Consider the following 539,324-nt stretch of genomic DNA (forward strand, 5'->3'; position numbering starts at 1 on the left):
GGTTCAATGCGCCTGTAAATCATCACAATTAACTTTGACGTCTGGAAACTGTGTATCAGGATTTTGTGGCCATTTACACAGATGGTTCAAAAGAGGACAGGACCTACTGGGTCAGCATTTGTAGTGCAGGAATGTGGGGTGGAAGTCTGGAAACGTATTACAGATCATCTGGCTGGATATACGGCGGAGCTGATGGCCATACTGTGGGCCTTGCAGTGGGTGGAGGAAGTCAAACAAGACAGAGTAGTTATTTGCTCAGATTCATGTGCAGTGTTAATGAGTCCAGTCCTTTAGCTCACGTAGCAGACAAGACCTGCTTTATGAGGTGTTACAAACCCATGGCAGGATTAAACAGATGGGTATTCAGATAAGATTTACTTGGGTCCCAGCCCATGTGGGGGTGGAGGGGAACGAGGCAGTAGATGAACAGGCTAAACAAGCACTTAGTAGTGGGGATGTTGATGTTGAAGTTTCAATGAGCAAGGCAGAGGCAAAAAGACTGATAAATACAGTGATGGTGCAGAGATGGCAGGAGCAGTGGAATAGAGATAAAAAGGGAAGGCATTTCTTTCAGGTTTAGAGGAAAGTCAGGGAGGGGAGGATGGCCAGGAAGGGACAGAAGAGAGGAGGCTATTTTTACAAGATTAAGGGTGGGACACAGCCAGTTGAATAAGACATTAAATGTGATAGGAAAGCATCCAACAGGAAAGTGTGATTATTGTCAGGAAACAGAGACCGTGGAGCATGTAATGCTACAGTGTAGGCAGTATCAGAGCGAAAGCGAGAGGATGAGATCTAGTATGAGGGAGAAGGGGATACAGGAAATTAGTTTAAAGAGTATATTGAGTAGAACGTCATTAGATATAGTCGCAAATATTTTATATTTTTTTAAAGCAACAGGGCTGGCAGGTAGGATTTAGTTTCTCCCTGTCGCTGGCCTACACTCCAATACAGTAGGTGGCGGTAATGCACCATAATGTTGGATGCCAAGCGCCTTTAAACCCCACTGAAGAATAAGAAGAAAAAGAAGACAATCTACTTTTTCGTTTTTCAAATTGCCGCAGTCTTGGAGCTAGAATTTGGATCATGTATACTGTGCTAATGCCGATACAAAAAAACAGTAACAGAGAGCAATGTACAATATGGCGACCTTAGCAAACAAGTCATTTGTGGTAAGTATGGAGGGCGCCATCTTTATGTACCCTCGCCATTGAATACCAGATATTTCATTATGCAAACAGGCAGACTGATACAAGGACACAGTAATTGTTAAGGACCTTCATAGACTTCATACTGTTGATGCTGACAACTTCACACCAGTGAAGCTACTGAATGTGTCAAAGTCAATCAGTGAGTATCACAAGGTAGTCTAATCATCTAAAGTTGCGGCCAAATATATTTGCACCCTTGCACTTTTCTTAAATAATTTCCCATTTCTTCTAAAATAAGTCAAATAAATAAAAACATAAAAACATGGTCACCACACCTTATTGGATTGATCAAATCAAGCGTTATTTATACAGAACATATCAGACATAGAATGCAACGCAATGTGCTTTACAGGAAAAAACAAATAAAAAACCAATGAAAATACATAATGTAAAAAAACAAAAGAATAACACAAACTGAACGACTAAAAAGCACCCTAAGGAAAAGCAAAGCTAAAAATGTGTTTTAAGATCTCTTTTATATATGTCCACAGTTTCAGCCCTCCTCAGGTTCTCTGGCAGGCTATTCCAGAGGCTGGGGGCATAATAACTAAAGGCTGCCTCTCCATACCTCTTGGTCCTAGGCTTTGGGATAGTTAAAAGGCCAGCGCCAGAGGACCTGAGGTACATAACTTAAACGCATGTCTGACATGTATTGGGGTGCACAATCGTGGATTGATTTAAAAACCAATAGAATAATCTTAAAATGTATTCTAAAACTCACAGGCAGCCAGTGCAGAGACCTTAAAACTGATGTAATGTGTGCTCTACATCTGGTCTTGGTCAGTACCCGTGCTGCAGCATTCTGTATGTTCTGCAGTTGACCAATGGCTTTCTTGGGTAGACCAGACAGGAGAGCATTACAGTAGTCAAGCCTGCTTGTAATAAAAGCATGGATGAGACTCTCTGTATCAGCCTGAGAGAGAAACGGCCGCACCATGGAAATGTTACTCAGGTGGTAAAAAGCTATTTTGGTCACATTCCTAATGTGTGATTCGAAATTTAGTTCAGAATCTAAAATAACACCTAGGTTTTTTTACCTGGTGTTTTATCTTTATTGCCCATTAATTAAAATGTGCGGCTAGATTCTCTCTGTGCTTTGGCTCCAACAATAAGTACCTCTGTCTTGTCTTGATTTAGCTGAAGGAAGTTGTGAGCCATCCAAGTATTTAAATCACTAATACAGTCTAATAATTTATCAGTGGAGCTAAAATCCTATGGTGACACAGAAATGTAAAGTTGTGCATCGTCTGCATAGCAGTGAAAATCAATGCTGTGCTTTCTGATAACGCTGCCAAGGGGTAACATATATAAACTGAACAATACCGAACACAAAATCAAACCTTGTGGAACGCCACGTGAAATATATTTTCTCTGAGTTATGTTCACCAAGGGTGACAATAAAAACTCTTGACCAGTTAAATAGGTCCTAAACTAATTTAGAACCCACCTCTCCAGTCTATCCAGGAGGACATCATGGTCAACAGTGTCGAATGCAGCACTTAAATCTAAGAGTACAAGGACAGAGAGCTGTTTGGCATCTGTGTTGGCTCTAAGATAATTTACCACTTGAACTAAGGCTGTCTCTGTGCTGTAGTGGGCACGAAAGCCAGATTGGAATTTTTCAAAAAAACTGTTGGCACTTTAAAAATAATTTCTCCAGAATTTTGCATAAGAATGGAAGGTTGGAGATTGGCCAAAAATTACTAAGAGCTGAAGAATCTAGATTACTTCAGAAGGGTTTCACCATAGCAGTTTTTAGTGCAGTGGGGAAAGTGCCTGTGAACAGGGAGTGATTAACAATAGCTTGCACTTCTTCAGATATGCAATTAAAAACTGTTTTGAAGAATACTTGCGGGATCCTGACGACCAGTTCAAGCTGACCGAGGACACGCGGCAGCTGGGCCTTGTGGTTTGTAGAGGGACGTCCGTGGTGCTCATCTGTCCTCAGGACGGCATGGAAGCCATCCCCAACCCCTTCATCCAGCAGCAGGACGGATAGTCGGCCAGCCTCGTTCTCTAGGATGACCTCACAGTAGTCCAATTCCTGGTGTGTATGTCAATTGTATTTCCTTGATTCCTCGCTTCCTCTACTTGCCTCCTTCTCAAAATGCATTGGAGGAGAAGATCAGAGGAGAGGAACCTAAGATCTACTCCAATGTGCTTTGAGAAGGAGGGAGGATGTGAGGATTCAATTAAATATTATTGCGGTTAGTATGAAAAAATATATACACAAATAAATAAATAAAATGCACTCACTAACTGTAAGTCGCTCTGGATAAGAGCGTCTGCTAAATGACTAAAATGTAAATGTAAATGTAAGAAGGTGGTGGGGATAAGATCGAGAAGGCAGGTAGAAGGCATACGTTGTGATATCACTTTCCTGAGCATGTCTGTGTCAACCAGGGAACATAAATCCATAGTGCCTTTACGTGGTAGGCTAGGGCACATATCATCAAACTTCTCATCAGGTCTTGCTTGACTGATACCCAGCCTAATGTTGGTTATCTTACCTCTGAAATATGCTGCAAACTCATCACATTTAGATGTGCAGGAAAGTTCACATAGGGTTGCGGGAGTAGGATTTATCAGGCCATCAATGGTCGAGAAGAGCACTCTCAAATTATTCGGATTAATAGTGATCAAGTTAGAAAAATGAGCCCGTCTGGCATTTCTATATGCCAAGTTGCTCTCTCAGAATTACATAATGGACCTGCAACTTTGACTTTCTCCACTTCCGCTCTGCCTTTCTGCAATTTCTCTTTAATCGATTAGTTTCCTCACTCATCCAAAGTGCTCTCCTTTTGGATGTGGCCTTTTTCAACTTTACTGGAGCTATGGCAACAATGGTTGCCCTTATTTGCTGTTAAAGTTATCAACTAAATCATCATGAGGAAGGTAGAATAGGTGGTGGAGTATTGTTCATACACTCAATAAAACCTGTAGCAACTTCAGAGGTAAGATAGCATTTCTTAATAATGCGTTCAGTATTACCCTGTGCTATGGGCAACAAGGTAATAAAAAATACGCAGTGGTAATCAGATAAAGCAACATCAACAATAGGCGATATGTCAATAGAAAGCCCCTTTGTAATAACCAGGTCCAGAGTATGGCCGTGGTTATGGGTGGGCCCAGTAACATGTTGGATAAAGTCCATAGAGCTCAAAAGTTTAATACATTCAATGGCCTTGGAGTCAGTCTCTTTGTCAACATAAATATTAAAATCGCCCAACACAATGATTTTATCATAGTTCTCAAGGACAATAGTTCAGATAAATCAAGTAAAGAAAGTGGGGCAGTGCTTTGGTGGCCTATACAGGGTTATGGCCAGCACTGGTGGATGACATTTAAACATGATGCTCAAAAGACCCAAAGTCGCCAAACGAAATGTCCTTACAGCTGAGAGCATTAGTAAAAATAGAGACTGTCCCCCCATGCTTTTTCCCTTTTCTGATAGAGTAGGAAAAGCTGTAGTCCGGGGGGGAGGCTTCAAAAAGAGCAGCACTACAGTCTGATGACAGCCATGTTTCAGTGAGAAACATGCAATCAACTTTGCGCTCAGTAATGAGGTCATTCACGAGAAAGGTTTTACTTGAGATTGCTCTAACATTTAAAAGTGCCATATTCAATGAGTGTGGGCCACTCTGCCCCTGAGGCATCTGCCTCGAGGTAACCAATAACAACCAAATTATTAACGTTACAACCACGTTTTCTAACAGTCTCCAATCTATCAGAATGGTAGGAGATGACAGTTTATATAAACTCACTAGAAGGCGGAGTTAAAGGAACATAAATTAGGTTACTCACAATAATCATAGTGCCATTTCTACAGGAGTTGATATGCTTTCCAAGTCCTTTGTTGCTTATTCTGACAGGGAGAACTGGTGCACTACAACATTGCAGAACCAAATATATTTTTGTAAACTTAAGTTTATAATTTTAATTGAGAAAATAAAGATAAATGGCATGGACAAAATTATTGACAGCCCGGAGCTAGCACTTGGCCCTCCATCAACTAGTGTTTTTAGATGTCGCTATAGGGTTTGGATTTGATTCAGATCTGGACTCTTAGCTGGCCACTCCAGAACAGTCCAGCATCTCTTCTTGAACCATTCCTGGGTGCGTTTTGGCATCATTGTCCTGCTGGAAGGCCCAGGAAAGAGACCAATCAGCAGATTATCAAGCTGTTTTGGAGTGCAATGTTCAACCCAGTGTCCAAAAACTGTCTCTCTGTTGAAGGTTGTGGGTGTTCAATCAGGACAACAACCCCAAACACATCAAAAGCACCATGGAATGGTTCAAGAAGAAACTGTTCTGGAGTGGCCAGCGAAGAGTCCAGATCTTTACCACAACCATAACCTAAATCAAATCAAAGTTTATTGGTCACATACACAGTTTAGCAGATGTTATAGCGGGTGCAGTGAAAAGCTTATGTTACTAGGTCCTAACAATGCAGCAAAATGTCAAACAAGTACACAAATAAATCAAACACATAATAATCAAGAAATGACAACCGCTGAATACAGCAGTTGGTGGAGGGCATCCATTGAATAATTAGAGCTGTTTGCTGTTGAAGACTGGGCCAAATTGCCAGTAGAAAGGTGCCACAAGCTCATTGATGTCTACATCTTCAAGAAGCATTTGTCTGCAGTTATCTTGGCCAAAGGCTGTACAACAAAGTGCTAGCTCCAGGGTGTTCATTTTGTCCTTGCCATGTCTTTATTTTCTAAATTAAAATTGTAAACTTAAGTTTACAAAAATATATTTGGTTCTGCAATTTTGAAAAATCCAATAACAAGGTTTGGAGACAACAGTTTTTTCAATTTCAACTTATTTTAGAAGAAATAATGTAATTTAATTATGAAGAAAAGTGCAAGGGTGCCAATATATTTGGCCGCAACGGTTTGTGGATAGACAAATGTCACGGAAAATAATTGACTAAAGTCTCTAATTTATTCTCTTCTTATAGGTTAAAGATCTGCATGGTCATGGATCTGATTTCAAACCCTACAGGTCCCCTTTCAACCCAAAAAGCTAGACCGTGTGGAGAAAATGACAGTGTAAGTTATTGCAAATAATTATTGGAAACCTGGTGTTATCCGCAGAGACTGCTTTAAGTGATACATTTCCTCTTTTCCAAGTTGGAGAGGTGCAGGCCAAGATGTGTGTGCTCTTGCTCCATGTCAAGTCATATGTAGACGCATACTAGACAGTGAAGTAAACAGCCTATACATTGCAGTCTCAACTGGCCAAACCAAACTACAAATATGGGACAGACGAATATCTATCTCTGCATAAACGTACCCCAATTTCTCAACGCCGGTGTACAGTGGCCAGCGCTACCTCACCACCACCAAAGACACAACAATCTCTTAAATTGATGACATCCCTGTTCCTGGGATGAGCATGCCTACATAACTATGAAAGGGCTTGCTACTTGTCAACTTTAACTGTTAGCCTTGAAGTCAGGACAACAGAAGAATACCTTCATTCTCACCAATTCAGTACTGAAGTCCTACCTGACCCAAAGAAACCTGCTTCACCTTTTGGATGATGTAGAATATGTTGGACAAAAGAGGGGCCAGACATCTGGTTGAAACGGGGGCTTAACTTACTGATTTCGTCTCGTTTGTCCGGCTCCTCAAAGATATGCTAGAAGCCATGATTGAAACAAACACGTTTTTCTTGGGGGTGTGGTTTGATATGGGTGTTTCTTGGGTGTGTCCTTTCCACCACCAAGACACACCCGTCTGTCAGACCCTTGGCCACAGCAGTTTCCCCTGGGCTAGCCACTGGTCATGGTCCGGATGGGCACTGGCCCTGAGCCATATTACCTGGAAGCGGTGACCTAGAGACCCGGCCAGGACCCTGCCCATCTCTTGCTGTGGCTTTCAGGCTGCTGAAGAGCGGGGAGCCGAGGACAGATCTGTCAAACAACTGAGAAACAGCATATACTAGAACTTTTACCCCCATCATTAAGGTGTCAGTTCTCTAAAAAAGGTTGTCTTTCAGGCGTACCTCATTGCAGAGATCCCACGTTCCAGCCAAAAGAATGCTACACTTTTGCCCTGATTTAGTCTGTTGGTCTTCAGCCGGAATGTGAAAAGGCTGTTCCGTTGAGGGTTCTTTCAGCATACCACATAAAACATTTTAGCACTGAAAGTTGATTGTTTTTGGTTGTGGTAATATCACTATACTATGAGTCATTATAGATGAGCATTGCCTTGTATTGATGAAGCAGTTAGCCTCTTGGCCTAGACTTCGTGATAGAGGTCTCAGAACTTGTAAGCCAATGACCAATCAGAGAAAGAAACAAAGATACACAGGTTTCAGAGGTGGAGAACTGATCCACTTTATTGATTGGTCTGAACTCGTGTAATATACTACTAAGAGACATTGTGTGATGTCTTGCATTTCAACATCATGGGATACACGGGTTTTGAAGTCTGACATTTTTTTACAGACAAAAAAAAGTTACCACGATGTTTGACAGATTTGGTGCCTCCGAAATGGCACCCTATTCCCTATCCGAAATGGCACCCTATTCCCTATATAGTGCACCGACTCTGTTCAAAAGAAGTGCACTATATAGGGAATAAGGTGCAATTTTGGACACAGACAGAGCTGAAAAGTTGCACTTAGTCTTTTCCGGCTTCATTTCGATTTATTTTTTAAGATTCAAGTTTCGTAACCTTTTTGTCATTGCCGTTGTAAACACTTGACATCCCATCAAAAATAGGATGAATAAAACTGATGTTGAAAAGATAGAAAATAAAAATCTGAACATCAGCTTTAGGACTTTAAAGAATTCAAAAGCAAAATGAAACTGAAAAAAACAAGGAAATATCAGATTTAGAGCAGATTGGGATTATTTAAGCGAAGCAAAAGCTGAGAGAACCAAAAAACATGGTATGCTTTCACATATCCGAAAAAGGGTCTTGCAATGGAACATTACTGTCATGTTGACCTAGTCTTTTGACTAAACGGTTGATATTCATCTAGGATATTAATAGAGAATAGATTAAGAGGCAATGGACTTGAATAGTCACCATGACTGCAAAAAAGCAACTCTTCCTTAACAACTTGACCGTACCATACACAAAAGTACAACTGAATTGCATGTGTCACACTACAAAACCATGTACCAGCTACAAAAGAAGACAGGAACTCAGTCATAAACATCCAGGTTTCCATTAATGATGGGCAAAGTCAAAGCACATCTCAGTACAATCCTCTGCAGGAGCTTGAATAAGTTATATAACAGGTAGTATGCTTTTGTTGTCAAAGGTTACAAAGCAAAAAGTGCAACAATGGTGCAGACCATTCTTTATGTTTGGTTAGTTTTGTATTTTTTTTGTTGTCTAAAAACGTAAAAGACAAATCACACAGATCAGTTCACTGTCAGGACAGTATAAAAAAAAAAAAAAGATAAGAGGGACTACGGAAACAAAACAAATATAAACATTAAAAAAACAGTAACGTATTTCTCTGAGAAAATTATTTTTTCAAGCTGCCTCCTTTTTCTCCAGCCACAAGGCATGGGCGAACCTTGGGTGAAGGTTCCTGACACACTTTAGTTACCATGACAACATGGGTTGCAGAGTACTGTAAGTAGAACATTCTGCACTGGTTGGAAACCCTAGAGAGACAGCTACGGGTCAGACTGTGTGCCATACAGTACACCCACCTTGGTGGTGGTCAGCTTAATCCAAAAACAATTGGCTCAATGACAGAGTTCAGATCAACATGGGGGCCCAGAAGTAAAGTAGTCACAAGGAGAAGGAACAACAAGCTTATTAGTCTTCTTTCACCTTTCTGCTTGCTCCTACACCAGTGTTCTCAACTTGTTCCAAAGATATTGGTTTTGTTTTTCTCAATGGTGCGGTGACTGACTGACAAAAGCTTTCTTTAAGTTCTAGATCAGCAGAAATATTGTTACATCCATGCATCATCTTTCTCCACATTGTTGCAAAGACAGGCATCAAATTACAAATGCACAATTAAAATGTTAACATGTGTGTTTGTTTCATTCACTTATGTCAACAATGTTCAGGCTTTGGTGGTGCTTGGTGGTCAGGTGGATAGGGGGCCTCTGTGTCTCTCAGCTTCACTGTGGTGCAAATCAGGATGGGGGGTAAGAGATGGACAGGGAGAGTGACTGATATTCAAGATTAAACCCCGCTCCTCCCCCATTCATTCAAAAACAAAGTGGATCCATTTAAAAGCAACATTAAAATAAGAATGAAGTGAAGAAAAAATAAACTGCAAAAGGTTACTCTATTTACATACAATGATTTCTTATAGACAAAAGCATTTCTTTCCAGAAATCAAACAATTTCCCCCCAAAGAAATGTATTTTGTGTTGTTTTTTCATCTTTATACATTACAAGTTCTTCATCTTTATCTTTCATAATGTCCTCCACTCAGGCTTCCTCTGTCCTGACAGGCTGTCTGCCAAAGCTTCTGAACATAAAAGGAGTCAGTCAGTCTATCCTGAAGATTAAAGCCTGTCAGCAGTCACTCGCTGCCTTTCTTCCTGCTGGCAGTCAGAGGGCGCTGTTGCACCAAAAGGGACACCCCCCCCCCCACCTCCTGTTCTCCCCACACTCATTCAGCACCAGTGAGTGAGGCTTGTTTTGGGGGGAGGGGGTGGGCAGGCGGGCCTGTACTGAGAGGCCTGCCCTTCCTCTGAGGTGGGATGAGGGGCAGGTAGGGCTCTAGTGGCAGGGCTCAGTCGTCGCTGTCTGACAAGGTCTCATACTGCTCCGACAGTAGGGGCTCCCGCTCCCACACACGCTGCTGCTGCTGGCACCCCGGAGGGCCTCCTGGTGGGGGCTGCTGGGCCTGCATGGAGGGGGAGGCCATGGAGGTGGGGGGTGTGCTGCTCAGCATGCGCATGGTCAGGGGGTTATAGGGGAACTGCATAGAGCCTGGAGAGAGAAGTGAGACAGGATAGTCTTTAGAGGGATTTTTCTTATTTAGAAAATCCTGATTTCTGAATTCCTGTGTGGCTGTTAATGTGATATTGTGTACACAGACAAACAGAGACCCAGAGTTTAAATGGTTCTTGGGTCCTACCTGTGGACGAGGGCCGGTCCTCCCAGGCCCAGCCCGGGGCCTGTCGGTGGTAGTCTCCCTCTGAGTGGACGGAGGACACTGACGAGGGCCGCTCCCCTCCTGCTGCATATGCCTGGCCTGGGTTGGGCGACTTGGACTTCCGGCTGTTGGCTTTGCTCTGCAGTTTCTGCTTGCCTGTTGTGTTAGCAATAAGTTCAAGTTTTATTTGCACAAGTACAGTGAAATGCTTAACTTGCACCCTATCCAACAGTGCAGTATTCAATAACTAGAAGAGAAAGCTATATACAGGGTCAGTGCCAATACCACATTTACAATGTGCAGGGATACTGGCGTATTCGAGGTAGATATGTACATGTAGGCAGGGATTAGGAGAAAGTGACTGGTAGCAGGATAAATAATAATAATAGTACAATAACAGTATGGCAGCAGCATATGTGGTGGGTGTGTGTGTAAATGTGTTGAGTTGTGACTATTCTAGAGAGCTTGTTCCAAATCTCAAAATGGTGGGTGTCCACCCACTGCCCAGAGTTGGTGAAAACGTGCTTTGGTGATGAAATTTCACTTCCTTATGTTATAAAATACATTTTACCAATACAAATATGATTCTTCATGTTCTGCATCGTTCAGTGGCATCCTTCTCGAACATATCATGAACATTATATCCAAAAAGTAGGATTTCGTAACCTAACACATCCGACAACAACCACCGAGCGACTTTTGAGGATTTTACATGTTGCGATGGTCTTCTGCAGTTGTTTCCGCGGGTCGCAAAAAGCAAAATTAACATAACGAGCTGAATTAAATGTAAAAGGCTTTGAAAATAAAAAGCTTGCGGTACGCTCAGTGCTCCGTTGACATTTCACAGAGATACGCTTGTTTTTGAGAAATCCTAAAAAAAAATAACAAGAATTTCGCATTAATATGAAAAGCGTACACTAAAATATGAACATTCTATATATGTCATGTCTCAATCGATCTTACCTCTATATTGTTTTATGTCCTACGGATTCGAGAAGAAAGATAACGAGTTCAACGGTGAGCCTGTCAGTTTGCCTTAATTCTCTCACAGCATCCAGCCTAGCTGACGCAAATACTATTTTCCAGATATTTTACAACTTTTTTTCTCTGGCCTCCATTGATTTAAGCCCAATTCAGACAGGATACATTTTACTGGGGGAACTCAGGTAATGTAATTATGTGCACGAGCACAAATCACCACATCCATCATTTTAGTCCACAAATCACCACATCCATCATTTTAGTTCCGTCCGAATCTGCCATGTCAGTAATTTTCACTTGGCAGGAAGGTTATTATCCCAGCCCTAAAAACCTACTGTTTTTCGGCAAACGCAAAGGTCCTCTGATAATACAAATCCCGTGCGAATCGTCATCCCTGTGTTTTGAGGGATATTACGGAGTTGAACAGGTGCAGCACCCAGTTTGGGTAAGAACATGGGAACACATTGATGCTTAAAACAAAGTGCTATGCACGTAGCCTACATGTGAATGATCTGTTTTGTCATATCAACTTTCCTAGTGCCTTACTTATCCTTTAAAAAGATGAAGTGGACGATATTGTACCAATGAATTGATAAATTGCCAAATAGGTCAGGTAATTAAATGTCTGCATAGGTTACAGTTCATGGTTCTTATTGATTTGCATTATTATTTTGACATTCTCCGAATTTAAGGACATTTGAAATATCTTCACACCTAGAAGAGCCTCCAAGCTTCTGTCATAACGGTCAATTACAGGGGCAGTGTGGTAAAACTAATCTCCTCTGAATCATCCACTGGAAAAACAAACATGCTGGGGTAATAATTACATAACCGATGTTGTATAGTAATACTAGTCCCATGTGAATAGGGCTTTAGTCACCCTAATCTTGGCCACCCTACAAAGGGTAAGAAAAACTCCTCATAACCTTTGAACCGATTATGATAGAGACCATTGGTTTTCTGAGTATCTACACAATTAACATTATTTTACCCATTTGTCAAAATATTTTTGATTGGACACCCTACAAAGTACACTATTCCAATGGACCTTTAGAGACAGACAGGGTTAAAAGGAGTGTGTGAGTGTGGTGTGTGTATGTAAACACATAAATGTGTATGTTTACTCCTGTATAGTGGTTTCAGTCTGCTGTGTGTGGTTGTTTGCCACTGACCCATGCTAGGTGAGGGGTTGGCCTCCTGGCGGGCCTCATTGCTGGGGGTGTTAGAGCTGGGCTGAGGCCCTCCCTGGTGCTCCTCTGGCCTTTCTTCCAGGTTGCCCATCAGGGCCTTCCGGATTATGTCCTCCAGGCCCAGGTTACTGGCCGGGTCGCTGAAGGAGTGGTTCCTGGGGTTCACGCTGCCTGGAGGGCCAAACACGCACACAGGATGAGGGGGAAGACATGGAACAGCCATCACGGTCGTGTTCATTAGGGTATGCAATTTATTTCATGACATTTTTGGCTGGTTTAAATGATTCTAGTATGTTTGAATATGAGTATATGGTGATATAATAGGATCCTATGGTGTTAGATATGTTTATATTCACTTGAGCTGGTCACAGCGGGCAAATTGAAGATCTCTGTGCCTGGTTGTGCATTTCCTGAAAGGAGAAACAATAGCATAGTTCAGTTAGCAAACAAAATGTCTGACTGCAAACTAAAATGATGCTAAAAGACAGAGTTAGTCGTTTTACAGTATTTCTTCCTATTACAATGTTTTCCGTTGTTAAATAAGAAATGAGTGCAATGCACAGAAAATATCCTTGAAATGAATAAAATACAGTGTGAATTGAGTTCCATCAAATGTTATATTTTTTCCATCTTGGAATGCTTTCTTAAATGATGTTAGTGCAAGGAAGATAAGAAGAGAGGCGACTTACCAACATCAGAATCCCCGACACCAGAGGAGTTTAACTTGCGAAATATCTCCTGCTTCTTGGATTTCACCATAGGGGAGGTGTTCTCCAGCTTGGTGAAGAAGGAGGGCAGGTAGCTGACACTGCCAGGGGAGCGAGAGTCACCCCTGTAACCAGAGAAAGGCCACCACGAGGTTAAGAGTCAGGCAGCAGAGGGCTGATTAGGCTAGCGTGCCACTGGCACCTCTCCCCAGTTTCCACTCTGTTAGCATGCCAAACGGGTCGCAGCTGCCCACAAGGCACATTCTGTCCAATGGCACTGAATGTATCCAGTATCCACACGCACAAATGCACGTAGACATACAAAATAAATCGGTGTCATGCTTTTCGGTTTGTCAACTTAAAGACCGAAACATACAAATGTGTCTAGTGATATAATTGAAAGTTCCGTTAGGTCAGGGGTGTCATTCCATGGAGGGCCTAGTGTCAGCAGGTTTTTGTTTTTTATTTCCAATTAAGCCCTAGATAACCAGGTGTGGGGTGTTCCTTACTAATTAGAGATCTTAATTCATCGATCAAGTACAAGGGAGGAGCGAAAACCCGCAGACACTCGGCCCTCTGTAGAATGAGTTTGACAAGTGTGCGTTAGGTGAACATAAAGAAATGTGAGTGCGCCCACTACTTAAGAAGATATGCCAGTCCTACACACCTCATCTCAGGCTGGTCAGCCTCTCGTCTCTGGGGTTGTTGCTGCTGCTGCTCTCTGGTCTCCTGTTGTTTATCCTGATAGCTCTGGGGAGGGGAGATGGGCTCATAGCTCTCCACCGCCCCCCTGCCACCCCGATCAGGGGATTTACCAGGTCTGGGGGAGGGAAAGAGGAAGAGAGGGAAAAGTGAGAATTTGATGGAATGGACAGGGGTGCACCACCAGGTTTATGTTCATTAGGGAGAAAATGTTTTGCATGGAGGTACAACCTGAACTTGTCAAATAAGAACATAGGTTTTTGTTCACTGTTGCTGTACCTGGCTCTGGGCTTGTCAGGGGCGTTCTCCGGAGACACTCTGCTGGGTGTGGGTCTCTGGTGGTGTGATGGGGCTTGGGTCTGGTTCTCTGGGCTGTAGCGGCTGTGGCCCTTGGCACGGCCCGAGCTAGATACTGGCAGCTGGGCGCTCTGGAATGTGGTGGAGGACTGAGGAGGGTCCTGGTTCCTGGCAAAGTCCTGGGTGATGATATGCTATAAAGGAGAAAGAGGAGAGGACAAGGGGACAGACAGATCAGTGAGATGTTATTACTTGGAGGCATATATACATTTTCAGTCTCTACTCTTAAATGTTTGTATCTAAAGTTGTCTAGTAGAGGCTGTTGTCAGAGTTGTTGAGATCATCATTTGCAGTTCAGTCGATGGATCACTCAAGATATCATCACTCAACAAAAAGTGGTATAGGAGGCATACTGTACATTAATTGTTGGTAAAGGCATTTGTATTGGTTACACAGTACATGGATTGTTTGCCTTAGGAACCCAGTTAAAAAGGGCTATGAATGAACAAGTCATTGGGGTCTGCTTCAGTCAGTGGGTGTGTTCCAGGCTGACAACATTGCAGTTGCCTGCCAGAACTCACGCCTGGATAGATGTTTAATATCAGCTAACCACAAAATATGATATTGCAATCTGATGCCCGACTGCGCAGGCAATGACATGGCATGCAACCGTGGAAAGCTACCAGTGTGTCTTACCGAGATGTGGTCAGCCAGGGTCATGACCCGGTGGGTCTTGGGGACCTGCTGGGACTGGGAGTACCCGCCGTCAGCCTGGGAGGAGGGGGGCTGCTGTGACTCCGCTGACTGTCGGTAGCGGCTCATGTCGAAGGGACGCATGCCAGCTGCTGAGTGAGGATAACACACACACACAGTTAGCAGACTGAGTTGGGGAGGGGGGAGGGAGGAGGGAGGGTAGAGAAATGTCGGAGAGAGTAGAGGGTGATATATGGGAAGGGAGGAGAGGGTGATATATTGGGGAGGGTGGAAGGAGGGGTAGCACTGTACTATATGTCAACAGCAGCTGAGATACATTTGCCTCCAGTGGACAGAAATAGCTTGTGGAGCGGTCTGGTGACCAGATGGGAGCTTGTGGGGAATGGAATGGTGTCGTCTGCTCTATCTGTCGTACTTAGCTGACAAGGTTACTGGGCTGAGGAGTAATTCGGGACATGTTAGGTAACTTAAACATTGCATAAGGAAACCAGTACTTGAGAAAGAGAGAGCTTGAGAGCTTCAAGAGAATACTTCAAGTCTCCATATGACATCTATAGAGCTTTACCAGTCAGCAAGGGCCAGTTTCCAAGACATTACTGGGCTGAGGAGTCATTCGGGACATGTTAGGTAACTTAAACATTGCATAAGGAAACCAGTACTTGAGAAAGAGAGAGCTTGAGAGCTTCAAGAGAATACTTCAAGTCTCCATATGACATCTATAGAGCTTTACCAGTCAGCAAGGGCCAGTTTCCAAGACACATTACTGGGCTGAGGAGTCATTCGGGACATGTTAGGTAACTTAAACATTGCATAAGGAAACCAGTACTTGAGAAAGAGAGAGCTTGAGAGCTTCAAGAGAATACTTCAAGTCTCCATATGACATCTATAGAGCTTTACCAGTCAGCAAGGGCCAGTTTCCAAGACACATTAAGCCTGGTCCTTGACTAAAATGCACTTTCCATGGAGAATCGCCATTGAGTAAGCTTTTCAGTCCAGGTGCAGGCTTAATATTTGCCAAGTAGCTGAACTCCTCCGCGTAGGTTGAGCACAGACTATAGTTTTTTTAATGAACATCCGACTCGCTATGCGACGATACTTCAAAAATGTAAATTCTTAAACACTAACTGTGTACCCATGTTTGTCCTCTCTCAAATAAGAACACATGTTTTTGTTCTCCATTTGCTATGGTGTACCCTACTAAACAGGCTGGCTTGGTCAAGAGCTGTTTTTGTACCTAGCTCTGGGCTTGTCAGGGTCGTTCTCGGGAGACACACCACTGACTGTTTCCTCATTGCTGTTGCTCTAAGATGGCAACTCAGCGCGAATGTGCATGTGCCAATTGAATCTCAACAAGGAAACAGTCGGTGGTTGTATTTGATTAATGTTTTATTAAAAGTATGTCAGAGGTTAATTGAAAAAAACTGTAGTATGTGCTCCGTGGAGGAGTTGAGGTACTTGGCAAGCTTAATCTGCTATTTGGCAAGCTAAACCAGCACTGAGAAGACATCCTATTATTGAACGGCTCACGGTATATAATGCTTTCTTCTTACCTTGTGATGCTGCCTGTGCGGCCCTGTCCCTGTCGGCCCTCTCCCTGTCGTCCTGCTGCTGCTTCTCCTGCTGGGCCTGGGCTGGAGAGTTGGCTGGGCTAATCACCTCGATGGCTCCTCCACTGGGGACCTCATACCGACTGGATGACACTGCAGGGCCGGGGAGGGACACACACACACATTGAAAACAACCCTCTCACTGACATACGAGGAGATATTATCATTTTCTATTTTTTTGTTATTTGCTATGTTGTTAAGTCTTACATATTAGAAATGCTGGGAATTAAAACGCGAACCAAATCTATATCCAGGTGTCCACCCACCCTAGCAGTATTACAGTACTGGCTCCATCCTATTTGACTCTGTATATAGTGTTAATGTTCTATACTGTTCCCTGTTCTATGTTGTTCTATGTGGAAGACTCACAGCTGCTGGAGGAATCGGAGCTCTGGGAGCCTCTCTCCCGTGAGTCCTTGTCCGAGGCGATCTGACGCTTGATGATGACGTCGATGAAGTTGGCGGCCGTGATGGTGGTCTTTCCTCTGGTCCTCAGCTCCTCCTCGATGCGTGACTTGGTGGGGGGACCCTTGTCCTTGCTCCCCTGGGGACCACCGGGACCCTCAGCGTATCCTGGGTGGGGTTTCCCCCCTGGCAGAGACATGTAGGGAGACTGCATGGAGCGCCTGTCTGCCTCCTGCTGCTGCTCGTGCTGCCGCCTGGTCACCGCCACAGGGGATGATGATGATGAAGACATATCGTCGTCTTGATCGTGCTTGGAGGAGTCCTTGCCCTTGTTGACGTCCATCTGAGGGGCGGAGGCGGCAGCGTCCACCAGGGCAGCCAGGGCGTCGGCTGCAGTGCTGTAACGAGATCCTGCCTGGGCTGCTGCTGCTGACGGCCTGGACGGGGCAGAGAGAAGTTGAGGGTTAATATTATGTGTTTATATATATATATATATAACCAGTCAAAAGTTTGGAGACACCTACTCATTCAATGGTTTTTACTATTTTCTACATTGTAGAATAATAGTGAAGACATTAAAACTATGAAATAACACATATAGAATCATGTAGTAACCAAAAAAGTGTTAAACAAATCAACATATATTTTATATTTGAGATTCTTCAAATAGCCACCCTTTGCCTTGATGACAGCTTTGCACACTCTTGGCATTCTCTCAACCAGCTTCACCTGGAATGCTTTTCCTACAGTCTTAAGGAGTTGTATATATATCTGTATGTATGTGTGTACAGTTGAAGTCGGAAGTTTACATACACCTTAGCCAAATACATTTAAACTCAGTTTTTCACAATTCCTGACATTTAATCCTAGTAAAAATTCCCCTTTAATTACGCATCTGACCCTTTAATTGTGCATCTAGTGAGTGAGGAATGTGGCGTCTAATGTGCCTGTCTAGCGATGGTTCTGTACTGCTGCTGCTCAATTCATGGCAAAGTTTGCAAATAACAAATAATAGATACAAATTATATACTTCCTCATGATATATTTCTGCCAGGTAAGCCTACTTTGCAGTTAACATTTAATTGAGAACGTTTTGGGGAAAACATTTCTGTCCACCCACAAGACAGTTATCACATCAACTGGCTATACATGGAGTGATAGATAACCGCGCCAGACAGAATGGGGCAATCTTGCTTGAAATTAATTAGCAGATACTGTGTTAGGTTTGGCTTTTTAAGACAATAGTGGCTAAACAGGGGTGGGATAATGTCAATGTTGCGTTGATTAGATCAGGGGTTCCCAAACTTTTTCCACTCGGGGACCCCTTGCAGCATTGGGGAACATCCCTGGGCCCCCCCTGCGCGTGTGCGCCACATCTATTTTTATGGGAACAAGCACTGTTCATTACACAAACTGTTCACACCCCTCTTGTTGGTGGAGAGAATTTAGCAGGTTTAAAGCTTATTTCCTGCAATTCTACACAGCTTGTCATGGGGTGCAAATATTGTTTTGCAGTTTAAAGCACATTTTCTTGCAATTCTATACATTTTGGTATGCCTAATGTGTATTCATGTGATATTTGAGTGACAAAAATGACAATATCTATGGGCTAAAAAACCTAAATAAAAAAACGTTAGCTGACATGGGCTAGTTGTTCTGGACATTTCTGACAGTCATAAATAGCTCTCTAAGGTATGCAATGACTAACATGACAAGAGGAACTGTTGATGCACTACCCAATTTCGAAATGGCACCTTGTGCATTCTACCCTGTGTGCCCCCCCTGCTGACCCCTCGCGCTCCCCCTAGATACTTGTGAGATTTGTTTATGACAGTTTGTCTGTGTTCTTTTGCCCATCCTAATGTTTTCTTTTTATTGGCCAGTCTGAGATATGGCTTTCTCTTTGCAACTCTGCCTAGAAGGGCAGCAATTTCTCACATGGAATAGCCTTCATTTCTCAGAACAAGAATAGACTGACGAGTTTCAGAAGAAAGTTCTTTGTTTCTGGCCATTTTGAGCCTGTAATCGACACCCACAATTGCTGATGCTCCAGATACTCAACTAGTCTCAAGAAGGCCAGTTTTATTTCTTCTTTAATCAGCAGTTAAAGAATAGTTTTCAGCTGTGCTAACATAATTGCAAAAGGGTTTTCTAATGATCAATTAGCCTTTTAAAATGATAAACTTGGATTAGCAAACACAACGTGCCATTGGAACACAGGAATGATGGTTGCTGATAATGGGCCTCTGTACGCCTATGTAGATATTCCATAAAAAAATCAGTCGTTTCCAGCTACAATAGCCATTTACAACATTAACAATGTCTACACTGTATTTCGGATCAATCTGATGTTATTTTAATGGACAAAAAAATGGCTTTTCTTTCGAAAACAAGGACATTTCTAAGTGACCCCAAACTTTTGAACGGTAGTGTGTGTGTATTTACCACAAAATATATATATATTTTGTGGTAAAACAAGGCAGAGAGTAAAGAGTAGAAGGGCTGTTATGTGAGCTTGTACGGGGTTTTCATTGCAAACAGCATAGCATTCTAAAACATAGTGCAGGCCAGTAAGCTCCAGACATGTGGTGCGGATTGCAACTGAAAGTGTGCACATAAGAATGGCTTAACAGTACACGTACAGGTTTTTTTCTGGATCGAAAAGGGGCTTAGGTGGTGGGCATGGGACGTGGTGTGTCAGGGGGCGTTGCAATGGGTGTGGTCAGCCCGTCTGGATTTTATAGATCATTTTAGAGGCCCCCATCTTGGCGGTGTAGAGAAATGTTGAAATATTTAAGCCAATTTCCTGCAATTCTATAAATTTCTCCATGGAGCTGAGAGAAAATGTTGCAGTTTAAAAGCAAATCTTCTGCTATTCTATACTTTCCATGGCTAATGCTGTGTTCTTTTGCTCAAACATAATAATAAAATCAATACTGCTAAATTCATTGTTTTTGGAATAAAAAAATTATCCCAACTGTATAGCTTTTATTCTGGCAATTGTTAGTTCTCAAAGATTATATTTAAAAAAATATATATAAGCCCATTATTATTTTCTACATACAGTACTTTATATCTGGTTTACACTGAAAGCGTTTTTCCATTCCGAAAAAGAATTTAAAAAATATAATAATAATTACCCTGTTTGGACTTGGGCGTCCCGAAACAACGCTTTGGCAGCTCGCCCACGGATTTCAATAGTAGAAAAATCCCTGACGTACCCACGCACTCTCTGAGTGTACGTGGGGTGAGGGCTTACAAGGCCAGAGCGGAGCAGGCTTAGACTCACATGAGAGGGGTGATGACGCCCTTGCTGTTGGCTCCTTGGAAGATGCTGGGCCGCTGCTGCTGGGCTTCCTGTGACCTCATAGAGGGGGAGGGGCTACGCAGGTAACCACGGCTACCTGGTCTATCTGGCTGCCCTGGACCTGGGGGACAAACAAGAGCTGACTTCCATAACAGAAAAGAGCAATTCAAAGTTGGAAGCTTATAAATGGCTATTCCACCACTATCCCAAAAGACAGGCTACATTAAAAATCCCTTAACTCTGTGAGAGAATTTGTTCAGCCAGGTTATATCAAAATAAACTACTATGAACTAGTTGGCACTGTATTGTTGATGACATTGTACAGCACTATACAATATAATGGCATTGAGTCTCACCTCCACGCATGTAGTCATTGGCAACCGCTGCAGCCACCACTCGCTCACGCTCTCGTTGTCTGTGCTCCTGTTCCCTCTCTCTCTCCCTCTCCCTGTGCTCCCTTTCTCGCTCCTTTTCCCTCTCTTTCTCTCGATGCTCCCGATCGCGCTCCCTTTCTCTTTCGCGCTCCCTCTCTCGTTCTCGCTCCTGACAGGCCGCTGCTGTAGCTGCGAGGTGGGCTTGGTGGCCTGTGGACACAAAGAAACAGACAACACACACACACAGTAGGTTTACACACCGTCTCTACTTAGGGCACAGTCGCTGAGGGTTAGAAGGGTGGTTGGGCCGCCTTAAGCACACAGTGCTGTTGTGAATGCCTGACGACACAGAGAGGAGTGTCTTGCCTGATTGATTAGGATAGACAGCAGAGATGTTCTGGTTACTAACTTTGGCACTTTTTTACATTTCCCAATTAATGAGGCAAACTGAACGTCTGATTTTGGGTAGAGAAGTTACTGCAGTAGGTGTTTATTTAGATCTGGTCCATAGGTGTGTTCAGGTACGTTCAGAAGCACTCTGCAGCAGGGCAGTGCTTCAGGGGTTGAGGGTAGGAGGGGGGTATAAAGGAACAAGAGGGGTGTAAGGGAACAGGAAGGTCAGGTTGGGGTTGGGGCAGGGGGGTCCTCACCTGGAGATATGGAGGCTGGGTTGAAAGGCCTAGGAGGGAAAGGGGGTTGAGCTCCGGGGATGTAGGTGATGCGGTCCATAGTGGGAGGACCTGTTCCCCCAGGGTGAGGCAACAGGATAGTTGGAGGCATCTGGGCTAGATCAATAATCCCTTTTACAGACAGAAGCAAAGGGCCAAAGGTGAGCAACACAAACCAATTTGAAGAGGTCTGAATTAACAATTTATAAAATTGAGTCTTAGCTGTAGTCAGCTGCAGGCCCAGAATATACGTTAACAAATCAGCGATAATAAACTAAAAGAAAATTCAAAATCAATATGAGGCAATTTGTAAGGGTCATTTGCTTCTAGGCGTCTGGAAAAGGTAGCCACTAATTCACAAGCACACAGACTGCGTACTACCCCTCACCCCTCCCTCCCCTCCCTACCTCCCTCAGGTGAAAGAAGGACACACAGACAGCAGTCAGAGTCCAGTACCTCGTGCTCCGGGAGGATAAGAGATGGCAATCTGTTGCTGTTCCCGTGGCGACAGGCCCCTAGGAACGTCGGGCCGTGGGATAACCTGCATCTGCTGGGAGGTGATATAATCGTTGAGGATGGTCTGTCTCGTGTTCTCCATGGTGTACAGCTGGTAGGTGTTGTGGTAGCCCGTCGGGGACGGCTGCCTCGGGAACATGTACGCAGCTGCAGGGGGAAGAGGAGAGGAGAGGTACAAACAGAGACCAAAAATATGAACAGCAGGCGAACAGATGGTGATTACTCTCTACTGACGTCAATGAACTCAACCTGAGACTGGACAGGACACTCAGTGCCTACGAATGAAAAATGACAAAGCTACCCCAGTTTACCCAGTCTATCATTCCAGGATTCAGGTCTACTATTGTGTTGTTCATGGAGGTTGGCCCAGGTTCATATAGTATCCTTTTTTTCCTGAATACTTTTGAGCATTTGACTGAGCCTGTTTGCACTTTTGGGACTATTCCATCGGTTCCATTGCGCCAGGCTCACACAAAAAAAATTAAAATAAAAAGAATACTATTTGAACCCATGCTTGGTGGGTCAGGGTAACAGGGTGTGTGTGTGTGTCCTACCTGGGTCCAGGACGGCCCGGTGGAAGAGGGCAGGGTCTAGGTGTGGAGGCAGGTGGAAGCGGGGCTCTCCAGGGGCCATGGGGCGGTGGTGGGGGTCGAAGGGGCTGTGGGAGGCCATAGGGTGGTTGGGGTCACCCCCTGACACAGGGGACTTGGCTGGAACACTGTCCCTCTGATTGGGGGTCATGGCACTCTTCCTGTCGTGGGACGCAGGCTTCCCAGAGCCTGGATAGGGGAGGGAAATAACAATTACACAAATCTATAGAGTAAACATAACCATAAAACATAAATGTGTTCAACGCTTTCAATGTTTGCAAATTGTACTGATAAGATCTAAAGCCACACATCATTGCTTGTGAAGTGATTGCTGTACAATGAAATGGCCTCGTGCAAATACATCTGACAGAAAATCTATGAATTGAAAGTGAAGACTTTGAGAGAGAAGGTCAGACAAGACGTACCCTCCTGTCCTCGGCCCAGCATGGGCGAGCCTCTAGACATGGAGCTGGAGCTGTAGTTGACCGGGGTCCTGCGGGCATCTGTGTCTTGGTACATGCCCGGGCTGAGCTGGGACTTGCCTTGCTCCTGGTGCGTGGAACGCAGGACGGAGGTGGCTGAGTTGACCACAGAAGTGTGGCGCGCCCGCTGCTGCTGCTCCGCCGCCGCCTTGCTCTCCTCGTACTTGGCCCGCTCCATTGCCTCCAACTGGGGCATGGTGGGGCCCTGGGGCAGCCTAATGGGACTGGTGATCAGGGACTTGACGTTGTGCTTGATGGCCGACTGGCTCAGAGGATGGCCCTGGTAGAGAGGGAGAGGAGGCTGATACACGCACTAAACACACACACACCTATACACACACACACAAACATGCGCTCTCCCTCACACACGCACACAGATGCAGAACACACACACACACACTTACCTGGGATATGGAGCCCTCCATGGCGGCTCGGTTGTTGGCAGCCATGTCGGGGGTCTTGCGGGGGTCCTGTCCAGGCTGGTCCTGACGGGGGATCTCGTGGATGGAGCGGCCCATCTCCTTAATGGTGTTCACCCCCTCATAGGGCTTACCTTTACCTATCCCCCCCTCAAATGAGCGGATGGGTGGGCTCTCCCTCTTTATCTGCTTGCCGTACTTCATGCTCTCCTCATAGGCCTCTGCAGAGGTTCTGGGTGTACCTGGAGTGGGAAGAGAAAAATAAATAAAACTTTTTTTTAACTTGGCTTAATGTGGGTTACATTTGCAGAGTAAAAATCATATTTGCTGAATTTAATTTAATGATTTACATAGGAGCTGTCTGCAGTCTAATTCTCTGATCTGCCAGGTTCTGGCTCCAGTACATCTGAGCTTTGTAGCTGCGATGATGTCACCTGATAACTTCATTACCTTGCATGATGGATCCAGTCATCATTGGCCTCTCCTTAGACTCCCCATGGGGACTTTCTCTGGGCAGGGCTCGGATTATCAACCCTGACAAACACACACACACACACGCACACACAGTCAGTCACTATCACCTAGTGGCCTGAATATATGCAGAGATTAGGGTAGAAGACAAAATTCACTCTCTTACACACACACACACGCCTTACCCTCGAAGGGGGCTCCTTCTCTCCCGGTGTGGCCTCTGGCGGACTCCATCATATCGTGGGAGCGTTTGAGCTCATGGCCTGGCCTGGGGCTACACGTGGCCTCTCTTGGGTTCTTAATGGCTACGGAGACAGGAACACAATATATGCGTTCATTTAGGCAGATTTAGATATGCAGACCTAATTATTGCTACCAATAAATGCTGATGAATGCCTGACTTCAGATGCACACGGGTATCATTTTCACTGTCCCAATTGTCTAACTCCATGGGTAAACCAATGCCCAGGATAAAGTAATAGGCTCATACACAATGCAATGCAGCACATTTCCAGAAACTACTGTACTGTAGTATAAATCTGAAGTCCCATAAGTAACAGCCTACACTGAAACATCAGATTTACAAGAGGATCAAGTCATGGAGTGACCACTAACAGAGCTTTGTATTACCGTCATAGGAAAGGATGTGTCCACTCTTGCCCTCGTAGATGACGTGTCCCTTGGCCAGCTGTTCCCGGTCCTTCTCTGGGCTGCTCAGGTCCTCTGTGGCCAGCTTGGTGATGGTGCCCTTCAGCAGGTCAGCCGCAATGCTGGACCCAGACAGGGCTGGCGTGCCCTGGTCACACAGAAGAGGGGGAGAGAGAGAAAGGGAGAGAAAGAAAGGTAAAGACTGACAGAGAGAAATGGGTCCAATTAAGGTCAGAAACCAGAAACAACAACTTTTTTATAATAATGTTTATTTTAACTTTTCATTTAAAATAAATCTGCTCCAAAAATATTAGACTAATTCACAGTAAAACTGTGCTATTAGATGTCCATAGACAGGGTGGTGCTTGGATACACATACTGGTTAAGCAATGTTATTGTAATACAGTGCCTTGTAAAAGTATTCATCCCCCTTGGCGTTTTTCCTATTTAGAAGTACAGATCAGGGTTGGGTTATAAAAAAATATCTGAAACTTTGAACATCCCACGGAAAACCATTAAATCCATTATTAAAAAATTGAAAGAATATGGCACCACAATAAACCTGCCAAGAGAGGGCTGCCCACCAAAACTCACAGACCAGGCAAGGAGGGCATTAATCAGAGAGGCAACAAAGAGACCAAAGATAACCCTGAAGGAGCTGCAAAACTCCATAGCGGAGATTGGAGTATCTGTCCGTAGGACCACTTTAAGCCGTACACTCCACAGAGCTGGGCTTTACTGAAGAGTGGCCAGAAAAAGCCATTGCTTAAAAAATTAAATAAGCAAACACGTTTGGTTTTCGCCAAAAGGCATGTGGGAGACTCTCCAAACATATGGAAGAAGGTACTCTGGTCAGATGAGACTAAAATTGAGCTTTTTGGCCATCAAGGAAAACGCTATGTCTGGCGCAAACCAAACATCTCATCACCCCGAGAACACCATCCCCATAGTGAAGCATGGTGGTGGCAGGGACTGGGAAATTGGTCAGAATTGAAGGAATGATGGATGGCGCTAAATACAGGGAAATCCTTGAGGGAAACCTGTTTCAGTCTTCCAGAGATTTGAGACTGGGACGGAGGTTCACCTTCCAGCAGGACAATGACCCTAAGCATACTGCTAAAGCAACACTCGAGTGGTTTAAGGGGAAACATTTAAATGTCTTGGAATGGCCTAGTCAAAGCCCAGACCTCAATCCAATTGAAAATCTGTGGTATGACTTAAAGATTGCTGTACACCAGCGGAACCCATCCAACTTGAAGGAGCTGGAGCAGTTTTGCCTTGAAGAATGGGCAAAAATCCCAGTGGCTAGATGTGCCAAGCTTATAGAGCCATACCCCAAGAGACTTGCAGCTGTAATTGCTGTAAAAGGTGGCTCTACAAAGTATTGACTTTGGGGTGGTGAATAGTTATGCACGCTCAAGTTCTGTTTTTTTGTCTTATTTTTGTCTTATTTTTTTTTCAAAGTGATAGGCATGTTGTGTAAATCAAATGATACAAACCCACCCCAAAAAATCTATTTTAATTCCAGGTTGTAAGGCAACAAAATAGGAAAAATGCCAAGGGAGGTGAATACTTTCGCAAGCCACTGTACCTGTGTGATTGATCCTCTGGCTGGGTTGCCTCTGCTGATACCCCCATCCATTGGGCCTCCTAGAAGGAAGACAACAGTCAGAGAAGTTGGTACAGTTGAAGTCGGAAGTTTACATACACTTAGGTTGGAGTCATTAAAACTTGTTTTTCAACCACTCCACAAATTTCTTGTTAACAAACTAGAGTTTTGGCAAGTCGGTTAGGCCATCTACTTTGTGCATGACACAAGTAATTTTTCCAACAATTGTTTACAGACAGATTATTTCACTTATAATTCACTGTATCACAATTCCAGTGGGTCAGAAGTTTACATACACTAAGTTGACTGCCTTTAAACAGCTTGGAAAATTCCAGAAAATGATGTCATGGCTTTAGAAGCTTCTGATAGGCTAATTGACATTATTTGAGTCAATTGGAGGTGTACCTGTGGATGTATTTCAAGGCCTACCTTCAAACTCAGTGCCTCTTTGCTTGACATCATGGGAAAATCAAAAGAAATCATCCAAGACCTCAGAAAATTGTAGACCTCCACAAGTCAGGTTCATCCTTGGGAGCAATTTCCAAACGCCTGAAGGTACCACGTTCATCTGTACAAACAATAGTACGCAACTATAAACACCATGGGACCAAGCAGCCATCATACCTCTCAGGAAGGAGATGCGTTCTGTCTCCTAGAGATGAACGTACTTTGGTGCGAAAAGTGCAAATCAATCCCAGAACAACAGCAAAGGACCTTGTGAAGATGCTGGAGGAAACAGGTACAAAAGTATCTATATCCACAGTAAAATGGGTCCTATATTGACATAACCTGAAAGGCCACTCAGCAAGGAGAAGCCACTGCTCCAATACCGCCAAAAAAAAGCCAGAGTACGGTTTGCAACTGCACATGGGGACAAAGATCATACTTTTTGGAGAAATGTCCTCTGGTCTGATGAAACAAAAATAGAACTGTTTGGCCATAATGACCATCGTAATGTTTGAAGGAAAAAGGGGGGTGCTTGCAAGCCGAAGAACACCATCCCAACCGTGAAGCACGGGGGTGGCAGCATTATGCTGTGGGGGTGCTTTGCTGCAGGAGGGACTGGTGCACTTCACAAAATAGATGGCATCATGAGGAAGGAAAATTATGTGGATATATTGAAGCAACATCTCAAGACATCAGTCAGGAAGTTAAAGCTTGGTTGCAAATGGGTCTTCCAAATGGACAATGACCCCAAGCATACTTCCAAAGTTGTGGCAAAATGGCTTAAGGACAACAAAGTCAAGGTATTGGAGTGGCCATCACAAAGCCCTGACCTCAATCCTATAGAACATTTGTGGACAGAACTGAAAAAGCGTGTGCGAGCAAGGAGGTCTACAAACCTGACTCAGTTACACCAGCTCTGTCAGGAAGAATGGGCCAAAATTCACCCAACTTATTGTGGGAAGCTTGTGGAAGGCTACCCAAAACGTTTGACCCAAGTTAAACAATTTAAAAGCAATGCTACCAAATACTAATTGAGTGTATTATACATGCACTGTTGGTTAAGGGCTGTAAGTAAGCATTTCACTGTAATGTCTGCACCTGTTGTATTCGGCGCATGTGACCAATAAAATTTGATTTGATTTGATTTGTATGTAAACTTCTGACCCACTGGGAACGTGATAAAGAAATAAAAGCTGAAATAAATAATTCTCTCTACTATTATTCTGACATTTCACATTCTTAAAATAAAGTGGTGATCCTAACTGACCTAAGACAGGGAATTTTTACTAGGTTTAAATGTCAGAAATTGTGAAAAACTGAGTTTAAATGTATTTGGCTAAGGTGTATGTAAATTTCCGACTTCAACTGTATGTGATGAGGGCTGTACAGTTGTTGGCATTATATTCCTGGTCAGAATCATTCAAGTCTAATTTTGATTTTCCCTCATTCTCCCGGAAGTTTGCACTCGTTGACTCCATCTCAAGGATTTAAAGTAATTGGTGTAAGATGGTACACTCTGGCTACACTAATGCAATGCTTTTAAATCTTTGTGGGGGAGTGAACAAATACACACTTCAGGGAGAATAGTAGAGCAATGGGCTGCAGCCTGAAAGAGAGAGACAGAGGTTTCCACACCACACCCCCATGTCACACCAGAGGTCAGTTGTGAGAGAAGGTGCGAGGAGGACTGCTGGTGAGAGGAGGTACTTTTTGAACTGGGGCTTGTGAGGTCTCTCTCCATCTCCCTCCCTCCTGATCTCCCTCCCTCCCTCACCAGCGTGCCACATTCTGTCAGGTCTGTGCAAACAGAGGGCAGGAGGGAGGGAAGGAGGGTGGAGGCCAGACTCCTCCACTTCACTCTTCTCTTCTCGCTCTCTCCCACACTCAGCCTGCGATAAGGCTATTTTCTGGGTTCAAATAGTATTTCAAGTCTTTAGTCTCAGAAATGCAAACCCCACCCATCTGGCAAACATTGAGTATTTGAAATATTTGAAATATGATTTGAACACAGGTGTGGTTTCTGGGTATTCACTGTCGGTATCAGCACTGTTTTGGTGAGAGTGTGAAAGGAGAAACACTCGGGAGGCAAGGACAGACAGGATGACAGACAGACACCTTTGTGAGATGGACAAACAGACAGACACACACCTCTGACTACCCCCTCATACTGCATCTGGGAGAGGAGGCCCTCAGACTGCCCACGTGGAGAACACTCCTCCTGCTTAATGTAGGACACTGGGGAGAGGGAGGGAGGGAGGGAGGGAACAGGGGACAGTTAGGGAAGGCAAGTGAAGTGGGACATTTGGGACTGTGACATCAGGTCTGAATGTGCTCAAATGCTGACAATATGCCTATGTCTCTCTCTCATGCCAATCTAATAGCAGAGAGAGGAAATTAGATGATGATAGACAGTATCCACACTAGCATACCACTTAGTATGAATAAATGTATTGGGCATGTATTGAAAGTAGTATGCTAGTTTGGACAATGGAACGTGGGTAGGAGGTGTGTGTGTCGTCCAGACTGGCTTGTCTTACCAGGCTTGGTGGGGTCCTGCTGCCTGGGCAGGCCCAGGGATATGGAGCCCACTGAGCTCTTTGCACCCTCTGGGCCACCGTAGACAGCATGGGATGGCAGGTACGTACCAGGAGTACCCTGAAATGGCAGGAACAGACAAGTCAGAATCAGGTCAGGGTTGCAAAATTTCAGTTGGAGGATTCCCTCCCTGCTTGTTCTCTCCTGATTCCAGGAGTCCTTCAACTGGGATTTCTGAAAACCTTGAAACTTTTTCGAAATTATACTGCAGAGAAATACAGGGAAAGTGCAATGTACAAAAATAAAGGTGGATCCAACTGATGTGTACCAAAGTTTGCTCTTTGGCATATTGGCTAGTAAACATGACTAAATACAGACTACTGTCTGCTACAAAGGCAAATAGCCGTATAGGTTTCTTAGTAAATCATTATCACACAACAAATACTGTTATAGTATGACTGATTGAGAAAGAGACAATGGTGCCAAAAAAGAATGTGATCATTTCACCAAATAGAACATACCAAACACTTCAGCCACACCTACTACCCTGGGTGCCCACCTGTGTGGGCCTAACCAGGGGGCTGGCTGAATCTGAACCCTCACCTGAGGGATATGGGTCTTACCTGGGAGATGGAGCCTCCCTGGATAAAGGAAGGCTTGTCTGTGGGTTTGGAGGTTGGAATGAGTGGAGGTGGAGATGGAATGTTGGCGGGTCGGCTGTGTCTGGAGAAAGTCACACGGACTCCATCGGGCAGGCTCTGGACCACCTGGTTGGGAGCTGGGTGGAGCACTAGGAGAGGAGAGAAAAACAATCAAAGTTAGAAAGTGACACCATCGATCATATGATTATTTAGCATGAGACTTGTCTAGGATAGGGTGAAGAAGGGAAGAACACAAAAAAGTGTGTCAAGAATAGAAAATCCAGAGGCACTGAAAAGTTAAAGTATTTTTTTTTAAATTCAGCCCCCAGAAAAACTCAATTTATGTCTATTATGGATATTCTCAAAGAAACATTCTGGTGCCATTTTCTGCAGTTTCCACAGATCAGTCACTGTACAGTACTGCAACTAAATTCAGGCAAAATTGTTTATCATTCTCAGCCAGTGCATATTTCACTACTCTTACAAACAGGCTCCACCAGCAGCCCATCTCCCATCTATGAGTGCATGGTGATAACATTTTGAGGCAGATTTCCCAGACTGAAGTAAACCGTGAAGTAAACACAGAACAGTGAGTCTGGTAGCTAGAGTTAAAAGGCTGGCGCTGACCTAAACCTGATGTAACCTCCCTGCCGCTTGCCTGTCTGTACATCTGTGGGAGCAGCCTCAGGGAGAGATATCTGGCTTGTCTGCGTTCTACCCTGTTAGTGAGTCACGGTGACCGGGAGTGACCTGCCTTGAGGAAGCAACCCCCGCTCCCTTCCTCCCGACAGTCTGCCCGCCCTCAATGCCCCTGCACTTTAAATTTGTCTGGGAGAGTACCTACAGCAGGCACAGACGTCAGCATCCTGGCAGCTCACACTGAGAGATAAGGAAACAAGCTAGTCCATGACGGAATACTGATAAAGCCTTACTGCAGCCAGGCTCTGTGTGTGTAATATATACATTCATTCATGATAGGGACAGATAGATGTTTAAGGCCAGCTACAGTACAGCTTAAACTACTCACAGAGAAACGGGAAAGAGTAGGAGGGTGGGGGGTGAAAACATAAGGACAACTGTACTGTAAGAGCTTTAGCCAATTGAAAAAGAGTTGGCAACTGCACAAACAGTATGGGACCAGGCTAGCTGAAGGGTAGAGCTGAGGCCACATGGGGGAGGACAGATCAGAGGGCAGTTACCTGGAGGCACGCTGTAGCGGGAGGCGTTGGGGTCATTGGGCTGAGGAGAGGCCTTGCTCATGTCCCTGGGAGAGAGCCTGTAGGGAGAGCCTGGCCGACCAGACTGGGCCTCCTGCTCCAGAGCCATCTTCATTTCATAAGGCATGTAGGGGAAGGGCTTACCTGAACACAACACAGAACAGAGACATATGAATGAAAACACTGCCACAAGATAAATGACTCACACAAATAGACAAACAATCAGAAGATGAAATACAACCCGAGACGATTTTGATTATACATTTCAAATCAACAAAATAATACTTGACAAGTATCTTGGCACGGATTCGCAGTTTTCACACACAAAAAAAGCCCTCAGCCTGCCTTACTGCTCTAACACGAACTTCGATTTCCAAGCTTCTTCAAATATAGCATTGCGGGACTACCCAAAAACCTTTTTAGCTCTTAAAAAAGGTGATAAAAGCTTTGGGTGTCTAATCACGGACTTCCCCCCTTCACACAAAATACACCATTCAGACTTGGAAACAGGCTAGGCCAATGTGCCCTTTGTGGCTGAATGACTCTTCTACCTTTAAAAATAGGATCCACTTCTCTGTCTGCCTGGGGGGCACTAACTGTGTCCTGCTCTGACACACTCAAGTCATGCTCCTTCAAAAGTCGACCGCGGAATCCCTCCCTTCCCCCAGAGGCATTTCAGGAAAAACAAGCTTTCCCTATCAGAGCTTTTAGCTTTCATGTTCGCATCACGTGTAAAATGGGGTCAGCTAACATCTTGTTCTTGTTCTGGTTCAGTCTACAGCAGTCTGAACCGGCTCTCTCTCCTCTCATAATTCCTTTTTTGACGCTGAACGAAAGTGAATGGGACTGAAAAATGCATTGGCTATAAATAGGCTGCTGTTGGTTGAGAGGCTCAGGTAGGTAGGGGCTCAGAGGGGGGATACCAGTGCGTGTAGATGTGTATGTACTCTCTCTTACCCTCCCTGTCCAGTACAGTGGGGCTGCGGGTAGTGAAGCGCGGGCAGTGGGGAGGTTGTCTGCTGTGCTCGGGGTCGGCCTGGTCCTGTCTCTGTTTATCCTCCGCGTGGGCCGACTCGTGCACCGCCTTGATCTGGTGCTGGAACATGGCGAAGCCGCTGAGGGGGGCTCCCATTGTCATCCCACCAGTGCTGAAAGGACCCACCTACAGGAGGAGGGCGAGGAGAGACGCCCCTGTGAGGAGGACTGGAGGGGGACACAAGCTCTGTACAAGTAAAGCGAGCAGCTGATACATTGTCCTCTAACCCTGAATTGCTTCTATCTACAATCTAGAAGAAGTAGATGTTGATTGGACTTCAGAATTAAAAGAATAGTACTAACACCTGTCTTTAAACCATCCCAGAAGAAAGGGTAAAGTACATTATTAGATGAATGAAATGTAAAAAATGACCCAAACAGTTGTTAGATTGGACTGCTTTTGTGTTTTGCACGCAAATCTCGGCCCCAGTGCTTAAACAGGCAATCCAGTTTGTCTGACCTCATCCCATTATAAATGGAGAGACAGAAGCACCATAGAAGAAGCAATTGGAGGGAAAGAAAGGGACATCAGAAAACAATTTGACAGTGTCAGCACATTAGCATGATTAGATTACCGGTACACAACAGATGGGCACAAGTTCATTGATTTAGATCCCTGCTGACACATTGATCAACTGATTGATTGGACGTTTCAATGACAAAAGAAGAATCCATCAATTGGATTGATTGATTGATTGATTTACAGGTTGGTTGGAAAAGTGCGGGGGATGATGGACTCACTTGACGGGTAGGTTGGTCTAAATAAGACATGCTTTCACCCTCTTGCCTGCCTCCGTGTGCCTGCCTCTCCGAATGGGCATATCTGATCATAGAAAAGTGTGGGTTGCTATAGTGACTGACCATGGGCGGGATGGTAGCGGCGCGCTGCTGGTGCTGCTGCATGTTGAGGTGGGCCTGCTTGGCCGTGGACATCAGCACTGAGCCAGGAGGGCTGAGTAACGAAGGCTTGTCCATACTAGAGAACATCCTGAGGACACAGGAGAGAGGGGGAGACAGGAGAGGAGAGAGACATACTTATCAGACAGAGTCGAGGTAATGATCACAGGAGTTAGGAGAAAGGAGTCGATTCAATTACCACTAATAATATCAACCATTTACAACCTTAATAATTAATCAAAATACCTTTGTTTTTAAAGTCTGAAACAAGAGGTGTGAATCCCCATGATGACCACCCTGACCCACCTCTGTCTCTCGGGCTCAGTGTCCACATCCTCGTCTGCGCTGCAGGTGGCGCTGGAGTCATTGTCTGAGTGGTGCCCCTCCCTCTGCCTCTCTCTCTCCCCATGCTCCCCATTGTCCCCCTTCTCCTTGGCCGAGTCAGGCTCCACCTTCACCTGCACCTCAGCACCCCCAGGCTTCATGTCCAACTCCTGGGGCTCACTCTTGGGATGCACCTGGCCCTCGTAGGCCGCCCGGGCCCTCTCCCTGTCCTGGTCCTCCTGAGAGTCAGGGTCTCTGGCCTCTCCCTCAGGGCTCTTCTCCAGCTTGACCCTCAGCTCCCCGTATGGCGGATCCTGGCCCTTCCCATCGCTGGCCTGGTCCTGATCTGACCGCTGGTTCTCTGACCCTCCAGCAATGTCTCCCATCTGGGAGTCTCCTCTGGCCTTGGAGGGGTCCGCCTGGGACGGGGACGGGGCACTCTCTGTGTCTGAGCTGTTCTCTCCACCTGTATGGGCACACAGACCAGGAAAGGACATGGGTAAGACCCACTCAAATCACTCTGCATGGCATACACAGGAACTGACCCTGGGCAGAGGGCAACATACTGATCGAAGCAGACAGAAATGTAATGGATAAAAAGATGAAAAAGATGCGGTATAGATAAAAACAGACCATATAAAATGCATAAAGATGGAGACCATAAAACCAATGATGCAATGTTGTCTGTGTCTGGTGGCACTGTTGCCATGGAGAGAAGAAACCTGAACTGTGAATAATAAAAACCGTATCGATGCCAAGATAAATCTCTGACACAGGTGTCAGGTGACAAAAGACAAATATTTAATCCCCTCCCCCCAGCATTCCTGGCTATGCCCAACCAAGTGACCCTCTGCAATCTGCAGGCAGTTACACCAACCAACCAAGGCCTTGAGGACAGTTTGGGTTTCCTTGGGAGACAATGAGAGCTTCAGAAACATCAACACATAATATAGTGACCTCCTATAGTGTAGACACAACTTTACAACTATCTTGTACACTGGAACCAGATGATAAGGCAATCTCTCAAACTGACATGACCCAAGCATTATGACATTCAGTGACTCAGTGACACCACTAAACATAACAGATAGCAACACCCCCACACACACCAATCAACCAGCAACCTTTCCTCCACCATCATCCTCTGCCCACCCCAGCCCTACACCACCTGCCTTGGAGCATGTTGCATAGTTGGTCGTCCTCAGGAGGGGCAAAGAGAGAGAGAGAGAGAGGAGAGAGAGGAGAGAGGAGAGAGAGAGAGAGAGAGAGAGAGAGAGAGAGAGAGAGAGAGAGAGAGAGAGAGAGAGAGAGAGAGAGAGAGAGAGAGTAGGGAAAGCCTCTCCTACCTCCCTCCTCCCTGTCAGGTGAGGGGCTAAGCTCAATTAAATCACTTTGCTTTACCACAGACACAGACAAAACCTGGAGGGAGATGGACTCCACTCCAAAAGAGAGAGAGGGTGAGGGTTATAGAGAGAAGGGAGTCAAAAGAGTGGGAGAGAGAGAGATGGCCAAGAGCTAGAGTCAGTGAGTGATAGGTCTGTGACAAACCCGGGGAGAGAAGGCTCTCCTAAACAATGGAAGTCATGAGCACATTTACGGCCAGGACGAAATAGAAAGGTCCCACACTTAATCTGGATTCAAACTCCTTAACCTATCACCATACTTGGCAGAGCAAGGGATTTGAATATTCAAAACAGGCCCTTTCTGCCCTGTTACGACAACCAAGACAAGGGCATTTTAGGACTTTTAGGAGTGGAGAGAGTGATAGAGGAAGTGAAGAGAGGCAGAGGAGAGGGAGAAAGAGAGACAGGGTGATGGGAAGAGAGCAGATAGTTGGGGAGAGATGGAGTGGAGGGAGAGGGGATAGGAAGAGAGAGAGCGGGAGAGAGGTAAAGAGAAAGCGGAAGATAGCAAAGGAGAGAAAGAGAGAAAGACGGGAAGGCCCTGCAGATCAAAAGAGTGGAGCAGCACTCAGCGCTCCATGCAGCACACTTTCTTGATTCTTCAAAGCCAAGGAACAGTTACATAACCCAGGCCCAGCAGTCAGAATTAGTTCACATCTTTTATGTCTCACTTTTCTCCCTCCTCCTCCTTTTGATCCCTTTTTCTCTCTCATTAAAACTACAGACAGTAATGAGAAAATACTGGGTCTCCATTGCCATTAATTCTAATCTAATTCTCACAAGACAAAGTTCAAGAGGCTCTTTCTGAAGTGGACTCACTCTTACAGATCTCAACACTCTTCCAGAGAGAGACGTTTCTCTAACTTCCAGTCTCTTTTTCCCTTGCTCTTTCTCTCATTCACACACTCACTACTGCATTGTACATTCCCTCAGATCAAATTTAAATCAAAACTAATTCTTAACTATGCTTGTGTGTGTATTTGTGCTGTGCAGACAGTGTACGTGTGTCTGAATGTGAGGATTCACATGTTGTGGATAAACAGAGGGATGGTGTGTGACTCTGGTGTGTGTGTGTCAGTGTGTGTGTCATCTCTCTGACTGACCGTCACTATCCTCTGGGTTTTCGTCGTCGTCAGCTGAGGCCATGCTCTCGCTCTGAGACGGGTCCCGATCACCCCGTGCCCGCCGGGTGTCCTGAAGAAACACAAATCGTTATAGAACAGACTACATCAACTTCCCCGTTCGTTTGTAATACAGAAAATACATTAAAGATAGTTTAACATTTAAAGATGAAAGATAGTGACAGACATGCATGTTCTGATATAGAGATTACAGAAACCAAACCACTTCATATTGTACCTGAACACGGGTGTATTCTTTAGGCACTAAACTCCCTGGACTTATTTTTGCTTGCCATTGCAAATTGTTTTAAAATGTTTTCCGTTGTGTGCCCTTATGAACACAACCCTGATAATGAATTGTGTTGAGTATTGCTGTACCTGCTTGTGTTGCTGGAGCAGGTTGTCCAGGTTGTGCCGTCTCTTGTAGTTGAAGTAGAAGTTCTTGCACTGAGCCTCGCTCTTAGTGCCCACCATCTTGGCAATGGCTGACCAGTTACGCCCGTGCTCCACAAGGCCTGGCAGAGGAGAGAAGAGAGACTGGGTTGGGATCTGAACCTAAAACGGACCAAGATTTAGCTTATTCATTGAACATTAACCTACTACTGAGTGACACCACCTCACCTGGTAAAACCCTAAACTACTGATCTCTCTTGTTCACACGCCCAGTTGCACAGTCCCAATGATCCTTGCTGCCATGGCCTGCCAGTCTGCCCCACCTTGACCAGCACTAATCTAATCAAACAATCAGCTTTGATGAAGTCTTAATAAACTGTTTAAGACAGACAGACCGCGCTTTCAGAGAGGTGTATTGGACTGGAAGACCGACAGTGGATTGCCTTTGACATTCGGGTGTCTCTCCTCCCTCCCCCTTCCGCCACTGCACTGTTGAGCTAAAGGACACTGGCACTTTGACAAATCACCTCAGACTGGAGCCCAGTAGAGGACAAATACTAATTACAACACCATCTAAATGAATGAGGAGACAGAGGACACTCTTGACAGGACATTTATTGTCACGTTTGGAGTCACTTGTATAGAGACTTACACGTCGAAGTATCGGGTGAGGAGTCCTTCAGGCTCTTTGACTGTAAAACAGTCTCATGATTGGTATGATATTTAGTAATAGTTCCTCACAGTCTCCTCAGGAATAAACATGAACTACACTAGCTCATTGGGATTCCTGTTGCCCCATTTAGTTCCTCGCAAGAAAATGTACTGTATGATATACCTATACTACATGCGCATCATCCATCCACCCTAAAACACACATCTCTTCACATCCCTTACTTAGTTTTACAGTAGTCATCATAGCAAGTATCTTTCCTTAAAAGGCTTTCATTTTTTCCCATATTCTATGACTTAAGTTGTGTTGTTCACAAATATTACTTGTTGCAGTTGGATTGATCCCTAGTACTCATCATGTGGCCTACCACCACTACAGCACTACCACACACCAAGACAAATCATCCACCCCCCCTCCTCACATGTCCAAGCCCTGTAACAGCTTACAGGAAAATGGGGGGGAAAAAACATCTAAGAAAAAAATATAAGAATAAGAGGGGGAAGGCCCCTCTCTGACCCATCCAGCAGTAAACTCAACATAAACAAAGCTGAAGTAAAACAAAGCAGAACACTGTGCCAGCATCTAAAGACTTCATGTACACCATGTCTCCATCTCTCGACGTCAGGCAGCCCAATGAATAAAAGTGCTCCTTTCAAATATGTCAGCTTTTAAGAGCTCCCCCTCGGTCCTATACCCTGTGGACTTGACCTTCTTAATATGTTTGAGACAATCAGTTGTGTTGTGACAAGGTAGGTGTGATATACAGAAGATAGCCCTATTTGGTAAAAGACCAAGTCCATATTATGGCAAGAACAGCTCAAATAAGCAAAGAGAAACGACAGTCCATCATTACTTTAAGACATGAAGGTCAGTCATTCCGGAAAATGTCAAGAACTTTTAAAGTTTCTTCAAGTGCAGTCGCAAAGACCATCATGCGCTATGATGAAACTGGCTCTCATGAGGACCGCCACAGGAAAGGAAGACCCAGAGTTACCTCTGCTGCAGAGGATAAGTTCATTAGAGTTACCAGCCTTAGAAATTGCAGCCCAAATAAATGCGTCACAGAGTTCAAGTAACAGACACATCTCAACATCAACTGTTTAATATATATATATAATATATTTATTTGAATATATATTTAATATATGCCATTTAGCAGACGCTTTTATCAAAAGCGACTTACAGTCATGTGTGCATACATTTTTACGTATGGGTGGTCCTGGGGATTGAACCCACTACCCTGGCGTTACAAGCGCCATGCTCTACCAATTGAGCTACAGAGGACCACCCATACACTCCACTGTTCAGAGCAGACTGAGTGAATCAGCCCTTCATGGTCGAATTTCTGCAAAGAAACCACTACTAAAGGACACCAATAAGAAGAAGAGACTTGCTTGGGCCAAGAAACACGAGTAATGGACATTAGACCAGTGGAAAGCTGTCCTTTGGTCTGATGAGTCCAAATTTGAGATTTGTGGTTCCAACCGCCGTGTCTTTGTGAGACGCAGAGTAGGTGAACGGGTTATCTCTGCATGTGTGGTTCCCACCGTGAAGCATGGAGGAGGAGGTGTGATGGTGCTTTGCTGGTGACACTGTCTGTGATTTATTTAGAATTCAAGGCACACTTAACCAACATGGCTACCACAGCATTCTGCAGCGATACGCCATCCCATCTGGTTTGGGCTTAGTGGGACTATCATTTGTTTTTCAACAGGACAATGACCCAACACACCTCCAGGCTGTGTAAGGGCTATTTGACCAAGAAGGAGAGTGATGGAGTGCTGCATCAGATGACCTGGCCTCCACAATCCCCCGACCTCAACCCAATTGAGATGGTTTGGGATGAGTTGGACCGCAGAGTGAAGGAAAAGCAGCCAACAAGTGCTCAGCATATGTGGGAACTCCTTCAAGACTGTTGGAAAAGCATTCCAGATGAAGCTGGTTGAGAGAATGCCAAGAGTGTGCAAAGGGTGGCTACTTTAAATAATCTAAAATCTAATCACTTTTTTGGTTACTACTTGATTCCATATGTGTTATTTCATAGTTTTGATGTCTTCACTATTATTCTACAATGTCGAAAATAGTAAAAAATAAAGAAAAATCCTTGAATGAGTAGGTGTGTCCAAACTTTTGACTGGTACTGTACTTCCATTAATTTTTTTAACTGGTACCGGGTGACCTTCAGACTAGTCTTGTGAGGCTTGTGGGCGTGCTTTCATCTTTCCAGAGGTGGGTCATATTAGTGTGTAGCCCAAACTGTTCAGACACTACAGACAGAAGTTGGCAGATTAGCTGTACCCTTCAGAAGAGTCCCAAGACGCTTGTGGGGGTCGTAGAGCAAAATGGAGAACACCATCGTGAGAATGAGTCTCTCATCTATCCATAGTTTGTAGGCCAAACTGTTCGGACGCTACAGACAATTTAGAGAGAAGACGGATTTTCGGGATGTCTCATGGTCTGACAAACACTGTTCTAGCTCTGACACCTTTAACCGCAGATGCGGAAGTGCGACATTGGCGGATGCAGTGGATTGAGATGCATCCAATGCAACTGATATCTTTAGCTTAAATTGACGGTTTTATTATGCTAATTAGATGTCTTAGGGACCACGGAAATCGACTATAGGGGGTTAAGGGAGTATGTGAGCACACTCGTTCGGTACACCTAGCTGTGTTCAGCTAGGCGTGTTCATCACCAGCCAAACCAAAGCATGCGGAAGGCTTAAGTCTCTCTCTCCCTCTTTCTCTCCACCATAGTCTACACTGACAAAGCTAGAGTACTGGCCTGGCTGGGAGGTAGCTATGGGCCGATGGGGGTTGGGGTCATGGGTCAATCACTATTGGACGGAGTGTGTGACGCAACTGGCGAAAGCTGAAATGCTGTGCTGCGTCCACATTCAGTAACTGCATGAAATGAAACACTCAATCTCAAAAGGAGTTGTTTTAGATAAAAAAAGGTTTCAATGTAGAGCAACTTCAAAATAAGTCCTGATCCAGAGGCCTGACTGTGTTTTTGTGAATAATAGATATGATCTTTAGAGGAAGCCCAAACTGTCACGCTCTGTTACAGAGCAGAGCAACTGCAGTTAGATACCAGAAAGAATATCCTCGCACAAACCACTATGTCCTGCTTCCCCCTTAAAGCCTCCTCCAGCCAGGGGAGTGTCTGAGAGTGAGAGCTTGTGTGGGAGCAAATTATGAGGAGAGAGATCAAACTAGAGAGAGAGAGAGGGTTGAAGGTGGGGGTGAGAGAGAGTGAGGGAGGGAGAGAAACGGTAAATGGAGAAATAAAAACAAAACTCTACCTTTTTTGGCCACCTCCATCTCCTCCTCGGTCCAGCGAGAAGTCTCACCGGTTTCAGTGTTCGCGGTGGCAGCAGTTCCTAATGCTAAAGTCACAGAGAGAAAACAGAAAGCTCCATATTAGCCCACAGAGATAGTACAGTGTAGCTCGGTCCACTTCTCAGCAGTCTCCTTCTCACGGCTGCTAATAAAATAATCAGTTTACATTCAGAGGCTCGATGCCGAGGCCTGCACCTCGCACTCTCTCTCTCTTTCCTCTCTCTCTCTTTCCCTCTCCCTTTCTCTCGTGTTCTCTCGCCATCTCCCTCACAACTAGAACGACCTCCTCCTCCTGTTCCTCCCTCTTTCCCTTGCAAGGGGAGGGCCCAGTGTCAGCTGATCTGGCTCCAGACAGTGGAGAAGTAGAGAGACGCACCTCCCACCCTCCACCTCCTTGGGAAACGGCCTTGGACAGAGACAAACAGACAGATAGACGGAGAGAATATCCCGACAACAGAGACAGCCAGACTGACTAAGTAACCACTCCTCTCACTGCTACACTGCCACATAACTATTAACCACAAACACACGCCTCTCTCAGTATCAGCCTGTCCACACTGACCCCTACCTCCCCTTCACCCACAGCCAAATTCACAGAACAGGACAACACACTCAATATGGAAGGATGGGCTGATGGAGGCTGGGGCTGAGAGAGAGAGTGAACCCTGGCCCACTACTCCATGTGACCCATAGACATTGTGTAAACTTTTCCCACATTGTTGTGTTTGTTGTGTTACAGCCTGAATTTAAAATGGATTAAATTGAGATTTTCTGTCACTGGCCTACAGACAATACCCCATAATGTCAAAGTGGAATTATGTTTTTACACATTTTTACAAATTAATACAAAATGAAAAGCTGAAATGTCTTGAGTCAATAAGTATTCATCCCCTTTGTCATGGCAAGCCTAAATAAGTTCAAGAGTAAACATTTGCTTAACATGTCACATAAATTGCATGGACTCACTCCGTGTGCAATAATAGGGTTTAACATGATTTTTGAATGACTACTGTACCCCACACATACAATTATCTGTAAGGTCCCTCAGTCGAGCAGTGAATTTCAAACACAGATTCAACCACAAAGACCAGGGAGGTTTTTCAATGCCTCGCAAAGAAGGGCACCTATTGGTAGATGGGTAAACATTTTAAAAGCAGACATTGACTACCCCTTTGAGCATGGTGAAATTATTAATTACACTTTGGATGGTGTATCAATACACCCAGTCACTACAAAGATACAGGCGTCCTTCCTAACTCAGTTGCCGAAGAGGAAGGAAACTGTTCGCTGCTCTGGCACCCCAATGGTGGAACAAGCTCCCTCACGACGCCAGGACAGCGGAGTCACTCACCACCTTCCGGAGACATTTGAAACCCCACCTCTTTAAGGAATACCTGGGATAGGATAAAGTAATCCTCCTTTGACTTAAATCTACTAGAGAATCTATGGCAAAACCTGAAAATGGTTGTCTAGCAATGATCAACAACCAATTGAAAATAATTTTGAAAAGAATAATGGGCAAATGTTGCACAATCCAGGTGTGGAAAGCTCTTAGAGACTTACCCAGACAGACTCATAGCTGTAATCGCTGCTACCAAAGGTGATTCTAACATGTATTGACTCAGGGGGTTGAATACATATCTCATCAAGATATATTAGTGTTTTATTTTTCATAAATGTTTTACAAATGTTAGAATTTCTCTTCCACTTTGACAGAGTATTTTGTGTAGATCGTTGACCAAAAAAAAGACAATTAAATCCATTTTAATCACACTTTGTAACAACAAAATTTTGAAAAAGTCAAGGGGTGTGAATACTTTCAACAGGCACTTTAGCTGCAGTATGAACCCCTGACATTTATAGGAGTTTTTTTTCTTGAGGAGATCCATGTTTAGACGGCTGCTAGCGAATGGTCTAGGGCCATATATAGTCTGTTAAATCTACTCAACGAATATTAGTTGAATCGCTGCTTCCGTCCCATGACACACTCAACTCACATGTTCGCCTAATCCCACCGGCATTCCCCCATTCCCCCATCATGCCTGTTAAGATCCAGGGAGGTGGTCAGGTCATTAATCTTGCCCGGCTCTTTGAAGAGATATGGCGAGACCGAAATGGCCCCCTATTCCCTATATCATGGTCTGCTTTTGACCTGGCCCATAGGGCTCTGGTCAATAGTAGAACACTACATAGGGAATAGGGGCCCATAGGGCTCTGGTCAATAGTAGAACACTACATAGGGAATAGGGGCCCATAGGGCTCTGGTCAATAGTAGAACACTACATAGGGAATAGGGGCCCATAGGGCTCTGGTCAATAGTAGAACACTACATAGGGAATAGGGGCCCATAGGGCTCTGGTCAATAGTAGAACACTACATAGGGAATAGGGGCCCATAGGGCTCTGGTCAATAGTAGTGCACTATACAGAATAAGGGTGCCATTTCAGACGCAGACATAGATTTATAAATACAGAGTGGGAGGCTACAACAGACTGACACTCAGCACACAAACATCAAAAGAAGCTTTCAGAGCAGCACAAGGACTAGGCTGAGGTACAGCTGAGAGGAGCCATGTCAATGGGTCCACCCTAGACACCACACTATATTGCCATGGTGATGATGACTAGGGTATAGGCTTAACTCAGACTGAGCCCCTGGCTGGGTTACACAAGCGAGAGATCGAGGTCCCAGTTATCGCATTGTGTTGAGGAGCAAAAACAACAATAACAACAACCTGAACCTGGTGAACCAGGGATGTATTCAATGAGGTGAAATTGCAGATAGAAATGTAATGAACAGAGCTGAATCCTTATTCAACCAGACCATCTTAGTAGTTATAAACAATAAAATGTATATCTGAACAGACCCCAGGTTTTAACTGGCCACTGCCAAGCAAGCAAGTGCATATCCTATCACGTATGTGTGTAAAGGTAAATGGGGGTGTTTATGGTATATGGTGGGTTTTTTCTTGAAGCTAGAGGTGCTTCAGCTCAGCGGCATGACATTTACATTTTAGTCATTTAGCACAGGAGTTCCCAAACCTTTTCACTCAGGCCCGGCTTCCAGCATTAGGGAAGATCCTGCGCGCCCCCCACCCCCACGTCTATTTCTATGGGCACAAGGACTGTTCATGACACTAACTGTTTACACCCCTCTTGTTGGCGGAGAGAAAAGGTTTAAAGCTAATTTTCTTGCAATTCTATACATTTTGCCATGTCTAATGTGTATTCATGTGATATTAGAGTGACTCAAACATCACAACTAACCCTATGAGCAAAAAAAACTAACAAAAAAACATTAGCTGACATGGGCTAGTTGATCTGGACATTTCTTACAAGTTATAAATAGCTCTCTAAGGTATGCAATGACTGACATGACAAGAGGAAAATTTATGATGCACTACCAAATTTCTAAATTGTACCTTGTGCATTCTACTATTACAACTTTCAAGAGTAAGTTGAAAGCCGGACTGAGTTCCTTAAATTTTTTTTAAGTAAATGCCGAGTCCCCCCCCGGCCGACCCCTCACGCGCCCCACAGTTTGGGAACCACTGATTTAGCAGACGCTCTTATCCAGCGTGATTAGGGTTATGTGCCTTGCTCAAGGGCACAGACAGATTTAGTCGGCTTGGGGATTCGAACCAGCGACCTTTAGGTTAATGGCTCAATGCTCTTAACTGCTAGGATACCAGCCGGCTACATACCTAACCTTTGGGACTTGTTAGGCACTCAAGTTGTGCCGTCCTTTTCTACAGCTGGGACCTATAATGACATCCTCACTATGCTATTATATTTCAGGACCTTTCCAGGAAAAACACACAACAGTTGGTCTCTCACATAACATAACCATGAAGCCACAGTTCACACATCCCACTCCACACCAGGGGTCTCCAACCTTTTCTAGCATGAGAGCTACTTTGAAAAAAATGAAACGTCTCGAGCTACAATTTTTTTTCTAGCTTTCAAATAGGAAAATTTTTCTCTTCTCCTCTACCCCTGCAACTCTAAAGGGGGCCCTATACAATCTTAGATTCTTTCAAAAATTTGATGTAACATTTTCCCTAATTATGTACTCAGTTTAATTTTTCCTGGTATAAGATTTTAGTTTTTCACTATCAAAACTACAATTGTTCATAGAGAAACAATTAAATTGGATGTTCTGAGTCCATGTCAGTGCTTAAATCACATCAGAAGACAATTCTTTTTAGGGCTGAAAGGAAATTAAGAAATGTATAATTGATTGCAATTCCCCTTTAATTACGCATCTGACCCTTTAATTGTGCATCTAGTGAGTGAGGAATGTGGCGTCTAATGTGCCTGTCTAGCGATGGTTCTGTACTGCTGCTGCTCAATTCATGGCAAAGTTTGCAAATAACAAATAATAGATACAAATGATATACTTCCTCATGATACAGTGGGGGAAAAAAGTATTTAGTCAGCCACCAATTGTGCAAGTTCTCCCACTTAAAAAGATGAGAGGCCTGTAATTTTCATCATAGGTACACGTCAACTATGACAGACAAATTGAGAAAAGAAAATCCAGAAAATCACATTGTAGGATTTTTAATGAATTTATTTGCAAATTATGGTGGAAAATAAGTATGGTGTATTTCTTTCATCACATTCCCATACATTCACTCAATTAGTATTTGGTAGCATTGCCTTTAAATTGTTTAACTTGGGTCAAACATTTAAGGTAGCCTTCCACAAGCTTTCCACAATAAGTTGGGTGAATGTTGGCCCATTCCTCCTGACAGAGCTTGTGTAACTGAGTCAGGTTTGTAGGCCTCCTTGCTCGTACACGCTTTTTCAGTTCTGCCCACAAATGTTCTATAGGATTGAGGTCAGGGCTTTATGACGCCACTCCAGTACCTTGACTTTGTTGTCCTTAAGCCATTTTTCCACAACTTTGGAAGTATGCTTGGGGTCATTGTCCATTTGGAAGACCCATTTGCGACCAAGCTTTAACTTCCTGACTGATGTCTTGAGATGTTGCTTCAATATATCCACATAATTTTCCTTCCTCATGATGCCTTCTATTTTGTGAAGTGCATCAGTCCCTCCTGCAGCAAAGCACCCCCACAGCATGATGCTGCCACCCCCGTGCTTCACGGTTGGGATGGTGTTCTTCGGCTTGCAAGCTACCTCCTTTTTCCTCCAAACATAACGATGGTCATTATGGCCAAACAGTTCCATTTTTGTTTCATCAGACCAGAGGACATTTCTCCAAAAAGTACGATCTTTGTCCCCATGTGCAGTTGCAAACCGTAGTCTGGCTTTTTTATGGCGGTTTTGGAGCAGAGGCTTCTTCCTTGCTGAGCGGCCTTTCAGGTTATATCGATATAGGACTCGTTTTACTGTGGATATACAGTGAGGGAAAAAAAGTATTTGATCCCCTGCTGATTTTGTACGTTTGCCCACTGACAAAAAAATTATCAGTCTATAATTTTAATGGTAGGTTTATTTGAACAGTGAGAGACAGAAAAACAAAACAAAAATCCAGAAAAACGCATGTTAAAAATGTTATAAATTGATTTGCATTTTAATGAGGGAAATACGTATTTGACTCCCTCTCAATCAGAAAGATTTCTGGCTCCCAGGTGTCTTTTATACAGGTAACGAGTTGAGATTAGGAGCACACTCTTAAAGGGAGTGCTCCTAATCTCAGTTTGTTACCTGTATAAAAGACACCTGTCCACAGAAGCAATCAATCAATCAGATTCCAAACTCTCCACCATGGCCAAGACCAAAGAGCTCTCCAAGGATGTCAGGGACAAGATTGTAGACCTACACAAGGCTGGAATGGGCTACAAGACCATCGCCAAGCAGGTTGGTGAGAAGGTGACAACAGTTGGTGCGATTATTCGCAAATGGAAGAAACACAAAAGAACTGTCAATCTCCCTCAACCTGGGGCTCCATGCAAGATCTCACCTCATGGAGTTGCAATGATCATGAGAACGGTGAGGAATCAGCCCAGAACTACACGGGAGGATCTTGTCAATGATCTCAAGGCAGCTGGGACCATAGTCACCAAGAAAACAATTGGTAACACACTACGCCGTGAAGGACTGAAATCTTGCAGTGCCCGCAAGGTCCCCTGCTCAAGAAAGCACATATACATGCCCGTCTGAAGTTTGCCAATGAACATCTGAATGATTCAGAGGAGAACTGGGTGAAAGTGTTGTGGTCAGATGAGACCAAAATGGAGCTCTTTGGCATCAACTCAACTCGCTGTGTTTGGAGGAGGAGGAATGCGGCCTATGACCCCAAGAACACCATCCCCACCGTCAAACATGGAGGTGGAAACATTATGCTTTGGGGGTGTTTTTCTGCTAAGGAGACAGGACAACTTCACCGCATCAAAGGGACGATGGACGGGGCCATGTACCGTCAAATCTTGGGTGAGAACCTCCTTCCCTCAGCCAGGGCATTGAAAATGGGTCGTGGATGGGTATTCCAGCATGACAATGACCCAAAACACACGGCCAAGGCAACAAAGGAGTGGCTCAAGAAGAAGCACATTAAGGTCCTGGAGTGGCCTAGCCAGTCTCCAGACCTTAATCCCATAGAAAATCTGTGGAGGGAGCTGAAGGTTCGAGTTGCCAAACATCAGCCTCAAAACCTTAATGACTTGGAGAAGATCTGCAAAGAGGAGTGGGACAAAATCCCTCCTGAGATGTGTGCAAACCTGGTGGCCAACTACAAGAAACATCTGACCTCTGTGATTGCCAACAAGTGTTTTGCCACCAAGTATTAAGTCATGTTTTGCAGAGGGGTCAAATACTTATTTCCCTCATTAAAATGCAAATCAATTTATAACATTTTTGACATGCGTTTTCTGGATTTTTTTGTTGTTATTCTGTCTCTCACTGTTCAAATAAACCTACCATTAAAATTATAGACTGATCATTTCTTTGTCAGTGGGCAAACGTACAAAATCAGCAGGGGATCAAATAATTTTTTCCCTCACTGTAGATACTTTTGTACCTGTTTCCTCCAGCATCTTCACAAGGTCCTTTGCTGTTGTTCTGGGATTGATTTGCACATTTCGCACCAAAGTACGTTCATCTCTAGGAGACAGAACGCGTCTCCTTCCTGAGCGCTATGACGGCTTCGTGGTCCAATGGTGTTTATACTTGCGTACTATTGTTTGTACAGATGAACATGGTACCTTCAGGCGTTTGGAAATTGCTCCCAAGGATGAACCAGACTTGGAGGTTTTTTTTTCTTCTTCTTTTAATGTTCCCATGATGTCAAGCAAAGAGGCACTGAGTTTGAAGGTAGGCCTGGAAATACATCCACAGGTACACCTCCAAATGACTCAAATGATGTCAATTAGCCTATCAGAAGCTTCTAAAGCCATGATATCATTTTCTGGAATTTTCCAAGCTGTTTAAAGGCACAGTCAACTTAGTGTATGTAAACTTCTGACCCACTGGAATTGTGATACAGTGTATTATAAGTGAAATAATCTGTCTGTAAACCATTGTTGGAAAAATTACTTGTGACATGCACAAAGTAGATGTCCTAACCGACTTACATTTTATATTGACATTTTAGTCATTTAGCAGACGCTCTTATCCAGAGCGACTTACAGGAGCAATTAGGGTTAAGTGCCTTGCTTAAGGGCACATTGACAGATTTTTCACCTAGTCGGCTCGGGGATTAGAACCAGCGACCTTTCGGTTACTGGCACAACGCTCTTACCCACTAAGCTACCTGCCGCCCTACTTGCCAAAACTAGTTTGTTAACAAGAAATGTGTGGAGTGGTTGAAAAACGAGTTTTAATGACTCAAACCTAAATGTATGTAAACTTCCGACTTCAACTGTATATATAATTAGAGGGGATAAAAATAAAAATAAAACAGTGTTGAATGGCTGAGGTGCTTACCTCCTTTGTTATGGTCCATGGGGGGTCCACCTGGTGCAGATTTGGTGGGCTCTCTCACTGCCTTCTGTGTAGTAGGCTCAGGTTTGGGGGGCTGAGGAGGCTCTGGAGGCAGGGCAGGCTCAGGGGCGGAGGCCGGCGGCAGTGGTTCCTCGGCCGCCACGGAGGCAGCCTCGTTGGCCATGGAGCGCGTGGTGATCCTTCCCTTGCGCCGGCCCTGGCTGTTGGCGGTCTTTCTGCCGCGCGGCGTGTTCTGCTCCTTTCCGTCCTCGTCCTCCCCACCGTCACACTTGTCTTTGTCTTTGCCGATGTCCCTGAATGGGGGAGATGGGGGCAAAAGGTTTAACCTCAACATAGCATGGCTGGTAGCATAGCATCAATAACACATCATTAACATTGTGGGTCAAGGGGATTCTGCAGTTTAAAAGCATGAATGACAGTACTGTTATACATTTTTTGGTACATTTTGACATTCATTTGATTTATATTCTATTTAACTCCTACCCAATGAACATTTTCATAAACTGTACAAGCCTATTGTTTTGCACAGATGAATGCTTAGGAAAAAGCCATTTGCAGAGTCCCATCAACTGGATTTAAAAGTCAATTTTCATTAGCAGGTTTGTTTTACAGGCACTTGCGTTTCTCATTTGATGGTTGGTTAGGACACATGAGTCATGACTAACTGCTGCCCACGGATCCAGATGGGTAAACAGGCAGGAAGTCATCTGGCTACTGGCTTAGAGTTATGGGGCCAAGATGGCCGCCACGCTCTCCTCTCCTCCCCTCTCAGAGTCAGCTCTTTCTCAATTCGCAATTCCTTGATTCCTCACATCCTTTCTCCATCTCAAAATTCATTGGAGGAGAACGTCCAAGGGAGAGCGGGACACGAGTAATCAAGGAAAGATGAATTGAGAAAGAGCCAGAGAGTGTTTGTAAGCAAGAAGTAAACATAGGCCAGGTCTGAGAGGGAGGAGTACCTTCCTTCCCTGAAGAGCAGAGTCAGTAGACAAGGTCTGATTTCCATTTAGCCCTTGAGGGAGCATTTCAAATACCATTCTGCCTGGGTTTTTTAAACTACAGCATTCAGTCAGTGGGTGTTATGGTCAGCCTGGCCATCACGCCAGAGAACGGCAGTGGTTCGCTCCCTCTCGCTTTCTCTCAGTCTCTCACTCTCTGGCTCAGTCTCGCTCTGGCTTGATTTACAACACATCTAAGAGGGATGCTGATCCCTGCGACAAGGCTCCAGAAGTTCTGTTGCCTCAACTGAAAGCTACAATTTACTGAGAGGTACAGATTCTCCCTAAAAGTGTCAGAGGGGGGTCAGGACCAAGGCTGACTCTAGCTAGGGCTCTAACAGCAGTACCTGTGGGAAACCCATGTGCACGTGTATACGCAAGTGTATATGCACACACACACACACACACACACACACACACACACACACACGCTATTCAAAACTCACCTGGAGTCCTCCTTTTCATCTTTCTCTTCCTCTTCCTTATTCTGCTCGTCCTCTTTTTTCTCTGACTTCTCCGATTTCTCCTCTTCGATTTTGTCGTCTGACTTTTCTTCTTGTGAGGGTCGTGTTATTTGCTAGAAAAAAACAGCACAAGGATATACACATTTTAGCTGACTTTATTTTAAATTGGTAAACATATACCTGCCAACTCTTGAGTTGAGTTATCATATAGGGAGATTCTCTCAACTCTCATGATGTCAGACAGAGAGCAAACTCATCATGACGCATAGCACCTCACTTGGAGTTCAACCTGAGCCAGAAAGTTTACAACAAAACCTCAAGGCAGCCCACTGCTCATTCATGTCGTTTTGAAAGTCTGGCCGTGTTTGAATTCCTATTTAGTGACTGACTGAGTGGGGCTAATGAGGCACACAGCTAAAACTGCACGCCATGACCCACATCCCTTTAAGGCAACAACAACACAATAGTGGTGTGCTAGAATAATAAATACCCTTTAGGAAACGAAGGATTCAGAAGGAAAAATAACAGACACTGACAAGAAAATATCAAAGCAATACACTGACTGTCCTATAAATCACAACATCAACCTTAGAGCGACCTATGGTCTATTTCATGGCCTATTAATGCACTCTCCAGCCAAGGTAAGCTACAAATCACACAACAGTTAAGTCCATCTGTCCATCCACCTACATTTACTGTTGCAGCAAATGCCCAGCCTCACACTGTCTGACCCCTCATGCATACAGAAGAGTGCTACAGGACCACTGTAAAAGACGCTAAAGGTTCACTGTGAAAGATGCTAAAGGTTCACTGTGAAAGATGCTAAAGGTTCACTGTGAAAGATGCTAAAGGTTCACTGTGAAAGATGCTAAAGGTTCACTGTGAAAGATGCTAAAGGTTCACTGTGAAAGATGCTAAAGGTTCACTGTGAAAGATGCTAAAGGTTCACTGTGAAAGATGCAGGAGTGGTCTGCTGCTTAATTCTTCAGACTAAAAGAGAGAGCAGACGGACTGCCCCACTAAGTGAACAACAGTACAATGTCATAATGTGATAAGCCTAACTGCCCTAGGGTTATTCCCCCGCCATCAGGGCAGTCCAATTTCCTCAAAGCTAGCTAACCAGATAAGAGAAGAAAGGGAACCAGACAGAGGGAAAGTGGAGTGGAGTTTAACAGCCTGGTCATGCACCCAGTGTAGATAAGATTATGACTATGACCTCCTTTGATGATCTTCACATGAAGAGAGTGTCCATAGGATCATGACACACACACAAACAAAATAAGTACAATACAAGCCATTGTTCCCCCCGAAGTCAGCCTGTGTAGAATATCAAAAGCCTCACATGATGACTAAATGAAGAGAATTACAGTGAAATAGATGGGGTGAGTGAGAGGGTGTCCGGGTCCTGAACCCACAACCACCCCAACACGACCCGACTAAGAGAAAGCAGAGTTCATGTACTCAATCATTCAAGTCATTACGATTGCCCATGATAATTAGTAATCACATTAGCCTACAGCATGAATGCAGATACTGTACAAACCAAGCTTTTCTTTTGCAGACACCAATCAATATAACTTTTGGCTACAAAAGTCAACACTGATGAACTGATGATGCACCGATGAGAAGGATCTTAATGTTGTATTTCTGTTTATACTATACCAAACTTTGCCCTCACAACAGTCTCAATTCGTCGGGGCAAAAGCGTTCCACAGGGATGCTGGCCCATGATGACTCCAATGCTTCCCACAGTTGGCTGGATGTCCTTTGGGTGGCACCTACTACCATACCTCGTTCAAAAGGCACACGTCTTGCCCATTCACCCTCTGAATGGCACACATACAGAACCCATGTCTCAATTGTCTCAAGGCTTAAAAATCCCTCTTTAACCTGTCTCCTCCTCTTCATCTACACTTATTGAAGTGGATTTAACAAGTGACATCAATAAGGGAACTGTACTGAAAGAGCAGATGTTCTTAATGTTTTGTATACTCAGTGTGTGTGTGTGTATATTTCACATAGTGAATGTTCATAAAACATAAGCATACAAATTAAGTGGTAATCCTTTTCGATGCATTCACTAACAACAGTAGATACTAGATAATAGAACTCCTGGGTCAGACGCAGATCTGGGTCAGAAGCAAGTCCAGCAGAGTGATTGAGAATAGAGCAACATTCTTTATCATCATTACTGGCAAGGGATACCACCGACTCCCTCCCCCTCTGCCTGATCCACGAAAGTGCTGTGCTGGAACAAGTCTGGCTATGCCAAACCAAACATCCCATGCTGGTACCCAATGGTGAGCAGAGGAGAGAAGGAATGAGTCAGAGAAAAGAAAAGGAAGGAAGGAAAGAGAGAGAGCATTTAAAAAAAAGAGGGACAAGAAAAGGATGAGTTTGACTGCATGAAGATGGACATTGGGGGGTGGGCTCCCTCTACAGACAGAACATAATATAGAGACCACTTGGCCAAGTAGACGTGGGTTGTGTTCAGCAAAACAAAACACATTTGCAACAAGAAAAATTCAGGTTATAGGCTACCTCCCTGTTTCACTCTATTTAAAACGTTTCAGTTCACTATTACAGTTATTCCTATAATAGTCCTGCATTTGTTTTGGAGGCCGTCTGCGCACCACAATGGCATTCCTGCCTTCTCTCCCCATTCTGCTCAAGTGCTTCCAGTGCTGCCTTCCACACTACAGATGTTCTCCAAAACTCAATGGAGCCCTGTGGTTTGCCATGTTTTTAGATTTTTAGCTTTTTGAATATTTTCAGTCCCCCCCCCCCCTCTCTCCCTTGCTCTGTTTTAGCTGATTCACTAGCGCTGCTTGAGTTAAAATGACTGAACCCCAAGCCTTTTCCTACCCTGGAGTTTTTAATGGGGCATCAGAGGGATCACACACACACACACAGTCACTGTTATCAACAAACTGCAATAAGAAAAGGGAACAGGGATCTCCCGAGTGGCTCAGTGGTCTAAGGCGTCACAACAGATCCGTGTTCGATCCCTGGCTGTGTCGCAGCCGGCCGCGACCGGGAGACCCATGAGGCGGCGCACAAATGGCCCAGCGTTGTCCGGGTTAGGGGAGGGTTTGGCCGGCTGGCATGTCCTTGTCCCATCGCGCTCTAGCGACTCCTTGTGGCGGGCCGGGTGCATGCACGCTGACTACGGTCGCCAGCAGTACGGTGTTTCCTCCGACACATTGGTGCGGCTGGCTTCCGGGTTAAGCAAGCAGTGTGTCAAGAAGCAGTGCGGCTTGGCGAGGTTGTGTTTCGGAGGATGCATGGCTCTCGACCTTCGACTCTCCCGAATCCGTACGGGAGTTGCAGCGATGGGACAAGACTGTAACTACCAATTGGATATCACGAAATTGGGGAGAAAAAGGGGTAAAAAGTAACACTAAAATAAAATAGAATAGACTGTTCAAAAACACCCAACTACTTACTATCTACCGCTAGCTATAAAATCGTCTGCCTATAATTTAGTTTGGTATGACCTTGACTTCAATGGGGGGAAACAGAATAACCCTTTCAGAAAACACTCTCCATCTACAATTCAGTCTGATTTGGTTTCTTCGCCAAGAGAAAAAATACTTGACTACTATCTACAGCTAGCCATCTAACCCACTTAACTACAATTCAGTTTGGTTTGACCTTTTACAATCCTATGAGCCAATAGGCTAATCCAATTAGACATTTTACTAGAATGTCTGTCCTGCACTGCACTCCAGACCTGGGTTTAAATACTATTTGAAATAATGTATAATACTTTATCAGTGCTTTATTGAGCTTGCATGGTTTAATGGACAAAGAGAATAGTCCCAAAACTGCAAAACCCACCCATCTGGCACTCCTGGCAGGCTAGAGCAAATGCTCAAAGTATCTGAAAGAATAGTATTTGAACCTAGGTCTGACTCAAAAACAGTGGCTCATTCACTCTTAACCTGCATGCCATGATCCAGGATCCAGTTCACTGTGCCAAGTAGGCACCTGGACATTTAGGTTGAGGGCAAGGCTTGGCTCTCTTCGCATCAGTATCCAAAGCTAATGGGATCTGCTTGACTGCTGCCAAGCGATTAAGATGAAGAAAAAAACAAGGGAGAGAAACCACTTCTTCTTGCCATAGCATGTACAACAAAAGGAAGCATTATTGAGAGTAGTGTTAAAGACAGACGTGGGAATAGCACTGACTGATTTCCCTGAAATTAACATTTTCAACTGTCTGCAATGTATATTTCTCCACTTCTTCTCCTGACATCTGTGTGAGTGAGTGTAAAAGCCTGCCACTTGCTGTAGACGAGAGAGTAACATCCGTATGGCTTTTATTGAGGGTAGTAATTTCCATGTAAACTTCACAGGGATTTGGTTCCAGCTCGTTGAACTGAACTCCTGTCTAGGTCACCTTTACGACTCCATGACACACACACACACGCACACGAACCCTTTGGCCCTGGAGGACGTGGCTGGAGGAGAAGGTCAGCAGCCTCTGCCACCTCATGAAATAACAGCCATTCCAGTCAGAAGCCGCACAGCCATTTCAACATGCCGCATGGCCATGCAGGCAGCCAAGGAGAGAGACACACAACAGGTCTGGTGGCGAGACAGCCATTTTGGAAATACAAGTGTAATGTGGATACTTTTTTTGTATGCTTTTCTCCAATGTACAATTGGATGGCAATTACTTTTAACGCAATAACTATGAGCTACTACTATTTCAAAAACAGATCCATTCTACATCCATATTGTCTACTATGAAAATAAGAGATTTCAATAAAAAGGAATCGTCACACTACCACTTTAAAATGTTATTGAGTCTTGACTAGAGATAGAGTTAACTAAAGAGGGGAAAAGCATGCAGTCCCAGTGCTCTGGTTACTGGGTCAGTCCTGAACATGAGGAATGATAGAAAGGGAGAAAATGACTCACACAACCTCTAACAGGGGCTGCTGAAGTTCTTCTCCAACTCTATTTGTAGGCAGCGAGCACATTTGTGCAAGCAACTAACCTACCGTATATCATCAACAACAGCAAAAACCAGGCACCGTGCACTGCAGCCATGATTGTGCAACAGTACAGAAAAAACTGGAACTGTACTGAAATCCACACAGTGTTCCCTGTTGTAACTTTAAATGTGCGTTATAAGTAAGGTTAAATGCAAGCAACTGTGGCTGTCCAAGCAACTGAAAGAGAGCGGGAGGGAGAGCAAAAGAGCACGAGGAGAGAGAGAGAGAGAGAGAGAGAGAGACAGACAACACACCACAGTACTAGTTTCAAAGTCAGCAGCGACATACCTGCAAGCTCATTTGTCTGTCATAAGAACCCTGTTGCCCCTGAGCAAGCCACAGCCTATAGGCGTAGCGGGTGTGAGTTTGGCCGGACCCCCGGTAGCGGTAGTGGTACCTCCATAGCAGCGGTACAGATACAGCAGGACAGCAGCACCAAAGCAGAGCTCCTTAGAAGGGCTGCCTGGCCCCGGTACTGCCGCACATATTCCAGGAAAGCATGTCATCAGGCCGTTTAAGCCGCCTGAAAAATCGCCCATCTCACATGCACACTCTAATCTATGGGGGGTTACTCAAGGTAATCCCTGCTGAGCGCTTCTCTTTGATTGGCACTCGCAGCAGCATAGCAAGTTTTTTGGGCCTGTCATATCACTGGGGCGTACCACTCTGCTTTTACTGGGGGGGTTGGTTGTCTCTCTCGCTCACCGACCGGGCAAGAAAAATAAAAAGGAAACGGAAAGAGGGGGAAAACTTTAGCAAAAATGAGAGCTTATACAAGCTGGCTAGCCAGCCCCCAGTGCAGACTGTCAGTGTTTTTTCCTCTTTCTCCTTTTCTCTCTCTCTCACTCTTTTTCCATTGCTCTTGCGCTCTCACTCACTCTCTCCCTCTCTCGCAAGTCACACTACACACAGTCTCTGGGGAATTTCAGAGAATTTACAAAAGCTCCAGCCAACGGCTTGTTTGGATCAGCATAACGTCCGGCCTGGGCAGGCTGAGCTGCTTTCCACCCAATGATGAGGCCTTGGCATTTTCACTTCACTGTCAATGGGCAGTTTAAATGCATACCGTAATACATGACTGGATGTTTACTTTATCCAACTTTATTTAAACAGGCAAGTCCGTTAAGAACTAATTATTATTTACGAAGATGGCCTGTCAATAATCAATGATGCATTCAAACACATTGTGCCCTGTAACACAAAGTTCACACCGACGTTATATAAAGCCCTATTACAGAATAAATGACTGGCTAAATGCATTTGCATATAAGGTCATAGTGGCTCTGTGCTCTGGCAGAGCTAGGCTAACAGTTGTGATTATTGGACTGATTATGCTGAGGGCTGCTGGACAGTGGACACATCTTGCCTCCAGTGACCCCAAAGCCAAACTTGTGATCTGTCCTCCTGGCTCCCAGACAAACAGAGCCTTCTCTGTTGTTGTTCAAATACATATCAGATGATCCAGGGTTAGTGGAGGCTGCTGCTTGCATAGACTGAAATATAGTAACACAGTCGCTTCCTCCAACTATTTATTGAAGTTGTCAGAAGCCAGACAATCCTTCAATGAGCTCTCAAGTAGTAGCAGCAGGAATGTCCACTGACTTGACACACAAACACACTGGTTTATTCTTTGATCAAGTAGGAGAACTTCATAAACACACACACACACGATTCTAACCATCTACAGTGGTTCAGAAGTAGGGAAGTCCATTCGGGGTTCCACCCTGTAGTTGTACTCTGTTACCCTGCCAGGCAAGGTAAGACTGATGAAGGTCACCAGGAAGTGGGAAACACACTAGTGAAAGGAGCACGATGTCACTTATGAAATGTGAAGTAACGTCCTATAGCTATTAAGATACCGTTAATACAACTGCGCCACGCCAACAATTTCTGTGTAAACTGAGTGGGATTGTCAACATTTTACTAACGACGTTTTACCATACCGAGTAGTATCGTGATACAACAGAGTTTGCCACGCCCCTCCCAGGACGCCTGTTTCCCTTTTCTATACGTTCTGCACAAAAACCTGTCCCTGATAGTCACACCTCTACTCAATACAATACATGTACTGTACAATAGAACAGGCTACTGCAGAAAATAGCTGATTTGCTCATATCCAAAGGCCTACCTGTGATTGGAAAGAAGGACTGTAGTAAGGAATATAAATGCATAATGATCTGCATTTTCATTGTGGCAGTAAGAGTTAAAACACACTAGGCCTATATGAAACAACTTGACACACATAGCCCTCTTTCCCCCTCTCTCTCTCTCTGTTATCAAACCAACAACTTGTGGCCATGAGTAGTATAAAACGGCCCATGACATGGTTTATAAAATTATATAAAATGTGTGCCAAATCACAGTAGAAAGGGGAGAAGGTAGCTCCGGTAATATGGGGCATAACCTTTGAGTGGTTTTCACTGTGCTCTGTTTTTCCTCTATGCCAGGGGCACTCAGAGGCTGCTTGACAGTGAAGGCTAGTCAGACTGGCCTTGCTTGTTCTTACCGGTGAAATGAAAAGATAGGTATCCACTTAGCTCGCGCTGCGAGCCGCTCCAATAATTGAACAAATGTAACAACAGAAACCCCATCACTGCCTGCACACCCCAGCTCAGCATCACGGCTAAATAACATTTAAAACCTGATGGAGATGTGCAGAAAGAACAGACGGAGAGAAGCAGCTGAGTAGGCTAATGGCTGGTTGGGGATGCGGCTGGATGCTCACAGCTGTCACACATGATATCAGAATGCTTCATCCAATAAGACACATCTGACATCACACTCTGAACTCTATTTGATATTCTATTTGTAGGACACTTAGCATTCTGCGCTCAGTCATTAATTGAGAGAGAGAAGGTAGTGATCACACGGAGAGGATCTGTTCGCGCCTATCTTTTATAGCTCAATGGGTGATGCATTCTGCGTCTGAACACTTTTCATCAGACTCTATTTTAAGTTCAAAACTGTGAATTTCGCCGAAAAGTGACGTGTTTGCATCCCTGTGTTATGTCTGAGAGGGAGAAGATGAGAAGAGGTGGACTGGTGAATCAAACCCTGTTCTCCAGGTGGTGGGCGATATTTGGTCTGGAGGCGGCAGGCAGCACTACCGCTAGATCAACCGATTATGACGTCTCTGATGTGGTCCCCCTCCCTTTTGGTGCTCTGCGCTTCCATGACCAGATCTATGTGTTTGGTTGGCTGGGGCCATAATCCATACATAGACAGAATGTTCTGTACATACAGGGCCAGAGCCAAATGCATCAATGAGTTGCACATACAGGGGCCAGAGGAAGGGCCAGAGGCATTGATGAGGTAGAAAAGCCCCATAGGGAAAGCCGAGGCAGTCTATCCTCCTGGTACACAGCCATTGGAGAGAGGAGAGCTCAGACACCACACGAGCTGATAGGGAATGAATGATGTAATCAGCTGTTAGATCTATGCTGGGGATTTCATAACAAGGTTAAATGTTAGTCAGAAAAATCAGTCACAGGTGGTGATGAGTCATGGTGATGATCGATCATCGACTCACTCGGCATCCAAAAGGCATAGACACAGCGTTCAGCGTACAACAATTCACAACATTTTTTCCGCCTTTTCCTTATATCTGAAAGGTATTGCCGGTATCAAAGCCAAAACCTTTGTTTCCGCCTAACGACCTAGTAATTATTTCGGTAAACCTCTGCCTACGGCTTAGTATGAATCATAATGCTGAGGCGGCATTGGCACGCACTGTGCTCTTAGACTCCTGATGGTTGCTAGGCAGCGCCAGTTAACCATCCTCCTGCCAGTTCTAAACTTTGCGAGGCATGTCACTTCTCCCATCTCTTTGCATAGCGCGCCACTAAGCATGCAATTTTTTCTTAATCACAACTGGATGGATCCATAAAGAATTACTGTGGGAATAAATATTACTGAATAACGAAAATGCTAATGCTAATGCGATTGAAGGCATACAGTGGGGTATTTGATACACTGCCGATTTTGCAGGTTTTCCTACTTACAAAGCATGTAGAGGTCTGTAATTTTTATCATAGGTACACTTCAACTGTGAGAGATGGAATCTAACACAAAAATCCAGAAAATCACATGACAACGGCCCGAAACACACAGCCAGGGCAACTAAGGAGTGGCTCCGTAAGAAGCATCTCAAGGTCCTGGAGTAGCCTAGCCAGTCTCCAGACCTGAACCCAATAGAAAATCTTTGGAGGGAGCTGAAAGTCCGTATTGCCCAGCGACAGCCCCGAAACCTGAAGGATCTGGACAAGGTCTGTATGGAGGAGTGGGCCAAAATCCCTGCTGCAGTGTGTGCAAACCTGGTCAAGACCTACAGGAAACGTATGATCTCTGTAATTGCAAACAAAGGTTTCTGTACCAAATATTAAGTTCTGCTTTTCTGTTGTATCAAATACTTATGTCATGCAATAAAATGCAAATTAATTACTTAAAAATCATACAAAGTGATTTTCTGGATTTTTGTTTTAGATTCCGTCTCTCACAGTTGAAGTGTACCTATGATAAAAATTACAGACCTCTACATGCTTTGTAAGTAGGAAAACCTGCAAAATCGGCAGTGTATCAAATACTTGTTCTCCCCACTGTATATCAAATTGTTGCTTACTGAAACTCCCAAAGTCATCCAACCATTGTAATAAATTTGAAGCAATAGCCTACCCGTGTGTGGTCAACTACATTATAATTTCAGCACCACTTTGACTGGGACAGTGCCAACACGCTGCTTTGAGACAAGTGTGGGGACTCATCTTCATAAATCAATCAATGTCAGATTTTTGTTTTCACTGAATCTCTGTTTGTACATTGGTTAGGCTACAAGTAGGCTTGGAAATGTTAGCTAAGTTGAGGTGAGTGCTCCTCATGATACATTTTACATTTTACATTTTAGTCATTTAGCAGACGCTCTTATCCAGAGCGACTTACAGGAGCAATTAGGGTTAAGTGCCTTGCTTAAGGGCACATCGACAGATTTTTCACCTAGTCGGCTCGGGGATTAGAACCAGCGACCTTTCGGTTACTGGCACAACGCTCTTACCCACTAAGCTACCTGCCGCCCTCTAGTTGGCTCATTCATTAGAACATTTGACAGCATGTTATGTAGTTTAACAAGTGGATTATTTTGCTCTTCACTCACAGTCGCTTAGTAGCCTAGGCCTACTCCTGACCAAAAGCCTGTGAATTCCCTGACTCGTCTCAATCAATTGATTTTGTTTCACTGAATCTCCATCTGAATAGGCTATTTGGTTAATTGGTTTCTGGCTGGGCAAATAAGTGGAGGTGGTATAGCTCATCTATTCGTTTGCTCATCTATCACTGATCAGAAACATTTAGCATGCAAAAATGTAGCCCAAATCAAGTTTAGGCCTATTATTTAGCTTGATCACATACAGTTGAAGTTGGAAGTTTACATACACTTAGGTTGGAGTCATTAAAACTAATTTTTCAACCACTCCACAAATTTCTTGTTAACAAACTATAGTTTTGGCAAGTCGGTTAGGACATCTACTTTGTGCATGACAAGTAATTTTTCCAACAATTGTTTACAGATAGATTATTTTACTTATAATTCACTGTTTCACAATTCCAAAGGGTCAGAAGTTTACATACACTAAGTTGACTGCCTTTAAACAGCTTGGAAAATTCCAGAAAATTATGTCATGGCTTTAGAAGCTTCTGATAGGCTAATTGACATCCTTTGAGTCAATTGGAGGTGTACCTGTGGATGTATTTCAAGGCCTACCTTCAAACTCAGTGCCTCTTTGCTTGACATCATGGGAAAATCAAAAGAAATCAGCCAAGACCTCAGAAGAAATATTGTAGACCTCCCCAAGTCTGGTTCATCCTTGGGAGCAATTTCCAAACGCCTGAAGGTACCACGTTCATCTGTACAAACAATAGTACGCAAGTATAAACACCATGGGACCATGCAGCCGTCATACCGCTCAGGAAGGAGACGCGTTCTGTCTCCTAGAGATGAATGTACTTTGGTGTGAAAAGGGCAAATCAATCCCAGAACAACAGCAAAGGACCTTGTGAAGATGCTGGAGGAATCAGGTACAGAAGTATCTATATCCACAGTAAAACGAGTCCTATATCGACATAACCTGAAAGGCCGCTCAGCAAGGAAGAAGCCACTGCTCCAAAACCACCATAAAAAAGCCAGACTACGGTTTGCAACTGCACATGGGTACAAAGATCTTACTTTTTGGAGAAATGTCCTCTGGTCTGATGAAACAAAAATAGAACTGTTTGGCCATTATGACCATTGTTATGTTTGGAGGAAAAAGGGGGTGCTTGCAAGCCGAAGAACACCATCCCAACCGTGAAGCATGGGGGTGGCAGCATCATGCTGTGGGGGTGCTTTGCTGCAGGAGGGACTGGTGCACTTCACAAAATAGATGGCATCATGAGGAAGGAAAATTATGTGGATATATTGAAGCAACATCTCAAGACATCAGTCAGGAAGTTAAAGCTTGGTCGCAAATGGGTCTTCCAAATGGACAATGACCCCAAGCATACTTCCAAAGTTGTGGCAAAATGGCTTAAGGCCAACAAAGTCAAGGTATTGGAGTGGCCATCACAAAGCGCTGACCTCAATCCGATAGAAAATGTGTGGGCAGAACTGAAAAAGCGTATGCGAGCAAGGAGGCCTACAAACCTGACTCAGTTACACCAGCTCTGTCAGGAGGAATGGGCCAAAATTCACCCAACTTATTGTGGGAAGCTTGTGGAAGGCTACCCGAAACGTTTGACCCAAGTTAAACAATTTAAAGGCAATAATACCAAATACTAATTGAGTGTATGTAAACTTCTGACCCACTGGGAATATGATGAAATAAATAAAAGCTGAAATAAATCATTCCAAAAGCCCGCAGAGGTTGTGAGTCTCAGTTAGTAGAGCATGGCGCCTACAACGCCAGGGTTGTGGGTTCGATCCCGACAGGGAACCAGTACGGAGAAAAATGTTTATTAAATGTATGCACTCACTGTAAGTCTCTCTGGATAAGAGCGTCTGCTAAATGGCGTAAATGTAAAAATATGAACACGAGACTCACATGCTTTTGAAAATAGCAGTGCTTTTATTTCCTATCGGTATCATGATGAAGATACTCTCAATGTAAGACCCTATGCCTGGTCCCTAACAAAGTGGAGTGAGGGTAGGAAAGAGATGAAATGTGGATTAAAAAAGCATGGGCTTGGGCTCTGTTTCAAGATATCACTTTTTTATAAGACAGCAGTTCCACATGTTCCAGTGACAAGTTGTGTGGGAAAAATATTATTTGTAATTATTCTGTTATATTCCATTATATTCTTACTACAAAATATGTGTGTGTTGACTGTGATCGGGGCAGGTGTGTCTTGTCTGTTTAAATTAACTATTGATTTTCATTCATTTGGACCTAACATAATTAAAATATGGCATTCTATTGACTTGAAAATAAATTGTATTAGTCTTACAATGTTTGTTTCTTCGGACCTGCCTAAACAAATTTATTTTTGATGATGTATATTCAATGGATTTATAAAACATAGATGCCCACCCACATCTGCACACCAATACTACCACTCGTCACCGGCATGCACATGGGAGGTATAAAAGTTGTATGCATGCAAGAATGTGGTAAAAAATGGGCCTGTTTGTAAGCGGGTCATGTAAACATTGCCCAATTGCTTTTACAGGCAAAATACCGTAAACCCTATGTGAAAGCAGTATTGGTGTTCTGTCCTGAGACACAATACACACTAGTCCCTCTCACACACACACACAATCTTATCTAGGAGTAATGCCCCTGTGTGCCCTCCTTTGCCCTAGGCTGCCATGCCCCAGCCTGCCCTACACTCGCCTGGCCTCTGTTCACCTCTGAGAGGCTGGAACAGCCCCAGGGTGAAGGCTGGCTGCCTGTGTCAACAGCAGCCCTAGGGTATACCACTACCACACTTATGTAACGCTAAACCACATTCAGGCTACTGCTCAAATCCAATGGAAAATACTCAACTGCAGCCTCCAACTACGGCTTAATTTTTTTCTTCCCTCCAGGCAGTGAGCCTTGATGAATTTGAATGTGGGAGCACAATACCACCGAACCAGGCGATTACCAAACCAATTACAAAATGTGCAAAACCTACTTGATTAAAACTCCTCCAGTGTACTTGTGATTAGAGGGAAACAATATGAAACACATCTGGTGTAAAACAGCACGGGCACTCCGCTGGTAAGCAGAGCTCCATGGCAACAGATAACCTTCTTGTGTGAAGTCTGCAACTCACCCAATGTAAAAGCAACTCTCTCACTCCTTCAGCAGAAAGAAACGGTTCTGAAAAGTTTCTCACCATAACCAAATGAGTAAATTACCTTAAGCCCCCAGAAAAATAAAAAGTAAGACAAAAAGAGCCTACTGCTGTGCATCAACATATTTCAGCAGTTAGAAGGAAGTTGAAGAATAGAGGATAACTGGGTGAGTTCAGAGAGAGAGGGAGTATGACTTCCCTTTTTTCCCTCCCTCCCTCTCTCGCTCTTCCGTCAGGCCCTGGAAAGCAACACGGAGTCTCCCGACTATGGCAACCAGATAGAACAGATTCCTGGGAACATCTGCTGCTCCCCAGCCCTTGGATAAATCAGTCCCAGCCAGCTATGCTTCTTATTTACCCAGATAGCACATCAAGAGCCTCCGCTCACTCAGCTCCCAAATCTCACAAACCCCTGTGGTTCTACTGCTAGTCTGTTACACAGAGAGAGGGAGGGAGGAAAGAGGGAGGGAGGAAAGAGGGAGGGAGGAGATGGGGAGGCACTGTGGGCTAAAGAGGGGGGGACGGAGGAAGAGGTTGAATATTACAAGCCAAGATAAGGTTTGTACACTAGAGGGCCTCCTGCTCCAAAGCCCAACACAAACCGTGGCGTGGATGATAAACAAACGCTAAATCATTAACATGATATATAGAGCGAAAACAAAAAGGGTCTTCCCCTCTGACATGCCAAGCATTATTCATTGGTTAAATCCCACCCAGACAGCCTTTCTGTGTATTTCCAAAGCCCATTCATGAACACACAAATACATTTAGAGTCATTCCCTAGCGAAGATGCTTTCTAGAACTCACCTGGTTTCTCCCTCGCCGTCTCCCGTAGTTGCGTCTCACCAGTGTCTTGTAGTTCTGGTTCTTCTTGGTCAAGTAGTAGTACAGGACACAATCGGACACACACTGCAGAGAGAGAGGGTATGACAGACAGGGGGACATATGCACCCATTACATTTTTAATTAACAACAGACAACATAACAAATACAAACCATGTGCTTTTGGGTTTGGGGGAAAGTAGAGGATAGTACAGAGTAAAAACATCAGAGAATGAATTAAATCCACTGTAGCTCACCTTTCTCTCTAGATAGGAAGCAATGAGGCCAAAATTCTTTGGGTGCTGAACAAACCTGTGAGAAAAATACAGAAGAGAAAACAGTCACGGTTAAAGCTACATTCTGGGATTCAAAAAATAAAATGGCAGCCCAGCCACTTGTTTAGGTATACAGCCGAGGAATGTTGCTAAAGAAATGTATCGCCTCTCAAAATCATAGCCAAAGAGCTTCTGCAAAGTCAAAGAATACAATGTTGACTAAGGATGCCACTGAGCTCCATAATTTTTTTTTGCAGCCTACAGTCGCTAAACGCTTTTCCATACTCGGCAGGCATTTAATACATTTTACATTCTAGAATTCCAAGTGAACCTGATTTGTGGTGGGAAACAAAATGAAAATCATTATGAGGGACTAATATGTTTTGAATTTCCCTTTTCCACAAAGCACTAGTCAAGAGGTCAGAGAAGTATCTGTGGATCTTGGGGTCATAGGCAGCATTCTTCCTCCTCCAAACACGGCGAGTTGAGTTGATGCCAAAGAGCTCGATTTTGGTCTCATCTGACCACAACACTTTCACCCAGTTCTACTCTGAATCATTCAGATGTTCATTGGCAAACTTCAGACGGGCCTGTATATGTGCTTTCTTGAGCAGGGGGACCTTGCGGGCGCTGCAGGATTTCAGTCCTTCACGGCGTAGTGTGTTACCAATTGTTTTCTTGGTGACTATGGTCCCAGCTGCCTTGAGATCATTGACAAGATCCTCCCGTGTAGTTCTGGGCTGATTCCTTACCGTTCTCATGATCATTGCAACTCCACGAGGTGAGATCTTGCATGGAGCCCCAGGCCGAGGGAGATTGACAGTTATTTTGTGTTTCTTCCATTTGCGAATAATCGCACCAACTGTTGTCACCTTCTCACCAAGCTGCTTGGCGATGGTCTTGTAGCCCATTCCAGCCTTGTGTAGGTCTACAATCTTGTCCCTGACATCCTTGGAGAGCTCTTTGGTCTTGGTCATGGTGGAGAGTTTGATTGATTGATTGCTTCTGTGGACAGGTGTCTTTTATACAGATAACAAACTGAGATTAGGAGCACTCCCTTTAAGAGTGTGCTCCTAATCTCAGCTCGATACCTGTATAAAAGACACCTGGGAGCCAGAAATCTTTCTGATTGAGAGGGGGTCAAATACTTATTTCCCTCATTAAAATGCAAATCAATTTATAACATTTTTGACATTTGTTTTTCTGGATTTTGTTGTTGTTATTCTGTCTCTCACTGTTCAAATAAACCTACCATTAAAATTATAGACTGATCATTTCTTTGTCAGTGGGCAAACGTACAAAATCAGCAGGGGATCAAATACTTTTTTCCCCTCACTGTACACCTATCATCTCAACATGGTGATTTTTGTTTTATTGCGACAGGTAGACCTACATTTGCTGCAGAATAGCCTATGCTAAAGTAAAATAAAGACAGAATGCACGTCTAATTTACACATCTCCATCTGGCTTCGGGGGTCACATAATTGTTTAATTGTAAAGATTTGTATTTATTTATTAATTGCAGCTGCAGAGTTTTAAAACACCTATATCGTTGCTTTAAATCAGTGCACTAGCGAGCACTCTCTAGCAGTCTTTTTCTCTCTCCATCAATTCCATTAAAATTGCATCCAAAATAGATAATCCTGTACAAGATTGATATAAAGGCCTATAAATAAATGTTTTTCCTCATCAATCTACACACAATACCCCATAATGACAAGCGAAAACAGGTTTTTAGAAATGTTTGCAAATGTATTAAAAATACAAAACAGAAATACCTTATTTACATAACTATTCAGACCCTTTGCTATGAGACTCGAAATTGAGCTCAGGTGCATCCTGTTTCCATTGATCATCCTTGAGATGTTTCTACAACTTGATTGGAGTCCACCTGTGGTAAATTCAACTGATTGGACATGATTTGGAAAGGCACACAACTGTCTATATAAGGTCCCACAGTTGACAGTGCATGTCAGAGCAAAAACCAAGCCATGAGGTCGAATGAATTGTCCGTAGATCTTGGAAAGGGTACCAAAACATTTCTGCAGCATTGAAGGTCCCCAAGAAGACAGTGGCCTCCATCATTCTTAAATGGAAGAAGCTTGGAACAACCAAGACTGTTCCTAGAGCTGGCCGCCTGGCCAAACTGAACAATCGGGGGAGAAGGGCTTTGGTCAGGGAGGTGACCAAAAACCCAATGGTCACTCTGACAGAGCTCCAGAGTTTCGTTGTGGAGATGGGAGAACCTTCCAGAAGGACAACCATCTGTGCAGCACTCCACCAATCAGGCCTTTATAGTAGAGTGGCCAGACAGAAGCCTCAGTAAAAAACACATGACAGCCCGCTTGAAGTTTGCCAGAAGGCACCTAAAGAATCTCAGATTATGAGAAACAAGACTCTCTGGTCTGATGAAACCTAGATTGAACTCTTTGGCCTGAATGCCAAGCGTCACGTCTGGAGGAAACCTGGCACCATCCCTACGGTGAAGCATGGTTGTGGCAGCATCATGCTGTGGGGATGTTTTTAGCGGCAGGGACTGGGAGACTAGTCAGGATCGAGGGAAAGATGAAAGGAGCAAAGTACAGAGAGATCCTTGATGAAAACCTGCTCCAGAGCGCTCAGGACCTCAGACTGGGGCGAATGTTCAACGACCCTAAGCACACAGCCAAGACAACGCAGGAGTGGCTTCGGTACAATTCTCTGAATGTCCTTGAGTGGCCCAGCCAGAGCCCAGACTTTAACCCGATCGAATTTCTCTGGAGAGACCTGAAAATATCTGTGCAGCGATGCTTCCCATCCAACCTGACAGAGCTTGAGCGGATCTGCAGAGAAGAATGGGAGAAACTCCCCAAATACAGGTGTGCCAAGCTCGTAGCGTCATACCCAAGAACACTCAAGGCTGTAATCGCTGCCAAAGGTGCTTCGACAAAGTACTGAATAAAGGGCCTGAATACTTACAGTTGAAGTCGTAAGTTTACATACACTTAGGTTGGAGTCATTAAAACTTGTTTTTCAACCACTACACACATTTCTTGTTAACAAACTATAGTTTTGGCAAGTCAGTTAGGACATCTACTTCGTGCATGACACAAGTAATTTTTCCAACAATTGTTTACAGACAGATTATTTCACTTATAATTCACTATATCACAATTCCAGTGGGTCAGAAGTTTACATACACTAAGTTGACTGTGCCTTTAAACAGCTCGGAAAATTCCAGAAAATGATATCATGGCTTTAGAAGCTTCTGATAGGCTAATTGACATCATTTCAGTCAATTGGAGGAGTACCTGTGGATGTATTTCAAGGCCTACCTTCAAACTCAGTGCCTCTTTGCTTGACATCATGGGACAATCTAAAGAAATCAGCCAAGACCTCAGAAAAAGAATTGTAGACCTCCAAAAGTCTGGTTCAACCTTGGGAGCAATTTCCAAATGCCTAAAGGTACCACGTTCATCTGTACAAACAATAGTACCCAAGTATAAACACCATGGGACCACGCAGCCGTCATACCGCTCAGGAAGGAGACACGTTCTGTCTCCTAGAGATGAACGTACTTTGGTGCGAAAAGTGCAAATCAATCCCAGAACAACAGCAAAGGCCCTTGTGAAGATGCTGGAGGAAACAGGTACAAAAGTATCTATATCCACAGTAAAACAAGTCCTATATCGACATAACCTGAAAGGCAGCTCAGAAAGGAAGAAGCCACTGCTCCAAAACCGCCATAAAAAAGCCAGACTACGGTTTGCAACTGCACATGGGGACAAAGACCATACTTTTTGGAGAAATGTCCTCTGGTCTGATGAAACAAAAATAAAACTGTTTGCCCATAATGACCATCGTTATGTCTGTAGGAAAAAGAGGGAAGCTTGCAAGCCGAAGAACACCATCCCAACCGTGAAGCACGGGGGTGGCAGCATCATGCTGTGTGAGTGCTTTGCTGCAGGAGGGACTGGTGCAATTCACAAAATAGATGGCATCATGAGGAAGGAAAATGATGTGGATATTGTGATGTCACGAGAGGCTGTGTCCTGGAGGGACGTTACATCCCCCTGAGATGGCTGCAAACCCAGACAGCTATGGCTCCATCTGCTGGTATGGTCGGGAACTCCAACCCTCTATGGCCAATCTTCCCACGCAGCTGAAACCAATCAGGAGCTGATGAGCTGAAGGTTTGTTGAAGGGAAGAGACACAGTCTCCAAGCTGGGCTCTCTGGAGGACAAGAGTGCTGCACGTCCACTTCCATGAGGAATATAAGGATTTGGAGATACTTACCTTTGGGAAATACTCACCTTTGGATATATGCACCTGTGGAAATACGTGTGGGACATTTGGAAGGACGTTTTGCTGGGTTGGCCACTAGCTGCAACGTGGAATACAGTAAGACTGGGGAAAAGTTATTTGAGCGAGGGAGAGTTATGATTTTGGATGTGGAAGAGACATCCCTGAACTGTTAACCCTTAAGAGCCACCAGAGAACAGAATTGTGTTATACTTTCGTTAGTTTCCCAAGACCTTTAATAAAATCCTTGTTTTGGTTGAACCTGATCTCCTTGCACTACTTGAGCAATCCCGCTGAAAGCTGTGTAGCCTCTCGTGACGTCACAGATGGTGGAGAATACAGGCACGCTCAAGCGTTAATAGTGCATGTCAGAGGAGGATACCGAAGGTTTGATCACCCAGTTTTCCAAGTTGGCCGTAGGCTCCCCGCCCGACTGAAATGGAGGACATATTGAAAGCCCTTGTTGCTGGCCAGCAAGCCCAGATGCAAGCAAACGTGGCTCTCTTGGAGGAGCAAAAGAAAGCCAACCTTCTGAAGGCAGAGGAATTGCAGTTGCAGAGACAGAGGGTTGTCCAAAATACCCGCCCAATAAAGGCAAGTGACTTTATATCTAAGATGGGAGCTACCGATGACATTGAGGCATACCTGCATGCATTTGAGGCCACGGCCACTAGGGAAGCCTGGCCCAAGCCACAGTGGGTTGGTCTGTTAGCCCCCCTTTCTAACCGGGGAATCGCTGAATGCTGTCCGGGACCTGGGCCCTGACCAGGTTACTGACTATGATGCCCTGAAGTCTGAGATCCTCAGCAGATATGGACTCACAAAGTTTGGTATGGCCCAGCGCTTTCACAGCTGGACCTTCCAACCAGACCAACCTCCTCGGGCGCAGATGCATGAACTTGTCCGAATCGCAAGGAAATGGCTGGATCCGCAGAGGAATACAGCAGCGGCGGTGGTGGAGGCCGTTGTGGTGGATCGTTACCTACGCGCCCTGCCTTATGAGGCAAAACGGTTCATCAGTCAACAGGCCTTGACCACGGCTGATCTGACCGTGGAAGCTGTGGAAAAGTACCAGGCCACAGCGGAGATGCTGAATGCTTCCCGAAAAGACCCCAGGAGTGCGGCCCCACCACAAATGGGAAGAACCCGTCCAAAAGGACCCCAAGGTCTCGAACCCAGCCACGTCAGGACTTATCCCGGCTCCAGGGGGAGCCAGAAACCAGGCGGGTCCAAGAAGAGTACACCAGGAGGGGGGAAACTCGACAGTGTTACCGGTGTGGGGAGATGGGACATATCTCCTGGCAGTGTGGGAAACCAGCCGATGAACCTATGCCCACTGCGGAGTCCTCCAGCTCAGCACCCACACACCGTTTTGCCTCGCTCTTGGGAGTCGTAGATGGCGGCCCAGATCGACCCCCCACCTGCCCGGTAACTGTGAATCACCATGATGTGGAGGCCTTACTGGATTCTGGTAGCCGGGCCACCCTGGTGCGTAAGGATTTGGTGGGCCCAACGTGTCTGACCCCCGGGAAAGTCCTCCCAGTTTCCTGTGTCCATGGGGACACCAGAGAATACCCCATTACTGAACTTACAATGACCAGCACACGGGGAACCATACACACGACGGCGGGGGTGGTTGATTCCCTCCCCGTCCCTGTCCTAATTGGACGAGACTGCCCAGCCTTTTACCCACTCTGGAGAGAGTCTCAGGAGAGGATAACCCGAGTACCTCGGAAACGGAGAGGCAAGACTCATCCTGGGAAGGCTCCGGTGCAATCCTCCGAATTACTCACTCCCGCCCGGGCTCTGATAGGGATGGCAGGTGCCCAGACCGACACAGAGACGGAGCTACAGAATCTGGACAAAGAACTGTCTGGTCTGAAGGGGACCGCGGAGAGGTATCGTTTGTTAAAGCAACAGTTAGACATGAAGACAGAAGAGTTAGATATCCTCCAGGCTAAACTCCAACAGAGCTCCTTCCCTAAGCAACAGGAGGAGCTGGAGAGGCTGCGCAGGACCATCGAGGAGTGTGAGGAGACCCTGCGCAGTAGTAAGGAGGTCCAGAAGAAGGCAGAGGAGAAGTACAAGGTGTTGGAGAACAAGATGAAGAATGCGGAGGCAGAGAGAGAGAAGGAACTGAAAGCTGCTCAACAGAAGCTAAACTCTGCTAAAACCAAGGCTGATGCGTTCAGTAAGAAACTCAAGGAGAGACAACAGGAGGCTGAGTCCCTGGTCCTAGAGGTGGAGGAGTTGAAGAGAGAGCAGGCTGGCAAGCACCACGGCAATGCGGACGCCCTCTCCCGGCGTGATGCCTTCTTCGCTGCCTTTACCCCGACGAGGACGTCGGTCCCGAGGAGGGGGATGTGTGATGTCACGAGAGGCTGTGTCCTGGAGGGACGTTACATCCCCTGAGATGGCTGCAAACCCAGACAGCTATGGCTCCATCTGCTGGTATGGTCGGGAACTCCAACCCTCTATGGCCAATCTTCCCACGCAGCTGAAACCAATCAGGAGCTGATGAGCTGAAGGTTTGTTGAAGGGAAGAGACACAGTCTCCAAGCTGGGCTCTCTGGAGGACAAGAGTGCTGCACGTCCACTTCCATGAGGAATATAAGGATTTGGAGATACTTACCTTTGGGAAATACTCACCTTTGGATATATGCACCTGTGGAAATACGTGTGGGACATTTGGAAGGACGTTTTGCTGGGTTGGCCACTAGCTGCAACGTGGAATACAGTAAGACTGGGGAAAAGTTATTTGAGCGAGGGAGAGTTATGATTTTGGATGTGGAAGAGACATCCCTGAACTGTTAACCCTTAAGAGCCACCAGAGAACAGAATTGTGTTATACTTTCGTTAGTTTCCCAAGACCTTTAATAAAATCCTTGTTTTGGTTGAACCTGATCTCCTTGCACTACTTGAGCAATCCCGCTGAAAGCTGTGTAGCCTCTCGTGACGTCACAATATATTGAAGCAACATCTCAAGACATCAGCCAGGAAGTTAAAGCTTGGTCGCAAATGGGTCTTCCATAGGCAATGCTACCAAATACTAATTGAGTGTATGTAAACTTCTGACCCACTGGGAATGTGATGAAAGAAATAAAAGCTGAAATAAATAATTCTCTCTACTATTAGTCTGACATTTCACATTCTTAAAATAAAGTAGTGATCCTAACTGACCTAAGACAGGGAATTTTTACTAGGATTAAATGTCAGGAATTGTGAAAAACTGAGTTTAAATGTATTTGGCTAAGGTGTATGTAAACTTCCGACTTCAACTGTATGTAAATGTGATATTTCAGTTTTTTAAAATCACGTAACTAAAAGGACAACTCTATAGACAACCTATTAAGGACAACCAAATAACAGGTACTCACTTTTCCTTGAAAATCTCCTTCTCGTGTTCGGTCCACACATTCATGAACTGCCGAGCCTTGTACACCTTCATTGGGTCGTCCATCAGGCCGTTCATGTTGAGGAACCTGACTCGCCTCTGCTCTGTGTCATACATCATGGGCGGGATGACGGACAGCTGTCTCATCTGCTTCTCGTTGTTCTATTGGACGAGAGGGGGTGGAGGGGAGGGGTTTAGAGATTACATTTGTTAACCTTGTTACAACTTGAACTTGATTCAATGGCTGCATCCCGATTCTCCACCCTTCTCCCCGAGTGTGCACTTGCACACTTCCCGTTAATAATTTAAAAGCATTGGATTGAGAGTTTCAACCCTTGTGAAATCCATTACAGGAAGTGTGCAAGTGCACACTTCAGGAGAAGGGTGTAGAACAGGACGTAGCCAATGACACTGCTACACTTCCTGAGAACTAGGGGAAGTGGTGATGTGTTTAGCATTGTATTGTAACTATTCACCATCAGTAGAGTGTCTTGACCATCATGACATCAGTGTGGGCTATGCCTTGAGGGGATTTTTGGGCAGTTGGTGGTGACTGAACCTCTTTGGTCATAATAATACTCAAACTTGGCAATGGTTCAGTGAAGAATGTTCATATTTGTGAAGTGTGTTCATTTCCACAAGAGCTATAACAGACAAACAGATGTTTAAAAGTTAACAGCACTCACCTCCTGTTCAGAAAGGCCGTCGATGATTTCAGAAATCTCATGCTCGCTTCTGGCGATGGTCGCAGACATTCCAGTTCCTCTCTGACCAACCCTAATGGGAGAACAAAAGACAAGGAAATTAAGAAACTACAGGAAATATAATGACCGTTTAAAAATACCAGATGAAATCTTCTTCAAAACCCCTATTATCCCCTCTTGCGCATCCTCCACATAATACTGGGTAGGTGCCATCACATCATCACATAGGGTGCCCCTCCCTTCCTCATGACCCTTCTGTCACCTCTTCACTTCAAGGAAAAAAGGCTAAATCGAGCTGTATCAAACCAGTTTTCTGAGAAATCTGCAAACAATGCTGGGAAAACATTAGGTCTGCTGACAAATTAAGTTGCTTTAGCATTCAGGAAGTTAACTTCCCTCTCCACCACCTACTATCGACAATGCATTCAGAAAGTATTTATACCACTCGACTTAGTCCACATTTTGTTGTATTACAGACAGAATTCAAAATGAATTAAATCGTTTTTTTCCCCCTCACCCATCTACACACAATACCTCATAATGACAAAGTGAAAACATGTTTTTAGAAATGTTTGCAAATATATTAGACATTTCTCATTTGCATAAGTATTCACACCCATGAGTCAATACATGTTAGAATCACCTTTGGCAGCGATTACAGCTGTGAGTCTTTCTGGGTAAATCTCTAAAGCCTTGTTCACGTTACAGGCCTTAATGTTCAAATCAGTTTAGTTTTTCAAATCCGTTTTAGTCTACCGACTAAACAGCCAGTTACAAGTGACCAAATCGGATTTGGGTGTGTTTAGACAGCAGTAATTTGCTGACAAGACTACGCTAGTTGTCATAGTAACGACGGGTGTGTGTGCAGTGGTGTAGGCTGAGTGGTGGTGATGCTTGTGCTTCCTATCATTCAGAAGTTATGTAGCAAGCTAAGGGGACAACAATGCCTGCCATGGATGTTTCCTAGTTGCTTAAAATGTTCAAAATCATAGGGTAAGCCTCGAAGGATAACATGAATCAACTTTCACAAACGAGTCCTTTTTGGCTAGCAAATATTTAGCTGTTTAGCTTTCTAGCACATTCACTAATTTGTTTGTAAACAATTAACAAGCACATGTTCTTGTCAAAATGTCAAGAGAGTAGCTAGCAAGCAACAAGATATGTGGAATAACAATCTAAAATCAACTTGAGGGCAAATAAATCAGATTTGAATATTCAGACAAGTCACATGGCCAGGAATCATATTTGTATCCGACTTCAAACCACCTACGAAGGTGGCTTGAAATGTGGATTGAACTATTTTGAGTCCATGTGCTTTTTGCCTGTTCAGACTGCTGGAAAATGAACAGATTCGAATAAGATATGCAAATAAATAGGATTTGAGTCACTCCAAACTGCCAATGTGAACAAGGCTTAAGAGCATTGCACACCTGGATTGTACAATATTTGCACATTATTCCTGTAAATATTATTCAAGCACTGTCAAGTTGGTTGTTGATCATTGCTAGACAGCCATTTTCAAGTGTTGCCATAGATTTTCAAGCCGATTAAAGTCAAAACTGTAACTAGGCCACTCGGGAACATTCTATGTCGTCTTGGTAAGCAACTCCAGTGTATATTTGGCCTTGTGTTTTAGGTTTTATGTTGTTGTTCTGCTGAAAGGTGAATGCATCTCCCAGTGTCTGGTGAAAAGCAGACTGAACCAGGTTTTCCTCTAGGTTTCTTTTTTTATCTTGAAAAACTTCCCAGTCCTTAATGATTACAAGCATACCCATAACATGATGCAGCCACCAATATGCTTGAAAATATGGAGAGTGGTACTCAGTAATGTGTTGTATTTGATTTGCCCCAAACATAACTCTTTGTATTCAGGACAAGAAGTGAATTGCTTTGCCACATTTTTTGCAGTATTACTCTAGTGCCTTGTTCCAAACAGGATGCATGTTTTGATATATTTTTATTCTGTACAGGCTTCCTTTTCACTCTCTCAATTAGGTTAGTATTGTGGAGTAACTACAATGTTGTTGAACCATCCTCAGTTTTCTCCTATCACAGCCATTAAACTAACTGTTTGAAAGTCACCATTTGCCTCATGGTGAAATTAGGAAGGACGCCTGTATCTTTGTAGTGACTGGGTGGATCGATACACCTTCTAAAGTGTAATGAATAACTTCACCATGCTCAAAGGGATATTCAATGTCTGCTTTTATTTTATTTTAATAATCTACTAATAGGTTCCCTTCTTTGTATTGTTAAACCTCCCTGGTCTCTGTGTTTGAAATTCACTGCTCAACTGAGGGACCTTACAGATAATTGTATGTGTGGGGTACAGAGATGAGGTAGTCATTCAAACTCATGTTAAACAGTGTTATTGCACACAGAGTGAGTCCATGCAACTTATTATGTGACTTGTTAAGCAAGCTTGTCATAACAAAGGGGTTGAATACTTATTGTCTCAAGACATTTCAGCTTTTCATTTTCAATTAATTTGTAAAGACTTCTAAAAAACATAATTCCACTTTGAAATTATGGGGTATTGTGTGTAGGCCAGTGACACAAAATCTCAATTTAATCCATTTTTAATTCAGGCTGTACCACAGCAAAGTGTGGAAAAAGTAAAGGGGTGTGAATACTTTATGAAGGCACTGTAAAATAAGTAATAATTTTTAAAAAAGTTAAATTTAAGAAGAGTTTCACAAAAGCCTTTGAAGTGGAAAACATAAAATCACAAGGACCCAAAATGAGTACAGTTACTACCTTAATGTTCTGAAGGACTTGCAAGGGTGGTTTATTACTTAATGTGCAACTGTGCTGTTTGGGCAACAATGGCCCCCTTTTTTTTTTTTCACTGTAAACAAAAGTACAAAAGGCAAAGAGCGATCATGAATCAAATTAAACAGCCAACATGTTGTGACTAAAGTCGACTAAAATCATTCAAACTTGAGGGAAATTACTTTATAGTTGACTATCAGTTTCTCTTTTCTCTCCTGTAGAATAATACTTCTAAAAAGGATACAATGAACTTTTCAATCTGGAATGTTAGCATCATGAATCAACCTTCCATGACACATCCTGACCCTAATGTTGACTCTTTAAAGCTACAATGATAGCATCCAAAATATGAGAACAATCCTCAAAAGGAAATAGTCTAAAATACACAACAGGGACATTGGTGTACAAAACAATGGGGAAGAAATCGGCTGTACCTTTTTGGCTAATCATTGCTTTTGCTCTTTCACTGCCTGGTCTAGTACTATCAGTCTGAACAAACAGCCCTGACCTGCTTAGCTAGGAGATTTCAGAGAAAGACCCAAGCCTGTGTGCCAGGAACAGCCAGACGCTGGCTGGACTCTGACCCCCGACACAGACAGCTGATAGGCCCACTGCAGACTGCCTGCAGCACACCACCTAGGATGCATCTCAATAGTGAAAAGAGGCCTCCTCTCCTTGTTACCTCTCCATCATTCTGCACTGATCTGAAAGAAACAGGACAAGTGATAGCAATTTCTTATAATATGAGGCATTGATTGTATTGCTTTCACCTGTCCTGTATTTTCAGTAGAAGGGGATCCTTGCCAATGCATTTTGAGAAGTAGGCGAGGAGAGAAGACGCAAGCAATCGAGGGAAGACTTTTGAGATTCATCACAGCTCTACTGCTGCATCGTAGCTTCCAGGCTGCATAAGAGAAAAGTTTAATTCCAGTTACCCGTTCCCTCAGTTTACCTCTGGAAGCGCTCCTGTTGCTCTCTCTGCTTGCGTATCTCAGGGAACTGTCTCTCGTAGTACTCCCTGGTGCGGCTATCCTTGGCCTTGCGACGCGGGTTGTTCTCCATCCGCTCAACCTTCTTCTCCCACGCCTCCATCAGCTGGTCGTAGCGCTGGCAGATGTTCTGTTCCTGAACAACACAATAATACACGTTTCTAAAAAGGGGATTTGGATGTTGAGGTACAACATGATGACAATGACCTAAAGCAAACCTTACCCATGGCTCTCCTGACCTACACCTACATCTGAAAGCAAATGGCTAAGTAGAATGTATCCAAAATCACAAATATTCTGCTGATGATACCCTGTCCTATTTGTCATATTTCAACACGCCTCTCAAAAATTATTCTGGCCACAACTGTGAAATCCAGAGTTCCAACAGCCATCTTGGACTTAAAATGTGAGATGTTTGAGATGGAACATTACAACATTTACAAATTATTGACATTAACAAGGGTAAGAGTTAAATGTTACAAAAAAGAGAGAGAAAAAAAGAGAGGACTAGAAGAGATGGAGAGTCCCATACAGAGAGGACAATACAGCCTTGTTTCCACTCTCAACCAGCAAGGGCCAAACAATCCACCTTCCTCTTGGCAGGTGGCCATGCTGCACACTCTGCTGCCATTGTTATTGAGTCCACTGAACCATAACTAGCTACCTTCATCATTTACAAAAATTAATAACGTTTACACATAGGGTGATTAGACTAGACTATATTTAGCATGCTAGTTGATCCCAAAGACTACCCGTCTTTGCGCAAACGCTAGTTAGCAGTGGCTCGCAAAACTAACTCGAACTTCCGTCATACTGGACACAGAGACATAAAAATGGTATCCACGAGACACAGACATTATTTTACTGTAATAGAGGAGAAGTTAACCTTTTTAACGATACCCTTTTTATGTCTCAACTCCTTAAATAGCGTGCAGAGCAGACACTACTAAAACAGGAGTAGCCTATCAATTAACATTGATTCTGGAAAAAATAATGATCCGTTTGTCACTCAAGCGCGGCATTGCGGTACCGCTAGCAGCATATTAGCCACGGAAGCTGTCTAGTCTGTTTTTTATAAATGTACAATAAGCACAAAACACAACTATATAAGGAATTGGCCACTAGTTTTCATTCTGAGAAATAAGGTAGGCCACTTAATTTCAACATCTGAACAAAGTGGACAGGCTAGCACCCTGATCAAACAGTTGGAGAGAGACAGAAGGGTGTGTTCATAACAACTAAACTGTTCTGCCTTATTAGCTAGCAGATCAAAGTTGGCTAAACTTGAAATATAAAGATTAGCTGGCTACTCACTAGCACGTGGGCTTGTGCTTGAGAGATTGTTTATGAGACCTGCGTTCATTTTCTGTAATGCCTGCTACAAGAAGTTAGTCATTATTAGTAAATGTGAATTATGCATGGTTCTAGTTAAATTTGTAACAAAAAGGGCATTTTCATAGACAGACTTGAAAGCCAGATCAGTTAATGCAAAAAAGCAGGTTCAACTATTTTGATAAAATAATGAAATAATTAGTGGGGCTTATATTTAGCCTAATTTCACATCCTGAATTCATTAGATTATTGCTGACTGTTTGGCTGTTTGAAATGCTGTGTATTTGACCTTTAATTGTACAACAAAGCTTATTTAGAGAGAACATTAAACATTTTTAGACACTGTATATATTGTAAATCGCCCATAAGTTAAAAAAATAAATGGAGATATGATTTGTAGGCCATATCGCCCAGCCCTAGGAGATAGCCTGTTCAAACAGTTTTAGTGTTACTAGGGCTGATCCCAATTAGTCGACTGGCTGTTGGTGGACTAAGAATATATATTTTTTGTAGTAATAAATATACACTGCTCAAAAAAGATTAAGGGAACACTAAAATAACACATCCTAGATCTGAATGAATGAAATAATCTTATTAAATACTTTTTTCTTTACATAGTTGAATGTGCTGACAACAAAATCACACAAAAATTATCAATGGAAATCAAATTTATCAATCCATGGAGGTCTGGATTTGGAGTCACCCTCAAAATTAAAGTGGAAAACCACACTACAGGCTGATCCAACTTTGATGTAATGTCCTTAAAACAAGTCAAAATGAGGCTCAGTAGTGTGTGTGGCCTCCACGTGCCTGTATGACCTCCCTACGCCTGGGCATGCTCCTGATGAGGTGGCGGATGGTCTCCTGAGGGATCTCCTCCCAGACCTGGACTAAAGCATCCGCCAACTCCTGGACAGTCTGTGTCAGTGACTGTGACAGTCTGTCTCCTGGACAGTGTGAACCTGCTTTCATCTGTGAAGAGCACAGGGCACCAGTGGCGAATTTGCCAAATTTGGTGTTCTCTGGCAAATGCCAAACGTCCTGCACGGTGTTGGGCTGTAAGCACAACCCCCACCTGTGGACGTCGGGCCCTCATACCACCCTCACGGAGTCTGTTTCTGACCGTTTGAGCAGACACATGCACATTTGTGGCCTGCTGGAGGTCATTTTGCAGGGCTCTGGCAGTGCTCCTCCTGCTCCTCCTTGCACAAAGGCGGAGGTAGCAGTCCTGCTGCTGGGTTGTTGCCCTCCTACGGCCTCCTCCACGTCTCCTGATGTACTGGCCTGTCTCCTGGTAGCGCCTCCATGCTCTGGACACTACGCTGGTCCTCTGTAGCTCAGCTGGTAGAGCACGGCGCTTGTAACGCCAAGGTAGCGGGTTCGATCCCCGGCACCACCCATACACAAAAAATGTATGCACGCATGACTGTAAGTCGCTTTGGATAAAAGCGTCTGCTAAATGGCATATATATATATATATATATATATATATACGCTGACAGACACAGCAAACCTTCTTGCCACAGCTCGCATTGATGTGCCATCCTGGATGAGCTGCACTACCTGAGCCACTTGTGTGGGTTGTGGACTCCGTCTCATGCTACCACTAGAGTGAAAGCACCACCAGCATTCAAAAGTGACCAAAACATCAGCCAGGAAGCATAGGAACTGAGAAGTGGTCTGTGGTCACCACCTGCAAAACCAGTCCTTTATTGGGGGTGTCTTGCTAATTGCCTATAATTTCCACCTGTTGTCTATTCCATTTGCACAACAGCATGTGAAATGTATTGTCAATCAGTGTTGCTTCTTAAGTGGACAGTTTGATTTCACAGAAGTGTGATTGACTTGGAGTTACATTGTGTTGTTTAAGTGTTCCCTTTATTTTTTTGAGCAGTGTATATATACATACATACATACACTACCGTTCAAAAGTTTGGGGTCACTTAGAAATGTCCTTGTTTTCGAAAGAAAATCAATTTTTTGTCCATTAAAATAACATAAAATTGATCAGAAATACTGTGTAGACATTGTTAATGTTGTAAATGGCTATTGTAGCTGGAAACGGCTGATTTTTAATGGAATATCTACATAGGCATACAGAGGCCCATTATCAGCAACCATCAGTCCTGTGTTCCAATGGCACGTTGTGTTTGCTAATCCAAGTTTATCATTTTAAAAGGATGATTGATCATTAGAAAACCCTTTTGCAATTATGTTAGCAGCGCTGAAAACTGTTGTGCTGATTAAAGAAGCAATACAACTGACCTTCTTGAGACTAGTTGAGTATCTAGAGCATCAGCAATTGTGGGTTCGATTACAGGCTCAAGAAGGTCAGTTTTATTGCTTCTTTAATCAGCACAACAGTTTTCAGCTGTGCTAACATAATTGCAAAAGGGTTTTCTAATGATCAATTAGCCTTTTAAAATGATAAACTTGGATTAGCAAACACAACGTACCATTGGAACACAGGACTGATGGTTGCTGATAATGGGCCTCTGTACACCTATGTAGATATTCCATAAAGAATCAGCCATTTCCAGCTACAATAGCCATTTAAAACATTAACAATGTCTACACTGTATTTCTGATCAATTGATGTTATCTTAAATGGACAAAAAAATTGCTTTTCTTTCGAAAACAAGGACATTTCTAAGTGACCCCAAACTTCTGAACGGTAGTGTGTGTGTATATATATATATATATATATATATACACACATATACACAGTGGAGAGAACAAGTATTTGATACACTGCCGATTTTGCAGGTTTTCCTACTTACAAAGCATGTAGAGGTCTGTAATTTTTATCATAGGTACACTTCAACTGTGAGAGATGGAATCTAAAACAAAAATCCAGAAAATCACATTGTATGATTTTTAAGTAATTAATTTGCATTTTATTGCATGACATAAGTATTTGATACATCAGAAAAGCAGAACTTAATATTTGGTACAGAAACCTTTGTTTGCAATTACAGAGATCATACGTTTCCTGTAGGTCTTGACCAGGTTTGCACACACTGCAGCAGGGATTTTGTCCCACTCCTCCATACAGACCTTGTCCAGATCCTTCAGGTTTCGGGGCTGTCGCTGGGCAATACGGACTTTCAGCTCCCTCCAAAGATTTTCTATTGGATTCAGGTCTGGAGACTGGCTAGGCCACTCCAGGACCTTGAGATGCTTCTTACGGAGCCACTCCTTAGTTGCCCTAGCTGTGTGTTTTGGGTCGTTGTCATGCTGGAAGACCCAGCCACGACCCATGTTCAATGCTCTTACTGAGGGAAGGAGGTTGTTGGCCAAGATCTCGCGATACATGGCCCCATCCATCCTCCCCTCAATACGGTGCAGTCGTCCTGTCCCCTTTGCAGAAAAGCATCCCCAAAGAATGATGTTTCCACCTCCATGCTACACGGTTGGGATGGTGTTCTTGGGGTTGTACTCATCCTTCTTCTTCCTCCAAACACGGCGAGTGGAGTTTAGACCAAAAAACTCTATTTTTGTCTCATCAGACCACATGACCTTCTCCCATTCCTCCTCTGGATCATCCAGATGGTCATTGGCAAACTTCAGACGGGCCTGGACATGCGCTGGCTTGAGCAGGGGGACCTTGCGTGCGCTGCAGGATTTTAATCCATGACGGCGTAGTGTGTTACTAATGGTTTTCTTTGAGACTGTGGTCCCAGCTCTCTTCAGGTCATTGACCAGGTCCTGCCGTGTAGTTCTGGGCTGATCCCTCACCTTCCTCATGATCATTGATGCCCCACGAGGTGAGATCTTGCATGGAGCCCCAGACCGAGGGTGATTGACCGACATCTTGAACTTCTTCCATTTTCTAATAATTGCGCCAACAGTTGTTGCCTTCTCACCAAGCTGCTTGCCTATTGTCCTGTAGCCCATCCCAGCCTTGTGCAGGTCTACAATTTTATCCCTGATGTCCTTACACAGCTCTCTGGTCTGGCCATTGTGGAGAGGTTGGAGTCTGTTTGATTGACTGTGTGGACGGGTGTCTTTTATACAGGTAACGAGTTTAAACAGGTGCAGTTAATACAGGTAATGAGTGGAGAACAGGAGGGCTTCTTAAAGAAAAACTAACAGGTCTGTGAGAGCCGGAATTCTTACTGGTTGGTAGGTGATCAAATACTTATTTCATGCAATAAAATGCAAATTAATTACTTAAAAATCATACAATGTGATATTCTGGAGTTTTGTTTTAGATTCCGTTTCTCACAGTTGAAGTGTACCTATGATAAAATTACAGACCTCTACATGCTTTGTAAGTAGGAAAACCTGCAAAATCGGCAGTGTATCAAATACTTGTTCTCCCCACTGTAGATGGCAATGGCAATAGAAGTTCATTTTTCAATTTGTATCATTTTCATTTAGATTTGGGTAGAATTTTGATAAGCCACATGACAATGATTTTGAGATACCAAGACGTTATTATAAATGAAATGAAACTGTTCCACGAAAATGTGCATACGAAAACCATAACTGGCACACATATCGGTAGAAATGGTAAGATACACTTGCATTCCACATGAGAAAGGTTGCCGGCTCCTCGTGTAGCCAATTACCGGCAACTTCAGGAGAGTAACAGCAGAGTCTAAGAAAGCGAGTAGGAGTAGGATGGTTGGGTCAGGTGAAGTTATTTTTCTCATGGTTATCTTAATCTTTGGCTCCCTCGAGTCATTTGTGTCATATTTCATCAAGCAGAGCACTTAAAGCATCAGACAAGCTCAATGCATATACAGTGCATTCGGAAAGTATTATGGGGTATTGTGTGTAGATTTTATTTAATCCATTTTAGAATAAGGCTGTAATGTAACAAAATGTGGAAAAAGTCAAGGGGTCTGAATACTTTCCGAATGCACTGTATAGTTGATTTTATTAAAACGCATAAGGTGTGTGTCTATATATGGAAAAATATACGTTTATATGGTCGAAAGAACAGACTACTTTCGGTCAACCATGTTTTTATTTTGTCGGGCACAGCTGTAAGTGTTACAAACATGTCAACCATGAAATTATAAAACCAATAAGAGGGCATATAAGTTCAAGCTAGTGTGCGTGGTTAACACTTATTGCTTTCAAATTCAGTTGGTGCCAGAAGACACTAAATTGCCACCAATTTGAGGAATGCTATGCAGTTTAACATACTGTACATGCATAAAGTAAAAGAGCTTGCCAATGGGGTAAACAATCAAAGTATTATTGCCCATGGTCAGTTTGGGTCATCTCTATGAGAGCACAGCTTGTGTGTGGTGGAGATTTACGACCATGTCAGTCAGTCTGTCCGTGAGGCTGTGTGTGTGTGTATGTGTGTGTGTGTGTGTGTGTGTGTGTGTGTGTGTGTGTGTGTGTGTGTGTGTGTGCGTGTGCACGTTCGTTCATGTGTGCATGAGTCTTTGTGTTTTGGTCAAAGCATCCAGCACATTCCTTGAAGTTTCCTTCCCTTGCAGCCCTCAAGAGCAGGGAGAGAGACTTACCCTTTGTTTACGAGCATGGTTCCTTCTCTTGAAAAACAGAATCAGCTTCTTCCTCATCACTTGATTACTGGGAGAGGGAGAAAAACGGTTTGTTCAGTGAGGTGTGCGCCAATCTAGGTCCTATAGGGACACTACTATTACTGTTAACACTACAACAACAACATTATCCTGTAGGAAATACCAAGGAAGCACTAAACAGATACACAAGATAATATGCACACAACATTGCCTATTTAACTCTACAAAAATAATCAACATAACAATCTGCCTTCCACCTCTCCGTTGATATTAGGAATTAGAGAAGGAGGGTCCTTTATCAACAACACAACCCCCATCCATCATTGGTCAACAAGATCATCTGGAGGTCTGAGGTATTTCAGCTAATGAGTTTGCAGACTGGTTCTTTTTATATTGTATTTACTTGCCATCTGAGAAAAATAACAGCAGTGTGATAGGTTTGTGACTTGGGAAATGTGTGTACAACAAGTGCAACAGGTACATTACACACACGCCTGGACTCAATGACTTTCTCCATGCCTTGACCCTGAGAGTTTTACTTTTACATTTGAGTCATTCAGCAGACGCTCTTATCCAGAGCGACTTACAGGAGCAATTAGGGTTAAGTGCCTTGCTCAAGGGTACGTCGACAGATTTTCGGTTACTGGCACAACGCTCTTAACCGCTAGACTACCTGCCGCCCCCAGTACAGTGTATTCTCCCAGAAGTAAAGTCCTTCATAAAAGACCACAACCCGAGGCCAGTTTCTTATGGTACAGGGCGATAGACCCAGACAGCCTGGCCTTCAGCCCTACCAGCCACACCCCAATAGTAACCTAGATATGTTTCCTTTCACTTTACACTGAGGGATTGTCTTTGTCACTGGTGTCAATGGAGCAAACACAGAATTGAGGACTCAGCTAACATTGCAGACGACACTAAACCATTAGTTCAGGTTAGAGGTCAAAGGTTCACACACACACCAGGGTTTCCGTTAGGAAAATGTGGCGCCGGACATTTGACCGGCAGCATTTGAATTTACTGTATATTTAAGACATTTGGGTAACCTGATTAGGGCGTCCACCCACGGTGCTCAGAATGACAGAAATCACATTTAGATTTTGGTAGTTCATCTTAACAGAACATGCAACTCGAGGATGCAACGGCGTGAGTCCTTCTTACCGAATTCTGATGCGCAATTTGAAGATGTTAGAATAACTGTCCACATTTACTTTTCCTCAGCCAACAAGACGAGTAACGAACAGCATAATCACTAGCCTATGTCAATCTACTATCCTCCATAGTTGTAAAGTGTACCTATTCTATTGGTCAGCTTGTCGTTCTGTGCGAGAAAGAAATAGCCTATTGTGGGACGATAGATCCAAAATGATATATAACCGTTCATCCAACCAGTAGGTCTAGGCTACATCCCAAAAACCTTAAATAGCAATGAGGCTCATGCAACAGATCAGAACGTTTAGCTTAAAATGTTGAACTATTATTTCTTTACATTATAAGTGCAGCAATGATCACAAGGCAGTAGGCTACGCACGAATACAATTAACAGGAAAACACCGTCGTCAAAAGCGCACCGCACATGCGAGCGGTTTCATGAGACACAGATAAAAATATCAGTTAAATATTAAGAAAGAGGGGAGATAAAGATGCAACAACTAGCATGGGTTGCTAATATGACTAGGATTGTGCCTTTGGCTACAGGACAATGAAATACATTTGAAAATCAATAGAACATGAGAGAAATAGGCTACTGGTTTCAATGGTATATGAAAGTCTTTATAAAAGAATTGCCTGCACGTTTGGTTGGATTTTGGCTAGGCTACTTTGAAGCAAGGTAAGATATATATATATATTTTTTTTTTGTCATTTAGCAGACGCTCTTATCCAGATCGACTTACAGTTAAGTGAGTGCATACATTTTTCATACTGGTTCTAATATATGCATCATAATATGTAGTAAAATGTTCAGATTTCAAATAACTAAGTAGCCTATATGTTTTAAAAATGCATACTGCCTCCAGCTCAATGCAAAGTGGTGTGTGACGCACAGAAGCCTGCCTAGTTGCCTATGCACTTGAATGGCGAATGGGAAGCAAGCTTCAATTAGCAGTTGAGAAATTGTAGCTCTTTTTAAATCGTGGCCATCGAAAATGTTTTTAAAACGCGATTGCATTTAGAATTGTATTGCGCAACAAATGGGCTTATAAAAGTACACATTTCACTCCAGCAGCAACGAAAGAGCCGTTTGATGAGCTGTAGCAGCAGCTCTCGCGCTACATCGACTGGTATTGTAATTCATGAATAGGCTAAAATGCATTTTGCAATGGGATTTTTTTTTCCTTCTTCCGAACAATTGTATTTATTCATTATTATTTTGGAGGGCCAAAAGCCAGCTATCGGAAACCCTGACACAAACACAATTTTATATATACCGTACACGCAAGAAACAAAGTGCATACTCACGTCTTTATGTTGTCATGGTATACTTTAGTATCCGACGGCTGGTTATAAAGGGGCTAAGAAAAAAAGGGAGGAAGAAATCAGTCTATAAGTAATTATTAATCATTAGCTACCAGCATTGTAATAGCTCAACTCATAGCTACTATATGAAGTTTCCGAAGAACCTTACAGTGCATTAGGAAAGTATTCAGAATCCCTTCACTTTTTCCACACTTTGTTACGTTACAGCCCTATTCTAAAATGGATTTAATCGTTTCCCCACCCTCATCAATCTACATACAATACCCCATAATGGCAAAGCAAAAACAGGTTTTTAGAAATTTTTGCAAATGTGTTAAAAATAAAAAAAAACAGAAATATTACATTTACATTAGTATTCAGACCCTTTACTCAGTACTTTGTTGAAGCACCTTTGGCAGCGATTACAGCCTTGAGTCGTCTTGGGTATGACGCTACAAGCGTTTCTTCCATTCTACTCTGCAGATCCTCTCAAGCTCTGTCAGGTTGGATGGGGAGCATCGCCGCACAGCTATTTTCAGGTCTCTCCAGAGATGTTTGATCGGGTTCAAGTCCGGGCTCTGACTGGGCCACTCAAGGACATTCAGAGACTTGTCCCGAAGCCACTCCTGCATTGTCTTGGCTGTGTGCTTAGGATCGGTGTCCTGTTGGAAGGTGAACCTTCACCCCAGTCTGAGGTCCTGAGCGCTCTGGAGCAGGTTGTCATCAAGGATCTCTCTGTACTTTGCTTCATTCATCTTTCCCTCAATCCGGACTAGTCTCCCAGTCCCTGCCGCTGAAAAACATCCCCAGAGCATGATGCTGCTACCACCATGCTTCACCGTAGGGATGGTATTGGCCAGGTGATGAGCAGTGCCAGGTTTCCTCCAGACGTGACGCTTGGCATTCAGGCCAGAGTTCAATATTGGTTTCATCAGACCAGAGAATCTTGTTTCCTTTTGGCAAACTCCAAGCGGGCTCTCATGTGCCTTTTACTGAGGAGTGGCTTCCGTCTGGCCACTCTACCATAAGGCCTGATTGTTGTAGTGCTGCAGAGATGTTTGTCCTTCTGGAAGGTTATCCCATCTCAACAGAGGAACTCTGGAGCTCTGTCAGAGTGACCATCGGGTTCTTTGTCACCTCCCTGACCAAGGCGCAATCCTGTCTCGAAGCTATACGGACAATTCCTTCGACCTCATGGCTTGGTTTCTTCTCTGTCAACTGTGGGACCTTATATAGACAGCTGTGTGCCTTTCCAAATCATGTCCAATCAATTGAATTTACCACAGGTGGACTCCAATAAAGTTGTAGAAACATCTCAAGGATGATCAATGGAAACAGGATGCACCTGAGCTCAATTTCAAGTCTTATAGCAAAGGGTCTGAATACTTACGTAAATAAGGTATTTCTGTTTTATATTTTTTATAAATTGGGGCACCCCGAGTGGCGCAGCAGTCTAAGGCACTGCATCCCAGTGCTTGAGGCGTCACTACAGACCTGGGTTCGATCCCAGGCTGTGTCACAACCGGCCGTGACCGGGAGACCCATGAGGCGGCGCACAATTGGCCCAGCGTTGTCCGGGTTAGGGGAGGGTTTGGCCGGCCGGGATTTCCTTGTCCCATTGAGCTCTAGCGACTCCTTGTGGCGGGCCGGGCGCCTGCAAGCTGACTTCGGTCGCCAGCGGGACGGTGTTTCCTTCGACACATTGGTGTGGCTGGCTTCCGGGTTAAGCGAGCAGTGTGTCAAGAAGCAGTGCGGCTTGGCAGGGTCGTGTTTCGGACGACGCATGGCTCTCGACCTTCGCCTCTCCCGAGTCCGTAGGGGAGTTGCAGCGATGGGTCAAGACTAACTGCCAATTGGATATCACAAAATTGGGAAGAAAAAGGGGTAAAAGTACAAAAAATACAAAAAGCAATTTTAATTAGCAAAAAAATGTTTTCGGGAAAAATAATGTAATCAATTTTAGAATGAGGCTGTAACGTAACAGAATGTTGTAAAAGTCAAGGGGTCTAAATACTGTCCCAATGCACTGTATCTAGGAAACAATAATCATTCAACCATTCAGAATACCCTCAACCACCTACCAGTTCAACCTTGGGACCAAGACCTTCGAATATCTTATGGGCCTCTTCAGCTTTTTTCTGGCAAAAAAAAACAGACAATATAATGATAGTTAGTAGAGATAAAAATAAAATAAACCTTTTACTCAAAGTAGTAGTCCTTGGTGACTGAACACACAATGTGGCCTGCAGGCTCTGTGGTTCCATGTGTTCAATTACAGCTGAAAATTCTCTTGACAGCGTAGGACAATAACTATTTGGATACACTAATTTGCAAAATACATTTTCCCCACTCAACCACACACAATTGTATAAAGATAAATCCTCCAAAAAAATTATCCCTTTTCTTTTTCCTCAGCACGCACACACAAACATAAAAAAGCGGCATATGTATATCCAAAGTAGGAAGTCTGAAGTCTGCAAATACAGAGTCTATTTCCCAGGCAGCATTGTGTGGTGAATCTCCCTGTCCAAAAGAGGAAAGCCAAGGGAGATTTTTGTCGGGCGAGGTTATTACATGTACATGTTTGTCATTCAGCAGACGCTTTTATCCAGAGTGACTTACAGGAGCAATTGGGGTTAAGTGCCTTGTTCAGGGGCACAGACAGATTTTTCACCTAGTCGGCTTGGGGATTCGAACCAGCAACCGGTTACTGGCCCAACGATCTTAACTGCTATGCTACCTACCCAACAAGAGTTTCAATAAGAAGCTCGAACAGATGAGGGAGAGCGACCAAATAAAGGCTCTGGAGCATGTTATCTTCCAAGTATTTCAAAACTATTTTACATAACTAATAGTAATGTGTCCGTCTGAATTCTACCCAGACACTGCTGTGGCATATATACAGTGGGGAGAACAAGTATTTGATACACTGCCGATTTTGCAGGTTTTCCTACTTACAAAGCATGAAGAGGTCTGTAATTTGTATCATAGGTACACTTCAACTGTGAGAGACGGAATCTAAAACAAAAATCCAGAAAATCACATTGTATGATTTTTAAGTAATTAATTTGCATTTTATTGCATGACATAAGTATTTGATACGTCAGAAAAGCAGAACTTAATATTTGGTACAGAAACCTTTGTTTGCAATTACAGAGATCATACGTTTCCTGTAGGTCTTGACCAGGTTTGCACACACTGCAGCAGGGATTTTGTCCCACTCCTCCATACAGACCTTCTCCAGATCCTTCAGGTTTTGGGGCTGTCGCTGGGCAATACGGACTTTCAGCTCCCTCCAAAGATGTTCTATTGGGTTCAGGTCTGGAGACTGGCTAGGCCACTCCAGGACCTTGAGATGCTTCTTACGGAGCCACTCCTTAGTTGCCCTGGCTGTGTGTTCTGGTCGTTGTCATGCTGGAAGACCCAGCCTCGACCCATCTTCAATGCTCTTACTGAAGGAAGGAGGTTGTTGGCCAAGATCTCGCGATACATGGCCCCATCCATCCTCCCCTCAATACGGTGCAGTCGTCCTGTCCCCTTTGCAGAAAAGCATCCCCAAAGAATGATGTTTCCACCTCCATGCTTCACAGTTGGGATGGTGTTCTTGGGGTTGTACTCACCTTCTTCTTCCTCCAAACACAGCGAGTGGAGTTTAGACCAAAAAGCTCTATTTTTGTCTCATCAGACCACATTACCTTCTCCCATTCCTCCTCTGGATCATCCAGATGGTCATTGGCAAACTTCAGACGGGCCTGGACATGCGCTGGCTTGAGCAGGGGGACCTTGCATGCGCTGCAGGATTTTAATCCATGACGGCGTAGTGTGTTACTAATGGTTTTCTTTGAGACTGTGGTCCCAGCTCTCTTCAGGTCATTGACCAGGTCCTGCCGTGTAGTTCTGGGCTGATCCCTCACCTTCCTCATGATCATTGATGCCCCACGAGGTGAGATCTTGCATGGAGCCCCAGACCGAGGGTGATTGACCGTCATCTTGAATTTCTTCCATTTTCTAATAATTGCGCCAACAGTTGTTGCCTTCTCACCAAGCTGCTTGCCTATTGTCCTGTAGCCCATCCCAACCTTGTGCAGGTCTACAATTTTATCCCTGATGTCCTTACACAGCTCTCTGGTCTTGGCCATTGTGGAGAGGTTGGAGTCTGTTTGATTGAGTGTGTGGACAGGTGTCTTTTATACAGGTAACGAGTTCAAACAGGTGCAGTTAATACAGGTAATGAGTGGAGAACAGGAGGGCTTCTTAAAGAAAAACTAACAGGTCTGTGAGAGCCGGAATTCTTACTGGTTGGTAGGTGATCAAATACTTATGGTCATGCAATAAAACGCAAATGAATTACTTAAAAATCATACAATGTGATTTTCTGGATTTTTGTTTTAGATTCCATCTCTCACAGTTGAAGTGTACCCATGATAAAAATTACAGACCTCTACATGCTTTGTAAGTAGGAAAACCTGCAAAATCGGCAGTGTATCAAATACTTGTTCTCCCCACTGTATAGGCCACAGGGGGAATGTTCTACGTGGCGCGTGGCTCTGCTCTCAAAGGCTGGGCTGAAGAGAGAGGCTTTCCAGCTAAAAGGGTTAATGGCTGCCTGAGAAGGATGCAGGCGGACCTACCAGAACGTAGACATTAACTAGTTACACACACACACACACACAGTCCCTCCCTCCCCTTTCCCTCTGCTACAACACACATACAGTACCAGTCAAAAGTTTGGACACACCTACTCATTCAAGGGTTTTTCTTTATTTTTACAATTTTCTACATTGTAGAATAATAGTGAAGACATCAAAACGATGAAATAAAACATATGGAATAATCTAGTAACCAAAAAAGTGTTGAACAAATCAAAATATATTTTATATTTGAGATTCTTCAAATAGCCACCCCATGCCTTGATGACAGCTTTGCACACTCTAGGCTTTCTCTCAACCAGCTTCACCTGGAATGCTTTTCCAACAGTCTTGAAGGAGTTCCCACATATGCTGAGCACTTGTTGGCTGCTTTTCCTTCACTCTGCCCAAACCATCTCAATTGGGTTGAGATCGGTGGATTGTGGAGGCCAGGTCATCTGATGCAGCAGTCCATCACTCTCCTTCTTGGTAAAATAGCTCTTACACAGCCTGGAGGTGTGTTGGGTCATTGTCCTGTTGAAAAACAAATGACAGTCCCACTAAGCCCAAACCAGATGGGATGGCATATCGCTGCAGAATGCTGTGGTAGCCATGCTGGTTAAGTGTGCCTTGAATTCTAAATAAATCACTGACAGTGTCACCAGCAAAGCACCCCCACACCCTAACACCTCCTCCTCCATGCTTTACGGTGGGAACTACACATGCGAGATCATGCGTTCACCCACACCGCGTCTCACAAAGACACGGTGGTTGGAACCAAAAATCTCAAATTTGGACTCCAGAACAAAGGACAGATGTCCACTGGTCTAATGTCCATTGCTCGTGTTTCTTGGCCCAAGCAGGTCTCTTCTTATTATTGGTGTCCTTTAGTAGTAGTTTCTTTGCAGCAATTCGACAATGAAGGCATGATTCACACAGTCCCTCTGAACAGTTGAAGTTGAGATGTGTCTGTGACTTGAACTCTGTGAATAATTTATTTGGGCTGAAATTTCTGAGGTGCAGTTAACTCTAATTAACTTATCATCTGCAGCAGAGGTAACTCTGGGTCTTCCATTCCTGTGGTGGTCCTCATGAGAGCCAGTTTCATCATAGCGCTTGATGGTTTTTGCTACTGCACTTGAAGAAACTTTCAAAGTTCTTGACATTTTCTGTATGAACTGTCCTTCATGTCTTAAAGTAATGATGGGCTGTCGTTTCTCTTTGCTTATTTGAGCTGTTCTTGGCATAATATGGACTTGGTCTTTTACCAAATAGGGCTATCTTCTGTATACCACACCTACCTTGTCACAACACAACTGATTGGCTGAAACGCATTAAGAAGGAAATAAATTCCACAAATTAACTTTTAAGAAGGCACACCTGTTAATTGAAATGCATTCCAGGTGACTACCTCATGAAGCTGGTTGAGAGAATGCCAAGAGTGTGCAAAGCTGTCATCAAGGCAAAGGGTGGTTACTTTGAAGAATCTCAAAAATAAAATATATTTTGATTTGTTCAACACTTTCTTTGTTACTACATGATTCCATATGTGTTATTTCATAGTTTTGATGTCTTCACTATTATTGCAATGTAAAAAAAGAACAGTGCACACATACAAACACTCACAGAATGAATTCACACACACACACTCTCCACTGGGACTGACTTGAAAACATATCAATGGTGCATGAAGAACAAGACTTCATGGAATCCTGGATGGCATTCGATCCCTTCCAGCTCCTGAAATGTATACACAAGTGTTCTAAAAGCTCAGACACACCGGTAGGATTGTCAAACGTTTGCCTGCCAACACTACTTAGCACCTCTGAACAGAGTGTCGGCAGTCAATCTCTTTTTGTGTTCACACAGCAAAGACCTTTGAAGTCGTTAACCACTTAGCCTTGTTAAAATACTCCAAACGAAAAGTTGGCTATAGCGTTGTTTGGCAATGCATGTCAGTGTGTGTTGCTTATGGTCTAGATTCCTAGCTAGCTGTGCTAATGTTGCTATTTTGTAGAAAGCCCTTGTTGATACTAGCCAGATGGCCACAACTAGATAACTACCTAGCAAGATGACGAAGAAACGATTTAATTTACTCTCCATAATCCCATAATGCCAGTGCCAACCCATAGCCAAATGTTTAGCTAGCTAGCTAATGTTAGCATATTCGTTAGCTAGCATATTCATGCTCTTTGATTCACTCAAAGTCAAGTAAGTACCTATCGGCAGTGGGATTCTTGGTGTGTTTCATGCTTAAGATTAAAGTACTGTTATTCATTGCCCTAGTCCTAATCTTTAACCTCCAGTTTCATAAATTTTAGCATGTATGGTGTAGATAAAAGTAGTGTGGTTAGGGCCAGGCAACATAGAGTTAATACGATTAATTCGAATTGATCTTATAGCGCAAAATTCCAAATGCCTGTATAGCAAGTATCAAGTATTTTTGTATTTTTTTTATGAGAGTTTATGTCCGCTTGTTGTCATGTTGTCTTTCTGGTCTTGTCTCCTTCACTCCTTCTGTGCTGAGCACCTTCCCCCACAACAACAAAAGATGAAAGATCGCTTCCTCTCTGAAAACAATCAGTTTCAAATCACTATTTGCATTTAAGGTTTGGTCCAACAGAAATCGGTCATATGGACACCTAAACACATTATTTTACTGTAATCTAGAACTTTACCTTTCTAACGATACCCTTATGTCTCAATTCAGAAAATTTTGCGCAAAGCAGACCTTACTAAAATGGGAGTATCAGAAAACATTGATTCTGGAAAATGTATGCTCAGTTTGTCGCGCACGGCATTGCGGTACAACGTACTCACCACTGGTGTCCCCCAGGGCTCAGTTCTAGGCCCTCTCCTATTCTCTCTATACACCAAGTCACTTGGCTCCGTCATATCCTCACATGGTCTCTCCTATCATTGCTACGCAGACGACACACAATTAATTTTCTCCTTTCCCCCTTCTGATAACTAGGTGGCGAATCACATCTCTGCATGTCTGGCAGACACATCAGTGTGGATGTCGGATCACCACCTCAAGCTGAACCTCGGCAAGACGGAGCTGCTCTTCCTCCCGGGGAAGGACTGCCCGCTCCATGATCTCGCCATCACGGTTGACAACTCCATTGTGTCCTCCTCCCAGAGTGCAAAGAACCTTGGTGTGACCCTGAACAACACCCTGTCGTTCTCCGCTAACATCAAAGCGGTGACCCGATCCTGCAGGTTCATGATCTACAACATTCGCAGAGTACGACCCTACCTTACACAGAAAGCGGCACAGGTCCTAATCCAGGCACTTGTCATCTCCCGTCTGGATTACTGCAACTCGCTGTTGGCTGGGCTCCCTGCCTGTGCCATTAAACCCCTACAACTTATCCAGAACGCTGCAGCCCGTCTGGTGTTCAACCTTCCCAAGTTCTCTCATGTCACCCCGCTCCTCCGCACACTCCACTGGCTTCCAGTTGAGGCTTGCATCTACTACAAGACCATGGTGCTTGCCTACGGAGCTGTGAGGGGAACGGCACCTCCTTACCTTCAGGCTCTGATCAGACCCTACACCCAAACGAGGGCACTACGTTCATCCACCTCTGGCCTGCTAGCTCCCCTACCTCTCCGGAAGCACAGTTCCCGATCAGCCCAGTCAAAGCTATTCGCTGCTCTGGCACCCCAATGGTGGAACAAGCTCCCCCACGACGCCAGGACAGCGGAGTCACTGACCACCTTCCGGAGACACTTGAAACCCCACCTCTTTAAGGAATACCTGGAATAGTATAAAGTAATCCTTCTTCCCCCACCCCCCATATTATAATTGTTTTTTTAAAGGTGGTTGTCCCATTGGCTATCATAAGTTGAATGCACCAATTTGTAAGTCGCTCTGGATAAGAACGTCTGCTAAATGATGTAAATGTAAATGTAGCAGCATTTTATCCACAGTGTGTTATGTGCTAGCTGTCTGGTCTGTGTTTTATAAATTTGCAATGAGCATAAAAATACACATTTATATAAGGAATTGGTAACTCGTTCTCATTCTGAGAAATAAGCATCTCCTTATCCAGGTAGGCCACTTGATTTCAACATCTAAACAAAGTGGACAGGCTAGCTTGCTGTTCAAACAGGTGGAGACGGACAGGAAGATATGTTCATAACTACCTTGTTGCTACCTTGTTAACTAGCAAAATGATCCAAGTTGGCTAGACTTGAAATAAAGATTAGCTGGCTACTCACTGGCACGTGGGCTTGTGCTTGAGAGATTGTTTATGAGACCTGTGTCTCAAAAAGTTAGTCATTTATTAGTGCTGCTACAATACGTTAGTCATTAATTAGTGCTGCTACAATACGTTAGTCATTTATTAGTGCTGCTACAATACGTTAGTCATTTATTAGTGCTGCTACAATACGTTAGTCATTAATTAGTGCTGCTACAATACGTTAGTCATTTATTAGTGCTGCTACAATACGTTAGTCATTTATTAGTGCTGCTACAATACGTTAGTCATTAATTAGTGCTGCTACAATACGTTAGTCATTTATTAGTGCTGCTACAATACGTTAGTCATTTATTAGTGCTGCTACAATACGTTAGTCATTTATTAGTGCTGCTACAATAAGTTAGTCATTTATTAGTGCTGCTACAATAAGTTGGTCATTATTAGTGGATGTGCATGGTTCTGGTTACATTTGTAACAAAAAGGGCAGTTTCATAGACAGACTGGAAAGTCATTATTGTAAAAGGGCAGGTTAAACTATTTTGAGAATATAATTGAATTATTAGTGGGTCTTATGGTTGTGGAAGGCTTTATATTTATAATTTTAAAAGCCCTGAATTCATTAGATTATTGCTGACTGTTTGAAATGCAGTGTATTGACCTTTAATTGTGCAGCAAAGCTTATTTAGAGAAAACATTTAAAGAATCAAGATATATCGTGAATCGCCCATACATTTGAAAACATCAAGATGTGATTTTTGTGGCCATATCACCCAGCCCTAAGCGTGGTAAGACCACCAGACACATTGAAAGAGCTGTCTTGTGTAGTAGTGGCAGGTGTAGTAGAGGTGAGTGAGTGTGTACAGTAGGAGTACAGTAGGTGTACAGGATTCCCTGGTAAACCCACCCTGTTCTCGTCATAGATGATCTGGACGATGCTGCGGTGTTTGTTGTGTTCCTGTGGTATGGGGGGAGGGGTCACCGGCTTTTCTGGCTCCACTGGCTTCGCCGCTTCCTCCTCCAGTTGTTGCTAAAAGACAACACATAACATGTCAGTTTACAAATGAGTGTGCGCACACACACAGAAAATATTATATGGGAAACTTCCTCTCCTCCATAAATCATACAGTTAAAGAATAAGACATGAGTTTCATGCTGCGTGTTTTAAAACAAAATGTTCATGTTGTTTACTAATTCCACCTCCATACAGCTCATGGTGGTGGCTGGGCAGGAGAACAAGGCTCCATTTTAATTCAACGGTGCTAATCTGATTCCGGTCTCTGATATGCGAGGCTCATGCTTGTTTTAGGGCATTTTTTAAAGAGCTCTGTAATTTAACTGATATGCCGTTCTCTCCACTTTCTGAGACTCACTCTGTTGACTGATAGTTGAACTTGTTGTGTGTGTGTGTGTACGTGTGGTAGTTGAACTGGTGTCCGTGTGATTTTACATGTTAAAGGTTATGTAAACAACTAGGTTACAAAAGGCCACCTGAGATTAGGAGCTCCTGGAATACCTTGAATACATGAATAAAATCCCAGAAAATCCTGGGAAAAGCCCTAGGAAAACACAAAAACAGACTTTCTCCCAAAGCCAAGCACAGTTTACATTCCTGTCTAATGAGTAGGGATTCCAAAAAGATAGCAACTGTTTTTAGCTCTCCAACTCAAATCACCACAAAAAAGTGAGTTAATTATCCCTTCACCAGGCGGTCAGGACAGGAAGAGAGCTTGATATAGCGAATATTCCCACAGCTCCAGAAATTCAGTCTTCTGGGAGCAAGTAAATCGAAGCAGACATATGTGTGCAACAAGCTAGCTGAGCTGTACTCCTCCTGTGGTAAGCATCTTAGAGACCCAGAGATTTGCCTTCAAACGCAGCGGTGAAGGCAGGGGGGCAACCTGTAGCGCTGCCTGGAGGAGGGTCGCCCTCTCTGGGACGACTAGCTAACCTGTTGGCTTAGCTGGAGGCCCTTTCACCCTGCCTGGCTCACTTCCACAATGGACTGGCTCAGTTCCACCTCCTTGTCACTGAGACAAGAGGCTTTTAACTTGTTTATAACATCTTGTGAAATATGTTGGTATTAGGGGGTAGATGTATGAGTGACAAAAATAGATTTGTCTGGTTCAATCAACATTCAATTAGATGTAATGTTGCTGCATTTGGTTAATGGGCAGTGTTTAGATCTACTCTAATATTATGTTATTAGCTAGAGATCCAAGGTTCATTAGATTATTGCTGACTGTTTGAAATGCAGTAATTTCAGGCCTAACCCACCTGCTTCTTCTTCAGCTTGAAGATCTGCTGCTCCACTTTAGCGATCTCTCTGTCCACACGGTCCATGCTCTGGATTAGTTCCTCCTTGGACAGTTTGGAGGGCGAGCCGTCCTGCTCCTCCCCCACACGGTGCAGCCCTCCTGGGGACTGGGACTCGGCTTTCATGCCACTGAACTGGTTCTCCTGGAACACAGACACAGAGAAAGTGAGTCCACTGCAGTCAATGAGGGTTCAATAGATTGTGCATGTTTGAGATTGACTACATTGCAGTTGGACTGCACAGAATCACTGTCGGACTGTACAGAATCTACAAATCAACTTGTATCCCAAATAAATCCTCATTATGTGATCAAGATTAGCCCTTCTGTACCTCGCCTTGCTCAAAGTGATGCCCTCAAACATACTGAAAGTCACTGAGGGTTTAATACATTGCTTTAGCAATAGTTCTCCATGTCTTTATTAGAACTAGGTAGATAGGCGACGTCTACCTTCTTGACCTCCCCTCCGGAGGCTCTGAGGCTGTCCTGGACCTGGTGGGACTGCAGGGGCAGAACGATGCCTCCGGGCAGTGCACCGTGGGAAAAGTGGGCCTCGGAGACGGTCTCCATGCGGGGCCGCTTGGCCTCCAGGGCCTCGTGTGCGTCGGTCTGCTGCTGGGAGGTGACGCTGTGGAACTGCTGCTCGTAGCCATGACGTCTCTCTGGAGGCCTGGGGGTGGTGGGGGGGACGATACCATTATCGCAATTCTCGTTAGTATCGTGGCAAGGAAACAAAACATGAAGCGGATTTAACTTCTTTAGGAAAACATCCCTAAATGTTAGAAACAAACATCATTAGTTCAAGTTTTACTGTCACATGCACAAGTACAGTGAAATGCTTAACTTGCAAGCTCTACCCAACAGTGCAGTTATCAATGTCAAAATAGTATAATTGACATATATGTACATGTACACATATATGTACATACATACATACATACATACAGTGAGGGAAAAAAGTATTTGATCCCCTGCTGATTTTGTACGTTTGCCCACTGACAAAGAAATGATCAGTCTATAATTTTAATGGTAGGTTTATTTGAACAGTGAGAGACAGAATAACAACAACAAAATCCAGAAAAACGCATGTCAAAAATGTTATAAATTGATTTGCATTTTAATGAGGGAAAAAAGTATTTGACCCCCTCTCAATCAGAAAGATTTCTGGCTCCCAGGTGTCTTTTATACAGGTAACGAGCTGAGATTAGGAGCACACTCTTAAAGGGATTGCTCCTAATCTCAGTTTGTTACCTGTATAAAAGACACCTGTCCACAGAAGCAATCTATCAATCAGATTCCAAACTCTCCACCATGGCCAAGACCAAAGAGCTCTCCAAGGATGTCAGGGACAAGATTGTAGACCTACACAAGGCTGGAATGGGCTACAAGACCATCGCCAAGCAGCTTGGTGAGAAGGTGACAACAGTTGGTGCGATTATTTGCAAATGGAAGAAACACAAAAGACCTGTCAATCTCCCTCGGCCTGGGGCTCCATGCAAGATCTCACCTCGTGGAGTTGCAATGATCATGAGAACAGTAAGGAATCAGCCCAGAACTACACGGGAGGATCTTGTCAATGATCTCAAGGCAGCTGGGACCATAGTCAGCAAGAAAACAATTGGTAACACACTACGCCGTGGACTGAAATCCTGCAGCGCCCGCAAGGTCCCCCTGCTCAAGAAAGCACATATACAGGCCTGTCTGAAGTTTGCCAATTAACATCTGAATGATTCAGAGGAGAACTGGGTGAAAGTGTTGTGGTGAGCCAGGGCATTGAAAATGGGTCGTGGATGGGTATTCCAGCATGACAATGACCCAAAACACACGGCCAAGGCAACAAAGGAGTGGCTCAAGAAGAAGCCCATTAAGGTCCTGGAGTGGCCTAGCCAGTCTCCAGATCTTAATCCCATAGAAAATCTGTGGAGGGAGCTCGAAACCTTAATGACTTGGAGAAGATCTGCAAAGAGGAGTGGGACAAAATCCCTCCTGAGATGTGTGCAAACTTGGTGGCCAACTACAAGAAACGTCTAACCTCTGTGATTGCCAACAAGAGTTTTGCCACCAAGTACTAAATCATGTTTTGTAGAGGGGTCAAATACTTATTTACCTCATTAAAATGCAAATCAATTTATAAAAATTTTGACATGCGTCTTTCTGGATTTTGTTGTTGTTATTCTGTCTCTCACTGTTCAAATAAACCTACCATTAAAATTATAGACTGATCATGTCATTGTCAGTGGGCAAACGTACAAAATCAGCAGGGGATCAAATACTTTTTTTCCCCTCACTGTGTGTATATATATATATATATATATATATATATATATATATATATATATATATATATATATATATATATATATATATATATATCATACATACAGTGGGGGAAAAAAGTATTTAGTCAGCCACCAATTGTGCAAGTTCTCCCACTTAAAAAGATGAGAGAGGCCTGTAATTTTCATCATAGGTACACGTCAACAATGACAGACAAAATGAGAAAAATAAATCCATGTACTGGCTTAAGCAGGGGGACACGTCTGGCACTGCAGGATTTGAGTCCCTGGGGGCGTAGCGTGTTACTGATGGTAGGCTTTGTTACTTTGGTCCCAGCTCTCTGCAGGTCATTCACTAGGTCCCCCTGTGTGGTTCTGGGATTTTTGCTGACCGTTCTTGTGATCATTTTGACCCCACGGGGTGAGATCTTGCATGGAGCCCCAGATCGAGGGAGATTATCAGTGGTCTTGTATGTCTTCCATTCCCTAATAATTGCTCCCACAGTTGATTTCTTCAAACCAAGCTGCTTACCTATTGCAGATTCAGTCTTCCCAGCCTGGTGCAGGTCTACAATTTTGTTTCTGGTGTCCTTTGACAGCTCTTTGGTCTTGGCCATAGTGGAGTTTGGAGTGTGACTGTTTGAGGTTGTGGACAGGTGTCTTTTATACTGATAACAAGTTCAAACAGGTGCCATTAATACAGGTAACGCATGGAGGACAGAGGAGCCTCTTAAAGAAGAAGTTACAGGTCTGTGAGAGCCAGAAATCTTGCTTGTTTGTAGGTGACCAAATACTTATTTTCCACCATAATTTGCAAATAAATTCATTAAAAATCCTACAATGTGATTTTCTGGATTTTTTTTTCTCAATTTGTCTGTCATAGTTGACGTGTACCTATGATGAAAATTACAGGCCTCTCTCATCTTTTTAAGTGGGAGAACTTGCACAATTGGTGGCTGACTAAATACTTTTTTTCCCCACTGTGTGTGTGTGTGTGTGTGTGTGTGTGTGTGTGTGTGTGTGTGTGTGTGTGTGTGTGTGTGTGTGTGTGTGTATATATATATATATATATATATATATATATATATATATATATACAGTGGGGAAAAAAAGTATTTAGTCAGCCACCAATTGTGCAAGTTCTCCCACTTAAAAAGATGAGAGAGGCCTGTAATTTTCATCATAGGTACACGTCAACTATGACAGACAAATTGAGGGAAAAAAATCCAGAAAATCACATTGTAGGATTTTTTATGAATTTATTTGCAAACTATGGTGGAAAATAAGTATTTGGTCAACTACAAACAAGCACGATTTCTGGCTCTCACAGACCTGTAACTTCTTCTTTAAGAGGCTCCTCTGTCCTCCACTCGTTACCTGTATTAATGGCACCTGTTTGAACTTGTTATCAGTATAAAAGACACCTGTCCACAACCTCAAACAGTCACACTCCAAACTCCACTATGGCCAAGACCAAAGAGCTGTCAAAAGACACCAGAAACAAAATTGTAGACCTGCACCAGGCTGGGAAGACTGAATCTGCAATAGGTAAGCAGCTTGGTTTGAAGAAATCACCTGTGGGAGCAATTATTAGGAAATGGAAGACATACAAGACCACTGATAATCTCCCTCGATCTGGGGCTCCACGCAAGATCTCACCCCGTGGGGTCAAAATGATCACAAGAACGGTGAGCAAAATCCCAGAACCACACGGGGGGACCTAGTGAATGACCTGCAGAGAGCTGGGACCAAAGTAACAAAGCCTACCATCAGTAACACACTACGCCGCCAGGGACTCAAATCCTGCAGTGCCAGACGTGTCCCCCTGCTTAAGCCAGTACATGTCCAGGCCCATCTGAAGTTTGCTAGAGTGCATTTGGATGATCCAGAAGAGGATTGGGAGAATGTCATATGGTCAGATGAAACCAAAATATAACTTTTTGGTAAAAACTAAACTCGTCGTGTTTGGAGGACAAAGAATGCTGAGTTGCATCCAAAGAACACCATACCTACTGTGAAGCATGGGGTGGAAACATCATGCTTTGGGGCTGTTTTTCTGCAAAGGGACCAGGACGACTGATCCGTGTAAAGGAAAGAATGAATGGGGCCATGTATCGTGAGATTTTGAGTGAAAACCTCCTTCCATCAGCAAGGGCATTGAAGATGAAACGTGGCTGGGTCTTTCAGCATGACAATGATCCCAAACACACCGCCCAGGCAACGAAGGAGTGGCTTCGTAAGAAGCATTTCAAGGTCCTGGAGTGGCCTAGCCAGTCTCCAGATCTCAACCCCATAGAAAATCTTTGGAGGGAGTTGAAAGTCCGTGTTGCCCAGCGACAGCCCCAAAACATCACTGCTCTAGAGGAGATCTGCATGGAGGAATGGGCCAAAATACCAGCAACCGTGTGTGAAAACCTTGTGAAGACTTACAGAAAACGTTTGACCTGTGTCATTGCCAACAAAAGGTATATAACAAAGTATTGAGAAACTTTTGTTATTGACCAAATAATTATTTTCCACCATAATTTCCAAATATATTCATTAAAAATCCTACAATGTGATTTTCAGGATTTCTTTTTCTCAATTTGTCTGTCATAGTTGACGTGTACCTATGATGAAAATTACAGGCCTCTCTCATCTTTTTAAGTGGGAGAACTTGCACAATTGGTGGCTGACTAAATACTTTTTTTCCCCACTGTATATATACACACACACACACACACACACACATATATATATATATATACACACACACATACACACACACACACACAGTGGGTGTAGAAAGTCACCACCCCCTTTCAAAACTGTTATTTACACACAGTAACCCACAATATCCAAATGGGGAGGGGGGATCTAAAAAGCTCTGAACATTTATTACAATCAAAACAGTAAAATGGATTGGATATGTGAACACCTCCCTGAGTTAATACTTGGTGGAACCACCTTTTACTCAGCCATGAGTCTCTTTGAATACGTCTCTACTAACTTCCTTCCTTGCATAATTGTTCAAGCTCAGTCAAATTGCATGGTGACCGCTCATGACTCTTCACGTCATTCTACAGATTCTTATTTAGATTTAGGTCGGGGTTCTGACTAGGCCACTCAAGTACAATCACCTTCTAGTCCTTCAGCCACTGTACGGTTGCTTTGGCAATGTGCTTTGGGTCATTGTCATGTTGAAACGTGAACCATCTTCCCATTTTCAACTTCCTGGCAGAGGGCTGCAGGTTCTCCTCAAGAATCTGTCGGTATTTTGCACTGTCCATTTTCCCTTCTATCCTGACAAGTGCTCCAGTACCTGCTGAAGAGAAACACCCCCACAACAGGATGCTGCCACCGCCGTGCTTTACTGTAGGCATGGTGTTCTTTGGGTCCTTTGGGGGGAAAGATGTATTGGGTTTTCGCCAGACATATCGTTTTGCGTTCATGCCAAAAAGTTCAATTTTGGTCTCATCTGACCACAGCACCTTTTGTCACTTGGCCTCGGAATCTACAATGTGCTTTTTGGCAAAGCTCAAACGAGACTTGATGTGGCTTTTTTTGAGGAGTGTTATTTTTTTCTTGCCACCCTCCTAGAGGCCAGATTTGTGGAGCGCTTGTGATATTGTGGTCACATGCACACATTGACCAGTCTTTGCCATAAAGCTCCTTCAAAGTCGGCATTGACTTCTTGGTAGCCGCTCTGATCAGTCTCCTCCTTGCCCAGTCATCTACTTTGTAGGGAAGGCCTGATCTATGCAGGGTCTGGGTGGTGTCATACACCATCCACTTCTTAATAATGGTCTTAACTGTGCTCCGAGGGATAGACAAAGCCTTTGAAATATTTGTATATCTATCCCCTGACTTGTGCCTTTCCACAACTTTATCTCGTAGATCTTTTGAAAGTACCTTTCCGCCCATAGTGGATTCTTTGCTTTGAATTGCACTACTGAGCAGTGAGTCCTCTATGAACAACTGCTTTTATTCTGAACTAATCAAAGTCACTACAATTGATCACAGATGGAAGCCAATTAGATTGATTTGTGATCTGGAAGGTGGTTGGTTATACCTCAGCAAGTTTGCAATTGCAATTATAAGTGGGGGTGTTCACTTATCCAAATCGGGCATTTTACAGTTTTTTCAGAATGTTTAGATTTTTTTCCCCACTTGGATATTGTGGTTTACTGTGTGTAAATAAAGCTGGAAAAAGTCTAATTTTATGTGTTTTCATTTCAGGCTGTAAGGCAACAAAATGTGAACATTTTGAAAGGGGGTGGTGACTTTCTATACCAACTGTATATAAAGAAAACACGAGAAATAAGAAATAAGAGAGGAAGCTATATACAGCGTCAGTGCTGATAACAAATGTATAATGTGCAGGCATACTGGAGTATGAGAGGTAGATATGTACAGTACATGTAGGCGAGGAGAAAGTGACTGGTAGCAGGATAAATAATAAAATTGTAAACAGTAATAGGCAGATATATATGTAAACACAGCTGAAAAGTGACAAGTAGCAGAAATATATACATACTATAGTAATATACTAGTGGTAATATATACATATAAACAGGAGTAATAGTGACCAGTAGCAGGATAAAATAGATAGGTACTAATGTACTAATGGTAATCAATAATCAATGAACAGCAGCGTACGGGTAGTAATACATCTAATTAACAATCATTTTAGCAGCATTATGTTGTCATACAGAGTCACATTTATTTATTTTCCAAGCCATAGCACACAATATTTCACATAAAGCAGGTTTTTAAAGGACCAAAGAGTTTAGTCTGCTTCGTGTTTTACTTTGTGCCATGGAAAGAAATAATCGCAATACTGGTATCATCACAGCCCTAGTACAATCCACAGCCATGTATATACACTGAACAAAAATATAAACGCCACATGTAAAGTGTTTCATGAGCTGAAATAAAAGATCCCAGAAATGTTCCATATGCACAAAAAGCTTCTTTCTTGCAAATGTTGTGCACAAATTTGTTTACATCCCTGTTAGTGAGCATTTCTCCTTTGCCAATATAATCCATCCACCTGACCGGTGTGGCATATCAATAAGCTGATTAAACAGCATGAGCATTACACAGGTGCACCTTGTGCTGTAGACAATAAAAGGCCACTCTAAAATGTGCAGTTTTGTCACACAACACAATGGCACAGATGTCTGTGTGTGCAATTGGCATGCTGACAGCAGGAATGTCCACCAGAGCTGTTGCCAGATCATTTCATTTTCATTTCTCTACCATAAGCCGCTGGCAACATTGTTTTAGAGAATTTGGCAACCGGCCTCACAACCGCAGACCACGTGTAACAACGCCAGCACAGGTCCTCCACATCCAGCTTCTTCACCTGCGGGATCGTCTGAGACCAACCACCCGGACAGCTGATGAAATTGAGGAGTATTTCTGTCTGTAATAAAGCCCTTTTGTGGGGAAAATCTCATTCTGATTGGCTGGGCCTGGCTCCCCAGTGGGTGGGCCTGGCTCCGAAGTGGGTGAGCCTATGCCCAGTTATGTGAAATCCATAGATTAGGGGCTAATTTATTTATTTCAATTGACTGATTTCCTTATATGAACTGTTAGTCAGTAAAATCATTTAAATTGTTGCATGTTACGTTTATATTTTTGTAAAGTATATATTGGTGGCTGTTGGTATGGTTACGTACCTCTCAGTTCCAGGGTGGAATTCAGAAAGCAAGGAAGGCCTTCGTCGACCCTGCTGGTCCTGCAGGTGACCTCGGTAGTCTGGGACAGTGAACTCCTACACGCACACACAAACGAGGTCATGACATGGGAAACAAACTATAATGACATGGTGGTTGAGAGCCAGTCTGGGCACAGTGAACAGGGCAGGTCTGCACAGCCGCTAAAGACAACCTGTTGATAACGCATGGCAAGTCAGAGCAAGAACACATCTCACCAAAACAAAGCTTTTGCCAAAACATTTTTGTTTAATGTTTAAGATAATAAAACGACTTTTAGGGCCCTATACTTTCCATAATGCAAAAAAAAACCGGGCAGAATTGCAGAATCCAGCATGTTAGAATGCAAGGTAATGCGTTTGCTGTATGGGAGGGAGTATGCCGTCTTTTCTCTTTGATCTGTTTAGAAGAGAACAGTAAAGCTATCGGTGTCCTTGCACCAAAGGCATATTCAGGCAGACATTTATGCCTATGATACATCGACACTATCAAAGGGGAAACTGCTCTACTTGATGATTATTAACGATGTAAACAAAAAACTATTTGTACAGTCACCTCAATGGCTGCATTTACACAGGCAGCCCAATTCTGATCTTATTTCCACTAATTGCTCTTTTGACCAATCAGATCAGCTCTGAAAAATATCTGATGTGAAAAGATCTGATGTGATTGGTCAAAAGACCAATTACTGGGAAAAATATCAGAATTGGGCTGCCTGTGTAAACGCAGCCAGAGAAGCACCAATACACTTGAGAGGTTATGGTGGAGCTTCACTGCAGTTATTGGCACAACCACTTCATCAAGTACCTTATTACCTCGGTCAAACGTGACACTAACATCTAATTAATCTATCACAATAGAATAAAAAAAATGGGCTTCTATCAGGGAGTTATAAACAAAAGGGCATGAAACGCTATCAGCGCACTGTGACCTACAAACAAAACTAGACATGTCAATGCACTTAACAGAAAGTTCAGGCCTACCTAGAGGAAAACAACAACCCTCATTTTGTCCATAGACGGTTTGTAAATAATAACCAGAAATGTACCACTGACTGCATTCGGTGTAAGTCAGCGTCTGAGAATTGTGCAATCAAATCCTAACAAACATGAAATTACCTTCATGGATTGTGTGTTTTGGGATAATTTTCATGTTTCTACAACTGCAAGGAAAACCTAAGGTCTGTCTCTCTCTCTCAAACTTTATCAGACCAACTGCTAACTAATTAATCTCAAAACAGTTAGAATCACTGGCAAATGTGAAATTCAAAACATAGGCCTTTTACTGTACTCTCCAATTACTCAAACCCAACACTTAGGCCTACACACATACGGAGAGTTAATTTCCATGTAAAACTATCAAGCATTGATGATTATGTTATGATGATTATGATTACGCGCAGACCAGTTGGCTGGAGTGTTTACGGACATATTCAATCTCTCCCTATCCCAGTCTGCTGTCCCACTTGCTTCAAGATGTCCACCATTGTTCCAGTACCCAAAAAAGCAAAGGTAACTGAACTAAATAACTATCGCCCCGTAGCACTCACTTCTGTCATCATGAAGTGCTTTGAGAGGCTAGTTAAGGATCATATCACCTCCACCTTACCTGACACCCTAGACCCACTTCAATTTGCATACCGCCCCAATAGATCGACAGACGATGCAATCGCCATCGCACTGCCCCATCCCATCTGGACAAGAGGAATACCTATGTAAGAATGCTGTTCATTGACAACACTACAGCTCAGCCTTCAACACCATAGTACTCATGACTAAGCGCATGATTAAGCTTGGGGCACTAGGTCTGAACCCCGCCCTGTGCAACTGGGTCCTGGAGATCCTGACGGGCCGCCCCCAGGTGGTGAAGGTAGGAAACAACACCTCCACTACGCTTATCCTCAACACAAGGGCCCCACAAGGGTGCGTGCTCAGCCCCCTCCTGTACTCCCTGTTCACCCATGACTCCAACTCAATCATAAAGTTTGCAGACAACAACAGTAGTAGGACTGATTACCAACAATAACCAGACAGCCTAAAGGGAGGTGAGTGGCGGCAGGAAAATAACCTCTCCCTAAATAATTCAGGGCTCTCCAGAGGGTGGTGCGGTCTGCCCAATGCATCACCGGGGGCACACTGCCTGCCCTCCAGGACACCTACAGCCCCCTATGTCACAGGAAGGCCAAAATGATCATCAAGAACATCAACCACCCGAGCCACGGCCTGTTCACCCCACTATCATCCAGAAGGCGAGGTCAGTACAGCTGGGACCGAGAGACTGAAAAACAGCTTCTACTTCAAGGCAATCGGCCTAGCCGCCTCCCCTGAACTTAGTCACTGTCATTAGCCGGCTACCACCCGGTTACTAAACCCTGCACCTTAGAGGCTGCTGCCCTATATACATAGACATGGAATTACTGGTCACTTTACTAATGGAACACTGGCCACTTATAATGTTTACATACTGTTTTACTCATTTCATACAGAATGCATCCAGAAAGTATTCAGACCCCTTCACTTTTTCCACATTGTGTTACGTTACAGCCTTATTCTAAAATTGATTAAATAGTTTTTTCCCCTCATCACTCTACACACAATACCCCATAATGACAAAGCAAAAACTGGTTTTCAGAAATGTTTGCAAACGTATTAAAAATAAAAAGCTGAAATATCACATTTACATAAGTATTCAGACCCTTTACTCAGTACTTTGTTGAAGCACCTTTGGCAGCGATTACAGCCTCGAGTGTTCTTGGGTATGACGCTACAAGCTTGGCACACCTGTATTTGGGGAGTTTCTTCCATTCTTCTCTGCAGATCCTCTCAAGCTCTGTCAGGTTGGATGGGGAGCATCGCTGCACATCTATTTTCAGGTCTCTTCAGAGATTTTAGATCAGGTTCAAGTCTGGGCTCTGGCTGGGCCACTCAAGGACATTCAGAAACTTGTCCCGAAGCCACTCCTGCGTTGTCTTGGCTGTGTGCTTAGGGTCGTTGTCCTGTTGGAAGGTGAACCGTCGCCCCAGTCTGAGGTCCTGAGCACTCTGGAGCAGGTTGTCATCAAGGATCTCTCTGTACTTTGCTCCGTTCATCTTTCCCTCAATCCTGACTAGTCTCCCAGTCCCTGCCGCTGAAAAACATCACCACAGCATGATGCTGCCACCACCATGCTTCACCGTAGGGATGGTGTCATGTGAATCTTGTTTCTCATGGTCTGAGAATCCTTTTGGCAAACTCCAAGCAGGCTGTCATGTGCCTTGTACTGAAGAGTGGCTTCCGTCTGGCCACCCTACCATAAAGGCCTGATTGCTGGAGTGCTACAGAGATGGTTGTCCTTCTGGAAGGTTCTCCCATCTCCACAGAGGATCTCTGGAGCTCTGTCAGCGTGACCATCGGGTTCTTGGTCACCTCCCTGACCAAGGCCCTTCTCCCCTGATTGCTCAGTTTGGCCAGGCGAGTTTGGGTGGAACCAAACTTCTTCCATTTAAGAATGATAGAGGCCACTATGTTATTGAGGACCTTCAATGCTGCAGAAATGGTTTGGTACCCTTCCCCAGATCTGTGCCTTCGACACAATCATGTCTCGGAGCTCTACGGGCAATTCCTTCGACCTCATGGCTTGGTTTTTGCTCTGACATGCACTGTCAACTGTGGGATCTTATATATGCCTTTCCAAATCATGTCCAATCAATTGAATTTACCACAACCAATCAGGTTGTAGAAACATCTCAAGGATGATCAATGGAAACAGGATGCACCTGAGCTCAATTTCAAGTCTCATAGCAAAGGGTCTGAATAATTATGTAAATAAGGTATTTAATGTTTTTGCTTTGTCATTATGGGGTATTGTGTGTAGATTGCTGAGAATTATATATTTTTAATCAATTTTAGAATACGGCTGTAACGTAACAAAATGTGGAAAAAGTCAAGGGGTCTGAATACGTTCCAAATGAGGATTTATAAAGCCAGGCACATTTAACAGTTAGGCTATTGATTATAGACTTAATTGTGGTCCTCTGTAGCTCAGCTGGTAGAGCGCGGCGCTTGTAACGCCAGGGTAGTGGGTTCGAACCCCGGGACCACCCATACAGAAAAATGTATGCACACATGACTAAGTCGCTTTGGATAAAAGCGTCTGCTAAATGGCATATTATTATTATATTATTATTAATTCAGTTGGGGTTTCCTCTCTCCTCACTTTTCTTAGACAATAAGGCAAGGGCTGTTTTCTCATCTCCTCATTCTGCTGCTGCCTCCGCGCATTGTTCTCAACACCAATATGCTGGTTAACTTTGCTATTATGCACATAGCAACATTGTCTAGGAAAACGCGCCAATTGAACAGTGCACTGATGTGTTTCCGAACCGCAGACAGCGACCACTATCCAACGCGGGAGAAAGCGCATTTGTTGTAAAGTAATATAATTTTTATTAGTGTTGCACCATTGTTCTTATGTAAAATAACCACATACAACTTCAGTAGCACGTCTTAGAATGATGGACTGTGCCATCCCCACTGCCTCCACAATGGATCAGTCCACTCAGACAGGCGCGAATCAGACAGGTGTCTTCAACACCATGATTTTTAGATTTTCTGCTACTGCTTGACTAAATACATCTCAGTCGACCAACAGCCTATCGACCAAACAATCGACTAAATGGGGTCAGCCCTAATCTATCTTTATTAGGCTTGGGAGATAGCCCCCGGTATACTTATAAATGGTATATGTGCTACTTATAAGAAATCTAAGATGTGTCACATAAATTATATCCAGCTCAGGGCTCCAGGAATGCATTTGGTTTGCTAACTAAGTGGCTAGATGTCAAGATCAAGTTTCTTGGTTACTAGCCCGAGTACCAGTCTCCTTTGCTAACATTCCACTCTTTGTCATTGCCAAAGAGACTGGCCTTTCTGCCATCTGCAAATATGAACATTCTATCATTAATGAGCTTGAATAGAACAGAGGAGTTTATCCTGATTCAATAACCATCACAGCTATCCTCCAACCACAACTATTACACAATATTGGAATGCTATCACTTTTTTTTCTCTACACAGAACATGTTTGTATCCGGTTGCTAAGAAACAATTTTTTGTTAGTCCAGACGAAACCAGTCTGTCAAAAGTTGCTAGCTTACATCGAAATTCTCAAACTAAATACATACTGCAATTCCAAAGCCTCAAAATACAACAACTTGCCTAATTCTATTTGAGGCTCCACTTGTTGTCATGGAAATTATTAATGTCATTTCCAACAACCAATAAGCAACTCCACTGTAAATCCAGCTGCATAACAAACGTTGAGATTGCAGAAAGGCCAGTCTCTTTGGCAAAGACATGTAGTGGAAAGGTGTCGAATGTTAGCTAAAAAGACTAGTACCTAGAGAATCCATTTTTATTTTTAAATCGCCCCAAAAAATAATAATAATACTGTTTTCTTATTTATCAGGATGCATACACCTCTGGGTTACTACAGTAGGTGGCAGCATAGTCCTCTCAAACCCAGCTCCTCTTTAAATGTTACATTTATATATTTTTTAATGTAACTCTTATAAAAATAAAACATCTGCTGACAATCTCTTTAGGTGTTCGAGAACCATATGCCTCCACCCCCCATCAGTGAGCTCATGGACATTCCATGTGATAAGTTGGATTTTGTTGGTATTTACTTGTATAGAATCAAACTTAACCATATCTGTTCCGTCTATCATTGAAGAACCAAGCAAAACATTTTAGCAGATATGACATGAGGGCGGTGGGCATTCCATAGAATGGAAGGATCATCGTATAAATACATAGTTATTGTATACATTACATGTATAGAGCATGTGGGCTGAGCAGACAGTTTAACAAAAAAACACACAAAAACTAAGCAAAGTAAGTATTTGTACTTGAGGCACTATTCATTTTTAAAGCTTTTTAGCTCCGACTCCTCTCCTAATGTACCCCCTCAAAAAATTGGATACATACATACAGAGGAGGAAAAAAGTATTTAGTCAGCCACCAATTGTGCAAGTTCTCCCACTTAAAAAGATGAGAGAGGCCTGTAATTTTCATCATAGGTACACGTCAACTATGACAGACAAATTGAGATTTTTTTCTCTCCAGAAAATCACATTGTAGGATTTTTTATGAATTTATTTGCAAATTATGGTGGAAAATAAGTATTTGGTCACCTACAAACAAGCAAGATTTCTGGCTCTCACAGACCTGTAACTTCTTCTTTAAGAGGCTCCTCTGTCCTCCACTCGTTACCTGTATTAATGGCACCTGTTTGAACTTGTTATCAGTATAAAAGACACCTGTCCACAACCTCAAACGGTCACACTCCAAACTCCACTATGGCCAAGACCAAAGAGCTGTCAAAGGACACCAGAAACAAAATTGTAGACCTGCACCAGGCTCGGAAGACTGAATCTGCAATAGGTAAGCAGCTTGGTTTGAAGAAATCAACTGTGGGAGCAATTATTAGGAAATGGAAGACATACAAGACCACTGATAATCTCCCTCGATCTGGGGCTCCACGCAAGATCTCACCCCGTGGGGTCAAAATGATCACAAGAACGGTGAGCAAAAATCCCAGAACCACACGGGGGGACCTAGTGAATGACCTGCAGAGAGCTGGGACCAAAGTAACAAAGCCTACCATCAGTAACACACTACGCCGCCAGGGACTCAAATCCTGCAGTGCCAGACGTGTCCCCCCTGCTTAAGCCAGTACATGTCCAGGCCCGTCTGAAGTTTGCTAGAGTGCATTTGGATGATCCAGAAGAGGATTGGGAGAATGTCATATGGTCAGATGAAACCAAAATAGAACTTTTTGGTAAAAACTCAACTCGTCGTGTTTGGAGGACAAAGAATGCTGAGTTGCATCCAAAGAACACCATACCTACTGTGAAGCATGGGGGTGGAAACATCATGCTTTGGGGCTGTTTTTCTGCAAAGGGACCAGGACGACTGATCCGTGTAAAGGAAAGAATGAATGGGGCCATGTATCGTGAGATTTTGAGTGAAAACCTCCTTCCATCAGCAAGGGCATTGAAGATGAAACGTGGCTGGGTCTTTCAGCAGGAGTGGCTTCGTAAGAAGCATTTCAAGGTCCTGGAGTGGCCTAGCCAGTCTCCAGATCTCAAACCCATAGAAAATCTTTGGAGGGAGTTGAAAGTCCGTGTTGCCCAGCGACAGCCCCAAAACATCACTGCTCTAGAGGAGATCTGCATGGAGGAATGGGCCAAAATACCAGCAACAGTGTGTGAAAACCTTGTGAAGACTTACAGAAAACGTTTGACCTGTGTCATTGCCAACAAAGGGTATATAACAAAGTATTGAGAAACTTTTGTTATTGACCAAATACGTATTTTCCACCATAATTTGCAAATAAATTCATTAAAAATCCTACAATGTGATTTTCTGGATTAGTTTTTCTCATTTTGTCTGTCATAGTTGACGTGTACCTATGATGAAAATTACAGGCCTCTCTCATCTTTTTAAAGAGGGAGAACTTGCACAATTGGTGGCTGACTAAATACTTTTTTCCCCCACTGTACATACATACATACATACATACATACATACAATGTACAAACATTGAACATACTTTTGAAGAAGGACTGCCACTTAAGTACAGTGGTTGATTTGTATTACCTTATAAATTAAGTAAAGTATAGCGGCTGGTGGGGGTGTACTTGGGGAGAGTGGGTCCTCCGAGAGACTGAAATGGGCTGAGTGGAGGCCCCACACAAACCTCAGAACCGCCCAACCCTAACATACAGTGCCTTCTGAAAGTATTCAGACCCCTTTACTTGTTCCACTTTGTTACGCTAAAGCCTTTATTCTAAAATGGATTAAATAAAAAAAATCCTCAGCAATCTACACACAATACCCCATAATGACAAAGCGAAAACAGGTTTAGATATTTTTGCAAATGTAAAAAAAATAAGAAAGTATTCAGACCCTTTCCTATGAGACACGAAATTGAGCTCAGATGTCCTGTTTGAATTGATTATCGTTGACAGTGCATGTCAGAGCAAAAACCAAGCCATCATGTCAAAGGAATTGTCCGTAGAGCTCCGAGACAGGATTGTGTCGAGGCACAGATCTGGGGAATTGTACCAAAAAATATCTGCAGCATTGAAGGTCCCCAAGAACACAGTGGCCTACATAATTCTTAAAAGGAAGAAGTTTGGAACCACCAAGACTCTTCCTAGAGCTGGCCGCCTGGCCAAACCGAGCAATCGAGGTAGAAGGGCTTTGGTCAGGGAGGTGACCAAGAACCTGATGGTCACTCTGACAGAGCTCTAGAGTTCCTCTGTGGAGATGGGAGAACCTTCCAGAAGGACAACCATCTCTGCAGCACTCCACCAATCAGGCCTTTATGGTAGAGTGGCCAGACAGAAGCCACTCCTCAGTAAAAGGCACGACAGCCCACTTGGAGTTTGCCAAAAGGTACGTAAAGACTCTCAGACCATGAGAAACAAGACTCTGTGGTCTTATGAAACCAAAATTGAACTCTTTGGCCTGAATGCCAAGCATCACGTCTGGAGGAAACCTGGCACCATCCCAACAGTGAAGCATGGTGATTGCAGCATCATGCTGTGGGGATGTTTTCCGGGGCAGTGACTGGGAGACTAGTCAGGATAGAGGGAAAGATGAACGGAGAAAAGTACAGAGAGATCCTGGATGAAAACCTACTCCAGAGCGCTCAGGACCTCAGACTGGGGTGGAGGTTCACCTTCCAACAGGACAACGACCCTAAGCACACAGCCAAGGCAAAGCAGGAGTGGCTTCGGGATAAGTATCTGAATGTCCTTGAGTGGCCCAGCCAGAGCCCGGACTAAAGTATAGCGGCTGGTGGGGGTGTACTTGGGGAGAGTGGTTCCACCGAGAGACTGAAATGAGAGACCTGAAAATAGCTGTGCAGTGACGCTCCCCATCCAACCTGACAGGGCTTGAGAGGATCTGCAGAGAGGAATGGGAGAAACTACCCAAATACAGGTGTGCCAAGCTTGTAGCGTCCTATTCAAGAAGACTCAAGGCTGTAATTGCTTTAACAAAGTACTGAGTAAAGGGTCTGAATACTTACGTAAATATGATATTTCAGGTAGTTTTATTGAGCCATTTGCACACATTTCTAAAAACCTGGCTTTGCTTTTTTTACTGACAGCCAAGGGCACACTCCTAGCCTGCTCGCTGTCCCTGTTCAGCTATTACTGTACAGTCGTGGTCAAATGTTTTGAGAATGACACAAATATTAATTTTCACAAAGTCTGCTGCCTCAGTTTTTATGATGGCAATTTGCATATACTCCAGAATGTTATGAAGAGTGATCAGATGAATTGCAATGAATTGCAAAGTCCCTCTTTGCCATGAAAATGAACTTAATCCCCCAAAAACATTTCCACTGCATTTCAGCCCTGCCACAAAAGGACCTGCTGACATCATGTCAGTGATTCTCTCGTTAACACAGGTGAGAGGGTTGACGAGGACAAGGCTGGAGATCACGCCGTCATGCTGGTTGAGTTAGAATAACAGACTGGAAGCTTTAAAAGGAGGGTGGTGCTTGAAACGATTGTTCTTCCTCTGTTAACCATGGTTACCTGCAAGGAAACACGTGCCGTCATCACTGCTTTACACAAAAAGGGCTTCACAGGCAAGGATATTGCTGCTAGTAAGATTGCACCTAAATCAACCATTTATCAGATTATCAAGAACTTCAAGGAGAGAGGTTCAATTGTTGTGAAGAAGGCTTCAGGGCGCCCAAGAAAATCCAGCAAGCGCCAAGACCGTCTCCTAAAGTTGATTCAGCTGCGGGATCGGGGCACCACCAGTGCAGAGCTTGCTCAGGAACGGCAGCAGGCAGGTGTGAGTGCATCTGCATGCACAGTGAGGTGAAGACTTTTGGAGGATGGCCTGGTGTCAAGAAGGGCAGCGAGGAAGCCACTTCTCTCCAGGAAAAACATCAGGGACAGACTGATATTCTGCAAAAGGTACAGGGATTGGACTGCTGAGGGCTGGGGTAAAGTCATTTTCTCTGATGAATCCCCTTTCTGATTGTTTGGGGCATCCGGAAAAAAGCTTGTCCGGAGAAGACAAGGTGAGCGCTACCATCAGTCCTGTGTCATGCCAACAGTAAAGCATCCTGAGACCATTCATGTGTGGGGTTGCTTCTCAGCCAAGGGAGTGGGCTCACTCACAATTTTGCCTAAGTACACACCAATAAATAAAGAATGGTACCAACACATCCTCCGAGAGCAACTTCTCCCAACCATCCAAGAACAGTTTGGTGACAACCAATGCCTTTTCCAGCATGATGGAGCACCTTGCCATAAGGCAAAAGTGATAACCAAGTGGCTCGGGGAACAAAACATCAACATTTTGGGTCCATGGCCAGGAAAGTCCCCAGACCTTAATCCCATTGTGAACTTGTGGTCAATCCTCAAGAGGCGGGTGGACAAACAAAAACCCACAAATTCTGACAAACTCCAAGCATTGACTATGCAAGAATGGGCTGCCATCAGTCAGGATGTGGCCCAGAAGTTAATTGACAGCATGCCAGGGCGGATTGCAGAGGTCTTGAAAAAGAAGGTTCAACACTGCAAATATTGACTCTTTGCATAAACTTAATGTAATTGTCAATAAAAGCCTTTGACACTTATGGAATGCTTGTAATTATACTTCAGTATACCATAGTAACATCTGACAAAAATATCTAAAAACACTAGGGGTGTAACGATCCATCTACTACATCGATGTATCGATTTATATTCCTATGATCCAACTACATCGATCTGTGCTCGGCGAGTTGGCCTTTTGGACAACATATATCAATCTAACATCGTTTTAAAATGTAATAAATCGATTGTATCGATACTAGGAAATAACCCATTGGATTTAAGCACGTCAGACTTTATATGGATGTTTTTTCTTAGCACTTTTAATGATAAAGGCTTTAAACATTACTCGATTCAGTCTGCCTATCCGTGACATCATCGCCCGCGCCAGCAGCTAGCGCAAAGGCGCAAAGACAACAAAACATAGCATGGCGGACGACAGAGGAGAAGCCGACGAGCGAGAAATTATCAAGCCACCATTGCGGTCCAGTGTGTGGAAACACTTTGGCTTTTGCAAAGACGGAGATGTTCTAAATAAGTCGCTCGCTGTTTGTAGGATATGTAAAGGTCAAGTAAAGTACAACGGCAACACGACAAATCTCTCCAACCACCTACTAATGCGCCATGGGATTTCACACAACACCGACCGTCCAGGCACCTCTTGCAGCGTTCCCGCTACTACAGCAGCGAAAGGTAAAGTCAACTCTGCAGAAGCCTCAGGTCTCGCCTGCATGTTTAGTCAGAGACTAGGCCAAAACTCAGCTCGGGCGAAAAACATCACCGCAACAATTGCCAAGTTTATCTGCAAAGACATGCGACCCTACAGTGTGGTTGAAAATCCGGGATTCCGTGAAATGATTCAAACATTGGAGCCAAGGTACACAATACCAAGCCGACCACACTTCTCAGAAAAGGTTATTCCTGCATTGTACGAAAGTACTAAGAATGATGTGAAGCTGTCGCTTTCTCAAGCTGAACGAGTAGCGATAACGACAGATGGCTGGACGTCATGCTCAAATCAAGGGTATGTGACAATTACCTCTCATCACATTGATCCGGAGTGGAAAATGAAGACCTTTGTTCTGCTAACCAGAGTTTTAAATGAAGCCCATACTGGTAAAAATATTGGCGCGTTACTGCGTGAAGCCTGCATGGAGTGGAAAATCTACGACAAGAATCCTGCCATCGTCACAGATAATGCCAGGAATATGATTGTGGCCGGTGCAGAAGCCCAGTTCAGTCCACACATTACCTGCTTCGCACATACACTCAACCTTGCCTCGCAGAAGGGTTTGGGGGTGGACCGTGCTTCCAGGTTGTTGGGGAAAGTGCGAAAAATTGTTGGATATTTTCACCGCAGCCCGATTGCATGTCACGCCCTACAGGAAAAACAAACTCTGATGGATTTACCAAAACATAAACTGATCCAAGACATAATCACCAGATGGAACAGTTCATTCGAAATGCTTGAACGTTTTTTGGAACAACAGCCAGCTATAATGGCAACTCTGATGTCCAAGGATCTACGAAAGGGGGTCACAGATGTAGGCACGCTGAGTGAGAGTGATATTGCCAACATGGATGACATTGTTCAGTTGATGGGTCCTGTCAAAATGGCAACCACTGTGATGTGTGAAGAAGACCAGCCAACTCTCTCTGTAATTGCTCCTCTTCAAGCAAAACTGCTGAAACACCTACAGCCATGCGAAGACGACTCAACCCTGGTTGCAGAGATTAAGAGGGTGATGGCCAGTGACCTCTCCACACGCTACAGAGGCACCCAAGATGCTCTCAACATAGGTAATTAATTTGGAGTCTTAATTAAAATCAACTTGGTTAATATTTTAGGTTATTAGACTGTATTAATTTGTAAAATGCCACACCTTTGCGTTTTCAAGTTTGAATTTGAGTTGTTTTTTTCATATGGAAAAGTAAACAAGATATCTGCAATACAATTCTTAGTTCATGGTGGCTTTACATCATCACTGTGCCACATTTCTTTTAAACATACTAAAGTTTAATCTTCTGATTATGTTGTGTATGAGGAGGTGGTCATCACTTGCAATTTCAGGTCAACTTAATTTAATAATGCAATGAATGCAATATTCTTGTTCTTTAAACAGCATCAGCGTTGGACCCACGATTTAAAGAACTGCCCTACCTGGAAAAAGAGGACAGAGAACAGGTCTACACAAAACTGGTTTTTGAGGCAGAAGTGTCCCACCAGGTAACTCTTCTCTCCTCTTTCCTCTGCTCTTTTCTCTTCTCCCCTTTCATTTGTCCTCTCTCAAATCTCATCTGTTCTTTATCTTCCTCTAAATTTATGTGTGCAGTATTACAGAGCAGAAATTTGAACAGTTCACACATTCTTACATCAATAGATGCAAGCAATGGGAAATCAGGAGGAAGACGAGGGAAGCTCAAGCACAAAGCTGTCAGGATTCAATGAAGAGACCACAGGTGTGTTTCATGTGATGCCAATAAAAGATTGTTGTTGTTTTGTATTAATGAGAAACATGACTATATTTTGAAATATATTTCTTATATTGTAGCTCCAAATGAGTCACCTCCTTGTAAGAAGAAAGCCTTAGATGCGCTGTTTGGCGATTCCTTCACCCAAAGAGAAAGAAAATCCACAAGCGAGACAGCCAGAGCAGAGGTGTTAAGGTACCGAGCAAAAGATGCGTTGCCTTTGACTGAAAATGCCATGAAGTGGTGGAGATCTCAGGAGAAAGAGCTACCTGTACTTTCCACCCTTGCTAAACGGTACCTGTGCATTCCAGGCACCAGTGTGCCAGCAGAACGAGTTTTTAGTACTGCTGGCGACATAGTGAACGCACAGAGAAGTGTTCTGCGGCCAGATCATGTTGATCAGTTGATATTTTTGAAAAAAAATCTGTAGTCATTGAAGAGTAGCCTAGTAGGTTACACTTGATCTTTTGTTGAATATTGTTTGTTTATTAAAATGAGAGTAGTAGCAGGTTCATCCACTGCTCATTCAACCTGAAGAAATGTTGGTTGCACTTTATTTTTTATATTAATACTGTATTTGTATTGTAATGTTGAAAAACAAAAGCAGAAGTAGCAGGTAAACCTACTGTTAATTCAACCTGAAGAGATGTTGGTTGCACTTTATTTATGATATTAATATTGAATATTTTCATGTTGAAAAACAAAAGCAGAAGTAGCAGGTAAACCTACTGTTAATTCAACCTGAAGAGATGTTGGTTGCACTTTATTTTTGATATTAATATTGAATATTTTCATGTTGAAAAACAAAAGCAGAAGTAGCAGGTAAACCTACTGTTAATTCAACCTGAAGAGATGTTGGTTGCACTTTATTTTTGATATTAATATTGTAATATTTTTATGTTGAAAAACAAAAGCAGAAGTAGCAGGTAAACCTACTGTTGAAATGTTGGTTGCACTTACTGTACTTTTATTGAAAATGTATTGAATATTGAAAATGAGATCAGACAATTTTAACTTCCTGTTAATTCAACCTAAAGTGTTGTTTGCACTTTATTCAAATAAAATGTGAATGCATTTGCCATTCATTGTTGTTTACTTGTTTATTTATATTCATAATTAATTGATACCTGATTCCATTACAAGAAACAGGAATCTAGGAAACTTCACCTGCACTGTCCAGTATCTAGGTATTTATTTCAGTCACACTGGTTGAATTTTTGGCTAAAAGGTTACTGAATCGATTTCAAGTCACTGAATCGTTTCGGATCGTATCGTTCTAAATGAACCAATATCGTCCTTGAATCGTATCGACAACCACGAATCGTGATACAAATCGAATCGTTGTTAAAACGAATCGTTACACCCCTAAAAAACACTGAAGCAGCAAACTTTGTGAAGACCAATACTTGTGTCATTCTCAAAACGTTTCACCACGACTGTAGATTGATGAGGAAAATAAACAATTCAATCAATTTTAGAATAAGGCTGTAACATAACAAAATGTGGAAAAAGTAAAGGGGTCTGAATACTTTCCGATACAGTACCAGTCAACATTTTTGGACACGCCTACTCATTCAAGGGTTTTTCTTTATTTTTACTATTTTCTACATTGTAGAATAATAGTGAAGAGATCAAAACTATGAAATAACACAGAATCATGTAGTAACCAAAAAAAGTGTTAAACAAATCAAAATATATGTTTTATATTTTAGATTCTTCAAAGTAGGCACCCTTTGCCTTGATGAAAACTTTGAACACTCTTGGCATTCTCTCAACCAGCTTTATGAGGAATGCTTTTCCAACAGTCTTGAAGGAGTTCCCACAAATGCTGAGCACTCGTTGGCTGCATTTCCTTCACTCTGCGGTCCAACTCATCCCAAAACATTTAAATTGTGTTGAGGTTGGGTGATTATTGAGGCCAGGTCATCTGATGCAGAACTCACTTACTCTCCTTCTTGGTCAAATAGCCCTTACACAGCCTGGAGGTGTGTTTTGGGTCATTGTCCTGTTGAAAAACAAATAACAGTCACACTAAGCCCAAACCAGATGGGATGGCATATGACTGCAGAATGCTGTGGTAGCCATGCTGGTTAACTGTGCCTTGAATTCGAAATAAATCACTGACAGTGTCACCAGCAAAGCACCCCCACACCTCCTCCTCCATGCTTTACGGTGGGAACGACACAAATGCGGAGATCATCCGTTCACTTACTCTGCGTATCACAAAGACATGGCAGTTGGAACCAAAAGTCTCAAATTTGGAGTCATCAGACCAAAAGACAGATGTCCAAGGGTCTAATGTCTATTGCTCATGTTTCTTGGCGCAAGAAAGTCTCTTCTTCTTATTGGTGTCCTTTAGTAGTGGTTTCTTTGCAGCAATTCGACCATGAAGTCCTGATTCACGCAGTCTCCTCTGTGAAGCATTTATTTGGGCTGCAATTTCTGAGGTGCAGTTAACTCTAATGAACTTATCCTCTGCAGCAGAGGTAACTCTGGGTTTTCCTTTCCTGTGGCGGTCCTCATGAGAGCCAGTTTCATCATAGCGCTTGATGGTTTTTGTGACTACACTTGAAGAAACTTTCAAAGTTCTTGACATTTTCCGGATTGACTGATCTTCATGTCTTAAAGTAATGATGGACTTTCGTTTCTCTTTGTTATTTGAGCTGTTCTTGCCATAATATGGATTTGGTCTTTTACCAAATAGGGCTATCTTCTGTATACCATACCTACCTTGTCACAACACAACTGATTGGCTCAAATGCATTAAGAAGGAAAGAAATTCCACAATTTAACTTTAACAAGGGCGGCAGGTAGCTTAGTGGGTAAGCGCGTTGTGCCAGTAACCGAAAGGTCGCTGGTTCTAATCCCCGAGCCGACTAGGTGAAAAATCAGTCGATGTGCCCTTAAGCAAGGCACTTAACCCTAATTGCTCCTGTAAGTCGCTCTGGATAAGAGCGTCTGCTAAATGACTAAAATGTAAATGTAAAAAAACAAGGCACACCTGTTAATTGAAATGCATTCCAGGTGACTACCTCATGAAGCTGGTTGAGAGAATGCCAAGAGTGTGCAAAGCTGTCATCAAGGCAAAGGGTGGCTACTTTGAAGAATCTCAAATATAAAATATATTTTGATTTGTTTAACACTTTTTTGGTTACTACATGATTCCATATGTGTTATTTCATAGTTTTGATGTCTTCAATATTATTCTACAATGTAAAAAATAGTAAAAATTAAGAAAAACCCTAGAATGAGTAGGTGTGTCCAAACGTTTGACTGATCCTGTAAATATTTAGAAAACTTGGGGGGGGGGGGGGCAAATAAAAATCGTCCGTGTGCCAAATTCAGCCTGAGGGCCGCCATTTGGGGAAGCCTGTAATAGTGAATAATTTGCATGAAGAGAGAGAAAGTCATTCTTGCTGGTAGTAGGTGTAAGTAAAAAAGTAACAATAGATGCAGTGCAGTGCCACTGTAGTCATTAAAAGAGGTTATGATGCTTCTTCAAGATCAGTTTCTTACCTGTTGGTGACGTGTGGTGCTGAAGGTGTACTGGACAGAGTGTGGTGGGTAGCGGCTCTGCTCGCTGCTGAAGCTCCCCTGGGTAGGGGGGTAGCCCGAGCTACTGGACATCCTGGCTCAGGGTTGAGCCGGGCGGGCTTTTGCTGCACGGATTAGGGGCTCAGCTCGAGCATGGCTGGAGGCCTAAACCACCTGAGGAAGGACAGATAGATGGACACAGAGATATGAAATCATCCTTCTCACACAAGGAAAGGAAGGAGACCCAAGGTGATTCAGTGCTTTTGAGGGATTGTGGCAGCTGCAGTATTTCTGTCTGAAGGGTAAGCTGAGCTGCATCTCAACTCCAAATGGGGGAGGACGATTTATTGTGCACCATATTAGTAGTTATGTTAGTGTCAGTCAGGAGCTTGGTAATGGATTAGGTTAAGTATTATCGTTGGCCAAGATTACAGTCTCCCCCTGCTATATCGTTGGCTCCACTCCCCCCCGAAAGAAACAGACAGACAGACAGACAGACAGACAGACAGACAAAAAATATATACACACATATACATACACACACACACACACACACACACACAAATAATATACACACACATACAGTACCAGTCAAAAGTTTGGACACACCTACTCATTCAAGGGTTTTTCTTTAGTTTTACATTGTAGAATAATAGTGAAGACATCAAAACTATGACATAACACATATGGAATCATGTAGTAACCAAAAAAGTGTTAAACAAATCAAAATATATTTGAGATTTGAGATTCTTCAAATAGCCACCCTTTGCCTTGATGGCAGCTTTGCACACTCTTGGCATTCTCTCAGCCAGCTTCACCTGGAATGCGTTTCCAACAATCTTGAAGGAGTTCCCACATATGCTGAGCACTTGTTGGCTGCTTTTCCTTCACTATGCCGTCCGACTCATCCCAAACCATCTCAGTTGGGTTGAGGTCAGGGGATTGTGGAGGCCAGGTCATCTGATGCAGCACTCCATCACTCTCCTTCTTGGTAAAATAGCCCTTACGCAGCCTGGAGGTGTGTTGGGTCATTGTCCTATTGAAAATCTAATGATAGTCCCACTAAGCCCAAACCAGATGGGATGGCGTATCACTGCAGAATGCTGTGGTAGCCATGCTGGTTAAGTGTGCCTTGAATTCTAAATAAATCACAGAGAGTGTCACCAGCAAAGCACCCCCACACCATAAAACCTCCTCCTCCATGATTTACGGTGGGCGATCATCCGTTCACCCAAAAATCTCAAATTTGGACTCCAGACCAGAGGACACATTTCCACCGGTCTAATGTCCATTGCTCTTGTTTCTTGGCCCAAGCAAGTCTCTTCTTCTTATTGGTGTCCTTTAGTAGTGGTTTCTTTGCAGCAATTCGACCATGAAGGCCTGATTCACACAGTCCCCTCTGAACAGTTGATGTTGAGATGTGTCTGATACTTGAACTCTGAAGGATTTATTTGGGCTGCAATTTCTGAGGTGCAGTTAACTCTATTGAATTTATCCTCTGCAGCAGAGGTAACTCCGGGTCTTCCATTCCTGTGGCGGTCCTCATGAGAGACAGTTTCATCATAGCACTTGATGGTTTTTGCGACTGCACTTAAAGAAACTTTCAAAAGTTGTTGACATTTTCTGTAAGGACTGACCTTCATGTCATGTCATTTCTCTTTACTTATTTGAGCTGTTCTTGCCATAATATGGACTTGGTCTTTTACCAAATAGGTATATCTTCTGTATACCACCTCTACCTAAAATCTAAAATATATTTTCATTTGTTTAACCTTTTTTTGGTTAGTACATGATTCCATAAGAGTTATTTCATAGTTCTGATGTCTTCACTATTATTCTATAATGTTAAAAAAAGAAAAAAGAAAGAAAAACCCTTGAATGAGTACATGTGTCCAAACTTTTGACTGGTACTGTATATATATATATATATATATATATATATATATATATATATATTAGGTGTAACGATCCATCTACTACATCGATGTATCGATTTATATTCCTATGATCCAACAACATCGATCTGTGCTCGCGAGTTGGCCTTTTGGACAACATATATCGATCTAACATCGTTTTAAAATGTAATAAATCGATTGTATCGATACTAGGAAATAACCCATTGGATTTAAGCACGTCAGACTTTATATGGATGTTTTTTCTTAGCACTTTTAATGATAAAGGCTTTAAACATTACTCGATTCAGTCTGCCTATCCGTGACGTCATCGCGCCAGCAGCAGCGCAAAGGCGCCAAGACAACAAAACAAAGCATGGCGGACAACAGAGGAGAAGCGGACAACAGAGGAGAAGCCGACAACAGAGGAGAAGCCGACGAGCGAGAAATTATCAAGCCACCATTGCGGTCCTTACAAGAAACAGGAATCTAGGAAACTTCACCTGCACTGTCCAGTATCCAGGTATTTATTTCAGTCACACTGGTTGAATTTTTGGCTAAAAGGTTACTGAATCGATTTCAAGTCACTGAATCGTTTCGGATCGTATCGTTCTAAATGAACCAATATCGTCCTTGAATCGTATCGACAACCACGAATCGTGATACAAATCGAATCGTTGTTAAAACGAATCGTTACACCCCTAATATATATATATAATGTTCGGGATGGTAAAACGTTGTCAGTGTAAACGTAAATGACTGTGATGGAAATTGTTATGTTTGTGCTTTTCTAATAACCAATTTCTGTGTTCTGTTTGTGCTTTTCTAATGACCAATTTCTGTATTCATGCAAGTAACTGATTGAACGCCTAGGAGAAATCCTCACTGTAGTATCTGCAATTTGGCAGTACGCCCAGACCCTTGTTTTGAGAACGATATCTCAGTTTCAAGGTCTCAGCTTGGAGAGAAGAAGACTTGTGAGGTATTGGTCTGCCACATGCATGAACCAGTTTTGGCCGGTCACATGAATGATAGCAAACGAATAATGAATAAGCTAAATAATGCAAATGTTATTTTCTGTGTAAGTATTTAAGAGAACTAACGGTACTGCTCTGTTGGAGCTCCTGATAGACGTTCACTATGGTGCATCAAGTTTGTTGGAACCTCTCCAGTTAACGGTTAATAAACAATTATTCATTTAAGATTGACTTTGAGTATCCCTGTGTAAGAATTTCCACAACACAACTAAAACCATAAAGTATGTAGAATAGATAATGGACCAATGTATTTGTTTATAACATAATCTAAGAACTAACAACCCCCCCCAAAAAAAAACACAGTCCGGGAGAATCTTAAATTGCAAAAATGTCATGGCATGGGTCCCCCATTGATTTTGTTATAATGTTTGAGTCACTCAGATTGCATAAGAACACGGCATAAGCCATGGCAAAATTTGTAGAATTGCAGAAAACTAGCCCCCATGAAGTCTTTTTATTAATGTTGTTTTTAAATCATCACTGTAAATCTAATAAATTACTGTGTTTATTTAATGAAAATAAATATATATTTTTTATCATTTCTTTCCCTGAGCCTCTTTTGGCCATTGAAATGCTCAGTCTGATCATGTGGGCGTTAGGGAAGAAAAGTGAAGATATTTACATACACAGCCCTGATTGGCTGATAGGATGGTCTAGAGCAGGGATGGGCAACTTTGATGGGGGTGGGGGCCACAAAAATCGGAACTCATGAGGGGCCGCAGTGGCTCACAAGTCTGCATACCCACATCCATAACCACACATGCAGTCAGAGCCGGCCCTAGCCTTTTGGGGGCCCTCAAATGTTTCAGTTTCAAAGCAAGTTTGCGGCAATTCTACATATTTTGCTATGGGGTGGAGAGAAGAATTTGCTGTTTTATAACTAATTTTATGCAATTATACTCATTTTACCATAGGGTGGAGAGAATGTGATATCTGAGTGAGAGTGATCAACAAAATCTAATGGGGGCCCCCCGTGGTTGAACATTTTACCATGATTACTACAAGTTTAGATAGCTGGCTAGACTAATTTACCAATCTAAAAGGATTTTGACGACATGGGCTAATTTAGTGACCATCAGTAACTGCAGAGGAAAACTGTTGATCCACAACCAAGTTTCGAAAATAGCACCTTGTGTATTCTACTATTCTAACTCTGAACATTAAGTTGAGACCCCGACAGAGTTCGCCAAAAAAACAACGAGGGGGAGGGGAATTGATCCACAGGCATACAAAAGGGGCGGAACGCAAGTTGCCTATCCCTAGTCTAGAGCCCACCCCCTTACCCAGATGAACATCGGTCTATTATAATCAGATCAGATTGTGACGTCATGATCTGGGCCAAAAACTCGATCCCACCTGAACAGGCTAAAATTCCAGATAATAACCCCATACTTAATGTAAAATATGGTGTTGGATCTTTGATGTTATGGGGCTATTTTGTTCCCACTGGTCCTTTGGGCATTCTTAAGGTCAAAGCATCATGAACGTTACCCATTACCAGAACATTTTAGCCAAAAACCTGGTTGCCTCTGCCAGGAGGCTGAAACTTGGCCCCAAAACCCACAAAAATCTACATTTTGCAATGGCCATCTCAGTCTCCGGAATTGAACCCCATTGAAATCCTGTGGTTTGAATTGAAGAGGGCAGTCCATAAGAGCAGGCGAAGGATATCAAGAATCTGGATAGATTCTGTATGGAGGAATGGTCTAAGACCCCTCCCAATGTGTTCTACAATCTCATAAAAAAAGTAAGAAAAAAGGCTCAGTGCCGCTATCCTCGCAAGGTGAGGTCTTGAAAACATGGGTGCCAATCATTTTGACCCCTATCTTTGAGAAATAAATGTGTTGTTAAAAATCTACTTCTCTGAGCAATTGTATTAGCTTAGTATAAAATAATATATTTGTATTATTTATTTTATAAAGTCTATTTTGCTCATCTTTATCAAGGGTGCAAATTATTTTGGACCTAACTGTATATACTGTCTGCCAGTAAGCAGCATAGATCAGCGGTTCCAACCTTTTCCATTCCGGGGACCACCAAATCACTGTCAAAAGCTCGAGGACCACCATTCGTAGAGTCGCAGATATTTTTTTTACATAAGATATCTTGACGGTCAAATTCATAGTCAATTCTATCAAGGAATGTAACAGATTAAAACGTCAACACCAGTAGAAATCTACTTTTTCGAGCTGAAAGACGATGGCCAGATGTTACCCAATGCAACATCACAACCACCAATAAAAATATTGAATGAGTCTCTTCCACTTCCCTCATTCATATCAATAAGTCATCGTTTTAGTCAAAGTATGATATATTTGGGCTTGAAGTAACAAAACCGAACTGCCCGCTTCGTGGCAAATTCGTGCCAATGATGTGTCTTTTCCTATGCAATGGCATGTAAATTTTTAGCATACATTTCGCTTCAGGGCTGGGTTTTATTTGAATGGTACCACCCACCAGCATGGCATTGTTTATTAATCAAAAAGACTTGCAAAGTTCATGAGTCACAACTGAGCTGAGCAAAATAATAGATCATCTTTGGCTACAGCAAATATGGTGTATAAATGACAATAGCTCACTCAGGCCATTTACCATTGGAAAAAATGGTCAGTTCTAGTCTACTTAACGGGGTGGCTCTCCCATAGACACCAATGCAATAGCAGCTGGGTCTGGTTTACTTAGTTCATTGACTTTCATTGAAGCTTTTCGCTGTAGTCTACACTTGGCTGCCTGAGCCATGGAGCAAATTAAAATAAGTGGTGCAAACGTATGTTTTTGCACCTCCACTTTTCTACCAGCAAATTATCATAGCCCATTGGATAATTTGTCAAGTTTCACTTATTTTTGCACTAGTCCCAAAAAAAAAAGACAATTTTCTTAATGGTAAAATTGCGTGATATGATTGCATTTTAGAACCCCGCTCCCCGTTGCCCCAAAATGAATGGTTTTGACCACTAACGTTTTAACCAAATTCGTTTTTATGGCCCGGTGCCCAGGGTTTGCTCATTTTCGACCATTCCATTAATCCTAAAGAGAAATCTCGACCCACTCTAGGGAACCGGTCCATGCAAAACGAACTTGCCCATTGTTTCATCAGTTAGAACATAAGCTCCAGTAACATGGATAGCCTTTCCATTTCTATGGCGGATTCACAGCTGCAATTTTGATAATGCATTGATATATAGCTAGCAATCTTGGTGAAACGATAACAGAGAGAACAAAGAATATAGCTATTTGATCATGTCTGTGTGCATATTCAAATATTAACTATGTTTCACTGGAATTATAAAAACGGCAACAGTAAGACAAATGTCAACCCTCAACATGTCAACAGCTCGTATAGGCATGGTTTAGCTGAGACTCATTCCTTGACAGGTAGGCTGCTAGTCTTTTTCTGAAATAATTATTTTCACTTGACTTGTCTGAACTGAAATGGTGCTCACATAACTTTATAGCGCTGTCCCCCGAACAAAATAAATTGGTTGACCGAAAGTAGTCTGTTCTTTCGACCAAAAAAAAGTATGTGTATTTTTTCATATATAGACACACCTTATGTGTTTTAATAAAATCAGCTATATATGCATTGAGCTTGTCTGATGCTTTAAGCGCTTTGTTTGATGAAATAAGACAAATGACTCAAAAGGGAGCCAGAGATCAAGATAAACACCTTAACCTAACCCAACCATTCTCCTCCCGCTCCTGCTGGCTTCCACAGAGTCTGCCGTTACTCTCCTGAAGTTGCCGGTAATCGGCTACATAAGGAGTCAGCAAACTTTCTCATGTGGAATGCCAATTTATCTAACCATTTCTACCCATCTGTGTGTCAGTTATAGTTTTCATATGCACATTTTCATGTCATTGATAATAATGTCTTCATATCTCAAAATCATTGTCATGTGGTTACTCAAAATTATACAAACCTAAAAAGTAACTTCTATTGCCAACTATGTAAAAAATAACCTACATAAAGCCAACAAATATAAACATTGCAGCCTGCAGGTAGACAATATCCTGATAAAAATAAATATCCCATAAATCACATTGGCTACGCATGGCCTGTCTGCAACGAACTTATATCAACTATTAACTTGGGTCCAGCCTGAAGCCGGTGCTAGCAAACTTGCAACATTTTATAAAATATTCTGGGCTTTCAGAGTTTCCTGTGCCAGTGAGCTCGGGACAGACACAGCTGTAGGCTATTTGCGCAAGGGATAAGAAGTAATCAGGTAGGCCTATTTTATGACGTTTCCACTGGATCAAAGCATGACATTTTTTCCTTTCACGCTGAGGGGTTATCTAAAGGGAGAGAGCTGGAAAGATTTTTCAAATACATTGAGGAAATATTGTAATTCTCAATGGCTGTACAAACAGACTTTGTTTGCTTGCTGTTTGAGGAGAAGAAAACATTACTTTGAGAAGCTCCACAGCTCATTAAGCCAATCAAAAATACTATCAGATCCCCAAATAGGCACATTTATATGCCTACATTTCCGCGCAGGCCAGGTAGCCTATAGGCCTACTTCTATGCGTAAATCAGGTGCACGTCCTTCCTCAACATTGACAGGAGCAAGCCAAACAAAAGACAATGACTAAATTGAAAAAAACGTGTCAATGCAATGAAATAAACCAAAACTTGTTTCTCACAAGTGTAACATAGGTTGTGCGCTCTGCAAATAACGTGTTCACTCCGACAATGAGAATGGTAAAAGACAGGAATAATATATTGAATGCATTAACAGAAATTACTGTAACCAAACAAACATTGTGGATTAGAAATGATAGGAATTAACGGAAAATGTACTACTGGTGATATACGTAATGGGGAATTGATAGACACTAACAATCAAACGCAAACAATTCACACAATGATGTTATGAAACAATGAAAGTGCACAAAATGGCGGGAGAGAGTGCATTCTGTTGAGAGAAGTGCATTGTGCATTTTAGCCACACTCCCCTTCTTCTTGGACTGTGCCATCCCCGTGGCCTCCGCAATGGATTAGTTCACTGAGACGGGCACGAATAAGACAGTTGTCTCGTGTGCCATAAAAATATTTTTGCTACTGCTCAAAAAAAAAAAAAAAACAGCCTATCGGCCAAACAATCGACTAATTGGGGTCAGCACTTTCATTAGCTAGATAAGGTTAGCATGCTAGCTAGTTACACTGGCAGCTGTCAGTCAGTGCCCTATTTGTTGTTATTTCTCTGCTACATGTGGAAATCACGACAATGTTCCCACATCCAATTTCTGAATATGTATTAGCAGCCTGTGTCAGTCTTCGATTTATAACCTAAATGAGAATTTCCGCTCTAGGACCGGAATTACTTGAAATAGGGTTGGCAACTTCTGAGGTGGGCCTTTAAAGGCTTATTATTCTTAAACAATATGCACTTAAGTAAAATGTATTACAATACCAGTAATACAGCCAACTTTTATAATATAAAAAAATTAACAAAAATGTTGCAGACCACCTGCAGTACCACCGCGGACCACAGCTTGAAAATCACTGGCATAGACACAAGCATCCATCAATGGCCTACATCATGTCTGGAAGGGAGGGTAGCAGTTTTGTAATAATATAATAATATGCCATTTAGCAGACGCTTTTATCCAAAGCGACTTACAGTCATGCGTGCATACATGTTTGTGTATGGGTGGTCCCGGGTATCGAACCCACTACCTTGGCGTTACAAGCGCCGTGCTCTACCAGCTAAGCTACAGAGGACCTGTAAGGGTTGAGTAAGGGTTGAGTCCAACGGAAGTGTAAACAGAGGGGCTCTCTGGAGCAAACCTCATTGTGGAGGGAAAACCACCTCCTCGTCCAATTAAAAAAGAGCACACTACACACAAACCATTTTGAATTGCAATGCTTTAATTAATGTAATTTAGAAAAACTGCTTACGCTCAAGGTCCCTATTGTCATGACTTGCCCTCATGGGCTGAGGATCAAAGATTCCTGCTAGGCAAAGGTTTGAACACCCCCTTTCCTGGGGGCCAGTTTTATGACCGGTCGTAAATTCCTTGTTAACAAAGGAAGTCTTCCCACCAAAACTCCAACATCCAAAAGTGGATAATGAAACAACATTCCTACTTAAAAGTATGTGGGAAATGGTTGGTGGGGACTTAAAGAACAATCATGTCAAATTCGTTACTATGTTGTGATGTCATTAAAGACAGTGGAACAACATAACTGTATCTCTGGGGGGGTACACTTCCCAGTTATGAGGTTTGCATCTATTTGTTGTATAAAAACGAATGATTAAGTATAATAATAATTTTGTGAAGATAACAATGTGATTTTAGCATTCTAGATGAGATCATTGTTTTCCATATTGATTTGTTCTCTGTCAGTGGCCACGCCCAGATGACCACAAACATGATGGAACGGCCCTTTTACCCCGAGTGCATAAAAAGCCTTGTGACAAAATTCACCTCAGACCAGCAGATGTGAAGCATGAGCCAAACGTTGCAAATGGTTGAATTTCTACCAGACAAGTAAGCCCCACGGCTTAAAATGGTTGACACTCCACAAGACCAAGAAGCATGAAGCTGAAGCTACACGTTACAAAATGGTTAGACTAGAAAGACCAGAAAACGTGAGACATTAGTCCACACGTTTGAAATGGAGAAACTCTGAAACTCTCAACCTCTACACGAGGTGAAGAAGACGACAATGCACTAGACCTTATCATTTCAGTCTGCAGCTGGCATGCATAGTCGTCTAGAGAACTTTAACTAAAGACACGAGTTGGAAAGGACACCACTACAACCAGAAACTCTACCAAGGACATTGAGATCTTTGGTGGGCAAACCAGAGTTCTACATCATCAACTCAACTATCGAAGACAGCAACACGTAAATACATGTTGCATTTCTAATCCGAATGAGCATTATTAGGGTGCATAAGTATTATGATTACTGTGAGCATAGTCTCCAAAGTAACCACGATAGTTTGAATCTCTCTCTCTCCCTTCCATTCTGACCTTACATTAGTAATCAATAACCTGTGTGTGTGTGTTTGTATTGTGTTATTATTTATTTAGTTAGTAAATAAATAATTAAGCCAATTTGTGTATTGCTGACTCATCAATAAGGTTAAGGTTCTTGCAGGTTCAAGGATTATGCTACGTTCAGAATGAGACTGATAAGAGGTAATTATTTCATAAGTGACTGTTATCGATATACACTACCGTTCAAAAGTTTGGGGTTACTTAGAAATGTCCTTGTTTTCGAAAGAAAAGCAATTTTTTTACCATTAAAATAACATCAAATTGATCAGAAATACAGTGTAGACATGGTTAATGTTGTAAATGGCTATTTTAGCTGGAAACGGCTGATTTTTAACGGAATATCTACATACAGTAAGGGAAAAAAGTATTTGATTTTGTATGTTTGCCCACTGACAAAGAAATGATCAGTCTATAATTTTAATGGTAGGTTTATTTGAACAGTGAGAGACAGAACAACAAAAATGTTTTGCGGGTACTATTTAATGAAGCTGCCAGTTGAAGACCTGTGAGGCGCCTGTTTCTCAAACTAGATACTCTAATGTATTTGTCCTCTTGCTCAATTGTGCACCGGGGCCTCCCACTCCTCTTTCTATTCTGGTTAGAGCCGGTTTGCACTGTTCTGTGAATGATGTAGTACACAGCATTGTACAAGATTGTACAATTTCTCGCATGGAATAGCCTTCATTTCTCAGAACAAGAATAGACTGACGAGTTTCAGAAGAAAGTTCTTTGTTTCTGGCCATTTTGAGCCTGTAATCGAACCCACAATTGCTGATGCTCCAGATACTCAACTAGTCTCAAGAAGGTCAGTTTTATTGCTTCTTTAATCAGCACAACAGTTTTCAGCTGTGCTAACATAATTGCAAAAGGGTTTTCTAATGATCAATTAGCCTTTTAAAATGATAAACTTGGATTAGCAAACACAACGTGCCATTGGAACACAGGACTGATGGTTGCTGATAATGGGCCTCTGTACGCCTATGTAGACATTCCATTAAAAATCAGCCATTTCCAGCTACAGTAGCCATTTACAACATTAACAATGTCTACAATGTATTTCTGACCAATTTGATGTTATTTTAATTGACAAAAAAATGCTTTTCTTTCGAAAACAAGGACATTTCTAAGTGACCCCAAACTTTTGAACGGTAGTGTACATATATACTGAACAAAAATATAACATATATCTAAGAGTTTAATTCGGGAGATGGTAACTCGTTAAACAACTTATTCCATGGTGCCCCAAATTCCTAATGAGTTAATTGTTACATGATTAATTGAATCGAGTGACAATTAAACATAGTTAGGTGATTCGATAAATAACAGTCATACATTAAAGTCACGTCACAACACTATCTTCCGTTTTAGAGTTCCACTAACACAAATGGCAGCCTGTACAGATTATGTTTGAGAGGGAATGCCTGAATGTTGATCTGATGCACACCCTGTCCTCTGAAATCTAGGATTTGTCAAAAACATCTGTTACACGGGTGTCATCCAGACAGACATGGCGAAGACAAGATTGAGGATGGGAATCCCAAACAAGGCACATTTTGTTGTCAGGATGAATCTGTCAGACAAATCATGAACTGCTGTGCTTCTCTAATGTCATGCTGCTTTCCAAAAAAAGAGAAGACGTGATTCTTGAAGGGAACCAAATCTGCATTTGCCTTTGAGCTTTTCCTTCAAATGCATAAACAATAAATTGGCATAAAATATCCTGCTGAAATGCTGAATTCATACTTGGAATGACACACTACACACCACCTAGCCTTGTCCCTGTGCCCAAGAACACTAAGGTAACCTGCCTAAATGACTACCGACCCGTAGCACTCACATCTGTAGCCATGAATGGTTTGAAAGGCTGGTCATGGCTCACATCAACACCATTATCCCAGAAATCCTAGACCCACTCCAATTGTCATACTACCCCAACAGATCCACAGATGATGCAATCTCTATTGCGCTCCACACTGCTCTTTCACACCTGGACAAAAGGAACACCTATGTGAGAATGCTATTCATTGACTACAGCTCAGCATTCAACACCATAGTGCCCTCAAAGCTCTTCACTAAGCTAAGGACCCTGGGACTAAACACCTCCCTCTGGATCCTGGACTTCCTGACGGGCCGCCCCCAGGTGGTATGGGTAGGTAACAACACATCCGCCACGCTGATCCTCAACACGGGGGCCCCTCAGGGGTGCATGCTCAGTCCCCTCCTGTACTCCCTGGTCACTCATGACTGCATGGCCAGGCACGACTCCAACACCATCATTACGTTTACCGATGACACAACAGTGGTAGGCCTGATCACCGACAACGATGAGACAGCCTATAGGGAGGAGGTCAGGGACCTGGCCGTGTGGTGCCAGGACAACAACCTCTCCCTCAACGTGATCAAGACAAAGGAGACGATCGTGGACTACAGGAAAAAGAAGAGGACCGAGTACGCCCCATTCTCATCGGCTGTAGTGGAGCAGGTTGAGAGCTTCAAGTTCCTTGGTGTCCACATCACCAACAAACTAACATGGTCCAAGCACACCAAGACAGTCGTGAAGAGGGCACGACAAAACATATTCCCCCTAAGGAGACTGAAAAGATTTGGCATGGGTCCTCAAATCCTCAAAAGGTTCTACAGCTGCACCATCGAGAGCATCCTGACTGGTTGCATCACTGCCTGGTATGGCAACTGCTCGGCCTCCGAACGCTAGGCACGACAGAGGGTAGTGCGTACGGCCCAGTACATCACTGGGGCCAAGCTTCCTGCCATCCAGGACCTCTATACCAGGCGGTGTCAGAGGAAGGCCCTAAAAATTGTCAAAGACTCCAGCCCCCCTAGTCATAGACTGTTCTCTCTGCTACCGCACGGCAAGCGGTACCGGAGCGCCAAGTCTAGGTCCAAGAGGCTTCTAAACAGCTTCTACCCCCAAGCCATAAGACTCCTGAACATCTAATCAAATGGCTACCCAGACTATTTGCATTGCCCCCCCCTTTACGCTGCTGCTACTCTGTTTATTATCTATGCATAGTCACTTTAATAACTCTACCTACATGTACATGACTTGGTACCGGTACCCCCTGTATATAGCCTTGCTATTGTTATTTTTACTGCTGCTCTTTCATTATTTGTTACTTTTATTTCATTTTTTTTTTTTTTTTGGTATTCTTTCTTAAAACTGCATTGTTGGTTAAGGGCTCGTAAGTAAGCATTTCACTGTAAGGTCTACACCGGTTGTATTCGGCGCATGTGACAAATACAATTTGATTTGGATTTTGATCAAACTGGGAGCCTCAAATCCAGTCCTCTCATGATTGTGAACCATCTCTGATACAATTTGGATATAGGCTACAGAAAACAAAATGCACTAGCGGCTGGGCACAAGGTAACGTGGCAGCTTGCCCCAGTGCGTTTCTGATGCTTGTTCTGCATGCCCTCAAGGATGGCACAATTATCTTCCATCAGGCTATGCCATCTTCCTGCCAAGAAATGTAGCAACATCCCAACCACCAATAAGAATATTTAAAGTCTCTTCCACTTCCCTCATTCATATCATTTTTTACATAAAATGTGACGATAAAATAGTAACAAACTCACAACCAATGAAGACATATTATAGGAGACGAAACAGGTTAAGTGTGCACTTTGTAAATAAACTGGATGATTTGAGTCTGCATCTTTAGGCCAGCTGACATTAGTGAACTTGGTTTACATGCTCATCAATACAGAACATAATATCGTTTAGTACCAGTTTGTTGACACGCAGGACCTGATGTTGAATTATAGTTGCAAGAACAAAACGTATTGTTGAGGCTGAATAAATAACAAGCACTGATTGCAACAAACCACACTAAAGATGATATTAGAGCAATGTATTGACTAAACATGGGATCTCCGTGAAAGATTCAAATTGTTACTTTTGGGTTTGTTCGTAATGGTGGTTATACAGATGTTTACAATAACTAGCTAGTTTGTAATCATGTTAGCTAACTTACATGACATGATTACCTAGCTAGTTTGCGCATAACGTTACTAGCTAGAAATGTAACCTTTTTACATAAGCTCTGAAAATCAATCATTAACTACGATTGTCTAAAACGAATGATCTAGTTGATATTCAACACAAGATTACAGCTGCAAACATTAGTAGCAACTTGGCAAAGGCAATGTTCGCTGCAGTCTACTCCTTCCTCTCTGCCTGGTGCTGTTTGCCTTGTTAGTTTGCATGCTAGCTAACTGGGTATGCTAGCTAGCTTACCATATCGATAGCTTGTTGCTGAATCTAAGGATATGTGCGTTTCATCCTAGTTGAAATGAACGAATTAACAGTAGCGTTCATTTCACATAAATATGTAAACACAGCGTACTTGAACCCGTAATAAAGTACATAAAAACATTGCATACCGCAAAACGACATTATGTTGTTGGATACAATATTTCACCTATCAATTCTCAACCAAGCCGCCATCTTGCAAAGGGTGATTCGCACCCTCTAGTACAGTACGCTAAAGTGGCTGCCTAAACGTAACCCAAAGTTCTGCTCTATTTTAAAAACATGTAACTTCTATGCACATATAAAGAGATAGACACTCACCTCACATTCGGATAAATACCCTGTAAGATGTCAAATGTGTTCTTAATGGTCTTATTGGGCAGATGCTTGTAAATCCGCTGTTGACAGACTGTGGAAGAGTGTAGTAGACAGAAGGCTGAACCACAGAGTTTGGCTGCACCACATTTGATTTGTCTAGTATCGATGTCCTGGCAGGATTGTGTAAATTCTTACATAAAAAAATACAGGACTTTCATGTAGCATCTTTTTTTGTGTGTGTTAAAGATAGATTAAAACAGTGATTAGCCTTCAAGTAATCGTTTTCCAAACTACGCGATTTTAAAAAAAAGTTTTTATTTTTATTATACCAAAGAGGACAATGTTGTGTAACGTTCAAACCATCCCCACAAGCGAACCAAAGTTCCATAGTGGCTCCCTCCTGAAACAAAAACTGTTTGTTGATCCGAATCTATCGTGATTTATCCAACCCCAAAAATATAAGTAATCATGTGTCCATAGTTTAGATAAAACAAAATACATGATTTGAATAAGATCAATTACCGGTTGGTTGTTTAACATCACCTTACATGCACCTTTAACGGAGTTGCCAACAACCGGATGCATCCAACTGAAATGCATACAACAGAAAAGGAGCAACTTTCAGATGCCTATTTAACGTTATCATTAGAACATTGGATATTCGTTTGATTACGCCAATTTCCTGTGAGTTTTTTTGTAGATAGGTATGATATATGGTCGGGGTATTCAAATGTTACGTTACATTCCAGAAACAGGAAATATAGCAGAATATTTTACTTTTGTAGCGGAACCTTTCGTACAGGAAACATTGTGAAAATACGGAATGTTTATAAGAACGGTAAAAAAAAAAATATGCATGATTTACTTGTAATTTTCGTAGCAATTTTGTCCTACTTTGTTTGGATACAATGCATTTACTACTGGCAGAATTCAGCAAAGTTACGTAAACATTTGTTGCGATTTATGTTATGTAGAGACAAACAATTAAAATCGTCTCAAACAAGCGATTTAACTGGCGATGTTCGAGCACTCTTTTTAACAGCTCATCCAGATGATGAATGCATGTTCTTTGCACCAGCAATTTTGAGACTCGTGGAACTAAATGCCTCTGTTCATCTATTGTGTTTATCTCAAGGTGGGTTTACAATGAATAACAGATTTTGCTTTTCATTGGTCCTTTGAGTAGCCTATGTATTCCGTCCTACAATCAGGGCTAGCTTTTACATAATTTTTCATGGAAAATAGTAGCAGATTAAACTCAACGATTTACGATGGAGGAGCGGAGACTGTTGTGGGCGGACTGGAGCTCCGACGTCACATAAAAGTAAAACTACATTTTTACCAAAAACTACTGATTTCAGCACCCAGAGAATGGCCCGCAATTACACACGACATTGTGAAGTTGAGTTTAGTCGTCTAGGAAAATAGCAATACGCTGCAGCACCAACTTGTCAGTATAGCTAGGTCTCCCATATTCTATTCTGATCATTTGTTCAATAACAATGGTTTGTACTGCACTATAATTTAATTAATGCCTGACACAAGAAGAGAGACACGGCTTACTAGAGCCAAGTATTGTAATAGTTATACAACTAAGTATTAATTCCTTCTTTATGTTGTTTTATAGCCATGTGGCAATTCCTTTACATGACAACATATAAAGTAATAACTTTTCGCCAAATAATCACCTAGGCAATTACTACAATCAAGGGTTCCAGCGTCGAGAAGAGCTTCTAGACAGCTGTGCAGTTTTGGGAATACCAGCTTCCCGAGTCACTATACACGACTGCAAGTAAGTAGTCTCTGTCAGCAAGGCTAGTAAGTAAGCAATCTTCGGCACAATTGTAATTCTGCAGCAGAACATACAGGCCAACCAATCCCACACATTCCTTTTAAAAACAGCCAGATGGGGCTTACTATGCTTGTTAGGTGCTACTAGGTTGTACCAGTAGCAATGATGCCCTTATCATTTATTTTCTTTAACTATTGATGGCATGGATATACATTACTCATGTTGTGTTTGGGATCTAGGTTTAGAAAGTAATCTGCTGTTTTAAATAAGAAGTGCCTGCTTAGCATAAAATTGTATACCAAACAGAAATATCAACGCAACATGTAAGGTGTTGGTTTCATGCGCTGAAAATAAAGATCCCAGACATTTTCCATACACACAAAAAGCTTATTTCTCTAAAATTGTGTTCACAAATTTGTTTACGTCTCTGTTAGTGAGCATTTCTCCTTTGCCAAGATAATCCATCCACCTGACAGGTGTGGCATATCAAGAAACTGATTAAACAGCATGATCATTACACAGGTGCACCTGTGGACAATAAAATGCCACTCTAAAATGTACAGTTTTGTCACACAACACAATGCCACAGATGTTTTGAGGGAGTGTGCAATTTGCATGCTGACTGCATGAATGTCCACCAGAGCTTTTGCCAGAGACTTTCATGTTAATTTCTCTACCATAAGCCACCTCCAACGTCATTTTAGAGAATTTTGCAGTACGTCCAGCCGGCCTCACAATTGCAGACCACATGTAACCACACAAGCCCAGGATCTCCACATCCGGCTTCTTCACCTGCAGGATCGTCTGAGACCAGCCACCCGGACAGCTGATGAAACTGTGGGTTTGCACAACCGAATAATTTCTGCACAAACTGTCAAAAACCGTCTCAGGGAAACTCATTTGCGTGCTCGTCGTCCTCACCAGGGTCTTGACCTGACTGTAGTTCGGGTCGTAACCGACTTCAGTGAGCAAATGCTCACCTTCAATGGCCACTGGCACGCTGGAGAAGTGTGCTCTTTACGGATGAATCCCGGTTTCAACTGTACCGGGCAGATGGCAGCGTGTATGGCGTCATGTGGGTGAGCGGTTTGCTGACTTCAATGTTGTGAACAGAGTGCCCCATGGTGGGGTTAGGGTATGGGAAGGCATAAGCTACGGACAACAAACACAATTGCATTTTATTGATGGCAAATTGAATGCACAAAGATACTGTGATGAGATCCTGAGGCCCGTTGTCGTACCATTCATCTGTCGCAATCACCTCATGTTTCAGCATGATAATGCACAGCCCATGTCGCAAGGATCTGTACACAATTCCAGGAAGCTGAAAATGTCCCAGTTCTTGCATGGCCTGCATACTCACCAGACTTATCACCCATTGAGCATGTTTGGGATGTTCTGGATCGTCGTGTACGACAGCGTGCTTTAAAAAAAAGGTATATGTGACCAACAGATGCATATCTGTATTCCCAGTCATGTGAAATCCATATTAAAAAAGGTATATGTGACCAACAGATGCATATCTGTATTCCCAGTCATGTGAAATCCATATAATTTATTTCAATTGACTGATTTCCTTATATGAACTGTAACTCAGTAAAATCTTTGAAATTGTTGCATGTTGTGTTTATATTTTTGTTCGGTGTAGTTGTAGACGGGTTAGCTGACAACGTCACTAAAACAATGTACACGCTTCAATGGGGCAGAAGGCCATTTGATTCTGGATGGCCAGATGGCAAGCAACCATGAGAAGAAGCTGCCATGTGGGCCATGCTAGTTTTATCTTGTTCTTGATACCATGTCTTATAGAGGTGTATCAGTACAAATATGGGGACCTCGGTTCGGTCCAACTATTGCCTATGTGCACGTTGTAATGAAAATTATAATCTTAATTGGCACATTTCAAACTGTCCTTTTGTGAGGCGCAGCTAGGAACTACTTCTGTACGATGGCAAGTGGTGGGGTCGACAAACCAGGAGAATTCTCCATCATTGTTTAAATATCCAGTTTGGGAACGTTTTGGCTTCCCGGAAGATTACAACAGTGATGGACAGAGTTAACAGTACAATGTAGCCACTGCACAACGAGAATAGCCTATGCAGCTGTCAACACCTCAAACATGTTGACACATTTACGCCGACATCAACCCAGTAAGAAAACATAGCATAGGCCTATACAATGTCTGAGCCATGTTTACATATTGATTTCACATGCATATTGCACTTTCATTTAGTGTTGTTGTTGCTTCTTCTTCATTTAAGGAAATACAAAAGGTTGGTATTCCTGATTGTGCGCTCGTCAGGCATTATATGACTCATGATCATGGAATGAATACCAACACTTTGTATTTTCTTAAATAAACAAAAAATGACTACAGTAACTGTTGGCATTTAATTTTCCTGCTGTACCGAAACCGAACCCAACTGTGACCCCAAAACCGCAATACGTACCGAAGCGTGGGTTTGGTGAACTGTTACACCCCTAATGTTTTGAGGTGTTTTGACTGATGTGAAGTCTATGCTAATATGGCAAGAATTCGCTAGCCAACTAACCAACAACTGTAATGATGTATTTGAGAGACAAGTGCTCATTGTACAAATGTATTTGTTTTCAATAAACATTGGAGACTAAATATAGTTTATTGTCAACAATCTAAGCCAACCCTGTCTTTTTTGCCCCATAGTTGCGCACATGTCGGTTTTGTTGCTGAACAACCAACCCGTCTATAAGCAACCTTGTCAGAATAGTCAACCGATGGTCAATTTATTAAGCCTAACCAATAATGTGATTTTTGAAATGAGGGGCTGATGGTGAAAACAAACATGAAGAAGCAGTGTGTGGTGCAGTGCACTACCTCCAGCCAGCCCAGGACCCTGAACCCAGCATGCCTGCCCATTAGCAGCACATCAAGCTGGGCCTGGCCCCTCCCCCTCCCCCAGTGTCTGTCAGAACATCAGTGAACCAGCCACAAATCAAACTCCTCCTTTCTTACCACAACAGAGCCTAGTTAGCCTGGCCTGATGTATTGGCCTACTCTGTCACTAGGGGCCATAAATGATTAGGCCCCAGAGGCATTGAGAGGTTGGCCCCTGTTGGACATACTCTCTCTCTGCCCTCTGAAATCGCACAAGGCCTGCAACATATGAGATTTGGGCCACCATTTCTTTTCAGGAATTAGTTATGTGACCAATTGGTGAATATTAGGACTTACGTTGTGACTTAGACCTAAGTGATAAACAAAGCTTACTGTTTAGTGCTCATTAAAAGTCAGTGCTTCTTCATATGAAAATGTCATGAGGATTTGAGATGTAGTCGCTGCTAGATTCTTATCAATTATGTCATATACAGTGTATTCAGAAAATATTCAGACCCCTTGACTTTTTCCACGTTGTGTTACGTTACAGCCTTATTCAAAAATGGATTAAATTGTTTTTTTTCTTTACATCAATCTACACACTGTACCCCATAATGACAAAGCAAAAACAGGTTTTTAGACATTTTTGCAAATGTATAAAAAATTGAAATATCACATTTACATATGTGTTCAGACCCTTTACTCAGTACTTTGTTGAAGCACCTTTGGCAGCGATTACAGCCTTGAGTCTTCTTGGGTATGACGCTACAAGCTTGGCACACCTGCATTTGGGGAGTTTCTCCAATTCTTCACTGAAGATCCTTTCAAGCTCTGTCAGGTTGGATGGGGAGAGTCGCTGCACAGCTATTTTCAGGTCTCTCCAGAGATGTTCGATCGGGTTCAAGTCCGGGCTCTGGCTGGGCCACTCAAGGACATTCAGAGACTTGTCCCGAAGCAACTCCTGTATTGATTTGTGTGTGTGCTTAGGGTCGTTGTCCTGTTGGAAGGTGAACCTTCGCCCCAGTCTGAGGTCCTGAGTGCTCTAGAGCAGATTTTCATCAAGGATCTCTCTGTACTTTGCTCTGTTCATCTTTCCCTCGATCCTGACTAGTCTCCCAGTCCCTGCCGCTGAAAAACATCCCCACAGCATGATGCTGCCACCACCATGCTTCACCGTAAGGATGGTTCCAGGTTTTCTCCAGACATGACGCTTGGTATTCAGGCCAAAGAGAATTTTGTTTCTCATGATCTGAGAGTCTCCAAGCGGAGTGTCGTGTGCCTTTTACTGAGGAGTGGCTTCAGTCTGGCCACTCTACCATAAAGGCCTGATTGGTAGAGTGCTGCAGAGATGGTTGTCCTTCTGGAAGGTTCTCCCATCTCCACAGAGGAACTCTGTAGCTTTGTCAGAGTGACCATCGGGTTCTTGGTCACCTCCCTGACCAAGGCCCTTCTCCCCAAATTGCTCAGTTTGGCCGGGCGGCCAGCTCTAGGAAGAGTATTGGTGGTTCCAAACTTCTTCCATTTAAGAATGATGGAGGCCACTGTGTTCTTGGGGACCTTCGATGCTACATAAATGTTTTTGTACCCTTCCCCAGATCTGTGCCTCGACACAATCCTGTCTCGGAGTTCTACGGACAATTCTGTCGACCCCATGGCTTGGTTTTTGCTCTGACTTGCACTGTCAACTATGGGACCTGATATAGACAGGTGTGTGTCTTTCCAAATCATGTCCAATCAATTGAATTTACCACAGGCTGACTCCAATCAAGTTGTAGAAACATCTCAAGGATGATCAATGGAAACAGGATGCACCTGAGCTCAATTTCGAGTCTCATAGCAAAGGGTCTGTATACTTATGTAAATTTAGAAAAACCTGTTTTAGTTTTGACATTATGGAGTGTTGTGTGTTGATTGATGAAGAGAGAAATTAATTTAATCAATTTTAGAATAAGGCTGTAACATAACAAAATGTGGAAAAGGTAAAGGGGTCTGAATACTTTCCGAATGCACTGTATATTAAAGCTCATGAATTAGCTTTATAACTTTGAAGTACTAATTACTCTCTAATTACTCTGTGATAATCAATAATAGTAATGTAAGCCTCCCATTGTATATCAGTAGGAATCCCTTTTCTGTTACTAGAATGGACAATTGCTAATGTCCATAGACCTTTAACCAGCAGACTTATAGCTAGTAGACTGACTAGCTGCACATATCCAGACATGCATCCAAAGGTTGCGTATCTGAAAAATATTTTACCTCAGATAAATTGTATTCACTGGTAATGAACAAGAAATGGGCTTAAGCAGGCCAGATCATTTATTTTTCCCCAATAGTGGTCATTTCGATGAATACTCCTGTGCCATGATGTCCAGTAATTGGTAGACGAGGAGTTCATTGGACAAATCCTCTGGTGGTTCAGAGAGAATGAGAACATCAATGGCGTCATGGCTGGGGTTCAATGGGAAGAAAGAGAAGACGGGCTGAATTAGAAGGCTGTGTTTTTTTCCTTAAGAGAAAAAAAAAAGCCTCCATCATCCTCCTAATAAAGGAGGCCATGGTTGTGTCCCTAATGGCACCATATTCTCTATTTAGTGCACTACTTTTGACCATACAGCTCTGGTCAAAACTCAAAGTAGTGCACGGTATAGGGAATATGGTGACATTTGGGACACAGCCCAAGGCTGGTATTGGTCCAGAGTCCAGACCACCCCTGGGCTCAGCATATACCACTGGACACCCCCTTTCAGACACAAACAAGAGGGACTGGCCAGGTCTCAGCTTCATTGGCTAGAGCCAAAGCTGAGTCTGCATAGATTATTCACTGTGTGATGGAAATACTTCCTGGAAACTTGGAAAGGGAAAAATCCCATTGTAGGAAATGTTGTGTAAAGCTGTGAGAGAGAATTGAATTCTGATTGCTAGATACTTTTTAACTAGGAGGGTTTGTGTTTAAATTAAATTTGACCCCTATCCCTAATGACTTTGAACCGTGTCTTTTTCAGATATGTACTGTACAGCTCTGTAAAATCTTCTGTGTTTTGCTATCTCATGTTTTTACAAGTATTGTTGATGCATCTGCAAGGTTTACAATCCTCTGGAACAGACCGCTGGCTATAATCACTGACTTCTCAGCCCAGACAGCGGGTAGGTGTTGTGTTCAAAAGTGCTCACATTACGGGGAAAAAGTTGAGGGTGGAAATAAATAGTAGGAGACCTTTCTGTGGACAAACCCCAGTGGCTGTACCAGGAAATTGTGGAGGTTCTCAGAACAGAACAGAACAGGTCTGTATGCCGCGTGAGATTACGCACCGCAGTTCGCCAGGACAGGAGTGGCATGCGAGCTCGACCTGGAACTGGCAGTATTAAGATGGCAGCATGCCCAGATTGTCTGCCCTGCAGTACATTGTTGACATTTCATAACCTCAACCTCTCACTTCCTCACTCTCCATTTTATAATCTTGTGCACACTGATAGATGGATGAACTTTGATCTGAGTCAGCGCTGTAAGTGTGTGTGTGTTAGTGTGCGCTGAACTCTACACTACACCCCTTATGCTATGACCCTCACCTTGTACTAGTGGCTGACAGCCCACTTTCCCTCCTGTTTTTTTGGTGTTTGCCAAAAAGACACACCCCCTAAACTACTCTGTAAGATCACTACCCCTACCCCCACATTCTCTCACTCTCTTTCTCTCTCACACATTTTCTTTCTCTCTCTCTCTCTCACACTTTTTTTCTCTCTTCCCCTCCTCCCTTGTCTGCTGAAGCCAACTGCTAAGGACCATGGGATTTTGGCACAGCTCTGAGCCCTTCACATTTCAGCCTCCCAATCTAGGTCACTGTGATATGTTTTTATTTTTTCTGTAAATGTTTGGCCTCAGCTTGGCTACAGTACATTGTCAGTATCTTGAGACAAGTGTGTGCAGATGTACATGTACTTCCTCTGGGTCGTCTCAGTTTTCATGTTGATGTGAACTAATAAAGTGATACGTCATTCCAGAGGAGCTGGTCTGTTAGCTGACTAACAGAGAGAGGTAGAACAATGGTGTCACTGAGGGAGGCTTGTGTACACACAGCAGTGCCCTGCCCTAAATTAACCCTAAAACCCTCTTACTACGTGCGTGTGCCTTTGTCCACCTCAGATTCAGAATGAGGTGACTGTTGGATTAGTAACTGCCGTCCAACCAATGATGCCATCACTAATGCTTTAGGCTCAGTGCCACACCTCCAACCTCCATCCTTCCCATCCCTTCTTATAACACTGAGTTCACACATTCACCATAAAATAGGGTTTCATCATTGTCTTTATGCTGGATCTCTTACTTGTTTAGTCCGTTTGTTGTAACATTTTGCTCTGTTGTAGGCTTTATTCAATTGAGTAGCTCCTCCTTTTAGTCTTCCTGTTGTTGTTTTATTGCCTCAGTGCAGCCATAAAGGCCAATTCTCCTTTTGCAGGCAGCCATGAAATGGGAAGGCTTTTGCCAAGGTGTAAAATAGCCCATGCATCTGAATCAAGAGTGTCCTGTTTGTTTGATATGTTGATATGTGGACATTGATAACAAATCTACAAAGTCTAGCAAAAATTCATAAATGCATTATCCCAAAAAAATCAGATTTTATTCTGCACCATCATGTGAGGCATGTGTATCCTAAATGGAGCATGCTGTCCTCTCTCTCTTTCTCCTCCCTCCCCCCCAGTCAGTCAGTGTTCTGCCTCTCTTCTAGTCAGTCATTCAGTGGTACTGTGATATGATCAGATGTCTGGCTGACTGGCTGGCCCTCATCCTCATCAGACCTTAATGAATAGGACAGCTGTGTTGACAGTCTCTGGGCTGGGCCCTAGTGCATCATGGGGCATGGCTTTTGTTGATCAGCCCTGATCTGAGCCCGATCCTCTGCACTGGCGCGACCTCCATTCACTCTGTCCACTCCCTGCACAACGTGAGAGAGAGAGCGCTTGTCGGTCCCAGCAGAAGTTCATCCACTCCCACACAACCCATTATTCCATTATTCATTGGCCTTGAGCACACTGTACTGTAGTCTTCCCTCTGGCTGACTACAGCAGTGACTCTATAGATGCATCCCAAATGGTACCCTATTCCCAATAAAGTGCACTACTTTTGACAAGATACCAATGGGCCTCGGTCAAAAGTAGTGCACTTTATAGGGAATAGGGAGCCATTTGAGACAGACAACTCACTGTTTTCTAACTTCTGCAGATGTGACTAACTTCAGTGACCTGCTTCATTTGCTCCTGAGGCGTCCCTCCACCAAGTAGATACTGTATTTCCTAAGGAAGATGACCCTGACCCTGATAGTTGGGTAGGATATAAACTTTAAAGTGACCTAGCCAACTTGTTGTTTTGGTATCCAGTAAGAGTTAAGAGAGTGCAGGAGTCATGTCAGAGTAGAGTCGGAGCATCATCCTCCCCCACTGTGTTTAATTATACATCGATCTGGTGGTGAAAATAGCTCTGGCTGATTTACTGGCTGCTGGCACAGCAGAGCCGAGGACTAAGAGAAACACACACACCACCACACGCGCACACACATGCACATACATGTACACACACACACACTGAGGACTGACAGAGAATCTAGTGGTGAGTGGTGCCAGCCCTGGCACTGACCCCTCACTGTGTTCCCATGTCAGCCACTCAGCACACTGCCCTGTCCTGGCCTACTGTCAATGCAATCACAGTCACCACATATGGGGGAGAATAGTAGTCCAAAATAGTCTGTTGATGGTTGAAACACTCCATCGTCTTAAGGGCACACTTGTCTATTTTGGATGGGGGCGATAAAGTGATATAATGGAGCTTATAGTAAATAATGTGTGTGTATATTGAGATGTTTTTTGTTGTTGCGTAGCAGCCCTTATCTGACTGAACACTGTATTTGCTAGAGCTGTTTTAAGCTTAAATACATATAAGCCTATCAAATCAAATCAAATTGTATTTGCCACATGCGCCGAATACAACCAGTGTAGACCTTACAGTGAAATGCTTACTTACAAGCCCTTAACCAACAATGCAGTTTTAAGAAAGTGTTAAGTAAAAACAGAGAAGTTAAAAATTGCAAATAATTAAAGAGCAGCAATAAAAGAACAGTAGGGAGGCTATATAAAGGGGGTGCCGGTACAGAGTCAATGTGCAGGGGCACCGGTTAGTTGAGGTAATTGAGGTAATATGTACATGTGGGTAAAGTTAAAGTGACTATGCATAGAAAATAAACAGAGAGTAGCAGCAGCGTAAAAGAGGGTGGGGGGGACAATGCAAATAGTCTGGGTAGCCATGATTAGCTGTTCAGGAGTCTTATGGCTTGGGGGTAGAAGCTGTTAAGAAGCCTTTTGGACCTAGACTTGGTGCTCCAGTATAAGAGTACAAATAAACATTTGTAGACATATTGAAAGTAAAATCACAGCCTATCATCCTCTCTGTAAAATATACAATTTAACAAAACACATAGGCCTATTGTGTAACAGTCAATTTAGAATATGCTAGACTTCCCATGGTTCCTAAGTAAATTAAATATTGCAGTGTGTTTTCTTTTATAGAAGACATTTTGTGTTCATGTAAGGTCAGTGTGCCGTGAAGGAGTTAACCAGTCAGTGGTGTGTCTCAGCGTTTTCCCAGCATGCCCTATAAACCTGACAGTGGGGACAGGAGCCTGAGCTTGCCTGGCAGTATCCTAGGCCTCTGGCTGGCCCATGTGACCAGACTAAACAAGGAAAGTGCTGTCTGTCAGTCTGTCCCACAGCCCCTCTAGTCTACTGGGCCAAAGTTCAACCACTGCATCCAGATGCCTGCAAGCAATTATACATCCACATGCAAAGCTGCAGGAGTGGGGCTAGGAACGGGGAAGGGGAGGTTACTCTAGGGCGTTTGGCACTGTTGCCATAGCGAAGCTCACTGCATCCCGCTTGAGGAAAGGTCAGGTAGATCATCTGTCTTTTGTTAATTTTTCTTCTCTTTTTTCTTCTTTTGCTTAGCTACGGTTGCCAGGGTAAAAACTGAATCTTCTTTTCTTTTCAACCAGGCTTATGGAAGAAGAACAATAAGTTACAGTTGCACTTCAAAGCTAAATTTGACAACAAATAAACAATAGCTGTTCGCTGTGAAGGGTATGTGAGGTTTAAAGTTGATGATGTGTTTTGGTGTTGTTTACATGTCTTGTTAATGGAGATGTAGTTATGAAGCCGAATATTATTTTTTGACGTCTCACGCCTTTGCAACCAGAGAATATGACCATAATTAGAAATCCTACTAATGCAGTAGGAGTGCAGACTACTTCAACCCTAATATTCCCCATGCCCCCCCACCCCTGTGATACAGCACCCTTCAGGCCTGACCCCCATAGCCCTGGCAGGCGTTTGATTTGTGTCCTGATCCATCACGTCCCTCCACAGGCACAACTGTCCTGCCCCATTGTTATGAACCAAGGGGGAGGTGGGACGACCTCTATTCACCCTCTACCCCATAACCTCCGCCACCCACCCCAATCTCAAAATGTGCAAGACATCAGGTCATTGCTCTTTGTCCAGTGTCTACCCCCCCGTCTCTCTCTCATTCATCTACTTGCCAGACGTTGCGCTGTGGTGTTGTTTTTTAACCAAGTCAAATGTCATCATGCCTTCTATTAGCCATATGCATCCATTTTGCACCAGTCAAACCTCTTATTCTTGTTGTGGGTCAGATCAACATGTAACTAGCAGAGAAATGGTTAACCTCTGTGTGAGAGGGAGAGCACTACTGCTTCAGCCCGCCTTTCTAATGAAGCCCTCAGGACTTTGTTTTCATCTGAACTGCCCCGACCCAAGTGTGTCTGAATCACTCTCAACATGCTCCACTGCCTCGCTCTCTCTCCCTCTCTCTCTCACTTTTTAATGTTTGATGTCTCTGGAGGGAAAGAGAGGGGGGAGAGAGGGAATGAAAGAGGAATGAGAGTAACCGAGAGAGAATGAAAGAGGGAGCAAGAGAGAGAGGGAAAGAGTGTGCGAAAGAGAGCGGTGAAGAAAGCTGTGAGAGTGATCAGCATGAGTGACCCCTCCATAGATAGTTGGTGTGTTGAGTGATCAGGTTGTCTAATGGACACACTTGAGTAGCTCAGGGAGTGTGGGATGCAGACCTGGATCCAAATAGTATTTTAAATATTTTAAATACTATGACCATTTGATTGTCTGCCTCCAGTACCAGATGGGCGGCATTTGCACTTCCATTGGTTTCATTGTGCCAGGAAAGCTCAATCAATCACAGATAATGTATTTGAAAGATGTTGAATACTTTTTGAACCCAAGGGGGTGTGTGTGTGTGTGTCATACATGTTCTTTGTTTTCCCTGTGCTGTAGTAGATTCAGTTGAACAGGGTACTAAGGCCCCACTGACCCCTAACCTCCAGCCACAGTGTACCCTGGCTGGCATACATTCTAAAATAAATAACCTTTTCAAAGGTTGGGTCCAGTGTGCTCAGTGTGTGAATCTTTTGCATTGTAAGTAGTAGGCTACATATTCTAAATGCAGCAGTGTGGTTCACAGGCAAAAACTGTTTTTTCAATCTAAAACTGGCCCACCATTTTGTTGAATTGAAGTCAGGCTACTGTTTTGGTTGGTTGGTGTGCTGCAGTAGTCTAGCCAGGCAGAGAAGGGTGACGTACCTACATAGGCCTCAGGCAGTTTTAACATTGTCCCAAATGGCACCCTATTCCCGATATAGTGCACTACTTTCAACCAGAGCCCCACTGTAACTCTGTCTTCCCCTCTTCATCTTTCAGAGAACTGCCAGACGACCCCAACGTAGAATGGAGCATCTCAATGACCTCCTCTCTAATCCTGAAGCACATCAGAGCACACTCCATCAACCTGGTATGATGATCAACTAATCACTGAATCTCACTATTATTTATCAAGTAGCCAATTCTATACTGTTCTGTATCTGATTGATTGAATCACTTTTTTCTCCTGTGAGTGTTTTTCTAACGAAACCATACTGAAAATACTAGATTATTTGTATAGACAGTTTTGGCACCACAGTCTTCTGGCCATTGTCAATAGTATTTTGTATCTGTGTATGTCTCTCACAGGCTTCCCAAGCTCCACTGATAATGAACTGAAAGAGGGTCACCTCTTCCTTTCTTTGTATTTACGGCCTTACATGTAAACTAGCCTGATCCCAGATCAGTTTGTGCTGTCTGTCTTGCCAACTCCTATAGTCATTGTCATGCCAAATAATGGCAATGAGCATAGGAGTTGGCAAGACGGCACAAACAGATCTAGGACCAGGCCACATGTTATCTCTTAGAAACAACATGGCTGCTGTCTGCAGCAGCAGAATATGATTGTGGCGGTTGGAGCTCTGGTCACTGTCGGCATGTTTACTCCCAGATTTCTATCATCCGCACAAAGACGTTCCAGGAAATTTACAAAAAGGAATTTGGGAATTGAGATCTTAACTTTTTTTTTCTTCTTTCATGTCCGTCCGCAACCATTAGTATTTTGACAAAAGCTGAACCCAGTCTGTCTGCTTTCTCAGATTAACAATTAAGCAGGAGAGTGCACAGCAGGATGCTAGCAATTTCCCTCAAAACCAAACAGCTCACTGTAGGCTATCCCACTGATCTGTTTTTTATTTTGATCAGACTACAAAACAGTTGGATAGATATTTCTAACCCATCAAATTGTATTTGTCACATGCGCCGAATACAACAGGTGTAGTAGACCTTACTGTGAAATGCTTACTTACGAGCCCTTAACCAACAATGCAACGTTTTCAAAGGTAAGTAAGAACATTTAGCTAAATAAACGAAAGGAAAAATACTATCACAATAAAATAACAATAGCGAGGCTATAAACAACGGTTACCGGTACCGAGTCAATGTGCAGGGGTACGGGTTAGTTGAGGTAATATGTACATGTAGGTAGGGGGAAAAGTGACTATGCATATATAATAAACAGAGTAGCAGCAGTGTGTGTGTGTTGGAGTGTCAGTGTAGTATGTGTGAGTGTATGGTTAGAGTCCAGTGAGTGTACATTGAGCCTGTGCAAGAGAGACAGTGCAAAATAATAAGAATACAATAATAGTCTGGGTAGCCATTTGATTATCTGTTCAGCAGTCTTATGGCTTAGGGGTAGAAGCTGTTAAGGAGCCTTTTGGTCCCAGACTTGGCGCTCCGGTGCCGCTTGCTGTGCGGTAGCAGAGAGAACAGTCTATGACTTGGGTGGCTGGAGTCTTTGACCATTTTTTGGGCCTTCCTCTGACACCGCCTGGTATACACTCTTAGAAAAAAAGGTGCTATCTAGAAACAAAAAGGGTTCTTCAGCTGTCCCCATAGGAGAACCCTTTGAATAACTTATTTTGGTTCCAGGTAGAACCCTTCCCAAAAAGGGTTCTCCTATGGGGACAGCCGCATAACTTTTTGAGGATCTGAGGACCCAGGCCAAATCTTTTCAGCCTCCTGAAGGGGAATAGACGTTTTCGTGCTCTCTTCATGACTGTCTTGGTGTGTTTGGACCATGATAGGTCCACCATGATAGGTCCTTAGTATGTGGACACCAAGGAACTTGAAGCTCTCGACCTGTTCCACTACAGCCCCTTTGATGTGAATTGGGGCGTGCTCTGCCCTTTGTCTTGCTCACGTTGAGGGAGAGGTTGTTGTCCTGGCACCACACTGCCAGGTCTCTGACCTCCTCCCTGTAGGCTGTCTCATCGTCGTCGGTGATCCAGCCTACCACCACTGTGTCATCGGCAAACGTAATGATGGTGTTTGAGTTGTGCGTGGCCATGCTGTCGTGGTGAACAGAGAGGACAGGAGGGGACTAAGCACGCACCACTGAGGGGCCCCTGTGTTGAGGGTCAGTGTGGCGGATATATTGTTGCCTACGTACTTTGGTGCGAAAAGTGCAAATAAATCCCAGAACAACAGCAAAGGACCTTGTGAAGATGCTGGAGGAAACAGGTACAAAAGTATCTATATCCACAGTAAAACGAGTCCTATATCGACATAACCTGAAAGGCCGCTCAACAAGGAAGAAGCCACTGCTCCAAAACCGCCATAAAAAAGCCAGACTACGGTTTGCAACTGCACATGGGGACAAAGATCATACTTTTTGGACAAATGTCCTCTGGTCTGATGAAATAAAAATAGAACTGTTTGGCCATAATGACCATCGTTATGTTTGGAGGAAAAAGGGCGATGCTTGCAAGCCGAAGAACACCATCCCAACCGTAAAGCACAGGGGTGGCAGCATCATGCTGTGTGGGTGCTTTACTGCAGGAGGGACTGGTGCACTTCACAAAATAGATGGCATCATGAGGAAGGAAAATTATGTGGATATATTGAAGCAACATCTCAAGACATCAGTCAGGAAGTTAAAGCTTGGTCGCTAATGGGTCTTCCAAATGGACAATGACCCCAAGCATACTTCAACATTTGTGGCAAAATGGCTTAAGGACAACAAAGTCAAGGTATTGGAGTGGCCATCACAAAGCCCTGACCTCAATCCTATAGTAAATGTGTGGGCAGAACTGAAAAGCGTGTGCGAGCAAGGAGGCCTACAAACCTGACTCAGTTACACCAGGAATGGGCCAAAATTCACCAAATTTATTGTGGGAATCTTGTGGAAGGCTACACGAGTTTGACCCAAGTTAAACAATTTAAAGGCAATGCTACCGAATACTAATTGAGTGTATGTAAACTTCTGACCCACTGGGAATGTGATGAAAGAAATAAAAGCTGAAATAAATCATTCTCTCTACTATTATTCTGACATTTCACATTCTTAAAATAAAGTGGTGATTCTAACTGACCTAATACAGGGAATGTTTACTAGGATTAAATGTCAGGAATTGTGAAAAACTGAGTTTAAATGTATTTGGCTAAGGTGTATGTAAACTTCCGACTTCAACTATAGGTATTACAGACTCGGTCAGGGAGAGGTTGAAAATGTCAGTGAAGACACTTGCCAGCTGTTCGGGATTATGCACAAAGATTAACTAAATCAGAAAAGAGACTACAGAAATTTAAAGTTTTCCACCTTTCCCATAATATAACATATTCCTATTGTTTTACTGCTGTTAGTTTTTATCATGTAAGTCTAAGCCTAGAACAAGCAAAGAAAGAGTTAAAGCAGATATCCACCTCTCGCCCCTCTTGGAAGCCATTTTTATTATCTGTTCGGTTTGGCAACAACTAATATTTCCAGAAACTGGTGTTTGTACATGTAATTATATTTTGGCTCTTCCAAGTCAACTCTGGCAGATGTAAAATGTCTCCCTCAGGCCAGTAAATGGCAAGGGATGACCCTGCTCTGGGTTAGAAGGTGTGTGGTGGCCTCCTTTATGTTAGGTTTCAGGGGCATAATAATGGTACATTTATCCTCTGCCTCACTCAAAAACTGCTGCGTCTTTAGTCATGTTATTTTTCTTTCCCTTTGACCTGCTTTCTCCCCTGGTTCTCTGGTGAACAGGCATGCAGGCAGAAAAGGGCTCTTAAATATCAGTTGTCTCCTGCCAAGCTGCATTCTGCTGTCAGTTTGAGTCCCAGATGGCACCCTATTCTAGTGCACGACTTTTGACCAGGGCCCATAGGGCTCTGGTCAAAAGGACTGCACTATATAGGAAATAGTGTGCCATTTGGGAGGCAGGCAGAGACAGACATTCAAGACAACCTCCATTAACCAGACAGAGAGAACATTTATCTCTTTATTTTGCATGTAGCCAACATTTCACATTGATATTTGATAGCTGTCTTATGTTATGGCATAAAGTATCTTCAAATGAATATTGTTGTTGTTTCAGGTGCTGACCTTCGATGGAAGGGGAGTGAGTGGCCATAGCAATCACACTGCCATCTACAAGGCTGTCAGGTACGAGCTAGACTATGTCCTTTAAACACTGTCCGTCATTGTAAGGCTGACACGTGTGTCCTTTAGATTTTATTGTATATGCCGTTTTTGATCCGTTTGTGGAAAGCACATGCCGTCCCAAGGGATGTACTCTAGGAAACACATATTGTCCACAGATCCAGGCCAGAACCTGGACAATAAACCAGCCCTGTAGGCTACATTCCTATACTGCATAATTATAAAACATACATGCTAAACATCCCAGCACACATCAACCTCCCCTCCCCCCACTCCCCTACAAACAAACACACACACACACACACACATTCAAAAACACACACACTGTTTTGCATGATTCCTCTGTTGCATATTTGAGAGGTCATCCAAACCCACACTCCACCACTGGATCTGCAGATGGCCCTGCTCTCAGAAACCCACAGGAAATCACGTCCTGAAGAGAGGAGGGAGGAGAACTAGATGAGAAGAGTAGGGAGGAGAGAGGAGGATCGCTGTGGTCTGGAGAACTGAAGAGGACACCAGTCCAACAGTTGCATCAGACTGTTGTGAAATCAAATGAAATGAATGTTTTTGTGTTTGGTCATATCACAGTCTCTCATGATAGACTGGAATAAATGTTACAAATCGAGGAGCTGGCCAGTGCGCACAAGAGATTTGGTTCTGAGTTCCTTCCGAGATTATTGTGATGTGTAGCTACACTACAGTGTAGTACAGTGAGTGAACAGAACATATGTGTTCATTGACTAGTGCTGCCTGCTTGGTCTCTTCCTCTCTGAGCTGAGCCTCGCTGGCTCTCCTCCAACACCCAGACTTCATCTCGTGTCTGAGAGGATGAGTGTGTTGTGTTGTCCAGATCATATCCCATGATTCGCATTCGACTTAAACTCACAAGTGATGGGCACAATTTTATTTTAAAAAACGTTGTGCAAGTGAATTTAGAAAGCCATCGGTATTTTGTTAACTTGGTTTAATTCTCCAGTGAGAGCTTAGACTGAACAGGAAAGAGGAGAAGTGAAATGTTCTCTAGCTTTCAGACCGTGATGACAGTGTGAGAGGAGAGGGAGGGTTACTGTAGCGAGTGTGGAATGTGACATTGAACATCCAGAGACCGTTATCATGAACCACATGACAATTCATTAGAACACATCAGCAGGTTGTTACTGCTGCTATTACCATCTCAATTCCCTCACCATCATCAATAATTGAGGAGACAACCATTCCCAATTGCATATTATCCTCTTCCTAACATTTGACAGGCTACTTTGCTGCCTTGCTGCTGTGGCCAGAGAAACTGAACCTTTGGGTCTAATATGGCTGGAAGGGCCCTACTGTGTCCTGAAAATGATTGTCTATGGTTCACACCCACAAACTTTTTCACTGCCCTGAACTGGCAGTGTAATTAGTTCACTTTCCAAATTGTAAGTAACTATTTGTCTCATAGGAAAACCTGGGGGAAAAGCAAGTAGGCCTATCTGTAGGATTTTCTTGCAAGTCAAAGTTTGTGTGTGCTTAGACCTCCAATAACTACTGTATTTTTGTTGTTGTTGCTTGTCTCTACCAACAGCTATCTGGCTTCCATTGGGAACATACCAGATGGCAAGTATTTTAACCTTTTACATTTTTATTTGACCAAGCACTTCTCAAATACATGTATTCGGATAATCATTATCAGCCTGGTAAGGTATTTAGCCTATTATAAACTATACACCTAAAAACATTTGCATCAGTTACATGACATGATGGTAAATGGAGTCCAAACTGGGACACTTATAAACTCATAAGGACAAGAAGAGAGAAGTGATCCTAAAGCAGTGTAACTGGAGCCTTGGCAAAGACCGCCATCTAGTGTTGAGATTAGTGTGTGTCACTTGCACTTCTCAGTCAGCTGGTGGCTGTAGGGACACAACAAACTATCACCCAGTGCTTTAACTGAAAATCACTCCCCTTTATCACTGCCACCATTTGTCCCTTTCTCCCGGCTGGATGTGAATCTATTCCCATTAACAACACCCTCCCTCCTCTGTTACACTTGTTTCCTCCAACTCATCATGGCTTTGGCCTTTGTAAGATAGTGGAGCCACATCGTCACAGCCCCTCCTAAAGTGTTGCACCGCTCAGGCCAGGCCAGGGTCAAACTTTTAAATCCCTCTTAATGTAGCAGCTGGGCAGATCTCTCTCACTCTCTCTTCATCATCTCATGTTTTTTCCCCCTAGTTAACTCCCTCTTGGCCAAGATGAATCTGCCTCCCTCCCTGAAGTCTGCTCTAAACCTTCCTCTTACATATCATTCCGACCCTTGACCCCCGCTGTCTAGATCTTGTAAATGAAGAAGTTGTACTGTATTACTGTGCCACATCATGGCTCACACTAGAAAATATAGCATGTTTTAAGTGACGTTCTGAGACCTTTAGAGTGGCACTGTCCTGATCAAAAGGAGGACACAAACAAGACCATTTAACACTCTGTACCATGTCCTCCTTTCCCATCATCTACAGCAGACGAGACAGAACACCTTTCCATTACAATAGGATGTGAGATCAACCTATTGATTACATTTCAGCCAGGACCATTTCATCCAGTGATGAGCATTGTTGAGAGAGGGATGGTTTCTATTGCAATAGTTGATTAGATGTGAACATGCCACACCCAGACCTTACCGTACATGAGTGTGCTATCACATTGGTACTCTGTATTCAGTGTTGAGAGGGGGAGAGAGAAAGAAATCTCAATGTGATTCTAAAGCCTGTTCACACAGTTGCATACTATAATCCCCTCTCGTTTTCACCAGTTTACCCAAAGCCTCTTTTGCCCCATGAACCATTTACTGTAGATATCCAAGTCTCCCAAAAACATCGGACAATATGACTGTACAAACCCACAGTAACTCTTTGCTAGTAGCTTAATTTCCTGTCTGGTCATATTTGCCTCCACTCGAAATATGGCTTGTCTTTCCATATTATACCTATCTTTGTCTCCAAGACTTCAACACACTAATTATTCTACATTTATGTTATGTAAACCCTGTAAATTATCTGTGTTTTTCCATTGACTTTCTGGGTGAGATGTAAATTGCAAAAAAAGTACACTAACTAGGCTAGGATTCTCCATTCTCCCACAGACTGCAGTCTCCTCTCTCTGTCGACCATTGGTGTCCTCAGGAAGTACCTATCCTTCCTGGAGCTGCCTATCAGCTGGCTCCTCCCATCAGATCTCTGCTGCATCATAGGCTCAAAGGGCTACGGCCAAGCTAAGGTGAGCCTGTCATCAGCCTATACTATCAGGCATGAAATAGACAAATGTTACACCAGTTCCACTATCATCTATTTTCCTGTTATTATGGGACCAACGTCATTAATACATGTAATAGCCTACTAGATGTATAGTTAGAGTGAGACGTATAAAAAAAGCATTGGGATTTACATCCGCAAGTGTATAAGACGATCCCTAAGCTCGGTGTACAAACAGTGAAAGTCCTCGCTCTCTCTTTCTCTATGAAAGTGAAATTAGGTCTCAACATCTGACTTGACTGGTACTGGCACTGCGTACATGTAGCGTATTTCACTATAAATATTGATCTATCAGCGTTAGAGAAAATTGTCAGACACCCCTCGCTGGACATCAGTCATTACAGACATACAAATTGATTATAACTGCTGGAGAACTTCATGTTTTTACCTTGCATCAGTATTTATAGGGAAATACATTACATGTACGCAGTGCCAGTACCAGTCAATTCAGGTGTTGAGAACTAATTTCACTTTCAGAGAGGGAGCGAGGACTTTCACTGTATGTACACAAGCTTAGGGATCGTCTTACACAATTGCGGTTGGAAATCCCAATGCTGTTTATATACATGCCTCACTCTATGTCTGTAATGACTGATGTCCAGCGAGGGTTGTCTGACAATCTTCTCTAACTCTGATAGATCTTTCTCTACTCTAATAAACTCCTCTCCTTTCTATTCACCAGAGGGCCATGCTCTGTCACCGTACTCAACTCCTGTGGTTTCGTTACCTGTACATTTGGTTTTCACGCTACATGATTATCAACACATTCCAAGTTATTAATCAAGGACCAAAGAATCTGAAGATATATTAGTCAAAAATGAGGTTCCTGATTAATCTTCTGAGAACACTGTTACTTGGGTTTGTTAATCTTACTGTAATCAGTTTGCACATCTTTTTATATGTTTTGCCTCTTCTGACATATTCAAATTATTGATCTCATAGCACTGATATATTCAGACCTACCTATTGATTGAATGTAGATATTGTATTTTTCTAACTTTTTGTTGTTGAAGGAAATACATTATTAAAGTTGATCTTCCTGTCATTGCCAACATTGTTAGTTGGGAACAGTTTACTTATGATTCTTAATACACTATTATTCTCCGTTTGCTGTAAGAATGTTGACATATACTGACACTGTAAATGAATAGTGAATTTGACAAATGTAAGAAAAATGTGAATACATAGACATTGATTGTATCCAAACAGGGTAGGTTTGGTATTTTTATTTTTGGAAATGATGTACAAAAGTTAGAACAAATGTTCAAATTGTTGATGAACCAATAAAGTTAATTTGATTTAGAAAAAGTTGTCTCAGTTATAACACAATAAGGGACTGTGTTTGATCTCAGCTGTGTGTGTGTGCTACAGGCTTGGACAAGTCTCTGATATTCGGGTGGTTCTTCATGGTCTCCTCATACTTCTGCCCACAGAACTTCTCTACTGTCACACTGCGTACAGTACCTGGGTCCAAACAGTGTGGAGCTATGCCTGGGGTGGGAACAAACACACACACACACAAACCTTTTGGTTCAGTTTCATGCATGCGAGACACTCTAATCCAATGCTATCCTCACCGTTTTACCACAAACAACAATACAGGGCATATTTCAGGTTTTAATAATAAGCAAAGGCAAACATGACTGCTACTGTGTTTGCTACTGGTTGTCCTTACCATATCCATCTGGATTGGAACGTGGGGTGAAGAAACTCTGGACTCCACAAATACTACAAAATGTGTGCTTGCCAATGTGTGTATTAAATGTGTATGTGTTAATATTCTCCAAACCCTAAAACAAGAAATTAACCAAATTAACATCAAATTGACTAATCTGGTAGAGTTATTACCAAACTTCACCCTGTAAAAATGTTGTATTACCTGTAATAGGGTAAACTGATTTTCTGGCACAATGAAATGATGGTTTTGCTTCTTGGTGCAGATGCTACAGCTAGATAAAGAAACCAGAATGAGTCATATTGTGATGAACATGGTCAGTAAGTTATAATTCCGTAATAGCAATATGATTGTAAAAGAATCAAGACAGTTCATCTATAGAGGTTTTGTAATTTGATCAGTAAGTAAGTAAGCCTTGTCCAAGCCAAACCAGCACAGTTTCCTTTTTTTTTGCTCATTCTCAAACCTGTATCTCCAATTCTCCATCACTATAAATTGGGGCTCCAGATTTGCAATGTTTATCCTCCTAAGACCCAGCAATTCATTTTTTCCTCTCTAGTGGACATCAGTTCTTGGTCCGTATCTCTGAGGCCATACAAGCCACTGTATTAAGTCCTGTTGTCCATTTGAGAGGACATTCTGGGCTTTTCAATGATATCATGTGTGGGGGTGTGACCTTGACAACTTTATCTTCCTGGTTCATTTTATGGACATTTGAAAAGAAGTGTGTGTAATTATGAATTGTATTTTTGTGAGTTTGATATTCAAATTGTTTCTAGTAAATTTATATCTCAGGAATAGTGAAGTGAGTCGTCAGGACTGTGTAATAATGTTTTCACATTAAATAAGAGCTAAATATGAGTTTATCAAGAAATGTCCTCTAGTGGACACCCAGATGCCACAACTATGTATTTCACCTACTGTACCCATTGACTCCATGTAAATTTGTTCATATTTACGTCCTAATGACCACTACAGAGGACAATTTTGCACATAAAATAAAATATACATTATATTTTGTAACATCTTTTCTTGGTAACATTTTTCTTTCACCCCAAACAAAAAATAATAATCCAACACTTTTTTTTCAGGTCTCAGGATTATAGCCTGCCCTTTCTATTGCTGTAGCAGTTAACCGTATCTGTAATGGATCACTGTTGAAATGTTGCAGACCATACTCGCAGTCGAAAACCAGAAGGTCTGGGGAATTCCAGACTTGGAATCTGACAGCCCCACAATGGCATCCGCCTGTGTGCTTCACTCGTTCCACCCTGTGTACAGCAACACAACACATTTTGACTGTTCATGAGGCATGGCATAACTTCAATAACAGTTTAATGATGTTCATAGATCGACAAGACATTGTGCTACGCACCGTTTTTCCATTGCAACATTTAATGAAATTGAATACGAATTCCAGTGTATTCCATTAAATATTTTTGAAATCGATGATCAGAAATGTCAGCAAGTTAAAATCCCTCAAGCACTACCGTAGTTTGTAGGTTGATATTGCAAGAGAAAGTCCCTTATTGCTTGTGAGCAATATGAGATGTCTCTAAATATGGCTCTGCATTACATTGCCAACTTCTGCTGGAACCATGTCCGACTCCACTCCTGCATGCTCTTCTCTCTTCTTTCTTGTCACCGTAGGCCCATTCAACTACTGTGGTTTCGTTGCCTCTATCAAAGAGTACCAATATAAAAAAGCTTTTGCATAATCAACACTTGAAATTAATTGTGAACTTGCAGAAATAAATATACAAACACTTAGAGATTGGTTGTGACCAAACAGAGTAGGTTTGGTCTTTTTATTTCAGACACTTTTTGATTTGTTTGAAGAAACAGTTGGCTCAGTAATAGGGGACTGTCTGTTTCTATCTCAGCTGTGTGTGTCTGCTACAGGCTTGGACATGCCTTTGATAGTCTGGTGGTTCTGCATGCTCTCCTCCCACTTCTTTCCACAGAACTTCTCTACTGTCACACTGCGTACCGTACCTGGGTCCAGACAGTGAGGAGCTATGCCTGGGGAAAAACAAACACACACATACACAAACCAGTCTGTTCACATTCATGCATGGGACACACTCCAACAGCCCATCCTCCCTGTTTTACCACAAATATGACATGGTGCGTCAGCATAAAGAAAAAGTCAACATGAGTGATTGATACTGGTCGTCCTTACCATATCCATCAGGATTGGAGCGTGGGGTGTAGAAACTCTGGACTCCACAGATCCTACAGAATGTGTGCTTGGCAGCGTGTGTATTGAATGTATATGTGGTCAGATGATCCCAACCCTTTAAAACAAGAAAATCAACTAAGTTAAATATTCATTCATTGCAGGATTCACTAGCAATAGCTGTTAGAAACCTCTATACATTGTCCTACCTGTAAAAGGGTAAACTGATTCTTTGCCACAATGAAATGATGGTTCTGCTTCTTGGTGCAAATACTACAACTAGATAAAGAAACATGAGTGAGTCATTTTGTCATACTGCATTTCTCCTCATTAATTACAGAGTATAATGATATTATGTCCAGTTAATAGCAATATAACATAAATTAGTCATGTCAGTTCCCCATCTTTGTGATTTGAACCGATTTTTCTCATTATCAGTCAGACCTGTCCCACTGGGCACAGACTTCAGTTCAACGTCTAGTTTTTATTGACATTTAGTTGAGTTATCAATTCCTGTGAATGCAACGTGAAATCAACCAAAAAGGTCACCCTTTCATTGGATTTAGGTTTAAAGGTTGGGTGAAAAAATTACAAAATTCCCTTACTTTATTATTTTTTGCAAATCCCCTTGCCGCGTTCATATACTAGCTGGAACTAAGACATTTCCGACTTGCTATTCGTTGAACACAGCAAGTGTTAACTACAACCAGATAGCAAGTCGGACATTTCAGAGTTTCCTAGTTCCGACTGGCACGTGAACGCGGCAACTCAGTTTTCCACGTTGATTCAACGTCATCAAATTGAATTATTTGGTTGCAATGACTTGGAAACAACGTTGATTTAAACCGTTTTTGCCCAGTGGGGTATCTATTCCATATATAATAAAAGGGAGGCCTAGATGTCCAGTGTTTATTAAACCATTCTGTAGTGGATCCATGTGAAAAGATTAGATTATCTTTGTGTTAGGTATGTCAGGTATTAGGCTACTGTAATATGGTAAAGAACCGGCATACTCGCAATCGAAAACAAGAAGGTCTGGGGAATTCCAGACTTCGAATCTGACAGCCCCACAATGGCATGTGCCTGTGTGCTTCACGTGATCCATTCCCAGTACCACCCTGTATAAAGACAACACAACCAATTTAGACTGTTCGTGATGCATTACTTCATGCTTCTTTTCAAAACTGACAGAGGCTTTTTTTCGGGAGATACGCACCGTTTTCCCGTGCAACGTTTCAATGGTATGGAAAGCGTATTGTGTTCCAGTGTATTGTATTCAATGAAATATTCCACCATCCAAGATACTGACGTGTCACTTAACAAGGTTATGCCGCGTTCAAAACAACTGGGAACTCGGAAAAACTCGAGGTCAAATCACGACGTCAGTGATTTTCAGGTCGGAAAGTCGGAGCTCTAGAAAGAGGCCCGAGTTCACAAGTTGGAATTCCGAGTTGGATGACCGTTCAAATAGATTTTTCCCAGTCGGAGCTCGTTTTTACCGAGTTACCAGTTGTTTTGAACGCACTAAAATCGGAAGTCGGAGATTTCCGAGTTACCAGTTCCGAGCCCCCAGTTGTTTGCGAAACAACTTCCCTTGCTTACGTGGAATCACGTGGAGTCTGCCACTGTTGCCACCTTCTGTAACCATGTCCCTCCCACCTTTCATGCTGAATCATGCTGTCCCAAAACACTGATACTGTATCCAAAGCTCATGAATAGCTTGGTAACAGTTGACAAACAAATACTCAAGTTTAATTTAATTATCCTTTATGCTATTCACCACTACATTTGATTGGATTATCTGATGAATAAAGAACAATACATTTCAAATTAATAGGGATGATCACATCATTGAGTAGAGAGTTATAAGAGCTTTATCCAAAAAGGGCTGTGGTTACTGTAGGACACAATAAACATATATCCACATCTGTCTGTCTGTTGTGAGATCCCTATTCAATCGCTTCTCATATTTTGTAAAACAATCATTTACATTTTCTCAAATCACATCAACACTGCTGAAGCAGCTCTTTATATACATTACTCAACATAGACTTATGGAACATGTTTTGCATGAAAAGTTGTCCTCCCTCCCATAATTACAAACAGTCAGCCTGGGTTGCAAAGTACAGCAGGCTTGCACAAACACATTCCAGTTAAGCTCAACCAGTCTTGAGGAAAGAGTGACGTGGCGATCACGCGTTGGGATTGAGTCACATGAAGAACCAACAGTCCACAGTGCTGCTGTGTCTCCGTATGGGAATACTGTGACTGACCTAAATGACAGACCAGACCAACAAGACCACTCCTTACCCTCAATATACAGCTGGCCAGTTATTGATTCCCTGGAAGGCTGAAGAATATCAAACTTGGCCCTCAGCAGCTCAAAACACTGACTGTTCACTGTTCATCAAACTTAAATGAAAATGCTTGAATTTGATAATGTCACAAATATTATAACTTAACATGTACTGTATATTCCATCTCAAGTCTCTGGACAGTGCTCTGTATGGACATGCCACAGATACCTTCATACTGCCAAATCAGTGTGCCTAAAAATAAGTGATGATAACTGCTTGGTCATTATGACCACCAGTCTGTGCCTCTTCTTGAAATAAAACAGGAGGACTATAGCAACAGGAACAACATGTGTTAAATAATGTATGAAAAGAAAAGACTGTGACGGTTATTGAAAATGTCAGCTTTGTGTTTTAGTAGTTGCTTCTGTTCCAGGACCCAAATGGTTTACAGGGTTAACTGGATAATCTGCTGTCAGGCTGCTGTTGGTCCTGCCTGTGGAATTCATCTCAAAGCCCTGCCCCTGACCCAACAATGTTAATCTTTGCACAGTGCAGTGGATCCAGATCAGCAGAGCACAGTTTCAGAATGGCTGCCTTGTTCATTTTGAATAAACAAATGTATAACTTTGGACCTGACCTCCAATGGTGCAATAATTCACAAATAGAATCAAGAGTGTAATTTCAATCCAAACCAGATTGCTATTGGGTCAGGATGGTAAAGGTTACAACTGGGTTGATATGTATCTCATCCTGAATCAGGAGTCAAAGGAGTCGTTCAAAGATTAAACAATGTAATTAATTTTGATGAGTGGTACAGTATATATATATTTTTTGTACATTTATTTGGCAGCACTTACTTGTGTTGTCTTACCAAGCAACCTGTATTTACTATGAGGGTTGTTCAGCCAGTTTGTATGACACTATGAATAGCCTATACATTACAATCCTGAAGTTGTTTAGTCTGAAAATAGTTAGGCCCTTTTTTTTTTTACTCATTCTGCTTTGTCTCTAAATATCTCTTTCATTTCTCTCGGTAGCGCTCTGCAGAGCAGGAAAGGTAGAGAGCCGTACTGGCAGTTAGTCCATGAGCCAGGGGGGTTGGTTGGGCTCACTTGGGCTGATGATGTCTCATTGTGATTTTCTTGAAGGTCTACAGTATGTCCCTAGAGTTGGGACATGTTTGAAAGCAGTGCAGCAATGGCAGCTTTCTCTGTTATCACTCTTTCTTTCATCCCTCCATCCCATTCATTTTTCCAATAGGGATCTTACCCTATTACAAACAATGTCAGTATACAACAAGTTATTACTCACATATCGTAACAGCCCCTCCTAAAGTGTTGCACCGCTCAGGCCAGGCCAGGGTCAAACTTTTAAATCCCTCTTAATGTAGCAGCTGGGCAGATCTCTCTCACTCTCTCTTCATCATCTCATGTTTTTTTTCCCTAGTTAACTCCCTCTTGGCCATATGTGAATTGATTGCCCCCCATTTATCCTCTGAGTTTGTACTGCTTGGTGACCTAAATTGGGATATGCTTAATACCCCAGCCATCCTACAATCCAAGCTAGATGCCCTCAACCTCACGCAAATTATCAACGAACCTACCAGGTACAACCCTAAATCCTTAAACATGGGTACCCTCATAGATATCATCCTGACTAACATACCCTCTAAATACACCTCAGCTGTCTTCAACCAGGATCTCAGCGATCACTGCCTTATTGCCTGCGTCCGTAACGGGTCCGCGGTCAAACAACCACCCCTCATCACTGTCAAACGCTCCTAAAACACTTTAGCGAGGAGGCCTTCCTAATTGACCTGGCCCAGGTATCCTGGATGGATATAGATCTCATTCCGTCAGTAGAGGATGCCTGGTTGTTCCTTAAAAGTAATTTCCTCTCAATCTTAAATAAACATGCCCCATTCAAAAAATACAGAACTAAGAACCGATATAGCCCCTGGTTCTCCTCAGACTTGACTGCCCTTGACCAGCACAAAAACATCCTGTGGCGTACAGCATTAGCATCAAAAAGCCCCCGCGATATGCAACTTTTCAGGGAAGTTAGGAACCAATATACACAAGCAGTCAGGAAAGCAAAGGCTAACTTTTTTCAAACAGAAATTTGCATCCTGTAGCACTAACTCCAAAAAGTTTTGGGACACTGTAAAGTCCATGGAGAATAAGAGCACTTCCTCCCAGCTGCCCACTGCACTGAGGCTAGGAAACACTATCTCCACCGATAAATCTACAATAATCGAGAATTTCAACAAGCATTTTGCTACAGCTGGCCATGCTTTCCATCTGGCTACCACTAACCCGGCCACCAACTCTGCACCCTCTGCTGCAACTTGCCCATGCCCCCCGCTTCTCCTTCACACAAATTCAGACAGCTGATGTTTTGAAAGCGCTGCAAAATCTGGACCCCTACAAATCAGCTGGGCTAGACAATCTGGACCCTTTCTTCCTAAAACTAGCCGCCGAAATTGTCGCAACCCCTATTACTAGTCTGTTCAACCTCTCTTTCATAACGTCTGAGATCCCCAGAGATTGGAAAGCTGCCGCGGTCATCCCCCTCTTCAAAGGGGGTGACACTCTAGATCCAAACTGCTACAGACCTATATCCATCCTGCCCTGCCTTTCGAAAGTATTCGAAAGCCAAGTTAATAAACAGATCATCGACCATTTCGAATACCACCGTACCTTCTCCGCTATGCAATCCGGTTTCCGAGCTGGTCACGGGTGCACTTCAGCCACGCTCAAGGTCCTAAACGATATTATAACCGCGATTGATAATAGACAGTACTGTGCAGCCGTCTTCATCGACCTGGCCAAGGCTTTCGACTCTGTCAACCACCGCATTCTTATTGGCAGACTAAATAGCCTTGGTTTCTCAAATGACTGCCTCGCCTGGTTCACCAACTACTTCTCAGATAGAGTTCAGTGTGTCAAATCGGAGGGCCTGTTGTCTGGACCTATGGCAGTCTCTATGGGGGTGCCACAGGGTTCAATTCTTGGGCCGACACTTTTCTCCGTGTATATCAATGATGTCGCTCTTGCTGCTGGTGACTCTCAGATCCACCTCTACGCAGACGACACCATTTTGTATACATCTGGCCCTTCATTGGACACTGTGTTAACAAACCTCCAAACGAGCTTCAATGCCATACAACAATCCTTCAGTAGCCTTCAACTGCTCTTAAACACTAGTAAAACTAAATGCATGCTTTTCAATCGAACGCTGCTAGCACCCGCCCACCCGACTAGAATCACCACTCTCGACGGGTCTGACCTAGAGTATGTGGACAACTACAAATATCTAGGTGTCTGGTTAGACTGTAAACTCAACTTCCAGACTCACATAAAGAATCTCCAATCCAAAGTTAAATCTAGAATCGGCTTCCTATTTCGCAACAAAGCCTCCTTCACTCATGCTGCCAAACATGCCCTCGTAAAACTGACTATCCTACCGATCCTTGAATTCGGCGATGTCATTTATAAAATAGCCTCCAACACTCTACTCAGCAAATTGGATGTAGTCTATCACAGTGCCATCCGTTTTGTCTCCAAAGCCCCATACACTACCCACCACTGTGACCTGTACGCTCTTGTTGGCTGGTCCTCACTACATGTTCGTCGTCAAACCCACTGGCTCCAGGCCATCTATAAATCACTGCTAGGCAAATCCCCGCCTTATCTTAGCTCATTGGTCACCATAGCAGCACCCACCCGTAGTCTGCGCTCCAGCAGGTATATCTCACTGGTCATTCCCAAAGCCAACACCTCCTTTGGCCGCCATTCCTTCCAGTTCTCTGCTGCCAATGACTGGAACGAATTGCAAAAATCTCTGAAGCTGGAGACTCTTATCTCCCTCAATAACTTTAAGCATCAGTTGTCAGAGCACCTTACCGATCACTGCACCTGTACACAGCCCATCTGAAATTAGCCCACCCAACTACCTCATCCCTATATTGTTATTTAATTTGCTCTTTTGCACCCCAGTATCTCTATTTGCACATAATCTCTTGCACATCTAGCATTCCAGTGTTAATACTATTGTAATTATTCTGCACTATAGCCTATTTATTGCCTTACCTCCATAACTTGCTACATTTGCACACACTGTATATATATTTTCTGTTGTATTTCTGACTTTATGTTTTTTTTTTCCCCATATGTAACTCTGTGTTGTTTTTGTTGCACTACTTTGCTTTGTCTTGGCCAGGTCGCAGTTGTAAATGAGAACCTGTTCTCAACTGGCTTACCTGGTTAAATAAAGGTGAAATAAAAAAAATAAAAAATAAAAATGAATCTGCCTCCCTCCCTGAAGTCTGCTCTAAACCTTCCTCTTACATATCATTCCGACCCTTGACCCCCGCTGTCTAGATCTTGTAAATGAAGAAGTTTTACTGTATTACTGTGCCACATCATGGCTCACACTAGAAAATATAGCATGTTTTAAGTGACGTTCTGAGACCTTTAGAGTGGCACTGTCCTGATCAAAAGGAGGACACAAACAAGACCATTTAACACTCTGTACCATGTCCTCCTTTCCCATCATCTACAGCAGACGAGACAGAACACCTTTCCATTACAATAGGATGTGAGATCAACCTATTGATTACATTTCAGCCAGGACCATTTCATCCAGTGATGAGCATTGTTGAGAGAGGGATGGTTTCTATTGCAATAGTTGATTAGATGTGAACATGCCACACCCAGACCTTACCGTACATGAGTGTGCTATCACATTGGTACTCTGTATTCAGTGTTGAGAGGGGGAGAGAGAATAAATCTCAATGTGATTCTAAAGCCTGTTCACACAGTTGCATACTATAATCCCCTCTCGTTTTCACCAGTTTACCCAAAGCCTCTTTTGCCCCATGAACCATTTACTGTAGATATCCAAGTCTCCCAAAAACATCGGACAATATGACTGTACAAACCCACAGTAACTCTTTGCTAGTAGCTTAATTTCCTGTCTGGTCATATTTGCCTCCACTCGAAATATGGCTTGTCTTTCCATATTATACCTATCTTTGTCTCCAAGACTTCAACACACTAATTATTCTACATTTATGTTATGTAAACCCTGTAAATTATCTGTGTTTTTCCATTGACTTTCTGGGTGAGATGTAAATTGCAAAAAAAGTACACTAACTAGGCTAGGATTCTCCATTCTCCCACAGACTGCAGTCTCCTCTCTCTGTCGACCATTGGTGTCCTCAGGAAGTACCTATCCTTCCTGGAGCTGCCTATCAGCTGGCTCCTCCCATCAGATCTCTGCTGCATCATAGGCTCAAAGGGCTACGGCCAAGCTAAGGTGAGCCTGTCATCAGCCTATACTATCAGGCATGAAATAGACAAATGTTACACCAGTTCCACTATCATCTATTTTCCTGTTATTATGGGACAAACGTCATTAATACATGTAATAGCCTACTAGATGTATAGTTAGAGTGAGACGTATAAAAAAAGCATTGGGATTTACATCCGCAAGTGTATAAGACGATCCCTAAGCTCGGTGTACAAACAGTGAAAGTCCTCGCTCTCTCTTTCTCTATGAAAGTGAAATTAGGTCTCAACATCTGAATTGACTGGTACTGGCACTGCGTACATGTAGCGTATTTCACTATAAATATTGATCTATCAGCGTTAGAGAAAATTGTCAGACACCCCTCGCTGGACATCAGTCATTACAGACATACAAATTGATTATAACTGCTGGAGAACTTCATGTTTTTACCTTGCATCAGTATTTATAGGGAAATACATTACATGTACGCAGTGCCAGTACCAGTCAATTCAGGTGTTGAGAACTAATTTCACTTTCGAGAGGGAGCGAGGACTTTCACTGTATGTACACAAGCTTAGGGATCGTCTTACACAATTGCGGTTGGAAATCCCAATGCTGTTTATATACATGCCTCACTCTATGTCTGTAATGACTGATGTCCAGCGAGGGTTGTCTGACAATCTTCTCTAACTCTGATAGATCTTTCTCTACTCTAATAAACTCCTCTCCTTTCTATTCACCAGAGGGCCATGCTCTGTCACCGTACTCAACTCCTGTGGTTTCGTTACCTGTACATTTGGTTTTCACGCTACATGATTATCAACACATTCCAAGTTATTAATCAAGGACCAAAGAATCTGAAGATATATTAGTCAAAAATGAGGTTCCTGATTAATCTTCTGAGAACACTGTTACTTGGGTTTGTTAATCTTACTGTAATCAGTTTGCACATCTTTTTATATGTTTTGCCTCTTCTGACATATTCAAATTATTGATCTCATAGCACTGATATATTCAGACCTACCTATTGATTGAATGTAGATATTGTATTTTTCTAACTTTTTGTTGTTGAAGGAAATACATTATTAAAGTTGATCTTCCTGTCATTGCCAACATTGTTAGTTGGGAACAGTTTACTTATGATTCTTAATACACTATTATTCTCCGTTTGCTGTAAGAATGTTGACATATACTGACACTGTAAATGAATAGTGAATTTGACAAATGTAAGAAAAATGTGAATACATAGACATTGATTGTATCCAAACAGGGTAGGTTTGGTATTTTTATTTTTGGAAATGATGTACAAAAGTTAGAACAAATGTTCAAATTGTTGATGAACCAATAAAGTTAATTTGATTTAGAAAAAGTTGTCTCAGTTATAACACAATAAGGGACTGTGTTTGATCTCAGCTGTGTGTGTGTGCTACAGGCTTGGACAAGTCTCTGATATTCGGGTGGTTCTTCATGGTCTCCTCATACTTCTGCCCACAGAACTTCTCTACTGTCACACTGCGTACAGTACCTGGGTCCAAACAGTGTGGAGCTATGCCTGGGGTGGGAACAAACACACACACACACAAACCTTTTGGTTCAGTTTCATGCATGCGAGACACTCTAATCCAATGCTATCCTCACCGTTTTACCACAAACAACAATACAGGGCATATTTCAGGTTTTAATAATAAGCAAAGGCAAACATGACTGCTACTGTGTTTGCTACTGGTTGTCCTTACCATATCCATCTGGATTGGAACGTGGGGTGAAGAAACTCTGGACTCCACAAATACTACAAAATGTGTGCTTGCCAATGTGTGTATTAAATGTGTATGTGTTAATATTCTCCAAACCCTAAAACAAGAAATTAACCAAATTAACATCAAATTGACTAATCTGGTAGAGTTATTACCAAACTTCACCCTGTAAAAATTTTGTATTACCTGTAATAGGGTAAACTGATTTTCTGGCACAATGAAATGATGGTTTTGCTTCTTGGTGCAGATGCTACAGCTAGATAAAGAAACCAGAATGAGTCATATTGTGATGAACATGGTCAGTAAGTTATAATTCCGTAATAGCAATATGATTGTAAAAGAATCAAGACAGTTCATCTACAGAGGTTTTGTAATTTGATCAGTAAGTAAGTTAGCCTTGTCCAAGCCAAACCAGCACAGTTTCCTTTTTTTTTGCTCATTCTCAAACCTGTATCTTCAATTCTCCATCACTATAAATTGGGGCTCCAGATTTGCAATGTTTATCCTCCTAAGACCCAGCAATTCATTTTTTCCTCTCTAGTGGACATCAGTTCTTGGTCCGTATCTCTGAGGCCATACAAGCCACTGTATTAAGTCCTGTTGTCCATTTGAGAGGACATTCTGGGCTTTTCAATGATATCATGTGTGGGGGTGTGACCTTGACAACTTTATCTTCCTGGTTCATTTTATGGACATTTGAAAAGAAGTGTGTGTAATTATGAATTGTATTTTTGTGAGTTTGATATTCAAATTGTTTCTAGTAAATTTATATCTCAGGAATAGTGAAGTGAGTCGTCAGGACTGTGTAATAATGTTTTCACATTAAATAAGAGCTAAATATGAGTTTATCAAGAAATGTCCTCTAGTGGACACCCAGATGCCACAACTATGTATTTCACCTACTGTACCCATTGACTCCATGTAAATTTGTTCATATTTACGTCCTAATGACCACTACAGAGGACAATTTTGCACATAAAATAAAATATACATTATATTTTGTAACATCTTTTCTTGGTAACATTTTTCTTTCACCCCAAACAAAAAATAATAATCCAACACTTTTTTTTTCAGGTCTCAGGATTATAGCCTGCCCTTTCTATTGCTGTAGCAGTTAACCGTATCTGTAATGGATCACTGTTGAAATGTTGCAGACCATACTCGCAGTCGAAAACCAGAAGGTCTGGGGAATTCCAGACTTGGAATCTGACAGCCCCACAATGGCATCCGCCTGTGTGCTTCACTCGTTCCACCCTGTGTACAGCAACACAACACATTTTGACTGTTCATGAGGCATGGCATAACTTCAATAACAGTTTAATGATGTTCATAGATCGACAAGACATTGTGCTACGCACCGTTTTTCCATTGCAACATTTAATGAAATTGAATACGAATTCCAGTGTATTCCATTAAATATTTTTGAAATCGATGATCAGAAATGTCAGCAAGTTAAAATCCCTCAAGCACTACCGTAGTTTGTAGGTTGATATTGCAAGAGAAAGTCCCTTATTGCTTGTGAGCAATATGAGATGTCTCTAAATATGGCTCTGCATTACATTGCCAACTTCTGCTGGAACCATGTCCGACTCCACTCCTGCATGCTCTTCTCTCTTCTTTCTTGTCACCGTAGGCCCATTCAACTACTGTGGTTTCGTTGCCTCTATCAAAGAGTACCAATATAAAAAAGCTTTTGCATAATCAACACTTGAAATTAATTGTGAACTTGCAGAAAGAAATATACAAACACTTAGAGATTGGTTGTGACCAAACAGAGTAGGTTTGGTCTTTTTATTTCAGACACTTTTTGATTTGTTTGAAGAAACAGTTGGCTCAGTAATAGGGGACTGTCTGTTTCTATCTCAGCTGTGTGTGTCTGCTACAGGCTTGGACCTATAGCTTGGACATGCCTTTGATAGTCTGGTGGTTCTGCATGCTCTCCTCCCACTTCTTTCCACAGAACTTCTCTACTGTCACACTGCGTACCGTACCTGGGTCCAGACAGTGAGGAGCTATGCCTGGGGAAAAACAAACACACACATACACAAACCAGTCTGTTCACATTCATGCATGGGACACACTCCAACAGCCCATCCTCCCTGTTTTACCACAAATATTACATGGTGCGTCAGCATAAAGAAAAAAGTCAACATGAGTGATTGATACTGGTCGTCCTTACCATATCCATCAGGATTGGAGCGTGGGGTGTAGAAACTCTGGACTCCACAGATCCTACAGAATGTGTGCTTGGCAGCGTGTGTATTGAATGTATATGTGGTCAGATGATCCCAACCCTTTAAAACAAGAAAATCAACTAAGTTAAATATTCATTCATTGCAGGATTCACTAGCAATAGCTGTTAGAAACCTCTATACATTGTCCTACCTGTAAAAGGGTAAACTGATTCTTTGCCACAATGAAATGATGGTTCTGCTTCTTGGTGCAAATACTACAACTAGATAAAGAAACATGAGTGAGTCATTTTGTCATACTGCAGTTCTCCTCATTAATTACAGAGTATAATGATATTATGTCCAGTTAATAGCAATATAACATAAATTAGTCATGTCAGTTCCCCATCTTTGTGATTTGAACCGATTTTTCTCATTATCAGTCAGACCTGTCCCACTGGGCACAGACTTCAGTTCAACGTCTAGTTTTTATTTACATTTAGTTGAGTTATCAACTCCTGTGAATGCAACGTGAAATCAACCAAAAAGGTCACCCTTTCATTGGATTTAGGTTTAAAGGTTGGGTGAAAAAATTACGAAATTCCCTTACTTTATTATTTTTTGCAAATCCCCTTGCCGCGTTCATATACTAGCTGGAACTAAGACATTTCCGACTTGCTATTCGTTGAACACAGCAAGTGTTAACTACAACCAGTTAGCAAGTCGGACATTTCAGAGTTTCCTAGTTCCGACTAGCACGTGAACGCGGCAACTCAGTTTTCCACGTTGATTCAACTTCATCAAATTGAATTATTTGGTTGCAATGACTTGGAAACAACGTTGATTTAAACCGTTTTTGCCCAGTGGGGTATCTATTCCATATATAATAAAAGGGAGGCCTAGATGTCCAGTGTTTATTAAACCATTCTGTAGTGGATCCATGTGAAAAGATTAGATTATCTTTGTGTTAGGTATGTCGGTATTAGGCTACTGTAATATGGTAAAGAACCGGCATACTCGCAATCGAAAACAAGAAGGTCTGGGGAATTCCAGACTTCGAATCTGACAGCCCCACAATGGCATGTGCCTGTGTGCTTCACGTGATCCATTCCCAGTACCACCCTGTATAAAGACAACACAACCAATTTAGACTGTTCGTGATGCATTACTTCATGCTTCTTTTCAAAACTGACAGAGGCTTTTTTCCGGGAGATACGCACCGTTTTCCCGTGCAACGTTTCAATGGTATGGAAAGCGTATTGTGTTCCAGTGTATTGTATTCAATGAAATATTCCACCAACCAAGATACTGACGTGTCACTTAACAAGGTTATGCCGCGTTCAAAACAACTGGGAACTCGGAAAAACTCGAGGTCAAATCACGACGTCAGTGATTTTCAGGTCGGAAAGTCAGAGCTCTAGAAAGAGGCCCGAGTTCACAAGTTGGAATTCCGAGTTGGATGACCGTTCAAATAGATTTTTCCCAGTCGGAGCTCGTTTTTACCGAGTTACCAGTTGTTTTGAACGCACTAAAATCGGAAGTCGGAGATTTCTGAGTTACCAGTTCCCGAGCCCCCCAGTTGTTTGCGAAACAACTTCCCCCCTTGCTTACGTGGAATCACGTGGAGTCTGCCACTGTTGCCACCTTCTGTAACCATGTCCCTCCCACCTTTCATGCTGAATCATGCTGTCCCAAAACACTGATACTGTATCCAAAGCTCATGAGTAGCTTGGTAACAGTTGACAAACAAATACTCAAGTTTAATTTAATTATCCTTTATGCTATTCACCACTACAATTGATTGGATTATCTGATGAATAAAGAACAATACATTTCAAATTAATAGGGATGATCACATCATTGAGTAGAGAGTTATAAGAGCTTTATCCAAAAAGGGCTGTGGTTACTGTAGGACACAATAAACATATATCCACATCTGTCTGTCTGTTGTGAGATCCCTATTCAATCGCTTCTCATATTTTGTAAAACAATAATTTACATTTTCTCAAATCACATCAACACTGCTGAAGCAGCTCTTTATATACATTACTCAACATAGACTTATGGAACATGTTTTGCATGAAAAGTTGTCCTCCCTCCCATAATTACAAACAGTCAGCCTGGGTTGCAAAGTACAGCAGGCTTGCACAAACACATTCCAGTTAAGCTCAACCAGTCTTGAGGAAAGAGTGACGTGGCGATCACGCGTTGGGATTGAGTCACATGAAGAACCAACAGTCCACAGTGCTGCTGTGTCTCCGTATGGGAATACTGTGACTGACCTAAATGACAGACCAGACCAACAAGACCACTCCTTACCCTCAATATACAGCTGGCCAGTTATTGATTCCCTGGAAGGCTGAAGAATATCAAACTTGGCCCTCAGCAGCTCAAAACACTGACTGTTCACTGTTCATCAAACTTAAATGAAAATGCTTGAATTTGATAATGTCACAAATATTATAACTTAACATGTACTGTATATTCCATCTCAAGTCTCTGGACAGTGCTCTGTATGGACATGCCACAGATACCTTCATACTGCCAAATCAGTGTGCCTAAAAATAAGTGATGATAACTGCTTGGTCATTATGACCACCAGTCTGTGCCTCTTCTTGAAATAAAACAGGAGGACTATAGCAACAGGAACAACATGTGTTAAATAATGTATGAAAAGAAAAGGCTGTGACCGGTTATTGAAAATGTCAGCTTTGTGTTTTAGTAGTTGCTTCTGTTCCAGGACCCAAATGGTTTACAGGGTTAACTGGATAATCTGCTGTCAGGCTGCTGTTGGTCCTGCCTGTGGAATTCATCTCAAAGCCCTGCCCCTGACCCAACAATGTTAATCTTTGCACAGTGCAGTGGATCCAGATCAGCAGAGCACAGTTTCAGAATGGCTGCCTTGTTCATTTTGAATAAACAAATGTATAACTTTGGACCTGACCTCCAATGGTGCAATAATTCACAAATAGAATCAAGAGTGTAATTTCAATCCAAACCAGATTGCTATTGGGTCAGGATGGTAAAGGTTACAACTGGGTTGATATGTATCTCATCCTGAATCAGGAGTCAAAGGAGTCGTTCAAAGATTAAACAATGTAATTAATTTTGATGAGTGGTACAGTATATATGTTTTTTTGTACATTTATTTGGCAGCACTTACTTGTGTTGTCTTACCAAGCAACCTGTATTTACCATGAGGGTTGTTCAGCCAGTTTGTATGACACTATGAATAGCCTATACATTACAATCCTGAAGTTGTTTAGTCTGAAAATAGTTAGGCCCTTTTTTTTTTTACTCATTCTGCTTTGTCTCTAAATATCTCTTTCATTTCTCTCGGTAGCGCTCTGCAGAGCAGGAAAGGTAGAGAGCCGTACTGGCAGTTAGTCCATGAGCCAGGGGGGTTGGTTGGGCTCACTTGGGCTGATGATGTCTCATTGTGATTTTCTTGAAGGTCTACAGTATGTCCCTAGAGTTGGGAAATGTTTGAAAGCAGTGCAGCAATGGCAGCTTTCTCTGTTATCACTCTTTCTTTCATCCCTCCATCCCATTCATTTTTCCAATAGGGATCTTACCCTATTACAAACAATGTCAGTATACAACAAGTTATTACTCACATATAGCCTTTAATCATATATCATTGGAAAGCTTAGATTCACAGCTATCAACCAGACACATTTCTGGAATGTTCAGGTGGTCAACAGAACCTTTAACCTCTAGGGTACATATCAGAATTACCTGTATAGATCGTTTAAAAAAGGAAACCCTGATACATTTTCATCTTTGTTTGACAAGTGGTTCTGAAAGGTCATGAAATGACCTTTCAAATGATATATAATATAGCCAACTTAGAAAACACCAGCTACAACTATTGTTTCAAAATAGCCCATATTGTGCCATTGACATTAGAATATTGGAAGCTTAGCCATAGAATCCCATGTAGTGGGGCAGCTATGTTTTTGGATTGTAACTTTAGTGATAGAGGCACCACATTTCACACACACAGCTAGAACAGTGTTTTAAAAATATTTGGAGATATCGGGCCATCACAAGATTCACGTATTAATCCCACAGAAGCCTTTTTCCAATCTGATATGGCCCCATACAGTGGCGGCTCCTGAAAAAATTCTCAGGAGGGGCAATTTTTCTGATGATTTAGGTGACCTACACACATTTTAAAAAAGATATGTCCAGCAACAACATGAAGACAGGGGCAGCATATAAGTCAATACCAGAAGCATTTATTGACTGATCTGGGGAGATGGATTCCAGTTTCTGTGACAGATTATAAATAATCTCTGATGCCTTTGTTATATTAGCTTTTGGTTGAATGTACTGTCGTAGTAAATATATAATGTTATAGCTTGGTCTGACTAAAATCTTGTGCATGACCCATTTTGTGTTGGGCCTTTGTATTCAATACAATGAACAAGAGTCCTATCTTGTCAGCCTTGTCAGCAGGTGGCTAAGGATAACACCCACGCCATAGGTCTCTCAGTTCTTCCAACTCACGAGTTCTTGCCCTGAGGACACACACACACACACCCACACACACACACACACACACACACACACACACATCATCACTGATAAACACACACACACACACACACACATCATCACTGATAACAAACACACACACACACACACACACACAAATCCTCTTCTCTTAGGCTGAACATCTGAAGACAGAGAACCCGACTCAGAGCCAATGCAACAGTGACACTAGCCTGGAGGTGACCTCGCCCAACTCATCAGGACCAATCAGAAGATCAGAACTACTAGATTCAACCTACTTCATTTTATTGTATAAAATGTCAGCACACAATGTTTAGGGGCTCTTCTGATAAACTCCCTACGAGTTTGACGAACGGGTCCGTGCACGCGATTCCAGATATCTTTACCTCTGAATAAACTGCCTTATATTATACAATTATCCACCTTGTCCAAAAGTCTCTACTTGGTCTCCGTTCTCCAGTAAACTTGTTTTATCAACAATAGTAAGGTTCAATGACACAGAAAGCAGTTCAATGTCGGGGTACAGAGTCGCTCTCTTACCAGGATCGCGGTCCGCTCTGACCAGGGTGAAGCCGGCCGGCTCCACCTCTCTGTCCGGGACTCTGTCATCCAGCCAAGTCTCCCAGCTGTATTGGGATTCCGCTGCCAGCAGCGTTTTCATTATTTAGTCCGTTCGTAGCGGGTATGTACACGATCAACAAGATCAGTCCAAAACCGAAGATCAGTCCAAAGCAGAATGTTTGCAGAATGTTTGTAAACTAAGTCTACAAATTAAAAACATAAAATAACGCCACACTGCAGGTCGCAACATAGACGCTGCTAGCCGCCATTGTCTTAGTTACGTTCAACGTTACGTCACGTATGACGAAAGCGCGTAAGTGCATGCCCACAGACACCCATAGAGAATGTATTGAAAGCTTTGAAATGTGAAAAAAATAGATTTTACATGACAGGCTATGAGAGACTTCTGGGCGATTTTCAACCTGACTGAAATCGCCCAAAAAACGGGCGGGGCCATTTGAAGCACGACTTTAGCCTGATTTGACATTTAGTGGCTGGCAGATCAGACGTGAACACTGATAACTGCTGTTGCCGTGATATAATTGATTAGAAAAAAAATCCCTTCCTTTTCCCGTTTGGCAGTGCGTCGCCCATATCGCCCTATTGAACAAGCCGTCCCTGGCCCCATAGTAAGAATACATCTTAATTATGACTAACTATGTATAATAGTTTGCTGCTCTCATCATCAAAATATTTGTTTAAAATGTATTGGGATTCTTATGGAGTTTTACACGTTTCTAGTCCTCTGTTTTATGAAAACCGTTAACAGGATAACAATGTATACACTTTTTATCAGTTCACATCCATGACTATTCACTTGTAAATATCCATTCTACATGTTTGAAAATGAAATATAGCTATTATTGATCATGACATCTTCAGAAATCAGAGATTCAGACAACTTTTTTGGGAACATTACCACAATTCTGTGAATAATTTAACATCTTTATATCTGGCACACATGCATACTACAATTATGTTTCATACAGGTATGGTCATGCAAAATGTATCCAATGAGACTCCATTGAGTTGTTTGCCGACCATATTTTAAAAAGGCTTCTGTAGGGTTAATACGTGAATCCTGTGATGGCCCTGTATCTACAAATCTTTTTCAAACCCTTCTTAGCTGTGTGTGTGAAATATGGTGCCTCTATCACCAAAGTTACAATCCAAAAACATAGCTGCCCCACTACATGGAATTATATGGCTAAGCTTCCAATATTCTAATGTCTAATGGCACAATATGGGCTATTTTGAAACAATAGTTGTAGCTGGTGTTTTCTAAGTTGGCAATATTATATATAATTTGAAAGGTCATTTCATGACCTTTCAGAACCACTTGTCAAACAAATACTAAAATGTATCAGGGTGTCCTTTTTTAAGCGATTTATACAGGTCATTCTGACATGTACCCTAGAGGGTCTGTTGACCTGAACATTCCAAAAAGGTGTCTGATGGATAGCTGTGAATCTAAACTTTCCAATGATATATGATTAAAGGCTATATGTGAGTAATAACATGTTGTATACTGACATTGTTTGTAATAGGGTAAGATCCTTATTGGGAAAATGAATGGGATGGAGGGATGAAAGAAAGAGTGATAACAGAGAAAGCTGCCATTGCTGCACTGCTTTCAAACATTTCCCAACTCTAGGGACATACTGTAGACCTTCAAAAAAATCACTATGAAACATCGTCGGCCCAAGTGAGCCCGACTGCCCAAATTTTGGGAACTGGCTCATGGACTAAGCAGTGTCAGCTTTTTCAGCCTGGCCTACTTTACATGTGCAGACAAAGCAGCTGGTAGCATATGTTGGGAAACACGTTCCCATCTGCTGGAGGCTGGACCTCATGCTGCACGTTTCTGCTCTATATTAAGAAGTATGTTGGATGAAATGTTCTGCTGTGGATCAACTGGTTGCTTTTTTAGGATTGGGAAATGTCATGACATTTGCAGAAACAAACGTGACAACTGACAAATAATTGTATTGGACAGGTTGAGCCATATCGCTTGAATGAAGGGATTGTCTTGGTATTGATACAGTATGAGTAGGCCTATATCAATAGGAGGATATGAGAAAGACAGTACATATTGTCTAAAAAGTTTCCATTGTTTCAAGAATAATCTCCCAACACTGAACAAGGCAAATAATAATTTGAGCCTAAAACTGTTTTTACAGTTGATCGGAACATTTTGGTTTGTTATGTAGTTGTCTTTTTTAACATCATATCAGTGTTGTTGGGAAAGTTCATCGTACTGTCAGACAAGTTTGAAAACATTCACGTTCCAACAAAGCGATACATTGGTATCCACCAATCGTTGTTCAGACAAACAAGCATCCAATCACAGATTTGGAGGGTAGGTTCTTCATGTGGACCGTTCTAGCAATTTCTAGAGACATCTCAGCACACAGCAGATAAATGTGACTCTGCCGCGAGTAATGTTTTTAAATCACCTTGTCCTAATCGAGAATTTGTATATGTGTTATAATATGTATATTTATTGCAATCGAAATTGATTAATGCAATGTAAAATCGTAAGTTTACAGGTTACAGAACGGACTATGTTTTCAATAGCGGATGGATATTGTCACATGACGCTTTTCTACGTCACAACGTTTGCTTTGTATAAATACAGTAAGCTCTTCCGCCGTGAAATATATTGACGACAGAAGCAAGAAGAAATTATTAAAGACTGTTTCGTGAAATTTACTTCGAGGTCAATCGTAAGTACACTGATTTGATATTTCTGTTAGTTTAACGTTTGTTTTTTAAAGATAGTATTTTGTTAGCTAACTACTGTACTGGGCTGGAGTTACTTGCTGACGTTAGAATTCGACATGACAGTGTAACTTACTTAGCTAGTACTGGCATGGTGTTGACCAACCGTTGTTTTTCGCTCTTCCCTCACAAAATATTTTGATTTTGTGCCTTATTAATTTTTTTAAAAGCCTCAATGGTACAAGTAAAATATTACCCACAAAAAACGATCTCCCTGAAAGTTTGTTACCTGTAGCGACGTTTGTCAGTTTTTCTCCCCCATTTTTATGCTGATTCACTAGCCAGTTGAACAAAGGACGCATAAAGGTAACAAAAAATGGCGTCGGTACGGAAGCAAAACTGTTGACGTTACGCAACAGATAGACCAATGAGACGATGTTTCACCGGAAGTATAAATGTGAATCATCCACGCCCAGTGGGAGAAGATGGAAGGAGATGGATTTTGCCGAGATTCTACACATTTTCTCATCGACGAAACATTTGATCTCAATAAAGTTCTGGTCCTAAGAATAAAACCTGTTATGAACCGAGTTGACTACGTTTAATGTTTTTTTTTTTACCCTTTGCTAAAGTTTTTTAAAAATAGCGTTGTTTAGGAGTGCGAATTGAGTTACTACACGGAAATATGCAAATACATATTACGCCCAATAGGTTCTAACTAGCTCGTGCTTGGCTCTGCCCACTTGACTAATTTGTTGCCATTTGGAAACTACAGGCTGTGGTATATCTTGGTTTAGTTATAAAAAATATTTAGTTATGCAATTCAACAAATTTTTGCAATGTATGCTTTTGGACTGACTTCAGCTTGTATAATGGTAAATGCGTGAAATTGCTTTAAATGATTGGCATCAGAATAACAAGTTTGAGGTGTTAATTTACCACAGTAATATTTCCACCTTGCAGTAACAATGCACGTTACAATTGTGTGGTACATTTATTCAATAGGGACATATAATTTGGCTACTTGGTATGATTTTAATTGATTTTAACTTTGTATTTTCAGGTGCAAAGATGCAGATCTTCGTGAAGACCCTGACAGGCAAGACCATCACCCTCGAGGTTGAGCCAAGCGACACCATTGAGAACGTGAAGGCCAAGATCCAGGACAAGGAGGGCATCCCCCCAGACCAGCAGAGGCTGATCTTCGCGGCAAGCAGCTGGAAGATGGCCGAACCCTCTCAGACTACAACATCCAGAAAGAATCCACCCTCCATCTTGTGCTGCGTCTCAGGGGGGGCATGCAAATCTTCGTCAAGACCCTCACAGGCAAGACCATCACCCTCGAGGTTGAGCCAAGCGACACCATTGAGAACGTGAAGGCCAAGATCCAGGACAAGGAGGGCATCCCCCCAGACCAGCAGAGGCTGATCTTCGCCGGCAAGCAGCTGGAAGATGGCCGAACCCTCTCAGACTACAACATCCAGAAAGAATCCACCCTCCATCTTGTGCTGCGTCTCAGGGGGGGCATGCAAATCTTCGTCAAGACCCTCACAGGCAAGACCATCACCCTCGAGGTTGAGCCAAGCGACACCATTGAGAACGTGAAGGCCAAGATCCAGGACAAGGAGGGCATCCCCCCAGACCAGCAGAGGCTGATCTTCGCCGGCAAGCAGCTGGAAGATGGAAGAACCCTCTCAGACTACAACATCCAGAAAGAATCCACCCTCCATCTTGTGCTGCGTCTCAGGGGGGGCATGCAAATCTTCGTCAAGACCCTCACAGGCAAGACCATCACCCTCGAGGTTGAGCCAAGCGACACCATTGAGAACGTGAAGGCCAAGATCCAGGACAAGGAGGGCATCCCCCCAGACCAGCAGAGGCTGATCTTCGCCGGCAAGCAGCTGGAAGATGGCCGAACCCTCTCAGACTACAACATCCAGAAAGAATCCACCCTCCATCTTGTGCTGCGTCTCAGGGGGGGCATGCAAATCTTCGTCAAGACCCTCACAGGCAAGACCATCACCCTCGAGGTTGAGCCAAGCGACACCATTGAGAACGTGAAGGCCAAGATCCAGGACAAGGAGGGCATCCCCCAGACCAGCAGAGGCTGATCTTCGCCGGCAAGCAGCTGGAAGATGGCCGAACCCTCTCAGACTACAACATCCAGAAAGAATCCACCCTCCATCTTGTGCTGCGTCTCAGGGGGGCATGCAAATCTTCGTCCAAGACCCTCACAGGCAAGACCATCACCCTCGAGGTTGAGCCAAGCGACACCATTGAGAACGTGAAGGCCAAGATCCAGGACAAGGAGGGCATCCCCCCAGACCAGCAGAGGCTGATCTTCGCCGGCAAGCAGCTGGAAGATGGCCGAACCCTCTCAGACTACAACATCCAGAAAGAATCCACCCTCCATCTTGTGCTGCGTCTCAGGGGGGGCATGCAAATCTTCGTCAAGACCCTCACAGGCAAGACCATCACCCTCGAGGTTGAGCCAAGCGACACCATTGAGAACGTGAAGGCCAAGATCCAGGACAAGGAGGGCATCCCCCAGACCAGCAGAGGCTGATCTTCGCCGCAAGCAGCTGGAAGATGGCCGAACCCTCTCAGACTACAACATCCAGAAAGAATCCACCCTCCATCTTGTGCTGCGTCTCAGGGGGGCATGCAAATCTTCGTCAAGACCCTCACAGGCAAGACCATCACCCTCGAGGTTGAGCCAAGCGACACCATTGAGAACGTGAAGGCCAAGATCCAGGACAAGGAGGGCATCCCCCCAGACCAGCAGAGGCTGATCTTCGCCGGCAAGCAGCTGGAAGATGGCCGAACCCTCTCAGACTACAACATCCAGAAAGAATCCACCCTCCATCTTGTGCTGCGTCTCAGGGGGGGCATGCAAATCTTCGTCAAGACCCTCACAGGCAAGACCATCACCCTCGAGGTTGAGCCAAGCGACACCATTGAGAACGTGAAGGCCAAGATCCAGGACAAGGAGGGCATCCCCCCAGACCAGCAGAGGCTGATCTTCGCCGGCAAGCAGCTGGAAGATGGCCGAACCTCTCAGACTACAACATCCAGAAAGAATCCACCCTCCATCTTGTGCTGCGTCTCAGGGGGCATGCAAATCTTCGTCAAGACCCTCACAGGCAAGACCATCACCCTCGAGGTTGAGCCAAGCGACACCATTGAGAACGTGAAGGCCAAGATCCAGGACAAGGAGGGCATCCCCCCAGACCAGCAGAGGCTGATCTTCGCCGGCAAGCAGCTGGAAGATGGCCGAACCCTCTCAGACTACAACATCCAGAAAGAATCCACCCTCCATCTTGTGCTGCGTCTCAGGGGAGGACGTTAAGTTTCCCTTGCTTCTGACATATATAATTTTTTAAAAAGTTACTAAAGATTTGTTTTTTTATTCTTGAAGCCATAAAGGCAAAATAAAGGCATTTAATTTATTTAGTCTTCGGAGTTTCCTTTCATAGCTTTCTGAAAAATGTTCTTATACAATAATGCAACCTGTATATTATCTTAAATTGATTGCATGAGGTGTTATTAATGACATATAAGAAACATGGAATGTCTTCACACTTTTAATGAAAATGTGCTGTAAGACATGCAGTATATACTCACCCATGTTGGCGGGGCAGGAACACATCACTCTTAGTACTTGGCAATGCCTTTTGAGGCAGATCACTGGGAGGACATATTAATTTAGTGAAAAAATATGAAGTATTAATTCCTGCTGGTTTAAAGCTAGTGATTCAATAGGTTTTATTATTATTTAAAAAAATACACTTGAATATTGGGTGTCTTGGTTACTGACAATTGATCGATTACTTAGCCCACCGAAGGGCAAAATGGGGCTAATTACTACAATAAGATACTGTGCATAGACTTACCTGATCTACTTGAAATGGCTGGGGATGTATTTGGGAATGTAGCTGCCGTATTCCTAGCCTCCCGTTTTCCAAATTGACCTCTACAACTAGCAAGGGGAATTGCCTCCTGTCAGATGAGCTCCAGTACCCTAGGGGTGAGTTTTGAATGGTAAACTATAATGAAATGCAGTGTTGGAAGCTACTCTGAAAATATAGTTTACCTATCACTTCACACTGGAAGAAGTTAAGCTTCCCTTAAAAAAATACATAGAAAAAGTAGTTTAATACATACAAACTATTTAGTGGAAATTATGTTAAATCTGAAATGTCTGACTACAAATGGCAAGACCGATCATTTTGGGGTCATACGCTATCTGTGTGTAATTTGGCCTATTTAACACGGTTTCAAGTGAGAATTGGGCAGAAAATTATTGTTTACAACTGTTTAGTTTTTTATACAAAAGTAGTGTGTAGGTCCAGTACTTAGCTATTGAAAACTACTTAGATTTTAATTTAGTTCAACTACCACCAAGCTACTGCAAAATGTAGTTCAATTACTATTTACTCCCAAACACAACGGTTAAAGGACGCATAAGCAGTTTTGTACCTGAATTCCTATTAATGAGCCTTTGCCGCCCCCTGTTGACAAAATATAAAAACAAGAAACTAGCAAAAACAAAGCTGTACGAAAAAAAAATATGCCCACTGATTGAACAAGTAAAAGTAAAGATACCTTAATAGAAAATGACTCAAGTGAAAGTCACCCAGTAAAATACTACTTGAGTAAAAGTCTAAAAGTATCTGAATTTGAATGTACTAAAGTAGCCTAACAGTGGTGGAAAAAGTAGTAAATTGTCATACTTGAGTAAAAGTAAAGGCTATACACATAATTCCCAGACAGCACTTTCTTGTTTTTTTTTACTGACACCCAGGGGCACACTCCTAGCCTGCTCGCTGTCTCTGTTCAGCTATTACTGTATAGTCGTGGTCAAATGTTTTGAGAATGACACAAATATTAATTTTCACAAAGTCTGCTGCCTCAGTTTTTATGATGGCAATTTGCATATACTCCAGAATGTTATGAAGAGTGATCAGTTGAATTGTAATTAATTGCAAAGTCCCTCTTTGCCATGAAAATGAACTTAATCCCAAAAAAACATGTCCACTGCATTTCAGCCCTGCCACAAAAGGACCAGCTGACATCATGTCAGTGATTATCTCGTTAACACAGGTGAGAGTTTTGACGAGGACAAGGCTGGAGATCACTCTGTCATGCTGATTGAGTTAGAATAACAGACTGGAAGCTTTAAAAGGAGGGTGGTGCTTGAAATCATTGTTCTTCCTCTGTTAACCATGGTTACCTGCAAGGAAAGATGTGCCGTCATCATTGCTTTGCACAAAATGGGCTTCATAGGCAAGGATATTGCTGCTAGTAAGATTGCACCTAAATCAACTATTTATCGGATCATCAAGAACTTCAAGGAGAGAGGTTCAATTGTTGTGAAGAAGGCTTCAGGGCGCCCAAGAAAATCCAGCAAGCGCCAAGACCGTCTCCTAAAGTTGATTCAGCTGCGGGATCGGGGCACCACCAGTGCAGAGCTTGCTCAGGAATGGCAGCAGGCAGGTGTGAGTGCATCTGCACGCACAGTGAAGTGAATACTTTTGGAGGATGGCCTGGTGTCAAGAAGGGCAGCGAGGAAGCCACTTCTCTCCAGGAAAAACATCAGGGACAGACTGATATTCTGCAAAAGGTACAGGGATTGGACTGCTGAGGACTGGGGTAAAGTCATTTTCTCTGATGAATCCCCTTTCCGATTGTTTGGGGCTTCCGGAAAACACCTTGTCCGGAGAAGACAAGGTGAGCGCTACCATCAGTCCTGTGTCATGCCAACAGTAAAGCATCCTGAGGCCATTCATGTGTGGGGTTGCTTCTCAGCCAAGGGAGTGGGCTCACTCACAATTTTGCCTAAGAACACAGCCATGAATAAAGAATGGTACCAACACATCCTCCGAGAGCAACTTCTCCCAACCATCCGAGAACAGTTTGGTGACGAACAATGCCTTTTCCAGTATGATGCCAGATTACCCCGGTAGAAGATTATGGCATAGTGTTTCACACAAGTGTGTTAAAATCCATTTTTAATCAGTTTTATTTTGAAATTCTTTAGGAAGTAATACTTAAAAGCTTTGTCTAGTTCTCTTATTTTAATTATTTTAATAAAATATGGGGGGTAAATGGTGTTGCACATGTCACCATTAATATCCGCACTATGAGGAGATTTGATGTAAAGTCCCTCTTTTCCATACAATCCATTATGTACAATTGCACTAAATATTATTTGAATAATGCACGATGTTAAATCCCAGTAGTCTTTAAAATGACATTCAGGAGCAAAGGGTTTTCAGTAGTTGTTTATAATTCATAACAAATATTCATTGGAATATAATATTGGAATGGAATATAACTAATAACATTAAATAACATTGGAATATAACATTTAATAACAATAACGTAACTATTTAACTCAGTGTAACATTGATGTGGCAACTCTCTTATGCTCTGCTAGGATTCTAATTTGTACATAGGTCACAAATAAAGCTATCCCCAGTAAGATTGGAGCACAACTCATGAGCCCACCTCCTGCACTGCTCACAACTAATCCAGCCCCCACCTGTGACTGAAAACAGGGGAGAGATGCCAACTGAAAAGCTCTCTCTTACAGTGCATTCGGAACGTTTTCAGACCCTTTGACTTTTTCCACATTTTGTTACGTTACAGCCTTATTCTAAAATTGATTAAATTGTTTTTTCCCCTCATCAATCTACATACAATACCCCATAATGACAAAGCAAAAACAGATTTTAGAAATCTTTACAAATGTATGAAAAAAAAACTGCTGAAATATCACATTTACATAAGTATTCAGACCCTTTACTCAGTACTTTGTTGAAGCACCTTTGGCAGCGATTACAGCCTTGAGTCTTCTTGGGTATGACGCTACAAGCTTGGCACACCTGTATTTGGGGAGTTTATACCATACTTCTCTGCAGATCTTCTCAAGCTCTGCCAGGTTGGATGGGGAGCGTCGCGGAACAGCTTTTTTCAGGTCTCTCCAGAGATGTTAAACCGGGTTCAAGTCCAGACTCTGGCTGGGCCAATCAAGGACATTCAGAAACTTGTCCTGAAGCCACTCCTGCGTTGTCTTGGCTGTGTGCTTAGGGTCGTTGTCCTTCTGGAAGGTGAACCGTCGCCCCAGTCTGAGGTCCTGAGCACTCTGGAGCAGGTTTTCATTACGGATCTCTCTGTACTTTGCTCCGTTCATCTTTCCCTCGATCCTGACTAGTCTCCTAGTCCCTGCCGCTGAAAAACATCCCCACAGCATGATGCTGCCACCACCATGCTTCACCGTAGGGATGGTGCCTGGTTTCCTCCAGACGTGACGCTTGGCATTCAGGCCAAAGAGTTCAATCTTGGTTTCATCAGACCAGAGAATCTTGTTTCTCATGGTCTGAGAGTCCTTTAGGTGCCTTTTGGCAAACTCCAAGAGGGCTGTCGTGTGCCTTTTACTGAGGAGTGGCTTCCGTCTGGCCACTCTATCCTAAAGGCCTAATTGGTGGAGTGCTGCAGAGATGGTTGTCCTTCTGGAAGGTTCTCCCATCTCCACAGAGGAACTCTGGAGCTCTGTCAGAGTGACCATCAGGTTTTTGGTCACCTCCCAGACCAAGGCCCTTCTCCCCTGATTGCTCAGTTTGGCCGGACGGCCAGCTCTAGTAAGAGTCTTGGTGGTTCCAAACTTCTTTAATTTAAGAATGATGTAGGCCACTGTGTTCTTGGGGACCTTCAATGCTGCAGAATTTTTTTGGTACCCTTCCCCAGATCTGTACCTCGACATAATCCTGTCTCTGAGCTCTACGGACAATTCCTTCTACCTCATGGCTTGGTTTATGCCCTGACATGCACTCTCAATTGTGGGACCTTATATGGACAGGTGTGTGCCTTTCCAAATCATGTCCAATCAATTGAATTTACCACAGGTGGACTCCAATCAAGTTGCAGAAACATCTCAAGGATGATCAATGGAAACAGGATGCACCTGAGCTCAATTTCGAGTCTCATAGCAAAGGGTCTGAATACTTATTAGAATAAGGCTGTAATGTAACAAAATTTTGAAAAAGTCAAGGGGTCTGAATACTTTCCAAATGCACTGTAAAAATGTAGCTAGCTATCTAGCTATATGACATAAAATGCTGTGTAAAATAGCTAAAAGGCTATAAAGTAACATTAACTGTAAAGCTATCAGTCCCTAGAGGAAATATTTACAACTGCAATTAAGTTACGTTATCTTTTTAATGTATTTTACCTCAGACGATCTGGTGATAAGGTTGCTAGCTAGCACTCCTAGCAGCTTATGCTAACTAGCTAGCTGGGTAGCATTTACTGCTAGTGAAGTTGCTAGCTAGCAAGTTAGCATAAACTAGCGCTAACTGGGCTAGTCATTGTCTAAATGACAGGTAGAGTTGTCCCCAACACACTCATCCAACATATTACTACTTTACAAAAAAATTATCCAAATTTTTCTCTCTAAACAAGTGGATTATTTCTCTTAAGGCTTACCTACTTGTATATATAAAAACATTATTATAGATCTAACTTCATTGGAATAAATCTAAAACTTGTTCCAATTTTTTTTTTTTGGGGGGGGGGGATCAACTTACCACAAAATCGATTTGTTGAAGTATCTCCAAAAGTTGTGATGACACAGAGGACATTTTTTGTTGAACAAGAGCAGTAGCAGCCAGGAAAAGTGTTGGGGAAATAATTTGGTGAAATCTTGTGGTCCTAAATAGCCTGTAAATAGCCTGTAAATAGCCTGTAAATAGCCTGTAAATACCCAGTTTTTTGTATTTTTCGTACATATTTCCCTATCAGACTTTTCATCCTTCTACAAAATATACTTTCCTGCAACCTGCCTCACTCAATGTGGAACGGATTCTATTATTGACTTACCTTTTATCCAGAATCTAGAATCTCCAGTTGAAACTAGCTAGCCAGCTAACTAGCTACTTGCTATTAGCCACGGCTAGCGGTGTTTCACCCAGAACATAGGATTTTTTTTCCCAGGATTAATTTTAATCACTGGACATTGATCACCGGATATTCGGCCAGTCTGCACAGCGCGTTATCGACCCAGAACATATCAGTTCTTCCGCCCGGAATCACTGATTCACTGGACCTTTAACTCCGGATTCATCGCCACCAGCTGGCTACAACAAAACGGACGCTGTGGTCTGGCTAATCAACCTGAGCTAGGCCCATCTCCCGGCTATCTACCTCTCTATCAACTGGACGGGACCACCTAGGATTGACGCGAGCCCCGCCGATCCTACACGACTGGTCTGCCGGCGAAATCGTCTGATGTGGTTACGACGTAACCACGAAGATTCCATCCATCTGCTAGCCCTGGCCCGTTAGCACACGCTTACTCACTAAACTGAACTAGCTACTGAACTAGCTACTTGCTATTGGCCACAGCTGGCGGTGTTTCACCCAGAACATTTGATTGTTTTCCGCGGGATTGGTTTTAATCACTGGACATTGATCGCCGGATATTCGGACAGTCAGCACTGCGCGTTGTCGACCCAGAACATATCAGTTTTTCCGTCGCTACCAGCTGGCTACAACAAAACGGACGTAGCACACGCTAGCCGTGGCCTCTTGCTCACTGGCGCTTCACCACCGGACCTTGTGATAACTCAGCTATACAGCTGATATCTGCTGGACTGTTCCTTTTTACGGTACTACATCCTGTTTATGTTTAGCCTCAGCCCAAACATGGTTAGTTTATTGTTGTTTCGGTTATTTCTAATTGTACTATATCACTGTAGACCCCCCAGCCTAGCTGAACCTGCCTTGGTTAGCCCCTTTGTCCCTCCACCCATACACTCAGAGACCGACTCAATTGATGCCTCTAGAGATACTATCTCTTTCGGTGTTACCCAACGCTTAGGTTTGCCTCCACTTTACTCATGTCCTTCCATATCCTTGTCTGTTCATAATGCCCTGAATCTTTTCTATAACACCCGGAAATCTGCCCCCCTTTATTCTATGTACCCAACGCACTAGAAGACCAGTTCTTAAAGCCTTTAGCCGTATCCTTATTCTAGTCCTCCTCTGTTCCTCTGGTGATGTAGAGGCTAACCCAGGCCCTGTAGCCCCCCAGTATCACTCCTACTCCCCAGGAGCTATCATTTGTTGACTTCTGTAATCGCAAAAGTCTTGGTTTCTTGCACATAAATATCAGAAGTCTACTTCCTAAGTTTGAGTTATTCACTGCGTTAGCACACTCTGCCAACCCTGATGTTCTAGCAGTGTCTGAATCCTGGCTCAGGAAGGCCACCAAAAATTCTGAAATTTCCATCCCCAACTATAACATTTTCCGTCTAGATAGAACTGCCAAAGGGGGTGGAGTTGCAATCTACTGTAGAGATAGCCTGCAGAGCTCTATCATACTATCCAGGTCTGTGCCCAAACAGTTTGAGCTTCTACTTCTAAAAATCCACCTTTCCAGAAATAAGTCTCTCACTGTTGCCGCTTGCTACAGACCCCCCTCAGCCCCCAGCTGTGCCCTGGACACCATATGTGAATTGATTGCCCCCCATTTATCCTCTGAGTTTGTACTGCTTGGTGACCTAAATTGGGATATGCTTAATACCCCAGCCATCCTACAATCCAAGCTAGATGCCCTCAACCTCACGCAAATTATCAACGAACCTACCAGGTACAACCCTAAATCCTTAAACATGGGTACCCTCATAGATATCATCCTGACTAATATACCCTCTAAATACACCTCAGCTGTCTTCAACCAGGATCTCAGCGATCACTGCCTTATTGCCTGCGTCCGTAACGGGTCCGCGGTCAAACGACCACCCCTCATCACTGTCAAACGCTCCCTAAAACACTTTAGCGAGGAGGCCTTCCTAATTGACCTGGCCCAGGTATCCTGGATGGATATAGATCTCATTCCGTCAGTAGAGGATGCCTGGTTGTTCCTTAAAAGTAATTTCCTCTCAATCTTAAATAAACATGCCCCATTCAAAAAATACAGAACTAAGAACCGATATAGCCCCTGGTTCTCCTCAGACTTGACTGCCCTTGATCAGCACAAAAACATCCTGTGGCGTACAGCATTAGCATCAAATAGCCCCCGCGATATGCAACTTTTCAGGGAAGTTAGGAACCAATATACACAAGCAGTCAGGAAAGCAAAGGCTAACTTTTTTCAAACAGAAATTTGCATCCTGTAGCACTAACTCCAAAAAGTTTTGGGACACTGTAAAGTCCATGGAGAATAAGAGCACTTCCTCCCAGCTGCCCACTGCACTGAGGCTAGGAAACACTATCACCACCGATAAATCTACAATAATCGAGAATTTCAACAAGCATTTTGCTACAGCTGGCCATGCTTTCCATCTGGCTACCACTAACCCGGCCACCAACTCTGCACCCTCTGCTGCAACTTGCCCATGCCCCCCCCCGCTTCTCCTTCACACAAATTCAGACAGTTGATGTTTTGAAAGCGCTGCAAAATCTGGACCCCAACAAATCAGCTGGGCTAGACAATCTGGACCCTTTCTTCCTAAAACTAGCCGCAGAAATTGTCGCAACCCCTATTACTAGTCTGTTCAACCTCTCTTTCATAACGTCTGAGATCCCCAGAGATTGGAAAGCTGCCGCGGTCATCCCCCTCTTCAAAGGGGGTGACACTCTAGATCCAAACTGCTACAGACCTATATCCATCCTGCCCTGCCTTTCGAAAGTATTCGAAAGCCAAGTTAACAAACAGATCATCGACCATTTCGAATACCACCGTACCTTCTCCGCTATGCAATCCGGTTTCCGAGCTGGTCACGGGTGCACTTCAGCCACGCTCAAGGTCCTAAACGATATTATAACCGCGATTGATAATAGACAGTACTGTGCAGCCGTCTTCATCGACCTGGCCAAGGCTTTCGACTCTGTCAACCACCGCATTCTTATTGGCAGACTAAATAGCCTTGGTTTCTCAAATGACTGCCTCGCCTGGTTCACCAACTACTTCTCAGATAGAGTTCAGTGTGTCAAATCGGAGGGCCTGTTGTCTGGACCTATGGCAGTCTCTATGGGGGTGCCACAGGGTTCAATTCTTGGGCCGACACTTTTCTCCGTGTATATCAATGATGTCGCTCTTGCTGCTGGTGACTCTCAGATCCACCTCTACGCAGACGACACCATTTTGTATACATCTGGCCCTTCATTGGACACTGTGTTAACAAACCTCCAAACGAGCTTCAATGCCATACAACAATCCTTCAGTAGCCTTCAACTGCTCTTAAACACTAGTAAAACTAAATGCATGCTTTTCAATCGAACGCTGCTAGCACCCGCCCACCCGACTAGAATCACCACTCTCGACGGGTCTGACCTAGAGTATGTGGACAACTACAAATATCTAGGTGTCTGGTTAGACTGTAAACTCAACTTCCAGACTCACATAAAGAATCTCCAATCCAAAGTTAAATCTAGAATCGGCTTCCTATTTCGCAACAAAGCCTCCTTCACTCATGCTGCCAAACATGCCCTCGTAAAACTGACTATCCTACCGATCCTTGACTTCGGCGATGTCATTTACAAAATATTCTCCAACACTCTACTCAGCAAATTGGATGTAGTCTATCACAGTGCCATCCGTTTTGTCTCCAAAGCCCCATACACTACCCACCACTGTGACCTGTACGCTCTTGTTGGCTGGTCCTCACTACATGTTCGTCGTCAAACCCACTGGCTCCAGGCCATCTATAAATCACTGCTAGGCAAATCCCCGCCCTATCTTAGCTCATTGGTCACCATAGCAGCACCCACCCGTAGTCTGCGCTCCAGCAGGTATATCTCACTGGTCATTCCCAAAGCCAACACCTCCTTTGGCCGCCATTCCTTCCAGTTCTCTGCTGCCAATGACTGGAACGAATTGCAAAAATCTCTGAAGCTGGAGACTCTTATCTCCCCCAATAACTTTAAGCATCAGTTGTCAGAGCACCTTACCGATCACTGCACCTGTACACAGCCCATCTGAAATTAGCCCACCCAACTACCTCATCCCTATATTGTTATTTAATTTGCTCTTTTGCACCCCAGTATCTCTATTTGCACATAATCTCTTGCACATCTAGCATTCCAGTGTTAATACTATTGTAATTATTCTGCACTATAGCCCATTTATTGCCTTACCTCCATAACTTGCTACATTTGCACACACTGTATATATATTTTCTGTTGTATTTTCTGACTTTATGTTTTTTTTCTTTACCCCATATGTAACTCTGTGTTGTTTTTATTGCACTACTTTGCTTTATCTTGGCCAGGTCGCAGTTGTAAATGAGAACCTGTTCTCAACTGGCTTACCTGGTTAAATAAAGGTGAAATAAAAAAATAAAAAAAATCACAGGGGGGTGGGCAGTTACCACAGGGGGCTAGTTACCCCCTAGTACCCTAACTGAAATGAGCATAACAAAATTGTAAAAATGTAGGCTAAGCAAGTGATGATGATCAGCATATGTGCGTGGAATGATGACAGGTGCCAGTTTTGCATTGATTTCCTCTCATTAATGGGATGCAACAGAAGCAAGTTGAAACTTGTAGGCTAATATTTTACTATTATTATTTATCTTTCAGAGTCTGCTCTAGCCATTTTGAACAACATGATCTTGCATTGACACTGCCTTCCCACTGGGTATAGACGTCAATTCAACGTTTGTTCCATGTTGGTTTAACATAATTTAATTGGGGGAAAAAAAGAAACCCGCACACTGCTATTGATAGTATAACTGCTTTTAAATAAGCTTTACGTATCGGCCTCAAGGCCTTCGTCAGAGCTTTTGTGAGTAAAAAAAAAAAAAAAGTGCACCCCTATGTAGAAATAGCTCCACCACATCCGTTCCATGCATCGAATGGGGTTGGAGTCGAGGGAAGATAAGTAAGTATTACCAAATATAACAATGTGCATTTCATAAATATTCTAATAAAGTGTGTACATAAAACGTATTAAACACGTCTGTTAAACCACAATGAGGACATCGACCCACTAAGCAAGTTTTCATAAATCATTGTGTACAGCGCAAGAAAAACGTTAGCGTAATCTGAAATGGGGCCATTAATTCATGGCCACATCTACAACATAACATACATAGGTATTTCATCATTAAGACCTTTAGGAAATAATGTCTGGAGGGTGAAAATCCAAAAACATTATATTTTGCTCAGAGTATTATTTATATCCCCTGTAAGATATTTTAACTTTCTCTATACCACAAAATCTAAAAGTAGAAATGTCATGTTTTTTTGGTCATTAAAATGTACGGCGACTGGATCATCCCTGTCGTTTCTTCCGATTGAATTTTTATGTTCACTAATTCTCTGTTTGAGAGAACGAGAGGTTTTACCTACATAACACAGCCCACATGGACATTTAATCATGTAGATAACATGGGTGGTGGAGCACATAATAACCTCATTTATTTGGAACCGTTTTCCTGTATGTGGGTGGAAGAAATATTCACACTTCATCATATTGTTGCACTGAGCGCAACCTCTGCATTTATAGCTACCATTCGGAAGAGGGCGTAAAAGAGCCTGGCTGATTTTATTTTGTGGCTGGCAGTTGGCATGGACCAATTTATCGCGTAAATTGCGACCTCTCCTATATAAAATAAGTGGTGGATTCTTCAATTCAGCTGGCAAAGCTGGGTCCGATGATAAAACATGCCAGTGTTTCTTGACAGCATCTTCCACTTTGCGCGAGTTCGAAGTATATGTGGTGGTGAACATTACAGAGTGTTCTTTAGCTCTAGTGGGTCTTTTTTGTAGCAGGGGTCATTTTTGTAGCAGTAATTCAATTAAATGACTTGGAAACAACGTTGATTCAATCAGTGTGTGCCCAGTGGGTTCCCACAAGGGAATGACCATAGCAGGTTGTAACGGTATTGTTTCAAATTCAAATTCTATATGGAAAATATTAATGTTGTTTCCAACTACCAATCAGCAACTGCACCGTAAATCCGGATGCATATTGAACGTTGAGATTGCTGGAAGGCCAGTCTCTTTGGCAAATGACAGAAGTGGCAAGGAATGGAATGTTAGCTAAAAAGACTGGTTCTCAGACTAGCACACTCCAACACTCAGACACAATGTACAAATGCAATATTTGTGTTTAGTGAGTCAGCCAGATCAGAGGCAATGCTTTATATTAATAGGTTTGGAATTGGCACATATTGTTGTCCTGCCTGAGCATTCTAAATGTAATGAGTAGCCTACTTTTGGGTGTCAGGAAAAATTTATGGTAAAAGTATATATTTTCTTTAGGAATGTACACTCTTATAAAAAAGGGTTCCAAAGTGTTCTTCGGATGAAGAACCCTTTTAGGTTCTAGATAGCACCTTTTTTTCTAAGAGTGTAGTGGAGTAAAAGTAAAAGATACCATATTTTTACTTTGTCACTGTACACCAGACTAGGCTATGTGGTGTTATTTGAAATACACTACATGACCAAAAGTATGTTGACACCTGCTCGTCGAACATCTCATTCCAAAATCATGGGCATTAATATGGGAGAATATGGAGTTCCCCCTTTGCTGCTTTAACAGACTCCATTCTTCTGGGAAGGCTTTCCACTAGATGTTGGAACATTGCTGCTGGGACTTGCATCCATTCAGCCACAAGAGCATTAGTGAGGTCGTGCACTGATATTGGGCGATAGGCCTGTCTTACAGTCGGCGTTCCAATTCATCCCAAAGGTGTTCGATGGGGTTGAGGTCAGGGCTCTGTGCAGACCAGTCAAGTTCTTCCACACCGATCTCAACAAACCATATCTGAATGGACCTCGCTTTGTGCACGGGGGCATTGTCATGCTGAAACAGGAAAGGGTCTTTCCCAAACTGTTGCCACAAAGTTGGAAGCACAGAATAATCTAGAATGTAATTGTATGCTGTAGCGTTAAGATTTCCCTTCACTGGAACTAAGGGGCCTAGCCCACCATGAAAAACAGCCCCAGACCATTATTCCTCCTCCATCAAACTTTACAGTTGGCACTATGCATTGGGGCAGGTAGCGTTCTCCTGGCATCCGCCAAACACAGATTTGTCCGTCGGACTGCCGGATGGTCCTCTGTAGCTCAGCTGGTAGAGCACGGCACTTGTAACGTCAGGGTAGTGGGTTCGATCCCCGGGACCACCCATACACAAAAATGTATACACGCATGACTGTAAGTCGCTTTGGATAAAATGCTTCTGTTAAGTGGCATATTATTATTATGGTGAAGCGTGATTCATCACTCCAGAGAACGCGTGTCCACTGCTCCAGAGTCCAATGGCGGTGAGCTTTACACCACTCCAGTCGACGCTTGGCTTTGCGCATGGTGATCTTAGACTTGTGTGCGGCTGCTCGGCAATGGAAACCCATTTCATGAAGCTCCCTACGAACAGTTCTTGTGCTGATGTTGCTTCCAGAGGCAGTTTGGAACTCGGTAGTGAGTGTTGTAACCGAGGACAGATGATTTTGACGTGCTACGTGCTTCAGCACTCAGCGGTCGTTTTCTGTGAGCTTGTGTGGCCTATCACTTCGCGGCTGAGCCGTTGTTGCTCCTAGACATTTCCACTTCACAATAACAGCACTTACAGTTGACTGGGCATAAATTTGACGAACTGACTTGTTGGAAAGGTGGCATCCTATGATGGTGCCACGTTGAAAGTCACTGAGCTCTTCAGTATGGGCCATTCTACTGCCAATGTTTGTCTATGGAGATTGCATGGCTGTGTGCTCGATTTTATGCACCTATCAGCAACGGGTGTGGCTGTAATAGCTGAATCCACTAATTTGAAGGGGTGTCCACATACTTTTGGCCATGTAGTGTAGGACTGTATTATCTTACACTTTAGTCATTTAGCATATGCTCTTATACAGAGCGACTTACAGTTAGTGAGTGCATACATTTTTCATACTGGCCTCCCGTGGGAAACGAACCCACAACCCTGGCGTTGCAAATGCCATGCTCTACCAACTGAGCTACACTTGAATCTGAAATAGGATTAGCTAAACTTCCATTCCCCTCATAAAACAGGATTACTACCACACAGAAATTAGCTGACACAAGCAGCCTGAATAAAAGCTTTTCAACATATGCAGTGACCTTTCCAGCTTAAGTAATCAATACAGTGTTGGCAACCTGAGGAGGAGCCCACATAGTACATGCATACTATAGAATGAGAATTTAACTCCCTAAATGTCTACAGTACACTCATGAACTGAACCTGACCCCAGAACTGTTGAAGAGCTAGACACGCCCTGTCGCCCACAGAGCGTGAGAAGAGCAGCCTGTGACCCCTAACGTCTCCAACAGTCTACAGTATCTTTCAACCCCCGTCTGTGGAAGTAGTTGATTCTGAATTTAGATAAGGACTGTCTGGGAGTTTTACCATAGTATTTTTTGTGAGAAATATTGTTGTGAAAAGGATTATAGCCTATAAATAAAATGTGACTAATTGAAATGGGGATGGTACTGCAATTCAGGTGACACCATCCAGCAGTCTGCAATATCATATTTCACACACACACACACACACACACACACACACACACACACACACACACACACACACACACACACACACACACACACACACACACACACACACACACACACACACACAGAGGGGCTAGGCCTAATGAGCACCATGTGTTTGTATTCATTAACCTCATATTACTTGTTAGAATGTACATAATTTAGGTTATTACCCAGACTGAGCCAGCCCTGTCCTGGCCCACATTTCAATTCAAGGTGTGAGGAAATAATTCTCACAACCCCATTCCCCTCTAACCAGTGTCGGGTAAGCTACCCAGGATCTATTTTTACTTTCGCTCTTATTAGCTACTCCACTGAACAATTTTATTTTACCAGCCCAGACCAGCAGGGTGCTGCTCTTGCTAATATTTGATAGCTTGTACGAATTAATGTTGTTTTAGTCTATGCCTAGAATTATTCTACATGCTTATTGACATAAATAAAGTGCATTAAAACAACACTGTTTTAGTGATGTAGTCTAGAGATGGTAGAGGGTGAAGGACATGTTTGAGATTGGCAGTCATGGGAATAAATAGATTCATTGCTAGAATAACCTGTTAATGATTAGCTGATCTGAGATCAGACCTAAGAATTATAATTATAAATTATTATTGTGTTTTATTATAGTCTCCGTCTCATTATCAATTTAAAGCAGAAACTTAAACAGCTTTCATGGTAGGTTAGCCTAGGGCTAGGTCATTGGAATGGCAGTAACCTAATTTATAAATGTACTAATGGTAGCCCATGTAATTGCCACTGACTTCAATTCTGTCAGTCTCACACGCGCGGTCACCCGGCTGTCGAAGTCTGGTCACAGGAATATGGGCGAATTGACTTGGGGAACCTTTTTCCTCGGTTTCCTTAATTTTAAAACAGAAAAATATGTCATCGCCGAAAACAGAAAATTGGGAATCTCATTTAGAGTTTTTCAGATCTGTGTGCTGCTATACGTAATCGGGTGAGGTGCATGTTTGTTGTTTTTTATTGCATGCTCGCGACGTAAAAATAATCAATACTGCAGCGAGAATAATGTATTAAAAGTGTCAATAATTATTTAGATACAAAGTTGCAATTACAGTAGATTTAATTGTCAATTGTGGGTGTATTTGAGTTCGTTCAAACTGTCATCATGGAACATAGGGCTAAGGAGTTGATGACTGACGGATGTTGCCTCGGTGAATAACAGAGGAAAAATTCGATTTATATTGGATATTAGGTGGATATTCGGGTATTCTCTCGCCAATAGCTATTGAACCAAGCATGCCATGACTATAAAGACTGTATATTCTGAATCAGATTTCGGATTTAAATCTTCAATAGCTCTTACCCAAAGCGTGCCATGACTATGAAAATGATATATTCAGAATCAGTGGATTGAAAGCAACAACAGCAACAACAACAAAAAACGGTGGATTTTTTCCATCCTCCCCCGATTCAGAATATATCATTTTCATAGTCATGGCATGCGTTGCGTAAGGGCTATCGAAAATTGAAAGCAAAAACTAAAAATATGAAATAAACGTTCAAATTTTCGTAAGGGCTATCGAAAATTGAAAGCAAAAACTAAAAATATGAAATAAACGTTCAACAAAAAAAGCTGTGGATTTTTGTCAATCCTTCCCCGATTCAGAATATATCATTTTCATGTAAGAGCTATTCAAGATAAAGAGTATATATTATAAAATAATAATTCCATAGACCTAGAATTCCAGTAGGCTATATCTCCTCTTCACCATCGAGGCTACTGTGATAAACTTTTAACATCATGCACCTTTGTAAAATGTGTGTAGTTGGCCTAGGCTAGTAGGCTACCAGGTGTAGGCTACTTGTCAATCTGCTCCTACAGTGCATTCGGAAAATATTCAGACCCCTTGACTTTTTTCACATTTTGTTACGTTACAGCCTTATTATAAAATGGATGAAATAAAAACAAAATCCTCATCAATGTCACGAACGTCGGATATAGAGGACCAAGGCGCAGCGTGGAAGGTGAACATACTTATTTATTAAATGATACACGAACAAAACAACAAATCGATACGTGACGTCCACAGGTGCAAAACACAAACCAACACGGAACAAGATCCCACAAACACTGTGGGAAAACCACCTGACTAAATATGGTTCCCAATCAGAGACAACCAGCAACAGCTGATACTCGTTGCCTCTGATTGAGAACCACTCTGGCCAACATAGAATACAAAACTAGACTAGACACAACGAGCACAAAACATAAACTCTACACACCCTGGCTCAACTTAAAATAGTCCCTAGAGCCAGGGCGTGACAATCAATCTACACACAATACCCCATAATGACAAAGCGAAAATAGGTTTTTAGATTTTTTTTCAAATGTATTAAAGATATAAAACAGAAATACCTTCTTTACATAAGTATTCAGACCCTTTGCTATGAGACACGAAATTGAGCTCATATGCATCCTGTTTCTATTGATCATCCTTCTACAACTTGATTGGAGTCCGCCTGTGGTAAATTCAATTGATTGGATATGATTTGGAAAGGCACACACCTGTCTATATAAGGTCCCACAGTTGACAGAGCATGTCAGAGCAAAAACCAAGCCATGAGGTAGAGGGAATTGTCCGTAGAGCTCCGAGACAGGATTGTGTCGAGGCACAGGTCTGGGGAAGGGTACCAAAACATTTCTGCAGCATTGAAGGTCCCCAAGAACACAGTGGCCTCCATCATTCTTAAATGGAAAAAGTTTGGAACCATCAAGACTCTTCCTAGAGCTGGCCGTCCGGCCAAACTAGCAATCGGGGGAGAAGGGCCTTGGTCAGGGAGGTGACCAAGAACCCGATGGTCAATCTGACAGAGCTCCAGAGTTCCTCTGTGGAGATGGGAGAACCTTCCAGAATGACAACCATCTCTGCAGCACTCCACCAATCAGGCCTTTATGGTAGAGTGGCCAGACGGAAGCCACTCCTCAGTAAAAGGTACATGACAGCCCGCTTAGAGTTTGCCAAAAGGCACCTAAAGGATTCTCAGACCATGAGAAACAAGATTCTCTGGTCTGATAAAACCAAGATTGAATTATTTGGTCTGAATGCCAAGCGTCACGTCTGAAGGAGAACTGGCACCATCCCTACGGTGAAGCATGGTGGTGGCAGCATCATGCTGTGGGGATGTTTTTCAGCGGCAGGCACTGGGAGACTAGTCAGGATCAAGGGAAAGATGAACGGAGCAAAGTACAGAGAGATCCTTGATGAAAACCTGCTCCAGAGCGCTCAGGACCTCAGACTGGGGCGACGGTTCACCTTCCAACAGGACAACGACCCTAAGCACACAGCCAAGACAACGCAGGAGTGGCTTCGTATTGCGTGTAGATTGCTGAGGGTAAAAAACGATTGAATCCATTTTAGAATAAGGCTGTAACGTAACAAAATGTGGAAAAAGTCAAGGGGTCTGAATACAATTTTATACAGATATCAAAATAATTGCAATTTGGATAAATTGAAATAGTTCACAGTAAGGATGAGGTATTTTCTGCATATCCATTGTTCTTTCGAAGGCAAACCCCACCATTGGTGTGCCTGGACGAAAAGCAAAACAAAAATTAATGTCATCTGACCATAGCACCGCCTGGAGTTTGCAAAATGACATTGGCACAGTGGCGATTTTAGCATGTCAGCAAAGCCACTATACAACACTAAACAATACATTAATTGCACTATAACTGTGACAAACGATGCCCACAAACTGTTAGGGCCTTCATAAAGCTGTCCCAACAGCAGAGCTTTCTTTTCAGCACCATGGAGTGAATCCTTACCACCACTACACCTGCCTGTCAGCGGAGCCTTACCTGGCAGCGAAACAGTTCATTCAGCCTCATTTACTGCCTTTTAAAAAAACATAGCTGATATGGCTGACTTGCTTAAACAAATGTGATTTCTACCTACAATTGAGATGTACAAACTATGGCATAAGGGAACGATGAGCGGGTAAGAGGCAATCCGTAATTTAGATTAAGACATTCATGAGCGAGCTAAGACGGACACAGTCAATATATATATATTTGTTCAGCACTTTTGAAATGTACAGCGACAGAATTCAGAACATGGGCTGATGTGGTCCTCTGTAGCTCAATTGGTAGAGCATGGCACTTGTAACGCCAGGGTAGTGGGTTCGATCCCCGGGACCACCCATACGTAAAAAATTTATGCACACATGACTGTAAGTCGCTTTGGATAAATGCGTCTGCTAAATGGCATATTATTCTTACAGTATTCTCCCTGTACACCAAGTCAGAACCGTAGGATAAATAAAGGGGGTATATAAGCAGACAATGAAAGCTCTTACAATATTCTATGATAACATTTCTCTAAAACAGGCTATAGGCTACATGTGCACCACCAAGTCAGAACAGTAGGCTAAGTTATGAGGGGGAAAGGGACCAAATTATTAGGGTGAGGCACATGGGCTACTACACAACATACACTTAGTATTACTTTCATAGCTACAGTATACATATCTCCCTGGCATATTACATCATTTATGCAGCAGCATACAATACGTTTTTGGACTCACCTTGTTGTGCTGTGCTCACTTGAACAGTACGGTGGCATGGCGGTCCTTCTTACATTTTTACATTTACATTTTAGTAATTTAGCAGACGCTCTTATCCAGAGCGACTGAAAGTTAGAGAGTGCATACATTTTTTTTCTTCTTCCAAGCGATCCTTGTGGGCAAATTTTGTCATCAAACTTTGTCATCAAAGTCTGGCATTCTTTGGATTTATGGTGCTTTCAAGACAACTGGGAACAAAAAAAAAACAAGGTCGAATCATGACGTCAGTGATCTTCATTTCGGAGCTCTAGAAAGAGGCCAGAGTTCCCGACTTGGAATTCTGAGTTGGATTACCGCTCAAAACGTTTTTTCCCAGTTGTCTTGAACTCACTGACGTCTGAGATTTGCCAGTTCCGAGTTTCCAGTTGTTTTGAACACGGCAGAAGTCATGCTGGATTGACAGCATGGCCAATGTACTCAACATTTTCTGACCCATGATGTTGCATGTGAATTTGTATCCTTTTAAGCTTGGAAAAGATACCCTTAAACCCAGACATGGACCACACACCCTCTCCACTGAATAGCAGGCTAGTGATTGCTTTGCAATGCTTGCAGTTAGCCACTGATTCCTTCCAAATCACTAATTGTTGAATTTGCGATTTCCAACTTGTTGTGTAATGTTTATGTCCAATGGTCGATGAGCACCGATACGTTTTATCTATAATTTCTCTTCATATGACAAGGATTGAAAAGGATTTGCCAGTATATTGTTGACTTGATTCATGATGATGACTGCTTGTCTAGCTTGCTAGCTAATATTTTGAAAGTATGATGTTGACATGATCAGTCCAATCAAAGCTACGGTAGATTTAATGTGATTTGACGTCATTTTATCAGTGGCCAATGACCTTGAGCCTTCTTGGATGGGCACTTCTAATGTAAATCTATGGCAGCACCCAAGGGGCTTGATTTCTCGAGCTCTATCCTTAGATGCAGTGACATAGTGTCCCCATGAGTGACAGAACACTGAGCCAATCACGGCGCAACTAGAAAACATTACCAACCCCTACACTCCGTATTTTCTGCTGGCTGCCCCACCACCACAGAAAGCACTGAGCTAGGCTGAAACACCTGCATTTTGGAGCTGCCTTACTCAAGAAAGCAAAAAGAGACCATGTTTGTATGCAGCTTAAAATAAATAAATAATAAGATTTGAGTTGATACATTGTTTGCAAACATTTTTTATTTTTTTTGCTAAACAGGTGGGGCTCAAAACCCCCTGAATGACAGGTCGCCACTGCATTGGCACTTGGGTTGGAACCGGTGCTATGGTCATATGACATGAAAATAGAGGTCCTTGGCCACGCTTAACAGTGGTGGGTTTTTGCACACACCAAAATCCACAAAAACATACAGTTGAAGTCGGAAGTTTACATACACTTAGGTTGGAGTCATTAAAACTTGTTTTTCAACCACTCCACAATTTTCTTGTTAACAAACTATCATTTTGGCAAGTCGGTTAGGACATCTACTTAATGCATGACACAAGTAAGTTTTCCAACAATTGTTTACAGACAGATTATTTCACTTATAATTCAATGTATCACAATTCCAGTGGGTCAGAAGTTTACATACACTAAGTTGACTGTGCCTTTAAACAGCTTGGAAAATTACGGAAAATGATGTCATGGCTTTAGAAGCTTCTGATAGACTAATTGACATCATTTGAGTCAATTGGAGGTGTTCCTGTGGATGTTTTCTAGGCCTACCTTCAAACTTAGTGACTTTCTGCTTGACATCATGGGAAAATCAAAAGAAATCAGCCAAGACTTCAGAAAAAAATGGTAGATCTCCAGAGGTCTGGTTCATCCTTGGGAGCAATTTCCAAACGCCTGAAGGTACCACGTTCATCTGTACAAACAATAGTACGCAGGTATAAACACCATGGGACCACGCAGCCGTCATACCGCTCAGGAAGGAGACGCGTTCTGTCGCCTAGAGATTAACGTACTTTGGTGCGAAAATTGCAAATCAATCCCAGAACAACAGCAAAGGACCTTGTGAAGATGCTGGAGGAAACAGGTACAAAAGTATCTATATCCACACTAAAACTAGTCCTATATCGACATAACCTGAAAGGCCGCTCAGCAAGGAAGAAGCCACTGCTCCAAAACCGCCATAAAAAAGCCAGACTACGGTTTGCAACTGCACATGGGGACAAAGATCGTACTTTTTGGAGAAATGTCCTCTGGTCTGATGAAACAAAAATAGAACTGTTTGGCCATAATGACCATCGTTATGTTTGGAGGAAAAAGGGGGTCACTTGCAAGCCGAAGAACACCATCCCAACCGTGAAGCACAGGGGGTGGCAGCATCATGCTGTGAGGGTGCTTTGTTGCAGGAGGGACTGCTGCACTTCACAAAATAGATGCCATCATGAGGAAGGAAAATTATGTGGATTATTTGAAGCAACATCTCAGACATCAGTCAGGAAGTTAAAGCTTGGTCGCAAATGGGTCTTCCAAATGGACAATGACCCCAAGCATACTTCCAAAGTTGTGTCAAAATGGCTTAAGGACAACAAAGTTAAGGTGGAGTGGCCATCATAAAGCCCTGACCTCAATCCTATAGAACATTTTTGGGCAGAACTGAAAAAGCATGTGCGAGCAAGGAGGCCTACAAACCTGACTCAGTTACACCAGCTCTGTCAGGAGGAATGGGCCAAAATTCACCCAACTTATTGTGGGAAGCTTGTGGAAGGCTACCTGAAACGTTTGATCCATGTTAAACAATTTAAAGGCAATGCTACCAAATACTAATTGAGTGTATGTAAACTTCTGACCCACTGGGAATGTGATGAAAGAAATAAAAGCTGAAATAAATCATTCTCTCTACAGTTATTCTGACATTTCACATTCATAAAATAAAGTGGTGATCCTAACTGACCTAAGACAGGGAATTTTTACTAGGATTAAATGTCAGGAATTGTGAAAAACTGAGTTTAAATGTATTTGTCTAAGGTGTATGTAAATCTCCGACTTCAACTGTAGTTAATTACCCACAAAATCAACATTTTACAATGATCATCTCAGTCTCCCCAGCTAGCACATTTGGTTCCTTGGAAGTTGTCAGAAGGTACGTTTATGGTTTCCCGTTGGTTCTGGGAACGAAGCCATAAGTTTCCTAAACTGTAAAACTGAACGTTTTTTAAACGGAAGTGAACATTTCACCTCTTCTGGGAATTAAAATTTTTAGGTTGCAGGGAGGTTCTGAGAATGTTTTACTATGGTTTCCTGAAAGTTTTCCTGGGAGGCTTAGGTTAACTGTTTTGACCAGATAGGACACATGTAAATTCATTTGCTTAGCCATTAATCATGCAAACACATTTCTTTTTTTTTGTGGCACAGCATCAGGGAGATTTGAATCTTCTGTTTTCTATCCATGGAATTCGTCCACTGCGCCACCAGGATGGAGCTAGCATGCCATGTTTTTTTAACTCATACAAAGCTGTTTATTTTAGTCTATTCAAATGGGCACTTCAAAGGAAACAAGCACTCATTAAGATCAGGTGTGGCCAATTAGTGGTCGCGACCAACACACCTGAACACACTTAACAAGATAGAGCAGTGGTTCCCAAACTGTGGGGCGTGCCCCCTAGTTGTTTTTTTAAATGTATTTTTAAGGAACTCAGTCCGGCTTTCAACTTACTCTTGAAAGTTGTAATAGTAGAATGCACAAGGTGCAATTTCGAAATTGGGTAGTTCATCATCAGTTTTCCTCTTGAAATGTCAGTCATTGCATACCTTAGAGAGCTATTTATAACTTGTCAGAAATGTCCAGATCAACTAGCCCATGTCAGCTAATGAGTTTTAGTTAGGTTTTTTACCCCATAGATTTTGTTGTAATGTTTGAGTCACTCAAATATCACATGAATACACATTAGACATGGCAAAATGTATAGAATTGCAAGAAAATTAGCTTTAAACCTGCAGAATTGTCTCTGCACCCCATAACAAAATGTGTAGAATTGCAGGAAATACAGTGGGGGAAAAAAGTATTTAGTCAGCCACCAATTGTGCAAGTTCTCCCACTTAAAAAGATGAGAGAGGCCTGTAATTTTCATCATAGGTACACGTCAACTATGACAGACAAATTGAGAAAAAAAATCCAGAAAATCACATTGTAGGACTTTTAATGAATTTATTTGCAAATTATGGTGGAAAATAAGTATTTGGTCACCTACAAACAAGCAAGATTTCTGGCTCTCACAGACCTGTAACTTCTTCTTTAAGAGGCTCCTCTGTCCTCCACTCGTTACCTGTTTTAATTTTTAATTTTTTTATTTCACCTTTATTTAACCAGGTAAGCCAGTTGAGAACAAGTTCTCATTTACAACTGCGACCTGGCCAAGATAAAGCAAAGCAGTGCGATAAAAACAACACAGAGTTACATATGGGGTAAAAAACATAAAGTCAAAAATACAACAGAAAATATATATACAGTGTGTGCAAATGTAGCAAGTTATGGAGGTAAGGCAATAAATAGGCTATAGTGCAAAATAATTACAATAGTATTAACACTGGAATGCTAGATGTGCAAGAGATTATGTGCAAATAGAGATACTGGGGTGCAAAAGAGCAAAATAAATAACAATATAGGGATGAGGTAGTTGGGTGGGCTAATTTCAGATGGGCTGTGTACAGGTGCAGTGATCGGTAAGGTGCTCTGACAACTGATGCTTAAAGTTAGTGAGGGAGATAAGAGTCTCCAGCTTCAGAGATTTTTGCAATTCGTTCCAGTCATTGGCAGCAGAGAACTGGAAGGAATGGCGGCCAAAGGAGGTGTTGGCTTTGGGAATGACCAGTGAGATATACCTGCTGGAGCGCAGACTACGGGTGGGTGCTGCTATGGTGACCAATGAGCTAAGATAAGGCGGGGATTTGCCTAGCAGTGATTTATAGATGGCCTGGAGCCAGTGGGTTTGACGACGAACATGTAGTGAGGACCAGCCAACAAGAGCGTACAGGTCACAGTGGTGGGTAGCGTATGGGGCTTTGGAGACAAAACGGATGGCACTGTGATAGACTACATCCAATTTGCTGAGTAGAGTGTTGGAGGCTATTTTGTAAATTACATCGCCGAAGTCAAGGATCGGTAGGATAGTCAGTTTTACGAGGGCATGTTTGGCAGCATGAGTGAAGGAGGCTTTGTTGCGAAATAGGAAGCCGATTCTAGATTTAACTTTGGATTGGAGATTCTTTATGTGAGTCTGGAAGGAGAGTTTACAGTCTAACTAGACACCTAGGTATTTGTAGTTGTCCACATACTCTAGGTCAGACCCGTCAAGAGTGGTGATTCTAGTCGGGTGGGCGGGTGCCAGCAGCGTTCGATTGAAAAGCATGCATTTAGTTTTACTAGTGTTTAAGAGCAGTTGGAGGCTACTGAAGGAGTGTTGTATGGCATTGAAGCTCGTTTGGAGGTTTGTTAACACAGTGTCCAATGAAGGGCCAGATGTATACAAAATGGTGTCGTCTGCGTAGAGGTGGATCTGAGAGTCACCAGCAGCAAGAGCGACATCATTGATATACACGGAGAAAAGTGTCGGCCCAAGAATTGAACCCTGTGGCACCCCCATAGAGACTGCCATAGTTCCAGACAACAGGCCCTCCGATTTGACACACTGAACTCTGTCTGAGAAGTAGTTGGTGAACCAGGCGAGGCAGTCATTTGAGAAACCAAGGCTATTTAGTCTGCCAATTAATGGCACCTGTTTGAACTTGTTATCAGTATAAAAGACACCTGTCCACAACCTCAAACAGTCACACTCCAAACTCCACTATGGCCAAGACCAAAGAGCTGTCAAAGGACACCAGAAACAAAATTGTAGACCTGCACCAGGCTGGGAAGACTGAATCTGCAATAGGTAAGCAGCTTGGTTTGAAGAAATCAACTGTGGGAGCAATTATTAGGAAATGGAAGACATACAAGACCACTGATAATCTCCCTCGATCTGGGGCTCCACGCAAGATCTCACCCCGTGGGGTCAAAATGATCACAAGAACGGTGAGCAAAAATCCCAGAACCACACGGGGGGACCTAGTGAATGACCTGCAGAGAGCTGGGACCAAAGTAACAAAGCCTACCATCAGTAACACACTACGCCGCCAGGGACTCAAATCCTGCAGTGCCAGACGTGTCCCCCTGCTTAAGCCAGTACATGTCCAGGCCCGTCTGAAGTTTGCTAGAGTGCATTTGGATGATCCAGAAGAGGATTGGGAGAATGTCATATGGTCAGATGAAACCAAAATAGATCTTTTTGGTAAAAACTCAACTCGTCGTGTTTGGAGGACAAAGAATGCTGAGTTGCATCCAAAGAACACCATACCTACTGTGAAGCATGGGGGTGGAAACATCATGCTTTGGGGCTGTTTTTCTGCAAAGGGACCAGGACGACTGATCCGTGTAAAGGAAAGAATGAATGGGGCCATGTATCGTGAGATTTTGAGTGAAAACCTCCTTCCATCAGCAAGGGCATTGAAGATGAAACGTGGCTGGGTCTTTCAGCATGACAATGATCCCAAACACACCGCCCGGGCAACGAAGGAGTGGCTTCGTAAGAAGCATTTCAAGGTCCTGGAGTGGCCTAGCCAGTCTCCAGATCTCAACCCCATAGAAAATCTTTGGAGGGAGTTGAAAGTCTGTGTTGCCCAGCGACAGCCCCAAAACATCACTGCTCTAGAGGAGATCTGCATGGAGGAATGGGCCAAAATACCAGCAACAGTGTGTGAAAACCTTGTGAAGACTTACAGAAAACGTTTGACCTGTGTCATTGCCAACAAAGGGTATATAACAAAGTATTGAGAAACTTTTGTTATTGATCAAATACTTATTTTCCACCATAATTTGCAAATAAATTCATAAAAAATCCTACAATGTGATTTTCTGGAATTTTTTTCCTCATTTTGTCTGTCATAGTTGACGTGTACATATTATGAAAATTACAGGCCTCTCTCATCTTTTTAAGTGGGAGAACTTGCACAATTGGTGGCTGACTAAATACTTTTTTTCCCCACTGTAAGCTTTAAACCTGATGATTCCCAATTCTGAAAGGGGGGGCTGAGTGAAGAAGTTTGGGAACCCCTGAGATAGAGGATAGAGAGAGTTTTGTTGACGCTGAGAACGGAATGTATACGTTTTTAAATAACATTCTTAGAACGTTCTTTGAACATTACTAATGTTTTCTTGTTGTTTTTATGGAACATTTTCTTAATGTTCTGAGAACATTACTTTAAATAGAACCATGAGGAAACCTGCAGAAAAGGTTATGCGGACGTACTGAAAATCCCACAGAAGAACGTTGTTTCTTAATGTTCTCTGAATATTCTGGGAATGTGACTTTAAATAGAACCATGAGGAAACATGCAGAAAACATTACCCACTGGGCACAGATGTCAATTCGACGTCTATTCCACATTGGTACAATGTAATTTCATTGAAATTACGTGGATGTAATGTTGATTCAATCAGTATGTTCCCCGCGGGTATGCCGAAGTGCTGAAATTCCCACATTGTTTCTTAACGTTCTCTGAACATTCTGAGAACATAACTTTAAATAGAACCATGAGGGAACCTACAGAAAACGTTATGCTGAAGTACTGAAATTCCCACAGAAGAACGTTGTTTCTTAACGTTCTGAGAACATTACTTTAAATAGAACCATGAGGAAACCTACAGAAAACGTTATGCTAAAGTAATGAAATTGTGGAAAGGTTGTATGCAAAATAACCACGCTCTCGCCATGCGCTAAGAAACATATGGTTCTCAGAACGTTATGTGCTAGCTGGGTCTGGACTTGAACCCCATTGAAAACCTGTGGTTTGAATTGAAGAGGGCAGTCCACAAGGCTTAAGCGCAGACCAAGGATTTCAAGGATCTGGAAATATTCTGTATGGTGGAATGGTCTAAGATCCCTCCCAATGTGTTCTTCAATCTCATAAAACATTTTAGGAAAAGGCTCAGTGTCCTTATCCTCTCAAGGGCCCTGCTGGAGTATTTCAAACAGGGGATCCTATCTTTTTGAGACTTTTTAAAATATTATTTGTTAAACAAAATCTATTTTCTCTGAGCAATTGTATTAGTATAAAATAATATAATTTGTCCTTATTTTTTTATCATACAATATAAACAGTGTAATAGAGTGCACTTGACATTTCTATGTCTTATGACTCAGCACATGAATGAAAACTTTAATATATCCAGGGCACTAGACCCGTACTGTAATAAGTTTGTTCAAATAACCATCAATGTCATTTCCATATGTGACTGACAACTGCTCTACATTTTCAAATGAGTGTTAGAACGAACAAAAAAATATTACGGAAAAAAGTTGTGAGGCTGTAAAATAAACGTAAGAAATCAACCAATCAACCAACCAATCAATCAAACAATCAATAACCGGTGCATTTAAATTCTCAGGTGGGTCTTAGTGTATAAGAAGGGGTACCAATCAAGGGAAGAGACCGTCCAGAGCTCTGTCATCACCAAGCTGAAAGGAGTGGTCATGACCAACAACACAGAATCTGGACTTTACCTATGGGGGGCTGAGGATTATGTCATACCTTCAACGGTGAGATCCTGGATCTTTTTGGGAGGTTTTATGTACACAGGTAGAGCTGACATACAGTACAGAGCCTACTGCTAGATTATTCATTCAAGTCTAATTGAGTTGAAGCTGAAGCTCAGTCAGTGATACAGCAAGTCATTGATTGTATATTTTCAAGTACAATGAGTCACATTTTTATGGGGTCTCTCCATAAACTCACTTTCATCAGTTTCCAATCACACCCAAATATGTTGAACATCTATTTGATACGGTTTTAGAATATGATAAGTTGACATGTATTTATAGTGCTCTTCAATTATTTTTAAGAACATGTCTGATGTCTTTAAATAATGTTTATCTTGTAAGGTCATGGAAAAGGCAATGATTGGGGTCATTGGACATTATACCGTACAGGCTATAGAGCAATAGGACAGTCACACTTTTCGCTATATACATTTTAGCTATAAACCTACTGAGTCTTTTTTTTCCTGAAGGGACACACCATTTCATCTGTTCGGTTAAATAAAAGATAGAGGGTTGTTCCCCAACTGTAATTGCTATAATTAATTTTAATTAATTCTAATTTTAATAATTCACTTAACCTTTGCGTGACTCAATGATAAACAGATTAAATAGAAAGGTCTGCTCTTGTCCACATGATGAGCCCAGTCAGCCACCACTGGATCTCCTTCATTTTGTAAGGCTATATTAATATGTGGTGAGAAGCTGTGCTATTTACATTTAAGCTTACGATATTAAAAGCTTTGACAAATGAAATATATTTATTTAGGGCTTTGATTTTGTACAGTTAATACACAGTCCCCTGACTGACCTGACTGGGAAAAGTACAGTGTCCAACATTTTAGCGTCCTGTTGTTTTTCAGGGTGAACAAGTCTTCTTCATTGTTACAAACTACCTCGAGACCCCAAATCAGAGGCTTGGGTTCTGTGCTGAGGTGAGTGAAAAGCAATATTGTACTACCATAATCGAGACAAAAATCTTGTTAATTGACTTTATTTTAAAAGATCCCCCAATTCTGAGATAGAGATTGGATGACTGTGCAGCTGAGATAGAAATACTTTAATGATCCAATCAAACAAGGAAATTAAACTCCGCATTGATGATGCAATGATTCTCACCATATATGGCAAAGCAAACAGAAAATCGACTAGTAATTTGGGGCGGATGTCAGAATCCAAACTGCCTAGAGCAGGTAATTATGATGCCTCAGGCCCAACAGTTCTTTCCTCAGAGAAAGATGGCTTGACCTTGCCATTGTCTTCCAGTACTTGCTTATTTGATGTTATAGTAGGCTTTCGGTGCCGTTATGATGATTTTCAGAAAAGTTATGAAACATGCATTAATTATTTTTAATAATGATAAAATCTTCATAGTATAAAGGGGTCAGTATGTCACTGTTCACTTGTCCAATAACATTGTGTATTCCTTTGCATTTTTAACTACAGCAATGTGTCATATTTTCTCCAGAGCCCTAAGGTGCCAGATGGCCTATGTGTAAACAATGAGGATTGTGCCGAGGGTGAGGCGGTGGTAGCTGGCCATGGTAAGGGCTAATATGGTCAACTGGGGCAGTCTATCTCATTTCTATTTACATTTCCAAGATTAACATTTATTTACAGATTAACACTGGTTATGGTCACATTTCTCTTAAATGCACATGTACACCACTAATGTGTAGGAAACTTATGAGAATCACCAGGGTTGGAATTGGACAAATGTCTCTCTTGGAAATTCCTTGGAATTGACCTTAAAAAAGTAGAGTATTATGTCTTTCCAGGATGTTGACAGGGTTCTTTGCTTTTCCCTGCAGGGGTAAAGACTGGACTGTGTTTAAACTCTACAGGGACCTGTAGCATACATGGCTGGTGTCCCGTCGAGACGGGCCGGAAACCCTCGTGAGAATTCATCCTCTTTTGCTGTGAAAATAATAAAATACTAACTTTTGCATTGACACTCCACTAAATACACTACAGATTGAGGATCTTAATTTGAGCCAATTTGCTACAGCAGGATTATAATCCTGCAGCAACAGGAAATGTGAATTATTATGTGGATTATAATTCATGGACATTTTTGTAGGGGATGATACATTTTTTGTTAGGGCAAATCAAGTCTGAAATTTCAAAGTAGAAATGACAAACTTTTGAAGCCCCAATTTCAATCTTGTCTCATTGCTGCGACTCCCCAACGGGCTCAGGAGAGGCGAAGGTCGAGTCATGCATCCTCTGAAACATGACCCGCCAAACCACACTTCTTGACACCCACCCACTTAACCCGGAAGCCAGCTGCACCAACGTGTCAGAGGAAACACCATTCAACTGATGACTGAAGTCAGCCTGCAGGCACCTGGCCCGCCACAAGGAGTCACTAGAGCGCAATGAGCCAAGTAAAGTACCCCCGGACAAACCAATTGGACGCCTCCCTATGGGACTCCCGGTCACGGCTGGTTGTGACACAGCCTGGGATCGAACCCGGGTCTGTAGTGACGCCTCAAGCACTGCGATGCAGTGCCTTAGACCGCTGCACCACTTAGGAGGCCAGAAGCCTTTTTAAAACTCAACTACACTACAAGTTTGCATTTCCTGCTTTGGAGGAAAATTCTCAGCAACAAAAGATTAAGATCCTACATCTGCACATTATGTACTACGGTATGAAGTACCTTGTCCTAATCCTCTACCATTATGTAGCAGTCACTCTGGTTTAACACTTTTCCCCTTCATTTCCAGGGAGGCTTTATTAAGCAAGGTAGAAAACTTCACAATTTACATCAAGAACTTTGTCAGGTTTCCGAAGTTTGAATTCTCCAAGTAAGTGGTTATGAGAGGTGCTAAGTGGTGCTTGTTCATACAGACCTCAGAGTAGTTCCTAGAGACTGTCTGTCTCTAGGGACACAGTCAGTGTCCGTGACATAGATCAGTAAGTATGTGTGAGTAGGGCAGTTGGGGATACATGTCCTAGCACTGCTTTGAATAGCTATGAGGGTGCACAGTCCCTTCTATTTATATACCCCCATAGCCATATAGCCCAGGGCTGTGTGTGTGTGTGTGTGTGTGTGTGTGTGTGTGTGTGTGTGTGTGTGTGTGTGTGTGTGTGTGTGTGTGTGTGTGTGTGTGTGTGTGTGTGTGTGTGTGTGTGTGTGTGTGTGTGTGTGTGTGTGTGTGTGTGTGTGTGTGTGTGTGTGTGTGTGTGTGTGGGTGTGTGTGTGGGTGTGTGTGTGTGTGTAGTGAGACAGTGGAGCGGTTATCTGAGACGTCCTTGACAGCAGAGCAGGCCCAGCCCTAGACAGGTGTCAGAACAGATCTGATTGGCTCACTGTGCTCTCATGCCAATAAGGCTGTTGTTGTAGAAGGTTTAATCAGCCAGAACATTGGTATTGTCTTTCCAAGCCTAACCCGGAAAGCACAGAGACGTCAGACCTCTGTCAATTCATGATTTCAGTTGTAGATCTTTTGATTATGTTGTGTGTATTGAATGGAAAGTGTCTAAACTATGAAGTAATAATATAAAGTTACTTGTACGAGCAGAGTGAATAAAATATGATATGTAGCTCTGTGCTATTCCTTATCTAAGGGTCAAAGAGAAAGCGTGTTTTCTGAAGCTGATAAGATTTATTATGTTTTAGGCCTATGACCTTTTGTGGATTTAGCCAAGGAAAAGTATGATACTGGACTACTAAGCACGTAGCTAAAAGCTACATGTCCTGTTCTGTCTTCTTTCCCCTCAGGTCAAATGTCCTGGACACCGGTAATGACTCCTATCTAAAGAGATGTTCCTATGACAACGTCTTCCAACCCTACTGCCCCATCTTTCGTCTGGGAGACCTGGTCAGCAGGACTGGACACAACTTTCAGGACATGGCTGTAGTGGTACATATTTAGAATATTTTTGTTTTGAAATGTACCCTTTATTTAACCAGGTAGTCCCATTGAGGTTAGGTGACCTCTTTCCCTGGCAGAGAAGGACCTGGCACAAAGGGGCAGCAATGTTGTATAAAAACGAAGGTTTATCAGCATACAGTACGTTACTACCCAGGAAGGACACTCAATACAATAAATTAAACAGTCAGTAATCAGGGTTGGGTTTCTAGTTTAACACTGAGTCCAAATTAGGCTTTTCAGGCCTTCGTCATGCTATCCAAGTAGTGTGGGAGTGATGTAGTTTTCTCTTCCTCCAGTCCATTTGATAGTGATGCTTGTTTTCAGGCAGTTAGGTAATTAGCATTATTTTGATTACATTTAATTTGACTTTTGCCATGTAGGATGCAGTCATTAGGCATGAAATTGAAATGAATAACAACTATGGTTTCATAATAACAACAACATTATGAAACATAGCAGTTGTTAGATCTCTATTAAGTGGCTTGACACAGAGCCCTGCATAAAGTGCCCTCACTTTAAACACTACCTCTGGTTGTTAGTGTAGCAGAACACCCAGCATAGAAGAAAACAATGGTTAACCACAGCCATTCCTACCATATATGGCAAAGATGATCAGCAGTGTGTTAGCTACTGTGTTATTGTTAGAGTTGCCAGTTTGTACTTGAGGTTTTAACATTTTAAAGTACAGTATAATTATGTTCCTAGTTGTTAATGTTTAATGAGGAGTTGATGTAAATGTGACCACAGTTCATAGTCAAGGTTAAGAAAGTACATCTTGAATAGCACGGCAATAGAGTCATCGTCCATATTTAGAGCACCGTTCATCTCTCTCTCTCTCTCTCTCTCTCTCTCTCTCTCTCTCTCTCTCAGGGTGGGTCAGTTGGAATTCTGATTGAGTGGAACTGTGATTTGGATAAGGACTACTCACAATGTAACCCAGAGTACAGCTTCACTCGTTTGGATATCAACTTAAACAGCACTGTCACGTCAGGCTACAACTTCAGGTATATGTTGACATGCATTAATAAGCAGATTGTACTTCAAGTATATATAATAATCCATGCCCTCATTCTGAAAAGGTATTAGCTTCAGCTAAGAAGGCTTGAGCGCTCTCCAACTACTGCATTTAATCTCAGATCTATCTCTACCAAGCAGTTATTGACATTTCTGTTCAAAACAGTTGATTTGTTTGTTTTCCAGATATGCCCGGTATTACAAAGATGAAGCTGGAGAGAGCTACCGGACTTTATATAAAGTCTATGGAATTCGCTTTGATATCATGGTGAATGGACGGGTATGACAGTGATTCTTGCTACACTTACTTGAATGTGTTGGTAGTATTCATATTACAGTCTGTGTCAGATCAAATGTTCTTTGTTCTTTATTGTGTTTTTCAGGCTGGAAAATTCAACATCATTCCCACAGTAATAGCTATTGGGTCTGGTTTCGCTATTATGGGCATGGTATGTAATTTAATAGATTTGTGTATTCATTTGTTTCCAATACACATACTGGTCCCCCAAAATATATTCCTCTGTGATTCTGTGTCATGTAGCATGGCCAGATTGGTTGCTATCAAATTATTTTGATATATCACCACAAGAGGGCGATCCCCTATCATTGTTCAATTATATAAGTTACTCATCTTCTTCATTCCAAATCGATCCCTAGCCCCTATCCCCTTGCTTAGGCACTCCTGTAGATCTGAAACAATTGGGTCGGTCTAAACAATATGCAGTGTTGGGGAGTGGTGAACTACATGTTATTCAACTAGTAATTTAACTACATTTTGCAGTAGCTTGGTGGTAGTTGAACTAAATCAAAGATTTTCTATTTTATTGACAAGATATTCGCGTGACTGCTCTAACAATGGAAATACTCCTCAAAGATAGAAGGCAGGCGGGAGGACGCGAGATCAGGTGGGACCATTCTATTCAATGAGAGGGCAGATACTCGTGAACAACAGGCCATACAGCTAGATAGAGGACTCATCTTTGTATCTGTGCCATTATAGTGTGACAGCATGGGCAGTGCCATTGAGGCTTTCTCCATTTTAAAGTAGTCAATTTTCTTCTTCATTGGCTGATTGCTCCCAACTCATAGGAATCCCCACCCAGTTAACTACTTTAAAATGGTGGAAGGCCTCAATGTCCATGCTAAAATGGGTTATATCCATGATGAGTCCTCTTATTTCTATAACAGGCACAACTCCGATATAGTCATTTTTTTCAAAGTTGCCGAAATGCCATGTGCGTCCACTTATATTAGTGCATTCGTAACAACCTAACCATTACGAAACTTCTATTCAATCAAATGAGCCTCACATAGCAAATTAGCAATACATTTTTTGTTGCCCAAATTCGACACTCTTTCATTGACCTCCATTTTTTTTTTTAAGACAGACTTTGGGCAGAGTAAAACCTCTCGCTTCGCCTTTTCCTCTCTGACTAAATTCAAATCTAAGTAGTGTTTTCAGTAGTTAATTACTTTTTTTTATTGGAACTACACACAACAAAATGGGTGAAGTAGGGAATAATTTCCTTTCTTTTTCGGCATTAGACCTGCCTAATTCTCACTTGAAATTGTTTTTTTGTTAAATAGGCTAAATAACACATTCCGTTAACAAAGTGATCTGTTCTTGCAATTTGTAGTCTATGAAATTTCAGATTTATATGAACATTTTTCATCAAGTAGTCTGGATGAAGTGAACTACTTTTTTAAATTATCTTAGTTAAGTAAACTAAAGTAGCTTAACTTCATCCAGTGTGAAGTAATTGGTAGTTTATTAGTTTTTAAAATATATTTTCAGAGTAGCTTCCCCGACACTGGCAAGATGGCTACATTTTCTTTTGCCTATCTAATGCTGTCAGATCTACAGGAGTACCTTGGGTGTATAGGGGTCAATTTGGGATTCAGAAACCCTCTGCTCCCTGGTATAAGGTTTTAGTGCCCTATTTTAGTCATATTATTTATTTGAGAAGACAGCTCTTTGAAGTCTGCTGTTTACATCCACAGGACACTTAGTGTTTTTTTGTTTTTGCTATGGCCTAAGAAGTTCCCTCAAGCTTTATTGGGGGTATTGGTTTTATTTATATCATGCTGATTACTGTGATATATTGTATGTCTTGATCTAAACCTGGGCTTTGTGTTTATTTCGTTTCAGGGGAAATTTGCCTGTGATATGATATTCATCTATATGTTGAGCACGAGTTCCTACTTCCGAGACAGGAAATTTGAGATTCTCAAGTAAGACACTATGACATGGTATTACTACTAACTACAGAATTTACACTTTGTAGTTTCATCAATTAAAGTATTAATTTGAAGTCTGGGATTGCTTGCCTTGCTTCCTCTCTCTGTAAAACAAGTAAAACATCCCTTTAACAGGAAAGAACGGATTAAGAAGCACAAAGAGAGTGCGAAGACAGTGGTGAACCGAGACACAAGAAAACACAGGAAACATGCTGGGGAACAACACGAGCTCACCACACTCTCTACGGAAACCGAGGAGAAACCAGAGCCCACCACTCAGGACGCGGAGAAACAGGACCTTATAACCGTGGAGAAAAAGGAGGTTCAAATTCTCTCTCCGCGAACTGTGGGGCAACGGTATAATACTCACCCTCTACGACCACGACACTAACCAATTAATTCGGAGTGACACATTTTTATTTACCCTTTATTAACACAGGTTGGCAGATTGAGGTCAGAAGACCTGTTTTTCAAGAAAGACCTGAGACAAAGAAAGAGGTGCTGCTATCGTCAAGATGGCTAGACTGGGTCCTGTAGCAGGTGGAAAGTGAAACGACGGCGGGTGAGGTGGTGACCCTGATGCCCACCATCCTTCTTCTCTACCAGCGGAGGTTGCTGATGCTGACACATGGCTCTGGTTTTCCAATGTCTCTCAGGAGTGATGTGTGTCCTGATTGGAGATGGTGGTGACTGATGGGCTGGCAAAGACAAATGGCTATGCAGACGCTCTACAAAGCCAGATATTTATCAAAGAGAAAAAGCACCATTACATTTCTGAAGTGTCATATTTATTTGTTTAAGATGGAAGCATAATGCATCTGGTGTCAATTAGGCCATGCAATCAAACCATGGCAGAGGGCTGAACTAGGTTATGCTGGCTGTGGTTTCTTCACACCCAGAGACAGCTTGTAGTAGAATTAAATCCTTGTGAGTCATATTATGGAATGCCACATATCAAGAGTAGGCCTACAATTGCTTTCTCACACCATTGGAAAATACACTGGGTGTGAGGTTGTCTATCATAAATACTTCTCATTTAATGTGATTACTTGTCATTTCCATCATGTATTGACTGGGGACTTATTTGTGAAGGAATGTAACTGTTTTTCTGGGTGATTTGTGATGTTTTATTTGTGCTTGCCATGACTGTGTTTTTGTATTTTAATATATATATATATATATATATATATATATATATAGTGCAAATCTATGTTGTATTATACAGGGCACATTTGAAAAAGAGACCTAGGTCTCCATATGTCTTCCCTGTTAAAATAAAGGTCAAATAAAATAAAAATGTCCTGTTCAATGTTTATGTAACATCATGACTAAAGGAGTAGAGGCAAGTGGTTTGTAATGTATTGGCTTGATATTCAAAACATTATTGTATTGGTAATGCATTTTTATGGCTAATAGCCATTAAAAGATTTAGCATCAGGCACATCACCCTGTAGCCTACTACCTATTACTATGTTTATAACCTAGATATGTTTATCTATGCTTATTATAAAATGTATCAACTGCTAGACAAGAAAACTTGGCAAATTCAGTTATCCTATAGATGAAATTGAGCAGAGATAAACAATAACATAATGCAGCAGTTCACAGTTCAGTGCATGAAAACAGGAAATATTTTATTAATGTATAGCGTTGCTGACGTAGACATACACTACATGACCAAACGTATGGACACCTGCTCGTCGAATTTCTCATTCCAAAATCACGGGCATTAATATGGAGTTGGTCCCCGCTTTGCTGCGATAACAGCCTCCACTCTTCTGGGAAGGCTTTCCACTAGATGTTGGAACATTGCTGCAGGGACTTGCTTCCATTCAGCCACGAGCATTAGTGAGGTCAGGCACTGATGTTGGGCGATTAGGTCTGGCTCGCAGTCGGCGTTCCAATTCATCCCAAAGGTGTTCGATGAGGTTGAGGTTAGGGCTCTGTGCAGGCCAGTCAAGTTCTTCCATACCGATCTCGACAAACCATTTCTATATGGACCTCGCTTTATTCAATTTATGCATTATCATGTTGAAACAGGAAAGGGCCTTCCCCAAACTGTTGCCACAAAGTTGGAAGCACAGAACCGTCTAGAATGTCCTTATATGCTGTAGCGTTAAGATTTCCTTACACTGGAACTAAGGGGCCTAGCCCGAACCATGAAAAATAACCCCAGACCATTATTCCTCCTCCACAAAACGTTACAGTTGGCACTATGCTTGTGTGTGGCTGCTCGGCCATGGAAACCCATTTCATGAAGCTCCCGACGAAGTTATTGTGCTGATGTTGCTTCCAGAGGCAGTTTGGAACTCGGTAGTGAGTGTTGCAACCGAGGACAGACGATTTTTACGCGCTACAGCACTCGGCGGTCCCGTTCTGTGAGCTTGTGTGGCCTACCACTTCGCAGCTGAGTCGTTGTTGCTCCTAGACGTTTCCACTTCACAATAACAGCACTTACAGTTGACCGGGGCAGAAAAGCCGAATCCACTAATTTGAAGGGGTGTCCACATACTTTTGTATATACAGTGTACTTCACATAGCTGTATAAACAGTTCATCTAACATCTTTCATCAATCGCCTATATCTACAAACAGTTGTATGGGCAGTTAAACAATATTCATTTATATGACATTGGGGTTAAAACTAAAATCATTCTGGTCAATTCTATTAGTACACGTGCACCATTCCGTAGAGGAAGGTCCAGAACAGGACGTAGGTAAAAAGACCTCCAACGAGCCCTCCTGTGAAGAGCATCCTCAGAGACTTGAAGCACTTGTTCCACCTGCGACTGGCCTTGAGGATGAGAAGAAGGGAGAGGAGAAACGAGGCGAGGAAATAGAAGATAAATCCGTACAGTCCTGTAAGCCCAAGGATGCCCGCTGTCGCCCCGGACAGAGCCGACACAGACGTCCGACAGTAGTCCAGCATGGCGGCGTTGCCCCTCACAGCGACCTCGCTGATGAACTGTGGTCCCTCTCGTTTTGCTATAATGACTGAGGACATGTCTGCACTTGATTTGATTTCCAACGATGACAGCTGCTGCAAACAAGCGGTCAAACGAAATACATTATTGATTACATGTTGCCTAATACATTCATGATATCGAACAAATTCTGAATCATTTGTAAATCTAGCCTATTTTGTTACTAGCGAACGTGCTAGTAGCTAAGTTGACATCTGGACTGCAGCTAGCGGTTAACTCACCGAATGAAAAAATAATATACAGCACTTCGTTTACTTCACAAACACATCAAAGGGACATAGTTTGTGACACGTAATATTCCGTAACAATGTATGTACTAACTGCTTCGCTCTGGACTGTAATTATAGAAAGAAAGCAAATTCAACCTAACTAGTAACGCAGGAGATGCGACCCGTCATTCTGAATCGGCCATTTTCTTGTTAAATGCATTCTGGGACATTTATTTTTGTATCAACTGCTCGCTTTTTATGAAGTCAGTGGATGAATCTGTTCATTTATTCACTTTTAATCACCCATATTTTTTTATTTATTAAATTACTTTCACATTTTGTGATATCTTTAAGACCTATTTGTTGTGACCTGTGACCTCCTTTGAAATGAACTTTGGTATCTACGGTGTCTGCCTGAGATCAAAATAGTAGAGCCTTATGTTTACAAACACTGGGCTTTGGATAAAACGTACAATTATTAATTGGTTAAGGAGACTAATGCTATCCGAGGAGCAACCATGGCGAACTATGTACTGGGCATAGACATAGGAACTACTTCAATCAAGGTCGTGTTACTTGATATTAACTCAAAAGGAGTAACGGATAGCGTCTCTTTGCCAACCAAGGCAGATATCATCAGCGACGAAACGCATGTATGTGACAGGCACCTCTCTCTGAATCGCCGTGCATAATGAGCTTTCAGTCTTTCAAATGTACAGCCGTTTAAGCCTTTCAAGCTGCTGTGCATTTGATCTCAAATTGTGCATAATCCTGTTGATTTATAGACCTCTTCTAAACTATATATTATATGATTGCTTTTCCTTTGTAGGCCAAAGAGCAGGACTCTGTACAAATCATAAAGACTCTGAATGAGTGCGTTGCCTCTCTGCCCATAGACAAGCTCCAGAATGTCAGTAGAATTGGGGTGTCTGGACAAATGCATGGGGTTGTTTTCTGGAAAGCGCAAACAGGTAAAACAACAAAATGTGTGTCACCCACTATTATGTGGTATACATTTTTTTATGTAGAAATCACAATGCTCTTTATTCAAACAAGTCCTGTACCATCACTGTCTACCCTCAGGCTGTGATTGGTTAGGTGGAGACAGCGGTCACCTCTTCAGGCCTAGAGACACCAGTCATCTAATAACCTGGCAGGATGGGCGCTGCAACAGTGATTTCCTGTCTACACTTCCAAACCCAGACTCACATCTCAGCATAGCCACAGGCTTTGGTTGTGCCACTATCTTCTGGTACATGAAACACAGGTACATAGGGCTATATCATGCCTACATGACTGGGCTGATTTTGATGAATAGGTTTACTTCATATACAGCCAGTCGACTCCTAATAAGTACAGATGTAGGATAAGTGCATGTCTATTACACCCAGTTTACACTTATCCTATGTGCTCTTATCAGGAGTTTACTCTATAGACTAATAGATTCAGAAAGCTTGTCATTATTATTTTCACTGTGTGTTTGAATGCAGGCCGGGGTTCCTGTCTGATTTCATGGTGGCAGGAACCATTCATGACTATGTGGTGTCCATGCTGTGTGGCTTGGAGAGCTGTGTCATGACTGGCCAGAATGCAGCCAGCTGGGGCTACTTCAACACTGCCACCAACCAGTGGAACATAGACATGTGAGCACAATATCCTCTTCTTCTTCTTCTTCTTCTTCATCTAGCACCAATTCTATGCTTTTTAGTACAAAGGATGTTATTACTAACATACTACATACTGAACATAATATGAATGCATGTGTTGTGTTATGTTGTGTTGTGTGTAAGCTAACATGTACAGGTAACTGCCAAAATAAAGGAAACACCAGCATAAAGTGTCTTAATAGGGCGTTAGGCCACCACAAGCCAGAACAGCTTCAAAGCACCTTGGCATAGATCGGGGGGGGGGGGCGGCAAAGTATCCGGCCCGCCAGGCACTTCAATCCGGCCCGCTAGACATTTTGTAAATGTATTCAATATTATTATATTTCAGTTACGATTTTTGGCCTAAAATTACTTATTCCATGATATACAAACAACCTTCAATAGATGTCGCTGTAGCCTGGCAGCGCGCTCTGTATTTGGGCCTACATTCAGATTCAGAATGCGCTCAGTCATCATAGCCACTTCATTGCTTGACGACTTTTGACGTGAAAAATGAGTGCTGTGAAAATGAGAAAAGTGGACTCTGAATGTTGTGTGTTTAAAGAAGAATGGACAGCAAAATACTTTTTTACTAATATTGGACATACAGTGGGGAGAACAAGTATTTGATACACTGCCGATTTTGCAGGTTTTCCTACTTACAAAGCATGTAGAGGTCTGTAATTTTTTTTACAAAAATCCAGAAAATCACATTGTATGATTTTTAAGTTATTAATTTGCATTTTATTGCATGACATAAGTATTTGATCACATTTTTTACATTTACATTTTAGTCATTTAGCAGACGCTCTTATCCAGAGCGACTTACAGTTAGTGAATACATATCTTTTTATACTGGCCCCCCGTGGGAATCGAACCCACAACCCTGGCGTTGCAAACGCCATGCTCTATCAACTGAGCTACAACCCTGCCGGCCATTCCCTCCCCTACCCTGGACGACGCTGGGCCAATTGTGCGCCGCCCATGAGTCTCCCGGTCGCGGCCTGCTGCGACAGAGCCTGGATTCGAACCAGGATCTCTAGTGGCACAGTTAGCACTGCGATGCAGTGCCTTAGACCACTGCGCCACTCAGGAGCTCGCCTACCAACCAGTAAGAATTCCGGCTCTCATAGACCTGTTAGTTTTTCTTTAAGAAGCCCTCCTGTTCTCCACTCATTACCTGTATTAACTGCACCTGCTTGAACTCGTTACCTGTATAAAAGACACCTGTCCACACACTCAATCAAACAGACTCCAACCTCTCCAGAATGGCCAAGACCAGAGAGCTGTGTAAGGACATCAGGGATAAAATTGTAGACCTGCACAAGGCTGGGATGGGCTACAGGACAATAGGCAAGCAGCTTGGTGAGAAGGCAACAACTGTTGGCGCAATTATTAGAAAATGGAAGAAGTTCAAGATGACGGTCATTCACCCTCGGTCTGGGACTCCATGCAAGATCTCACCTCGTGGGGCATCAATGATCATGAGGAAGGTGAGGGATCAGCCCAGAACTACACGGCAGGACCTGGTCAATGACCTGAAGAGAGCTGGGACCACAGTCTCAAAGTAAACCATTAGTAACACACTACGCCGTCATGGATTAAAATCCTGCAGCGCACACAAGGTCCCCCTGCTCAAGCCAGCGCATGTCCAGGCCCGTCTGAAGTTTGCCAATGACCATCTGGATGATCCAGAGGAGGAATGGGAGAAGGTCATGTGGTCTGATGAGACAAAAATAGAGCTTTTTGGTCTAAACTCCACTCGCCGTGTTTGGAGGAAGAAGAAGGATGAGTACAACCCCAAGAACACCATCCCAACCGTGAAGCATGGAGGTGGAAACATCATTCTTTGGGGATGCTTTTCTGCAAAGGGGACAGGACGACTGCACCGTATTGAGGGGAGGATGGATGGGGCCATGTATCGCGAGATCTTGGCCAACAACCTCCTTCCCTCAGTATGAGCAGTGAAGATGGGTCGTGGCTGGGTCTTCCAGCATGACAACGACCCGAAACACACAGCCAGGGCAACTAAGGAGTGGCTCCGTAAGAAGCATCTCAAGGTCCTGGAGTGGCCTAGCCAGTCTCCAGACCTGAACCAAATAGAAAATCTTTGGAGGGAGCTGAAAGTCCGTATTGCCCAGTGACAGCCCCGAAACCTGAAGGATCTGGAGAAGGTCTGTATGGAGGAGTGGGCCAAAAAATCTGCTGCAGTGTGTGCAAACCTGGTCAAGACTTACAGGAAACGTATGATCTCTGTAATTGCAAACAAAGGTTTCTGTACCAAATATTAAGTTCTGCTTTTCTGATGTATCAAATACTTATGTCATGCAATAAAATGCAAATTAATTACTTAAAAATCATACAATGTGATTTTTTGGATTTTTGTTTTAGATTCCGTCTCTCACAGTTGAAGTGTACCTATGATAAAAAATTACAGACCTCTACATGCTTTGTAAGTAGGAAAACCTGCAAAATCGGCAGTGTATCAAATACTTGTTCTCCCCACTGTAAGTCTGATATGTCAAGAAAGTGTTGCTGTTTTAATATAATCTCAATCGTCATTTTTCAAGCAAGCATGTTAAAAGTGTGTTAAAGCTGGAAAATGTTGTCAAAGTGCTTGTAAAACTTGTCAACTTTATACGGGCAAGTGGGCTTAACCATCGTCAGTTCATTCAGCTGCTCAATGACACAGAAGCAGAGCACCAGGACTTGTTGTACCATTCAAATGTGCGCTGGCTAAGCCTGGGAAAAGTATTTCGCTGTGTGTGGGAACTGAGAGGGGAGATGAGTATGTTCCTTGATACGGTTGGTAAAGCTGACGAATTCTCTGAATTGAAAGACATAGACTGGCTGGGCGACTTTGCTTTCGGTGTGGACATACAGTGGGGGAAAAAAAGTATTTAGTCAGCCACCAATTGTGCAAGTTCTCCCACTTAAAAAGATGAGAGAGGCCTGTAATTTTCATCATAGGTACACGTCAACTATGACAGACAAAATGAGAATTTTTTTTCCAGAAAATCACATTGTAGGATTTTTAATGAATTTATTTGCAAATTATGGTGGAAAATAAGTATTTGGTCAATAACAAAAGTTTCTCAATACTTTGTTATATACCCTTTGTTGGCAATGACACAGGTCAAACGTTTTCTGTAAGTCTTCACAAGGTTTTCACACACTGTTGCTGGTATTTTGGCCCATTCCTCCATGCAGATCTCCTCTAGAGCAGTGATGTTTTGGGGCTGTTGCTGGGCAACACGGACTTTCAACTCCCCTCCAAAGATTTTCTATGGGGTTGAGATCTGGAGACTGGCTAGGCCACTCCAGGACCATGAAATGCTTCTTACGAAGCCACTCCTTCGTTGCCCGGGCGGTGTGTTTGGGATCATTGTCATGCTGAAAGACCCAGCCACGTTTCATCTTCAATGCCCTTGCTGATGGAAGGAGGTTTTCACTCAAAATCTCACGATACATGGCCCCATTCATTCTTTCCAAAACACGGATCAGTCGTCCTGGTCCCTTTGCAGAAAAACAGCCCCAAAGCATGATGTTTCCACCCCCATGCTTCACAGTAGGTATGGTGTTCTTTGGATGCAACTCAGCATTCTTTGTCCTCCAAACACGACAAGTTGAGTTTTTACCAAAAAGTTATATTTTGGTTTCATCTGACCATATGACATTCTCCCAATCCTCTTCTGGATTATCCAAATGCACTCTAGCAAACTTCAGACGGGCCTGGACATGTACTGGCTTAAGCAGGGGGACACGTCTTGCACTGCAGGATTTGAGTCCCTGGCGGCGTAGTGTGTTACTGATGGTAGGCTTGGTTACGTTGGTCCCAGCTCTCTGCAGGTCATTCACTAGGTGTGGTTCTGGGATTTTTGCTCACCGTTCTTATGATCATTTTGACCCCACGGGGTGAGATCTTGCGTGGAGCCCCAGATCGAGGGAGATTATCAGTGGTCTTGTATGTCTTCCATTTCCTAATAATTGCTCCCACAGTTGATTTCTTCAAACCAAGCTGCTTACCTATTGCAGATTCAGTCTTCCCAGCCTGGTGCAGGTCTACAATTTTGTTTCTGGTGTCCTTTGACAGCTCTTTGGTCTTGGCCATAGTGGAGTTTGGAGTGTGACTGTTTGAGGTTGTGGACAGGTGTCTTTTATACTGATAACAAGTTCAAACAGGTGCCATTAATACAGGTAACGAGTGGAGGACAGAGGAGCCTCTTAAAGAAGAAGTTACAGGTCTGTGAGAGCCAGAAATCTTGCTTGTTTGTAGGTGACCAAATACTTATTTTCCACCATAATTTGCAAATAAATTCATTAAAAATCCTATAATGTGATTTTCTGGAAAAAAAATTCTCAATTTGTCTGTCATAGTTGACGTGTACCTATGATGAAAATTACAGGCCTCTCTCATCTTTTTAAGTGGGATAACTTGCACAATTGGTGGCTGACTAAATACTTTTTCCCCCCACTGTATTGTGAAACTGCAGGGAAATTGTGTTTTTGTGCATGAACTGTATTCCAACGTGAAAGCTGGTCTCTCGCTCATTTCCCGACACTGGCGGCACTGAACGCGCCCACATCGCAGTGCCGCACTGAGACATACAGGAGCACTTTGATCGACCTGCATCCGCCGCTTCTCAGACTTCACCAAGATTGAGACTGAGCTGGAGTTTGTATCATGCCCTGTCTTTCGACAGTGAGAAAGCACCACCAGACACACAGTTGGAGCTCATCGACATCCAATGTGACAGTGCTTTGAAGGAGAAGTACAAAACAGCAACAATAGACCAGTTCTATGGCTCACTGAATGAAACAAAGTTTCCAAACATTACAAAGTACGCCCAAAGGATGCTTGTTTTATTCGGGTCCAAATATGTGTGTGAACAAACGTTCTCAGTCATGAATTACAACAAATCCTGTCACAGGTCAAATTTAACAAATTACCACTTGTCAGCTGTTCTGAGAATCTCTACATCAAAGATGACACCAGACTTTGATGCCCTTGCCAAGAGAGGTGACCAGACCTATTGTTCACATTAAGACTCGAATAACCGTGACTGGGGTAGGCAAGGTTTATGCTTTTTCATGGTGATGGTTATGCAGTGAGAATTATCCAGCAATGCACTTGGATACAGGTAATAACTAATCAGTCAGATTTGGGCTGAGGTGATTGGATAACTGTAAATATGTCTCACAATGGAGATGAGAATTGTTCCTTAATATTCTTTAAAAAACAGACCATTCCAAATGAAACGGATGCTCTTACCATATGTTTCACTCAAATTTGAGAATAGTTTTTTTTACACATCTGCTGTTACATTTTGCATGTGTTCATATAATATATATATATTTTTAAGTTTGCATATTGTAACTGTAAGTTTGATTGTACTTTACAAGGGTAGAGATGCAGGATCCGTGTGCGTGTTTGACTGTGTCTGTGATGTTATAAATTATATCAATTTTGTGAAAATGTTGTGGAAAATGTGTTCACAAAAAACAAGGGTAGAGATGGTACAAGGGTAGACTGTTCTGCAAGCATATGTACACCTACAGTACACTAGTGGTTGCGTGTCAATGTGAAAATGAATGAAGGCTTCACATGTTTTGTCACGCAAATAGTATGTGGCCCTTCACTTGGTTTCAAAAACTCAGTGTGGCCCTTGAGACAAAAGGTTTGCCCACCCCTGGCATAGATTCTACAAGTGTCTGGAACTCTATTGGCGAGGACACCATTCTTCCACGACAAATCCATAATTTGCTGTTTTGTTGATGGTGGTGGAAAACCTTGTCTTAGGCGCCGCTCCAGAATCTCCCATAAGTGTTCAGTTGGATTTACATCGTTTTCATGCTCATCAAACCATTCAGTGACCACTCGTGCCCTGTGGATGGGTGCATTGTCGCCGTATGGGGTCATAGCTATGGTAGCCAAAATAATGGCTTGCCCAGCATTTTTATACATGACCTAAAGCATGATGAGATGTTAATTGCTTAAAGGCCCAGTGCAATCAAAAACGTGATTTTCCTGTGTTTTATATATACCTCCACACTGAGGTTGGAAAAATACTTTGAAATTGTGAAAAGTATGATAATGCCCTTTTAGTGTAAGAGCTGTTTGAAAAGACAGCCAGAAATGTCAGCCTGTTTTGGTGGGGTGGAGTTTTGGCCTGCCTGGTGACATCACCATGCGGTAAATTAGTTAATAGAACAAAAAGAATAGAGAGTTCCAAACCTCTCTGCCAATAACAGCTAGTTTTCAGTTTTCCCCTCCCTACTCAGACCACTACCAGACAGTCATAGCAAAATTCTTGCTTGAGGAATTGCTCTTGCTAAGAAGCTATTTTAGTTTATTTTTGACCATTTTGATCGAAAACAATCACAGGAAATGATTTATTGTTACCTAGAAATGATTTGATATTGAGATAAAAACAGCTGCATTGGGCCTTTAATCAACTCAATAACCACATCTGTGTGGAAGCACCTGCTTTCAATATACTTTGTATCCCTCATTTACTCAAGTGTTTCCTTTATTTTCACAGTTACCTGTATCTTTGTGTGTGTGTGTGTGTGCATGCTCTAGTCTGAAGGATGCTGGCTTTCCCGTGCACCTGCTCCCTGAGTGTGTGCCGTCTGGCTGCATGGCTGGTCAGACATGCTGTGAGTGGCATGGCGTCCCTGCCAACACACCTGTAGGGGCAGCCCTGGGGGACTTCCAGTGTTCTGTCTACTCCTGCATGACTGACAGGACGGACGCAGGTGAAGTTGGGTGAAGAGGGGCAGTTCGACCTTTGAATGTCAGTAGTAATGCTGAAAGAGGATTGGATAGGTGTAAGCTATATATGGTAATAGCTCCACCTTAAACCTTCCGATAGGCTAGGTGGAAAATTCAGAATTCTGTGCGTACACCTATCCATCTTTCAGATCTACATGAGTGCCTAAATGCTAATGATAGGAGCTAGGGGTTGATTAAGAATTAACTTTTTCAATTCAACCTTATCATTGATTATACTAAGGTAACCGTTTCTGTGCCTCTTTGCAGTTCTCAATATAAGCACCTCAGCCCAGCTGACCTATGCCATGCCACTTGACTTCACTCCGCCAAATATCCCTGATCCCACCTCCTCCATCTCCTACTTCCCCTACTTCGATGGCTCCTACTTGGCGGTGGCAGCATCGCTCAATGGAGGGAATGTGATGGCCACTCTTGTAGGCATGCTGAGTGGCTGGATGAACGAGCTAGGTAAATTTATCCATAAACTTTCACATACTGTCATTGACTTAGTCACAAACCCTGTAAGTTTATGTCACTTACAGATGGCATGTTAAGTCCAAGAGAGCTACTTAGTCATTACACCTATTTAATCTTTTTACCTATAGAGGTGGAAGTGAGCGACTCCAGCTTGTATGAGAAGCTGATCAGATGTGCCCTTGGAGTGGACAGTAGTGACCTGAGGGTTAGTCCTACCATTCTGGGGGAAAGACATGACCTGCTCAGCCTGGGCCAGGTGTCCAACATACACCCTTCCAACCTCTCCCTGGGCCACATGACCAGAGCGGTGTGCCGTGGTGTTCTGGACAATATCACCTCCATGATGCACCCTGTCTTCCTGCTGGAGGCTGGAGTGCAAAGGATCATGGGCAGTGGGAGTGCCTTATCCCGTAACGCGGTGCTCAGACAGGAAGCAGAAAGGGCGTTTCCTCTGCCTGTGGAATACGGACAGGATGTGGACTCAGCTGTGGGCGTGGCGATAGTCTTTCATGACAGAATGTGAGTTATGATTCACACAGAGGGATTGTTTGTTTACTTGCATATTTGAATACTTGAATTGTATTTTTTCTGCATGGCTAACAGTGACTATTAAAATCAACATCATGCTTATTTTACATTCCAGTGATATCCTCAGACATGTTTATGAATTAATACTATTGGAAATTAATTGTGCAATCTCCAATCAAAATGATGTCTCACATTTATAGTATGAACTTAAAAGTTCAATTAGGCCTATAGTAAGTGGTAATTGGTAATGTATAGTTAACTACAGTAAAATAATGTACTGTATTCATGTTTGCATTAGTGCACTTGACATTTTAACTAAAACATTGTTCTGCTACTGCTAGCTTACATATCAGTGTTATTAGCAATAATTCCTTTGTAAGATTTTAGTATTGATGATGATTACAACTGTTTTTACTTAATGATTCAATTGTTATGTTATAATGGCATGTAAAATAAATCCTAAATCTTGTTGATTCCTCTAACTATATATCAGTCTATTCTCACCAGCAGAGGTTTTCTGACCAAAATGTTAGTCACAGGAACAGAGACTCACCAACAACAAAGCATGTTGGTAGATCTGAGAGAAGGCAGACACTCAGGAAGCTCTGCAAAGTGGTTCTGAAAGAAAGAAGAACTGAATGTTATATGTTATATGAAAGGAGAAGGAAACTCCCTGTGACGAGACATTCAAAACAATAAGTAAGTAATTAATCATCTGATAATATGTAATTAGGTACAATTACACTGAACAAAAATATAAATGCAACATGCAACAATTTCAAAGATTTTACTGAGGTACAGTTCATATAAGGAAATCAGTCAATGGAAATACATTTATTAGGCCCTAATCTATGGATTTCACGACTAGGAATACAGATATGCAGCTGTTGGTCACAGTACCTTAAAAAAAAGGTAGGGTTGTGGATCAGAAAACCAGTCAGTATCTGGTGTGACCAACACTTACCTAATGCAGCGCGACAAATCCCCATTCGTATAGAGTTGATCAGGCTGTTGATTGTAGCCTGTGGAATGTTGGTAGATATTGATCCAGACATGGTTGACATGTCTGGTGAGTATGCAGGCCATGGAAGAACTGGGACATTTTCAGCTTGTGTACAGATCCTTGCAACATGGGGCTGTGCATTATCATGCTGAAACACGAGATGATGGTGGTGGATGAATGGCACGACAATGGGCCTCAGGATCTCGTCACGGTGTCTTTGTGCATTAATATTGCCATCGATAAAAATAAATTGTGTTCGTTGGCCGTAGCTTATGCATGCCCATACCGTAACCCCACCACCACCATGGGGCACTCATCAGCAAACCTCTCGACCACACGACGCAATACATGCTGTCTGCCATCTGTCCGGTACAGTTGAAACCAGGATTCATCCGTGAAGAGCACACTTCTCCAGCGTGCCAGGGGCCATTGAAGGTGAGCATTTTCCCACTGAAGTCGGTTACTCAGCCGAACTGCAGTCAGGTCAAGACCCTGGTGAGGAGAACGAGCACGCAGATGAGCTTCCCTGAGACGGTTTCTGACAGTTTGTGCAGAAATTATTCGGTTGTTGGTCTCAGACGATCACGCAGGTGAAGAAGCCGGATGTGGAGGTCCTGGGCTGGTGTGGTTACATGTGGTCTGCGGTTGTGAGGCCAGTTGGACGTACTGCCAAATTCTCTAAAACGACGTTGGAGGCGACTTATGGTAAATTAACATTAAATTATCTGGCAACAGCTCTGATGGACATTCCTGCAGTCAGCATGTCAATTGCACGCTCCCTCGACTTGAGACATCTGTGGCATTGTTTTGTGTGACAAAACTGCACATTTTAGAGTGGCCTTTTATTGTCCCCAGCACAAGGTGCACCTGTGCAATGATCATACTGTTTAATCAGCTTCTTGATATGCCACACCTGTCAGGTGGATGGATTATCTTTGAAAAGATGAAATGCTCACTAACAGGGATGTAAACACATTTGTGCACAACATTTGAGAGGAATAAGCTTTTTGTGCGTATGGAAAATTTCTGGGATCTTTTATTTCAGCTCATGAAATATGGAAACAACACTTTACGTGTTGCGTTTATATTTTTTGGTTCAGTGTAGATTAATCATATACTTTTGTGTTATTACATTGTTATGACATGTACAAAGTATTCAAGAAGATAGATGCCTGTGTCTCTAACTAACTAGACAGTACCATTAGGTATTATAGGGATATTAGAAAACCTCTGGTCAGCTGTGCAAAATGTTGTAGGCTACTAAATGTGTGAAGTAATGAGAAGGGGATGATATTTTGGCTAAGCATTTGCAACATAATGTTGTACAACAAGAGGTGAATCAGGACACTGGAATTTACTTTTGAAGCAGAGATTGTGAAATGCTGGTTTGCTAATTTTACCTTACCATCCAATTTTGAGGATTTACTAACAATGTTGGTCCAACACCTTATCTCAAATCAAATCAAATCAAATTTTATTGGTCACATGCGCCGAATACAACAAGTGCAGACATTACAGTGAAATGCTTACTTACAGCCCTTAACCAACAGTGCGTTTATTTTAAACAAAAAAAGTAAGAATAAAACAACAACAAAAAAAGTGTTGAGAAAAACAAAGAGCAGAAGTAAAATAAAGTGACAGTAGGGAGGCTATATATACAGGGGGTACCGGTGCAGAGTCAATGTGCGGGGGGCACCGGCTAGTTGAGGTAGTTGAGGTAATATGTACATGTGGGTAGAGTTAAAGTGACTATGCATAAATACTTAACAGAGTAGCAGCAGCGTAAAAAGGATGGGGTGGGGGGGGCAGTGCAAATAGTCCGGGTAGCCATGATTAGCTGTTCAGGAGTCTTATGGCTTGTGGGTAGAAGCTGTTGAGAAGCCTTTGGACCTAGACTTGGCACTCCGGTACCGCTTGCCGTGCGGTAGCAGAGAGAGAACAGTCTATGACTAGGGTGGCTGGAGTCTTTGACAATTTTGAGGGCCTTCCTCTGACACCGCCTGGTATAGAGGTCTTGGATGGCAGGGAGCTTTGCCCCAGTGATGTACTGGGCCGTACGCACTACCCTCTGTAGTGCCTTGCGGTCAGAGGCCAAGCAGTTGCCATACCAGGCGGTGATGCAACCAGTCAGGATGCTCTCGATGGTGCAGCTGTAGAATTTTTTGAGGATCTGAGGACCCATGCCAAATCTTTTTAGTCTCCTGAGGGGGAATAGGCTTTGTCGTGCCCTCTTCACGACTGTCTTGGTGTGCTTGGACCATGATAGTTCGTTGGTGATGTGGACACCAAGGAACTTGAAGCTCTCAACCTGTTCCACTACAGCCCCGTCGATGAGAATGGGGGGCGTGCTCAGTCCTCTTTTTTTTCCTGTAGTCCACAATCATCTCCTTTGTCTTGGTCACGTTGAGGGAGAGGTTGTTGTCCTGGCACCACACGGCCAGATCTCTGACCTCCTCCCTATAGGCTGTCTCATCGTTGTCGGTGATCAGGCCTACCACTGTTGTGTCGTCGGCAAACTTAATGATGGTGTTGGAGTCGTGCCTGGCCATGCAGTCATGGGTGAACAGAGAGTACAGGAGGGGACTGAGCACGCACCCCCTGAGGGGCCCCCGTGTTGAGGATCAGTGTGGCAGATGTGTTGTTACCTACCCTTACCACCTGGGGGCGGCCCGTCAGGAAGTCCAGGATCCAGTTGCAGAGGGAGGTGTTTAGTCCCAGGATCCTTAGCTTAGTGATGAGCTTAGAGGGCACTATGGTGTTGAATGCTGAGCTGTAGTCAATGAATAGCATTCTCACGTAGGTGTTCCTCTTGTCCAGGTGGGAAAGGGCAGTGTGGAGTGCGATAGAGATTGCATCATCTGTGGATCTGTTGGGGCGGTATGCAAATTGGAGTGGGTCTAGGGTTTCTGGGATTATGCTGTTGATGTGAGCCATGACCAGTCTTTCAAAGCACTTCATGGCTACAGACGTCAGTGCTACGGGTCGGTAGTCATTTAGGCAGGTTATCTTAGAGTTCTTGGGCACGGGGACTATGGTGGTCTGCTTGAAACATGTTGGTATTACAGACTCGGTCAGGGACATGTTGAAAATGTCAGTGAAGACACTTGCCAGTTGGTCAGCACATGCTCGGAGTACACGCCCTGGTAATCCGTCTGGCCCAGCGGCCTTGTGAATGTTGACTTGCTTAAAAGTCTTACTCACATCGGCTACGGAGAGCGTGATCACATAGTCGTCCGGAACAGCTGGTGCTCTCATGCATGCTTCAGTGTTGCTTGCCTCGAGCGAGCATAGAAGTGGTTTAGCTCGTCTGGTAGGCTTGTGTCACTGGGCAGCTCGCGGCTGTGCTTCCCTTTGTAGTCTGTAATAGTTTTCAAGCCCTGCCACATCCGACGAGCGTCAGAGCCAGTGTAGTATGATTCAATCTTAGACCTGTATTGACTCTTTGCCTGTTTGATGGTTCGTCGGAGGTCATAGCGGGATTTCTTATAAGCTTCCGGGTTAGAGTCCCGTTCCTTGAAAGCGGCAGCTCTACCCTTTAGCTCAGTGCGGATGTTGCCTGTAATCCATGGCTTCTGGTTGGGGTATGTACGTACGGTCACTGTGGGGGACGACATCATCGATGCACTTATTGATGAAGCCAGTGACTGATGTGGTGTACTCCTCAATGCTGTCTGAAGAATCCCGGAACATGTTCCAGTCTGTGCTAGCAAAACAGTCCTGTAGCTTGGCATCTGCGTCATCTGACCACTTTTTTATTAACCGAATCACTGGTGCTTCCTGCTTCAGTTTTTGCTTATAAGCAGGAATCAGGAGGATAGAGTTATGGTCAGATTTGCCAAATGGAGGGCGAGGGAGAGCTTTGTATGCGTCTCTGTGTGTGGAGTAAAGGTGGTCTAGAGTTTTTTTCCCCTCTGGTTGCACATTTGACATGCTGGTAGAAATTAGGTAGAACGGATTTAAGTTTCCCTGCATTAAAGTCCCCGGCCACTAGGAGCGCTGCATCTGGATGAGCGTTTTCCTGTTGATTAATGGCCTTGTACAACTCATTCAGTGCAATCTTAATGCCAGCATTGGTTTGTGGTGGTAAATAGACAGCTATGAAAATATAGCTGAAAACTCTCTTGGTAAATAGTGTGGTCTACAGCTTATCATAAGATACTCTACCTCAGGCGAGCAAAACCTCGAGACTTCCTTAGTATTTGATTTTGTACACCAGCTGTTGTTTACAAATATACAGAGACCGCCACCCTTTGTCTTACCGGAGCCAGCCGTTCTGTCCTGCCGATGTAGCGTGTAGCCTGCTAGCTGAATGGTATCATTGTTGTCGTTCAGCCACGACTCCGTGAAACATAAGATATTACAGTTTTTAATGTCCCGTTGGTAGGATAACCGTAATCTTAAATCGTCAATTTTATTCTCAAAAGATTGAACGTTGGCTAATAGTATTGATGGGAGAGGCAGTTTACTCGCTCGCCGTCGGATCCTTACAAGGCACCCCCGACCTACGTCCACGATATCTCCGTCTCTTCCTCAGGCGAATGACGGGGATCTGGGCCTTGCCGGGTGTCTGTAGAATATCCTTCGCGTCCGACTCGTTGAAGAAAAAGTCTTCGTCCAATGCGAGGTGAGTAATCGCTGTCCTGATATCCAGAAGCTCTTTTTGGTTATAAGAGACGATGGCATAAACATTATGTACAAAATAAATTACAAATAACGCGGAAAAACACACATAATAGTACAATTGGTTAGAGGGCTGTAAAACGGCAGCCATCTTCTCCGGCGCTATGTTTATATCAATAGGGATACAGTATGTATACATATGGTGCTTATGCATTAACAAGAGCCAATGGCTAAACTGATGTCCATTTACTTTTGAATATAATATTAACAACATACCTTTACAATAAATCAGTTATTTGTCAACATTCATAACAATTAGCTAAGATCCTTTGTGCATCTCCTGGTCACTATCATTGCTGTTGCAGCAGTGCTACAGATGCCGGGTCAATAACACCAAGGGTCAGCCATGTAGCCTTTTAAGCTTTCAGAGCAGAGCTCTCTCTGGTGGTAATGTACTCTTATACTCTCTGATACTCCCTGCATGTGTGTATGAATCTTACTCACTACTACTCACAGTTGTAGTGAGTAAGATTCATACACCCAGGCACACCCTCTGTTTGTAGAGGTTGAATTGTCTTGCGGTTGTGGATTTAGACCTTTATTTAATATAAAGATTATATGATGGACACAGACATAAGAGAAAATGTGATCCAACAGACCACTCAGTGAAATGCTCTTCGTACTGGCACGGAAGGAATTAATTAATTTCTGTGTAAGTACACAGTTATCTGTATGTTAGATCCCAGATGGTTTCATGTCCTTGTTTGAATGATTGAATCATAAGTAGGTGTTGATGATGGCTTTGCATTTGCTTTGTTTATGTGAGAAGCTTTCAGTTCTTCTATTGCTTTAACTGAATTGTAGGAGAGTTTTTAAAACTTGTAAACATTCACTCCAGTCAACATGTTGTGCATGAGATCACTGAGAGAAACTACTGTGCAGGCTATCAGTAGACACCATGAAGATAACCAAATCACAATTTCTCACTGTTTGGCTTTGCATGTTTGCATGCAAGTTATTAGTTACATGTGTCTGAAACTGCGATTCTAAAATTAATTGTTTCCATGATGATATATGATGTCATTGTCTACAAATCTAGTAGTTTCTAAACAAGATCTGCACAGGAGGACAATTCAAGTGTACAGTTACAGACAGTCTGTTTCAGAGCAGATTAAAACAAGCACAACAACTAGATTATTTAGCCTGAGTTTCAGCTATACTGCGGTTAATGTGATGTCTATTAGAATGAGAAAAACAATAATGTTTTCAAATGAGAAACATAATATACATTGTGGTGAGAGAGATCTCATCGTTGACAAGCAACAGTTGGTAGAAGCTGTAGTTTTGTTTTTGTGCATATTTTTATCAGTATGTAGGGGTTGGTAATCATATGACACCGCATCAGAAAATAGCATTTTTTTTTGTCTGAGAGGAAGCCATCTTGAGCCCCAATGGGTCCAGCAGCATTATGAGCCAAGTAGATGAGGATCCATAAAGTAGATCAAGTGACAGCAAAATGGCCACATCAATTATGCATACAGACATGATCTCATAGAGTGGATAAGAGTCTTTGTTCATATGCACACTGTTTTACGCTGAGCGTGTGTGGTGCCATGCAAATGGACACAAGGGACACATTTGTTTTACAGTAATGGATCAGCAGAATAACAATATGTTGCTAAAAAAACAAACGTGATTAATGTTAAGCATTATATTATTTGTTTTCAGAATGCTGTAGCCCCTAATAACACAGTTATGTATTATTTCATTAATTTGTCTCTGATGTGGTTTAATCAAGGGTATCAAACTGAAATATTTGATGAGACTGAGATGGATCTATATGTGTTGGTTATAAATGGGGATGGACACATGGTTGAATCATGGTCCTGACTTCTCTCTTTCTGCTCTTCCACATGTGATGTTCCCCTCATTGTGGGCAGAGAAGACTTTACAGTTTCACTCTGAGTCATTGTCAACCCCTTCCTCTTTTCTAGGGCATCTACAGGGAAATACTAACAAAACAAGTAGTTTTTCAACCATCCTCCCTGGGAGAAATAATTTAAATCCCCATAATAATTATTAATTCTGATCAGTTTAATTTGGAGAGGTATGAGATTATTAACTATCTGTCCTAATTTTCAACTGAACTGTCTGGGAATATTTTTTCTGTCATTTCAGTAAAGAAAGGATTTAAGGCCTGGATAAAGTTGTGTATTACAGTTAAAGATAAACTGAATAAATTATTTTTGGTCATATGTTAAGTCAATGTCAAGTTATTAAAATGTGTTCAAACAATATTTGATCATGCCAAAACTTAGGAAGAGAACCATGAATGCAGTCCCTCACTGCATTAAAATTGAAGAGAAGATACAATGATAACACATCACATTCATGTATCTTCTCTTCCAGACCATCAGTGTGAGGAGTCATTATCAGCAAGGCAATGGACCTAGTGTACCCTACCTTCTCTCTAGAGATGGACAGGAAGAATGATGAGAGTGCACAGAGCAGACAGGTGAAGAAGCCTGACCGGATGGTCTGCCCTGGGCATGGGCAGACCAAAGCCCCCATGGACTCAGACTACCAGGAGGAGCTAGAGAAGGCCACGCCCAAGATCAGATTCAATCTCAACTTTGACAAGTGAGACGGCACATTCACTGAACATAATAACGCATACTGTCCTGTATGGGGACAATTGGTGTTTATAGCCTGATTGTAGTAACACTAATAAGAGTTTTCAAACTGTTTGAGAGGACACAGCTGTCTTCCTCAGGGGGAAGGTTTTGTTAATCAGAAGTTCATTTACAATATCATTAGAATAAGGTCTTTGGGCAAGACCATGTGTATTTTGTTTTCCAATTGAAAAATAAATGCTTTCCCAATACTAAAGTCTAACATGTTTCTTTGTAGGAAAATATGAGGTTTTGAGGAGAACAAAGAGGAGGGGGCAGCAAGAGGTTTGACATCAAGAGGCTGTTTGAGGCCTGGGAATGTGATGAAGCTGGAGGGTCTTGTTCAGTACCTGCATCAGTCCATGAAGAAGCTCTCCAACACTGAGTGTGAGGGAGACTGTGTATTATATTCTGTAGTATTGTATAATTTTTGCATTTTAGGATACCACTTTACATCAGTACTTTACAGCTTCATGTCCACACCCCGGCTACACTATAACCTTAACAATTAACCCTAGCCATTAACCCTAACTTCATGTCCACATCCCAGTTCAACCCTAACCTCAACCCTAACCCTAGAGTGGTTATAAATTGTACTTATTGCTGTAACCGTAGCCTTAACCCTATCCCTAACCCAAGTACAGTGTAAGTACAATGTAACAATTAGTTATTACAATACTTGTAACGCTGTGATTACACAGTTATAAGGGCCCTGTAATGTAACACAGGTAGTCTAGCGGTTAAGAGTGTTGGGCCAGTAACCGAAAGATCGCTGGTTCGAATCCCTGAACCGACTAGGTGAACAATCTGTCGATGTGCCCCTGAGCAAGGCACTTAACCCTAATTGCTCCTGTATGTCGCTCTGGATAACGGCGTCTGGTAAATGACAAAAAAACGAACCTAAATGGATAATATTTTTAGTCCAAGTGTATTCCTTTATACTCCATTCTTTCACCTCCTGCTGTCCTAGATCAATCGTATAGTAAAAACGCCCTGGTGAAGGCTCTACTGAATCTGAGAGACGGCATATAACACAATTCAATTTCTCCTTGACATCTCAGAGAAGATGGGGGACATCAAATAATTTATAAATGTAGCATACACAGACAGCTATTACAAAGGTGAACTTTCATATAACCAGAATTATCATTACTTGATGTTGTTCATCTATTCTACACCATGCTTCTGACAACTCAGTTGTATGTACACAGCCCTCAACCAATGTAATATACAAATAGTCATGTTAGTGTATATGTAAGGCCATGCACTTTCTGATAGTCTATCCTTTCTTTCAAACAGCCCTTCATATTGCCATTGAGAGAAGGAGCACCTATTTTGTTCAGCTATTGATCAAGAAAGGAGAAGTCCATACCAAAGCCTGTGGGAAATTCTTCCAGCCTCATGATGTACCCATCTTCTACTGTAGTTTGGGGAGTGTGTCAGTATCACTGAGCCTTGAACAGTGCCCACCTCTGGTAGGTTTGTAACAGACTCTGCTGCTTGTCAGACATTTAGTCATCCCTCTGAGTGAATAATAATTCCCTTGTTTATGACTTAGGGAATTGTATGAAAGTGTTTTATGAAACCTTACAGAAAGTGTGTTTACATATCCAGAAAATATTTCCAACACAATCGTCACTGTTGTGGTGGGTAGGGTGATAGAAATACATTAAATTGAGGGAAAATGTGTTTTCAGGTGAGTTGCCTCTGCCTCTGGCTGTGTGCACCAACCAGCCTGAGGTAGATTACTTCCTGCTGGAGAACTTCTACCATTGGGTGGAGGGACTCCCTGGGTAACATGGTGCTGCATGCCCTGGTGGTGGTGTCGACTGATAACGCACCAGAGAACACTGACTTCATCACCTCCATGTACGACTACATCCTCACCACGGCTGCCTGCCTGCACCCCAGGTGGAGGCTGGAGGACTTGGAGAACAACTGTGCCTGATGCCTATAAAACTGGCCGCCAAGACTGGCAAGATCGGGGTACGGAAGGAGTCTGATATGGACGAATGTTGTATGGTTGTTCAGCCCACTACTGTATGTAGACCTACTGGAGAACAGATCATTTTGTTGTTTACAAATTAAGCCATCTCATCTTCAAAATGTTGTTCCTGTTATTCGACGTCGGAAGAAAATACATTGTTCCTCCATATGTGTTTATGATAATGTGCTACATCCTTCCATTACACGTTAACCAATTGTTGTATTCCTCCTCTAGCTGTTTGAGAACATGATGCATCGTGAGTTCCAGGAGAGGGAGACCAGACACCTGTCCCGTAAATTCACTGAGTGGGTGTACGGACCTGTCCATTCCTCCCTGTATGACTTGACCTCTCTGGACTCCTACGAGAAGAACTCTGTCCTGGAGATTGTCTACAGCATTTATATAATAAGGATTAAATCATAAGTCCCATTTGGTGCTATAATGCATCTACACATGGTATTAAAATGTGTCTCTCATCCATCCACTGTGTCTGCAGATTTCCTGATCCCTCCCTGTATGCAAATTATTTGAGAGATATTCTTTCAAAATAATATGTATTTATTTAAATACACATATTGATGGCGTGAGTCAATGGTGCTTCCTGTCAATGATTTATGAGTGGCTGGATAACGATTATTTAAATGGTTTCACTGTTCAGCTCCATCTACACACGTGTGCCTGACGACCTCCGGAGGTGGTCAGGAAGATCAGATCACAATGCATCTTTTAATCGTCTAAACCTGTCAAGAAAAGTGGGCACAATCAGAATGTGGACAAGATTAAGGACTCATGTTAGCACCAGGTATAAATGGGGCTCTAAATGCCATCTCCTGTCGTTGTGCCCTTGAGAAAGGCACTTACCCCTATACTGCTCCAGGGGTGCTGCACGGTGGTTGACCCTGTGCAGCTGTGCTCCAACCTCTCTGTTGGTGTGTGTACTGTAAGAAAATGTATTTCAAGAGAGACCAAAAGTAAGATCTACTAGCATCAAAGTGTGATTCGACCCACTGGCCACAGACGTCAATTCAACGTCTATTCCACATTGGTTCAATGTAATTTCATTGAAATGAGGCGGAAAAAACTTTGATTCAACCAGTGTGTGCCCAGTGGGTAGTAGTTACATTTTATTTTAGAATTGCCTTGCGATGCTCCAGATTGAGCCTCTGAACTGGCTACTGGAGGAGTGGGACAGGTTCACTCCACAGATGTTTTTCTTCAACTTCCTGGTCTACCTCTCCGTCTTCACCGCCTACAAGAGGAAGAAGGGAACGGTGAGGTCTTTCTGCATGATCACAATGAGCTACATTATTCTAGCTGGGATCCAAACTAAATTGTGAAAGTGAGCAATTCAGTTTGGATCCAGGCTAACATCAAATCAGTGTTGCCAAAATGCTTTCCATAGAAACAATATTTAAAACATATTTATAGTAGGTATAGTAATTTATAAAGGGATAAGACAGTATTAAAAGAAAAGATAACAAGCTAAATAAATCTTCAAATACAACTAAATTAGAACACAAGTACTCAATCAACATAGTGGAGATAAAAACATAGCAAACAGAAGACATAGAAGGCACAGTGTGGGGATATGTGTGGATGAATTGTGATGGAAGGCGTGGTGTGCGTTTTGGTGTTTGAATAAGTGTGGCCTTAAGTGAGTGAGAAAGGAAATGGTTGCATATCCCAGAACCAACATGTGTCTGTGAGCAGGGGTTGTGAGAGAGAGCTTTCAATTTTGTGCAGATGAAGGATATACAGTGGGGAGAACAAGTACACAGTATGTGCATGGAGGAATGGGCCAAAATACCAGCAACAGTGTGTGAAAACCTTGTGAAGACTTACAGAAAACATTTGACCTGTGTCATTGCCAACAAAGGGTATATAACAAAGTATTGAGAAACTTTTGTTATTGACCAAATACTTATTTTCCACCATAATTTGCAAATAAATTCATTAAAAATCCTACAATGTGATTTTCTGGATTTATTTTTCTCAATTTGTCTGTCATAGTTGACGTGTACCTATGATGAAAATTACAGGCCTCTCTCATATTTTTAAGTGGGAGAACTTGCACAATTGGTGGCTGACTAAATACTTTTTTCCCCCACTGTATATATATTGAGGTGACAGCATTGGAAATGCTTTTGGTGGTTAACCTGCTTCTGTTTTGTGGGTGGCACTGTGTGCTGTTTTCGATGGATGGGTCCTGGCCTCTCGGGGCCCTAGGGATCCGGAGGGACGGGGGTGGGATGCCGATCACTGGGATGACGGCTCAACTTGGGATGGGGAGGGGCTTTAGCGGGGGAATTAGTGGAGAACAATTGGAGGGTTACTTAGTAGCAATGCAAATATCATGGTACAGCTATATGGACACTCAATCATTACGGTATTTTTTATTGGTAAATTTACAAACATATATAATGATAAATAGACTTTAAACTTGTATCTCATTATGGTGTATGGTGAAATAAGTGTAGCCAGTTATAATTGTAATGGCTTAGCAGATAATAACAAAAGAAGAACAATATTTACATGTCTCAAAGAGAAGGAATATAATATCTATTGTTTACAGGAAACTCATTCAACAATTCTAGATGAAGTTGTGTGGAAAAAGGACTGGGGGGGGGCGAAATATACTTCTCCCATGGGCAAAGAAACTCAAAAGCGGTGATGATATTAATTAATAGTAATTTCGATCCGAATGTGCAAATTGTCCAAGGTAGATTGATTATTTTAAATATGTTATTGGACCATAAACAGATATGGCTCATTAACCTTTATGGACCAAATAATGATGATCCACAGCTGGTAGAGCACGGACGGCACTTGTAACGCCAAGGTAGTGGGTTCGATCCCAGGGACCACCCGTACACAAAAAAATGTATGCACGCATGACTGTAAGTCGCTTTGGATAAAAGCGTCTGCTAAATGGCATATTATTATTATTATTCTTTGACAATATATAATAAATTATCAACCCTGCAAGCAATTCAAGACAATATTATTATGGTGGGGGATGATAATACTGTTTTAAATAGCTCAATGGACCGTAAAGGAAATCACACCACAAACAATCACCCTCATGCTCTTAAGGAAATCGTGAATGTCATGGATACATTAGAACTAGTAGATATATGGAGGCTTAAATATCCTGATCTAGTGAGATATACATGGCGGAGACTCAATCAAGCTAGTCGTCTTGACTTCTTTCTTATGTCATTCTCGTGGGCACCAAAAGTTTAAAAAGTGTTGATAGGGGACAGAATGCGGTCGGACCATCATATAATTGGCATATACATTACTCTTACTGAATTTCCACGTGGGCGAGGATATTGGACATTTAATCAAAGCCTATTGGATAATAATTTATTTTTAACTAGGACAAAGGAATTTATAACTGATTTTTTCCAACATAACATAGGTACAGCAAACCCTCTTATTGTATGGGACGCCTTTAAATGTGCCTTTAGAGGCCATGCAATTCAGTACTCATCTCGAAAACAAAAGTAATTTAGGTCAAAAGAGTTTATACTAACAAAGGAAATAGAAGGTCTAACAGAACAGATAGATGGCAATAAAAACTGTAACATAGAGGCTCAGAATAAATTAGAGGAAAAACAAAAAGAAATGGAGAAACGTATTCAAGAAAGATCAAGTGTAATATATTATAAAAATAAAGCAAACTGGATGGAATATGGGGAAAAATGCACCAATTTTTTTTTTAAATCTTCAACATAGGAATGCTACCAAAAATAATTTAATGAAACTGGTTACAATTGACGGAGTCACCCATGATTTACCAAATTATATTTTGAAGGAGGAAACAAAGTACTTTAAGCATTTGTTTTCGTTTCAGTCGCCTCCATCTCCTCTAACTGAAGCTAATTGTAGAGATTTTTTTCTATTGATAATGTAAAATTAACAGCCATACAGAAAGACTCATGTGAAGGTGAAATTACAGAGGAAGAACTTCTGGATGCAATTAAAGACTTTAAGTCCGGGAAAACTCCAAGATTGGATGGCATACCAGTCGAGGTATACCAAACCTTTTTTGATATACTAAGAGGACCGTTATTAGCATGTTTTAACCACTCCTATGTAAATGGTAGATTATCAGACACTCAAGAAGAAGGTCTGATTTAATTATTACTGAAACAGGATACAAGTGGAAAATATAAAGGTCCAGTCCATTAAAGAAATTGGAGGCCCCTTACACTTCAGAGTTGTGATGCAAAAATTCTAGCAAAATGTATAGCGCATAGAATTAAAAAGGTATTGTCGGAAATTATTCATTCTAATCAGACAGGTTTTTTTACATGGAAGATACATTGGAGATAATATAAGGCAAGTACTGGAAACAATAGAACACTATGGAAAATCTGGGAAACCAGGCTTGCTATTCATAGCAGACTTCGAAAAGGGATTTGATAAAGTACGACTGGGGTTTATATATAAATGCCTGGAGCATTTCAATTTTGGAGAATCTCTTATAAAATGGGTCAAAATCATGTATAGTAACCCTAGGTGTAAAATAGTAAATAATGGTTTAAAGTTTAAAGTTTTAAACTGTCAAGAGGAGTGAAACAAGGTTGTCCACTATCGGCATATCTATTTATTATGGCCATCGAGATGTTAGCTATTAAAATCAGATCCAACAATAATATCAAGGGATTAGAAATCCAGGGTTTAAAAACAAAGGTGTCATTGTATGCTGATTCATGTTTTCTCTTAAATCCACAACCTGGTTCCCTCCACAGCCTCATAGAGGATCTAGATACATTTTCTAACCTCTCTGGATTACAACCAAATTATGACAAATGTACTATATTACGTATTGGATCACAAAAAAATACAATATTTACATTACCATGTAGTTTACCAATAAAATGGTCTGATGGTGATGTGGATATACTTGGAATACATATCCCAAAGGAAATAAATGATCTCACTCCAATACATTTTAATAGAAAGTTAGCAAAAATAGATAAGATCTTGCTACCATGGAAAGGTAAACACCTGTCAATTTGTGGAAAAATCACCCTGATTAACTCTTTAGTATTATCCCAGTTTACCTATTTGCTTATGGTCTTGCCTACGCCTAGCGAACAGTTTTTTAAATTATATGAGAAAAATATATTCCATTTTATTTGGAACGGCAAGCCAGACAAAATTAAACAGGCCTATTTATATAATGAATATGAATTCGGAGGACAGAAATTATTAAATATTAAAGCATTAGACCTATCACTAAAAGCTTCAGTCATACAAAAGTTATACTTAAATCCGAACTGGTTCTCTAGCAAATTAGTAAGATTGTCTCACCCAATGTTCAAGAATGGCCTTTTTCCCTTTATTCAGATTACAACCTCTCACTTTCAGTTATTTGAAAAGGAAATCATCTCCCAAATATCACTATTTCTAAAACAAGACATAGAAAGTTGGTTGCAATTTCAATTTAATCCTCCAGAAATGACAGAACAAATAATGTAATAAATATTGTGGTTAAACTCAAATATACTAATTGACAAAAAACCTATTTTTTTTGACAAAATGTTTAAAAAAGGTATAATCTTCGTAAATGATATCATCGGTAGGACTGGTGGAGTTATGTCGCACATGCAGCTAACAAAAACATATGGAAATGTCTGCTCTACCCAAATTTACAACCAAATAATTGCAGCTTTATCGCAAAAATGGAAGAGGAAAGTGGAAGGGGGAGAAAGTAAGGAAATTGTCTGTCGGCCTTGCATTAAAGAACATAATTGGTTAAAGAAAACTGTGATAAATAAAAAAGCATACCAGTTTCATTTAAGGACCAAAGGATTGACAGCCGTCCCATATAGATTGCAAAAGAGTTGGGAAGAGATTTTTGACGTACCGATCCCATGGCATAGTGTTTATGAACTGATACACAAAACGACACCGGATTCAAAACTTAGAATCTTTCAATTTAAATTATTATATAAAATTCTTGCTATCAATAGAATGTTATTTATATGGGGGATACAATCTTCCCAGCTCTGCAGATTTTGCTGCGAAGAGACAGAATCATTAGATCATTTGTTTTGGTACTGTCCATTTGTAGCTTGTTTTTGGACACAGGTCTAGGAATGGCTAAAGGATTGCAATATTTACCTGGAGCTAACCTTGCAGATAGCATTACTGGGTGATCTGAAAAGTCATAGTCAATCAATCAATAATATAATAATACTTTTAGCAAAATTGTTTATTTTCAATTTATCTGTAGAAACAATGACAATAGAAAGGCTCAGAACTTTTGTAAAACATCACAGTACAGTTGAAAAATATATGGCAAATAGAAATCCTATATGGATGGTGTTAAGAGATAGATGGATGGTGTTGGAGTTGAAGGATGGGACTAATAACAACTAACAACAACTAATAACAAGATAACTAATAATGTAAGCATTTACTGTGTCCATAATAAGTATATAGGTTGTAGGTTGGGAGCTTTGTGAAAGAGCACAGTTAGAAAGATATGGCAAACCGGATGGACATCATGAAAATGATCGGAGAGGTTGAGTGTAGAAGAAGTTCAGGAGAAAAAACAAACAAAATATAATTATTGTAAAATTGACTGTGTCCATAAAATGTATATAGTAAGTATAAGCTGGAAGTAGAGGCCTAAGCATTGTTGCTCACTAGTTTACTCCAATTAGGGAAAGGGTGGTGGGGTTGGAAAGTAATAAAGGGGAATATATAAAAAAAAAGGATATGTACAGTGGGGGAAAAAAGTATATAGTCAGGGGATCATACTTAGGCAGCCTATTGGCACTCGTTAGTTGTGGGATCTTGTTCCGTGAGTAGGCTTGTTTTGTGTTTAGCCTTAGGACTTCATGTTTCGTTTGTTTTATCAGTTTAATAAACATGTACGCATTTCACGCTGCGCCTTGGTCTGACCCGTCCTTAAACGAACGTGACAGTGTATATATATATATATAAAAACATGGGGGATTGGAAGTGATGCAGACAATTACATTGATGGAAGTTACAATCTATTTGCAATATTAAGCTGATCTACCCCTAAAAAAAATTACAATAAAATAAAATAAAATAAAATTTTCACCTCAGCTCAATTTCTCTCACTCTCTGATATCCAGCCACCTTTTACTCTGGAGCATACCAGACAGTAATTCCTGCGTCTAGTGGGTTAGAATTTTACAGCAGTGGGAGCCTGCCATTTCTTCACAGGAGGGATGTGAGCATGTGTGATGTGCTTTTTAATTAAATTAGGATTAAATGTCAACAAAACCGTATTCAAAAGTCTGGTTTATCAAATGTTTTCTTTTTCTATCCCAAGATATTAGACTTGAAGAGAAAACGTCCAAGCCTGGACACTTTGCTGATTGATGGATTAAGTGAAACAAAATCACTCTCCATACACACAAATTATTTGATAAGATTATGTATCAGCTGCCTCTGCATCGACTGTAATAACATAAGATAATTTAGCAATAATTAAGAGATGGCCATTGGAAGAGGTTCTGATTAGGATGACACCACATCTTCCAGAATGCCTTGCAAGATTGTGGGCTACACACACACACCCCTCTACTGATACAGAATGTATAATAACATGCTCAAGTCAGAACGGTGCAACACAGTACTAGGCTATATTTGATCCTAAAATCTCAGGATATATTTTACATGCTTTATGTGTGAAAGCCATCCTAAGCCATGCCATGTTGCTCATGTACATTTATTGGCCTACACCGAGTCTCTGGAATACATGTCCTAGTCACACTCCTATAGGGAAGCTATAGGATTCATTGCCACAGGGTATTTACAATAAATGTATGATTGGCACATCATTGGTGTCATGACCGAGCTGTAGTTATAATCCACAGTTCCTTTGATACTCTGTCTATTTTTCCCTTTGTAGATGATCCTAAGCGATAACTTGCGCTTTCTCTTTGTCTACGTTGTCTTCCGCTTTGGGTTTTCAGCAGGTATTTCATTTCTCTTCTGTCACTTTTGCACACAGGGACACATAAACACAGCCCGTCATTGGCTCATGATTTCAAAATTAATCTGTTTATTCTTCCAACACCATCAAAGGACCTATCAAAATTGCAGATGACAGTACCCTCGTACAATGACACTTCTAAACCACTGAAAACAATTGAGACAGTATAAACAAACAATATGATTTATATTAAAAAACAACTGTCAATGGACCCGAGTAAAGCATTCTCGGTCCCTCCACAGCAGTGGTGTTACAGACTTTGGTTTTTCATTTATATTTTGAGGTTGGACTTATTTGACACCTACAGAGTTGACAGAAACTGGTTGCAGTGTCAGCTCTTGCGCACCTTCTCCCAAGAATAGGCAGATAAGAGATGTCACAAAAATGTATTGTGGTGCACAAATGCCGTGCACCTAGCACACACCACAGTACAAAATAAAACACACAAATGACAGTTATATTTCAACATACATGCAGAGAATCGACAAAAAACTGGTTGCAGTGTCAGCGTTTACGCACCTGTCAGGGCACAGCAAACCACTAAGTACATGGAAACAATACACCATCATAAGCCACAGGCTGCGTAGTTAACCTAGCTAGCGAGCTAAATAAAACTTAAAACGCCTCCTGCATGGCAAATATAATGATATACAATGAGAATTGCAGCAAAATATATTAATACAAATTACAACTTTTCTTCCACTTTAATAACATATTTACAGGTTTTTAACGCTTAACAGTAGAGTAGCAGATGAAAACATACCTTCTCCCAAGGATAGGCAGACGAGAGAAGACGATAAAAGGGTTACCAAGCCAATGGTCCAAACCAACCAACGATGCATTATCAAACCTGACATTACACACTTTTTTAAACATGAGATGATACAGTTTAGTGCTTTTACATAAAATAAAATGACAGCAACCCAGCTGTGCTAAAATAATACACATACAATTAATGTAAATTCATCAAAAAATAAATGTATCACCTCTTGAGGTGACCCATTGACCCAGTCCTCTCTACTATATCAAAATAAGAGTCCTTTGTACATCTCCTTCAAAATAAAATGCCTGTGCATAATCTAGGGCAACAACATCACTCTGCTACATTCACCCCCACTGTTTTACGATAGATTATGGACACTAACTAAACCATTACCTTGAAGGTAACAAAGCAAAGAAAGAAAAACAATTATACACCCACTCAAGGCAACTGTGCAACTCTGTGTAGTCCCTTAATTCTAAACCCAAAAAAAGTCAACCAGCTCAAAAGCTATCCAATAATGGATTAGGAAAGACGAGGTAGCTAATCTCTCATCCAACCATAGAAAACATGCCATATACATTGTCATACATATGGATTACACCCAAAGTTACAAATAATATCTGAAATAGCAGACAATCACAATCATAAAATATTTCAATAGTCTCAGAACAATTCTAGAGAGGTCAAGAACAACAAATAATAATAATGAGGAACTATCCCACTGTTACTGCGAAACCATGAAATGTTTTACCCTCTGTGTGGACATATACAAAAGTATGTGGATACCCCTTCAAATTAGTGGATTCGGCTATTTCAGCCACACACCCGTTGCTGTATAAAGTCGCGCACACAGCCATGCAATCTCCATAGACAAACATTGGCAGTAGAATGGCCTTAATGAAGAGCTCAGTTACTTTCAATCTGGCACTGTCATAGGACACCACCTTTCCAACAAGTCAGTCCGTCAAATTTCTGCCCTGCTAGAGCTGCCCCGGTCAACTGTAAGTGCTGTTATTGTGAAGTGGAAACGTCTAGGAGCAACAACAGCTCAGCCGCGACGTGGTAGGCCACACAAGCTCACAAACCCGGACCACGAGTGCTGAAGCAAGTAGCGTTTAAAAATGTTTTGTCCTCTGTTGCAACACTCACTACCGAGTTCCAAACTGCCTCTGGAAGCAACGTCAGCACAAGAGCTGTTCGTTGAGAGCTTCATGAAATGGGTTTCCATGGCCGAGCAGCCGCACACAAGCCTAAGATCACCATGCGCAATGCCAAGTGTCGGCTGGAGTGGTGTAAAGCTTGCCGCCATTGGACTCTGGAGCAGTGGAAATGCGTTATATGGAGTGATGAATCACGCTTCACCATCTGGCAGTCTGACTGACTAATCTGGGTTTGGCGGATGCAAGGAGAACGCTACCTGCCTGAATGCATAGTGTCATCTGTAAAGTTTGGTGGAGGAGGATTAATGGTCTGGGGCTGTTTTTCATGGTTTAGGCTACGCCCCTTAGTTCCTGTGAAGGGAAATCTTAACGCTACAGCTTACAATGACATTCTAGACGATTCTGTGCTTCCAGCTTTGTGGCAACAGTTTGGGGAAGGCCCTTTCCTGTTTCAGCATTACAATGCCCCCGTGCAGAAGGCGAGGTCCATACAGAAATTGTTTGTTAAGATCGGTGTGGAAGAACTTTACTGGCCTGCACAGAGCCCTGACCTCAACCCCATCGAACACCTTTGAGATGAATTGGAACGCCAAGTGCGAGCCAGGCCTAGTCATCCAACAGCAGTGCCCGACCTCACTAATGTTTGTGGCTGAATGGAAATCCCCGCAGCAATGTTCCAAAATCTAGTTGAAAGCCTTCCCAGAAGAGTTGAGGCTGTTATAGCAGCAAAGGGGGGACCAACTCCATATTAATGCCCATGATTTTGGAATGAGATGTTCGATGAGCAGGTGTCCACATACCTTTGGTCATGTAGTGTAGTTTGAATAAGCATATTCACTGGCTTAATAAGCCTACCCAGTCTAGTACGAACAACCTCACCTAAAAATGTGGCAGGAATACTAGGCATTGTGCTCAGAGGTCTAACCTCAGGTTGGGAACCACTACAGGAAGACACCTCAGGAACCATCACTCTCTCAGTGACAGACTCAACACTAGTATCGTCAGATGACTGATCAGAATCCTGGCAGATTGTTCCGGAATCCTGGCAGATTGTTCCGGACCACACAGATGATTCATCCACATCTTCCTTTTCTGTTCTCATGTCATCCTCACTCGTCAGTGTCTTGCCACTGATACTCCTACAGTCTTCAGAGACATCTCTCTGGTTGGATTCCACTTCACACACACATAACTTAAGGGAACATCAGCTAGCTGTGCCATCTCACTCTTGACAACTCGGTCTCCAACATCACCTTGGTGTGGCCCGTCAGAGGACTCAGGAAGGCTCGCAACCCAGTGGACAGTCCTGGCATCACTCACACTATCCTGACTGGACTCTTTCGTCATCTCATGACTCAGTTCACCACTGGAGACGGACATCCGAGGCTCAGGCCCCTCCCATGTAGGCAAAGGCAGAAAGTTGACATGCATTATCAAGTTTCTGTGCACACTTTTGATTTGACCCTTGGTAGGATGTTGGATACGATGTGTGTTTAGGAAGCTGTTTTTAGCAACCACTATGTACACAGCACTTTCTCAGCAATCAGCTAGTTTCTTCTTGCCCCTCTCTCCTTTGTTAGCAAGTAAAACTCTGTCTCCACTGAGTGACCCTTAGACTGTCTGTTATATACAGTGCAATCGGAAAGTATTCAGACCCCTTGACTTTTTCCAAAATAAATTACGTTACAGCCTTATTCTAAAATTGATTAAATTGTTTTTTTCCCCTCATCAATCTATACATAATACCCCATAATGACAAAGCAAAAACAGGTTTTTAGACATTTCTGCAAATGTATTAAAAATAAAAAACGGATATATTACATTTACATAAGTATTCAGACCCTTTACTCAGTACTTTGTAAAGAAACACCTTTGGCAGCGATTACAGCCTCAAGGCTTCTTGGGTATGACGTTACAAGCTTGGCACACCTGTATTTGGGGAGTTTCTCCCATTCTTCTCTGCAGATCCTCTCAAGATCTGTCAGGTTGGATGGGGAGAGTCGCTGCACAGCTATTTTCAGGTCACTCCAGACATGTTCGATCGGGTTGAAGTCCAGGCTCTGGCTGGGGCACTCAAGGACATTCAAAGACTTGTCCCGAAGCCACTCCTGCGTTGTCTTGGCTGTGTGCTTAGGGTCGTTGTCCTGTTGGAAGGAGAACCTTCGCCCCAGTCTGAGGTCCTGAGCGCTCTGGAGTAGGTTTAAATCAAGGATCTCTCTGTACTTTGTTCCGTTCATCTTTCCCTCGATCCTGACTAGTCTCCCAGTCCCTGTCGCTGAAAAACATTCCCACAGCATGATGCTGCCACCTCCGTGCTTCACCGTAGGGATGGTGCCAGGTTTCCTCCAGACTTGATGCTTGGCATTCAGGCCAAAGAGTTCAATCTTGGTTTCATCAGACCAGAGAATCTTGTTTCTCATGGTCTGAGAGTCCTTTAGGTGCCTTTTGGCAAACTCCAAGAGGGCTGTTTGGCCACTCTACCATAAAGGACTGATTGGTGGAGTGCTGCAGAGATGGTTGTCCTTCTGGAAGGTTCTCCCATCTCCACAGAGGAACTCTGGAGCTCTGTCAGAGTGACCATAAGGTTCTTGGTCACCCCCCTGCCCAAGGTCCTTCTCCCCCGATTGCTCAGTTTGGCCGGGTGGCCAGCTCTAGGAAGAGTCTTGGTGGTTCAAACTTCTTCCATTTAAGAATGATGGAGGCTCCTGTGGTCTTGGGGACCTTCAATGCTGCAGAAATGTTTTGGTACCCTTCCCCAGATCTGTGCCTCGATACAATCCTGTCTCAGAGCTCTACCGACAATTGCTTTGACCTCATGGCTTGGTTTTTGCTCTGACATGCGCTGTCAAATGTGGGACCTTATATAGACAGGTGTGTGCCTTTCCAAATCATGTCCAATCAATAGAATTTACCACAGGTGGACTCCAATCAAGTTGTAGAAACATCTCAAGGATGATCAATGGAAACAGGATGCACCTGAGCTCAATTTTGAGTCTCATAGCAAAGGGTCTGAATACTTATGTAAATAAGGTATATCTGTTTTAATTTTTTATAAATGTGCAGAACAATCTAAAAACCTGTTTTCACTTTGTCATTATGGGGTATTGTGTATAATAGATTGATGAGGGAAAAAAATAATTTGATCAATTTTAGAATAAGGCTGTAACATAACAAAATGTGGGAAGGGGTCTGAATACTTTCCGAATGCACTGTATCTCAGCTTACCTCTACTGTTGTTTTGTTGCGTGCTGCTGGGCCAGAGTCACGGCCACTCTCAGATCCTCACCAAGAGATTGGACATACTTATCCACATCTACTGTCTCTCCATCTAAGAGAACACTTCCAAACATGACATCAACGGGTAACCTAGGTGTGCGACCAAACATCAAGAAAAAAGGTGGAAACCCATTGGTCTCATGATCAGTGCAGTTATATGAGAACGTCAGTGTGTTCAACATCTGTGGCCATTTAGCTTTTGACCTAGTTGGCAGAGCTCGAATCCTACTACCCAGCATGCGGTTCAGATGTTCTGCTTGACCATTTCCCATGGGATGGTAAGGTATGGTGTGTGACTTGTCAACACCAGCTAACTGGAGCAACTCTGCAATAAGTGAACTCTCAAAATTAACATGAATGGATAGAAATCAGGAAATCCATAAACGCTGAAGAAGTTATTCCAAAGCACATGGGTAACTGTTTTGGCAGACTGATTTGGACATCAATATGCACAGGCCAGTTTAGTAAAGTGATCGGTCACCACTAGCACATCGGTAGACTTGTTGTTTGAGTCCTCAGCTGTCCAGAAATCAATACACACAAGTTCTAGGGGTGTGGTAGTCACTATAGAGACGAGAGGAGCTCTTGGTTCAGGCTCAGGTGCTTTGCTCAGCACACATACAGTTGAAGTGGCGCCGGAGAAGATGGCTGCCGTTTTACAGCCCTCTAACCAATTGTACTATTATGTGTGTTTTTTCGCGTTATTTGTAATTTATTCTGTATGTAATGTTTCTGCCACCGTCTCTTATGACCAAAAAGAGCTTCTGGATATCAGGACAGCGATTACTCACCTCGTATTGGACAAATATTTTTTCTTCAACGAGTCGGACGCAAAGGATATCCTACAGACGCCCAACAAGGCCCAAATCCCTGTAATTCGCATGAGAAAGAGACAGAGATATCGTGGACGTAGGTCGGGGTGCCTTGCAAGGATCCGACGGCGAGCGAGTAAACTGCCTCTTCCATCAATCCTATTAGCCAATGTTCAATCATTTGAAAACAAATTGGGCGACCTAAGATTAAGGTTATCCTACCAACGGGACATTAAAAACTGTAATATCTCATGTTTCACCGAGTCGTGGCTGAACGACGACATGGACAACATACAGCTGACGGGATATATGCTACATCGGCAGGATAGAACGGCTGACTCCGGTAAGACAAGGGGTGGCGGTCTGTGTATATTTGTAAACAACAGCTGGTGCATAAATTCTAATACTAAGGAAGTCTCAAGGTTTTGCTCACCTGAGGTAGAGTATCTCATGATAAGCTGTAGACCACACTATTTACCAAGAGACTTTTCATCAATATTTTTCGTAGCTGTCTATCTACCACCACAAACCGATGCTGGCATTAAGATTGCACTCAATGAGCTGTATAAGGCCATAAGTAAACAGGAAAATGCTCATCCAGAGGCAGCGCTCCTAGTGGCCGGGGACTTTAATGCAGGGATACTTAAATCCGTTCTACCTAATTTCTACCAGCATGTTAAATGTGCAACCAGAGGAAAAAAAACTCTAGACCACCTTTACTTCACACACAGAGACGCATACAAAGCTCTCCCTCGCCCTCCATTTGGCAAATCTGACCATAACTCTATCCTCCTGATTCCTGCTTATAAGCAAAAACTAAAGCAGGAAGCACCAGTGACTCGGTTAATAAAAAAAGTGGTCAGATGACGCAGATGCTAAGCTACAGGACTGTTTTGCTGGCACAGACTGGAACATGTTCCGGGATTCTTCAGATAGCATTGAGGAGTACACCACATCAGTCACTGGCTTCATCAATAAGTGCATCGATTATGTTGTCCCCATAGTGACCGTACGTACATACCAACCAGAAGCCATGGATTACAGGCAACATCCGCACTGAGCTAAAGGGTAGAGCTGCCGCTTTCAAGGAGCGGGACTCTAACCCAGACGCTTATAAGAAATCCCGCTATGCATTCCGACGAACCATCAAACGGGCAAAGAGTCAATACAGGACTAAGATTGAATTGAATCTGACGCTCGTCGGATGTGGCAGGGATTGAAAACTATTACAGACTACAAAGGGAAGCACAGCCGCGAGCTGCCCAGTGACACAAGCCTACCAGACGAGCTAAATCACTTCTATGCTCGCTTCGAGGCAAGCAACACTGAAGCATGCATGAGAGCACCAGCTGTTCCGGATGACTATGTGATCACGCTCTCCGTAGCCGATGTGAGTAAGACTTTTAAGCAGGTCAACATTCATAAGGCCGCAGGGCTTGTGCTGACCAACTGGCAAGTGTCTTCACTGACATTTTCAACATGTCCCTGTCTGAGTCTGTAATACCAACATGTTTCAAGCAGACCACCATAGTCCCTGTGCCCAAGGACACTAAGATAACCTACCTAAATGACTACCGACCCATAGCACTCACGTCTGTAGCCATGAAGTGCTTTGAAAGGTTGGTCATGGCTCACATCAACACCATTATCCCAGAAACCCTAGACTCACTCCAATTTGGCAACTGCTCGGCCTCCGACCGCAAGGCACTACAGAGGGTAGTGTGTACGGCCCAGTACATCACTGCGGCCAAGCATCCAGGACCTCTATAACAGGCGGTGTCAGAGGAAGGCCCTCAAAATTGTCAAAGACTCCAGCCACCCTAGTCATAGACTGTTCTCTCTGCTACCGCACAGCAAGCGGTACCGGAGTGCCAAGTCTAGGTACAAAAGGCTTCTCAACAGCTTCTACCCCCAAGCCATAAGACTATTGAACAGCTAATCATGGCTACCTGTCAGGAATAGCTGAATGTGGATGTGGTGCAGGAATCAGGCGCAGGACACAGAAGCTTCGTCCAACACACTTTAGTAGACGATCAAGCAAATACAAACGGGCCTCAAAAGAGCCCGGAGGCGAGCGATTACGCACACCGTGCGTAAACACCAAAAATACAAATAAGTGCGCACACAAGTGCGAAACTCTCCAAAACAATGGAGCAAAACAATAGGGCACCTGCTGACAGGCGGACAATTACACACAACACACGACTAACAAAACGAGAACTTATAGGACACATAATTAACACTAAACGGAAACAGGTGTACAACTAAGACAAAACCAAACAAACATCGATAACATACAACGGTGGCAGCTAGTACTCCGGGGACGACGACCGCCGAAGCCTGCCCGAACAAGGAGGAGGAGCAGCCTCGGCCGAAACCGTGACAGTACCCCCCCCTTGAGCCGTGCGCCGACCCCGGCCTCTGGGACGACCAGGAGGACGCGGAGCAGGGCGCGTGGAATGACCACGGTGGAACACAGTCAGGAGAGACGGGTCCAAGATGTCCCTCCTCGGCACCCAGCACCGTTCCTCCGGGCCGTACCCCTCCCACTCCACGAGATATTGGAGACCCCCCATCCGATGTCTCGAATCCAAGATGGACCGAACTGTGTACGCCGGAGCCCCCTCGATGTCCAATGGGGGCGGAGGAGTCTCTCCTATCTCACAGTCCTGGAGTGGACCAGCTACCACCGGCCTGAGAAGAGACACATGGAACGAGGGGTTAACATGATAATCAATAGGCAGTTGTAACCTGTAACACACCTCGTTCAATCTCCTCAGGACTTTAAAAGGCCCCACAAACCGCCGACCCAGCTTCCGGCAGGGCAGGTGGAGAGGTAGGTTTCTGGTCGAGAGCCAGACTCGATCTCCAGGTGCGTACACCGGCCCCTCACTGCGGTGGAGATCGGCGCTCGCCTTTTGTCGACGGATGGCCCGCTGCAGATGGACGTGTGCAGCGTTCCACGTCTCCTCCGAGCACCGCACCCACTCATCCACCGCAGGGCCCTCGATCTGGCTCTGATGCCATGGTGCCAGAACCGGCTGGTACCCTAACACACATTGGAAAGGGGTTAGGTTGGTGGAGGAGTGGCGGAGAGAGTTCTGTGCCATCTCTGCCCAGGGAATATACCTCATACGACCTCAGAAACCTACCCACATCCTGGTTCACTCGTTCTACCTGCCCATTGCTCTCCGGGTGGTACCCCGAGGTAAGGCTCACCAAGACCCCCAAGCGCTCCATGAACGCTCTCCAGACTCGGGAGGTGAACTGGGGACCTCGATCAGACACTATATCCTCGGGTACCCCGTAATGCCGGAAGACGTGGGTGAATAGTGCCTCAGCGGTCTGTAGGGCAGTAGGAAGACCCGGCATTGGGAGGAGACGACAGGCCTTAGAGAACCGATCCACAACGACCAGTATGGTGGTATTCCCCTGAGAGGGGGGAAGGTCTGTAACAAAATCCACCGAGAGGTGAGACCAGGGTCGTTGTGGAACGGGCAGGGATTGTAACTTCCCCCTGGGCAGGTGTCTGGGCGCCTTACACTGGGCGCACACCGAGCAGGAGGAGACATAAACCCTCACATCCCTGGCTAACGTTGGCCACCAGTACTTAGTGCTAAGGCAGTGCACTGTCCGGCCAATACCTGGATGTCCAGAGGAGGGTGGCGTGTGAGCCCAATATATAAGTCGATCCCGAACCTCGAACGGAACGTACGTCCGACCCACAGGACACTGTGGAGGGCTAGGGTCGGTACGCAACGCCCGCTCGATTTCAGCATCGACCTCCCACACCACCGGTGCCACCAGACAAGACTCCGGTAGTATGGGAGTGGGCTCAACGGACCTCTCCTCTGTGTCATACCCCTGGGACAGGGCGTCTGCCTTACCGTTCTGGGACCCAGGGATGTACGTGATTTTAAATACGAACCGGGCTAGAAACATGTTCCACCGAGCCTGGCGAGGGTTCAGTCTCCTAGCTGCCCGGATGTACTCCAGGTTACGGTGGTCAGTCAAAATGAGGAAAGGGTGTTGAGCCCCCTCAAGCCAATGCCTCCACACCTTTAGGGCCTGTACCACGGCTAACAGCTCCCTGTCCCCTACGTCATAATTTCGCTCCGCCGGGCTGAGCTTCTTGGAGTAAAAAGCACAGGGGCGGAGTTTAGGTGGCGTGCCGGACCGTTGCGATAGCACGGCCCCTATACCGGCCTCAGACGCGTCCACCTCTACCTGAAATGGTAAAGCGGGATCCGGATGCGCCAGCACAGGAGCCGAAGTAAACAGGCCCTTCAGTCTCCCAAACGCCCTGTCCGCCTCAGCTGACCACTGCAAGCGCACCGGACCCCCCTTCAGAAGAGACGTTATGGGAGCTGCCACCTGTCCAAAACCCCGGATAAACCTCCGTTAGTAATTCGCAAAACCCAAGAACTGCTGCACCTCTTTAACCGTGGTTGGGGTTTGCCAATTACGCACGGCTGACACACGGTCAACCTCCATCTTCACCCCTGACGCGGACAACTGATAACCCAAAAAGGAGATAGACTCCTGGAAAAACAGACATTTCTCTGCCTTGACATACAGGTCGTGCTCCAGCAGCCTCCTCAACACTCGGCGCACCAGCGCTACATGCTCGGCTCGGGTAGACGAGTACACTAGAATGTTGTCTATGTACACGACCACACCTTGCCCCTGCATGTCCCGGAAGATCTCATCCACAAAGGATTGGAAGACTGAAGGAGCATTCATCAACCCGTATGGCATGATGAGATACTCGTAATGACCCGAGGTGGTACTAAATGCTGTCTTCCATTCATCACCCTCCCTAATGCGCACCAAGTTGTAGGCGCTCCTGAGATCCAGTTTTGTGAAGAAACGCGCTCCGTGTAATGATTCCGTCATAGCCGCAATCAGAGGGAGTGAATAACTGTACTTCACAGTGATCTGATTGAGACTACGGTAATCAATACACGGGCGCAATCCTCCATCCTTTTTCTTCACAAAAAAGAAGCTCGAGGACGCAGGGGAAGTGGAGGGCCATATGTATCCTTGTCTCAGAGACTCGGCTATGTATGTCTCCATAGCCCCCTTCTCCTCGAGACATAGGATACACATGGCTCCGCGGAAGCGCTGCTCCTGCCTGGAGGTCTATCGCACAATCCCCCTGTCTATGAGGTGGCAATCGCGTCGCCCTCGCCTTGCTAAACACGAGTGCTACCTCCTCATACTCAGGGGGAATGTGCATTGCGGGCACTTGGTTCGGACTCTCCACCGAGGTCGCCCCCACGGAAACACCCAGACATCGCCCCACACACTGGGCAGACCACTCCTTAAGAGCCCTCTGTTGCCACGAAATAGAGGGGTTATGGGTAATCAACCAGGGAAGCCCCAGCACCACTGGATACGCAGGAGAGTTGATCAGATATAACTGAATAGTTTCCTCATGACCCCCCTGCGTACTCATCCTAAGTGGCGCTGTGACCTCCCTAATCAACCCCGATCCCAACGGGCGGCTATCTAGTGCATGTACAGGGAAGGGAGCATTGACAGGAAGGAGGGGAATCCCTAACTTAACACAACAATTCCGATCAACAAAATTCCCAGCTGCGCCTGAATCTACTAGCGCCTTATGCTGGGAATGAGGTGCAACCTGTGGAAAACTGACAGGTATACATAGGTGCACAACAGAGAGCTCTGGGTAAGTGGGGCACCTACTCACCTGGAAGGACTCCCCAGTGCGTGGCCTGCTGTCTCGTCCCTCCTGGAGACCCTCCCCAGCACCTAGCCGCAGTGTGCCCTCCACGGCCACAGTTGGTGCAGGGGACGGCCCCCCTCGGGCTCCCTCTCCTCCTCTCTCTAGCGCCAGCACCTCCGAGCTCCATAGGGCTCGGCTCGGAGGTGCTGGAGGATGGAATGGACGGCCCCCACTCGGGACGTCCGCGGGTGACCAGCAGGGTGTCGAGACGGATGGACATGTCCACCAACTGGTCGAACGAGAGATTGGTGTCCCTGCAGGCCAGCTCTCGGCGGATGTCCTCCCGCAAACTGCATCGATAGTGGTCGATGAGGGCCCGCTCATTCCACCCTGCATCCGCCGCTAGAGTCCGGAATTCCAAGGCGAACTCCTGGGCGCTCCTCTTCCCCTGTCGGGGGTAGAATAGACGCTCCCCCGCCGCTTTCCCCTCAGGTGGATGGTCGAACACGTCCCGGAAGCGGCGGGAGAACTCCGCGTAGGTGATAGTGGCAGCGTCTATTCCCCTCCATTCGGCGTTGGCCCACTCCAACGCTTTGCCGGTGAGACAGGAGATGAGGGCGGAAACGCTCTCGTGTCCCGAGTGCGCCGGGTGTACGGTGGCCAGGTAGAGTTCCACCTGCAGGAGGAACCCCTGACACCCGGCAGCGGTGCCATCATACGCCCCCGGGAGCGAGAGCCGAATCCCACTGGGTTCCGGAGCTTGGATGGGCGGACTGGCCGATGGGGGTGGTGAGGTAGGTGGAGGTGTGGGTACCCCTCTGTTCTCCCATCGGTGCAGAGTATTTATTACGTCCTGCAGGGCGGTCCCGATCTGATTGATCCTGTCGTCCTGCCCGCGGACGCGCTCCTCCCACGACTCGGGCGCTGCTGCTGCTCCTGCTGATTCCATCGGTGGTGTGTAATTCTGTCAGGAATAGCTGAATGTGGATGTGGTGCAGGAATCAGGCGCAGGACACAGAAGCTTCGTCCAACACACTTTAGTAGACGATCAAGCAAATACAAACGGGCCTCAAAAGAGCCCGGAGGCGAGCGATTACGCACACCGTGCGTAAACACCGAAAATACAAATAAGTGCGCACACAAGTGCGAAACTCTCCAAAACAATGGAGCAAAACAATAGGGCACCTGCTGACAGGCGGACAATTACACACAACACACGACTAACAAAACGAGAACTTATAGGACACATAATTAACATTAAACGGAAACAGGTGTACAACTAAGACAAAACCAAACAAACATCGATAACATACAACGGTGGCAGCTAGTACTCCGGGGACGACGACCGCCGAAGCCTGCCCGAACAAGGAGGAGGAGCAGCCTCGGCCGAAACCGTGACAGTACCCGGACTATTTGCACTGCCCCCCCACCCCATCCCCCTCTTTTACGTTGCTGCTACTCTGTTTATTATTTATGCATAGTCACTTTAACTCTACCCACATGTACATATTACCTCAATTACCTCGACTAGCCGGTGCCCCCGCACATTGACTCTGCACCGGTACCCCCCTTTATATAGCCTCCCGACTGTTATTTTATTTTACTGCTGCTCTTTAGTTATTTGCTTTTATTTTTATAACTAAAAAAATGCATAGTTGGTTAAGGGCTTGTAAGTAAGCATTTCACTGTAATGTCTACACCTGTTGTATTCGGCGCATGTGGCAAATACAATTTGATTTGATTTGATTTACATACACTTAGGTTGGAGTCATTAAAACTAGTTTTTCAACCACTCCACAAATGTCTTGTTAACAAACTATAGTTTTGGCAAGTCGGTTAGGACATCTACTGTTGTCGTTGACTACGCTGCCACTGACTGAACTCTTAGCTGTCAGACTGCCAAGTGAGCTGTCACACTTCACCTTTCCCACGTTTTGGTAAGCCGTATGTTTTTTTTCATTATCAAAATCCTCCGAAGCAATGCACGAATATAAATCTGCCACTTTCGCATTCCTTCTCAGGGTAACTTCAGACGTAGTCGGATTCACAATCTTCACAGGGAGCCATCCTTCACCCCACAGAGGCATAACCACTCTACCTACTAGTATGTTTCGATGCACACAGCGGGATGTGCTGGACTCAACAACCACAGTTCTGCCTACAGAGAGTTTAGTCTTCGGTGGTAGACGACCCCACACCAGGTGCTCACTCATTGGTTGGAGTGTGACTGCACTCGTCAACGTCACAGTGCCCACTTTATCAGGGATAGGGTCCCCCCTCCATCTCTCCAGATTGGATAGAAGACGCAGGAAATGGTTGTCATCACACTGGCTGGATGGGCCTTGCGTACCCACCACCTTCCAGTAGCTGTCATTGGACTTGAATTGTATAATCAGAGACTTCAAAACATTAGTGCCTACAATGATCTCGTCAACCTGCCCGTCTACAATCAGCACTGGGACTACATAGCTGAACCCATAAAGCTGTAACTTCAAATCACAGATACCCACTGGACTAGTTTGCTTCCCACCACAACCCACCAGGATGATGTCTGAAGGAGCTAGAAAGTTTCCCTCTACCACTCCCGCCTCCCTCAGCCGAGGTACAATATCTGCACGCAGAGTAGTAGCTATGGACCTACTATCTAACATCCCCTTTATCTAAACCTTATCCTGTACTAGCATGGCAGTGTAAAACAAACTGCCGTTCTGAGTTGTTCTCATTGTGTTCTAAAAAATGACTGTGTTGTTCTTTGGCACCGACTCACAAAAATAAGAATAAACAGACTGGATATCATCAGAGGAGGAGGAAAAACAAGATTGCCCCACATTGCCCTCCTCAGAATGGAGGCTCTCTAGTTTTCCTGAGATCAACCGGTCTGTCCTTGTTCAGAGATCCGCTGCTGTCCATTTTTATCACAGTTAAAACTGACATGGCCAGGAGAGAATCATTTGAAGCACAGCTGGTGCACCTGGCAGTGCACCTTGGTCCAATGGTCGGTGCTCCCACAGACTGCACACTCCCATTGACATTTGGAGGATTGTTTAAGAGGCTCTATGCTCACAGACTGAGTGTTACTGATGAGTGCTTTCTCTAACATGCTCAAAACTCTATCCAGTGAGTTACTTCCCGACGCAGACAGAACTGTTCTGGCTCTTGACCACACCCATAGTATGAAGACACATTAGGCCTGCTCTCAGTAACCATGCTTCATGCTCTCTAGAAGGCGGTCCACAACAACAGCCGCATGTTGTGACAGTTGGTGTCTACATGCCTTACGTTCCCTCAAGAATTCATCCAAACGATCCTGCACTCCACTTGCTGTCCAGTCACAGAGGGATTTGCTCTTGAACACCTAGGCCAGCTCCTTATCAGGGCAGTTACGTACAAACATGATGGCTAGCTCTGAGCTCTGATTGGTCATAGACCTACCCTCACTCATAAGACTCTGCTCAGCTGCCTCGGCGGCTTTATTAAGCCTAATCCAGCAGTCTAGTGGACCCTCATTAGCATATGGCTTGATTTAATAAAAGTCAGCTAATGGCATACCAGAATAGACTGTATCACTAAAGTGTTGCCTATGAACAGTGAACACTTCACTAACATCTGTAACATCAGGATTGTTACGCATCCATACCTTGGTCACATCCCGTGCCCTCCCCAAAAGCCTTGACAGCACCTCCCCAACCTGCTCAGAGCTAGTGTAAACCCTTTTCCCAAGGTATACTCCCATTAGCTCCTCCCACTCGAGGACAGAGTAGTAGTCTGAGCCTTCACCCCTAAAGAAAGGCGGGGCACTCACATCGGACTTAATGACCAGATTCAATGTCTAGCCACATTGATCAGACAAGGAAAACTGCTGAGGTTGGTCAGGAGAATGGACAGAAAGACCTGAAACACTAGACTGCATTAGACTTGCTCTGATAGACTCCCCTATCTCTGACTTAGGGATGACCCATCACTCTCATGAACAGGGGACGAGGGGATATCCGGGGGCACCCTTGTCAAGTGGAGTGAACAGCCTACCCCTCCCAGTGCTTGTTAACTCAGGAATAGCGAACACCTGACTTCTCACGGATGACTGCACCAGTTTGCAGTGTGCTTAATTCTGCTGTTGTGTCTGAAATAATGTCACTGAGAACTGGATAGATTTGTGGGGATTTATTTGCCACCTGCAGAGAGATGACAATAACTGATTGCAGTGTCAGCTCTTGCGCACATGCTCTCGCACACCTTCTCCCAAGGATAAGCAGAGGAGTGAGAGGTCACAAAAATGTATTGTGGTGCACACATGCTGTGCACCTTACACACCACAACACATACACCACAGTACAAAATAAAACACACAAACGACTATTTGCAATTCTCATTATAAATTATATTACAGCATACCTGCAGAGAATCGACAAAAACAGGTTGCACTGTCAGCTCTCGCGCACCTGTCAGGGCACAGCAAACCACTAAGTACATGGAAACAATACACCATCATACTCCACAGGCTGCGCGGCTAACCTAGCTAGCAAACTAAATAAAACTTTTTAAAACACGCTCGTGCATGCCAAATATAATTATATACAATGAGAATTGCAGAAAGCTATATTTATACAACTGACAAAACTTTTCTCCCACTTAAAGAACATATCTACATAAAAAAAGGCTGTCCTGCTCCTTTCCTCTCTACCTAACTTCCCCTCACAGTCCCTTCAGTTTCCCTTAAGTCCCGTTCGTTTGGCTGCTCAGCCTACCCAAGTTATCCCTCACCCATCATAGCCCTGCCATTCCCAACCAATCAGAGCTCTTGGAAATGCACATCTTGACACTGCACCTGCCCACTTAGGTCAGAGTGTTATCGTCGTCCGAAGGGAGAAGGACTTTTTGTTGACAGTAACACGAATGTCTGAATGTTGTGCGTTCATTGAAATGTAAGTTGCAGGGGGGTTTATTGGGGTTTACATGCTGTGTAATAATAGGTCATTGGTATAGAACAAGAAGGCCCGGACACTGATAAAGCTCCCAATTCACCGCTTTATTGACAACGTTTCGATCCGAAACTGATCTTCGTCAGGTGACGTTTCGGATCGAAACGTTGTCAATAAAGCGGTGAAATGGGAGCTTTAACAGTGTGCGGGCCTTCTTGTTCTAAACAAGTATTCTTTATTAGCCCAGCACCTATGTTTTTAAGGATGTGCGTATGACCTCAAACTTTTTTAATAATAGGTAATTACCACTAATTACTTACTGTTACTTTGATAACTTTCAGACATATGTTCTACTGTATGGCTGTTACTATTCTTTAATGTTAGAGTTGCCAATACTGCTTTTCCTTGTTGTTTATCGTATGTGGTATTATTCAGTACTGCCATAAGTGTTATTGCATTGGTTGCACAAGTACTTTTGCAGAAGTGGTTTAATTGTTGTATTGGTCTTTTGCATGCACACGCTACCACAGCGTTTTCCATAGTGGCCTTTATTAAGGTGTTTTATTGCGCTGCCATGGGCGAGCTTCTAGAGTCATCCCAGACAGTTCTTGGAGCTTGCTCATGCGCAGAGTAATTTACGACCCTGTGGTGCCAGGGCAGATCTGGCAGATTCACAGCCTGGCAGATCTGGCAGGTCAAAGCCTGGCAGATTCTCACACAAGGCTGGAGAGAGAGGGTGCCATAAATCTTGACCCTTTGTCAATCCAAGTAATTGGTTTCTCTCTCTCTCCAAGAGGTGAATGTTTAAGTTTATGTTTATATTGAGGCTGTGTTTATAGCCCTTTATAGACATGTTGTAAGTGTAATGCCATTTGCCATTTATTCATGTACATATATGTATATTGTATAGTTATAACCCTTAACTAATACTGTTTACATGTGTTCATATCTTTGTCTTACAGAACCACAATAATAAGATTCCAAGTCATTCAGATTACCAAAATCATATAAACATCTTCAAAGGAAACAGCTGTGTCTGTGTGTGTGTGGTGGTGACTATCAAGAGTACAGTCGTGGTCAAAAGTTTTGAGAATAACACAAATACTAATTTTCACAAAGTCTGCTGCCTCAGTTTTGATGATGGCAATTTGCATATACTCCAGAATGTCATGAAGAGTGATCAGATGAATTGCAATTAATTGCAAAGTCCCTCTTTGCCATGAAAATGAACATAATCCCAGAAAAACATTTCCACTGCATTTCAACCCTGCCACAAAAGGACCAACTGCCATCATGTCATTGATTCTCTCGTCAACACAGGTGAGAGTTTTGACGAGGACATGGCTGGAGATCACTCTGTCATGCTGATTGAGTTAGAATAACAAACTGGAAGCTTTAAAAGGAGGGTGGTGCTTGGAAACACGTGCCGTCATCATTGCTTTGCACAAAAAGGGCTTCACAGGCAAGGATATTGCTACTAGTAAGATTGTACCTAAATCAACCATTTATCGGATCATCAAGAACTTCAAGGAGAGAGGTTCAATTGTTGTGAAGAAGGCGTCAGGGCGCCCAAGAAAGTCCAGCAAGCGCCAGGACCGTCTCCTAAAGTTGATTCAGCTGCGGGATCGGGGCACCACCAGTGCAGAGCTTGCTTAGGAATGACAGCAGGCAGGTGTGAGTGCATCTGCACGCACAGTGAGGCAAAGACTTTTGGAGGATGGCCTGGTGTCAAGAAGGGCAGCAAAGAAGCCACTTCTCTCCAGGAAAAACATCAGGGACAGACTGATATTCTGCAAAAGGTACAGGGATTGGACAGCTGAGGACTGGGGTAAAGTCATTTTCTCTGATGAATCCCCTTTCCGATTGTTTGGGGCATCCGGAAAACACCTTGTCCGGAGAAGACAAGGTGAGCGCTACCATCAGTCCTGTGTCATGCCAACAGTAAAGCATCCTGAGACCATGCATGTGCAGGGTTGCTTCTCAGCCAAGGGAGTGGGCTCACTCACAATTTTGCCTAAGAACACATCCATGAATAAAGAATGGTACCAACACATCCTCCGAGAGCAACTTCTCCCAACCATCCAAGAACAGTTTGGTGATGACCAATACCTTTGCATTGGTTGCCATAAGGCAAAAGTGATAACTAAGTGGCTCGGGGAACATAACATCGACATTTTGGGTCCATGGCCAGGAAACTCCCCAGACCTTAATCCCATTGAGAACTTGTGGTCGATCCTCAAGAGGCGGGTGGACAAACAAAAACCCACAAATTCTGACAAACTCCAAGCATTGATTATGCAAGAATGGGCTGCCATCAGTCAGGATGTGGCCCAGAAGTTAATTGACAGCATGCCAGGGCGGATTGCAGAGGTCTTGAAAAAGACTCTTTGCATAAACTTAATGTAATTGTCAATCAAAGCCTTTGACACTTATGGAATGCTTGTAATTATACTTCAGTATACCATAGTAACATCTGACAAAAACACTGAAGCAGCGAACTTTGTCGTCCCCTGTAGCTCAGTTGGTAGAGCATGGCGCTTGCAAGGTCAGGGTTGTGGGTTCGTTTCCCACGGGGGGCCAGTATGAAAATGTATGCACTCACTAGCTGTAAGTCACTCTGGATAAGAGTGTCTGCTAAATGACTAAAATGTAAAATGTAAGACCAAAACTTTTGACCACGACTGTACAGTGATGGGCCTCAACATCATGTTCTAACCGGACAGCACTATAGAGGACAGAACCAAACCAATCAGTTATAAGTATATAGCGGGTGAGGGCCGACCGCTCAGACGGGTGAGGGCATACCAGCCAACTGTTTTTACGTGGTCATTCTAGCCGGATTTAGTGACCAACAGTTTTTTACATGGTCCTTCATTTCTCCGGATTTAGCGGCCAATTGTTTTTACACGTCCTCCGAGATGGATTCTGATCAGCTATAGTACGCAGAAGAGGAGTTGTTTCCACGCCCCAGGATGCAGACGAGTTAGCCTGAATCCCTAAGACGTATGGGGCTGCGGTCACCACCCACCTCAGCCCACACTGCCACACGAAGCCGTCATGCACCTGAAGAAGATGGGTTGCGAGGCCCTATACACCTCTCTTATCTAAGAGACTACCAGCCCTGCTCCAGGCCTCCTCAGTAGTCAGGGAGTGACCACACCCTCACCAGTTGGGAGCTGATAAGGGAATACGAGCAACTGCGTCACGAGCAGCAAGAGATCAGGAAGGCGTACTCTAGGCCCTCCCGGCCTGAGTCACCGGCGCAGGTGCACCGGTACTGCCACTACTCTCCTGACCACCACCGCTCTAGGCCTCCCCGGCTAGAGCCATCGTCACCGCCACAGGAGCGCCATCACTGCCGGTACTCCCTGAGTCGGCCCGGCTACTCCCCTGAGAGACACTACTCCCTCCCGGCCTGAGTGTTCGCCACCTCCACGGGACCATTGGGACCCCCACTACGGCCAGAGGTGACCCAGCTATTCAACAGATCTTCGTTGCTCCAGGCCCCCCCGGCTGGAGCCTACGTCATATCTGCCAGAGCGTCGGGAGCGGCACCTCCCCCCGGGGTGGTCCATCCACTCTCCCGACCGACGTCCCTCTAGGCCCCCCTGGGTAGAGACACGGGAGCGTCGGGTCCATTTCTGCTCCCCAGAGCAGCCTAGCTCCCAAGCAGATGAAGACAACTCCAGAGTGCACAGTCCACGACACCAAGGTCTGCACCTTCCTCAGCCAGCTCCTCGACTAGCCACATTTAAGGAGACTTCCGCTCCAGTCGTTGAGCCTGCCAGACATCACCCCGGGTGACCAACCAGAAGTCACCCCTGATGTTTCCCCTGACCTAGGGGTGATGTGTGAGTCCAGTAGATCAGACGATCATGGATAAGAGCAGGCACGTACTGCAGCCCAGCTGGACACTGAGGTGGAGATGGCTCTGTGCGTAACGCCTACTCTATATCCGCGTCCATCGCCCATACTACCGGCGCCACAATGCAGGAGGCCTGGAGTATGGGGGTGTTGTCTCTGGGCCTCTCCTCTGTGTCATACAGCCGTGACAATGCATCTGCCGTCACGTTCTTAGTACCCGGGATGTATGACAGTGTAAAATCAAACCGGGTGAAGAAGAGGGCCCATCTGGCCTGGCGAGGATTCAGCCTCCTCACTGGCCGGATGTACTCCAGGTTACGGTGGTCCGTCCAGACGAGGAAAGGGTGTTTCGCCCCTTTGAGCCAATGCCTCCACATGGTCAGGGCTCGGACAACAGCCAACAGCTCCCGATCACCAACGTCGTAGTTCTGCTCCGCCGGGCTGAGCTTCTTAGAGAAGAAGGCACGGGGCGGAGCTTGGGTGGCTTGCCCGAGTGTTGAGATAGGAAAGCGCCTATCCCTACCTCAGATGCATCCACCTCCACTACGAACGGTAGTGATGGATCGGGGTGGGCCAGTACCGGGGCTGAGGTGAACAGACCCCTCAGGTTACTGAAGGCCCAATCAGCCTCAGCAGACCAGCGGAGCTGGGACGGCCCACCCTTCAACAGAGATGTAATGGGAGCTGCAACCTTGCCAAAGTCCCGGATAAACCTCCTATAGTAGTTGGCAAAGCCAAGAAAGCGCTGCACCTCCTTAACCGTGGTGGTAGTCGGCCAATTACGCACAGCTGAAATGCGATCTCCCTCCATCTCCATACCTGAGGTGGTAATGCGGTATCCGAGGAAGGAGACGGACTGCTGGAAAAAAACATACACTTCTCTGCCTTGGCATAAAGGTCATTTTCCAACAGTCGGTCCAGCACTTTGCGAACCAGGGACACATGCTCGGCGCACGTAGCAGAATACACCAGAATGTCATCTATGTAGACCACTACACCGCGACCAAGCATGTCCCGAAACACCTTGTTCACAAAGGACTGGAAATGGATGGAGCATTCATCAAACCATAGGGCATCACCAGTTATTCATAATGCCCCGTGGTTGTGCTGAATGCTGTCTTCCACTCATCCCCCTCTCGGACACGCACCATGTTGTACGCACTCCTGAGATCTAATTTGGTGAAGAAGTGCACCCCATGCATTGACTCGATCACTGAAGGAATGAGCGGGAGAGGATAACTAAATCTTATCGTCTCCTTGTTCAGTGGTCGATAATCAATGCAAGGGCGCAGACCGGCGTCTTTCTTCTTCACAAAAAAAGAAACTAGAGGAGGCGGGTGAAGTGGAGGGACGTATATACCCCTGGCGCAGGGACTCGGTGACGTATGTTTCCATAGCCTCTGTTTCAGCCTGTGACAGGGGATACACATGACTCCTGGGAGGCACAGCGTCGACCCGGAGGTTTATCGTGCAATCCCCCGCCCGATAAGGTGGTAACTTGGTCGCCTGCGTTTTAGAAAACGCATGCGCCAAATCGAGGTATTCGGGGGGAATGCTCACGGTAGAGGTACTGTCTAGGCTTTCCACCGTGGTTGCACCAACGGAAACACCTAGACACCTACCCTGACACTCTCTCGACCACCCCGTGAGAACCCTCTGCGGTCATGAGAAGGTGGGGTTGTGGAGTGCTAACCAAGGGACACCTAATACCACAGGGAAAGCAGGAGACTCAATAATAAAAAAAAGTGACTTGCTCGCAATGAGTCTCGTGGGTAATCATGGTGACTGGTGCTGTAACTTCCTTAACAAACCCGGACCCTAATGGTCGACTATCAAGTGCTCTGATGGGGAGTGGAATGGATAGGGGAACCAATGAAATGCCTAGACTGTGTGAGAATGCCCTGTCCATAAAGTTCCCAGCTGCGCCTGAATCGACTAGCGCCTTACACTGGGGAACTACCATGTGATCAGGAAAGTAGATGGGTAGGGTACAGTGCGCAGCAGAGGGATCTGAACGAGTGTGGGTGTTCGATACCTGGGGTGATGCGAGAGTGCCCTGCCTGCCGCCTCCAGACCCAAAAGAACGCTGACGACAACGTGCGGTGTAATGTACCTTCGTGCCACCAGAGTGCCACTGGCGCTGTCGTCCTCCGCTCTCTCGGAATACGGTTCCACCCAGCTCCATCAGCTTGGGATCCGAGTCGGCCGGGGTGGGAACGGGCAGACCCCCTCCAGGACGTCCTCTGGCTGCCAGCAGGTTGTCCAAACGGATGGCCATGTCCACCAGTTGCGTGAAGGACAACATGGTGTCCCGGCAGTCTAGCTCCCTTCGGACGTCCTCCCGCAGATGGCACCGGAAGTGGTCGATAAGGGCCCGCTATAAAGTCAATCTGATTAACTATTAAGGTGTCCTTTCACACGACACATTTGTGAGAGTAAGATTTCTGAACAGGTCTCGAATCCGTGTCTGGACCAACATAAGCAACATTTCCTACAGTAGGTCCACTTATTCCAGGAGTAACCCTATTATCTCCATCATTCTGCTTAATAGTTCCACCAAACTGCCTTGCAGCCTCTGCATAAGAGACATTATGAGTGATTTTATATCTTTGGGCCTCTCTAGCCTCTTTCTGCACCTGGCATCCACCAAATGCTGCACTGTGTCCCCCCCACAATTACATGAGTTAACCTTGACATTGTTCCCACATTCACCTTAATCATGTTCAACTCCACACTTGGCACATATTTTCTTTCCTTTGCACAGAGCCGCTACATGTCCCATTCTTTGGCATTTAAAACACCTTAATGGAGTTGGGACAAACTCTCTAACAGTGAAAGCCAGGAAGTGCATCTGTACATTCGTAGGTAAAACCTTCTCAAACATTAATAGTAATGACAGGCTTTCACTTCTCTGCCCCTCTTTCTTACTGAACAGCCTTTTGGCTTCAACCACTATGCCCCCCTCTACATTTTATTTTATATAATCTATGGACATAGATAGTGGAACCCCAGAAATGACCCCCCTCAGCTTAGTCGAAGCTCCAGGGACATGACTTTGAGAGTTTTCATTTTCAGAATCTTCCCTTGCTGAACATGGTCAGCACAGAATATTAACAGTATACCATTACCAATGAACTGGGCTAATGTGACTTCACCTATCTCTTTCTTAACGGCATTAGTTAATCGAATAGGGTGTAGATGAGACCCCGTGGTCGCATCAAACACGATTACAACTTTTCACTCCGACACTTCATTACTTTTCTTTTTCACTACCTTCACTCTCTTCACGTTCTCAACACTAGAAGTGCCACTGTTGTGAGCAGCACTTATAGCAGGGCCATTATTTTTAATTTTTAATTTTTTTAGTCATTTTAGCTGACGCTCTTATCCAGAGCGACTTACATGAGCAATTAGGGTTAAGTGCCTTGCTCAAGGGCACATCGACAGATTTTTCACCTAGTCGGCTCGGGGATTAGAACCAGCGACCTTTCAGTTACTGGCACAACGCTCTTAACCACTAAGCTACCTGCCGCCCTATTTCCTTTTCCTTTTCACCACAGACCATCCAGGTCCATGACTTTCATCATCCCCACCCATACCATCAGAACTATCATCCATGTCGACCACAATCCAGCACAGCTGTTGCTAAAACCGTCTACCACAATATAGAACGATGGATTCTATTTCGCTTCCTAGTTTGAAGTCGAACCCTCGAATCAGTTCACAGGGTCTGCACAAAAACAACAGGTGCCTTACAACTGAAATAGGTTGTGATGGGACGATTGATACCGGAGCTCCGATGCAGTTTTCAAAGCGCTACTGTACAGATATAACCTCCTCTCTGCCCTTACTTACAAGCCCTTAACCAACAATGCAGTTTAAAGAAAAATAGATAAGTAAAAAAATAATAAAAAATAAAATAAAATAATTGAAGAGCAGCAGTAAAATAACAGTAGCGAGGCTATATACAGGGGGTACCGGTACAGAGTCAATGTGCGGGGGCACAGGTTAGTCGAGGTAATTGAGGTAATATGTACATGTGGGTAGAGGTAAAGTTGTTGTTGCTAGTCAACTTTCAGTGGACACCCCCGTGAGTGTCTTTCAGAAGCCCTCCTAAAACCCCACCTGTTTTGTTTTGGTTGTTATCAGTGACTCTTTGTTAGTTCCCCCTTCTGTTTGGGTGACAATTTTTGGTTTTCTTGCTCGGGAACGTAACAAAATTGGGGCACGTCCGGGATGTTGTTTCCCATGAGTATGGCAACCGCCTACTCTGAATCTCTGCTGTGCCCAGATATTTGAGTGTTTTGTGGTAGCGTTTCTGTCACTGACATCCACACTGAGGGGTTACAAGATTGGTGGAATCATTTTGAAAGTTGCATAAACACGGAGGCTTATAAAATATAAAAGAAAGCCATGGACTTTAAGTTGGAAGCATTTGTGGAAAACCCTACTGTCAAGGTCGAGGTAAGGAGTAGACCAAGGCGCAGCGTGATGAACAAACATGACTTTAATTAGTGTCAAGTTATGCGTGATTTCTGGCTGACCACAGCTCTGCCCCAACTTGAAAACGGCTTTATCCTTGATGAACGCAAAGGACAACTCAAAACTGTTCACTTTATGATTTTTATTGTCATAAAGATGGAACAGAATAGGTTGATAACCTTCAAAACACACAAACAAAAAACCATGGATTAGTTACAAATAACTCTCAATTCCACTTTCTCAAAAATAAGCATAAACTAATGTTACTGAATCCTCAAACCTAACCAAACAATCATTTCATCATTTAGATTAACCTAGGATCATTGCAAGTTAATAATTAAATATCAATATCATAATTAAACATTTAACAATACACATGATTATAGTAACGTTACTGTCAAGTTCTACGTTCACATAATGAAGTCTTCACTATTTAATTTAATTAATAATTGTATTGTATGTTACAACCAAACAAGGGCATATAGAAGCATGAATTCACAACACATTCTGTCCTACCAGTTGCGTCTTTGGATGATCAGGAGCTGTGGTCATTGGTATCTCTTCTCAGGAATGAGTGAGAGCCAAGTAAGCTTTTACCAAACATTTCGATGCCATGCACATGCACTGCTTGTGGGTGCGCAGGTTAATATGGTCCCCAGAGCACTTCCTGGTGGTTGGTTTCAACAGCTCCGCCTGCATGGTTGCCCCCTGCAGGTTGGGAGTGCTTTGAGCACCCTGGGTGGATTTAGGCTTGAGTGCTCGGTATAGCTTGTAGTCAGGAATTGACACAACACCTCCCACTTGACCTCCTGGTTCTTCAACCCAAGGAGGTCACACAGAACTGTGATGTGTTGGATTCAGTTACTCTATTTTTGATCCTGTTGCTGCTGCTCTTCAACTGGAAGCAAGACAACTATCCGTCTGACATCTCTGTGAAGAACTGTTGCTGGTATCTTGATTGAATGGTTTTCCATCTTTGACCACAGCAAGCCTGCTGAGTGTGGTGTCTGGCCAGGTTACATCCTTTTGGGCTGCAAGGAAGAGATCCCTGAGTGCATCTTCACACTCCATGATGGTAAGTGTAGCTTTCTTGATTCTGGACTTGATCTCAAGAGCTGAAGGAATTTCCTTTTTCTTTGGCTTGCTTGTGGTGGTGGTCTTGGCTAGCATTTCTTTCCACCTTGTGGCAGCTCTCCACACCCAGGCAATGACTCTTGTCAACCTGGTTAAACTGCTGAACTTGCTGATGTTAAGGATATTCCCCACTGAATAACCAGAAGGTGGTCTTTGGACTTGGATTTGGTGCCCTCTTCCATTAGGGCTGCTTTGCAGGTCTTTACCTTTATCAGAGGTTGGAGATATTGGTATACGTGGAGCATGTTGGATTTTTTTTCCCCACCTGCGCTCGGGTCAGTGCTGCTGTAAAACATTTCCTTTGGAGCTTGTTTATGCCTTCTTTGGCATCTGCAGCGACTTCTTTGGCTGATTTTGTCGGCCAATCCTCTACAGGTCGTTTCAGAAACTCTGGGCCGTTCTGCCACACAGAGTTCTCTTTGAGGTCCTCTGGGGTTGCTCCTCTTGTCATGAGGTCAGCAATGTTTTGCTCACCTGGAATCCATCTCCAGTCCTCAACTGATGTGGACTTCTGGATCTCTCCCACTCTGTTTGCAAAAAGGTCTGGTACCCATAACTGTCCCTTTGGATTGCACCCAGCACAGTTTGACTATCTAACAGATGGATCCAACGTCCTACTTGCATCCGACTGTGCTTTTCAATGTATTTCCTGAGTCTTGCAGCGAACACAGCACCACAGACTTCAGCCTTCACTGGTTCTCCCTTTTGGTCAAGTGGTGTAAGCTTGGCTTTGGACTCAACAAGTCGGACCAGGATGCCTTGCTCGGTCTCCCACCTGAAGTATGCCACTGCTCCATAACTCTGGTCGCTCCCATCTGAGAATGTTATTCCCCAGGGTTCTCCAATCCTTTTGACTGGAGTCAGGCTTCTATGGAAGGTAATTTGGTTGAGGCGTGTGTACTCCTCAAACAGGTGGATTGCTTCTCCTCTAAGTTTCTCAGACAGAGGTGTGTCCCATGTGTCTCTTGTTAGAGCTTTGCCTCCAGTTTCTTGGAATGCTTTTCTGACTAAAATGGCTCCTTTCTGTTTGGCAGGTGTTGCAAGGCCTATTGGGTCATACAAACTAGCTACTTGGCTAAGCAGTTGCCTTCTGGTCAGTGGGTTTGGAGTTTTCATTCTCACTTCCTCTCCAATGAGATCTTGACTGATCCTCATCTTCTTTTGTCTCTTTGAGAAGTTTATCGAGGTCATGAGGTACAGTTTGTCTGATTCGACTAAATAACCAACTCCAAGGGCTCTGTTGTCTCCTTCTCTCACTTGGTTGGGGAGGATGAAGACTTCATCTGATGATGTTGGATGTTCTGATGTAGATGTTTGCCTCCCACTTTGGCCTGATCGGGACCCACGGCTTGAGGAAGAATCCACCTGCCTTTAGGATTTCCGACTTTTTTGGTGGTTCCGTCTAGCTTTTTTCAGGTCATTATGGGATGTCAGGATGTCATCTACGTAGGAATCCTCTTCAAGGACCCTCCGTTCCTCTTTCAGATGTGTGAACATGGGCAACTTCGCTGTTTCTCTCATGGCTAGTTGTGCGATACACCCTGCTGGTCGATCGCCCATGTTGACCCTGGTGATGGCATATTCCTCAATGTCCCCATCGTCACCGTCTCTCCAGAGGAATCTATGGAGGTGCATCTCCAGGTCTTCGAGCCACACTGAATTGTACATCTTTTTGATGTCGCCGAGAGCAGCATGGATTCCTCTCCTGAACCTTAGCAGTACCGCTCGAATAGGATTAAGTACATCAGGCCCTTCCAGAAGAAGGTCATTCATGCTGCTTCCTCTAAACCTCTGGCTGCTGTTCCATACCAGTCGGACAGGTGTAGTTATAGAGTGTGGGTTTGGTGCTATCAAGTGACTGACGTACCATACTGGACCTTTCCAGTCGGCAATGGTCTTTCTAGTGAGTTTCTTTGCTGCCTTCCTTTCCACCATCTCATGAACCTGAGTTGTGTATGCTGCACGCCAATCTGGTTCTCTCTTGAGTTGTTTCTCCGTCCTCAGAAACGTGGCTTCCACTGCGCTTCTGTTGTTGGGCAGGGAACTTGGATCTTCAATCCAAGGGTATTTTGTGTCCCAGTGAGGCTCCTGACTATGCACATCTGACTCCACGTAACTGAGACCTTGCCTGATTATCTCAAGCTCTCTTTCTTCACTAAGAGTCATGTCTTTGCCTCCTGGTTGACAGTTACCACAACGACATCCTCCACACATGGGTTCACAGGCCGCACCAATGCTGTCCCACTTCCACCAGTCCAAGAACTCTTTGCCAATAACAGTGGTTTTAGTTTCAGCTCTAGATTCTTGCATCTCAGCAATTTCTTGATACTTTACTGCTGTGATTCTCATAGATCGTGCAAAATGAGTTTCAGAATTGTGCAGGGCCATGTCCACTACTTCACAGAGGTCTGGATGTGCTCCTCCAACGGTCTTTCCTAAAGGGCTCTCCCACAGGACAAGATCTCCTACTACCTTTACTCTCTGTGGAGCAAGTCTTCCTTCCCGGTGGCTTATGAGAAGCTCAACATGTTCTGGTCTGTGAAGGTCTTCCAGGTTGGTATCGGGGAAGAACTTCTTGAGGTGTTGTGCTTTGATTGCCCTGTGAACTTTTGCAATCTCATCCAACCCATAACAGATCAGCTCATGAGCTTTCTCCGTGCCTCTTGGTGTCTTGACTCTCACCTTGAGTAAGTATCTTTTGGTCTTCACCTTCATGGCCATGCCTCCAACTCCATGGACGACTAGTGTGATCCTTTCACTTCGAAGCTTCAGTCTCCTGGCGGCTGTGTGAGTGATGTAGTTGGTGTCTGATGCTCAATGAGAGTTCCAATTTTCTGCCCTGCGTTAGTAGTTACTTCGAGAAGCATAAGAATAACTGGTAATTCACGTGTGCTTGAGTCCATTACCCCAGGAAGGCTTCCTCCAGTGCAGTGTGATTTTGCCATGTTGGTGAAAGCATTCCTGAATTTTTCTGCCACGTCCGGTGAGCTCACGTATTAATCTCTCTTGCTCCTCTGTGAATGTTTGCCTCCTGGTGCTGGGTTTTTCCACTTTCACGTATTCTTTCCTCTTAGCCCCTCCTTTAAGGCAGAGAAAGAAATGGTGATCCGAGGAGCTTCCTCTTTTGCAGTCTCTGTTTCTGCAAAGGTAAGTGTCCGTACATTCCTCATCCTCTCCATGACATCTGAGGCATCTTCTGCATGCTCCCAGTCTTTCGACAGCATTCAGCTTCTCACTAGGCTTTAGTTCTTTGAACTGCTTACAAAAGAAAATCTTCTCACGGTGCTTTTCATCTCCACACACAACGCATCCTCCCTTTCTCGTGGACCTTGTGGAAGCATACCGCTTCTCCGGGTACGTAGCTTTCTTTTCAGGTTTTTCACTTACACCCAACTGGTCTAGTTTCTCCAGTATGTCTTCTTGTGTCTTTAAAAATCTTAGAAGGCTGTCAAGTGATTGTCAGGTGTGACTCCATTTCTTGGGTTGACCATGAATGTCAGCCAGTCCCTCTTCATGTTATCCGGCAGCTTGCTCTCTATGGATCTGATGACAAGGGGATTCCTTATGGCTCCACTGCTTTCGAGCTCCGTGAGGTCATTCAGGGCCTTTTCCACAGCTTGAATCAGGTCAATAACCTTCCTTGGTTGGTGTGACTTTAAAGGAGGGATCCTCTCCAGGTCCTCAATTATCTCCAAAGCAATTGTTGGCTTGTTTCCATACCGGTTTTGGAGTACTCTAAACATGTCTTCAGCACTGTTATATGATGACAGGCGCAGGTCTCTACATATTCTCTCGTCCACACTGTCAAGAAGTTGAAACTTCTTCACCTCCACTGAACCAGTCGGCTCTCCCTGCTTTTGCAGGCTCTCCCAGTCTTTCCTCCATCTGTGGAAATTCCTCCTAAGCCCAGTGAATTTAGGTAGACTGGTTGGTTTTATTCTCACCACTGGTTGTGGGACTGCTCTTGGTTGAAGCTCTGTAGGTCTTCGGTCCTCTTCTGCAATTCTCTGTGCGATGAGGAATTCTGTTCTTTTGGCCTCGAGGTTACTGCCGAATATTCTCAGATCTTTTACTCTGCCTTTCAGATCTGCAGTCTCATCGTGTGGGACCCATTTTTCCCAGTCTTTCAGGCTTTCACTTGCATCATGGATTAGCTTCCTCGCTCTTTCCAGCTGTAGTTCATAGCCGTCCCTGTTAATAGCAGTGACGGGGGTTTATTTGGCTCTGTCACAGGCTTTCTCCGCTTCTTGGATTGCAAAGTCTACCTCCTCTTTACCGTATCTTGGCCAGAGGTTGAATTGGACTGCCTCTCGGATCTCCTCCAATTTCATGTCGCACTCTTCAATCGTCCTTTCAAGATCAGCCTGCTGGTCCTTGTCGAGCTTGACCTCTTCATCTCCCTTAGTTCCCGCTTCAGCCAGTAGGCCAGCCGCGTAGTCATCATTTGAATCACCGACACTTCTAGCCAGGGAACTGAGCTTGCTGAACTCCTCTTGTAGTTCATGCTTAATCATACCAGCTGCAGCTTTACTCAGGTAGTTCGCTTGTCTGGTGAAAGCAGATTTGGCTAAGGTCCGCTCTTGCTTCAGTTGCTTGACTGTTTTCCCAAAAGTTTCCTTGGCCATGGTGTAGAGTTTTACAGGCAATTCTTCCTTTGCGTCGACAGCTTGACTTCAGCCCTTTGATCCTCGTCCTCACTGCCACGCTGGTTATCAACTGTCAAGTTATGCGTGATTTCTGGCTGACCACAGCTCTGCCCCAACTTGAAAACGGCTTTATCCTTGATGAACGCAAAGGACAACTCAAAACTGTTCACTTTATGATTTTTATTGTCATAAAGATGGAACAGAATAGGTTGATAACCTTCAAAACACACAAACAAAAAACCATGGATTAGTTACAAATAACTCTCAATTCCACTTTCTCAAAAATAAGCATAAACTAATGTTACTGAATCCTCAAACCTAACCAAACAATCATTTCATCATTTAGATTAACCTAGGATCATTGCAAGTTAATAATTAAATATCAATATCATAATTAAACATTTAACAATACACATGATTATAGTAACGTTACTGTCAAGTTCTACGTTCACATAATGAAGTCTTCACTATTTAATTTAATTAATAATTGTATTGTATGTTACAACCAAACAAGGGCATATAGAAGCATGAATTCACAACACATTCTGTCCTACCAGTTGCGTCTTTGGATGATCAGGAGCTGTGGTCATTGGTATCTCTTCTCAGGAATGAGTGAGAGCCAAGTAAGCTTTTACCAAACATTTCGATGCCATGCACATGCACTGCTTGTGGGTGCGCAGGTTAATATGGTCCCCAGAGCACTTCCTGGTGGTTGGTTTCAACAGCTCCGCCTGCATGGTTGCCCCCTGCAGGTTGGGAGTGCTTTGAGCACCCTGGGTGGATTTAGGCTTGAGTGCTCGGTATAGCTTGTAGTCAGGAATTGACACAACAATTAGTTAAAGCACGAAACAAAACAAGAAACGACTCGTGACGTCCACGGTATCAATGACCGAACACGGAACAAAAACCCACAAACCCAAAGGGAAAAACATACAGTTTAAATATGGCTCCCAATCAGAGACAACCAGCCAACAGCTGACACTCGTTGCCTCTGATTGGGAGTCACACAGGCAAACATAGAAATCAACAAACTAGAACCCCCAACATAGAAATACACACATAGAAATGAACACACCCTGGCTCAACATAATGAGTCCCAGAGCCAGGGTGTGACAGTACCCCCCCCTAAAGGCGCGGACTGCGACCGCGCCTCAACTAAACAAACCAAGGGAGGGCTGGGCGGGCATACCTCCTCGGCGGCGGTTCTGGCTCCGGCCTTGACCACCACCCTCCAATACACCCCCCATAGTACCCCTGGTCCAGTCTGGCCCCGCCGGCTGGAGCAGGACTGGACTTAACAGGAGCGATCCTTACCAGGCTGTCGACTCGCACCCCTGGCTTGATGCGTGGAGGAGGAACGGGCCTTACCAGGCTGACGACTCGCACCCCTGGCTTGGTGCGTGGAGAAGGAACGGGCCTTACCAGGCTGACTACTCGCACCCCTGGCTTGGTGCGTGGAAGAGGGACGGGCCTTACCAGGCTGACTTCTCGCACCCCTGGCTTAGTGCGAGTGGCAGGAACAGGCCGGACCGGGCTGGCGACGCGCACCGTAGGTTTGGTGCGAGTGGCAGGAACAGGCCGGGTCGGGCTGGCGACGCGCACCGTAGACTTGGTGCGGGTGGCAGGAACAGGCCGGACCGGGCTGGCGACGCGCACCGTAGGTTTGGTGCGAGTGGCAGGAACAGGCCGGGTCGGGCTGGCGACGCGCACCGTAGACTTGGTGCGGGTGGCAGGAACAGGCCGGGTCGGGCTGGCGACGCGCACCGTAGACTTGGTGCGGGTGGCAGGAACAGGCCGGACCGGGCTGGCGACGCGCACCGTAGGTTTAGTGCGTGGAGCAGGATCAGGCCGGGCTGGGCTGTCGACGCACACCGTAGGCTTGGTGCGTGGAGCAGGGACAGGCCGGGCTGGGCTGTCGACGCACACCGTAGGCTTGGTGCGTGGAGCAGGGACAGGCCGGGCTGGGCTGTCGACGCACACCGTAGGCTTGGTGCGTGGAGCAGGGACAGGCCGGACTGGGCTGGCGACGCACACCGTAGGCTTGGTGCGTGGAGCAGGGACAGGCCGAACCGGGCTGTGGAGACGGATAGGAGGCCTGGAGTGAAGAGCGGCCACCACCCGTCCTGGCTGAATGCCTACCCTCACACACTCTGTGTGAGGCATCCGCACAGGACGTACAGGGCGGTGTACCCTGGCCTGGTGGCCTTCTGGATCCGCCCCCTTTTTCTCCTCCGTCAGCCCCATCGTCCATGCCGTGTGCCCCCCCCCTAAAAAAATTCTGGGGTTGCCTCACGACCGTCCGACGACGACCCTGATCACGCCGTAGCTCCTCTCTACGGCGCGCCTCCACCGTCTCTTCTCCCGGGCGCTTCCTCCCATGTCCAGCCCAAGAGCTGCCCCTGGACACGCTGCTTGGTCGTTGCATGGTGGGTTTTTCTGTCAAGGTCGAGGTAAGGAGTAGACCAAGGCGCAGCGTGATGAACAAACATGACTTTAATTAGTTAAAGCACGAAACAAAACAAGAAACGACTCGTGACGTCCACGGTATCAATGACCGAACACGGAACAAAAACCCACAAACCCAAAGGGAAAAACATACAGTTTAAATATGGCTCCCAATCAGAGACAACCAGCCAACAGCTGACACTCGTTGCCTCTGATTGGGAGTCACACAGGCAAACATAGAAATCAACAAACTAGAACCCCCAACATAGAAATACACACATAGAAATGAACACACCCTGGCTCAACATAATGAGTCCCAGAGCCAGGGTGTGACACCTACATGGGAGGTGCTACATAAATGTATGAAGGTGAATCTGCTAGTCATTGCAAAGGATTATTACATCAAAAGTTGCACATGCCGATTCAAAAGTAGTAGTCAAAGAGTTAGTCTATACTGCTTTGGTGGTGGAGGATATCCTTCTGGAGAGGGAGGATGATGAAAAGGGTCCTACAGGTGGTAGAGTACAGCCCGTAGACGTGTAACTGAAGGAGTTAGAACTCAAGGCAAAGTTAGTACAGCCTGTAGACGTGTAACTGAAGGAGTTAGAACTCAAGGCAAAGTTGGAGCAACAGAAATTAGAGAGAGCACAGGGAAAGACATGAGGAGCTTGCAGTCAAACATCAAGAACGAGAGCATGCCAGTCGATTAAGAGAGATAGATCTGGAAGCACTCCGAATCCAGTCAGGCCATCCTGCACCCTCAACAGAGTTTGATCTTGGTAGGAACAGCCAACTTGTACTGCCTTTCAACGAAAATGAGATGGACATAAGGTACCAGTCAAAAGTTTGGACACACCTACTCATTCAAGGGTTTTTCTTTATTTGTACTATTTTCTACATTGTAGAATAATAGTGAAGACATCAAAATTATGAAATAACACATGGAATCATGTAGTAACCAAAAAAGTGTTAAACAAATCAAAATATATTTTATATTTGAGATTCTTCAAATAGCCACCATTTGCCTTGATGACAGCTTTGCACACTCTTGGCATTCTCTCAATCAGCTTCACATGGAATACTTTTCCAACAGTCTTGAAGGAGTTCCCACATAAGCTGAGCACTTGTTGGCTACTTTTCCTTCACTCTGCCATCTGACTCATCCCAAACCATCTCAATTGGGTTGAGGTCGGGGGATTGTGGAGACTAGGTCATCTGATGCAGCACTCCATCACTCTCCTTCTTGGTAAAATAGCCCTTACACAGCCTGGAGGTGTGTTGGGTCATTGTCCTGTTGAAAAACAAAGGACAGTCCCTCTAAGCCCAAACCAGATGGGATGGCGTATCGCTGCAGAATGCTGTGGTAGCCATGCTGGCTAAGTGTGCCTTCTAAATTCTAAATAAATCACAGACAGTGTCACCAGCAAAGCACCACCACACCATAACACCTCCTCCTCCTCCATGCTTTACGGTGGGAACTACACATGCAGAGATCATCCGTTCACCCACACCACGTCTCACAAAGACACGGCGGTAGGAACCAAAAATCTCACATTTGGACTCCAGAGCAAAGGACAAATTTCCACCGGTGTCCATTGCTTGTGTTTCTTGGCCCAAGCAGGTCTCTTCTTCTTATTGGTGTCCTTTAGTACTGGTTTCTTTGCAGCAATTCGACCATGAAGGCCTGATTCACCCAGTCCCCTCTGAACAGTTGATGTTGAGATGTGTCTGTGACTTGATTTGGGCTGCAATTTCTGAGGCTGGTAACTCTAATGAACTTATCCTCTGCAGCAGGGGTAACTCTGGGTCTTCCATTCCTGTGGCGGTCCTCATGAGAGCCAGTTTCATCATAGCGCTTGATGGTTTTTGCGACTGTACTTGAAGAAACTTTCAAAGTTCTTGAAATTTTCCGAATTAACTGACCTTCATGTCTTAAAGTAATGATGGACTGTCGTTTCTCTTTGCTTATTTGAGCTGTTCTTGACATAATATGGACTTGGTCTTTTACCAAATAGGGCTATCTTCTGTATACCCCCCCTACTTTGTCACAACACAACTGATTGGCTGAAACTCATTAAGAAGGAAAGAAATTCCACAAGTTAACTTTTAAGAAAGCACACCTGTTAATTGAAATGCATTCCAGGTGACTACCTCATGAAGCTGGTTGAGAGAATGCCAAGAGTGTGCAAAGCTGTCATCAAGGCAAAGAGTGGCTATTTGAAGAATCTCAAATATGAAATATATTTTGATTTGTTTCACTTTTTTGGTTACTACATGATTCCATATGTGTTATTTCATAGTTTTGATGTCTTCACTATTATTCTACAATGTAAAAAATAGTAAAAATAAAGAAAAACCCTTGAATGAGTAGGTGTGTCCAAACTTTTGACTGGTAGTGTATATTTTACTCTGTTGGAGTGGATTGCCAAATCCCTAAAATGGTCGCGCTAAATCTGCTCACTGCTCCTACTGTCACGACTTCCACCGAGGCTGCCTCCCCTCCTTGTTCGGGAAGGTTTTGGCGTTTGTCATCACCGGCTTACTAGCTGCTGCCGATCCATTTACCATCACTCCACTAGTCTTGTCTAATTAATCACACACACCTGGTCCTTATCCCCAACTAGTCATTGTATAAGTGTTCCCTCTGCTTCCTTGTCTGTGTGGGTGATTGTTTGTAGTGAGCTGTGTGTAGCTCGGTTGAGCTACCCTTACCTTGTTGTTGCCAGGGTAGATATTTCCCCTGTGCCTGAGTTTTGTTGTCGCATGCTTGCGCAACTGTTTATCGACGGAATAAACTTTTTGGATGCATATTACTCTCCTGCGCCTGACTCCTTCTACGAAAGACAGAATCACAAAGCCATGTTGAATTCGCAAGGGAACAAGCATGTCTTTTTGATCGGTGGTTTGGTTGTCAAGAGGTTGTTGTGTCGAGAAAACGTTGCTAATTATGCTGTGAGACCAAGGAGAACCGCTGATGCTGTATTTTCATCATAAAGGTTTATTCATAACAAAGGGTTACAGCGTCGATTTACAGATACCTGCAGATATCTGGAGAATAATCGCCCCATCTCAAATATGATTATTCTGTCTTCCTTTGTCTTAACTGTGGTATATATCCTATGTAATCTGATATGGGTGGTTCTTCCTACCAACCAATCCCCTGTCTCCACACAACAGACTTCCTCTGTTCTATGGGGTGTCCCCCTAAAACTACTCCCCAGATGCTCCCTCTAAGCTGAATAAACCTCCTCTCAGGTTCCATTTGAAAATGTTAGCAAAGTCATAATTCCTCAGATACTACAAGGTCAAGGACCATTAGGAGTTAAAGACACATACTTCTTGAGCAGTTCAAGAATTGCCTTCACGAAAGGGTTGCTACCTAGATTTAAGGATCTCACTCTTGAGAAAGCTGCAGTTCTTGCAGATGAGTTTGTGTTGACACATAAAACTACCTTCACAAAAAAGCACCCAGTAGTTATCCCTATGCAAAAAGGAGGTTTCAGTCTTTTTCTACAGTGCCCAAAGATAAGGATTGGCAGAAAACAGTTTTTTTGTATCCGCCAGTTTGTCATCACTGCCGTGAGAAAGGACACATTGTCTCTCAGTGTCCTAAGTTGAAAAACAAAAATGAGAGAGAGAAAAAGCAGTTTCTTCTTGTGGGAGCATTCCAGCCAATTAAGTCCCTGGTTGGGACTGGTGTATCTCCTAAACAAGATTTTGGATCAGATGTGTATGAACCCTTTGTTTCAGACGGGTTCGTGTCTCTGCAGAGTGGCGATGCTGTTAAGCAGCCGGTGAAGATACTGCCAGACACTGGAGCCCAGTCCTTCATTTTGGAGGGTGTTTTGCCTTTGTCTGACACTTCAGCAACTGATTATGGTGTGTTAGTACAATGCGTGGAGATGGGCTGCATGGAAGTTCCTTTGTATAATGTGGAACTCGAGTCTGATCTTATTTCTGGTTCTGTTGTCGTTGGAATGAGGCCTAGTGAAGGGGGTCTCAATCATTTTGGGAAACGATTTGGCTGGAGGGAAGGTCGTGACAAATCCTGTCGTTTGTAAGGAACCCAGAATAGAGAAACCTGATCGGTTATCAGAAAAGTACCCTAAAGTGTTCCCAGCGTGTGCCATTATATATGCTATGTCTAAGAAAGTCACCGGGAGCAAGTCTAGTGTTGAGGAGGATGTCAGCGATCCCACCATGGTTGATCTGTCTGAGATGTTTATTGGTGACCCTGATTTTGGTAAACCTGAGTTGACCTCTCCTTTGAAAACCCCAAAGGTGAGCGAATTTGTAGGTCCGCTGAAGAGATGCAAGGTGATTGCTGTACAGAGTAAAGATGCCCAAAACAAAGAGTGGTAGCCAGTTTCTCTTGACCATCATGTGTGCTGCCACTCATTTCCCTGAGGACATTCCACTGAGGGAAATCACTGCTCCCAGTATTGTTAAGGCCCTGGTAAAAAAAATATCAACATTTGGACTTCCGCAGGACCAAAGTTTGAATTTCATGTCAAAGGTCTTCCAGCAAATGCTACAGCAGTTGGGTGTTACCCATTGCCCCTCTAGTGCATACCACCCAGAGTTTCAAGGTGCTCTTGAGAGATTTCATCAGACTTTGAAGTCTATGTTGAGATCTTACTGCTTTAGTTTGGGAAAAACTGGAATGAAGAGGTCCCTTTTGTGCTGTTTACAGCGTGGGAGGTTGTTCAGGAATCTCTTGGTTTTAGTCCGAATGAGCTCGTGTTTGGACATCATGTCAGAGGTCCTTTGAGCTTGCTGAGAGAGAGGTTGTTGCAGGAAGACACCTTAAACACAAAAACAAATCTGTTGGAACAGATACAGTTTGCCAGTGAGAATCTGGAGAAGGCACAAACGAAAATGAAAGTTTGGTAGGATTGAAAGGCCTTTTTGTTGGTGACCAAGTCCTTGTTTTGTTGCCCGTTCTGGTGTCACCGTTGCAAGCTCGTTTCTTTCAGGCCTTTACTCCATAGTGAAAAAAAATTGTAATCTGGATTACATCATCATTTTCCACTACAAGACCATGGTGCTTACCTACGAAACAGCAAGAGGATTTGCCCCTCCCTACCTCCAGGCTATGCTCAAACCCTACACCCCAACCCGAGCACTCCGTCATGCCACCTCAGGTCTCTTGGCCCTCCCACCCCTACGGGAGGGCAGCTCCCTCTCAGCCCAGTCCAAGCTCCTCTCTGTCCTGGCACCCCAATGGTGGAAGCAGCTTCCCCCTGAAGCTAGGACAGCAGAGTCCCTTCCCATCTTCCGAAAACATCTGAAACCCTACCTCTTCAAACACTTGCACTTGCACTTGACCCCCCCTTCTAGCTCGGACTCTACTGATAGCTACATTATTATTCTATGCCTGTGATATGTGGTTGTCCCACGTAGCTATCTTAAGATGAATGCACTAACTGTAAGTCGCTCTGGATAAGAGTGTCTGCTAAATGACAAAAATGCAGTGGTGGAAAAAGTACCCAATTGTTGTACTTGAGTAAAAGTAAAGATACCTTAATAGAAAATGACTCAAGTAAAAGTGAAAGTCACCCAGTAAAATCCTACTTGAGTAAAAGTCTAAAAGTATTTGGTTTTAAATATACTTAAGTATCAAAAGTAAACGTAAAAGTATAAATTATATTAAGCAAACCAGACATCACCATTTTCTTGTTTTTTATTTATTTACGGATAGTTAGGGACACGCCCCAACACTCAGACATTATTTACATATGAAGCATGTGTTTAGTGAGTCGCCAGATCATAGGCAGTAGGGATGACCAGGGATGTTCCCTTGATAAGTGTGTGAATTAGACCATTTTCCTGTCCTGCTAAGCATTCAAAATGTAATGAGTACTTTTGGGTGTCAGGGAAAATGTATTGAGTAAAAAGTACATAATCTTCTTTAGGAATGTAGTGAAGTAAAAGTAGTCAAAAATATAAATAGCAAAATAAAGTACAGATACCCCAAAAAACTACTTAAGTAGTACTTTCAAGTATTTTACACCACTGCTAAAATGTAAATGTAAATCATCGCCACACTGGAGCGCAGGAAAAACCCCTTGCTGTGTCATGTCAACATGTTGAAATCATACTTCACCCGCTACGATTGGGAGGAGAAGTCGGTGGAAACTGGTAGTGATGTTCTGCTGGTGGCCACTGCTGTCACATTTGACTATAGTCTTCCTCAAGAGCACGAGGAAAGCCCAATATACCCTGTGCCTGTGGGATGGCTGAGTAACTCAGAGATTCTAGAAAACCTTGCTGTCTTTTTGGCACACTTGTCTCCGGAGGAAAAAGGTGTCATTGTTGCACTGCTTTTAGAATATCAGTGTTAATTCTCAATGTGCCAACTCAGACAAATGTACTAGGGCATGACATTGACGTTGGGGACTCTGCCCCAACCAAACAACATGCCTATCGAGTGAATCCTGAAAAGAGAGAGAAGCTCTGCAGTGAGGTGGAGTTCATGCTTGAGCATGGCAACAGTTCATGGAGTTCGCCCTGTATATTAGTACCTAAGGCGAATGGGTCTCTGTGGTTTTGTTCCAATTTTTGGAAACTCAATGCCGTTACTAAGTTGGACTTGTACCCTTTGCCCCGGGTCGACGATTGTGTGGACCGTGTTGGCGCTGCTAAGTACGTTAGTAAGTTCGATCTCCTGAAGGGATATTGGCAGGTCTCTCTAACTGAGCGCGCCAGAGTTGTCTGCTTTTGTCACTCCTGATGGTGTGTTTTCCTACCTTCGTCCCCCATTGCTGATTGCCTTTCAAGGGTGGACAGTCAATACGTTTTGTGTTTTGTGTTTAGCCAGTGTGTATCCCTGCCTCACAATTTATTTTGACTGCACGTTTTTACGTTTTGGAAATTCGTTTTGTTTTGGTTGCGCTCGTTCCAAGGGGATGAGAGTTATAGAAACCTACGTGATTTTACCTCTGTTTCTCAAAAACGTCAGAGTTTTAGGCAGAGAATAAAAAGAGAAAAAAGGTGACTTTGTCTTGTATTTAATTGTTGACAGCCAGTAGACACAATGTTTATATTGGAAAAGGTGATGCATTTAAGTAGCGATGCATTTAAGTGTATCATATTGTGAGATGGAAGTTATTTTCTGTTGGTTGTGAGCAAACGTGTCCAACAAAAGTATTGTATATATTTGTTGCCTTAAAGGGGAAGGTGTTACAGGTGTCGTATCGGGTGAATGGTGGCCATTATTGCTGTCAACAAAGAGTCTGTCTATGCTGCATCGTGTTAGAGGCTTTTATTAAAATCACGAGGTTACAGCATAAATGACAGGTGACATGACACCCGGAGAACGACGCCTCCGAATGGCTGCTCGTTCTGACTTCTTCTTTGTTTAACCCCCCTATTTATAAACAATGAAGCTCCCTCTTCTGGCCAATCCCCAGTCTCCCCTGTCTACAAGACACTTCCGGTCTGTTGGATATGGCGTCACACCCAAAACATTCCCTCTTGATACTAACACAAACACCATTCCATTTCTTCATGAAAAACATTTAACAAAGGCATAATCTTCAGATACGATACAGGCTTTGGTTTTTCCATTTATATTATAAGGTTGGATGTCACCACGTTAGTCAGTAGGTGTTACACCTGTACTGGTTTGTCCATCTCGTTAGTTGGAAGGTTTTTCACCTGTGCTGGCCCAGGTGATATTTAATTTCTAGGATCTTTCCTGGTTTTGTTTTGCGCCACCTTTTGGTTTGCTTCCTGCCTTTAAGATTGATATGTTTGCCTCTTCCTGGGCAAATTTAGTGGGTGCTCATGGTGGGTGTCTTTTAGGTCCCAGTTGATGTTGCTAGTCAACTTTTAGTGGACACCCCCATGAGTGTCTTTCAGAACCCCTCCTAAAACCCCACCTGTTAGATTTTTGTTGTTGTCAGTGACTCTTTGTTAGTTCCCCCTTCTGTTTGAGCGCCAAGTTTTGGTTTTCTTGCTGATGAAACCTGAATCGCCGGCCAATAATACAGCACATCCAATAAACAGCTCAGCTGAAAAAGGTCTTACCTTTTTCCCTCCCATTGAGGAGGATTCGTTTAGGAAACCCACCTTCAAGAACATCTCTCACAACACCATGGAGCTGTTCAAGTTCACCATTGGCATGGGAGACCACTGGAGTTCACAGAGGGGTTATAATTGATTTTATTTTCCAGATGGCTCTTTAGATAGAAAGGAGGGGCACTCTCCTTGACCTCATCCACTAATGTCTAGCACCCACCTAGGTGACGCCAAAGCAGCCATTTACTTTCGCCAGAAAGCTCACCACACATCCGCAAAAAAATTGCATATTCTAGCTATCACGGTGGAGAAGTGGTGAGTTATTTATGGCAATAAGGAATGTGTTTTTCTAGATACCATTACAAGGAGGTGTTCTGATGCTAATCTCCTACATCGTGCTCACCTACATCGTGCTGTTCAACATGCTGATCGCCGTCATGAGCCGCACTGTGGAGAAGATGTCCCTGGAGAGCACCAGCATCTGGAAACTACAGGTGATCCACCACGGACTGACGGAGAGACGGCCGGACTGACTGACGCAAGGAAACAGCACTGTGTTGCTTGTTTTGGTGGATAGTTTGATCATAGCTCATTCATCGTTATAAACGTGTGTGCCTACATTGGTCAGTCACCATCCTGGACCTGGAGAGGAGAATGAGGAGGCAGCTTCGTTCTGGGGTGGACAAGAACCTGAGAACCAGGGCTGGAGATGAGGACTGCCGATGGTGTTTCAGGTGGCCATTCGGAAAGTATTCAGACCCCTTCCCTTTTCCCACATTTTGTTATGTTACAGCCTTATTCTAAAATTGATTAAATACATTTTCCTTATCAATCTACACACAATACCCCATAATGACGAAGCAAAAACAGTTTTTTTGACATTTCTGCACATTATTTAAAAAATATCTCAAGGATCCTTGATGAAAACCTGCTCCAGAGCGCTCAGGACCTCAGGCTAGGGCGAAAGTTCACCTTCCAACAGGACAACGACACTAAGCACACAGCCAAGACAACGCAGGAGTGGCTTCGGGACAAGTCTCTGAATGTCCTTGAGTGGCCCAGCCAGAGCCCGGATTTGAACCCGATCTAACATCTCTGGAGAGATCTGAAAATAGCTGTGCAGCGACGCTCCCCATTCAACCTGACAGAGCTTGAGAGGATCTGCATAGAAGAATGGGAGAAACTCCCCAAATACAGGTGTGCCAAGCTTGTAGCGTCACACCCAAGACTCGAGGCTGTAATCACTGCCAAAGGTGCTTCAACAAAGTACTGAGTAAAGGGTCTGAATACTTATGTAAATGTTATATTTCCGTTTTTTTAATTTTTAATACATTTCCAAAAATTTGCAAAAACGGTTTTTGCTTTGTCATTATGGGCTATTGTGTGTAGATTGATGAGGATAAAAAAAATATCCATTGTAGAATAAGGCTGTAACGTAACAAAAGGGGTCTCAATACTTTCTGAATGCACCGTATTGACATATTTTTCTATAGAAGTTGAATCAATGATGAGAGAATATTCATTATCTCAGACATCACAACCTTGTTTTACCAGACAAACATACATGTGAACATACCTGTACACTCCTATTGGATAACATACAAAATAAATAATGAACTCTATAGATTTCATTGCATCCAATATCAATAAAAGGACAATCATTCCCAACACAAACCCATTTCAACAAGAACCCATCATATCTGGGAAATATAATATAAAGCCCCTCATACAACCACAGCTGTGTGAGTGTGTCTAGAATTGAATGACTGACTGCACTGCTGTCGTGCACAGCAGCAGCTGGTACACGGTGTGCTGCATCATTGATCTGCTTTCTGTGACAGCTGATGGATGTCATACACTCAGGGACAGTAATTGGAGCATGTGTCCTCTGTCTATCTGTCGTCTCAGAGTGGAGGAAGTCAACTGGAACAAATGGAACACCAACCTGGGCATAATCAATGTGGATCCAGGGAGCGGAGATACGTCCAGGCGGTCCCACACACACCACAGCAGAGGTAGGCCTAGTAGTGCAGGGGGGCTGGAGAGAAACAATTTGAGATTATTGTTTGGAGGCATTTCTACCCCTATTGGATCACATTCTAATATTCTTCTGTCCAAATTAGTACTATTCAAATGCTATGAGCAGTATCTATCGACATTAATATACTGTATCAGTAATCTTGGAGTGCATTCAGCTGAAACTTTGAATCTCCTTTTTCTCTACAGAGAGGAGCTGGAGGGGGTTCCTGGGGACTGTCAGTCGTAAACAACGTACACAGCCTTGGCATCGCCAACAAGCACAAGTAGAGAGCACAGAGATGTCCACTGTCCCCTCTCAGCCATGTCTGAAGATAGTCTGCTGCTTACTCGTCCTTCTGACCTAGATGGTTCTGTCTTCCTTGCAATGATTGTGCTATATAGTTGTTTTACCCACCTTATGCATTGATTGCATCTGTTAAATGACTAAAATGTACTCTGGTTTAGGCCTATCATTGGGCTTAGAGGGCAGGTTTAAACTCCCAAAGAAACACATTCACTCCACTGTTATTGTGATTGACGATATTGATTTTTTTTATACTTCAAGCTGATTGTTATACTGTATCTACAGTGGGGAAAAAATGTATTTAGTCAGCCACCAATTGTGCCTCCCACTTAAAAAGATGAGAGAGGCCTGTAATTTTCATCATAGGTACACGTCAACTATGACAGACAAATTGAGAAAAAAAAATCCAGAAAATCACATTGTACGATTTTTAATGAATTTATTTGCAAATTATGGTGGAAAATAAGTATTTGGTCAATAACAAAAGTTTCTCAATACTTTGTTATATACCCTTTGTTGGCAATGATACAGGTCAAACGTTTTCTGTAAGTCTTCACAAGGTTTTCACACACTGTTGCTGGTATTTTGGCCCATTCCTCCATGCAGATCTCCTCTAGAGCAGTGATGTTTTGGGGCTGTCGCTGGGCAACACGGACTTTCAACTCCCTCCAAAGATTTTCTATGGGGTTGAGATCTGGAGACTGGCTAGGCCACTCCAGGACCTTGAAATGCTGACTAAATACTTTTTTCCCCCACTGTATGTGCACTAAGATGAATGCAAAATATCTTAACCATACCAACCAGAGCATAAGCAACATAAGCAGTCGCTTAGACCCAAATTATTGGGAGTAAGAATAGTAGAATACACCAGGTGCCATTTAGAAATGTGGTTGTGCATCAGCAGTTTTTATCTTGTTATGTCAGTCACTCAATTAGCTGACAATTAGCCATGTCAATTTTTTGATTGGTAGTTAGTCTAGCCAGCTATCTAAACCTTTTGTAATCATGGCAGAATAGCGACCGGGCAGGCAGGGCAAATCAAATCAAATCAAATGTTATTTGCCACATGCGCCGAATACAACAGGTGTAGACATTACAGTGAAATGCTTACTTACAAGCCCTTAACCAACAATGCAGTTTTTAAGAAAAGAAAAAAAGTGTTAAGTAAAAAATAGATAATTAAAAAATAGCAAATAATTAAAGAGCAGCAGTAAAATAAAATAACAGTAGGGAGGCTATATACAGGGGGTACCGGTACAGAGTCAATGTGTGGGGGCACCGGTTAGTCGAGGTAATTGAGGTAATATGTACATATGGGTAGAGTTAAAGTGACTATGCAGAAATAATAAACAGAGTAGCAGCAGCGTAAAAGAGGGGGGTGGGGTGGGGTGGGGGGGCAATGCAAATAGTCTGGGTAGCCATGATTAGCTGTTCAGGAGTCTTATGGCTTGGGGGAAGAAGCTGATAAGAAGCCTTTTGAACCTAGACTTGGCGCTCTGGTACCGCTTGCCGTGCGGTAGCAGAGAGAACAGTCTTTGATCATTTTTAAGGCCTTCCTCTGACACAGCCTGGTATAGAGGTCCTGGATGGCAGGAAGCTTGGCCCCAGTGATGTACTGGGCCGTACGCACTACCCTCTGTAGTGCCTTGCGGTCGGAGGCCGAGCAGTTGCCATACCAGGCGGTGATGCAACCAGTCAGGATGCTCTCGATGGTGCAGCTGTATAACTTTTTGAGGATCTGAGGACCCATGCCAAATCTTTTCAGTCTCCTGAGGGGGAATAGGCTTTGTTGTGCCCTCTTCACGACTGTCTTGGTGTGTTTGGACCAGTGCCCAGGGGCCCTGACCTCCAGGGCACCCCCATAGATTTTTTAAATTCTCACTCAGATATCATATTAACATGGCATAAGTCATGGCAAAATGGGTAGAATTTTAGGAAATTAGCTGTAAAACTGCCTACATTTCTCTCCAACATAAGGCAAAATGGGTAGGATTTAGAGAATCTGTCCACAACAACCATAATAGTAGTGAAACCCTCAGAAGAGGGGAGATCAGTGACAAAATCAATGGACAGATGAGACCAAGGCCGCTGAGGCATGGGAAGGGGAAGGAGTTTCCTTGCTGGAGCGTGCTGGGGAGATTTAGTTTGGTCACAAACGGAGCAAGAGTTGACATAGCGAGCGACGTCCTGTGCCAAGGTGGGCCACCAGTACTTTCCGGAGATTGAATATTGCGGGTGATCCCTGGGTGTACAGCCGATCACCGTGGGAACGTAGGTGCGCTCTGGAGGACAGGTAGCAGGCGCGGGTTCCCTCTCCAGAGCCTGGTGAATGTCCACATCTACGTCCCAAAGCACGGGGGCAACGACTCGGGAGGGCGGAATGATGGGTGCACTCAAGACAGGAACCTCTCCCGAATCGTAGAGACGGGACAGGGCATTGGCTTTGATGTTCTTTGAACCTGGGCGATATGATAAGGTGAAGTCGAATCTAGTGAAGAAAAGGGCCCACCTTGCTTGGCGCGGGTTCAGCCGCCTCACTGTCCGTATGAACACCAGGTTCTGATGGTCGGTGAGGATGAGAAATGGGTCCTTGACGCCCTCCAGCCAGTGTCTCCACTCCTCTAATGCCAACTTCATAAGGCATCACCAAGTACTTGTAGTGGCCAGACATCGTGCTGAATGCCATTTTCCATTCATCCTCCTCCCGGATGCAGATCAGATTGTAGGCACTCCGCAGGTCCAATTTGGTTAAAAAAACGGGCCGGCACCAACGGGAGAGGGTAGCGGTACTTTTTGGTGATGGAATTGAGGCCTCTGTAATCGATGCATGGGCGTAGACCTCCGTCCTTCTTGGCCACGAAGAAGAAGCCTGCCGACACAAGAGAGGTACTCCCCCATAGCCTTGGTTTCAGCTACCGACAGAGGGTAGATGCAGCTGCGAGGAGGCGCAGAGCCTGCAAGCAGGTCGATGGCACAGTCCCAGGGGCGATGAGGAGGGAGACAGGTGGTGCGGGTCTTGGAGAAAACCTCCTGGAGATCCTGGTATACCTCCAGGTTTTTGTGCTGGAGGGCAACCACAGGACTCTCAACTGACGTGGAACCACAGGGGAAGGGAAAGCAGGTCCTCCGGCATTTGGGTGCTCATTCGGTGATTCTCATCCTCAACCATGAGATGGTGGGGTCATGACGTTGGCGGCACGGGAGGCCGAGGATGACTTTGTGTACCGGTGCATTGATGATGAGGAAGGGAAGGCTTTCTTGATGCATGGGTTCCACTGTGAGGGTGAGTGGTGCTGTGATGTGCGTTGTTGTGCTGGTTCCCAATGGTCGACTATCCAGTGCTTGGACCGGAAAAGGAGAGCGGGTATGAGGTGATGTTCATGGAGGAGGCGAGTGCCTGGTCGATGAAATTCCCGACGGCGCCGGAGTACACTAGAGCTGTAGAGACAACACATGAGGGACAGCCAGCCAGTGAAATGGAAACCAGAAAAGGTTTGGCGGAAAGTGATGATGATGGAATACTCACGCCTACCCCGGGAGACGGATAATCACGGGGCCGCCCCTCTGCTCTCGTGGACTCCACGTTGGAATGCACCGGACACAGCTGAAGCTGGTGCCCCTCTTGGCCACAATAGGAACAGAGCCCCAGCTGTCTCCGGCGACGCCGGTCTGCCGCGGGGAGGTGTGTGGCCCCTACCTCCATGGGTTCAGACTCTGTTTCAGGACAGCCAAGGAGTTGGGTAACCTCCTAAAAAAAAAAATGTATGCATGCCAGCAAAGCCACTACACAGCACTAAACAATATAATAATTGCACTATAACGGTGACAAATGGTGCCCACAAACTGTTAGGGCCTACATAAGGCTGTCCCAAAAGCAGAGCTTTCTTTTCAGCACCATGGAGTGAATCCTTACCACTGCTACACCTGGCTATCAGCGGAGCCTTGTCTAGCAGAGAAACAGTTCATTCAGCTTAATTTACTGCCTTTAAAAAAACATAGCTGATACAGCTGACTTGCTTCAACAAATGTGGTTTCTACTGACAATCGAGAAGTACAAACTATGGCATAATGGGACGACAAGCGGATAAGAGGCAATCCGTAATTTTGTTTAAGACATTAATGACCGAGCTAGGACGGACGTAGTCAATATAACTATTTGTTCAGCACTTTTGAAATGTACAGTGACAGAATTCAGAACATGGGCCGTTCTTACTCTATGCTCCCTGCACACCAAGTCAGAACCGTTGGATAATTAAAGGGGGCATATAAGCAGACAATGAAAGCTTACAATATTCGATGATTACATTTCTCTAAAACAGGCTATAGGCTGCATGTGAACCACCAAGTCAGAACAGTAGGCTAAGTTATGAGTGGGAAAGGGACCAAATTATTAGGGTCAGGCACATGGGCTACTGACAGCTTACTACACAACATACACTTAGTATTACTTTCTTAGCTACAGTATACATATCTCCCTGGCACATTACATCATCTATGCAGCAGCATACAATAAATGTTTTGACTCGTTGTGCTCACTTGAACAGGAAGGTGGCACGGTGGTCCGTCTTGTGGGCAAATTTTGTCATCAAACTTAGTCATCAAAGTCTGGCATTCTCTGGATTTATGGTGCTTTCAAGACAACTGGGAACTCGATAAAAAATAAGGTCGAATCATGACGTCAGTGATCTTCAGGTTGGTGCTCTAGAAAGAGGCCAGAATTCCCGACTTGGAATTCCAAGTTGGATGACCGTTCAAAACATATTTTCCCAGTCGGAGCTCATTTTTTTCAGTTTCCAGTTGTTTTGAACGCGGCAGAAGTCATGCTGGATTGACAGCATGGCCAATGTATTCAACCTTTTAGGCTAATAATAGCCTAAACAAACAGTTATAGCTCCGTTATTGTCTTTACATGCTTGCACCAACATTATCTTAGCCTATATTGTTGAGCATTTGACTCTAGAAAACACACTACAATGCAAAACCCAAACTCACCTCTTTTACCGAACTAATTTGATCCAAATCAACCCCCGCCGCAGTGCTGACCTCCTCTGTCCTGCATTTTGCCCGGTGTTGAAATGGCCAGCTATCTTATTCCCTGTCCTCGAGCTGACATAATAACTGCAGCGCTCACCGGCGGTGCATCAAAAGAGTTTACCCTTTCAAACAGGGAGCCCGTCCACACTGAATAAAAACGGTTTTACTGTAAATTAACAAAGATGTAAACAACTCATTCACTCGTAATGTATTTCTGGCCCATGGTGCTGCATGTGAATGTTTATCATTTTAAGCTTGGAAAAGAGACACTTAAACCCAGACTTGGACCACACACCCTCTCCACTGAATAGCAGGCTAGTGATTGCTTTGCAACGCTTGCAGTTAGCCACTCATTGTTGAATTTGCGATTTCCAACTTGTTGTGTTATGTTTATGTCCAATGGCCGATGAGCCCCGATACGTTTTATCTATAATTTCTCTTCATATGACAAGAATTAAAATAATTTGCCAGTAGATTGTCGACGTGATTCATGATGATGACTGCTTGTCTAGCTTGCTAGCTAAGATTTTGAAAGTATGATGTTGACATAATCAGTCCAATCAAAGCTACGGTAGATATAACATGATTTGACATAATTTTATCTGTGGCCAATGACCTTGAGCCTTCTTGGATGACCAATTATAATGTAACTCTATGGCAGCACCCAAGGGGCTTGAATTCAAATCAAATCAAATTGTATTGGTCACATACACATATTTAGCAGATGTTTTTGCGGGTGTAGCGAAATGCTTGTGTTCCTAGCTCCAACAATGCAGTAGTATCTAACAATTCACAACAATACACACAAATCTAAAAGTAAAATAATGGAATTAAGAAATATATAAATATCAGGACGAGCAATGTCGGAGTGGCATTGACTAAAATACAGTAGAATAGAATACAGTATATACATATGAGATGAGTAAAGCAGTATGTAAACATTACTAAAGTGGCCAGTGATTCCATGTCTATGTATATAGGGCAGCAGCCTCTAAGGTGCAGGGTTGAGTAACCGGGTGGTAGCCGGCTAGTGATGGCTATTTAACAGTCTGATGCCCTTGAGATATAAGCTCTCGGTCCCAGCTTTGATGCACCTGTACTGACCTCACCTTCTGGATGATAGCGGGGTGAACAGGCCGTGGCTCGGGTGGTTGATGTCCTTGATTATCTTTTTGGCCTTCCTGTGACATTGGGTGCTCTAGGTGTCCTGGAGGGCAGGCAGTGTGCCCCCGGAGATGCGTTGGGCAGACCGCACCACCCTCTGGAGAGCCCTGCGGTTGCGGGCAGTGCAGTTGTGCATCTGTAAAAGTTTGTGAGGGTCTTAGGGGCCAAGCCAAATTTCTTCAGCCTCCTGAGGTTGAAGAGGCGCTGTTACACCTTCTTCACCAAACTGTCTGTGTGGGTGGACCATTTCAGATTGTCAGGGATGTGTACAGTGGCTTGCAAAAGTATTCACCCCCTTTGGCATTTTTCCTATTTTGTTGCCTTACAACCTGGAATTAAAATGGATTTTTTGGGGGGTTTGTATCATTTGATTTACACAACATGCCTACCACTTTGAAGATGCAACATATTTTTTATTGTGAAACAAACTAGAAATAACAGAAAAAACAGAAAACGTGAGTGTGCATAACTATTCCCCCCCCCCCCTACTTTGTAGAGCCACCTTTTGCAGCAATTACAGCTGCAAGTCTCTTGGGGTATGTCTCTATAAGCTTGGCATCTAGCCACTGGGAATTTTGCCCATTCTTCAAGGCAAAACTGCTCCAGCTCCTTCAAGTTGGATGGGTTCCGCTGGTGTACAGCAATCTTTAAGTCATACCACAGATTCTCAATTGGATTGAGGTCTGGGCTTTGACTAGGCCATTCCAAGACATTTAAATGTTTCCCCTTAAACCACTTGAGTGTTGCTTTAGCAGTATGCTTAGGGTCATTGTCCTGCTGGAAGGTGAACCTCCGTCCCAGTCTCAAGTCTCTGGAAGACTGAAACAGGTTTCCCTCAAGAATCTCCCTGTATTTAGCGCCATCCATCATTCCTTCAATTCTGACCAGTTTCCCAGTCCCTGCCAATGAAAAACATGGATGGTGTTCTTGGGGTGATGAGAGGTGTTGGGTTTGCGCCAGACATAGCGTTTTCCTTGATGGCCTAAAAGCTCAATTTTAGTCTCATCTGACCAGAGTACCTTCTTCCATATGTTTGGGGAGTCTCCCACATGCCTTTTTGTGAACACCAAACGTGTTTGCTTCTTTTTTTCTTTAAGCAATGGCTTTTTTCTGGCCACTCTTCCGTAAAGCCTAGCTCTGTGGAGTGTACGGCTTAAAGTGGTCCTATGGACAGATACTCCAATCTCAGCTGTGGAGCTTTGCAGCTCCTTCAGGGTTATCTTTGGTCTCTTTGTTGCCTCTCTGATTATTGCCCTCCTTGCCTGGTCCTTAGGTTTTGGTGGGCGCCCCTCTCTTGGCAGGTTTGTTGTGGTGCCATATTCGTTCCATTTTTTAATAATGGATTTAATGGTGCTCCGTGGGATGTTCAAAGTTTCTGATATTTTTTTATAACCCAACCCTGATCTGTACTTCTCCACAACTTTGTCCCTGACCTGTTTGGAGAGCTCCTTGGTCTTCATGGTGCTGCTTGCTTGGTGGTGCCCTTTGCTTAGTGGTGTTGCAGACTCTGGGGCCTTTCAGAATAGGTGTATCATGTGACAGATCATGTGACACTTAAATAAAGTCCACCAGTGTGCAATCTAACTAACTATGTAACTTCTGATGGTAATAGGTGGCACCATATCTTATTTAGGGGCTTCATAGCAAAGGGGTGAATACATATGCACACACCACTTTTCCGTTATTAATTTTTTAGAGTTTTTTGAAACAAGGTCTTTTTTAAATTCCACTTCACCAATTTGGACTATTTTGTGTATGTCCGTTACATGAAATCCAAATAAAAATCCATTTAAATTACAGGTTGTAATGCAACAAAATAGGAAAAAATGCCAAGGGGGATGAATGCTTTTGCAAGGCACTGTATGCTGAGGAACTTGAAGCTTTCAACCTTCTCCACTGTGGTCCCGTCGATGTGGATAGAAGCGTGCTGTTTCCTGAAGTTCACGATCAGCTCCTTCGTTTTGTTGATGTTGAGGGAGAGGTTATTTTCCTGGCACCACTCCACCAGGACCCTCACCTCCTCCCTGTAGGTTGTCTCATCATTGTTGGTAATCAGGCTTACTACTGTTGTGTCGTCTGCAAACCTGATGATTGAGTTGGAGGCGTGCGTGGCCACGCAGTCATGGGTGAACAGGGAGTACAGGATGGGGCTGAGCACGCACCCTTGTGGGGCCCCTGTGTTGAGGATCAGCGAAGTGGAGGTGTTGTTTCCTACCTTCACCACCTGGGGGCGACCCAGGGCCCCGAGCTTAATCATGAGCATAGTCATAAGTACTATGGTGTTGAAGACTGAGCTGTAGTCAATGAACAGCATTCTGACGTAGGTAATCCTCTTGTCCAGATGGGATAGGGCAGTTTGCAGTGCGACGGCAATTGCATCGTCTGAAGTGGGTCTAGGGTGTCAGGTAAGGTAGAGGTGATATGATCCTTAACTAGCCTGTACTGACGTTTTGCCTGTTTGATTGCCTTACGGAGGGAATAACTAAACTGTTTGTATTCAACCATATTCCCAGTCACCTTGCCATGGTTAAATGCGGTGGTTCGCGCTTTCAGTTTTGCACGAATGCTGCCATCTATCCACCGTTTCTGGTTTGGGTAGGTTTTAATAGTCACAGTGGGAACAACATCCCCTATACACTTCCTGATAAACTCAGTCACCGTGTCCGTGTATACGTCAATGTTATTCTCAGAGGCTACCCGGAACATATCCCAGTCCGCGTGATCAAAACAATCTTGAAGCATGGATTACGATTGGTCAGACCAGCGTTGAATAGACCTTAGCACGGGTGCTTCCTGTTTGAGTCTCTGCCTATAGGAAGGGAGGAGCAAAACGGAGTCGTGATCTGATTTGCCGAAGGAGGGTGGGGGAGGGCCTTGTAGGCATCTCGAAAGGGGGAGTAGCAGTGGTTGAAGGTTTTTCCAGAGTGAGTACTACAGTCAATGCGTTGATAGAACTTCGGTTGCGTTTTCCACAATTTTGCTTTGTTAAAATCCCCAGCTACAATAAATGCGGCCTCAGGATATATGGTTTCCAGTTTGCATAAAGTCCAGTGTAGTTCCTTGAGGGCTGTCGTGGTATCGGCTTGAGGGGGAATATACATGGCTGTGATTATAACCGAAGAAACCATCTTGACTGGCTGCATCACTGCTTGGTATGGGAAACGCACCACCCTCGACCGCAAAGCGCTACAGAGGGTGGTGCTGACAGGCCAGTACATCACTGGGGCCAAGCTCCATGCCATCCAGGACCTTTATATCAGGCGATGTCAGAGGAAGGCCTGAAAAATTGACAAAGACTCCAGCCACCAAAGCCATAGACTGTTCAATCTTCTACCGTCCGGCAAACGGTACCAACAGGCTCCGAGACTGCGTCTACCCCAAGCCGTAAGACTGCTAAATAGTTAATTAATGGTTACCCGGACTATCTGCACTGACCTTATCTTGCACTGACTCTATGCACACTCACAAGGCTATATATACATACTGTATACACACTCACACACTACACTGACACTCTCACACAAAACCCACTCACATACACTACATACGCACACACACACTTTTACACTCATCATATCCTGCTGCTACTCTGTTCTTTTACTTATTATCTATTCTGATGCCTTGTTACTTTACCCTGCCTTCATGTACATTTCTACCTCAAATGCCTTATACCCCTGCACATTAATCTGGTACCGGTACTCCCTGTATGTAGCGCCATTCGAATATTATATTCCTCGTGTTACTATTTTTAAACTCTGCATAGTTGGGAAGGGCTCGTAAGTATTTCACGGTTAAGTCTACACCCGTTGTATTCGGCGCATGTGACAAATAACATTTGATTTGATATCAGCTGCGTGCGCATCTATCCAATCATAGGGTGCAACTGCAGCCCGCAATTCAGAGCGTTCCTGCATGTGGGCATTCCTGCATCTGCAGGAACCCCTCATTATATTTCTATTGGTCCATTTTTAAGCTATGACTCCAGTACATAGGTGGGAGGCAGGGGCGCTCCAGTACAGAAGATGGCGGTAATGCACCATAACATTGGATTCCAACAATGGTAGCTAGCTATAGCTAATACACACCGGTAGTGTCCTTCGCCACCCACCTGTCGGGCACGGTTTTCTCTGGTACAGAGCAGGCGGGAGGCAGGGCGACACTGTGTGCTAGCTAGCCAACTAGCAAGCTAGCACACGGTGTCGCTCCCGCCTGCTGTGCTAGTAGGAGGCAGGGTCGACCGGTAGACAGGGGGTTTCATGAAGGAACCAATGGGATGCTCAAGGGGGGTGGGGCGTTCCTGCGGGCTGCAGTTGCACACTATTGATCATAGCAGCCAGAACCTCCAGAGAGTGAGACAGACCTGCCCATTGCGCAGTCCCTCAGACTTGTTTACATGAGACAATACGTTGCCAATGTTATGTTGAAACAACCATTGGCCCTAAGCCCTTTATGGAGAGGCCACATACTGATGTGTTTGATAGTGTCTGCTAGCTACTACTTGCTAGCTTCATTGACAAACAGAGTTAGAAGCGTTACAGATTCCGCGATAGAAATGTAAAGGTAATTTCCCATTGAGCCGACATATGCAGCGTTTACCGTGAAAACAGTCTCAGCTAAAGCAGGACCATTGCCTTTCAAATTTCAATCATGCTGTAAAGCTGAACTTACACAATGCGGATTGAATAGAGCCCTTAGCTAGCTAGCAAGTGATTTTGGGCACTGATAAACAGCTTGGAGCTTGTGCTTTATGATAGTTTGACAGCTTGCAGATGATGAAGTTGTAGATATGTTATTGTATGCACTGTGCACTGACTAGTTTTTCATACATTTTTTAACTTGAGAAATAATACATCAAACACCTTAGCTAAGACCTCCTCTGCAAAAATGTCAAAATTAATTACAGATTTCTTGATCTATCTTAGATTAATTCTCACTATTTTAAGGAAGTGGCTATGTTGTTGCTACGGTGCCTCAGGAGGGACAAACAACAGTACCTGCCAGGGTACGATATGTGAACATAACACACATCCACATCAAACCACACCCCCAAGACAACTCATGGCTTCAGTCATGGCCGCTAGCATTTCTAAATGAGCAATCTTCAAAACGAGGTCAAATCAGGGAAGTGCAGTTGCCCTTTAAATTTCAATAGAGCTATAATACCAATCTTCAGCGATATGAAGGAATATAGCCCTTGGCGATGCTTTATCCATAGCATTTCACACCTGAATCTAGAATTCTGTGAGAAAGCATAACTTAATATTTTAACAGCATACTACTTGCTTATGATCATTGTAAATCATTGACTCATTCTGACTGGTTTGGTGGATTGTCGGTCTCCATGAAAATTGTACATAAATACCCATTTACAAAGTTCTTTGAAAGGTCATAGAATAATATCCCTTTGCCGCTGTTGATGATTCAACCCCTGCATTGCTCAAATGTCTCTTGATAGAGCGATACTGAACTGAACCCAGACCTCGGTCGGCCAGCCCCCACCCACCACCGTGCGGTCTTTATATAACTTCCAATTTCCATCCCTGCCAGACGGATCAAATCTAGCCAGTCCTGCAGATTTCACAGCTTGCTCTGGCTGTGTGACTTCCTGTCACTATTTTGCAGTGGATTACTTTGATACAATCAAAAGCACTGAATGTAATTGGTGCAATCACTGTACACCAGATGTCGCAATTAAACGACAATGTGAGGCACAAGGGATGTATACTACATGACCAAAAGTATATGGACACCTGCACAGGGGTATTGTCAAACTGTCGCCACAAAGTTGGAAGCACAGAATCGTCTAGAATGTCATTGTATGCTGTAGCGTTAAGATTTCCCTTCACTGGAACTAAGGGACTTAGCCCGAACCATGAAAAACAGCCCCAGACCATTATTCCTCCTCCACCAATCTTTACAGTTGACTCTATGCATTCGGGCAGGTAGCGTTCTCCTGGCATCTGCCAAACCCAGATTAGTCCGCCGGACTGCCAGATGGTGAAGCATGATTCATCACTCCAGAGAACGCGTTTCCACTGTTCCAGAGTCCAATGGCGTCTGCAGGAGACATCTTTTATGCTTAAAAGAAAACGGTAAGGAAGGCCAGATCTGAAGTAAAAATAACTTTGTATCCTTAGATACAGGCACACTGATAGACAGGTAGGATGGGAAAAACGGTAGGCGAGCTATACGCCACTCCAGCTGACACTTGGCATTGCGCATGGTGATCTTAGGCTTGTGTGCGGCTGCCCGGCCATGGAAACCAATTTCATGAAGTTCCCGACGAACAGTTCTTGTGCTGACATTGCTTCCAGAGGAGGTTTGGAACTCGGTAGTGAGTGTTGCAACTGAGGACAGACGCGCTACGTGCTTCAGCGGTCCTGTTCTTTGAGCTTGTGTGGCCTACCACTTCGTGGTAGAGCCGTTGTTGCTCCTAGACGTTTCCACTTCACAATAACAGCACTTACAGTTGACCGGGGCAGCTCTAGCAGGGTAGACATTTCACAAACTGACTTGTTGGAAAGGTGGCATCCTATGACGGGGCCATGTTGAAAGTCACTGAGCTCTTCAGTAAGGCCATTCTACTTCCAATGTTTGTCTATGGAGATTGTATGGCGGTGTGCTCGATTTTATACACCTGTCTGCAACAGGTGTGGCTGAAATAGCCAAATCCACTAATTTGAAGGGGTGTCCACATACACTATATATACACACAAAAGTATGTTTAGCCAGCCTCTTCAACCATTCATCGATTGTTGACTTCCTAACTGGGTCCAAATGCAGCAACTGTTGTAATGAGGTTTCTGTACCTGATTGATATCTAAAAATCAATGACTATGTGATGATGATGCAGGTAAATCTTTATTTCACAGTAACCTACTATTGAAATGAAATCTGAGGGACTAAAATAAATAAAAAACATGGAATACAGTCTTATCTAAGGAAATCATTCAAGCAATCAGGGGGTAACGCTATAAACCTCAATGGGGGTAACCCTTGCAGATTTGCTGGGCAGTGAGCAGACAGGTATATGGTCTGGACACAAACATAAGGTTAAAAAGCCTTGAATTTGTTCCATCTGTTCTCATTGAATGAAGGGTAGTAAACGTATATATTACAAATAGGCCTACTCATATTTGCAAGTTCTGTACGACTCATCAAATAGGAGAACAGGCATATGGGCATCAAAAGAACATGACATCCATAGAACACTAATTTCAAAGCATAAATTAGAGCTTTATTTTATTATTACAATATTACAAAAAGAGTAGCACAACTCACACGCTCTCGCGTCTTATCTGTCGTACAGCCAGAGTGACACGTAAAAGAAAGGCTTATTGGGCCTTCCTCATTTCACAGCAATAGTAAAGGAAACAAAGAGGAAAAATAAGATTTAAATAACAAGAAAATCAAGTATTATAGTCACAACTGAAGCTTAGATTATTTTTTTTTACAACCCAGTAACTACACATAGCTTTAAAATATAATTACAAAATCTTACTCAATTTCTTGTTCTCATAATAAAAAAGAATCTGTAAGGAATTGCTTTTTCTATTCAACAAAAAATAAACAGAAATTGCTGTTCCTCTGTATGTATCCTTGCAATCTTCATTCTCAACCATAATTTTGAATTTTCGTTATAACCATGCTTGTTTTCAAAGGAAAGTCCAAGGACCAAATACTTAAGGCTTTTTAAGGGCTGTTAGGGAGGGAGGTGAACAGAATGTGGATGTCAGTGTCCACCCACTCTCACATACAGACACACGCGCACATCTGCATACATACAAAACACATGTTTATACTCAACCAACGTCAGCAGGTATCATTCACACACACAATCATTACACTTTAAAGTTAGAGTAGTATAGTATTTAAGCCAGTGTACAATAAAATAAACAATGCATTTGCTGTTTAACTTAAGTCATTTTCGTTTACCTCCAAGTGATCTTGCAAGTGATCAATTTGGTCTCTTCAAGCACACTTCATATCAGAATCAGTAGCAACTACACCTAACTTAAGTTACCCTAATGATAAAAAATAATACAAATGTTTTAACAATCAGGATCAAAACTCTGATTTGGTTCATCATTAGTTTCTAAAATAATATTATAAAAGTAACAATTCTATTTCTTCCACTCCAGTTGTAAGGTTAAGTCCTGCTAACTAGCCCACTTCCTTCACTAAACAACTGCCAAACAGAACGTTGCATCTCAACAATTCAAGTAATCGGTTTCACCAAAATTATAGGGAAAAAATTAAACGAACATAAAATGGCACATTTTAAAAGCAGTTTTTCCTTGTCGATTATGTGACTTTGGCCATTTAAGGCTTCAGACAGAATGAACAGATTTTTTTTCTTTTTTCACTCCATTGAAATAAAAACATGTTATTCCACAATCATGTTGCCAACCTCAATTGGCATTGGTGACAAAATGGTTTGTAACAGACACCTGAATTCATTGCAGCATTTTGAGCAAGAGAGCGTCGGTCAGTTGGCTCCCCCAGTCAGTCCCCACGTTACGTTGCTCCCTGCAGGATCTAGATGTCTACACAGTATATATCTATACTCTGTACAAACATCAACCTGATTAGATACTTTGATGATAGAGAGGAATCAACCTTGAACAGTGAGTGACCTGATTCATAAAACAGTCCTATTTCACAAATAAATTAATACATTTCAAAAGAAAGAAAAAAAAGCCTCTTTGTACATGTGCATATGGCAAGTGTCTCCGTCTGTACTTTGTAGTGTCCAGTGACTGACAGTTCCATACTGAACCATTCACTAATTATCTCATCTCTGTGGTGATTTCAAGAGGAAAATATATATGCTTGTGTTTTTAATCTCGATGTCACTATGAGATTCACATGTAAACGTAATAAGGGAAAATTAGCCACTTGTCCAATAAAACTAGTTGGAGCTGAGAAATCCCCACTCGACCCTGTAAAAACATCAAGATCCTTATGAGAATGTTTTCTCTTTCCTCCAATGATCAGTGAGTTTTCATCCATCGTCTGCAGGAGACATCTTTTATGCTTAAAAGAAAACTCTAAGGAAGGCCAGATCTGAAGTAAAAATAACTCTGTATCCTTAGATCCAGGCACACTGACAGACATGTAGGATGGGGAAAAGGTAGGGAATGATGACAATCACACACATTAGAAACGTTCCCTAAAGGGTGCCTAGTGAAAGCACTCATTTACAAAATCAATTGATCACTTGCAAGATTGACTACAAAAAAAGAAAAAGAAAACACTGCTCTTTATTAAATATATTTGTCCTCTTTTTAATGTCAGCATTCATTTTTACTTAATTTATTAATTTAATTGTATTTCATGTTTTTACTTTCTTAAGACTAAAAGAAGAAGGTTCTTGTTTTTGATAACTGCTGTGTAGACAAGGCCGGCCATAGCTTATCTTATCTGTACCCTGGGTGCTGGATGTGAGCGGTTCTGCCGTCCCCTGGGCCAACCTCGGGCCCCACCCTGTTCATTGGAGGCCTGTGCATCTTGCCCATCAGCCCCAGATTCTGATCTCGGAAGCAGGGCGTCTGGAAGTCCCCGCCCACGTAATCTGATGTTTTCATCAGACTAGTCTGGCTGGAGGAGGAGGAGGAGGAGGTGGAGCCGCCGCCCCCGGTCCTGTAATGGCCTCCCCCAGGGGGCCCGCCGCAGTCTAGCGTGGTGGTGACCCCTGAGGCCCCCACATGGAACGGCATGGCCAGGTCCTGAGACCCGGAGCTGTCGCTGTTGGGCGTGGGCAGGATGCTGCTGTTCCACACAGTGTGTGGCTGGAAGTAGTGGCCACCGTTGGTGTAATGGGCCAGTGGACCCCCAGGCATGCCGTTGTTGTTGACGGGGGGAGAGGGGGTGGGCTTCTCTATAGGAGGCTTCAGGCTGTATGGCTGGCCCACACACAGCTCCGGGGGGTAGCCCATGCGGGAGGGGTGCTTGCAGGGGTGGCCCCCACCATCCTGCTGCATGTGCTGTAGGTAAGCCAACTGGTGCTGGTTCCAGCGCATCTGCTGCTGCTGTTGGTGATTATGTTGTTGTTGTTGTTGTTGTTGATGCTGCTGCAAATGCTGTTGGTGCTGCTGTTGTAAATGCTGTTGATGCTGCTGTTGTAAATGCTGTTGGTGCTGCTGCTGTTTGATATCATTGTGGTAAACAGGCATCCTGTTCATGGCAGCCATGTTGTTTTGGGGGTTTGCGGGGGCAGCAGCCTTGTCTGCGGGACACATGATGCAGTTGGGGTGTGGGGGCAGGCCGGGGGGGCAGGCGTTGGGGTGCGGGTTGCTGTGCATGGACACCCTGGAGCAGGCGTTGTTAAAGAGGTTGCGGCTGGGGTTGGCAATCTGGCCTTCGCACATGGAGGTGGCTCCAGCCCCCTGGGCCCGGGCTTGGCAGAACTGGTTGATCTGGTGCACGATGCTGCTCAGGTCTGGCTGGCGGCCCTGGTTCAGGCCAGCAGCCATGGTGAGCGGAATGGTTGAGGTAGAGACGGTCACGTTAGGCGGTGCGTCGGCGTCGGACAGCTTCCGGCCACCCTGCAGTCCAGGAGGAGGCTGCCCCTGCTGCTGAAGGTGCTGTTGCTGCTGCTGTTGGAGCAAAAGGGTGAGACCAGGAGGAGGTTGGGGGTGGCCCAGTGCTTGGGGGTGGGACAAAGTCTGGGGCCTGAGCAGATCCGGTTGCGGGTGCTGCTGCATGCAGGGTGGGTGTCTGAGGCCCTGCTGCTGCTGGGGGTGAGTCTGTTGTAGAGGCTGGGGGTGAGTCTGGCTCCCAAGTTGAGGGTTCACGCTCTGCTGAGACTGGGACCCGCCCTGGCCTTGGGAAGGGGGGTGGTGGAGGTTTAAAGTGCTGGCCGAAGCGGCTGCTGTGAAGGGCCCCCCGGGGCCAGGGGGGTTCATGATGACCCCAGAGGGGTGCAGGCGCGCCCGGCTGCCGTCAAAGTCTTTGAGGATGCCCTTGACGACGGGCACCTTGACGATGGCAAGGAGGCCGGACTTGGCGTTGGCCTGAGATGGGGGGTAGGGGCTGTAGCGCTGGCCTGAAGTATCCAGCCCGTTGACTGTGCGGCGCACGTGGTTCCTCTGGGGGACCTTGACGCTGTTGGGGAAGATCTTGATGGTCAGGGGGTTGTTGGCAATCTTCTTAGCATAAGCATCCAATTCCGCAGGGGTTGGATACGGAGCGGATCTCATCCTCTGTGTAGTGTCCCCTGGGGTGACAGAGAGAGAAAGAGAGAGGTGGGCGGAGGGAGAGAGAGCACAGGGGGGGGAAGGACAAAGGGGGAGAGAGAGGGAGAGAAACGCAAAATGTCAGGTTTCCCGTCAGAAGAGCAGATGTGTGGTAATCTGACTTGAGGTTCTACGGTTCTCCTCTGAGATGAACGGAACCGGACTGACTTCAACAACATTCTCACATTCCAAATCTCAGCCCTTCCCCTAATATCAAAAACAGCACAGTGCTCTCATCTCATGGGGACGCAATAGAACCTGAACCCCAAATGGCACCCTATTCCCTTTATAGTGCACTTTTGGTCAAAAGTAGTGCAGTATATAGGGAATAATGTGACATTTTGGACGCATACAGAGAGTTTGATCTTGACTCGATTCCCCCGAAGCAAGCAACACATTCCAATCTCTATTCCTATTCTGAATTGCCGTAGTTGGGGTTTACAGTCAGTCAGTAACATTGAGGTCAGTAGCTTCAGGCCACTATGAGTTGTAGCTAACAATAACTGTGTGTGAAATGTGAATCAGAGAGCGACAAGAAAGAAAGGGCTTACTTATCCTGCTACTGATTCCCAGACTAAACAAGGCAACAGTAAACATGTCGTCCCCCACGAATGATGCAGCCCCCCCCCCCCCACGACCTTGCATGTGACTAACATATGAACGAACGGAGACAGATCCACAGTCCCCTCCCCGATTTCACCGTGGGGGACAACAAAGAGGAGTGAGGCAGAAAGGCAGAGAAGGCAGTGTTGGACCTCTGTGGCTGCCAGGGGGATAGTTCTCCTCTGTGTCAAAGAGGGAGGGAGGGGGGTAGGGAGGGAATGAGGGAGCACAAGAGAGACAGAGAGAGAGAGAGAGACAGAGACCGAGAGAGAGAGAGAAAGAGTGGAGCAGCTCCATGACAGCAGACAGTAATCACACAGCGTCTCTCTGATCTCTGGAACACCACTGAGCCCTCAACCCTCTGACAGACATTTGTTACAGCTGCTAAGCACCTCACTGGCTATATTTAACAATGCCCCAGTGTGTCTGAAGATGCTGTAGTTTGAGTGTGTGTGTGCGCGTTTGTGTGTTTGGGGGAGTGTAAGACTGATAAGGTGTGTGTTTGACATGTGCATCCAGGAGCTCGTGAGTGTGTTGTGTGTGTGTTCAGCATGTGCTAAGGTGATGGCGTGTTTCTGTCTAAAACTGTCACTCATTTTCTTTCCCCAACTGTAAAAGTCAGTTATAATGTAATATGAGAGAGAGAGGCCTGCCTCCAGCCATTGTGATCTGGGTTGAGGAGAGGTTCTGTATGCAACCTCACCAAGCCTCCCCTCCCCGGGCTGAGCCCTGGGCCTCAAACCCTGTCACCCTCCCTGCCCCAGCCAGCCAGCCTGACCTACATACAGTGCGTTCGGAAAGTATTCATAACCCTTGACCTCCTCAATCTACAAACAATACCCCATAATGACAAATCGAAAACAGGTTTTTAGAATTTGCAAATGTATTATAAATAAAAACTGAAATAGCTTATTTACATAAGAATTCAGACACTTTGCTACGAGACTCCAAATTGAGCTCAGGTGCATCCTGTTTCCATTGATCATCCTTGAGATGTTTCTACAACTTGATTGGAGTCCACCTGTGGTAAATTCAATTGATTGGACATGATTTGGAAAGGCACACACCTGTCTATATAAGGTCCCACAATTGACACAGCATGTCAGAGCAAAAACTAAGCCATGACGTCGAAGGAATTGTCCGCAGAGCTCCGAGACAGGATTGTGTTAAGTCACAGATCAGGGGAAGGGTACCAAAAAAATGTCTGTTACATTGAAGGTCCCCAAGAACACAGTGGCCTCCATCATTCTTAAAAAGGAAGAAGTTTGGAACCACTAAGACTCTTCCTAGAGTTGGCTGCCCGGCCAAACTGAGCAATCGGGGGAGAAGGGCCTTGGTCAGGGAAGTGACCAAGAATCCGATGGTCACTCTGACAGAGCTCTAGAGTTCATCTGTGGAGATGGGAGAACCTTCCAGAAGGACAACAATCTCTGCAGTACTCCACCAATCAGGCCTTTATGGTAGAGTGGTCAGACGGAAGCCACTCCTGCGTTGTTCTGTTGGAAGGTGAACCTTCGCCCCCAGTCGGAGGTCCTGAGCGCTCTGGAGCATGTTTTCATCAAGGATCTCATTACTTTGCTCCGTTCATCCTTGCCTCGATCCTGACTAGTCTCCCAGAAACTACCACTAAAAAACATCCTCACAGCATGATGCTGTCACCACCATGCTTCACCGTAGGGATGGTGCCAGGTTTCTTCCAGACGTGACGCTTGGCATTCAGGCCAAAGAGTTCAATCTTGGTTTCATCAGACCAGAGAATCTTGTTTCTCATGCTCAGAGTATTTAGGTGCCTTTTGGCAAACTCCAAGCAGGCTGTCATGTGCCTTTTACTGAGGAGTGGCTTCCGTCTGGCCACTACCATAAAGGCCTGATTTGGAAGGTTCTCCCATCTCCACAGAGAAACTCTAGAGCTCTGTCAGAGTGACCATCGGGTTCTTGGTCACCTCCCTGACCAAGGCCCTTCTCCCCCGATTGCTCAGTTTGGCCGGGTGGCCAGTTCTAGGAAGAGTCTTGGTGGTTCCAAACTTCTTCCATTTAAGAATGATGGAGGCCACTGTGTTCTTGGGGACCTTCAATGCTGCAGAAATGTTTTGGTACCCTTCCCCAGATCTGTGCCTCGACACAATCCTGTCTCGGAGCTCTACGGACAATTCCTTCGACATCATGGCTTGGGTTTTGCTGTGACATGCACTGTCAATTGTGGGACATATAGACAGGTGTGTGCCTTTCCAAATCATGTCCAATCAATTGAATTTACCACGTGGACTCCAATCAAGTTGTAGAAACATCAAGGATAATCAATGCAAACAGGATGCACCGGAGCTCAATTTCGAGTCTCATAGCAAAGGGTCTGAATACTTATATAATTAAGATATTTCAGTTTATTTTGAATACATTTGCAAAAATGTCTAAAAACCTGTTTTCGCATCGTCATTATGGGGTATTGTGTGTTGATTGAGGATTATTATTTTTAAATCCATTTTAGAATAAGGCTGTAACGTAACAAAATGTAGAAAAGGTCAAGGGGTCTGAATACTTTCCGAAGGCACTATATAGGGAATATGGTGCCATTTTGGATACACCAACAGATAGTGAGACACACAGGCAGTCCCACAGTGATGACCTTTGAAAACACTGTCTGAACCAAAGTGAACCCTTATCTTTTAACATCCAAACCATATATCCGTATATATTTAGTTATTCTATTCAATAATTCTATCATCTAGTACAACATTCTTCTATTAAATACGTGGGTAAAAAAACAAAAAACTAGAGTGTTTATTAGAGGGTGGCTAGTTCTGTCTTTTACTGGGGGAGAAATGTCTAAAATGTCAAGCAATGCTACTGGGTTCCCTCGCAGACTCATCTCCTAATGTGGATGTGACTGGGATTCAGTCTTTCCACTCTAGCTGTAAGTCTCTCTGCAGCTGTAGAACTTTGAGGATCTGAGGGCCCATGCCAAATCTTTTCAGCCTCCTGAAGTGGAAGAGGCATTGTTGTGCGTTCTTCACAACTGTGTTGGTGTGTGGACCATGTTAATTCCTTAGTGATGTGGACATCAAGGAACTTGAAGCTCTCGACTCACTCCACTACAGCCCCGTCGATGTGGATGGGGACGTGCTCGGCCCTCCTTCTCCTGTAGTCCACGATCAGCTCCTTCGTCTTGCTGACGTTGAGGGAGAGGTTGTTGTCCTGGCACCACACTGCCAGGTCACTGACCTCTTCCCTATAGGCTGGGCTGTCTCATCATCGTCGGTGATCAGGCCTACCACCGTCGTGTCGTTAGCAAACTTAATGATGGTGTAGTCAATGAACAGCATTCTCACATAGGTGTTCCTCTTGTCCAGGTGGGAGAGGGCAGTGTTGAGTGCAATAGAGATTGAGTCATTTGTGGATCTGTTGGGGCAGTACGCAAATTGGAGTGGGTCCAGGGTGTCTGGGATGATGGTGTTGATGTGAGCCATGACCAGCCTTTCAAAGCATTTGATTGCTACAGATGTGAGTGATGGCAGGCTCATTAATGAAGGGGTCTGGGCCAGGCATTTGAGCTCAACACTCTCAATCTCTGGCTGCTTAATTCCTGCCTCGGACTTAATGCCTGGGTAAGCAAACATAACACAGACACAGAATCGCAGCAGTGCCCAGCCCGCCAGTCACTTTTGCAGAGATAACTAATGACATCCAAGAGCCATCTATCCCTTCAATGACAGGAAGATTTTAAAAAAAGCTATTCAGATGTCCAATTTTGCTAAACTGGACAATACTGTGCATGAGTATGCGTGCGCACTGTGCACGTGGCTACGCGGAACAGATCCACACGGGAGCGAGAGAGAGTAAAGAGGCCAGCCTGGCCCTGAGTTGTTAATGAATTACCCCAATCAGTCCCTCCATTCAGTCCCTCCAGGATTTTGCAATTGCAAAACATTTAGCAAAATCAACTATTCCCTGCATATTATATGAGGGCTTGCAAATCAAATCAAATCAAGTTTATTGGTCCCATACAGAGTTTAGCAAGTGTTATAGCAGGTGCAGCGAAATGCTTATGTTACTAGCTCCTAACAATTCAGTAAAATTACAAACAATTCAAATGTAAGGGGGAAACAAAGACAAGAAATCAAGAACGGCAGGACAAATCTGATTGACCTCTAAAAGTATGGAATTGTTTAAGATGGTCATACCATGGCTCATTTAGCTATTTGATTTTGAATTTTAGGACCCCTTTAGGTATATAAAAATTACATTAAAAGATAAATATTGAATTTGGAATTCATGAGTCACCCCTTTCCACAGTGGGGTCATATTAGTTTGTAGCCCAAACGGGACGTCTTATGGTCTGACAAACACAGCTGTAGCTCGGCCACCTTCCACCGCAGATGCGGAAGGCCGACATGGGCGGATTTAGTGGATTGATTCGCAGCCCATGCAAAAAACTGATCTCTAGCTTAAACTGATGGATTTTGATGGGGATTTTTTTATTATGTTACTTAGATAGACTCTTAAGGATTATCAACCCAAATAGCACTGTAGCAGTAATCAATGCAATCTATACGGCTGCCCGCACCACCCTCTGGAGAGCCATGCGGTTGATGGCGGAGCAGTTGCCATACCAGGTGGTGATGCAGGCTGATGGAAGTTGAAGCTTTTGACCCCATCCACTGCGGCCCCATCGATGAAGATGGGGGCGTGCTCTCTCTTCTGTCTCCTGTAGTCCATGATAAGATCCTTTTTGTTGACGTTGAGGGAAAAGTTATTTTCTTGGCACTTCCCTCTAACCTCCTCCCTCTAGTTTCGTTGCTGTTAGTAATCAGGCCTACCACTGTCGCGTCGTCAGTAAACTTGATGATTGAGTTGGAGTTGTGCGTGGCCACGCAGTAATGGGTGAACAGGGAGTACAGGAGGGGGCTGAGCACACCCCTGGGGGCCCCAGTGTTGAGGATCAGTGTGGCGGAAGTGTTGTTGCCTACCCTCACCACCTGGGGTCGGCCCGTCAGGAAATCTAGAATCTAGTTACACAGGGAGCAGTTCAGACCCAAGGCCCGAGCTTAGTGACGAGCTTGGAGTGCACTATGGTGTTAAAATCTGAGCTGTCGTCGATGAACAGCATTTCAGATAGGTATTCCTCTTGTCCAGGTGGGATAGGGCGGTGTGCTGTGCAATGGCGAGTGAGCCGTTGAATTGCGACTCCACTTGGTCCCTGTACTGTCTTTTTGCCTCTTTGATTGTCTTGCGGAGTCATGTTTCCAGTTACAGTCATGTCTATCCACGGTTTCTGGTTTGGGTATGTTCTAATCGTCACTGTGGGAACAACATCCCCTATGCACTTCCTGATGAACCCAGAGACAGTCAGTGTATTCGTCGATGTTATTTCAATCGAACGCTGCTGTCACCCGCCCACCCGACTAGAATCACTACTCTCGACGGGTCTGACAACTACAAATACCTAGGTGTCTGGTTAGACTGTAAACTCTCCTTCCAGACTCACATTAAGCATCTCCGATCCAAAGTTAAATCTAGAATCGGCTTCCTATTTCGCAACAAAGCCTCCTTCACATGCCCTCGTAAAACTGACTATCCTACCGATCCTTGACTTCGGCGATGTCATTTACAAAATAGCCTCCAACACTCTACTCAGCAAATTGGATGTAGTCTATCACAGTGCCATCCGTTGTGTCACCAAAGCCCCATATACTACCCACCACTGTGACCTGTACGCTCTTGTTGGCTGGTCCTCACTACATATTCGTCACCAAACCCACTGGCTCCAGGCCATCTAAAAATCACTGCTAGGCAAATTCCCGCCTTATCTTAGCTCATTGGTCACCATAGCAACACCCACCCGTAGTATGCGCTCCAGCAGGTATATCTCACTGGTCATCCCCAAAGCCAACACCTCCTTTGGCCACCATTCCTTCCAGTTCTCTGCTGCCAATGACTGGAACGAATTGCAAAAATCTCTGAAGCTGGAGACACTTATCTCCCTCACTAACTTTAAGCATCAGTTGTCAGAGCACCTTACCGATCACTGCACCTGTACACAGCCCATCTGAAATTAGCCCACCCAACTACCTCATCCCCATATTGTTATTTATTTTGCTCTTTTGCACCCCAGTATCTCTGTTTGCACATCATCTCTTGCACATCTATCATTCCAGTGTTAATACTAATTGTAATTATTTTGCACTATGGCCTATTTATTGCCTTACCTCCATAACCTGCTACATTTGAACACACTGTATATATATTTTCTGTTGTATTTTTGACTTCATGTTTTGTTTTACCCCATATGTATCATCTCTGTGTTGTTGTTTTTATCGCACTGCTTTGCTTTATCTTGGCCAGGTCGCAGTTGTAAATGAGAACTTGTTCTCAACTGGCTTACCTGGTTAAATAAAGGTTAAAAAAAAAGGCGGGGAGCAGCAGAATGGAGGTGTGGTCAGATTTGCACAATTGACGCACTATTTCCGCATAAAACAGTCAAATGATCGCAATATTATAGCTTAAAGCTGACCCATCACCACGGTAGAAAAAGAGGGCTCACAATATCCACCAATCACCGCTCATTTACCGCATAATATGATTAAATCAATCCACACGTCAAACCTTTTCCCTCGTCAGCACATTTTCGCAACAAATTGGACAAACTCATTGCATATTGCCATGCAAAATGTCAGAATTGCCGCAGAAAAAACAAGAATTTTCGCCTGCAAATATCACAAAAAATCCTAACGAAATCCTGAAGTGGCTGCCCAATGGAGGAACAGATAGAAAAAGTACTTCACAGTCAGTAACACACGCACTTATCTTATTCAAACAACTGTTTTTAACCAAACAAGATTTAAACAGTAGGGGGGCCAAAGGCTCACACCGTTTTAAATTAAACATGTTTCACACGCTAGCAGGAAAATGGATCTGAGACGACAGTGTCATACATAGGGCAAGGTGGAAAATTCTGCCATTCTACCCTTGAGCAAGGCAGTTAACCCCCAACAACAACTTCTCCCCAGGCGCGGGATGACGTCAATTAAGGCAGCCCCCTCCGCACCACTCTGATTCAGAGGGGTTGGGCTGAATGCATTCAGTTGTGCAACTGACTAGGTATCCCCTATCCTAATGATCTCTCTCTCAGTGTCTGCGTGCGTCTCTATCCGTGTCTGTGCGCGTCTCTCTCCATGTGTGCGCGCGTGTCTCTCTCTCTGTGCGTCTCTCATAAGACAAGAGTGACTTAATTTTAACAGTAAGAGACTTGTTATGCGGACATAGGGAATGTAGTCATGATCTACTTCAGATCTCAGTATCTTCTCATGTAGCCCCTTCGGTAAAGTTGCTGCTGTACAGTACAATTGTTCTCCCTGCTCCATTTGTTGTACTTCTCTCTTATCTATACATGCTTCCTTCTCCATGCTGTGGAGGAATTGGGGGGCATTTTCCACTTTACAAGCTGCTGAGGTTAACGAGCTCTCTCCCAACAGCATCAGACACAGTCTGAGGACAAGCTGTTACTGTGTTTTCCATGGTGTACTTGACCCACTCCTCTTCTCTCCTTAGATAGCCCTCAACATTTCACAGGTTTCGTGTGCGTTCTCATCTATTTAACATCTCTCTTCAGTATTGTATTAATCAAATGTGTTTTTGTGTGTTAAAAAATAGTAATGGTCAAATGCCTATCACATTACACATTTAGAAATGACAAATGCATTTGAAACTTCACGCACAGTAAATCTTTTGTATGACTTAATACAATTATTTTATCGCTATGAGTGGGGAAAAAAGGTGCTTGTGCATTGATAAACAAAACTTTTACTTTCAGCCCCTACTGCTTTGATGTGCATTACAGAACACAGCAGCAGTGCAGCAAGTGACAGACATTATTACAGAGTGGACCTTTTTAGAAACAAGCTTGTTCCACTGTACTCTGTCACATGCCTGCCAGAGGAAAGGAGGAGGAACAGAACAACATGGCGGACGTTGGCACTTAGTGAGACTCCCCCTCGCTTGGCACTGTGCTCCTGGTGGTAGGCTGATTACAGTGATTCTGAAATTACAGTCTTGATGAGCCATAGATGGAGAGAGACAGAGCGTTTTATAACACACAAAACCGCTGCAGACACTAGGTAGAGAGAGAGAGATTCCTCCAAGTATGAGGGGACATTCTCTAGAAATCTCTGTGCCTCAGGGAGAGGGGGGAAAGGGGAAAGAGGGGGGAGATCTAAATCAAGCTGGTGTGTTGGGGTATGCCCTGGTCTCGGTCTGATCAATAATGCACAGAGAATAAAATCTAAAAGCTTTCCCACACTGATCGTCGGATTCAGTCTTTTACGGTAATTACACGTCACACTGTGCGATGTTACCAAATGAAAATGTTGATATCAACCTAGACAGATTGTACGATATGCTTGTTCTGTAGTTACATTATGCGATTGGCTTGCGAGGCTATGTAATCCGACGTAGGCTACATCAAGTGCAGCGGTGTATTTGATCTGCGCATGTGCCAGCACCAGCAGCCCAAGCCTCCCTCTATGCTGATGCGCGAGTATAAGTATGCATCTTATAGTTTTCACATACAAACTTTATGTCCGAACTCAGAATTAAATAAGCTTCCCAAAAATAACATGGTCGCTGTGGTAAAATGTTTATTTTGATTGGCGATTGTCCATTTATCAAAATCCCATCAGGTGGCCTGATTTCAGATATGTTTTGTAAACTAGATTGATTTCCCTATTATTCTTGCAAAGCATGTAAACGTTTACATCAAACTATTATATTAATCTGACTATTCACAATAATCGTATTATTGTGTGCATCCTCCGTGCAGGTCGTGGTCCTATTGATCAGTCACCAGGATAGGCTCGTAACACCAGCCATACTGCATGATAAAGGTTCAACATTTCTGACACTGCCAGAACTTTGTCGGAGCCTACTTAAAATCGGCAGACCTCGACCCTGTAACAATGAACGAGACAAGACATACGACAATCATTTACGACCTAAGAATTTGCCCATGACGTGAGCATTTTGTCTGGGACTGCAAAATCGTGGCATAAGATGGCCTTAAGAGGGCATGGATAGGAGATTTGAGAAGATCTCTACAGGACTTTGCACCAGTTCTAAGGGACCAAAAAGACTGGAGAATACATGCATGGGTGTCCATTGTTCAAAACAGCATGCATCTCCTGTTACTCCTGTTTGGTTGTACATTTTGGGCAATGTAACCATCATGTGATCGTAAACCATAGGAATCTCAGAAATGAATCCAATAACAGCAAATACCGAAAAGATTTAGGACAATTGCCTGAAATCTGAAGAATCCATAAAGTGTGTGTGTGAGGCATGTCACCTGTTCAGCACCTGACCCCAGGGGAAGAGGGGGAGGAAGTGAGGGGGTATCACACGCTGAGACAGGTGAGACTGTGCGAGAAGGGTGTGTTGTTCACAGATGGGGAGAGGATGTTCACAGCTTTCTGTAAGCTTTCTCAACTCTCAATTTTGCAACTATTTTACAAACAAGATATTTGATATGACTGACATACGGAAAGCACGAAATGCACATTGGCCAATGCAATTGCATAGGCCTCATTGGGTGCTAGGCTACAACTGCAACTTTTTTTTGTACATTACATGTACTGTTAGATTAATACATGGCTACTAGCAGTGGGTATTATCTTTAGAGTTAGTGATCTAGCTAATGTGCTTTGAGTTTTCCCAAAAGTTAGCCCCAAATAAATGAGCCTATGATATTAGAGCACAAAGATTTAGATTGTAGTGGACAAAGATGAGAAGAACGTTGGCGGGGCCAAATGCATCATCATCATCATTCTCCTCCTCCTCATTGTAAATCATTATTATTGTAGGCCTATTTATTCATCTAAACCAGTTCTTTAAATATGGAAAACGTGTTTGGTTTCATTTTTGTTTCATTTACGTTGGCTAAATCAAGTTCGATCTGTCTTTTTTAAATTGTGTGCTCCATATTTACACTGAATGAAAACATAAACGCGACAATTTCAAAGGTTTTACTGAGTTACAGTTCAAATAAGGAAATCAGTCAATTTAAATAAATTCATTAGGCCCTAGTCTATGGACTTTACATGACTGGGAATACAGATATGCATCTGTTGGTCACAGATACCTTAAAAAAAAGGTAAGGGCATGGATCAGAAAACCAGTCAGTATCTGGTGTGACCACCATTTACCTCATGCAGCTCTACATCTCCTTCGCATAGAGTTGATCAGGCTGTTGATTGTGGCCTGTGGAATGTTGTCACACTCTTCTTCAATTGCTGTGCGAAGTCGCTGGATATTAGCGGGAACTGGAACACGCTGTTGTACGCGTTGATCCAGAGCATCCCAAACATGCTCAATGGGTGACATGTCTGGTGAGTATGCAGGCCATGGAAGAACTGGGACACAACTTCCAGAAATTGTGTACAGATCCTGGCGACATGGGGCCATTCATTATCATGCTGAAACATGAGGTGATGGCGGCGGATGAATGGCACGACAATGGGCTTCAGGATCTCGTCACGGCATCTCTGTGCATTGAAATTGCAATTGATAAACTGCAATCGTGTTTGTTGTCCGTAGCTTATGCCTGCCCATACCATAACCCCATCGCCACCATGGGGGCACTCTGTTCACAACATTGACATCAGCAAACCGCTTGCCCACACGACGCCATACACGCTACGCTGTCCGCCCGGTACAGCTGAAACCGGGATTGATCCGTGAAGAGCACACTTCTCCAGCGTGCCAGTGGCCATCAAGGTGAGCATTTGCCCACTGAAGCCGGTTACGACTGCAGTCAGGTCAAGATCCTGGTGAGGATGCAGATGAGCTTCCCTGAGATGGTTTCTGACATCTTGTGCAGAAATTATTCAGTTGTGCAAACCCACAGTTTCATCAGCTGTCCGAGTGGCTGGTCTCAGACTATCCCGCAGGTGAAGAAGCCGGATGTGGCGGAAAGGGAAAGGGGTCCTAGGCTGGCGTGGTTACACGTGGTCTGCGGTTGTGAGGCCGGTTGGACGTACTGCCAAATTCTCTAAAATGACGTCAGACTCTGCTTATGGTAGAGAAATTAACATTCAATTATCTGGCAACAGCTCTGGTGGACATTCCTGCAGTCAGCATGCCAATTGCACGCTCCCTCAAAACTTGAGACATCTGTGGCATTGTGTTGTGTGACCTTTTATTGTCCCCAGCACAAGGTGCACCTGTGTAATGATCATGCGGTTTTATCAACTTCTTGATATGCCACACCTGTCAGGTGGATGGATTATCTTGGCAAAGGAGAAATGCTCACTAACAGGGATGTAAACAAATGTGTGCACAACATTTGAGAGAAATAAGCTTTTTGTGCATATGGAACATTTCTGGGATCTTTTATTTCAGCTCATGAAACATGGGACCAACACTTTACATGTTGCGTTTATATTTTTTGTTCAGTATAGTTTATAAGCAGGCCTGTTGTAAAATAAATATAATTAGCCTATTGCTGTCATTTGTTGGGTATGGTAGGCACTAACCTTTCTTGGTAATTGCTGCAATATAATCTGTTCAAAACTTTTGTGAAGGTTTAAACCAGTTCGCAAGTGTTTTGTTTAATTCTGTTGAGCCATTTTCTTGCACCAAATTAAGTTCCAACTGCAATGTTGTGTTTGCCGCAACCTAATATCCTGCTCGTATTTTCCCTATAAACAATGGTTTGACCTACTTTTATATATTAACCTAATAAAGTTTAGAAACCTTTGTGAAAGTTTGGTGTGGTGTGGCTTTTATACTGCAGGCTTATGATATGAAGGCAGTGAGCATCGGCGCTCCAACTGACTCCGACAGTTGAACTTGAGGTGAGGAAGAATGTTTTAGGCCTACCAGAGTTACTCCTATAATCTAACAATATAATGCTTATCTTTATTCAAAATATTAGGATCGAAAATTAACGAATTAGCCTCCTTCCGTACACCAATATCTGTATAACGTATACGCAGCCTATCTGACAAGGATGTCTGCCATCATATCTCGCTCTGGGGCTAGGCCTAAGCTTCTCTTCCTTTACATATATTTTTTATATTAATAATCATAGTGGACTCCTAAGCCTATAGGCCTATGCATGAAATGCCCTGATGCATGTGTTTAGTGCTCAAATCTCCGACAGCTGAGCTGTGAGGTGGACAATTGTTTCAGGAAAATAAAAAAAACAATAAAACAAAAAGGCTATAAAGCTTTGCATATGCTACACATCGAAACACAAGGGATAGTGTTTCTGTAATTTATTATAGGCTGTTTAAGGAAACCTACACCATCAGTCAAAAGTTTGGAAACAACTACTCATTCAAGGGTTTTACATTATTTTTACAATTTTCTACATTGTTGAATAATAGTGAAGACATCAGAACTATGAAATAACACATATGGAATCATGTAGTAACCAAAAAAAGTGTTAAACAAATCAAAATATATTTTATATTTGAGATTCTTCAAATAGCCACCCTTTGCCTTGATGACAGCTTTGCACACTCTTGGCATTCTCTCAACCAGCTTCATGAGGTAGTCACCTGGAATGCATTTCAATTAACAGGTGTGCCTTCTTAAAAGTTAATTTGTGCAATTTCTTTCCTTCTTAATGCGTTTGAGCATATCAGTTGTATTGTGACAAGGTATACAGAAGATAGCCCTATTTGGTAAAAGACCAAATCCATATTATGGCAAGAACAGCTCAAATAAGCAAAGAGAAACGACAGTCCATCATTAATTTAAGACATGAAGGTCAGTCAATACGGAACATTTCAAGAACTTTGAACGTTTCTTCAAGTGCAGTCGCAAAAACCATCAAGCGCTATGATGAAACTGGCTCTCATAAGGACCGCCACAGGAATGGAAGACCCAGAGTTACCTCTGCTGCAGAGGATAAGTTCATTAGAGTTACCAGCCTCAGAAATTGCAGCCCAAATAAATGCTTTAGAGTTCAAGTAACAGACACATCAACATCAACTGTTCAGAGGAGACTATGTGAATCAGGCCTTCATGGTCGAATTGCTGCAAAAGAAACCACTACTAAAAGGACACCAATAAGAAGAGACTTGCTTGGGCCAAGAAACACGAGCAATGGACACTAGACCGGTAGAAATGTCCAAATTGTCCAAATTGTCTTTGTGAGACGCGGTGTGGGTGAACGGATGATCTCCGCATGTGTATTTCCCACCGTAAAGCATGGAGGAGGTGGTGTTATGGTGTGCTTTGCTGGTGACACGGTCTGTGATTTATTTAGAATTCAAGGCATACTTAACCAGCATGGCTACCACAGCATTCTGCAGTGATACGCCATCGCATCTGGTTTGGGCTTAGTGGGGCTATCATTTGTTTTTCAACAGGACAATGACCCAACACCCCTCCAGGCTGTGTAAGGGCTATTTTACCAAGATGGAGAGTGATGAGTGCTTGGCCTCCACAATCCCCCGACCTCAACCCAATTGAGATGGTTTGGGATGAGTTGGACCGCAGAGTGAAGGAAAAGCAGACAACATGTGCTCAGCATATGTGGGAACTCCTTCAAGACTATTGGAAAAACATTCCAGGTGAAGCTGGTTGAGAGAATGCCAAGAGTGTGCAAAGCTGTCATCAAGGCAAAGGGTGGCTATTTGAAGAATCTCAAATATAAAATATATTTTGATTTGTTTAACACTTCTTTGGTTACTACATGATTCCATATGTGTTATTTCATAGTTTGTACAATGTAGAAAATAGTAAAACATTAAGAAAAACCCTTGAATGAGTAGGTGTGTCCAAACTTTTGACTGGTAGTGTAAATGTGGCTCATTTGGCCAATATCCCTTGGTGCTGGCTGCGTGGGTGGACGCCCTAATGGTTTATGCACCCAAAGCATATGGATGACCGGTAAATTTCTCAAATGTCCGTTAAATTAAAATGTTCCCGGTCTCTTGGCCGGTGCCAGATTTTCCTAACGGAAACCCTGGCGCACACGCACACACACTGCTCAGTGTGTGTGTGTGTGTGCGGTGGCTGGCTGTTGACTGGCTGCCTGGTCCATCTCGTTTCTCATCCTAACGAGAGAGAGAGAGGACAGAACTCAGACGTAACCGCAGGGCCACATATGCTACATAGAGATACTATAGTAATAGTATAGAGCAGAGAGCTGGCTAATAGAACTCTGTCCCCCGAGTTCAGTTCAGTTCAGTGGACACCTTTCGATTAGAAAGTGTTTCACGGCTGGAGCACCAGGGAAAGGTGACAGTTGATGTGAATAACAATTTCAATTAAAACATCAAACAGCTGAGGTAAAATGTGGGTCACACCTTACTTACACCCCCCGGGTATAAGTAAGGTGGTATGACCCTGTTGCTACCTGTGCACTGCCTTTAAAAGACCTTGGGTCTTGTAAAGGGAATGAATGACTTGGTGTGTGAGAGGGAATGAATGAATAGTAAGTGTGAGTGAGTGACTGAGTGAGTGATTGATTGAGAGTAAGTGAGTGAGTGTGTGAGTGTAAGAGAGTAGAGTAGAGACCCTTACATTTCTGAAGTCCAGTGTTCATCTGCGTGTGGGAAAGAAGCTGGAGGGAGAGGTCACCTGGCCCTGGCAGGCAGGCCAGCATTTCACACAGACACTAATGCAACATGGGACACTTGTTGCTACTCACACTGCAGAGAGAGAGGAGGAGAGGGAGGAAGAGAGAGGACAGGAGAGAGGTCAGAACTCAGACATAACCGCAGGGCCACATATGCTACATAGAGATACTATAGTAATAGTATAGAGCAGAGAGCTGGCTAATAGAACTATGTCCCCCGAGTTCAGTTCAGAGGACACATAGTTACCTTTCGATTAGAAAGTGTTTCACACCTGGAGCGCCAGATAAAAAAGGTGAAATTTTATGTGAATAACAATTTAAATTAAAACATAAAACAGCCAAGTTAAAACGTGGGGCAGACTCTACCCCCATGTCAGAGTCAACCCCGCACCCCCCTCAAAACAAGTAAAATCGCAACAAAAGCATCAGCACCCTTCTATAACATTCTATTTACATAATTGTTTTAGATTTGGTTGTAAAAAAGCAAACTTCTCCTTTAATTACTCTTGTGTGCATATGAAGTCCACTCACAAAGAACCCACTCCAGAGAGCAATAGTAGGAACATGGCAGTAAGTACAGTGAGGGAAGAAAGTATTTGATCCCCTGCTGATTTTGTACGTTTGCCCACTGACAAAGACATGATCAGTCTATAATTTTAAATGGTAGGTTTATTTGAACAGTGAGAGACAGAATAACAACAAATAAATCCAGAAAAACACATGTCAAAAATGTTATAAATTGATTTGCATTTTAATGAGGGAAATAAGTATTTGACCCCTCTGCAAAACATGACTTAGTACTTGGTGGCAAAACCCTTGCAGGCAATCACAGAGGTCAGACGTTTCTTGTAGTTGGCCACCAGGTTTGCACACATCTCAGGAGGGATTTTGTCCCACTCCTCTTTGCAGATCTTCTCCAAGTCATTAAGGTTTCGAGCCTGACGTTTGGCAACTCGAACCTTCAGCTCCCTCCACAGATTTTCTATGGGATTAAGGTCTGGAGACTGGCTAGGCCACTCCAGGACCTTAATGTGCTCCTTCTTGAGCCACTCCTTTGTTGCCTTGGCCGTGTGTTTTGGGTCATTGTCATGCTGGAATACCCATCCACGACCCATTTTCAATGCCCTGGCTGAGGGAAGGAGGTTCTCACCCAAGATTTGACGGTACATGGCCCCGTCCATTGTCCCTTTGATGCGGTGAAGTTGTCCTGTCCACTTAGCAGAAAAACACCCCCAAAGCATAATGTTTCCACCTCCATGTTTGACGGTGGGGATGGTGTTCTTGGGGTCATAGGCAGCATTCCTCCTCCTCCAAACATGGCGAGTTGAGTTGATGCCAAAGAGCTCCATTTTGGTCTCATCTGACCACAACACTTTCACCCAGTTCTCCTCTGAATCATTCAGATGTTCATTGGCAAACTTCAGACGGGCCTGTATATGTGCTTTCTTGAGCAGGGGGAACTTGCGGGCGCTGCAGGATTTCAGTCCTTCACGGCGTAGTGTATTACCAATTGTTTTCTTGGTGACTATGGTCCCAGCTGCCTTGAGATCATTGACAAGATCCTCCCGTGTAGTTCTGGGCTGATTCCTCACCGTTCTCATGATCATTGCAACTCCACAAGGTGAGATCTTGCATGGAGCCCCAGGCCGAGGGAGATTGACAGTTCTTTTGTGTTTCTTCCATTTGCGAATAATCGCACCAACTGTTGTCACCTTCTCACCAAGCTGCTTGGCGATGGTCTTGTAGCCCATTCCAGCCTTGTGTAGGTCTACAATCTTGTCCCTGACATCCTTGGAGAGCTCTTTGGTCTTGGCCATGGTGGAGAGTTTGGAATCTGATTGATTGATTGCTTCTGTGGACAGGTGTCTTTTATACAGGTAACAAACTGAGATTAGGAGCAATCCCTTTAAGAGTGTGCTCCTAATCTCAGCTCGTTACCTGTATAAAAAGACACCTGGGAGCCAGAAATCTTTCTGTTTGAGAGGGGGTCAAATACTTATTTCCCTCATTAAAATGCAAATCAATTTATATCATTTTTGACATGCGTTTTTCTGGATTTATTTGTTGTTATTCTGTCTCAGTGTTCAAATAAACCTACCATTAAAATTATAGACTGATCATTTCTTTGTCAGTGGGCAAACGTACAAAATCAGCAGGGGATCAAATACTTTTTTCCCCTCACTGTAACAGATCAATACTTTGGTCCCCAACAAGGCCTCAAGAGGCAACAGCCACAACATGACTACATTTAGGGGATATCAAACAATGGAGTAGAGAGACTGTATTAAATGAAATAAATAACAAGGTACTTTAATAAATGAGAGGCTGTGTGTGTGTGCGTGTGTGAGAGAGGTTGCCACTGAGTAGCATAAGAGGTAACAGCAGCAGCAGAGAGAGAACAGCTTTAATTGCAGTCTGCTTCACTTAGTTACAGTATTCAAAACACCACAGATGCTTGCACTGAAGAACAGTCAGGGAGCAAATGAAGTCGACAGTGTGTTGCCCCGTGCCCTTCTCCTTTGCTGCCATGTGGCATCAGAACTAACACCAGAGCACAGACAAACACACACACACCGCGTTGTTATGAGGAAGGAAATTACCCACAAACAACCTTGGCATGTCCGTCTGCCGCAGGGTGGCGGCTTAAAAAGTGCCTGTCCCCCGTAGAAGGGGGAGAGAGGGGAGGGGGGGTGAGATGAACTCCCTTTAAAAACACAGGAGCTGAAAAAGGTCAGGATGACAGCTCATTTAAATCCTCCCAGCAAGGGGAAAGAAAACAAGCCTTAATGAAGCTGGCAGTTACAGAGACACAGAGAGAGAGATACCGGAGACTGAGCTGTCTGTGCTGCACCTTGGGGTCTCGGGGGGTTTGTGGCCGGGGAGGGAGGCTAGAGGTAACATGGCGGGTGGCTGGAGGGGGCGGCTTGGGGAGGACAGGTAGGGGCTGTGGAAGGGCAGTTAGGGCTGGGGAAAGCTTGACGGGGGGAGTGGGCGGTAGAGGGAGTGCACTTTTCACACCACCAGACAGATCTGAGGATTTGCTGCTGTTCCGTTCTGTGTGGCCAGGGGTGATGCTGCGTCATCCTCCCCCCTCCTCCTCCTCCTCCTTCAGTCCTGCACTCTGCTTCCTGATTTACAGCCTGACCAATGGTCAGCCATATGGCAGCAATCCCTGCCCTCGATTCAACGTGTCTCCACGCATTAACTTTAATTGGCCTGATAGGTTGGTTTTTCCTCCCTGTAAGGATTTGAGGAATAGAAGGATTTCAGCACCGGTCTTAAATGCTGCAAGGTACATTTTCCCGCCTTTGTGCCGGTAAAAAAAAGTATGTATTTTTCGCTTTTCATTCATTCATCTTAGTGACAACGTTTCTTTACAAGGATAACATTAATATTTTCAAGAACACAAAAGGCATTGGGATGGAGGTAGTCAACCTCACATCAAATGTAGACGTGTGGTTGCGGAGGTGTTTCAAGACGAATATAGATAGACGAGGATGGGAGGGTTCTCAGTCAATGCAAGATCCCAATTTTCTACTGGTTTGTTGCATACACACCCCGTACATTTACATTTTAGTAATTTAGCAGACGCTCTTATCCAGAGCGACTTACAGTTAGTGAGTGCATACATTTCCATACTGGCCCCCCGTGGGAATCGAACCCACAACTCTGGCGTTGCAAACGCCATGCTCTACCAACTGAGCTACACGGGACTATAGGCTTGACATTAACTTTTTTGCCACTTGTTCAGACAAGTAGGACAGATTTTTTACTCAAATCACTTTTTTACTCAAGTCGCAAAAAAAAAGTCTAACACCATGGGCCAAAAACGTGACTGAACATTTTGCTGTATGATGCAAGGAACCACTTCACAAAATAAAATGCACTTCATATGTATATTTTGTATTCTACTCAAGGCCTATCCTATTTAACTATTGCGGTACATATACTATTCTATCCTACGTGTACACACACACACACAGCTCCTCCTAATATTTCTATATTTCTTAATTCCATTCTTTAACTTTTTAGATTTGCGTGTATTGTTTGATATTATTGCACTGTTGGAGCTAGGAACACAAGCATTTCACTACACCCGCAATAACTTCTGCTAAATATGTGTATGCGACCAATATAATTAGATTTGTACCACCAGAGGGCATCTTTGAGCACATCTACTGAATTTTTCTTTATTTTTTAAATATTTTTTTTAGAGGGTAGATCAGCTTTAATATTGCAGATATGTTGTAACTTCCATCAATGTAATTGTCTGCATCATTTCCAATCCCACATGTTTTTTTCCCCACATATATACACTTGTCCTTGTTTTTGAAAGAAAAGCAATTTTTTGGTCATTAAAATAACATCACATTGATCCGAAATACAGTGTAGACATCGTTAATGTTGTAAATGGCTATTGTAGCTGGAAAAGGCTGACTTTTAATGGAATATCTACATAGGGGTACAGAGGCCCATTATCAGCAACCATCAGTCCTGTGTTCCAATGGCACGTTGTGTTTGCTAATCCAAGTTTATAATTTTAAAAGGCTAATTGATCATTAGAAAACCCTTTTGCAATGATTTTAGCACAGCTGAAAACTGTTGTGCTGATTAAAGAAGCAATAAAACTGGCCTTCTTGAGACTAGTTGAGTATCTGGAGCATCAGCAATTGTGGGTTCGATTAGAGCAGTGGTCACCAAACTACGGCCCGCGGGCCGGATACGGCCCGTCAGCACATTTGGCCCGGCCCTCTGAACAATACCAGAGACGCTATCGGATTTTTTTCCTATTTGGCCTCCAGAAAAAAAATCCTAGGCCCGGCCCTGTCAAAGAGAGAACGGAATAATGGCGAAAAGGTTAGGTAAGAGAAAAATTGATTCAGAATGCAGGGTATTTAACCTGCAGTGGACAAACGATTATTTTTTTGTTCAATGCAAAGAAAAGGCTGTTTGTCTCATCTGTCAAGAGACGGTGGCGGTATTCAAAGAATACAATCTTCGCCGACACTATGAATCCCGTCACAAAGACAAGTACGATAGCTTGCAAGGCCAAATACGAGCAGACAAACTCTCAAAGCTAAAAAGTGGACTACTATCTCAGCAGAATACATTTGTACGCCAAGCTCAGCTGAACCAGGCATCCGTTCGGGCCAGCTTTCGGGTTGCTAAACTGATAGCAAGCAGCGGTAAGCCTTTCACTGACGGAGAGTTTGTTAAGAAATGTATGGATGCTGTCGCGGAGGAGGTGTGTCCCGAGAAGAAAGATGCATTTAATGCCGTAAGTCTGTCGGCGAGTACAATCACCAGACGCGTTGAAGAAATCGGGAGTAATGTATATGCCCAGCTGCAGCAGAAGACGAAAGAATTTGACTTTTTTCATTAGCACTGGATGAGAGCACGGACGTGCAAGACACAGCGCAACTGCTCATTTTTATTCGTGGAGTTAGCGCAAACTTTGAGATATGCGAGAGCTGGCAGCCCTCCAAAGTCTCAAAGGGACTACAACGGGAGAGGATATTTTTGACAAAGTGTGCCAAACCATGGAGAAGTTGGACCTGGACTGGTCAAAGCTAGCTAGCATCACGACTGACGGGGCTCCTAGCATGGTAGGCGAAACTCGCGGTCTAATAGGACGCATGAACCGGGAGTTGGAAAAAGGGGTCTCACCGCCCCGCTCACGAGTCCACTGCCTAATTCACCAGCAAGCACTGTGCTGCAAAGTGTTGACGTGGGATTCTGTAATGAAGGTTGTGGTGTCGTGCATAAACTTCATCAGAGCAAAGGGACTTAAACACAGGCAGTTCCAAGAATTCCTGTCTGAACTGGAGTCTACGCACGGAGATGTGCTGTACTACACAGAGGTCCGATGGCTGAGCCGGGGCAGAGTTTTGAGGCGTTTTTACGAGCTGCTACCCGAAATTAACGCATTTCTTCATTTAAAAGACAAAACGGTCCCAGAGCTGATCGACCCAGAATGGAAATGGCACCTCGCATTTTTAACAGACGTGACAGAAATACTTAACAGCCTTAACTTGCAGCTACAAGGCGAGGGGAAACTCATTTGCGACATGTATTCACACATAAAAGCATTTGAGGTGAAATTAGCGCTGCTTTTGGAACAAGTGAAAAGCGCAACTTCGTCCATCTTCCTGCTACCCAAAACCTGTCGACAGAGAACCCAGCGGTCCCGTTCCCAGCTGAAAAGTGCGTGGAAGCACTGGAAATGCTGAAGGCGGAGTTCGGTGTGCGATTCAGTGAACTACATGTTCATGCAAAAGAAATCCGTCTTTTTCAGAACCCCTTTGTTGCCGACATTGATGAAGCCCAGCCTTCATATCAGTTTGAGTTGGCTGAGTTACAGAACTGTGATGTTCTGAAAGACGCATTCAAGCCCAACAGTCTCATTGACTTCTATGCCGCCCTCCCAAACGACACATATCCAAACATCAAAAAACACGCAATGAAAATGTCCACAGTTTTTGGCAGCACGTATATCTGCGAGAGAACCTTTTCTCGCATGAAACTGCTGAAAACTCCGATGAGATCAAGATTGACAGATGAACATTTGCATCAGTGCTTGAGACTGGCTGTAACTAGAATGGAACCTGATATTCAACTTCTCACCAGCCAGATGCAGGCCCACAGTTCACACTGATGAACATACATAGGTAAGCTCACTTTTCTGACTTGAATGAGTCATTCTGAGCATAAACAAATATAATCATAATAAAATCTACTGGGATAAAATCCATCTTTACAACCATACTGGTAGTGAAATGTATTGTGCTGTGTAGGTGCTGTATCACTTAGTTCAGTTTCTCAACCTGCTTCCTTTGTGGTTTTCACAGGGAAGTTGATGAGAGAGAGCTGCAAACAGCGGTGTCTACAAGCCTACTGGAACCTACAAAAGGATTATAAGGAAGGAACACAAGAACTTTAAGAGACTGCTCATATGTGTCAGAGAGATTCTGCTCTGACAACTGAGCTGAACTTTTATCTGTTAAGATTGTGCATGGCACAACAGAAAGTTAATGTTCCATGGCTTTTTTTTCTATGAAGAACCCAGAGAGAGTTATTTAGTTATTATTTATTTCATAAATAGTGTTATTTATTTCCTGTTTTTTCTGTGAAGAACTCAGAGGGTTATTTAGTTATTATTTATTTCATTAATAGTGTTATTATTTGTTTCCTGACTTTTTTTCTGTAAAGAACCTGGAAAGGGTTATTTGGTTATGTGTGGCTTTCTGGAAAACAATAAATTTTTTAAGCTCCCCTACGATCGTCACACTTTTTCTGTTACAAACTGACACCGGCCCCCCATCAGAGAAGGGAAAAGTTGTGGCCCTCACAGGAAAAAGTTTGGGGACCCCTGGATTAGAGGATCAAAATGGCCAGAAACAAATAACTTTCTTCTGAAACTCGTCAGTCTATTCTTGTTCTGAGAAATGAAGGCTTTTCCATGTGAGAAATTGCCAAGAAACTTAAGATCTCGTACAACGCTGTGTGCTACTCCCTTCACAGAACAGCGCAAACTGGCTCTAACCAGAATAGAAAGAGGAGTGGGAGGCCAAGGTGCACAACTGAGCAAGAGGACAAATACATTACAGTGTCTAGTTTGAGAAACAGACGCCTCACAGGTCCTCAACTGGCAGTTTCATTAAATAGTACCCGCAAAATACCAGTCTCAACGTCAACAGTGAAGAGGCGACTCCGGGATGCTGACCTTCTAGGCAGAGTTGCAAAGAAAAAGCCATATCTCAGACTGGCCAATAAAAATAAAAGATTAAGATGGGCAGTCAGATATGGCTTTTCCTTTGCAACTCTGCCTAGAAGGTCAGCATCCCAGAGTCGCCTCTTCACTGCGCCATCAACGTGCGTATATTCAGTCAACATACATACTTTACAGTAAGAATATAACATAACATTTTAGTTTCTTACAATAAAAACATTAGTGTAACTACAGTTGTAGTAAGTAATAGGCTACAGTCCAGTTTCAGCTTCATCTGACGAAGTAGAAACAAAATAATTGGTATTTTTCCAGGTGTGCGCGGGACACAGAGGAAGAGCAATTCTTACACCATTGTTCTAAATTCAATTACCCTCTTCTTCATCCTCATTATTCAGTTAATTCAAATTCAATCGTGAAGTCAAGTGCACAATTATCAGTTTGTCTGGTTTCTATCACCCATTCATCAATTGCCGTCATTTATTTAGTGAGGAGAGAGACACACATTAGCGCCTGGGTACGAAGGCTTTACACCGAACCCAAATTACGGTACCAAGATGGCGTAGTAGTGCGGTCGTGTATTCTGTTGTGTCCTCGTGTAAATAGCCTGTTTTTTTGTTTTTTTGTCTCGTATATATTTCTCTCTCACTTTCCATCCTTTAACTAAATATACTTTCCTGCAACCCGCCTCACCTAATGTGGAACGGATTCTATTATTTCTTTATTTTTATCAAGAACCTATGGCTGAAACTAGCCAGCTACTTGCTATTAGCCAGCGTTAGCGGTCTTCACCACTGTCCGTGGACCTTAACACCGGACCATCGCAACTAGCTAGCTGCAACCGAATGGCTGTTGTTGGCTAATCACCACTGTCCCGACGTACCAGTTAACCTTGAGCTAGCCTCGAGCCAGGCCAATCTCCCGGCTATCTACCCCCCTCTGTCAACCGGACGGGACCTCCTAGTGTCGACACGGAGCCCCGCCGATCCATCCCGACTGGTCTGCCGATGTAGTCGTCTGATGTGGTTTCAACAGGCTTCCTGTTGCGACGACCACGAAGATCCATCTGCTAGCTCCGGCCCGCTAGCACGCGCAATCAACAGCCGTGCCTCCTGCTCGCCTGTGCTGTAGCAGCCTACGAACTGCTCCCGGACTTACTTATTGCTGTTCACTGGACCTTACGATCACTCAGCTATACAGCTAATGCCTGCTGGACTGTTCCTTTACACGGTACCCCATCCTGTTTATCTGTTAAGCCTCAGCCCAAACTTTCGTCGCCATTACCAGCTGTTGTCTTAGCCCTCTCGAATAACACCTGTGATTGCGTTATGCCTCTATCCCATGTCAATATGCCTAGCCTATTGCTGTTTGGGTTAGTTCCTATTATACAATTTCACTGTAGACCCCCCAGTCCCGCTCAACCAGCCTCAGCGAGCTCCTTTGTCCCACCCCCCATACACGCTGAGACCGGCTCAATCGGTACCTCCAGTGAAGTGATCTCTTTATAGTTACCCAATGCTTAGGTGTACCTCCACTGTACTCATATCCTTCCATATCCTTGTCTGTACATAATGCCCTGAATCTATTCTACAACGCCCGGAAATCTGCCCCTTTTATTCTCTGTACCCAACGCACTTGAAGACCAGTTCTTAAAGCCTTTAGCCGTATCCTTATTCTATTCCTCCTCTGTTCCTCTGGTGATGTAGATGTTAACCCAGGCCCTGTAGCCCCCAGTATCACTCCTACCCCCCAGGCGCTATCATTTGTTGACTTCTGTAACCGTAAAAACCTTGGTTTTTTCCCCCATCTAGATAGAACTGCCAAAGGGGGCGGAGTTGCAATTTACTGCAGAGCTCTATCATACTATCCAGATCTGTGCCCAAACAGTTTGAGCTTCTACTTCTAAAAATCCACCTTTCCAGAAATAAGTCTCTCACAGTTGTGCCCTGGACACCATATGTGAATTGGTTGCCCCCAATCTATCCTCAGAGTTCGTACTGCTTGGTGACCTAAACAGGGATATGCTTAACACCCCGGCCGTCCTACAATCTAAACTAGATGCCCTCAATCTCACACAAATTATCAAGGAACCTACCAGGTACAACCCTAATTCCGTAAACATGGACACCCTCATAGACATCATCCTGACTAATTTACCTTCTAAATACACCTCCGCTGTCTTCAACCAGGATCTCAGCGATCACTGCCTTATTGCCTGCGTCCGTAACGGGTCCGCGGTCAAACGACCACCCCTCATTACTGTCAAACGCTCCCTAAAACACTTCAGCGAGCAGGCCTTTCTAATTGATCTGGCCCGGGTATCCTGGATGGATATTGACCTCATTCCATCAGTAGAGGATGCCTGGATGTTCTTCAAAAGTGCTTTCCTCTCCATCTTAAATAAGCATACCCCATTCAAAAAATTCAGAACTAAGAACAGATATAGCTCCTGGTTCACCCCAGACTTGACTGCCCTTGACCAGCACAAAAACATCCTGTGGCGTACTGCATTAGCATCGAACAGCCCCCGCAATATGCAACTTTTCAGGGAAGTCAGGAACCAATATACACAATCAGTTAGGAAACCAAAGGCTAGCTTTTTCAAACAGAAATTTGCATCCTGTAGCATTAACTCCAAAAAGTTTTGGGACACTGTAAAGTCCATGGAGAATAAGCGCACCTCCTCCCAGCTACCCACTGCACCGAGGCTAGGAAACACTGTCACCACCGATAAATCTACAATAAATCGAGAATTTCAGTAAGCATTTTGCTACGGCTGGCCATGCTTTCCACCTGGCTACCCCTACCCCGGCCACCAGCTCTGCAACTTGCCCACGATGTCATTTACAAAATAGCTTCCAACACTCTACTCAGCAAATTGGATGTCGTTTATCACAGTGCCATCTTTTTTGTCACCAAAGCCCCAAATACTACCCACCATTGTGACCTGTATGCTCTCGTTGGCTGGCCCTCACTACATATTCGTCGCCAAACCCACTGGCTCCAGGTCATCTATAAATCACTTCTAGGCAAATCCCTGCCTTATCTTAGATCATTGGTCACCATAGCAACTCCCACCCGTAGTATGCGTTCCAGCAGGTATATCTCACTGGTCATCCCCAAAGCCAACACCTCCTTTGGCCGCCATTCCTTCCAGTTCTCTGCTGCAAATGACTGGAACGAACTGCAAAAATCTCTGAAGCTGGAGACTCTTATCTCCCTCATTAACTTTAAGCGTCAGTTGTCAGAGCAGCTTACCGATCACTGCACCTGTACACAGCCCATCTGTAATTAGCCCACGCGTAATTAGCCAACCCAACTACCTCATCCCCATATTGTTATTTTGCTCACTTGCACCCCAGTATCTCTATTTGCACATCATCTTCTGCACATCATTCACTCCAGCGTTAATACTAAAATTGTAATTATTTTGCACTATGGCCTATTTATTGCTTTACCTCCATAACTTACTACTGTATATAGATTTTCAAATTGTGTTTTTTGACTGTACGTTTTGTTTATTCCATATGTAACTCTGTTGTTGATTTTATTGCACTGCTTTGCTTTATCTTGGCCAGGTCGCAGTTGTAAATGAGAACTTGTTCTCAACTGGCTTACCTGGTTAAGTAAAAAATAAAATATAAGAAATTATAAATCGGCATTCTAACTCCCCCTTCCGGTGACGCAATGTACCGTACTATACCATAATGCACCTCAATGCGCCACAGCATAACCTCAAATTTCTTATTTAGGAACCACTGTAGGTAACAGACATTTTTATTAGATGTTCTTTCATTTTAGTCACTTAGCGAACGCTCTTATCCAGAGCGACATACAGTTAGTGCATTCATCTTAAGATAGCTAGGTGGGACAAGCACAGATCACAATCAAAGTAAATACATTTTTCCTCAATAGAGTAGCTACACTACATGACCAAAAGTATGTGGACACCTGCTTGTCGAACATCTCATTCCAAAATCATGGGCATTAATATGGAGTTGGCCCCCCCTTTGCTGCTATAACAGCCTCCACTCTTCTGGGAAGGCTTTCCACTAGATGTTGGAACATTGCTGCGGGGACTTCATTCCATTCAGCCACAAGAGCATTAGTGTGGTCGGCACTGATGTTGGGCGATTAGGCCTGGCTCGCAGTCGGGATTCCAATTAATCCCAAAGCTGTTCAATAGGGTTGAGGTCAGGGCTCTGTGCAGGCTAGTCAAGTTCTTCCACACCGATCTCGACAAACCATTTCTGTATGGACATCGCTTTGTGCACGGGGGGGATTGTCATGCTGAAACAGGAAAGGTTGCCACAAAGTTGGAAGCACAGAATAGTCTAGAAGTCATTGTATGCTGTAGCGTTAAGATTTCCCTTCAATGGAACTGAGGGGCCTAGCCCGAACCATGAAAAACAGCCCCAGATCATTATTCCTACTCCAGCAAACTTCACAGTTGGCACTATGCATTGGGGCAGGTAGCGTTCTCCTGGCATCCGCCAAACCCAGATTAGTCCGTTGGACTGCCAGAGGGTGAAGCGGGATTCATCACTCCAGAGAACGCGTTTCCCCTGCTCCAGAGTCCAATGGCGGTGAGCGTTAACCCACTCCAGCCGATGCTTGGCATTGCGCATGGTGATCTTAGGCTTGTGTGCGGCTGCTCGGCCGGTCAAGTGCGAGTGTTAGGTCCTCCGGGAGTGGGGGGTGCTGTGGGATTATTTAAATACTATTAAGAGGTATGGTTTCAGATGTTTTCGGAAAATGGGCAGGGACTCTTTGGGGTGCCAGGACAGAGAAGAGCTTGTGCTGGGCTGAGCAGGAGCTGTCCTCCCATAGGGGTGGGAGGGCCAAGAGGTGGCAGAACAGAGTACTCAGGTTGGGGTGTAGGGTTTGAGCATAGCCTGAAGGTAGGGAGGGGCAGCTCCTCTTGCTGCTCTGTAGGCAAGTACCATGGTCTTGTAGTGGATGAGAGCTTTCGACTGGAAGCCAGTGGAGTGTGCGGAGGAGTGGGGTGACATGGGAGAATTAGTGAAGGTTGAACACCAGGCAGGCTGCAGCGTTTTCTAGATACGTTGCAGGGGTTTGATGGTACAAGCGGGAGCCCAGCCAACAGCGAGTTGCAGTAGTCCAGACGGGAGATGACAAGTGCCTGGATTAGGACCTGCACAGCTTCCAGTGTGAAGAAGGGTCGTACTCTACAGATGTTGTAGAGCATGAACCTGCAGGAGCGAAGGTCTCCAGAGATGTTCTGGAGGAGGGGATGGGGACGAGTGGGCAGGTTGCCGGCCAGACCTCACTAGTTACAGGTTTTCATCTGGAGAAAGAGGTCAAGGCGTAGGGTAGTTCTGTGTGAGTGGGACCAGTGGACTCAATAGGCTGAGTGAATGAGGAGCGGATGTTGTCGACCTTCTTTTCAAAGTGGTTGACAAAGTCGTCCGCTGAAGAGGGAGGAGGGAGGGGGTGGAGGATTAAGTAGGGAGGAGAAGGTTGAAAAGAGTTTCCTTGGGTTAGAGGCAGAAGCTTGAAATTCAGTGATAGAAATTGGCTTTAGCAGCAGATGGAGGAAGAGAAGGTAGAGATGAGGGAGTGAAAGGATGTTTTGGTATTTGGTATTTTATTAGGATCTCCATTAGCTGTTGCAAAAGCAGCAGCTACTCTTCCTGGGGTCCACACAAAACATGACATAATACATAACATTAATAGACAAGAACAGCTCAAGGAGAGAACTACTTACATAAAAAAAAGGCACACATAGCCTACATGTCAATACATACACACAAACTAACTAGGTCAAATAGGGGAGAGGTGTTGTGCCGTGAGGTGTTGCTTTATCTGTTTTTTGAAACCAGGTTTGCTGTTTATTTTAGCAATATGAGATGGAACGGAGTTCCATGCAATAGTGGCTCTACATAATACTGTACGCTTTCTTAAATTTGTTCTGGATTTGGGGACCGTGAAAAGACCCCTGGTGGCATGTCTGGTGGGGTAAGTGTGTGTGTCAGAGGTGTGTGTAAGTTGACTACACAAACAATTTGGGATTTTCAACACAATGTTTCTTATAAAAATAAGAAGTGACACAGTCAGTCTCTCCTCAACTCTTAGCCAAGAGAGACTGGCATGCACAGTATTTATATCAGCCCTCTGATTACAATGAAGAGCAAGACATGCTGCTCTGTTTTGGGCCAGCTGCAGCTTAACTAGGTCTTTCCTTGCAGCACTGGACCACACGACTGGACAATAATCAAGATTAGACAAAACTAGAACCTGCAGAACTTGCTGTTTGGAGTGTGGTGTCAAAAACGCAGAGCATCTCTTTATTACGGACAGACCTCTCCCCATCTTTACAACCATTGAATCTATATGTTTTGACCATGATAGTTTACAATCTAAAAAGTAACGGCAAGTAATTTAGTCTCCTCAACTTGTTCCACAGCCACACCATTCATTACCAGATTCAGCTGAGGTCTAGAACTTAGGGAATGATTTGTACCAAATACAATGCTCTTTTAGAGATGTTCAGGACCAGTTTATTAGTGGCCACCCATTCCAAAACAGACTGCAACTCTTTATTAAGGGTTTCAGTGACTTCATTAGCTGTGGTTGCTGATGGTATATGGTTGAATCATCAGCATACATGGACACACATGCTTTGTTTAACGCCAGTGGCAGGTCATTGGTAAAAATAGAAAAGAGTAGAGGGCCTAGAGAGCTGCCCTGTGGTAGGCCACACTTTACATGTTTGACATTAGAGAAGCTTCCATTAAAGAAAACCATTTGAGTTCTATTAGATAGATAGCTCTGAATCCACTATATGGCAGAGGTTGAAAAGCCATAACATATACGTTTTTTCAACAACAGGTTATGGTCCATAATATCGAAGGCTGCACTGAAATCTAACAGTACAGCTCCCACAATATTCTTATTATACATTTCTTTCAACCAATCATCAGTCATTTGTGTCAGTGCAGTACATGTTGATTGCCCTTCCTTATAAGCATGCTGAAAGTCTGATGTTAGGTCCTCCGGAAGTTTAGTTTTCCTCCATTTACGCTCAGCTGCCCGCAGCCCTGTTCTTTAAGCTAGCAATGAGTCACTTAGCCACGGAGCAGCAGGGAAGGACCGGGAGGAAAGGGGACAGTGTGAGTCGTTGGATGCGGAAAGGGAGGATAATAGGGTCGAAGAGGCAGAATGAGGAAACAGGAGGGAGAAGGATTTAGCAGAAGGGAGAGATGATAGGATAGAAGAGGAGAAAGTCGTGGGAGTGAGAGGGCGAAGATTGCAACGACGCATGATAATCTGGGTAGGGGCTGAGTGGCTAGGATTTGAGGATAGGGAGACAGAAAAGGAAATAAAAGTAGTGATCCAAGTCCTGGAGGTGGGTTGCCGTGAGATTAGTAGGCAAACAGCCTCCAGTAAAGATGAGGTCAAACGTATTGCCTGCCTTGTGAGTGGGAGGGGACTGGGAAAGGGTGAAGTCATAAGAAGCAAGGAGGGGAAAGAAAGAGTTGGAAATAAATTAATCGAAGGCAGACGTCGGGATGTTGAAGTCGCCCAGTACAAAGAGGTGTGAGCCATCGTCAGGAAATGAGCTTATCAAGGTGTCAAGCTCATTGATGAACTCTAAGGGCACCTGGTGGGCGATAGATGACAACAATGTTAAGCTTGAGTCGACAAGTGACAAGTGACAGCATAGAATTCAAAGGAGATGGACAGGTGAGTGAGAAAAAAAAAGAGAAAATCTCCACTTAGGAGAAATGAGCAGCCCTGTGCCACCACCGTGATGACCAGATGCTCTCGGACTATGCGAGAACACGTAGTCAGATGAAGAGAGAGCAGCTGGAGTAGCAGTGTTCTCTGGGGTGATCCATGTCTCAGTCATGGCCAAAAAGTCAAGGGACTGAAGGGTAGCATAGGCTGAGATCAACTCTGCATTCTTGACCGCAGATCGGCATTTCCAAACACTGCCGGAGACCAGGAATTCTTAAGGCTAAAATATTCCATTTTCAGAGGAGCTTGACAGCATAGGAGTTACTTGTCATTTAGGCTATTCTAAGAATATCTTTGAGAGGGGGGAACGTTGTCAGAAGTACTGAATAGAGGAGAATACCAGCGTTCCAACGGTGTCAGAATTATTTCTCAACACCTGAGCATTTGAGAGACGGTTTTACAACCGGAGTATGCAACATTGGTTTCATCAACTGTGCACCAGTGTCAACTGCATGTCAGCCATTTGCGGTTATACACGAGAGCTGGTGGAAAGTTTTTTAGTACAACGGAATGACAATTAAATTAATACATGCAACTAGCTACAGTGCCTTCAGAAAGTATTCAGAACCCTTGACCTTTTCCACTTTGTTACGTTACAGCCATATTCTAAAATTGACTAAATAAAACAATTTCCTCAGCAATCTACACACAATACCACATAATGACGAAGCAAAAACAGGTTAGACTTTTGCAAATGCATTAAACAAAAAACAGAAATACCATATTTACATAAGTATTCAGACCCTTTGCTATGAGACTCGACATTGAGCTCCGGTGCATCCTGTTTCCATTGATCATCCTTGAGATGTTTCTACAACTTCATTGGAGTCCACCTGTGGTAAATTCAATTGATTGGACATGATTTGGAAAGGCACACTGTCTATATAAGGTCCCACAGTTGACAGTGCATGTCAGAGCAAAAACCAAGCCATGAGGTCGAAGGAATTGTCCGAAGAGCTCCGAGACAGGATTGTGTCGAGGCACAGATCTGGGGAAGGGTACAAAAACATTTCTGCAGCATTGAAGGTCCCCAAGAACACAGCGGCCACAATAATTCTTAAATGGAAGAATTTTGAAACAAGCAAGACTCTTCCTACAGCTGGCCGCCTGGCCAAACTGAGCAATCGAGAGAGAAGGGCTTTGGTCAGGGAGGTGACCAAGAACCCGATGGTCAAGCTGACAGACCTCTGTGGAGATGGGAGAATCTTCCAGAAGGACAACCATCTCTGCATCATTCCACCAATCAGGCCTTTATGGTAGAGTGGCCAGATGGAAGCCACTCCTCAGTAAAAGGCACATGACAGCCCACTTTGAGTTTGCCAAAAGGCACCTGAAGACTCTCAGACCATGAGAAACAAGATTCTCTTGTCTGATGAAACCAAGATTGAACTCTTTGGCCTAAATGCCAAGCGTCACGTCTGGAGGAAACCTGGCACCATCCCTACGGTGAAGCATGGTGGTGGCAGCATCATGCTGTGGGGATGTTTTTCAGCGGCAGGGACTGGGAGACTAGTCAGGATCGAGGGAAAGATGAACGGAGCAAAGTAGAGAGAGATCCTTGATGAAAACCTGCTCCAGAGCTCCCAAGACCTCAGACTGGGGCGACGGTTCACCTTCCAACAGGACAACGACCCTAAGCACACAGCAAAGACAACGCAGGAGTGGCTTCGGGACAAGTCTCTCAATGTCCTTGAGTGGCCCAGCCAGAGCCCGGACTTCAACCCGACCCAACATCTCTGGAGAGACCTGAAAATAGCTGTGCAGCAACGCTCCCCATCCAACCTGACAGAGCTTGAGGATCTGCAGAGAAGAATGAGAGAAACTCCCCAAATACAGGTGTGCCAAGCTTGTAGCGTCATACCCAAGACGACTCAAGGCTGTAATCGCTGCCAAAGGTACTTCAAAGTACTGTTTAACGGGTCTGAATACTTATGGAATGTGATATTTCATTTTTCATCAAAAAACCTATTTGTTTGTCATTATGGGGTATTGTGTGTAGATTGATAAGGGGTGGTAAAAACAATTTAATCCGTTTTAGAAGAAGGCTGTAACGTAACAAAATGTGGAAAAAGTAAAAGGGGTCTGAATACTTTCTGAAGGCACTGTAAATAGTTAACTAGCGAGATTTTAAGCATAGTGTCGTTTTGCTGGTTATCTAGTTAGTCTGTTGTAGTCTTGGGCGGTATACCGTATTATACCGCATACCGGTGTATTTGGATATAGCCACGGGATGGTTTTACAACACCATTTAAACTATTTTTTTGATTATTAATTTTTTTGAATATTTGTAGCTACTTTTAAGTAAATACCTGCAGGGAACTTGTGCAATTCGTTAGAAGATAAAGAAGTGTGTTCTTCATTCCACGTCACAATTTTTCATTATGAAGTCTACCCTTAGTCCCCAGTCACTTGGTGTTTGTTTATAAGTACACAACGTCGAGAGACTGGAGCCTTTAGTAGCTAGTTAGCTAGATGGCTAAGTGGTTAGCTTCTTCCAAAATCAAGCTTTGCAAGGTAACAGCAGATAATCCCCCCCTTGATCAAGAGCCTTGATGTCTAATATTTGTTTTCTGCGTGCAGCAAAAGGAGTATAATTTTTTGTTACTTGTATAACGTTATGAGCTGGAATGTCTGTCCTGCAAATACTTTAGGTCAGATACTTTTTCAAAATGTTCGCAATGCGCTCATTAGCATGTAGTTAGCATTCTCTATTGGATTTTACATGCATCTGTTAGCATTGCTAACCTTTAGATTACAGAGGATCAGTGAGGTTTGATAATAGTGCCCCTTGTGTTCAGTGCAGGTATTACCTAATATCCCTGTATGGCACAAGGTCGTTATGAAGGTATGACAATCTGGAGACAGCCCAAGCGCGCACGCAGGTGATGCACATGCACACACACGCCCTTTTCAGGATTTTCATGACCAAAAATTAGCTATAACTGGGCAAATAACTCACTAACTAGCAATGAATATCAACACGTGCACACTAGGCTCACTTTGATCAAAAAAATGCATTGTGACTGCGGTATTGAAAGACTTGTGCCTGTCAATGCAGGCCTACAATAATTCTACTTCGATGCGCTCTACAGAGATTGGTAGGACATTGCACAACACATGGCATCTGGAGGACACTTTGAACCCATTTTGATTGGAGTAGCCTAATTGTTTGACATTGTGATTTTTGCGGGAATTGTTTTTACTTGTCCATTCGGACAACTTCAATCTATAATCTGCTTGACTGACAATTCTTTATTTTTTTACTTGCTTAGTCCACACACACACACACACACACACACACTCCCTTGAATGTCAGAAAACTGGGGAGCGCAGCAGCAAAGGTCAGCCTATGGTAATGCTCCAGCTGACACTCTGCTTTATAGTGGTAGAGACTACAGCAAGAGATGATGAAACCAGACAGACAGAAAGACAGGGCACTGGCCTGACATCCACCCTGTCTCCTACCCAGTCACTATGCCACATCAACTTCAAATACACACCAGACAGAAACAAAAGTATCTTTCAACAACACAAACACTCAGACAGCCTCACGGTCAGGAACGGTCTTACTGCACTCTCTCTAGCACAGCTTTGAGATATCTGATGCTGCAGCTTCATAAAGGTCAGTGCTCCTCCTCACCACACCCCTGTTCCCCATGTGCGTGTGTGGCCTCTGCTACTCCAACTGATTCCTAATTGCCCACACGGTATAACCCAGGAGGGTTAGATTGGTATGTGGACATTACTCTGCAATGACCCAGGCAGGCACCTGTATCCAGCTGGATTACAAGCCTCCCTCACTGCAAACCATATTGAATACCATTTTATGCAAAAGTTACATTATTGTGGGCATTACAATGCAGTTAGCTAGCTTACTAACCTTGTTTGCTGTTAGCTAGCTTGCTGGCTAACACAGTACGATCCGATGCCCATGTCAAAACTACTGTAATGTTTAACACAGCTAGACCTTGCTCGCTGAATGAACACAAAAACATGTGCAAGTGGGTTTTTGACTGGACTACACAAGCTTATTTCGATGCCAGCTACCTGATTTGTTATTGTGGACATCAGGCATTTAGCTAGCTAACTAATGTTAATGTCGGGTAACAGTAGATCTGATGCCCCTGCCAATGTGAAAATCACTGTAACGTAGCCTAAAGCTGAATGAGCTCAAAAACGTATGCAAGTGGATGTTTGCCCAGACTACACAGCTTGTTAATATGATTGTTAGTATTTTATTGTTTTTCCCCCTCTCAAATTGGTAGTTTAGCTTTTAGTTTATTCACTTCTTGATCAGGATCAAAAAGTAATGAATAAAGCAGGTGCGCTCTATCCTTCCCATTACATTGTTTTCATCTCTCTAATCTTGTGCTAGGAACTCGAAAAACGTCTAATATGTACTAAAAGCATTTTCATAACATCAACTTTCAACAAGGTTACCGAACAACGACATGCGTTAGAGACCCCATGACATGATGACTCAGCAAGTGACTCTTCAGTCTCCACCACAACTCATACATCTATAATAGTAGTCCATTTGGGTGAGCCTCTTTTTATAAGAGTGAAGTGATGAGACAATGATGTACTTAAAAACTGATGCATGCAAGGTCACACACACAACTTCAAGGCTTGTGTCAAGTCAAATTGCTCCCATAAAAGCTGACCTATAGCTTTCCTCCATTTCTCAGGGGCGTTAGAATGACAGGCAAAACAACTTTCCCATCTTAGAAAACAGTGTGAGAGGAGCGGGCCATTTAGAAAATTACACCAGCCAGCTATAATTGCTTTGGTCAATATCTCCCCACATCAGGGCAATCTGCATTGGTTACACATTCAGGAGGAAGTGTAGGAAATGTATTACAGGGCTAATTGCAGAGAAAAACAACCCAACGCTTTAGGGGCAGGAAGAGACCGGGGTTCAGCTGTAGTGTAGCCTATGTAAGGGGAAAACTAGTGCATGTAAGTGTGTGTGTGTGTGTGTGTGTGTGTGTAAACTAAGAGTGCAGCATCAAAATAAGCAGCATTAGAAAAAATGCCTCCTTGCTATAAAAAGGTAAGAAGAAAACCCTGTTTGGTTGGTTGCGAGTATTAACCACTAGTTCTTAGCAGCCTTTCCCAAATGAAGGGGAAAGTAATTAACAGAGCTAAGCCTCTGTGTTGTGATAATGACAGAGGGAGAAGGAGAGGAGAGGAGAAAGCAGAACAGGCTGTGGTGCTGCTGTTATTTAATTGCATGTTCACCCTGAGGTTATAGGGTCCGTAATAGAGCCAAGGAAAAATCTTGTTGGGAGAAATTAATTGTATCCTAGCGTGTGTGTGTGTGTGTGTGCGTGTGCATGCATTCTTCCAGGTACAGAACGAAATTACATATATTTTGCAAGTGAGGAGAAATGAATGCCGGGGTAAAAGAAAGAAACAGAAAGAAAATAGCTTTTTATCCTTGAATTCTGAACCGGAGCATTCTAAATTTAAAAAGCCCACGCCTGCTCTTGTGCGTACTGTTCACATCACTGTGTCCTTCATTAGCCCATCTGGGCTGTACAAACAGCAGAGGCGGAACAGGATTTGCTAAAACAGTGCTGTTGCTAACCCGGGGCCCACAGGCATGTAAGCTGTCCTGTTCCACTGTGTGTGTGCGTACATGGCGTGTGTGTTCGACATTCTCTCACACACACACACGAGATCCTGATGACTGTAGCAGATCCTGGAGGTGTGTAGTCCTAGGCTGGGCTGGCTGGCATTTTTATTTTTCAACCTTAGCGATGCCAGCCCTCATCAACACGGAAAGTTATTTACAACAAACAATAATGTGTGTGTAATACTGTGTACAGTGTGTGTGTGTTTAAATGAGTGAGGGAGGGGAGAGAGACGGTGAGAGAATGGAAAGAGGAGAAACGGAGACAAAGAGTCAGTATGGCACTGTTTCCAAACAGGCAAGACAAAAGTTGTCAGAAATCAAACAAAGAAATTGCAGCTTTGGTGATGAGGGAGAGCGAAAGGAGACATTTTTACATTGACATTTTAGTCATTTAGCAGACGCTCTTATCCAGAGCGACTTACAGTTATAGTGAGTGCATACATTATTTATATTTTTTTCATACTAGCCCCCCGTGGAAATCGAACCCACAACCCTGGCGTTGCAAACGCCATGCTCTACCAACTGAGCTACATCCCTGCCGGCCATACCCTCCCCTACCCTGGACGACGCTAGGCCAATTGTGCGCCGCCCCATGGGTCTCCCGGTCGCGGTCGGCTACGACAGAGCCTGGAGACGAGAGCTACTCAGAGCTGGTGAAGACACTAAGAGCCTCTTCACACACATATTACTCAAATGTAAACTTGCGTACTTGCTACGTCTCGACTGCTACCTCCGGAGGTAGTGCACGACACACGCCAAACAGTTGCCCCCCTTGAAGCAGGGCAGTGTCAACAGAACTGTCTCGTTGAGCCAACACTCCTACAGTATAAATGGTAATAGCAAAGCAATGTTTTTGTAACAGCTGAAATGTAAAGACATTGTCCTAATATTTGACTTGTTTTTATTGAGTTTTTACCTGAAATTGCAGTAACAGCCTGTTACATTCTGAAATTGTTGCAGTAGCTGCCGTCTGCACTGAGCCAGGTAAAACTATGGAAGCCCATCCCCACCACCAAAAACAGGTAAAATGTAGATCATACAAATAGGAAATGTTTTTTCATTTTTAACATTGGTGGTGATTTCAGAGGTGGCACCACAGGTCCTAGAGTGGTGGTGGGGGGGGGGGGGGTTGTTTTCCTGGCGCCCAGAGTTTTTCCCGATCTGGTAGTAAGCTAACCTAACCAATTCCGGACCCTAGTTGCAGCATATGACATAGTAATAAATCAGCTGTAAAAAACGGTTTTACATGGGCTATGATGGGAGCAGATTATTTATCTAATCAGGCCATATGTTTAAAAAAATAAAAATCCTGGAAAAACTATTGACCCTAGGGAGGATGAAAACTTTAAAACCCTTTACACAGACAAAAGAGCCAACAACTGTGAATGGATAATAACGAACAAAAACAAACAAACAAACAAAAAAATATATATATATATATATATATATATATATACACACACATACATATACACACATATACATATACACACACACACACACACAGTGGGGAAAAAAAGTATTTAGTAAGCCACCAATTGTGCAAGTTCTCCCACTTAAAAAGATGAGAGGCCTGTAATTTTCATCATAGGTACACGTCAACTATGACAGACAAATTGAGAAGAAAAAAAATCAAGAAAATCACATTGTAGGATTTTTAATGAATTTATTTGCAAATTATGGTGGAAAATAAGTATTTTGTCAACTACAAACAAGCAAGATTTCTGGCTCTCACAGACCTGTAACAACTTCTTTAAGAGGCTCCTCTGTCCTCCACTCGTTACATGTATTAATGGCACCTGTTTGAACTTGTTATCAGTATAAAAGACACCTGTCCACAACCTCAAACAGTCACACTCCAAACTCCACTATGGCCAAGACCAAAGAGCTGTCAAATGACACCAGAAACAAAATTGTAGACCTGCACCAGGCTGGGAAGACTGAATCTGCAATAGGTAAGCAGCTTGGTTTGAAGAAATCAACTGTGGGAGCAATTATTAGGAAATGGAAGACATACAAGACCACTGATAATCTCCCTCGATCTGGGGCTCCACGCAAGATCTCACCCCGTGGGGTCAAAATGATCACAAGAACGGTGAGCAAAAATCCCAGAACCACACAGGGGGACCTAGTGAATGACCTGCAGAGAGCTGGGACCAAAGTAACAAAGCCTACCATCAGTAACACACTACACCGCCAGGGACTCAAATCCTGCAGTGCCAGACGTGTCCCCCTGCTTAAGCCAGTACATGTCCAGGCCCGTCTGAAGTTTGCTAGAGTGCATTTGGATGATCCAGAAGAGGATTGGGGGAATGTCATATGGTCAGATGAAAACAAAATAGAACTTTTTGGTAAAAACTCAACTCGTCGTGTTTGGAGGACAAATAATGCTGAGTTGCATCCAAAGAACACCATACCTACTGTGAAGCATGGGGGTGGAAACATCATGCTTTGGGGCTGTTTTTCTGCAAAGGGACCAGGACGACTGATCCGTGTAAAGGAAAGAATGAATGGGGCCATGTATCATGAGATTTTGAGTGAAAACCTCCTTCCATCAGCAAGGGCATTGAAGATGAAACGTGGCTGGGTCTTTCAGCATGACAATGATCCCAAACACACTGCCCGGGCAACGAAGGAGTGGCTTCGTAAGAAGCATTTCAAGGTCCTGGAGTGGCCTAGCCAGTCTCCAGATCTCAACCCCATAGAAAATCTTTGGAGGGAGTTGAAAGTCCGTGTTGCCCAGCGACAGCCCCAAAACATCACTGCTCTAGAGGAGATCTGCATGGAGGAATGGGCCAAAATACCAGCAACAGTGTGTTAAAACCTTGTGAAGACTTACAGAAAACGTTTGACCTGTGTCATTGCCAACAAAGGGTATATAACATACTTATTTTCCACCATAATTTGCAAATAAATTCATAAAAAAATCCTACAATGTGATTTTCTGGATTTTTTTCCCCCTCATTTTGTCTGTCATAGTTGACGTGTACCTATGATGAAAATTACAGGCCTCTCATCTTTTTAAGTGGGAGAACTTGCACAATTGGTGGCTGACTAAATACTTTTTCCCCCCACTGTATATATACACACACACACACACAGTGTGTGTATATACACAGTATTTTATATTTGAGATTCTTCAAATAGCCACCCTTTGCCTTGACAGCTTTGTCCACTCTTGGAATTCTCTCAACCAGCTTAACCTGAAATGCTTTTCCAACAGTCTTGAAGGAGTCCCCACATATGCTGAGCACTTGTTGGCTGCTTTTCCTTCACTCTGCCGTCCGACTCATCCCAAACCATCTCAATTGGTTTGAGGTCGGGGGATTGTGGAGGCTAGGTCATCTGATGCAGCACTCCATCACTCTCCTTCTTGGTTAAATAGCACTTACACATCCTGGAGGTGTGTTGGGTCATTGTCCTGAAAAACAAATGATAGTCCCACTAAGCCCAAACCAGATGGGATGGCGTATCGCTGCAGAATGCTGTGGTAGCCATGGTGGTTAAGTGTGCTTTGAATTTTTTATAAATCACACAGACAGTGTCACCAGCAAAGCACCCCCACACCATAACACCTCCTCCTCCATGCTTTACGGTGAGAACTACACAGATCATCCGTTCATCCACCGGTCTAATGTCCATTGCACGTGTTTCTTGGCCCAAGCAGGTCTCTTCTTATTGCTGTCCTTTAGTAGTGGTTTCTTTGCAGCAATTCAACCATGAAGGCCTGATTCACACAGTCCCCTCTGAACAGTTGATGTTGAGATGTGTCTGTGACTTGAACTCTATGAAGCATTTATTTGGGCTGCAATTTCTAAGGCTGGTAACACTAATGAACTTATCCTCTGCAGCAGAGGTAACTCTGGGTCTTCCATTCCTGTGGCGGTCCTCATGAGAGCCAGTTTCATCATAGCGCTTGATGGTTTCTGCGACTGCACTTGAAGAAACTTTAAAAGTTCTTGAATTGTTCTGTATTGACTGACCTTCATGTCTTAAAGTAATGATGGACTGTCATTTCTCTTTGCTTATTTGAGCTGTTCTTGCCATAATATGGACTTGGTCTTTTACCAGATAGGGCTATCTTCTGTATACCCCCCCACCTCGTCACAACACACCTGATTGGCTCAAACGCATTAAGGAAAGAAATTCCACTAATTAACTTTTAAGAAGGCACACCTGTTCATTGAAATGCATTCCAGGTGACTACCTCATGAAGCTGGTTGAGAGAATGCCAAGAGTGTGCAAAGCTGTCATCAAGGCAAAGGGTGGCTATTTGAAGAATCTCAAATATTTGTTTAACACTTTTTTGGTTACTACATGATTACATATGTGTTACTTTATAGTTTTTATGTCTTCACTATTATTCTACAATGTAAAAAATAGTAAAAATAAAGAAAAACCCTTGAATGAGTAGGTGTGTCCAAACTTTTGACTGGTAGTGTATATACAGCTGTGGAAAAAATTAAGAGACCACTGCACATCTTTCTTAAAATCTGCATCTCTACATGTATGACAGCCATTCCATTCCAGTGTCTGTTGAATTCCAACACAGGCACACCTCATTCTACTGAATTAGGTACTGATTAGGTGATCACCTGAACCAAATCTTATTTAACGAGGAAAAGTATAAAAACCACTGCTGTGGTCATCACTATCCTCTTGCAAAAGGACCAGCTGGATGGCAAAAACAGTGCTAATAGTACCTAAAAAGTAATATTAATAAAAAAATAACTATTGACCATGCCAAAAGAGTTGAAAAGGAAAGTTCTGAGTGAGGAAAAGAAGGGTTCAATTCTGGCTTTACTGGCAGAGGGATACAGTGAGCGTCAGGTTGCTTCCATCCTTAACATTTCAAAGACGGCGGTTCATAAGAACAAGGTCAAGCAGCAAACATTGGGGACAACAAAGCTACAGACCGGCAGAGGGCGAAAATGACTCTACTGACCGGGATGACCGCCAACTCATTCGAATGTCACTCAACTGTAGGATGACAAGTGACCTACAAAAAGAATGGCAAATGGCAACCGGGGTGAAGTGCACGGCGAGGACGGTTCGAAACAGGCTCCTAGGGGCATGGCTGAAGTCGTGCAAAGCTAGAAAAAAGCCCTTCATCAATGAGAAGCAAAGAAGAGCCAGGCTCAGGTTTGCAAAAGACCATAAGGATTGGACCGTAGAGGACTGGAGTAAGGTCATCTTCTCTGATGAGTCCAATTTTCAGCTTTGCCCAACACCTGGTCGTCTAAATGGTTAGAAGGAGACCTGGAGAGGCCTACAAGCCACAGTGTCTCGCACCGACTGTGAAATTTGGTGGAGGATCGGTGATGATCTGGGGGTGCTTCAGCAAGGCTGGAATCGGGCAGATTTGTCTTTGTGAAGGACGCATGAAATCAAGCCACGTACAAAGGTTGTCCTGGAAGAAAACTTGCATCCTTTTGCTCTGACATTGTTCCCCAACTCTGAGGATTGGTTTTTCCAGCAGGACAATGCACCATGCCACACAGCCAGGTCAATCAAGGTGTGGATGGAGGACCACCAGATCAAGACCTTGTCATGACCAGCCCAATCTCCAGACCTGAACCCCATTGAAAACTTCTGGAATGTGATCAAGAGGAAGATGGATGGTCACAAGCCATCAAACAAAGCCGAGCTGCTTGAATTTTTGCGCCAGGAGTGGCATAAAGTCACCCAACATCAATGTGAAAGACTGGTGGAGAGCATGCCAAGACGCATGAAAGCTGTGATTGAAAATCAGGGTTATTCCACCAAATATTGATTTCTGAACTCTTCCAAAGTTAAAACATTAGTATTGTGTTGTTTAAAAATGAACATGAACTTATTTTCTTTGCATTATTCGAGGTCTGACAACACCATCTTTTTTGTTATTTTGATCAGTTGTCATTTTCTGCAAATAAATGCTCTAAATTACAATATTTTTATTTGAAATTTGGGAGAAATGTTGCCAGTAGTTTATAGAATAAAACAAAAATGTAATTTTTACCCAAACACATATCTATAAATAGTAAAACCAGAGAAACTGATAATTTTGCAGTAGTCTCTTACTTTTTTCCAGAGCTGTGTGGCTGTGTGTGTGTGTGTGTGTGTGTGTGTGTGTGTGTGTGTGTGTGTGTGTGTGTGTGTGTGTGTGTGTGTGTGTGTGTGTGTGTGTGTGTGTGTGTGTGTGGGGATATGTATATATATATATATATATATATATATATATATATATATATATATATATATATATATTTATATTTATTAGGGTGTAACGATCCATCTACTACATCGATGTATCGATTTATATTCCTATGATCCAACTACATCGATCTGTGCTCGGCGAGTTGGCCTTTTGGACAACATATATCAATCTAACATCGTTTTAAAATGTAATAAATCGATTGTATCGATACTAGGAAATAACCCATTGGATTTAAGCACGTCAGACTTTATATGGATGTTTTTTCTTAGCACTTTTAATGATAAAGGCTTTAAACATTACTCGATTCAGTCTGCCTATCCGTGACGTCATCGCCCAGCGCCAGCAGCAGCGCAAAGGCGCAAAGACAACAAAACATAGCATGGCGGACGACAGAGGAGAAGCCGACGAGCGAGAAATTATCAAGCCACCATTGCGGTCCTTACAAGAAACAGGAATCTAGGAAACTTCACCTGCACTGTCCAGTATCCAGGTATTTATTTCAGTCACACTGGTTGAATTTTTGGCTAAAAGGTTACTGAATCGATTTCAAGTCACTGAATCGTTTCGGATCGTATCGTTCTAAATGAACCAATATCGTCCTTGAATCGTATCGACAACCACGAATCGTGATACAAATCGAATCGTTGTTAAAACGAATCGTTACACCCCTAATATATATATATATATATTTTTTTTGGTGTCGGGTATGGACTTCATGTAAAAACAACTCGTCGCTGTGAATTCACTTATACCCATGTTTTCATGAGAGAGTTAATTATTCATCTTTGATAGGCTAACGTTAGTCTATGACGACATGCTGTTATAGCAACTCTGTGCTTTTGTCTTGAAGCTAAAATGTAATTAGTGTAGCCTACAGACAAGAAAACAAACCCTTTAATTGTCTGCACAAATGCATTATTCAAGAGTGTAATATGGTTTGTTTGCATTATGTTTTAGAAAATAGGTTTCTGTCATTGTTGAATAGTTTGCGCTTACCTGCTAGTGGCTATGGTGCTCACTTATCACCCCATTGTCCTCATCCCTAACCCGTTGCGTTCTGTCGGTCATTAAGCATCAGTGGCTCTCCTCTTAAAAAGGCGTCGCTCAGCTAGGCGAACCGAACGAGTGTGCTCGCATACTCCCTTAAAACAGGGTTTCCCAAACACGGCACCCCTTGGGTGCATGTTTAGCTTTTTTCTCGTTTTTCAAGTGAATGTCTTTTAAGGCAGGGTTTTCCAAATTTGTTCCTGGGGCCCCACTTTGGTGCACATTTTGGTTTTTGCCCTAGCACTACACAGCGGAGTCAAATAACCAATTCATCATCAAGCTTTGATTATTTGATTCAGCTGTGTAGTGCTAGGGCAAAAACCAAAATGTGCACCAAGGTGGGGCCCCAGGAACGAATTTGGAAAACTCTGCCTTAAAAGACCGCTTGAAAAACGAGAAAAAAAGCGGCAATAGTACTGGTTTGCCCATCGTATCAGAATAACTAAAGACATCGGTCATTAATTTTGACGTTTTTGCAGATATCTTAGTTAGATGTAAAGTTGCGCGACTAAGATTCTAGGTGCAGTATTTATTACATTTTAGTCATTTAGCAGACGCTCTTATCCAGAGTGACTTACAGTTAGTGAGTGCATACATTATTTTATGTTTCATACTGGCCCCCCGTGGGAATCGAACCCACAACCTTGGCGTTGCAAATGCCATGCTCTACCAACTGAGCTACATCCCTGCCGGCCATTCCCCTCCCCTACCCTGGACGACGCTGGGCCAAATGTGCGCCGCCCCATGGGTCTCCCGGTCGCGGCCGGCTACGACAGAGCCTGGATTCCAACCAGGATCTCTAGTGGCACAGCTAGTACTGCGATGCAGTGCCTTAGACCACTGCGCCACTCGTAAAGACATTTGCATTAAAACTATTTGTCTCATTGAATGACAAACACTTCATTGAAGAATCCCTCCCTAATGACCAATCACCGACGATCGGGCGCAGACTTCGGCTAGCCTCGAGAAAAAATTGTGCACACACACCCACTAATGACCACTCACCCACTTGGCTCATTAATGTGTGAGGTGCGAGACGGGTGTGTGTGTGGCGCTACTTATTGACTTCTCCAACTTTCCACTCTACATCCATCCACAGTGCAGACAGTCAGAGGGCTGGAGAGGACATGCCTCAGTGAGGGAAAAACCAACTGCTTTCAGAGATGTGACAGTCTAAAAACCAACCAACCAAAGACCGAGACCGAGACCGAGACCGAGACAGAGAGAGAAACCTCAATGGTTGACATGCATTAAAATCCACATTGAGATCTCTGGGCAGCGCTCCAGAGCTGTAGGTTTTTAACCACACCATTTAAAAGTCCTACATTTGATTTAGTCACACTCTAAATACACCTAGCACTAAATCTGATTAAACACAGTCGCTAGCCTTTCATATTAAAATCAGCCAGGGGATTTTGCAAGGATGCAAGGATCTGTGGTGGCCATTACTCTTCCTGCTCTGCAATTCACAGAGTGACACTTCGCAGTTAGGTTTGGAACAGCCCTGGCCTGAAACTGTTCAAATACAGATTGGCACATGGCGGATGACAGATACCGATGAGGGAGAGGGACTTCCACACCACATGAGAGGAGAGACCCTACTCTGCAGTATACCTTCAGAGGTAGGCTAACCACACTACAGCCCTGAGACGGGCCTTATCGTCTTAATACGAGAGCAACATTGTCCTTTTTGTCTTTCTAAATCCCACATCAATTATATCTAAGAGTTTTGCTCTTTATCAAAAGGAGACAACAATGCAGCCAGGCAGTCACATTGAGATGCCTGACACAAACACCAAGCTATGTAGTGTTTGTAAAAGGGCAATTCCACGATAATGGAATTGCGCTGAGAAATAATGTAAACAAAAACCAATGATTTCAAAGTTTAACAAACCATACAACTCTATGCACAAGGACTACTTTTAAGAATTTACACTGAACATTTTACAAAAACACATTTACTGGCAGAATTGTGCAGATGCCAAGTTTGGTAACGGAATTTCTGTAAAATCTCCCTCAGTTTTTTATGTGTCCACGTTTTCCAAAAACTCAAATATCTGGTCCAAATTAAGATTAAACGATGTCTGCAGAAAGAATGGGGTGTCAGCTATGACATGACACATTGACTTTGAAAAAATCTATTTTGGTTATTGAACTACAGTAAGTGAAGTGGATTTACACCCAGTAACATAATTTCATCATGGGTCTCTGATCTGTACTACAAAGAAATGCATAATTAGGGATATTAATGTCTTTATGGTGATGTATCCCAAATAGGTACACAACATTTACAAATATGCAATATCCTCTTTTGCATTTTTGGGCATATTTGGGTATTATTTTACACACTGGCAATTATTCTAATGAGCTCTGCCCCAACAAGACAACATTTGGCTGGTCCGGACCAAATCTGAACCAATCATAGACGTCTGTTTTGACATCAAAAGTACAGCACAGTAGAGCTCCGTAAAGTACAGTACTGCACAGCACAGAACAGTAGAGTAGAGTTCAGTTCAGTACTGGGATGTTAACGGTTAAGCATTGATCGGTTAGCCGCATAAAATACATTTAAAAACAGGTCATGTTTATCAGTCTATAGGTTAATTTGCATAATTTAGAGGAATTAAATTGGCGCAGGCGTATTTTTGTTAGTCGTCATGTATCTATCTTATTTATCGCACAGCATACTGAGCCTAGTTTGAGGAGTGGAATGGCCTATCACCTGTCAGACAGCGCGAGAGCAGCTCCTCAAAAATATGGTATAATCCCAGTTATTGCGCAACAAATCATTCTAAATGCAATCGCGTGTTAAAAACTGTTTTGATGGCCACGATTAAAAATAGATACTATTTTTATTTCTCAATCTCAACTCGTAATTAAAGAGAGCCTCCCATTCACCATTCGAGTGCATAGGCTTTAGACAATGGTTGGCAGGCTATTAGCACGTCACCCACCACTTTACAATGTGAGCATGAGGCAGTATAATTGTTTGAAACTTGAACGTTTTAAAAAGTTACTTTAATGAGGAATATCTTACCTTTCTTCAAAAGTAACCTATCCCAAAATCCAACCATAGAAATGTGGAAGCAATTATTTTATAGACTTCCTCATGCCATTAATAACCAGCATTTCTCTCCTGTTGGTTTGCATATGAACTTTCTTTCGTGGTCCAGAAGCCAAAGGGCACAATCCTAGTCATATTAGCAACCCATCCTAGTTACTGCTATTAGATTCCCCCCTTTTCTAAGTTTCTAACAGAGATTTTAATCTCTGTCACATACGGAACCGCTCACATTAGGTACGCTGTTTAGAACAGTGTTTTCCCGCTAATTGCTTTTTGGCAAATGTTTGAAAATGACGTTGTATTTGCCACTTCATTACAGCAGTTGCATGTTCAATAATAGGATATAGCCTTTTGCCTAAGACGCTAGGCTTGCTATTGTTGCATGTTTTCATTAAGCTGTTAATGAAAAATGTGCATTCCTTGTATGCATGCATAGAAATGTGCATCCCTATTCAGTACAGTAGAGTTCAGTACAATAGTGTACTCAACTCTAGTGTGCTCTACTGCAGTGGTTCTCAAAATGTAGCTAGCTAGCAAGCCCTCCTCGGCGACAATGTTATTGGGGCGCGGGAATGTCAGATTCGTTTCGAGGCGAGAGAAATTGTCCGCCATGTTTTGGTAAGGGCTCAGAGTGACGTCATGCACTCAAGAAGGCTCAACCGAATCACCCGATGGCGTCTATGTTGAGATGCATGAATATTCATGAAATTGCCCACCACCTTCCATAGGTTGATCATTGTAACCTACTCTTCATTTAGCCAACTTAATTCTGTAATTGTTTTCCATTTTGCATTGATTAGAAATCTCTCACTTCACTTGCTACACATGGAGACTGACTGTAGCGTCACTTTGATTGACCGACAACAACAACATTGTACACTTGTGGAACGCGTGTAGGCTACCGGTGCATGTTTTATGGGGCACACTCAAAAACTCATAAAACTGTTGTTTTATTAAAATGTTGAATAAAACGGTCTATCATTGTAAACTATATTTTTTCTTTCAAAAATGAAAACTCTCAAGTAATCGAATACTAACATCAGTTCGGATAATCAATTAACTGTGCCCATCCCTAGTACTGTGCTGTCCAAACTTGTGAACCCAACTGTGGTTTTTGACTATGATTTCCCATTGTAGCCAATTCAATTGCAGAAACTTTGTTGGTGATTTTTTTTGAAATTCCGTTACCGGTTTGGTAACGGAATTTCCAGTCTTAATCACTTAATAATTCATAAACAACATTTATATCAGTAAAAACACTAATTGAATAGGCCTACATTTACTTGTTACTTCTGTGAACCTTCACTATTCTCCCTCCTCATGAGGGAGAGAAATTAGAAAATATCTTAAAGACGTGTGTTTTTGGTAACGGAATTTCAAGGCACAAAGCAATGTTTCTTCAATTTCTCCAAACTAAATATAAGTGTTGATATTAGTTGGCAGGGGTCTTTACTTCAGCATGATTGTGTTTTGATGAATTTCTAATACCTTTTAAGACGTTTTCTGGTAGATGTTTTCTAAGACCCCTCTTCCACCTGTTTGACCAGAAATCAAAGCCTATGCTTATTCCACATTTTTTACGATGGAAAAAGGTTTAAAAATGTATATGCTTTAATTCTCTAAAATAGACACAGCTTTCATTTGACACCCAATTTAACATGCTCTATGAACTTCACGTTGGCGCTCATGGGTCCTTTTTTATGGAAATGACCAAAAGCACTACTGCAGATAGACAGATAGCACCTTCCACATGTACAAGCCAGACCACAGGAGTAGGGTTGTAAAAGTCAGGTCAAATTCCCAGATTTTCCAGAAATACCAGTTGGAGGATTCACAGACTTCCTGCTTAATCTCTCCTGATTCCATGAATCTCAAAACTGGGATTTCTGGAAAACCTGGGAAGTTTGGGGAAGTTACTGTAATTTTTTAACCCTATACATTTATAAGCCATACCACAGGAGAGAGGGAGGGAGAGAGTGTGCAGGGTAGGTTTAATGTGAGAATCCTGTTGGTTGTAAAGCAGCAGGAAGCTGTGATGCCCCCCGAAGGGACATTAGGGTTTCAGAAGCACTAATATTTCACAAAGCTGTGGTGTGGACCTGCATCAGAGAAACCTACCACACAGCCACTTAGGTACAGTGGGGGAAAAAAAGTATTTAGTCAGCCACCAATTGTGCAAGTTCTCCCACTTAAAAAGATGAGAGGCCTGTAATTTTCATCATAGGTACACGTCAACTATGACAGACAAATTGAGGAGAAAAAAATCAAGAAAATCACATTGTAGGATTTTTAATGAATTTATTTGCAAATTATGGTGGAAAATAAGTATTTGGTCACCTACAAACAAGCAAGATTTCTGGCTCTCACAGACCTGTAACTTCTTCTTTAAGAGTCTCCTCTGTCCTCCACTCGTTACCTGTATTAATGGCACCTGTTTGAACTTATCAGTATAAAAGACACCTGTCCACAACCTCAAACAGTCACACTCCAAACTCCACTATGGCCAAGACCAAAGAGCTGTCAAAGGACACCAGAAACCAAATTGTAGACCTGCACCAGGCTGGGAAGACTGAATCTGCAATAGGTAAGCAGCTTGGTTTGAAGAAATCAACTGTGGGAGCAATTATTAGGAAATGGAAGACATACAAGACCACTGATAATCTCCCTCGATCTGGGGCTCCACGCAAGATCTCACCCCGTGGGGTCAAAATGATCACAAGAACGGTGAGCTCAACTCGTCGTGTTTGGAGGACAAAGAATGCTGAGTTGCATCCAAAGAACACCATACCTACTGTGAAGCATGGGGGTGGAAACATCATGCTTTGGGGCTGTTTTTCTGCAAAGGGACCAGGACGACTGATCCGTGTAAAGGAAAGAATGAATGGGGCCATGTATCATGAGATTTTGAGTGAAAACCTCCTTCCATCAGCAAGGGCATTGAAGATGAAACGTGGCTGGGTCTTTCAGCATGACAATGATCCCAAACACACCGCCCGGGCAACGAAGGAGTGGCTTCGTAAGAAGCATTTCAAGGTCCTGGAGTGGCCTAGCCAGTCTCCAGATCTCAACCCCATAGAAAATCTTTGGAGGGAGTTGAAAGTCCGTGTTGCCCAGCGACAGCCCCAAAACATCACTGCTCTAGAGGAGATCTGCATGGAGGAATGGGCCAAAATACCAGCAACAGTGTGTGAAAACCTTGTGAAGACTTACAGAAAACGTTTGACCTGTGTCATTGCCAACAAAGGGTATATAACAAAGTATTGAGAAACTTTTGTTATTGACCAAATACTTATTTTCCACCATCATTTGCAAATAAATTCATTAAAAATCCTACAATGTGATTTTCTGGAATTTTTTTCCTCATTTTGTCTGTCATAGTTGACGTGTACCTATGATGAAAATTACAGGCCTCATCTTTTTAAGTGGGAGAACTTGCACAATTGGTGGCTGACTAAATACTTTTTTTCCCCACTGTATGGAATTACAGGTATGCCCAAGGTAAAATTCCCAGCAATACCATCTAACTCATCTAAAAAATGTGTGTATGAGCTGTGAGTGCTTCGAAATGTGTGCGTGTGAGATAGGAGCGAGTCAAAATGTGATTTAAAAGGAGTGCATACTGTGTAGCGTGATTCAAAATGTGTACGTGTGCTTCGAAATGTGTGTGATTGAGTGCATACTGCAAAAGCAGGCTGGCAGAGAGAGGAGAGAGGGCCAGACACCAGTGTTCTGTGTTTTCTGACCTGTCAGACCAGTGAAAAAACAGTTTAATGCCTGCCAGCAGCCCAAACGCATGACTGCGCACTCCAGCCTCTCCATTTTGGTTTAGTCTCAAATGGGCTTGATTCAGTGTCTGTCGAAATGGCACCCTATTCCCTATATAGTGCACTATATAGGCCCCAATGGGCCCTGGTCAAATGTAGTGCACTATTTATGGAATAGGGCGCCATTTCAGACCCAGCCTGAGTGTGGAGAGAGCCGAGCTAATGCGCAACAGCATTGTTCCAGGCGGGCTAGCGTAGCAGCATAGGGAAATGAAGATGGAGTGGCTTGATTTCATTTATGAGCAGGTGCATCCATTTTGTGCTGCTCTTCCCCTGCCTCGCTCGCTCTCAGTCAAGTGCTTATCAGAAATTGGACACTCCGGTGAGAAATTGAGCCTGCGATTAAAGGGAGAAAGAGGAAAGCTTTTAAAGTGCTGCTGATTGGGATCCCAGGCTGTCCTCACATAGGAATCAGAGGTGGGGTTGTGTGTGTGTGTGTACGCATGTGGGACAGTGGTTACTGACACCCCCCTCTCTCTCCAGGTGTTCCAACGTCTAGCATTTCTGCTCCGAGTGCTCAGCAAACAGATCCAAATCAATGCAGCTGTTCCTTGCTCTGAGGACAGACACACTCACTTAACACACATACACACACTCGTGAGAGGAGACTCAGGCATAGGTCAGCAGCAGCACCAGGGTGTCAGGCGGCTTGATTTAGGAGGAGGGTCACTGCAGCTCCAGTAGTCTGAGCTGTGGGAGCGCCAAGGCCATTAAATCATCCTAAAAGGGCTTAACACAACCAGCCACAGAACTGAGCAGAGCACCACCGCCCTCAGTCTGGCTTGGAACATTTATCCACAGCGCCATTAAACTATCCTGGTCTCTTACACATATAGCCTAAATACACACAGACACACACCAAAATGTGGTGAGAGACCTGGCCTACCCTGCCCTGCCCTCCCTGTATACCAGGCCCCTTTTCCCTCCATGTACTGGATTTCCTGGTCGATACAACCAGAAAGCCCAAACAATTATATTTTCTGTCCATGTACAGCAGCAGGTAAGGTCAGCTCAATGGCAACGCTGACATTCAGTCTGGGCCCCACAGAGAGCCAGAACCCCTCACATCAATACAGGGCCTGTCTGGGATAAAAGAGATCATTCTCTCTGGGACAGGGTGTCTAAAGGTGTGTAGCCAGGGGCAGAGAGAGCGGTGGACATTTGGGATGCCTTCATGTCCTCTGTGTGTGTGTGTGTGCGCGCATGCGTGTCCCACTTCAGTGTGAGCCAGCCCCCAGCCAGCTAACCGTTCTCTCAGAGGGGAGCCAGGCAAACACAGCGCCGGCACGGCAAACATCTCACCCCTGTGTCTGCATGGGAATATCTGGCCCTCCCAGGCTCACACAGCAGCAGCCCTGGCCAAAGCACACCGCACTGCCCATCCATCTGTCTGTCTAAAGCCAAAGCATACCACACTCTGTGTCTCCCAAATACAGTCAGCACGTCTCTGCCCTTGCCACTCACTGGGAGAGGGAGGGGAGGAAGCATGGTCTGCATGGCAAATACCCGATTGTCAAAAATATTCATATTTATTGAGATATTATTCCCAAAGAACTAGGAATACACCAGTTATGGTTAAATTGAGCAACACACACTCTTGCATCATGCCTTCTCGAACTACTTAACTCACACAGCCATCTTTCCCCTAGCTGTCCAATGGTTAAAGACTGATGAGGCCCGCTCAAAGGTTTATGCAATTGAACGCAACATTAATGCACCCGGCAGCACATTTTTTGCCAGTGACCCTCTTTCCCCTGCAAAAAGGCCGGAGGCATCAGTCAGGCTGAGATAGCAGACTTGAGCTGATGAAGGGAGGGGACTTTGGATGGAGCAGCCTAATGATAAATGGATCTCTCAGTTATGGCTTGGCTAGAACAGCCCAGACCCGACCAGGGCAGCTCAGAGAACAAATGACCTTTAACAAAGCCGACATGAACTGAACACCACCTCAATATCAACACTACACAAACAATATCATATCAACTCGGCTTATATAGGCCTACAGGACAGTGTGTACTAGGCCTATTTAAAGTAAATCTGCTGTTGATGTGCACAAGTGGTTATTTCATGTGAACTATTTAGCAGAAATGAGAGACATGGCTTGCACTAACCATCCCATCACTATTCCAGCTGCCATGACATGGCTGCACTCCCTCTCCACCTTCAGGAGATCTGCTAGTCAGGGCTAATTGGGGTCTCTAAAGAGCAGACCCATCGGCCCCCCACACACTGCACTGAGGGAGAGAGTATGGAGGTGAGAGCGGAAGAGGTGGGGGGGGGGAGAGAGACGGATGGTACTGGGTAAAGTAATCCTCAGGGCAGGGTGTGGATGGCTGAGCTGTTATACCCTGTTTTGCTCCCTCTCTGTCACATGGGAGAGGCAGGCAGCAGGCAGTGATACAGGTGATGTTGTGAGGAGTCAGGAAGGGTGCAGGGTGGCTTACAACAGCCTGCTGGCCTTAGCAACAGACTAGACATCCATATGGAGTGCCACTGATAAGGCCTAGCTAGTATTTTCATTCAGCTGGAGCACTGAATAATGGGAAAAGGAAAAAACATTGGTGCCAGGGAAAGGGCACAGTCAAATACACTCCACATAAAAAAACAACTTATACCATGTGTAGGTGGAGGTACGAGTTAGAAGATGTTAGTAAAAACATCAAAGCGTGCGTATTACAGATGCAGGGAATGAGACTGAATGACAAATTAGTTTGCGGGGGTTTATAGAGAGGGGTCTGCAATTAATTTGCTAATCCATCAATCTAACTGTGTGTGCCTCATCTTACAAGTAGAGAGATGAGTGGACTGCTGCTGCTAATTTTTTTTTTTTTTAAAGAGTGCTGTTCTGGGTGCGTGTGATTCTCTTAGGAAGCAGTGAGGCCACGGCCCTTTGCCCTAAAAGCCTGGCCCAGGCTGTTGAATGGTTCAGCCCTTCACACAATTTAAAACTACGTTTGATTAACCCCAGAACTCAAATTATGCATTTAAGCTATTAGTTCATTGTGCTGCAGTATGTGGGTGGTGATATGGTGATACAGAGCGTGTGTGTGCGAGTTCGAGAGAGAGCTGTAATTTTTTTTTTTTTTACAAAAAACAAAAAACAGTCCATTCAGGGGAATTATAGAAGCTAAAAGGACAGGTTTGTTGTTCTTTCAAAACCAGCTGTCGCTAGCAATCAAAGGTCATTAGTTCAGAGAAGAAGAGAAGAGCAACAGACAGTAGCAATAGATAGTCAATCAGCAGTACCTTCATGTATTAGCGCCTACATACCACAGTGGTATGATGGTTCCTGCCAGCTTCATGGGAGTAGTACGGAACTTAAGGCAGGTACTCCTCCCTGAGTGGAAAGAAGATTGCCAGAAAGATTAACCTAGCTTCCTTTTATAGCCCCTAACAAGAGGTAAAAATCACACATTACAGGCAGCTACGCTAAACTGCCTCCTCACAGTAATTAGATGAGGAATATGACTGTCTTTTTCCCCTCTGTGTTCACACTACTGTTGATCAAAGCCCTAATTATGGCATCAGTGGTGTGTGTTGGCAAAATCGAGATCTCCCTATAGGACAGGAGCCTGTGAGGCCCAATTCCTCTCTCTATACAAAAGGAAAAACAGACACAGTGGAGTGGGACTATCAATGCTTGACACCAAGTAGGCTTAACAACAGACAAAATAAAACATTCAGGAGAAAAAGTTATCCATCAACTGCACATTGTGAAAATAAACTGTTACAAGAGTAAGACAGACAACTGTTTGGACACCTACACATTATAGGTTTTTCTTTATTTTTACTATTTTCTACATTGTAGAATAATAGTGAAGACATCAAAACTATGGAATAACACATATGGAATCATGTAGTAACCAAAAAGAAAAAGTGTTAAACAAATCAAAATATATTTTATATTTGAGATTCTTCAAATAGCCACCCTTTGCCTTGATGACAGCTTTGCACACTCTTGGCATTCTCTCAACCAGCTTCACCTGGAATGCTTTTCCAACAGTCTTGAGGGAGTTCTCGCATATGCTGACCACTTGTTGGTTGCTTTTCCTTCACTCTGCCATCCGACTCATCCCAAACCATCTCAATTGGGTTGAGGTCGGGGGATTGTGGAGGCCAGGTCATCTGATGCGGCACTCCATCACTCTCCTTCTTGGTAAAATAGCCCTTATACAGCCTGGAGGTGTATTGGGTCATTGTCCTGTTGAAAAACTAATGATAGTGGGACTACGCCCAAACCAGATGGGATGGCGTATCGCTGCAGAATGCGGTGGTAGCCATGCTGGTTAAGTGTGCCTTGAATTCTAAATAAATCACTGACAGTGTCACCAGCAAAGCACCCCCACACCTACTCCATGCTTCATGGTGGGAACCACACATGCAGAGATCATCCGCTCACCTACTCTGCGTCTCACAAAGACACGGCGGTTGGAACCAAAAATCTCAAATTTTACACATTTCCACCGGTCTAATGTCCATTGCTCGTGTTTCTTGGCCCAAGCTAGTCTCTTCTTATTATTGGTGTCCTTTAGTAGTGGTTTCTTTGCAGCAATTCGACCATGAAGGCCTGATTCACGCAGACTCCTCTGAACAGTTGATGTGTCTGTTACTTGAACTCTGTGAAGCATTTATTTGGGCTGCAATTTCTGAGGCTGGTAACTTATCCTCCGGAGCAGAGGTAACTCTGGGTCTTCCTTTCCTGTGGCGGTCCTCATGAGAGCCAGTTTCATCATAGCGCTTGTAGGGGTGGGCGGTATACCGGTATGAACGTAAATACCGGTATGACGTTGTGCCATGATATGGATTTTGCCATCTCGTGCATATCATGATAAATTAATGTATGAAATAGGGCGTTTTTGTTTCGTTCAACATTTCTGTAGAGTGATACAGCCTAGTGAGCTAGTTCAAATTGTTTATTTTACTAGAAACATAACCTTTTTTAGCAAAGAAAAAAACTAGAAGCATGGACGTTACGCGCGATCTACCTGCCAATCAAAGTCAACAAACAAGCATGCACAACTGCAGAGTATGCGAACATTTAGTGAAGTAAACTCCTTTCGTTGGCAAAAGTGTCTGAAAAATCAAGCATTGAGGATGACTGAAGACAAGGAAAATAACGCTATTGAGGTTGATTTGCAGGACGACAAACAATTGGTAAAAAAATACAATAAAAGGGGGCCTCCTCTGTCGTTTGGAACTGACAAGAAGAGCAAGAAGTGGAATGAGATCACGAGTGCAATTACGTATCACATAGAGAAAGACATGGAATCAATTCAAACTGTGGAGATAGACGGTTTCAGAAAGTTGATTCGAACTCTAGATACGAGATCCCGAGCCGTAAATACTTCAGCAAAACATGTCTGCCAGAACTCTACACAGAATGTCGGGACAGAGTTGCCAACGAAATCCGTAACACTGCATTCTCTACCACCACTGTCAACTTATGGTCAAGCGGGACCACAGAGCTATACATTATCCTCACGATTCATTACATTGACGACAACTGGAAGCTGCGCTGCAAATGCCTTCAGACCTCTTATTTCCCAGACGACCATAACAGAGAAATAATTGCAGCTGGGCTGAGGGAGGCACTTTCATCCTGGGGCTTGAAAGAGTCGCGTCAAGTATGTATGACTACCGACAAAGCATTGGAGCGGAACAAAATGGACAAGTCTAGGGTGTTTCAGACACAGGCTACACATTGCTATTGGTAAGTTTCAACGTCCAAAACACAGAGCTAGGTAGAAAAATAACATCACTTAAAAACAACAATATAAAATGCAGAATAACTATTGTATTCCTCATCTCCTCTGTTTAAAGTTAGAGCTGACTACACTGCCTGATCCTTCTTATACATTAAGCCGGATATATACAGCTATGCAAATCTAGAATATCTGTAATTTGTAAATGTGTGCAATATCCAAACATTACATTGCTTTTATTTATAATTGATACATTAGCCAATGGTTTCAATATATGAATCTATCCTCTCCCTTTCAATAATAAATAGCCTACTCAAATGATCCCGTTTTCTAAAGCAACATAGCTCTCTTAATCACAACAGTTGTTTGTAAATCTATAGATGGATTAAATTTGTAATCATGTCCAGTGTCCATGCTGTAAATTGTTGTAATTACAGCAGATGCTATGTTATTTCTATTTAATAATTGTGATTCATATGTAATTATTTTTCACTTTTTTATTTTGCAGAGAGGAGTGTCCAAAACGACCCTCGGGTTTCCCGGGCCACAGGAGTGTGCAAGAAAGTGGTCAGCACATTTTCCTATAGTTGGAGGAAGCAGAAGGCCCTGACAAGTGCACAGGATAAACTGAGCCTGCCCCTCTCCACAAGCTCATCACGGAATCCCCAACAAGGTGGGGATCTCGACTGCAGATGATGGAAAGAGTCCTGGAGCAGGAAAAGGCCACCACACAAGTCCATCACACAAGTCCTGGCAGCAGACAAAAAACACAGCACCTTGCACCCTCCTGGCAAGACATTGAGATCTTTGAATCTATCATGGCAGCACTTAAGCCCATCCAGGATTTCACAGATGCCCTGTCAGGAGAGACATACGTGAGTTTGTCCTATCTGAAGCCGGTCCTCCATTTGTTCAAGACTGAGGTTCTGAAATCAAATGAGGGCGAAGCCAAACTGACCGGAGAGATTAAAGATGAGGGCCCTCAATTACCTGAATGACAAATACACCGACCCTGAAACAGATGAGCTGCTCACCATGGCTACCTTTCTGGACCCAAGGTTCAAGACCACCTACATGACCACTGAGAAGCTGATGGAGGTGAAGGTGAGAGCTGCCTCCGAGACAGAAGCCCTCCTGGTAGGGAACACAGCCGTGGGAGACTTCTCTTTTGAAGAGGACCAGAGTGAGAGAGAGAAAGAAGCTGCCACTGCTCCACAATCAGCAAAGAAGTCCAAGAAGAGCCTTGGGAGCTTCTTTAAGAAAACCAGTAGTGCACCTGCCTTAAGAACCCAGAGACAGGTCATCGAGCAAGAGCTGGACAGCTACACTCTGAGGATGGCAGCAGACAGTGAGGCTGATCCTTTGGCGTGGTGGCGAGTTCACGCATCCAACTTCCCACAATTTAGTTGTCTGACAAATAAATACTTATGCATCCCTGCCACAAGTTCACCCTCTGGGAGAGCATTTAGCCTTGGGGGCAATGTGGTCACATGCCACAGGGCAACTTTAAAGCCAGAAACTGTCAATAGGCTGGTGTTCCTGGCACGGAACTTGTGAAGAGGGAGGCAGTGAATTGTCACATGAACTGAGAAACATACAGACTGTCTGGTTAATGCTTGAAGTTAATTTGAAAAGGTTTACAACTTGAATTCATAATGACCGGTGTTATGCTGAAAAAAGACCACTTCTTATATTTGGCAGGAAAAAGTTTACATCCTGAGTACTTTAAATATTTTAATAAAATGTTACTGCATATTTATTTAACTCATATACCTTTGTGGTAAACCTGTGCAAACATGAAACAAACAGAAGTAAAACTAATAATAATTTAAAAAATGTGCAATGCCCCCTTTTTGTTTCTAAAAGGTTAAAAGCAATATTTAGCCATTTATTAACTTTGAAGGGCTCATATTATTTATTTTTTTACAGTATATCGTGATATATCGTTATCGTCCGGACAGTGAAAAATATCGTGATATGAATTTTCTCATATAGCCCACCCCTAAGCGCTTGATGGTTTTTGCGACTGCAGTTGAAGAAACTTTCAAAAAGTTCTTGAAATTTTCCAGATTGACTGACCTTCATGTCTTAAAGAAATGGACTGTCATTTCTATTTGCTTATTTGAGCTGTTCTTGCCATAATATGGACTTGGTCTTTTACCAAATAGGGCTATCTTCTGTATACCACCCCTACCTTGTTACAACACGACTGATTGGCTCAAACGCATTAAGGAGGAAAGAAATTCCACAAATTAACTTTTAACAAGGCGCACCTGTTAGGACTGAGCACGCCCCCATTCTCATCGACGGGGCTGTAGTGGAACAGGTTGAGAGCTTCAGGTTCATTTGTGTCCACATCACCAACAAACTATCATGGTCCAAACACACCAAGACAGTCGTGAAGAGGGCACGACAAAGCCTATACCCCCGCAGGAGACTGAAAAGATTTGGTATGGGTCCTCAAAAGGTTATACAGCTGCACCAGCAAGAGCATCCTGACTGGTTGCATCACTGCCTGGTATGGCAACTGCTCGGCCTCCGACCGCAAGGCACTATAGAGGGTAGTGCGTACGGCCCAGTACATCACTGGGGCCAAGCTTCCTGCCATCCAGGACCTCTATAGCAGGCGGTGTCAGAGGAAGGCCCTCAAAATTGTCAAAAGACTCCAACCATCCTAGTCAGAGTGTTCTCTCTGCTACCGCATGGCAAGCGGTACCGGAGCGCCTAGTCCAGGTCCAAAAGGCTTCTTAACAGCTTCTACTCCCAAGCCATAAGACTCCTGAACAGCTAATCATGGCTACCCGGACTATTTGCATTGTCCCCCCCACCCCACCCCCTCTTTTACGCTGCTGCTACTATTTATTATCTATGCATAGTCACTTTAACTCTACCCACATGTACATATTACCTCAACTAACCGGTGCCCCCGCACATTGACTCTGTACCGGTACCCCTTGTATATAACCTCCCTACTGTTATTTTATTTTACTGCTGCTCTTTAATAATTTTTTATTTAACACTTGTTATTCTTAAAACTGCATTGTTGGTTAAGGGCTTGTTGTATTTGGCATATGTGGCAAATAACATTTGATTTGAATTTAAATGCATTCCAGGTGACTACCTCATGAAGCTGGTTGAGAGAATGCCAAGAGTGTGCAAAGCTGTCATCAAGGCAAAGGGTGGCTACTTTGAAGAATCTCAAATATAAAATATATTTTGATTTGTTTAACACTTTTTTGGTTACTACATGATTCCATGTGTTATTTCATAGTTTTGATGTCTTCACTATTATTCTACATTGTAGAAAATAGTAAAAATAAAGAAAAACCCTGGAATGAGTAGGGGTGTCCAAATTTTTGACTGGTCCGGTGTGCACACACAGCAAAAAAAAGAAACGTCCTCTCACTGTCAACTGCGTTTATTTTCAGCAAACTTAACATGTGTCAATATACACTGCTCAAAAAAATAAAGGGAAGACTTAAACAACACAATGTAACTCCAAGTCAATCACACTTCTGTGAAATCAAACTGTCCACTTAGGAAGCAACACTGATTGACAATAAATTTCACATGCTGTTGTGCAAATGGAATAGACAACAGGTGGAAATTATAGGCAATTAGCAAGACACCCCCAATAAAGGACTGGTTTTGCAGGTGGTGACCACAGACCACTTCTCAGTTCCTATGCTTCCTGGCTGATGTTCTGGTCACTTTTGAATGCTGGCGGTGCTTTCACTCTAGTGGTAGCATGAGACGGAGTCTACAACCCACACAAGTGGCTCAGGTAGTGCAGCTCATCCAGGATGGCACATCAATGCGAGCTGTGGCAAGAAGGTTTGCTGTGTCTGTCAGCGTAGTGTCCAGAGCATGGAGGCGCTACCAGGAGACAGGCCAGTACATCAGGAGACGTGGAGGAGGCCGTAGGAGGGCAACAACCCAGCAGCAGGACCGCTACCTCCGCCTTTGTGCAAGGAGGAGCAGGAGGAGCACTGCCAGAGCCCTGCAAAATGACCTCCAGCAGGCCACAAATGTGCATGTGTCTGCTCAAACGGTCAGAAACAGACTCCTTGAGGGTGGTATGAGGGCCCGACGTCCACAGGTGGGGGTTGTGCTTACAGCCCAACACCGTGCAGGACGTTTGGCAAATTCGCCACTGGCGCCCTGTGCTCTTCACAGATGAAAGCAGGTTCACACTGAGCACATGTGACAGACGTGACAGAGTCTGGAGACGCCGTGGAGAACGTTCTGCTGCCTGCAACATCCTCCAGCATGACCGGTTTGGCGGTGGGTCAGTCATGGTGTGGGGTGGCATTTCTTTGGCGAGCACATGGAGGGCTGTGCGGCCCCCCAGAGGTAGCCTGACTGCCATTAGGTACCGAGATGAGATCCTCAGACCCCTCGTGAGACCATATGCTGGTGCGGTTGGCCCTGGGTTCCTCCTAATGCAAGACAATGCTAGACCTCATGTGGCTGGAGTGTGTCAGCAGTTCCTGCAAGAGGAAGGCGTTGATGCTATGGACTGGCCCGCCCGTTCCCCAGACCTGAATCCAATTGAGCACATCTGGGACATCATGTCTCGCTCCATCCACCAACGCCACTTTGCACCACAGACTGTCCAGGAGTTGGCGGATGCTTTAGTCCAGGTCTGGGAGGAGATCCCTCAGGAGACCATCCGCCACCTCATCAGGAGCATGCCCAGGCGTTGTAGGGAGGTCATACAGGCACGTGGAGGCCACACACACTACTGAGCCTCATTTTGACTTGTTTTAAGGACATTACATCAAAGTTGGATCAGCCTGTAGTGTGGTTTTTCACTTTAATTTTGAGGGTGACTCCAAATCCAGACCTCCATGGGTTGATACATTTGATTTCCATTGATCATTTGTGTGTGATTTTGTTGTCAGCACATTCAACGATGTAAAGAAAAAAGTATTTAATAAGATTATTTCATTCATTCAGATCTAGGATGTGTTGTTTAAGTGTTCCCTTAATTTTTTTGAGCAGTGTATATAAGATTCAACAACTGAGACATAAACTGAACAAGTTCCACAGACATGTGACTAACAGAAATTGAATAATGTGTCCCTGAACAAAAGGGGGGGTCAAAATCAAAGAACAGTCAGTATCTGGTGTGGCCACCAGCTGCATTAAGTACTGCAGTGCATCTCCTCCTCATGGACTGCACCAGATTTGCCAGTTCTTGCTGTGAGAGGTTACCCCACTCTTCCACCAAGGCACCTGCAAGTTCCCTGACATTACTGGGGGGAATGGCCCTAGCCCTCACCCTCCGATCCAACAGGTCCCAGACGTGCTCAATGGGATTGAGATCCGGGCTCTTCGCTGACCATGGCAGAACACTGACATTCCTGTCTTGCAGGAAATCACGCACAGAACGAGCAGTATGGCTGGTGGCATTGTCATGCTGGAGGGTCATGTCAGGATGAGCCTGCAGGAAGGGTACCACATGAGGGAGGAGGATGTCTTCCCTGTAACGCACAGCGTTGAGATTGCCTGCAATGACAAAAAGCTCAGTCCGATGATGCTGTGACACACCGCCCAAGACCATGACGGACCCTCCACCTCCAAATCGTTCCCGCTCCAGAGTACAGGCCTCGTGTAATGCTCATTCCTTCGACGATAAACGCGAATCCGACCACCAACCCTGGTGAGACAAAACTGCGACTCGTCAGTGAAGAGCACTTTTTGCCAGTCCTGTCTGGTCCAGCGACGGTGAGTTTGTGGCCATAGGCGTCGTTGTTGCCGGTGATGTCTGGTGAGGACCTGCCTTACAACAGGCCTACAAGCCCTCAGTCCAGCATCTCTCAGCCTATTGCTGACAGTCTGAGCATTGATGGAGGGATTGTGTGTTTAACTCGGGCAGTTGTTGTTGCCATCCTGTACCTGTCCCGCAGGTGTGATGTTCGGATGTAACGATCCTGTGCAGGTGTTGTTACACGTGGTCTGCCACTGCGAGGACGATCAGCTGTCCGTCCCGTCTCCCTGTAGCGCTGTCTTAGGCGTCTCACAGTACGGACATTGCAATTTATTTCCCTGGCCACATCTGCAGTCCTCATGCTTCCTTGCAGCATGCTTAAGGCACGTTCACGCAGATGAGCAGGGACCCTGGGCATCTTTCTTTTGGTGTTTTTCAGAGTCAGTTGAAAGGCCTCTTTAGTGTCCTAAGTTTTCATAACTGTGACCTTAATTGCCTACTGTCTGTAAGCTGTTAGTGTCTTAACGACCGTTCCACAGGTGCATGTTCATTAATTGTTTATGGTTCATTGAACAAGCATGGGAAACAGTGTTTAAACCCTTTACAATGAAGATCTGTGAAGTTATTTTTACAAATTATCTTTGAAAGACAGGGTCCTGAAAAAGGGACATTTCTTTTTTTGCTGACACACACACACAGCCAGCCTACACAGTAATGGAGATGGGTGAGAGAGAGGAGACAGCAATTCCTTCGAGAGCATCCTGACTGGTTGCATCACCGCCTGGTATGGCAACTGCTTGGCCTCCGACCGTAAGGCACTACAGAGGGTAGTGTGTACGGCCCAGTACATCACTGGGGCCAAGCTTCCTGCCATCCAGGACCTCTATACCAGGCGGTGTCAGAGGAAGGCCCTCAAAATTGTCAAAGACTCCAGCCACCCTAGTCATAGACAGTTCTCTCTGCTACCGCACGGCAAGCGGTACCGGAGTGCCAAGTCTAGGTCCAAAAGACTTCAACAGCTTCTACCCCCAAGCCATAAGACTCCTGAACAGCTAATCATGGCTACCTGGACTATTTGCACTGCCCCCCCCACCCCATCTTTTTACGCTGCTGCTACTCTGTTCATTATTTATGCAGTGTCACTAACTCTACCCACATGTACATATTACTTCAACTACCTCAACTAGCCGGTGCCCCCGCACATTGACTCTGCACCGGTACCCCCCTGTATATATAGCCTCCCTACTGTTATTTTATTTTACTTCTGCTCTTTTTTTCCCCTCAACACTTTGTTTTATTCTACTTTTTTATTAAAAATAAATGCACTGTTGGTTAAGGGCTGTAAGTAAGCATTTCACTGTAATGTCTGCACCTGTTGTATTCGGCGCATGTGGCCAATTTTTTATTTTTTTGATTTGATTGACATTTTGAATGTTCTCCAGTATAGCTGTGAAACATCCCTGTGGAGTGAGACTGCCTATCCACTCTCCTCGATCCCTCCATCCCTTGTCAGCTGGTGGTGTTGATGTAGCTAGACCTTAACAGGGGCCTCTGTAGCTCAGCTGGTAGAGCACGGCGCTTGTAACGCCAAGGTAGTGGGTTCGATCCCCGGGACCACCCATACACAAAAATGTATGCACGAATGACTGTAAGTCGCTTTGGATAAAAGCGTCTGCTAAATGGCATATTATTATTATAATTATTTATCAACCGTGCATAAACGTCTTACTAAATTCTGGCGTATGTGGAGATTCTAGGATTTGAGTGCGCACACAACGTATACGCATGTTTCATTGATAAAATCAGAGCCTTATTATATTTGTGCGGTCGTGAACGAGCGCGACAACCCCGCCTGGAAAACACCCTCCATTCACCTTTTATTGGTAACAAAAACACCCTCATTTGCTGTATGATTTGGAGATGTTGGAACTGGGCCAAGATAGTTCCTAAAAGAAAGTGCAATGGCAAATTTGATCACACATTTCTGTAGAGGTGTGGGCAGAATTTTGCAGTGGATTTTCCAAACAAAAAATGCATGCCGCCTAGCGAGTGCCAAACACTGGCCGCGCATTCAGCAAGATTGGTTGTCATTTCGAACAACTTAAAAGTAAATGCTACAGCCCACACTTCAGTGCAAAATACTAATTGTTGTCCAATATTTTGTTTATCATTATTGTGCTTCCATCTCTTGCCTTGGTATAGGCTCTGAAATTAAGTAGGATATGATGTCGCGCTCCTAATACGCACAGCAATAGGCTACTGTAGCTTACCCATACTGTCAAATTTGCTACCTACCGGTCTATTTACTTTAGAGCATGCTTGGCTATTGAATGAGCGATTGATAAATGGTAGCCTACAATTTGTTGTGTAGCGGTAATAATTTAAAGCAGTTATGTCAGAAATTGATATTTCTTTAAATATGATTATGATTTAAGCCTATATAATAAAAGTAAAATATACATATTAAACGACATGCTGCTATGCGATTTCCTTACCAACGGCAAATGCATCCATTTTATCATTAGGCCTAAGTTTATGTTTTTATTAACTTACCATTATTATCATTCCTGTGCATCAAACACCTGCCATTTCCCTCAAAGTAAAAATAAGCCTATTTGCTTGCAATACAGTTGATCAACCTACTAGAAGTTGTGTGCACGCATGGTTTGAGATTTGATGGAGATACACACTTTCTAGTCAAGTTAAAAGTGGATAAATACTAACCTTAGCAGGGAAAACTGGCGCACGCAATGTTTTAAAGTATTTTTTGTGCGCACGCACCTTGATAAATGAGGGCCAGGCCTCTGGTCCCTGATGTGGTGAGAGCAGAGGGAAATGTACTATTAAGTACAGAAAGCTGACGCCGGCCTGGCCAACCCGTGCAATGAAATCCTGGATTGTCAAATACAGGAAGACTGATGATTCCCTGTGACTGAGCACACACACACACTGAGCACACTTTACACTCAGACAAGCACTTTAAAATGTGGCCCCGGACTTTCAAATTCCAGCCCCAGCAAGCCTCCATCTCAATCCACGGCATTCTGCTGCTGAATGAAGTGAAAGTACTTACTTCTGTAATGGGGCCATTTTTCTAAATGTGAGTAATACAAAAAGGATGTGCAGCAGCCGCTATACAACTACATGATAAAAGTTTACATTCTTGCTCTAATTCAATGCTTCCTTTGTAAACAACCCCCTCTTTTATGGGAGTACATGTAGGCTACACACACACACACAGTAGCCGGACGTAATGGACAATTTCATAATTCGCTCCAGAGCTCGACAAACGCAGACAAAGGAGGGAAATGGCAAGAGATACGCCAATCATTGATCACTGAAAGATTTCAGACAAAGGGAGTCCAAACAAAATGAGGCTGCTGCTTTTCTTCCCTGTGGCATGTTCCGTGTCACGCCACAGCTCCAGTACAACCAAATCCTCACAATAAAGGAAATCACTGACAAGACTCTCTCACAAGAGGTCTGACCCCATTTTAACGCCATACAGGTGGCATTGTGCTGCTAAAACAGGAAGCAAAAGCCCTTTTCAAAAGGATGTAGGACCAAGCTAGGAGGTTAAAACAGTGCTCTTTATAGTCCTATGGTGGTTAGTAACCGTGGTGGTTAGTGAGGAAAATGCAGCCTTACCTTCTCACAAGCAAAACAAGACTAAAATAGCGTGGCAGATTGAGATTGCACATCACATAATGCATTTTTATGCCCAGCTCCTCATGGGAAGAGAAAGCGTATGACCTAAAACTATTTCTAATATGGAAATGACACTACTTGAACACATCCGATTGCTTGCCGCGACTCGATTCAGAATAAATTGAACACCGATTGCCGTAGTTTTCTGGGTGATTTCCCTGGCTGGATTCTCTGGTATTCATGTCATACTGCTGCTGCTTAGCCTAGCGGACTACATCAACACTGACGACCTATGAACTATGTTTACAGCCAGCCAAACTCCCTCCCACAGAAACACCATCATCAGCCCTGCACTGCACTGCACACACACTCCAGGAAATGCAGCCAGCTGAAGAGGACAAAAACATGGGACTAGAGGAGACAAACATAAGCTAAGGTGGTTTGAGAAGTACCCTTGTTTACTACCTCTTTAGCAGGGGTGTCAAACTCATCCCATGGCGGGCCGAGGGTTTTTCCTTTAAATTAAGACCTTTCAAAACTTTTTCACCTCTTCCAGCATTGGGGAACATCCCGCACCCCACACGTCTATTTCTATGGGCACAAACTGTTCACACTCACATTTACATTTTAGTCATTTAGCAGACGCTCTTATCCAGAGCGACTTACAGTTAGTGAGTGCATACATATTATTTTTATTTTTATTTTTTATTTTTTTCATCGAACCCACAACCCTGGCGTTGCAAACGCCATGCTCTACCAACTGAGCTACATCCCTGCTGGCCATTCCCTCCCCTACCCTCCCCTACCCTGGGCCAATTGTGCGCCGCCCCATGGGTCTCCCGGTCGCGGCCGGCTACGACAGAGCCTGGATTCGAACCAGGATCTCTAGTGGCACAGCTAGCACTGCGATGCAGTGCCTTATACCACTGTGCCACTCGGGAGTCTACTGCACTGTTGGAGCTTGGAACACAAGTATTTCACTACACCCACAATAACATCTGCTAAATATGTGTATGTGACCAATTCAATTTGATTTTAAATGTAGCAGTTTTAAAGCTAATTTCCTTGCAATTCTATACACGTGTATTCATGTGATATTTGAGTGACAAAAAAATTACAACAATATCTATGGGCTAAAAAACCTAAATAAAATAACGTTAGCTGACATGGGCTAGTTGATCTGGACATTTCTGACAAGTTATAAATAGCTCTCTAAGGTATGCAATGACTAACATGACAAGAGGAACTGATGATGCACTACCCAATTTCGAAACTGCATTCTACTATTAAAACTTTCAAGGGTAAGTTTAAAGCCAGACTAAGTTCCTTTAAAAAAATTAAACCCGCACCCCCCAGTTTGGGAACCACTGACCTAGACAACCAGGTGAGGGGAGTTCCTTACTAATTAGTGACCTTAATTAATCAATCAAGTACAAGGGTGGAGTGAAAACCAGCAGACACTCGGCCCTCCATGGAATGAGTTTGACACACGCTCTATAGGGTATTAAAACTAGTGCAGTGCATTTCACCCCAGTGCTGATTTCAGGCAGTATTTCAGGCAGTAGCCCAATTCAGCATGCAGTGCAGAGCTCAGTCTCTGACTGGTTACTGGCGTTTGGACAATGCAGGTGTCAGACAGAACACAACGCCTGTCTGGAATAGCAATTCAGCTGAGTGAATCTGCGGAGGGACTTGTTTAAAGTGGAGGTCGAACAAGAAGTGACAGTTGGATTTTACTGCTCTGACTGCGTGACAACCGTTGCTAATACTGCACGTTTTATATGGCTGTATTTCCTCCAGTCTGGCTCCTATGGCTGCTGTCCTCAAGCCTCTCTGACCATCGCCATCAGCAAAAAAAGAGAATCTGTCACTTTTTCTGAGTTGGAAACAAACAGCCATTGAATGACATGCACGAGATTACCCTGTGAAGGTCACAATTTACTCTAGCCTTTCAGCCCCCTTTCACAACAAAACACCAAGCCTTTTTTACGACAGAAAGAATGTCATCTGGCCATTTCCAAATCTCAAGGCATGGTGATACCGTTCACTATCAGCAACAATTGTCTCTAACAGGACCAGTGGGTTAGGCTGTATAAAGGCCTATATTCTGATTGGTTCTCTCTAACACAAGAACATACATTTTTTTGTCATTTAACTCTTATCCAGAGCGACTTACAGAAGTGAGTGCATAGATGTTCGTACTTTTTTGTACTGCTCCCCCATGGGAATTGAACCCACAATCCTGGCGTTGCAAGCACCATGCTCTACCAACTGAGCCACACGGGACACACACACGCCTTGAGAGGTGCTGCTGATGATAAACTAAGCAGGTTACGGCAAAGTGCCATAGCACCGACCACCACTCACCTCACTAGCTCTCTCTCGCTCTCTCCGCCCGGTCTGCCTCTGCTGCACCCTCACCCTCACCCAGCCCAGCACTCAGTGCTTGGTCAGCACTGATCTGAGGCTCAGGCTGAGCCCATGACTGCTCAATCAGGCCCACAGAAACACTACCGCCTTGTCGGCTCAGATAACCAACCGCTTCATCACTTGAGAAAACACGACAGCCATGATCCACTAAACTCTTTCATACCTCTCATTACATCCAGGGCTAAGATTACAAAGGGCAAAAAATAACTAAAACATTTTTAAAGTCGTCTTTCTTCTCATGCAAAACTTTCCACAGACAGCGCCTTATCTTCAAACAAGAGAAACAAAAACTTTGACCTTGAAAAACCAGAAGAATGTTGTTTTGGTCACGCTCAGTTTATGTTCTTGTTTAGAAATGATAGTGGATAGGATATAGCTCAATAGTGGAACAGTACTTCAGTCTCTCACCCCGGGAGTGATGACCAATGGACATGGCGTATTTGATATTTGGCACACCAAAATTAGCATACCACACTGTCCAGGATGTGGATTTGAGACCAGGAAAGTAAAAGGCTGGTGAAATTCAACTAAAGACACCATTTGACCCAACCACATCCAAGCGAATGTCACGTTTCAGTAACTAAGCAGGGCCTACAACAAATCACCTGCCATTTTTCTCAGAATTTCATGGTTGTCAGAAAACGAACTCACAGACACTGAACTCAAGACCAAGATCACAGCCAGCCAGTCTTTTGTGATTAATTAGAAAAGAAAATACTAAATTAATAATCAATATTATAATATATCCATCTCGTGTCTCAACCCCGCCAGCTTGATGTTCATGCCAAGTATCACACTTTCTCCCAGCTCATTCCCCTTCCTTCCCCGTCATCACTTGATCTCCACCTCAGCTTTACTGTCCTAGCTGGCATGATTATGTATGACCTAGGGCTGGGAGATATGGCCTAAAAATAATCTTGATTTTTTCAAACTTATGGGTGATTCACAACATACATACATACATACATACATACATACTGAACAAAAATATAAATGCAACATGTAAAGTGTTGGTCCCATGTTTCATGAGCTGAAATATTAACGTTAGGTGGTTGGTAGCTGCTGTACTTAATTACGGCTACTGATTGCAGTCTGCCAGTTTGGCTTTATACATAGCTTGAGCTTTGTCGAGTAAGGCTTAAACTATGTATTTAGATTGTAGTTAGGTAGTATAGGTAGGCATCGTGGGCTGTTGTGGGTAGTTGTTGTGTAGTTATTGTAGGTTACTTTTGTATTCGGCGGTGCCGGGTGTAGCACGAAGCTAGCTAGCTAACTCACCTCCTGGATTAGCTGGCGAGTAGCTATTAGCAACGGTAGCAACTAAAAACAATATCCTTTTAGCCAGCTACATTCGTTCGCAGCGACGCCGTTTTTCAAACAAAGTCAACACAGCAGCCATTGCTAGCTAGCCAACACTACCAGCTGGCTGTACTGTAGTAGCTAAATACAATATCTTTGTCCTAGCTACCCAACGTTTAATCATTGCTGCGTTATGAAAGGTAAGCTTGGCTTCTCATATGGTGTTGAGTAAAGCTTAAACCATGTATTTAGATTGTAGGTAGGTATTGTAGTTAGGTATTATAGGTAGCTTACTCAGGTAGTTATTGTAGGTTATTGTAGGTAATTATTGTAGGTAAGTATTGTATTCGGCGGACCCCGGCGAAGCACGAGGCTAGCTTACCCACTACTTGGACCAACAAAGCTAGCTAGCTAGCTAGCGGGTAGCTACTGGTAACTTTTAGCAACTGTGGTTAGTTGTTTCCAATGTTATTTCATGCTTAAGAGTACCTGTGATTGAGCCAGCTAGCTGCCACCATTCAGCTGTTTTTCTAACCTCATTATCCGAGGCATTAACGTTAGGTGGTTGGTAGCTGCTGTACTTAATTACAGCTACTGATAACAGTCTGCTGTAGTTTACAACAATTCTAATTTCTAAAGTGGAAGTTGGGAGAGTTTTATTCGGGTGGTTCAGTGAAACAATTATAGTTTCTGAGCCCATTTAAGCTTAATATCCTTGTAATCTATCGCCCTCCAGGTTCCCTTGGAGAGTTCATCAATGAGCTTGACAAGTTCCTTTCCTGAGGATGGCTCACCCTTCACAGTTTTGGGGGATTTCAACCTCCCTACGTCTACATTTGACTCATTTCTCTCTGCCTCCTTTCCACTCCTCTCCTCTTTTGACCTCACCCTCTCACCGTCCCCCCCTACTCACAAGGCAGGCAATACGCTTGACTTCATCTTTACTAGATGTTGCTCTTCTACTAATCTCACTGCAACTCCCTCCATGTCTCCGACCACTACTTTGTATCCTTTTCTCTCTCGCTCTCCTCCAACACTACTCACTCTGCCCCTACACAGATGGTAACGCGCCGCCGCAACCTTCGCTCTCTCTCTCCCACTACTCTCTCCTCTTCCATCCTATCATCTCTTCCCTCTGCTCAAACCTTCTCCCTCCAATCTCCTGATTCTGCCTCCTCAACCCTCCTCTCCTCCCTTTCTGCATCCTTTGACTCCCTGTGTCCCCTATCCTCCCGGCCGGCTCGGTCCTCCCCTCCAGCTCCGTGGCTTGATGACTCATTGCGAGCTCACAGAACAGAGCTCCGGGCAGCTGAGCGGAAATGGAAGAAAACTAAACTCCCTGCCGACCTGGCATCTTTTCACTCCCTCCTCTCTACATTTTCTTCATCTGTTTCTGCTGCTAAGGCCACTTTCTACCACTCTAAATTCCAAGCATCTGCCTCTAACCCTAGGAAGCTCTTTGCCACATTCTCCTCACTGCTGGCCATGTCCCTTCCGTCTTCAAGAGAGCGAGAGTTGCACCCTTCTCAAAAAACCAACACTCGATCCCACTGATGTCAACAACTACAGACCAGTATCCCTTCTTTCTTTTCTTTCCAAAACTATTGAGCGTGCCGTCTTTAGCCAACTCTCTTGCTATCTCTCTCAGAATGACCTTCTTGATCCAAACCAGTCAGGTTTCAGGACTGGTCATTCAACTGAGACTGCTCTTCTCTGTGTCACGGAGGCTCTCCGCACTGCTAAAGCTAACCCTCTCTCCTCTGCTCTTGTCCTTCTAGACCTGTCTGCTGCCTTTGATACTGTGAACCATCAGATCCTCCCTCTCCACCCTCTCCGAGCTGGGCATCTCCGGCGCGGCTCACTCCTGGATTGCGTCCTACCTGACCGGTCGCTCCTACCAAGTGGCGTGGCGAGAAGCTGTCTCCGCACCACGTGCTCTCACCACTGGTGTCCCCCAGGGCTCAGTTCTAGGCCCTCTCCTTTTCTCCCTATACACCAAGTCACTTGGCTCTGTCATATCCTCACATGGCCTCTCCTATCATTGCTACGCTGACGATACACAACTAATCTTCTCCTTTCCCCCTTCTGATAACCAGGTGGCGAATCGCATCTCTGCATGTCTGGCCGACATATCAGTATGGATGACGGATCACCACCTCAAGCTGAACCCTGGCAAGACGGAGCTGCTCTTCCTCCCGGGGAAGGACTGCCCGTTCCATGATCTCGCCATCACGGTTGACAACTCTGTTGTGTCCTCCTCCCAGAGTGCGAAGAGCCTTGGCATGACCCTGGACAACACCGTCGTTCTCCGCTAACATCAAGGCGGTGACCCGATCCTGCAGGTTCATGCTCTACAACATTCGGAGAGTATGACCCTGCCTTACACAGGAAGCGGCACAGGTCCTAATCCAGGCACTTGTCATCTCCCGTCTGGATTACTGCAACTCGCTGTTGGCTGGGCTCCCTGCCTGTGCCATTAAACCCCTACAACTCATCCAGAATGCCGCAGCCCGTCTGGTGTTCAACCTTCCCAAGTTCTCTCACGTCACCCCCCTCCTCCGCACACTCCACTGGCTTCCAGTTGAAGCTCGCATCCGTTACAAGACCATGGTGCTTGCCTATGGAGCAGTGAGGGGAACGGCACCTCCGTACCTTCAGGCTCTGATCAGTCCCTACACCCAAACGAGGGCATTGCGTTCATCCACCTCTGGCCTGCTGGCTCCCCTTCCTCTGCGGAAGCATAGTTCCCGCTCAGCCCAGTCAAAACTGTTCGCTGCTCTGGCACCCCAATGGTGGAACAAGCTCCCTCACGACGCCAGGACAGCGGAGTCACTCACCACCTTCCGGAGACATTTGAAACCCCACCTCTTTAAGGAATACCTGGGATAGGATGAAGTAATCCGTCTAGCCCCCCCCCCCAAAAAAATAAATAAATAATAATAATAAAATAAAAAAAATAAAAAATTGTTGTAAAGTGGTTAACCCACTGGCTATAGGGTGAATGCACCAATTTGTAAGTTGCTCTGGATAAGAGCGTCTGCTAAATGACTTAAATGTAAATGAAATAAAAGATCCCAGAAATTGTCCATATGCACAAAAAGCATATTTCTCTCCAATTTGTTCACAAATTTGTTAACATCCCTGTTAGTGAGCATTTCTCCTTTGCCAAGATAATCCATCCACCTGACAGGTGTGGCATATCAAGAAGCTGATAAAACAGCATGATCATTACACTGGTGGACCTTCTGCTTGGGACAATAAAAAGTATGCAGTTTTGTCACACAACAATGCCACAGATGTCTCAAATTGAAGGAGCGTGCAATTGGCATGGTGACTGCAGGAATGTCCACCAGAGCTGTTGCCAGAGAATTTAATGTTTATTTCTCTACCATAAGCAGCCTCCAACGTCGTTTTAGAGAATTTAGCAGTAAAACCAACCAGCCTCACAACCACAGACTACGTGTAACCACGCCAGCCCAGGACCTCCACATTCGCCTTCATCACCTGCGGGATCGTCTGAGACCAACCACCCGGAAAGCTGATGAAACTGAGAAGTATTTGTATGTAAGTAATAAAGCCCTTTTTTTGGCGCCGGAGAAGATGGCTGCCGTTTTACAGCCCTCTAACCAATTGTACTATTATGTGTGTTTTTCCGCGTTGTGTAATTTATTTTGTAAATAAATGTTTCTGCCATCGTCTCTTATAACCAAAAAGAGCTTCTGGATATCAGGACAGCGATTACTCACCTCCTATTGGACGAAGATTTTTTCTTCAACGAGGCGGCCGCAAAGGATATCCTATAGACACCCGACAAGGCCCAAATCCCCATCATTCACATGAGGAAGAGACTGAGATTTCGTGGACGTAGGTCGGGGTGCCTTGTAAGGATCCGACGGCGAGCGAGTAAACTGCCGCTCCCATCAATCCTATTAGCCAATCCTCAATCATTTGAGAATAAATTGGATGACCTAAGATTACGGTTATCCTACCAACTGGACATTAAAAACTGTAATATCTTATGTTTCACCGAGTCGTGGCTGAACGACGACATGGACAACATACAGCTAGGATAGGATAGAACGGCTGACTCCGGTAAGACAAGGGGTGGCGGTCTGTGTATATTTGTAAACAACAGCTGGTGCACAAAATCAAATACTAAGGAAGTCTCGAGGTTTTGCTCGCCTGAGGTAGAGTATCTTATGATAAGCTGTAGACCACACTATTTACCAAGAGAGTTTTCATCTATATTTTTCATAGCTGTCTATTTACCACTACAAACCAATGCTGGCATTAAGATTGCACTGAATGAGCTGTATAAGGCCATAAGTAAACAGGAAAACGCTCATCCAGAGGCAGCGCTCCTAGTGGCCTGGGACTTTAATGCAGGGAAACTTAAATCCATTCTACCTAATTTCTACCAGCATGTTAAATGTGCAACCAGAGGAAAATAAAAACTCTAGACCACCTTTACTCCACACACAGAGACGCATACAAAGCTCTTCCTCGCCCTCCATTTGGCAAATCTGACCATAACTCTATCCTCCTGATTCCTGCTTATAAGCAAAAACTAAAGCAGGAAGCACCAGTGACTCGGTTAATAAAAAAAGTGGTCAGATGACGCAGATGCTAAGCTACAGGACTGTTTTGCTGGCACAGACTGGAACATGTTCCGGGATTCTTCAGATAGCATTGAGGAGTACACCACATCAGTCACTGGCTTCATCAATAAGTGAATCGATCATGTTGTCCCCACAGTGACCGTACGTACGTACGTACCAACCAGAAGCCATGGATTACAGGAAACATCCGCACTGAGCTAAAGGGTAGAGCTGCCGCTTTCAAGGAGCGGGACTCTAACCCGGACGCTTATAAGAAATCCCGCTATGCCCTCAGACGAACCATCAAACAGGCAAAGAGTCAATACAGGACTAAGATTGAATCGTACTACACCGGCTCTGACGCTCGTCGGATGTGGCAGGGCTTGAAAACTATTACAGACTACAAAAGGGAAGCACAGCCGCGAGCTGCCCAGTGACACAAGACTTCCAGACGAGCTAAACCACTTCTATGCTCACTTTGAGGCAAGCAACACTGAAGCATGCATGAGAGCACCAGCTGTTCTGGATGACTATGTGATCACGCTCTCCGTAGCCGATGTGAGTAAGACTTTTAAGCAGGTAAACATTCACAAGGCCGCAGGGCCAGACGGATTACCAGGACGTGTACTCCGAGCATGTGATGACCAACTGGCAAGTGTCTTCACTGACATTTTCATGTCCCTGACTGAGTCTGTAATACCAACATGTTTCAAACAGACCACCATAGTCCCCGTGCCCAAGGACACTAAGATAACCTGCCTAAATGACTACCGACCCGTAGCACTGACGTCTGTAGCCATGAAGTGCTTTGAAAGGCTGGTCATGGCTCACATCAACACCATTATCCCAGAAACCCTAGACCCACTCCAATTTGCATACCGCCCCAACAGATCCACAGATGATGCAATCTCTATTGCACTCCACACCGCCCTTTCCCACCTGGACAAGAGGAACACCTACATGAAAATGCTATTCATTGACTACAGCTCAGCATTCAACACCATAGTGCCCTCATCACTAAGCTAAGGATCCTGGGACTAAACACCTCCCTCTGCAACTGGATCCTGGACTTCCTGACGGGCCGCCCCCAGGTGGTAAGGGTAGGTAACAACACATCTGCCACACTGATCCTCAACACGGGGGCCCCTCAGGGGTGCGTGCTCAGTCCCCTTTGTACTCTCTGTTCACCCATGACTGCATGGCCAGGCACGACTCCAACACCATCATTAAGTTTGCCGACGACACAACAGTGGTAGGCATGATCACCGACAACGATGAGACGGCCTATAGGGAGGAGGTCAGAGACCTGGCCGTGTGGTGCCAGGATAACAACCTCTCCCTCAACGTGATCAAGAAAAAGGAGATGATTGTGGACTACAGGAAAAAAAAAGAGGACTGAGCACGCCCCCATTCTCATCGACGGGGCTGTAGTGGAACAGGTTGAGAGCTTCAAGTTCCTTGGTGTACACATAACCAAAAACTATCATGGTCCAAACACACCAAGACAGTTGTGAAGAGGGCACGACAAAGCCTATTCCCCCTCAGGAGACTGAAAAGATTTGGCATGGGTCCTCAGATCCTCAATAAATTCTACAGCTGCACCATCGAGAGCATCCTGACTGGTTGCATCACCACCTGGTATGGCAACTGCTTGGCATCCGACCGCAAGGCACTACAGAGGGTAGTGCGTACGGCCCAGTACATCACTGGGGCCAAGCTTCCTGCCATCCAGGACCTCTATACCAGGCGGTGTCAGAGGAAGGCCCTCAAAATTGTCAGACTCCAGCCACCCTAGTCATAGACAGTTCTCTCTGCTACCGCACGGCAAGCGGTACCGGAGTGCCAAGTCTAGGTCCAAAACACTTCTCAACAGCTTCTACCAGCCATAAGACTCCTGAACAGCTAATCATGGCTACTCTGACTATTTGCACTGCCCCCCCCCCCCCCCCATATTTTTACGCTGCGCTACTCTGTTAATTATTTATGCATAGTCACTTTAACTCTACCCACATGTACATATTACTTCAACTAGCCGGTGCCCCCGCACATTGACTCTGCACCGGTACCCCCATGTATATATAGCCTCCCTACTGTTATTTTATTTTACTTCCGCTCTTTTTTTCCCCTCAACGCTTTTGTTGTTTTATTCTACTTTTTTATTAAAAATAAATGCACTGTTGGTTAAGGGCTGTAAGTAAGCATTTACATTTCACTGTAATGTCTGCACCTGTTGTATTCGGCACATGTTGCCAATAAAATTTGATATGATTTGATTTTGTGGGGGAAACCTAATTCTGATTGGCTGGGCCTGGCTCCCCAGTGGGTGGGCCTATGCCCTCCCAAGCCCACCCATGGCTGCGCCCCTGCCCAGTCATGTGAAATCCATAGATTAGGGCCTAATTTATTTATTTCAAATTGACTTATTTCCTTATATGAACTCATTAAAATCGTTGAAATTTTTGTCCATTAAAATAACATCAAATTGATCAGAAATACAGTGTAGACATTGTTAATGTTGTAAATGGCTATTGTAGCTGGAAACTGCTGATTTTTAATGGAATATCTACATAGGCGTACAGACCCCTCACAGGTCCTCAACTGGCAGCTTCATTAAATAGTACCCGCAAATCACCAGTCTCAACGTCAACAGTGAAGAGGCGACTCCGGGATGCTGACCTAGGCAGAGTTGCAAAGAAAAAATCCAGTGTCCGTGTTCTTTTGCCCATCTTAATCTTTTATTTTTATTGGCCAGTCTGAGATATGGCTTTTTCTTTGCTACTCTGCCTAGAAGGTCAGCATCCCGGAGTCACCTCTTCACTGTTGACGTTGAGACTGGTGTTTTGCGGGTACTATTTAATGAAGCTGCCAGTTGAGGACCTGTGAGGCGTCTGTTTCTCAAACTAGACACGCTAATGTATTTGTACTCTTGCTCAGTTGTGCACCGGGGCCTCCCACTCCTCTTTCTATTCTGGTTAGAGCCAGTTTGCGCTGTTCTGTGAAGGGAGTAGTACACAGCGTTGTACGAGATCTGCAGTTTCTTGGCAATTTCTCGCATGAACTAGCCTTCATTTCTCAGAACAAGAATAGACTGACGAGTTTAAGAAAGTTATTTGTTTTTGGCCATTTTGATCCTGTAATCGAACCCACAATTGCTGATGCGCCAGATACTCAACTAGTCTCAAGAAGGCCAATTTTATTGCTTCTTTAAAATCAGCACAACAGTTTTCAGCTGTGCTAACATAATTGCAAAAGGGTTTACTAATGATCAATTAGCCTTTTAAAATGATCAACTTAAAGCAAACACAACATGCCATTGGAACACAGGACTGATGGTTGCTGATAATGGGCCTCTGTACGCCTATGTAGATATTCCATTAAAAGTCAGCCGTTTCCAGCTACAATAGCCATTTACAACATTAACAATGTATACACTGTATTTGTGATCAATTTGATGTTATTTTAATGGACAAAACAATTGCTTTACTTTCAAAAACAAGGACATTTCTAAGTGACTCCAAACTTTTGAACGGTAGTGTATGTTTTTTTATTTTATTCTCTAAATAAGCTTTGTTGTACAATTAAAGGTAAAATACACCGCATTTCAAACAGTCGTCAATAATCGAATGAATTCAGAGCTTGTGTAATGATACATAGGCTAAATATGAGCTTTCCACAATCATAAGACCCACTAATAATTAAATTAATTCATTGCTTTTTTTGCAATAATCACTGATCTGGCTTTCAAGTCAGTCTATCAAAATGCCCTTTTTGTTACAAATTTAACCAGAACCATGCATAATGCAACAAAGATGACCAACTTCTTGTAGCAGGCATGGAAATTAACACAGCTAGGTCTCAAACAATTTCACGTGCTAGTGAGTAGCCAGCAAATTGTTATATTGGATCTATTTGCTAGCTAACAAGGTAGAAAAGTTGAATTGTTATGAAACCATTGGCTAAATATTACTTTTTCCTTGTTATATGTACATATCTACCTCAATTACTTCGTACCCCCGCACATCGACTTGGTACTGGTACCCCTTGTATATACCCAAGTTATCATTACTCATTGTGTATCTATTTCTACTTTTATTATTACGTGTTTTACTTTTCTATTATTTCTCTGTTTTCTTTCTCTCTGCATTGTTGGGAAGGACCCGTAAGTAAGCATTTCACTGTTGGTCCACTCCTATTGTTTACAAAGCATGTGACAAATAAAATTGTATTTGAACACACCCTTCTGTCTCAAACTGTTTGAACAGCATGCTAGCCTGTCCACTTTGTTCAATGTTGAAATCAAGTGGCCTACCTTATTTCTCATAATGAGAACGAGTTGCCTATTCCTTATATAATCGTTTTTATGCTCAATGCATATTTATAAAACACAGACTAGACAGTTCGTATAACAGTCTGTGGCTAAAATGCTGCTAGCGGTACATGGTACCGCAATGCCGCGCACGACAAACTGCGCATTCATTTTACAGAACCAATTAAATTGATACTCTCATTTTAGTAGGGTCTGCTCTTTGCGCAATTTGAGGAGTTGAGACATAAAAAAGGTGTAGTTATAAAAGGTTAACTTCTCCTCTATTACAGTAAAATAATGTCTCAATGTGTTTCAGTGTCCATATATGCGATTCTGTTGGACCAAACCTCAAATGCAAATAGCGAGTTGAAACCGCTTGTTGTCAGAGAGGAAGAAGTGATCTTTCATCTTTGTTGTTCTGAGTGGCAGGGACTGGGAGGAGCTTGGTGTGTAAATAGAAAGGTGCACAGTCACTGCAGAAGGAGCGAAGGAGACGTGAGAACAAGCGGACAAACACTCAAAAAATACAAATAAAAACTTGATTAGAGCGATACAGGCATTTGGAATATTGTTCTAAAACATATTCGAATTAATCAAATTAATTATACGAACCAGATCACAGTAAAAAACATTTCTGGGTTGCAATAAATTGCCAGATTTGTTCTTACTTTGTACAGATGCTGGAAAACCTGTGTTGCAGAAATGCAGACCTGCTAATGGCATCTTTCAGGATTACTCAGAATGATGTGACTGGCCTGGCAGCCTCTTGTTAGGAGGAGGGCCTGTTGTGGGTGAGGAGAGCGAGAGGCGGGTCAGTGATCCGATTCGGGCAGCCTTATCTCGTGACATAAAACAGATAGCCGTATCAGACTGGCCTCATCCACTAACTGTTCCTGTCAGATAGAGGAAGGGGCACAAACAACCTTCATGTCCCCAGTGCCTCTACTGGGAAACCTACCCAGGCCAGATCAGCCACTCTGATCAAGTCGCGTCGCCCTGCGCCAGTTTAGTAAGGACCGTCCCGCCTGTTACTGCGTTGGTGTTGTTGTTGAACAAATAGGTAGGAGGCAATGAAGTGTAGTGTGGCTGTGTGGGTCTAGATTCCTAAGTGATTGCCCTGAAGCTGAAGACAAAACAACTTCATAGTACAAAGTTGTGGTGATGTTATGTAACTGGAGGCCATTGGGTCTGGTGTGGGGTGGAGTGGGGCTGATTCTGCAGGCTTTACCAGCTAGGTGAGGAGGGCTTTTTGACCTAATTTCACCTGCTGGCTAACATGCAAATCCCCATGAAAAACAGAACACTCTACGAAGATATAGCCTGGTCCCAGATCTGTTTGTGTGGTCTTGCCAACTCCTATGGTCAGATCTGGGACCAGACTAACTACGATATTGAAACTGTAAGAGTTCTAATCAGGCTCATTCCCTCTGCTGTCCTAATGGGACAACAACAACATGACACCGTCCATGTGAATTACCAAACTAAACACCACGTAACAGCAGACGCACAACCTTGGCCCTGTAAACCAATCACAACAGCCCTGCAAGCTAATCACCTGCTCTGAAAACCATGTCATATCACCACGGGCACCAGCGTTCTGACTGGGATTTAAAGGAGCTGATTGGGATGTTTCACTTATAAAACCAACCATATTATTTCTTCAGCCCCAACCAGACCGCTGTTGTTGATTGGGATGTTTCATAAAACCACATTCTTCCTTTACCCCCTACCGAACCCCTGTTCTTGTTCCTAAGCCCTTCCATGTAATATAATAATAATATGCCATTTAGCAGACGCTTTTATCCAAAGCGACTTACAGTCATGCGTGCATACATTTTTGTGTATGGGTGGTCCCGGGGATCGAACCCACTACCTTGGCGTTACAAGCGCCGTGCTCTACCAGCTGAGCTACAGAGGCCCCTGTTAAGGTCTAGCTACATCAACACCACCAGCTGACAAGGGATGGAGGGATCGAGGAGAGTGGATAGGCAGTCTCACTCCACAGGGATGTTTCACAGCTATACTGGAGAACATTCAAAATGTCAATCAAATCAAAAAAATAAAAAATTGGCCACATGCGCCGAATATGTGACTCACTGCCCAGTAACAGACAACCAAACACCTACCCCAACCTTTCATAAAGTATGGGTCTCGACGGGACATGTTAATGGTGGGTCACGACATGTATAAAAAATAAAATAAAATAAAAACACTTGGGATGGGTAAGTTGAGACCCCGAACTCAGTCGGGGTCTCAACTTACTGTTAAGAGTTAGAATATCCAAATACAATTTCGACATTTGTTTGTGCCTCTGCAGTTTCTCTCTTATGTTATGTTATGTTATGTCAGTCACTCAAGAATTAGCCATGTCAGCTAAAAATACTTAGCTGGCTAGACTAATTTACCAGTCATCTAAACTTGAACTAATCATGGCGAATACCGACCGGGCATGCAGGGCACGTGCCCAGGGGCCCTGACTTCCAGGGGGCCCCCATTGATTTTGTTAGTCAATCTTACTCAGATATCATTAACATGGCATAGGTCATGGCAAAATGTGTAGAATTGCAGAAAATTAGCTGCAAAACTGAATATTTTTCTCTCTCTGCCCCATGGCAAAATAAGTAGAATTGCATAATTTATTGTATAAAATTGCACCATTTTGTCTCTGCCCCATCGCAGAAAACTTGCTTTAAAATAGCTATATTTTCTCTACATCCCATGGCAAAATGGGTAGAATTGCAGGAAATTAAAGGGATACTTCGGGATTTTGGCAATGAAGGACGTTAGAGGTAGTTGCGCTAACGCTAGTTAGCATTGGCTCCCAGAACTACAGTGCATTCAGAGCCCTTGACTTTTTCCACATTTTGTTACATCACAGCCTTATTCTAAAATTGATTAAATTAAATGTCTTCATCAATCTACACACAATAACCCATAATGACAAAGCGAACACAGGTTTAGACATTTTTGAGAATGTATTAAAAATAACAGAAATTTCTTATTTACAAAAGTATTCAGACCCTTTGCTATGAGACTCGAAATTGAGCTCCGGTGCATCCTGTTTCCATTGATCATCCTTGAGCTGTTTCTAGAACTTGACTGGAGTCAACCTGTGGTAAATTCAATTGATTGGACATAATTTGGAAAGGCACACACACCTGTCTTTATAAGGTATCACAGTTGACAGTGCATGTCAGAGCAAAAACCAAGCCATGAGGTCGAAGGAATTGTCTGTAGAGCTCAGACACAGGATTGTGTCGAGGCACAGATCTGGGGAAGGGTACCAAAAAATTTCTGCAGCATTGAAGGTCCCCAAGAACACAGTGGCCTCAATCATTCTTAAATGGAAGAAGTTTGGAACCACCAAGACTCTTCCTAGAGCTGGCTGCCCGTCAAACTGAGCAATCGCGGGAGAAGGGCCTTGGGCAGGGAGGTGACCAAGAACCCGATTGTCACTCTGACAAAGCTCCAGAGTACCTCTGTGGAGCTGGGAGAACCTTCCAGAAGGACAACCATCTCTGCAGCACTCCACTAATCAGGCCTTTATGGTAGAGTGGCCAGACAGAAGCCGCTCCTCAGTAAAAGACACGACAGCCCTTTTGGAGTTTGCCAAAAGGCACCTAAAGGACTCTGACCATGAGAAAAAAGATTATCTGGTCTGATGAAACCAAGATGTAACTCTTTGGCCTGAATGCCAAGCATCACGTCTGGAGGAAACCTGGCACCATCCCTACGGTGAAGCATGGTGGTGGCAGCATCATGCTGTGGGGATGTTTTTCAACGGCAGGGACTGGGAGACTAGTCAGGATCGAGGGAAAGATGAACGGAGCAAAGTAGAGAGAGATCCTTGATGAAAACCTGCTCCAGAGCACTCAGGACCTCAGACTGGGGCGAAGGTTCTCCTTCCAACAGGACAACAACCCTATGCACACAGCGAAGACAACGCAGGAGTGGCTTCGGGACAAGTCTCTGAATGTCCTTGAGTGCCCCAGCCAGTGCCTGGACTTGAACCTGATCGAACATGTCTGGAGAAACCTGAAAATAGCTGTGCAGCGACTCTCCCCATCCAACCTGACAGCGCTTGAGAGGATCTGCAGAGAAGAATGGGAGACACTCCCCAAATACAGGTGTGCCAAGCTTGTAGCATCATACCCAAGAAGACTCAAGGCTGTAATCGCTGCCAAAGGTGCTTAAACAAAGTACTGAGTAAAGGGTCTGAATACTTATGTAAATGTTATATTTCCATTGCTTTGTCATTATGGGGTATTGTGTGTAGATTAATGAAGGGGAAAAAAAACTATAATCCATTTTAGAATAAGGCTGTAGTGTAACAAAATGTGGAAAAGGTCAAGGGGTCTGAATACTTTCCGAATGCACTGTAACTAACTTCCTTCATACTGGACACAGAGACATACAAATGGTATCCACGAGTTCATCTGACTGTGGGGAAGTAGATAAATGTCCTTGCTAAAATCCCGAAGTATCCCTTTAACTTCAATTTCTCTTTCTGCCGTCAAGACGGTGGGCCACTAAAATGCTTTGTCTGCGAGGTGGGCCACCAAAAGGGGGCATGTTTTCATGTGCTTGGGTCCCAGGAAAACACTGAATTTCAAAATGTGGGTCCAGGCTGAAAAAGTTATAGAATCCCTGACCTATCCCTTTTCAGAACCCAGTCTGGTATGGATGAGGGGAAACGGTGTGGCTTGACAGCTAGTCGCTCTCCAAAATTGTGGGGACTCAAGTGTGGTGAACGTGGGGTAGAGTGGTTTGACAGCTGTGCTGGAGACCTGAGCTCTGCAGAGGTGGGGCAATAATGACACTAGCTAGTAGCCACCTCAGAGATCAGATTCTTAGTACCTTCCTGTCCAGGAAAAGAGGGTTGCCTGTAGCCTCGCTGTGCAAATGGATATTCCAAAAATGTTAGTCATGTAAGACAAGCAAAGCCACCTGAGGCTATCTGCTATGCAAACAGAAAATACAGTGGGGAAAAAAAGTATTTTGTCAGCCACCAATTGTGCAAGTTCTCCCACTTAAAAAGATGAGAGGCCTGTAATTTTCATCATAGGTACACGTCAACTATGACAGACAAATTGAGGGGAAAAAAATCAAGAAAATCACATTGTAGGATTTTTAATGAATTTATTTGCAAATTATGGTGGAAAATAAGTATTTGGTCACCTACAAACAAGCAAGATTTCTGGCTCTCACAGACCTGTAACTTCTTCAAGAGGCTCCTCTGTCCTCCACTCGTTACCTGTATTAATGGCACCTGTTTGAACTTGTTATCAGTATAAAAGACACCTGTCCACAACCTCAAACAGTCACACTCCAAACTCCACTATGGCCAAGACCAAAGAGCTGTCAAAGGACACCAGAAACAAAATTGTAGACCTGCACCAGGCTGGGAAGACTGAATCTGGAATAGGTAAGCAGCTTGGTTTGAAGAAATCAACTGTGGGAGCAATTATTAGGAAATGGAAGACATACAAGACCACTGATAATCTCCCTCGATCTGGGGCTCCACGCAAGATCTCACCCCGTGGGGTCAAAATGATCACAAGAACGGTGAGCAAAAATCCCAGAACCACACGGGGGGACCTAGTGAATGACCTGCAGAGAGCTGGGACCAAAGTAACAAAGCCTACCATCAGTAACACACTACGCCGCCAGGGACTCAAATCCTGCAGTGCCAGACGTGTCCCCCTGCTTAAGCCAGTACATGTCCAGGCCCGTCTGAAGTTTGCTAGAGTGCATTTGGATGATCCAGAAGAGGATTGGGAGAATGCCATATGGTCAGATGAAACCAAAATAGAACTTTTTTGGTAAAAACTCAACTTGTCGTGTTTGGAGGACAAAGAATGCTGAGTTGCATCCAAAGAACACCATACCTACTGTGAAGCATGGGGGTGGAAACATCATGCTTTGGGGCTGTTTTTCTGCAAAGGGACCAGGACGACTGATCCGTGTAAAGGAAAGAATGAATGGGGCCATGTATCGTGAGATTTTGAGTGAAAACCTCCTTCCATCAGCAAGGGCATTGAAGATGAAACGTGGCTGGGTCTTTCAGCATGACAAGGATCCCAAACACACCGCCCGGGCAACGAAGGAGTGGCTTCGTAAGAAGCATTTCAAGGTCCTGGAGTGGCCTAGCCAGTCTCCAGATCTCAACCCCATAGAAAATCTTTGGAGGGAGTTGAAAGTCCGTGTTGCCCAGCGACAGCCCCAAAACATCACTGCTCTAGAGGAGATCTGCATGGAGGAATGGGCCAAAATACCAGCAACATTGTGTGAAAATGTTTGACCTGTGTCATTGCCAACAAAGGGTATATAACAAAGTATTGAGAAACTTTTGTTATTGACCAAATACTTATTTTCCACCATCATTTGCAAATAAATTCATTAAATCCTACAATGTGATTTTCTGGATTTTTTTTCTCATTTTGTCTGTCATAGTTGACGTGTACCTATGATGAAAATTACAGGCCTCTCTCATCTTTTTAAGTGGGAGAACTTGCACAATTGGTGGCTGACTAAATACTTTTTTCCCCCACTGTATCTTATGAGCACAAAACCCAAAACAGACACCTGCAAGTGATTTAACGTCCTTTCCTAGAATTTTGAAAGGATAAAATGTGATTGTGTTGGGGTAGCGTACATTGTTTTGGAGAAAATGTCAATTTACCTCTAAAACGCAACATCAAATGACTGGTTTTGAATAAAACAAAATGATAAGCAGCCAAGTGGCTCATTCCGCACAGAAAATTCTCACATCATAAAAATATGCTGGGTTTTGCTACAGTATTTCACAGTAAACAGGCGGGTGCTGAATGCTAATTGCCACTAATCAATGCATCTTAATCAGCTGAAACATCAGAAAAGTGACTCAAGTTCTCTGTTCTTTCTTTGTACATTGTGATCTGTTATTCATAGCCTAGAACTCAGAGGTCTCAGAAAAATTTAACATGGCTTTGATGTAATCCAGTGTTCCATTGCCACTGTTTAAAATGAGTATGTATGGAGATTCTATAGGCCTAGCCTACATTTTGACCTCAGTACAGAATCTTTTGAAGCATGTCCACTGATGTGGTGTACCTGATTCACACTCTCTGTGGAGGCAATCATGATCTTCACTTACAATGACATATTATGAAATACATTAGCAACAGCTGAATATTAGGTCAGATCATGATAGATCTAGAGCAGGGATGGACAACTGGCGGCCCGCAGGCCGCATGGCCCCCTTTTTGAAGGCCCTCGGATTAATCCCCCCCCCGGGTCTCAATTTACTGTTGAGAGAGTATGACATGGAAGAATACATACACAAGGAGCAATTTCGAAATTTGGTTGTGCATCGTAGTTTCTCTAGTTATGTCAGTCACTGATAGTCAATTAGCCCATGTCAGCAAAAAAAATGTAGAAGCAGATAAATGAGCAACTGCGGCCCCTCATGATCAGATTTTTTTGTGGCCCCAACCCCCATCAAAGTTGCCCATTCCTGATCTAGAGCTAAGTATTATGGTGAATGAATCCCATTGAACGCTTGGTGAAGTTTCTCATTTGCAATTAGCCTCATTGTCAAATATCTCACCAATTGCTTTCAAGTTTCCCAAAAATGTATTTGGCACTAAAACCATGTAGAGTTTAAATGGGAATATGTCAGTCATTCATAAAGAAAGGTTTAGGCTACATGGTTTGACATTTTTGCCAAGCATTTCTACCCTATGATTTAAACCACTCTACACACTTTAATATCCGCTACATTGCTCCACCAGGCTGAAGTGGATTAATGAAAAAACGTTAATGACAAACATGCTTTCCTCTTTATTTGCCCTCAGCTAGAGTCATGTTGCACTGGCAGGTCAATTAAACATGAACATTAGAAAACACACTTATAAAGCCTGTATGGTGGCTTCTTGCAGTGGCTAATTAGCACATGCATAGGTTGCCATGCATTGTGGTGCTTTGCACTTGAAAACCGTGCCTTCTCTAAATGAGAACCCATTTATCTAGCTACCCTCTCTTCATAATGAATGCATTGTTACAAAGCAATGCTATTTGAAACAGCAGAGCCTATAAAGAAAATGCTTAATAATGTGATAAATAATGTATACGAGTGGGCATAATAATAATTTCATTTTCTCATCAAGATGTCTTAATACATTACAGCAAATCTAGACAATATTTACATTCTATGCATGTCCTAGTCCAACTATTGAGCCGTCATCATTCCAAACTTGAAATGAGAACCAATAGAGTAGTACTGCATCACTAATGTCATAGTCTTGAGCATCAAGACAAAACTGTCTGGGATTCATTGAAGAATGTTAAATGGCTCTTCATTATGATGGAAACGTAGCACCCTGACGACAAAATTATCCCTTAAAATACTCGATAATTGCACTGAGTCAAGGAGCCTGCGTTTCTCGGGAAACAAGGGTATGAAATTGAATTATCCACCCTTTGGAAAATGTAGGGCAACTGCGCAACGATGTAAAACGGCACTCTTGGGCGAACTAATGTCAAGCTCTCATTTTTGACAGAGTAAGCAGAAGATATCAGAGAGCAGAACGATTAGATCTTCTCTGTCGTAAATTAAATAACCACTCTGGCAGTCGGCAAAGGAAATTGCACTTTTAAGAAGTGTCAGACTCCACGAGTAAGGACAGGACACTGCTACATTATACAACTCCTTGGAGGACACTGACATTTTAATTTGTGATCAGCAACTGTACATTAGTGACTAAAATCCCAACCCATATGTCATCATATCATCACCACTGATATCAAATCAAAGATGTATTACACTATTATAAACTGCAGTGGTTCTGCAACAATGCATAAAAGACAACCGTCAAGTCAGGTGCTTCTCCAGTCTCTCGCTCAGCCTCCACCCCCACAGAGACAGACCCAACATAAAAGGGTTACTCATTTCTCTTGGATGGCTACTGCATGATTCAAAGTCTGATCAAAGGAGCACAGCAATGGGGCACCACACTGCTTACTATAAGTACAACAAATTCGATCTGGACCACCCACCAGCGGCAGGTGTAGAAAGCTGGCAATCAATTCAATATCCATCTCCCCACAATAGAACAACACAGCCGCTCATATTTGGAGGAGGTGACAGGCTTGTAAATTACATAGTTTACTCGTTAATCAGCGAAATGAAAATCAACCTGCGTCTAATTGAAAGCAATTAGCTAGTGGCACAATAAAGAAAATACATTCCTGATATTCTAACTAACCAATTGATTACGGTTGTTAGATGGCACCTATACCACAAAATGGTTAGGTAACGTAAGAGAATGCATAATTCATTAGGTTAATTAGTATAATGTAAAGGTTACAGTTTAGCCTCATTTTATAGCCATCTTACAGTTCATTCAATCATGATTGACATAGCATCAACATTAGTTAGCTGACAATGTTGGCTAGTTGACACAATCAATAGTGAAAACTGAAGTCTCTCGTTATGCCAAAACTAACCTTGAATTCAGAGTTATTTGAACAACGGAGAAGCTTTTAATCTAATTTATAGCTAATGCAATATCAATAGCCAGCGGTTAGCATGCTAACTCGTAGCTAGCTACATGGATAGCTAGCTAGCTAACGTTAACTAATGAAACACAGCTAGCCGATTGCTAGCGAACGTTAGTATGACTCCTTTGTTGCCGTCTCGGCTTTGCACACATTTATGACAAGTAATTACCTTCCAATGATGAATGAAATCACATATTAGATAGAAATACTTACTCTCCATGTACCTCTTCGAAAGGCATTGCTTAAAAAATCATCATGGTTTAAAAATACAAAGACAGATTTTTTTTGCTGTTGTACTGCTGCTGTCTGCGGCAGCAACTTGCATGCGCAAGCTTTTTCAGCACCCCAGCCAAGTCAATATGGTGTAATTGCAGACCACAATTCGGGGCGTTTCTTGATATGGGTGTTCGCTGATATCAGGAAACGCCCATTGATACCTGCCATTGGTCAGTTCCGGTGTTATGAGACTGATGGTTTCTCGACAGATAATTTGTTTACATAGCTAGCATGTTAGGATAACTAACGTGGCAGGTTAGGATAATTAACATAACAGGTTAGGTGAATTAGGGTTGCAGGTTAGGAAACTGAGGTTAAGGTTAGGAAAAGGGTCATGGTTAGGCCAAAGATTATGGATATACTGACAAGATACATGTCTCTCCGCCCTAACAATGGGAGTCGTTATCCACAAAGCAGTCTAACTCCCACCTATCTTTTCTTTGGATTGGTGCATACATCTCATTATTGTAATCCTTTAACCGCCTGTATTCAATGGAGAGAGATGCTATGCTACTAGCCTCATACCATGAATATGCATAGCCATCTTGAGACAACATTTTACATTTACATTTTAGTCATTTAGCAGACGCTCTTATCCAGAGCGACTTACAGTTAGTGCATACATTATTATTATTATTATTTTATTTTTTTTCATACCCCCCGTGGGAATCGAACCCACAACCCTGGCGTTGCAAACGCCATGCTCTACGAACTGAGCTACATCCCCTGCCGGCCATTCCCTCCCCTACCCTAGACGACGCTAGGCCAATTGTGCGCCGCCCCATGGGTCTCCCGGTCACGGCCGGCTACGACAGAGCCTGGATAGTGTTTTTTCTCAAAGTTGCTGCGATGTCACGTGTCCTACTTATATCAGTACACTCGTAACAACTTAAGAATTATGAAACTTATATTAGATCAAATAAACCTCACGTAGCAAATAAACCATACATTATTTTGTTGACCAAATTAGACACTGTCCTTGCTTGGTGGACGAAACAACAAAGACACATTTTCCGCAGAGTTGGGCCTCTCTCTTACTCTTCGGTTAGGTTTAGCTACAATCAATGACATATATAAACACTGGATTGCTGATGCTATGTATTGGCCATTGAGAACTTTGAAGCCCCCGGTCGGCCATATATGCACTCCCTAATAGGAGCAGTCCTCCATTTCAATTAAATATTTAAAGGAAAAAATTACATGTATTTAAGTCTTTTTTTTTTGTAGTGGGGACAGCAACATTAGTATTCTCTAAAAAAAATACTGTAAAAAACAAACAAATAGAGAGTATTAATGTGCATACAATGTGCATATAATTATATAAGCTCCCATAATATAATTTAAAAGTATGCATTAAGGTGTCTGTAATAGAATAGACGTGTCAAAAACGAATGTAGACATTAATAAATGCATTTTTATAGCTTCCAAAATATTTTTTACAATTGAGGAGGAGTACCAAGATGGCTGCGCGGTGGCTTCAATACAGCGCCCCCTGTCAGTCATCCAGGGTTTATACACATCATTGGCTAAAATGCCACAGTTGTCAACAACTGTTGTCCCTGTGAAAAAAACGGCCACTGACCAATGGCGAGCATCAATGGGTGTAACTTGATATCAAGAAAGAAAACGCCCCTAATTGCGGTCTGCAATTACACCCTTCTCAGCCAAGTCAGTCTTCTAGCTGAAAGTTTTTCCCAGGCACTTATCTAAGATCAGTTTGGTTTATTTTCCAAAAAATTGATTAAGGTTTTGATAGTGTTAGGCTTAGCTTAGCTGGTTAACTGTGATTAGGGACAACTTCTGCCTGGGCCCAAGAAAATAATGGGGGAAATGTCATAATCAATGTAATAAACTTATGCTTGTAATAATGAAATGCATTGCTCTACTTAACAACATTTCCAGAAAATTTTATTAGGTCAACAACTGATTGATATCCTTATTTATTGTGACAACAACAACGGTGTTGAACATGATCATATTTAATGGTGATATTGAATGCCTACACAATATACAGTGAGGGAAAAAAGTATTTGATCCCCTGCTGATTTTGTACGTTTGCCCACTGACAAAGAAATGATCAGTCTATAATTTTAATGGTAGGTTTATTTGAACAGTGAGAGACAGAATAACAACAACAAAATCCAGAAAAACGCATGTCAAAAATGTTATAAATTGATTTGCATTTTAATGAGGGAAATAAGTATTTGACCCCTCTGCAAAACATGACTTAGTACTTGGTGGCAAAACCCTTGTTGGCAATCACAGAGGTCAGACGTTTCTTGTAGTTGGCCACCAGGTTTGCACACATCTCAGGAGGGATTTTGGCCCACTCTTCTTTGCAGATCTTCTCCAAGTCATTAAGGTTTCGAGACTGACGTTTGGCAACCTGAACCTTCAGCTCCCTCCACAGATTTTCTATAGGATTAAGATCTCGAGACTGGCTAGGCCACTCCAGGACCTTAATGTACTTCTTCTTGAGCCACTCCTTTGTTGCCTTGGCCGTGTGTTTTGGGTCATTGTCATGCTGGAATACCCATCCACGACCCATTTTCAATGCCCTGGCTGAGGGAAGGAGGTTCTCACCCAAGATTTGACAGTAGTCCTGTCCCCTTAGCAGAAAAACACCCCCAAAGCATAATGTTTTCACCTCCATGTTTGACGGTGGGGATGGTGTTCTTGGGGTCATAGGCAGCATTCCTCCTCCTCCAAACACGGCGAGTTGAGTTGATGCCAAAGAGCTCGATTTTGGTCTCATCTGACCACAACACTTTCACCCAGTTCTCCTCTGAATCATTCAGGTGTTCATTGGCAAACTTCAGACGGCCCTGTATATGTGCTTTCTTGAGCAGGGGGACCTTGCGAGCGCTGCAGGATTTCAGTCCTTCACGGCGTAGTGTGTAACCAATTGTTTTCTTGGTGACTATGGTCCCAGATGCCTTGGGATCATTGACAAGATCCTCCCCTGTAGTTCTGGGCTGATTCCTCACCGTTCTCATGATCATTGCAACTCCACGAGGTGAGATCTTGCATGGAGCCCCAGGCCGAGGGAGATTGACAGTTATTTTGTGTTTCTTCCATTTGCAAATAATCGCACCAACTGTTGTCACCTTCTCACCAAGCTGCTTGGCGATGGTGTTGTAGCCCATTCCAGCCTTGTGTAGCTCTACAATCTTGTCCCTGACATCCTTGGAGAGCTCTTTGGTCTTGGCCATGGTGGAGAGTTTGGAATCTGATTGATTGATTGCTTCTGTGGACAGGTGTCTTTTATACAGGTAACAAACTGAGATTAGGAGCAATCCCTTTAAGAGTGTGCTCCTAATCTCAGCTCGTTACCTGTATAAAAGACACCTGGGAGCCAGAAATCTTGCTGATTGAGAGGGGGTCAAATACTTATTTCCCTCATTAAAATGCAAATCAATGTATAAAATTTTTGACATGCGTTTTTCTGGATTTTTTTGTTGTTATTTCTTTGTCAGTGGGCAAACGTACAAAATCAGCAGGGGATCAAATACTTTTTTCCCTCACTGTATGACTGGGCAAAAGTTTAATAATCCAAATCATTTTATATTTCTACATTTGCAAGACTAGATTACAGTTAATTGTTTATCACAGTAATCCAAATAATTTGTATGTACAAGAATCCAGTGTTCAAGTCTTTCACCCACCTTAGTCCTCCTTGGTCAATAGTGTCATATGGTTTGTGATTTGATGAAGATTTCAATTGTGCAGTCTGAATTCTCTATTCAAAGACATATATCTGTAACAAATGAAATAAATTACCCCTTTACATCCACCCACCTGCCCACTGCTCCTCCATTATTGATACCATTTTGAGGCTGAGAGAATGTATCGTTCCGTTGTACAGTATATACCATCATGTCTGCCAGGTGTTGATGGGCAGGTAATGATACGTTTGTGATATAGGAATGCATATCTTTCTGCTGGGGGAAAGACAACAATAAAACAAGTTACATAGGCAACGTTTAAAAAATCTTGAATGGTGATTTCAATCAACAATACTACTTTACAATAAATTATAATAATTAGCAAGTATATGATATAACTGATTTTATGTGTCTATTTAGGATTGATATAGATTCTATGAGACATGGAAATGCCTTGGTTATCATCCAGACCAGACTATTACAATGCCTCAAGCCAAATCCTGTCTAGCCTGCAAGCATTACTGCATCCACCCACCACCACCATCAAGTAAGAGGGGGCCAGGGGGGAGAGCTCTGTCTGAAAGCCCAATCACAGTGGCATCAGCTGGGGATGGGGATGGGGAAGTAGCAGCACAGCAGTGGGCACCATCAGGCCATAATAAAGTTAATGACGCAGAATGGTGTCTTTTCTCCTGCCCCAGAAGAATGTCAATACAGGATGTTTAAGAACACTGTACCTAATTACGCTTTTTAAATTCACAGCTGACATGATTGATGATTTCAAAGGGAGGCATTATCAATCCACCTCACAGACAAGTCCTATTAATTGCAAGTCTAGATTGACTATAACTTTTTTCTTTACAATCAACAGAGCATCTACAGTATGTGACCAGGTGGGTGTTTTTTTCAATGGTGGTGGGGGCTAAATCATTACTTAAAAAGCATTTTGATGAAGGCCTTATAGAGGATGTGGCAGTTGTGCAGCTGCTGTATTGTGTTACTGACTGCAATCATCTGTAATGGATTGGTGAATGCGCGGTTGCATTGGCAGCCCCTGCCTGCCTTCTCCTACAGCTCCCTCTTGACATGCTCATGTCGCATGCTTATTATATCATCAACTTTGTTATTCCTTACCAGCAGCAAGGTCGACAGCGTCACTCTATTAGCTGCCTGTTACTGCACATCTAATGCTAGTCTGACTGCTATAGGAGACTCTGGGTAAATTTGACGTGACAAACTCCTTTCTGCCTGGAGTCAACATAGAGGAGCAGGAGGAATGGAATTCACTGTATGTTTTGGGGAAGGTTCCTGGCTCCATTGTCGATGACAATTAAGAAACATTACTGTTAACATCACAGATACAAGATTGAGAATTTGAATGAATTGGAAAATGAACCAGAACAGAGAATAAATATTCTATGACATTTTACCAATTGCACTTGCCAAGTGCACTTTAAATGGCAACATGGGCTCTACAATTGATAATTAAATTGTTTGCAGGCACAGTCATTTTGTTCTGTTTGGAGAGAGCCCTTTCCCTTTTTGAAGGCCAAAGTTAATGCAGTCATAGAAAGAACTCTGATGGCCATGTGAGGAAAGCCCTGAGGGAGCAAAGGCCTTGAATTAATGTGTGCCTGTGCGTGCATGCATGTGTGTGTGCGTGTTTGAAAGGGAGAGAGAGAGAGCTCAGTTCAAACATACTGATCCTCAAATATCCTTTAGTTTCTAGTTCCCATTAAAAATATATTCTACAGTGAGTGTCTGCTAACGGCTCTGTTTTGCTGCTCCCTCTTTTTCGGCAGAGCTTTCAGTTAAATGATGACAGATTGTGAGCTACCTGATATCCTTCATCATTCTCCCCAGTGGAGGTGTTTGTTCCGCCCTGAGTGGGACCTGGAGGACTAACAAGCAGCCGGCATGTTTAAAGGACTATGGGGAAACATCTCCTCTCTCTTGCTTTACTTGCGATGAGAATGAAAACAACATAATAAAATAGAACAAATCAATCTATCAACTACAAATGCACTCCCCTATCCTCAAATTGACCTCAGTGCAGACTTTTGGGTGATCAAATCCCATTTTTGTCAATTTCTTGCAGTAAATTGAGTTTGCAAGAAAGGCATTTCACTGTACTTGTGCATGTGACATTAAAAACTTGAAACTTGAAATTAGTAAGCAAGGCCATTTTGGCATCTTTGCTGCATATTCCCCAGGATAACGCGTTGCGTTAAGTACTAAAGCCCAGGGTGTTTCGATTACAGTGTTTTCCAAACTGTGGTGCATGTGGGCACCCCCAGGGGTAAACAAGTCAGCTGGAAGGTGTACGTACATAGCCTACTTGGACTGACAATCTGTAATGGCAGACTTAAAAAAATAATAATATTTAACCTTTATTTAACTAGACAAGTCAGTTAAGAACAAATTCTTATTTACAATGACGGCCTACCAAAAGGCAAAAGGCCTCCTGTGGGGATGGGGGCTGGGATTTTAAATAAAAATATAGGACAAAACACACATCACGACAAGAGAGACACCACAACACTACATAAAGAGAGACCTAAGACAACAACATAGCATGGCAGCAACACATGACAACACAGCATGGTAGCAACACCACATGACAACAACATTGTTGCAACACAACATGTCAGCAGCACAACATGGTAGCAGCATAACATGGTAAAAACATTATTGGGCACAGACAACAGCACAAAGGCAAGAAGGTAGAGACAGCAATACATCACGCGAAGCAGCCACAACTGTGAGTAAGAGTGTCCATGACTGAGTCTTTGAATGAAGAGATGGAGATAAAACTGTCCAGTTTGAGTGTTTTTTGCAGCTCGTTCCAGTCGCTAGCTGCAGCGAACTGAAAAGAGGAGTGACCCAGGGATGTGTGTGCTTTGGGGACCTTGAACAGAATGTGAATGGCAGAACGGGTGTTGTATGTGTAGGATGAGGGCTGCAGTAGGTATCTCAGATAGGGGGGAGTGAGGCCTAAGAGGGTTTTATAAATAAGCATCAACTAGTGGGTCTTGCGACGGGTATACAGAGATGCAGAGCAACTTGTCTGTTGCTGTATTTTTCATGTATATTATCAAGCCATTTTTCTCAGTATGATGATCCATAGGCCTATATTATCACTAAAAGTTCAAGTTAATTTACTTTCAGTTGAGTATTAGCAGCAGAGAGATTGCTATTATGGCCAATAGTAATGGCTCAGAAGATAAATGATTTATCGTGGATGTAATGCAGAGCGCTGGTAGGTGCTCCTTCTCTACATTATGTGGTTTTCTATATTGTGTTCCAAAATTGCTTTAACAAGTTTCTATTTGGGTTGAGAGCATTTGACAGATGGCATCAGAAGCCAAGCAAGAAAGAGCAATGGCGTTTCTTCCTCTTGTTCGCTAGGGGGCGGTAAAGACAAAGGCTCGCCACAATAACCAAGCAGACCCTCTTCCAAGACAAAACCACTATTTTGTTTGTCCATCATGGCTGCGCCCTTAGTTCAATGTGAAAGTAAACAATCATGGTGCCATGAAGTAACCTTGCGTTTCGGATAGAGTCACCGAAGTATGTTGGAATTTCAGCGATAGCTCGGATAGATAAGTTTATATCATAAATGGCTTTCCGTGTGAGCATCTCGATTTTCCGGAAATCTTTACGTTTTCCGAGAGTTGCTAACGTGTCTGCGCCACTGGAAAATGCGTCACTGTTTCTCAGAACCGGTCAGTCGTCTACCTTATCTGCTTATTAATAAGCGATCATGCAAATGTCATAACATTTCCTCCACCCAGAAATATACTTCATTTTGTCCGAAACAAATTTATAATTATATTTTCTTGTCAGTCATGACAGCCATGCCTTATAGTTGGCTAGCTAGCTAATCAGAGATAGTCAGTTAACGTTAGTTATTTCATTTTGAAGAAATAGCTCCATTGATGTCAGGTTACATAACGTTACATGTAATTTAGCTATAATTAGTTTGAAAAAAAGTAATTCGTGCGTCATTGTAAACTAACGTTAGGCATCACCGTTGCATCAATTACCTGGCAAGTCTACGCAGTGATGATGATAATCTCGATGTCTCTGTTGCTTTGGTTTAGGATGGGCTGCCCGTCGTCCAGGGACCAATAATGGACACGGTTTTCCCTTCACTCCTGCCTGTTTTATTACATCGGATGCGTTTTTGAGCAGACTGGCGAAAGGCAAAGCGGCGGAGACAGATGACACTCTTTATCACTATCCAGCCTCAGTTCTGCCCGACAGCGGTAATCTCAACTGCTGCCTCTGAAAACAAAATAGTTAGTTACCTCGGGGTTTAGGGCATCGCAGTAGAGTTTCTCCTTATCCAAATGCTGCGCACTGAATGAATGTCTAAGAATATTACATATGCCCTTGTATTCTGTAGATCTGTATTCTGTATTTCATATTTTACTCATACTTCTGATAAATCAACCCCTTAACTCTTGTTTCAGCTGAACAATTATCATTGCTGGTGAAGGATCCAGATCAACCAGAGAACTCAAAGGTTTTAAGAGTGGCCATCATTGGTGCCCCAAATGCTGGGAAGTCCACACTGTCCAACCAACTGCTTGGCAGAAAGGTACTTCACTTTATTGTACTGGCCAGTTTCTTCACTTTAAATTGTACACATCATGAGTCACTCTTAAGTCAGTCTGGAGTGTATTTCCATGAACATCAGTTTCTTTGATATGATCATAGGTGTTTGCTGTTTCCAAGAAAGTGCACACCACACGGTCCCGTGCCCTCGGCGTTCTCACAGAAGACGACACACAGATTGTAAGTTAGAATCAGCTCACAGACCATGCATTTAGCATAGCAGCAATTTAGCAAGTGTTTATTTGTTTTTCAGGGCCGTTTTACATTATGTACAGTATTTATTTTTAGATAACCAAACTTGTACATGCATACTTATACATTCTCTCTCTAGATTTTACTGGACACTCCTGGACTCACTACACCTACAAAAGTCAAGAGGTGATTTGTTACACTGATTTCATTACTGTGGTATTGCAGTGTTAAAACGAAATAGGTGAATTTCCAACAGTGGTATTTATCTTCTCCACAGGCACCAGCTGGAGAAGTCTCTCCTCGAGGATCCTTGGAATACAGTCAAGGAAGCTGGCCTCGGTACTGCATGACTCTTCACTTTTTGTAACTTTTCGGGCACACAGATGATCGGCCATAACTCGGCCATTGCTTTTCAGACATTCTAGTCTATGCTTTTTAAACAGTATGTGGTCCCCAAAGTGTATGTGGTCCCATACATTTTCACAATTCCTTTTAAATAAATAATTTTGTGGGGACTGCATTGACACACATGGATCTGGCATGTATATAGGATTATGAGTGAGTGTCACTGGCCTATACCATCATGTTTATGTCCTCTTCTTGTTGTTATTGCGTCAGTGGTGGTAATGGTGGATGTGTCAGACAAGTGGGCCTGCAACAAGCTAGACTTTGAGGTCCTGAAATGCCTGACCCAATACCCAGATGTCCCAGCAGTCCTAGTTCTCAATAAGGTACAACTTCTTTATCACACGCATGCAAACCTCATCCTCTCTCCATGGCCTTGTCAATAATAACTGATCATGGTTGTCATATGATATAATGCATTATTATGATGTAATAGATTAGGAACTGTCTGAATTGGCACATGAACTGTGTACTGTGTATGGCACAGGTTGACCTGCTGAAGAGCAAGAGCAGGTTGTTGGAGATCACAGCAGATCTGACATGTGGAGTGGTGAACGGGCGGAAGCTGCAGGTCCGCAGTGTGATCAAGCCCCCCTGGGCTGAGAGGAGGACAGACAGGGAGGCCAGGACATCAGGGTCTGGAGATGAGGACAAGCCGGGTGGTGATGTGGCTCCTGGTGAGGGCAGTGAGGCCCAGTCAGGGCTGAGTAAGGAGCAGCTTAGGGCTCTGAAGACCCAACAGGGCTGGCCTCACTTCAAGGACGTCTTCATGCTCTCTGCTGTGGATGGAGAGGATGTGGAGACACTGAAGGTAATGTTAGCATATGGTGATATAGGGACTTATAAAGTAATGTATCTAATACTAAGTTGACAAGTACAGTCATTGTAGAATAATTGGAGTTATTTGAAAGCAATGGACATCAATTCTAGCTATGTTGATGTATAACAATTAACTAAGATTGCTGTTGACGACTGTCTGTGCCTGCCTGTCTGTCTGCTCGACAGACATACCTAGTAGTGGGGGCAAAGCCTGGGTCTTGGCAATACCACAGTGATGTCCTGACAGATCAGACTCCTGAGGAGGTCTGCACCAACACTGTCAGAGAGAAGCTTCTGGAATATCTGCCCAAAGAAGTCCCTTACACAATGACACAGGTGACTCGTCATTACGGACACACATAGACTGCACAGCCAGACGATGCACTGCACTCATATAGCCAAATGCAGATATAGTGCATGTGCATGTTAACCATTTTAACTGTCAAGCACTATCTTCCATCCCAGCTTGAGATGTATTGTAGGTCCAGTGTCCAATCACAATGATTATTGACGCTTTAGTCCCTAATATCTATCTGATGATTGTGTGCCAGATATAAATGTTGTAGCACATGTAGAGAAATACTCACGGTAGTACTACCTTTGAAATTATATTAACTTTTTATTTCTCTCAATTGCAGGCCATTGACTTGTGGCACGACAGGGAGAATGGAGAGCTGGATATAGCAGTAAAACTGTATGTGAAGAAAGAAAGTCACATGGTAAGTGTGCTGCATTTCTCAGTACTATTTTCCATGTAGATTTCGATGTCTCCTGTTGTGAAACACGTCAATGAGCACCCCTACCAACCTCACTACGTTACTAACTAACACGTGAGAAGCCATCAGTGGAAGGAGATAAAGACGAGGAGAAAAGCTACGGGAACTTTCTCGTAGATGGAGCGAGGCTCCACCCTCTATGGGTGTGGCCCTTCACATAGACCTGTCAATGTGTCGATAGATAGTTAATCTGAAGCGGCTCTTTGACTTATTTCCCTCCCCCCTTAAAATCACATCCCCATGGTGAGTCTATAGCTTGATTCTACGAGATATCTCTTATCAGGGTTGGGGTCAATTCCGCTTCAATTTACTAAATTCAGGAAGTAAACTGAAATGTCAAATTTCAATTCCAAGCAATGAGGAGAATTGGAATTTCAGTGTACTTTCTGAGTTGAAATGGAATTTAGCCCAACTGATGTCACACCCATCTCCACCTAATGTTGGAGATATAAAGCTGCTCAACCATGTGTTCTCATACTGATAGTTGCATGTGTAGATAAACTGTGTCCTCAGACTCATGAGTTTCAATTCACTATGCCTGGAGTCTTCTTTAGCCTGTAATACCTTGTAAATATTTGAGCACTCCTTTTTAAACCATGCATTTTAATGGAAGACAGACTGGATGGATGTGAGCCTACATCTGCATTGGTGCAGCAGTGCTCAAAGTGATTCAAACTTGACCCCTGCACCAGACTGCTCTCTAGGTTTTCATTCAGCTAAGGGAATGACGACAAAGTTTAAAATCATTGATTTACTGTATATTTCGTTGTTAGGACCTAGTGATTATTACAGTATACATTATTCATATCTGCTGTGGTAACTGTGGCCCTCTTGTGGACTTCAAACATTGACATATTGAAATGCATGCTCATTAATATACTGTATTTCCTCTGTCCATTTCTCCTGATGACAGAAAATGGTGATTGGCCAGGCTGGTCAGATGGTTGCCAGGATAGCCAGAGAGGCTGGAGATGACCTGAGCACTGTGTTCCTCAGGCAGGTCAAGCTGAGGCTGTCTGTGAAGGTGAAGAACTGACGAGGATTATGATAAACTGAGTATTATGATAATCTGGGGGAACAGTATTATGGTGGCCTAGTGAGTAGGAAATGAACACTGTTGGACTCTATGGATTCTCTGAACACTATTTTCAAGGAGAGATCTGACTGGTTTCTACTGCTTGACTATGGACAGACCTGTAGCTAAACTGTGCTGCTGAGAGCTTGTAAAGACTCATCATGAGTCAGCTAATGTGAGAGCTATCAGAAACAGAGAGACAGCGCTCTCTCCCCTTGAACTTGGTCCCAGCCTCATCTACAGTAATTTCTCTCAAGGGTCAGCATATTGTGTTCTTGCGTAAGCATTCTTCTTAAGTAAAGGATGACTTGCACATATTCGTTTTTCCTTTTAGAGCTTCTCTAACATTTTCTTGTAATTTACATTTTGACCTCTTAATTAAACAGCTATATTTTGGTGTAGAGTGTGTGTGTGGGAGGGGGGGTGGGGGTTGGGCAAGCTGTGAAAAGGTTGCTGGTTTATCTTGTGCTTCAAGAAGCTTCTCCTTGGCAGTAGACCTTTGCTAGCCTGGCCTGCTGATAATTGAACTGGGAGTAGCACAGTCATGTTATGTCTGTTGAATGTCCCTGTTGTTCTATCCACCCCCTGCCTCTCTCCGTCTCGCACTCTCTCTCTCAGCTGCCCACAGCATTGCTGTCCCCTCAAGCCTCCATTTCAATCACTCTTTCCTTTGTCTCTCTCATAGCAAAACACAGCCCCTGAGAACTGAATTGACAACTCTTTAATGGAAGGCAAAATGGAGCGCTAACCTGCTTGTAAAATGGGTCAGATAGTGATTAGGTTAATTTCTCCCCCTCCCTGTGAGTTTGCTCGGTGCTTCTTTCACTATCCAGGCTATTTTGATGAATAACAAGTGTGTGCCCTCTGTGGCCTAAAGCAAGGGCAAAGAGCGAGAAAGAGGAAAGGCTGGAGTGTCTCAATGAAGAGATGGTGAGAGAGGGCTGTGATGTCTGTTTACTGTGTACAGAAACAGCTGCTCTCCATTGATTACTGACATTTACACTGCTAACAACTTGTGTAGAATGCTAGATGTGATCTCTGATTAGACAAACCAACTGCTTTTAAAAAGCTGTACACTATATATGAAATTATAAATAAAAGTATACATTCATACAATTTGATGTGTAACCTGCCAATGCATTAAGGTGGTAACCTTGGTACAGTATTCCACCTTTAGACTAAGATGTACACCCAGACATTGATAGTCATTCTTTGGTTTTGAATTTTAAACTTTATTTCACACATCAACAAACACCTTACAATGTAAAATATCCAAATCAGTTCTTATACACAACTTTGGTGCTTGGTATTACTAATTTGTTGTAAACAAATGCTCCTTGTTGCAAGGAAGAAAAGACCAGTCCACCAGTTTTTAGTTTCCTTTATCGCAACTCCAGATGACATTGAGAAGCAGCAATAGAACCCTTACCATTGCTAAAATTCAGTAATGGTAACGGTTTGATCGCCACCCTCTAGCTTCCAACCACGTCTGTTCATCCGTTCGTGTGTGTACTATTGTAGCTATTACATTGAGAGGTGTCAATATAACCCTTACCATTGCTAAAACTCAGTAATGGTAACGGTTTGATCGCCACCCTCTAGCTTCCAACCGCCAGCAGCGTCTGTCCATCCGGTCGTGTGTACTAATGTAGCTATTACATTGAGAGGCGTCAATAGAACCCTTACCATTGCTAAAACTCAGTAATGGTAACGGTTTGATCGCCACCCTCTAGCTTCCAACCATCAACGGTGTGTGTGCTGATAGTGGCTAGAAGGGGGAATGAGACCCTGGATAGTACATCATCTATACTGTAGTGTCACCATAACGAACTTACAGTATATGATGATATCCTGTCCAGGGTACAAGACCAACAAACAATGAATGTCCCATGATCACTTCACCTAAATGAATAAACCTGTTGGAAAAAGAGAATGGATATTACATATTAAATACACACAAACCAATGTAGAGAAACAGGTTTGAGTCAATATGTTGTTAATGTGTTAACATTGAGAAGTCAACTACCCTGGGTATGAATACAATATGCATGCTATATTCCAGGATTATATTTTATTTTCCCAGACATAAAATGCATGTTTGATCCACAGAAATGTCTGATGTCCAGATATTTAAATCAATTTCTAAATCAAATATTTTCGAGAAGTCCTATTACAAGACCAACCAAGTGCAGGTCCCACATTGCATTATATCAATAGTGTTTACATGTGTTCCCTTGATGAAATTGCTTGTGGTTAACTAAAAGAAACCCCTTGCAGAGCATCTTAATAGGGGACCTTCTCTAAACATCAGCTCTCTCCCCTAATTATCCACCTTCAAATGAAGCCCAACTGACAGCGTCACATGTTTAGTGACTTGGTTAGGTGATCAAAAACGGCTGTAAATATCACAGAATGGGCCTTTAAGTGCTCACCTCCACGTCTGTTCTGTGTGCGTTGTCCTCCGTCTCCTCTTGAAGAACAAAGTGTTAATTAAGGGTGTTGATGGTGCTCTTAACACGCAGCTCTGCTTTACAACCACCAGCACGTCTCCAACACCTCCAGGTTGTTCACAGACCCCTGACAGCTCGCAAAGGTCTCCTTTAAGGCCACCAGCTCATTTGCATATGATGATGACATCAGAGCTGTGGTCCCCTTATCTATCATGTTCTGGGTCTGGTCCAGTTTGCCTCCGTCCAATGACATGCCCCCACCCTTTCTAATCAGACCCCAAACAGTTTTGCAACATCTGGTGTTTGACATCTCGCCTCGACGCCCCTCCATGCCCCCATACAAAGCAAGTTTTTTGGCAAAGAGATACTAGGACACGATATGTCCTTATTTTGGCATGTTTATTTGACCTACACTATATACAGTGCATTCGGAAAGTATTCAGACCCCTTGACTTTTTCCACATTTTGTTACGTTACAGCCTTATTCTAAAATGGATGAAATTGTTTTTTTCCCTTATCAATCTACAAATTTGTATTACAAATTAAAAATGTAAATATCACATTTACATAAGTATTCAGACCCTTTACTAAGTACTTTGTTGAAGCACCTTTGGCAGTGATTACAGCCTTGAGTCTTCTTGGGTGTGACGCTACAAGCTTGGCACACCTGTATTTGGGGAGTTTCTCCCATTCTTCTCTGCAGATCCTTTCAAGTTCTGTCAGGTTGGATGGGGAGCGTCGCTGCACAGCTATTTTCAGGTCTATCCAGAGATGTTGGATCAGAGACTTGTCCCCAAGCCACTCCTGCGTTGTCTGTGTGCTTAGGGTCGTGTGTGCTTAGGGTCGTTGTCCTGTTGGAAGGTGAACCTTCACCCCAGTCTGAGGTCCTGAGTGCTCTGGAGCAGGTTATCATCAAGGATCTCTGTACTTTACTCTGTTCATCTTTCCCTCGATCCTGACTAGTCTTCCAGTCCATGCCGCTGAAAAACATCCCCACAGCATGATGCTGCCACCACCATGCTTCACCATAGGGATGGTGGCAGGTGTCCTCCAGACATGATGCTTGGCATTCAGGCCAAAGAGTTCCATTTTGGTTTCATCAGACCAGAGAATCTTGTTTCTCATGGTCTGAGAGTCCTTTAGGTGCCTTTTGGCAAACTCCAAGCGGTCTGTCGTGCCTTTTACTGAGGAGTGGCTTCCGTCTGGCCACTCTAACATAAAGACCTGATTGGTGGAGTGTTGCAGAGATGGTGTGTCCTTCTGGAAGGTTCTCCCATCTCCACAGAGAACTCTGGAGTTCTGTCAGCGTGACCATTGGGTTCTTGGTCACCTCCCTGACAAAGGCCCTTCTCCCCCGATTGCTCAGTTTAGCCGGATGGCCAGCTCTAGGAAGAGTCTTGGAGGTTCCAAACTTCTTCCATTTAAGAGTGATGGAGGCCACTGTCTTCTTGGGGACCTTCAATGCTGCAGACATTTTTTGGTACCCTTCCCCAGATCTGTGCCTCGACACAATCCTGTCTCGGAGCTCTACAGACAATTCCTTCGACCTCATGGTTTGGTTTTTACTCTGACATGCACTGTCAACTGTGGGACCTTATATAGACAGGTGTGTGCCTTTCCAAATCATGTGCAATCAATAGAATTTACCACAGGTGGACTCCAATCAAGTTGTAGAAACATCTCAAGGATGATGAATGGAAACAGGATGCACCTGAGCTCAATTTCAAGTCTCATAGCAAAGGGTCTGAATACTTATGTAAATAAAATTGATAAAAACATGTTTTCGCTTTGTCATTATGGGGTATTGTGTGTAGATTGAGGGAAATGTTTTATTTAATCCATTTTAGAATAAGGCTGTAATGTAACAAAATGTGGAAAAAGGGAAGGGGTCTGAATACTTTCCGAATACACTGTATACACACACATGTATGTGGATACCCCTTCAAATTTGTGGATTCGGATATTTCAGCCACACTTGTTGCTGACAGGTGTATAAAATCGAGCACACAGCCATGCAACCTCCATAGACAAACATTGGCAGTAGAATGGCCTTACTAAAGAGCTCAGTGACTTTCAACGTGGCACCGTCATAGGATGCCGCCTTTCCAACAAGTCAGTAAGTAAAATTTCTGTCCTGGTCAACTGTAAGTGCTGTTATTGTGAATTGGAAATGTCTAGGAACAACAACGGCTCACCGAGAAGTGGTAGGCCACACAAGCTCACAGAACTGGACCGCCGAAGTGCGTAAAAATAGTCTGTCCTCAGTTGCAACACTCACTACCGAGTTCCAAACTGCCTCTGGAAGCAACGTCAGCACAAGAACCTTTTGGTCGGGAGCTTAATGAAATAGGTTTCCATGGCCGAGCAGCCGCACACAAGCCTAAGATCACCATGCGCAATGCCAAGCGTCAGCTGGAGTGGTGTTAAGCTTGCTGCCATTGGACTCTGGAGCAGTAGAAACGTGTTCTCTGGAGTGATGAATCACACTTCACCATCTGGCAGTCCGACGGATAAATCTGGGTTTGGCGGATGCCAGGAGAACGCTACCTGCCCCAATGCATAGTCCCAACTGTAAAGTTTGGTGGAGGAGGAATAATGATCTGGGGCTGTTTTTCATGGTTCGGGCTTGGCCCCTTAGTTCCAGTGAAGGTAAATCTTAACGTATACAATGACATTCTAGACGATTCTGTGCTTCCAACTTTGTGGCAACAGTTTGGGGAAGGCCCTTTCCTGTTTCAGCATGACAATGCCCCCTTACACAAAGCGAGGTCCATACAGAAATGGTTTGTCGAGATCGGTGTGGAAGAACTTGACTGGCCTGCACAGAGCCATGACCTCAACCCCATCAAACACCTTCGGGATGAATCGGAACGCCGACTGCGAGCCAGGCCTAATCGCCCAACATCAGTGCCCGACCTCACTAATGCTCGTGGCTGAATGGAAGCAAGTCCCCGCAGCAATGTTACAACATCTAGTGGAAAGCCTTCCCAGAAGAGTGGAGGCTGTTATAGCAGCAAAGGGGGGGACCAACTCCATATTAATGCCCATGACTTTGGAATGATACTTTTGGTAATGTGTATCTTTCCAGCTTTGCATTTTAAGACATGTTTTGTTTTACATCTTGTCTAAGTCTCTTTTATCAACATTCAAACTCACCCAAGCAAACATTGTTCAAACATGACCTCAACTTAACTGGTTATTGAAGTAACTGAATAATTTAACATGATGACTTTAAGAGAACCACCTAAGAAACAGCCAACTGAAATGATTCCTCTTGAAACATTCAAAGATTTGTTGCAACAACATATCCTTCTGTACAGTTCTTCCCCACCACACATACTTTATAGATCATGTCATGGCAATGCAATCAATTGTGACTTAGATCTTGACTACAAAGGAAAGGGTACCCAAGCATCAGCAGCTCATTTCAACTGAATATGATGCAATGACTTCTTGATGTAGATGTTAGTGATTTGAATAATCTACATATCAAATATGACTGCAACCATCTTCCAGGAGCTTTCATTGTGGGTGGCATTATATTATATGGCACCATATTTGTATAATATTTCAACAAAATTAAATGTATGGATGATGCACGTGGGAGGTATCAGGTGACACGGTTTAGGGTGAGGGCAGGGTGAGGGTGACAACTTAGCCCAGTCACCGCAGAGACTGACTCCCCAGTTTGGGCGCGGACCAGTGGGGTTTGATTGGTCGGGTTGAGCCTCAAGATAAAGATGTTAGCAGGCCTATCTGGGCGGCACCAGACTATCAGCTAGGGAAATAGATTTCTGTGAATTTTACATCACATTCAAAGAAATTCATTTCTGTGGCCAGCCAGACATGAAAGAGCAGGAGGACATGCATTTATTTGAGTGCTGAATGATAGAAAAATTGTAGTAATACACATTGCTTTACTCTGTAAGGATTGTTTCACATTTCACATGCGATAAGTGACATTACATTAGCCCAAATTAGCTATTAATATATTGAATAATCAGATGCAAGTTTTAGAAAAAGAAAAAATGACCTAAAATATTCCCAAAACAAACGGTTCATGCAGGTCTCTTGGGTAATAAGCCTGATGCAGTGAATTACAATTTTGTGGTGTAGTAAATTGAATGAAAGTAAGTTACAATTTATATACATTTATAGAACTGTTCTGTAATGTTCTGTTTTACCTCTGCATAACATGAGTCTCCAGTCCATACAGGTTCATTGAAGGCCCTGTATCTTCTTATGCTAGGATAAGATATTTGTAAGCTCTATGAAATGTGTATTTAATATGTACAATGACATATCCATTCCTAATGATCATTTGATGTGTGTGTCGGGGAAGCTACTCTGAAAAGATAGTTTACCAAGCTACCAATTACTTCACACGGAAAGAAGTTAAGTAAACTATATTTTTCTCAATGGTAGCTTATTTAAAAAGGTACTTTGAAAAAGTATACTGAACAAAAATATGAACGCAACATGCAAAACATTGTATGATTTTACTGAGTTACAGTTCATATAAGGAAATCTGTCAATTGAAATAAATAAATTAGGCCCTTGTCTATGGATTTCACATCACTGGGCCCACCCAATCAGAATGAGTTTTTCCCCACAAATGGACTTTATTACAAACAGGAGGCCTCTACTGAGTGCGCACGATGTCACTCTAAACCAGCGGTAGGCAACTAGATTCAGCTTTCTTTTTTTCGGTGAGGATGGTCAGGAACGTAATTTGTACACTTCAAATTTACCACAACTAAACCCAATAAGAAATTATTTTCAATTACAATAATTTCATACTGTGTATATACCTTTCATATATACACACAATTAGTTTTCGGGGGGGCCCCCCCAAAAAAAGAAACACTTGCGGGCTGGTTTTGGCCTGCAGGCCGCCTGTTGCCGACCCCTGCTCTAACACATCTCTACATTGACACTCCCTTGCCTTCTGTCCTTTTAATAAAAGGAGCCGGGACCAGCTTCCTGTTATAATGGCAGGTGAAACTGCCCAGGTGATTAGCACAGTAGCGGTGCGTGGCTAAAATCTATTACAACCTATGTGTTGTGATAATTGCGTTGTTTGCTCTATAACCTGTTAATTCATATGCCTTGCGACCGTGATATATAGGCCTAAAGGCCGAGACAATAAGACAGTGGCAGAATAAATTCAACCACACCTTTGTTTTATCACAAAACCGCATAGCAACTTCTGTCCAGTGAAGTCCACAGAGCATATTGCATGTACAGTAACAGAAAGTTACATGACCTACAGCATGGTCAAGCAAGTTAATGTTTGCGAAATTTTCGGACCACTAAACTATTGATTTAGAACCACAGAGAGTTACCGCAAGTCGCAAAGAAAACAGGAGCTGCCTCCACTATTCCAGCACCATTTCAACTTCAACATCATCTAATCACCTATGCTTAGTCTAATACAGTGACAACTAAAAGATACCAAAAACAATTTACTCCAATCAACGTAAGCTAAATATGATGTGGATGTCCATGTTTCTGATTTCTGTGTGTGTGCAAGTAGAAAAACATATTGACTCACTTTACTTGCAGAGAAAGACCAATGCCATCGTCCTCTCTTTCATGTTGACAAAACGGTCTATCACTCTGTCATACAGTTCACGCTTTTATTTTTGTTGTCCTAGGCTACCTGGCTAAAATGCTTGCTTGCTAGCTTAACTTCCATTCATGGGCAACGTTCGCTAGTTAACATTTGCCTTTTATATCTAGCTACATATTGAACTTCCATCCTCTCAGGCCAGGGGCACAACAATGTATGAATTAATGGTTGGATCAGTATCGCCGTTATAATCATTGGCCAGTACGGAGAATTAAGTAAAACCAGAAGTCCAAATCTCTATCTCCATCCATGGCTAATTTAGGAAGGGGTCAATTTTAGCTAGCTGGCTAGCTAGCCACCGGAGGACAACAACACAATGAGATGCAAAAATTCTAAAAATTCACGTTCTGTCAATGATGTATTCTCTCAATAGGATTTGATAGGAGTGATGCCAAATCCAAGCTGGCTTCCCTTGACACTTTTTTTTGGTGCGCCAGGACCATTCACAGTTGAGCTCGCTCAGTTTAGCTCAATGCTGACTGGCAAATGTTTTATACTTTTTTTGTCAAGGAGGCCAGATGCCTGCTGGCTTCTCTTGCGTTCAATGCTACGGGCGGCAACAATGTCATACTCGTTTTGACCAGACAGCATCAGATAGATGGCCTACATGTAGAGAGACAGAGGGGGCGCTGTTTCGCTCGGATGCGATCTCCTTTGAGATAAATTCAGTATCTTGCGAATTGAAGGAAAATTATGAAACACAGAGACGAAAGATAAATAATTGATTATATTTTTTGGTCCATTTTTTGGGGAAGCCTGGCTTCCCTTGGCATCCATGAATAAACACCACTGGATTAGGGCCTGGGAGTTGGTGGTTTTGAAGTTGGGGAACCCAAATCTCACTTCCTATACTGAACACATCCTTCCCCCGCCCTGCTCCCCTCTTTTCACACAACAATATTTAGGCAACTCTAAACTGTGAAAGATCAATGTGGTGTTCCGATTGTTGTCCCAACACCTCACACACCTCTGTCTTGTCTTCCATATGGGAGGGAAAAGTATAGGGGATCGCTGCCCGAATCAGATCTCAAGTGCAGATCACTGAACTCAGTATGAATTTGGAGTAAATCAGAGTAGGATAACAACAAGAGCACTCACTGACTGGCGCTCCAAGGTCATGTATCTGAATGAGAGGCCGCTGTGTGGTGACTACCCATACCCACTCAACTCTCAGCCCAAGAACTACGGCTATTGTCCACCAGGTAGGTTTGTGTTTCATGGATAGACATTGACAACGTGACCAAATGTTATTGGATATGTTGCATGATAGTGTTCAAGTAGTCCTAATTGAGCCTTCCAATACAGTTATTGCTCTTTTCCTATTGAGAGGGGTATAATTAGCATATGCAGTCTATTGTCATAGGTCTGTGGAAAGAAGCTATAACCAAATAGGCTAAACGTATCCTGAATGACGCAAATAAATACCTTGTACTAGATTGGAAAGATGCGGTTCGGCGAGGCAGTTATTGGGACGCCGGCGGTAAAATCGGGGGTGAAACCAAGCTTTCAACTCTTCAAGTCCGGGTGTCGCTCCAGGGTCGCGAGCTATGGGAACAGTTTGGAGATATAGGAACAGAGATGCTTATCACCAAAACAGGAAGGTAGGATGTGTGGATGGATGATAAATAGCTACCGGTAGCCATTTATAATAATCCCTTGTCCTATCTGTGTCATTTTGTGGGAAAATAAAGGCTTTTTAAGAGTTATGCTGTGTTGGGAGTTTATTAGAGAAATTATATGTTTCTTTCGTAATGAGAATTTACCATTATAATTTCAAGGACAAGTTGTATCGGCTATCCTGCCGCTCTATGTGATTGAATAAGCGATTGAGGCGACCTGTTAGTTCAATCGCGTTCAAATTTACCGCCTGATGTTATAGGCGCATGTTTCCAAACTGCAAAGTCACTGTGACAGGGTTAAATTCTCTGGCAAAGTACATGCTGATAATGGACATGGTCCTGTCTAATGAAAACAAATACAAGGTAGGCCTACCTCACATACCCCTCCCAGCATTACTGTTTATTTCTATTTTGTTATCTATTGGCTACCATGTTTGACAAACAGTTGCAGGGTAGTGATTGTGTTTATAGAGCTTGATAAGCTTTTACTAATGTATGCTTGTATAATAACTGCAGAATGTGCTTTTATTACTGTGTTATCCATATGTATTGACACTATACATCTGTCCTGTGCAGTGGAGTAGGGATCGCTGGGTGGTATTACTGAGCCCCACCTTCCCAACTGCTTCTTCATCCACCCAAACTCAGCCTCCCTGGGGGAGAGGTGGATGCAGTGCCCAGTCTCCTTCCACAAGCTCAAGCTCAAACTCACCAACACCCTCAACTCCAATGGCCTGGTAAGGCTTGGCATGGAAGACCCTGGCACTATCTGTGACACTAAAAGTGCCATGTCACCATGATACTGTTGCAATAGATGATAACCACTGAATGTTAAGTTTGGTGATACAATACAGTAATACATGCTTTGTTTTCATATCAGATACCTCTGTAAATACATCAGATACTGCTGCAGATATGAGGATATCACCATGTAGGTTGAGATGGAGAGTATGTGTTGGCAGGCATACTTGTTTTGGCAGGTTGCCTAGTTTGAATGCAGTGGGTGAGGTAGGAGGTGATACAGGTGCAGGTGTCCCGGTTAGAGGACAAGGACCTGCACCTGTATCACCTCCTACCTCACCCACTGCATTCAAACTAGGCATCCTGCCAACACATACTCTCCATCTCAACCTACATGGCATTGTGTTAAAAAAATAAACAGAACATATTTGCATCAGCATATTTTACATCATAAACAGCATTACTTGTCACATTCCAGCACAATCTCAGAGCCAGTAGTCAAATCATAATTAAAACTCTCCTAAGCATTTACAAATACATTAATTTCAAGGTATAAATTAGAACCTTCCAATATGCAAACATTCCTATCAATATGCGACAACAACTCAACATTCTACCTAATAAACAACAGTGAGTCTTTAAACGTACATTTACATTTACGTCATTTAGCAGATGCTCTTATCCAGAGCGACTTACAGTTAGTGCATACATTATTTAAAAAAAATATTCATACCCCATGGGAATCGAACCCACAACCCTGGCGTTGCAAACGCCATGCTCTACCAACTGAGCTACCTCCCTGCCGGCCATTCCCTCCCCTACCCTGGGCCAATTGTGCGCCGCCCCATTGGTCTCCCGGTTGCGGCCGGGATCTCTAGTGACACAGCTAGCACTGCGATGCAGTGCCTTAGACCACTGCGCCACTCGGGAGTCAATTGAAACATGGAATCTAAACAATCTAAACAATATTGCAGGTTACTTATGTTTGGGTAATGTGATGCACAGATAATAGAATACAGGAATGATTGCTGGAGAGGTTTGTACTACTGCCTTTTCTACAATACTAGCACAGGAGGTTGGTGGCACCTTAATTGGGGAGGACTGGCTCATGGTAATGGCTGGAGCGGAATCAGTGGAATGGTATCAAATACATCAAACACATGGTTTCCGTGTTTAATGCCATTCCATTTGCTCCGTTCCAGCCATTATTATGAGCCATTCTCCCCTCAGCAGCCTCCACTGAATACTAGTAACAGGTATCATATGTTTTGCAGGTGATTCTCCACTCCATGCATAAGTACCAGTCCCGCCTGCATATTGTCCAGTCTCCAGACCCCCACAACCCTCTGTCAGGGGACTACCTGCGCTTCACCTTCCCTGAGGCAACCTTCATAGCTGTCACTGCCTACCAGAACTCAGAGGTAAGGCCAGGACACCTTTAGGATCTCACAGGAAATACTGGAACAACTGTATTCTGATTGTGTTGATTAGAGTGCCCTCTGGAGGGTGAATATGGACAGTGCACGTAAAGTCTGGGATGTCAAATGCTGCTGCTACAAGAGAGCATAATAAGAGATGTGTAATACTATAATTAATGAGGCGTGCTAATTTACCCAACAGATAACAAAACTCAAGATAGGCAACAACCCCTTTGCAAAAGGCTTTCGTGACAATGGGCTGAACAGAAAAAGGTGAGAGACCTTCAGATAGCCTTCTAGTAGCTTGAAACATGAACGGCAACTCTCACTTGAAAGTGATGCAATACTCCTCCCAGTATGACTCAGAATAACATTATCATATTTGTTGGTCAGTCATCTATTCCCCAATATGTTTCTCTTGGTAAACCTGTTATCGCAGTGGGAAATATGATGATTATGCAGAATTGGAATGGTACTTAGTTGACTCACTGATCAATTAAGTGCCATGTTCTTTTACTCTTTACTGGTACACATCACTATCATGTTACTAAGAAACTGTGAATAATGTGAATTCTTTCTTTCTGTAGGTTCAGAGAAAAGGAAGGTCAGAGCTCTGACAAACTAAATGAAAGACAACGCCAGATGGAATCAAAACCTTCAAATGATAGTCACAAAAGGCCTACAGAATTGTTAATGTTTGAAACATCTGTAAGGGAAATTGTAAACACTACACCTAATTTCTAAATAAGGGATTTCTATTTTATACAATGAAAAGTCTAGCCATGATAGTCAAGCCAGCTGTCTATTGAGCTTGCCAAACATGGAAAAGAAAACTGCTCAAGAAAATAGCCAGCAGGTGTCATTAATTCCTCGAGACAATCCGAAGACTAGTAGGCTATCTACAGTACGTAGTCATTATTCTATACCGGTCCTCTAAAGTAAATATTATATCATTTTAAAGAGTTGGTCAAAGTGAAAGGTAAAGGAATCTACATGAATCTTCTCTGTTCTAGCATTCTGGGCCTGTATTCATAAAGTCAAATCCAAATCAAATTGTATTTGTCACATGCACCGAATACAACAGGTGAAAATGCTTACCGTGAAATGCTTACGAGCCCTTAACCAACAATGCAGAGTTTTTAAAAAGTAAGTAAGAAAAATGTGCTAAATAAACTGAGTTGGAGTACTGATCTAGGATCAGTTTGCCTTTTAGATAACGATGAATACGATTACATAGATCCTAGATCAATACTCCTTCTCTGAGACACTTTATGAATACGGGCCCTCTTCTGTCCTGTCCTTAATTGTCTCAGTACGATCCAGACCAGTGGAGTCAGATGATGAGGCTGACGTTACCGTCTCCAGCTCTAGCTCATTGGATTCCCATGGTGCAGCAGGATACAGGACTGATGACATCACGTCTCTCTCTGCTGCTCCTAACCCCATCATCTCTGCCTTCATGAACTGGGGGGCTGCAATTGCAGCCCTGCCCTGTGGCCAGGAGTGATGGGGGGGGGGGGGTCAAGGACCCACAACACAACAGTAGGATGATGAAGATTGTTGGTTTCAGAAACTGTCAATTTATTTCTATCTTAAAAGTGTATTACATCAAATCAGCAGCTATTCATTGTGAACGAGAATCATAAGTATTCTTCTTATCAGTCCAGTATTTCTATAGGATGTTGATTTGTTAATGATTATGATAATCTCACATTTGTATTTATGATAAATAAACTAGGCTAATAATCTGAAAGTGTACTCTGTTGTTCTATTTCAGCCCTGGGCAGCATAAGGAGGCCAGGCATAATTGTTTACCAAACGTTGCCTCTCCTCTCTTCCTCCCACACCTTCCATTGGGCCAGACTCACCACCCAGGGTCTGTTGGCTTCAGGAGGCCCCCGGCACAGAGCAGCAGACCAGTGGGGCCTCACCCACCTCACCACAGAGGACCTGGCGGTCCAGCACCTCACCTCTCCCACAGCAGACCACCACCAGGCCCACCAGAAATAGCCCCAGCAGGCTGAGTTCGACTACCCCCTACCCCTGACCCCCAAGCTCAGCAGGATGCACCTCCCTGAGAGCGCCCTGCGTAGCCTGGAGATCAGCCCATCCTCTCTCGGTGTCCGGCAGCCCCCGGCCCCTCACTGACGTCCTCAACAGGATCCACTGCAGGGCAGGGTCTGGGATCCACTCAGGAAGCTGCTCCAGCCCCAGGCCCAGTATGAGAAGCCAGGCCTGGGGCTGGACAGGGAGCTCCGGCCACCACAGCCTTACCCACCACTACCTGACCATGGGCCAGAGTACATGCCACTCCACAGCATGATGCTCTACCACCATAACAGCTTGATGGACTCTGTGGGGCCACTAAGAGATAGCCATGTGGACGCTAAAGTCCCCTCCTCCTCATCTCTAAAATACCCCTATAAGGCATCTATGCTTGACTTGTATTTTGATTAACAGAGTAACAAGTAAAGCGATTTCTTGTTCAGTAAACACAACAGGTCAGGTAGACATTCACATTTTGCCCCACCACTTGGCGACCTCTAGTGCCACCTCTGAGTAGAGTTGAGACAAATGAATGCAATAGAGTCATTCCAAGCTAACTGTATAGCACATTTCTCTTTGCTATGTTAGACGTTGTTTAAAATGTACATATTTTTCAGTTGTAGGATAGGCAAGTGGTTTGCTAGGATAAGGAACTGGGGATTCTTTTGCCCTGACATTTGATTTGTATAATTAGTAAGGGGAACTAATAATATATCCATCATGTCAGAACTAGAACTCAGTATGTCACTATTTAACATGTTCTCCCTTTCTCTGGACATCGTAAATAAAAGTAAATCATGTGAGATTTTGTGTGAGATGTACCTGTATATGCAGAAGAACAGTGGCTTATCAAACATAGAAAATTATATTTAGACTCCTGATGTTAACTGATAACATTAGCCCCATCCGATAGTGTCTATCGTTGTCATGCCAGAAGAGTTGGCTACACCTGCTACAGCACATAACAGTATGGGACGAGGATAATGTTACAGGCCACTTGTAATAGATTCTCTGAAAGAATACTGAGGAAACTATGAGGTGGCAGAACATTTTTTACAGGGAAGCACATAATAATACTTTGCCACAGAGTGACTCGAGGATATGAGTGTGATGTTCACATGATGAAATATCCATGCTGGACCAGTTTTCCAGTATTATGTAACAGTCTAGAAAATGGACGAATTCACACAAACACATTTATTGAGTCTGAATAGATACATTTCAATAATGGGTGATCAATTTAAAATGTTTCATTATAGATACTCTATAGATAAAGATACATGTTAAAGGCATACAATGTTTGGTCTTCCAACTACATTCTAGATCCGAAAGGTAGATTTTCTGATCTGAAAACTGCTTCTACCTTGCTGAAATTACACCATCATTCATAGTAATACATGCAACATTCTTGAAAGAGCGTTGACACACAAATTAGGTGCCAAAAAATTACATATAATGTGTGTTTTTCAGCTGAACAAAAACACAATTTGACCAGGGAAAGACATCAGTATGTCCAGATAGTACACTTCAACATTTCCGACCTTATACAATTCAAACCAGCCATTTCATGAAACAGAATACAGGTTCCTTTCTACATTTACAGTACTGTATCACACCGTTTATCACTCACATTTTACGGTCTGGTCTACTATGTAAATCTTACAAGAGGAGATTATAATAAAACAAATAAAGTATTATTTTGGTGATCAGTAGGAATTAGATAATGACATTTCTCCCCCAGACCAGAGATATACCACCGTTGGCAGTGGGTTAACGTTACTGTAAAAAAAATTCCATATTTGAAAATATTATGCCATGCTTGAGGTCACTGGTTCAGAAAGTGGTTAGATTTCCCCTAAAACGCTAAAATGTATTTTCATAAAATGAAGCCAACCTAAAATGAACTCCACAACAAGACAGTCCAACTCAAATGTGTGGCGAAACAAACTGAAATGTATTCTTGTGTTTAAAGCACATTGGGTAAGGAATGTGGAGAAAACGGATAGATTATAGGATGGTCAACAGGTCGTGGCAGCATTGCATTCCTAGAAAAAAAGTAAGCACCACCCTGTACAATCCTGAAAGTAAAGAGTCTGGTAAACTGTAGAGATAAATCCTTTATAAACTAATATGTAACTTAACAGAATGTAACCATAAGATGATATAACACAACATTGGCTAACCTAAGAGACTGAAATGCATATCACGTCATATGATGTCTCAATAGTTGGAAAGAACAAGTATTAAAGCTTAGATTGATTGAGGTAATCCAGATGATCAGGAAAGCTAGCAGGACTCCTGGGTCTCTATATTAAGGCTAACGTTGACAGTATATGGCTTCATACAGACTTGTAGATCCATGTACATGTGTTAATGTCTATGTTTTCTTTGTCTTGTATGTCTTGTCTACCTAAAAATGCACACCTCTCCCATTCCTAAGATGAAGAATGAAATGAAAGATTCTAGTGAAGAATAAGATAGAATGCCAATGTTTCTGCTCTCAAGGCAGATGACATGAGGATGGGATAGGACAATATTTCCACAGCTCTCATTGAGATGGTGGATGGAGGTTCACCATAGTATCACTACACTATAGAATTGCCAAACCATTACTTTTCCTGAGGTTTGGCCACTTGGATCGTAAACAGGCACAGACTACACATTAGAATGAAAAAAGTTCAATTTGAGACAAAATATCTGAAATACTTTCAGTAACTATACAAAACCATGGGCACATCCAAAGCACTATGTAACACAACAAACAAAATAATAACAATGAAGACAAGGTGAAGACCTGGCAAACATTTCAGACCAGAACAAGGCCTGCACTGAACAATCATGATGAATGTCCCTTTTCTACAATGTAGACAAGTGTTAGTACAACAGAATGGGGTAACTACCGGTACTTAAAAAAAAAAAAAAGTACAACAAAAAAGCAGTAGTACATACAGCTGATCTGGCCCTATAGAGCTAAGGCACCAGGGGTTTAGGAAAATGAAAACAGCTTGACTCTTTTGTAGTAAAAAAGAAAAGAAAAAAGAAACTACTTGTTTTCTAGAGTTTCTAGGTGAAGGCAGTTGATTTAAAGAGTGCATAAAGAAATGTATTGAGTTAAGGTGTACAGGATTGTTTTCATGCTTGAGGGTTGATCATCTTTTGAAGCAAAGGGATCTGTGAGATGATAAGAGAGAGACTGGGTTAGCTGCAGGCTTCACTGGAACAATGGCGACAAACAACAATAGTTAGCCCATTGCCATTGCCTGGATATCTGCACATAACTCTGTACTAAATGGCACCCAATTCCCTATTTAGAGCACTACTTTTGACCACAGCCCACTGCAAAAGTAGTGCACTACATAGGGAGGTATTTGAGACGCAGCCACAGAGAGTGACAGTCAGACTCAGTTTAGTCAAAGATTAAACATGGTGGGGATCTGTAGGGAGTATGTTCTGGAATGACTGCAATTCCACTTGGACTTCACAGCAACATTTTATTTCTATGGTGTACAAATGTGCAAATGTTTATGCATACTATAGATTCAGCGTTATAAACATAGCTAACGAATGCTCGATTTATGGAATGTGTTCACACCTGCAGTGCTTGTGAGTATGGGCTCTCTCTCTCCATTCTACTGAACCCCTTCCCCCTCTCTCACCTTCATCAGGTCCACCCCTGTGAGTGCGTTGACGGACACAGGGAGCTCAGCCAATAGGCGGTTCACCTCGCCGGTCACACGGCCACCGTCCCCGCTCAGGATGACGATCTCATTGGTCCGGGCCAGGGGTGCCGCCACCTTGGCAGCGATCTGTACCAACACAATGACACAAACCTTCTTCACCTGGGTGTTCTTCAGAGAGAACTCATCTAACACAGCCTCTAGTTGTCATGTTTAAACCAAATAAAATGGTAAGTTGCAATAAAAAAAAAATAACATTGATATATTGTAGACACAAACTATATCAAATGCTTGTGTGCAGCTCTGTGACAACTTCTCCTTACCACACAACGTTAAATGCCCCTGTCGTGACACACTGACCTTAGGCAGGGCCTCCAGGACCAGAGCAGTCTTGGCAGCCTCTCCATAATGCTGGTAGGCCTCAGCCTTCAGCCTCATCTTCTCAGCCTCAGCCTTCCCTATAGCCTCTATGGAACCAGCCTCTGCCTCACCGATACGACGGATCTTCTCTGCCTCCGCCTGGGCCGTCAGCACCTTCTTCATTCTGTTCAGGGGTTGGTAGGAGGGCACGTGAAGGGCTAAACTCTAACAACATCATTGGATTGCAGACTGGATTGCATTAAACTACAGCATGACAAGCTTCTACACACCCGAAGCATACAAGTAGCTACTACTGTAAGTGTGAGATGAAGTTGCCCCTAGACACTGATCGGTTTTTGAATTTTGGGTAGGATTTTGAAGAGGCTAAGCTGATCCTAGACCTGTGCCTGAGTGTAACTTACACCCAGTGTAACTGCCTCTGTCGCCAGTTTATTTCATGTATTTGCACTTTTTATTATTTAATTTCTTCTGAATTGTACGTTTACAGCAAGACGGAACTAATTATTGGTTCCGCCCGAGTGTTGTCACCCGAGCGCCTTTAGCGACGCACCGAGAAAACTTTACCGCCAAAAGCGAATTATTTTTCCACTGTTATCGTGTTTAAGTGCATACTTACAAAGAAAGTATACAGAAGAAGATAAAGGACATTTAAAAGGATGTTTAGTACCTCTGTGTGATAAGCAGCAATGAGGTTTGTTGACTACTTATTTTGCTATGAGGGTGTTTGTGTTTACGTGCGTCAGTTTTGGTGTAAAATATACATAAAGTGGCTAGCTGTATGAGCTTGATTATAACGCCAGATGTGTGAGACATGCATATGGCATTATTTTGTTAATGTATTTTTTCTTTCTTTAAACCAGTTCTCACGGGTTGACCAGCATTAAAGCCCTGTATTCAAATCAAGACCTCTTGCCTCATGCCTGTCACTGGAGGAGCTACAGTGAGAACTCAACTGCTCTGCATGAGTAGACGAGGAAGACTACCAAAGAGCCGTGATCCATGGACAAGAAGGGACATCTCTACATCCAAGAGTGTGCATCTGCCCCTGACATTTACACAGCCGCAGCATCCACAGAAGAATCCAGGCGCCTTACCATGAATCCAGCTGATGCAAAGAAGCTTAAACTATTTCCCACAAGAGACTGACACATTTTTGCCTTCATATCCATACGGTATAGTTGTGTGTATGTTTAAGTGTTAACTAAGCTACAACCAAGAGACTGAATTTTGCATTTCATAGAACAACGTGATATTGATTTGTGTGAAGTAGATGTGAATATGTTCTAAAAAATAATATTTGTGGTAACAATAGTATAAATGTGAATAGCTAATGGGAGCTGAATCACTTAGCTACAGGCCAAATTAGATTTAACCCAAATTTAAGTACACCAAGTAACAATGTCAGAGCCTAGTCTTACCTCTGGGAGAAAGCAGGTTAATGTAGGTGAAAGTATAGAGCAGCAGTGCATAGACATGCAACCACAGGCTACTAAAGGCACAAGAGCTAATGACCACACTTCCTCACAAGAACCACGAAGAAGCCAAAGAGACCGAAAGTTAACAGAAAAGGGCCAAGAACTGTACAATGAGCAAATAAGAAGATTTGCTCACCGTTTCACTGTGAGCTATGAGGAGTGGAAGGCTATTGCTAAAGACGCCAAGCAAGCTTTGAGTGGACAATGCTCAAACAACCTGCTACATGAACACATAAGCAAAATAAGTGCTGCCTCAGAGAATCTGAACATTGCTTATGATGAGTTAAGGCGCATAGACAACCCTGACCATGACACACGTCGCAGAATTGACAACTGTGATGCAGTAACCAGGAAGATCATCCAAACTGCAAAAGATCGTTTGGAGACAGCAGATAACGGTGGAGGAGATGAACAACGAGGCAACAGGGCGACATCGTCTATATTCAAGTCTGTAGCCTCAGACAAGATAAGTATCATGCTCAAAGCAGCTCCAGACATTCAAGTCAGATTTCTGTTAGCAGACAAGATGCCGCTGCTGAAGTTGCTGCCAATGAAGCTACTCTAGAAGTACTACTAGAACAAGAGTGTTGCATTGAGGAATTGGAAAGGCTTGAAGCTGAAGCTGCAGAGAGACAAAAGGTGCTAGATGCAAAGCGGAGACAACTGGAGCGACTAGAGACAGTTAAAAAGTTAAAGGCTGCTAAGGCACGTCAGCGAGTGTATGATCAGAGTGAGTGCTCCGATAAAGAAATAAGCAGTCTACTCCATCAAAGTGTCTGTATGAAGGAAAAGGAAGAAGTTAAACATGAAAATAATCTGTTGCAGCACCATTCTTCACCACAAGACCGGGCACATTCAAAGCAGGATGACAGCACAGCAGCTCTTGTTAGAGCACTTGCAGAGTCCATCAGTGCAGGTCGTCTTCCTATACCTGAACCAACAATATTCAATGGCGACCCACTCAGATTCAATGACTGGAAGGTTTCATTTCAGACACTCATTGATCGGAAAAACATTCCAGCCGAAGAAAAGATATATTACTTGCGAAAGTATGTGGGTGGACCTGCTAAAAAGGCTATAGAGAGCTACTTCCTGCTTGGTTCAGAGTCAGCCTATCACGCAGCATGGAGGATTCTCGAGGAAAGATATGGAAATCCATTCCTCATAGCCAAAGCATTCAGAGATAAGCTGGAGGCATGGCCCAAGATAAGCTCCGAAGGCAGTATCGAACTTCAAGAGTTCGCTGATTTTCTTCGGAGCTGTGAGGCTGCTATGACTCAGATCAGAGGCCTCGAAGTACTTAATGACTGCAATGAGAACCAGAAGTTACTTGTAAAGCTTCCAGACTGGCTGACCTCGAGATGGAACACAAAAAACACAGCTTGTGGATGTAGCTCCTCCAGTGACAGGCATGAGGCAAGAGGTCTTGATTTGAATACAGGGCTTTAATGCTGGTCAACCCGTGAGAACTGGTTTAAAGAAAGAAAAAATACATTAACAAAATAATGCCATATGCATGTCTCACACATCTGGCGTTATAATCAAGCTCATACAGCTAGCCACTTTATGTATATTTTACACCAAAACTGACGCACGTAAACACAAACACCCTCATAGCAAAATAAGTAGTCAACAAACCTCATTGCTGCTTATCACACAGAGGTACTAAACATCCTTTTAAATGTCCTTTATCTTCTTCTGTATACTTTCTTTGTAAGTATGCACTTAAACACGATAACAGTGGAAAAATAATTCGCTTTTGGCGGTAAAGTTTTCTCGGTGCGTCGCTAAAGGCGCTCGGGTGACAACACTCGGGCGGAACCAATAATTAGTTCCGTCTTGCTGTAAACGTACAATTCAGAAGAAATTAAATAATAAAAAGTGCAAATACATGAAATAAACTGGCGACAGAGGCAGTTACACTCCCACCAAATCACAAGTGATTTCTTAAAACTTGGAGACAAACCTACTGCATGAATAAATAAAATGAAACTCTGTCCTAATAAACAACTAATAAACTGTGTGTGAGTGTATGATAGAACCATCAGTCTGCTTCTAGCAATGTAACTGTTTTCTGAATGGGTCTCTCCAGGTAAACAGGTTTGGCTGTACGCTTTCCTCTTCCATCCAGGGAGGAGTCACTGATGAGTAACTTGAGTCTCCTCACTCTTTCATCACTTCCAGGATAGACCTCGATGACTCTTGCTAGCTTCCATTGGTTTCGTGGTGTGGCAGCATCTTGTAACAGAACAATGTCACCGACCTTTGCATTTCTGCGATCTTTGGTCCACTTCTGTCTGTGTTGGAGATTCAGGAGATACTCTTTTTCCATCGTACCCAAAAGTTGTTGGTTAAGAGTTGAACTCTGTGCCATCTTTTGCGGAGGTAGAGATCCTCCTTGACAAACTTTCCAGGAGGAGGGAGAATGATTGTGGATTTCATGGTCAAGATGTGGTTTGGTGTCAAGGGCTCTGGACTGGTAGAATCGTTCAGATGATCAGTGGTTAGAGGTCTGCTATTCACAACCGCCATAACCTCATATAGAAATGTTCGTAGGGAAGAGGAGTCAAGTTGTCTGGACGACTGTTCTAGAATGGACGCCAGGACACTTCTGATAGTGCGGATTTGTCTTTCCCAGACTCCACCCATATGACTTGAGGCAGGGGTGTTCATGATGAACTCGCAGCCCAAATCTTTGAGCTCTTCTTGATCCATCTCTTTCAGTGCTTCAATGAACTCACGCCTTGCTCCGACAAAGTTTGTCCCTTGATCACACCTTATCTGCCTTACTGATCCACGAATGGCGATGAATGAACGCAGAGCATTGATAAAGGCATCTGAGGTCAAGTCATCAAGTGCTTCAATGTGAACTCCTCTTGAACACATCCAGGTGAGCAACAGCCCATAACGCTTTAGCTCCTTTCTTCCTTCCTTAATGTGAAATGGTCCGAAGCAGTCCATTCCACAGTAAGTGAATGGAGCAGTTGTTTCCATCCGCTCTTCTGGAAGGTCTGCCATCCTTTGTTGCTCTGTGCATCTTCGGAACCTTCTGCAACTTGTGCACTTGTGAATATGGGATGAAACAAGCTTGCTGCAACCCAGGATCCATATGCCATTGGATCGGAGTTCATTTATAGTCATTCCTCGACCTTGATGGTACACTCTCTCATGATAGTGCTTGACGAGCAATGCAGAAACATGACTGTCTCTAGGAAGTACTGCTGGATGCCTCACATGTGGATGTAGGGCAGCATTAGCTAAGCGGCCTCCTACTCTGATTACACCTTGATCATCCAGGAACGGACATAGTTTGTGCAACTGGTTGGCTTTGTCTTTGACCTTCGTCTCCTTATGATGTCTAAGGCGTTGAATTTCTTGAGAGAGAGTTGCTTCCTGGACCATCTTGATTATGGTCAGCTCCGCCTCTTTCCTTTCCTCCAAGTTCGAGGCCTCACAGGACTTTGGCTTGAGACCTTTGATTTCCTTAGCACGGCGCTTGAGTCTGGCAACAGCCTTCACCATTCTTGCCCAGTCTGAGAACTTGTGTAGACGATCTAAAATTGTTTTTGCTTCTTCTGCCTGAGTGTCATGAACCTGAGCTTTCTTGACCTCTGGGTCACTGCTCTCGATCTCTCCCACCATGACAACTCCAGTTGGTAGCTCTTTTTGCCAAAGAAGGTCTGGACCTGTGAACCAGTTAGAAGCTGTGAGTTGTTCTGCTGTGACACCCCTTGAGGCGTGGTCAGCTGGGTTGTCTTCTGAAGCTACATATCTCCATTGTCTGGCCTCTGTGCTTAGCTTGATGCGTTCAACTCTATTTGCTACAAAAACATGAAATCTTCTGGCTTCATTACTGATGTATCCAAGTACAACCTTTGAGTCAGTCCAGAAACATTCTTGTTGGCAGTCTATTTCTAGTTCTTTCTTGAGCATGTCACTGGTCCGGACTGCTACCACTGCTGCTGACAGCTCGAGTCTTGGTATGGTCGTGACTTTAGTAGGAGCAACTCTTGACTTTCCCATGACCAAGGAGCAGTGGACCTCCCCTGATGTACTGACTGCTCTTAGATACGAGCACTCTCCATAGCCTGACATGCTGGCGTCAGAGAAGTGGTGGAGCTCATAATGCTGGACCTTGAAGCTTGATGGCAGATAGTATCTTTGGATTCTCACACCAGCCAAGTTTTTTAGATCTTGCAACCAAGACTCCCACAGGGGTCGAAGGTCATCAGGCAAAGGATCATCCCAACTGAGCTTGTCACGACACATCTGCTGCAGGATCTGCTTTCCTACCAGGATGAAGGGTGCCATAAATCCAAGTGGGTCGTACACCAAGGCAACTGTGGACAAGACCCCTCTGCGGGTAAGTGGATTTTCTTTGACAACCACTCTGAACTGCAGCTCATCAGAAGTCACACACCACTGTACTCCTAGTGCTCTTTCCATGTGTGGTTCTCCCAACATCATGGTCAGGTCCTTGACGGCTTTAGCACACTCTTCCTCAGGAATTGTGGTTAAGACTTCTTTGCTGTTGGAGATTAACTTGTGCAATCGAAGTTTGCCTGTGCGACAAAGCTCTCTTGCTTCCTTCGCTAGTTGGATTGCTTGGTTTTCAGATTCTACACTTGCCAATCCATCATCGACGTAGAAGCTCTTCTGGATGAACCTGATGGTTTCTTCTCTAAAGCGTCCTTGTCCTTGAGCGGCAAGGTGCTTCAGGCCATAGTTAGCACATCCAGGTGATGAAGCTGCACCGAACAAGTGGACCTTCATTCGATAGATGGAGGGCTGGGCTTTAAGATCTCCATCCTTCCACCACAAGAATCTGAGGTAATCTTGGTCCTCTGGCTTAACATGGAACTGGTGGAACATACGTTCTATGTCACACATAACTGCCACACGACCCTTTCTGAACCGACACAAAACTCCCACCAAGGTGTTTGTTAACTCTGGGCCAGTCAGGAGATGGTCATTCAAGGCTGTCCCTTGAAACCTTACAGAGCAGTCAAAACGACACGGATCTTACCGGGCTTTTGGGGATGATACACCCCATGGTGGGGGATGTACCACGCTGGGGTCTTGCTAATATCCTCTTCAGGGACAAGCTCGGCGTCTCCACAAGCTATTGTCTCATCCATAAAGGTCTTATAGTCTCTGCAGTACTGCTCATTTCCCTTTAACTTCTTCTCCAGACATCTGAGACGGTGGATGCCACATACCTTGTTATCTGGTAAGTTTGGTCTTCCTTTCTTGAAGGGAAGTGGCATTTCATAGTGCCCATCATCCTTGAGTCTGATGCCACTCTCCATAATTGACATGAACTGGAGATCCTCTTGAGAAAGGTGTTCATCTTCTGAAGCCCTTTCTACAAAATCTGATTCCAACACCTTGATGACGTCTGTTGGAAGGACTACTTCTTTGATCTGTGTTCTACAGACATAGTGCACTTCGTTTGGGAGATTTGGAAGAACTGATGTCACTTGCTTCACAATGACTTGATGGCTTATTCCAAAGGCATCTCCAAAGTCAAGACATGGGTTGCCATAGCCGACTACACTCCAACCCAAGTCTGTTCTCTGAGCAAAGGGCTCATTTTCTTCTCCAGCAACCACTTGTCTTGGTACAAGAGCTTGAGGACAGTTGTAGCCAATTAGTAGGCCGATGTCACAGCTCTGCAGAGGAGCAATTTCATCTGCAATGTGCTCAAGATGAGACCATGCCTTGGCAGTCTCTGGTGTGGGAATATGATCTCTGTTTGCAGGGATGAATTCTCTTGAGTAAGTTACTGGCAGGTAGATTATCTTATCGGAGTAGAATCCTCTTATTTGTAGATCAGTCAGCCTTCTGCTAGGCACCACTGTATTTCTTGAAGCCATTGTGGAGAGCTTTAACTGGACTGGTTCATTTTTAGTGTGAAGCACCTTTGCTGTCTCTTCAAGGATGAAGGTCGTGTCACTCTGTGTATCGAGAAGAGCGTACACAAGAACTTCATGATTTGGCTTACTTGTAGTGGACAACCACACAGGAATGACTGAGGATGTATGGGTGCCTTTAACATTCTGGATAACTCTGTTAGATGTTACCTCGCGTGGTGGTTTTGTCACCCTTTCTTGTGAACGATCTGTCGTTCCTTCTCTTGACTTGTCACTCTCCATTTCTCCATCAGTCCTTGTTGACATTCCTCTTTCTTTGCTGCGATTATCGTGTAGGCAGGTTGGATGTCCTTTCTCACAAGTATCACAGATCCTTCTATTTTCACACTCCTTTGAGCGATGGCCAGGCTTCAGACAGCCAAAGCACAACTTCATCCCTTGAACAAACTTGACTCCGCTCAGAGATGGTTTTATTCATAAATTTCCAACACTTGTGTAGACTGTGACCTGACTTCTCACAAAAACACAGCTTGTGGAGGAAGCTTTTTCATCTGAGTTAGTTGCTAGTACCTTTGCTCCGAGAGCTCTGCTCTTTAAAACCTTGATCTGCTCACCTTCAGCAGGTTTCAGAGCATGGAGAGATGTTATTGGGTTATTAGCAATCTTAGCTTCACGTGTGAGAAACTTTACAAACTGCTGGAAGCTTGGGAATGTGTGACTTTCTTCCTCCACTTCTATGACCTTTCTGTTCCTATGCTGCATATGTTGACTTGAAAGGCAGACACTCTAGGCTCAGTGGTGGTTCACTCACTTCCTATAGTATGACACCTTGCTTTGCATCCAGAATTCCAACGAGCATACACATTGTCCTTATTTTCCATGCATTCTGGGAGCGGCTCAGTGATTGGTCACTCACTTCTGTCCCTCGGCCAGCTGCTGCATCTTGTAGGCCTCAGCTTCAGCCGGCCTCTTGACCGTGGCGATGAGCTCCTTTTCCGTGCGGTCAATCTCCTTCTCCTCAATGGTGATCTGCTTCTTCCTCTGAACCACCTCAATCTCTATCTCCTCCAGACGGATCTTCTGCTGCTCCTTGGCAGCCTGCAGCTCGTAGGCCAGCTGGGCCTCTGCTTTCTGGGGGGAGAAGAGGCATGGGTCATATTCACCAATAATTAAATGGAATCAAACGGGCTGAAATGAAAAGGGAATACCTGACCTTGTGCAGGTAGTCCTTTATCCGTTGCAAAAAGTTTTGCTTTGGTGTGCACTAATGAATATGACCAGGGTGAATCTCTAATAAGGGGCTTTCACATTAGGCCTAGATTTGACGTCATCGATTAACTGCTAATGGTGACCCGAATCTAGAGCAATGATAGTCCCCTGTAGCTCAGTTGGTAGAGCATGGCGCTTGCAACGCCAGGGTTGTGGGTTCGTTTCCCACGGGGGGCCAGTATGAAAATGTATGCACTCACTAACTGTAAGTCGCTCTGGATAAGAGCGTCTGCTAAATTACTAAAATGTAAAATGATGGCCATGTCTGATACCTTCGTGTTGACTTCTTGATTGAAAGCAGCCTTCTGCATCTCCAACCCTCGTTTCGAATCGGCCATCTTGGTATCTGCTTGGAACTTGACATCCATCATCTCTTTCTTACATTCTGCTTCCTGTAGGAAGACCCACGCCCTCCTCCACTACCTCCTCAACAAGGACGACTCCAAAGGGCAAGGGGTGATGTCAAGGGGTGATGTCAAGCCAAAGCTGGATGAGTTAGAGGGGAGGGGAGCCTCAGGGGTCACAACCTCTGAACCCAACCCCATGGTGGGGAAGGTCAAGACTGAACCACCTGATGAGGTAGGGTGGGACATTGTGCCTACGGTTAATTCATTTTATATTATTTATTCAGCAAAGAGCAGCTTGTTAACTAACAGTAACATTTGTTTGTTTTCCTTCCCAGTTGGAAACCCTGGAGACAATTCTTGGAGGCTGCAGGAACTCCAGCTCCAGGTTTTATCCCAAACCAGACTCCAGAGCAGGAAAATAAGTGGGAAACCAGCAGGGAAATGGCCCAGAAAGTTTGCATGGTAAACTAGCATGAGTGGATGCTAATTAGAATTCTGAATAGATCATTCCAGAAGTGCTAATATGTTGTCCATTTAAATAACTATTATGCAGCAAACCATACATCCTTACTATATTTAGAGGGTTTGTCCTTGGCCTGTACTGACCCTTCTGTCTGTTCCAGATGGGGAGAGAGGAGCCATGATGTCTGCCCAGCGTGGGCCCCTCCAGAGGGCTCTGTCAGTGGAAGCTCGGCCCCTGGGTGGTGGTGGAGGCCTGGCAGGGAGGAGGAACGTCCCCTGCCCCACCCTCATCAAACTGGAGAACATGGAGGCCCCCATTCGGCCAGGCATGACCATCGGTTTTCCAGGACCTGGAGGCATGGGTGTGTGTCCACCACGGGCCGGTGCCGCCACAAGTAACTTACTCACTTACTTTGGGGTTGGGTTGATTTGGTTTCAGCACATGGATTTTGCCCCTTTCCCTCTCAATCTAGTGACCTTTCTTGCCTCTCCTTATTACACTCCAATGACAGCACTGCTGTTTAGTACTACAGTTAGATGTATTTAGTTCATGGATCATAACCGCACTATTTATGTGTGTTCCCTAGGAGGTATGAACAGGGCTATGGGGATGCCACAGCGGCCCTCCATGGCAGGGCAAGGTGACTGGGGGATGACCAGGTCCAGTGGCCGTCCTGTGGGGGCACCAGGACACCCCTCGATTGGCCGGCCAGGGATGGACTTCAACTCCAAGGGCATGATGGGAGGCCCCTTGGTCAACCGGTCCAATAGTTTACCTGGCAACACCAGGTCTATGCTGCAGCAGCAACTCATGGAAATTGGTATGTAGTGTGTGTGGGCGGGGTGAGTGAATATTACATGTAGTTTGGTTTAGTATTTATGACCAACTGTATGCGTGTTCTTCATGTTTGTGTATGTATGATTGGTTCATGCTGAATTCTACTTTCTCTGTAGGTTCCAGTGAGGTGAATATGGGGATGAGTCCCTTCAGTGGGCAGGGTCCTCCACCTCAGTCCCCCTCCTGGCCTGACAGTGCCATGGGAATGGACAGACCACCCACTAACACAAATAGGTGAATAACCTTCTTAATCATAAACACACACATTTATACACACTCACTGTCTCCCTCATTCAGTTCCCCCTGCCCCATCTGTTCGCTCTGTCTCCTATTAACCCAAACATCATTAGCATCATTAGGTCTGGAGTGCATTGGCTCCTCTGTATACAGTACAACTGGTGCATGTACTGTACTAATCCCCCTTCCTTGTTGTGTACCAGGCGTCAGTTTGGGAACCCCCTGGATGAGCTCCTGGTTCCGCCCTCCACCAGCCAGGGGCAGAATGATGAGCTGGCGCTGCTGGACCAGCTGGACTCTCTGCTCAACAACACTGATGTTATTGCCCTGGAGGAGATTGACCGGGCCCTGGGCATCCCCGACCTCGTAGGACAGGTACCTTATGAGGACATCCAGATAACATGGAGCTGAGTCCTCTACTTACAGTCCCTATAAAACCATGTGATAAGAATCACACTGTTATATTGACCATGTCTAACCTCTCTCTCTCTCCCTCCCAGACTCATGGTCCAGAGCAGCAGCCAGGTCCGGGGCAGAGGCCCCCATCAGAGCCTTTCCCTGGCCCAGGACCGGACACCTCCATGGGGATAGAGCAGAAGCCCATGTATGGCCAGGGGTACCCAGGACCCCCCTCCATGGGCATGCAGTCAGTCTATGGGGGTAACCCCATGCAGGGCCAGTCCCCTGCTGGTTTCAACCCCGTGATGAACCAGATGGCGGGCCAGGCAGGCTCAGGGGGCTTCCCTGGCATGGGGGGGATGGGTCACCCCCGCGCCAACATGAGACCCCGCATGATGAGCGCCATCAAGCCCCTTAGAGAGCAGCTGGTGCAGAGGTTACAGGGCCAGCAGGTACGAGCATAAGACACATCACTTCAAAGTTGCAGAAGAGGCTACATTTGATTGTGATGTCTAGATGTAGAGGCACATATGAAAGCAGGCAGGTGGATCACCTATATGGATGGCAAATGTGACTAACTTTATTCTCTCCCTCTGTAGTTCATGAACCAGACCCGTCAGGGCATGGGCATCAAGATGGAGAATACCCCTACAGGAAACCCTGCGATGCGGCCTGTGATGCAGCCCAGTATGGGGAGTCAGGTAGGTAGTCATACCCCTTTTTTATTTATATTTTTACCTTTATTTAACCAGGTAAGCCAGTTGAGAACAAGTTCTCATTTACACCTGCGACCTGGCCAAGATAAAGCAAAGCAGTGCGATAAAAACAACAACACAGAGTTACATATGGGGTAAAACAAAACATAAAGTCAAAAATACAACAGAAAATATATATACAGTGTGTGCAAATGTAGCAAGTTATGGAGGTAAGGCAATAAATAGGCTATAGTGCAAAATAATTACAATTAGTATTAACACTGGAATGATAGATGTGCAAGAGATGATGTGCAAATAGAGATACTGGGGTGCAAATGAGCAAAATAAATAACAATATAGGGATGAGGTAGTTGGGCGGGCTAATTTCAGATGGGCTGTGTACAGGTGCAGTGATCGGTAAGGGCTTTGGAGACAAAACGGATGGCACTGTGATAGACTACATCCAATTTGCTGAGTAGAGTGTTGGAGGCTATTTTGTAAATGACATCGCCGAAGTCAAGGATTGGTAGGATAGTCAGTTTTACGAGGGCATGTTTGGCAGCATGAGTGAAGGAGGCTTTGTTGCGAAATAGGAAACCGATTCTAGATTTAACTTTGGATTGGAGATTCTTAATGTGAGTCTGGAAGGAGAGTTTACAGTCTAACCAGACACCTAGGTATTTGTAGTTGTCCACATACTCTAGGTCAGACCCGTCGAGAGTAGTGATTCTAGTCGGGTGGGCGGGTGCCAGCAGCGTTCGATTGAAGAGCATGCATTTAGTTTTACTAGTGTTTAAGAGCAGTTGGAGGCTACTGAAGGAGTGTTGTATGGCATTGAAGCTCGTTTGGAGGTTTGTTAACACAGTGTCCAATGAAGGGCCAGATGTATATAAAATGGTGTCATCTGCGTAGAGGTGGATCTGAGAGTCACCAGCAGCAAGAGCGACATCATTGATATACACGGAGAAAAGAGTCGGCCCAAGAATTGAACCCTGTGGCACCCCCCATAGAGACTGCCATAGGTCCAGACAACAGGCCCTCCGATTTGACACATTGAACTCTATCTGAGAAGTAGTTGGTGAACCAGGCGAGGCAGTCATTTGAGAAACCAAGGCTATTTAGTCTGCCAATAAGAATGCGGTGGTTGACAGAGTCGAAAGCCTTGGCCAGGTCGATGAAGACTGCTGCACAGTACTGTCTATTATCGATCACGGTAAAAATATCGTTTAGGACCTTGAGCGTGGCTGAAGTGCACCCATGACCAGCTCGGAAACCGGATTGTATAGCGGAGAAGGTACGGTGGGATTCGAAATGGTCGGTGATCTGTTTGTTAACTTGGCTTTCAAAAACTTTCGAAAGGCAGGGCAGGATGGGTATAGGTCTGTAACTGTTTGGATCTAGAGTGTCACCCCCTTTGAAGAGGGGGATGACCGCGGCAGCTTTCCAATCTCTGGGGATCTCAGACGTTACGAAAGAGAGGTTGAACAGGCTAGTAATAGGGGTTGCGACTCCCACGTCATGTTCCATAAAATCAACATCTGGTAGGGCAGACCACCTCACACACACACTGATTAAACCCATCCTGTTGCCATGTAGTACTTGCAGTCGTATCAGTGTTTTCCCCTGTCTGCTTGGTTAGCCTGGCATCCTGAATGCTCAGATGATGGCTCAGCGCAGCAGAGAGATGATGACACTACAGATGAGGAGACAGAGGATGATGATGCTAATGCAGCAGCAGCAACAGGCTGCAACAGGAGGCTTCAGCCCCCCACCTAACATCACAGCCTCTGTAGGCATGGACAACCCAATGGCAGGACCCCCCATGAACCAGCCAGGACAGCAGCAGTTCAACTACGGCGGAAACTATGGTGAGCTATCTGACCCAGATACATTTCCATTTATTTACTAGCCTTGATGCATCTCCTCCATTGACTATTCTCTAAAATAGAAGGCTCTATACTCCGGTCCCAACTCCCTTTCCCATTCATAACCTTCTGACCAGGAGTTTTTCCATCCATAGGGGTTGTAATGTTAACTGTCCTCTCTTTCTAACTGCTATTTCTAACGCATTATTACAAGTATGCATTGTTAATTCTAAGACCTGTCTCTGGCTGTGCTTACAGGAATGAGCCAGCAGGGGGAACCCTCGTTTGTAGGCGCAGGCAGCAGCCCGCCCAGCAACATGATGCCAGGTCGCGTGGGAGGGCCTCAGAATCCCATGATGCAATACCACCCCCAGGGTGGCCCCATGTACCAGTCAGCAGACATGAAAGGCTGGCCACAGGGTGGACAGGGTGGAATTCCACGGAACAAGTATGTCTGATACGCTGATTATAATGGCAAAAAAAAAACCATTACTTCCTGTTCTATCTCGATCTTCTCTACTCTGTTCTTTATACCCCTCTGTGTTTCAGCTCGTACCCCCAGCAGCAGTTCACCCAGCAGGGGAACCCAGGCCAGTTTGGGGGGCCCATGATGATGAATGGCTCCATGGGCGGGCCAGGCCCGGTCAGTGGTGCTGGTGGAGCACAGATGGGCCAGATGCAGGGGCAAATGGGCATGAACTCCATGGGAATGGGCCGAATGCCAATGGGACCTGAACAGGTAGATAGTTTGTCATTTGTTAATAAAAAAAATAGTTATAAAAGTGTAATAACTTCCAGGTAGTGATTTGATAGCTCAGCCTGAACAGTGTGGATTTATTGTAACATCTGTCCATCCATTTTGTCATTTACAGAAATATTGCTGAAAACGTATGTAATCTTTAGGAGCCCTCACCAGGAGGACAGCAAAGACTGCAGTGCCCCACCTATGTGGCTGCAGTGTGGGTGGGAGAAGGGATGTCTGGGGGTCACCGGACACAGCCCCAAGATCTTCTCCCTCCGCTGTTCTCTGGCTTGCGTGTGGAGGACACTCATAAGCCACAGTGAAAACAAACCGACTACACAGTGAGAGACTCTGGAATAAAGACACACCTCATATCGAATGCAGCCTCCCGTTGTAGGCTTGCCTCTCTCTGGATGGAGTGTGTGGGACTTAGTTCAAGAAGAGGCCCTGCTTTTTCTTCTTTTGACCTGTGGGAGTGTGATCGACGTCCTGTCTGCTACACCAGAGGAGGCCGCATCGTGTGTGCAGGGAAACAGAATCTATTTGAAACAGGATGGGATACGGTACAACTAGCTATGGCTGCACTTTATCAGAGGGCTTCTATGTAAAAGGATTGTTGCAATATTTCTTAGTCATTACAGCCTTACTAGAGATTCAATGCATTCACAGCATTGATTTTATTTTCCTTTTATCCTTTGGATATGCGCCTCTATTTTGTATTTAATTTTTTTTAAATAAATTTGGGGAGCTGTAAGCACAGGTTATTTCTATATTATGCAGATTCAAGCAATACAACTTTCCTCTATGCTTTAGATGGAAACTGAGCGTCATAAACTCATAAATAAATGGTACTGCAGTATTAATGTCATTTCTTCTATGTGAATATGAATTGTAAATATGCTACGAAAGTATCTTACATGCTTTTTATAGATCACTTTTTTTGCACAGAGTATGTGACTTGGTCAAATGTGTGTATTTTGTGTATATTTGTCTTCAAGGTCAATACCGTTTTAGTTTGCAGTTTATTTGAACGTTTTGGACTGATGAGTGAGCGTGTGTGGGTTTCCCACTTTCCACTTTGTCATTTTCCTCTAAACATGTTTCTTCTAAGTGATAACAGCCATGGGTTTCTTTTTAGAAGCACTTTTATTTTGATGTGGTGTGTTGACAGTTTGGAGCTTTTGAAATGATGAAACTGTTTGAGGGAACAAACACCGGATTGCAGTGAATGAAGAAAGGACCGTCTCTTAAATGAGCAGAGATGTCTAGCAAGCTGCTGTGTTGGAGTGTGTGTATGAATGTTATAGAAAAAGATGGGGTGGCGTTATTGACAAGGGACTGTTCGTAAAGTAGTTCTTCCTTTCTTTCCTTGCTCTCGCTAGTGTTTTTTATTTCCTCATTTCCTTTGACTCTTACTCTTGACTCCCAAGAAATCTACCTTAAACCTTGCGCAATCCAAATATATTTTTCCAGTTCTTTGTATAGTTTTTGACAGTGTACATTTTCATCTATGTGTTGTATATGCAGACAGTAACTGGGTACATATCGTCATATCATGAATTTATAAAATGCATATTATGATTTTGTACTGATAGCATAGGGCAATGAGTACTGTTGTTCAGAAGCCAGTGGGTAGCTAGCTCTTTGCAGTGAAATGCAACAGAATGAAAGGCATATGTTTTTTCCGAAAGTAACACTCTGTTTTGTCCTGTTTTTAATTACTTCATGAAATTACCTATGTAGAAATTCATTGAAGTCAAAAACAAAGTGTCACGGTTTCGGCCGAGGCTGCTCCTCCTCCTGGTTCGGGCAGGCATCGGCGGTCGTCGTCCCCGGAGTACTAGCTGCCACCGATCTATGTTTCATGTTCGTTTGGTTTGGTCTTGATGTTGTACACCTGTGTCTAGTTAGTCCTCATTAGTGTTCTATTTAAGTCTCGTTGGGTGTGTCTGTGTTTGTGTGATTGTTCCTGTCGTATGTTTGCTTGTCGATTTCCTTATTCGCTCGGTTGAGCTTTACTCCACTGTGTTGGAGCGTTTTTACGCACCTGTGTAGTGCGCCTTTTGTTTGTCGCCTACGTGCGTAGTTTCGCCTTCGGGCAAGTTTGTTCTGTTTTCCTTGTTGGATATTCCACTAAAGTCTTTTGGACTATACTTCGGTGTCCTGCGCTTGATTCCACCACTACACCCACCTACAGCATTTATGACAGAATCACACACCATAAGAATGGAATCAGCAGGAGCCGCAGCAGCCCAGGCGACGCTGGAGGACAGGGTCCGTGAACAGAGTGACCAGATCCTGCAGATGGGGTCCGCACTGCAGGAGGTGATCACCACCATCCGAGGCTGGGGGACTCCTACACCGCCATCCTCTCTGCCAGCCCCATCGGGAAGTCAGCCCATTCCCGCTCCGGAACCCAGAGGAGTTCGACTCTCGCTCCCGAGGGCCTACGATGGGACCGCGGCCGGGTGTCAGGGATTCCTTCTCCAGGTGGAGCTTTACCTGGCCACCGTGCACCCGGCGCCCTCGGGACATGAGAGCGTGTCCGCCCTGATCTCCTGCCTTTCCGGGAAGGCGTTGGAATGGGCCAACGCAGAGTGGAGGAGGATCGACGCGAACACCATCACCTACGACGAGTTCTCCCGCCGCTTCAGGGCGGTGTTTGACCATCCCCCGGAGGGGAAAGCGGCGGGGGAGCGTCTGGTCTTCCTCCGGCAGGGAGGAGGAGTGCCCAGGAGTTCGCCTTAGAATTCCGTACTCTAGCGGCGGATGCAGGGTGGAATGAGCGGGCTCTCATCGATCACTACAGATGTAGTCTACGCGAGGACGTCCGTAGGGAGCTGGCCTGTAGGGACACCAGCCTCTCGTTCGACCAGTTGGTCGACATGTCCATCAGGCTGGATAACCTGCTAGCTACCCGCGGACGTTCCGAGGGGGGTCCGTCCATTTCACCCTCCAGCGCCTCCGAGCCGTGCCCCATGGAGCTCGGGGGCGCTGGCGCTAGAGAGCGGAGGAGGAAGAGCCCGAGGGGGCCTGTCTCCTGCACCAAGTGCGGTCGTGGAGGGCACACTGCGGCCAGGTGCTGGGGAGGGTTCTCCGAGGGAGAGGACAACAGGCCACGCACTGGGGGGCCTCCCAGGTGAGTAGACGCCCGCTTACCCAGAGCTTTCTGTTGCGCATTTTTGTATACCTGTTGGTTTTCCACAGGTTGCACCTCATTCCCAGCATAAGGCGCTAGTAGATTCAGGCGCAGCTGGGAATTTTGTTGATCGAAAGTTTTGTTTAGAGTTAGGGATCCCTCTCCTACCTGTTGACAAACCTTTTCCCGTACATGCCTTAGATAGCCGCCCATTGGGGTCGGGGTTGATCAGGGAGGTCACAGCGCCACTTAGGATGTGTGCGCAGGGGGGTCATGAAGAGACTATACAGCTGTATCTGATCGACTCTCCTGCGTACCCAGTGGTGCTGGGGATTCCCTGGTTAAGCACCCATAACCCTGCTATTTCGTGGCAACAGAGGGCTCTCGATGGGTGGTCTGCTCAGTGTGAGGGGCGATGTCTGGGTGTTTCCGTGGGGGCGACTTCGGTGGAAAGTCCAAACCAAGTGCCCGCACTGCACATTCCGCCTGAATATGGGGATTTAGCTCTTGTGTTTAGCAAAACTAGGGCGACGCAGTTGCCTCCCCCATAGACAGGGGGGATTGTGCGATTGATCTCCAGGCAGGAGCAGCGCTCCCACGGAGCCATGTGTATCCTTTGTCTCAAGAGGAGAGGAAAGCTATGGAGACTTACATAGCCGAATCTTTGAGACAGGGATACATTCGGCCTTCCATTTCCCCCGCCTCTTCGAGTTTCTTTTTTGTGAAAAAGAAAGATGGAGGGTTGCGCCCGTGCATTGATTACCGTGGTCTCAATCAGATTACTGTGAAATACAGTTATCCACTCCCTCTGATTGCGACCATGACGGAGTCATTGCATGGGGCGCGGTTTTTCACAAAATTGGATCTCAGGAGCGCGTATAGCTTGGTGCGCATTAGGGAGGGCGATGAATGGAAAACGGCGTTTAGTACCACGTCAGGTCATTTCGAGTATCTTGTCATGCCATATGGGTTGATGAATGCTCCATCAGTCTTCCAATCCTTCGTAGATGACATTTTCCGGGATATGCAGGGACAAGGGGTGGTCGTGTACATTGATGATATTCTGGTGTACTCGTCTACCCGAGCCGAGCATATAACCCTGGTGCGACGTGTATTGAGGAGGCTGTTGGAGCACGACCTATATGTCAAGGCAGAGAAATGTCTGTTTTTCCAGGAGTCGGTCTCCTTTTTGGGTTATCGGTTGTCCGCGTCAGGGGTGAGAATGGAGGTGGATCGTGTGTCCACTGTGCGTAATTGGCAAACTCCAACCACTGTAAAAGAGGTGCAGCAGTTCTTGGGCTTTGCGAATTACTACCGGAGGTTTATCCGGGGTTTTGGACAGGTGGCAGCTCCCATCACGTCCCTTCTGAAGGGGGGTCCAGTGCGCCTGCAGTGGTCAGCTGATGCGGACAGGGCCTTTGGGAGACTGAAGGACCTGTTTACGTCGGCTCCGGTGCTGGCGCATCCGGATCCCACAATTCCATTTCAGGTTGAGGTGGACGCGTCTGAGGCTGGTATAGGGGCCGTTCTCTCTCAACGGTCCGGCTCGCCACCTAAACTCCGCCCCTGTGCTTTTTACTCCAAAAAGCTCAGCCCGGCGGAGCGTAACTATGACGTTGGGGACAGGGAGCTGTTAGCTGTAGTTCAAGCCCTTAAGGTGTGGAGGCATTGGCTTGAGGGGGCTCAACACCCTTTCCTCATTTTGACTGACCATCGGAACCTGGAGTACATCCGGGCAGCGAGGAGACTGAACCCTTGCCAGGCTCGATGGAGTATGTTTCTCACCAGGTTCGTATTTAAAATCACGTACATCCCTGGGTCCCAGAATGGTAAGGCAGATGCACTGTCCCGGCGGTATGACACGGAGGAGAGGTCCGTTGAGCCTACTCCCATACTACCGGAGTCTTGCCTTGTGGCACCGGTGGTGTGGGAGGTCGATGCCGAGATCGAGCGAGCGTTGCGTACCGACCCCAGCCCTCCACAATGTCCTGAGGGTCGGAGGTACGTTCCGCTCGAGATTCGGGATCGACTCATCTACTGGGCTCACACGTCACCCTCCTCTGGACATCCAGGTATTGGCCGGACAGTGCATTGCCTTAGCACTAAATACTGGTGGCCTACTTTGGCTAGGGATGTGAGGGTTTACGTCTCCTCCTGCTCGGTGTGCGCCCAGTGTAAGGCGCCCCGACATCTGCCCAGGGGTAAGTTACAGCCCCTACCCGTTCCACAACGACCATGGTCCCACCTCTCGGTGGATTTTGTAACAGACCTTCCCCTCTCTCAGGGGAATACCACCATCCTGGTCGTTGTGGACCGGTTCTCTAAGGCCTGTCGTCTTCTCCCTATGTCGGGTCTTCCTACTGCCCTACAGACCGCTGAGGCCCTATTTACCCACGTCTTCCGGCATTACGGGGTCCCCGAGGATATAGTGTCTGATCGAGGCCCTCAGTTTACCTCCCGTGTGTGGAGAGCGTTTATGGAGCGTTTGGGGGTCTCGGTTAGCCTTACCTCGGGGTACCACCCGGAGAGTAACGGGCAGGTAGAACGTGTTAACCAGGATGTGGGTAGGTTTCTGAGGTCGTATTGCCAGGACCGGCCTGAGGAGTGGGCGCGTTACATTCCCTGGGCCGAGATGGCCCAGAACTCTCTCCGCCACTCCTCTACTAACCTAACCCCTTTCCAATGTGTATTGGGTTACCAGCCGGTTCTGGCACCATGGCAGCAGAGCCAGATCGAGGCCCCTGCGGTGGATGATTGGATGAGGCGCTCGGAAGAGATGTGGAACGCTGCCCACGTCCACCTGCAGCGGGCCGTCCTTCGTCACAAGGCGAGCGCCGATCTCCACCGCAGTGAGGGGCCGGTGTACGCACCCGGAGATCGAGTCTGGCTCTCTACCAGAAACCTGCCCCTCCGCCTGCCCTGCCGGAAGCTGGGTCGGCGGTTTGTGGGGCCCTTTAAAGTCCTGAGAAGATTGAACGAGGTGTGTTATAGGTTACATCTACCTGTTGAATATAAGAATATTAACCCCTCGTTCCATGTGTCTCTTCTCAGGCCGGTGGTAGCTGGTCCACTCCAGGACAATGAGATAGGAGAGACTCCTCCGCCCCCATTGGACATCGAGGGGGCTCCGGCGTACACCGTTCGGTCCATCTTGGACTCCAGACGCCGGATGGGAGGTCTCCAGTATCTCGTGGAGTGGGAGGGGTACGGCCCGGAGGAGCGGTGCTGGGTGCCGTGGAGGGACATCCTAGACCCATCTCTCCTGTCGGAGTTCCACCGGGACTATCCCGCGCGCCCTGCTCCACGTCCTCCTGGTCGTCCCCGTGGCCGGGGTCGGCGCACGGCTGGAGGCGCGCGTCAAGGGGGGGGTACTGTCACGGTTTCGGCCGAGGCTGCTCCTCCTCCTGGTTCGGGCAGGCATCGGCGGTCGTCGTCCCCGGAGTACTAGCTGCCACCGATCTATGTTTCATGTTCGTTTGGTTTGGTCTTGATGTTGTACACCTGTGTCTAGTTAGTCCTCATTAGTGTTCTATTTAAGTCTCGTTGGGTGTGTCTGTGTTTGTGTGTGATTGTTCCTGTCGTATGTTTGCTTGTCGATTTCCTTATTCGCTCGGTTGAGCTTTACTCCACTGTGTTGGAGCGTTTTTACGCACCTGTGTAGTGCGCCTTTTGTTTGTCGCCTACGTGCGTAGTTTCGCCTTCGGGCAAGTTTGTTCTGTTTTCCTTGTTGGATATTCCACTAAAGTCTTTTGGACTATACTTCGGTGTCCTGCGCTTGATTCCACCACTACACCCACCTACAGCATTTATGACACAAAGGATCTATTCACCTGGGTATGCTAACTTTTGTAGTTTTCCTTTGTTTTACAGGATGTGTATTCCAACAGTTTTTGTCTCGATGTTGATAGGGCCATGCTATCCTGGATCCTTGGGACATCTCTACCCCCATTGAAGTTGACATTTTAAATGGTTGGATAAGGGTTATGGTTAGTGACGTCCCAAGGAACCCGGCCGGCTAGCACTAACTGATGTTGATATTGATGTAAATACAAATTTCTATTTAAACACTCATGGCTCCAACATTTTGTCTTTTGTCCACAATTTATTAATCAAGAGGAATTGAGGGTTGTCTAATGAGGCATGGCTCATCTCTGGATCTTGAGACGGACACCAATAACTTTCATAGGGTGGAGTGAGCTGGAAAAGACTGCCAAGAACAGAGTGTGATGGAGATTAATCTTAAATGGCCTACTGCTCTACCAATGGATCTATGAGCCTATGTAAGTAATGCCTCATTTAGGCTGCGTTTAGACAGGCAGCCCAATTCTGATATTTTTTTCACTAATTGTGTTGGTTTCATGAGCTGAAATAAAAGATCCCAGAAATGTTCCATATGCACAAAAAGTATATTTCTCTCAAATTTGGTGCAAAAATGTGTTTACATCCCTGTTAGTGAGCTTTTCCCCTTTGCCAAGATAATCCATCCACCTGACAGGTTTGGCATATCAAGAAGCTGATTAAACGGCATGATCATTACACAGGTGCACCTTGTGCTGGGGACAATAGAAGGCCACTCTAAAATGTGCAGTTTTGTCACACAACACAATGCCACAGATGTTTCAGGTTTTGAGGGAGCGTGCAATTTGCATGCTGACTGCAGGAATGTCCACCGGAGCTGTTGCCAGAGAATTGAATGTTAATTTCTCTACCATAAGCTGCCTCCAACATCGTTTTAGAGAATTTGGCAGTACATCCAGCTGGCCTCACAACCGCAGACCACGTGTATGGCGTCTTGTGGGCGAGCGGTTTGCTGATGTTGACGTTGTGAACAGAGTGCCCCATGGTGGCAGTGGGGTTATGATATGGGCAGGCATAAGCTACGGACTACGAACACAATTGCATTTTGTCGATGGCAATTTGAATGTACAGAGATACCATGAGGAGATCCTGAGGCCCATTGTCGTGCCATTCATCCGCCGCCATCACCTCATGTTTCAGCATAATGCACGGCCCCATGTCGCAAGGATCTGTACACAATTTCTGTAAGCTGAAAATGTCCCAGTTCTTCCATGGCCTGTACTCACCAGACATTGTCACCCATTGAGCATGTTTGGGATGCTCTGGATCAACGTGTACGACAGCGTGTTCCAGTTCGCGCAAATATCCAGCAACTAAGCAAAGCCATTGAAAAGGAGTGGGACAATATTCCACAGGCCACAATCAACAGCCTGATCAACTCTATGCAAAGGAGATGTGTCGCGCTGCATGAGGCAAATGGTGGTCACACCAGATACTGACTGGTTTTCTGATCCCCGCCCCTACCTTTTAAAAAAGTTATCTGTGACCAACAGATGCATATCTCAAATCAAATCAAATTTTATATGCCGCATGCGCCGAATACAACAGGTGTAGACATTACCGTGAAATGCTTACTTACAGCCCTTAACCAACAGTGCATTTATTTCTTAATAAAAAAGTAAAATAAAACAACAAAAAAGTGTTGAGAAAAAAAGAGCAGAAGTAAAATAAAATAACAGTAGGGAGGCTATATACAGGGGGGTACCGGCTAGTTGAGGTAATATGTACATGTGGGTAGAGTTAGTGACTATGCATAAATAATTAACAGAGTAGCAGCAGCGTAAAAAGATGGGGTGGGGGTGCAAATAGTCCGGGTAGCCATGATTAGCTGTTCAGGAGTCTTATGGCTTGGGGGTAGAAGCTGTTGAGAAGCCTTTTGGACCTAGACTTGGCGCTCTGGTACCGCTTGCCGTGCGGTAGCAGAGAGAACAGTCTATGACTAGGGTGGCTGGAGTCTTTGACAATTTTGAGGGCCTTCCTCTGACACCGCCTGGTATAGAGGTCCTGGATGGCAGGAAGCTTGGCCCCAGTGATGTACTGGGCCGTACGCACTACCCTCTGTAGTGCCTTGCGGTCGGAGGCCGAGCAGTTTTCATACCAGGCGGTGATGCTACCAGTCAGGATGCTCTCGATGGTGCAGCTGTAGAACTTTTTGAGGATCTGAGGACCCATGCCAAATCTTTTCAGTCTCCTGAGGGGGAATAGGCTTTGTCGTGCCTTCTTCACGACTGTCTTGGTGTGTTTGGACCATGATAGTTCGTTGGTGATGTGGACACCAAGGAACTTGAAGCTCTCAACCTGTTCCACTACAGCCCCATCGATGAGAATGGGGGTGTGCTCAGTCCTCTTTTTTTTTCCTGTAGTCCACAATCATCTCCTTTGTCTTGGTCACGTTGAGGGAGAGGTTGTTATTCTGGCACCACACGGCCAGGTCTCTGACCTCCTCCCTATAGGCTGTCTCATCGTTGTCGGTGGTAAAATCGGGGGTGAAACCAAGCTTTCAACTCTTCAAGTCCGGGTGTCGCTCAAGGGTCGCGAGCTATGGGAACAGTTTGGAGATATAGGAACAGAGATGCTTATCACCAAAACAGGAAGGTAGGATGTGTGGATGGATGATAAATAGCTACCGGTAGCCATTTATAATAATCCCTTGTCCTATCTGTGTCATTTTGTGGGAAAATAAAGGCTTTTTAAGAGTTATGCTGTGTTGGGAGTTTATTAGAGAAATTATATGTTTCTTTCGTAATGAGAATTTACCATTATAATTTCAAGGACAAGTTGTATCGGCTATCCTGCCGCTCTATGTGATTGAATAAGCGATTGAGGCGACCTGTTAGTTCAATCGCGTTCAAATTTACCGCCTAATGTTATAGGCGCATGTTTCCAAACTGCAAAGTCACTGTGACAGGGTTAAATTCTCTGGCAAAGTACATGCTGATAATGGACATGGTCCTGTCTAATGAAAACAAATACAAGGTAGGCCTACCTCACATACCCCTCCCAGCATTACTGTTTATTTCTATTTTGTTATCTATTGGCTACCATGTTTGACAAACAGTTGCAGGGTAGTGATTGTGTTTATAGAGCTTGATAAGCTTTTACTAATGTATGCTTGTATAATAACTGCAGAATGTGCTTTTATTACTGTGTTATCCATATGTATTGACACTATACATCTGTCCTGTGCAGTGGAGTAGGGATCGCTGGGTGGTATTACTGAGCCCCACCTTCCCAACTGCTTCTTCATCCACCCAAACTCAGCCTCCCTGGGGGAGAGGTGGATGCAGTGCCCAGTCTCCTTGCTCAAGCTCAAACTCACCAACACCCTCAACTCCAATGGCCTGGTAAGGCTAGGCATGGAAGACCCTGGCACTATCTGTGACACTAAAAGTGCCATGTCACCATGATACTGTTGCAATAGATGATAACCACTGAATGTTAAGTTTGGTGATACAATACAGTAATACATGCTTTGTTTTCATATCAGATACCTCTGTAAATACATCAGATACTGCTGCAGATATGAGGATATCACCATGTAGGTTGAGATGGAGAGTATGTGTTGGCAGGCATACTTGTTTTGGCAGGTTGCCTAGTTTGAATGCAGTGGGTGAGGTAGGAGGTGATACAGGTGCAGGTGTCCCAGTTAGAGGACAAGGACCTGCACCTGTATCACCTCCTACCTCACCCACTGCATTCAAACTAGGCATCCTGCCAACACATACTCTCCATCTCAACCTACATGGCATTGTGTTCTAAAAATAAACAGAACATATTTGCATCAGCATATTTTACATCATAAACAGCATTACTTGTCACATTCCAGCACAATCTCAGAGCCAGTAGTCAAATCATAATTAAAACTCTCCAAAGCATTTACAAATTAATTAATTTCAAGGTATAAATTAGAACCTTCCAATATGCAAACATTCCTATCAATATGCGATAACAACTCAACATTCTACCTAATAAACAACAGTGAGTCTTTAAACGTACATTTACATTTAGCAGATGCTCCAGAGCGACTTACAGTTAGTGCATACATTATTCTTTTTAATTTTCATACCCCATGGGAATCGAACCCACAACCCTGGCGTTGCAAACGCCATGCTCTACCAACTGAGCTACCTCCCTGCCGGCCATTCCCCTCCCCTACCCTGGACGACGCTGGGCCAATTGTGCGCCGCCCCATTGGTCTCCCGGTTGCGGCCGGCTACAGCAGAGCCTGGATTCGAACCAGGATCTCTAGTGGCACAGCTAGCACTGCGATGCAGTGCCTTAGACCACTGCGCCACTCGGGAGTCAATTGAAACATGGAAAGAAAGTAAAATCTAAACAAAATTGCAGGTTACTTATGTTTGGGTAATGTGATGCACAGATAATAGAATAAAGGAATGATTGCTGGAGAGGTTTGTACTACTGCCTTTTCTACAATACTAGCACAGGAGGTTGGTGGCACCTTAATTGGGGAGGACTGGCTCATGGTAATGGCTGGAGCGGAATCAGTGGAATGGTATCAAATACATCAAACACATGGTTTCCGTGTTTGATGCCATTCCATTTGCTCCGTTCCAGCCATTATTATGAGCCATTCTCCCCTCAGCAGCCTCCACTGAATACTAGTAACAGGTATCATATGTTTTGCAGGTGATTCTCCACTCCATGCATAAGTACCAGTCCCGCCTGCATATTGTCCAGTCTCCAGACCCCCACAACCCTCTGTCAGGGGACTACCTGCGCTTCACCTTCCCTGAGGCAACCTTCATAGCTGTCACTGCCTACCAGAACTCAGAGGTAAGGCCAGGACACCTTTAGGATCTCACAGGAGATACTGGAACAACTGTATTCTGATTGTGTTGATTAGAGTGCCCTCTGGAGGGTGAATATGGACAGTGCACGTAAAGTCTGGGATGTCAAATGCTGCTGCTACAAGAGAGCATAATAAGAGATGTGTAATACTATAATTAATGAGGCGTGCTAATTTACCCAACAGATAACAAAACTCAAGATAGGCAACAACCCCTTTGCAAAAGGCTTTCGTGACAATGGGCTGAACAGAAAAAGGTGAGAGACCTTCAGATAGCCTTCTAGTAGCTTGAAACATGAACGGCAACTCTCACTTGAAAGTGATGCAATACTCCTCCCAGTATGACTCAGAATAACATTATCATATTTGTTGGTCAGTCATCTATTCCCCAATATGTTCCTCTTGGTAAACCTGTTAGCGCAGTGGGAAATATGATGATTATGCAGAATTGGAATGGTACTTAGTTGACTCACTGATCAATTAAGTGCCATGTTATTTTACTCTTTACTGGTACACATCACTATCATGTTACTAAGAAACTGTGAATAATGTGAATTCTTTCTTTCTGTAGGTTCAGAGAAAAGGAAGGTCAGAGCTCTGACAAACTAAATGAAAGACAACGCCAGATGGAATCAAAACCTTCAAATGATAGTCACAAAAGGCCTACAGAATTGTTAATGTTTGAAACATCTGTAAGGGAAATTGTAAACACTACACCTAATTTCTAAATAAGGGATTTCTATTTTATACAATGAAAAGTCTAGCCATGATAGTCAAGCCAGCTGTCTATTGAGCTTGCCAAACATGGAAAAGAAAACTGCTCAAGAAAATAGCCAGCAGGTGTCATTAATTCCTCGAGACAATCCGAAGACTAGTAGGCTATCTACAGTACGTAGTCATTATTCTATACCGGTCCTCTAAAGTAAATATTATATCATTTTAAAGAGTTGGTCAAAGTGAAAGGTAAAGGAATCTCAATGAATCTTCTCTGTTCTAGCATTCTGGGCCTGTATTCATAAAGTCAAATCCAAATCAAATTGTATTTGTCACATGCACCGAATACAACAGGTGAAAATGCTTACCGTGAAATGCTTACGAGCCCTTAACCAACAATGCAGAGTTTTTAAAAAGTAAGTAAGAAAAATGTGCTAAATAAACTGAGTTGGAGTACTGATCTAGGATCAGTTTGCCTTTTAGATAACGATGAATACGATTACATAGATCCTAGATCAATACTCCTTCTCTGAGACACTTTATGAATACGGGCTCTCTTCTGTCCTGTCCTTAATTGTCTCAGTACGATCCAGACCAGTGGAGTCAGATGATGAGGCTGACGTTACCGTCTCCAGCTCTAGCTCATTGGATTCCCATGGTGCAGCAGGATACAGGACTGATGACATCACGTCTCTCTCTGCTGCTCCTAACCCCATCATCTCTGCCTTCATGAACTGGGGGGCTGCAATTGCCCTGCCCTGTGGCCAGGAGTGATGGGGGGGGTCAAGGACCCACAACACAACAGTAGGATGATGAAGATTGTTGGTTTCAGAAACTGTCAATTTATTTCTATCTTAAAAGTGTATTACATCAAATCAGCAGCTATTCATTGTGAACGAGAATCATAAGTATTCTTCTTATCAGTCCAGTATTTCTATAGGATGTTGATTTGTTAATGATTATGATAATCTCACATTTGTATTTATGATAAATAAACTAGGCTAATAATCTGAAAGTGTACTCTGTTGTTCTATTTCAGCCCTGGGCAGCATAAGGAGGCCAGGCATACTTGTTTACCAAACGTTGCCTCTCCTCTCTTCCTCCCACACCTTCCATTGGGCCAGACTCACCACCCAGGGTCTGTTGGCTTCAGGAGGCCCCCGGCACAGAGCAGCAGACCAGTGGGGCCTCACCCACCTCACCACAGAGGACCTGGCGGTCCAGCACCTCACCTCTCCCACAGCAGACCACCACCAGGCCCACCAGAAATAGCCCCAGCAGGCTGAGTTCGACTACCCCCTACCCCTGACCCCCAAGCTCAGCAGGATGCACCTCCCCTGAGAGCGCCCTGCGTAGCCTGGAGATCAGCCCATCCTCTCTCGGTGTCCGGCAGCCCCCGGCCCCTCACTGACGTCCTCAACAGGATCCACTGCAGGGCAGGGTCTGGGATCCACTCAGGAAGCTGCTCCAGCCCCAGGCCCAGTATGAGAAGCCAGGCCTGGGGCTGGACAGGGAGCTCCGGCCACCACAGCCTTACCCACCACTACCTGACCATGGGCCAGAGTACATGCCACTCCACAGCATGATGCTCTACCACCATAACAGCTTGATGGACTCTGTGGGGCCACTAAGAGATAGCCATGTGGACGCTAAAGTCCCCTCCTCCTCATCTCTAGAATACCCCTATAAGGCACCTATGCTTGACTTGTATTTTGATTAACAGAGTAACAAGTAAAGCGATTTCTTGTTCAGTAAACACAACAGGTCAGGTAGACATTCACATTTTGCCCCACCACTTGGCGACCTCTAGTGCCACCTCTGAGTAGAGTTGAGACAAATGAATGCAATAGAGTCATTCCAAGCTAACTGTATAGCACATTTCTCTTTGCTATGTTAGACGTTGTTTAAAATGTACATATTTTTCAGTTGTAGGATAGGCAAGTGGTTTGCTAGGATAAGGAACTGGGGATTCTTTTGCCCTGACATTTGATTTGTATAATTAGTAAGGGGAACTAATAATATATCCATCATGTCAGAACTAGAACTCAGTATGTCACTATTTAACATGTTCTCCCTTTCTCTGGACATCGTAAATAAAAGTAAATCATGTGAGATTTTGTGTGAGATGTACCTGTATATGCAGAAGAACAGTGGCTTATCAAACATAGAAAATTATATTTAGACTCCTGATGTTAACTGATAACATTAGCCCCATCCGATAGTGTCTATCGTTGTCATGCCAGAAGAGTTGGCTACACCTGCTACAGCACATAACAGTATGGGACGAGGATAATGTTACAGGCCACTTGTAATAGATTCTCTGAAAGAATACTGAGGAAACTATGAGGTGGCAGAACATTTTTTACAGGGAAGCACATAATAATACTTTGCCACAGAGTGACTCGAGGATATGAGTGTGATGTTCACATGATGAAATATCCATGCTGGACCAGTTTTCCAGTATTATGTAACAGTCTAGAAAATGGACGAATTCACACAAACACATTTATTGAGTCTGAATAGATACATTTCAATAATGGGTGATCAATTTAAAATGTTTCATTATAGATACTCTATAGATAAAGATACATGTTAAAGGCATACAATGTTTGGTCTTCCAACTACATTCTAGATCCGAAAGGTAGATTTTCTGATCTGAAAACTGCTTCTACCTTGCTGAAATTACACCATCATTCATAGTAATACATGCAACATTCTTGAAAGAGCGTTGACACACAAATTATGTTCCAAAAAATTACATATAATGTGTGTTTTTCAGCTGAACAAAAACACAATTTGACCAGGGAAAGACATCAGTATGTCCAGATAGTACACTTCAACATTTCCGACCTTATACAATTCAAACCAGCCATTTCATGAAACAGAATACAGGTTCCTTTCTACATTTACAGTACTGTATCACACCGTTTATCACTCACATTTTACGGTCTGGTCTACTATGTAAATCTTACAAGAGGAGATTATAATAAAACAAATAAAGTATTATTTTGGTGATCAGTAGGAATTAGATAATGACATTTCTCCCCCAGACCAGAGATATACCACCGTTGGCAGTGGGTTAACGTTACTGTAAAAAAAATCCATATTTGAAAATATTATGCCATGCTTGAGGTCACTGGTTCAGAAAGTGGTTAGATTTCCCCTAAAACGCTAAAATGTATTTTCATAAAATGAAGCCAACCTAAAATGAACTCCACAACAAGACAGTCCAACTCAAATGTGTGGCGAAACAAACTGAAATGTATTCTTGTGTTTAAAGCACATTGGGTAAGGAATGTGGAGAAAACGGATAGATTATTGGATGGTCAACAGGTCGTGGCAGCATTGCATTCCTAGAAAAAAAGTAAGCACCACCCTGTACAATCCTGAAAGTAAAGAGTCTGGTAAACTGTAGAGATAAATCCTTTATAAACTAATATGTAACTTAACAGAATGTAACCATAAGATGATATAACACAACATTGGCTAACCTAAGAGACTGAAATGCATATCACGTCATATGATGTCTCAATAGTTGGAAAGAACAAGTATTAAAGCTTAGATTGATTGAGGTAATCCAGATGATCAGGAAAGCTAGCAGGACTCCTGGGTCTCTATATTAAGGCTAACGTTGACAGTATATGGCTTCATACAGACTTGTAGATCCATGTACATGTGTTAATGTCTATGTTTTCTTTGTCTTGTATGTCTTGTCTACCTAAAAATGCACACCATTCCTAAGATGAAGAATGAAATGAAAGATTCTAGTGAAGAATAAGATAGAATGCCAATGTTTCTGCTCTCAAGGCAGATGACATGAGGATGGGATAGGACAATATTTCCACAGCTCTCATTGAGATGGTGGATGGAGGTTCACCATAGTATCACTACACTATAGAATTGCCAAACCATTACTTTTCCTGAGGTTTGGCCACTTGGATCGTAAACAGGCACAGACTACACATTAGAATGAAAAAAGTTCAATTTGAGACAAAATATCTGAAATACTTTCAGTAACTATACAAAACCATGGGCACATCCAAAGCACTATGTAACACAACAAACAAAATAATAACAATGAAGACAAGGTGAAGACCTGGCAAACATTTCAGACCAGAACAAGGCCTGCACTGAACAATCATGATGAATGTCCCTTTTCTACAATGTAGACAAGTGTTAGTACAACAGAATGGGGTAACTACTTTAAAAAAAAAAAAAGTACAACAAAAAAGCAGTAGTACATACAGCTGATCTGGCCCTATAGAGCTAAGGCACCAGGGGTTTAGGAAAATGAAAACAGCTTGACTCTTTTGTAGTAAAAAGAAAAGAAAAAAGAAACTACTTGTTTTCTAGAGTTTCTAGGTGAAGGCAGTTGATTTAAAGAGTGCATAAAGAAATGTATTGAGTTAAGGTGTACAGGATTGTTTTCATGCTTGAGGGTTGATCATCTTTTGAAGCAAAGGGATCTGTGAGATGATAAGAGAGAGACTGGGTTAGCTGCAGGCTTCACTGGAACAATGGCGACAAACAACAATAGTTAGCCCATTGCCATTGCCTGGATATCTGCGCATAACTCTGTACTAAATGGCACCCAATTCCCTATTTAGAGCACTACTTTTGACCACAGCCCACTGCAAAAGTAGTGCACTACATAGGGAGGTATTTGAGACGCAGCCACAGAGAGTGACAGTCAGACTCAGTTTAGTCAAAGATTAAACATGGTGGGGATCTGTAGGGAGTATGTTCTGGAATGACTGCAATTCCACTTGGGACTTCACAGCAACATTTTATTTCTATGGTGTACAAATGTGCAAATGTTTATGCATACTATAGATTCAGCGTTATAAACATAGCTAACGAATGCTCGATTTATGGAATGTGTTCACACCTGCAGTGCTTGTGAGTATGGGCTCTCTCTCTCCATTCTACTGAACCCCTTCCCCCTCTCTCACCTTCATCAGGTCCACCCCTGTGAGTGCGTTGACGGACACAGGGAGCTCAGCCAATAGGCGGTTCACCTCGCCGGTCACACGGCCACCGTCCCCGCTCAGGATGACGATCTCATTGGTCCGGGCCAGGGTGCCGCCACCTTGGCAGCGATCTGTACCAACACAATGACACAAACCTTCTTCACCTGGGTGTTCTTCAGAGAGAACTCATCTAACACAGCCTCTAGTTGTCATGTTTAAACCAAATAAAATGGTAAGTTGCAAAAAAAAAAAAATAACATTGATATATTGTAGACACAAACTATATCAAATGCTTGTGTGCAGCTCTGTGACAACTTCTCCTTACCACACAACGTTAAATGCCCCTGTCGTGACACACTGACCTTAGGCAGGGCCTCCAGGACCAGAGCAGTCTTGGCAGCCTCTCCATAATGCTGGTAGGCCTCAGCCTTCAGCCTCATCTTCTCAGCCTCAGCCTTCCCTATAGCCTCTATGGAACCAGCCTCTGCCTCACCCGATACGACGGATCTTCTCTGCCTCCGCCTGGGCCGTCAGCACCTTCTTCATTCTGTTCAGGGGTTGGTAGGAGGGCACGTGAAGGGCTAAACTCTAACAACATCATTGGATTGCAGACTGGATTGCATTAAACTACAGCATGACAAGCTTCTACACACCCGAAGCATACAAGTAGCTACTACTGTAAGTGTGAGATGAAGTTGCCCCTAGACACTGATCGGTTTTTGAATTTTGGGTAGGATTTTGAAGAGGCTAAGCTGATCCTAGACCTGTGCCTGAGTGTAACTTACACCCAGTATGCTGCATATGTTGACTTGAAAGGCAGACACTCTAGGCTCAGTGGTGGTTCACTCACTTCCTATAGTATGACACCTTGCTTTGCATCCAGAATTCCAACGAGCATACACATTGTTCTTATTTTCCATGCATTCTGGGAGCGGCTCAGTGATTGGTCACTCACTTCTGTCCCTCGGCCAGCTGCTGCATCTTGTAGGCCTCAGCTTCAGCCGGCCTCTTGACCGTGGCGATGAGCTCCTTTTCCGTGCGGTCAATCTCCTTCTCCTCAATGGTGATCTGCTTCTTCCTCTGAACCACCTCGATCTCTATCTCCTCCAGACGGATCTTCTGCTGCTCCTTGGCAGCCTGCAGCTCGTAGGCCAGCTGGGCCTCTGCTTTCTGGGGGGAGAAGAGGCATGGGTCATATTCACCAATAATTAAACGGAATCAAACGGGCTGAAATGAAAAGGGAATACCTGAACTTGTGCAGGTAGTCCTTTATCCGTTGCAAAAAGTTTTGCTTTGGTGTGCACTAATGAATATGACCAGGGTGAATCTCTAATAAGGGGCTTTCACATTAGGCCTAGATTTGACGTCATCAATTAACTGCTAATGGTGAACCGAATCTAGAGCAATGATAGTCCCCTGTAGCTCAGTTGGTAGAGCATGGCGCTTGCAACGCCAGGGTTGTGGGTTCGTTTCCCACGGGGGGCTAGTATGAAAATGTATGCACTCACTAACTGTAAGTCGCTCTGGATAAGAGCGTCTGCTAAATTACTAGGGGTGTAACGATCCATCTACTACATCGATGTATCGATTTATATTCCTATGATCCAACTACATCGATCTGTGCTCGGCGAGTTGGCCTTTTGGACAACATATATCAATCTAACATCGTTTTAAAATGTAATAAATCGATTGTATCGATACTAGGAAATAATCCATTGGATTTAAGCACGTCAGACTTTATATGGATGTTTTTTCTTAGCACTTTTAATGATAAAGGCTTTAAACATTACTCGATTCAGTCTGCCTATCCGTGACGTCATCGCCCGCGCCAGCAGCAGCGCAAAGGCGCAAAGACAACAAACCATAGCATGGCGGACGACAGAGGAGAAGCCGACGAGCGAGAAATTATCAAGCCACCATTGCGGTCCTTACAAGAAACAGGAATCTAGGAAACTTCACCTGCACTGTCCAGTATCCAGGTATTTATTTCAGTCACACTGGTTGAATTTTTGGCTAAAAGGTTACTGAATCGATTTCAAGTCACTGAATCGTTTCGGATCGTATCGTTCTAAATGAACCAATATCGTCCTTGAATCGTATCGACAACCACGAATCGTGATACAAATCGAATCGTTGTTAAAACGAATCGTTACACCCCTATAAATTACTAAAATGTAAAATGATGGCCATGTCTGATACCTTCGTGTTGACTTCTTGATTGAAAGCAGCCTTCTGCATCTCCAACCCTCGTTTCGAATCGGCCATCTTGGTGTCTGCTTGGAACTTGACATCCATCATCTCTTTCTTACATTCTGCTTCCTGTAGAGGGCAGAGACAACAACGTGAGAAGAGGAGGACAGGGAAGATTCAGAGTGAATGCTGCAATGTACTGCAAGCATTCAGGGAATCTAATTTCTTACCCTGATTCCCGCGTCTCTCTCTGCCTCGGCAACTCCGATGTCTGCATCTCTCTGTACTGCAGCGGTCTGACTCTTCCCCAGGGAACTCAGGTACTCCACTTTATCATACACATCCTGACAGGGACAAAACACAGAGGCACTCGATCATTGTGTGGCTAGTGGTGTCACTATAAGAGTGTAAAGCTGTAATGAGTGTATATAGAACTACAAGAGTGTATAAAGCTGTAATAAGTTGGCATATGTTGTAATAAGAGTGTATAAAGCTGTAATAAGAGTGTTTACATTTCAAAAGGCCAGACCTGTGCCCTAACAGGACCTGACTGTGCCCCTGTCCATTACCTTGATGGTGAAGCTGAGGATCTCGATGCCCATGCGGCCCACATCGGGCGCTGCCACCTCACGCACCAGAGCAGCAAACCGGTCTCTGTCCTGGTAGATCTGCTCTACCGTCAGAGTACCTGGAACACAGACCTGGGGTCAGTATCTGGGTGGGTCACTAACCACAGATGCTCTGATATGGATTCATCTGAATTGGTTATTTCTTTAGATCTGTTACACATTGTTAAAATTGTTAGTATCCTATATCAGAGACTTCAAACTTAAACCAGAGCCTAAGAGTCTGAGTAGTACATTATATGGCATTAAAGCATATTACATTCTATTTCCAGAGAGCTTGCAAAAATGGTTTTAAGTTCTATAGCATGACCTAATAGTAATAAAGTCACAGAGACCCAAAAGTACTGAGCAGCAGCCTGTCTCTGTCAGAAGGTCCCTACCAAGGATAGAACGTAGATGACCCTCCAGGGTCTGCAGAATGACACTCTTAATCTCGATCACAGATTTCCCCAGGAACTGTTCACAGGCATAGCCCAGCAGCTCATTGTCTACCATCACCTTCACCTGGAGCCAGGGTAATAGACAACATTGTCAGCTGTTAGCTAGATAGTTAATACACTAACATCATCTGAGCAACATCATCTGGTTAGCACTTCAGAGACATAACTATGGTGGTTATTCTAAGTCAGGGATGGGCAACTTTAAAATGGAAGCAAACTTACTTTAAAACTGTGGGCCCTCATGATGAGTTCAGATTTTTGTGGCCCCCACCCCCATCAAAGTTGCCCATCCCTGTTTTAAGTGATTCTTGGTTATTTCTTAAAAGTAACTGTCCAGTGGAAATCTCACTTTTAAAAGTTAATAGTCTGTTAACTCATATCCAAATAATGTTATTGACTCATCCTATACGCATGTGGCCAAAGCACAGTGAGATCCTATTGGCACGTTCTAGCATTTATTTGCATATTTCCATTAGGGAACACCTGCTCTGTGAAGTGCACGTATGCAATAACTCAATTCGCCACCGCACTCCTTCTAAACAACTACATTTTTTGAAACTTTGGCAAAGGGTAAAGTCTACAAAACGCAGACCACTCTGTTACAGATTCTAGTTTTGGAAACTGTATGGAGATCAAAATGTTTTATCAATGAGAACATTTTGCAGAATCTCGGCAAAAATCCATCTCGCTCCATCTTGTCCCACTGGGTTTCCTCTCATCACCATATTTGGTAGTGAGTGGAAACACTAACCGGATGCGTTACATTTGTAGATCCGGTGAAATATCTGGCTCATTGTTCTATCTGTGATATAATCATGTAACCGACAGTTATGGATGAAGACTATCATGAAAATAAAATAATAGTCATAACTGTTAAAAACTAATTATATATATATATATATATATATATATATATATATATATATATATATATATATATATATATATTACACACACACTGCTCAAAAAAATAAAGGGAAGACTTAAACAACACAATGTAACTCCAAGTCAATCACACTTCTGTGAAATCAAACTGTCCACTTAGGAAGCAACACTGATTGACAATACATTTCACATGCTGTTGTGCAAATGGAATAGACAACAGGTGGAAATTATAGGCAATTAGCAAGACACCCCCAATAAAGGACTGGTTTTTCAGGTGGTGACCACAGACCACTTCTCAGTTCCTATGCTTCCTGGCTGATGTTTTGGTCACTTTTGAATGCTGGCGGTGCTTTCACTCTAGTGGTAGCATGAGACGGAGTCTACAACCCACACAAGTGGCTCAGGTAGTGCAGCTCATCCAGGATGGCACATCAATGCGAGCTGTGGCAAGAAGGTTTGCTGTGTCTGTCAGCGTAGTGTCCAGAGCATGGAGGCGCTACCAGGAGACAGGCCAGTACATCAGGAGACGTGGAGGAGGCCGTAGGAGGGCAACAACCCAGCAGCAGGACCGCTACCTCCGCCTTTGTGCAAGGAGGAGCAGGAGGAGCACTGCCAGAGCCCTGCAAAATGACCTCCAGCAGGCCACAAATGTGCATGTGTCTGCTCAAACGGTCAGAAACAGACTCCGTGAGGGTGGTATGAGGGCCCGACGTCCACAGGTGGGGGTTGTGCTTACAGCCCAACATCGTGCAGGACGTTTGGCATTTGCCAGAGAACACCAAGATTGGCAAATTCGCCACTGGCGCCCTGTGCTCTTCACAGATGAAAGCAGGTTCACACTGAGCACATGTGACAGACGTGACAGAGTCTGGAGACGCCGTGGAGAACGTTCTGCTGCCTGCAACATCCTCCAGCATGACCGGTTTGGCGGTGGGTCAGTCATGGTGTGGGGTGGCATTTCTTTGGGGGTCGCACAGCCCTTCATGTGCTCGCCAGAGGTAGCCTGACTGCCATTAGGTACCGAGATGAGATCCTCAGACCCCTTGTGAGACCATACGCTGGTGAGGTTGGCTCTGGGTTCCTCCTAATGCCAGACAATGCTAGACCTCATGTGGCTGGAGTGTGTCAGCAGTTCCTGCAAGAGGAAGGCATTGATGCTATGGACTGGCCCGCCCGTTCCCCAGACCTGAATCCAATTGAGCACATCTGGGACATCATGTCTCGCTCCATCCACCAACGCCACGTTGCACCACAGACTGTCCAGGAGTTGGCGGATGCTTTAGTCCAGGTCTGGGAGGAGATCCCTCAGGAGACCATCCGTCACCTCATCAGGAGCATGCCCAGGCGTTGTAGGGAGGTCATACAGGCACGTGGAGCCTCATTTTGACTTGTTTTAAGGACATTACATCAAAGTTGGATCAGCCTGTTGTGTGGTTTTCCACTTTAATTTTGAGGGTGACTCCAAATCCAGACCTCCATGGGTTGATACATTTGATTTCCATTGATAATTTGTGTGTGATTTTGTTGTCAGCACATTCAACTATGTGAAGAAAAAAGTATTTAATAAGATTATTTCATTCATTCAGATCTAGGATGTGTTATTTTAGTGTTCCCTTAATTTTTTTGAGCAGTATATTATATATATATATATATATATATATATATATATATAGCACAGTGAGATCCTATTGGCACGTATATACACACACACACACACACACACACACACACATATACACAGTACCAGTCAAAAGTTTGGACACACCTACTCATTCAAGGGTTTTTCTTTATTTTACTATTTTCTACATTGTAGAATAATAGTGAAGACATCAAAACTATGAAATAACACATATGGTTGTAACCAAAAATGTGTTAAACAAATCAAAATTTATTTTACATTTGAGATTCTTCAAAGTAGCCACCCTTTGCCTTGATGACAGCTTTGCATGCTCTTGGCATTCTCTCAACTAGCTTCATGAGGAATACTTTTCCAACAATCTTGAAGGAGTTCCCACATATGCTGAGCACTTGTTGGCTGCTTTTCCTTCACTCTGCCATCAGACTCATCCCAAACCCTCTCAATTGGGTTGAGGTCGGGTGATTGTGAAGGCCAGGTCATTTGATGCAGCACTCCATCACTCTCCTTCTTGGTCAAATAGCCCTTACACAGCCTGGAGGTGTGTTTTTGGTCATTGTCCTGTTGAAAAACAAAATGATAGTCCCACTAACCGCAAACCAGATTGGATGGCGTATCGCTGCAGAATGCTGTGGCAGCCATGCTGGTTAAGTGTGCCTTGAATTCTAAATAAATCACTGACAGTGTCACCAGCAAAGCACCCCCACACCATCACTCCTCCTCCTCCATGCTTCATGGTGGGAACCACACGTGGAGATCATCCATTCACCTACTCGGCGTCTCACAAAGACATGGCGGTTGGAACCAAAAATCTCAAATTTGGACTCATCAGACCAAAGGACAGATATCCACTGTGTTTCTTGGCCCAAGCAAGTCCCTTCTTATTGGTGTCCTTTAGTAGTCGTTTCTTTGCAGCAATTCAACCATGAAGGCCTGAGTCACGCAGTCTCCTCTGAACAGTTGATGTTGAGATGTGTCTGTTACTTGAACTCTGTGAAGCATTTATTTAGGCTGCAATCTGAGGTGCAGTTAACTGTAATGAACTTATCCTCTGCAGCAGAGGTAACTCTGGGTCTTCCTTTCCTGTGGCTGTCCTCATGAGAGCCAGTTTCATCATAGCGCTTGATGGTTTTTACGACTGCACTTGAAGAAACTTTCAAAGTTCTTGAAATGTTCTGGATTGACTGACCTGAAATGTCTTAAAGTAATGATGGACTGTCGTTTCTCTTTGCTTATTTGAGCTGTTCTTGCCATAATATGGACATGGTCTTTTACCAAATAGGGCTATCTTCTGTATACCACCCCTACCTTGTCACAACACAACTGATTGGCTCAAACGCATTAAGGAAAGAAATTCCACAAATTAACTTTTAACAAGGCACACCTGTTAATTGACATGAATGCCAAGAGTGTGCAAAGCTGTCATCAAGGCAAAGGGTGGCTACTTTGAAGAATCTAAAATATATTTTGATTTGTTTAACACTTTTTTGGTTACTACATGATTCCATATGTGTTATTTCATTGTTTTGATGTCTTCACTATTATTCTACAATGTAGAAAATAGTAAAAATAAAGAAAAACCCTGGAATGAGTAGGTGAGTCAAAACTTTTGACTGGTACTGTGTGTGTGTATATATATATATATATATATATATATATATATATATATATATAGACATTGGGACTAACAGCTGATTGAAGACGGGACGGCCGGGCATTAATGTGGTTGCGACCGTTTCTGCGATAATATGGACTCTAAACAACGTGATAAAACTTTGTTGCCCCTTGCACAAGTATTTCGCTACACCCGCAATAACATCTGCTAAACACGTGTATGTGACAAATAAAATGTGATTCGATTTGAAACGAGAAAGGTGTTGTAGCAAACGATTAATAGAATGGGCTTGGAACCTCTAACCCAGGCAATTTGACTGGTAAACTCATGGGTACACCAGCAATGGCTGCCTGGTATTGTGGTGCAATAATTTCCATGGTAATGTAGAATGTTCATTCAAATTATGTTAATTCATCACGTTGTTTAGTCCATGTTATCGCAGAAACGGTCGCAACCACATGAATGCCCGGCCATCCCGTCTTCAACCAGCTGTTAGTCCCAATGATGTGGCTCATTTAATGGACTGCATTTTTTGTCATGTCAGTTGAGTTGAATCAACAAATCACAGCACATATTGATGGGCACACTTCCTGCTTTGCTCCTATGGGTACACGCGCAATGGTCACCAGTCCACCCATTATGCCATCATTGACTTGAATGGGGATGGCCATTCTATTCATTCTATGGCAGCAAATGTAGTCAGGAGCGGAGGAAAGGAGAAAATGTTTTTAAAATGTAAATATTTATTTTAAAATGTTTTTTTCTATTTGAACGGTTGTTACAGAAACCGCAGTCATTTGGCTGCTGGACAGTTACTTTAAAATGCCATGTATGCAGATAATACTTAGTTATTTTATTTTACATACTCTGTAGTTCTATTCCTAAACAGCACATCATTATAACCACTCATTTATAAATTCTCCCTACATAGGCCTGCAGGAGTAAAACACAACCCTTCCATATGCGATCCCCTTACCTACCTCCCTACCAATGCATCATGTCGTCCAGGGTCATGTAACATGTTATGATAGTATTACCAAACAGAACCACACCTAAATGACTGGCCTTAGTAAGACAACCCTGCCTTGATGATTACCCTAGATCTCTTACTCTTAGTGACTTATTTTTCTTGCTCTTAGATCAGGCAACAGTTTGCTCTCTTACTCTCCTCAAGGCCAAACTCCACTCAGAAACATCTATTCATACTGAGGACTGGAGTCATTACTCATGTTGTGGGAATGTTGTCCTGCACAAAACACTGATCTGGGGTGAATCTCAAAAGTATTTTCTTCGATTCCTCTCTGCTCGCCTCCTTCTCAAAACATATGAGGACGCGAACATTGGAGGAGAAAATCAGAGTAGAAGATCTCCTCCAATGCTCTTTGCTTCCCTCTGATGTTTTGACAAGGAGGCAAAGAGAGAGGATGTGAGGAATCGAAGGAAAATACTTGATTCCACCCTGGTCTTCATGAGGACCGAGTGAGACAGTCCTGTTATGAAGAGGCTATGTGGGGACATCACTCCCTTATTTTCTTTTCAGGTTTACCAATAAAAACAACAGACGTGCTAAAGTTGAGGATAAACCAAGTCACCAGATGAGATAAGATATCCTCAGATTGGCCCTATTCAACCAATCTTTGAATCAATGGCGGTTGTGTTGTCCGCTGCAGCTGAAAGGAAAGAGAGTGAGCTGGTCCCTGAGGCGAGAGATGTGACTGGACATAGACCCCAATGAGACATGCACTCAGAAATCGGCTGAGAGGAATTACAGTATAATGGGAGGGGAGATGGCAATCATTCCATGATAACACTGATTATAAAACAACCACAGACAGACAGACAGGCATACAGACAACCAATCAGCAGGCCACCTGAAAGACAGCAGGGGGAGCTGTGCCAAGGGAAGGTCAGCACAGAGATGAGGACCCGTGCAAATGTGCCCTCCGCTACCCTTACACCTCAACCCCCCCCGCTAACACCACGGTTCCTCCAGCATGCTCTGAAAAGGTGGGCAGAGTACCATGGAAAGCAAAACAAAGAAAAAACCACAAACACATGAAATATGAGCCTGATGATTAGAAATAATACAAATCTGTTTCCTGACTGCAGTGCTTATTGAAACTACCTACTTTCACATTAAGTGGGAAACTACTTTCGTTGTGTTTTAATGTTTTATGTGGGAGGGCCCTTTTATCTGGTTCAAATGGAAGCCGCCCACTTAGGTTGCCAAGAGACAGAACTCACTCTTCCAGTTTCACAAACATGTGAACACCAGTTTAGAGCTCTCAATATTGTAGTAAAAGGTAATATGAGACATCCTATGGGTGTGTTAAAGGTCAAAGGAAGGTGGGTATATCCACTATCCAAATCTGCACTGAGCCAATCCCATTACTTTGAGCAGGGACAGACTGTAAACTTCAGTTGCCACATAACTCCTGTTACCCTAGAAACCAGGACAGGAGGCTTGTTTAGGCTCATCCAATCAGATAGACCTGATGATGGACCTCATTAGGGAAGTGCAGCGTTAAAGCTTCCTCTTCATCAGTGATAGTTGGCACATTGTAGTCATGCCCACTGGACAGACTAGGAAACTAAAAAAAGGGAACATCACACAACTTGTACTGGTTTATAAGTAATCTAATTGGTTGTAATAAATTACACATTATATACTAGATTAGTCATAAATAAGACAAACATTTCCAGTGAGAATGAATAAATAAAATCTAAAGTAAATTGCAGGGAAACTTGAACTTGCATACTCACATTGAGTTAACATTTGCTAGTTACATAACTACATTTGAAAACTACTGTTAAATCAGACTTTCACTGCAGATTGACACTAGGGGGGGTAAACAAAATTAAATCAGGATTTTGGCACAGAGAAAAGGTTACAATACAAAAAGGAAATTAGTGTAAACACAAAGGAATGTAAATGTTAGGATGCAAAAGAAACATGTCAGACTGTATTCAGCTCCCTTGTACCCCTTTCAAGGAAGGCTCCAAGGCAGAAATGTACAAGCAGTGTCTGGACTGTCTCTGCCTTGATACGAGGGTCAATAATTCTCCACCAACAGCTAGTTCCACCTGATCTTCATGGACATTAGATTCATCACTATAATTCCTGCTTGAGCAATATATAGGGTATATTTAAGCAATAAGGCCCGAGAAAGTGTGGTATATGGCCAATATACAACGGCTAAGGGCTGTTCTTATGCACAACGCAATGCAGAGTGCCTGGACACAGCTCTTAGCCGTGGTACATTGGCCATATATCACAAACACCCGAGGTGCCTTTTTGCTATTATAAACTGGTTACCAACGTAATTACGTTTTTTCATACCCGTGGTATACGGTCTGATATACCACAGCTGTCAGCCATCAGCATTCAGGGCTCGAACCACCCAGTTTATCATTAGTAATATACATGGCCCAAATAATTTGCAGCAAGGAGATGATAAAAACAAAAACAAATCTGTAACAAACCCTGTTTGCAAAATTACATATCTACTACACGCTCTATGGTGTTCACTCCATTACACTTGACCACGGACACAAACATTTCTTAGATTCCACCATCTCAGTTTACACAGGCTTTCTTGTTTAGTGTAAAGTAAAGAGGTCTGAAATAACTGAACCCTTGCAACGAAGAACCATACATCATTTTGGAAAATGTTGTTGACTTGACATATCTCTACTTGTATAGTCAGTGATTTACATACATACATACATACATACATACATACATACATACATTGTTCAAAAGTTTGGGGTCACTTAGAAATGTCCTTGTTTTCAAATGAAAAGCAATTTTTTTGTCCAATAAAAGAACATAAAATTGATCAGAAATACAGTGTAGACATTGTTAATGTTGTAAATGGCTATTGTAGCTGGAAACGGCTGATTTTTAATGATATATCTACATAGGCCCATTATCAGCAACCATCAGTCCTGTGTTCCAATGGCACGTTGTGTTTGCTAATCCAAGTTTATCATTTGAAAAAGGCTAATTGATCATTAGAAAACCCTTTTGCAATTATGTTAGCACAGCTGAAAACTGTTATGTTGATTAAAGAAGCAATAAAACTGGCCTTCTTGAGACTAGTTGAGTATCTGGAGCATCAGCAATTGTGGGTTCGATTACAGGCTCAAAATGGCTAGAAACAAATAACTTTCTTCTGAAACTCGTCAGTCTATTCTTGTTCTGAGAAATGAAGGCTATTCCATGCGAGAAATTGCCAAGAAACTGAAGATCTCGTACAACGCTGTGTACTACTCCCTTCACAGAACAGCGCAAACTGGCTCTAACCAGAATAGAAAGAGGAGTGGGAGGCCCCGGTGCACAACTGAGCAAGAGGACAAATTCATTAGAGTGTCTAGTTTGAGAAACAGGCGCCTCACAGGTCCTCAACTGGCAGCTTCATTAAATAGTACCCGCAAAACACCAGTCTCAACATCAACAGCGAAGAGGCGACTCTGGGATGCCGACCTTCTAGGCAGAGTTGCAAAGAAAATGCCATATCTCAGACTGGCCAATAAAAATAAAATATTAAGATGGGCAAAAGAACACAGACACTGGACAGAGGAAGTGTTATGGACAGACAAATCGAAGTTTGAGGTGTTCAGATCACAAAGAAGAACATTTGTGAGATGCAGACCAAATGAAAAGATGCTGGAGGAGTGCTTGATGCCATCTGTCAAGCATGGTGGAGGCAATGTGATGGTCTGGGGGTGCTTAGTCGCTCTGGATAAGAGCGTCTGCTAAATGACTAAAATGTAAATGTAAATGTAAAGTGGGAGATTTGTACAGGGTAAAAGGGATCTTGAAGAAGGAAGGCTATCACTCCATTTTGCAACGCCATGCCATACCCTGTGGACGGCGCTTGATTGGAGCCAATTTCCTCCTACAACAGGACAATGACCCAAAGCACAGCTCCAAACTATGCAAGAACTATTTAGGGAAGAAGCAGTCAGCTGGTATTCTGTCTATAATGGAGGGGCCAGCACAGTCACCGGATCTCAACCCTATTGAGCTGTTGTGGGAGCAGCTTGACCGTATGGTACGTAAGAAGTGCCCATCAAGCCAATCCAACTTGTGAGAGGTGCTTCAGGAAGCATGGGGTGAAATCTCTTCAGATTACCTCAACAAATTGACAAATAAAATGCCAAAGGTCTGCAAGGCTGTAATTGCTCCAAATGGAGGACTCTTTGACGAAAGCAAAGTTTGAAAGACACAATTATTATTTCTATAAAAAATCATTATTTCTAACCTTGTCAATGACTACATTTCCTATGCATTTTGCTATATTTCCTATTCAAACTCATTTCATGTATACTTTCATGGAAAACAAGGACATTTGTAAGTGAGCCCAAACTTTTGAACGGTAGTATATATATATTTATATTTATATTACACACACACATATATACACACACAATGAATAGACAACATGTACAATACATTTCCACAAGTTTGCAACCATGGATATTACAGTTCATTTATAATAATGAAATGTTAATAATTGATGGAGGCAATTCTTCTGTCGTAACTTCTATCAGGAGAATGATTGACCCTCAGTCACGGCTATGGCACCAATCCCCGTTGGGGGCGGCAGGTAGCCTAGCGGTTAAGAGTTAGGCCAGTAACCGAAAGGTCGCTGGTTCAAATCCCCGAGCAGACTAGGTGAAAAATCTGTAGATGTGCTCGAGCAAGACACTCAATCCTAATTTCTCCAGTAAATCGCACTGGATAAGAACTCCTTCTAAATTACTAAAATGTAAAGATGTGTGCAGGGGAGGCAGAGGATGGAGCCTGAACCAACCCGCCTTGAGCTGAAAAAGGCATTCCAGTCTATTCTCAGAAGGTAGGTGTGGTACAGTACCTGTGCCACCCCAGTGACAGTAATAGCTACACCCTCCGCTGTCTCTACATCCTCACACTTGGGCTGCAGGGTCATAATCTCAAGGGTTATCCTGTGGAGAATGTGGAAAAAAATCAAAATAGGCATGTTCTGGAGGGTGATAGCAAATGAATAGAAGGGGAGTAAAAACACAAAAAGAAGGAAATAAAATAACATTCACCCAAAAGACTCCTCCTCCAGGGAGGTGACAACAGGATGTAATAGAATGCATTTTTCCCAGAGCTCAAAATATAATTGGATTCCCAAATGTAGATGTGATGTGCATTGAATCACCATATTGAAATAAATATCAAGTAATGTTAACTTGTGTTTATCAACAGCGTAATAGCTAGCAATGGTGGGACCCTTCTTTGCATCCCTTCTCAGAGCATTCATTATGGGGACCCTGTTGCCAAAGCCCATAGGAGTGTTAACGAACACAGAGGTTAGTTGTGTAGCAAAGCCCAATTAACAGGTTAATGACAGACCGCTGACTCTCTCTCCCTTCCGCTGCAGAGGGAGAGAACAACGTGACATGGAGAAAGAAGGAAAAACAGAGACACACAGTAGTTAGCCAGTTAGTCCACCCGTTTGTTTGCCTCTGACGTTTTGTTTGGTTCTTGTCCAGTCAGTCTATGCCTTACTGTCTGTCGTCTTTCTGGTCTTTTCGCAGCTGTCTAAAGCATTACCTGAGCCACCCCTGTCACATCCAGGGGGACACCTTCCGAGGTTTCGATATTCTCACAGCGACAGAGGATGGTCATTATCTCCAGAGACATCCTAGGCAGGCAGGTGGAAGGGTGGTAGGAATAGGAGAGGCAGGAGAGTGAGTATAGTATATCCGTACAATAGCTGTTAGGGATGTCAGTAATGGAGGGTCAGGGGTGAGAGGGGTGGGATAAGAACTAGAAGATACTCTAGGAGGAAGGGGCATTGGTATCTCTAGTCTAGGCCTACGCCATAGACTCTACAGCAAAAAAGGAACCATTGTGTAACCTAAACACCAGAGGCAGAACGCTTCAGATAGACTGGAGAAGCCTTCAGTTCCATCAATTATCTAATGCTAGTATGCTGGTGTTTACATTACAAGCACGAACACAGCACAGCCGGCCAGTTCTCTCCCCAACACAACAGACAGCAACAACTAGGACAAAGGGCATGAGTCACAGGGAAGGATTGGATTGGTCAACATAGCAGACAGAAGCATTCTTAACACCACATCTGAGATTAAGACAAGAGATTACTCAAAAATGCAAGTCCCTAATGACAATCGCTACTGCTTTGTTGAGGCTCGCTAAACAAGTCTAGAGCAGGGTTTCTTAAACTATGGGTCGGGACCCAAAGTGGGCCCTGGGCATGTGAGAGTTATGAGAATAAATATATAATCACACACTATTTCTTCTTAATTTGGGTCGCTGGAGGACTGTTCATTTCTCATTTGGGTCTCGAGCTGAAAAGATTTAAGAACCCCTGGTCTAGAGCAGTGGTTCTCAACTGGTTTTCCCCCGGGACCCAAATTGAACCAGGTTGTCTGTTGCAACCAAACATTCGCATCGTGAAAAATTATCACCAAATTACAGTATAGAAAACTATTTTTAACGAGATATTGATAGTAAATGTAGCAATTATTTCTTTAGAGTCTAAGACGTTGGGGTGTGTGGGGGTGGGGGCTTTACTACTAAAGCCCACAAAAACGCATTGAATAAACACATTCATAAAATGGCAAAGGACAGTCCAAAAATAAATCATAACAAACAAGGTTGAAGTGTCAGTCCTAAATCTAGGATATAAAAATAACTCAAATATACAGTACCAGTCAAAAGTTTGGACACCTACTCATTCAAGGGATTTTCTTTATTTTTACTGTTTTGTACATTGTAGAATAATAGTGAAGACATCAAAACATTGAAACAGATATGGAATCAAGTCACCAAAAAAAAAGTGTTAAACAAATCAAAATATATTTTAGATTCTTCAAAGTAGCCACCCTTTGCCTTGATGACAGCTTTGCACACTCTTGGCATTCTCTCAACCAGCTTCACCTGGAATGCTTTTCCAACAGTCTTGAAGGAGTTCCCACATATGCTTAGCAATTGTTGGCTGCTTTTCCTTCACTTTGCCGTCCGACTCATCCCAAACCATCTCAATTTGGCTAAGGTCGGGGGATTGTGGAGGCCAGGTCATCTGACGTAGCACTCCATCACTCTCCTTCTTGGTCAAATAGCCCTTACACAGCCTGGAGGTGTGTTGGGTCATTGTCCTGTTGAAAAACAAATGATAGCCCCACTAAGCCCAAACCAGATGCGATGGCGTATCGCTGCAGAATGCTATGGTAGCCATGTTGGTTAAGTGTGCCTTGAATTCTAAATAAATCACAGACAGTGTCACCAGCAAAGCACACTACACCATAACACCTCCTCCTCCATGCTTCACGGTGGGAACCACACATGCAGAGATCATCCGCTTACCTACTCTGCGTCTCACAAAGACACAGTGGTTGGAACCAAAAATCTCAAATTTGGACTCATCAGACCAAAGGACAGATATCCACCAGTCTAATGTCCATTACTCGTGTTTCTTGGCCCAAGCAAGTCTCTTCTTCTTATTGGTGTCCTTTCGTAGTGGTTTCTTTGCAGCAATTCTACCATGAAGGCCTAATTCACGCAGTCTCTTCTGAACAGTTGATGTTGAGATGTGTCTGTTACTTGAACTCTGTGAAGCATTTATTTGGGCTGCAATTTCTGAGGCTGGTAACTCTAATTAACTTATCCTCTGCAGCAGAGGTAACTCTGGGTCTTCCTTTCCTGTGGCGGTCCTCATGAGAGCCAGTTTCATCATAGCGCTTGATGGTTTTTACGACTGCACTTGAAGAAACTTTCAAAGTTCTTGAAATGTTCCGGATTGACTGACCTGAAATGTCTTAAAGTAATGATGGACTGTCGTTTCTCTTTGCTTATTTGAGCCGTTCTTGCCATAATATGGACTTGGTCTTTTACCAAATAGGGCTATCTTCTGTATACCACCCCTACCTTGTCACAACACAACTGATTGGCTGAAACGCATTAAGGAAAGAAATTCCACAAATTAACTTTAAACAAGGCACACCTGTTCATTGAAATGCATTCCAGGTGACTACCTCATGAAGCTGGTTGAGAGAATGCCAAGAGTGTGCAAAGCTGTCATCAAGGCAAAGGGTGGCTACCTTGAAGAATCTCAAATATAAAATCTATTTTGATTTGTTTAACACTTTTTTTGGTTACTACATGATTCTATGTGTGTGTGTTATTTCATAGTTTTGATGTATTCACTATTATTCTACAATGTAGAAAATAGTAAAAATACAGAAAAACCTTGAATGAGTAGTTGTGTCCAAACCTTTGACTGGTACTATATATATATATATATATATATATATACATACACTGCTCAAAAAAATAAAGGGAACACTTAAACAACACAATGTAACTCCAAGTCAATCACACATCTGTGAAATCAAACTGTCCACTTAGGAAGCAACACTGCTTGACAATAAATTTCACATAATGTTGTGCAAATAGAATAGACAACAGGTGGAAATCATAGGCAATTAGCAAGACACCCCCAATAAAGGACTGCTTTTGCAGGTGGTGACCACAGACCACTTCTCAGTTCCTATGCTTCCTGGCTGATGTTTTGGTCACTTTTGAATGCTGGCGGTGCTTTCACTCTAGTGGTAGCATGAGACGGAGTCTACAACCCACACAAGTGGCTCAGGTAGTGCAGCTCATCCAGGATGGCACATCAATGCGAGCTGTGGCAAGAAGGTTTGCTGTGTCTGTCAGCGTAGTGTCCAGAGCATGGAGGCGCTACCAGGAGACAGGCCAGTACATCAGGAGATGTGGAGGAGGCCGTAGGAGGGCAACAACCCAGCAGCAGGACTGCTACCTCCGCCTTTGTGCAAGGAGGAGCAGGAGGAGCACTGCCAGAGCCCTGCAAAATGACCTCCAGCAGGCCACAAATGTGCATGTGTCTGCTCAAACGGTCAGAAACAGACTCCATGAGGGTGGTATGAGGGCCCGACGTCCACAGGTGGGGGTTGTACATAATGTTTCTGCCATCGTCTCTTATAACCAAAAAGAGCTTCTGGATATCAGGACAGCGATTACTCACCTCGCATTGGACGAAGATTTTTTCTTCAACGAGGCGGTCGCGAAGGATATCCTACAGACACCCGACAAGGCCCAGATCCCCGTCATTCGCGTGAGGAAGAGACGGAGATATCGCGGACGTAGATCCGGGTGCCTTGTAAGGATCCGACGGCGAGCGAGTAAACTGCCTCTCCCATCAATCCTACTAGCCAACGTTCAATCTTTTGAGAATAAAATGGACGAGTTAAGATTACGGTTATCCTACCAACGGGACATTAAAAACTGTAATATCTTATGTTTCACGGAGTCGTGGCTGAACGACAACAATGATAACATTCAGCTAGCAGGCTATACGCTACATCGGCAGGACAGAACGTCTGACTCTGGTAAGACAAGGGGGCGGCGGTCTGTGTATATTTGTAAACAACAGCTGGTGCACAAAATCAAATACTAAGGAAGTCTCGAGGTTTTGCTCGCCTGAGGTAGAGTATCTTATGATAAGCTGTAGACCACACTATTTACCAAGAGAGTTTTCATCTATATTTTTCATAGCTGTCTATTTACCACCACAAACCAATGCTGGCATTAAGATTGCTCTGAATTAGTTGTACAAGGCCATTAATCAACAGGAAAACGCTCATCCAGATGCAGCGCTCCTAGTGGCCGGGGACTTTAATGCAGGGAAACTTAAATCCGTTCTACCTAATTTCTACCAGCATGTTAAATGTGCAACCAGAGGGAAAAAAACTCTAGACCACCTTTACTCCACACACAGAGACGCATACAAAGCTCTCCCTCGCCCTCCATTTGGCAAATCTGACCATAACTCTATCCTCCTGATTCCTGCTTATAAGCAAAAACTGAAGCAGGAAGCACCAGTGACTCGGTTAATAAAAAAGTGGTCAGATGACGCAGATGCTAAGCTACAGGACTGTTTTGCTAGCACAGACTGGAACATGTTCCGGGATTCTTCAGACAGCATTGAGGAGTACACCACATCAGTCACTGGCTTCATCAATAAGTGCATCGATGATGTCGTCCCCACAGTGACCGTACGTACATACCCCAACCAGAAGCCATGGATTACAGGAAACATCCGCACTGAGCTAAAGGGTAGAGCTGCCGCTTTCAAGGAACGGGACTCTAACCCGGACGCTTATAAGAAATCCCGCTATGACCTCCGACTAACCATCAAACAGGCAACGAGTCAATACAGGTCTAAGATTGAATCATACTACACTGGCTCTGACGCTCGTCGGATGTGGCAGGGCTTGAAAACTATTACAGACTACAAAGGGAAGCACTGCCGCGAGCTGCCCAGTGACACAAGCCTACCAGACGAGCTAAACCACTTCTATGCTCGCTTCGAGGCAAGCAACACTGAAGCATGCATGAGAGCACCAGCTGTTCCGGATGACTATGTGATCACGCTCTCCGTAGCCGATGTGAGTAAGACTTTTAAGCAGGTCAACATTCACAAGGCCGCAGGGCCAGACGGATTACCAGGACGTGTACTCCGAGCATGTGCTGACCAACTGGCAAGTGTCTTCACTGACATTTTCAACATGTCCCTGACTGAGTCTGTAATACCAACATGTTTCAAGCAGACCACCATAGTCCCCGTGCCCAAGAACTCTAAGATAACCTGCCTAAATGACTACCGACCCGTAGCACTGACGTCTGTAGCCATGAAGTGCTTTGAAAGACTGGTCATGGCTCACATCAACAGCATAATCCCAGAAACCCTAGACCCACTCCAATTTGCATACCGCCCCAACAGATCCACAGATGATGCAATCTCTATTGCACTCCACACTGCCCTTTCCCACCTGGACAAGAGGAACACCTACGTGAGAATGCTATTCATTGACTACAGCTCAGCATTCAACACCATAGTGCCCTCATCACTAAGCTAAGGATCCTGGGACTAAACACCTCCCTCTGCAACTGGATCCTGGACTTCCTGACGGGCCGCCCCCAGGTGGTAAGGGTAGGTAACAACACATCTGCCACACTGATCCTCAACACGGGGGCCCCTCAGGGGTGCGTGCTCAGTCCCCTCCTGTACTCTCTGTTCACCCATGACTGCATGGCCAGGCACGACTCCAACACCATCATTAAGTTTGCCGACGACACAACAGTGGTAGGCCTGATCACCGACAACGATGAGACAGCCTATAGGGAGGAGGTCAGAGATCTGGCCGTGTGGTGCCAGGACAACAACCTCTCCCTCAACGTGACCAAGACAAAGGAGATGATTGTGGACTACAGGAAAAAAAGAGGACTGAGCACGCCCCCCATTCTCATCGACGGGGCTGTAGTGGAACAGGTTGAGAGCTTCAAGTTCCTTGGTGTCCACATCACCAACGAACTATCATGGTCCAAACACACCAAGACAGTCGTGAAGAGGGCACGACAAAGCCTATTCCCCCTCAGGAGACTAAAAAAACTTGGCATGGGTCCTCAGATCCTCAAAAAATTATACAGCTGCACCATCGAGAGCATCCTGACTGGTTGCATCACCGCCTGGTATGGCAACTGCTTGGCCTCTGACCGCAAGGCACTACAGAGGGTAGTGCGTACGGCCCAGTACATCACTGGGGCAAAGCTCCCTGCCATTCAGGACCTCTATACCAGGCGGTGTCAGAGGAAGGCCCTCAAAATTGTCAAAGACTCCAGCCACCCTAGTCATAGACTGTTCTCTCTGCTACCGCACGGCAAGCGGTACCGGAGTGCCAAGTCTAGGTCCAAAAGACTTCTCAACAGCTTCTACCCCCAAGCCATAAGACTCCTGAACAGCTAATCATGGCTACCCGGACTATTTGCACTGCCCCCCACCCCATCCTTTTTACGCTGCTGCTACTCTGTTAAGTATTTATGCATAGTCACTTTAACTCTACCCACATGTACATATTACCTCAACTAGCCGGTGCCCCCGCACATTGACTCTGCAACGGTACCCCCCTGTATATATAGCCTCCCTACTGTCACTTTATTTTACTGTATATATAGCCTCCCTACTGTCACTTTATTTTACTTCTGCTCTTTTTTTGTTGTTGTTTTATTCTTACTTTTTTTGTTTAAAATAAATGCACTGTTGGTTAAGGGCTGTAAGTAAGCATTTCACTGTAATGTCTGCACCTGTTGTATTCGGCGCATGTGACCAATAAAATTTGATTTGATTTGATTTGTGCTTACAGCCCAACACCGTGCAGGACGTTTGGCATTTGCCAGAGAACACCAAGATTGGCAAATTCGCCACTGGCGCCCTGTGCTCTTCACAGATGAAAGCAGGTTCACACTGAGCACATGTGACAGACGTGACAGAGTCTGGAGATGCTGTGGAGAACGTTCTGCTGCCTGCAACATCCTCCAGCATGACCGGTTTGGCGGTGGGTCAGTCATGGTGTGGGGTGACATTTCTTTGGGGGGCTGCACAGCCCTCCATGTGCTCGCCAGAGGTAGCCTGACTGCCATTAGGTACCGAGATGAGATCCTCAGACCCCTTGTGAGACCATATGCTAGTGCAGTTGGCCCTGGGTTCCTCCTAATGCAAGACAATGCTAGACCTCATGTGGCTGGAGTGTGTCAGCAGTTCCTGCAAGAGGAAGGCATTGATGCTATGGACTGGCCCGCCCGTTCCCCAGACCTGAATCCAATTGAGCACATCTGGGACATCATGTCTCGCTCCATCCACCAACGCCACGTTGTACCACAGACTGTCCAGGAGTTGGCGGATGCTTTAGTCCAGGTCTGGGAGGAGATCCCACAGGAGACCATCCGCCACCTCATCAGGAGCATGCCCAGGCGTTGTTGGGAGGTCATACAGGCACGTGGAGGCCACACACACTACTGAGCCTCATTTTGACTTGTTTTAAGGACATTACATCAAAGTTGGATCAGCCTGTAGTGTGGTTTTCCACTTTAATTTTGAGGGTCACTCCAAATCCAGACCTCCATGGGTTGATCAATTTGATTTCCATTGATCATTTTTGTGTGATTTTGTTTTCAGCACATTCAACTATGTAAAGAAAAAAGTATTTAATAAGATTATTTCATTCATTCTGATCTAGGATGTGTTATTTTAGTGTTCCCTTTATTTTTTTGAGCAGTGTGTATATATATATATATTGCTCAAAAAAATTTAAAGGTGGGCCAGTCCATAGCATCAATGCCTTCCTCTTGCAGGAACTGCTGACACACTCCAGCCACATGAGATCTAACATTGTCTTGCATTAGGAGGAACCCAGGGCACCAGCATATGGTCTCACAAGGGGTCTGAGGATCTCATCTCGGTACCTAATGGCAGTCAGGCTACCTCTGGCGAGCACATGGAGGGCTGTGCAGCCCCCCAAAGAAATGTCACCCCACACCATGACTGACCCACCGCCAAACCGGTCATGCTGGAGGATGTTGCAGGCAGCAGAACGTTCTCCACGGCGTCTCCAGACTCTGTCACGTCTGTCACATGTGCTCAGTGTGAACCTGCTTTCATCTGTGAAGAGCACAGGGCGCCAGTGGCGAATTTGCCAATCTTGGTGTTCTCTGGCAAATGCCAAACGTCCTGCACGGTGTTGGGATGTAAGCACAACCTCCACCTGTGGACGTCAGGCCCTCATACCACCCTCACGGAGTCGGTTTCTGACCGTTTGAGCAGACACATGCACATTTGTGGCCTGCTGGAGGTCATTTTGCAGGGCTCTGGCAGTGCTCCTCCTGTTCCTCCTTGCACAAAGGCGGAGGTAGCGGTCCTGCTGCTGGGTTGTTGCCCTCCTACGGCCTCCTCCACGTCTCCTGATGTACTGGCCTGTCTCCTGGTAGCGCCTCCATGCTCTGGACACTACGCTGACAGACACAGCAAACCTTTTTGCCACAGCTCGCATTGATGTGCCATCCTGGATGAGCTGCACTACCTGAGCCACTTGTGTGGGTTGTAGACTCCGTCTCATGCTACCACTAGAGTGAAAGCACCGCCAGCATTCAAAAGTGACCAAAACATCAGCCAGGAAGCATAGGAACTAAGAAGTGGTCTGTGGTCACCACCTGCAGAACCACTCCTTTATTGGGGGTGTCTTGCTAATTGCCTATAATTTCCACCTGTTGTCTATTCCATTTGCACAACAGCATGTGAAATGTATTGTCAATCAGTGTTGCTTCCTAAGTGGACAGTTTGATTTCACAGAAGTGTGATTGACTTGGAGTTACATTGTGTTGTTTAAGTGTTCCCTTTATTTTTTTGAGCAGTATATATATATATACAGTGAGGAGAACAAGTATTTGATACACTGCCGATTTTGCAGGTTTTCCTACTTACAAAGCATGTAGAGGTCTGTAATTTTTATCATACTTCAACTGTGAGAGACGGAATCTAAAACAAAAATCCAGAAAATCACATTGTATGATTTTTAAGTAATTAATTTGCATTTTATTGCATGACATAAGTTTTTGATCACCTACCAACCAGTAAGAATTCCAGCTTTCACAGACCTGTTAGTTTTTCTTTAAGAAGCCCTCCTGTTCTCCACTCATTACCTGTATTAACTGCACCTGTTTGAACTCATTACCTGTATAAAAAGACACCTGTCCACACACTCAAACAGACTCCAACCTCTCCACAATGGCCAAGACCAGAGAGCTGTGTAAGGACATCAGGGATACAATTGTAGACCTGCACAAGGCTGGGATGGGCTACAGGACAATAGGCAAGCAGCTTGGTGAGAAGGCAACAACTGTTGGCGCAATTATTAGAAAATGGAAGAAGTTCAAGATGACGGTCAATCACCCTCGGTCTGGGGCTCCATGCAATATCTCACCTCGTGGGGCATCAATGATCATGAGGAAGGTGAGGGATCAGCGCAGAACTACACGGCAGGACCTGGTCAATGACCTGAAGAGAGATGGGACCACAGTCTCAAAGACAACCATTGGTAACACACTACGCCGTCATGGATTAAAATCCTGCAGCACACGCAAGGTCCCCCTGCTCAAGCCAGCGCATGTCCAGGCCCATCTGAAGTTTGCCAATGACCATCTGGATGATCCAGAGGAGGAATGGGAGAAGGTCATGTGGTCTGATGAGACAAAAATAGAGCTTTTTGGTCTAAACTCCACTCGCCGTGTTTGGAGGAAGAAGGATGAGTACAACCCCAAGAACACCATCCCAAGCGTGAAGCATGGAGGTGGAAACATCATTCTTTGGGGTTGCTTTTTTGCAAAGGGGACAGGACGACTGCACCGCATTGAGGGGAGGATGGATGAGGCCATGTATCGCGAGATCTTGGCCAACAACCTCCTTCCCTCAGTAAGAGCATTGGAGATGGGTCGTGGTTGGGTCTTCCAGCATGACAACAACCCAAAACACACAGCCAGGGCAACTAAGGAGGGGCTCCGTAAGAAGCATCTCAAGGTCCTGGAGTGGCCTAGCCAGTCTCCAGACCTGAACCCAATAGAACATCTTTGGAGGGAGCTGAAAGTCCATATTGCCCAGCGACAGCACCGAAACCTGAAGGATCTGGAGAAGGTCTGTATGGAGGAGTGGGCCAAAATCGCTGCTGCAGTGTGTGAAAACCTGGTCAAGACCTACAGGAAAAAAGGTTTCTGTACCAAATATTAAGTTCTGCTTTTCTGATGTATCAAATACTTACAGTGGGGAAAAAAAGTATTTAGTCAGCCACCAATTGTGCAAGTTCTCCCACTTAAAAAGATGAGAGAGGCCTGTAATTTTCATCATAGGTACACGTCAACTATGACAGACAAATTGAGGAAAAAAAATCCAGAAAATCACATTGAAGGATTTTTTATGAATTTATTTGCAAATTATGGTGGAAAATAAGTATTTGGTCAATAACAAAAGTTTCTCAATACTTTGTTATATACCCTTTGTTGGCAATGACACAGGTCAAACGTTTTCTGTAAGTCTTCACAAGGTTTTCACACACTGTTGCTGGTATTTTGGCCCATTCCTCCATGCAGATCTCCTCTAGAGCAGTGATGTTTTGGGGCTGTCGCTGGGCAACACGGACTTTCAACTCCCTCCAAAGATTTTCTATGGGGTTGAGATCTGGAGACTGGCTAGGCCACTCCAGGACCTTGAAATGCTTCTACGAAGCCACTCCTTCGTTGCCCGGGCGGTGTGTTTGGGATCATTGTCAGGCTGAAAGACCCAGCCACGTTTCATCTTCAATGCCCTTGCTGATGGAAGGAGGTTTTCACTCAAAATCTCACGATACATGGCCCCATTCATTCTTTCCTTTACACGGATCAGTCGTCCTGGTCCCTTTGCAGAAAAACAGCCCCAAAGCATGATGTTTCCACCCCCATGCTTCACAGTAGTTATGATGTTCTTTGGATGCAACTCAGCATTCTTTGTCCTCCAAACACAACAAGTTGAGTTTTTACCAAAAATTTATATTTTGGTTTCATCTGACCATATGACATTCTCCCAATCCTCTTCTGGATCATCCAAATCCACTCTAGCAAACTTCAGACGGGCCTGGACATGTACTGGCTTAAGCAGGGGGACACGTCTCCCACTGCAGGATTTGAGTCCCTGGCGGCATAGTGTGTTACTGATGGTAGGCTTTGTTACTTTGGTCCCAGCTCTCTGCAGGTCATTCACTAGGTCCCCCCGTGTGGTTCTGGGATTTTTGTCACTGTTCTTGTGATCATTTTGACCCCACGGGGTGAGATCTTGCGTGGAGCCCCAGATCGAGGGAGATTATCAGTGGTCTTGTATGTCTTCCATTTCCTAATAATTGCTCCCACAGTTGATTTCTTCAAACCAAGCTGCTTACCTATTGCAGATTCAGTCTTCCCAGCCTGGTGCAGGTCTACAATTTTGTTTCTGGTGTCCTTTGACAGCTCTTTGAACTTGGCCATAGTGGAGTTTGGAGTGTGACTGTTTGAGGTTGTGGACAGGTGTCTTTTATACTGATAACAAGTTCAAACAGGTGCCATTAATACAGGTAACGAGTGGAGGACAGTGGAGCCTCTTAAAGAAGAAGTTACAGGTCTGTGAGAGCCAGAAATCTTGCTTGTTTGTAGGTGACCAAATACTTATTTTCCACCATAATTTGCAAATAAATTCATAAAAAATCCTTCAATGTGATTTTCTGGATTTTTTTTCCTCAATTTGTCTGTCATAGTTGACGTGTACCTATGATGAAAATTACAGGCCTCTCTCATCTTTTTAAGTGGGAGAACTTGCACAATTGTTGGCTGACTAAATACTTTTTTTCCCCACTGTATGTCATGCAATAAAATGCAAATTAATTACTTAAAAATCATACAATGTGATTTTCTGGATTTTTATTTTAGATTCCGTCTCTCACAGTTGAAGTGTACCTATGATAAAAATTACAGACCTCTTCATGCTTTGTAAGTAGGAAAACCTGCAAAACCGGCAGTGTATCAAATACTTGTTCTCCCCACTGTGTGTGGGTATGTATGTATGTATGTATTGTAACGGTTTTGACTTGAGGTTATTTATAGGGGGTGCCAGGTAGGTTGTGCCCACCAGAGAAAGCATGGGTTTCTCCTTTTAGTTTGGGAGGGAATGAGTCCCATCTGGTCCGTCAAGTCACACCAATACAAAGGACTTATGTAAAAGTCAAGATGGAAATATACTTTTCATAAACCCCTTAAAACCTTGGAAAGAACTTCAAACAAGTGTATTCTTTTGCGTGGTTGTATTAACAACATAAATGATCACCCACACCCACACACAACAATATAACAAATCACTGCACTTATGTTCATTTAGAAATGTCCTGTACCTCGGGCATAAAAAGAGTCCAGCCCGGTAAATAAGTTCAGTGACTCAAGTGACCTTAGTCCCATAACGTTTGTCCGTAGCATAAACCCAGTATATTCATACACTCAAAATAACACTTATTTTGTAACACAACTATAAAGCGTATCAAAGACTACCCAAAGAATAATACGTCCTCACAACTACATAAATCACAGTATACATCACCCCAAACAAATGAAATACCGTGTACAAAAGTTGTAGTCAGTCGGTCAGTCAGACAATCCGCCAACAGCTCTCCAGCGGAGAAAAGGCCACGAAAACCAACGGAGAGTGGTAGTCCACAGACGCACAGAGTGGATCCAATCCTGGGTAAACTCGCTTTAAGGCTACAAAACACACTGTAAGGCAACAAAACAAACGTAATGGCGAAGCTTCATGAACTGAAGGTCGTCCACATCCTCATTCATGTCTCAATCACCACCCTCTCTTTGCGCAGCTGATGCTGGCTATTTAATGAGGAATTAAAGGGGAAGCGCCCTATTAGAAGGAGAAGCACTGAGACGGTTCAGAAATATTCAGGGCCGTCACACACCCCCTCCCCTGGAAAAAGCCGACCATTGCCCGGGAAGGCAGATCTTGGTCGGGGAAACCGAGAAAGGTCTCCTCATCACTTTCCTCTTCAAAGATCTCCAGGACCTTGCGGCTCTCAATCTCCTCCAATTCCTCAGCCGAGGGGTAACAGGCCTTAAGGCGTGAGACATGGACAACGCGCATATCTTCACCTGTGTCCTCTTTCACCACTCGGTAGTTCAAAGGGCCCATCTGCTCCACAATCCTATATGGTCCTTGCCATTTAGGAGCGAGCTTGGCCGAGAAGAATTGTTCAGCTTTCGAGTAAGGATGAGAGCGAAGCCACACCCGATCACGAAGCTGGAACTGCATGTCTCGTCTGTTCTTATCATAATTTCTCTTCTGCTTGAGTCGAGCCTGGATCATGTTCCTTGAGACAAGAGCTCTCAAGTCGTGGAGATGGACTACCTGGTCATAGCAAGCAGCGTCTGGAGTAAGCTGCTGGGGCTGTAGCACCATATCCAAGGGTCCTCGGAGGAGACGACTTAGGTTCAGCTCTGCAGGTGTGACTCCAGTGGACTCTTGCACAGCAGAATTCAGGGCAAATCGAAACTTCGTGAAGGTGCTTGTCCCAGTGTTTGTGCTGGGTCCCTACATAGGAAGCAACCATTGTCTTCAAGGTTCGATTTACTCTCTCAGTGAGGTTGGTCTGTGGGTGATAGGCTGTGGTCAACTTCTGTCTCAGGTTCCATCTTTGGCAGGTCTCTCCAAAGAGATCAGAGACAAATTGGGAACCTCGATCAGACAGGATGTAATCAGGCACTCCCCAGCGAGTCAGGATCTCTTTCGTAAGGATGTTAGAGACGGTCCTCGCTGTGGCCTGACGCAGGGCAAAGAGCTCAACCCACTTGGAATAGTAATCAACAAAAACAAGCATGTACACATTCTGATTGGAGCTTCTAGGAAATGGACCCATCAAATCCACTCCTAACATTTCCCAAGGTCGGGTAACCACAGTTTGCTGCAACTTGCCAGCAGGTTTTCTACCTTCTGGTTTGTACATTTGACAAACCTGACAGTTTCGGATATGTGACTTCACATCCATGCTCAGATGTGGCCAGTACAGTAATGCTTGCAAACGTTTGTAGGTTTTGAACCTGCCCAAATGACCAGCTAATGGGTCTTCATGGAAATGTTGAAGCAGTTGAAGGCGTAGAGTTTCAGGTATGTACATTTGGTAGAGTGTTCTGTGAGGTAGTTGTACAACTCGGTAGACTTTGTCTTCAATGATGGTCAGCTTTGTGGTAGGGTTGACCATCTTTTCTCCATCTTCCAGGATAGTCTGGTACAAAGCCTGTACTTCTGGATCATCCTGTTGGCCTTTCCAAATGACCTCATCAGAGATGGGAAAGTCAGTTTTGGGTGAGTCTCGACTGCTAGACAGGACAGTAGCACATGTAAGATGAGGGCCACCATTACCACAAGCAGGAGCTCTGGATAAGGCATCTGGAACAGTGTTGTATTTTCCTTTCCTGTATTCTACTGCAAAGGTGAACTCTTGCAACCGTAGAGCCCATCTGATGAGCCTGGTGCTTGGTTTGTTGGTCTTGAACACCCACACAAGGGAGGAATGGTCAGTGACCACAGTGAAGTGTCTTCCCTCCAGATAGTACCTCCACTTTTCCAAAGCCCAGACAACTGCAAGGCACTCTTGCTCGGTTGTGGAGTAGTTCCGTTCTGCTCCATTCAATGTCCGACTGGCAAACGCTAGCACTTCTTCAGTACCAAGTCCAGTCTGTTGGACTAGGACAGCACCAAGTCCAACATCACTTGCATCAGTGTAAACAACAAAAGGGAAATCAAAGTTGGGATGACCCAAAATGGGAGGTGTGACGAGGTGTCGTTTCAGGGTTTCAAAGGAGTTCTGGCACTCTGCCGTCCATCGGAATTTCGCTCCTTTTCGCTTCAACCCGTTGAGGGGTTCTGCCACCTGGGAGAAGTTCCACACAAACCGATGGTACCATCCAGCCATCCCAAGGAACCGTTGAAGGGCCTTGAGTGTGGTTGGCACAGGGAAGTCTTGTACAGCCTTGGTCTTTTCAGGATCCACATGAATACCATCACAAGACACAATATGGCCAAGGAACTTCAGGGAGGTTTGGCAGAAGTTGCTCTTCTTCATGTTCACTGTCAGACCAGCTTCTCTTAGCTTGTCCAACACTGCTTGAAGGTCTTGAAAGTGTTGCTCTCTGTTCTGGGAGTAGATAATTATATCGTCCAGGTAGACGAAACATATCTTCCCTTTGAGCTCACCTAACGCAATCTCCATGAGTCTTTGGAAAGTGGCAGGTGCATTCTTTAATCCAAAAGGCATCACCTTAAAGGAAAACAAGCCCTCAGCACAGACAAAAGCAGTCTTGTCCTTGCTTTCCTGGTCCATCTCAACCTGCCAATAGCCACTATTGAGGTCAAGGGTAGTGAACACAACAGCGCCAGACAATGACTCCAGGATCTCGTGGATGGTGGGAAGAGGATAGGCATCAGTCTGGGAAACATTGTTGGTCTTCCTATAGTCCACACAAAATCTAAGACCACCGGTCTTTTTTGGAATGAGGGACAACAGGAGCAGCCCAGGGAGAGGAGGAACGTTCTATTATATCTTGTGTCAACATATCATTAATGAGTCCCTTTTGGATGATTAGCTTCGCTGGGGACAAACGATATGGCTTTTGCTTGATCGGCATTTCCTGGGTAAGGAATATTTTGTGCTTCAGGAGTCCGGTCGTCCCTAGCTTTGAAGTACACACATCAGCATTATTCTGCAGCTGTTCCAACAGCCTTAACTCCTCTGGCTGTTCCAGCTGAGCTCTTCTTACAGCCTGTAAAAGGAGATCATCAGAAGGATTACCCAGGGTTAGTGGTACCGAGCAACGGCAGAGAAGACTGCCACATTTGGACCCCAATCATGTAACTTTGTAACTTCTGATTGGAAGAAATGCTTCTTGCTCGGATTGTTTGGAAACCAGTAGCAATTGTGTGCGATATCAATCTGGACACCACTGAAGTACATGAAATCAATTCCCAACACGACAGGAAAAGCAAGGTTCTTGGTTTGTAGGATAACCGAAGGAATCATATAGGAGCGGTTACACAGGCGGAACTCCACCTCACTCCATCCAAGTGGTCGTTTAGCCTCACCGTCAGCCAGATACAGTGGACCTTCTGTCCACGGCTTCAAGTTGTATTTTGGACCTTGAACCTCCTTCCACAGTTTCTCATTGAGCAGTGTGTAGGATGACCCGGTGTCCAGGATGGCTCTTCCTGTCCATGGGCCTATGGACAGGGGTAACACCAGCTGGTGTGGTATTAACTGAAAGGAAGGGGATGTCGGCGGGGGCGTAGGCAGTGACTCTTGAGGTTTCAGCTCTGGTCAAAGCACCCAGAGTAGGATGGTCGTTCCTGCGAAGTGTGTTAGGTGTGTTGGCCTGTGGTGATTTGTGGTTTCTGGAAGGGTTTACTTGATACGGTCTTGGACATGTAGCTGAAGAATGTCCCTTTTGGCTACATCTCCAACAGAACATGGGAGGGGTCTTGGCTGGAGACTCTGGCTGTGGTTGATGATCTGGTTTGGGTAACTGTTTGGGTGTCTGTTTCTTTCTCTGTTCATATTGCTGTTGGCCTTCTCTGTCCTTCTCGAACTGCTGTCCCAGGCGAACCAGTCCATCGACAGTGGTGACTCTTTCTCTGAGTTGACTGGCTAGTAGTGGGTTGATGTTCTTCAAGATCAACTTAATGACCTCTTCCTCCTCAATGCCAGGTTTCCACCTTCTGCACAGGGAGTGGTAACCGTATGCAAAGTCACGGATATTCTCATTCTCCCTTTGCACTCGATTCCTGACTCTGTCTGCCAGCTCATCTGTGTAGTCCTCAGACAGAAATGCAGAGGAAAACTTGGCCTCAAAGTCAGCCCAGGAGGTAGTGGTGAGACGTGCCACATCCCACCAGTCTCGAGCTGTCCCATGCAACACATTCCTCAATGTGGCAAGGAGTTCTTCGTCAGCCAGGGGATTGAGGGCAAGAAAGTCATGACATCTTTCCAGATACATTAGCGGATCAGGACTGTCATCCTTTTTTCCCAAAGGTGGGAAATTGCAATTTAATGGGCATTGCTCCCACATGACGTCTACTCAAATCACCATGAACAAAAGAGCTAGGAGGGATTGAGGAAGTAGAGGGTGAGGGAGTTATGGGACCATGAAAATGAACACCAGGATGCATGGTGGATTGCATCCTGCAAGGGGTGGCTGCAGCATGGCCTTGTCTTGGCTGTTCTGAGGTGCCCGCTTGGCCCTCAGTGGTCTGAACAGAAGTGGACACAAGAGAAGCTCTGTGCAAGGAGTTGTGCCTAATGGAGGCCATGTCAACAGACACATCATCCAACATTTTAACACAATTAGAGAGCGCTGTCTGCAAGTGGTCTACCGTGTTAACCAGGGGAGAAAATACTGAATTGACGTCCTTGAGGACCTCAGTGTGATGATGTTGCAGGCGCCACTGGAGAGTGGCAGTGAGTTGGCTTTGTTGGTAGTCAAACTGCCTGTCCATGGCACCAGTAATTTCCTGTCTTCCACTCTCACTGAGCTCTGTCAGAGTGTGGGTTAGAGTACTCAGTGAGTTTCTGAATTCCATGGCACTCTGTTGTTGCTCTACACTCAGACATTTGAATTTATGATGGATTAGAGTTTGTAGATGTTGTTGAGTCTTACGAATATCAAGGATGTCACCTTGAAGTTGTAAGACTACAACCTCTGGAGATAAACCAGACAATGGAGGAAGGTGGGGCGTCAGAGGGAGGGCTAGCTCAGTACTTTCACACAGATCCATGTCAATAAGTGAGTTACTAGTTAGACCTGTGGCCTGTGGTCCAGACCGAGCATTTAGATTCCCAGGGCTCTGGCCCAAATCAACTCCATTATTTCCATTCACATTATGATTTGTATTGTTGGCTCGGTAGTCAGAATGGCCCTGTGTATTCCCATTGACAGGTAGGATATGGATGAGCACATTTTCTTGTAGTGAATCCATTATTTTAATTCCACTCAAAAGATTTGCTTTGGTTAGTTCTCAATGTTGAAGTCCCATCTGGGGTGCCATTTTTATGTAACGGTTTTGACTTGAGGTTATTTATAGGGGTGCCAGGTAGGTTGTGCCCACCAGAGAAAGCATGGGTTTCTCCTTTTAGTTTGGGAGGGAATGAGTCCCATCTGGTCCGTCAAGTCACACCAATACAAAGGACTTATGTAAAAGTCAAGATGGAAATATACTTTTCATAAACCCCCTTAAAACCTTGGAAAGAACTTCAAACAAGTGTATTCTTTTGCGTGGTTGTATTAACAACATAAATGATCACCCACACCCACACACAACAATATAACAAATCACTGCACTTATGTTCATTTAGAAATGTCCTGTACCTCGGGCATAAAAAGAGTCCAGCCCGGTAAATAAGTTCAGTGACTCAAGTGACCTTAGTCCCGCAACGTTTGTCCGTAGCATAAACCCAGTATATTCATACACTCAAAATAACACTTATTTTGTAACACAACTATAAAGCGTATCAAAGACTACCCAAAGAATAATACGTCCTCACAACTACATAAATCACAGTATACATCACCCCAAACAAATGAAATACCGTGTACAAAAAGTTGTAGTCAGTCGGTCAGTCAGACAATCCGCCAACAGCTCTCCAGCGGAGAAAAGGCCACGAAAACCAACGGAGAGTGGTAGTCCACAGACGCACAGAGTGGATCCAATCCTGGGTAAACTCGCTTTAAGGCTACAAAACACACTGTAAGGCAACAAAACAAACGTAATGGCGAAGCTTCATGAACTGAAGGTCGTCCACATCCTCATTCATGTCTCAATCACCACCCTCTCTTTGCGCAGCTGATGCTGGCTATTTAATGAGGAATTAAAGGGGAAGCGCCCTATTAGAAGGAGAAGCACTGAGACGGTTCAGAAATATTCAGGGCCGTCACAGTATGTATGTATGTATGTATGTATGTATGTATGTATGTATGTATGTATGTATGTATGTATGTATGTATGTATGTATGTATGTATGTATGTATATGTATATATATATATATATATATATATATATATATATATATATATATATATATATATATATAACACACACACACACACATATACACACACACACACACATACATATACATACACACACAGTTGAAGTCGGATGTTTACATACACTTAGGTTGGAGTCAATAAAACTTCTTTTTCAACCACTCCACTAATTTCTGGTTAACAAACTATAGTTTTGGCAAGTTGGTTAGGACATCTACTTTGTGCATGACACTAGTCATTTTCCAACAATTGTTTACAGATTATTTCACTAATAATTCACTGTATCACAATTCCAGTGGGTCAGAAGTTTAGATACACTAAGTTGACTGTGCCTTTAAACAGCTTGGAAAATTCCAGAAAATGTTGTCATGGCTTTAGAAGCTTCTGATAGGCTACTTGACATCATTTCAGTCAATTGGAGGTGTACCTGTGGATGTATTTCAAGGCCTTACCTTCCAACTCAGTGCCTCTTTGCTTGACATCATGGGGGGAAAAAAATCACAAGAAATCAGCCAAAATTGTAGACCTTCACAAGTCTGGTTCATCCTTGGGAGCAATTTCCAAATGCCTGAAGGTACCACGTTCATCTGTACAAACAATAGTACACAAGTATAAACACCATGGGACCACGCAGCCGTCATACCGCTCAGGAAGGAGACGCGTTCTGTCTCCTAGAGATGAACGTATTTTAGTGCGAAAAGTGCAAATCAATCCCAGCACAACACAAAGGACCTTGTGAAGATGCTGGAAGAAACAGGTACAAAAGTATCTATATCAACAGTAAAACGAGTCCTATATCGACCTAACCTGAAAGGCCGCTCAGCAAGGAATAAGCCACTGCTCCAAAACCGGCATAAAAAAGCCAGACTACGGTTTGCAACTGCACATGTGGACAAAGATCGTGCTTTTTGGAGAAATGTCCTCTGGTCTGATGAAACAAAAATAGAACTGTTTGGCCATAATGACCATTGTTATGTTTGGAGGAAAAAGACGGTGGCTTGCAAGCCGAAGAACACCATCCCAACCGTGAAGCACGGGGGTGGCAGCATCAAGCTGTGGGGGTGCCTTACTGCAGGAGGGACTGGTGCACTTTACAAAATAGATGGCATCATGAGGAAGGACAATTATGTGGACATATTGAAGCAACATCTCAAGACATCAGTCAGGAAGTTAAAGCTTGGTTGCAAATGGGTCTTCTTTAAAATAAAAGTGGTGATCCGATAAAATGTCAGGAATTGTGAAAAACTGAGTTTAAATGTATTTGGCTAAGGTGTAACACTACCGTTCAAAAGTTTGGGCTCACTTAGAAATGTCCTTGTTTTCCATGTAAACATACCTGAAATGAGTTTGAATAGGAAATATAGCAAAATGCATAGGAAATGTAGTCATTGACAAGGTTAGAAATAATGATTTTTAATAGAAATAATAATTGTGTCCTTCAAACTTTGCTTTTGTCAAAGAATCCTCAATTTGCAGCAATTACAGCCTTGCAGACCTTTGGCATTTTAGTTGTCAATTTGTTGAGGTAATCTGAAGAGATTTCACCCCATGCTTCCTGAAGCACCTCCCACAAGTTGGATTGGCTTGATGGGCACTTCTTACGTACCATACGGTCAAGCTGCTCCCACAACAGCTGAATAGGGTTGAGATCCGGTGACTGTGCTGGCCCCTCCATTATAGACAGAAAACCAGCTGACTGCTTCTTCCCTAAATAGTTCTTGCATAGTTTGGAGCTGTGCTTTGGGTCATTGTCCTGTTGTAGGAGGAAATTGGCTCCAATCAAGCGCCGTCCACATGGTATGGCATGGCGTTGCAAAATGGAGTGATAGCCTTCCTTCTTCAAGATCCCTTTTACCCTGTACAAATCTCCCTCTTTACCACCACCAAAGCACCCCCAGACCATCACATTGCCTCCACCATGCTTGACAGATGGCATCAAGCACTCCTCCAGCATCTTTTCATTTGGTCTGCATCTCACAAATGTTATTCTTTGTGATCTGAACACCTCAAACTTCGATTTGTCTGTCCATAACACTTCCTCTGTCCAGTGTCTGTGTTCTTTTGCCCATCTTAATCTTTTCTTTTTATTGGCCAGTCTGAGATATGGCCTTTTCTTTGCAACTCTGCCTCGAAGGTCAGCATCCCGGAGTCGCCTCTTCGCTGTTGAGACTGGTGTTTTGCGGGTACTATTTAATGAAGCTGCCAGCTGAGGACCTGTGAGGCGTCTGTTTCTCAAGCTAGACATTATTGAATTTGTCCTCTTGCTCAGTTGTGCACCGGGGCCTCCCACTCCTCTTTCTATTCTGGTTAGAGCCAGTTTGTGCTGTTCTGCGAAGGGAGTAGTACACAGCGTTGTACGAGATCTGCAGTTTCTTGGCAATTTCTCACACGGAATAGCCTTCATTTCTCAGAACAAGAAGACTGATGAGTTTCAGAAGAAAGTTATTTGTTTCTGGCCATTTTGAACCTGTAATCGAACCCACAATTGCTGATGCTCCAGATACTCAACTAGTCTCAAGAAGGCCAGTTTTATTGCTTCTTTAATCAGCACAACAGTTTTCAGCTGTGCTAACATAATTGCAAAAGGGTTTTCTAATGATCAATTAGCCTTTTAAAATGATTAACTTGGATTAGCAAACACAACGTTCCATTGGAACACAGGACTGATGGTTGCTGATAATGGGCCTCTGTACACCTATGTAGATATTCCATTAAAAACCAGCCGTTTCCAGCTACAATAGCCATTTACAACATTAACAATGTCTAAACTGTATTTCTGATCAATTTGATGTTAATGGACCAAAAAACTGATTTTCTTTCGATATGGACATTTCTAAGTGACCCCAAACTTTTGAACGGTAGTGTATGTAAACTTCCGACTTCAACTGCCTGTCTGTCTATATGCAAAACAGAGAACACCATCGTGTTCGTGAGAGTCTCCCCTTTTCAGTGGTCGTAACAGTAGGTCAAACCGTTCGGACGCTACAGATGTTTTCGTGAGAAGGCGCATTTTCTCAAGGTCTGACAAACATCTCTCTAGCTCTGCCACCTTTCACCATAGATGCGGAAGTGTGACACTGGTGGATGTGGTGGATTGAGACGCATCCAATGCAAAAATCGGATATCTTTCAATGCATCAATCGACTATAGGGGGTTATATGACAAGGGAACAACATTCCCACCTCTTTCATTGTCAATAATTACATTTTGCCCATATTCTTGATGAAGAATGTTAATAAACTCACTTGCTTAAGACCACTATATCAACCAAAATAGTGCTGCTAATAGCTCTATATTGAAAATACTATGATTGAAGAAAATTTGTTCAGAGATTAAATTACAACATTTAAATTCATTATAATTTCTACACACTTTCTACCTGGTTTAAGTCATTTAAATTCAGACTGGTGTATTTTTTCATGTTTTTTTGTTCGTTTGTTTACTCAGACACCCTTGGCCCATTCAAAATCTCCCTTTGGGTCGCAACCCACCAGTTGAGAATCGCTGGTCTAGAGAGTATTGACAACAAAGCAATTGATTGAGTCATAATACAATGTGAATATTCATCCCAAAATGAGTTTCACTGCTCTTTCTTACACAAGAGAGATATGCATACTATATGCATATGAGCTGTGTCTACAACATGGTTAAGAACACTAACATGAAATCAATGTTAAATCCACTGACTGACAGAGCTAAAGTGCATTTAGAAGCTGGCAGAGTCCTCAGAAGCTCCCCATCAACAAGGGTTCAGTGTCCATGTCTGAGAGAGACCGAGTCAGGGGAGGGGCTGGCTGTAGCATCACTCCCCCAGGCCTCTCAGACTCCTTCTCTGCCTGTGTTATGGGAGAAAGGGATCAAAGTCTCATTGGGCCAGAGACACTAACAAGAATGCTGCATCACTAATGGGAAGCAGCTGGGAAGCTGGGATCTATGGTTACCCCCTTCAGGGCCCAGCCCATTCTCCAGCTGGTAATGGCTAACAACTAATGGCTACCAGCTAATACAGGCGGGGCTGGCTCAAAAAAACACTGCACCAGAGAAAAAATATACGTGGATATGTCATTTCTCATTTATTTAATCATCCAAAATTATAGGAAAGTGTTACTGAAATATTTAGATAATTGATTGGAAATATGAGAGGTCCAACTAGAGGCTGGACATCTATTTGTGCTCTTAAGCCAACTCCTATGGTCATTGTTGGCATGCCAAACAGAACAAACAGACCAGGGTAGATTAGGACATCTTCTTTTAGGGTGTTTTCACATTTAGTCCTCTTTAAAATAACCGATCTCAGTCCTCTTTAAAGCGAACACTGGGGTAAAAAAAAGAAGCAAAAGAACTCAGTTCTCTTTGTATTGACACTGCCCTTGCCTTTGAATGAGGACTCAACTATTTTGCCAATTCACCTATTTTGTGGACCAAGTCCTCTTTGCATCAACATTGCTATGTTTAGACATTTTTCCAACATTCACTTCATGCACTCTGGGTCTTTACAAAGTGCAGGACAAGCCATTCCATCAGGACGTGTTATCGGACAGCTAGACACAGTGCCTTCAGAAAGTATTCACACCCCTTAACTTTTTCAAAATGTTGCTGTGTTAAAGCCTGAATTTATAATGGATTAAATTGACATTGTCACACAATACCCCATAACATCAAAGTGGAATTATGTTTAGATTTTATAAATACAAATTATTAAAAATGAAAAGCTGAAATTTCGAGTCAATAATTGTTCAACCCGTTTGTTATGGCAAGCCTAAATAACTTTGGGAGTAAAAATGTGCTTAACAAATCACATGGACTCACTGTGTGCAATAATAATGTTTAACATGGTTTTTTAATGACTACCTCATCTTTGTACCCCACACATACAATTAACTGTAAGGTCGAGAAGTGAATTTCAAACACAGATACAACCACAAAGACCAGGGAGGTTTTCCAATGCCTCGCAAAGAAGGGCACCTATTGGTAGATGAAAAAAAAAAAAAAAAGACATTAAATATCCATTTGAGCATGGTGAAGTTATTAATTACACTTTGGATGGTGTATCAATACACCCAATCACTACGAAGATACAGGCATCCTTCCTAACTCAGTTGCCGGAGAGGAAGGAAACCGCACAGGGAGGCCAATGGTGACTTTAAAACAGTTACAGAGTTTAATGGCTGTGATAGGAGAAAACTGAGGATGGATCAACAACATTGTCGTTACTCCCCAATACTAACCTAATTGACAGGGTGAAAATAAGGAAACCTGTACAGAATAAAAATATTCCAAAACATGCATCCTGTTTGCAACAAGGCACTAAAGTAATACTCCAAAAACTATTTACTTTTTGTCCTGAATACAAGTTTCAAAGTGTTATGTTAGGGGAAAATCCAATAAAACACATTACTGAGTACCACTCTCCATATTTTCAAACATAGTGGTGGCTGCATCATGTTATGGGTATGCTTGTAATCCTTAAAAGACTGGTGAGTTTTTCAGGATAAAAAAATAACAGAATGGAGCTAAGCACAGGCAAAACCTAGTTCAGTCTGCTTTCCACCAGACACTGGGAGATTCATTCATCTTTCAGCAGGACAATAACCTAAAACACAAGGCCAAATCTACACTGAGTACACAAAACATTAAGAACTTCTGTTCTTTCCATGACATAGACTGACCAGGTAAACCCAGGTGAAAGCTATGATCCCTTATTGATGTCACTTAAATCCACTTTAAATCAGTGTAGATGAAGGGGAGGAGACAGGTTAAATAATTATTTTTAAGCCTCAAGACAATTGACACATGGAATGTGTATGTGTGCCATTCAGAGGGTGAATGGGCAAGACAAAATATTTAAGTGCCTAAGAACAGGGTATGGTAGTAGGTGCCAGGCACACCGGTTTGTCTCAAGAACTGCAACACTGCTGGGTATTTCACCCTCAACAGTTTCCCGTGTGTATCAAGAATGGTCCACCATCCAGCCAACTTGACAACTGTGGGAAGCAATGGAGTCAACCTGGGCCAGCATCCCTGCGGAAAGCTTCTGACACCTTGTCGAGTCCATGACCCCGACAAATTTAGGCTGTTCTGAGGGCAAGGGGGAGGGGGGGGGCAATGTTCCCTCAAAGCTGTGCGCGCAGTAGCCAAGACTGCCACGCAGCTCAGAAATATCAGCCCACAGAGAGAAGCACGAGATTGAACTTCACTCAACTTTCTAGAGCAGTGGTCACCGACTGGTCGATCCCCAAGGCATTCCTAGTTGATCGCCAAACATTTCTGTAAAAAACCCAACAATAAAAGCCTTGTGTTCCTATATTTACATTTTAGTCATATATGCAAATAGACCATTGCCATATATGGATCTGTGCCATTTACTTTGAACTGGACTGTGTTTACAGCATTAGCGGTTGTGAGTAGATGCGCTTGTTTTGAGATCAAAGCGAGAGCTGCATGTAGCCACATGTGCACATTTTATTCATATCCTTTGCTAGTTCGTGAGTTATTAGCTCAGTTACACATCATTTGTAGTCAGCAATAGGGGAGTGATTGCTTCCTACAAGAACACAAAAAATATATATTTGAAAAGCGAGTCAGGTGTATTCAACACTTTTTTTTGTCTTAAAGGGGCAGTGTTGTATTTTGAGACAGGCTTGAATAAGCTAAGAAATCAATAGGCAGAGAAGCATAATTTGTCAGATTAATGGTATAGGAATAATAATGAATTTTATTTTGTAAAGTGGTTTCTTGCATCAAACAGAACATTTTCAGTCACCGCCTTGTCTGAAGGACAAGTGGATAAACAGGTTAATGTCAAGCCCTGCATGTTTATTTTTTTCTAAAGGCTCATGGAATGTACGTCTACATTGAACACAACACATTGGCTGCTACTGTAGACTGAATGATAGAACAGCTATTTCCATTTTTAAATGTTATGGGATACATTTTCTCCATTGTTTTTGATGGTAGGCCACTCTGGTAGGCCTACATTATGATCAAATAGCCACAGTAGCCTACTGTTAAAACTAACTTAAAGTGGGTACAGCCTCAGTATTTACAGTAAACTCACGCTGGAAGTTGCAGAGAATTCGCACAACGTTCAAGTTTGCTCTCTGCAGACCTGAAATTTGCTCAGTGCTGAAAGAAATTAGAGGGAACATTGGGGGGGTGCAACTCAATATTAGGAAGGTGCTCCTAATGTTTGGTATACTCAGTGTACACTGGAGTTGCTTACCAAGAAGACAGTGAATGTTCCTGAGTGGCCGAGTTACAGTTTTGACAAATCTACTTGAAAATCTATGGCAAGACCTGAAAATGGTTGTCTAGCAATGATCAACAACCACCTTGACAGAGCTTGAAGAATTTTGAAAATAATAACATGGGCAAATGTTGCACAATCCAGGTGTGGAAACTAAGCTCTTAGAGACTTACCCAGAAAGACTCACAGCTGTAATCGCTGCCAAAAGGTGCTTCTACAAAGTATTGACTCCAATGTTTTCACTTTGTGATTATGGGGTATTGTGTGTAGATGGGTGAAAAAAACAATTTAATCAATTTTGAATTCAGGCTGTAACACAACAAAATGTGGAATAAATCAAGTGGTATGAATACTTTCTCAAGGCACTGTACCTACTTCCATTTTGGAAGCTAATAGATTGCATTTAGTTAAAAGATTAGACAAAATCATTGTAATGAAGTCGCTCTGGATAAGAGCGTCTGCTAAAAGACTAAAATGTAAAATACTATTAACATGTAAATATGATTGGTAACAGAATAAATAGCAGAAGAATATCTGCAGATTAAACAATGATGTAATTGAAAATTGTACACCCAATGTAGGCAGCTTGCCCCTTTAAGAGCTAGATTGATTTTGCAACCTATGGTTGTGATTCTCATCAAATATGTTGTCTTCTCACACTATTCAAACCCAACAATCGAATAACCAGTTTATGAAACTCTTAGCCTATAGATCACATATTGCAAACAAATAATCTGAACTATAAACACAAATATTTTGGCATTTCTGTACATCCTTGACAATCACTAATCAATATCCAAAAACGGCACACATTTTTTTTACGCGAACCTGCACAGCATCATCTTCTCTTTTGTTGCACCAATGTGAGGTGTTATTTCAGCTGAAATTGTGTTGCAGTAGTCTAGTGTGTGGTGCGGGAATAATGACAAGCGAACCTGGGGAGCTCTGTGTTCACATTGCCCTAAAAAAGAGAACCGGACCCCGGAATTCAAGCGAACCGAACTCAGACCACCTCTCGAAATGGCCTCACTTTAATTAGGTTCGGGGGCTCTTTTGAGGGATGAGAGTTCATTTAGAGTGTTCACACTGCACAAAAAATTAAGTGAACCGCACTGAGTTCCAAAAAATTGGCTGAAAGGGACCAAGTGTGAAAACACCCTTAAAAGAGCACCACAGGCAACAAACACTTGAGCCATCCCATGCCTCTACTTAACTTTATTTAGAGCCTTAATGGCAGGTATCCTAGCAACTACTAGACAAAAGACCTTGGCTGAATCCCAAATCACCCCCTTCCCCTCACCCCTCCATTTGCACGTTTACGCGCGCCTCCGCCATTTGCACAAGTGTCCCAAAGCTGAGGGAGTGAAAATGATTGAGGGTGTAGGGGCTAATTAGATCCTCAGATAGCCATTTTGACCGAGCCAGCAAGGCTGCAGGCTTCAGAGCGAAGTTCTATCCCAACACGCACTGCGATATGTTTGAATTTTGCATAATTGCATACAAAAGAATAGAGAGGCGTGCCTAATTATACGTCACATGCATTTGTTGATGACTGATGTCGAGACTTGACACATGTAACAGATGAAATACCTCCCAAATTAAATGTTTAACTGTTACTGAGGTTTATATATTGTAAAACGACAGGGGGGGGACCCTCCGAGCGAGTTGGTAGGGGAGAGGGGGTGGTTTGGAGTTAAGTCGGGCATCATCCCCAAGACACGACAGGGCAGAGAGAGACACGGCGAGTTAAACACCAGGCAAGGCAGGTTAGTTAGCAGAATGAAAGAGACAAATAAGAGGGAACAAACATACACACAATACATTAAATCCATAACATTAACAATACTGTATAATCATGTAATAGTTAAGGGAAAATGCATCAAATAAATAGTAATGGGGTTTGTTGTGTTATGGATTTATAAAAACTGTCACTGCAAATGATTCAATCTTTTCGACTTGATTTCACAACTATCATATGTGCTGTGGAAGCTAAAATGTTGATTTGTAAAATGTTAAATACAGGCCAACTAATATCATCTTCTCTAGCAGGAGAACAGAATTCTGTGAGATTGAGTTTCACTTAACCTTCCCTAACCTCTGTCAGAGTGTTTGTCTTTCCACTTCAATGATGTGCTGTAGTATGTACATGGGTTGCTGGCTGCAATGTTGTGTTCGAGAGCAGCTGAGTAATAGGTGCTGTGATGCGTTGTGTTTACACACACAGTAAACATTAACTGCTAATGGGGATGGGCCTCCACTCTCACTGCAAACCACTCGTCCGGTTTATAATATAACCATAACAAATCTTATTTTCCTTTGTGTGGGTGAAGAGGCCTAAATGCAGGCCTTTTGGAGGTAAATGATGGCTGGATGTTAGGGCAGTTTATGGAGTGATTTCAGTGCCAAAAGAAACTGTCCTTGAATTCAATATTTCTGAATTTGTAATGCACAAATGTAATGATTGAATTCATAAAGTGAACTGAATATTGCATTTCAGTTTTACAAATACATTTACATTTAATTGAATATTTAAATTCAATATATTCAGTTTCAATATGGTAAATATTGCATTAATTGTCTGTGTATCAAGTCTAGTTTCAAGCACAGACAATGAAGGCAATATTTACCATATTGAAATAAATATTGAATTTGAATAATACATTGAATTTTAAACCTGAATGCAATATTTATTCACGTTTATTCAAATTCAATTTAAGAATTCAATGGTTCACTTTGTGCATTACAAATCAAAAATATTGAATTCAAATTCAATAGGCATATCTAAATACAAATTCAGAAATATTGAATTCCAATACAGTTTTTGTTGGCACTGAAATCACTCCATTGCATTGAGTGTATAATTCCACAAACTGTAGGCTACCTAAATCCTGTGAATGTGTTACACCCATTCCTTACCTCTGGATGTCTGTGATGAGCCACCAGGCCCATGACCAGCCTCCCACCACATAGGTCTTCCCATCGGAGCCACAGCAACCACCTGTGGGCCAACAAAGACAACATGAGCATGAAATAGTACTGTATTCTACACCGAACAAAAATATAAAAACGCAACACATGTAAAGTGTTGGTCCTATGAGATGAAATAAAAGATCCCAGTAAAGTTATGGATAACACAGACCATTGTTACAATTATTGTCATTGCACCACAGTATCATTTATATCAGATTATTACACTATTATTAGACCACAGTAAACCCGACCAGTATCATGGTATCAGACCACAGTTTGACAGATTGAAGAGCTGAGGTACCAGGGAGGAGTGGGTGTTGTAGTGGTTAGAAAATAGGTCAGTGACTTAAGCGAACTGTGAATGTAAATAATAATAAATAATATGCCACTTAGCAGACGCTTTTATCCAAAGCGACTTACAGTCATGCGTTCATACATTTTTGTATATGGGTGGTCCCGGGGATCGAACCCACTACCCTGGCGTTACAAGCGCCGTGCTCTACCAGCTGAGCTACAGAGGACCACTTGAAGTGCTTTGCTACAGTACTATATCAATGAACCATAAAGTCATAGGGTATCAAGTCAACCAAAGCTGTACCACCCCTCCACATGCCTACAAACAAACACAATTTAGTGTTATCCTATTACAGTGTCATATTGTATGTAGTGTTATTACCCTCTTAGTTCAGTGTATTTGTAATACTGTTTTAGGCCTTATGTATAAACTAGTTATTTAACTGATTCACACACTTTGTCTGTCACAACAAGCCTCCTGTAGACCACAAACTAAACCCTCTCACTAAGAACTTCCCCTGGCACTTTCACTTCAACACTTGCTCCACATACACCAACCAACCACAATTGATGGTGGTGGTGACATTTCTACTGCAGGAAAGTTAGCTCACACCCAAATGAGAAATCAAGTTCTGGAAAACACAACTGTGGTAACAAATGGCAGTTATCAAAAGGGTTTTAATGGTACTAGTTGTCGGCCCCACAGGCTATGATATGAGGTCTATCCAAGAGTAAATAAACTAATAAAAGACAGCTATCACATTAAGGGGATTATTTGGCCACTCCATTCTGCAGAATCTATAGACAAGTTAGATGACGTCATGAAAACGATGCACGCGCGTTGATGGGACAGAAGTCTGTTGTTATGATTCTGGACAGTCAGATAGCTAGAAACTATGACAAGAAACTGCCATGTGGGAAATCGTAGGCGGCTCATTTCAGCTCGTATCTTGTTATTGATACCATGTCTTGTTTTGAGATGTTTTGACTCGTCACGTCTATGCTAACATAGCTAAAATTTCGCTGGCTAGCTAACAAACAACTAACGATGTATTTGAGAGAAAAGTGGTCATTGTGCAAACGTATTGATGTTTTCAATAAAAATGTCGAGAAAATATAATTTCTACGTTGTCAGCAATCTTTTGATTCTAAGTTAACTCCGCCTGTTTTGCTCCACGGTTGTGCACACATCGGGTTTGTTGCTAAACAACCCACCCATCTATTATAGCTGCTTTTCAGAAGGAGCAAATGTATCAGTTGAGGAGTGTTGAGAATGACTGTCAGCTGTAAGGGCAACCAGGGTCGTATTCAATAGGGCACACTGTAGAGAAATGTTTCATGCCAAGGGAACAGGGGTAGGTTGTCTGTTCACCTACCAAGACAAGCATGTGCAATATCCCTCCCAAATCTGAAGAAATGCAGTTTGCCTAAGGTACTGTAGACCTGAGAGGAAATTAAATAGTCATTCCTTGCATGAACCCACCACCAAAATAAATAGCCTAGCACTTTCTTGAATAAACACAAGACTTTCGAAGCTTCCTTGCAGATCATGAGGACAAGGTTTCATTTCACATTAATAAAATGTCTGTTTCTCACATGATTTATGTGTGATTCAATCATTTTATTGTGTGTGTGTGTGTGTGTGTGTGTGTGTGTGTGTGTGTGAGAGAAATCGACCCTTATAGTAAATTCATCTGAGGTATTCTGGCTCTGATAAAACACTACCGATGCAGGTTTAAAACACTCACAGCAAGCAGTACTATCTAAGAGAGTGTCAAGCATTTATCTGGCAGTTGACATTTCCAGCTTTCACGACACCCTCTAGTCCACGCGCACGCACAGAGAGAGAGAAAGAGCGGAGGGGAAGACGCTGGCTTGTCTTGACTGCAAACAATCTCTAACTTACTATTAGGCCTATAGCATGACATCTTAGCAGCAAGGGCATCCCGCTCAAAGAGAGGCTACCTACAGTGCCTTCAGAAAGTATTCACACCCCTTGACTTTTTCCACATTTTGTTGTGTTACAGCCTGCATTTAAAATGGATTAAATTGAGATTGTGTCACCGGCCTACACACACTACCCCATTTTGTCAAAGTGGAATGATGTTTATTGAAAGTTGTACAAATTAATAAAAATGAAAAGCTGAAATGTCTTGAATCAAGAAGTATTCAACCCCTTTGTTACGGCAAGCCTAAATACGTTCAGGAGTAAAAATTAGTTTTCCTAAGTTGCATGGACTCACTCTGTGTGCAATAATAGTGTTTAACATGATTTTTGAATAACTACCTCATCTCTGAACCCCACACATACAATTATCTGTATGGGTAAAAAAGATAAAGCAGACATTAAATATCCCTTTGAGCATGGTGAAGTTATTAATTACACTTTGTAGTGACTGGGTGTATTGATACACCATCCAAAGATACAGGCGTCCTTCCTAACTCAGTTGCTGGAGGAAAGAAATCGCTCAAGGATTTCACCATGAGGCCAATGGTGACTTTAAAACAGTTACAGAGTGTAATGGCTGCGATAGGAGAAAACTGAGGATGGCTCAACAACATTGTAGAGAGAGTGGTTTCATCATGGTACTACATTCAGAGATAGATTAATGGCTATAAATCTAAAAATAATTCATTGATTTTAAACAAAATACACTTTCCGTTTGTCAGACAGACAAAACGAATGAGATGAAAGGCGAGTTCCTAACGAGTTCAGAAAGCCAAGCTAGAACTCTGAGACGTTCACAGTGATGGGGGCAGACATTTTGATCAAGAGAGACCTTTCGAAAATGTGCTAATTTTCTCTAACACTAAACTAAAACAAATACAGTGCAATCGGGAAGTATTCAGACCCCTTCCCCGCATTGTTAAGTTACAGCTTTATTCTAAAATGTATTAAATAGTTTTTCCCATCAATCTACACACAATACCCCATAATGACAAAGCGAAAACAGGTTTAGACATTGTTGCTAATTTATTAAGAAATAAAAAAACAGAAATGCCTTATTTACATAAGTATTCAGACCCTTTGCTATGAGACTCGAAATTGAGCTCAGGTGCATCCTGTTTCCATTGATCCTCCTTGAGATGTTTCTACAACTTGATTGGAGTCCAAATGTCTGCATCATTGAAGGTCCCCAAGAACACAGTGGCCTCAATCACTCTTAAATGGAAGAAGTTTGGAACCATCAATACTTTTTCTAGAGCTGGCCGCCCGGCCAAACTGTGCAATCGGGGGAGAACCCGATGGTCACTGACAAAGCTCCTCTGTGGAGATGGGAGAACCTTCCAGAAGAACAACCATCTCTGCAGCACTCCACCAATCAGGCCTTTATGGTAGAGTGGCCAGACGGAAGCCACTCCTCAGTAAAAAGGCACATGACAACCCGCTTGGAGTTTGCCAAAAGGCACCTAAAGGACTCTCAGACAGTGAGAAACAAGATTCTCTGGTCTGATGAAACCAAGATTGAACTTTTTGGCCTGAATGCCAAGTGTCATGTCTGGAGGAAACCTGGCACCATCCCTACGGTGAAGCATGGTGGTGGCAGCATCATGCTGTGAATGGAGCAAAGTACAGAGAGATCCTTGATGAAAACCTGCTCCAGAGCTCTCAGGACCTCAGACTGGGGCAAAGGTTCACCTTCCAACAGGACAACGACCCTAAGCACACAGCCAAGACAACGCAGGAGTGGCTTCGGGACAAGTCTCTGAATGTCCTTGAGTGGCCCAGCCAGAGCCCGGACTTGAACCCGATCCAACATCTCTGGAGAGATCTGAAAATATCTGTGCAGCGACGCTCCCCATCCAACCTGACAGAGCTTGAGAGGATCTGCAGAGAAGAATGGGAGAAACTCCCCAAATACAGGTGTGCCAAGCTTGTAGCGTCATACCCAAGAAGACTCGAGGCTATAATCGCTGCCTAAGGTGCTTCAACAAAGTACTGAGTAAAGGGTCTGAATACTTATGTAAATGTTGTTTCTTTATACATTAGGAACATTTTCTAAAAACCTGTTTTTGCTTCGTCATTATGGGGTATTGTGTGTAGATTGATGAGGAATAAAAACAATGTAATCTATTTTAGAATATGGCTGTAACGTAACAAAATGTGGAAAAATTCATGGGGTCTGAATACTTTCAAATGCACTGTATATATAGTGAAAATCTATATATGACTTTTTAGGACATTTTGCCCAGCACCTCCCTGCTTGTCAGAGACTTCCAGTACCATTTAGCACTCATTGCATACTGACATTTTGTTATAAGGGGTGTGGGCCATATTTCAAGATGGACGTCTTAATGCAGGGCTCCAAAGTGGAGAGGAGCAATGCTGAAACAGACCCTGGACGGATGGATTATTTCAGTGATAGAGTGGAGTGACTGACCTTTAGGCACAGCTGCTGCTCTGCTTCCCTCAGAATACTTCAGATGCCAGACAGACTCCACATACTAGAGGCCACCATGGGAATGAGTGAGAATTTACCCCTTAAAAAGCATGGCATCGCATGTTGGCTCGCTTCATGCCTGGTTGATTCATGCGCTATGGCTAGGCCTTTGTGTTTCCTAGAATTTTTTTTGCTATTTTTTATTCACAAGAAAGAGAAAATCATTAGTGCTACTAGTGTGTGGTCTATTCATAATGGACAGTTATTCCATGGAGGATGAGAGAAGATGTCCTGTGCCTCAACCTAAGTTTAACCCCCTAAACCTAACCCCTGACCTTAAACCAAACCATAACCCTAAAGTTACAAAGACAGCTCGTGTACTTTCTCAACAGCTCGCTTGCACATTACCTCTTCTGTCAGTTGCTGTATGGTCATCTAGTGACTAAAGGAAAAGTGAAGGGTCACTGTAGTGTAGATCATGTGACCATAACATTCTTCCTGACATTTGGGTTCTCATAGTCAACTAGTGACTCATCCTTCTAGTTTCAACACAATGGAAAATCCAAGAGCTGTTCTTTCATTCTGTAGTAATGAATGTAGGCCTGATCACCGACAACGATGAGACAGCCTATTGGGAAGAGGTCAGAGACCTGGCAGTGTGGTGCCAGGACAACAACCTCTCCCTCAACATGAGCAAAACAAAGGAGCTGATCGTGGACTACAGGAAAAGTAGGGCCGAACACACCCCCATTCACATCGACAGGACTGTAGTGGAGCGGGTCGAGAGTTTCAAATTCCTTGTCCACATCACCAACAAACTATCATGGTCCAAACACACCAAGACAGTTGTGAAGAGGGCACAACAACACCTTTCCCCCCTCAAGAGACAAAAGATTTGGCATGGGTCCCCAGATCCTCAAAAAGTTATACAGCTGCACCATCGAGAGCATCCTGACCGGTTGCATCACCGCCTGGTATGGCAATAGCTCGGCATCCGACCGTAAGGCGCTACAGAGGGTAGTGCGTACGGCCCAGTACATCACTGGGGCCAAGCTTCCTGCCATCCAGGACCTATATACTAGGCAGTGTCAGAGGAAGGCCCAAAACATTGTCAAAGACTCCAGTCATCCAAGTCATAGACTGTTCTCTCTGCTACTGCACGGCAAGCGGTACCGGAGCACCAAGTCTAGGTCCAAAAGGCTCCTTAACAGCTTCTACCCCCAAGCCATAAGACTGCTGAACAATTAATCAAAATGGCCACCCGGACTATTTACATTGACCCCGCTTTTGTTTTCACACTGCTGCTACTCGCCGTTTATTATCTTTGCATAGTAACTTTACCCCTACCTACATGTATTCGGCACATGTGACAAATAATATTTGATTTGATTTCAAATAGACAGGAAACTGGTTTCTCAAAGAGGTTATGGTGAAAACAATTGACTTTGCACTGCACTAGGCTACACCACAAACCACATAGTCAAACTACTGCAATCTGTACATGACAAGAGTACAAATCTGATTATCTTTCTTCTCTAACCAAACCTACATAAACAATAAAATCTGATTTTGCTGAGTGATTGGTAATAATCATACTATCAGTCTCAATAATAAAAGAGCATCAAAAGGGTTGATTATGATATCATGCCTAATTTAATCTATTGTGTAACTTTCTACAACAGACCAAGATAACATAGCCTAGCTACTTATGTAGCCTAGTGGACAGAGGTCTGTCCTTGAAACTGCCTGAAAATGGCATTGTAATCTTTCAAGGCATACACACAACTACATTTACCAACATGACTTCCAGTTAATTGCAGTTCTCCAGTGCTGCTACAGATCAGGGTCTGTAAAGACTGAGTCAGTTTCCAGACCTTAAAAAGACCTCACGCTACATCTGTAATGTCTCCAACTCAATCATATGGATGAGATAAAGCAATCAGGCATACTTCCACAAATTCCATTGGTTTGTTCAGGTTTCACATGTGTCACGAGTCATGACAACCACTCTCTCATATTGCCACATTGCAAATAGAAGGCTACAGGAAGTCTAGTATCCAGAAATTACATTTTCAGATGCAAAAAGCATATCTTTCTACGTTAGACTATATCTCTCAAACATAGTTATTCAAACCTATTAAATATGTCCTTGTTTTTGTTAGCCAAAGTTATCTATAATACGTTTAGAGTTGTACTAAAATGTAAATGTACTGATATGTATTTCATGGGTAATATTAGTTGCAATCACTTTGGCTTTAACATACCAGGCCAAATTTCATCTGCATTATGTGTATCTGGCATGACATTTGTGGTCTGAATGTATTGGTAACTGTAAGTCGCTCTGGGTAAGAGCGCCTGCTAAATGGCTAAAATGTCAAATGTAATAGACCTGACATCACAGACGGTCGGAGCACGTCATTCATAATCACAACGTTCCTATTTCCCCAACCTAGAAATGCGCATCAATGGCTTGATTTAACACCATCCCTTACTCATAACAACGTGATTGCGATGTTTACAATCATATGGTGTGTCAGAGAAGTGTGGCATCTACAAATCAACAAAAATGTCATCCTACGCACCCAGCTCCTGACCTGAGGAACTCCTGAAGACCACATGATAACTGCCGCGTTTAAAATAACTGGGAACTCGGAAAAATAATTCAGGTCGTAAAGTCGGAGCTCTAGAAAGAGACCCGAGTTGGAATTCCGAGTTGGATGACCGTTCAAATCGATTTTTCCCAGTCCGAGCTCGTTTTTCCCGAGTTCCCAGTTGTTTTGAACGCGGCAACTGTTAAAAAATATATCTATCTAGCTAGCTAGCTAACGTCAAAGGAATAACTGTCTACATTTTCAGAATTCGTAATGACACAATTAGGTTATCCATTGCGGCAATGTGCATATCACTGTGTAAATAACAGGTGAAAGTAACAACTTACACGTTAAATGAGTATTTACAAAGTTGAAGATGAATGTAACGTTACGTACCTGAAACCACAAGGGCCTCATTTGGTCCAACAGTGTGGCAATTACCCATGTTATTTCAAAACGCTTATCCCAAACCAAGTGCGTATGTCTCATACAAGTCTTCTTCTTCTATGGTATTATGGCGGTCCACAAACAAACGTTAGAGGTGCATGCCGGGCCTACAAATCTATTTGCGTAACCCCGGTTTTATTATACTGTTTTTTTTATCGTCACTGAGGGGATTCGATTATACTGAGCCGCGGCGCACCAGTCAATGGCACGTGACTTGAAAGGGCAAAAGCGGTGAGGGAGGACCGCCCTTCTCAAATGTAACAGTAATCTGCGCCTCTCGGTCATGTCAAAAAGGCAGCATGGTGCATCGCCAAGAAACATACATCTCTGTTCCATAAAATATATGTAAAACTACCCCCAAGGAACTCCATGTAGATCTGAGGATTGGATAGGTATAAGTATAAGTGCTATAAAAGTAATACAATAATACATTACATTTCTATAGGGCTTTTCATAGAATCTCAAAGCGCTTCAAGAGCAAAAAAACAAACAAGCAAAATATCATGACAGGTCAACTAATAGAGTCCAAGTCTTCAAGTTTCAAGTTTTAAGTACAGAGAAATGCCTTTCTTGCAAACTCAAACCCAACAATGCAATAATCAATAACAGTGTATTACTAGAAAATAAAAAACACTAGAAAATAAAAAACACGAAAAATAAGAATAGGAAATATGAAATACACATTAAAGTAAGTAAGCATACAATACTGAACAAAAATATAAACACAACATGTAAAATGTTGGTCCGATGTTTCATGAGCTGAAATAAAAGATCAAAGAAATGTTCCATAAACACAAAAAGCTTATTTCTCTCAAATTTGTACACAAATTTGTTTACATCCCTGTTAGTGAGAATTTTATCCTTTGTCAAGATAATCCATCCACCTGACAGGTGTGGCATATCAAACATCATGATCATTACACAGATGCACCTTGTGCTGGGGAAATTAACATTACATTCTCTGCCAACAGCTTGTTTTAGAGAATTTGGCAGTACGTCCAACCGGCCTCACAACCGCAGACCACGTGTAACCATGCCAGCCCAGGACCTCCACATCCGGCTTCTCACCTGCGGGATCGTCTGAGACCAGCCACCCGGACAGCTGATGAAACTGAGGAGTATTTCTGTCTGTAATAAACCCCTTTTGTGGGGAAAAATTCATTCTAATTGGCTGGGCCTGGCTCCCCAGTGGGTAGGCCTATGCCCTCCAAGACCCACCCATGGCTGCGCCCCTGTCAAGTCATGTGAAATCCAGAGATTAGGGCCTAATTTATTTATTTGACTGATTTCCTTATATGAACTGTACCTCAGTCAAATCTTTGAAATTGTTGCATGTTGTGTTTATATTTTGGTTCAGTATAGATAGAAAACAGTGCCCTGAAACCCTGTAAACTCCTCTGTAGGAAAGGCAGTGGTGGAAAAAGTACCCAATTGTCATACTTGATTACAAGTAAAGATACCTTAATAGAAAATGACTCAAGTAAAAGTGAAAGTTACCCTGTAAAATACTACTTGAGTAAAAGTCTAAAAGTATTTGGTTTTAAATATACTTAAAGGGGAATTTCATCCTGGCTCTGCCATGGCATATAATCATTAATATATTAACAACATTACGTTTTTGTCATAAACATCACAATTATCCAAACCACAAACTAGAAGTAGCACATTTTAATTTCACCGGTACAATTGGGAAGTTTCGACTTCCTGTTTATTCGCCCGCTCATAGTGAACCACAAATTCCGGCATTCATAGCGAATGCAGATACCGCCCGCTAAGTTACAGGAGATGGGGCGTGCCCACAAACATGGCATTGTGTACTTCGAACAAACACACAGCAATCTCAGAACTTCTGCAGGCAAGATTTATTTTGACAATGTTTGTTTTTCACTAACGTTTGTCATCATGCATGTGTGGTGTTCTGTACCTGGCTGTGCTAATTACAAACAAGTGCGAAAATAAGTTCTCTTTCACAATTTTACCTACCAGAGATTTACCCCGATGCTGCCAGTGGCTGAGGCTATCAAGAATGATTCGCCTTACAGTGACCAAAGATGATCAAAGGGATTTTCAGGCTGAAGTGATGCGATACCATCGATTTTTTCCTTCACAACAAAACGGATGATTCTCGATTAGAGGTAACCTAATGTTAGCTAAATCATATAGCTATCTTTTTTGGTATACACACTGTCAATCAATTTGGGCCTATGCCATGGTAGTTACTGCTAGACTGGTAGCTATCTTCAACAGCAGAGTAAACATGTTTGTTCATTCTATCTTTGAATGACGTTAGCTAACGTAAGCTAGGTAGCTAATGTTATCAAACAAGAGTAGCTCAATCTGGTAGCCATCTACTGTTATTCCAACCTTGTTTGTAAAACACTCCGTTACTAAAAATAGAATTGTCGATATAGCTAACGCACTCTCTGTGTGTTGGTAGCAATGATGAATATGTATACATCGTCTATGGTTGGTTAGTTAGTTCTCAGCTGGCTAGCAATCTTGCTGCCAATTTAGTGAAGCTAATTAGCTAACAGCAAGCTGACAATATTGAAATGTCCATGTTAGGTGTGCTAAGCTAGCCAATCTAATAGAGATCAATGCAATTAGTGGCATGGTTAAATTGTGTATTGTTGTGTATTTTGTTGTAGATGGTAGCAACATGTGCTTCCAACCCCTAGTTCTGCCCAAGGTGAAGGTAAGTTGGCAAAAATATTTACAAGCTGACGGCTAAGATACAGTAGCTCAATTTACAGTAAGCATGGCATAAACATGAATTGGGTAGTGTTTGTATGGTTTGTGTTATGGGGTTACAGGTGGTTGGAGGTAGCCTGAGGACCACAGAGTACTTTCCAGGCCATATAATCAATTTAGTCTACTCCTCTTCTCGTTTGACCTTTTCTCTTTGTAAAACTCAGGTTATCTATCATCATTCCACAGTGGCCTGCTGAAAAATACCCCAAAGCTGCGGCATTTTGAGTACAAGCGCATGAGGGAGCAGACACACCTTGCGGTTATGGAGGACAACAAGATTGTAGGACAGAAACCAGCAAGGGACACCGAAAAGGTATCAAATCAAGACTATAACAGTAATGACACAACTACCTCATTCTTCTATCTGTAGATTCACAAAACACAATACAAAGACATGTCTACAAAAATCCCCTGCAAAGGGCTACCATTGACAAGAATGATCTGTCAATGGGCTGGGGAGGTTTACAGACAGTACCTTGAGATGAGGAAGGGGTTTTTGGTAGTGCAGGGTTGTGCTTAGACAGTAAATGTATTTACAGTGCTTAATTTGTAAATCGGGAGGTCCCGGAACACATAGTGAGCGCGAGGGGGGGTATGCTCTGTCGTAGCCGGCCGTGACCGGGAGACCCATGGGGCGGCGCACAATTGGCCCAGCGTCGTCCAGGGTAGGGGAGGGAATGGCCGGCAGGGATGTAGCTCAGTTGGTAGAGCATGGCGTTTGCAACGCCAGGGTTGTGGGTTCAATTCCCACGGGGGGCCAGTATGAAAAATAAAAAAATTATGTATGCACTCACTAACTGTAAGTCGCTCTCGATAAGAGCGTCTGCTAAATGACTAAAATGTAAATGTATGCAAGGGGGGCTCTGAGGTACTGGAACACATTGAAAAAAAGTGTCAAACACAACATGGCAGCGCAGCAGACAGAGTTAACAGCCAAGTAGCCTACTGTCTATGGTGGTGAAACAGACAGCACTCTCCAAGGTGCTGATTAATTCAAAGCATTTTAGACGTCACTGCAGTATGCCCACATACTTGAGTATAGCTGCGGGGCTTAAACAAGTCCGAATTTCTTATAGCCTAATTTTCTAGACATCAATGTACAGGAACAATTTTTAGACGACACTGCAGAACACCCGCCATATGCATATGCACACATACTCAGCTGTGGGGCTTACAAGATCCGAATTACAGAATTTAAGACATCAATGTAGCAGAACAAATATCGGAATATAACTTCAAATAAAGTAAATGTAGGCTACAGCAGAACACACAAGAATATATAGGCCTCCTGCCTATGTGATAATATGAAGCACCAATTCAGATTATCTTCACAGTACTGAACAAGTTTGTTTTTTTACGTCTGAGGCATAGGATGTTAATTTACTGTACATTCCACCCACTCTTTTGCTAGTTTAATCCATCCAGTCGTTTCTAGACCCAAGCTCCCTACCTTTTTGCATGTTGTACAGCCAAACTTTTAATTCTGTATGACAAGCCAGGGGTTATACGTTTGCTTGTTCTTGAACTGCAAATTGCACCTGCTCGAGCACCTCGTCGGTGGATGCACTGCCCCCCTCCCAGCTCCCCGTCTCCCTCTACAACTGAGTCTAACTCGCTAGTAGGCCTACTAGCTAGTGGAGGTGCCGGTGGTGATGCTGAACTAGCGGGATTAGCAGCACTGCTAGCTAAGGCATCGCCCTCAGGAACAGTTTGCCTCTCACTCCTCTCCTCCGGCACAGACAGTTATCTGACTTGTTCTGGGTTCGATTGACCATCTTTCTCTGGATTTTTGGACTTGAAAAATGTCATCAAACTCATTTGCCTTTTCTTATCCATTTTTTATTTGGCTTTCCCACGATTCAAATTCAGTAGGGAGACGATTAGCCTTGGCTACGTAACGTGATTACGTAGGGACCTCTTCACTAGCTGACCACCACTACCAAGACCTGTGTCAAGATCAGTTACTTACCCCACCGGCCCTACCCATAACCTCTATGTACAAATAAGAGAGCAGGTCTGGAATCAGTGTGGCAGGATGATTACACAGAAGGATTACCGTGCTTTTACATGATGGTCTTTCTGGGGGGTGGGAGAAATAACGAGGAGGCAACTTGATTTAATGCTGATCGCTTTTATTAGAATGTCTACAGTGCGAACAGTGAACAATTAATAAATCATGCCGTGAGAGGTACCGGATCCGGGCAAATAGGTGCCGGAACAAACAAAGTCAAATCTGAGAGGTGCCTCTCGCGGCATGAAATTAAGCACTGTTATGAGAGCGATTGAGAGGTGCCATTTCTCGTCAATCCCCCATACACAATTCATACTGTATAAGAACTGCCCTCAAAATACTTTTCACACCTTCTTCAGCCCCCCAAGCCCATTCTCTTTGTTGACTGATCTTTCCTCTCAAAAGCAGCTCCTAATGTCCTTAAACAATATGCTAGCCGCTTCCATTTGGTTGACACCTTTACCAACAAAGGCGTGTTGCCCTATGTCCCTTCCACAAAAAGTGTAAAATGCTAACACCACAACCATGTCTTTCCAGGAGACGTGCAGTACCAGCAAATTTTATGCAAGAGGACTAAACAGTTGGTGGTTAAGAATCCCTACATCACTTTCGGCAGTCTTATCCAGCTGGCCGTTCAGCGCAGACAAGACAGGAAAAGACCATTCACCATAAGCACAAAGAGACTCAGCTTCTCCAGCCCACCATGCCGAACACCATTACCAGTGTACCAAATGCCGGATAAAGGACTATGGCTGCATTTACACAGTCAGCCCAATTCTGATAATTTTTTCACTAATTAGTCTTTTGACCAATAAGTTCTGAAAAAGATCTGATGCGATTAAGACCAATTAGTGGGAAAAAAGATCAGAATTGCACTGCCTGTGTAAACACAGCCAGTGTGGCTCAGCATAACACCATGTAGAACAGGGGTCTCCAACCCGGTTCCTGGAGAGCTACCCTCCTGTAGTTTTTCTCCAACCCCAGTTGTAACTAACCTGGTTTAGCTTATCAACCAATTATTACAATTCAGGTGTGCTAGATTAGGGTTGGAGTGAAAACCTACAGGACGACAGCTCTCCAAGAACAGGGTTGGAGAGCCGTGATGTAGAATATTTTCTATCAATCTTTTAAATTTGTCTGCCTTTATGGATTCACAGAAGATATTTATCTAAGCTGTACATGGCTCTGTAGCATCAAACAAATGCTAGACGTTCAGAGATCCAAATAATGTTTTTGTCAAAATCTAAAATACGGTGGAGCGTACTCTTTTACGCTAACTCAAGACAACTGGGTATTCAACAAGAATGTTATGGTAAAAGTAAGATACCATTTATTTTTGTAATGAACAGTGTAGTACAGTTCAGTGTGTCCGAGTGTGTCTACACCTGAGACACAAGTGCAGAGAACTGTAGCTACAGATTGTTACACCAGATAGTGATTTACCCAAAGATTTTTGCCGACATCTTGTCTATTTCAAGTCTTCTCTCATTGATCGAGACAGGTGGGTGTCCACCCCAAAGTGTTGCATGTCATGATGACTAAGACCGGTCTTGATCAATGAGAGAAGACTTGAAATAGACAAGATGGCGGCTTACACATTGTTGGATTACTTAATGGAGCCAAAAAAGTATTTATTTTAATAACAGAGCATTTTCTCAATTCAAACTGACCCCCTGCAACTGGACATGGACAGTTTCTCCAAATCGAGGATGAAGACAGCATAGCTAAGGTTGGTAGAAAATCCTCTGTGCTACACAAACCATCCCTATCATGTAACTCCCAGTAATGGATACCAAAAATCTTTGATTAAATCACATCTGGTGTAACAATCTGTAGTTAAGAGAACTGGTGATCATGATGAAATTGCCATTCACAGAGAAAAATACAGTATGATCAGTGTAGTAATGTTCAGGGAATTCTTGTAAAGCTGTGGGAGGAGTGTTGTCGTGATCACACTGCCATTCAGCACCTCATGAATCATCTGCTTGAAATCCAGCATTAGGTCTAATCCCTTGAGAGGGATACAGTTCAGCTACAATGACACACGCAGGCAAAGGAATTCTGTTTCTTTATCTAGAGTCCACTCTTTGGAAGGCACCACACTTGTCTGTAAGACAAAAAAAGATTACTCTATTGTACAGTTTGAACGACAGTTGAACTGTGCCAGCATAACATCAACATTAGGGTACACTAGTTGAACATGCATGCATGTGCACAGATATTATATTAACAACAATATCTAGCCTAATTATAGAAAGACATATGGCATAACCCTCAACCTTCGCACAGTGACCAGACAAATGTACCTAGGTAGGTGGCATACAGTATCTACCTACAGCCATGTCCATCAGGCATGCTTAGGCAAATATTTTTTTTAAATAGTAAAACCAGCTTCAGTTTTAGAGATTTACAACAGTAAATTGTTGTATTATTCTTTCTCCTCACGGTTTGCTAGTAAACTTAGCTAGCTAGCTGGATATACAATACCTGTTATTTACATCTGTTTGGAATACCTATAATTGCCTATAATTTTGTGAGATTGGTTATGATTGTGACTGTGGATGCATTTCAATGTCATCACTCGTCAATTATGTTACATAGTTAGTAAAATTATGTACAGTTGCTGTTGCTGATGTTACACGTTTGCTAACAAGTTACAAACGCGAGGCGTGGCACATGAATTAGCAGGCGCCAGGCTACTAGCTAGTCAACTCATGTCCTAACGTTTGCTGGTAAACCTAGTTTAACCCTCCCGTTGTCCTAGGGTCAAAATGACCCGCCACTGTGTTGAACCAACTTTATTAATTTTTATATTTTTGGGATCATTTGTGAGAAGGAGGCAGTGAGACTTTAAAGAAAGTATCACTGCCTCCTTCTCACCAATGATCCAAAAAATATAAAAATTAAATAAAGTTGGTTCAACACAGTGGCGGGTCATTTTGACCCTAGGACAACGGGAGGGTTAAGGTGTCTGGTTTTAACGTTGTAGCTTGCTGTTTAGTAGACATATCTATGACTAAAAAGAGACGAGGTTTTACAATTGAGATACAAGATATGGCTAGCTACCTAGCTAAGTTAACAAACAGAAAAATTATTTGATTTCCCCCACTGTAACACAGTAGTATGTTAGACAGCAATACACAATATGGGTTTCAGTAGATAAACTAAAGTTAGCTAGCTAGTTGCCTTGCAGGAAAAATAACTTACTTAGCTAGGCACCGTATTTGTCATTTGCCCTCTTGGTGTTGGCATCGGCTGTGAGCTTCTAACGTTAGCTAAATCCAACTCTTTGTTTTGTGACGACCCTTCAACGCTGTCTGCCTTCTTCTTCGATGAGGTTAACGGCGGTTGTCATCCAATTTGTTGCATTACCGCCACCTACTAGACTGGACTACAACTCCCTTGAATTTTGCTTGAAAAATACAATAAAGAAATACCCTACCATCTAACACTACACTCACAAATTCAAAAATATAATTCATAATTAACACCACCCTACTCCACTATTTTAAATATATTAATTCCTACCTCATGTCCTCAACCTGAAATGATGGGACATCACCACTTAACACTCCCTGTAACTCTTCTGATGTCAAGTCTAGCACACCCAAATCAGTGGCGGTTTTACACGGAGGCCGGGGGAGGCCCGTGCCTCCCTGGAAATGTCCCTGGCCACCCCTGTGGCCCCCCCGTGCTGACCCCAAAAAAAATTATGAATTTATAACTATTTTACACGCGAGCGCCAAAAGCGGAACTAATGCAACGCTCTACACGGCAACGTTCTACACGGGTAAATTAGAGTGGCGCACCCAAAAACTGTATCCTGCCATCTGCCTGCCTGCCACGTGTGGTGCTGCTTCGGTGAATGAGAGCTCAGCAACTACTATTTGCGAGAGGAGCTACGATTTGCAGGAGTCGAAGGTAAGAAAACGATTTAATATCATAAGTGACTTGTTGTTCTTGCACATAGCCTACATGTTCCTTTTGTTCCTCACACATAAATCAAATCAAGTTTTTAAATGTCTGGTCTCGATTTGTTTAGAAATGTAATCATATCTAAGCAAACTCATCGAAGCAGAAGCAAATATCCAAATGTTAGTAGGCTATCCTTGCTAGGTCTACACAATGTTGTGATGTTAACCACGTAACTTCATCCGTCTTGGCTGTTGCATCGCGATAACAAATACATTTTTAGTAAAGTAATCAACAGGTTATCTGCCAGTGTTAAGTAGGGAGGGATGGTTAGGTAACAAAATGTAATGCATGCCCCTACGTTTTTTCTTCTTCTAATAGTTATCATGAAACGAGGAAGGGACATAAAGTCATTTTGAAGTTAGATGTGTAGACAAAGAGTCTGGTGTCCATATGAAGTTACATGTGTAGACAGAGACAGTCTGGTGCCCATATGAAGTTAAATGTGTAAACAAAGACAGTCTGGTGTCCATATGAAGTTACATGTGTAGACAGAGACAGTCTGGTGCCCATATGAAGTTAAATGTGTAAACAAAGACCGTCTGGTGTCCATATGAAGTTACATGTGTAGACAGAGACAGTCTGGTGCCCATATGAAGTTACATGTGTAGACAAAGAGTCTGGTGTCCATATGAAGTTACATGTGTAAACAGAGACGGTCTGGGGTCCATATGAAGTTAGATGTGTAGACAAAGACAGTCTGGTGTCCACATGAAGTTACATGTGTCTACTTAGATGAACCCACCGTGTCTTAAGAAGCTGAAGCTTGTTTTATTTTTCATTTTACATCATCTATCTTTTTTTCCTCACAGTACCAGTAGTTCCACACACTACTAGAGTGTATATATGTTTGTATGTATGTATATATATCCCACCAATCCTCTCTCAAGAGGTTTTCAAAAAGGGGCAAACTCATGTCTCAAGACCTGCTTCTGTTGGTTCCCCTCTCCTGCCTGTAACTTTCCATCCACATCCCCAAAGTTTTGTGGCCCATTATGACATCACTCCATTAAGTGATTGCTGCATGTACTGCTCTAAGGAAACACTTCTCTCTCTCTCTCTCTCTCTCTCTCTCTCTCTCTCTCTCTCTCTCTCTCTCTCTCTCTCTCTCTCTCTCTCTCTCTCTCTCTCTCTCTCTCTCTCTCTCTCTCTCTCTCTCTCTCTCTCTCTCTCTCTCTCTCTCTCTCTCTCTCTCTCCTCTTAAGGTAGATAGATAGAGTTTATGATTTTATTCTTTTGAATTATCTCTGCCAAACATCTATGTACTACAAATCTTCAAGCTCCACAGATGTTTTATGGCATCCACTAAACCTCTTTAGATATTTGTAAATTATACAGTGTGATACCTTTCAACGAAAGTTTATTTTATTTTTTACCAACTATGATTTTTCCTTTTGAAAACAAGCAAAGCAAAAAAATAAAGAAACAAAATAACTCCAATCATTGCACACTTGTGTCGTTCAGACTTTGCAGGTCCAGCTTTGACATGATGATCTAACTAACACTAATATTGTAACTAATATTGTAACTGAAATATGTATGATCCTATGATGAGCGATTGCTTACTTCCCTTTCACTCTTAAAAAATTACTGAAAAAAAATGTGTATAAAAAGGTATATGTAGTATATGTTTGTTTAGTGAGCATTCATGCTGTAATTTTTTCCTAATGTGAACTATGGTGGAAATGTGCTGTCCTAAATGGACTTGCCCATATATGTTGTAAAGCCTTTTTTGTACACCTGCTCATCAACTGACAGTGAAGTACACAAAGACACAGACACACACACACACACACACAGACACCTGTAATATTCTTGTTTTCATGTTGTTGCTGATATCCATCAGTGTTGTTCATATTGCTACATTGTGTTGACATGATTGTTGCTTTTAAACGAATGTTAACTTAATGTTTATTGTCTGCATCCTATTGGACTACTGGATGTTAATGTGTAACACGTTTCCCTGTTTATGTGCTTTAGCAATACTGTATGTCAATATGGTCATGCTAGTAAAGCCTCTTTGAATTGAATTTCTTTTCTGATTTGGTTTATTTTACCTAAATGGATACAGGGTAGTGTGTTTTGTTTATAAATCACTCAGAAAGTTTTCTTTCTTAAAACAAAATGTGGAATCAACTGTCCACAGTAGTGGGGCTTCCATAAATAGGAAATGGCACATTGTTGTACCCTTTGTTGTATCCTGGAGTTTTGTTCACATTGAATATGAACCCTGTATTTGTACCCTGTACTTTTTAATTTTTTTAAATTTATTAATTTTTTCATTTTTATGGCACTATCTCTCTTGCATCTGCACTCTTGTACAAAATACGTGTTATAATAAATGTCATATGATTTTAAAGTAAAATAAAGTTTATAATCTTTGAATATCATGTGTTGCCAGTTTTTTTATGTGTGCCCCCCTGATTAAACACTGGCCCCTCCTTGGCCCCCCTAGTAAAATGTGTCTAGAACCGCCACTGACCCAAATACCTCTCTGCAGCTGCCACCAGAACCTCAATTTTCTTCGACTTACATTCCATCCCTGCAGTACAATTAATAACCATTGCTATAAATTCTAAAAATCCAATCTTACTGAAACATATCACTTGTTGGCCTATCCCCCTGTACTGGTACATATCTACTACTCACACCACACCTCCCCCTTGACCCATCTTCCTCTACTTTCTTCACTGCCTCAGCATATAACAACTTCTTCACTACTCTTACCCTGGAAACTTCAACCTGCCTCTCTCGCACGGGACATTTCTGATCCCCAGCCCCATGGGCACCCCTACAATTAGCACATACCACTACTTTCCCCAATGCTACACATTCCTTTGTCTCATACCCTTCTGCACACTTCTCACACCTTGGAACCTCCCTCCTACACACTGCTGCCACATGCCCATAAGTTTGACACCTGGAACATCGTAATGTATTAGGCACATAAGCTCGTACAGGATAACTTATATATCCTAACTTCAATTTGTCAGGCAAAGACAACTTCAAAACTCCAAAGAACAGACAATGACTCTTCGGTTACCCCACTCTCGCCACCCTGTTTGCGTCGCACCAAACGACGAGCAGCACAAACACGGGAATCTTCCCCTTCAGTTGGTCAACTTTTACATTTACTGCTACCCCAGTAATCACTCCTTTCAATGGCGCCCTTTTCTTGAGAGCGAAACAATTCACAATTCTTTCCCCCATTTGTTGAACTCTGAGCGCCTTCTCCCTCTGACCAACAGAAACAAAAACAATTATCACTAAACCACTTCTGGTTACCCTCACCGACTCCACTATACCCAACGCATTTTTCACCCATCCTGAAACCACAAATGGATCAGCCATGGCAAGTTCTTGAAACGGGTTGATATCAGCTGCATCCCTGAACTGAAGCCCAGTGTGTTTTTTGTCTCATTCCATTTACTAAGATGGATGGCACGCCATTGCTGGACAATCTTGTCTATCTCTGCAGGGGAGTAGCCAAGGAGCTTGGCTATTTTTTCTATTTCTCCAGGGCTCTTATTGTGCTTTAGAGTTTCCTCCACATTGAAAACTGACATGTACTGCAATGCTTCGATGTTGTCCGGCAGTCTCACCCTCAACTCATTAGTGAGAGAGATGGTGAAGGCTACACACCGCTTTCGGATGTTGTTTTCATCCTCAGGCGCAAGGTGAAGCTCAGCTGCCTTTGACTCAAAAAGGTAACCAAGGTACGGTTTGGGACTGATGTATCCATCTATTGGACCTTTGAATACATCAACATTTGCCAGTGGATTCAGCACCCTGCTGCGTCAGGCTAACCAAGCTGTCAAGTAGCTTAAGAGGATCTACTTGCTCTCCCTCAAAAGCCTTGATTGCCAACTGTACCTCACCCAGCACTGACTTCAAAAAAGTCAGATACAATATGCTTTGAGGATCACTGTACATGGAGTATAAAACCTCAGCCATGTAGCAGTGTTCACTGGACTTGGTGACTGCGAAATGCAGCCTAAGCTCCTCCCACTGGTCCAAAATTTGTGAAACCGCGGGTTCAATGGAGAGCCAACGTGTGGCACACACCTTGGTTATCTGTAAAGGTTTGGTCTCATATATGGCCTTGTAGGCCTCCCTGCGCTTTGGAGACACTGAAAACCAGTTATAAGTCTCTCGTACCAAGTACTCCACACTACAGGGGATGGTGTCATTGGAAGCATGACTGACAGCAAGCTGCAGAGAGTGGCACACACAGCGAATAAGAACCAGATCTTTGAGGCCATACTCCTCCTTCAGCACTTTATGGACCCCATTGTTAATCCCCGTCATAACAGAGGCATTGTCAGTCCATATCCCCAGGAGTTTCTCTTTTTTAAGACAACACTTCTCGAGGAAAGCCACAACAGCACAGGCTATAGATTTGGCATCTCCTCCCTCCAACTCAACAAGCCCCAGAAATGTTGATACAATTGTCTGCTTGGTGTCACCTTATCACAACCCCCAGGTACGTAGAAACACTTACATCTGTGGACTCATCGAGGAGGAGGCTGAATCGCTGGTCACCCACATCTGTGACCAACTTTTTCAGAACGTATGGTGCTAGAACAACATGAATCATTTCTGTGCACTTTGTCCTGTGCATTTTGAAGTGGGTAGCAGCAGTGGAGTCTGAGAAAGCAGCTCTACATGCTTCTCCAATGTGATCACATGCCAGCATGGAACAGTGTTCAGCGATAGCTAATGCCATGGTAGCCTCAGCTTTTTTTGCAGAGTCAATTTTTTAAACCGTAAATGGCAACTGTTATAAGGCTTTGCCTTTTGAGTATGCTTTTGAGTTGTCATGTGTTTTTTTACATCACTAAGTTTGGTGTAGAAATCAGCCTTACAATACAGGCAGTATGCCCATGTATCATCTCCAATAAACGGCTTCAACCAGCCTTTGAATTCAGGATTTGATTCCCACTCCTTTCTGTATTTTTGAGTGTACAGTTTAGACTGAGACATGATGAGCTAGCCAGCTAGATGTTTAGCTTATGTCACAGAGAGGCACACACACAGTGGATGAGGTGAGTAAGTGACTGAGGCTGTGTGAGTCAAATGCAGTGATTTATTTTAGATAAAGAACATTTTACATTTACATCCCGCCCTGAATGTAAGCCAGGGTGGGATCAGCCAGCGGCGGCTTCCCGCATGCGCGATTCACTTGCAGTCTGGACGCGGAGGGATCAACATCTCCTGCTCTGACTGCAGCTGGGAGGGACTGCTGCGTGAGGACTGGGCCGCCTGTGAGTGCTTTGGGACGGGGGTGGGGCCCATGGCAGCACCCGCTGCTCGTTGAGAAGAGTAAGAACGATATGTGCTTTCACGTCAGAGTCTCTCAAAGTCTCCAATAACACCAGAAAAAGTTGCTAGATTTGTCGCTAGTCGATTCACACTCCAAACTCCACTATGGCCAAGACCAAAGAGCTGTCAAAGGACACCAGAAACTAAATTGTATACCTGCACCAGGCTGGGAAGACTGAATCTGCAATAGGTAAGCAGCTTGGTTTGAAGAAATCAACTGTGGGAGCAATTATTAGGAAATGGAAGACATACAAGACCACTGATAATCTCCCTCAATCTGGGGCTCCACGCAAGATCTCACCCCGTGGGGTCAAAATGATCACAAGAACAGTGAGCAAAAATCCCAGAACCACACGGGGGGACCTAGTGAATGACCTGCAGAGAGCTGGGACCAAAGTAACAAAGCCTACCATCAGTAACACACTACGCCGCCAGGGACTCAAATCCTGCAGTGCCAGATGTGTCCCCCTGCTTAAGCCAGTACATGTCCAGGCCCGTCTGAAGTTTGCTAGAGTGCATTTGGATGATCCAGAAGAGGATTGTGAGAATGTCATATGGTCAGATGAAACCAAAATAGAACTTGTTGGTAAAAACTCAACTCGTCGTGTTTGGAGGACAAAGAATGCTGAGTTGCATCCAAAGAACACCATACCTACTGTGAAGCATGGGGGTGGAAACATCATGCTTTGGGGCTGTTTTTCTGCAAAGGGACCAGGATGACTGATCCGTGCAAAGGAAAGAATGAATGGGGCCATGTATCGTGATATTTTGAGTGAAAACCTCCTTCCATCAGCAAGGGCATTGAAGATGAAACGTGGCTGGGTCTTTCAGCATGACAATGATCCCAAACACACCGCCCGGGCAACGAAGGAGTGGCTTCGTAAGAAGCATTTCAAGGTCCTGGAGTGGCCTAGCCAGTCTCCAGATCTCAACCCCATAGAACATCTTTGGAGGGAGTTGAAAGTCTGTGTTGCCCAGCGACAGCCCCAAAACATCACTGCTCTAGAGGAGATCTGCATGGAGGAATAGGCCAAAATACCAGCAACAGTGTGTGAAAACATTGTGAAGACTTACAGAAAACGTTTGACCTGTGTCATTGCCAACAAAGGGTATATAACAAAGTCAGGGACGGCCTGTTCAATAGGGCGATATGGGCGACGCACTGCCAAACGGGAAAAGGAAGGGATTTTTTTTCTAATCAATTATATCACGGCAACAGTAGTTATCAGTGTTGTAATCTATACGTCTGATCTGCCACAGTGCCACACTGCCACTAAATGTCGAATCAGGCTAAAGTCGTGCTTCAAATGGCTCCACCCCCTTTTGGGGCGATTTCAGTCAGATTGAAAATCGCCCAGAACTTCTGTCATAGACTCCCATGTAAAATCTATTTTTTTCAAATTTCAGAGCCTTCAATACAATCTCAATGGGTGTCTGTGGGCTTGCACTTACGCTGCCGTCATACGTTACGTAACCATGAACGTAACTGAGAAAAGAGTGGATTGTTTGAAAGAAGTTCCTTTTTGTCGGCGAACAAATGAAGATATATTGGCAACGAAACAATTAGGACCTCCCAGACCAAATTTAATAATTCAACAGGTTTCTACTAAAGGCGGAAAGTCCTACACCCGAGGATTTTCAAAAAATTGGTACGAACGAAAAAAGACATTGCCACTCACTCAACTGGATGACGAGGGATACTCCTGAGTGGCGCAGTGGTCTAAAGCACTGCATCGCAGTGCAAACTGTGCCACTAGAGATCCTGGTTCGAATCCAGGCTCTGTCGCAGCCGGCCGCGACCGGGAGACTCATGGGCGGTGCACAATTGGCCCAGCGTCGTCCAGGGTAGGGGAGGGAATGGCCGGCAGGGATGTAGCTCAGTTGATAGAGCATGGCGTTTGCAACGCCAGGGTTGTGGGTTCGATTCCCACGGGGGGCCAGTATAAAAAAAATATGTATTCACTAACTGTAAGTCGCTCTGGATAAGAGCGTCTGCTAAATGACTAAAATGTAAAAAATGTAAAATGTGGATACAGGCTAGCTGTCCGCCGCCACAACGATGAGGTTAGTGTTGATAATCACAAGTTTACTGGATGTGGATATGGTGTAATAAAGGCAGTTTATTCAGAGGTAAATATATCTGGAATCGCGTTCACGGACCCGTTCGTCAAACTCTTAGGGAGCTATAAATTAAGCCCCATTACTTACCATATCAGATAAGAGAAATTGCTGCAGCTACATATATTTTACATCCTGGCCCTACATAGTTCACTATTTGCATCACTTACCAAAATATTACATGTGGTCATATATGCTTGGAAAGTGGAGATGCCATAGAACGTCAAAAAAGTAAACATTGCTGGAGACACATTGCCGTTTTGGAGAAGACATCGCGTTTGCTAGCGAAGAGATTTGTTGTGGCAAATGAACTTGGGCTGGGAATTGCCAGGAACCTCACGATAAGATATATGCATCAGCATTGCGAGTCTCATGATTCTATACGTATTGCGATTCGATACTGTGATTTTATTGCGCACCATATGTCTGTTGCAGAGGGATCAGAAAGCCATGAGAACGAAGTTTTGATCAGTCATGGAAATAAAAGTGCTGAAAACAAATTGGCTCCCAATGTGAAAAGATTGAGAACAAGCTATGAAGGAACAATAATGGTGTTTTGGTGCAGGTACAGCCAACTAGCGCTAAAATATTGCGATATTGTCAATACAGTATATCGTAAAGTATCACTATGTAACTCGATTTCTTTCACCCCAATCCCTCAAATTAACGGTAAATAACTGAATTGTTTGCCCCACATTTAGCTAAGATGATTAGCTAGCCAGCTAAAATGTTTTAGTTAGTTAGCAGTCGCATCTACAATAGTTTACTGTCAATAACATGTCTCCAAAAATGACGTGGTGTCTCCAATTGTGTTGACATTTTACAATTGCAATGCGCATCCATGAGTATCCACTTTCTGTAGCTCAGCTGGTAGAGCATGGTGCTTGTAACGCCAAGGTAGTGGGTTCGATCCCCGGGACCACCCATACACAAAAATGTATGCACGCATGACTGTAAGTCGCTTTGGATAAAAGCGTCTGCTAAATGGCATATTATTATTATTATTATTATTATTATTATCTGAAGAGAGCCCCGAAACATTGTGTGCAGACATTTTATGCAATAAATGAAGTAGGTTCAATCTAGTAGTTCTGATCTTCTGATTGGTCCTGATGAGTTGGGCGAGGTCCCCTGCAGGCTACTGTCACTGTTGCATTGGCTCTGAGTCGGGTTCTCTGTCTTCAAATGTTCAGCCTAAGAGAGGGGATTTTTGTGTGTGTGTGTGTGTGTTTAACAGTGATGATGTGTGTGTGTGTGTTTAACAGTGATGATGTGTGTGTGTGTGTGTTTGTGTGTGTGTGTGTCCTCAGAGCAAGAACTCGTGAGTTGGAAGAACTGAGAGGCCTATGGCGTGGGTGTTGTCCTTGGCCACCTGCTGACAAGGCTGACAAGATAGGACCCTTTTGTCCATTGTTATTGGATAGGAACAGAACTTATAACCAGCTCCTGACCTAAATAGATCTTAGCACAACATTTTACTCAACATATCATATTCCATATTCACTATAACAAATATATTTACTACGACATTAGCAAGAACCGCCACATCCTCAGCCGGCTAATCCAGTGTGTGAAGTTTTGCGGAGTGTTTGAGTTAGCTTTGCGAGGCAAAGATGAAACTGAGGGCTCCACCAACCCTGGTAAGCCAACACTTTTGAGATCAGTCAATAAATGCTTCTGGTATTGACTTATATGCTGCCCCTGTCTTCATGTTGTTGCTGGACATATCTTTTTTTAAATGTGTGTAGGTCACCTAAATCATCAGAAAAATTGCCCCTCCTGAGAATTTTTTCAGGAGCCGCCACTGAACAAAGTATTGAGAAACTTTTGTTATTGACCAAATACTTATTTTCCACCATAATTTGCTAATAAATTCATTAAAAATCCTACAATGTGATTTTCTGGATTTATTTTATTTTTTTCTCATTTTGTCTGTCATAGTTGACGTGTACCTATGATGAAAATTACAGGCCTCTCTCATCTTTTTAAGTGGGAGAACTTGCACAATTGGTGGCTGACTAAATACTTTTTTTTCCCCACTGTAGGCTGTCTCGTCGTTGTTTGTAATCAGGCCTACCACTGTTGTGTCGCCTGCAAACTTGAGCACGCACCCTTGTGGGGCCCCTGTGTTGAGGATCAGCATAGTGGAGGTGTTGGTGCCAACCTTCACCACCCGGGGGCGGCCCGTCACGAAGTCCAGGACTCAGTTGCACAGGATCTATTGGGGCGGTATGCAAATTGCAGTGGGTCTAGGGTGTTGGGTAAATTGGAGGTGATATGATCCTTAACTAGCCTCTGAAAGCACTTCATGATGACAGACGTGAGTGCTAAGGGGCGATAGTCATTTAGTTCAATTACCTTTGCTTTCTTGGGTACAGGAACAATGGTGAACTCTCCAGCCAGCTCGTCTCCGCATGCTCTGAGGGCGCGGCTAGGATGCTGTCTGGGCCGGCAGCCTTGCGAGGGTTAACACGCTTAAATGTCTTACTCAGGTTGGCCATGAAGAACGAGAGCTCTTAGTCCTCGGGAGCGGCCTGCGTCGGTGGCACTGTGTTATCCTCAAAGCGGGCAAAGGAGGTATTCAGCTTGTCCGTGATCAAGAAGTCGGTGTCCATGACGTGGCTGGTTTTCACTTTGTAATCCGTCTCGTGTCTGAGCCATTGAATTGCGACTCCGCTTTGTCTCTGTACTGACGTTTTGCCTGTTTGATTGCCTTACGGCGGGCATAACTGGACTGTTTGTATTCAACCACACAGTGCATTCAGAAAGTATTCAGACCCCTTCAGTTTTCCACATTTTGTTACGTTACAGCCTTATTCTAAAATGGATTAAATTGTTTTTTACCCTCATCAATCTACACATAATACCCCATAATGAAAAAGCAAAAACAGGTTGTAATACAATTTAGCAAATGTATTACAAATAAATAACTGAAATATCACATTTACATAAGTATTCAGACCCTTTACTCAGTACTTTGTTGAAGCACCTTTGGCAGTGATTACAGCCTCGAGTCTTTCTTGGGTATAACGCTACAAGCTTGGCCTACCTGTATTTGGGGAGTTTCTCCCAATATTCTCTGCAGATCCTCTCAAGCTCTGTCAGGTTGGATGGGAAGCGTCGCTGCACAGCCATTTTCAGGTCTCTCCAGAGATGTTTGATCGGGTTCAAGTCTGGGCTCTGGCTGTGCCACTCAAGGACATTCAGAGACTTGTCCCGAAGCCACTCCTGCGTTGTCTTGGCTGTGTGCTTAGGGTCATTGTCCTGTTGGAAGGTGAACCTTCGCCCCAGTTCAATCTTGGTTTCATCATACCGAAGAATCTTATTTCTCATGTTCTGAGAGTCTTTAGGTGCCTTTTTGGCAAACTCCAAGCGGGCTGTCATGTGCCATTTAATGAGGAGTGGCTTCCGTCTGGCCCCTCTACCATAAAGGCTTGATTGGTGGAGTGCTGCAGAGATGGTTGTCCTTCTGGAAGGTTCACCCATCTCCACAGAGGAACTCTCAAGCTCTGTCAGAGTGACCATTGGGTTCTTGGTCACCTCCCTGACCAAGGCCCTTCTCCCCCGATTGCTCAGTTTGGCCAGGCAGCCAGCTCTAGGAAGAGTCTAGGTGGTTCCAAACTTCTTCCATTTAAGAATGATGGAGGCCACTGTGTTCTTGGGGACCTTCAATGCTGCAGAATTATTTTGGTACACTTCCCCAGATCGCTGCCTCGACTCAATCCAGTCTCGGAGCTCTACGTACAATTCCTTAAATCTGATAGCTTGGTTTTTGCTCTGACATGCACTGTCAACTGTGGGACCTTATATAGACAGGTGTGTGCCTTTCCAAATCATGTCCAATCAATTGAATTTACCACAGGTAGACTCCAATCAAGTTGTAGAAACATCAAGGATGATCAATGGAAACAGGATGCACCTGAGCTCAATTTCGAGTCTCATAGCAAAGGGTCTGAATACTTATGTAAATAAGGTTTTTCAGTTTTTTAGTTGTAATACATTTGCAAAAAATTCTAAACCTGTTTTTTGTCATTATGGGGTATTGTGTGTAGATTGACGAGGACATATTTTTATTTAATCCATTTTAGAATAAGGTTGTAACGTAACAAAATGTGGAAAAAGTCAAGGGGTCTGAATGCTTTCCGAATGCACTGTATTCCCAGTCACCTTGCCACGGTTAAATGCGCTGGTTTGCGCTTTGAGGTTTACGTGAATGCTGCCGTCTATCCACGTGTTTTGGTTTGGATAGGTTTTAATCGTCACAGTGGGAACAACATCCCCTATACACTTCCTGATAAACTCAGTCACCGTGTCAGTGTATACGTCAATGTTATTCTCATAGGCAACCCGGAACATATCCCAGTCCGCATTATCAACATTTGAAGCATGGATTCCGATTGGTCAGACCAGTGTTGAGTAGACCTTAGCATGGGTACTTCCTGCTTGAGTTTCTGCCTATAGGAAGGGAGGAGCAGAATGGTCGTGATCTGATTTGCCGAAGGGAGGGTGGGAGAGTGCCTTGTAGCCATCCCGGAAGGGAGAGTAACAATGGTCGAGAGTTTTTGAAGCCCGAATACTACAGGCAATGTGTTGGTAAAACTTTGGTGGCGTTTTCCTCAGATTTGCTTTATTAAAGTCCCCAGCTACACTAAATGCGGCCTCAGGATATGCGGTTTCCAGTTTGCACAAGTCCAGTGTAGTTCCTTCAGAGCCATCGTGGTATCGGCTTGAGGATGAATATACACGGCTGTGATGATGAACGAAGAGAATTGTCTCGTAGGCGGTCATTAGCAAACCCCCATATGTTATACATATTTGAAAGAGAACCGAACGTAACGGACCGTTTTCTCTTGCTTCAATGTCCTTACAGTGCTTTCAGAAAGTATTCATACCCCTTGACTTATTCCACATTTTGTTGTTACAGCCTGAATTAAAAATGGAATAAATATATATTTTTTCTCATCTACACACAATACCCCATAATGACAAAGTGAAAACATATTTTTATTTTAGCAAGTGTATTGAAAATGAAATATAGAAATATCTAATTTACATAAGTATTCACACCCCTGAGTCAAATGTTAGAATCACCTTTGGCAGCGATTACAGCTGTGACTCTTTCTGGCTAAGTCTCTAAGAGCTTTGCACACCTGGATTGTACAATATTTGTTGGTTGTTGATCATTGCTAGACAGCCATTTTCAAGTTTGCCATAGATTTTCATGCCGATTGAAGTCCAAACTGTAACTAGGCCACTCAGGAACATTCAATGTCGTCTTGGTAAGCAACTCCAGTGTATATTTGGCCTTGTGTTTTAGGTTATTGTCCTGCTGAAAGGTGAATTTGGAAAGCAGACTGAACTAGGTTTTCCTCTAGGATTTTGCCTGTGCTTAGCTCTATTCCATTTCTTTTTATCCTAAAAAACTCTTTAGTCCTTGCCGATGACAAGCATACCCATAACATGATGCAGCCACCACCATGCTTGAAAATATGAAGAGTGGTACTCAGTAGAGGTGTGCCGAGTAGCCGGACAAAACGAGTATCGTAACAGATATGGGCAAGTTTCTGGATCCGAATATGATCCGGGTATTTTTTATAATTATCAGTGATCAGAAAAAAATTAATTTTCGGGTGCCAGCACCCATCTTTCTCATGTCAGTCAGTCAAGTGAGGTGCTACTTGGTCTAAATAACTAAACTGGCTAGTTTGCCTGTCTGTGAAGAGAAGGGCGGGCTGTATGTTGATCTTGCTGCTATGATTAGATAGTGAAGCTGTATTTCTGTCCACTTACTTCATCATTTCACACGATCCCTTTCACTTCTCTATTTCAGTCTGATCATTCAGACTGCTGCTGTCTCTTGTTAGCCTGATACTATGATAAGTCATATGGCAAGGACGTTTGCTATCAAGCTATCAATGTGCATAATATCTAAGAAGTGGGGCGAGGGTAGGGGAAACGCGCCGACGTGCAGTCTGACAGATAGCAAACTTGTCTGCCCCCTGCTAGTTGAGGACACACAGACACAGGTCAGACACACACACCCCTCCGCGGCTCCTAATCTGAATCTGTTTGGTCTATAAATGTGCAGGGAGTTAGATATTTTGCCAACATCTACTTAGGCATTGTAAAACATTTCTTATTTTTTTGCTCTGTCCCCCTAGCAAGCCTTGTTCTTCACAATGGCCACTGCTATCATATCCCAACTGAACCCAGATGGGGCGAGACCATGGATAGCCTCAACTCCCTCTCTGTCTAGCAACGTAGTGTAAGGGGAAGGTGAGTTAGGGGATGACAAGGATGACGATGGGATTAATCTCATGGATATCCTCGAGATAGCTCAGGAGATGGGGACTGACGACCCTGTTCTCCGTCTCAGGCCCGTAGGCCTGACTGCCCAGAAAGCAGTGGAGCTGCACCACCTCTTGGAGTTTGGGCTCCTTCATATCTGCAAGTGGGCTCCCTGAGAACACAGAGCGCTTTACTGCCTCCGTTTTTCAGAAGACATACAAGGCCTCGGCCCAAGCAATCAGAGCTCTCAATGTGACCTCTTTATTGTTGACATATCAGGCTGAGTTATTGGAGGAGGTGGGGAAGCAACTGGGCTTGCACACCCTAGACCCAGATGCTTGGGAGGAGATCTGTATGATTAAAGACCTGAATCTCTGTGCCTCCCATAGTGCCATTGAAGGCTGTGGTTGTACCATGAGCTTAGCAGTGATGGGAGAAAGGGCGCTTTAGCTGAGCTTACCCAGCTTAACAGACAAAGAAAAAGTGGACCTCCTGGATGCCCCAGTGACACCAAAGGAGTTGTTCGGAGCCACTGTCACCACCATGCGGTAGACGTGTGACATGCGCAAGAAAGAAGGCGAAGCTTGTCCCAGCCTCACAGCTGGTAGAGGGCAACAAGCTGGCCTTGGTCAATTGTATTACCCAGCGAAGCAGCAGTCTTCCAAGACTCAGGCTAGGACCCTGAACCAGGCCAAAACTGTAGGTAAGCAGTCCTATGCCGCAGCAGGGATCCGCCCCTCTAACCTTCATAAAGTAGGTAAGAAGGGTCGTTCCACCTAGGGCACAGCCCTGATGGCTGAGGAGGATAAAGTGCAAGGACTACTGCTCTCTGCCCTACTCTCTCTCTTCGGCTTTAACGTTTGCCACTCTTTCCCCTCCAAGTTTTCGCAGCAGTGGGAAGGCAGGGCTGCGGTAAGACAAAACCCTATTCTCTCTGCACTTTAGTGACTGTGATCACATGAGAAAATTTAGGAGACCCCCGAGTGCCTCCCTCAGGCTCTCCCCCCGGCGCCTTCTCAGTCAGCATGTCAGCCCTCCATCCGGTCTTACAGACACATGGAGCAGGACGGCAATCTGTCTTTCGCCATCCACTGTGGCCCTTTTCCCCTTGCCTATGGCCTTTTTGCTTCTGGCTTGCTATGGAGCGAGCTACAGTATCACAGTCAAGCCAGCTCTGGTATGCGCTGCTCTGGTTTTCCCTCCAGAGGACGCTGCTACTCTATACACAAGGCAGGAGAACCCTAACCATATTCACTTCCCCATTCTAAGGGAGAACAGGTTTCCAGGGCTCGCTGTGAGACCCCCTCAACCTTTTTAAGGATTTTGAGGGGCATTTTTTCCCTCTACATTGCAAAGGCGACTTGGCTCTGTTATGGAGAACACTCTCCATTGAGCTAGAGATCAGTCAGTATAGTAATTCCTTACTTTACTTTCTGGGTCTTAGGGAAGAGGGGGGGACAGTGCCCCCACCAGGTGTCAGAGCCCCAGACAGCAATCTGGTACTCCCGAGTCCACAAAGCTTCAGCTTTTCCTCGTCCCGTTTTTTTAGTGCGATTGGTTCACACAGCCGGGCCACTGCCTGCTTTGCCTCCCAATCTTACGGGAGCGAGCGGCTGAGGAGATATCTTTGCTTTTGACAACCCTCCTCATGGTGCAGGGTCAAGACATTCCAGTTACGTAGCTGTCCTACTGCCCAGGATTAGGAATACTGCGATGCAGTTGTTTCCTTCTTCCTCCAGCTATATTGCCTGACTTCTTACATCATGGTGCTGGCTGCTCTGTCCCGAGAGAGCCTGCTTCATGCATCTATCCAGAATGACTTGCTGCAGCCTGATAGAAGCGACAACCCTATTAGGGCCCTGGGAGACCCCATCCCAAAAATGACAGTGATCATGCAGTTTAGGGTGGAAGAGCTTACACACCCAGGAAGAATTGCGTAATGCCGCACGCTTTCCTTCCTATGTTGCCTACCCTTCCCTCTTCTGTCTACACGGAGGAAGGGAATAGGGCCTTCCCCTCATCTTCGAGCCCCTCAATGCCCAGTGATTTTCCCGTCGGCAGTTACAGCAACTGCTTATGACCAGTCCTGGCAGCTATCATCATGCAGGGTTTATACCCTAGCGAACGAAGCAATGCTATATCCTCTCCCGGATGCTTTAACCCTCTGGACCACCCATACACAAAAAATGTATGCACGCATGACTGTAAGTCGCTTTGGATAAAAGCGTCTGCTAAATGGCATATTATTATTATTATTATTATTATTATAGCTGGTGAGAGATATACATGTACAGTGCATTCGGAAAGTATTCAGACCCCTTTTCCACATTTTGTTACGTTACAGCCTTATTCTAAAATTGATTAAATGCATTTTTTCCCTCATCAATCTACACACAATACCCCATATTGACAAAGGGAAAACAGGTTTTTAGAAATGTTTGCAAATTATTTAAAAAACAACAGATACCTTATTTACATAAGTATTCAGACCCTTTGCTATGAGACTCGAAATCGAGCTCAGATGCATCCTGTTTCCATTGATCATCCTTCAGATGTTTCTACATCTTGATTGGAGTCCACCTGTGGTAAATTCAATTGATTGGACATGATTTGGAAAGGCACACACCTGTCTATATAAGGTCCCACAATTGACAGTGCATGTCAGAGCAAAAACCATGCCATGAGGTGAAAGGAATTGTCCGTAGAGCTCTGAGACAGGATTGTGTCGAGGCACAGATCTGGGGAAGCGTACCAAAAAATTTTGGTGGCAGCAGCATGCTGTGGGGTTGTTTTTCAGCGGCAGGGACTGGGAGAGGAGTCAGGATGGAGGGAAAGATGAATGGAACAAAGTACAGAGAGATCCTTGATGAAAACCTGCTCCAGAGTGCTCAGGACCTCAGACTGGGGTGAAGGTTCACCTTCCAACAGGACAAAGACCCTAAGCACAAACCTAAGACAGCGCAGGAGTGGCTTCGGGACAAGTCTCTGAATAGCCTTGAGTGGCCCAGCCAGAGCCCTGACTTGAACCTGATCGAACATCTCTGGAGAGACCTGAAAATAGCTGTGTAGCGACGCTCCCCATCCAACCTGACAGAGCTTGAGAGGATCTGCAGAGAAGAATGAGAGAAACTCCCCAAATACAGGTGTGCACAGCTTGTAGCTTTATACCCAAGAAGACTCGAGGCTGTAATCACTGCCAAAGGTTCTTCAACAAAGTACTGAGTAAAGGTTCTGAATAGTTATGTAAATGTGATATTTCCGGGGTTTAAAAAAAATAAATGTTCAAAAAGTTCTGAAAACCTGTTTTTGCTTTGTCATTATGGGGTATTGTGTGTAGATTGATGAGGGGAAAAAAACGATTTAATCAATTTTAGAATAAGGCTGTAACGTAACAAAATGTGGAAAAAGTAGATGGGTCTGAATACTTTCAGAATACACCATACATATACACTTTATATACAAATGTATGTGGACACCCCTTCAAATGAGTGATTTTGGCTATTTCAGCCACACCCGTTGCTGACATGTGTAAAAACACACAGCCATGCAATCACCTTAGACAAACATTGGCAGTAGAATGTCCTTACTGAAGAGCTCAGTGACTTTCAATGTAGCACCGTCATATTTCTGCCCTGCTAGAGCTGCCCCGGGCAACTTTAAGTGCTGTTATTGTGAAGTGGAAACGTCTACGAACAACAACGGCTCAGCAGTGAAGTGGTAGGCCACACAAGCTCACAGAACGGGACCCCGAGTGCTGAAGCGCGTACAAATCGTCTCTCCGCGGTTGCAACACTCACTACCGAGTTCCAAACTGCCTCTGGAAGCAACGTCAGCACAAGAACTGCTCGTCGGGAGCTTCATGAAATGGGTTTCCATGGCTGAGCATCCGCACACAAGCCTAAGATCACCATGCACAATGCCAAGCATCGGCTTGTGTGGTGTAAAGCTCGCCGCCATTGGACTCTGGAGCAATGGAAACGTGTTCTCTGGAGTGATGAATCATGCTTCACCATCTGGCAGTCCGATGGATGAATCTGGGTTTGGCGGATGCCAGGAGAACGCTACCTGCCCCAATGCATAGTGCCAACTGTAAAGTTTGGTGGAGGAGTAATAATGGTCTGGGGCTGTTTTTCATGGTTCGGGCTAGGCCCCTTAGTTGCAGTGAAGGGAAATCTTAATACTACAGCATACAATGACATTCTAGACAATTCTGTGCTTCCAACTTTGTGGCAACAGTTTGGGGAAGGCCCTTTCCTGTTTCAGCATGACAATGCCCCTGTGCACAAAGCGAGGTCCATACAGAAATGGTCTGTTGAGATCAGTGTGGAAGAACTTTACTGGCCTGCACAGAGCCCTGACCTCAACCACATCGAACACCTTTGGGATGAATTGGAATACCGACTGCGAGCCAGGCCTAATCGCCCAACATCAGTGCCCGACCTCACTAATGCTCTTGGGGCTGAATGGAAGCAAGTCCCTGCAGCGGTGTTCCAACATCTAGTTGAAAGCCTTCCCAGAAGAGTGGAGACTGTTATAGTAGCAAAGCGTGGGACCAATTCCTAATGCCCATGATTTTGGAATGAGATGTTCGACGAGCAGGTATCCACATACTTTTGATCATGTAGTGTATATACTGTATATGTATATACACTACATATATATATATATATATATATACACACAGTGAGGGAAAAAAGTATTTGATCCCCTGCTGATTTTGTACATTTGCCCACTGACAAAGAAATGATCAGTCTATAATTTTAATGGTAGGTTTATTTGAACAGTGAGAGACAGATTAACAACAAAAAAATCCAGAAAAATGCATGTGAAAAATGTTATAAATTGATTTGCATTTTAATGAGGGAAATAAGTATTTGACCCCTCTGCAAAACATGACTTAGTACTTGGTGGCAAAACCCTTGTTGGCAATCACAGAGGTCAGACGTTTCTTGTAGTTGGCCACCAGTTTTGCACACATCTCAGGAGGGATTTTGTCCCACTCCTCTTTGCAGATCTTCTCCAAGTCATTAAGGTTTCAAGGCTGACGTTTGGCAACTCGAACCTTCAGCTCCCTCCACAGATTTTCTATGGGATTAAGGTCTGGAGACTGGCTAGGCCACTCCAGGACCTTAATGTGCTTCTTCTTGAGCCACTCCTTTGTTGCCTTGGCCGTGTGTTTTGGGTCATTGTCATGCTGGAATACCCATCCACGACCCATTTTCAATGCCCTGGCTGAGGGAAGGAGGTTCTCACCCAAGATTTGACGGTACATGGCCCCGTCTATCGTCCCTTTGATGCGGTGAAGTTGTCCTGTCCCCTTAGCAGAAAAACACCCCCAAAGCATAATGTATCCACCTCCATGTTTGACGGTGGGGATGGTGTTCTTGGGGTCATAGGCAGCATTCCTCCTCCTCCAAACACGGCGAGTTGAGTTGATGCCAAAGTGTGTTACCAATTGTTTTCTTGGTGACTATTGTCCCAGCTGCCTTGAGATCATTGACAAGATCCTCCCGTGTAGTTCTGGGCTGATTCCTCACCGTTCTCATGATCATTGCAACTCCACGAGGTGAGATCTTGCATGGAGCCCCAGACCGAGGGAGATTGACAGTTCTTTTGTGTTTCTTCCATTTGCGAATAATCGCACCAACTGTTGTCACCTTCTCACCAAGCTGCTTGGCGATGGTCTTGTAGCCCATTCCAGCCTTGTGTAGGTCTACAATCTTGTCCCTGACATCCTTGGAGAGCTCTTTGGTCTTGGCCATGATGGAGGGTTTGGAATCTGATTGATTGATTCCTTCTGTGGAGAGGTGTCTTTTATACAGGTGTCTTTTATACAGGTAACAAGCTGAGATTAGGAGACTGTGCTCCTAATCTCAGCTCGTTACCTGTATAAAAGACTACTGGGATTCAGAAATCTTTCTGATTGAGAGGGGGTCAAATACTTATTTCCCTCATTCAAATGGAAATAAATGTATAACATTTTTCACATGCGTTTCTCTGGATTTTTTTGTTGTTATTCTGTCTCTCACTGTTCAAATAAACCTACCATTAAAATTATAGACTGATCATTTCTTTGTCAGTGGGCAAACGTACAAAATCAGCAGGGGATCAAATACTTTTTTCCCTCACTGTATATATAAGCAATAGACAGGCCTGCGACTCTTGGAAAAGAGTGCCAGCCCCTTTCGCATGCTCTTTGTTTTACAGTTGTTGCTTTTTTCTTGGAGTAGTGGTATGACTAAACAGATTGTTCCTTCCTGCACTCTGTTTTCCATGGTTCTATGCTTCTTGCAGGATTTTTGGGATTGAGAGAAGGCTCATCGTTGTTATGGTCCTTTAGCCGATTTCTCAGCCTTTCAAAGCCCTGACAGTGAAACAGTTTATCCATAACTGTTGTGTCATTTCTAAGGGGGTCTCGTCGCTTACTCCCAGCCTCTAAGACTTTAGCTCGTCCTGGGTTTTGTCTATTGTGCTTAAGATCCTTTCACAGCAGCTACTGGCTGTCGAAAAGCGTGGAGAGGTAATATTCCTCCATCTTTCGCTTTACACTGCCCTTGGTGTCCCTAAGCGTATGTGTGGTCTGTGCTCTACCAGCTGCTGTTCGCTCCCGCTGTCTACTCAGGTTTTTTTTAGGTTAACGTACCTAACCCCATCTTTGGCCCGGGTCGGCTTTTTTCAATTTTCACACCTTGGAGCTTATGGCTTTTCCCAAGAAGGGCGTCTCCGTCATTGTGCAGTACGCCAGGTTTGCATCTACTTGGATTGTAGGAGAGCTCAGGCAAGGGTGTTATGCTCTGTGCTCATTGGGCTACCTCCCTCGGAAGAGGGTGGGCCCTTCTCTTTTTTAGAGAATATCCTGCCAGATCATGGGGCTATTAAATTGATTTATAATGGCGTGGGTGACAGCCTTCGGAGCGGCCTGGAAGAGCCCTCTCCTATAGAGGAGTTTACCTCTTGGGCACTGTTTTTTGGGACATATCTCATCAAATTGAGATTGTGTGCCACGTATTGGGCTTCCCTTCACTTTCTGAAGTTTTTCCCGATGGGTTGTTTCTTCATCCTTGGTGCCTACTCCCTCAGTTTTGGAGCCTCTGAGGGTTGCTGACGTTGGGACTACCCTGGCTTCGGAGAGCATGTCTTTAAGATATGGGAGTTGGCCATATCTTCATTGTGAGAAATCAAAACAAATAACTGAAAGATAACTTAAAGTTACTTGCGTAACCCCGGTTCTCTGATATTATGAGTGAGATATCTCACCGCATTCCCCTGCTCGTAAGAGCACTATGTCACGGATTCTGCCGAGGCTGCCCCTCCTCCTTGCTCGGACAGGTTTCGGCGTTCGTCGTCACCGGAGTACTAGCTGCTGCCGATCTATGTTCTACCTGTTGTGTCAGATTGTTTCACACCTGTTGCCCATCTTGTGATTACTCCGCCCCTATTTAACCCTGTGGCTCCCATTGTGTTCTGTGCGTGTTTGTTGTTTGTTCTCGGATGTCGTTGGTGAGCGGGTTTATTCCTCCCTGCGTGGAGGCTTCTTGTTTCTTTACGTGATTTAGTAAAGATACGTTTTTCCCTTGAGTTCTGTGTCCTGCGCCTGACTTCAGTCTACCGCATACACTGACACCGTGACACACTAGGAAGTGAAGCATGCTTGAGAATAACCGGAGTACAGGAGAGTGGCTCCTTTTAAGGAAGGTGAGAGGCTCACCTGATTCGCCACTCTACCTGTCTCCAACAGATGCTTTTGATTGGTTCTTCCGAGAGTAGGGGATCCTAGA

General features: G+C 43.6%; 16 protein-coding genes, 3 long non-coding RNA genes and 2 pseudogenes across 42 annotated transcripts; 11 read left to right on the top strand and 10 right to left on the bottom strand.

The window, feature by feature from the left end:
- Window positions 1-7,535: 7,535 nt before the first annotated feature.
- On the bottom strand, window positions 7,536-135,604 carry LOC121574537 (nuclear receptor corepressor 1-like). Of its 8 annotated transcripts, none has more exons than XM_045222631.1 (47): window positions 135,491-135,604; window positions 120,940-121,131; window positions 104,310-104,404; window positions 96,821-97,040; window positions 96,333-96,515; window positions 94,963-95,085; window positions 87,304-87,360; window positions 85,226-85,278; window positions 82,748-82,814; window positions 75,893-76,065; window positions 72,151-72,241; window positions 71,448-71,626; window positions 63,771-63,825; window positions 63,499-63,600; window positions 49,370-49,500; window positions 47,908-48,218; window positions 39,979-40,062; window positions 35,990-36,126; window positions 35,594-35,684; window positions 33,070-33,553; window positions 32,728-32,854; window positions 31,789-31,993; window positions 30,814-30,975; window positions 29,597-29,763; window positions 28,976-29,093; window positions 28,587-28,673; window positions 25,974-26,032; window positions 24,365-24,530; window positions 23,920-24,039; window positions 23,714-23,797; window positions 23,249-23,505; window positions 22,788-23,124; window positions 22,327-22,551; window positions 21,713-21,919; window positions 21,239-21,388; window positions 20,571-20,798; window positions 20,197-20,335; window positions 16,872-17,344; window positions 16,446-16,595; window positions 14,878-15,026; window positions 14,164-14,375; window positions 13,850-14,002; window positions 13,165-13,307; window positions 12,832-12,885; window positions 12,458-12,646; window positions 10,287-10,460; window positions 7,536-10,138 (listed from the first exon to the last, which is right to left on the bottom strand). In XM_045222631.1, exons 2-47 carry the CDS (start codon window positions 121,048-121,050, stop codon window positions 9,939-9,941), a joined length of 7,482 nt encoding a protein of 2,493 aa, XP_045078566.1. In that variant the 5' UTR covers window positions 121,051-121,131; window positions 135,491-135,604; the 3' UTR covers window positions 7,536-9,938. The 8 variants fall into 8 exon arrangements, with proteins under 8 accessions (XP_045078566.1, XP_045078563.1, XP_045078561.1 ...); XM_045222628.1 differs by having other exon boundaries at window positions 20,571-20,819; XM_045222626.1 differs by having other exon boundaries at window positions 32,608-32,854.
- LOC121573549 lies at window positions 117,092-117,951 on the top strand. The gene is made up of 3 exons (XR_006661422.1): window positions 117,092-117,178; window positions 117,333-117,411; window positions 117,504-117,951. It is a non-coding gene; the product is annotated as an uncharacterized LOC121573549 (long non-coding RNA).
- Window positions 135,605-136,163: 559 nt separating the features above from the next.
- pigl (phosphatidylinositol glycan anchor biosynthesis, class L) lies at window positions 136,164-157,477 on the top strand. The gene is made up of 7 exons (XM_041885616.2): window positions 136,164-136,622; window positions 137,180-137,279; window positions 148,906-148,996; window positions 152,928-152,995; window positions 154,557-154,588; window positions 156,111-156,244; window positions 156,962-157,477. Exons 1-7 carry the CDS (start codon window positions 136,340-136,342, stop codon window positions 157,088-157,090), a joined length of 837 nt encoding a protein of 278 aa, XP_041741550.1. The 5' UTR covers window positions 136,164-136,339; the 3' UTR covers window positions 157,091-157,477.
- Window positions 157,471-159,660, bottom strand: LOC121573547 (centromere protein V). The gene is made up of 5 exons (XM_041885620.2): window positions 159,330-159,660; window positions 159,133-159,225; window positions 158,159-158,228; window positions 157,955-158,069; window positions 157,471-157,770 (listed from the first exon to the last, which is right to left on the bottom strand). Exons 1-5 carry the CDS (start codon window positions 159,338-159,340, stop codon window positions 157,628-157,630), a joined length of 432 nt encoding a protein of 143 aa, XP_041741554.1. The 5' UTR covers window positions 159,341-159,660; the 3' UTR covers window positions 157,471-157,627.
- A 68-nt stretch (window positions 159,661-159,728) lies between these two features.
- LOC121573546 (centromere protein V) lies at window positions 159,729-180,504 on the bottom strand. Of its 3 annotated transcripts, none has more exons than XM_045222632.1 (6): window positions 179,737-180,504; window positions 172,665-172,769; window positions 171,862-171,931; window positions 171,656-171,770; window positions 171,387-171,494; window positions 159,729-159,868 (listed from the first exon to the last, which is right to left on the bottom strand). In XM_045222632.1, the coding sequence occupies exons 2-6, from the start codon at window positions 172,754-172,756 to the stop codon at window positions 159,834-159,836; spliced, it is 420 nt and encodes a 139-aa protein (XP_045078567.1). In that variant the 5' UTR covers window positions 172,757-172,769; window positions 179,737-180,504; the 3' UTR covers window positions 159,729-159,833. The 3 variants fall into 3 exon arrangements, with proteins under 3 accessions (XP_045078567.1, XP_041741552.1, XP_041741551.1); XM_041885618.2 differs by lacking the exon at window positions 179,737-180,504 and adding an exon at window positions 172,868-173,085; XM_041885617.2 differs by lacking the exons at window positions 171,387-171,494; window positions 171,656-171,770; window positions 171,862-171,931; window positions 172,665-172,769; window positions 179,737-180,504 and adding exons at window positions 160,137-160,251; window positions 160,343-160,412; window positions 161,147-161,251; window positions 161,350-161,591 and having other exon boundaries at window positions 159,729-159,976.
- Window positions 168,975-171,165, bottom strand: LOC121573548 (centromere protein V-like). Its single transcript, XM_045222633.1, has 5 exons — window positions 170,835-171,165; window positions 170,638-170,730; window positions 169,663-169,732; window positions 169,459-169,573; window positions 168,975-169,274 (listed from the first exon to the last, which is right to left on the bottom strand). The coding sequence occupies exons 1-5, from the start codon at window positions 170,843-170,845 to the stop codon at window positions 169,132-169,134; spliced, it is 432 nt and encodes a 143-aa protein (XP_045078568.1). The 5' UTR covers window positions 170,846-171,165; the 3' UTR covers window positions 168,975-169,131.
- On the top strand, window positions 179,353-182,896 carry LOC121573543 (annotated as a pseudogene).
- A 14,264-nt stretch (window positions 182,897-197,160) lies between these two features.
- LOC121573542 (P2X purinoceptor 5) lies at window positions 197,161-218,554 on the top strand. 4 transcript variants are annotated; one of them, XM_041885612.2, is made up of 13 exons: window positions 197,722-197,928; window positions 209,973-210,123; window positions 210,984-211,055; window positions 211,589-211,664; window positions 211,932-212,016; window positions 212,848-212,928; window positions 213,846-213,987; window positions 214,870-215,003; window positions 215,200-215,293; window positions 215,397-215,462; window positions 217,163-217,245; window positions 217,387-217,608; window positions 217,691-218,553. In XM_041885612.2, exons 1-13 carry the CDS (start codon window positions 197,792-197,794, stop codon window positions 217,701-217,703), a joined length of 1,356 nt encoding a protein of 451 aa, XP_041741546.1. In that variant the 5' UTR covers window positions 197,722-197,791; the 3' UTR covers window positions 217,704-218,553. The 4 variants fall into 4 exon arrangements, with proteins under 4 accessions (XP_041741548.1, XP_041741546.1, XP_041741545.1 ...); XM_041885614.2 differs by lacking the exon at window positions 197,722-197,928 and adding an exon at window positions 197,161-197,235 and having other exon boundaries at window positions 217,387-218,553; XM_041885611.2 differs by having other exon boundaries at window positions 217,387-218,554.
- A 1,150-nt stretch (window positions 218,555-219,704) lies between these two features.
- On the bottom strand, window positions 219,705-220,663 carry LOC121573541 (ER membrane protein complex subunit 6). 2 transcript variants are annotated; one of them, XM_041885609.2, is made up of 2 exons: window positions 220,456-220,663; window positions 219,705-220,287 (listed from the first exon to the last, which is right to left on the bottom strand). In XM_041885609.2, exon 2 carries the CDS (start codon window positions 220,252-220,254, stop codon window positions 219,919-219,921), a length of 336 nt encoding a protein of 111 aa, XP_041741543.1. In that variant the 5' UTR covers window positions 220,255-220,287; window positions 220,456-220,663; the 3' UTR covers window positions 219,705-219,918. The 2 variants fall into 2 exon arrangements, with proteins under 2 accessions (XP_041741543.1, XP_041741542.1); XM_041885608.2 differs by having other exon boundaries at window positions 219,705-220,290; window positions 220,456-220,662.
- Window positions 220,664-220,831: 168 nt separating this feature from the next.
- Window positions 220,832-230,340, top strand: LOC121573540 (sedoheptulokinase). Of its 2 annotated transcripts, none has more exons than XM_041885606.2 (7): window positions 220,832-221,096; window positions 221,273-221,414; window positions 221,527-221,710; window positions 221,934-222,086; window positions 228,673-228,848; window positions 229,132-229,332; window positions 229,470-230,340. In XM_041885606.2, exons 1-7 carry the CDS (start codon window positions 220,962-220,964, stop codon window positions 229,862-229,864), a joined length of 1,386 nt encoding a protein of 461 aa, XP_041741540.1. In that variant the 5' UTR covers window positions 220,832-220,961; the 3' UTR covers window positions 229,865-230,340. The 2 variants fall into 2 exon arrangements, with proteins under 2 accessions (XP_041741540.1, XP_041741541.1); XM_041885607.2 differs by having other exon boundaries at window positions 221,019-221,096; window positions 221,340-221,414.
- A 582-nt stretch (window positions 230,341-230,922) lies between these two features.
- LOC121574536 lies at window positions 230,923-291,699 on the top strand (annotated as a pseudogene).
- A 13,014-nt stretch (window positions 291,700-304,713) lies between these two features.
- LOC121573536 (protein FAM222B-like) lies at window positions 304,714-404,847 on the bottom strand. Of its 3 annotated transcripts, XM_045222635.1 has the most exons (4): window positions 396,995-397,114; window positions 362,792-362,882; window positions 324,235-324,362; window positions 304,714-309,089 (listed from the first exon to the last, which is right to left on the bottom strand). In XM_045222635.1, the coding sequence occupies exons 3-4, from the start codon at window positions 324,314-324,316 to the stop codon at window positions 307,291-307,293; spliced, it is 1,881 nt and encodes a 626-aa protein (XP_045078570.1). In that variant the 5' UTR covers window positions 324,317-324,362; window positions 362,792-362,882; window positions 396,995-397,114; the 3' UTR covers window positions 304,714-307,290. The 3 variants fall into 3 exon arrangements, with proteins under 3 accessions (XP_045078570.1, XP_045078571.1, XP_045078569.1); XM_045222636.1 differs by lacking the exons at window positions 362,792-362,882; window positions 396,995-397,114 and adding an exon at window positions 404,769-404,847; XM_045222634.1 differs by lacking the exon at window positions 362,792-362,882.
- On the top strand, window positions 404,187-409,725 carry eral1 (Era-like 12S mitochondrial rRNA chaperone 1). Its single transcript, XM_041885605.2, has 11 exons — window positions 404,187-404,447; window positions 404,826-404,990; window positions 405,198-405,325; window positions 405,445-405,522; window positions 405,674-405,720; window positions 405,812-405,873; window positions 406,153-406,265; window positions 406,427-406,750; window positions 406,945-407,094; window positions 407,397-407,477; window positions 408,448-409,725. The coding sequence occupies exons 1-11, from the start codon at window positions 404,342-404,344 to the stop codon at window positions 408,568-408,570; spliced, it is 1,377 nt and encodes a 458-aa protein (XP_041741539.1). The 5' UTR covers window positions 404,187-404,341; the 3' UTR covers window positions 408,571-409,725.
- Window positions 409,726-409,976: 251 nt separating this feature from the next.
- Window positions 409,977-411,512, bottom strand: LOC121573539. Its single transcript, XR_006002068.2, has 2 exons — window positions 411,042-411,512; window positions 409,977-410,525 (listed from the first exon to the last, which is right to left on the bottom strand). It is a non-coding gene; the product is annotated as an uncharacterized LOC121573539 (long non-coding RNA).
- A 6,272-nt stretch (window positions 411,513-417,784) lies between these two features.
- Window positions 417,785-423,318, top strand: LOC121573535 (T-box transcription factor TBX6L). 5 transcript variants are annotated; one of them, XR_006002067.2, is made up of 7 exons: window positions 417,785-418,673; window positions 418,887-419,047; window positions 420,326-420,472; window positions 420,672-420,742; window positions 421,057-421,177; window positions 421,783-422,011; window positions 422,247-423,318. XR_006002067.2 is itself a non-coding variant. In XM_041885598.2 (6 exons), exons 2-6 carry the CDS (start codon window positions 418,979-418,981, stop codon window positions 421,930-421,932), a joined length of 558 nt encoding a protein of 185 aa, XP_041741532.1. In that variant the 5' UTR covers window positions 417,785-418,673; window positions 418,887-418,978; the 3' UTR covers window positions 421,933-423,318. The 5 variants fall into 5 exon arrangements, 4 of the variants coding, with proteins under 4 accessions (XP_041741532.1, XP_041741534.1, XP_041741533.1 ...); XM_041885598.2 differs by having other exon boundaries at window positions 421,783-423,318; XM_041885600.2 differs by having other exon boundaries at window positions 417,785-418,292; window positions 421,783-423,318.
- Window positions 423,319-423,697: 379 nt separating this feature from the next.
- LOC121574535 (flotillin-2a-like) lies at window positions 423,698-435,783 on the bottom strand. The gene is made up of 6 exons (XM_045222692.1): window positions 435,715-435,783; window positions 435,463-435,582; window positions 434,838-435,052; window positions 426,553-426,736; window positions 426,172-426,321; window positions 423,698-425,686 (listed from the first exon to the last, which is right to left on the bottom strand). The coding sequence occupies exons 1-6, from the start codon at window positions 435,781-435,783 to the stop codon at window positions 425,648-425,650; spliced, it is 777 nt and encodes a 258-aa protein (XP_045078627.1). The 3' UTR covers window positions 423,698-425,647.
- On the top strand, window positions 427,438-442,614 carry LOC121573533 (nuclear receptor coactivator 3-like). Of its 2 annotated transcripts, none has more exons than XM_041885596.2 (13): window positions 427,438-427,745; window positions 435,589-435,769; window positions 435,873-435,999; window positions 436,161-436,394; window positions 436,587-436,820; window positions 436,954-437,071; window positions 437,278-437,449; window positions 437,575-437,925; window positions 438,073-438,174; window positions 439,808-440,036; window positions 440,292-440,481; window positions 440,583-440,772; window positions 440,937-442,614. In XM_041885596.2, the coding sequence occupies exons 4-13, from the start codon at window positions 436,178-436,180 to the stop codon at window positions 441,096-441,098; spliced, it is 1,965 nt and encodes a 654-aa protein (XP_041741530.1). In that variant the 5' UTR covers window positions 427,438-427,745; window positions 435,589-435,769; window positions 435,873-435,999; window positions 436,161-436,177; the 3' UTR covers window positions 441,099-442,614. The 2 variants fall into 2 exon arrangements, with proteins under 2 accessions (XP_041741530.1, XP_045078572.1); XM_045222637.1 differs by having other exon boundaries at window positions 440,906-441,029.
- On the bottom strand, window positions 429,726-433,053 carry LOC123491568. Its single transcript, XM_045222638.1, has 2 exons — window positions 431,205-433,053; window positions 429,726-430,333 (listed from the first exon to the last, which is right to left on the bottom strand). The coding sequence occupies exons 1-2, from the start codon at window positions 432,936-432,938 to the stop codon at window positions 430,304-430,306; spliced, it is 1,764 nt and encodes a 587-aa protein (XP_045078573.1). The 5' UTR covers window positions 432,939-433,053; the 3' UTR covers window positions 429,726-430,303.
- A 7,599-nt stretch (window positions 442,615-450,213) lies between the features above and the next one.
- LOC121574319 (T-box transcription factor TBX6L-like) lies at window positions 450,214-454,031 on the top strand. 2 transcript variants are annotated; one of them, XM_041886933.1, is made up of 6 exons: window positions 450,214-450,748; window positions 450,962-451,116; window positions 452,420-452,566; window positions 452,766-452,836; window positions 453,151-453,271; window positions 453,877-454,031. In XM_041886933.1, exons 2-6 carry the CDS (start codon window positions 451,054-451,056, stop codon window positions 454,024-454,026), a joined length of 552 nt encoding a protein of 183 aa, XP_041742867.1. In that variant the 5' UTR covers window positions 450,214-450,748; window positions 450,962-451,053; the 3' UTR covers window positions 454,027-454,031. The 2 variants fall into 2 exon arrangements, with proteins under 2 accessions (XP_041742867.1, XP_041742869.1); XM_041886935.1 differs by having other exon boundaries at window positions 450,214-450,367.
- A 1,753-nt stretch (window positions 454,032-455,784) lies between these two features.
- On the bottom strand, window positions 455,785-509,257 carry LOC121573532 (flotillin-2a-like). Its single transcript, XM_041885594.2, is given in 13 exon segments — window positions 455,785-457,759; window positions 458,246-458,370; window positions 458,373-458,394; window positions 458,626-458,757; window positions 458,759-458,810; window positions 459,219-459,433; window positions 460,463-460,582; window positions 460,684-460,797; window positions 461,023-461,141; window positions 461,460-461,583; window positions 471,535-471,625; window positions 501,317-501,398; window positions 509,034-509,257. Coding segments are annotated over 13 exon segments (1,284 nt in total). The 5' UTR covers window positions 509,083-509,257; the 3' UTR covers window positions 455,785-457,720.
- Window positions 509,258-510,879: 1,622 nt separating this feature from the next.
- LOC121573531 lies at window positions 510,880-516,633 on the top strand. Of its 2 annotated transcripts, none has more exons than XR_006002065.2 (4): window positions 510,880-511,219; window positions 511,733-511,779; window positions 512,000-512,148; window positions 514,384-516,633. It is a non-coding gene; the product is annotated as an uncharacterized LOC121573531 (long non-coding RNA). The 2 variants fall into 2 exon arrangements; XR_006002066.2 differs by having other exon boundaries at window positions 512,022-512,148.
- The last annotated feature ends 22,691 nt before the right edge of the window (window positions 516,634-539,324 follow it).

This window comes from Coregonus clupeaformis, chromosome 9 (genome assembly GCF_020615455.1).
Source record: "Coregonus clupeaformis isolate EN_2021a chromosome 9, ASM2061545v1, whole genome shotgun sequence".
Taxonomy (NCBI): Eukaryota; Metazoa; Chordata; class Actinopteri; order Salmoniformes; family Salmonidae; genus Coregonus; species Coregonus clupeaformis.

What these genes read in the sequence shown, in the direction of transcription:
- LOC121574535 (XM_045222692.1), bottom strand. Translation starts at nt 435,783, where the DNA reads ATGTCCCACCCTACCTCATCAGGTGGTTCAGTCTTGACCTTCCCCACC. An exon ending in TGGGGTTGGGTTCAGAGGTT is followed by an intron (nt 435,583 to 435,714) that starts GTGACCCCTGAG and finishes GTCTTCCTACAG; the next exon opens with GAAGCAGAATGTAAGAAAGA. An exon ending in ATCAAGAAGTCAACACGAAG is followed by an intron (nt 435,053 to 435,462) that starts GTATCAGACATG and finishes TTCTCCCCCCAG; the next exon opens with AAAGCAGAGGCCCAGCTGGC.
- LOC121573540 (XM_041885606.2), top strand. Translation starts at nt 220,962, where the DNA reads ATGGCGAACTATGTACTGGGCATAGACATAGGAACTACTTCAATCAAG. An exon ending in GACTGACAGGACGGACGCAG is followed by an intron (nt 228,849 to 229,131) that starts GTGAAGTTGGGT and finishes GCCTCTTTGCAG; the next exon opens with TTCTCAATATAAGCACCTCA. An exon ending in TGGCTGGATGAACGAGCTAG is followed by an intron (nt 229,333 to 229,469) that starts GTAAATTTATCC and finishes TTTTACCTATAG; the next exon opens with AGGTGGAAGTGAGCGACTCC.
- pigl (XM_041885616.2), top strand. Translation starts at nt 136,340, where the DNA reads ATGCATGATTTACTTGTAATTTTCGTAGCAATTTTGTCCTACTTTGTT. An exon ending in TCTATTGTGTTTATCTCAAG is followed by an intron (nt 136,623 to 137,179) that starts GTGGGTTTACAA and finishes ATAATCACCTAG; the next exon opens with GCAATTACTACAATCAAGGG. An exon ending in GCCATCTACAAGGCTGTCAG is followed by an intron (nt 152,996 to 154,556) that starts GTACGAGCTAGA and finishes CTCTACCAACAG; the next exon opens with CTATCTGGCTTCCATTGGGA.
- LOC121573535 (XM_041885599.2), top strand. Translation starts at nt 418,979, where the DNA reads ATGCAGTGCCCAGTCTCCTTCCACAAGCTCAAGCTCAAACTCACCAAC. An exon ending in CCCTCAACTCCAATGGCCTG is followed by an intron (nt 419,048 to 420,325) that starts GTAAGGCTTGGC and finishes TATGTTTTGCAG; the next exon opens with GTGATTCTCCACTCCATGCA. An exon ending in CTGCCTACCAGAACTCAGAG is followed by an intron (nt 420,473 to 420,671) that starts GTAAGGCCAGGA and finishes TTTACCCAACAG; the next exon opens with ATAACAAAACTCAAGATAGG.
- eral1 (XM_041885605.2), top strand. Translation starts at nt 404,342, where the DNA reads ATGGCTTTCCGTGTGAGCATCTCGATTTTCCGGAAATCTTTACGTTTT. An exon ending in CTCAGTTCTGCCCGACAGCG is followed by an intron (nt 404,991 to 405,197) that starts GTAATCTCAACT and finishes CTCTTGTTTCAG; the next exon opens with CTGAACAATTATCATTGCTG. An exon ending in ACCAACTGCTTGGCAGAAAG is followed by an intron (nt 405,326 to 405,444) that starts GTACTTCACTTT and finishes ATATGATCATAG; the next exon opens with GTGTTTGCTGTTTCCAAGAA.
- LOC121573533 (XM_041885596.2), top strand. Translation starts at nt 436,178, where the DNA reads ATGATGTCTGCCCAGCGTGGGCCCCTCCAGAGGGCTCTGTCAGTGGAA. An exon ending in ACGGGCCGGTGCCGCCACAA is followed by an intron (nt 436,395 to 436,586) that starts GTAACTTACTCA and finishes TGTGTTCCCTAG; the next exon opens with GAGGTATGAACAGGGCTATG. An exon ending in TCCCCGACCTCGTAGGACAG is followed by an intron (nt 437,450 to 437,574) that starts GTACCTTATGAG and finishes TCTCCCTCCCAG; the next exon opens with ACTCATGGTCCAGAGCAGCA.
- LOC121574319 (XM_041886933.1), top strand. Translation starts at nt 451,054, where the DNA reads ATGCAGTGCCCAGTCTCCTTGCTCAAGCTCAAACTCACCAACACCCTC. An exon ending in CTGCCTACCAGAACTCAGAG is followed by an intron (nt 452,567 to 452,765) that starts GTAAGGCCAGGA and finishes TTTACCCAACAG; the next exon opens with ATAACAAAACTCAAGATAGG. An exon ending in TGTTAATGTTTGAAACATCT is followed by an intron (nt 453,272 to 453,876) that starts GTAAGGGAAATT and finishes TAATTGTCTCAG; the next exon opens with TACGATCCAGACCAGTGGAG.
- LOC121573541 (XM_041885609.2), bottom strand. Translation starts at nt 220,254, where the DNA reads ATGTCCTCAGTCATTATAGCAAAACGAGAGGGACCACAGTTCATCAGC.
- LOC121573542 (XM_041885611.2), top strand. Translation starts at nt 197,792, where the DNA reads ATGGGCGAATTGACTTGGGGAACCTTTTTCCTCGGTTTCCTTAATTTT. An exon ending in GGCGGTGGTAGCTGGCCATG is followed by an intron (nt 211,665 to 211,931) that starts GTAAGGGCTAAT and finishes TTTTCCCTGCAG; the next exon opens with GGGTAAAGACTGGACTGTGT. An exon ending in GAGACGGGCCGGAAACCCTC is followed by an intron (nt 212,017 to 212,847) that starts GTGAGAATTCAT and finishes CTTCATTTCCAG; the next exon opens with GGAGGCTTTATTAAGCAAGG.
- LOC121573547 (XM_041885620.2), bottom strand. An exon ending in CTTCTGGTTTTCGACTGCGA is followed by an intron (nt 158,229 to 159,132) that starts GTATGGTCTGCA and finishes TTCTTTATCTAG; the next exon opens with CTGTAGCATCTGCACCAAGA. An exon ending in ATCAGTTTACCCTATTACAG is followed by an intron (nt 158,070 to 158,158) that starts GTAATACAACAT and finishes TTCTTGTTTTAG; the next exon opens with GGTTTGGAGAATATTAACAC.
- LOC121573546 (XM_041885617.2), bottom strand. Translation starts at nt 161,429, where the DNA reads ATGGTGGAATATTTCATTGAATACAATACACTGGAACACAATACGCTT. An exon ending in AAACGTTGCACGGGAAAACG is followed by an intron (nt 161,252 to 161,349) that starts GTGCGTATCTCC and finishes GTCTTTATACAG; the next exon opens with GGTGGTACTGGGAATGGATC. An exon ending in ATCAGTTTACCCTTTTACAG is followed by an intron (nt 160,252 to 160,342) that starts GTAGGACAATGT and finishes CTTGTTTTAAAG; the next exon opens with GGTTGGGATCATCTGACCAC.
- LOC121573548 (XM_045222633.1), bottom strand. An exon ending in ATCAGTTTACCCTATTACAG is followed by an intron (nt 169,574 to 169,662) that starts GTAATACAAAAT and finishes TTCTTGTTTTAG; the next exon opens with GGTTTGGAGAATATTAACAC. An exon ending in TTCCAATCCAGATGGATATG is followed by an intron (nt 169,275 to 169,458) that starts GTAAGGACAACC and finishes TTCCCACCCCAG; the next exon opens with GCATAGCTCCACACTGTTTG.
- LOC121573536 (XM_045222636.1), bottom strand. Translation starts at nt 324,316, where the DNA reads ATGCTGGCCTGCCTGCCAGGGCCAGGTGACCTCTCCCTCCAGCTTCTT. An exon ending in GAACACTGGACTTCAGAAAT is followed by an intron (nt 309,090 to 324,234) that starts GTAAGGGTCTCT and finishes CTGTCACCCCAG; the next exon opens with GGGACACTACACAGAGGATG.
- LOC121574537 (XM_045222624.1), bottom strand. Translation starts at nt 121,050, where the DNA reads ATGTCCAGTAGCTCGGGCTACCCCCCTACCCAGGGGAGCTTCAGCAGC. An exon ending in GACGGCGAGGGAGAAACCAG is followed by an intron (nt 49,501 to 63,498) that starts GTGAGTTCTAGA and finishes GTTTTTTTCTAG; the next exon opens with CAAATAACACGACCCTCACA. An exon ending in GATGAAAAGGAGGACTCCAG is followed by an intron (nt 48,219 to 49,369) that starts GTGAGTTTTGAA and finishes TCCCCCATTCAG; the next exon opens with GGACATCGGCAAAGACAAAG.
- LOC123491568 (XM_045222638.1), bottom strand. Translation starts at nt 432,938, where the DNA reads ATGTGTGACATAGAACGTATGTTCCACCAGTTCCATGTTAAGCCAGAG. An exon ending in ACTATCATGAGAGAGTGTAC is followed by an intron (nt 430,334 to 431,204) that starts CATCAAGGTCGA and finishes ACAGAAGTGGAC; the next exon opens with CAAAGATCGCAGAAATGCAA.